Source organism: Sceloporus occidentalis, unplaced genomic scaffold, assembly GCF_023333645.1.
Source record: "Sceloporus occidentalis isolate IW3139 unplaced genomic scaffold, rSceOcc1.0.p SCAF_1, whole genome shotgun sequence".
Classification (NCBI taxonomy): Eukaryota; Metazoa; Chordata; class Lepidosauria; order Squamata; family Phrynosomatidae; genus Sceloporus; species Sceloporus occidentalis.
In genome coordinates, this window is record NW_028316981.1 from 220,502,497 (window position 1) to 221,037,414 (window position 534,918).

Here is a 534,918-nt window from a genome sequence, read left to right on the forward strand (position 1 = left end):
AAGAAAGATGGCAAAGAAATTGAAGCAAGGCATTTCAGACAGTGAAACTGAGGAATAAATACTCACCTAGAGGATGATTCCTTTGAGTGCCAAAAGCCTTTGAATATTAAGGATCCACCATTAATACCATTGAGCACTAGAACATTGAGGACCAAGAAGCCATGGTTCCATTCCAGTCCTCCCAGCTGACCAGCAACCAAACAGTCACTGAAGAAGAAGCTTCCAGCCATTGGCATCCTCATCTCTTTAAATCCATGAGCAGCTTCACCATGATCTGCCTTTTCTTCTCACCTCTTTTTCTACCAACATGGCCTTGTCAGTTACTGCCATCTTCTCCAGTTGCCCTTTTTCTTTCCTCTTGCCAATTCTGATTTTATTCTTTGCCCCCTTCATTCTGATTAGCTTATTGTTCTTATTTCTGGCTCTTCTCTTCCGTCCTTCCTTCCTTCCTTCCTTCCTTCCTTCCTTCCTTCCCTTTTCAGTCTTCTTCTTGTTCTTTCCTTCTTCTTTTTTCACCTTCTCTCCATTCTAAAATGGCACGATGAGGCCTCTTTGCATTTCAATCTCTTTCCACCTGATACAATCATACTATGTCCCAGGCTTCATCTACACTGCAGAATTAATGCACTTTAAGTGTTATGGTGCAGTGCTATAGGATTCTGGGGCTTCTAGTTTGTTGTGGCACCAGACTACAAATACTAGGTGCCACAGCAAACTGCAAATCTCAGAATTCCATAGCAGTGAGCCATGGCAGTTAAAGAGATCTCAAACTGTGTTAATTCTGCCATGCAGATGCAGCCCCTGAGAGGTGTCTGGAGCAGCAGCTTTTTTGAAGGGCAGGGACAAAACACTGCACGATGGTTGAGTTCTCCAACTTGTAGAATAACAAATATACATATATATTTCCATCAAGCTTACTCTTCAACTAATAAAACCCCATTAGGGAGGACCTCAGAAGCAGTACTAGAGTTGGAATCCTCTTTGGTTTTTCTCTTTGGACTTCTTCTCTTCCCAAAGGAATCACTGTTTTCCACAAGCCCTGTTTTACTTTCATCTTCCTTTCTATGATTTGGCCTACTCTTGGATGTGTCAATGCTCTTGATCCTGCCAGGGCTGACCCAAGAGATGTTGCTGCCTGAAGCGAAACACCAAATGCCACCCTCCACTCCTGGAAGTGAAGGTAGCCAAGCTAGTGAAGGCATTTGGGCACTCAAGGCAAAAAATCCCACAAAAAACAACCACCCTCTCTTCTTTCCTAGAATGAAACCTGGAAAAATGATCCAGTATAAAGACATGAATTATTCAACCATTGGCTGCCCCATTCATGGTCCTTCTTGCTCAGCTGTTAACTGTTTGTTGAGCTCCCTGCTGAAACCTTTAACTGCCACAGAACAAGAGGCGCATCATAATGGAAGTCATGGTGCATCATCCATGCCTTGTGTAGGCCACACTGGGATTGGCTATGAGCATCCTTCAAGTGTCCCTTGGGATGGTGGGCATGTGTTGGCATATCTTGGAAAGAGATAGACAAGTCTTCAGTCCAGTACATAACCTTAAAACAGAGCCAGGCCATCTGTGTTAGCCATGTAGCAAAGTACTGCATAACAACATCCAAAATCCACAAAACAGTGTACAGTGGGGCCCTTTTTATCCAATAGGGTTTGGTTCCAGGACCCCCTGTGGATACCCAAATCTATGGATGCTCAAGTCCCATTCGATACAATAGCCGAGCAAAATGGAGTCCCTTATATAAAATGGCAAAATCAAGATTTGCTTTTGGGAATTTATACTTTTCTGGAATATTTTCAAGCTGTGGATTCTTGAATTCCTGGATAAGGAAGACCCTGTGCTTTGTGAATTTTGCTTGGTCCAAACAAGGTATCTCTGTTTTGTGGATTTTGGATATTCTTGTAAAATACAACCTTAGTTTTCAAAGCTCTCACAGGAGTAAGATCCTCATTTGTTGTCCCCTGAATTACCAGTCCTTTGTGTTCCTACTCTAGAGTAAATCAAATATTATCTGCCAGGGCTGTTCCCAGCTATATTATTATTACATTAACTTATATTCCACCTTTCTCCTAATGTAGAAATTCATGTTGTACAGAAGAGTACAGGAATATGCATTTCATAGGTAAGATTCAGTTTCGGGGGCTGGCAATTCCAGATGTTGCAGCTGGACTACAATGCCCATAGTTCCTCATCACTAAATAGATAAAGGCCTCATTCCCACTACCTTTTAAATATGACTGTGAATCGGTTTGAACTGGTTCAAACAACCCTGGTTCCAACATAATCCAAGCCGCTGAAGCGATTCTGAGAGGGGGGGATGCTCTAGACCCATTTAACCCGTTGATTTTTTCCGCTTCTTTTTCGATAAATCAAGTCTGCGCAAGTGTGAACCACAAGTGGATCAGAATCAATTCAAATTTCCCCTTCGGTCGGTTGGAACCGAATCTTTTTCAATCGATTCATGTGAATGGGAACCACAAGTGGGTTATTTTGGAGGGAAAAAATGCGATCGGGGTAAATAAGGTGGGAACAACACTCCGCTGTTTAATCGATCCATTGATTAGGATCGCACACCGATTTATCTGTAAGTGGGAATGGGGCCAAATAGGTACCACTTTGATGGGAAGGTAGCCACATTTGGTGGAGTTATGCTAGGCACATGACCATGGAGCTGTCTTCGGACAGTCCTTTCGTCTTGACCAGAACTTGCACACAGTCCTTTCGTCTTGACCAGAACTGAGTCTTGCAAAACCAGAGAATTCTCACCCTCCTCTCTTACCTGGAAATGATCCATGAAAACTGGAAAATTTGGGCTAGGCCCTGAGATCCAGCAACCCTATCTAGAATTTCCAAGCAAACATGGCCACCTTGGGAGTTGCGAGCCAAAATAGCAATGTTTCTAAGATATGGATGCTGTTCAAGTGATGACACCAGAGGGAACAAATAGGTGTAGTAGCTATTAGCTTTATTTATTTATTTTTGCAGTTATTGTTTCAGCTTATACTCTTTAAAAAAATTAAAATAAAAGGAAAAAATTGAAAGCAGTTTGCAGCAATTTTAAAATTGCACAAAACACTCAGGAATGTCAGAAAGTTTAAAATGCATCCTACATAAAAATTGCAGCCAGCCCAATCCTCCAAGAGCCCTCCCTCCAGTCCATCTGCCTTGGTCCAGGCCTCAGAGGGAGAGGAAAAATGCTGGACCTGATTCCCCCCTCACCATTCCCTTCTCCTTTTGTGTCGTGTCTTTTAGATTGTAAGCCTGAGGGCAGGGAACCGTCTATTATCCCCTCTGTTGTAAGCTACCCTGGATTCTCAGTGATTGGGTGGCATATAAATAAATTCTATTATTATTATTATTATTATCATCTAACCAATCCAATTCTTTTGATGGTGAGTGAGGCTTCCCTCATGGGAGAGATCTCAAAGAATGGCTCCAGAATGAAAAAGCCATAGTAATGACCACATTAAACCATTCCCGATCTCTTTGACAGCCATCTCGGAGGAAGCTTTATGAATCAAGATGAAGCCAGAGGATCGAACCCTGGTCTCCAGAGTCATAGTCCAGGACTGAAAGCACTACACCATGTTGGCTCTCAACCTAACTAGCAAAATTAAAACTATCTCTTTAAATTACAATACTACATTGCACATAACCTAAGTGTATTCACATGTACATAGTTTCAAGAAAGAAGGAAAGATTACGGCCTGTTACAGACTGCCAAAATAAAGCTGCTTGGGGTCTCTTTGGAGGTATGCTGTTTAAATGATGCATGCATCCTAAGAATCCGGAAGCTGCACCAAAGCTGCACTCCAGTGCTTAGGAATGGAGGGTGGCTTTGGCGCGACCTCCGGACTCTTAGGACCCATGCATCATTTAAATAGCATACCTCCAAAGAGACCCCAAGCAGCTTTATTTTGGCAGTCTGTAACAGGCTGCACTGCAGAAATGATGCAGTTTGACACTGCTCCAGCTGCCATGGCTCCATCCTATGGAAGCCTGGGGTTTGTAGTTTGCTGTGGCACATTAAAAAACAAACAAAACAAAACTAAGGTCCGAAACACACGGTAGAAATAATCCAGCTTGACAATGCTTTAACTGTCCTGGTTCAATGCTAGGGAAATCTGGGAACTGTGGTTTTATGAAACAATTTGGTTCAAACCCGCCCCAATTCTTCGGGGAGAGGCTGGCTATAAATATTATTATTATTAGCCTTCTCTGCCTGGTGCCACAAGAAGCAGGGATCCTGCAATTCTCAGGAACCCCTAGTCCTGAGCCGGGGCAGACCAAACTGTAGGACAACTGCAGAACAAAACTCAGCCCAAAATGTAGGCCATTTAAGGTCCTCCCTTTTTCTTAAATGTCCTACATTTTGGGCTGAGTTTTGTCCTGCAGTTGTCCTACAGTTTGGTCTCGAATTTGTTCCACATTTTGTCCCTGGTAATAGTGGACAATTATGGCAACCCTGCCGTAGACTGCAGCCATGGCAGTTCCAAGTGGCTGTCCAACTGGGGATGATTTCTTCAGCTGAAAAGTCAGAGAGCACCTGGTGCCACCCCAGACAAGCACCCCACCCAAACTCCCAGCCCCAGGACTCCAAAAGATGGGGCTATGATGGTAGTGAAAGTGGGATCAAAAGTGCACCAAATCTGCAGTGTGGCAGCAGCCCAAGCAAAGGCAAGGCAGGAGGAGGAGGAGGAGGAGGAAGCCAGGCCCCTCCTTGCTCCACTCTACTGGCTGCCTGGCATGGATGGGAGGGACTGCTTGCCTGGCTGGCTGGCTGCTGGTGCTGCTGCAAGAGAGAGGCTTCCTCCTGGCAGCCCTTCCCTTCCCTTGCAAAGAAGGCACTCCTGCTGCTGCAAGCCAGGGACCAGGCACCCAGGTAGGTAGGTCCCCATGACCTCCTCTGCCAGGTTGGCCAGGCATGTCCTCCTTTCCCAGGACCTGTCCTCCATTTCAGCCCTTTGCTCCAGGAGGGATCCCAAAAGGTCCTCCATTTGGAGCAGGACTGAGGAGCATGGCTTGATAGTTCTAGGAATCTTTGGGGGGCTTTTTGAGTTGGGCTTTACTTGGGGGGTCCTCCATTTTGTGGTCCCTTGTCCTCCTTTCCCAGGGCATGTTTTCCATTTCTGCCTTCTGTCCAGGAGGAAAAGGTCTTCCCTTTTGAGCATGACATGAAATGATATTTCCATGAGTGTTTTCAGCTTCTATTTGGGAAGATCCTCAATTCCCTACATTTTGAGGTGCCTTGTCCTCCTTGGCAGTTAGGGCATCTAGTCAGTCTGAGTCAGGGTCCTTTTCCAGGGCATGTCCTCCATTTCCACCTTCTGTCCAGGAGGAATTCCAAAGTGTACTCTATCTGGAGCATGATTGACATTGTTTTAGCTTTTGTTGGTCATGTGTCCTACATTTATTTTACTTTGTTTTGGAATGGCCTACATTTTGAGGTGCTTTGTCCTCCTTTGTGCTTATGACATCTGGTCACCCTGACTAGGGAGCAGAGGGACTAGATATCCTCCTAACCACCAAGGAGGGGCAAGGCACTACAAAATGTAGGACCTTCCAGAATAACAGGAGGATATGACCAAGCAGAAGCTCAAAATACTCCTAAGAGTTTATCACACTTTTCACAAATAAAGTGAAAATGGCGAGTAATTGCACAAATGATTATCACACACAATTGCACATATAAAGTGATATCGGAAATGCACCGTCGCTGAAATCCCGAGCGTTAATGCGTCTTTGTGACTACTTTAATGGCGGGTTTTGTGCGACATCGTGTGAAATTGTTTTGCGTAATTACATGATTTTTCTGCCACATTCATGGGATAAACTCCCAATCTCCTTCATGTGATAAACTCTATGAAATAGGAATGCCTGCTTCTTAGTCCTGTTCCAGATGGAGTACCTTTTGGAGTTGAAAAGGGCGGACATGTCCTGGAAAAGGAGGGCCTCTGATCACTCTGCCTGGGAGGGACCCCCTTTTCCTCTTTTGGGAAGAGATTGGTTTGGAGAGGAGAAAGGCCAGCTCTACTCCACTTTGCACAGAGAGCCCTTGAATCCAGATTCAGTAGCCAGAAGGAAAGGCCACCCCATTGCCCACCTCTCTTGGCCACAGAAGGCAACCCTTTTGCCAACAAAAGGGTGCCTTTGTGGCTTAACACCTCCTTCCAACTTGGAGATCAGGAGCCAGATGTGATGCTTTGAGGATAGGGAGGAAGAGCATTCATGCACCAGTTCAGGGTTGACCAAAACAGTGTTGGCCAAAAAAATTGACTTTCAGCTATGCTTGTAGCGTTCAAAGTCAGAGCTGTGTTAGTCTGGAAAAAAGTATTTTCTTAAAGGTGGGACTAGAGCCCTTTGCATATTGCTGTGCTTGCAATTCACTGCCCTTGTTTGAACATACAAAGGTGCTCTTTTGCACCTCTTCTTTCCTGGCAAAAGGAGAAGGCTGGATAGTTGGGGCTTTGGTTTTTTTCCAATGGTGTGTGAGAATTAATATACCAAATAGCTGAAGATGCTTCCCTTAACTCTTATTCCAATTCTGAATGCTGGGTGTGTGGTAGCCTCTGCTGAACAAATGTGAAGAAGAGAAGAATCTTGTGGGAGGCTTTGGATGAATTTTGGGTCCAGTTCTGGGAAGGAATGGGGGAGGTGAGCACATCTTGGCCATACTCTGTTCCGCAGTGTGAGGTACGCACTACTAACCAGAAAACATATTCCGAAGTACTTGTGTTGGCCATATGGCAAAGGTTAATAGCATCCAAAATCTAGAAAACAGTGGCCTGTTACAGACAGCCAAAATAAAGCTGCTTTGAGTCACAGTGGAGGTATGGTGTTTCACAGATGCATGCATCCTAAGAGTCCACAAGCCACACCAAAGCCACGCTCCAGTCCTTAGGGCTGGAGCGTGTCATTGGTGCGACTTCTGGACTCTTAGGATGCATGCATCATTGAAACACCATACCTCCACTGTGACTCGAAGCAGCTTTATTTGGACTGTCTGTAACAGGCCAGTGATACCTTTAATTGGCCAACCAAAATGTACAAAATACATGATACAAGCTTGAAAAGCTTGCATCATGTATTTTGTGCATTTTGACTCAAAAACCCACCCAACAGTGATACCTTTATGGGACCAAGCAAAATCCACAATATGCCTGTTGCAAGCTTTCAAAGCTCCACTGGCTTCTTCATCAGGCAAAAGGTGTTAAAAACCATACAGAAGCAGAAAAAAACTGAAGATGTTAGTCCTAGGCCTGCATGTTCTGTTTTTGTTCTTACTTCAGATGGTATGGAATATTACTTGCAGGCTTGTACCTCCTCCTTCTGGCCCTGTGGATACTGGGAGATTCTTAAGGTCCAGGAAATTTAACATCTGTTCGCAACACACAAAACATATACTTCCTTTGCAATCCAGTATGTCTCCATCCTTTGTGAGGCCACAGGCTTTTGTTAGGCAGAGGACCCTGAATTTCTCAAGAAGCCTCTATGCTTTTGCATCGCCATCAGGAAAACTTTAGGATGTGTCGAGGTAAAACATACATTTTGTGCCTTTTGGTTGGCTCATTGTTTTCTGGACTTTGGATATTATTGTATTTTACTACCCACCAGAGAGAATCTTTGGCCCTATACAGACAGGCCAAAATAAAGCTGCTTCGGGTCACTTTGGAGGTATGCTGTTTACATGATGCATGCGTCCCAAGAGTCCGGAAGCTGCACCAAAGCTGTGCACCAGTCCTTAGGACTGGATCATGGCTTTGGTGCGGCTTTTGGGCTCTTAATATGCATGAATTATTTAAACAGAATACTTCCAAAGTGACTCGAAGCAGCTTTATTTTGGCCTGTCTGTATAGGGCCTTTATCTCCATGGTACTGAAAAACCTGCCCCACTGATATTTGCAGCTCATTCTGCTGCAGAAAGCACAAGAATGGCGTGGGCCCAAAATTTTGCAACCAGTTGGCAACTCTGCCCATTGCTTCAGGAGCTGAAGGTCTGATGCAGAATTTGCTACCAGGCAGAAGCTGGATGTGTATCCCAGTTGGTGATTGCAAAGGGGTGGGCAGGGCACCTGCAAAAAGGAAGGCCGCTTCCTGGCTTTCAGGAACTGAAACGTGGCGTTCCTCATGGCAGGATAGCTTGGGTGGAGTAACGCAAATATCCTACCTACTCTGTGTGTGCCAAGATTTGTGCTCCTTTTCATCTCAGTTTAATTTCTAACAACTGACACTTCCGGTAGGCTTTAAAAAAAAAAAGATCTACCCTGGAGGCTCAGGATTGCTGCAAAAAGATATATGCTGTAACAGCAAATTAGATGAGATCTTGTAGCACCTTTGAAACTACTGAAAAAATAAGTAGGCAGCATGAGCTTTCGTAGACTTGGGTCTGCTTCCTCAGATGCGTTTGGCGGAGTGGAAGCCAGGGACAGACCTGTATAAGTCATTTGTGTGTGAGAATGTCAATTCAAATTCAAAAACCTATGGGTATGGAAATAAGGTGGCAAGATCTCTTTACGTACTGATGTTCCTGACTAGCATGGCTGTATCTTTGAATTATAGCAAGTTAGATGAGTTTCTCAGCAGTAATATGACATACAACAAAATCAGCACTCAGCTAAGGCTATTTTTCTTTTTTACCAGGGTGGTAAAAAGTTTTTAAAAGCTGTATCTCGGGAAAAAATCTAGAATTAAAATGAAAGTAATGCAAGATGTTAAAGAGAGAGGAGGTTTGGCTGTCCCTAATCTTAAATTATATTATGAAGCAAACTGTTTAGTGTGGTTAAAAGAATGGATGACATTAGCGGATAGAAAATCAATAGAATTAGAATCAGAGGGTCTCAAATCTGGATTACACACAGTCCTACTCTATGAAAAAGAAAATTTGGATAGAGCAATAAATGAGCATTGCATCAGAAATCCCCTGTTAAATACTTGGAAGAAATATAAGGGAAGAATCATGACTGGCCTCTCAAAATGGGCCTCCCTGTTAGAAGCTCTATACAAAACAGAGATGTACAGGGAAGGGGATTGGTCCATATATAAAGATTTATTAACGATAAGAGTAAAAAAAATTTGAGCTTAAAACACATGACGAATTGAAATCAATAGATATAAATTTAAACTGCTTTGAGTATTGGCAAATTCAAGGAAGAACTAAAGATGATTTAAAAGAGTGGGGAATATTAGATAGGAAATCCGAATTAGGGGACATATTACGTGTGAAAGAAAATAAAAGAGGGTTTATGGGAAAGGTATATAATCTATTATTAACCTGGCATACTGAACAGGAAATCATTAAAGAAACAATGCTTAGTTGGGCAAAAGACATTGGCCACCCTGTTAATTTAGATTTATGGGAGAAAGCTTGGAAACATAATATTAGATACACTGCAGCTCAAAATTTAAAGGAAAATTGGTATAAATGTATTTTAGATGGCATGTGATGCCGGTAAAATTAGCAAAAATATACAATAAAGCAAATAATCTCTGTTGGAAGTGCGGCACCACGGCAGGCTCTTATTTCCACCGCTGGTGGACCTGCAAGAAAGCGAAAAAGTTTTGGAATGAGATAACAGATGAGATAAACATAATTTTAGGAATTAATCTGAAGAGAACCCCGGAAAGTATTTTGCTGGGGATGTTTGAGGATAAGATGAGTCAAAAGTATGGTAAAATTCTGACATTATATGGTTTCTGTTGCTAGGATCTTATACACACAAAAATGGAGAAATAAAGAAATCCCCAGATTGGATCAGCTATCTATAAGATATGGTGCAGATGGATAAATTTTCTGGTATGATGAAAAATGTTTCCTGGGAGACTGTGTCTGAAGAATGGGCAAAAGTGCTAGACTATATTAAGAAGAAATGGAAAGATACATTAATAGTATATTAAGACAGGATGGATTATTAGCTCCCCGTGCTATATTTTTCTCCCTTTTTATGTAAAATACTTTTTATTATTAATGAGCTTGAGATGTGCTCTTTCACTTTATATCTTTGATACTTGGATGCTTTTCGGGAACAGCACTTGATTTATAGAATAGAAAGTTAGGATAGAGGATAATTCGTCTTTCAGTCAGGAAACCAGAAGAGTATACGATTGGGAATGTGTAAAGTTATTCTAATACTCTCTTATATCTTATTATTCGTTATTTATGAATAACCTCATAAGGTTACTCATAAATAACAAATAATAAGATATAAGAAAGTATTAGACTTCATAAAGAAAAGGCGGTGGAAGTATGGTTTGAGAGAGGTATAGTGTTGATGTAAACATATGGAATGTCAATTAGTTTTAGTAATTGTGTGAAGGATGAAAGATGTAAGGTAGGATAGAAGAGGTAGTATTAGATATATTGTGTAAAATGTATTTTTTTAAATTATGTTATGGCCTTTGTTTTTGTGTTTTTTTAATTTTTGTTATATATATACATGATATAATAAAGATTATTTAATTAAAAAAAAAGCTGTATTTGGCATGCACCATGTCAGAAAGCAAGTGGGAGTTAAATACACCTTTGTTGTCATGTGCTGTCAAGTTAGGTTTGATTTATGGCAACCCTATGAAAAGACCTCCAGGAGCCCTGGTCATCAGCTGCCTTGGTCCTGCAGGCTTAGGTCTGTGGCATCTTGGATTGAATTTCCACTAGTAATGTACAGTATCATCTAAAATCCACAAAACAATGATACCTTTATTAGGACAACTGAAATGCATATTATACACAGTGCAAGCTTTTGAAGCTCCACCAGCTTCTTCTTTCTCATAGGAGAAAGAAAGACTATAGTCCTGCATTTGGTCAAGATGTTGTGATTGTGATCCTCAGTTCAGATGGTGTGGTATTCATGAAGGTGGACCCCTCCTCCTTCTGACCATGTGGATACTGGGAGAGTTCGTCCCACACCTATATTGAAGTCTTCCTCATTTCTTTCTGCCTTCCACTTTTCCCAGCTTTTCCCTGCCTTCCATTCTTTCCCAGCAAGTCATGTTATCTCATAAGGTGTCCAGATATGATAGTATTAGTTTAGTCTCTTTGGCTTCTTAAGAGAGTTCAGGCTTGATTTGCTCTTGGACCCGTTTATTGGCCTTTTTGGCAGTCCAGGATATCCGTATAACTCTTCTGCAGCACCTCATTTCAAAGGAGCTAGTTTTCTTCCTGGCAGGCAACTTCACTGACTGGCTTTCAAAGCCATGAATAGAAATCAGAAATACAATGGCATGGATGATCCTGACTTTGGTATTCGGTGATATATCTTTGCACTTGAGGGCCTTACCGAATTAATTCCTTCATTGTTTGAAAATTCATTTATAAAAACAAATTCCTACATGTAGCAAACCAGCCTGTCAGTAACAAGACCCAACCAAACCCTCTCCCTCTTTTGCATGGGAGAGTATTCTGTCATACAGATTTCCAAATGATAGCCCAGATGGAGATATACCACTCGAATGGGAAATATGCCTAAAAATGCCCAGGACCATCTACTGCAGCACATTCTGCCTGCTTGCCTTGCTCCCTTCCTTAAATTCAGAGAAACTGGGGATCATACTTGCTTGAATGCTCCCAGGCTGGCTCACAAATGTGCAACAAATAAATAACTTTCTATGTGGCATTAGATGGCAAGGCTGTTGCATGTCCCGTTGTAAAGCAGTGCCATTTCTTTTGTAATCTCTTCTATATTCCAGGTTTGGGCAACTTTGGTTCCTCCAAAAGTATGATTGCAACTGCCATCAGCCTTCATCAGCAGGGAGGACGGTTGGGAGTTGCAGTTCAACATAGGTTGCCTCAACTTTGGCTAAAATGCAACAATACAGAGACACTTTCTTCTCAGCATAGTCTTGCAAGAGAAGTTGATATCTCTGTACCACTGGTTCCCTGCTGAGCTGGTATTCACATACCTCTCATGACTAATCATGTTTAATTATCTCCTGCAGATGTGAGCAGTGCCTTAGGAGAACAAGCTTTAAATCAGTGGTTCCCAACCTGTGGGTCGGTACCCCTTTGGGGGTCGAAGGACCCTTTCATGGGGGTCACCTAAGACCATTGGAAAACACCTATTTAATTACAGTTATGAAGTAGCAACAAAAATAATTTCATGGTTGGGGGTCATCACAACATAAGGAAGTGTATAAATGGGTCACGGCATTAGGAAGGTTGGGAACCACTGCTTTAAATGATCAATATTCATGGTTGTGAGCAGAGGATCCTAGTTGTACTTGTTACACTTATCAGGATAGGTCTTGTAATTTGTTGAGCAGGAGAGCTATAGAGTTCCTTTTCCATCCTCAGAAGCTGGCAAGAGGGCTTGGGGGTTTCCTTGAAGGGATAATCTTAAGGTCCTTCACAATTCCATGGATGACAAGAGTTGGGTTTCTTTTCCTGCTGCAATTCCTGAGATTCTAGAAGTAACTTGGAAACACAGCAACTAGACTACAGGTCTTTGCCATCATATCCAGGTCCAGAAGGAAAAGATGGATCTTGTACTTTTATCATGTTTTCCTGACATTTATAAATGCCTTTCACAGTAGAATAACTATGGAGATGATCTCCACTAGGCTTTAGAGGAGCACTGAAGAAGGTTCTTTACCTGCTACTATGTCCAGCATTAGCCATCCTTTCCAACTTCAAACTTGATGATGATCTTACATAGATGTTCATGATCTTACATAGAGTCTCCAAAATAAAGTTAGAGAGAACAGTCTACACTTTTGGGTAACAGGTACAATTTTGGTTGAATGCCAGGAACATGCAAAATTTTTGGACCTATGTATTTTGTGCCCTTTGGCTCTATAAAGAGAGGGCATAGTTTGGCTATAGACTTAGCTTTGTTATTATTTGTGTATGTGTATATCTATACATTAATTTCTTCTCATGTTGATCTTTTGCTTCTTCACAGTTGAAATGTATGACAGAAATTCATAAATTAAATTAACTGCTGTTGTTTTTAATGATGTGCCATTTTTCAAAACACAGTGTTCCCAGAGTAGCTGGGAATACTGATTAAAATGCATATTTAATATATAATTAAATGGCATTCTTCATGGTATTAATTTACTGTCATTGGTTGTCTCTAATCTAAAAATGAGAGTGCTGTGTATCCCATCATAGTGTATTTTATAGAAGGAAACTGCTACACTTTCAGGCTGCTGTTTGCATTTCTGCTAGTAGAGAATTTTGCAGGGAGGGTTCCTCCCAAAAGGTAGGATGTGCTGCTTTTTCTCAAAAACACCAGACTGAGACCCTGGTAAAAGTTTGCTAGCTGCTAGAGAATTTGGCATTTCTGTTTAGACCCCTTCCCTTAAAACACAAGATAACTTTACTTCCAATATTTATGACTGTTGTCTCTTGTTTTGGATTTCTTTGCCATTGAGAGTGCCAGAAAAAAAACAAACCCTTCTGAATGTAAACTACAGGAAAAGAGATTCGACCTCAACATTAGGAGGAACTTCCTGACAGTAAGGGCTGTTCGACAGTGGAACAAACTCCCTTGGAGTGTAGTGGAGTCTCCTTCCTTAGAGGTCTTCAAACAGAGGCTGGATGGCCATCTGTCGGGGATGCTTTGATTGTGATTTCCTGCATGGCAGGGGTTGGACTGGATGGCCCTTGCGGTGTCTTCCAACTCTACAATTCTATGATTCAAGATGTATCTTCCCACCAGATTCTATTTCTTAAAGTTCACAGTCAATCTGCTTCTGTGAATCTTGTTTCACAGAAAAACAAATTGAAGAGCTAAAAGGTATATGTGTGTTCATGAGAGAGAGAGTGAGTTATTACAAAGCAAACCAATAGGACTTCTCCTAAGTTTACCCTTGATCCCAGAAGAATTCACTTAGTCACTAAAATATATATAAATATTTTGAAGAAATTAACAAACAGAACTAAAAATATGAAATGAGCAAAAAAATTTGGCTTCCGCTTTCTCTCGTTGCTATAGATGAAATTGAGTTGCATCAAAGCTGCCATTTTTGAACACTCTGTCTTCAGCATTCTTCAATAGATGAGGGTAATATCCTTTAGGCTAGTGTTTCCCAAACTTTGATCCTCTAGGTGTTTTTAACTACAACTCCCAGAAGCCCAAGCCAGTTTGGTCAACAATAAGGAATTCTGGGAGTTGAAGTCAAAAACAGCTGGAGGACTGAAGTTTGGAAAACACTGCTTCTAGGCTGAGGCCTTGTGGTGTCGGGATCTTAAGTCTATGAATCCAGAAATTTGCAGTTTTGTTTGAAATGCCTGAAGCAGATGGCAAATCAGTACTAAAGAGAGACAAATAAGAGAAGCTGTGATGTTCTGAGATGCAGTACCTGGCCATTGGTTGCTCCACCTTCCTGGTCAAAATTGCAGGTGTGTGGTTCCTGAAGCATGTAAGCAGGTGTGTGATTGGTTTGCCCACATTGCTAGGTGTGTGGTTGGTTTGCCCACATCCTGGACATCTTGCTAGAGCCATCAGCAAGGCATCAGCTGTAGCTTTCCACCAGCCACCAAGTCAGCAACTGCTGGTAAAAGCTACCCTGGGCCAGAGGAGACAGGCAAGAAAAAGGGGCTTGATGCTCAATTTTCCAAATGCGGGTCAAAACCCTGCTGTCTGCACAACCTGCTCCCAAGGCAGGTTAAACACCACGGACAGTCCGCACAACGCTGCGTCAGGCCATGCTGCCTCATTACTTTTTTTGTCACCTCCTCACCATGCTTGTGCACTGTCGCACAAACACACCACCTGCGATCTACAGTTACTGCCCACTTCACGCCCAGATGCCATTCCATTGGCCCACTGCCCTTTTGATCAACCACACAGTTGCACATGCGATGCACCGCCAGGACAGTGCATCAGTGCATTAGTGTGCCAAGTGATCCATTGACAGTTTTTTGTGGGTTTTTCGGGCTATGTGGCCATGTTCTAGAAGAGTTTCTTCCTGACGTTTCGCCAGCATCTGTGGCTGGCATGTTATGAAGATGCCAGCCACAGATGCTGGCGAAACGTCAGGAAGAAACTCTTCTAGAACATGGCCACATAGCCCAAAAAACTCTAAAAAAACTATGAACGCCAGCCATGAAATCCTTTGACGATACATTGACAAATCCCAATCATGGAGGCCTCCTATACATGCCCGCTTCACCCCTTGCCCCCCTTTTAGACTGTCTGGTTTGTGTATGTTCTAATTACATCCATTGCATTATTTGTGATCATGTTTTTCCCTTGCTGCAGTCCCGTACTAGTGCCAGGCTGTTTGTATGCTGGTGTGATGAAGCGTATTTTCCACCTTGAGTCGGAGTATCCCAGCTTCTTTTTGCTCCAGTTTTTAGCTCTGGAGCATGGCTTTGTTTCGCTTTCCACCCAGTTTCACCTTGTTTGTCATCTAAACATCCCATCTTCAAAGTGGTTAGAAGTTCCTTCATTTGGCCAGTGCGGACTACCACCCGGAAAAGATTAGCCCACGCCCTTTGATTCAAAGCATTGCATCATCTGTAAATACATTAAGCAGCCTGTCACTCTTAGGAGCACAGAGACTGGCAGGACCTACTTTATTGAACAACACATCATCTGGCAGTCTTATTTATGTGATCCAGTGCAGACATACAGGGAAGGGCCTTTAGAATCGTCATTCAGGGAGCTCCTCTGGTGCCTCTGGCCAAACTACAATTCCTAAGATTCCATAGAATGCAGCCATGGCAGTTAAAGGAGAAATGATAGTGGTGTAAGTGGGTAGTGTGAAAGACCTCTTTGTTTCCCTGTTTTATCACTTCCAGTATCAACTCACTCAACTGTCCTCCCCACTCTGTTTTCTCCCCTTCCCACTTCTCTGCTGCCATCTCCATGCTTTTTCCCTCACCAAACAGTGGCAGTGGGGCTTGTTCCATCTTTCTGGCTGAAGCATTAGCTTCCATCTGCTTTGCTATCTTTAAAAGAACATGTTTGGGGTCCAGATGGGGTTGAAAGCCAATTAAAGGAATAACGATAGCAACTGGTTGGGGGACAGCGATCCACTCTGAAGCCCTTCAGGATATCTGGTTATTAATGTATTGAAATATATATGCCACTGTGGGTTGAGTGTTGAACTATGCCTCTGGAGAGCAGAGTTTGATTCCCAGCTCAGCCATAAAACCACTGGGTGACCTTGGGCAAATAATATGGTTTCATCCTCAGAGGATGGCAAACCTCCTCTGAACAAATCTTGGCAAGAAAGCCCCATGACAGGTTCACTATAAGTTCACTATAAGTCAGAAACAACTTGAAGACACGCAACAACAGCAATAGATTTAAATCATAGATTATTACCAGGTCATTTTGCGGGTGGGAAAAGGGAGAATCCATGCATGCAACGCACATGTTCATGTACACTACACTGTCTACCTTGGGTTAGCATTAACTAATGCCAAGGAATCTCCAGAGCTTTTCTAGACTTGATCTCTTGCTTCCTACTACTTGGTTTCGTTTTATTTAGATATGGTTGTTTTTCTTGGGAACTAGGAGGGATGGGGAGGGCTTGGTGCAACATGAGTCTTATTTCAAGTCAGGCCATCTCAAAGGAGGCTGGATTTGACACAGAATCTCTTTAATTTAGATTTTGTTGAGCCTTTTATAGTGTGGATTCACACATCAGATTTTCTCCATCTCTAGTCAGAAGAGTGTGGTTTTCCAGATTGTTCTGGGTAAGAACTGGATCCTGTTAGCCCTTTTCCCAATCTTGTGCCTGCTAAGTGTCTCAGGGGGAAATGGCCAAGTTGTCCTTTGTGGCAGTACTCTGGCAATCTGATTTAATTGTTATTTGGCTGCTGTGCTTGTGGGTTTAGCATTTTCATTGGTTATGTTCAAGATTAGAGAAAGGAAAGCCAGTGAAGCTTTTTTCCAGACGGCCTTTTCTCTTGTGTAATAAGTGTGTCCTTCAAAGGAGTATGAGATTATATAGTTTTTTGTGGGTTTTTCGGGCTATGTGGGCATGTTCTAGAAGAGTTTCTTCCAGGAGAAGGGAATGACAAACCTTCTCTGAACAAATCTTGCCAAGAAAACCCCATGATAGGGTTGCCTTGGGATCACCCTAATGACTTAAAGACACACAACAAGTGTGACCAGTGGTGATTTGTGGTTTGGTTCTCAGGATGCAGCACACAAGAGGACCAGCCACTCATTCTGGGATTGACATTTCTGAGGAAGCCCTGCTCAATCTCCTCCTCTCTCTGCTTCCCTCCTTCATTTCATTGCTGCTGTATGTCAGGAGTTGGACTGTGGTGTCCAGAGGGCTGCAAACAGTCATATTTCTTCAGAACTTTTTCCCCTTAGATGCTCATAGCAGGAGCAGGGCATTTCCAGCTTAAACATGTTGAGGAACAGCCAAGAGTCCTCTGAGTCTGTTGTTTAATCAACATTGGACAATGCCTTTAAAATGATGAAGGAATGCAACTCCCATCAGCTCTGTGCAACATTCCATCAGCATTTGAGGGCCTATGCAGTCCATAAACCTGGTTTACATGGAGAAGACCCTCAGTTCCATGCCAGCATCTTTGGTGTCAAAGCTTAAAAAGTGCAGCCAAGAGCCCATGGCAACTGCAACCAATAGTTACCTGGCTGGGACAGTTGTCTGCAGAATCTTTTTATCTTGATTTTACCTAATCTTGGAGGCGTTCACATATTGGAAATCATACAGATATTTGCATCATTGCATAATTTAATCTGATGGAGTTCTTTAGGATTTCCAGCCTTCAGGGAACTGTCTGTGAGCTTCTAGGAGACACTTTGCATGGTGAGAAATGGCACCAGAAGAACTTGAAACTTGCTTTTCTTGTTTATTCATGTATTGATACAACAGAAGATGGGAGATGAACAATGAAATCCTGCATCAAATTCTGCTTTGTCTTGTGCTGCATGGAATGGGTTCTTGTTGAAATCTCTGGGTTTTTCTTTACGATCAACCCCAACTAGGTATACTTCTGATCACAAGGACACTTTGGTTTGGTGGCTTTAGAACTGGACATTCTTTGTCCTGAAACTTGGGCGTTGTTTCTGGTTTGTTTTTATCATGTACTTTAGTATTTTTGTAATATCTGTTATTATAAATTTTATCAAGCTTGTTTGCAACCTATACCTCTGGATGTTTAAAGATGATCAGTAGTTCTTTCATAGCAAAAACCAGCAAGAGTCAAGTGGTGCTGTAGCACGTTGTTATTGTGTGCCCTCAAGTCATTTCCAACTTATGGCAACCCTAAGGCAACTGTATCAGTGGGTTTTCTTGGCAAGATTTGTTCAGAGGATGTTTGCCTTTGCCTTCCTCTGAGACTGAGAGCATATGACTTGCTCAGGGTCGCTCGTCGGGTTTCTGTGGCCAAGCAGGGAATTGAATCCTGATCTCCAGAGTTGTAGTGTGAGGGAGTGAACAGGCCTGCCCAGGGCTAGCCTGAAGATAGAGAGCCCTCCCTCCATGATCAGTGTCCTCCTTCGACCTGTGAGGGGAGTGAACAGGCAGGTCCAACTCCATCAGGGCTAGCCTGAAGAGTGTCATTCTTCGGCCTGTGAGGGAGTAAACAGGCAGGCCCAGCTCCACCAGGGCTAGCCTGAAGAAGAAGAGCCTTCCCTCCAGTCCATCTGCCTTGGTCCAGGCCTCAGAGGGAGAGAATAACCACTGGACCTCATCTCCTTTCCCACCACCATTCCCTTCTCCTTTTGTGTCGTGTCTTTTAGATTGTAAGCCTGAGGGCAGGGGACCATCTAATTAAAAATAATTGTAAGCCGCTCTGATAGCCTTTAGGGCTGAAGGGCGGAGTATAAATGCCATAAATAAATAAATAGTTCAAACCTTTTCTTGACAAGATTTGCTCAGTTGGGGGTTGCCATTGCCTTCCTCTGAGGCTGAGACAGTGATGATACTATATGCCAGTAAATTGCTTATAGTGCAGAATCTCCCCCCCCCCTTTATAATAACCGAAGCCTATTTGGAGACATAAGGAGTATCTTAGGCATCGCAACAGGTGTATATGGCTATATTAACACATATTAGAACATGGAAGATAAATAGGGCATATATTTGCACCAGTGCAAATCATGCATATGCCAATTTTTAAAAAAGGATAAACTGACTTTTCTTGAAAACGTACAGGTTGCATACCGTAGAGATCTGCAGCCCCTCTGGCTCTCTCCCTGGGATGTGTGGGAAGCAATGAAGCAGCAAGATTATAACAAAGCTGAGCTGTGCCTTGTTGCTGCCAAGAAAAGACAGTTCTGGATTTGGCTGCAGTGTGGCCAATTGAATCAATTCCCATTCCACCCTGCAGCATTTTTGCAGGTGGTGGCTTTGAAGTGAATGTACATGAGATCATTGAGTGTGGGGTGGTAATGTTTTAATGCAATTAAACCATCCATGTGTTTCGCATGCACAAGTCTTTCTGGGATGCACCATATTAAGAGAAAACTACAGCCACCCCTCTGTTTTTGTGGGGGTTCTATTTCAGACCCCCCCCCCCCGAGAAACCCAAAACTGCCAATATTCAAGCCCTATTGGCTTGAATAGCAGTGCGTGCCTGTGGGCACCTGAAGATACATGCCACAGGCGCACACCCCATTTTGTCCCCCTCCATTTGCTGCTCATGCATAAGCAAGGGACGCGGATCCTAAGTCTGTGAAAACAGAGGGCAACTCTATATTCCACATGTCTTACATTCCAAACTTCTGTCAAGGAGAAACTTCAAAATGTCCTCCATTTTGACCATGACTAAGAAGCATGAATTTACATTTATATGGGTGTTATGAGCTTTTATTTGATCATGTCCGCTATTTTTCTTGCATGTCCTTTGTTTTGTGGTGCCTTGTCCCTCTTTGTGGTTAGGACATCTAGTCAATCTACACCAGGGGTACATTCAGAGCAGAGTAAAAGGGACATGCTTGTCCCCACTTGTATGTTCGGAGAGTTTGGGATAATACAGTTTATTGGATGAGCCTGAGCATATTCTAGTGATTGCAGAAGCAGAGGAAAGCAGAGCTTGAATGAGTGAAGTGGTTCAGATAGTTCAGGTTTGCTGGTTAAGAAATTATTTGTGGAAAAGTTAAGAGCGCTTGTGGGGCAGTGGTTAAATACCTGTACTGCAGCCACTTACTCACAAACTACAAGGTTGTGAGTTTGATACCAGCCAGGGGCTTGGGGTCCACTCAGCTTGGCATCCTTCCATAGGTTGCTAAAATGAGTACCCAGCTTGTTGGGGGGCAATTAGCTTACATATTGTAAACTGCTTAGGAAGTGCTTAAGTGCACTGATAAGCGGTAAAGAAATGTACTTGCTATTGCTAAAGTTTGTTTCAACTAGTTTGGTCTACATTCATAACCTCTCTCACCAGCTGTACATACAGAAAGCCTGCTGGAGATCTGTCCTTTTCTTCTCAAATGCGTGCCACCAAACATTAATGTGAATATGGCTTCCAGACTATTTTGTGATGACACAGATCAATCCTCTCCTTTATTAAAGTGGGTCCTTAGTATCCACTGGGATTTGGTTCCAGGAACCCTCTGTGGATAGCAAAAACCATGGATATTCAAGTCCCATTAAATACAGTGGCATAGTATCATAGAATCATAGAGTTGGAAGAGACTACAAGGGCCATCCAGTCCAACCCCCTGCCATTACTGTCAGAAAGTTCCTCCTAATGTTGAGGTGGAATCTCTTTTCCTGGAGCTTGCTCCGGGTCCTGTTCTCTGGAGCAGCAGAAAACAAGCTTGCTCCCTCCTCAATATGACATCTCTTCAAGTATTTAAACAGGGCTATCATATCACCCCATAACTTTCTCTTCTCCAGGCTAAACATCCCCAGCTCCCTTAGTCGTTCCTCATAGGGCATGACTTCAAGACCCTTCACCATTTTGGTCGCCCTCCTTTGGGCACGCTCCAGTTTCTCAACATCCTTTTTAAATTGTGGTGCCCAGAACTGGACACAATATTCCAGATGGGGCCTGACCAGAGCAGAATATAGTGGCACTATTACTTCTCTTGATCTAGACACTATACTTCAATTGATGCAGCCTAAAATCGCATTGGCCTTGTTAGCTGCTGCATCACACTGTTGACTCATGTTCAACTTATGGTCTACTTAGACTCCTAGATCCCTTTCACACATAGTCTCGTTCAGCCAGGTGTCACCCATCCTATATCTGTGCATTTCATTTTTCCGCCCTAAGTGCAGTACCTTACATTTCTCTGTGTTGAAATTCATTTTGTTAGCTTCGGCCCAGCTTTCTAATCTATTAAGGTCATTCTGAATTTTGATCCTGTCCTCGGGGGTATTAGCTACTCCTCCTAATTTGATGTCATCTGCAAATTTGATAAGTATACCCCCAATTCTGTCATCCAGGTCATTGATAAAGATGTTGAATAACACTGGCCCCAGGACAGAGCCCTGTGGGACCCCAGTGGTCACTTCTCTCCAGGATGAAAAGGAGCACCTTTTGGGTTCAGCCAATCAACCAATTACTAATCCATGTAACAGTTACACTGTCTAGCCCACGTTTCACTAGCTTGTTTGCAAGAATGTCATGGGGAACCCTGTCAAAAGCCTTACTGAAATCAAGATATACTATATCCACAGCATTCCCTTCATCTAAGAAGCTGGTAATTTGATCAAAAAAAGAGATTAGATTTGTCTGGCATGACTTGTTTCTCTGAAACCCATGTTGACTTTTTGTGATTACTGCATTGCCTTCTATATGTTCACAGACTCTCTGTTTAATGATCTGCTCCAGAATCTTTCCTGGTATTGATGTCAGACTAACTGGACGATAATTGTTGGGATCTTCTTCCCCCCCTTCCTTTTAAAGATGGGGACAACATTTGCCCTCCTCCAGTCTGCTGGGACTTCTCCTGTTCTCCAGGTGTTCTCAAAGATTATTGCTGATGGCTCCGATATTAGATTTGCCAGTTCTTCCTCACCCAGGGTCACACAGTGTGTGTGTGTGTGTGTGTGTGTGTGTGTGTGTGTGTGTGTGTGTGTGTATCCCCCCACTCTCTTCCAAGTTAGCATTCTCTGAAGATGCCAGCCACAGATGCTGGCAAAATGTCAGGAATAAACTCTTCTAGAACATGGCCACATAATCTTTAAGCTTGGTTTCTCTGGGATGCTCAGGATTCCTGCTGGATCTTCCAGCTGGAGATCTGATTGGAATGGACTACCTGTCCTGTTTAATGGTGGCAAGTGCCCAGGTGAGGACATCTGTAGTCCAATGGGTCCAGGGTCATACATAGAAAGTCAGCAAAAGCAGGGACGTGGTGAAGGCAGTCCATGGCCTAACTGTGAAATGCAGTATAGAGCATGGTATTCTGGAAATTACAGAAGGAATAAACTAAGGTAAATGCTGATATTCAGAGTTTCACAGAGTGAGAAATGCCAGGTAATGGAGTATTGGAACTGTTATTAGCAACATAGGAATGGCCTTTGTTGTGCCAACTGATGGCTTGTTGGAAATCACCATAGCTGGCCAAATTAGCAGCACATTTCCTGTTTCTATGAAATTGACATTTCAATCTTTGTGATTTACCAGAAACGTGTATGTCAGTCTGGGCTCCATTTCTGCCACTCCCAGGGTAGGACTAACAGTCTTCTCTGGCTCCAACTGGAGCATATTATCTTGGCTCTCCACTTCCTCATCTGAGGAAGCCTCCTCCAGGTAACACATAGTCCCACTATTAAGGAAGTATGTATCCATCCATAGTTTCTCTACCAGTGCTGATCTATTTAGAAAGTGGGAAGATGCATGGTAGAGAAACCAGACTTGTGATCCAACTAGATCTCTGGAGTCTTGGGAAGACATCTGTGATGGATCCCCTTTCCAGGCTGGCTGTATAGTTCCAAGCCAAGGCTTCTGTCACTCACCTTGTCCCTCTTAATCCCTTCCTGGGTTGGGCACTTGGGTACAGTATTAACTGGGATTTAGTTCCAGGACCCCCTATGGATACCAAAATCTGTGGGTGTTCCTTTCCCAATATATGGTGACGCTTATATGAAATGGCAAAATCAAGGTTTGCTTTTTGGTATTCATATATTTTTTGAATATTTTAAAACCATGGATAATTGAATCCATGGATAAAGAATCTGTGGATATAGAGGGCTGACTGTAAATGGAAGTTTATTAAGACACACTTAGAAAACACTTTAAACCCTAAATTACGCAATCATTCGCAGCTTCCCAAAACCGTAGTCAGTCTTTTTCTCTGGATGATTGTCCTGCCTCTATTACAATCCTTTCCCTATCTCTAAGGCCCGATACAGACGGGCCCTTTGTGGCGTGGTGGCAGCAATACTAGGGTTAGGGACCACGCGGCAACTACACGGTCCCTAACCCTAGTATGGAGTGGCGGTGTAACAATGGCGGTGTCCTGTGTACACAGGCGGAGCCATTGTGATGTAAGCACCGTGCAGCGTTTGCACAGCTCCACACGGCGCTTACGTCACGAGTGCGTTTTTCCGGGTTCTTTTTACTCCGGAGGGAAGCTGTGTGGTTTGGCGGCTACGGCTTCCCTCCAGAGGGAATCAGGCTGCCAACAGGCCACCCCTTTGAGGTGGTCTGCACCACATCTGTCATCATTTCCCCACCTGCCTTCTGTCAGAGACAAACCTCATTCAGTATCCCCCTCTCTTGGTTCCTTCTACAGCATCTACTGAGCTGTGATCTTCTGGCTCCAACTGGGCTTGCCCTGTTTTTCCCTTCACAAGGTCTTTGCTGGCTGTTTTTAACTGTAGATGCCAAAGATATGCTCTTGCATAAAAAACATGTGCAAGGATTCTTGCGCTATGTCTGGAGGTAATTTAGTAGGAAACCAGTATGTGCCTTGTTTGTTGTTGTTGTGTGCCTTGAAGTCACTGTGGCAACTCTAAGGTGAACCTAGCATGGGATTTTTTGGCAAAATCTGTCCACAGGAGGTTTGCCATTGCCTTTCCCCTGAGGCTGAGAACTTGTGATTTGCCCCAGGTCACCCAGTGGGTTTCAGGGCCAAGCTGGGAATCGAACCCTGGTCTCCAGAGTCATAGTCCAATGCTCAAACCCCTACACCATACTGGTTTTTTTTGAATATCATTGTCAGCCAATGAAAATGTGAGCTGATTAACTGTCTTTCACTTTGACTGGTTATTTTCACCGCACTTAGAACATTTATTTAACATAAAACAGTTCCAAATGAAATCTTGTTGTGAGTGGGAGGATCAAGTGTAGTGACAGAGAGAAAGAGATGACTTGATGGAGAATTCTGCAATGGAATTTCCCCATGATCCATGGTATCAAATGCATTGGGTCACCATAAGCCCACAGGCGATTTGTAGGGACATACACACACATACTAGGATTGATTTTGTTCGGCAATGCAGAAATCAGTAGGACTGGTTTGTCACTGGGCTTGAGTAACTGGAAAGGTGGGTTCTCCGAAAGGGCTCTTTGCCACAGAGAGCCAAACCAGCCAGGCTGGTTGGGTTACAGTCTTTGCTATGGGTAGTCTGTCAAGAAGGGAAGGGCCAAGTGAAGTCTCTGTGTGTGTGCCTGTCTGACTCATGCATGTACTGTATGTGCATCATTAAAATTCAATGAAAGTTGGCCAACCCAAAATATGTTTTGTAAATTAAATCAGCCTTATAAATAATCCACTCAGTTACGAGCCTACTTTTTTTTTTACTAGCTTGTTATATGTTGGCAAAGAAAAGATGGGGAAATCCTGTCTTCTTCCAACACCCTCCGGCAATTACTGTAATCTGCCAGCCTCCTTGGCTTCAGTAATGGGGATAGAGAGGGACAGGGCCACAACACCCTGTCCCTCCTTTGCCAAACTGTTTACTCATGGAGTAAGAAACCACATGGAGTTTCTACTCACCTGTGTCGACTGTGTGAGTGTTTTATTGTCTTTTGCTAAATGGGCCAGGTGGCATACACTACAGCAGCATCATAAGACCATACAAGTACAAGTAGAAAAGAACCTTAACAGAAAGTACTTGCAAAAATACAGGATTTTCCACCTTTTTTTCTCTTGATGATCAGAATAGAATAGTCTCCTGTCTTTACACAGAGTGTCTAGAGTGGTTTCCACTGACTCCTAGCAATCTGTGCAAAATTACAACAGACTCATTTCCCCTGTATTGGCCACTGCTTCACTGGTGCTTCCTAGAATACTCACCATGCATTTGTTTTGCAACTAGTTTCCCAAGTCTAACATCAATCAATGTAAACTGAAGAGAAGGGAACAAAGAAGAGCTTGTACCTTCTCCCTATAATCTTCCCAAATTGGCCTTGTGCATTCTGTAAGAACCACTATGTAAAGCTCAAACCAAACCAGTAGAGTTGATAAACTCCATACATGTAATTGAAATTAAAATTCAGAGATTGTTACTCTGGCAGTTATGTAAAACTGTCCTCTGGTTTGTTTATATAAAATACATTGGCAGCTAGTGATTTCCTTAACAGTTAATACTTCAAGGTTTTGCCAAATATATCTCTGTGGTAAAGGCCTGTTTATGGGCTTTCCTGGTGAAAACCAAGTTGAAGTCAGGACTATGGAGCTGAATGATGGCTTGCTTTTCAGTAGGTTTTCATTTTGTTTTATAGGACAAAACGAATGAGCTGCCACCTGGGACATAGTTGATAGAGATGGAGAGGAACCTGCCTCTCACACTACAAACTGGGATCACCAAGAGTAGGGCTAGTTCTCACTCCATAGATATCCTTCCACATACATCTGTTTACTTTCTCTTCCGTAACTGAATGGTTTCCTTGGGCAGATTTTGTAGTCAATGACCATGTTGCCCTATTGTCTGTGGCCCTAGTAGTTGAGCTGCCTGATGACGGACAATCTGTCCACTGCTCTGTTTAGTTCTTGCACATTCATGCCCGTGACCTCTCTAATTGAGTCCATCAATCTTCCTCTCTTCTGCCCTCTATTTTTCCTATCATTATTGTCTTTTCTAATGACTCCTGCCTTCTCATGATGTGGCCAAACTGTGACAGCCTCGATTTGGTCATCTTGGCTTCTAGGGAAAGTTCAAGCTTGATCTGTTCAAGGACCCATTTTTGGCTGCCCACAGTATCCTCAGCACTCTTCTCCAGGACCAGATCTCAAATACCCTTGTCCCTCCATATTCGCAAGGGTTGGGGGCACAAGACCCCCGTGAATATGGAAAAACCACAAATAACAAAAACACCATGTTTTTACCTGAGAGGATAGCTCTCTAGGAATCTCTAGTTCCTGCAGTGCAACTCTGTTTAACCTGGAGAAGAGAAGGTTAAGAGGTGATATGATAGCCCTGTTTAAATATTTGAAGGGATGTCATATTGAGGAGGGAGCAAGCTTGTTTTCTGCTGCTCAAGAGACTAGAATGTGGAACAGTGGATGCAAACTACAGGAAAAGAGATTCCACCTCAACATTAGGAGGAACTTCCTGACTGTCAGGGCTGTTCGACATTGGAACAAACTCCCTTGGAGTGTAGTGGAGTCTACTTCCTTAGAGGTCTTCAAACAGCGGCTGGATGGCCATCTGTCGGGGATGCTTTGATTGTGATTTCCTGCATGGCAGGGGGTTGGACTGGATGGCCCTTGCGGTGTCTTCCAACTCTACGATTCTATGATTCTATAGTCAACGTCCAACAGACACTGACCATAGAAGTGCACTGGAGGAGCTACAAATGCCTAGTAGAGTATTCTATCTAGGAATCTCTAGTTCTTTCAGTGAAACTTTTACTTAAAGTTGACCACAGAGTTGCACTGGAGGACCTAGATATTCCTAGAGAGAACATATTAATCAAATCTGTGAATAATCAAATCTGCAAATATCAAACCTGCAAATATGGATGAGTTGATTTTCTTATTATCTGCTTTCTTCACTTTATGGCTCTCACTTCCATACATGGTGATGGGGATTACAATGGATTGGACAAGTCAGTTGTATATCTTTGCTCTTTAGGATCTTGTCTAGTTCTTTCATAGCTGCCTTTCTCATTCCACTTCTTCTTATTTCTTGACTGTAGTTTCCATTCTGATCAGTGATTGATCCAAGGTGCAGGAACTCTTTTACTGTTTCATTTTCCTCATTGTCTAGGTCAGCGGTTCCCAACCTGTGGGTTGCGACCCCTTTGGGGGTCGAATGACCCTTTCACAGAGGTCGCCTAAGACCATCGGAAAACACATATTTGCATGTAGCAACGAAAATCATTTTATGGTTGGGTGTCATCACAACATGAAGACCTGTATTAAAGGGTCGCGGCATTAGGAAGGTTGAGAACCATTGGTCTAGGCTGAATTTATGTAGATCCTCCATGGTCATTATTTTTATTTTCTTTATGTTCAGAAGTAAGCCTGCCTTTGCCCTTTCTTCCTTGACCTTCCTTAGTTGTTGTTTCAAGCCTGTGATGTTTTCTGCTAGTAGTATAGTGTGATCTTAGATTGCTGATATTCCTTCCTCCTGTCTTCACTCCTCCTTCTTCTGTGTCCAAGCCTGTTCTTCATATGATATTTTCTTCATACAAGTTGAACAAGTAGGGTGATAGAAATGCAGCCTTGCCTGACCCCTTTGCTAATTGGGATCCATTCTATTTTCTCCATATTATATTCAAATGGTAGCCTTTTGTGCTAAGTGCAGATTTCTCATCAGGATGATCAGATGTAGTCTTCCATAGCCTTTCATGATCTGTGTAGTCAAATGCTTTGCTATAGTCTATAAAGCATATACTGTACTAATGTTCCATTAGCCATCATATGTTTGCAGCGTGGTCCCTAGTGCCTCTTCCTTTCTGAACCCTGTTTGCAGTTCAGGAATTTTTCTTTCCCTGTATGGTTGGAGTCTATGTTGTAAAATATTGAGCTTAATTTTGCTTGCATGGGAAATTAATGCTATGGTTCTGTAGTTGCTACAGTCTTTTCTGTCTTCTTTTTTGTGGGTGCGGATGTATATTGATCCTTTCCAGGCTGTTGACTATCATTTTGTTTTCTATATTTGTTCATATATATTGGTTAACAAGCAATTCAATTGGAATGTCATCTGTTCCTGGTGATCTATTTTTACCAATTTCTCTTGTTGCAGCCAATTTCTCTTGTTGTGTATCTTTTATTTTTTTTATCTCCTTTATATAAGTCTTCTGTGTAGCTAAAGTCAGCAACTGAATTCCATGAAGCAAAGTTTCCTGCCTAAGAAAAATGTAATCACTGGTGTTGTAGCAATTAATTTCCCTTTTGTAAATATTTCTTCAGTGGTTCCTCAACTGGGTTGTCTTCATCCTGTGCCCTAAGAGTCATGCTGGGGTGGGACCTCTCCTAGGTGGATTTTCAAAATCAAACAGAATTATTTGCTAACTAGGATGTGTCCAGAAAGGTCATGTAGATCCCTTGGCACCCATTCCCTTTCACAAAAGAAGAGACAGAAGTGACTGTTTTTGACAGTTTTCTCACCTTCAAGAACACACCTGGGGAGGGAACATGGATGTGGTTGGGAATGGAAGCTTTGCCAGAAAGACCAGGTAGCTGTGAGGCCTCCTGCCTTTTTTTCCTCCAGACACCCTGAACTGTTTTTGTACGGAAGAGGAAGAAAGGCTGCTTTTGACACCACCGGCTGTTGCAATGGGCTTGCTCATCTTCATAAGCATGTACACACACGCTTCAGAGGAAATGTGTGCTTGTTTGTATATGTCTAAGGATATAAGAATAGGAAGATGTAGTCATGTATCTCCAAGATGAAGGACTGATTGCAACAAAACAATATCTTTACTAGACCCAAAATTTGCAACGCACTGTACAAGCTTTTCTTACACAGCTCAGCTGGATGTTTAAGAGGAAAAGGGTTAAAGAGGGGAAAAAAAGGTGTCCTGAATAAAGATATGGTGCTCAATTATTGATTGCAGATTTGTTTCAGTCTTATTGTGGTACAGGATGAGCATCCCTAATCCGAAATGCTTGTATAAGCAGTGTCTTTGGTTTCAGATTTTGGAATATTTGCATATACATAATGAGATATCTTGGAGATGGGACCCAACTCTAAACATTGCATTCATTTCTGTTTCATAGACACTTTATACACATAGCCTGAAGGTCCTTTTGTACAAAATATTTTAATAATTTTGTGCATGAAATAAAGTTTGTGTACATTGAATCACACACTGTTTGTCACTATCTCAGCCATCCATGTGGTCCAGGTTTGATTTTGGAGTGTTTTAGATTTTGGGATTCTGGATAAGAGACTTAATCTGTAATAGAAGAGGAAATTGTTACATTACATATTAACAGCACAGTCTTGAGCATGTTTCTGCAGTGGGACCTATCTCCAGGTTTACTGGAATGACTCCTGAATGAGAAGTAGAATGATTCACGTTAGATACAGGTGTACTGGGATGAAACAATAATGGAGAAGATCCCTTTGTAAATAAAAAGAACTATGAATTGAGTCTTTGATACTCTCACTACTGCTTGGAAAACAGGAAATAAAAATAGAGAAAGGCAGAGATAATTTTTTTAAAAGCTCATGCATTCAGTTTGTAAAAGCTGAATTAAGTGGTGCAGCCTAGTGGTTGGGGAGCTAGAATTAATGCTTTCTGTGGGAAAATCCCTCTTGATGAATAGTTAATCTAGTTTCTGACAGCTGTCTGCCCTCTTATAAAATTATATTTGCTTCTCTATAAAGTAGATCAAATATGAATATGTTAAAGTGTGAACTATTTGAAACAACAGAAATATGTTTTAATTTTGTTATGTTAGCATACAAAAGTTTTTCTAGTTTTCTTTCTAGGAAAACCAGATGTTTTTGACTAGAATGAGTATCTCCATGCTCTGACACAGAAGTAGAAGTTATGTGGCTCTCCAGATGTTTTTGGACTGTAACTCTCATCAACCCTTGGCAACATAGCCAACAGCAAAGAATGCTACAAAGGTTTGAGGCTTGGAGATCCTCCACCATGCATAGCAGTCTATCTTTAATATATTGGGGGATGTTGGCTTGGCTTGTGAGATGGGGGTAACCTTAGGACCAGAAGTACCACTTTATACCAGTACTAGCTGTTAAGACTACAGGCATGGGTGAACTAAAAGGACTTTTATTTGGAAGAAGTATGAAAGAACATTCATACAAGAGTAACTCATTCTAATGTCCAGCATACAGAGCTAACTGAAATGGAAAGCTGAAAAGGAATAGCAGAGTTTGAAGGTTGGATCAAGGGGTTATAGCTACCTATCCTGAAGAAGGACCCACAGAAAACAGGAACAACTCTAAACCATGAGGTTTGAGAGCACCACTCTCAGAACAATAACAGAAATAGATGGAGTGCAGAGCACAAAAAGAGCAGAATAGTGGCTCAGACCAAAGCCTGAAGATAACAGGCCACTGGACGAAGTAAGCATGTGTGTTCCATGGTTGCCTTAACTGATGACCTTCGTCTAAGCATTGACAGAGGGCCCTGCTGGTGCTATTAGACCTCTTAGCGGCATTTGACACAATAGACCACAACATTCTCTTGGAACGCCTGAGAGAGTTAGGAATTGGAGGCACGGCTTTGCAGTGGTTCTGTTCCTTCCTCTCAGGTAGATTCCAGAGGGTGATGCTCGGGGACACTTGCTCTTCAAAAACAGAGCTTAATTGTGGTGTCCCTCAGGGCGCCATCCTGTCCCCGATGTTATTCAACATCTATATGAAACCTCAACAAGGAATGATAACACAATCTGATACACAGCAGTCTGGATTGTAGGCACAAGGGATAATTGGAGGCACTGGGTGTGGACACACTCCCTTGCAGGAACTAATGGCCAATAGCCGGACTAGGTTGCTCCATTAGGTGCTATTTTATTGCCAGCAGTCTCCTTTTCTACTGTTCCCAGGCAGGTTACAGTTGATGTTATTCCACATCAACCACTTTGAATGCTTGAAGCCTCACTGGTTTCATTTTTTAATAAGCAGCTTAACCACAAAACATACAGAAGAACACAGTTATGAAAAATATAGAAGTGAAGAGACATTAATCACAAAAAATCCCACAGAAAACAACACCTTGGCCTGGGCATCCCTATCGAAAATATACAGAAAGTGTTGGCAGAAATCCAAGAATATGGTAAATACGCAGGCCTAAAAATTAATAAAGCAAAATCCCACATCTTAACAATGAATATACCAAAAAAAGATATAGAGTCTGTCAAAAAGGAATCGGGCTGCCAAATATCTAACAAAACGAAATATCTCAGAATTGTATTATCTAGAAAGAATTCTGAATTATTTGATAACAATTATACTGCAATTTGGAAAAAAATAAAAGAAGAATTACACAAATGGGGAAACTTAAACTTATCCTTAAAGGGCAGAATTGCCGCAATTTAAATGTCAATTTTACCAAAATTTATGTTTTTATTTCAAAATTTACCAATAATACAAAACGAAAGAATATTTAAATTATGGGAAACTGAAATCTCAAAATTTGTGTGGGCAGAGAAAAACCCAAGAATAAAGTGGAAGATAATGAAAGATGCAAAAGAGAGAGGCGGTTTCGGAATCCCTGATTTAAAAATGTATTATTACGCAAGTGCACTTACCTGGTTATCTGCTTGGATCAGTCTCAACGACACACAACTGCTAAATCTTGAAGGTTTCAACAATATATACGGATGGCATGGATATCTTTGGTATAGAAGAGCAGAAGTTAATCGTCAATTTAAAGATCACTATGGCGGGTTACACACTGCCATTTAGTACGTATTCTATACGTACTAGGATTAGGAAGGGGCGGTGCTTCCGCACCCCCCTAACCCTAATACGTATAGAATATGTACAAGATGGCGGCGCCCTGCTCATACGGGCGCCGCCATCTTTACGTATCGGACGCTGTGCGTCCGGACGTCGCGCGGCGTCTATGACGTCGCGAGTCCACCCCAGGCGCCTCACAACATCATTAGGGCGCCGCAGAAAGAAGCTCCATTTTGGAGCTTCTTTTTTGCTCCGCAAGGGAGCCGCGCGGTGTGGCTGCGACGGCTCCCTTACGGAGCAAACGGCAGCGGTCTATAACCCGCCAATATTAGGAATTCATTACTATCAGTTTGGAATAAAATTAAATCAAAATATTATAGAGAAATACCATGTTGGACTTCCCCGCAAGAAGCCTGGAAAATCAAAATTACATCAGATACAAAAACCCCACTACCATATTTGGACCTTATTGTATCGGAAAATAAAATACCAACTCTAAAAACAAATAAAATGTTAGAAGATATTGGATATAAATGCTCCTGGTTCCCATATAGACAAATCAAAGATTCAAAATAGATTTAACATTAGAAGGTATCACAAACAAACAAAAATGAATTAGATGAAATCTTACTTAAATCAGGAAAATCTACCATACCTAAATTATATTATCTATTACTGAAAAGAGAAATGGAAAACGAATCAGTTAAAGAGTGTACCATTAAATGGGCCAAAAATTTCGGACACACTATATTGTTAGAAACATGGGAGAGAGCTTAGGGCCAAGATTGAAAATTGACCTTATCAATGGACATGAAAGAAAATTTGCTCAAAATGTTTCACCGATGGTACCTCTCTCCTAATAAAATAGCTAAAATGAAAAAGGAATTAGAAGAGAATTGTTGGAAATTTCACAAAAATCAAGGAACCTTTTATCACATCTGGTGGACCTGTCCTAAAGCAAACTCTTTTTGGAAAAAGATTCTTAATCTGATCCAGAAAATACTCCACATTAATATGAAATTTAATCCAGAAAGTTTCCTACTAAACATGATTGAGGGAAAAGAAGAGAGGAAACACATTAGGATAATATTACATTTAATAACAGCTGCCAGGATGGTGTATGCAAAAAAATGGAAAGAAAAGGATATGCCACTGACAGATGAATGGTTAAGAAAAAGTTTAGACATGATAGAACTTGATAGATTAACAAACTACATGAATGGAAAATGGTTCAAAGTTGTGGACAAAGATTGGGAGATGTTCAAAACCTTCTGCGCAGAATATTGGAAATAGAATTACAAGCATATACACATAGACAAAGTAATTACGCAGAGTCGTTAAGATACTCAACTCAGACGCTCAAATACGCCTTGGTATTGAAGTTGTAATATTCTCACAAATTTGGAAATACCGGTCTCTCTTTTGTGTTTCTTTTATTTTACTATAATGTATGACAATAATAACATTAATCAATAACTCGTATGGTTGTTACAAATTTCAAGTCATACAAACTATATATCTGTTATTTAGAATCCAGAAATGTTAAAGATAAATTGATTATATTAAATTCTTGTATACTCTTAAGGTACCAAGCATTCAGGATAGGATGACGAAGATAAAATAGACCTAAAGGTGTTATTTGATGCACATCTAAGTACACAGACACGAAAAATGGTTGTATATAATTATATATACATTTGATCACTTACAGATTTGTTCTTTAAAATTGGTATACCATTCTTAGAACAGAGCGAAAAAGAATACAGATAAAAATAGCTCAATTTCGGGCCAAACGAAGAAAGAATATAATAGAGAGGTTAGATAGGAAGGGTCTAGGTGAGTTAGGGTGGTTTGAATTTAAAATGGGGAAAAACTTGGTTATAACGGAATGTAACTATAAGAAGAACACAAGGAAAGCACGAAAAACTATGTAGCCAATCTGTTGGAAATATTGTGTTTGTATATAATGTAATTATCAAATAAAATAAATATTAAAAATGAATGTCCTACATTTTGGACAAATTTTGTCCTACATTTTTCTAAGTTTTGTCCCAGTTTGGTGGCAGCAAATTATGGCAACCCTAGATAGGTCACTTTTTAAATTGCAGCATTCAATAATAGGGCACCAAGCGTCACAAAATGAATTGTCTTATTATTTCTCAAACCTTTAATAATGTGCCATAAGGCCTAAACCCCGCCATCATTTGTTTAACCTGCTATATATCATGATTCTCAAAGTCCTTCCAATGCCTAAGTATTATCAGTCTGCCTGCTAAGCAAAATTGACCTATGAATTTCTTTATATGAAAGCCCTTTATTGTCTTTCGGGAAAATGTGTAGGAGAGCTAGGTTTGGGTGAGATGCTAATTTTTACCTCGCTGTCTTGGAAATTTCATTGAATACTCAGTTCCAAAATGGGCAAGTAATGAGATGTAACCACCACATATGTAAATATGGCCTTTCTGCAGTGATACTGTACATCTCCAACAGAGGGGATATATATATATATTTGTCATTTGACTGAGTTTTGATGGACAATAGTACCCATATGGGTATCAATTTATAGATATATTATTTAGGTTGAGAATAAACAAAATTGGCCCTGTGATCAAAGTTTATTCCGTTTGATGTGACGCCTCAGTTTTGTGGTGTGTGAGTTCTGCTGGCTTAAACATTGGAGAGGAGAGGCTCAAGCCAAGGCAACAACAGTGGGTCCATTACTTTCTAAAGTCGTTCTGTATGCATAATGAAAATTTCCTCACACTGCCTCAAATTTTCTTGGGTGTCTAATGTAAAGTGACTACAGTGTCACACGTGGAATGAACACTGTTATCAAACTCTGAGCCCATGGAAATGCTTAACTCCAGTACTTCTTCCTCTGGGTTGGGATCCATCTGCAAGCTCTGCAACATGTGAGGATTCTGGTCTACACAGTGTACTAATAAAAAAAAACCTGGTTCCCTCTAATCTTACAGATGGCTTCAGCAAACGATACCCGGCAGACACCCAAGGATGCTGCTGACCAGAACTTTGACTACATGTTTAAGCTGCTGATCATCGGCAACAGCAGCGTAGGCAAGACATCATTCCTGTTCCGATACGCAGATGACTCCTTCACGTCAGCTTTTGTTAGCACTGTGGGCATTGACTTCAAGGTCAAGACTGTCTACAGGAATGAAAAAAGAGTCAAGCTGCAGATTTGGGTAAGAAGGGCTTGGAGTTGAGGCCAGAACCTGGTGGGGCTACAACAACATCTGGAGGATTCGATATTCTTAAGGTGTGCATTGTCAGCTATAAAGTGAATGAGTAGTTGATATAAACAGTGGCTGTAGAGCCACAAAGACAGGAATCACCCACAGACAGGGAAGGGGAGAAAGTGATTTGATTTGCATTTTAATATGAACTGCCCTAATTTGCACTTCTTGAACTAATAAATGAACTAGAATGCAGATGGGTTGCCTTGCAGAAGAGTTAATGGTGAGAGTCTACTGTGTCAGGTGTTGTGACTCTTGCAAGGATTTGTACATGTGAAATCCCTGAACAAAGCTGTATAATTCTTAACCAGAAATGGGCAGTATGTGGCCCTCCACATGACATTGGACTCCCTATTTCCAGCTATCCTAGCCAGAACAGCCAGTGATGAGGGACAATGGGAGTTGCAGTCCAACAACATCTGGAAGACTCCACATTCTTAGGGTGTGCCTTGTCAGCTATGAATAGGTGGGTAATATGAACAGTGGCTGCAGAGCCACAAAGTTGGTCTTGCCTCCATTTTTTTAAACTTGACTGTTCTTATTGGGCTAGGATGCAATGTGCGTCTTACTTTGCTGCCTTGCATATTATTGTGCTTTGATTTACTGTGTCAGGAAAGGATCTTCAAAATCACCTTAGACTGATATCTGCTCTATTTCAATTTAGTTTTTCCTGGGCTCAAACCAAGAGCTCTGGACATTTATTTATTTATTTATTTGTATCCCGCTCTTTTTCCAGGACTGGGACTCAGAGCGGCTTCACAGTATTTTAAAAGAAAAAATAGTACAATAAAATAAAAGGTACATTGAAAAGAATTTTTAAACTGGTCCAATATCGAACATCCCAGCCTGTCCTTATAGTAATTCCCTAAATGCCTGTGTGAACAGGTAGGTCTTCACCTGCTGGCGGAAGGCAATCAAGGAGGGAGCTGTTGTGATCTCCCTGGGAGATCAGGGAGTTCCAGAGTCTAGGGGCAGCCACTGAGAAGGCCCTCTCTCGTATCCCCACCAACCATGTTTGTGATGATGTTGGGACAGAGAGAATCATTTTCTCTGATTCTAATACTGGGTTATCACATAAAACCTAATTTTTACTTTTAGCTGCTAGAGTCGATGATTAACAGCACAGCACTGGAAATCAGGAAATAATGAACATCACTTCATGGTATTCAAAGTAAGGGACACAGCTCTATGAGAAAAATTAACACAAAGTGTGAAGGAATTGAACGAAGGCACAGACACAGATCAGTTTACAGAAACCTGGTTCACTTTTATTTGTTATGCAGAGTAACCAGTAGATCCAAAATAGAGAAGTCCTGATAACCCTTAGTTGTATATGGAATAATACATTTGATTCAAGTAGACATTAACTTTGTAGGCATGATTATATACAGTATATTGTGTGAATGGTTTGCAGTGCTATTAGTTAAGTTGCAAACTTTGTTTATTTCATAAATTATATTTCATATTCTTTTTTTAAAAAAACTTTAAAACAACTGAATATTTTATATCTATCATTTTGATAGAAAATGAAATTTCCATCAGTACTACTTTCCTCTTTATTTGGATTTTGAGACTGTGCTGAAAGTTCAAAGCAAATTACAGAATTTTGCAGTCAAGCACACAAAGCATTTAACTGTTAATAAACAGAATGATCCTGTCCATTTCCAGCCTCAGAAAGCTGCCTTTTGGAAGCTCCTTGGGTAATATCACCAGACTGAAACTAGAAACAGCTACTGTACCTTTAATGGTTGTGTAGAAGAGGGAAATTTCAGCAAGTGTTGCTTCTCATGCCACCAAGGTAACAAATAACACCTGTTGCAATTTCCTCTTCTACACAGCCATTAAGAGTAGTATTGCTGTCCTCAGTTTTCACTCTGCCAACCCTTTCCTTGGGTTTTGGACTTTTGGTGAAGAGAATTCCAGACCTGAAATGGGGTCTCTCTTGCCTTTCTGTATGTTCACAGAGCTGTATATGATTCTCTTCTCCTCTGATCATAGAGAGTTTGATGGGTAGGAATTAACCACAGTATTATGTGCACACGATCATACTTTTCCTTTAGGAATCTGGACCTGACTCTCTAGCTACTGAACCATGTCATGAGTCCTGTCTCAGTGGACTTGTACGTTTTTCTCAGGACTCAGTGAGGTCCTACTGGAAACCTGCTGTTCAGATGTGTTTTCTTAAGAGCAAAGGCTTCCTGGGTGCATTGTTTCAGAACAGTGGCTGACATGGGAAAACAAGCCATCTGGCAGCTATGTGATAATCTTGTGCAAACAGATGCAATGCTCTTTTGCACACAGCAGCTGCTGACGCTGGCACAGGAGGTCCTCAGAGGTGCCAAATGAAGGGGCCTGCACTTTTCCCTAATGGGTGTTAATGGTCTCCAACTGCTGGCGTTTAGCTGCGCAAAGATTGGCCACTAACACAGGACTGAAAAGAGAAGCCATTGTAAAAGGAAAGGGAATAACAGAGGTTGTGCATCTCCTGATGCTGCAGGATGATGTGCGTCACTATTGCTGTCCTGGAACACAGTGCCGATGTTGCCTCTGCAACACAACAAGTCATGGCACCTGGTTGCCCCACAGGTCATTTAAGTGCACAATATCTAGCATACTCCAAATGTCAGATCTCTTGTAAGGGCACATTTTTGGTCACAGGTGGGTTACCCACAACACACACACCCTTCATGTCGTCCTTGGCCCAGGGAACCCCATCCATTACCTAGCTGATCCACCATGAGCTGAGGAGTGAAGAAAAATGATAGCTGTTTCTCCACTGCTTAAATGATCAAGAAAAATGTGATCAGGGTCTGCCATCCTGGTAAATCAAGATCACTGTTTCCAATCAGGATCATGGAGGAATGGGAATGTGGCAGAAGCTGTGGGATTGTTTGCTGGACTAAATGTGTACCCAGCTTGCTATCTACTGAGGTTTGGTTCCAGGACCCCCCATGGATAGCAAAATCCATGGATATTCACATCCCATTAAATGTAATGGCACGGTGAAATGGTGCCCCTTATATAAATGGCAAAAGCAAGGTTTGCTTTTTGTAATTCATATCTTTTTGGAATATTTTCAAACCATGGATGCTTGAATCGGTGGATAAATAATACATGGATATAGAGTGCCAACTGTATCTGTTTTCCTACCTGCCCTGCTTGCCTTTTGCAAAATGATAGGTGAAGAGTGCCTGTGTGTGTGTCTCTCTGTGTATGAATGTGTATGAGAGAGGTGGGAAAGGATGTGGGTGGGTAGATTGGTTGGTTGTTGTCCTGCCTGTATTGGCCCCATCACATTTCTGTCCTGCCTATTATTATACAGTTTCCAAAAGAGTTTCTTGTACTCCATCCATCTGAAAAAAGCTACCCATCCTTCCCTGCAGAAGTATCACTTGCAATATTTAAAATGGCTTATACAATTACTGTTCGTTAGAAACTTCATTTATGTCCTACTAGCATTCTTGGACTATGTCCCTGGAAACAACGGTTTGATTCCCAGCTCGACCATAAAACCCACTGGGTGACCTTGGGCTAGTCACACTCTCTCAGCCTCAGGGGAAGGCAGTGGCCAGCCTCCTATGAACAAATCTTGCCAAGAAAACCCCATGATAGGTTTGCCTTAGGGTCGCCATAAGTCAGAAATGACTTGAAGGCATACAACAACAAGGCACTCTCTATGTTGCCTCATCAACAAAAGAAAGCATCCTTAGTGTTGAGGGGAAAAACTGGATCTCTGTGGAGGAGGTTTCTCAGTCATGTGTCTGAAAGGGTGACTTTTGAGGGGGGTCTCTGTGAATTTAGGGAGGTTTCTGGTTTTGGGATTTGATAAAATTCAACCATTCAATGTCTTTGGGAGTTGAAGTTGAAGTAGCAGTTGAGTTGCATCCATCCATTTCTTCCACACTGGGCCAAAACAGCCCTGAATGGATTGCTTCACATCGCCCCTTTGAGTACAGGATTTGGGCCATGGCAACTACACGCTGTGGCCCAGATCCAACTATTTACTGGCTCAAAAAGAAGCAGCAAAATGCCACTTCTTTTTAAGATGACAAAAGGGCGCCCTTTCCACCTTGCACCATATAAACGCCAGAGAACCACAACGCTGCCCGCCATCTGGTTGAGCGGGTGTCATGACATCAGTTTAGGGGCAGTATCCACAAAAACTCCACAAAACCATAAAGTTGAATGGTGGACTTTATGTACTCCTTGTTGTATGGAGTGTGGTGTAATAAGCAGTCAGCTGTAGGCCAGAATCTATGAGATGGGGCCCTTTCACACGATGCAGTGATTCCACTATGATTCCACTTTATGTGCCATGGCTGCATCCTCTAGAATCCTGGGGCTTGTAGCTTGGCAAGGCACTAGAACTCTTTCTGGCTGAGAGTCCGAAATATCCTTCTCTAAATTGCAAATCCTAGGATGCCGTAGGAAGTTGGTGTGGTGATTAAATTGGAATCATAGGCCCGTTACAAACAGGCATAAAGTACGGACTGGGTCCGTATTAGGGTTAGAAAGGGGCAGCCCTTCCGGATGCCCCTAACCCTAATACGGACCCAGTCCATACAAAACGGCAGTGCCCGTTCCACACGGGGCCCGCCATCTTTACGTAGCGGATGCGCTGCGTCCACACGTAGCACGGTGCATATGACGCTGCGAGTGCGCCATTGGCACCTCGCGGTGTCATATCCGCGCCGCGGAAAGAAGCACCATTTTGGGCTTCTTTTTGCTCTGTGAGGGAGCTGCGCAGTTTGGCTGCTGTGGCTCCCTTGCGGAGCAACCGGCAGCGGCGCGAGACTGCCCGTTTTGGGTGGTCTGTAACGCACCACAGATAGGTGGTATAACTGTGTAGTGTAAATGGGGCCATAGTAAACTTTTTAAGTTAGGATGCCATAGTAGGATGTTTCCGTGGCAATTAAAGTAGAATCATAGTGCTTTAACTTTGCAGGGTAAAGGGGGCTGTAGTAAACTTTTAAAGTTAGGACTATAGGATGTTGTTGTGGAAGTTAAAAGTGGAATTGTAGTGATATAAATGTGCAGCATAAAAAGAGCTGTAGGCCCAGGACAGAATGCAGTACAGAACGTAGGCCCCAATCTGGCGCTTTTCCAGGCCACGGAGAAGCGGCAAAATGACGCTTCTCCATGGCCTGGAAAGAGGTGTCCATGGGGCTTCATGCCTCCGGACACCCCGATAAGCGCAGCAAAGAGGAGAAAGGGGCCGACCAGCCCTTCTCCTTTGTATCTCTGGCACGGCCATGTAGAAGTTGCGTCAGTGATGTACGCGCACAAATGGACCTCTTGTTTCAGAGCTCTTTCCCACAATGCTGAAAGGGCGCCCCAAGCGCCCTGCAGTGTCGCGGTGATGTTACACACATGCCGGTCCGTGTGGAGGCAGCATGTGCGTGACATCATGGTCCTGCGCTTTGTATGGACGGCGTGCTTCCAAAATGACGCCGTCCATACAAACTAGGGCTGGGGAGCGTGCGGTTGCTGCGTGCTCCCCAGTCCTAGTTTTGGCCCAGTGACGGCACTTCTGCACCATCTGTATCAGGCCATAGTAAACTTTTAAAGTTCAGATTGGCTGTCCTGGCTTCCACCCCCTCCTCTCAGGGCTGCATCCTCGCTGTAGAAATAATCCAGTTTGAGATTGCTTTAACTGCCATGGCTCAATGCTTCAGAATTCTGGAAGTCGCAGTTTGTTGTGGTACCACTGCTCTCTGGCAGAGAAGGCTAAATGTCTTGCAAAATTACAGTGTCCAGAATTCCATAGCATTGAACCAGGGCAGTTAAAGAGGTATCAACCTGGTTTGTTTTTTCAGTGTGGGTGCAGTCTCAGTCTTCTCTTCCCTTCTGAAAGCAGAGTCCTGACTTGTGAGGCCACTCACCTCTAGGTCACTTCTCTCTGTTCCTTATTCAATGCTCCATCAAGCTTTCCACCTCTTTAAATGTTAATTAGAGCTAAATGTCAGCCATTACGCAGCTCAGGCACCCTACCCGGAGCCTGCTATCTGCATGAAAGGTGACCTATGCTAGGGCCCTGCAGGTAAGTGCCAGTTTCTACAGCAACAGCAGGATGGTGGACCTCGGGGGAGATTGTGTCTAGGGGAACCAGGTAGAGCAGTGGAGGATGACAGCCTTCCTGGATCTGGGCTCTGCAGGTGGCCTTATCACTTAATCTGCATCTCTCTTGGTCAACACCGTATGTTCCTTTGCTTCACTATTATGACTACTTTTTACATGAGTCGTGTTTTCCACTCTGAAATTACTGGAAATGATGTGCTGTTAGCTCTGTCCATGGATTTAGCCATCCACAGTTTGAAAATAGTCAATAAATAAACAAATAAATAAAAATCCCAAAAAGCAAATCTTGATTTTCCATTTTATATAAGGCATGCCACTTTACTTTGTTGTTGTGTGCCTTCAAGTCATTTCCAACTTATAGCAACCTGAGGGTGAGCTTATCACAGGATTTTTTTTTTTGCAAGTTTCTTCAGAGGGGGTTTGTCATTGCCATCTTCTGAGGATGAGAGAGTATGACTTGCCCAAGGTCACCCAACGGATTTCATTCCCAAGCTGGGAATCAAAGTTTGGTCTCCAGAGTTATAGTGCAATGCTTACACCACTATGTTAAGCTGGCTCTCTCCATTTTACTCTGTCATTGTATTGAATGGGACTTGTGCATCCACGGATTTTGGTATCTATGGAACCAAACCCCAGTGGATACCAAGGGCCCACTGTATAAATGAAGATGGATGCCTTGGAATATGGGTCTCCCAGCATGTTCCTGAGCTCCTGGGAAGGCATAGAAAAGCTCAAATATGAATCTGGCTGAACATATATGTTCAAGGAGGTGTTCCCACTTGGCAGATAAAACGGATTATATTGGCACGAGAAGGCAGTAGGGTTCAGTGGGTAGAGACTATGCATCCAAAGCTTAGGCTTGGCAAATCGGATCAAGGAGGAGAAGGCAGCAGGATTCAGTGGGGAGAGACTCTTTGGGGAAGAGAGAAGAGAAAGCTTGATTCCCCCCCTCAGATCCCTGGGTGTCCAGGCTCTCCTGTGTCTTCCCATAGTTCCTCTGGAAGGAGACTCCATTCCCCCAAATCCCTTTGCCTCCCCCATTGCTCCCTGGGCTGTCTGGGGGGCGATCAAGCAGGCATGTACTGCAAAGCCCATCTGCTGCTCAGGCGCTCAGGCAGAGGCGAAAAAAGAAAAAATAATAGTTTAAAATGGTGTTCAATGGCTCTCCTCACACATCGGTCTATGAATGAGGAGCAGAGGGGAGGTTGCAATCCACCGAGGTAAAGGCGAATTGAAGAAAATGGCGCTGGCGATACAGAAAGAGAACAAAGAGGGTGACACACCCAAGCCAACCCCTTGAGCGCTGCTCCTCCCATCTCCAGGTTCCCGAATCAGACACCCTTGTCGTTCCCATTTGGATACCGCAAATCAGGTCCCGGGAGCAAAAATAATTCGCTTTAAAACCTACTGTTTTTTTAAACCGGTTTATAGGCATATAATTCGAATTATTTGAGATAATCCGATTCAGATTCGAATCTCTATGGGAACGATTCCGGAGCAATGCAGATCTAATTCGCGCTTGAGTGGAAACGATACCCCCTAAATTCGCATCATGATCCACTTTATAGGCGAATGGGAACACCCCCCAAGTCATAGAGCAGTCTGGCAACTGTGTAACTGGTCTGTAAGGATGAGGAAATAGGTCAGTTTCACTTTTGCCCATATTCAGATTTTTAAAAACTTCATATTTTCACTTTTTCTCATTTGATTTTTTTAAATTATTTTTTACTTATGTTCTTTCTGTCCCAAAAATGAAGTCTGCAAATTTTGGTGATTTCTGAAAGATCTTTTTCAGAAAAGCATATTGGTTCTGGATGAATCTTCCTCATCCATTGGGAAAAAAACAACCTTCAAGTACTTTCCATTTTAGATACTTATTTGCAGTTTTTGCTAAACTGTAATTTTTAAAAAAATGAACTAAAACAAACTCTCATCCATCCTTATTGGTCAGGTTATAGAATGAAAAGAGAAGCAGGACTCAACCTGGGCTAGCATGGATTTCACAGAGAAGTGGGTAGAAAATTTGGAGCCAGTATTTAAAATTATCTGATATAGTGAGAGAAGAAAGATGTCGGACTAGAAACTAAATGAATCTTTAGGCCCTATACAGACAGGCCAAAATAATGCTGCTTCGGGCCACTTTGGAGCTATGCTATTTAAATGATGCATGCGTCCTAAGAGTCCGGAAGCTGCATCAAAAGCTGTGCTCCAGTCCTTAGGACTGGATTGTGGCTTTGGCGTGGCTTCCGTACTCTTAGGGCGCATGCATCATTTAAATAGCATAGCTCCAAAGTGGCCCGAAGCAGCTTTATTTTGGCCTGTCTGTATGGGGCCTTACTTTGTCTCAGCAGAACTGTTATGCTTCTTTACATCAGGGAAAACAAAATGGTGATATGGTTCCTCCACAATGGCTTTGGTTGAAAAGGAAATGTTCCTATTGCTCAGTGTCTCTCTTTCCTTTTCAGGACACAGCTGGCCAAGAACGATATCGGACTATAACAACAGCCTATTACAGGGGAGCCATGGGTTTCTTGCTCATGTATGACATTTCCAACCAGGAGTCTTTCAGTGCTGTACAAGACTGGTAAGGGATACCACACAGAATCCTGGAAAGGGCTTGATATTATGGCTTCAATTTATCAGGGAATTGATTTCCAAATGGTGTTCCTGTAGAGCAGAATTTGGGATGTGCCTGGATGGAGTGTGTGAAATGCCTTATCTTTAAGATTGCCCACATCCTCTCTATTCTTTCACAAAAGTAACTTGTCTCAAGTTCTACTCTAGTCTCCTCCATTTCATGAGATTCAGGTCTTATGAAATGCCGTTCTTTTTATCTATATCAGGGGTCGGCAACCTCCGGCTCGTGGGCCGGATGCGGCCCGCGGGCGCCTTTCTGTCGGCCCCCGGTCCCTCCTGCCGCCGAAATCGCTGCCGATTTCGGCTGCTCTGGCCGCCATTTTGCCCTTCAAAATGGTGGCGAAGTCTCGCGCGACCATAAAGGTTGTGTGAGACTTCGCCGCCATTTTGAAGGGCAAAATGGCGCCGCCCATTAGGAGGCCCGATGCGGCCTCTGGAGCCCTGAATCGGGGATCCAGCAGCAGCACCGGGCCTCTGGGAGGCCCGATGCGGCCTCTGGAGCCCTGAATCGGGGCTCCAGCAGCAGCACCGGCCCTCTGGGAGGCCCGATGCGGCCTCCGGAGCCCTGAAACGGGGCTCCAGCAGCAGCACCGGCCCTCTGGGAGGCCCGATGCGGCCTCCGGAGCCCTGAAACGGGGCTCCAGCAGCAGCACCGGGCCTCTGGAGCCCTGAATCGGGGCTCCAGCAGCCGCACCGGGCCTTCAAATGGGTGCCGCCCACCTCCCTCCTGGCTCCGCCCACCTCCCTCCTGGCTCCGTCCTCCCTCCTATAAACGGAGGGGCAGGAGGGGAAGGAGGAGGAGGCAGAGAGAGAGGGAGGGAGGGAGGGAGGGGAGGAGGAGAGAGAGAGAGAGAGAGAGAGAAAGGGTGGGAGGGAGAGGAAAGAGAGGGAGGGAGGGGAGGAGAGAGAGAGGGAGGGAGGGAGGGGAGAAGATAGAGAGAGAGGGGGAGGGAGGGTGGGAGTGAGAGGGAGGGAGGAAGGAAGGGAGAGAAAGAAAGTGGTTTGAGACAGTGGCATGCATTTTTTGCTGTTTTGTGGCCTTGCCTAGTCGCTTCCATTCTTGCAAATATTGCTATTATTATTGTTGTTGTTATCCTTTGGTATTCTCTTTGCAAAATCCCCCCACATGGACTTGCTTGCTCTTTTCTGGGTTGAGACAGTGGCATGCATTTTTTGCTGTTTTGTGGCCTTGCCTAGTCGCTTCCATTCTTGCAAATATTGCTATTATTGTTGTTGTTGTTATCCTTTGGTATTCTCTTTGCAAAATCCCCCCACATGGACTTGCTTGCTCTTTTCTGGGTTGAGACAGTGGCATGCATTTTTTGCTGTTTTGTGGCCTTGCCTAGTCGCTTCCATTCTTGCAAATATTGCTATTATTATTTTTGTTGTTATTCTTTGGTATTCTCTTTGCAAAATCCCCCCACATGGACTTGCTTGCTCTTTTCTGGGTTGAGACAGTGTGCATGCATTTTTCCTGTGTTATGGCATTGCCGGCCCTAGTAGCTTCTTGCAAATATTATTATTATTATGTGGCTCCGCTCCCGGAGGGTGGAAACTCCGCCCCTGACATGTGGCTCCGCCCCGGATAGTGGAAGCTCCGTCCTGGCATGCAGCTCCGCCCCAGAGGGTGGAAGCTCCACCCTCCGTGTGCAGCTCCGCCCCCGGAGGGTGGAAGCTCCACCCCCCAGCTTCGGCCCCCCAGTTTTCCGAGGGACAGCAACCCAGCCCCCGGCTCAAAAAGGTTGCCTACCCCTGATCTATATGGAAGTGTTCACAGCTAAAGATCCTTTCTCAGTGTGTCAGGGGAACCGAAGCACAGAGGTAGAGCATATCCATTGCATGCAGAAGGTCCCAGGTTCAGGCTTGATATTTCTACTGAAAGGGCCTTGGCTGACAATGCTGGGGAAGATCTTTACCTGAGATCATGGAGAACCAGTGCCATCCATCCATCCAGACTAGATTAGACTGGGCTAGTGTTCTGAAACCAGTCTCCCTGCAGTTGTTTCAATGATGTTCCAGAAGGCCACTGCTCCTCACACACATGCCAAGGTCCCTGAAACATCTAGCAACCTGATGTGACATGTGTACACATAGCAAGCTAAGATTATTCTGTTGTAATATTACAACTCTGAGGTTCCTCCTGCTGTTCTTGTTTGGTGTAGTAGATTTCGTTCAGGATGGCCTCTTCAGGAGAATTATCCATAGATTGCTTTTTAGAGCCTGCTTGGGGAATTCTATATGGTGATTTTGTCCAGACTTGCGTGAAGTGACCTGAGCCTAACCCCTACATTCATTTCAACTAGTTCTCTGAACAGAGCATAGGAAGGTTGGACTGCAGGTTCAAATGTGCACATTTCCCTCACACAGTCACTGCTTCTCACCCTTCCTGCTTAGCACTAAAGCCTGAGATCAGCAGAGCAGGAGATTCTTGTGCAGACATAACTAGGGACTTTATCGCACAGGGAAAATTGGGGTTTAAATGGACATTATCCCATGAAAATTGTGTGATCACAGTGAAGATTTTCACACAATGTCATGATTAAAGAGGACTTATCCCATGAATGATCTGTTGCTGGTTATTTACCTGCACTGCGATAACGCGATTTTCACAGGATAATGCTAGTTTAAATCGCCGCTCCCCCCCCCCATTTCCCCCATGTACTAAAGTCCTAGGATGAACCACAAGCATGTTCAACTTTTCTGATGTTGATTGCTTTGTTGGAAGTTTTTTTAAAGCACAGTTTTTCTTTAATGCTGATCTTGTAAAAAGCTTGGGATTAGTCCATCCTGGGTGGCTAAGAAAATTACTGTGTTACACCCAAGCACTCAAAAGTGGCATCTGTACCTCTGAATAAGGCAGGCCTGGGTCTGGATGTTGAGAAACTGGAGTTTGTCCAAAGGAGGACAACTAAAATGGTGAAAGGTCTGGAAACAATGCCCTATGAGGAATGACTTAGGGAGCTGGGGATGTTTAGCCCGGAGAAGAGAAGGTTAAGAGGTGATATGATAGCCCTGTTTAAATATTGAAGGGATGTCATATTGAGGAGCGAGGAAGTTTCTTTTCTGCTGCTCCAGAGGCTAGAACATGGAACAGTGGATGCAAGCTACAGGAAAAGAGATTCTACCTCAACATGCAGAGGAACTTCCTAACAGTAAGAGCTGTTCGACAGTGGAGTGGAGTCTCCTTCCATAGAGGTTTTTAAACAGAGAGTGGATAGCCATCTGTTGGGGATAAAAAGGTTTTTGGCTGCCTGCTGTCAGAAAGAGAGGATAGGGGGCCAACTGAACCTCTCCTGGGAGAGAGTGCCAATGTCTGGGGACAGCCACTTGGAAGGATATTGGCACCATGCTGGTGGCTGATCCTGATCTAGACCTCATCTCCGGAATTTCAAAGGATCCCTACCCTGAACAGGAGGTGTAGGGGCCACAAATCAAACCAGTGGCTCTTTGTGTTTTTGTTTGTCTGTTTAGTTTTTGAAGATCTGGAAATTAGATTAATTTCTGAACTGTGAGTGTTTCTTTTGCCCTCTGAAACATATTTGAGATCGCTGTGCGTGCCATGATGCAAAATGCGAGAAAGTCCAAAATCCACAAAAGAGCAATACCATTATTGGCCAACCAAAATGCACAAAATACATCATGCAAGCTTTTTGAAGTGTCACTGGTTTCTCCATCAGACAAAGGTGTTAAAAAATCCTACAGGAGAAGACTGATGTTAGAGGCACAGGCTCAGGCGTTATTTTTGCTGCCAGGTAAAATGGTCTTACAGTAAACGTACCCTTTAAGAGATTTTGGATTTCAGCTCCCAGAAGTCTCAACCATATTGGCCAATAGTCTGGGATTCTGGGAGTTCAAGTTCAAAGTCCCTTTAAAGAGCACAGTTTGGGGCAGGCCCGTAGCTAGGCCTTTAGGGGCCCTGGGTCAGAAAGTACTTTTGAGGCCCTAAGGTCCCGATCCTACCATGGGCGCCATTGTAGGACATTCAAGAAAAATGGAGGACACAACCAACTAAAAGCCAAAAACAGTAATAAAAAACTATATGAATTCATGTTTCTCAGTCATGCTCAAAATGGAGGACAATTTGACATTCTTCTTGGATAGAAGGTTGGGATGTAGCTTTGTGTGGTTTGTGTGTTGGACTAGTACTCTGGAGATCAGGATTTGATTCCCTGCCTATTGAGTGACTTCAAACAAGTCATACTCTCTCAGCATCCTCAGTGGAAGGCCATGGCAAACCTCCTCTGAACAAATCTTGCCAAGCAAACCCCAGGATAGGTTTGCTTTAGTTTAGGGTCTCCATAAGGTGGAAAACAACAACAAATAATAACTGAATACTGTACCTTTAAGTGTGGTGGGGGGTCCAGCATGGTGTAGTGGCCCGAGTATCAGACTAGGGTTCAAATCCCAGCTCGGCCATGCAAACCCACTGGGTGACATTGGGCAAGTCACACTCTCTCAGCCTCTAAGGGGAAGGTAAAGGCAACCTGCCCCCCCCCCCCAAGAAACTTGCCAAAGAAACTCTTTAGGGTTGCCATAAGTTGGAAAGGAGTTGAAGGCACACAAACAACAACAGCAACAACAACAGAAGAGGAGGAGGAAAGGGGAGGAGAAATTAGGAGGAGGAGGAGGAAGAAGAACAGGAGAAGGAGGACGAGGGGAATAAGAGGAGTTGGAGAAATAAGAAGAGGAGGAGAAAGAAGAAAAAGAGGAGAAAGAAGAAGGAGAATAGGAGAAAGAACATAAAAAAGAAGAGGAGGAAGAGGGGAGGAGGAAGAAGAAGAGGGGAGGAAGGAGGAGGAGGACGAAAAGGAGGAAGAAGGGAGGAAGAAGAAGAGGAGCGGGAAGAAGAGAAATAAGAAGGGCCCATCCAGCCAGCAACATGCGCACCAGAGAGTGCATGCGCACCGGAGAGAGAAGCTGCAACCACACTGGCGAAATCACTTGGTTTGGCACTTCTTTCACTCTTTTCTGGCTCTAGACTATGGAATTCTGGGAGTTGGAGTATGTTGTGGGGCCCAGAGTGGAAGAGGAGGAGGAGGAAGGAGGAGCAAGAGGGGAGGAAGAAGAGGAGGAGGAGGAGAAGGAAGAAGGAGGAGAGGGGATCCAATTCAGATCCTAAGGTCTTCCAGTGTGTGCAGAGAAAAAGAGACTTAGACTGCATCTACAATGGAGAAATCACCAGGTCTGGCACTGCTTTTAAGCATCCTGGCTCAAGGCTATGGCATTCTGGGAGTTGGAGTTTGTTGTGGTCCCAACTCCCAGAATTCCATAGCCTAGAGCCAGGAAAGAGTGAAAGTGGTGCCAAACCAGGTGATTTCTCCAGTGTAGATACAGCCTAAGTCTCTCTGTCTTCCGCTCTTTGGAGCCTGGGACTTCTTAACGGGATGCACATGGACTTCCCTCGCCCCGTGCCCGTTCTCTCCTCCTCTAATGGAGCCTCTAATGAAGGGCATAGCTGGTGGGAGAAGGCAGAGGGAGGGTGTTTTGGAGAGAGAAAGGGAGTACATGCCCTGGATAAGAAGGGCATCGAGGAGTATTAGCCCTCACTGGAACCAGGCAGGTTTATCGACCCAGCCCTCCCCCCCTCCTTCCCCCCCCCCCTCTCTCGTGTGTGTGTGTGTGTACACTTGTGGAAATGACACTTTGGAGCATGCTTAGAGAAGGTATTTCTAAGCAGGCAATGAGGATTTGTTTGTCTCCTTTTGATAGCCAAATCCTCATTGGACCCACTTTAATGTGCTTTTAACCCCTTGTTGTGCTCTGTGTGTGATAACCAAGAGCAAATGGGCTTGCTTTTTTGGGATGCCACCACTTTAACCATTTTTGGGATGGAAGCACATAGGACCTACATGTGCTAAGGTCCTCAGTCCCATTTGTCCATTTGACTCTGGCTTTGCAACCCATGAAACAATACAGTGTTGTGGCAAAGGAGGTCTGATTCTAGAACTGCATGAATGCAGGACCAGCACATTATTCTCTTTTCTTTTTCCATATTTCTTTTAGGGCAACTCAGATCAAGACTTATTCCTGGGACAATGCTCAAGTGATCCTTGTTGGGAACAAGTGTGACTTAGAGGATGACCGAGTGATACCCACCGAAGATGGGAAGAGGCTGGCTGATGAGCTAGGTTTGTCCTGTCTCCCTATGTTGACACACAGTTCCAGTTGAGCTCCCTTCCTCAACAGCACACCCACACCAAAGCTATAAGGCTCCTTGCTTCTTGCTTTGACCCTCTTCTCCCCCCCCCCCCTTAATTCTCTCTCTCTCCAGGTTTTGAATTCTTTGAGGCCAGTGCCAAGGACAACATCAATGTCAAGCAGGTCTTTGAGCGCTTAGTGGATATCATCTGTGAGAAGATGAATGAGAGCCTAGATCCCAACCCAGGCATGACCAACAACAACCACAAGAACACGGCACTGAATGAAGCCCCAGCTTCACAATCCAGCAGTTGTTCTTGCTAGACAGGACTTTGCTCACCCCATTGGACTCTGCAGCTCTCTCCTCCTTGTCCCACTCAAATAGGTAGGAAGGCACAGCGGTTGCCCATCTTTTCATCCAATGGCTGGTTGGCCGATTTGCCCTGTGTGCCTCTGCCTGGTCTCTGACAGCATGTGCCAGTTGCCTGGTGTCCCTTTTTGTCCCCTTGTAGCATGATTGGTCTTTTCTAGCTTATGAGCATGATTTTTGACATACTTGCATTCACACTCCATGCTCCAACATAACTTGCAACCCAAGTGATTTAGAGCCAGCTCTGGGTCAGCAGTGGTCTTTGTCTCAACTTTCTTGCAGGGCCCTCATGGAACTATGGCCATTTGCAGTGCCGAATGTCTAGCTTTTTTTTACTTGACAGTTCAGCGACTGCAAAGCTGGCATTCTCTTTCTGCCAACTGCAACCTTTTATGAGTTTCTCCACTGTTAAAACAATAATAAATCCCAGTGATAGTTTCATGATAAGTATCCTCGTTCTCTAACGCTGGGTGGGAGTGAAATACAGCTGGACTGTTGGTAGGCTGACAGAGAGGCCTGTTCTCTTTGTTATTGTTAGCTGCCATCTTTAGAAAGGTATATAGCGGGATGGATGCTGCTCTCATAGAAAATGCAGTTTTCACCCCTTGGGTATACAGCTCAGACTAATGAGAGAACTGGGCACTGCTTCTTCCTTGGGTCCTCTCCATTGGATAATGTGAGAGGTTACTCCTTTATACATTTACCCCATCTGATTCTCTGTTTCAGGCTTTACCACTGTGGTTTGGGATCTCATCCAGTAGTGTAGTGAAACCAAGGCTTGCTCCAGAACATTTTGTGTAGCAGGGACAATGACACCATCTCAATCTTATCTTCAGACTTTCTGGTTCCCTCTTTAGCTGTAGTCTTCAAAGCAGCTGGATGATGGATTTTTCTAGCAATTATATACTGCTATGAGCTATCCCCATCATAATGTAAAGTGTATTTGGATGGCTTGGTCTTAAGTAGGCAATGAAGATCCATTAAATTTTACAAATGATTTGCTTCTTATGGAGATGAAAACTGTTAGAATTGGTTTGTTGATAGAGATCAACCTCACTGCCTGCCTTCTTTAGACTCTTTGGAAAGTCATGGGCTATGTGAACTTCCTTGATGAGAAGCCTGGCTTTCAAAATTCACTACTACATCACTAATTCCAGCCTATGGGAATGGCAGTTGTGTTGAAGTGATGCATGTAAACTTGGCTGACAATTTCTGAATGGCATGATTTTAGGCTTTGGGCTTGGCCACCTTAGGACAGTAAAAGTTTAGGTAATAAGACATGGAATCTTGAAACACATAGCCCCTTTTGAAACCTCTTGTCTAAACTTCTTAATATTAGTATTTGATGTACTTGATTGCCTATTCACAAAATGATCTGCCATTGAGGATTAATATCAGAAACGTATCTGCTGTGATCCTTCATTGGATAATATAATTTATTTCATGTATTGATTTTATGTCTGACTTCCATCTTGAGTTTATATGAATACATTTGGGACAGCTTGGATAATTTCTGATGATTTGTCCTGCTGGATTGTAAGAAGTTTTAGATGTCATTTTGTGGAGCAGAAAGATTCTAAAATAAAGTACATTTTCAAATAATGATGCACTCCCTGGAAAGAATACAAGAATCTGAGGTGTCTAAAGGGTTTATTAAGCAGCTTAGGTTGTTGCCAGGGTGTGGTGTCTGCTGTTGTAAGAATCCAAACAGAGTCCAATCTTCAGGTAAAAGTGATAACTTGATTCATCTATGAGCTATTGAGCACAGCCAGTCCCAGGAGAGTGAGATGAGAAATTGAGAGCAATCAATTCCTCTCCAACCATCTTAATAGTGTAAGTACATTTTGTCTTTGATTTGTTGGAATAATCATTCTTTCCACCATAAAAAGAACTCCATTCTGCCACCACACATGATCTTTAACTGGCCAGAAAGATTTTGCTATCGGACTTACATCTTTCATATATTGTGGCCATCCTTCGTCTAGACATGTTTGAACCATCTTAAGCTGGGGATCACATTTTGTTGCCTCTTGTATTATACACACGTTGTCTGGATGCATTGCTAAAGTGTTCACCTCATGTATTACTTTCTCATCTCCCATGGACTTCTCTTCACTCAAAGGAGGATCTACAGTAGCTCTTGACAAGGTATCAGCCAGATACATAAGTTTACCTGGGGTATATACAATATTAAGTTGATACCTTTGAAGCTGCAAAAGCATTCGTTGCAAACAGAGCAGGGGCACTGCCTATTGGTTTTTTACAAATTGACTCTAAAGACTTGTGATCAGATTGAACTAAAACAGTGTTACCGAATGCATATTGATGAAACTTTCGTACCACATATACAACCGCAAGCAATTCTTTCTCTATTTGTGCATTATTTTTTTGCTGAGTTAAGTGACCTCGAGGCATAGGACACCGATTTGTTGTCCTGAAGCAGACATGCTCCTAAGCCATCTTTTGTTGCATCTGTCTGAATTACAACTGGCTTTGTCACTTTTGTTTGATAGCACCAAAGGCTTTTTGATGTTCTGGCATCCACGGAAAAATTACATTCTTTTTAAATAGGTTTCTCAATGGGGCGGTCAGCTCTGCCTCTTGTGGAATATACTTTGCCAAATATTGTAATGATCATCCTAAAAATCTAAGCACTCCCTGTCTATCATTGGGCAGTTTCATTTCTTGGACAGCCTTTACTTTCCCAGAATCTGGTCTGACTCCTTCAGCAGTCACTATGTGACCCATATATTTTATGAATCTTTTCTTTATTAAATTTAATGTTGTTGGCACGTGCTGTTTTCATAACCTTATGTAAAATTTCGTCATGCTGTTCCACTGTTTCTGCTGCTATAATATATCTACACCTCTTATATGTCCAAATGTTTCTTGGTTCTTTTGTTGAAAAACCCCACTTGCGGATTTAAGCCCAAATGGTAAGCGATTAAAACAATACCTTCCCCATGGCGTATTAAATGTACATAATCTGGATGATGCTTTATCCAGTTTTACCTGCCAATAACCATCTTTTTCATATATAATTGTAAACAGTTTTTTCCAGCTAGCTGACTAAGGATTTCTTCAACTGTTGGGATGGTATAATGTTGCCTTCTAACTGCCTTGTTTAAATCTCATGGATCAAGACATATGCGCAGAGTGCCATTCTTTTTTTCCGTGATAACAAGGCTACTCACCCAATCTGAAGTCCTAGAACTTTTGTTATAACTCCTGTATTCTCCATCTGACCAAGTGTATCCTTTAATTTATCATATATTGCAAAAGGCACTCCCCTACATCCTTGGACAACAGGACCAACTGTCAGATCAATGTGTATGTGATGACATCCTTGAAACTCACCTAAACCTCGGAAAATCTTGGGATATAAAATGAATAATTTCTCTTGTGTTAACAACCCAGCTGTGTGTATGAGATCTATCCGACAAACTAACTCTAAATTCTCACAAGCTGATCTACCTAGTAATGGAATTGTAGAGCAGTCTGTTACATAAAACAATAATTTATGCACCCCTTTTGCTGTATTATATTCAAACTCAGCTATTCCCGTTGGTTGTATTTTTGTCCCAGCATATGCTACAAGAATTGCATTGCTCTTGATCAATGGCTTTGTACCAGGTATCTTAGAAAATATTTTGAATGGTAACACATTTGCTTCAGCCCTATTATCTGATAATAATAATAAATTTTATTTATACCTCCTGCTTCTCCCTTCGGATTATCTATTAAAATTAACTATGGCCTGTTACAGACTGCCAAAATAAAGCTGCTTCGGGTCTCTTTGGAGGTATGTTGTTTAAATGATGCATGCATCCTAAGAATCCAGAAGCTGCACCAAAGTTGCACTCCAGTGCTTAGGAATGGAGTGTGGTTTTGGCGCGACCTCCGGACTCTTAGGACCCAGGCATCATTTAAACAGCATACCTTCAAAGAGACCTGAAGCAGCTTTATTTTGGCAGTCTGTAACAGGCCTATATAATCTTTTATAGAAATATCAGCTTAATAGTATATATATACTGCATCTGATATCACTAAGGGCTGTGTCTTAAAGGTACCTTACATCACACAGTTTTTTTTAGAGCCACCAAAATTATTATTTTTCTCTACCCAACTAGAACCAGAATTAAGAGGAAAAATTCACCCAGTACCCAATACCATGCTGTATTGTAAAGGAATGCCAATTCATCTGTAATTTTCACTCACAAGGAAATTTGATTTGGCAAAGGTCCTCTGCAGTTTTTATTAGTTGCTTTCCAGCTTTCACTTTCCTAAATTTCTTCCCATGCTATGTAACAGCAGCATTACTTTTGAATAACCTTTTAATTCTACCTTCGCTTTTAGCTCCAGCATCACAGTGGTGTTATGCTTTGTTTACTTGCTTAGTCATTGGTTTGTTTTTATTTTATTTCTTTCATGTATGAGGCAACATGTTGTATTGGCTTGAGTGCTGGACTACAACTCTGGAGGACAGGTTTGAATCTCCACTTGGCCTCAGCCTCAGAGGAAGGCAAAGGCAAATCCCCTCTGAACAAATCTTGCCAAGAAAGCCGCATGATAGGGTCACCATTAATTAGAAATGACCTAAAGGCATAAAACAACAACAACAATGTTCATAGTGCTCCTCTCTGGCTGCGCCTGCTCAACACAGAAACAACATCAACATCAAAATAGCACTACATTGCAATGTAAAATAAACCGCAAACCAGTGATTAAAGCTCCCCATCCCTTAGGAAGAGAAACTGATGTTAAGAGGCTTAAGAAACTCTCCTCAGCCATGCTGCCATATTCAGTAGAAGTCAGATTGCATGGAAGAAGCTTTTGGTTGAAGAGAGAAGTCCACAAAAGCCTCATGACATTTTGGCAGTCCTCATAGGACAGACTGGTAATGCCATTCCACTTTACTGCAACCCCTTGCACCCAACTGGATATGAAAAAATATGAGAGGAAAACTGGAGTGCAATGTTTTGTTAACATCATCTGGATTATCCATTAAAAATGCACGACTAAAAGATGGCCATGCCAGAGTAGGCTTCTGCTACTATGAAAGCAATTTTGTTGAGGGCAAATCTTTTGAAGAGATCCAGTGTCTGCAAAAAATGAAATAAGACAGGATAAATGAAAGATAAGGTAAACTGCAACTGGCAGAATGGGCTAAAATAGACCAAAATAGAAGATACTGGATTTATCAATAATGAATGTCTGTATGGCAAAATGGCACCTTTGATTGCCAGTGTTCATGTAAGAAGGGAGGACAATTTTAGGTGCTGCTTTTGCAGTCCTCTAGATAGCTTAAATTAGTCCAACAGGAACTGGGGGAGATTTTCTGCCACCCATCTTTCATCTGGTTCTCTTCAGTCCATTTCTGAAGCATCATTAGGGCTGCTGTAAGACCCCCAGTGTTATTGAAAACCCAAGAGAAGTGTGCAGAGGCCACAGGCTCAGAGCTGGACTGTCCTCTTCCATATCACCTTCTTGTTTATTCCATAGTGAGAGCATGCAAAGCTCACTTGGCATGCATTTTTCGTCATTTTCTCATTGTACGCTCCTTTCTGAGCAAAGTAGGCAGATGCTGGAGCAAAAGACAGGAGGCATATGATACATAGGTTGCTGTGCAACTTCAACGCAGCAGCATTCTGGTCAAATGGTACATCTAAATGTTAAAGGTTTCTTATACTTGAAGGCATGGGCAATAGTCCACATAATGGTATGCTGAAATAAATCGGTTAATCTAGATTGTGCCTTTATATTGTCTTTTTGAAAATTAAAGATTTCTGTTAATAAGAACACAAGTCTTCATTTTCTAATTTTTGCTTTCCAAGGATCAAAAAGACCTAACAATACAAATTGTTTACAAGTAAGGGAGTTTGGCAAAGAACCTTCCTGCAATTGGTTTATTTGAATTTATTCAACATACTCAAATTCCACATGACCAAAAATCCTGTTTTTCAACTAAGCTCAAGAAAACAAGATCATATTACCTACTGATTGCAGGATGTGCCTGTTCAACATCTCTTAAACTCTTCAGTGTTTTTGGCAGGACTCTTACCTAAGGACGAGGATCTACAGTATCCACATGACTCTCATTTTAATGGCAGGGTAAATGCCCCAGTTTGTACCCACAGTTGTCCTTTGGTTCTTCAGTGGAGCAGTAATTTGACTAATGTAGGCAATCTTATACTCTCACTACTTGATGCAGAGGGAAGAATTCATATAAAAACACCACAAAACATATATCACTAAAGGTGAGGAGCAGAGAAGAATACTGAGTACTTGGTCCTCAACTGTACAAAAATATTTGCCAGGTGGGTAACTTTCTGAATGAGGGCCAAATGGCTCTGAAACCTAAACAGCTTTTTGAATTGAGACTGTTTCCTGTACCCCCTCAAGTAACTTTGTGCCAAACTTGGATTTATATGCAAAGGGATCTTGTAGCACCTTTAAGACTGACTATGCAAATGAAGTTGTAGCAGAAGCTTTCCTAGATTTGGTCTACTTGTATCGGCGAAGCAGATCAAGTATTTGAAAGCTTATGATACAACTTTGGACCTTATCACACATGGGGGGGGGGTTTGCAGCTCAGATCTGCAGTCGCTCCTGTTCTAGCAATGCAAAGTGTGGTGTTTTTCCACACCAGATCCAGAGTCACTCCTCTCTAGCCTTGCGGTTAAAACGTCATGTTTTTCCATACCTGGTTGCCTTTCTGTTGTCCTTCCGAAGTGAGGGGCAAGTGAAGTCAGTTTGATTCCAAGCAAGTCACATGATGCGGACTCAAGCAAAGGGGAGTGAGTGCACATTGTATTACCACACTAGAGCATACTGTGAGGGGTCAACGATTCGAATCAGCACCCTTGCAAATGCTCAGTGGGGCTCTGGATGCAGCCCTCCTTACCTGCCCCTCCTTAGCTGTCATCCTTCATCGGGGTCTAGGAGAAGGCAGGGGATGATGGGATAGCTTGCTGGGGGTCCCTGGGACCAGGATCGGGATGCAGGAGCAGTCAGGGGATGATGGGATAGCTCGCTGGGGGTCCCTGGGGCCAGATCAGGATGCAGGAGCAGTCGGGATGATGGGATAGGTTGCTGGGGGTCCCTGGGGCCAGGATCAGGATGCAGGAGCAGTCAGGGAATGTTGGGATAGGTTGCTGGGGGTCCCTGGGGCCAGGATTGGGATGCAGAAGCAGTCAGGGGATGATGGGATAGCTCGCTGGGGGTCCCTGGGGCCAGATCAGGATGCAGGAGCAGTCGGGATGATGGGATAGGTTGCTGGGGGTCCCTGGGGCCAGGATCAGGATGCAGGAGCAGTCAGGGAATGTTGGGATAGGTTGCTGGGGGTCCCTGGGGCCAGGATTGGGATGCAGAAGCAGTCAGGGGATGATGGGATAGGTCGCTGGGGGTCCCTGGGGCCAGATCAGGATGCAGGAGCAGTCGGGATGATGGGATAGGTTGCTGGGGGTCCCTGGGGCCAGGATCAGGATGCAGGAGCAGTCAGGGAATGTTGGGATAGGTTGCTGGGGGTCCCTGGGGCCAGGATCGGGATGCAGGAGCAGTCAGGGGGTGATAGGATAGGTTGCTGGGGGTCCCTGGGGCCAGGATCAGGATGCAGGAGCAGTCAGGGAATGTTGGGATAGGTTGCTGGGGGTCCCTGGGGCCAGGATTGGGATGCAGAAGCAGTGAGGGGATGATGGGATAGGTCGCTGGGGGTCCCTGGGGCCAGATCAGGATGCAGGAGCAGTCGGGATGATGGGATAGGTTGCTGGGGGTCCCTGGGGCTAGGATCAGGATGCAGGAGCAGTCAGGGAATGTTGGGATAGGTTGCTGGGGGTCCCTGGGGCCAGGATAGGGATGCAGGAGCAGTCAGGGGATGATGGGATAGGTTGCTGGGGGTCCCTGGGGCCAGGATCAGGATGCAGGAGAAGGCAGGGGATGATGGGATTGGTGGAAGGAGGGGAGCAGATGGGGGTCTAGGAGAAGGCAAGGATGATGGGATTGGTGGGAGGCTGAAGGAGGGGAGCAGATCGGGGTCTAGGGGGATGCAGGGGACGCAGGGGATGATGGGATCAGCTGGTTGACAGAGAGAAGGAGATGGCATGAAGGAGGAGGAGCGGAATGATGGAGCAGGACGCAGGGGCCAAGGGGGGTGACATTGGAGTGCTTTTCCACACCAGACCAATTCAAAGTGCAATCGAAGTGAGCCTGGAAGCAAATTCTATGAAGTCACTTTTTTTTCAGTTTTACCAAAATGAGGAGTCACTTCGGAATCACTGCAGAAGCACCTCGCAAGCAGCTCCCATAGAAATCAATGATGTCTGATAACACAGTCACTTTACGACGTGAAAACTGCATCGTTGGAAGTACAATCACTTCAGAAACCACCAAAAAGCTCCGTGGGATATACCTCCCTGACACATACTGCCAAATTCATAAATTGCTTCTGTATTACAAAACTGATGGAGAAGAATAATCTGCTATGTATTTGGAGACTCTGACATGGTGACAACTTGGTTTATTTTATTCTTTGATGTATATTCTGCCACCCAAGGTAGCTTACAATGTGAGTTTAAACAGAATATAGTGAGAATCATTTGGAGATAATATTTTTTTAAAAAAACACACGTATAAGCTATCATTAAACAACTACATTTTGGCCCACTGATGTTTCCAAGCACTTTCCAAAGGCAGCCACTTCTCCAAAGATATGAAATCTCTGGCAGGCTGATAAGAGGCCATATAGTCTTTTATGTAACCCAAGCCAAATAAGAATTTATAGGTAATGACCAGCACCTTGAATTATACAGTGTGCCTGCGTCATACACGGATGCACCATATGCGGATTTCAGCATACGCTGAAAGCCACCAAGGAGCCCGCAAGAGCGCACAGGGTGCAAGGGGTGGCACATGCCATTAAGAGTAATGGGGTGTGCACCTGTGGTGCACGTGCGCCGCCGCACACCACACCATGCACGAGTCCCATTGTTTTCAATGGGGCTCGAGCATACACTATTTTTAAAGTGTTTTAAGTGTTTTATTCATGTGTTGTTTAAGCTGTTATGTTTCTAAATTAGAATTACAACTTCTGTCAACTTGCTGTTGATACTGTTAGATCAAACTATAGACAGACTGTGTTGTGCTCAGTTTATATTTTGAGAAAATGAGTTTAGAAAAATGTGATAAAAAGTTAAAGGTAAAGATGTTAAGGAAAATTTTAAAGTGTCTAAGGGGGGAGACTTACATATTGTGATTCCTAAAGTTGGCCTAAGAGTTTAGGAAGACTGTCTTAAATTAAGTAATGCTTGTAAACGCTAAAACGATTGAAGTTTTAAGATAATGCTTTAGATCAGTGATGGTGAACCTTTTCGAGGCTGAGTGCCCAAACTGCAACCCAAAACCCACTTATTTATTGCAAAGTGCCATGTCCCTCTGGCTTTCTAGTAACAAACTCTGGCAAACTCTGTGCTGGGGCAATGGCACATGTGCCCACAGAGAGGGCTCTGAGTGCCACCTCTGGCACGCGTGCCATAGGTTCGCCATCACTGCTTTAGATGGTCAAGATGATATTAGTGAGATTAGATTAAAGCTGAGAATGTTGTTTTCAACTGATAATCAATTTAAAATTAAAGGAAGAAACCACAAGTTAAGATAGATCGCCTGTCCCTGCCCCAACTTTACCAAAAACGGGTTGTCATGGGCCAAAGATTAAATGAAACACACACACACACACACACACACACACATAAACAATCTCCACTGAGATTTTGTTTTTATTTGTCCTAGGTTGTTTTATAAATAGACTTATATTGGTCTATAGACAAATGGGAGGATCACCGTGTGTAAAATTAAGTACTCTTTCAGGTCAGATAAATGGGATGTATTTGATAATGCAAACAGTGATCGCGGGAAATCCTAGAGAATATAAAATACATAGGGCTTATATAAATGGACACACTTTGAGTTTAATAATACCAGGATGGCTGCATAGAGATCCTCTGTCGCCCAGACCTCCTAGAAGGGCTAGGGCTATGCAAGAATCCTAAAATTGTATTTATAAAATACCAAAGACCAAGATGTGCTTGTGGGTACCTTAGGAAAAATAGGATTCAAAATAGCCCAAGGTGATGATAAAACCTCCATTCATATAAAATTATATTATTAGAATTTATAGTTAATGGCACAGTATTAGCTTTGAGTATTTTAGAAGGGAAAAATAATAAATTGTTGACTGAAATATAGCAAAATCGCTCAGCTTTAGACTACCTCCTAGCGAAAGACGGAGGGGTCTGTGAAAAATTCAGTATCACCAATTGTTGTGTTTTGATGGATGATATGGGCAAAGTCATGAATAAAATTGGCTCATGTTCCAGTATAAACGTGGATGAGATGATTAAATACTTACATAAGCTAAAATTTTGACAGAGAAAAAGACAGTTGTTGGAGACTGCCCTTCTGACTATAAATCCATATTTAACCGCAATTAATTGGTTTTAAAACCTTTTAGTCATTTTGCTGCTAAATTCTTCTACCTCATGTTAATTTCTAGATCTTTTAGACCCTTATGGCTCATGATTTTTATGTATGTTAACAGAGTGTGTTTTAGACTAAATAAGTATTAGAGTCGTCTAGCCCTAGACAGACTTGAAAGGAAATTTCTGATCTTGATTGGTCACAATAGTTGGGAAACTGATAGAAACAAAAGCAGATTAACGGGCGGCTATGCAAATGGTAGCACTGCTGAGCTACCAAAAAGATGCCCCAAGATCTAGAAGAGTCTAGCTCAGAATAAGTGCCATAATCCCAAGGGATCTGATCCTGAAAAAGGTCATCAAAAGTCCAGCTATTTGCTGACCAGGCAAAGGTAAACAGCTCGACTCAAGAACCCAACACGCTGAAGAAGAATCCAGGCTAGGCTATAATCTGTAGACACTCCGGACGCTGTCCAGATTTAGCCAGACCTGCAGCTGATGAAAAAGAAGACTAGAACTAGGCCCTACTGCAGCTAATGAGGAAGTCGCTGCTCTATGTACAGCCAGATTCTGAAGAAAGGGATCGGAACTGTTGAATGGGATTTAGCATGGCACTCGAGAGTGATGATTCCCATCATCCCCAAAGTGTGATGGAAACCATCAAAGGGGGGAAATGATGGAGGACAAATAGGGCATTTAGGTAGGACATCTAGGACATTTATATTACCTAAGCCTGTTACAGACTGCCAAAATAAAGCTGCTTGGGGTCTCTTTGGAGGTATGCTATTTAAATGATGCATGGGTCCTAAGAGTCCAGAGGTTGTTCCAAAGCCACACTCCATTCTTAAGCACTGGAGTGCAGCTTTGGTGCAGCTTCCGGATTCTTAGGATGCATGCATCCTTTAAACAGCATACCTCCAAAGAGACCCGAAGCAGCTTCATTTTGGCAGTCTGTAACAGGCCTAGATAAGTTAGCTGAATAAATGTATCAGAAGCCATGATTTTGGGTTGGTATAAAATGATTAACCAGTTTCTATAGGAGGTCAGAAAACGGTCAGACCTCAGCTTTTGCTGAATTAGACAAAGGACAGACATTAGGTTTTGCAGACCCTGCTATAATTAAGTTTCACATACATACAGAAACCCCTGAGGCGAGTTCTGCTTTTCTACTGTTTGGGACATTTCCTGATGACAGGCACGTATGTCGGGGATGGACATTACATTCTGAGGAGGGGACTAATGGGAGGTTAATGGGAGGAGAGAATGCTCTTCTTTGTGTAAAGAAGATATAAAAACCTTGTTTTCATGTAACTCTTTGCACAGGTCTCTACAAATGTTGGGAGCTGTGTCTTGCATATGCAATAATAAATCCTTGTATCCTAAGACTAATTGCAAGTGTTTCCTCGCTTTTAATTTGTCCTGTTTCACTCGGATAGACTTTTGGTTGAGGAATTGGTGAAAATCACTTCAGGATGAACTTCTGTAGTATGCAGGTAACTGTTCTCAGAATAAAGATCTTGGTAGGCTGCAGCATGGTGTAGTAGTTTGAGCGTTGGACTATGACTGGAGACTAGGGTCTGGATCCCAGTTTGTCCATGAAAACCCACTGGGTGAACTTGAGCAAGTCCCACTCTTTCAGTCTGAGTATTGATTTTAATTGCTTAAATTTGTTATGGTAAAATGTTTTAATGATTTTATCCGTGAGCTGCTTTGGGTCCATTTCTGGGAGAAAAAACAGCATAGAAATGAATTGAAATCAATAAATAATGCTGGATTATTCCCAGATGTGGGAATTTAAGCTCCTGGCTGGGGGGAAGATGGGCCTCATTGTTAATCATCATGTAAGTTACCCTGGTTCAGTGAAAAGTGAGGACTAGATTGGCAGACCTCAAAATATTATCTGTAGTAAAATGATTTTCTATATGCTGACAGCAGCGAGACTGATTTACGCTAGATACTGGAAAATAAATAAAGAAATTAAAATTGATGGATGGATAAATTATTATTAGTATTAACCTTTATTTATAAAGCGCTGTAAATTTACACAGCGCTGTACATACAATCTTTTTATAAATTGTTAGAAATTGATATAATTTCAAAAAGATTAATAGAAAACACAAAAGAAGGTCCAAAACTAGAAGAAAAGGAAAACACTGATGCAAAAAACTGGGGAAAAACTTTATGATTTTATAAGGGAAAAATGGCCAAACTTACAAAATAAAATTTAAAAAAATACTTAAGAAAGTAGGAAATAATTGGGAAAAATAAATGAATTAGTAGCAGTTCTGAACATGTGTAGATAATATGGAAAATAGGATGAGGAAAGGGGAAAATAGTGAAGAAAACAAATTATAAAGAAATGTTATGTAAGGAACTGGAAAATGAAATGGTAAAAGGTTTGACTGAAGGAAGTCGTGTGTTTGTTGAATCTTAGAAGATGTGAAGAATGAAAGTGATAAATGGTATTTTATCTGTCTATGTGTGATGTGATGTATGTCATTGATTTTGTTTTATATGATTATTTTATATGTTTGTATTAAAATAATAATAATAATAATAATAATAATAATAATAATAATAATAATAATAAGCTCCCAAAATATTATCTGTGGAGGCTTGGTGGATAGCTAGTTAGCCTATCTGAGGTTGGAAAGGATGCTCCCCACCCTCCGTTCCAGATCTGATTGAGTAGAAGCAATTTTACCTTGCCATTGGGATCTGCATTGCCAATCGCCAGTACTTTACAAATTAACTTTGGCTGCATCCACACTGCAGAAATAGTCCAGTTTGACACCACTTTAACTGTAATGGCTTGGTGCTATGGAATTCTGGGGACTGTAGTCTGTTGTGGCTCTGGTCCTATATCAGTGATGGTGAACCTTTTAGAGGCCGAGTGCCCAAAGTGCAACTCAAAACCCACTTATTTATTGCAAAGTGCCATGTTGCTCTGGCTTTCTACCAACAAACTCTGGCAAACTCTGTGCTGGGGTGACGATACATGTGCCCACAGAGAGGGCTCTGAGTGCCACCTCTGGCACTCGTGCCATAGGTTCGCCATCACTGTCCTATATTTTGGAGTGCTTACAGCTCCATTGAGTTCTTTTGAAGGGTATGTATAATTTTGCTATGAATAATGCACGTATTTTTATGTAATAATTCAGTGAGTGTTGGGGTGTTTATAATATTTGTGTATCGGTGTTTGTTTCTAACCCCTGAAGGAGGCCTTTCTCATTGTGGTCGAAATGTGCTGGGTGTTTTTAATACTGAATAAACAGTTGACCATCCTAGAGCTCCTTTTTGTTTTCTGCTTTTCTACATGCTTTTCAGTTCTCTTTTCGTTAAAGACAGGTGACCAGATACCATAATGCAAAGGAGGACAAGGCATTATAAAATGTAGGACATTCAAAAAATGTTGGACATTACAAAATAAATGCAAAAAACACTGAAGCAGTTTTAAATTCATGCTTCTTAGTCATGCTCAAAATGGAGGACATTTTGAACTTCTTCCTGGGCAGAAGGCTGAAGTGTAGGACATGCCCTGGAAAAGGAGGATGTCTGGTCACCTGCTTAAAGATATACTAGAAAAATTCAAAACACAGGGAAACAAAATGTTCATTGGCAATTTTACTGCTCTGGAAATGGAACTGCTGTGTTCTGTGATAAACAATGCGGGACTGAACCCAGCAGGAGTTACTTACCATAAACCCTTGGGGCAGTATTGCATAAAACTGCACTCTTAAAACATGAAGTTTTAACTCACTAAACGTATATGCAACCTTATTAAAAGTTTTAAAAGGGGGCAGGTTTCCTGAAAATGCAGGAGGTAGTTAAAATAGGAACTCAGTCAACATGAAAAAGAGCTATATACTTGCACAACGGAGTTGATGGAAGTTGAGTTGACCCCATGAAGGATGAAAAAGAATCTGTGCCACTTTCTAATTTTCTGTCTAGTTTCTATGCAGCCTCAAATACTCAACACACCAGAATGTACCCGACCAATGGCAACACTTGCATTGCCATAAATTCCATTGAGAATAGTGGGATTTGCTTCCATATAAACATGCATAGATTGTTCCTCTGGCATTCATGTATTTAAATGGCCTTGCACTCCAATTAGTATCTGTTTCTTCCACCCTCATGTCTGATTTTAGAGGTCTGGGAAGAGAGAACAAAACATGGAAGAGTGACCACTCTATTGCTGTATCCGCATACACAAAACAAATATTTTAGAAGAATATCACAAAAGTAAAACAAGGGACACTGATTTGCCAGAAGAGGGGCCAGAAAATAGGAGAGTGGTTTGAGATGGCACAAGTGAATAATGGAGGCACAGTGTTGTGTTTTCCACCATATTTCCCTTTGAAAAATTAAGCACATTTTCATACTTGAAAACTATTTTATTGAGATATTGGTGGTCTGGTAACTTTCAATTCAATTAAGAAAGACTCATAATTAGAAGAGTGATGTTTTAAAATAATTCCTTTCGCCCAGACCCAGTAAAGTCCTCCCAAATGAGGAAATCACCCTGCAGCTCATGGCATCATGAATCAAAATTGTCTATACCAGTTAATCGACTAAAGCTTTAGCTGACTATTAGTTAAACTAATTAAAGCCTGTAGCTTTGGTAGTTACGTATTGATGACAATAATATTCACTAATACATAGGAATTTAATCAAGTGAAAATGGGTACAAAAACTTCACTGGAATTTGATCAAGTGAAAGTGGGTACAAAAACTGCCTTGGATTTTCCATCATCCATGTCAGGGATGGTCAATTTTGGATAGCCACTGTTTCACCCTTTCACTATGGACTCTGATGGTAAAAAAATCACAATTTGAAAGCCAAGCAACCAAGGAGTAGTTGGAAGTCTAGCTGGTGGATAGCTAGTTAGCTTGGTGGATAGCTAGTTAGCCTGTCTGAGGTTGGAAAGGATGCTCCCCACCCTCCGTTCCAGATCTGATTGAATAGAAGCAATTTTACCTTGCCATTGGGATCTGCTGGTTTCAGATCGAAAAACAGCTTTTACTGTTTTCAAAGAAAAAAATGTTTGTGCTCTCATTTTTTCCTGTTTACTTTTCGGTGATCTGTGACCCTCCCTGAAAAACAAAACAAAGCAAAACAAAAACAACTGAGGCTTCATGCAACCCCGCTTTGTCCATGACTTAATGCAGAGGAAGCCCAAAACAATAGTGATATGTGTTTGAGGTGTCTTTTAAGGCAAACACATGTCTGTACATGTGCTGATAACCTCTGGGGAAAACAAAACATACTAAGGGCAGAGTAACGTCTCGACAAGTATGAATGAGGATCAAAATCTTAGATAACTCTGTTGATAGGGTATTCCTTGATTTCCCCTGTGAGTAAGGATGCTTGTCAGATCTCTTTCATGGCAAGTGCAGAGGCTGACACAACCAGAGCCAAAGCTGTGTCAGTGGTGAATGCTTTACTTCAACTGGCAGTACCAATCTTGCAATACAGATTCATGGAGACAGCCATGGCAGCCAACTATGGGACAGGAAAACAGAAAAGATGGCATTTAAAACAGGACAGGCTGGAATAAACGGAAATGATTGTGTCATGCAGTGTTTTACTATCTCCTTAAGATGTCATAATTTCCTGCCATCTACTTCCACAGACTTGTAAATAGGTTGCCTTGCAGAATAGCCAATGGAGACTCTGATCAAAGTCTTCTCTGGCACTTGGGGTTATTGATTGATTGATTGATTGAAATTTTATTTCTATACCGCCATTCCCACGATCACGGCGGTTTACAGGCAATACAAATGCAATACAATACAGATTAAAAGAAAACAACTTCACAATGAAAAACACCCCAAATAAAACCAGCGTAACTATACATCATTAAAATCCACATAGAATCAATTAAATCAATTATCCTTTCATGAGTCTCCTCACTTGGAACTCTTGGAAGAAATCTGCTACAGAATTCTAAATCGGGGAGGGATGGCCCTCCAGATGGTGTTGGATGGCAACTCCCATCAACCCTAGTTGGGATACCTAGTGATGGGTAGCTGCAGTGAGTCCAACATCTAGAGAGCTGCACATCCCTGTTGTTAGGCTAAAAAGATGGTCTAATACGGGCCTAGTTGCCTTATTTCCAAAAACATCTAGGAAATACCAACAAAATGTATGGGTTGCTTGGAAGGTGGGGGGCATCTCTACATACACACATACCCAATCTTAGAACTGAGTTCCGGCAGGCAAAGCTTACTAGAGGCCCGGTAACAGTGAACTTGGCTTCGCTCAGTGATTTCAGAGAAGCAGGATGCTCTGGAATCTCAGGCTCAAACAACTTAATGCTCAAAAGTCCAAAGAGGGCTGAAAACTCAGGGTATATATAGGGCTAAACATATCCCCAGGCTATAGGACTTGCTAAACAAAGGCACTGATTGCTTGGGTTTTGTTAAGCCAGAAGCTACACAATAGTTGCACAGTACATAAGGTCTGACACCTTTCAGGAGAGGAGCTACCTTGATAGCCGAGCCGTTACGTTAATCACTGGCTTGTTTAGAAGGAAGCCACATCTATTGTCTTCCTGGTGTTGGTCGCTGCGGATCTGGTTTTGCAACTCCCCAAACTTCCTCTGGAAGATTTTAATTCTATCTTTTTCTGAGATCATGCCTTGGCAGGGCAGCTGTCTACGTGGTCTCCTCGCCTTTAGGTTAATGGCGGATCGCTGTGGGGTTGATCAGGGGTCATAGCTTCAGACTGCATGGCACCCAAAATTTTATATAAATCCATACTCGGTAACACCAGGACCAATCCTTGAGCAGTGAGATGACCCCATCTTTGCAAAATGGGAAGCCCGTCTATCAGCAAACTGTTCATTGGTTCAACTGTCAATCGCTTTCTCATGCTCCACATAGACTGTCCACCATCTTTGAATTTAATTGTATCTGTTTGTTAACTGATTCATTTTTGTAAAGTGTAAAGTGTGAAGCTGCTTTATGGTCCAATGGCCCAAGTTAGCCCCAACAAGAAAAGACTGAATCAACTTGAATTAACAGAGGTGAATCCCAGTAGTAGGTCTACTCCATTTGGGCTTAGCAATTCAGATCAACCACAGCAAAGACAATACTGACAATCCACTGGGAAATTTAATGGAACAAGACTTGGTTTCTGAAGCTCTGGGAACTTTAGAAAACAAGATTCACTTTGTTGAGAAAAAGTAAATTTGTGCTGAAGCCAAATGGACTTTGCATTTACTTAACTGACAATGAGGATGGATCGTACAAAAAAAGGTGTGACAATATTCTGAAAGAGGTAAAGGATAAATCTCAGCCAGTGGGATAAGTGCAAGCCTTTTTAGGGCAGCCTTCCCCAGCATAACACCTCCAGACATAGTTGGCTACATCATCTCCAGACAATGGGGATGGCAGTGCTTCCACTGGCAATGCTGGCTTCAGATTGTGGGTGTGGTAGTCTCAGTACTTCTCAGGCTCTCTAAAGTGAAGGACAGGCAACTTTTTCTTCTTCTTCTTCTAATGTCCCAGGAACCAGCAACCTAGATTTTCACATAAGGAAAAGTGACGTGAGCATAGTGGGATGTTCCCATCACTGTCACACAATAATATGAAGATTTTCAGATGATGCGATAACTGCATCATTATACCGCAAATAAAGAGGAATGCTAGGACCGTTTTTCACAACACTAGAATTCCTCTTTATTCATGGGATAATGATGCAATTATGTGATTTCATCTGAAAATTCTTGTGCAATTGTGCAATAGTGATGGGAGAATCCCAATACGATCCCATCACATTTCCCTGTGTGAAAATCTCCAACATCTGCCGGACAAGAGCTGACAACTAACATCTTTGGAGGTCTTTAAGAAGGCAATAAAACGGATCTCTTCCGGCGGACCTTCCCAAACTGATTCCCTAATCTCACTCTCCACTTGCTTAAATTGTTCTCTATGGACTGATTCGTTCTTGACTGATCTTATTGCCCATTGTTTGGGAATTGCTTTTAATGTTAATTTTAGGGGGGGTGGAGTGGGAATCTGGAGTCTAGTGTACTTTTATCTACCGTTTCTGTGCTTTTCATTTTATTGTTTTCTCTTTTTTATATGCTGTTACCCACCTTGATCCAACACAGGGAGAGGGGGTTATAAATAAATACTATTATTATTATTATTATCTTTCTTCCCATTGTCTACAACTGTTTCTTTCTTAGAAACTCTCCACAGACCCTCATCCAATTACTTGTCAACCAACAGTGGTCTGGAGACCACCGCTTTGGGCAACACTGGTCTAACACACCTAGAGATCTTTGGGTTGTTGTTATATCTTCTAGGCTCTAGGGCACTAGCCTTGGTGATCATGCAAAGGCCAGCTTAGGACGATATCACACAGGAGGAATGTCTCCATTGAATGCAAAGTAGCCTGGGAATAGGATTTGTGAATTCCCTAGTTCACCGAATTTACTTAAGTGTGGATTGATGCATGATTGCGTTCGGAGTGTGTTCACAATGCCAGGGAATGCGTCTGATAACACAATATCGTGAATACTCATGACTGCATTTGAGATGACACTGGATTATACTTCCTATTTCAGTCGTGTGATAACAACCTTAAATACAAATAGACTCCTTGTGAGGAACAGCAAGTGTATAATGTTTTCAACAGTGCATGCATGAGTAATCTTACCTCTAGAACCCCAATTCCTAAAGCTACACCTCCTACAATCTTCCCATTTTTACTCAGGAAAACCTGGAATGCATGCAAGCAACCCTAGAAAGGACAAAAGAAATACCGAGAAGATGCTTTAAGAATAGCTCTTTTGCTACTGTAGTTCCATATTAACCACAGCTATTCTGTGGAGCAGCAGAAAACAAGCTCTTAACCTTCTCCAGGTTAAACATACCCAACTCCCTAAGACAGATTTTATCCTATCCCCTGGTATTTCCTGGGAACTCCCAGCTTTACCATTCCAACTTCCCAAATCAGTTTAAATAAACCAAATTTTCCAAAATGAAATTTATCTTTACTTGGCTGTCTTCTTGTATTATCTAGAACTAGCTAAGACGGCCCCTGCTAGTAAACACAGCTTTTGTTTTCGGGACACAGATTTGACAGAGATCAAATGAGGGAAGAAGGAGTGCCGGCACTAATATGAAAGGATTCCAGTGTTTACCTAGTGCAGTATTGCCCTAGCAGTTTGACTGTAACTCCTGAATAAAGATAACTTTAGCACTTTGACAGTAACTCCTGGATAAAGATAAAGCACAGCAGAAATTGGTAAATATCAATCACTGAACTGTTGCATGAATCTAGATGTGACATATGATCAGAGGGAGAGGAAGAAGGAAGAACATAAGAGAAGTGGAAGTGAGGGAAACCTAGCATGTTTTAAGAAAGAGTTTGGATTAAAATCTGGCAATATGCAGGTGAAATAAAAACAAGAAGAACTGAAACTTTCAATACTTCTTCCAGAGACTCCCCGCTCCTAGCTTCTCTGGATGAGCCAATGCTTGTTGGATCTATAAGATTCCAGCTGGCCATTTTCTTTCTACAAAAAGATCTATCAGCGTGTATTTCTTTTTCCTCTTTATTTAGGTAACCCACACCAAAAGTCTTTACAGTTACCAGGGTTTTTAGAACCCTTTAAAACCAGGTTACCTGTTTTTTGTGATCTATTTCAGATTCTTTGCAAGGTTTGTCATCTAGGCAGCAAACAGAAGGATATTCCATGTGAGTTTGATAGAAGTAGGAACTGCTGAAATCAGTATAATTGTTGAATCCACAGCACTTCAGCTAGGGGAGAAAAAGTTGAACCGTTTTATGGAAACAGAGATTTATGTTAGTGAGCAGTGATGCCAATAAGCCTCGGAGATATTCTGCAGCATGTTTTACCAAAATCCCTGGAATTCCCAAATATTACCTGGAATATTCAGTCAAAATACCCCGGAAACTCCCCGTAATGTTAATATGACGGAGCTTTTGCAAATAAACGTAATCCTAATTGAATAAAAAATAACTGTAACTTATTTCAACTCTCAACATTACCATTGAACCAACCAAAGAATCTTTCAGTCCTTCTAATACTTTTAAGATATTTCTTTTGGCATGAAGGGGGTCCAGGAAGCATTGTGCCAAATAGAAACGTGTTAGGCTGCAACCACACTGCAGAAATAATCCAGTTTGACACCACTTTAACTGCCCTGGTTCAGTGCTATGGAATCCTGGGAATTCTAGTTGTGTGAGACATCTAACTTTCTCTGTCAGCAAACTCTGGTGCGACAACAAACTACAGTTTCCAGGATTTCACAGCACTGGGCCATGGCAGTTAAAGCACTGTCAAACTGGTTCATTTTGGCGTTGCAGATACTGCTAAAGTGGCACCAAACTGGATGATTTCTACAATGCAGATTAAGCTACATCCACAGTGCAGAAATAATCCAGTGTGACATGACTTTATCAGCTATGGATCCATGCTATGGAATCCTGGGATTTCTAGTTTCTTAGGTACCAGAGCTCCCTGACAGAGAAGGCTAAATGCCTCACAAAACAATTCCCAGGACACCTTAATATGTGGCAGCGAAACTAACAAAATAATATTTGGCCCCTTCAAACATTTAAAGCTATTTCTTTTGGCACAAAACTTTGCGGATAGATGACAGCAGCCACCACCAAGATATGGAGAAGGAAGGAAAGAAAGGAAAGCCAATCATAAGCATTATGGGGAATAGATATAACTCCTTCCCAAGTAACCCAGTAAGCCTATTGCCAAATGTAGGACAGAAAACAGTGAGGAGACAAGTTCCATGTGCTTTGAGAAAGTCAACTGTTTATTCAGTATTTTTAAAATACCCAACAGATTTTGGACTCAGTGAGAAAAGGTCTTTTTCAGGGGCTAGAAACTAACACAAATACACATTTGTTATCAATATTAAAAATACAGGACAACACTAAATTAATTATAACCCATAAAAACATAGAGATACATATTTTTCAAATTAAAAATATACATACCCTTCAAAAGAAATTGTTGCAGTTGAAAATACTCTCCAAAACACAGGGCCATATAATATAAAGAGAATAGAATCTATAGCACATGCGTGCATGCGCACATTCACGTGTACACACACATACACAATTAGCTCTGATAGATCTTGCAAAGGCATAACCAATAATAGGTCTTAGATGAGACACAGGGACATTTCATGCAATCTCTCCAGATACCTCAGCCCATTCATGCCATAGTGCTTCAATGTGTTTTGTGTTGGGCATTTTTAAAAATACTGAATAAACAGTTGACCATGTCAGAGCATGTGAAGCTTGTCTCCTCATTGTTTTCTGCTTTTCAACTTGCTTTTCAGTACTCTTATCACTACTTCCAAACACAGGACATCAAAGAATGTAGGTCTTTAGATAGCAGGGGGGCCTTATATAGCTTCTGAAGTTGTGAATCAGACATTTTCTGATTCCTGCAAATCACCATGAAATCTACCCATAGATTCCAAACCAACCTTCAGCAACCCACCCCACAATTACATATTTCTTGTCCTAATGAAATCAGGAAGCCAGATACATAAGTAACTGTCCAGATGACTGACCATGGAAATTAGAAGGAGACCAGTGAAGCACCAGCACCTCCACATATACATCCTGCTAAGGTAAGGACAGGGGCCCATGAGTTTTGCGACTCTTTTAAAACACCTGCTGGGAAAGCATGAGTTTCAATGTAGTGAAACAGTGGATTTTACTAATCCAATCACCTCTTTCATTGTTGTATTCCAGATGGCTGTGAGGTCCTCTTGCCTTTCATAGTCCTCTTTCAAAGACTTCATGGCCCATTTCTTCAAGTGCTCAACAAATATATCTGCCTGCATTCAGGAAACAGATAAGTGAGTAACTCTTAACAAGACTTCCCTTCCCACCCACCTTTCATATCAAGGGTGTGAATCATGCTGTTTCACATATGTTGGATTGGAAGTCTCATCAGCTCTAGCTAGCATGGTGAGAAATGTTGGGACCTGTAGTCCAGTAACATCTGGAGGGCTGCATGATTCCCCCATTTGTTTCATGTAATAGGTTAAAGCTGCTGCCTGCTTATCATTTGTGAGACTGCCCTGGCCTTCTCTGCTGCAGGTTGAACCATGGTGGCATCGCAGGATGTTCACCAAACATACTAAATGCTGTAGATTAGTGGTTCCTAAACTTTGGTCCTTCAGGTGTTTTAGACTTCAACTCCTAGAAGCCCCAGCCAGCTTGGCCAATAGTAAGGAATTCTGGGAGTTGAAGTCCAAAACATCTGAAGGATCAAAGTTTGGAAATCACTGCTGAAGATAAAGGAATAATGGAATATGTAAGGAAACAACTTTGGAGTGGAAGTCAACATGGGATGGAGGAAACTGTTACACAGGGCCTAAGGCAGAAAGAACTGAGTGCTGTAGTAGAGACAAAGATGCTGTGAAAACTAGAATGATGAAAAGAAAGTTGAATGAAAGAGGGTTGAGATGCAATGGGGCTGAAAGACTTTATAGAGAGCATAAACCACAAGGAGAGATGGGCTGGAAAGGCATAAATGTGAGTAATCAAGACACCTCCCCACACAAAAAAGTGGGTCTAGAACAAAACAAGATAAGGATAAACAGTGGTGGTTTAACACTAGAAGGAAGGGAGACAAGGGAGATGAGCATCTTATCATATATAGCATTATTTGAATTTGGATCAGGGAGATTATATGTTTTTAATGCCCAACCTATGGCCCTCCATTTCCAAGTCTTCCTCAAAAAGCTTGAGAAAGTTACTCTTTGGACTGCAACTTCTCAAATCCCCCAGCCAAAAAAACTAGGAGTTCATGCTGGCTGAAGAATTCTGAGAATTGCAAACCCTTAAAATAACCTTTCAAAGCTCTGCTCTCTCCTTCCATAGCTTTTGCTACCATGTAGTGATGAGGGACTCTTTCTTACTAAGGTGACTGCATCTCTGCAGTCTTTCAGGTGGAACACAAGAATCAAGAACTGTGCCAATTAAGTGGTGTTGCTTCCTACATCTAAACAACTCAACTTGTGTTTTTTGTCAGGATCCTCCTTGCTGCAAAACCTGGATTGCAGAAGCCACAGACAGTTCCCAGAGACTAGGACTGACTTACCACAGAAGAAAAAGCCAACACCACAACAGCGCCTGCCACTTCCACTATGAAAAGGATCAGTGTAAGCACAAAGAACTGGAAAGAGAAATGGAGAGATAAGCCTGTGTGTCCACAACCAACAATAGTCACAGTTCAGAAATGGCAGCTGTCGTTTGGGAATGGGAACAGTTATGGGGAGATGAATCTCTAGGGTCACACACATATAACACACATATAGCACAATTCTGCTTTAGCTGTCATGGCAACATCCTGCATGGATTCCTGGGATTTGGAGTTTGGTCTTCTTCCTGAACTACCAATCCCAGGATACCATAGGATGTTGCTGTGGCAGTTATAGTAGAATCATAGTACTATAACTGTGTAGCATGAAAGAGACCCATACCTAAGTAACTAAGTAATAGTTTACAGTCAACCCTCTGTTTCAATGGGCTATCCATCCACAGATTGGAGCATCCACAGATTGCTTTATCCCATCATCGTTGATGGTGGGGCATACATTTGGCTGTGCCAGCATGGACACATTGGAGTCCATTGAGAATAATGGGACTTGAGATCCCACTATTTTAGTATCCACGAGGGGGTTCAGAACCAAGCCCCCACCAACATGGAGTGCCAACTATACTACAGAGTATCAAGGATAGCTGTATATTACTATACATACTCAACTATAAGTTGACCACATGTATAAATGGAGGGCAGGTTTGGGGGCCAAAATTATGGATTTTGATATGACCTGTGGATAAGTCAATGGTAAAATGTAGGGGCATGTAATGAAGGATGTAAAGGACGAGGCAAAGGAAAATAATGCCAAAGAACTTACAAAATATCAGTAGGCATTCGTGCTGATACTAAAGGATGGATGGATGACAGAGTAGAAAGGGGTCAGTCCTCCCAGGGCAGAATAAACTCTTGTCATTCACCAGGGAATGGTGTGTGTGTGTATGTATGACTTAAAGTATAGTACTTACACTGACCTGTGGATAAGTCGACTTAGTTTTTTGGGGTCGATTTTTTAACCTAATTTTCTAGACTTATATATGAGCATATACAATATATTGGAACTGATTTTTTCTCATACACAAAATGATCAAATATGCAAATATCATAGTAACCATAAGGTTTCAAAGCCGGGGGCAGGTTATAGACTGCCCATTTGGGGCGGTCTGGACCCGCCCCTTTCCCCGGAGTATCGGGGCTTCAGTGGCTACACTGGCAGCCGCTGAGGCCCCGATCCGCCGCTTTTCGGGCTGCGGGGAAGCAGCAAAACGCCGCTTCCCCGCAGCCAGAAAAGGGGTGTCCCTGGGGCTTCAAGCCCCAAGGACACCCCGCGGCGGCGGGGAGAAGAGAAAGGGGCCTCTTGGCCCCTTTCTCTTTTAGTCCGCTGGGCGCAGCCGTCTGAAGGCTGCGCCCAGCGGACTAAACCAGGAAGGAGCTCCGAAACAGAGCTCCTTCCTGCTCCGTGTTCAGGGCGCACTAAGCGCCCTGGCGCGGAGCAAGGACGTCACGTCCGCGCCGCCCCATCTAGAGGCGGCGCGGCCGTCACGTCCTGACGGCGGCGGTCGTATGGAAGGGCCGCCGCCGTTTAGTGCGTGACGGGCACGCACTAGTGTTAGGGCGGTGCGGAAGCACTGCCCTTTTGTAACCCTAGTGCGTGCTCGTCACGCACTAAACTGCTGGTTTGTAACCGGCCTACGTCTGGGAGCTTGTTCTCATCATGGTGCCATTCTCCCCACCTTCTAAGCCAAATTCAACTGTAACATTCAATAGCAACACATTTCCATTCTATTTGCAGACTGCATTTAATCACTTGGATTAATGCCCACACGGAATAGGATGGCTGATAGTAACACCTTTATTAAAAGTAAATATGCTCAAAGACTGAGCAGGGCCCCCCTCAAATGTCCTGGCAAATGTTGTGTTGGGAGGCTAATGTTCCTGGAAGAAAGACTGTAGGCTCTTTTGAAATTTAAAAGTTGCAGGCTTTATTCCTCTGAAGCTCCTTCCCTGACCAAGGCATCTAGCCAACTGTTCTAGCCTTCCCAAACACACAATAGTAAGCTTGGAGTGGATTATCCCATGCCAAGATATTCCTCACCAATCCAGGATCCAGGAATGGCTGTGCTGCAAACATTACAACAAACACTCTTCTCAGCAACGTCTCTGAGGCTGCGGCCACACTGCAGAATTAATGTAGTTTGACATTGGTTTAACTGTCATGGCTCCATCCTATGGAATCCTGGAATTTGTAGTTTGTTGTTGCACGAGAGCACTCTGACAGAGAAGGCTAAATATCTCACAAAAGTACAAATCCTAGAATTCCATAGTATTAAGCAATGACAGTTAAAGTGGTATCAAATGGCATTAGTTCTGCAGTACAGATACAGCCTAAGACCTTGGCCCCATTCCCACTCGCCCATTTGCCCTGGATGGAACTGGGCAGATCCGGGTCCCCCCATCTTGAATCTCCCTGGAAACAAGTGCTCACTACCCTTTACCTTGATCGGGGTAATTTATCCCTCTGAAGTTCACATTTGCGGTACTGGTTTAAAATGAAGGCTCCTTTGCTGTCAATCAAATTCACTTCCGCTTTCGTAAGAGGTGACGTATCCTACAGCCATTGGCCAACAGAATGGGTACTTTCCCCCCTCCTTTTAAAAAAAATACTGGCGGCAGTGTGCGCATATTCTGTCAACTTGTCAAATTTAAAAACCTCCAGGTGTGTGTGTGTTGTGTGTATTTGGGTCATTACAGATTATGGCAATCCTAAAACGACCCCATCTTGGGGTTTTCTTGACAAGATTGGTTCCAAGGAGATTTGCCAATGCCTTTACCCTGAGGCTGAGAGTGTGACTTCCCCAAAGTCAGGAGTTTCCGCAGCCTTCCCTCTGAATGCCAGCCTCTGGCTTCCCCTTAGCTTCCAGCCCAGCATTTCCTCCTCTTTGGAACCTCTTCCCTTCCCTTCGCTTCAAGCTCAGTGCCAAAGCTCTTGCATGCCCCTCGGCCCTGAACATCCCCCTGAACCTGGCCCAGATGCAGGTGAGATCTTCCTTTGTTTTGGACACTTACCACCAAAAGCAGGCACTTGCTTTCTTTGACAGATCCCCAGCATCCCATAAAGCCCACAATGAGGAGGAAGGTGCCAACTGCAATACAAAGGTAGCCCACGTTGATCAGCTGCATCAGGTGTGGAGTTGCTTCTCCCAGGACCTTCACAAAGGATGTGCTATCCACCTTCACCCAGATGCCAACACCCAGCAAAACCAGACCCCCCAACTGGATGGACAAGGGAGAAAAGTGGAGTCAGAATGCCATGCTCCTAGTATGAGAAAGTCCTGATTCAGCATTAAAATCTGGGGGGGTTGTGCAGGTTTGTATGCAATTATAGAGCTTCCTAGCTTCCCTGCTCCACAGCACAAGAATTGTTTCTTGTTTACTACCAGTCACATCACACTTTTGCAAAATAAATTATTGCTTTTGCGTGCCTTCAAGTGGTTTCCAACATATGGTGACCCTAAGAGCCTATCACAAAGTTTTCTTGGCAGAATTTGTTCAGAAGGGGTTTGCCTTCACCTTCCACTGAGGCCGAGAGTGTGTGAATTGTCTAAAGTTACCCACTTGGTTTCCATGCCTGAGTGGGCATTCAAAATGGTCTAAAGCTCAAATCACTATACTATATTGGATCTCAGGGAAAGAAACAACAACAATAATAATAATACAGTTTATTTATATTCTGCTGTTTTCATAGAATCATAGAATCGTAGAGTTGAAAGAGACCACAAGGGCCATCCAGTCCCACCCCCTGCCATACAGGAAATCACAATCAAAGCCTACCCGACAGATAGCCATCAAGCCTCTGCTTAAAGACCTCCAAAGAAGGAGACTCAACTACACTCCGAGGGAATGTGTTCCACTGGCAAACAGCCCTCACTGTCAGGAAGTTCCTCCTAATGTTGAGGTGGAATCTCTTTTCCTGCAGTTTGCATCCATTGCTCCAGGTCCTGTTCTCTGGAGCTACAGAAAACAAGCTTGTTCCCTCCTCAATATGACATCCCTTCAAATATTTAAACAGGGCTATCATATCGCCTCTTAACCTTCTCTTCTCCAGGCTAAACATCCCCAGCTCCCTAAGTCGTCCTTATAGGGCATGGTTTCCAGACCCTTCACCATTTTAGTCGCCCTCCTTTGGACATGTTCCAGTTTGTCAATGTCCTTTTTGAACTGTGGTGCCCAGAACTGGACATAATATTCCAGGTGGGGCCTGACCAGGGCAGAATATAGTGGCACTATTACTTCTCTTGATCTAGACACTATACTTTTATTGATGCAGCCTAAAATTGCATTGGCCTTTTTAGCTGCCGCATCACACTGTTGACTCATGTTCAACTTGTGGTCTACTTGGATTCCTAGATCCCTTTCACATATAGTCTCGTTCAGCCAGGTGTCCCCCATTGTATATCTGTGCATTTCATTTTTCCACCCTTAGTGCAGTACTTTACATTTCTCCGTGTTGAATTTCATTTTGTTAGTTTTGGCCCAGCTTTCTAGTCTTTTCAGGTCATTTTGAATTTTGATCCCGTCCTCTGGAGTATTAGCTATTCCTCCTAATTTGGTGTCATCTGCAGATTTGATGAGTATGCCACCAATTCTGTCATCCAAGTCATTGATAACGATGTTGAATAGCACTGGGCCCAGGACAGAACCCTGTGGGACCCCACTGGTCACTTCTCTCCAGGATGAAGAGGAGCCATTGTTGAGCACCCTTTTGGTTCTTTTGCAAGGAATCAAAGTGGTTTCCAACAATATACGAGGATAAAACATGATGCAGTTAAAATTACAATCAAACAAAGAAACAACCTTATATCCCAACCCTCCCCCCAATCATTAAAACATAAACAACAATTATACATTTATTGCAAGTATTTATAATCTTCCTAAATTGTCAGAGTGAAATCTGGAGACCTTTAATGGTTATGTAGAACAGGGAATTTAAGGAGATGTGCTTTGTTACCTTGGCTGCGTGACAAACAACACCTGCTGAAATCCCCTCTTCTACAAACCTTTAGAGATACAAAAACCTCAGAGTGCCAGTTTGCACTCTTGACAATCCTGTCCCTTTGTCCATTGGACCTTCAGGGTGATGTGTAGTTTTGAATAAAACAGCAACAATAAAACAAGACAAAAATTAACACATCAAAATAGATAAAATGTATACAGTCTCCTATAAAACTAAGTGTGTGTGTGTGTGTGTGTGTGTGAAAAAGTCACTCAAAGTTTTCTAGAAAGAGAGAAGAAGATGGAGGCCATGGCCCTGAGCTTGCAGGACCTGAGCAGGGCAGTTAAGGACAGGGGGAGCTTGGATCCATTAAAGCTGATAGCTTTGGCCTCAAATAGAGCACAAAGCTTTATTTGAGGCCAAAGCTGTCAGCTTTAATGGATCCAAGGGCCAATTTTTCCTGTGAATTTCTTCTTTTTGTTGTTAACTGCGCTTGAGTTGGCCTCAGCTGATGGCGAACCCATGAATGAGACACCTCCAAAGCCCACCTCTGTCCTTAAACTGGCCTGCTTAGGTCCTGCAAGCTCAGGGCCATGGCCTCCATCTTCTTCTCTCTTTCTACATTCCTCCACATTTCATAGCATTATTGTTTTTGCCAGTGAGTCATCTCTTCACATGGTGTGGCTGAAGTATAACTGCCTCGATTTAGTCATCTTGACTGTCCTCAAAAAAGCGGTTTCTAATATACAAATAATATCTAGAAGCAACCAGAAGTTCACCTCCAATTTTTTAAACCCCCACCCCCTCTATACTAAATTAAGATCCTATTTGTTCCTCTAGAAGGGAATAAATGCTCCAAGCCATTCTATTATTTGATGCCTTCCCAAAACTGAGAGGACAGGTTGGGTGGATCAAACAACCACCAAAATGCCTTAGGACTTACATTTGGTCTATGGGTATATTATTCCTATTATAGGAGATGATAATTTGTTATAACCTGAGTTTCCGGAAAAATTGTTGTTGTTTTTGTACAACAGCTCCCAGAATTCCATGTTGGCAAGGGAATCCTGGGGGTTGTATTAACTTGCCCAGGCTCTGCCCATAACTAGCTTATTATACTGACAACCGAACTACTATATGTTTGCCAATAAATATGATACCAGGCATGGTTGAGAGAGTTCAGTTATCAAGAGAGAGGTGCTTAATCTCTGCTCCCCCCTGGATACTCTTTCTGGGTTTGCTTCAATCTTGGAGCCCATCTGGATGTACAAGTAGATGTGCAAGGTACTACAACTGGACGTAAGCTGGATGTGCAAGCTACTACAACCCCCACTTGCACATCCAGCTGGGCTCCAAAAAGACTAGGGTGGTGGGACAGTGAGGCAAACTCACAGGGGGGGAAAAGCAGAGGATTAAGCATCCCTCTCTTGATGACTGATCTTTCCCCATCATGCATCCTCCCCAGCCTGACATTATATTTATTGGCAAACATATTGTAGTTCAGTTCTCAGTATAATAAATTAGTTATAGGCAGATCTTGGGCAAGCTACTACAACTCCCAGCTTTGCAAGGAAGAATTGGAGGGTGTGTGTGATATTGAACACTGCCTCCCATCTCAAATTCTCCTCCATGAATACTAACACATAACAAGAAAAATACAGTATAGGGCAGTGGTTCTCAACCTTCCTAATGGCGCGACCCTTTGTTATAGTTCCTCATGTTGTGTGGTGACCCCCAGCCATAAAATTATTTTCATTGCTATATGCAAATATGTGTTTTCTGATGGACTTAGGCGACCCCTATGAAAGGGTCGTTCGACCCCCAAAGGGGTCCTGACCCACAGGTTGGGAACCACTGGTATAGCGCTTTCCTTTGCAACCTTTTATTTTCCCTAAAACCATATAGCTTTAGGAGGGAAACATTCCACTTTGAGTGTTTTCACAGAAAAGCCTCAGAACCTCTTTGATTCTCTCACTCCTTATCCAGGGTGACCAGATGCCAGGGACATAGCCAAGGGGGGGGGGTGTTCTTGGGGTCCGGACCCCCCCTTCCATTAGAAAAATGAATGATGTGTGCTGCTGCGCCACCGTGCCCAAGCCCCATTATAATGGTGGCACTTAGTCTGGACCCCCCCCTTCCTAAAATCCTGGCTACGTCCCTGCAGATGCCCTATCCGCAAAGGAGGACAAGGTACCACAAAATGTCGAATGTTCAATAAAAATGTAGGATATTATGAAATTAAAAACTAAAAACATAATATAAATGAAAATTCTGGCTTCTTAGCCATGCTCAAAAAGGAGGATAGTTTGAAATTCCTTCTGGACATAAGGTTGAAATGGAGGACATCTCCTGGAAATGGAGGTCATCTGGTCACCCTGTCTTTATCTCACAGTGTTTGAATTTTTTCCAATGCTCATCCCACCCACTGCTTTGTCTCCCCATTATCATGAATACTTACAAATATCACACCATTGACCACAAACATCATCATCCTCAGGAAAGAGTAGCAACTCATCTTGCTGTACCTGGAGAAGGGATGGGGAGGTGGGAAAGGAAATTCCACGCTTAGCCACTGACCGCAAATGGTCATCTGGGTAAAAATTAAAATCACAGAGAGGCAGACAACTGCAAAGGTAAGGCAGGTTTGCTGGGAGACGTTCTTGGTTAGCAGCAAGTACTTCTGTTATACAGTGGCATGGCCCATCTTGACTTTAAAGCTATAGCCGTGTTAGTCTGTAGAATCATTATACCGAGAGATGCTGTAGCACCTTTGAGACTAACTGAAAGAAAGAAGTTGGCAGGATGAGCTTTCCTAGACTTCAGTCTACTTCCTCAGATGCATTTAGTGGAGTGGAAGCCAGGGATAGACATACATATGCCATTGATATGTGAGAATGTCAATTCAGATTCAAAATCCTTTGGGTATAGAAATGAAGTTGCAAGTCCAGTTTTATGGTAGTTAGTGAACAAAGGCATTGGGAACTGATCAATGTGTATGGAAATGAAGTGGCAAGTCCAGTTTGGATTTGGAAACTAGCATTGTGTCAAACTCGGCTTTTGGTTGCTTTTAGGTTTTAAGTCTTCATTTTTAATGTTCCTCTTACCACATTTTTTTTATTTGTCTCGCTTTCAGCATTAGTACTATCAAATGCACACACACAAACAAAATACACAGGTGTGTTGTAGTTGCACACACCATGTGTGTACATTACACTCACAGACCACTTTGCAGTTTTGCATCCTCCCTCTGAGAAATACCTGCAGACATATTTGATACATCAGAAAATCCCAGAATTCCCCAGCCTGATAGGGGCACCTTTAAATAAAGGAGATCTGCAAAATGAGGATGACTTTGTGTGACTGAACATCTAGCTTTGGTGTAATTTTAGCAATTGCTTCAGGGTTTAAAAAGATGTGGACCTCATTTCTATTAGAAACCAACAAGTGCCTCCATACTTCTTTCCCAGTTAATGTTTTCCTTAGGTGTGGAGTCCCTGAGAGAACAGAACAACTACTGTTCCTTTCTTTTTGCTCCAGACTTACAGAGGAGTTTATCAAACAAGGGAAATTGAAAGTATAATCCAATGGCAATCCAAACGCAATCATGGGGTTTAACGTTATTGCGTGATAGACTGCCACACGCAAATTCGAGCAATGGGAAGTCAGTCCAAACGCAATCATGGGATTTCACGTTATTGCGTGATAGACTGCCACATGCAATTTCAGGCAATGGCAAGCTATTTTCGGGCAATGGGGAGTCAGTTCGAATGCAATTCGAATTCATCTAAATTTGCTGAACTAGCGAATTCACGTGAATGTATTCTGGCCTCACTTTCTTTTCATTCGAAATTAAGAGAAATTCCTCCCGTGTGATAAACACCTTAAACAACAGCATGCAGCGAAGCAGCAGCTGTGCAACATCCTTCCCTAAGGACAGAGATGGGGAACAAGTGAAACCTTCCCTCCTTTGTCTTTTGACTACATTTCCTATGATCCCTGCCTGTGCTGCTTGGAGCTGATGGAAGATGGAGTCCACAAAGAACTAGAGAGTCATAGCTTCTCCGCCCCTGCTTAAGACATCAGACTTTTTAGAGGCAGGCATTTAGCTTAGCATCCACCACTATGCAATAAAGCAAACTAAATTTGGGAAATACAGAGCTCAGCATTTGCAACACTTTTCACTATGAATTTTTTGGATGTCTCTTTATGTTTGTTATCAGTAAATATTTGTATATTATTTGTATATGTTGTTGTTGTGTGTCTTCAAGTAATTTCCAATGTATGGTGACCCTGAGGTGACACTATCATGCAGTTTTCTTGGCAAGATTTGTTCAGAGAAGGTTTGCCATTGCCTTCCCCTGAGGCTGAGAGAGTGTGACTTGCCCAGGGTCCCCTAGTGGGTTTTATGGACAAGATGGTAATCGAACCTCAGTCTCGAGTCATAGTCCAACATTCCAACCACTGCTCCACTCTGGCTCTCACTTATTTGTATATCTATTTATTATATTTATGAGAATAAATTATATCTATTTATGTATAACCCAAATCAATATGTATTTGTGATCAACCCCATTCTTCGGGGATGCAGAACAAACTTGTCAAAAGTGCTGTTTCTTTATTTTACAATCAGACAGATGTAGGTGTGTGTGTGCATGCATGTACATGGAGTCTCCTTCCTTAGAGGTCTTTAAAGAGAGGCTGGATGGCCATCTGTCAGGGATGCTTTGGTTGTGATTTCCTGCATGGCAGGGGGTTGGACTGGATGGCCCTTGTGGTCTCTTCCAACTCTATGATTCTATGGAATGCCTATACTGCAGCCACTCACTCAAAACCATAAGGTTGCCTGTTCAATACCAGTGAAAGGGCTCAAGCTCGACTCAGGCTTGCATCCTTCTGAGGTCGCTAAAATGAGTACCCAGATTGCTGGGGGCAATTAGCTTACAGTTGTAAACTGCTTAGAAGCTGCTTTGTTCAGTATGAAGCCGTATATAAATGAAGCTGCTGCTAATATTTCCATTGACTCAAAATGTTCTGTATGTGTCTCTGTGGAGTCAATTTTTTTTCTCCTTCTATTTTAAAAGGCCCAAATGCTGCAAGTGTTCATGTATATGAATCTGGATTCAAGGAAATGTTTATCTCCTTTTGGGTTTGTTTGTTTTTAATGTCCCACTGGATTCAAAGAGTGCTGCCTACAGGGCAAGCTAAAGCCCAGATTCCTCCCGGATTTGCCTCCTAGATGGGGAGAAAACCAGTGGGGTCCAGTTAGATTCCCATCAACTCTTCTGTTGTTGTGGGGGGTCACCTAGGACAATGGTTGGGGGGGAGGAGGAGGAGGAGGAGAGGAGGAAGAGCTTGCTATTGACTAGCAGGTGATGACGATATAGCCGTCCTTTGGCTGCTCCACTGAGCCATTTTGCTGGCACTCTTTTGTTGATCAGCTTGGATTTTGTTTGCCTTGGCTGCCAGGGATGAGCAAATGCTGTTGCTTAGCAGCATCCACAGCAGCTGTTCTTTTCTCAGAACTGTCTGATCTTGCTTTCTCACAGGTGAGGGATCTCCTCCACCTGAGGCCACTGCTGTGTGTCTTTCTTGCATTCTTTACAGAATCTGTCAAAGACTCTACAGCTCCCAGAATCCCCCAGCCCACTGTGCCTGGCTCTCTGACTGGCACTGTGTAAGTGGGATTGCATGCTGCTGGAAGGGTCTCCTAAGATAGAGAGGCATTGCTAAATTCATAACTAATTGTGCCAAAACCTGTTAAGTACAGTGCCAAAACAAAACAAAACAACTCAACACAAATTCCGTATCTTCTTGATTGTTGCCCAGGTCAACAAGAGCCCAGGTCAACAAGATTGGGACAAATTCCAATTCTAACTGAAACAAAAGAGGATCTCTTTGCAGACTTGATGATTAATTATTTTATTCAATTTATGCTATCCATAATCGAGTATTTGCTTTTCTAAAAAGTTTGAAAAGTAAACAAAAAATGGGAAAATGTATTTACAATTTCTCTTTTTATGTCATTTTCCTAAAAAAAAAGGTCTTTTAGTTAATTTGAGATATTTCTAATTTACACTCAATTCTAATTTTGTTCAAATCAAAACTTCTGGTTTTTAGGTGTGCCTGAAAGTAACTAAAATGCTGCTCTCCCTTCTCACAGATGTTAAGAAGCCAATCTGGATTACTTTGTGGTCCGGGCACAAATGTGCAGAGACACTCTTGGTTTTATAATAGTTCCTTGCTCACAGGATAAAAAAATTGGTATTACAGAATAACCCCAGGATGCATCATTTATGAGTTATAATCAACTTGCTTCATTTGATGAATAGCCAACAGCAGAAAGGATCTGATAGAAAACCTACTACCAAGCAAAACCAAATCAAGGACAAGGATTTAAAAAAAGAAAAAGCAGCTGGCAAGCAAAAAACAAAAATATATATTGGTGCACCTGTGTGTGTTGTAGGCCTTCCAGTCGTTTCCAAGTTATGATGACCTCAATGAGAACCCATTGGGTGACCTTGGGCAAGACACAATCTCTCAGCCTCAGGGGAAGGCAGTGACAAGCCTCTGAAGAAATCTTTCCAAGAAAACCCCATAATATGTTTGCTTTAGGGTCTCCATAAGTCGGAAATCACTTGAAGGCACACCACCACCACCACCACAACATATAATAAATAACAAAAACAAATATTTGGCTATTTACATTCCATTGCCATCTTTTTTATTATTTGTTACAATCTTGGCTTAGCTCTCTCTTATTAACTATGTACTCATGGAAAACCATTCCAAAATTGGCACAGAAATTTGAAAAAGAAAAATTTGACCATTGAAGTAACCAAGGATGAAATGGAAAACATTAATTAACATGAAAGAGAAGGGTGGATATGGATTACCAGATCGAAATGATATTATCAGGCTAATGTGTTAAATAAATAACAGAGTGGATTACTTTGAAAAATGAAAACTTTACTTAGAGATTGGCTGACCCAGACAGACTACTTTTAAGACTAAAGCATCCCTGACAATTGCTTTTGACAAGATGAGCAGAAGGATGTGTGGCAAAAGAGCAATGATTCCTTGATTCCTGCAAGTTGTGTCAGGGTCTGAACAAGGGGAAACATCCTGAAGGCAACATTGCCTGACCTACATTTGTAACTTTTTGACCTGCAGAAGTCAGAAAACTAGGGCCTGTTACAGACTGCCAAAATAAAGCTGCTTCAGGTCTCTTTGGAGGTATGCTATTTAAATGATGCATGGGTTCTAAGAGTCCGGAGGTCACGCCAAAGCCACACTCCAGTCCTAAGCACCGGAGTGCAGCTTTGGTGCAGCTTCTGGATTCTTAGGATGCATGCATCATTTAAACAGCATACCTCCAAAGAGACCAGAAGCAGCTTTATTTTGGCAGTCTGTAACAGGCCAAAGTCTTTGAGAGCAGGAGCTGATCAAGTTGCCCTTGAAAGCCAGCTGAGGGGCTGTATTAGAAAAGAGACAGTCCTACCTAAGATTTCCTCTCCCCTGGCAGTCTTTTAAGCACTTGAAGCTATTCCAGGCAGAGGCAGGTAATGGTGTCAAGGTACATCAGCACAGACTCCGCGTTGGGACAGTTTTACAGTCTCCTCCTGGTGCAGGTTGGATGAGAGGAGGGAGTCTTGCCTTCATTCCCTACTTTCTGATGGTCCTTCATCCTTAGCTGGGAGAAGAGGATAAGCCCCAGTAGAGTATTTAAAGATCTAATGAAGGTGGTGAAATGCAAAATTGGGCACCATAAGTAGTGGCCCCCTTGGACTTTTGCATAGAAACAGATATTGTATTGTTCATACTATGAGCCATATTAAATGCTTAACATAGGAAACACTTTTTGAATTGTTTTCTTTGCACATTGTTGCAGGAACCAGGTAATTGTTGATTTGTCCCATGCCTTTCCACAGGGTATAATGTGGTTGTGTGCCTTCAAGTCATATCCGAATTATGGAGACCCTAATGCAAACCTATACAAACATTAACAGTGTCTAAGCAGTTTACAGCTGTAAGCTAAGACAGGGTTTTCTTGGCATGGTTTATTATTGCCGTCCTCCGAGACTGAGAGATGTGACTTGCTCAAGACCACCGATTGGGCAGGGATTTGAATCTTGGTCTCTTGGAGTCCTAGTCCAACATTCAAACCACTACACCATGCTGGCTCTCCTACAATGTTGTTTGTGCATGTGCCTTCAAGTCACCTGTTGGTTTATGGTGACCCTATTAATTTCACGGGGGTATCTTAGGCAAGGAATACTCAGGGTGGTTTTGCAAGTTCCTTCCTCTGAAATATAGACGACAGCACCTGGTATTCATTGGCAGTCTCCCATACATATGCTAACCAGAGATGACCATGCTTAGCTTCCAAGATTAGAGTGGGTCTGGTGATTTTGGGGTATTTAGGCCTCGTAATTTACTGTACTCAGCACAATTATATCCAGGTGAAATAGATACTCTAACATAAAGGGCTCTTGCTTACCTTTTGCAGGTTATCAGATGTGCAGTGTTTCTCAGTACCCAGAGCACTTTCTCTGCTCCTGGTTTCCAGATTGTGGGCAGCTAGTGACTTATAGCATCCATAAATGTGATACCTGGAGCTGTACTTTCCCTGCCCTACACCTGGTTGCTCTGAGATTCCGTTTCTCCCCTCCATCTACTCCACTCCCAGCCTGGAAAGAAGGAGGAGAATGCACAGAGGTCTCTGGAGAGCAGACAGCTCTTTAACCCTTTAATTCTAGAGCCGGAGGAGCAAATTTAACCTTAAGCTAGGTAACACATTGGTACTTTTGGTTAGCAGAGCTGAGAACTGGGATTTTGCCTGTGCTAAGTGGGGTTGTGTGTGTGTTGTGTGCCTTCAAATCATGTTTGAGTTATGGACATCCTAAGGCAAACCTATCATGGGGTTTTCTTGGCAAGATTGGTACAGAGGAAGTTTGCCATTCCCTTTCCCTTAGGCTGAGAGAATGTGACTTGCCCAATGGGTTTTATGGCTGAGGATCAAGCTCTGATCTCCAAAGTCATAGTTGAACACTCAGACCACTACACTACATTATTATCTCCCTGAATAATAAGGTTTATAATTGAGTGTATTCAATGGAGTCACTAAAGGTAAGTGGGAGGTGCAGACCATACTAAGTGATACGATCACCAAAAGAAATCTGCACATGTAAGGGGTAAAAAAGAGTGGGGATAAAGGCATGTGGCCATGTAAAAAAGGGATAGGAGGGGTGTTTTTTATAATAGTGAGGATGATGATGATGATGATATTTTAATTTATTATTAATTCCTTGCAAACAGTGTTTTCCTTACAAACAGGTTGGTGTTATCCGGTGCGGTAACTCATGGTGTCATCTACCCCCTCCTTGACCGCCTCCTCCCATCCCACATCATACAGAATCCAGTAGTCATGTTTTTGTACAAATGTTACTCATAAACTGTATTTCCTGTATATCACTGAATGTAATGGCAATAGTTGTGACGTAAACAACAGCAAAATTATAAATTACAACATCATATGCACAGCCTAAATGTATTTACAGGTACATATCACATATACTTGTGTATAGGTCTAAAAAAATTAGGCAAAAAGTTGATTAAAAAAAACCTGAATTGACTTATCAGGGGGTTGGGCTGTATGGCCCTTGTGGTTTCTTCCAACTCTATGATTCTATTATTCTATCCATGGGTCAGTATGGATATTGGGGGGGTGTTTGATGATCTCTAGCACTGTAACAAAGACCTGATGGCTTTTCCAGGAACTGATAGTGGGATTCTGGTCTGGCTGATGGATTTAATTAGGGAGTTACAAAAACAGAGATTGGATTGTGACAACCCCAGGATGACTGTACAGGATGTGATGTCTGGGAACATAGCAGAGGGATAGCTAGAGAAATTGATTTACTGCTTTGGGTGCAAGGCGAGCTTTTGTCCCAAAGTGCAAGAGGAAATGCAAAATGACCTCGGGGAAGGAAGGAGCAATTAGTACACCCTTTTCGCTTTGATTGTATTATGACCTGGATGTCCACATGCCTTGGGTCTTTCTCCTTTTCTCCTGGGAACCTGATCTAGTGTTCCTAATTGTGACCTCTCAAGAACATGCTGGCTCCAGATATGAAATATGAATATGAATATTCTTCAGCTCTCCGGTATAGCAGGGCTTCCAATTTGAGGCAGGTTGGAAAGGATGCTCAGGAGCGATTGTGTTGATGGCTTTAGTAAGATCGGTGTTCCACATATTCACCAAGGCTTCAACAGAATCACCGGCATTATCAACCATCAAACCCTCTAGAGCTTTCTGGAATCCTATCGGTTCCATTAGCTTTCGAGGGCGGACCATTCTGATGGGTCCTCCACCCCCGGTGGGACAGACAGTGGCTCTTAGTTCTGCCCTGACCAGGAAATGATCCGTCCATGACAATGTGGAGGTATTAACTACCTCCGCCCATGGATATTCCTGCTCCGTACTAAATACCGCATCGAGAGTATGACCCACACAATGTGTGGGCCCGATGACCAATTGGGAAAGGCCCATGGGTGTCATGGATTCCATGAACTCCTGAGCTGCACCTGTTAGACTGGTCTCGAGTGGGATGTTGAAGTCGCCCAGAACTAAAAGTCTGGGCGACTCCAACAGCAACTCCGAGACCAGCTGTGCCAGCTCAGATAGGGAGTCTGTTTAGGCTTCCCATATCCCACCTGGGGGCGGGACTTTCCCGATTTGGGGCGGGTCCGCACAGTCCCGCCCCGGTTTGGCCCCGCCCCCGGGACTCCCCCCCCCAGCGAGTCCTGCAGGCTTGGCTGGGGCTTGGAGGACGTCTGTCTTCCAAGCCCCAGCCATGCCCAGGGGGCTCCTCCGCGATCGCGGATTCCTGCAGGCTTGGCTGGGGCTTGGAGGACGGCTGAAGCCAAGCCCCAAACCTCTGCCTGGCTGCCTCCGTCTCTGGGGGGGGGGGGGGAAATCCCGGGGGTGGGGGCAAAATGGCGACGGAGGCAGCCAGGCAGGGGTTTGGGGCTTGGCTTCAGCGAGGCCCCATTCCCTTGCCTGGCTTCCTCCGTTGGCAACGGAGGCAGCCAGGCAGGGGAAAGAGCCTTTCCTCTTTCTCCTCCTCCTCTTCTTCTGCCTCCTTTTCTTCTTCTTCTTCTTTCTCCTCCTCTTCCTCCCCTTCTTCTTCATCTTTTTCCTCCTCTTCTACTTCCTCCTCTCCTCCTCCTCCTCCTCCTCTTCTTCCTCCCCTTCTTCCTCTTCCTTCTTCCTCCTTTTCCTCTTCTTCATCTTCTTCCTTCTCCTCTTCTTCTCCATCTCTTCTTCTCCTCCTCCTCTTCCTCCCCTTCTTCCTCCCCTTCTTCCTCTTCCTTCTTCCTCCCTTTCCTCCTCTTCTTCATCTTCTCCCTCCTCCTCTTCTTCTCCATCTCTTCTTCTCCTCTTCCTCCCCTTCTTCCTCCCCTTCTTCCTCTTCCTTCTTCCTCCTTTTCCTCCTCTTCTTCATCTTCTTTCTCCTCTTCTTCTCCATCTCTTCTTTTCCTCCTCCTCTTCCTCCCGTTCTTCCTCCTCCTCTGCCTTTTCCACTCTTCCTCCTCTTCAATGCCCAAATATGCTGTTTGGAATGGGGGGGGGGGGGGAGGTTAGCCAGAAAGGGAAGTACATTTCTGCTATCTGTCTAGGAACAATGCCAAAATGTCCTCCATTTTGATCATGCCTAAGAAACATGCATTTATATTAACATTTTTAAAAAAATCATCATTTTTTTGGCGTGTCCTCCATTTTTTATAAAAAATGTGTCCTACATTTGAAAATTTTGTCCTACTTTTGTCCTACATTTGTCCCAGTTTGGAGGTCCAGAATTATGGCAACCCTAAGTCTGTTAAGCAACGGGGTGGATGGTATACCAACAGAATCCCTATACTGTCCCTGTCTTCAGGCATAGGTATATACACTTGAAGCGGTCCATCTTCCGGACAGGTATCCTGGTCACGGTGAGATTGTCTCTATAAACCAGGGCCACTCTGCCCCCCCCCCCCGCCCACTTTCCCATATCTGCTCCTTAACAGCATACCCAGCTGGGAGAGCTTGATTCTAAGTGATGATGCTATCTTCTCCCAGCCAGGTTTCTGTGAAACAAGCCAGCATTTTTATCCATGAGGAGGTCATAGATAATACAGGTCTTATTCTTAACCGACCTGGCATTACAAAGGAGCAAGGTAAGGTTCTGTGGTGTGGATGATAAGCTCCCCATCCTATCTTGGGTAACAGAATGAACTGAAGGCGGGTTTGCTTTCAAACATCGATCCCGCTTTCTTTTGTAACAAAATTTAACTCTGCTATCGCCATATCTTTTATAGTATGACGTTTTAGTTTAACACCTGAGAAAGGAATAAAATACAAATAAGGTAAATTAGAAGGTCTTATATTCACTATAAAAGGGGAAAAACATATAATTGAGTTACAAGAAAAAATGCAAGAATTTTTGGAAAACAACAACGAAGAATGGGATATTTAATATTTAAATATTTAGGTTTAAACCTGACTAAAGACAACTCAGACCTCTTTAAAAATAATTATATACCTGTTTGGGAATCAATTAAATCTGACTTAGAAAGATGGGGCAAACAACACATATCGCTATTAGGGAAAATTGCTACGATTCAAATGAATGTCTTGCCAAGGATGTTGTTTTTGTTTCAAACTCTGCCAATTATAACAAATAAGAATATTTTTAGAACATGGGAAAAAGGTATTTCTAAGTTTTTGTGGCAAGGAAGGAGACCTAGAACAAAATTTAAGGTGATGCTGGACAGTAAAGATAGAGGTGGATTGGCATTACCTAATTTGGAGATGTATCATAACGCTTGCGCCCAAACTTGGATCAAAGACTGGATTTCTTTAAAGGACAATAAAATAATCTATTTGGAAAGGCTGGCATGCCTATATCTGTTCTAGCACTGATAAAAGAACTAAAGAATTTAAACAGCACTCCATCAGCAATGCCTGATTAATTACTTGGAACAAATATAAGAAACAACTCTATAGGCATTTTCCTAGATGGACATCCCCTCAGGAGGCATTTCATAAGAAAGAGAAAAATCCAAATAATAAATGGTTACGTTATGATGATATTCTAAAAAAAGATGGGAGAAAAGGAGGAGTTAAAGATGAAATAAGAATTAAAGGAGATGGATTCCCAGATAAATTGGTTTAAATACTGGCAAATTAAAGAAGATTGGAAAAGGGATATATTTAGAGATGGTATAGAAAGCAAAGAGACAGAATTTGATAAAATCATTACTGGAACTAAGATAAAACTAATTAAAAAATCTATGGCCTGTTACAGACTGCCAAAATAAAGCTGCTTCAAGTCTCTTTGGAGGTATGCTATTTAAATGATGCATGGGTCCTAAGAGTCCGGAGGTCGCACCAATTCTTGTTGAGCATGGAAATGATAGAAGAAACAATTAAAACAAATATGGTAAGATGGTCTCAGAACATTGGTAGAGTAAACCACATGACTAGTTGGGAAAATGTGGGGAAAATAAATCTTTGTTTTACCAAATGCAATAATTTAAAAGAGAATTATTTTTAAACTATTCTTCAGATGGTATATGTCCCCAACAAAGATTGCCAAAATTGCCAAACAGGGTATTTCATACTGTTGGAAGTGTAATCAGAAAGGAGGATCCTTATATCATCTCTGGTGGCAGTGTATTGAAGTTAAAAAATTCTGGAGGCTAATACATAGAAACATAATAATCACAATGGGGAAAATATTCCTTTGATTCCTGAACTGTTTTTGTTGAATATTACTGATGCAATACCTGACATTTTGGTCCAAGATGAACTGAGTGTTTTGCTATATTTGATAATTGCTGCCCGATCGACATTTGCCAACTACTGGAAATCTAATACTGTTCCAACAATAGAAGAATGGAGCTTGAAGGTGAACGAACTAGCCAATTTTGATATGATTTTAATGTCCAAAAAACACAGAACGATTCAACAATATGGTGAAAAATGGAAAGGGATATCTAAATTATGGGGTGATAAGTTTATTGGTTAAAACTGTAGAATAGGAGTTAAGGTTTTGTTTGTGATGTATGTAAATATGTGGATATTCCATATATATATATATATATATATATATATAATTCCTGAAGGAAACCTGTCCCCCAAAACTGCAGTTAGCAAGGGCAAAAAAATAGGTACCGTACCTTATATACTTGACTATAAATTGACCTCATGTATAAGTTGAGGTCAGGTTTTGTGGCCAAAATGATAGGTTTTGATAGGACCTGTGGATAAGTCGAGGGTGAAACTTATGGGCATGCAACAAAGGATGTAAAAGATGAAGCAGTGCAAAAGAATTTAGAGAATTCCAGCAGGCATAACTGTTTGTGCTTATACTAAAGGCTGGATGCATGAGATAATAGAGAGGGGTCAGTTCTTCCAAGAACAGATTATGCTCTTGCCTTTCACCAGGGGATGGTTCCGTTTTAAATAAGAATTAAAGTACGCTGCTTGCATTGATCCATGAACAAGTCGACTCAGGTTTTTGGGGGTCAATTTATTACTAAAATTTATAGACTTATACATGAGTATATACAGTAACTGTTGTCTTTCTCTCTCTCCCCCCCCCCCCCCCATCTGTGGCTCTTAAGAAAGTTCCAATGGAGAAATTAACATATAACATGAAATGTAACTCCAAAGACCTGTCCAGGAAAAATGATCTCCTCTTATAGATTATATTAATACAAATTTTACATCCGTTTCTCCTCCATCTAGCTGCGTTCTTTATGGTCAGATTTATTTTAAATGAATTGAATTGTGTCAAACTTTAATAAGGAAAAATTTTTAATGACATGAAACTCTTTTTTATACCATTGTCTTATGATTGCAAGATTTTGTTTTCTTCCAGTGAAGAAAGCGTGGCATAGTGGTTTGAGCAATAACCCATTGGGTGACTTTGGGCAAGTCACACTCCCAGCCTCAGGGGAAAGTAATGGCAAACCTCCCCTGAACTAATCTTGCCATGAAAACCCCACTTGAAGGCACACAACACACACATGCGCAGTTAACTTGTGCTGAATTGTTTACAACTTGTAAAGAATAAATTTACTTAAAACTTTCTTTTAAGTGTGTGTTTTTAATAATTGTAATTATTAATTATTTTAATACTGTTAAATACTGATATTATCTTTAAGATGCCTTTGAGGGAGGAAACCTGCTTGGTCCTGGTGTATTTTAGTAGATAACAGACTTCTCAGACGGTCCGCTATGATAGAAGCGTATATTTTGTCGTCCAAATTTAAATACTGTAGTTTATTTTTTTATTTCAATACAAACAAAATTTGTTGTAAAAGCGAAGAATGCATATTTCAGTCCATCTTTGCATAACCTTAGTCCAAAACACAATGCAGAAATAATCCAGTTTGAGACTGCTTTGACTGCCCTGGCTCAGTGCTAAGAAATCCTGGGAATTGCACTTTATTGTGGCACTAGAGGTCTCTGTTAGAACAGGCTAATGTCTCACAAAACTACAGTTCCCAGAATTCCCTAGCATTGAGCCAGGACAGTTAAAGAGGTCTCAAACTGGATTATTTCTGAAGTGTGTTTTGAACCCTTGATAACGTTTATGTAGTCTGATGATAAATCTGGAAATCAAGAACATTGACATTTTGTATGTTTTTAACTATATTGTAATCATTTTAATTTGTAAGCTGCCTTGACTCTTAGTCTTGGGGAAATGATGTGGAATAAAATTAACAGCTACAACAAAAACAACAATAATCTGAGAAATAAAGTAAACTTTATTTAATCTGAGAAATACAGCAAGGCAAGGTTAGTCCTCCTTCTGCAGTGTTTGTTCGATGAGAATGCACTAGGGCAGTGATGGTGAACCTTTTCGAGGCCGAGTGCCCAAACTGCAACCCAAAACCCACTTATTTATTGCAAAGTGCCATGTCCCTGCTGCCAATGTGGTGTTGCACTAGGAAGTTGGGAGGCAAGGGTTCAAATCTTGCCTCGGCCATGAAAACCCAGTGGGTGACCCTGGGCAAGGCACACTCTCTCAGTCTCAGAGAATAGCCATGGCAAAGACCCCCCGCCCCCCGAAGAAAGATGCCAAGGAAGCCCCCTGATAAGTTGGAAACGACTTCAAAGCACTTGGTCTAAAATTGGATGGAACCACAATAGAGGTGCAAAGAGGCCCCTGGCCATGTGCTGAATCCGAGGGAGGGGTGAACAACCTCTGCCTGACATCTGAAGTGCCTTCATCCATTTCAGCTTCCAGATCAGACCAGCCGTTTAAGAGCCCCAGCGGCTCTGGCCGGCCCGAATCCCTCTTTGGGAACTGAGCTGACAATGGGAAATGCCCTCACAGCAGCAATTCCATTTCAAGCCCACGCTGCTGCCACACTGCAGAATCAGTGTAGCCTGACACCGCTTTAACTGCCACGGCTCCATCCTATGGAAATCCTGGGATGCCCAGTTTGCTGTGGCACCAAAGCCATCTCACAAAAACTACACATCTCAGGCTTTCTGTAGCGCTGAGCCACGGTGCTTGAAGCAGCGTCAAACTGCATTCATTTCCACAGTGTAGCTACAGCCCACGTTTCCAGTGTAGGTTTAACTTTGGGTGCGTCTGCACTGTAGAAATAATGCAGCTTGACAGTGCCGTGGCTCCATCTGATAGAAATCTTGGGATGTGCAGTAGTTTGCTGTGGCACCAGAACTCTCTGAGGGAGAAGGCTAAAATATCATAGAAAACTGAAACTCCCAGGATTCCATAGGATGGAGGCTCAGCTGCTACGAAACTGATCTAATAATGGGATGTCGTGTGATGTAGACACAGCGTTAAGGAGTGCTCTGCTTTAAAGTCTGGAGGAAGGATGTTTTGCTAATTCCGCAAATCCTGATAAATGGCAAGGGACTCGCATCTTGTGCCCCTGATGGACACAGAGAAAGAGAGTTTCCCATGTTCTCTGCCTCAGATCAGCCCATCCTAGCCAATAGCCTGATCCAGGAGAAAAGCAGGCTAGAAATAACATAAACACATAAAAATAAAAATCAGGTGGTTTGTTTTGGAGAATCCATGGAGAAGGAAGGGGAACTGATTTTATCAATACAATAAAATAAATGTTACGGTCTTATCCTATAAGACCAGATATCCACATCGTGGTCATAGTGGCCTCATGAAATTAGACTTTAGGAAAGCTCCTCCTGCCTAATTATCTCTTTCAGTCTCAAAGGTGCTGTGAGACACTGACTTTACAGAGTAACAAGGGCATATATCTTTGAGTCAACCATGACAGCACAGCAGAACCCTGAGGTCATTTGAAATCACAATGGGAGTTCAGCTACATGGCTCAAAAGGTTCCAGAATGCATCCAGTTGGGCACTAGGGCTTTGAGAACCGAACATGGCTGGATATAGTCTACTTCTCCTGCTGTTTCTGCCGTTGTTGGTCTTCAGCCTGAGAGGTCAAGAAGCCCCCACTGTAGAAGAAGAATCATTCTGTCTACAGATCTGCCATGGGGCCCTCGAGTCTTTTTGTGGATGTGGACTTTGGTGTTCGTGAAGGTGAGTGCCTAAGCAATGGGGGAGCAGAAGACAGCAGAGGCCAGGCAACAGCAGGAGGTTGTGGCAGCAGTGGTAAGCTTCAAAAGCGACTCCTCCAGTCCTCAGGAAGACCAGCAGCCAAGCCAGAAGCAAGCCTTCTGTCTTCCTCCAACTCCACCAGGGGCACAGAAGGCAGCAGAGGCCAGGCAGAAGCAGGAGGGCATGGCAGGAGTGGTAAGCTTTAAAAGCCACTCCTCCAGCCCTCAATAAGACAAGCAGCCAAGCCAGAAGCAAGCCTTCCCTCTTCTCCAAACTCCACCAGGGGCACAAAAGGCAGCATTGGCCAGGCAGCAGAAGGAGGGCATGGCAGCAGTGGTAAGCTTGAAAAGCCACTCCTCCAGTCCTCAGGAAGACCAGCAGCCAAGCCAGAAGCAAGCCTTCCGTCTTCCCCCAACTCCACCATGGGCACAGACGGCAGCAGAGGCCAGGCAGAAGCAGGAGGGCATGGCAGGAGTGGTAAGCTTTAAAAGCCACTCCTCCAGCCCTCAGGAAGCCAAGCAGCCAAGCCAGAAGCAAGCCTTCCCTCTTCCCCGAACTCCACCAGGGACACAGAAGGCAGCAGAGGCCAGGCAGCAGCAGCAGAGCGTGGCAAGAGTGGCAAGCTTTAAAAGCCACTCCTCCAGCCCTAAGGAAGACCAGCAGCCAAGGAAGAAGCTAGCCTTCCGTCTTCCCACAACTCCACCAGGAGCACAGAAGGCAGCAGAGGCCAGGCAGCAACAGGAGGTTGTGGCAGGAGTTGGAAGCTTCAAAAGCCATTCCTCCAGACCTCAGGAAGACCAGCAGCCAAGCCAGAAGCAAGCCTTCCCTCTTCCACCAACTCCACAAGGGACAAAGAAGGCAGCAGAAGCCAGGCAGAAGCAGGAGGGGGTGGGAGGAGTTGTAAGCATCAAAGTCCAGTCCTCCAGCACTAAGAAAGACCATCAGCCAAGGCAGAAGCAAGCCTTCCGTCTTCCCCCAACTCCACAAGGGACAAAGAAGGCATCAGAAGCCAAGAAGAAGCAGCACATGGTGGGAGGAATTGTAAGCTTCAAAAGTCACTCCTCCAGCACTCAAGAAGACGAGCAGCCAAGCCAGAAGCAATCCTTCCCTCTTCCCCCAACTCCACCAGGGGCAAAGAAGGCAACAGAGGACAGGCAGAAGCAGGAGGGCACGGCAGGAGTGGGAAACTGCAAAAGCCATTCCTCCAGCCCTCAGGAAGACCAGCAGCCAAGCCAGAAGCAAGCCTTCCCTCTTCCCCCTATTCCACCAGGGGAAAAGAAGGCAAAAGAGGCCAGGCAGAAGCAGGAGGGCACGGCAGCAGTGGTAAGCTTCAAAAGCCATTCCTCCGGCCCTCAGGAAGCCAAGCAGCAAAGCCAGAAGCAAGCCTTCCGTCTTCCCCCATCTCCACCAGGGGCACTTAAGGCAGAAGAGGTCAGGCAGCAGCCGGAGGGCGAGGCAGGAGTGGCAAACTTCAAAAGCCATTCCTCCAGGCCTCAGGAAGACCAGCAGCCAAGCCAGAAGCAAGCCTTCCCTCTTCCCTCAACTCCACCAGGGGTACAGAAGGCAGCAGAGGCCAGGCAGCAGCAGGAGGGCATGGCAGGAGTGGCAAGGTTCAAAAGCCATTCCTCCAGCCCTCAGCAAGCCAAGCAGCCAAGCCAGAAGCAAGCCTTACCTCTTTGACCAACTCCACCAGGGGCACAGACGGCAGCAGAGGCCAGGCAGCAGCAGGAGGGCATGGAAGCAGTGGTAAGCTTCAAAAGCCAGTCCTCCAACACTCAGGGAGACCAGCAACCAAGCCAGAAGCAAGCCTTCCGTCTTCCCCCAATTCCTTCAGGAGCACAGAAGGCAGCAGAGGCCAGGCAGCAGCAGGAGAGCATGGCAGGAGTGGTAAGCTTCAAAAGCCACTCCTCCAGCCCTCAGGAAGACCAGCCGCCAAGCCAGAAGCAAGCCTTCCTTCTTTGACCAACTCCACCAGGGGCACAGAAGGCAGCAGAGGCCAGGCAGAAGGAGGAGGTTGTGGCAGGAGTGGGAAGCTTCAAAAGCCATTCCTCCAGACCTCATGAAGACCAGCATCCAAACCGGAAGCAAGCCTTCCCTCTTCCACCAACTCCACCAGGGACAAAGAAGGCAACAGAGGCCAGGCAGAAGCAGAAGGGGTGGGAGGAGTTGTAAGCTTCAAAAGCCACTGCTCCAGCCCTCAGGAAGACCAGCAGCCAAGCCAGAATCAAGCCTTCCCTCTTCTCCAACCTCCACCAGGGGCAAAGAAGGTAGCAGAGGCCAGGCAGCAGCCGGAGGGCATGGCAGCAGTGGTAAGCTTCAAAAGCCATTCCTTCAGCCCTCAGGAAGACCAGCAGTCGAGCCAGAATCAAGCCTTCCCTCTTTCCCCAACTCCACCAGGGGTCCAGAAGGCAGCAGAGGCCAGGCAGCAGCAGGAGAGCGTGGCAAGAGTGGCAAGCTTTACAAGCCACTCCTCTAGCCCTCAGGGAGACCAGCAGCCAAGCCAGAAGCAAGCCTTCCCTCTTCCCCCAACTCCACCAGGGGCACAGAAGGCAGCAGAGGCCAGGCAGCAGCAGCAGGCAGGAGTGGCAAGCTTCAAAAGCCACTCCTCCAGCCCTTAGGAAGTCCAGCAGCCAAGCCAGAATAAAGCCTTCCTTCTTTCGCCGACTCCACCAGGGGCACAGAAGGCAGCAGAGGCCAGACAGCAGCAGGAGGGTGTGGCAGGAAAAGGATGCCATTATGCCTTTCCAAGCTGTGCCACTCGGACGTTGGGTGTGGACATTTCTCCATTTGGGGCTGTACAACCCCACCGATTCCACCCAAGCTTAAAATGTGCCATCCAGGTTGAGCTGCCTTTGCCGGGTTCAAGTGACGGGACACAGATCTGCACCAAAGGGGAAGACTAGGGGAACACTAGCACCCAAAACCGGGTCTGGATTGAACTCTGGGGCTTCAACTCTCAGAGGCCAGCCGGGTGCTTTGAGCTCTGGCTGGATTCAAACCTCGGCTTAACCAAAGAAGGAAGTAGCGAAGAGGAGGAAGAGGTGGAAGGAAGGAAGGAAGAGAGAACTATATTTCCCAGCAGCCGCTGCCCACTATGCCCTTCCATCCTGCCACTGCTGGTCTGTTGGCTGGGCTCCCCTAAGCGACAACCAACTGACCAGCAGTGGCAGGATTGAAGGGCATGGTGGGCAGGGGCTGCTGGGAAATATAGTTCTCTCTTCTTTCCTTCCTTCCTTCCACCCCTTCCTCCTCTTTCCTCTCCCACTTTCCTCTCCCTCCTTCCTCTACCTCTTTCCTCTCCCTCCTTCCTCTGCCTCTTTCCTGTCCCTCTTTCCTTCCCTTCATCTCCTTCCTCCTCTTTCCTCTTTTTTTACTCCCTCCCTCTCTCCTTTCTATGCTCCTTCTTCACTCCCTTCCTTCCTTCCTTCCCTCCCTCTCTTCTTTCTTTCTTTCTTTCTTTCTTTCTTTGCTTCCTCCCTGCCTTTCCTCCTCTCTTCTTTCTTCCCTCCTTTCCCTTCTGTTTCTACCTCCTTCCCTCCTTCCCTCTTTTCTTTTTTCTACTTCCTCCCTTTCTGCTCCCTCTCTCTTTCCCTCCCTCCCTTCCTTTTGTCCTTTTTTCCTTCCCTCCCTCCCTCCTTCTTTCTTTCTTTCCTCCTTCCTTCCTTTCTACCTCTTTTCTTCTTCCTCCCTCCCTTCCTCCCACTCCTTACCTTCCCTCCTCTTACTTCACTCCCTCTTTCCCTTATTCCTCCCCCCTTCCCTCTTTCCTTTCTTTCTTTTGTTCCTTCCTTTCTTTTCCCCTTCCTTCTATCACTTCCTCCCTCCCTTCTCCGTTTCCTTTCTTTCTTTCATGCCTTCCTTCCTTCTTTCTTTATTTCCTTCTTCATTCCTTACTTTTCTTTCCCTCCTTCCATTTTTCTTTATTTCTTTCATTCCCTCTGTCCTTCCTTCCTTCCTTCTTTTTTTCCCTCCTTTCCTACATCCCTTTCCTTCCCTCCTTCCCAATTCCCCTCCTTCCTTCCCTCCTTCCCCCTTCCCCTCTTTCCTTCCTTTCTTCCCCTTCCCCTCCTTCCTTCCCTTCTTCCCCTTCCCCTCTCGATCCCTCCCTTCCCATGAGAGAGGAGGGCTCCCAATAATCCAGAAGGCAGCAGAGGCCAGGTAGCAGCAGGAGGGCATGGCAGGAGTGGTAAGCTTTAAAAGCCACTCCTGCAGCCCTCTGGATGACCAGCAGCCAAGCCAAAAACAAGGTTTCCATCTTCACCAGGGACACAGAAGGGAGCAGAGGCCAGGTAGCAGAAGGAGGGTGTGGCAGCAGTGGTAAGCTTCAAAAGGCACTCCTCCAGTCCCCAGGAAGACCAGCAGACAAGCCAGTAGCAAGCCTTCCTTCTTCCCCCAACTCCACCAGGGGCACAGAAGGCAGCAGAGGCCAGGCAGCAGCAGGAGGGCATGGCAGCAGTGGTAAGCTTCAAAAGCCACTCCTCCAGCCCTCAGGAAGACCAGCAGGCAAGCCAGGAGCAAGCCTTCCCTCTTCACCCAACTCCACCAGGGGCACAGAAGGCAGCAGAGGCAAGACAGCATTAGGAGGGCATGGCAGGAGTGGGAAGCTTCAAAAGCCATTCCTCCAGCCCTCAGGAAGACCAGCAGCCAAGCCAGAAGCAAGCCTTCCCTCTTTCCCCAACTCCACCAGGGGCACAGAAGGCAGCAGAGGCCAGGCAGCGGCAGGAGGGCGTGGCAGGAGAAGGATGCCATCATACCTTTCCAAGCTGTGCCACTCAGACGTTGGGTGTGGACATTTCCCCATTTGGGGCAGGACAATCCCACCGGTTCCACCCAGGCTTAAAATGTGCCATCCAGGTCGAGCTGCCTTTGCCGGGCTCAAGTGACGGGACGCAGCTCTGCACCAATGGGCAAGACGAGGGGAGCACTAACACCCCAACCCCGGTCTGGATTGAACTCTGGGGCTTCAACTCTCAGAGTCCAGCCAGGTGCTTTGAGCTCTGGCTGGATTCAAACCTCGGCTTAACCAAAGTAGGAAGTAACCAAGAGGAGGAAGGGGTGGAAGGAAGGAAGGAAGAGAGAACTATATCTCCCAGCAGCCCCTGCCCACTATGCCCTTCCATCCTGCCACTGCTGGTCAGTTGGCTGGCGCTTAGGGGAGCCCAGCCAACTGACCAGCAGTGGCAGGTTGGAAGGGCATGGTGGGCAGGGGCTGCCGAGGGATATAGTTCTCTCTTCTTTCCTTCCTTCCTTCCACCCCTTCCTCCTCTTTCCTCTCCCTCTTTCCTCTCCCTCCTTCCTTTTCCTCTTTCCTCTCCCTCTTTCCTTTTCCTCTTTCCTCTCCCTCTTTCCTTCCCTTCATCTCCTTCCTCCTCTTTCCTCTTCTTTCTTCTCTTTTCTCTCCTTCCTCTTCTTCCTCCTCTTGCTTTCCTTCCTCCTCTTTCCTCTTCTCCTTCGTCATCTTCTTCCTTTCTTTCTTTTTTAAAATTATATTCATTATTAAATTTTTATATAGATATAATATATAAAATTTAAACACACACATACAATTCATTTTCTTTCATAACAAACCACAGAGAAATCTAATTATATGTCCAAACCATATCAACTCTTCCTTCTTTTTACTTGAGATCTCCTGCCTTCTAGTATTAAATGAGGTCTCCAGACATTATTAACGGTGAAATATATTACTTACTATCTAAAATTAAACATACTCCATTTTCAAGAAGTATCTACAATCGCATAAATGATTGTAAAGTCCATCTATCTGTGGTTGCTTTAAAGTATACTATTTTACAATTATTTTTATCACTCCAGTCCAAAAGTAAAGTCTTTTCCTCATTCTGTTTTTAAAATTTTTATCAAAGGCTCCCATTGCTTTTCAGACGTATTCATTGAATTCTTCTTTAATAAATGTCTTAATTCATCAGTTTCTATAACATCATACAATTTTATCAACCAGTCCTTTACATTAGGTATTGTCTTCATTTTCCATTTCTGAGTATAAACCATTCTGCCAGCTGAAATCATATAAAATAGTAGTTTCCCATATTTTTTTTTCTAATTTATCATCTGAGATAATATTAAATAAATATATTTTGGGGTCCTTTTCTATCTTCTAATATAATTTGTATTGACTTATGTATTTCATTCCAGTATTTTTTTTTTTGTTTCAACACATTCCCAGCACATACCGTGTTTTTTTCTCACATTTCCAACAAATTTTAGTTGTGTTTTTCAACATTTTTGCCTTTTAAAGGGGCTATACCAACGTTAATGTATCTTACAATATTTTTCTTTGTAATTAACACTTAAAGTATACTTTAATCTCTTCGCTCCTGTTTTCTCCCACTGATCAAAATCTATATTTTGTCCCAAACTTTGCACCCATTTCACCATCTGGGTTTTGACTTGTTCATTCTCTAATTCAATTTTTAATAACATTTTATAAAAAATGTTGATTCTATGATTATCTTCTTAATGAACAATTTTTTTTCTTATTCCATATCCGCTTTGCCAATTGCTAAAGTCTTAACATCCATTATAAACCTTTCCCTAATCTGTCTATAAGTAAACCAGGTACAGCTAAGACCTTATAATATCAATTGCTTTGTGACTTTATTTGTATGTCTTTTGCCTTTTTGATCAATCAGATCTTCATACCTTACCCATTTTTCTTGGCTTAGCTGGACACAGTTACAAAACACTTCCTTTATGGATGCCCATTTCGGAAGGACTGAACAACATTTAGGTTTAATATTCAACCAATACTCTTAATCCCTTCTTAGAATTTAATTTAGTATAAAATAGATATCCATACCATCCAAAACGAAGTTCTAGTCCCTTCCTTCCTTCCTACCTCCCTCCCTCCTTCGTTTCCTCCTTTTTTACTCCCTCCCTCTCTCCTTTCTTTTCTCCTTCTTTCCTTCCTTCCTTCTTCCTTCCATGCTTTCCTTCCTTCTTTCTTTATTTCCTTCTTCCTTCCTTCCTTCCTTTTCATTCCCTCCTTCCGTTTTTCTGTCTTTCTTTCATTCCCTCTGTCCTTCCCTCCTTCCCCTTCCCCTCCTTCCTTCACTCCTTCCCCCATACCTCCTTCCTTCCCTTCTTCCCCTTCCCCTCCTTCCTTCCCTTCTTCCCCTTTTCCCCCTTTCCCCTTCCCCTCTCCCTCCCTCTCTTCCCATGAAAGAGGAGGGCTCCCAATAATACAGAACTAGACTCTGGGAGCCAGAGCCAGAGGATGATGATGGGTCTCTGCTGGAGCATGAGACTGGCATGGCCCTTCTGCTGCTCCCATCCTCTTCTCTATCCAGGAGGCAGCTCCAGTCTCAGGGGGAAATCTCCTTTTTCCCTTCCTTCCTTCCGTCCGTCCGTCCGCCCGCCCGCCCGCCCGCCCGCCCACCTGCCTGCCTGCCTGCCATCTGCAGCAGAGAATGGGAGGATGATGATGAACCAGCTCCCTGTTGATGAGCCCAGCAGCAGGCCAAAGAGGCAAAACCAGCAGCAGAGAGTCCAAAAAGGCTGGCAAAAGACAGTTCTAGTATGGTTATTTTATAATAAAAAATGGTTATGTTAAATAGTAATTTATGTGTTCATGCACTTTGCTTTGTTTTTTCTTCAGACCTTCTGACCTCCCAATTTCTCAGCTGCTTTTAATAATGTACCAGTTTCTCTTTCCCTTTTCCCCTTCATCCTCAGCTTCCTTCCATTGCAAACTCTCCAATTATCCCAGTTATTCCTTTCCCTTCCCACTATCTTGAATTATCTGTATTCCTGCATGGCCGAAGAGGGTTGGCTTATAATACCCTTAGTAGTAACTTTCAGCTCTAGGATCCTATGTATTCCTGCACGGCCTAAGAGGTTCAGCCTATATGCCCCTTAGTAGTAACTTCCAGCTCTCAGATCCTATGTATTCCTGCACGGCCGAAAAGGGCCGGCCTATAGGACCCTTAGGGGCCGTATGTTGTGCAGGCCTGATATAGACATCCGATTTGCCACAACTGCACTGATGGGTCTACTGAACTACTACTGCTGATGTGCCAAATTTTGAATTTTTATAAGCACAGTCATTCATCGCCAAAAACACAAATGGATGGATATTAACATCAGTGAAGACTTTTAAAGGACATGTTTATTTACTCGTTTTCGTCTTTGTTTACCATCCTTTCTGTTACAGAAACAGACTGGTCTGTTAAAATGGAGTTCCAGTTGTTGTTGTTGTTGTTATTGTTGTTGTTAGGGGTCCTTCCCTTACGTGGGGGATCTCTTCCGGACCCCTGAGTAAGAGAAAAAGTGTGTGTGCTGAAGCCCCATTGAAAATAATGGGGCGTGAGCTCACGGTGTGGTGCGGTGCACGTGCCATGAGCACACACGCCATCGCTTTCCCCCACGCGGCGCTGTATAGGCCTATCCCTGGTTTTCCACTCCACCAAATACATGCAAAGGAAAGCCTGGGAAAGCTCATGCTGCCAACTGCTTTCTTTCAGTCAGTCTCAAACGGTGCCACAAGATCTCCATCCATATGACTCACAGGGGTAGTAAATTCAAACAAAAAATCCACCAAACAGTCATGCAGAGTTTCATCCCAGGTCTGTTCAGGTCCGTTTGGATCAATTATTCACACTAATTGTGATGTGGAGCTTTAGAAAAAAAAACTCAAGAGGGAAAGCCAATATTGATTATCTGGATAAAGAGGGGGTTTTGGTAGCCCCAGCCCAACTTAATCTAGTGTGTTCAGGATGCGAGTGAACAATGGAGATTCAACTCAGATTCCTCCTGGATTATTTTCACAGTGTGAATAGCTCCCGAGTTTTTTTTTTAAAAGATCCGCATCATCGGTAGTGTGAATAATCTTTTTTTCTAACAGCCTTGTTAACCAGAGGTTGGATGGCCATCAGTCGGGAGTGCTTTGTTCATGTCTTCCTGCATGGCAGGGGGTTGGACTAGATGTAATAATGGCCCTTGAGGTCTCTTCCAGCTCTATGCTTTTATGAGATTTGTTCAGAATAGGTTTGCCATGGCCCTGCCCCGAGGCTGAGAGAGTGTGACTTGTCTAAGGTCACCCATTGAATCCAAGGCCAAGCGGGGAACTGAACCCTGGTCTCCAGTGTCATAGGCCAACACTCAAACCACTATGGCACTCAAAAAGCATGTAGAGAAAGCAGGGCTGACTTCCCACTCTGCAGGCGTGCTTGCCTTCAACTGACTGGGACTGGCATCGAAGTATTAGGATGGTGCGGCTCAGCTGCAAGCTTTGTTTTACTTCTCCTGGGAACAGGCACCTGGAGAGTTCAGAAATAGTGGTTTCTACACACCTGCCTACCAAAATAATTACTTTATTTATGTGTCACCTTGCATTATGTGTATTATTATTATTATTATTATTATTATTATTATTACTGTGGGTCCTTGTTACCTGCTGGGGTTTGGTTCCAGGATCCCCTATGGATAGCAAAATCTGTGGATCCTCAAGTCCCATTAAATACAATGGCATACTGAAATGGTGTCCCTTATATAAAATGGCAAAATGGACATTTGCTATTTGGAATTTATATTTTTTGGACTATTTTCAATCCATGGATACTTGAATCTGTGGATTAAAAAAATCTGTGGATATCGAGGGCTGACCGTATTAGTGTTTTTAGCTTGCATTTTGCATTTTGAAGGCCCTACATTTCACGGTGCCTGTCCTCCTTTCTGTTTAGAATATCTGGTCACTTGGGTACCATGGCCTTCCTAACAGATTTCTTCTCATGTATTAAGTACTTGTGATCAGATGTTAGGATTTTGATCTCATAAAACATCCAAGGCCGCTGTGATCCTCAGGGGAGGAACTACTCTGGATCCCACCACCTTCACACTTAATCAGAATGAGGGGCAGGGCCTTCTCTATGGCTGCTCCCAGTTTCTAAGAATATGGCTGCAATCTGGCATGGGACTTGGGTCTTTGTAATGGTACTTACATGTGTGGAGAACATAATTAAGTACTTTTGCAATATCCGTCTTCACCTCAGGGGCTACTGTGACATTACAACATCGAGACAACCGCTGTGCAATAGTTGACGGTGGAGTGACTCATGCACCATGGACCCAATGTGCAACAGGCACTGATGGGCATTGAGGTAATCCTGATGGTCTTCCAGACGCCGGCTAGGAGGTGCCAGAATGTAAAAGGAATGCCTAATGTGGATTCTCAGTCTTGCTGCTATTTAATTATTGTCTTTTTGTAATCCTAAAATCATAGAGTTGGGGGAAATCGCAAGGACCATCCAATCTAACCCCATTCTGCCATGCAGGAAACCACTATCCAAGCCCTACCTGAGACAGATGGCCATCCAGCCTCTGTCTCAAGACCTCCAAAGAAGGAGACTACACCACTCTCCAAGGCAGCAGCATATTCCACTGTCAAACAGCTCTTACTGTCAGGAACTGCCTCCTAATGTTGAGTTAGAACCTCTTTTCCTGTAACTTGCATCCATTGTTCTGTATCCTGTTCTCTGGAGCAGCAGAAAACAAGCTTACTCCCTCCTCAATATGACATCCCTTCAAATATTTAAACAGGGCTATCATATCACCTCTTAATCGTCTCTTCTCCAGGCTAAACATCCCCAGCTCCCTAAGTCTTTCCTCATAGGGCTTCATGGTTTCAAGACCCTTCACCATTTTAGTCGCTGCCCTTTGGACACCGTTCCAGCTTCTCAACATGCTTTTTGAATTGTGGGGCCCAGACCCGGACACAGGATTATTCCAGATGAAGCCTGACGAAAGAAGAATACTCTCGGCCCTCCTTATCCATGGATTTTTATCCACAGATTTAAACAGCAAACCTTGATTTTCCATTTTATATAAGAGACACAATTTTGCTATGCCATTTTATTCAGTGGGGCTTGAGCACCCATGGACTTTGTTATCCGCAGGGGATCCTGGAACCAAACCCCAGCGGATAATAAGGGCCCACTGTACTATCATTTGCCTCAATCTAGATACCACACTTCTGTTGATGCAAACAAGAATTGCTTTGGCTTTCTTAGCTGAGGCATCACACTGACGGTCTTCTAAGACTCCTAGATCCCTTTCACATGAAATTCCTAAGCAACCAGTCAGCTGCCAAGAATAAAACGCTGAGATTTTACAATTGAAATCAAAGGTGTTTTCACGTTTCTGAACTTTGACTGCCAGTAAGTCTTTGGGGGTGAGGGTTTGACTCAACCACACGATTGGACCTGAAGGACCGCCAACTACCTCTTGGCAAAGCTGCTTTGCAAAGTTTATGACAAATGGCCAAGAATTCTGGAAGTCCAAACCATCTGTCGCAAGTGGGGAAATCTCTGCCAAAATAAAGGAGATATCTGCGCAAAGCAGAAGGAGAAAGAGGATTCAGGCTGCCAATGTGGTGTTGCACTAGGAAGTTGGGAGGCAAGGGTTCAAATCTTGCCTCGGCCATGAAAACCCAGTGGGTGACCCTGGGCAAGGCACACTCTCTCAGTCTCAGAGAATAGCCATGGCAAAGACCCCCCGCCCCCCGAAGAAAGATGCCAAGGAAGCCCCCTGATAAGTTGGAAACGACTTCAAAGCACTTGGTCTAAAATTGGATGGAACCACAATAGAGGTGCAAAGAGGCCCCTGGCCATGTGCTGAATCCGAGGGAGGGGTGAACAACCTCTGCCTGACATCTGAAGTGCCTTCATCCATTTCAGCTTCCAGATCAGACCAGCCGTTTAAGAGCCCCAGCGGCTCTGGCCGGCCAGAATCCCTCTTTGGGAACTGAGCTGACAATGGGAAATGCCCTCACAGCAGCAATTCCATTTCAAGCCCACGCTGTTGCCACACTTCAGAATCAGTGTAGCCTGACACCGCTTTAACTGCCACGGCTCCATCCTATGGAAATCCTGGGATGCCCAGTTTGCTGTGGCACCAAAGCCATCTCACAAAAACTACACATCTCAGGCTTTCTGTAGCGCTGAGCCACGGTGCTTGAAGCAGCGTCAAACTGCATTCATTTCCACAGTGTAGCTACAGCCCACGTTTCCAGTGTAGGTTTAACTTTGGGTGCATCTGCACTGTAGAAATAATGCAGCTTGACAGTGCCGTGGCTCCATCTGATAGAAATCTTGGGATGTGCAGTAGTTTGCTGTGGCACCAGAACTCTCTGAGGGAGAAGGCTAAAATATCATAGAAAACTGAAACTCCCAGGATTCCATAGGATGGAGGCTCAGCTCCTACGAAACTGATCTAATAATGGGATGTCTTGTGATGTAGACACAGCGTTAAGGAGTGCTCTGCTTTAAAGTCTGGAGGAAGGATGTTTTGCTAATTCCGCAAATCCTGATAAATGGCAAGGGACTCGCATCTTGTGCCCCTGATGGACACAGAGAAAGAGAGTTTCCCATGTTCTCTGCCTCAGATCAGCCCATCCTAGCCAACAGCCTGATCCAGGAGAAAAGCAGGCTAGAAATAACATAAACACATAAAAATAAAAATCAGGTGGTTTGTTTTGGAGAATCCATGAAGAAGGAGGGGGAACTGATTTTATCAATACAATAAAATAAATGTTACGGTCTTATCCTATAAGACCAGATATCCACATCGTGGTCATAGTGGCCTCATGAAATTAGACTTTAGGAAAGCTCCTCCTGCCTAATTATCTCTTTCAGTCTCAAAGGTGCTGTGAGACACTGACTTTACAGAGTAACAAGGGCATATATCTTTGAGTCAACCATGACAGCACAGCAGAACCGTGAGGTCATTTGAACTCACAATGGGAGTTCAGCTACATGGCTCAAAAGGTTCCAGAATGCATCCAGTTGGGCACTAGGGCTTTGAGAACCGAACATGGCTGGATATAGTCTACTTCTCCTGCTGTTTCTGCCGTTGTTGGTCTTCAGCCTGAGAGGTCAAGAAGCCCCCACTGTAGAAGAAGAATCATTCTGTCTACAGATCTGCCATGGGGCCCTCGAGTCTTTTTGTGGATGTGGACTTTGGTGTTCGTGAATGTGAGTGGCTAAGCAATGGGGGAGCAGAAGACAGCAGAGGCAAGCCAGCAGCAGGAGGTTGTGGCAGGAGTGGGAAGTTTCAAAAGCCATTCCTCCAGACCTCAGGAAGACCAGCAGCCAAGCCAGAAGCAAGCCTTCCCTCTTCCCCAAACTTCAGCAGGGGCACAGAATGCAGCAGAAGCCAGGCAGGAGCAGGAGAGAGTGGCAAGAATGGTAAGCTTTAAAAAGCCACTCCTCCAGCCCTCAGGAAGACCAGCAGCCAAGCCAGAAGCAAGCCTTCCCTCTTCCCCCAACTTCACCAGGGGCACAGAAGACAGCAGAGGCCAGGCAACAGCAGGAGGTTGTGGCAGCAGTGGTAAGCTTCAAAAGCGACTCCTCCAGTCCTCAGGAAGACCAGCAGCCAAGCCAGAAGCAAGCCTTCCGTCTTCCTCCAACTCCACCAGGGGCACAGAAGGCAGCAGAGGCCAGGCAGAAGCAGGAGGGCATGGCAGGAGTGGTAAGCTTTAAAAGCCACTCCTCCAGCCCTCAATAAGACAAGCAGCCAAGCCAGAAGCAAGCCTTCCCTCTTCTCCAAACTCCACCAGGGGCACAAAAGGCAGCATTGGCCAGGCAGCAGAAGGAGGGCATGGCAGCAGTGGTAAGCTTCAAAAGCCACTCCTCCAGTCCTCAGGAAGAGCAGCAGCCAAGCCAGAAGCAAGCCTTCCGTCTTCCCCCAACTCCACCATGGGCACAGAAGGCAGCAGAGGCCAGGCAGAAGCAGGAGGGCATGGCAGGAGTGGTAAGCTTTAAAAGCCACTCCTCCAGCCCTCAGGAAGCCAAGCAGCCAAGCCAGAAGCAAGCCTTCCCTCTTCCCCGAACTCCACCAGGGACACAGAAGGCAGCAGAGGCCAGGCAGCAGCAGCAGAGCGTGGCAAGAGTGGCAAGCTTTAAAAGCCACTCCTCCAGCCCTAAGGAAGACCAGCAGCCAAGGAAGAAGCTAGCCTTCCGTCTTCCCACAACTCCACCAGGAGCACAGAAGGCAGCAGAGGCCAGGCAGCAACAGGAGGTTGTGGCAGGAGTTGGAAGCTTCAAAAGCCATTCCTCCAGACCTCAGGAAGACCAGCAGCCAAGCCAGAAGCAAGCCTTCCCTCTTCCACCAACTCCACAAGGGGCAAAGAAGGCAGCAGAAGCCAGGCAGAAGCAGGAGGGGGTGGGAGGAGTTGTAAGCATCAAAGTCCAGTCCTCCAGCACTAAGAAAGACCATCAGCCAAGGCAGAAGCAAGCCTTCCGTCTTCCCCCAACTCCACAAGGGACAAAGAAGGCATCAGAAGCCAAGCAGAAGCAGCACATGGTGGGAGGAATTGTAAGCTTCAAAAGTCACTCCTCCAGCACTCAGGAAGACGAGCAGCCAAGCCAGAAGCAATCCTTCCCTCTTCCCCCAACTCCACCAGGGGCAAAGAAGGCAACAGAGGACAGGCAGAAGCAGGAGGGCACGGCAGGAGTGGGAAACTGCAAAAGCCATTCCTCCAGCCCTCAGGAAGACCAGCAGCCAAGCCAGAAGCAAGCCTTCCCTCTTCCCCCAATTCCACCAGGGGAAAAGAAGGCAAAAGAGGCCAGGCAGAAGCAGGAGGGCACGGCAGCAGTGGTAAGCTTCAAAAGCCATTCCTCCGGCCCTCAGGAAGCCAAGCAGCAAAGCTAGAAGCAAGCCTTCCGTCTTCCCCCATCTCCAGCAGGGGCACTTAAGGCAGAAGAGGTCAGGCAGCAGCCGGAGGGCGAGGCAGGAGTGGCAAACTTCAAAAGCCATTCCTCCAGGCCTCAGGAAGACCAGCAGCCAAGCCAGAAGCAAGCCTTCCCTCTTCCCTCAACTCCACCAGGGGTACAGAAGGCAGCAGAGGCCAGGCAGCAGCAGGAGGGCATGGCAGGAGTGGTAAGGTTCAAAAGCCATTCCTCCAGCCCTCAGGAAGCCAAGCAGCCAAGCCAGAAGCAAGCCTTACCTCTTTGACCAACTCCACCAGGGGCACAGACGGCAGCAGAGGCCAGGCAGCAGCAGGAGGGCATGGCAGCAGTGGTAAGCTTCAAAAGCCAGTCCTCCAACACTCAGGGAGACCAGCAACCAAGCCAGAAGCAAGCCTTCCGTCTTCCCCCAATTCCTTCAGGAGCACAGAAGGCAGCAGAGGCCAGGCAGCAGCAGGAGAGCATGGCAGGAGTGGTAAGCTTCAAAAGCCACTCCTCCAGCCCTCAGGAAGACCAGCCGCCAAGCCAGAAGCAAGCCTTCCTTCTTTGACCAACTCCACCAGGGGCACAGAAGGCAGCAGAGGCCAGGCAGAAGGAGGAGGTTGTGGCAGGAGTGGGAAGCTTCAAAAGCCATTCCTCCAGACCTCATGAAGACCAGCATCCAAACCGGAAGCAAGCCTTCCCTCTTCCACCAACTCCACCAGGGACAAAGAAGGCAACAGAGGCCAGGCAGAAGCAGAAGGGGTGGGAGGAGTTGTAAGCTTCAAAAGCCACTGCTCCAGCCCTCAGGAAGACCAGCAGCCAAGCCAGAATCAAGCCTTCCCTCTTCTCCAACCTCCACCAGGGGCAAAGAAGGTAGCAGAGGCCAGGCAGCAGCCGGAGGGCATGGCAGCAGTGGTAAGCTTCAAAAGCCATTCCTTCAGCCCTCAGGAAGACCAGCAGTCGAGCCAGAATCAAGCCTTCCCTCTTTCCCCAACTCCACCAGGGGTCCAGAAGGCAGCAGAGGCCAGGCAGCAGCAGGAGAGCGTGGCAAGAGTGGCAAGCTTTACAAGCCACTCCTCTAGCCCTCAGGGAGACCAGCAGCCAAGCCAGAAGCAAGCCTTCCCTCTTCCCCCAACTCCACCAGGGGCACAGAAGGCAGCAGAGGCCAGGCAGCAGCAGCAGGCAGGAGTGGCAAGCTTCAAAAGCCACTCCTCCAGCCCTTAGGAAGACCAGCAGCCAAGCCAGAATAAAGCCTTCCTTCTTTCGCCGACTCCACCAGGGGCACAGAAGGCAGCAGAGGCCAGGCAGCAGCAGGAGGGTGTGGCAGGAAAAGGATGCCATTATGCCTTTCCAAGCTGTGCCACTCGGACGTTGGGTGTGGACATTTCTCCATTTGGGGCTGTACAACCCCACCGATTCCACCCAAGCTTAAAATGTGCCATCCAGGTTGAGCTGCCTTTGCCGGGTTCAAGTGACGGGACACAGATCTGCACCAATGGGGAAGACTAGGGGAACACTAGCACCCAAAACCGGGTCTGGATTGAACTCTGGGGCTTCAACTCTCAGAGGCCAGCCGGGTGCTTTGAGCTCTGGCTGGATTCAAACCTCGGCTTAACCAAAGAAGGAAGTAGCGAAGAGGAGGAAGAGGTGGAAGGAAGGAAGGAAGAGAGAACTATATTTCCCAGCAGCTGCTGCCCACTATGCCCTTCCATCCTGCCACTGCTGGTCTGTTGGCTGGGCTCCCCTAAGCGACAACCAACTGACCAGCAGTGGCAGGATTGAAGGGCATGGTGGGCAGGGGCTGCTGGGAAATATAGTTCTCTCTTCTTTCCTTCCTTCCTTCCACCCCTTCCTCCTCTTTCCTCTCCCACTTTCCTCTCCCTCCTTCCTCTACCTCTTTCCTCTCCCTCCTTCCTCTGCCTCTTTCCTGTCCCTCTTTCCTTCCCTTCATCTCCTTCCTCCTCTTTCCTCTTTTTTTACTCCCTCCCTCTCTCCTTTCTATGCTCCTTCTTCACTCCCTTCCTTCCTTCCTTCCCTCCCTCTCTTCTTTCTTTCTTTCTTTCTTTCTTTGCTTCCTCCCTGCCTTTCCTCCTCTCTTCTTTCTTCCCTCCTTTCCCTTCTGTTTCGACCTCCTTCCCTCCTTCCCTCTTTTCTTTTTTCTACTTCCTCCCTTTCTGCTCCCTCTCTCTTTCCCTCCCTCCCTTCCTTTTGTCCTTTTTTCCTTCCCTCCCTCCCTCCTTCTTTCTTTCTTTCCTCCTTCCTTCCTTTCTACCTCTTTTCTTCTTCCTCCCTCCCTTCCTCCCACTCCTTACCTTCCCTCCTCTTACTTCACTCCCTCTTTCCCTTATTCCTCCCCCCTTCCCTCTTTCCTTTCTTTCTTTTGTTCCTTCCTTTCTTTTCCCCTTCCTTCCTTCTATCACTTCCTCCCTCCCTTCTCCGTTTCCTTTCTTTCTTTCATGCCTTCCTTCCTTCTTTCTTTATTTCCTTCTTCATTCCTTACTTTTCTTTCCCTCCTTCCATTTTTCTTTATTTCTTTCATTCCCTCTGTCCTTCCTTCCTTCCTTCTTTTTTTCCCTCCTTTCCTACATCCCTTTCCTTCCCTCCTTCCCAATTCCCCTCCTTCCTTCCCTCCTTCCCCCTTCCCCTCTTTCCTTCCTTTCTTCCCCTTCCCCTCCTTCCTTCCCTTCTTCCCCTTCCCCTCTCGATCCTTCCCTTCCCATGAGAGAGGAGGGCTCCCAATAATCCAGAAGGCAGCAGAGGCCAGGTAGCAGCAGGAGGGCATGGCAGGAGTGGTAAGCTTTAAAAGCCACTCCTGCAGCCCTCTGGATGACCAGCAGCCAAGCCAAAAACAAGGTTTCCATCTTCACCAGGGACACAGAAGGGAGCAGAGGCCAGGTAGCAGAAGGAGGGTGTGGCAGCAGTGGTAAGCTTCAAAAGGCACTCCTCCAGTCCCCAGGAAGACCAGCAGACAAGCCAGTAGCAAGCCTTCCTTCTTCCCCCAACTCCACCAGGGGCACAGAAGGCAGCAGAGGCCAGGCAGCAGCAGGAGGGCATGGCAGCAGTGGTAAGCTTCAAAAGCCACTCCTCCAGCCCTCAGGAAGACCAGCAGGCAAGCCAGGAGCAAGCCTTCCCTCTTCACCCAACTCCACCAGGGGCACAGAAGGCAGCAGAGGCAAGACAGCATTAGGAGGGCATGGCAGGAGTGGGAAGCTTCAAAAGCTATTCCTCCAGCCCTCAGGAAGACCAGCAGCCAAGCCAGAAGCAAGCCTTCCCTCTTTCCCCAACTCCACCAGGGGCACAGAAGGCAGCAGAGGCCAGGCAGCGGCAGGAGGGCGTGGCAGTAGAAGGATGCCATCATACCTTTCCAAGCTGTGCCACTCAGACGTTGGGTGTGGACATTTCCCCATTTGGGGCAGGACAATCCCACCGGTTCCACCCAGGCTTAAAATGTGCCATCCAGGTCGAGCTGCCTTTGCCGGGCTCAAGTGACGGGACGCAGCTCTGCACCAATGGGGAAGACGAGGGGAGCACTAACACCCCAACCCCGGTCTGGATTGAACTCTGGGGCTTCAACTCTCAGAGTCCAGCCAGGTGCTTTGAGCTCTGGCTGGATTCAAACCTCGGCTTAACCAAAGTAGGAAGTAACCAAGAGGAGGAAGGGGTGGAAGGAAGGAAGGAAGAGAGAACTATATCTCCCAGCAGCCCCTGCCCACTATGCCCTTCCATCCTGCCACTGCTGGTCAGTTGGCTGGCGCTTAGGGGAGCCCAGCCAACTGACCAGCAGTGGCAGGTTGGAAGGGCATGGTGGGCAGGGGCTGCCGAGGGATATAGTTCTCTCTTCTTTCCTTCCTTCCTTCCACCCCTTCCTCCTCTTTCCTCTCCCTCTTTCCTCTCCCTCCTTCCTTTTCCTCTTTCCTCTCCCTCTTTCCTCTCCCTCTTTCCTTTTCCTCTTTCCTCTCCCTCTTTCCTTCCCTTCATCTCCTTCCTCCTCTTTCCTCTTCTTTCTTCTCTTTTCTCTCCTTCCTCTTCTTCCTCCTCTTGCTTTCCTTCCTCCTCTTTCCTCTTCTCCTTCGTCATCTTCTTCCTTTCTTTCTTTTTTAAAATTATATTCATTATTAAATTTTTATATAGATATAATATATAAAATTTAAACACACACATACAATTCATTTTCTTTCATAACAAACCACAGAGAAATCTAATTATATGTCTAAACCATATCAAACTCTTCTTTCTTTTTACTTGAGATCTCCTGCCTTCTAGTATTAAATGAGGTCTCCAGACATTATTAACGGTGAAATATATTACTTACTATCTAAAAGGAAACATACTCCATTTTCAAGAAGTATCTACAATCGCATAAATGATTGTAAAGTCCATCTATCTGTGGTTGCTTTAAAGTATACTATTTTACAATTATTTTTATCACTCCAGTCCAAAAGTAAAGTCTTTTCCTCATTCTGTTTTTAAAATTTTTATCAAAGGCTCCCATTGCTTTTCAGACGTATTCATTGAATTCTTCTTTAATAAATGTCTTAATTCATCAGTTTCTATAACATCATACAATTTTATCAACCAGTCCTTTACATTAGGTATTGTCTTCATTTTCCATTTCTGAGTATAAACCATTCTGCCAGCTGAAATCATATAAAATAGTAGTTTCCCATATTTTTTTTTCTAATTTATCATCTGAGATAATATTAAATAAATATATTTTGGGGTCCTTTTCTATCTTCTAATATAATTTGTATTGACTTATGTATTTCATTCCAGTATTTTTTTTTTGTTTCAACACATTCCCAGCACATACCGTGTTTTTTTCTCACATTTCCAACAAATTTTAGTTGTGTTTTTCAACATTTTTGCCTTTTAAAGGGGCTATACCAACGTTAATGTATCTTACAATATTTTTCTTTGTAATTAACACTTAAAGTATACTTTAATCTCTTCGCTCCTGTTTTCTCCCACTGATCAAAATCTATATTTTGTCCCAAACTTTGCACCCATTTCACCATCTGGGTTTTGACTTGTTCATTCTCTAATTCAATTTTTAATAACATTTTATAAAAAATGTTGATTCTATGATTATCTTCTTAATGAACAATTTTTTTTCTTATTCCATATCCGCTTTGCCAATTGCTAAAGTCTTAACATCCATTATAAACCTTTCCCTAATCTGTCTATAAGTAAACCAGGTACAGCTAAGACCTTATAATATCAATTGCTTTGTGACTTTATTTGTATGTCTTTTGCCTTTTTGATCAATCAGATCTTCATACCTTACCCATTTTTCTTGGCTTAGCTGGACACAGTTACAAAACACTTCCTTTATGGATGCCCATTTCGGAAGGACTGAACAACATTTAGGTTTAATATTCAACCAATACTCTTAACCCCTTCTTAGAATTTAATTTAGTATAAAATAGATATCCATACCATCCAAAACGAAGTTCTAGTCCCTTCCTTCCTTCCTACCTCCCTCCCTCCTTCGTTTCCTCCTTTTTTACTCCCTCCCTCCCTCTCTCCTTTCTTTTCTCCTTCTTTCCTTCCTTCCTTCTTCCTTCCATGCTTTCCTTCCTTCTTTCTTTATTTCCTTCTTCCTTCCTTCCTTCCTTTTCATTCCCTCCTTCCGTTTTTCTGTCTTTCTTTCATTCCCTCTGTCCTTCCCTCCTTCCCCCTTCCCCTCCTTCCTTCACTCCTTCCCCCATACCTCCTTCCTTCCCTTCTTCCCCTTCCCCTCCTTCCTTCCCTTCTTCCCCTTTTCCCCCTTTCCCCTTCCCCTCTCCCTCCCTCTCTTCCCATGAAAGAGGAGGACTCCCAATAATACAGAACTAGACTCTGGGAGCCAGAGCCAGAGGATGATGATGGGTCTCTGCTGGAGCATGAGACTGGCATGGCCCTTCTGCTGCTCCCATCCTCTTCTCTATCCAGGAGGCAGCTCCAGTCTCAGGGGGAAATCTCCTTTTTCCCTTCCTTCCTTCCTTCCGTCCGTCCGTCCGCCCGCCCGCCCGCCCGCCCGCCCACCTGCCTGCCTGCCTGCCATCTGCAGCAGAGAATGGGAGGATGATGATGAACCAGCTCCCTGTTGATGAGCCCAGCAGCAGGCCAAAGAGGCAAAACCAGCAGCAGAGAGTCCAAAAAGGCTGGCAAAAGACAGTTCTAGTATGGTTATTTTATAATAAAAAATGGTTATGTTAAATAGTAATTTATGTGTTCATGCACTTTGCTTTGTTTTTTCTTCAGACCTTCTGACCTCCTAATTTCTCAGCTGCTTTTAATAATGTACCAGTTTCTCTTTCCCTTTTCCCCTTCATCCTCAGCTTCCTTCCATTGCAAACTCTCCAATTATCCCAGTTAATCCTTTCCCTTCCCACTATCTTGAATTATCTGTATTCCTGCATGGCCGAAGAGGGTTGGCTTATAATACCCTTAGTAGTAACTTTCAGCTCTAGGATCCTATGTATTCCTGCACGGCCAAAGAGGTTCAACCTATATGCCCCGTAGTAGTAACTTTCAGCTCTAGGATCCTATGTATTCCTGCACGGCCTAAGAGGTTCAGCCTATATGCCCCTTAGTAGTAACTTCCAGCTCTCAGATCCTATGTATTCCTGCACGGCCGAAAAGGGCCGGCCTATAGGACCCTTAGGGGCCGTATGTTGTGCAGGCCTGATATAGACATCCGATTTGCCACAACTGCACTGATGGGTCTAATGAACTACTACTGCTGATGTGCCAAATTTTTAATTTTTATAAGCACAGTCATTCATCGCCAAAAACACAAATGGATGGATATTAACATCAGTGAAGACTTTTAAAGGACATGTTTATTTACTCGTTTTCGTCTTTGTTTACCACCCTTTCTGTTACAGAAACAGACTGGTCTGTTAAAATGGAGTTCCAGTTGTTGTTGTTGTTGTTATTGTTGTTGTTAGGGGTCCTTCCCTTACGTGGGGGATCTCTTCCGGACCCCTGAGTAAGAGAAAAAGTGTGTGTGCTGAAGCCCCATTGAAAATAATGGGGCGTGAGCTCACGGTGTGGTGCGGTGCACGTGCCATGAGCACACACGCCATCGCTTTCCCCCACGCGGCGCTGTATAGGCCTATCCCTGGTTTTCCACTCCACCAAATACATGCAAAGGAAAGCCTGGGAAAGCTCATGCTGCCAACTGCTTTCTTTCAGTCAGTCTCAAACGGTGCCACAAGTCCGTCCGCCCGCCCGCCCCGCCCGCCCACCTGCCTGCCTGCCTGCCATCTGCAGCAGAGAATGGGAGGATGATGATGAACCAGCTCCCTGGCTTTCTAGTAACAAACTCTGGCAAATTCTGTGCTGGGACGATGGCACATGTAACCGCACAGAGGGTTCTGAGTGCCACCTCTGGCACGCTTGCCATAGGTTCGCCATCACTGCACTAGGGGGTGGTGTGGCCTTGTTTTATATGTAGTTCCTAAAAGCATCTCAACCTCTTCCAGGCCAGACTTGCATTGAAAAGGACAGGTATGCATCATCCCAGGACATCGTCCTGCACTGTTGATGGAGCCTGAGTGACCAAAGGTCCTCCTTTTCCAGGACATGTCTTACATTCTAACCTTCTGTCCAGGATAAATTTTAAAATGTGCTCCATTTTGAGCATGACGAGGAAGCATGCATTTATATTTACATGTTTTTAGCTTTTATTTGGTAATGCCCTACATTTTGCAGTGCCTTCTCCTCCTTTGCAGTTAGGACACCTAGTCACCCTGAATGGAGTGAACTTGTCTTCTGCCGCTCCAAAGACTCAGACCCCAGCCAATGAGGTCAAATTACAAGAAAAGAGATTGCAGCTGGACATTGAGAAGAACCTCTTGACTATATAAGAGCTAGAACGTCAAACCTTTTCTTAAGTAGCCCTAGTCTGGTTTTTATTGTCCCCAAAAGGAAAATGTGGTGATGGTCGTTGTTGTTGTGGGCCTCAAAGTCACTTTTGGCTTAACAGTGAATCCATCACAGGGTTTTCTTGGCAAGCTTTTTTTTCTTTTTGAGGGGGGTGTTGCTATGGCCGCCTTCTGAGGCTGAGAGAGTGTGACTGGCCCAAGGCCTCCCAGTGGGTTCCTATACTCCAGCAGAAACAAAGGGGGGAAAGAGGTGCCCAAGGAAATAGATAAATGAATAAATGTCTTGTGAAGTAAATGCAAGCAGCTTCCCCCTTTTCTCTTGGGTTTCAGTGGTTTTCAACGTCAAATCCTCTTTTCCATTTGCTAAATCCTTTCAACATTTTAAAATAATAACCAACTGCTCCTGCATCTTGTTGTCCTTCTTTGGAGTCTCCTTCTTTAAAGGTCTTTAAAGAGAGGCTGGATGGCCATCTGTTGGGTATGCTTTGATTGTGAGTTCCTGCATGGCAGAATGGGGATGGACATTAGGAGGAACTTCCTGACAGTAAGGGCTGTCCGACAGTGGAACACACTCCCTCAATGGAGTGTAGTGGAGTCTCCTTCCTTGGAGGTCTTTAAGCAGAGGCTAGATGGCCATCTGTCGGGAATGCTTTGATTGGGAGTTCCTGCATGGCAGGGGGTTGGACTGGATGGCCCTTGCGGTCTCTTCCAACTCTGATTCTATGATTCTATGGGTGGCCCTTGGGGTCTCTTCCAACTCTATGACTCTACATTTTGGGCTGAGTTTTGTACTGCGGTTGCCCTACAGTTTGGTCTCGAATTTGTTCCACATTTTGTCCCTGGTAATAGTGGACAATTATGGCAACCCTATCAGTGGCGGGGCTCTTAGCCTCTCAGAATGGTGGCACTTAGTCTGGACCCCCCCTTCCCAAAATCCTGGCTACGTCCCTGGTGGTGGTCTCTCCCTTTTGTGTGTGTGTGTGTGTGTGTGTGCGTCTTTGAACAGATGTCATGCTCTTAGCAAATTGGAAGCCATTCTCCAGGGCCTCAGGAAGAAGAACAGGAAGCCTGGAAATCTTTTCATCCAATAATCCCAGGAAGTTAACTGCATGTGAACTGTGGGCTTTAGTGTGGGGCTTCCCCCTTGACTTTATCTAAACTTGTACACATATTAGTAAGCCAATTAGCTAATTAGCAGCACAAGCCTTGGCACTTCTGCGCAGAAATAATAAGCCACTCTGGCTGCATTCGCACTGCAGAAATGATCCAGATTGACACCACTTTGACTACCATGGCATAGACAACCCAGGGAACTGTAGGGACTGAGAGAGAAGCCTAAATGTCTCACAGAACTACAATTATTGTGTTTTAATGGTCCATTGTTGCTTTCTTGTTGTTCTTGAAATATTGTGAAGCTGCTCTTAGTCCCAGTTCTGGGAAAAGAGCGGGACACAAATAAGTATAATAATAATAATAATAATAATAATAATAATATGATAATATATGGGGACATTTTGTATATATGGTGTATTCTTTTAACATTGTAAGCTGCTTTGGATTGTTTTTACAAAATGCAGGGTATAAATTAAAATGTTATTAATTTATTTAATATATAATAATAATAATAATAAGATGATGATGATGATGATGATGATGATTGTTCCCCGCCTTGATCCAAGAGGAGTGGCAGGTATGAAATAAATGTCGCTGTTGTTGTTGTTGTTATTATTAGTAATACCCTAAAGCAATGGTTCCTAAACTTTGGTTCTCTGGGTGTTATGGACTCCAGCTCCCAGAATTCTTGACTGCTGGCCAAGCTGGCTAGGGATTCTGGGAGTTGGAGTCCAAAACAAATGGAGGGCCAAAGGTTGGGAACCACTGCCCTAAAGGCACCACCAGATTCCCATCTGAGCTTGGCAGCTAAGCAGGGCCAGCCCAGGTCAGTCCTCGGAGGGGAGGTCGCCAAGGCATCTGGGGGCTGAATATTTGGGGGGAAGGCACTGACAAAGGAAACAAAACACCTCTGAGGGTTCTTTGAGAAAGCAGTGGTTCTCAAACTTTGGTCCTCCAGGTGTTTTGGACTTCAACTCCCAGAAGCCTCAGCCCTCTTAGCTAATGGACTGGGATTCTGGGAGTTGAAGTCCAAAAAAACCCTGGAGGACCAGAGTTTGGGAACCACTGGGACAGGGGCAGCCAGCACACAAATCCGCTGAATAACCCAGTGCTATGGATCCCTGGGAACTGTAGTTTTCTTGAGACATTCAACCTTCCCTGGCTGTCAGAGAGAGCTTTGTTGCCACAACAAGCTCCAGGTGCCATAATTTCCCCAGCACTGAGGCGGCCCCGGGGGACGGCCCCTGAGACATGGGCGTCTTGTGTGCAGCCGCCCGCCAGGGGGCGCTTAAACCTCGGCTTCTGAGCCTGGTCTCGCCTCCTGATTAGGCGCCACTGAGCGAGCAAGCGAGGAGGGAGGGAGGGAGGGAGGCGCCCAGCCCCAGCCCTCGTCCCTCTCTCCCCTCCGCTGAAAGGAGGCCGAGCGAGGAGGGCGGCGGAGGAGGAGAATGGCGGCTCCCGAGCGGCGGGCCTTCGCCCACCGCATCAACCGGTGAGTGGCCGAGAGGGGCATGCTGCAGGGCATAAGGATGGGCAGGGGCGGGGGCATAGGTCAGGGATGTGGGCAGAGCCAGGGGCGCAGGTATACGAGGAGGGGCATGTAGAGGCATAGGTAGTAAGGGGCATGGGCACAGGCCGAGGCAAGGGTAATGGCAGAAGCATGCATGGGCATGAGTGGGCACGAGCATAAGCAAGGATAGGGGCAAGGGCATGATCATGAGGAAGGATAGGGGCAGGGGCAAGCAGGGGCATAGGTAAGGGATGGAGACAAAACCAGGGGCATAGATATGGGCATGAGCATGGGCAGGGGCATAAGCAGGGGTAGAGGCATGGGCATGCAGGGGCATGAGCATAAGCAAGGATAGGGGCAAGGGCATGAGCATGAGTAAGGATAGGGGCAAGGCATGATCATGAGGAAGGATAGGGGCAGGGGCAAGCAGGGGCATAGGTAAGGGATAGAGACAAAACCAGGGGCATAGATATGGGCATGAGCATGGGCAGGGGCATAAGCAGGGGTAGAGGCATGGGCATGCAGGGGCATGAGCATAAGCAAGGATAGGGGCAAGGGCATGAGCATGAGTAAAGATAGGGGCAAGGGCAAGCAGGGGCATAGGTAAGGGATAGAGACAAAACCAGGGGCATAGATATGGGCATGAGCATGGGCAGGGGCATAAGCAGGGGTAGAGGCATGGGCATGCAGGGGCATGAGTGGGCACGAGCATAAGCAAGGATAGGGGCAAGGGCATGAGCATGAGTAAAGATAGGGGCAAGGGCAAGCAGGGGCATAGGTAAGGGATAGAGACAAAACCAGGGGCATAGATATGGGCATGGGCATAAGCAGGGGTAGAGGCATGGGCATGCAGGGGCATGTAGGGGCATAGGTAAGGACATGGGCAGGGATAGGTGCATGGGCTGAGGCATGGGCATAAGCACGGGGTGGAGGCAGGGGCACCACAGGGGCATAGGTAAGGAATAGGGGCATGGGCTGAGCCATTGGCATGCATGGGCATGTGCACAAGCAGAGGCAGGTGTAATGGCAGAAGCATGCATGGGCACGGGAAAGGGCAGAGGTAGGGACAGACATGGGCAGGGGCATAGTTAAGGGATAGGGGCAGGGGCAGACAGGGGCATGGACATGCAGGTAAGGGATAGGGGCAGGGCCAGGGTCATGGGCATGTAGGGGGATAGGTGCATGGGCTGAGGCAGGGGGATGCAGGGTTGTGGGAATGGGCACAAGAAAAGGCAAGGGTAATGGCAGTTTCATGCAGGGGGATGGGCAGGGGCATGGGTGGGAACGGGTAGGGGCAGACAGGGGCAGGGCCATAGGTAAGGGATAGAGGCAGGGGCAGAGCCAGTGGCATAGGTATGGGCAGGGGTATGCATGGACACTAGTGTAAACAAGGATAGGGGTAGGGGCAGGGGAATGAGCACAAGTAGGATAGGGGCAGGGGCGTAGGTAAGGGATAGGGGCAAAGCCAGGGAGATAGGTATGGGCAGGGGCATACATGGACATGGGTATAAGCAGGGGTGCAGGCAGGGGCATATGTAACCACATGGGCAGGGCTAGGGGCATGGGCAGAAACAAGGACATGGGCAGGCACAGGCATGGGCACGAACATAGCCATGTTAGCGGCAGCCCTCTCAAGAAGGTAGCAAGGAATAGTGCCTCCTCCTCCTCCGCCTGCTGTTGCTGGGGAAAGAGTGACCACACTGGAGCCCCCTTCCTTCCTGCCTAAGCTACTGAGGCTGCATCTGCACTGCAGAACTAATCCAGTTTGACACTACTAGAACTGCCATGGCTCCAGGAAGTGTAGTTTGTTGTTGCAGTCCCCTCCCCCTGTCTCCCCCCCCCCTCCAAGGTTTCTGGGAGGGCTGCTTGTGTTTATATTTCCTCCTCCACCTCTCTGGGGAACACAAATATAGCCCCACCCAGAATCCACAAGGCTGGGATACCTTTATGGGGACAACCAAAATGGATAAAATATATATGTCGCAAGCTTTTTATTGGGAGGAAGAGGGAAAAATTAGTATTACTTTGTTCTCTGCGAAGCAGTTATTATTTTTGTTCTTAATACAGCCATGTTTTAAAAGGATATCAGAAATTAAAAGGAAGAATTGTTTTTTGTTGTGTCTTCGGTAGATGGGAAGCCAATGGAAAGCCTCGAAAGTTTGCAACATTATATATTTTATGCATTTTGGTTGGCCTCTTAAAGGTATCCCTGTTTTGTGGATTAAAGGGCAGAGGAATGACTTGCCCACAAGAATGTAATTATACTGTTTTGTTAAACTGTAAGCTAATCTGAGTCCTCCCCTTTCCTCTATTCTGCTCATTGCCACATGGCTGCGTGTGAGCGGATGCTCCTAGTCATAGTTGCATCCCTCTGCCTTTCCTCCTAAGCGCAGAACTGAGGTGAAACTGGAGTAAGGCACACAGAAGCCTTTATTTCATAGGAACGCTTTCCTTGTTGTGGGTTTAATCTGCAGAGGGATTGTCTCAGCCCTTGGGGCAAACAGTGGGCAAGGGCTAGCAGCCATTCCATGTTGGTTAATCTGCTGCAGAAGGATGTGCGGTCTTTTTGTTTGCATCTAAACATAGTATCACGGAGTTAGAATCCACTGGGTGACATTGGGCAAGTCGTACTCTCTCAGCCTCGGAGGATGGCAATGGCAAACCTCCTCTGAAGAATCTTGCCAAGAAAACTCTGCGGTAGGTTCACCTTAAGGTCCCTATAAGTCGAAAACAACTTGAAGGTACACACACCACACTCACAGTCTTTATTGGGATTCTTTAATTGATAGATTTCCATCAGTATATGTGGCAATAATAATGGAAGGTCACCAACCCGTGAGATGTGCAATCTAAAAATGTATTAAAGGGATGTTGGGCTGGGGTACACATGTGGCTCTTGGCTGCCCCAAAGCCTTCTCCAACTTAACTGATCAATGGACGATGTTGATCCAGCTTTGGACCAGCAGGTTGCTATACCCGCCTTGAATCCCGTTGTGGGAGAAGGGTGAGATATGAATCCTTGAAATTAATAAAAGTAAATAAATGAAATTGTTTCTGAGAGTGCATGAGGAAAATGCACTGCACTAAAGATGGAGAGGGGGATGGAGGGGAAGGGTTTTTGGCTCCCTCCCCAAATAGGAGGTCTCATTGGGTCAGGAAGGGAGGTTTAGATTTCCCTGTTCCTACAGGTTGAATGTGTCCCTGTTAGCAAAAGACTGTGTGTCTGTACGCATGCACATCTGAATGTGTGCATGGGCCCTGTTGTTGTGTGTCTTCAAATCGTTTCTGATTTATGGCGACCCTAAGGCAAACCAATCATGGGGTTTTCTTGGCAGGTTTCTTTGGAGGAGATTTGCCATCGCCATCCTCTGAGGCTTTCTAGTCTATTAAGGTCATTTTGAATTTTGACCCTGTCCTCTGGAGTATTAGCTACTCCTCCTAATTTGGTGTCATCTGCAAATTTGATAAGTATGCCCCCAATTCTGTCATCCAAGTCATTGATAAAGATGTTGAATAGCACTGGCCCCAGGACAGAGGCCTGTGGGACCCCACTGGTCACTTCTCTCCAGGATGAAAAGAAGCCATTGTTGAGCACCCTTTGGACTTATCCGGGCTTGAAAATGAACTGTTGTTCTCTCTTACTATCCTTGAGTCATCTAAACAGGGAGTAGAAATGTGTGTTTATTTGCATGTTACAGCTTGGAGTAATCTAGCATAGACCAGGGGGGAAAAGCTTTAAGAAAATTTCCTTTTGAACAAATGAAATGGTGTGTCTTATGTGGGCAGTTTGACCACATTTTTGAAGGGTAGCAAGTAAGATAGATGTGAATCTGCATGACTGATGGACATTTTAATTATGATATGAATACGAAGGACGTGCTTTGAGCAATGAAATAGTTCATCGATAGTATTTATTTATTTTTATTTATTTCATTTGTATGTGGCCTTTCTCCCAGAAAGCAGAATACACCCTTTTGTCTATTGTGAGGGTTACTGCCGCATCATAGTGAAGAACCTGAGACATAAAATATCAACTTTAAAGCTCTCAATTTCCATAAATGCAGAAATGGCCTAGTGGAAAGGAAATGTGAAAACACTTGCCCTTAAACTTGCAGTGCTTCCCAAACTTTGGTTCTCCAGAGGTTGTGGACTTCATTTCCCAGAATTCCTGACTGCTAGCCAAGCTGGCTAGGGCTTCTGGGAGCTGAAGTCCAAAATATATGGAGGACTAAAGTTTGGGAATTGTGTCCCTCCCCCCCCCCCGCCCCCCGGGGGTGTGTGTCTGTTTTTCACAGGGCGCCTTTCCTATCCTCTCTTTTGGTACAAGTGTGCCCTCATTTGTTCCCTAAGGGGACAGGATCCATGCACACCTCCAGGTGTGTGTGTCTGGAAACCATAAAGCCCTACTAGAAGAGACTTAGGGAGCTGGGTATGTTTAGCCTGGAAAAAAAGCACTTAAGAGGTGATATGATAGCCCTGTTTAAATATTGGAAGGGGTGTCATATTGAGGATGGAGCAAGCTTGTTTTCTGCTGCTCCAGAGAACAGGACCTGGAGCAGTGTATTCAAACTGCAGGAAAAAAGATTCCACCTCAACATTAGGAGGAACTTCCTGACAGTAACAGCTGTTCAACAGTGGGAGATGCTTCCTTGGGGTGTGTGTGTGTGTACAGGGGTGAGGGGTTGGAATCTCCTTCTTTGGAGGTTTTTAAAGAGAGGCTGGATGGCCATCTGTTGGGGGTGTTTTGATTGTGAGTTCCTGCATGGCAGGGGGGCTGGACTGGATGGCCCTTCTGGTCTCTTTCAACTCTAGGATTTTATGATTTTGCTAGTTCAGGAAACAAATAAATGTTCTTGTGAGCCTATTGCATCTCTGCATGTTATACAGTGGGCCCTTGGCATCTGTTACAATTTGGTTCCAGGATCCCCCATTGATACCAAAGCTGTGGATGTTCAAGTTGTCAAATAGCATAGTAAAACGGTGTCCATTCTAAAAAATTGCAAAATCAAGGTTTGTTTTTTGGAGTGTGTGCGTGTGTGTGTGTGTGTGTGTGTATGTATGTATGTGTGTATATGTATATATATATATATATATATATATATATATGAATAAGCCATGGATGCTTGAATCAGTGGATAAAAAAATCTGTGGATATGGAGGGCTGAATGTAAAGTTATGGCCATATGTCCTTTTCATCTTTTTTAAAAAAATATTTTTTATTAAATTTTCACAAATTAAAATACATTTATATTGCGTCAATTATATATTCGTAATTGTTAGCAGTTTCTACTTTTCCATTCCACCACTTTGTATGAGGCTTGTGATTCATCATTTATACAAAAATTGTCACTTTCTATACCTCATTATATATTTTCTATTTCACTATTCCTTATATGTATAGTTCTCTATTTCAATTTTCCTTTTACCTTCTTTGCTATGTTTCCTTAACCCTTCATTATCTTATTTTTCCTAACACTATTTCATACTGTTATCAAGTGAAATGATTTTCCCTTCTTCTCTTGTCTATTTAATTTAATTGTAAATAATAATGGAGTAAGTTCCTTCTTCTGCTTTCAAATAATCTATCCATGATTCCCAGTCCTTCTTGAATTTACTTATTGAACTTTTATTTATCCAACAAGTTAATTTGTCCACTTCCATGTATTCATACACCTTCAATGTCCACATATCTATGTCAGGGGTCTGATCGGTTTTCCACAATGAGGCTAGTAGTATCCTAGCTGCACAGATCATATAAAATATTAGCTTCCCGTGCTTCCTTTCTAAATCATTATCTTCTATCATATTCAATAGATACATCTTTGGATCTTTAATAATATTTATCTTAAGTCCTCCTTGAATTTTCCGATGTATTTCTGTCCAGTACTGATTTACTTTTTTACACTTCCACCAACAATGAATCATAGTTCCCGTTTCTTTTTTACACTTCCAACATTTATTTTGGCAGTTCTTTGACATTTTCGATATTATTTCCGGTGTTAAGTACCATCTAAACTGCATTTTGGCGAGATTTTCTTGAATGGCATAATTTTTTGTGTATTTAACTCTTCTTGTCCAATTCTTTTCCCACTGTGCAAGTTGAATATTTTGTCCTAAATCTTGTGCCCATCTTATCATACAATTCTTTATACTTTCCTGTTCCGGTTCTTGTTTTACCAATAATTGGTAAATTTTAGAGATTTCTCAAGGCCCTTCTTGCATAATAATCTTTTCAAATTCTGTTTCACCTTTCCCTATTCCATTCAATTTCATATCTTAAATAGATCTCTCTTTTATTCTTCTATATAAGAACCAATTGCAAGTATATCCCTCCTGAAATAATTCTTCTTCTGTTTTTATTCTTCTTTGATTATTCTCTAATTTGGTTAAGTCCTTGCTTTCCTTCTCAGATGATTGTTAAATTCTTTATTTATTTTATCTTTTTCATAAAACAAATATCCATGTTAACCGTATATCAGTCCTGTGCTTTCTAAATTTATAATCTTGTTCTTTTTTAATCTTATCCAATCTAATGTCCAGGTTAAAGTGGCGACATAATAATATACCGTATTTTCCGGCGTATAAGGCGACTTTTTAAGTCTGCCTTATGCGCCGGAATTAAACCTCAGGGATAGACGAATGGCATAGCCACCTCCCTGTCTCTGGGGTCCTTGCTGGGTCCTCTCCCAGCCAGCAGGCACTCACGCTGGCTCTGGAGGTCTGAGAGAGGATCCTCGGCGGCTGGGCTCTCGATGCCATTTCCCCCCCAAAAAGCAGCGGGGAAGTGGCTCCAGAGCCGGCTGGGTTGTGTAAAAGGGCCGGCCTCTTACTCCTCCGTGCCGCCGCCGGGTCTTTCAAATCATTCAACTCTTTATTGTAAAATTTTCCTTTATTCTCCAACACACCATATATTCCAACACATATCAGTATTCGATCTTGGCACTTCAGTTCTACAATCAGATAATTACCTAAATTATCATTCACTATTTCTTTTGGTTCAGCTTGCTGGAACAGTGCCTGGAGAAACAGCTGCTGAATCAAAGAATCACACTCCAGCAGTTCACTCCTTAGAGGGCTTTATTACTTTGTTTCAGATAAACACGGGCTAGTCACTACTATACAAAAACTCTTACTGTCACACCACACTATCTCCAAACTCTCAATCTCCCACAATTCACCAGAACAGCATTTTCCTTATATACAATATTAGCATGAGGCGACCACTAAGTCCAGCCTCTTCATACACAAGTTGCTGTGCATCACAGACACCAATCCCTCTTGAGACTGAAGACATAGCATGTTTACATTTAGTCCTGTTCAGTTGACCTCGAACATCCCATCTGGCTGCTGCTCTGGACTCCAGCTGTAGCCAATTTAGGCTTCTGCAGCCATTGCCACATCTGAACATTTTCACCTTCAATATACATTAACATCCTCTTCTCTATAGTCTCTTCTTCTTCCTTCCTTCTCTCTTCCCCCCCCCCCCCCCACAGACAATTGCCTTTATATTTACTTTCTTCCAGTCAGGTTTCCTTCCTTATATTTCCATCCTTATATTTCCTATCAGATCACTTCTTCACTTCTTTTCTCCGCTCTTATAAATCATAAATGCAATACTCGAGCCTTATAAAGATGGTCGTGAAAGCATTAATATCAAGCTTGATAAAAAACGCATTGAGTGTCCACAATCTAGCGATCTTTTTTTTCCAAGTTGGAGGCACCTCTATCCGATTACGGGGAAGCAGCGTGGCCGTGGAATGCCCTTCGGCTCCCCTAGTCTCGCCCCTCTTCTCCCCGACTTACATCTGGGGATCCAAACTGCGAGATCACAGATCCTGAGCCTCCGCCGGGCCCCCTCTGGTCTCAATATGTGGGTGAAACCTCTGGGGTGTCAGGGACACCAGACCACCTCAGAAACTGCGCTGTCCGATCGGCTCCCGAGCAGCTAGTTCGAAAGCTTCTCAGCGGGACGCCATTACCAACCGGAAGTCCATATGTCCTTTTCTTCTGAAGGCAGCAGCATTAAAAACAACAGGACAGAAGCCTCTGAGAGTAGTTAGTTCTCTCTCTTATGTGTTCTAAAAACAATTGTTTTCACCTATGGGAGTGAATTGTACCTTCATTTCTTTTTAAGAGGAAGCATTTAAACTGGCAAGAGATGGGAAGCCATAGCTGATCAGAACTGGTGCCTTGCATGCAGAATGTCAATCCATGTTATTTCCAAGTAGGGTTGGGAAAGATCCCGGCCCAAAATCCTGGAGCAATGAACCCTAGACTTGATAGACGAGTAGTCTGACTTGGTGTAAAACAGGTATATGTGTTTATGTAGACTGGGAAAGAATTTCTGTAGTTGAATGTTAGCTACCTTTGTTTGTATGAAGATTAAGGCAGGATATAAATATTTCAAATCAACACGTAGATCAGATAGAAATCTTTTTTTTAATATCTTTATTCAAAAAGAAAATTTCACATATATAATAAAACCTTCCATGCATATACCATCCATACAATTATCCATATAAGTATCACACAATTCATCTCAAATACTTCATATCAAATTATCCAATCAACCAATTACATATAAACTATATCTTTCTATTAGGAAAAAATATACACCAACAAATCCACAATTCATCTTCAAATTACCTCCCTTTCATACCCATCCTAGGTCATCTATGTCTTCTTCATCTTTATCAACTCTCACTTCCATCTCTACCCATTCAAATACCTTCTAGTATTCCCTACTCTTCTATCTTTCTTGCACATTTCTCATTTATCCTTCTACCTCCTCTTTCTATCTCTCTCTTCTTCTCCTTCATTCCTATATCCTCCAAACCTTCCTTCACTTACTCAGACCTTTGCTCACTTTCCTACACATCACTTCACCTTATTTTAGATCAGGTAGAAATCTTGATGGGGAGGAATCCTGGTACTGATGTAACCTTAAATTCACTTTAAGCAAACATATTTTCCTCTGTATTCACAATGATGAGCTTTGTGTCTGGATTTGGAACATACGGTCACTTTGTCTATTTATTTTAGAAAACATCCTGCTCCTTTGTTCCTTCCTTAAGAGACATGGGACATCTCATTCACCAGAAAATATCTTCAGCTTTCAAACAGACACTATTTAAAATGCTTCTACTGTTTTTCCTCCCAGGATGATGAACAATAAAGGACTAGAAATGTCCAGCTGTTAGCACAGTATTTCCTTATGGATGTGTAATGGCTGATTTCTTGGGGGAGGGCAAGTTTTACAACCTTGTGGCAGAAACTAGGATTAATTTCATCAGATACATGAAGGTCTGTTGTTCGTTGGCAGTTTTATAACTATCTGTATCTAGAAAAGGTTAAGCCCTTGACCACACTTTTGTGGCCTTTGAGTCCCCCAGATTCCCCATATATATATATATATATATATATATGTATATATTTGCATAAAAACCACACAGAAAGCCCCCCCATCATAGAATCGTAGAGTTGGAAGAGATCACAAGGGCCATCCAGTCCAACCCCCTGCCATGCAGGAACTCTCAATCAAAGCATCCCTGACAGATGGCCATCCAGCTTCTGCTTAAAGACCTCCAAAGAAGGAGACTCCACCACACTCTGAGGGAGTGTGTTCCACTGTCAAACAGCCCTTACTGTCAGGAAGGTTCTCCTAATGTTGAGGTGGAATCTCTTTTCCTGCAGCTTGCATCCATTGCTCCGGGTCCTGTTCTCTGGAGCAGCAGAAAACAAGCTTGCTCCCTCCTCAATATGACATCCCTTCAAGTATTTAAACAGGGCTATCATATCTCCTCTTAACCTTCTTTTCTCCAGGCTCCAGGCAAATGGATGAAAATACACTAGAATACTCCCATCCCTCCTCACAAACATCCCAGAACTCATTCTGACCCCAGATAAGTTCTTTTTAAATCTATAGTCAGCATGGCACAGTGGTTTGAGTGTTGAACTACAACTCTGGAGACTAGGGTTTGAATCCTGGCTTAGGCCATGTTAACCCACTGGGTGACCTTGGACATGTCACACTCTCTCAGCCTCAGAGGAACAATGGTACTCCCCTCTGAACAAACTTGCCAAGGAGACCCCGTGATTGGTTTGATTTAGGGTCTCCATAAGTCGGAATGGGATGCGGTGGTTTATTGGTTAAGATGCCAGTTCTGATGATTGGAAGAGCGGAAGTTTGGCAGTTTGAGGCCTGAGGGCTGCATAATGGAGTGAGCTCCTAGCAGTTCAAAAGCATGCAAATGCAAGTAGATAAATAGGTGCCACTTTGGTGGGAAAGTAGCAATGTTTGGTGCAGTCATGCTGACTACATGACCACTGGGCAATACTGGCTCTTTGGCTTAGTAATGGAGATGAGCACTGCCCCCTACGGTTGGTTACGACTAGACAGTCATATCAAGAGACCTTTACCTTTTAAAGTCAGAAATAACTTGAAGGCACACAACAACAACAAGCAATGCTCAATAAGCACAGCAACTTATCTGGAAGTTTCAGCCCCTTTGAACAGGAATGGGGAATGCAGAGCCTTCTGAATTTTTTTGGACTCCAATTTCCATTGGCACTAGAAAACAGTGAGGGATGGGAGTGGTGGCTTGATAATATCCAAGTTGTGGAATAAGTGGTGTCAGGTTTTTGTTTCTTTAGGAACCAGGAAAAAGGAACAGAAACAAATCTTTGGCTGTGGCTGAGATGGAATCTCTTGTGGTCATCTTCCTATGCAGGGTGGGTAATACGTGTAGTATTTGTAAAACTCATATCAGGATAGATGTGTGTTGTTTTGAGCAATGGATGCAGATACAGAAGCTATAGAAATGGATTGTTGAAATGCAGCTCATTTTTAGCTCTCTGTAGAGCAAATAAACAAAGAAGGAATGACACTACGTTTTGCTTATTGTAGGAATAGGTCTTTGGGTGGAGAGAAAAAAAGAGCGGTTTCTGTGCTCCAAATGAAAGATGCACCTGGAGGCTTGGCCAGAAGTACATTGTAAATTGGGTTTTAAAGCAGTGATGGGAAAACCTTTGGCCATACAATGTTTTGGATTACATCTTCCATAATCCCTTAGCATTGACATTGCTGGGTGAACTAAATGGGTGCTGAAATCATGTGGAGGACAAAGGTTTCCTATTTCTGCTTGATGAGGAAGCTTTATTTTGTCTCTCACAGGGCTTGGAAACATTTCTTTGTGGGACTATAATTCCCATTTGAGAACCAGCATAGTGTAGTGATTTGATTGTGATTCTGGAGATGAGGGCTCGAAACCCAGCTTGGCCGTGGAAACCCACTGGATGGCCTTGATCAAGTCACATTCTCTCAACCTCAGAGAATGGCTCTGACAGTGGCAAATCTCTGAAGAAACTTGCCAAGAAAACCCAATGATAATTTCACTGTAGGGTCCCCATTAGTCAGAAATGACTTGAAGGCACACAACAACAACAATTCCCATTTCCCAGTGACCATACTGGGTGGGTAGGGAGTAGTCCATAAAAAGCCACTTTCTCAAGCCTTCAGCAAAACAAAGCTAATCTCTTCTTTGGGAGTGTCCATTTACATGACTTCTTAGGAAGCTCTGATTCACGAACCTGAGAGTAAACATGGTTGTGGGAGCATATTCTTAGCAAGCAACTATCAGTGCTTGCATTACTCTCAGTCCTTCTCTTATCCCTCTGGTGTATGAATTGTTTTATGGGAAGAAAGAAAACAGCATCTTCCCTTTGCGCTTGCCAGGAAGGAACCTTGGCAGTTCTGCTATGAATTTCTTGTGTTTTTTTGGATTCTGTTTGTTTCCTGCTTTTGTTTTCCTTTGACCGAACGTTGGAAAGTTCAAGTTAATGCTTTTGGAGCAAAGCCTAATAGTTATTGCTATTGCTTGGATGACTCTCATCTTGACTTGATCCTTCTGCAGTTCATATAGCAGAAGTTCTTGATGGCTGGACTCTTTTGTATTCTGTTTTTAAATCAGAATGTTCCTGTCTTTTCCCTTCTTCCCTCAAATGCTTGTGGGTGACAAATAACTAAAAAAGCATGTGGTTGTCCATTTTTAAAGCAGACGGCACTTTGTGGAGCCCCAGGGCAGCTTGAGTGCTGGCAGAAGTTAAGGGTGAATAATTCAGGGCAGCTTCTGGCACTCTGTCTGTTTTTGTGGCTGCTCTTGGCATATACTTTCCTTATCAAGCCTGTGATGGGCATGTAAAACTAGAGGAAGGCAGATATAGAGGGACATTTGCTCATCCATTGCCATGGGAAAGTGGATTTTTCCTTCCCTAGGGACACTAAAGCTGCAGACTCTCAGAGCTTACTGCTCCATCTACGACAAGACAATTTTTTTGGTTTTAAGGATCAATTTCCATCACTTGGAACATGGGGGAAAATAACTGCTTTAAAACAAGCAGGACATGTTTGTTTTAAATACATTTTTGTGGTTTACCACTGAATTTGATGGCAAAGAACAAAACTCATTCAGAACGAACATTTCCGGTTTCTTTTAAAGGGGAATTCTCAGTCTGCCATCACATTTGGTGTTGTGGTTTTGAGCTGGTCTGGGAGGCTATTCCGGGCTATATGTTGCTTATTCTGGTTTCCAGAGATGGGAATATGGGCTTGCTAACGTAAGACAACCATTCAAGCACCTGAAGAACGAGGCTGCAGTCTGTGAAAGTGTATGCCATAATAATGACATTAGTTTTTACGTTTGGATTTATTTCAAAGATAATTTGAATAGATAAAAGATGATGAAAAGGCCACAACATTTTTTGTCATGAAAGGTATTGGACATCAATACAGTTTATTTTATATAACATTTTTTAAATTTATTGACATGATTTTAACAAATTATTTGTTGGTCACCTGCTAGGATAGTATCAACTTTGGGTTACTAACCATAAAATCACGATTCTAGCAATAGATACTAAAAAACTACTGGTAATTTGCAAAGAACAGTGTGCTACATAAAGTCAGTGAGTAGCATCTACTGTTTTTCAAATCCAAAAGTGAGAATTGTTGAGCCTTTCGTCCTCCAGATGTTTTGGATTACAGTCCCCACAGTCTTTTACAGTTGATCATGGCTCACAACCCGTTTTAAAACACTGTTTGGCCCACTATAGAAATAATGGTGATCCATCATTATGGCAATGAGTAAAGTACCTAAAAAACATGCCAGCAACTTTAATAAAGTCCACTTAATTGAATCAGATGGCTTCCAAACCTACTTAAAGGCCAGTATTGATAGGGTCAATCACTCATCTCATCCATTAGTTAACTCTTATAGTCAACTGATTCGGATAAACTTGCTGAGTTGAATGATAGAACTATCCTGTGCCTCCAGTATACTTAACAATCTTTCCCTATTTCTCTTCATGCTGGGATTCAAACATGCTGTTTATTTGTTTGTTTATTTGTGGTATTTATACCCTGCCCTTCAGCCGTAAAGGCTATCAGAGCGGCTTACAATTATTATTTTTAATTAGCCGGTTCCCTGCCCTCAGGCTTACAATCTAAAAGACACGACACAAAAGGAGAACAGATTTCTTTAATGTTAATCCTGGCAGGTACTACAATCTCCTGGAAGTTATTGGAAGCTGATTAGTCCATGGATCAGTTATGATTAATAAAACACTGGCAAAAGAGGAGAAGTGCTGCTGTTGTTGTTAACTACTCTCCAGTCGATCTTGACTCATGGTGATCCTGTGGATGAGACATCTCCAAGACTTCCTATCTTCCACTACTTACAATCTTACTATCTTCCACCATTTTCCTATCTTCCCTTACTTTCCTTTGTTCTTGTGGATTCATGACCTCCTTAATAGAGTCCAGCCATCTAGTGTGTGGTCTTCTTTTCTTTCACTTCCCCTCTATTTTCCATAGCATTATTGCCTTTTCTAATGTCATGTCTTCTCATGATGGGACCAAAGTATTACAGCCTCAATTTAATCATCTTGGCTTCCAGGGAGGCCTCAGGCCTGATTTCTTGGATCTATTTATTAACTGGTGTTATGTCTTTGGGCAAGGGTTAGATGACTTGCATCTGGTGTGATCCACTATTAAAACAAACATGTGAAGTAGGGTTCCTGTGGTCCACTGATGTGGAATAAATTTACCAAGCAAGAATGCTTGCTCAGGATCACCTAACAGTAAATTAATCACTGATATGACCCTGAATTTGCCATGCTTCCTTAAAATATATATGGAGTGACTTGCTTAAACATACCAAAGGTTTTCTAGTCCAGTGTTTTATTTTTGCATGGCCAGAATCCCAATAACTCATATTTTGTAGGCCAGAACTGGTGAACTTGTAGCCTCCAGATGATGTTACCCCTTACCCACACTCATCTTGGCCAGTAGTGAAAGAAGTTCAGATTCAAGGTTCAGTAACATGTGGAGGGACAGAGATTTCCCATCCCTGTTGTAGGTGATCTCCCTGACTTTCGACAGTGACCCAATTTGTCTTTGTGTCCTCAGGAATTGCCTTTCCTCCTACAGACTTTCTTTTATCTTATTTTTCCCCCCAGGGTAGGCAAAAAGGGGTTTTATGAAACCAAGGCCTGTTACAAATGGGCATAAAAGTACGGACTGGGTCCGTACTAGGATTAGAAAGGGGCGTCACTTCTTGACGACCCTAACCCTAGTATGGACCCAGTCCGTACAAAATGGCAGCGCCCGTTCCACACAGGGGCCGCCATTACGATGTCACCACCGTGCCGCCTCCAAATGAGGCTCCGAAACGGAGCTCCTTCTGGAGTTTGCGTCGCTGGACGCAGCCTTTACATGGCTGCACCAGCAACGCAGAGGAGAAAGGGGCCAAGCGGCCCCTTTCTCCTCCTCCCCGCCGCCATCGGGTGTCCTCGGGGCTTCAAGCCCCGAGGACACCCCTTTCCAGGCCACAGGGAAGTCTTGAACCAGAGCCCATTAGCCTAGTGGGGAAAGATTTCAGAAGGATCATAGAATCACAGAGTTGGAAGCGACCTCAACGGCCATCCAGTCCAACCCCCTGCCATGCAGGAAATCTCAATCAAAGTATCCCTGACAGATGGCCATCCAGCCTCTATTTAAAGACCTCCAAGGAAGGAGACTCCACTACACTCGGAGGAAGTGTGTTCCATGTCGAACAGCCCTTACTGTCAGGACGTTCCTCCTAATGTTGAGGTGGAATCTCTTTTCCTGAAGCTTGCATCCATTGCTCCGGGTCCTAGTCTCTGCAGCAGCAGAAAACAAGCTTGCTTGCTCCATCCTCAATGTGGCATCCCTTCAAATATTTAAACAGTGCTATCATATCACCTCTTAACCTTCTCTTCTCCAGGCTAAACATCCCCAGCTCCCTCAGTCGCTCCTCATAGGGCATGGATACAAAAGAGAAAAATACGTCTTCTCTAAGTCCCAGCTTAAAGGTCATTGTCCTAGGTTGATTGGAGCTTTTCCTTTTGTAGAATGAAGACATTTTGTTTAGACTTTTGCTTCTTGATTTTGTAGGCTCAGTGGACAAAATGCTTAAGAATTGGGTAGAACACAGATGAACTGCAATATATTGCATCCTGGAAATCGGAGATGGGCCTTCCTGCAGGCAAACAACCTGTGGAAAAGAATTGCTCAGTTTTGGAGATCTACCCTAATAATTTCTCCCCATCTTTTTGGTAATGTTAAACAGGCTCATTCAGTTAAGCTTAACAGTCATGCTGGGGGATGAGAGGCAAGAAAGGAGGTTGCCTTTGGACTTTTTAGGGCATTGTTAGTCATCCCATAAAGCCAGTGTGGCATAATGGTTTGAGTGTTGGGCTACGACTCTGGAGACCAGCTTTCAGTTCCCAGATCAGCCATGAAACCCACTAGTGTCCTTGAGCAAGTCACACACTCTCAGCCTCAGGGAGAGGCAATGGCAAACCTCCTCTGGACAAATCATGCCAAGAACACCCCATGGTAGGATTGCTACAAGTGGGAAACAACTTGAACATCAGCAATATCAACTAGTCATCCTGACCACCTTAAGACTGTTCCTGGGAGCAGGGCAACCCAAGGAGCAGTTGAATAATGTGCTTCTAGCTTCTGCCCCCTTTCAAGACTGTTTTCTGAACTCTTGGAATGTCAACAAAGGCCTCAGACTGGTTCAGATAGTACTTTAGTCTGTCGTCACCACCACCACCATCCCACCTTTTTCCTGTTTTGGAGCTCAAGGCAGCATACAAAAGTTAAAATAACACTAAAAATGAATAATGTGCATAAGTTAAAAGAAATTAAACCTTCATAAAATTTGAAGCTGGTTAAAACAAATTCAAACAACAAATAAAAGCCCAGCACATAATACAAGGCCTGTTTCCCCTGAAAAATCAGTTCTCAAAGGTCTGCTGGCATACGGATGTTTCTACCTGCTTGTGGAAAGATGACACCCTGAAAGCACGGGAGACTGTTGCTAAGTATGAATCTGAAAACATGACAGCCCTTATACACCTTTCTCTGTGGAATGGATTTAAACATAGGAGCATAGGATGCTCTTAATTCTGGATACAGTAATAGCTGCAAGGAGATAACATAAAAATGTAAATCCTTTTGAAACATACTGTATATGTGTGTTCTGGTATATTTGCAGATGTCTCAGTGAAGCTCTTTCCCCAAACAGTTGGATTTAATTGATAAAGATATATCTTATAATTATGTTGTTTCAGGCACAACTGACACATATTTATTTATTTAGACCTCCTTAAATGCCCCATCCATTTTGAGTCAGAGTGGGAAATATTATAATTAATATTATGAGACATTTAAAAATAGAATCATAGAGTTGGAAGAGACCACAAGGGCCATACAGTCCAACCCCATTCTGCCATGCAGGAAATCTCAATCAAAGCATCCCCGACAGATGGCCATCCAGCCTCTGCTTAAAGACCTCCAAGGAAGGAGACTCCACTACACTCTGAGGGAGTTTGTTCCACTGTTGAACAGCCCTTACTGTCAGGAGGTTCCTCCTAATGTTGAGGTGGAATCTCTTTTCCTGGAGCTTGCATCCATTGTTCCGAGTCCTAGTTTCTGGAGCAGTAGAAAACAAGCTTGTTCCCTCCACAATATGACATCCCTTCAAGTATTATTTTAAAGTATCATATCACCTCTTAACCTTCTCTTCTCCAGGCTGAACATACCCAGCTCTCTAAGTCGTTCCTCATAGTACCAGATGTATTTATTTTATGCTTTGCCAATAAAATATTTGACTGCATCGTTTTGGTGGGAGAATATTTACATATTCACACATTGTTTGGAGGCATGTACAGGTTGGCCGCCTAGCTGTTGTTGTTGTTGTTGTGTGCCTCCAAATCCTTTCTGATGTATGGTGACGCTAAGGCAAACCTATCATGGTTTTTTATTTTTTGGCAATATTTGTTCAGAGGAAGTTTAGCATTGCCTTCCCCTGAAGCTGAGAGCATATAATTTGTCTAAGGTCATCGAGTGGGTTTCATGGTTGAACTGGGAATTGAACTGTCGTCTCCAGAGTCATAGTCCAGTAGTCAATCCACTATGCCGTTCAGAGTAATATGCAACTTACAACCCAAAGGGAAACATCAACCTTGCCAAATTTACTTAATTTTTTCCCTAGAACTCCAAAATCCAACCTTTTCTGTTCAGCCGAACCTTAGCATCAAGTACAGTCTAGTTTGGGAAGTGCTGATGACAAGCCAGTGAGCACAATGCCCTTTTCTTTCAGAAGAGTTGATATATACTGATAAATGAGGCATCAGTCTGTTTGGCACAGTGCTCTGGACCAAAAAAAGTCTTGGTGGTGTCATTTTGGAAAATGCTTTGCTTCATTCAGCTTGGCAGGCGACAGCACATGCAAGGAATAATTTATGGCCTGTGGCTTTGTCACTGGTTATTATTCTTCAAACACAAATGAGAAAATTCGGGGGCAGGGGGGAATTTGCTACAGTCGGTTTGAACAAGAAGCATGCCAGTAAAATCAGCAAGAACAGGTTCAAGGTAGAATTACAGTACATGTCATTTACAAGTAGGATAGCTACATGGGCTCCTGTATCTTTAATAAATATGTAGAAGAGGGAGTTCAAGCAGGTGGGAGCGGGGTATGTTTAGCCTGGAGAAGAGAAGATTAAGACATGATATGATAGTTTTATTTAATTATTTGAAAGGATGTCATACTGAAGATGCAGCAAGCTTCTTTTCTGCTGCTCCAGAAATCAGGACACGGAGCAAGCCACAGGAAAAGATATTCTACCTAAGCATTAGGTCTCGTTCAGCCAGGTGTCCCCCATCCTATATCTGTGCATTTCATTTTTCTGCCCTAAGTGCAGTCCCTTACATTTCTCCGTGTTGAAATTCATTTTGTTAGCTTTGGCCCAGCTTTCTAATCTATTCAGGTCATTCTGAATTTTGATCCTGTCCTCGGGGGTATTAGGTACACCTCCTAATTTGGTGTCATCTGCAAATGTGATAAGTATACTCCCAATTCTATCATCCAAGTCATTGATAAAGATGTTGAATACCACTGGCCCCAGGACAGAACCCGGTGGGACCCACTGGTCACTTCTCTCCAGGATGAAAAAGAGCCATTGTTGAGCACCCTTTAGGTTCGGCCACTCAACCAATTATAAATCTAAGAGACTTCTGGGATTAGCGCGGAGGCGGGAGGAGCGTTTGCTTGGAGCTCCGAGGGAAACGCTCGCTTCGCGCAGCGATGCGAGGAAAACAGGGTTTCCTACATAATAACTTTTTAGATCCTCAAAGCAGCTATTATACCCCTGGGAATAGGGATTTCGGTGGGGAGCCCACAGAGGCTCCAGAGAGCTGTGGACGGAGCGAAGAAGGGGCCAGATGGAGGACGTGGTTCCACAGCAGAGGAGCCGAGGAGCCAGCCCAGGAAAATCCTGAGGCTCAACCCAGCAGCGCGGTAGCAGCCAAATTGCCACCCAACGCTAACGCCAATCCTTTGTAAAGCTACAAAGCTTAAAAACCACAAAGCAACAAGTAAGATAAGTGTGATTAATTCCTCTAACCATTGGGAGAAGAAAAAAGAGAGACTCTACTAAGAATTAACCTCACAGTACAACGGAGCTCAAGAGGCAGGAATGAACTTAGTCTCATTTTCCTTTCTTTAGGGATACTAAGTTTGAACTTTGCAAAGTTTGTCGCATGGAAGCCATTCCCCCTTGTCTAAATTTAAAAGAAACTTAAGGATGTATTTAGGGAAGTAAGATGGTTACTTATTGTAACTTATTGCTACTTACTACTCTCCAAATAATTTAAAACGCCAGCTTTTGGTCATTATTTGTAATTTGGCTCCCACTTCTATATTTCAATAGGGAATATCTGGAGATATTGTGAATTTGACTGGTGATATTATGAACTTTGATTTTTGAATTGTCAGTTAACTAAAAGATTTGCTTATTAGAGACTGCTTCACTTTGTAATTTCCAAATGGCTGCAGCTGCCAGAAGAGGTGCAGCTGCCTCTCAAACACAATATCAAAGCCAACTCTCTAGCTACTCTCAGAGGAAATATTCTATAGAATAGCCTTCTGTCTTGGAAGAAATTTAAAAAATTAAGGCAAGATATGGAACAAAATCTGGCAAGAGAGATAAAAAATTTGAGGGCTGATATAAAGAAAGACTTGAGGGCGGAGCTGAAGGATATTAGACAAACTTTGGAACCCGTTACAAATGAAATAAGTCAGGTAAACATAAGAGTATAGAAATGAGAGGAAAGAGCTAATCTTACGGAAGACACAGTCCAAAATATCAAATTGAATCAAGAGACAGAAAAAGAAAGATATATGGATATGAGAGCTTTGGAAGAACAAAAATCCAGACAAAACTGCTTAAAGTTTAGAGGAGTAAAGGAAACTAAAGGAGAGAATTTTTATGATTTACTTCTACCAATCCTCGCTGAATATATGAACATATCCATCCAAGAATTAAGTTGGAGTACAAATAAGATCTACAGAATTAACTCAAAAATTGCCAGAGATAAAGGTCTACCGAGGGACATAGTTATATATTTTTGAGACAAAGTGTAAGAGATCTACTATTACAAACAAGCTATCAGGAAAAACTTGTGATAGAAGACTATGAGGACAAGATTTTTAAGGATCTCCCTAAGAGGATTCTTCAGAAAAGAGAAGGCTACAAATTCCTAACAAACCAGCTAAACAGACATAACATAATATATAGATGGGATAAACTGGAAGGAATTTCAGTCTTCTATAAACAACGATGGATAAAATTCAATTGGGTCCTCAAAGCCAAAGAATTTTGGAAAAGATACGAAAGAGAAATTGAAACAAATAAAAAGACAAAAGATGATAAGTCCAATCCACAAGGAAGAAAAGAAGATGAGCAAGAGGAAGGTCAATAGGATAGGGCACCGAAAGATGACAAGGAGGAAAAAGATGAAAGGGAATCAATTACATTAGAAAACAAAGAAGAGGAGGAGGAAGAAGAAGAATCAGGAGAAACAGAATCAGAAGAAGGAGAGGAGCAAGAAACAAAAGAGAAAGAAGAAGCAGAACAAATACTAAGTGCTGAGACAAGTGTGAAAGAAGGTGGGAAAAGCAAAAGGGTACAGACATAAAGATGGTTTGGGCTGCTAGCAAAGCGGTTGTTAGAGGCTTCTTTATTAAAAAACCTCAAGAAGTATTAATTAGGAAAAGGGCCAGAATAACACAAATCACAGATGAAATAGCTAAGAAAGAACAGGAATTAAAACAAAATCCGAATAGTGAAAAGATGATAAGAGAAATAAGAATACTTCAGAAACAATACAATATGGAGAACGCGGAAGATTTGACCAACATGATGAGAAACATAAAACAAAAAGGACGATGGCTGGCCCAAAAGCTGTGTAAGAACAAACAGAAAAAAACAATAAACACGATCAATGACGGACTAAAAGTCTATATGGTTTCGAAAGGTTTGAAACAAGCAACATACGAATACTTTAAAGAAATCTTTCAGCCAAAAAAAATCTGGGAAAAGAGAATTAGAATCGTACTTGCAGAAATGCTTAACCCCCACCTGAAGGAAGAACAAATAGCAGATTTGAACAGATATCCATTACAGAATTAAATGATGCAATCCAAAGAGCAAAAAGCGGTAAAGCACTGGGGCCGGACGGCTTTACCGCTAGCTTTTATAAGACCTTCCAAAATGAAATTAACCTACCCCTTCTCAAAGTGATGAATTTGATCAACAGAGACTAGCTGCCACCAACTTGGGAGGAAGCAAACATTATACTGATTCCAAAGGAAGGTCGAGATCATCAATTTCTCAAGAACTATAGACCTATATCTTTGCTCAACACGGATTACTAATTGTTCGTGGATATCATGGCAAACAGACTGAAAAAAGTTTTGCAATCAATAATACAAAGAGATCAGTGCGGTTTCCTTTCTAATAGACATTTAAAAGAAAACTTACGATACATACTAGGTATAATCGAACATTTTGATTTGCATTGTGATAGGAAACTCGCACTGATCTTTCTGGATTTAGAAAAGGTATTTGACAGCCTTGACTGGGATTCTATTATCAGTACATTGACAGGGCTAAACACAGGTCAGAGATTCATAAATTGGATAAAATCTATTTATACTAAACAATCAGCAAGGGCAGGGGTAGGCAACCTGCGGCCCGCGGGCCGGATGCGGCCCGGCAAGGCCTTGGGACCGGCCCCAGCCCGGTCCTGCCGCCGATTGCCGCCGGAGCCTTTGGCCTGTTGCGTGAGGGCGTGGGGCCTTTGGCCTATCAGGAGGAGGCGGGCAAGGGGGGCAAGCGGCGGGCAAGGGGGGCAATTGTCTATAGAAGCCTCCGAAACATGCATTTATATTAACATTTTTTAAAAAATCAGCAAATTTTTTAGCGTGCCCTCCATTTTTTTATAAAAGTGTCCTCCATTTGAAATTTTTGCCCTACATTTGTCCCGGTTTATTTATTTATTTACAAAATTATTTAATTATTTATTTTTTGGCTTCGGCCCCCCAGTTGTCTGAGGGACAGCAACCCGGCCCCTGGCTCAAAAAGGTTGCCTATCCCTGAGCAAGGGTTACGATTAATGATCAAAGAACACAATCTATCTCACTGTACAGAGCCACCAGACAAGGCTGTCCATTGTCACCACTGTTGTTTATTTTGGTTTGGGAAACTTTTTAATTAATCTGAGAAATGAAAATGATACAAAGGGAGAATCTTTGAAAGTCAGAGCCTACGCTGATGATATCCTTATCACATTAGAAGATCCACTAATGAGTACTAAAAGTTGATGAAACATCTAAAAGAATTTGAACAATTCTCAGGACTAAAAATAAATGTGGAGAAATCCGCAGTTATTACAAAAAATATGAGCAATACTGAACAAAAAAATCTGACAAAAAATACAGGATTCAAAATTTGTAATAAAGTAACACATTTAGGGATTGTTCTAATGAATAAAAATTCAAACCTCTTTAAGAACAATTACCAAAAGAAATGGTTAGAAATTAAGAATGAAATAAATAATTGGAAAAATCTTAATTTGTCACTACTAGGGAGAATAGCAGCTGTGAAGATGATGGTGCTTCCAAAGTTACTTTTTTTGTTCCAAGGTATTCCAATTATAAAAAATGATTATTTTTTTCAAAGAGTGGCAAAAACAGTTAATGGGTTTTGTATGGGTAGGCAAAAAACCAAGAATCAAAATAAAAATACTTCATGATGTAAAAGAGAGAGGGGGCTTTGCTTTTTCAAAACTGAATCTATACTACGATGCAAGTGCTATTATGTGTCTCAAAGATTGGATAACTCTACAGGATAAAAAACTTTTAAAGTTGGAAAGTACGGATATCAGGTTCGGTTGGCATGGCTTTTTATTTTACGATAAATTGAAAGCAAACCGAAACTTTAACAATCACTATATTCGTGCTGCGATATTCCGAATATGGAACAAATACAATAAAAGAATATCACCTAAAACCCCTTTATGGCTATCGCCTCATGAGGCTTTATACAGTGTATACCCTAAAAGAGAAGCAACTTGGATAAGCGATAGAGACCTACTAGATAAAGACTAAAAAATAAAGACATACAAAACCTTAAAAGAGGAAAAATGGAACATAAATTGGTTCCTCTACAGACAATTAATTATATGAGATACCATCTAGATAACAAACAGAGAGGCTTTGCCAATGCTAACACTGAGTTTGAAGATATTATTTGTAATTTGGAACAAAAAAACGCTATCCAAAATCTATAAAAATCTCCTAGAATGGTATACCGAAGATGAAATAATAAAGGATGCCATGATTAAATGGGCGCAAAATTGTGGGAGGACGATTGAATTGGAACAGTGGGAGATAGCTTGGAAGAAGAGAATGAAATATTCCCTCTCGCAAGATGTTAAAGAAAATTATTATAAAATAATGTATAGGTGGCACCTTACACCAGACAAAATTGCTAAGATCTATAAAACGATTAAAAGAACGTGCTGGAAGTGTCAGAAAGAGACAGGAACCTATTATCATCTATGGTGGTTGTGAGATAGGGCTAGGATAGTTCGGAAACAAATTCATAGTGAAATACATGACATTTTAGGTTTGAAGTTAAAGTTGAAAGTGGAGGTGGTGCTATTAAATAAGTTGGAACAAGAAGATGAACTGAATCATGGTAAAATGGTTTTTTATATGCTAACAGCTGCTAGATTAGTGTTCGCGAGATATTGGAAGGTTGACAAAATAACAGACATGGATGAATGATTAATGAAATTGTATGAGATGATGGAAGTAGATTTATTATCAGCTAAGCTCAAAGGTGAAAATAAGCCCAAATGGAGGGAAAGTTCGGAAAAGGTCTTATTATATATGGAAAGGAGATGGGGGAAAGTGGCAAATTTTGCGACAATTGGAGATGAAATTATATGATGTATCAAAATTCAGAATTTGTATAAGAAGCGCAATTAATGGTTATAAACAAAGAGAGTTTACAGATTCTAAGAGATATTAAAGGATGTATAAGGAAATTAGAGATATAAGTTACAAGGAAGACTATCTGACACAATGGTGGGAGATTCCCTTAAGTCAATCATATTAAATATTATTAGATTAGATTACAAATATATATACAACAATATATTATTTTATTTTTTATAGTTAAACAATGATTTAGAGAATGTATTGGAGATATAAGAATTCAATATTACAACTGGTTCGATTTAAAAGTTATGTGTGAGAGGTAAGGAAACAATAATACTGATGTTGAATTCCAGGGTCACAAGAGAAGAATACGGGAATAGGACTATTGCGAAATCTCTAGGGGTTGGGGGAAAAGGAAGTAGTATATGTTAAGCTTATGAATGAGAATGTTTAAAGGATATGTAAATAGAGGGGATATGGGAAAGATATAAGGGGTCAAAATGATGTTATTTGTTGTTATTATATGAAATGTATGTGTAATGACTCAATAAAAATTAATAAAAAAAGAAAAAAAAGACTTTAAGATTAGGGATAAAAAAAAATACAATTACAAATCCATGTAACAGTTATGTTGTCTAGCCCACGTTTCACTAGCTTGTTTGCAAGAATGTCATGAGGAACCCTGTCAAAAGCCTTACTGAAATCAAGATATACTATATCCATAGCATTCCCTTCATTTACCAAGCTGGTAATTATATATATATATATATATATATATATATATATATATATAAAAGATTAGATTTGTCTGGCATCTGGCATGACTTCTTTCTCTGAAACCCATGTTGACTCTTTGTGATTATGGCATTGCTTTCTAGATGTTCCCAGGCTCTCTGTTTAATGATCTGCTCCAGAATCTTTCTTGGTATAGATGTCAGACTAACTGGACGATAATTGTTGGGATCCTCTTTCTTCCCCTTTTTGAAGATGGGGACAACTTTTGCGCTCCTCCAGTCTGCTGGGACTTCTCCTGTTCTCCATGAGTTCTCAAAGATTATTGCCGATGGCTCCGATATTACATTTGCCAGTTGTAGTTCGTCTAGTCCTGGAGTTCATTAGGTCTTGGATGTAGTTCATCATGACTTGCCCAAGGTCACGTAGTGGGTTTCTTGGCTGAGCTGGGAATCAAACCCTGGTCTCCAGAAAACATCTAGGAGTAGCCATGTTGTCCATATAGCAAATCTAATAACATTCAAACCATGATACCTTTATTGGACCAACCAAAATGCATAATTACATGTTGCAAGCTTTCGAAGTCACACTCGCTTCTTCATCAGGCAAACAGGAGAAAGAAATTGAAGATGTTAGTCATAGGCCTGCATTTTCTGTTTCTGGTAGGGATTATTCAGATGGTAGGGAAGGCTATTTGCAGGCTGGCACCTCCCCTTTTGGCCATGTGGTCATTGGTAGATTTTCAAAGTCAAGAAAATTTAATGTCCGTTTGCAATTTAAATTCAATTCATGTATTTCATGAAATCTTCTCTTGTTCCTTTTGACCTGTTTCTTCCTTGGGAGCCATCAGTAAGTATTCGATAATCTTAGAATTCTGTTTACTTCACATTCCTTGCTGTTGTTGTTGTGTGCCTTCCAGTCATTTCTGACTTACAGCAACCCCAAGGCGAACCTATCATAGAGGTTTCTTGGCAAAATTTGTACATTCCTTACCTTCACCTTTTTAAACTGCTTGAGTCATGCCTTGGCAAACATTGTTTTCCCTTGAGAAATCAAGCGGTGAGATGAACTTGGATTTCCCTCTTTGTGTTTGATTCAATAGCAATTTCTGCCCTCCTATTTTCAGAATTAACAGTTGGATGCCTGTTCCAAGTGTCAGGCTTCAACAAAACGCTGGAGGTGCATTGTGTTTACATGTGAGAGAGTGTAACGTAAGCTTTTTTCTGAACTGTTCTGCTTTTAGTTTTAGCCTGCCTTCTGTTGGATGCAGCCCATTCTTATTTGCTCACTGTATTGTTGAATAAAAAGAAGGAAGAAAAGGGTGAAAAGATGAAAGAAATGTGGCAGTACCTGTAAGACTAACTGGTTGATGTCTTCGTGTTTAGGCATTAAGTCTCTCCTTGGGCAGTGCTTGGGTTTTATTGCTATTTTCTATTTTTGCCAAGGCATTGTTGCTACTTTAGATGCATGAGGTGGTTGGGTTTACAATGGTTGTGCCCTGCCTTTCAGACTATTGCTGGCCTGTGATGTGATTCCACCATCAGTCCACATTGTTTTCTTTCTGGTCAAGAGCTTTGTGTGCATTGTTCGTCATGAATTCACCTTTAAAGCAATTTCCTTAACTCAAGGAAAGGGTAAGGCAGTTTCCTGGACCAATTCCCAAGAGCCTTAAGGCCTTGCGTGTTTCCTCTCTGGCTGCAAAGTTCTCTCTTAATTACAGTTTATTTACAACCTTCTGCTTCCTCTCCCTCCTCCTGCAAATGCCCTTTGATCTTGTTAGTGGATTTAGTGGTACATCTGCCCATTTTGTTAAGCAGTCCCATTGGAAGCAAATATGTGCTGGATGGAAAATGGAGAGGGGTGGAAAGAGGTACAGTTACGTATATGAAAGACATGGTATACAAGTATACCTCCATTAAAGAAGTGAATGTGTTCTTGAGAATTACTTCTTTAACAGAACATTTGGTACTAGAGGCAAATATAACCAGAAAAGAATAAGGATACGTTCCTGTTGAACATGTTTGAGCAAACCTTTTATCCGAAACTAACAATGTGCACATGAAGAATGAAACAACCAGATCTGCTATGTCTTGCATAGCTAAAGAAAATTATTTTGAACCTCAAAGAGACCACTTGGAAGCTTCTTCCAAAATGCTTTGAGGGCCAAAGTTCTAGATCTGTGCTTAACGTACAGTGGTGGTGGTGAAACTAGGGTTGCCATAACCCGGCTGCACCCGTGTATTTCCCGATTTGGGGGGCCCCGGGCCCCTCCCGGCATGGGTGCAGCCCAAAAACTGGGCCCCCCCCGGTTGCAGCCGAGTTGCTGCGGCCTGCAGGGCCTCGCTGCCCTCCTCCTCCGCCTCGGGGAGGCGGGGAGGAAGAGGAGGACAGCGAGGCCTGCCTGGGGCGGAGGAGGCGCCTCCCCGCGCGCCCGCACCACCCTCCTTCTCCGCCCCCTCGCCCCCAGGCTTCGCGCCCGCCCGCAGCATAGAGGAGGCAAAGGCGGACGGAGCCAGTGCCTCTTGCGCGCGGGTGCGCGGAGAGGAGGAGAAGAGGGGGTGGAGGAGGTGGGGAGGGTGGTGCGCCCGCGCGCAAGAGGTGCTGGCTCCGTCTGCTTTTGCCTCCCCGTGCGGCCGCGCCACTCACTTCCTCCTCCTCCGCCCCCTCTTCCCCAGGCCGCGCGGCCGCGTGGAGGAGGCGAAGCTGGAGGCGGTTCGCCTCCTGCACACAGCCGCGCGCCACCCTCCTCCTCCGCCCCGTCCGCCCCAGTCCCCAGGCGAATGGAGGAGGGGGAGAAGGAGGAGGAGGGGGAGGAAAAGGAGGAGGGGAAGGAGGTGGTGAGTGAGTAGCCAGAGAGGCCTCAAGGTGGATTTTTTTTTTTGGGGGGGGTGCTTTTAATGCTAACAAGTCTCCCTTACTTTGACAGTGATAGTGTAGTGGTGATGATGATGATGAAGATGATATGAGTGGGTCAGCTTGAGAGGCATGCATGCACTGTTTCAGAAGCCGAGAGAGTGTGACTTTCCAAAGTGCCTTTTCTATGTGGTTTTGGTTCTGAGCCCTGGTCAATGTAAATTGCTGTGATTTTTACAAACTCATGCGCAGTGAAGAAAAACCAAAGCCCCTTGACACACATTTCTGAGAAGTACACTTGGTGCAAGAACAGTGAAACCACCTTGACATGTTCAATATGGATAGCCATGTTAAACCATGCTAAGTGTTAAACCCAAGGGGTTTGGTTATGGAATAAGCCTCTGATGCAAGAGGACATGTTCAGTAAAGCCACGTGAAATGCCCAAATGTGCTGCCGTGTGTGTTTTGGAATGGAGGTCGGGGGTGTTTTGCCAGAAAGGGAAGTCCATTCCTGACATCTGTCTAGAAATAATGCCCAAATGTCCTCCATTTTGATCATGCCTAAGAAACAGGCATTTATATTAACATTAAAAAAAAAAAACAATTGTTTCGCGTGTCCTCCATTTTAAAAAAAATGTGTCCTACATTAGAAAAATTTGTTCTACATTTGTCCCAATTTACAGGTCCTGACTTATGGCAACCTTAGGTGAAACAAGCTTATTTTTCTTCTTTTCTCTGTGCTTTGCTATTCACTTATGCACAGTAAAGGATTCTAGAGACAAATGGTATTTATGTTGCTTGTTGGACACAGGCACACACAGCTACAACAGGGTAGCTTAGGTAATGGTTCCCAAACTTTGATCCTCCAGGTATTTTGACTTCAGCTCCCAGAAGCCCTTGGCCAACAATCAGGAATTCTGGAACCTGAAGTCCAATACATCTAATGGACCAAAGTTTGGAAACCACTGTTAGAGCCTAATCCCATTCTTTCCCAGGTCAAGCTTTCATTCCATTGTTTACAGCAGTTATGCTTCTGCAACTGGTCACTAGAAGTCTTTTTTTCCTCCAGCCTTTCATCACCATCTTTCCAATATCAATGATACAAAAAAGATCCAATGAGACAGAGGACAAGGAGGAAATGTAAGGCCTAGGGACCATAAAAAGACTTTGTAAAATGGAGCTTATTTCCCAGAAGCTTTTGTTAACAGAGATATGCCTGTACTGGCCTTTGAAGTGGGATTAGGCCCCTTGCCCACTCTGTGTACACACATATTTCTTATCACCATCTTTCCTATCACATATATTCCTTATCGCCAGAGAAATTAAACTCTAAACTCTCACAACACATTTTATGCTGTTGAAAAAAATCTGAGGAAATCTATCTCTTTAGCTTGGTTCCTTCATCAGAAGTCCCCATGTGGTGCCAATTTTTAAAATTTGTATAGTGGTCCCTTGATATCCACTGGGGTTTGGTTCTAGGATCCTTCATGGAAACCAAAATCCATGGATGCTCAAGTCCCACTGAATACATTGGCAGAATAAAATGGTGTCCCTTATATAACATTGCACAGTCAAAGTTTGCTTTTTGAAATACATATTTTTTTAAACAATATTTCAAGCCATGGATGGTTGCCATGGATAAGGATTCTGTGGAAACGGAGAACTGACTGCATACCTCACCCTGGTGCTGTAATCACAGAGGTGGTTTATGCAATACATTTATAACAAAACAAAACAAAACAAAATCGAGCTATAAGGATGTATTCATTAAAAACAAAACAAAAAACAAACACCACAATAGGCAGTACTTGTTATTAGGATTAACAAGATGATAACAAAAGACATTAAGAAGTCTTCTTAAGGATGGAGGGTGGAGGGGAACTGAAAAAGATTTGCTGAAGTGCTGGAGCTGAATATTTCTTCCATTTTTTTCTAGGCAATGTGGATAAGTAGAAAGGATTATGGACACATTTTACTATTTTTGTACAATGTATTTCAAAAGATATTTCTTCTGTATTAAATGCAGGATTGTGTTTTTATGGAACAGGCCATAGCACAAGTGGTTTGACATCCTTGCTGCTTGGGCAGTGGGTCATCACAAATTTTGCTGTGCAAGTGAAAATTGTCAACAGTGGTGATTGAGCTCCATGCAACACTGAACACAGTGGGCCTGTGTTAATACACTGGCCCTGTTTTCTGCTTTGGTGGCATTCAGACAGTAGAATTATAGAATCATAGAGTTGGAAGAGACCACAAGGGCCATCCAGTCCAACTCCCTGCCATGCAGGAAATCCAAATCAAAGCAACCCCGACAGATGGCCTTCCAGCCTCTGTTTAAAGACCTCCAAGGATGGAGACTCCACTGTACTCCGAGGAAGTGTGTTCCACTGTCAAACAGCCCTTACTGTCAGGAAGTTCCTCCTAATGTTTAGGTTAGATCAGGGGTAGGCAATCTTTTTGAGCGGGGGGGGGGGGGGCGGGTTGCTGTCCCTCAGACACCTGGGGGGCCCGAAGCCAAAAAATAAATAATTAAATATTTTTAAAAAAACATTAAATATATAAATAAACCTGGACAAAAAAAAATTGCTGATTTTTTTAAAAAATGTTAATATAAATGCATGTTTCTGAGGCTTCTATAGACAATTGCCCCCCAAAGGCCCCGGCGGCAATCGGCAGCAGGACCGGGCTGGGGCCGGTCCCAAGGCCTTGCCAGGGCGCATCCGGCCCATGGGCCGCAGGTTGCCTACCCCTGGGTTAGATTGTTACTTCTTTGAGCATTCCCCTTTAGCTGTCTTTTCTTTCTATTATTGTGGATTTTACTAATCACATGTTTAAGATGGAAATCATAATATAATTGAAGATTTGTCCCAATCTACCTTTTCCCCTTGTAATCTGTTCATCATGTTTCTATTTAGTCTTGGACTTTTATTATTATATACAGTTATTTAGATATACTTATTATTGAGAGCTAGCATGGTGTGGTTTGATTGTTGGACTAGGACTCAGGAAGACCAGGGTTCGAGTCTCGGTTCGGCCATGGAAATCTGCTGGGTGACTTTGGGCAAGCCACAGTCTCTCAGCCTCAGAGGATGGCAATGAAAAACCCAGTCTGAAGAAACTTGCCCAGAAACTCCTGTGATAGGTTTGCCTTAGGCTCTTCATAAGACGGAAATAGGGTTGCCATAACCCGGCGGCCCCCGTGACATTCACGGTTTCGGGGGGCCCCTCCCGGTCACGGTCCGGTTTGGGCCCCCACCCGTGCCTTGTTCCCGGTTTGGGGGATCCGCTCCGGCCATTGCCGCTGCCGCTAATGCGGCTGCTGCGGCGCCGACCCACCTCCTCCTCCTCCTCCGGCTCCGCCTTCCTCCTCTTCCTCGGCGGGCTGGCGGCAGAAGCGCCGCTGCCACCGCGCCCCCACTAGGAGGGCTTGCGCGCTGCCCAGGCCTCAGTAGGGGCCAGTGGCAGCGCGCGCGCCTTCCCCATTCCCTCCGCGCGCGCGCGCCTTCCCCATTCCCTCCGCGCGCGCGCCTTCCCCATTCCCTCCGCGCGCGCGCTTGCCCCACTTCCCTTCCTCCCGCGCCAGGCATCCTAAGCAGGAGGAGGGGGGAGAGGAGGAGGAGGAGGAGGAGGAAGGAGCTGGAGGAAGGGTGCCTGAAGGCCTGGGCAGAATTGGGCCACAGAAGGAGGAGGAGGAAGAAGAGGAAAGCTGAGTCAGTGGCCATTAGGTCTGCCTTGGTATTTTGGGGGTTTTAAATTATTTTTTAAAATATAAAATACTTATTTTATTTAATTTTATTAATTTTTATTATTGCTTGTTTTTATTTAATTTTATTAATTTTTATTATTGCTTTTTATTTTTTATTTTATTAATTTTTATTATTGCTTGTTTTTATTTTTTATTTTATTAATTTTTATTATTGCTTGTTTTTATTTAATTTTATTAATTTTTATTATTGCTTGTTTTTATTTTTTATTTTATTAATTTTTATTATTGCTTGTTTTATTTTATTTTATTAATTTTTATTATTGCTTATTTTTATTTTATTTTATTAATTTTTATTATTGCTTGTTTTATTTTATTACATTAATTTTTATTATTGCTTGTTTTATTTTATTACATTAATTTTTATTATCAAATATATACACCCCTGCCTTGTTTTTTATTTATTTTTTCATTATTTTTTATTATTAAATATATGCAAGTGCATTTTTTGTGTATTTATGGTGCTTTGAATGCTAACAAGTCTGCCTTTCTTGGCCAATTATAGTGATGATGATGATGATATCAACAAGCCTCTGAGGCACGTCCAATGTAACTTGCTGTGATTTTTACAAACTCATGCGCCCTGAGGAAAAACCACAGTCCCTTGCCCAAGTACACACTTCTGAGATGTACAGTTGAACCCGAGGGCAAGTCCATTTCTGCCATCTGTCTAAGAATAATGCCTAAATGTCCTCCATTTTGATCATGCCTAAAAACATGCATTTATATTAACATTTTTTAAAAAAAACCTCAATTTTTTGTGCGTCCTCCATTGTTATAAAATGTGTCCTACATTTGAAAATGTTGCCCTACATTTGTCCTACATTTGTCCCGGTTTGGAGGTCCTCACTTATGGCAACCCTAGACGGAAATGACCTGAATGCACACAACAACAAATACATCATCATCAACATCATCATCATCATCATCATCATCATCATCATCATCATCATCATTGTTATTATTATTTGCTATTACAAACCTGTTTTGGAAGATATAGGAACTTGGGAGCATTTGAAACATAATGTGACATTTCTGTAGGGGATTGTTTAGAAGGACCTGTTTAGCTAGTGTTTGCTAAATGTTTTGCCTCATAGTTTGAATGTCATATCATATAATAATTATAAGGTTCGCCTTAGGGTTGCCGTAGATCAGAAATAGGGTTGCCATTTCACGGTGGTGGGCGGGACTTTCCCGCCCCCTGGGGGGCGTGCCCGGTCCCGTCCCGCCCCGCCCCCATTCCCGGGTGGCTGCCCAACTCTGAGCTCCCAGGGCTGCTGCCTGCCTTCTATAGAGTGCTGCCTGTGCAGCTTGTCTGGAGCAGCAGCAGGAGGACTGAAACCAGCAGGGGCGGGGTCTGCTGCACTGCCCTGCCTCTATTGGCCAGCCCTCTGCTTCCTTATTTGGGCATGATGCTCCAAATTCCAAGCGGAGAGGGCTTTGCAGGCAAGTTGCTTTTTGTTCTTCCCCTCTTTCTCTTTCTCTTTCTCTTTCTCTTTCTCTTTCTCTTTCCCCTCCTTCTCTTCTTCTTGTTATTCCGTTTTTTTTCTTCTCCTCCTCTTCTCCTCCTCTTCCTCCTCTCCTTTTTCTTCCTTTCTTCCCCCTCCTCATCTTCTTTTTCTCTTTCTTCCTCTCTCTAAGCCCCCCTCCTCTTCTTCTCAGGGGTCCAGGGCTTCTCAAGGCTTTGCCCCCATTAGAAAAGAAAAAAGGCTTTGGATCTGTCCCATAAATCCCTCCTAAGTTGAGACAGACCTGGGAAAAAGAGGGGGTGAGGGGTTTGGGGGGGTTGGAGGGGGCAAGGAAAAGGAGGAAGGGGGAATTGCTAAGAAGGCTTGGGAGTGGGAAATGTAGTTTTCAAAGGCACAAAGGACTGCCTGTGATCTTGCAAATGCTATGCCTGCTTGGGAGTGGGAAATGTAGTTTGCAGTGGCACAAGGGACTGCCTGTGATCTTGCAAATGCTATGCCTGCTTGGGAGTGGGAAATGTAGTTTGCAGTGGCACAAGGGACTGCCTGTGATCTTGCAAATGCTATGCCTGCTTGGGAGTGGGAAATGTAGTTTGCAATGGCACAAGGGACTGCCTGTGATCTTGCAAATGCTATGCCTGCTTGGGAGTGGGAAATGTTCTTGTAGAATTGGGGGGGGGTACATTTCAGCCTTCTGTCTAGGAATAATGCCAAAATGTCCTCCATTTTGAGCATGCCTAAGAAACATGCATTTATATTAACATTTTAAAAAAAATTATCAATTTTTTCATGTGTCCTCCATTTTTAAAAAAAAACATGTCCTACATTTGAAAATGTGGTCCTACATTTGTCCTACATTTGTCCCGGTTTGGAGGTCCTGCCTTATGGCAACCCTAATCAGAAATGATCACACACAACAAAGACTTCATTACAGGTCCTCGAGGAAAAATCTTACATTTTCCCAATGCTATACAAGATCTGGTTACACTGAAAATACACTGCCAGCATTTCTTATTCTGCACTTTTCTGAAATACTTTTCTCTTACCTCTCTTCTGATCTCATAATTGCACTCATGAAGGTCGCAATTACTTCATTTGGCACTATTTCAGATGATAACCCCCACCAAAAACTATGAAGTGAATATGACTTCGGATAGCAGCTCAGCTCCCAGATTGTTACAGAGAATTGCATACTGTGTGCATTCAATGACTGCTTGAGCGGGAAAAAAAGATATTTTTTGGAATAGTATGGGGGCTATGGGGGTGGTGGGATGGGTTCACAGAGAAAATCTCAGGTCAGAGAACCTCTCAGAGTAATTTAAGCAGCTGAATGAAGATCTATAATCTGAAGATAATTACATGTTGGCAGAAAAATTGCTTTGCCACAGGTGCAGCTTTTTGAGTACTGTACCATATATACCAGTACTCTACTATAAGTTGACCTCATGTATAAGCCAAGGGTAGATTTTGGTGCCAAAATTATGGATTTTGATATGACCTCTGGATAGGTTGAGAATAAAACATAGGGGCCTGTAACAAAGGATGTAGCAAAGGAAAACGACACCAAAGAACATAAAAAATTCCAGCAGGCATCACACTAAAGCCTGGAAGGATGAGAGCATATAGAGGAGTCAATGCTTCCAGGACAGATTACACTCTTGCCTTTCACCAAGAGATGGTTCCTTTTAAAATAAATCTTAAGGTATAGTACTTAAATTGAACCATGGATACATCAACTCTGTTTGGGTCAATGTTTTGATTAAAATTTCTAGACATGAGTATATACAGTAAGACATATTTCTCTTGGACTCTGAGAGTTGTCTGTCTCGGTTTTCTACAATCCTCTTGCTGAAAACACAAAGTACAACGCCCACAGTCTTCTACAACAGTTCTTTAATTGTAGGCCTGCTATGAAAGTCTGAGAAAAGCAGTCTCCTTGTCCTTTCCTGTTCAACTTGTAGTGTCTGCTTCTGCCTGGTACAAGCAGGATGCCTCCCAGTTGTCTAATTCTTTAATTCTTCCTTTTAGGGGTGGAGTTGGAGCACAGTACTTTAGCTTTTGTTCATGTTGAATCTCACTGGTTTTTTCACTGAAGCCAGACTGAGCCTGATTCAGGAAATCTGAACTTTTGCACATTGGTTGGTTGCTTGTGCGGTAACAAGAATTAATTACAAATTTGCAATCCATTCTGGACCACACACACACGAACACGCACACACAGGGCCCTCCACATTTGTTGGGGCTAGGGGTGCAGAATGCCTGTGAAAGTCTGAAAACCAGAAATAAAAAAACACCATGCTTTTTGTTTGCCTGAAAGAACACCTTTCTAAGAATCTCTCCATTCTCCAACTCAAGTTTGTGGTCAACATCTGCCAAAAGTTGACCACAGAACTGAGCTGGAGGACCTAGAAATACCTAGAGAAGAATTCTCTCTAGGAATCTCTAGGTCCTCCAGCAGAACTTCTGCTGGTCATCGACCATAAAGTTGTGCTAGAAGATTTAGAGATTAATCAAGTCCATGAAATAATCAAATCCGTAAATGTCAAAGCTGCAAATGTGGAGGTCCAGCTGTGTGTGTGTGTGTGTGTGTGTGTGTGTGTGTGTATAGGGACATGTCCTCGAAAAGTAGGACATGTTACCCTGAGTATATATCCAATCCTCAAGACAAACATGGAAAAGTTACTTTTTTGGATTCTTATCTCCCCACCAACATGGCCAGTGGCTATGTAGACTGGGGGAATCTGAGAGGCGATTCAAAAAGAATGGTGCAAAACTGAATAAGAACAGCTTAATTTTTGCACCATTCATTTTAAATCACCTTGGAGATTTAGAAATGAGTTGGTAGTCCAATCTTGGGAATCATCTTCCTTTTAATATTTATGCAGGTGCCAGCATGATGTATAGTGATACAACATTGGACTATATATCTGGAGAGCAGAGTTTGAATCCCTCTGGGTGACCTTACGCAAGTCACACTTTCCCAGCCTCAGAGGATGGCAATGGCAAACCCCTTCTGAAGAAACCTGCCAAGAAAAGTATGATAGGTTTGCCTTTGGGTCGCCATAAGACAGAAGTGACTTGAAAGCACACAACAACAACAACAACAACAACAAATACCTTCTATAGCCAAAATGGAGGAGCACATGCTTATGTCTTTTCTCCTCAGAAGAAGTCCTAGCTGATTATATACGTTGTGAAAATATGGCTTAGAAAAGTTCCTGTTCTGAACTCATACCTCTCAGACTTTCCCAGTCAACATAGCCACTGGCCATACTGGTGGAGAAATTCTGCAAAATAAGAATCCAAAAAAGTAAGTTTCCCATGCTCGGCTTGAGGTGACCAGGCGGCATCCTTTTCCAGGACATGCCCTACATTTCAATCTTCTGTCCAAGATGACGAAAAAGCATGATTTTCTATTTCTCTGAGTGCTTTTAGCTTTTATTAGCTTCCATTTTTCTTGAATGTCCTACATTTTACGGTGCCTTGTCCCCCTTTGCGGTTAGGATATCTGGTCATCCTGCATTTACTTTCCCACTCAGTTCTGTTGCCAGACTGTTGTCAGAGCAGCAACTGAAACTATGGTAACTCTTTTGTCTTTTGACCCAATAGTACACTTGTCCCTCCACATTCGCTGGGATTAGGGGTACAGGACCACCGTGAATGTAGAAAAACCACAAATAATAAAAACACAATGTTTTTACCTGAGAGAACACTTCTTTAGTAATCTATAGGTCCTCCAGTGCAACTCTGTAGTCAACATCTGCCGGAAATTGATCATGGAATTGCATTGGAGGATCTACAAATGCCTAGTAGAGTTTCTCTCTAGGAAACTCTAAGTCCTTCAGTATGACCTTTGGTTAGACCTGACCATAGAGTTGCACTGGAGGACCTAGATATTCTTAGAACATATTAGTAAAATCAATGAGTAATCATATCTGCAAAAGTCAAAGCCACAAATGTTGAGGAACGAGCGTAGATCAGACTGCATTTCCTGAGCTTTTAGCTTTATTTTCTGCTCGCTTTTCCTTTTCTCTCCAGCTTCCTTGTTGCTTGTAGCAGTTGTCATGATCATATGGGAAATGCCACTGTCTCCGGTGGCCACAGCTGGTGTCTTTTGAGTTTTGACAACAACAAAAGAGTTGTTAATTGTTTACATCATCTGCAGTTTGACCAAAAATTATTTTATTTTTGAAAACAGTTTTCAAAATAAGTGGAAGGAAAATCATGTTTTTAAATTATTATTATTATTACACCTGGTTCACAAAGTCCCTGCAACCCATCTGCAGACTCCCTTGGTTTCTATGGAGCACAGGTTAAGTACCCCGAGATGCTGTAACTCAAGTGTAGGAATCACATGGTCCTTCAGTTGTTGGTCTGCAGTTTCCAGAAGCTATAACAGGAATGCTGGGAGTTGTAATCTAACATCATCTGTAGGGCTGCATGCTCCCCACCCATGCTGAAAGCAGATTCCTAGGAGTGAACCTGTGGATTTGGGGATTGGGGAGCACAATGAGATTTTCTTTATGAAGTATGGTAGGTATCCTCTTAGTGAAGATGATATTGCTGCTTAAGTATGCTCCTGGTGTTCAATGATGTTGATGTGAATGTTTGCTTAGAGATAACATTTTGTTGGTGGGTAGGTACTTAGCTTCCATTGTTGCTATACATTTTCCAGATCTTTCAGAGGATACCTCTCTAGTTTAAAACCCAGAAACGTGGACATACTGTATTATTTTCTTTCTCTTTCATAGGACAGTGGCAGCTGAAGTGAGGAAGCAAGTGTCCCGAGAATATAGCAGCTCTCCACAACTTTCCAAGAAACGTGGTGGCATTCCACAGTCGGTGAGTTCGTGTTTGCTTAATAAGATGGAGAGGAAAACATGGAAACCCAAAAAGATTAATAGGCAACATCAAAGAAATAGCAGGTGTGTGTAGGGGTAAAGTCAGAAAAGCTAAAGCACAGAATGAACTCAGGCTTGCTAGAGAGGTTAAAAAGCATAAAAAGGGCTTTTTTGGATATGTCCGCAGCAAAAGGAAGAAGAAGGAAATGGTAGGGCCACTGCATGGAGAAGATGGCAAAATGCTAACAGGGGACAGAGAAAAGGCAGAATTAATGAACACCTTCTTTGCCTCAGTGTTCTCAGAAAAGGCAAAGGGTGCTCAACCTGAGGATAATGGAGCAGAGGACAGATTAGGGCAGTGGTTCCCACCTTCCTAATGCCGTGACCCTTTAATACAGTTCCTCATATTGTGGTGACCCCCAACCATAAAATTATTTTTGTTTCTACTTCATAACTGTAATTTTGCTACTGTTATGAATTGTATTGTAAATCGTACTTAGCTTCAGAGCATAGCAGTGCAAACCCCCTCTGCAGAACTCAGCCCAGAAAACCCCATGATAGTTTTACCTTGGGCAGGAAGTCACATTGTTTCAGCTTCAGAGCATAGCAATGCAAACCCACTCTGCAGAACCCAGCATAGAAAACCCCATGATAGGCTGACCTTGGGCAAGAAGTCACACTGTCTCAGTTTCAGAGCATAGCAATGCAAACCCACACTGCAGAACCCAGCATAGAAAACCCCATGATAGGCTGGCCTTGGGCAAGAAGTCACACTGTCTCAGTTTCAGAGCATAGCAATGCAAACCCACTCTGTAGAACCCAGCATAGAAAACCCCATGATGGGCTGGCCTTGGGCAAGAAGTCACACTGTCTCAGTTTCAGAGCATAGCAATGCAACCCCTCTCTGCAGAATCCAGGCTAGAAAGCTCCAGTGGCTCAAAGTGAAACTGAAATTAATTGGCTGTGCAGTCCCTCTTTCTTTTTGCAAACTCTGGCCTGTTACAAATGGGCCTTAAAGTACGCAATGAGCACATACTAGGGTTAGAAAGGGGCGTCCTTTCCGGACGCCCCTAACCCTAGTACGCGCTCTGCACATAGAAAATGGCAGCGGCTGTTCCACACGGCCACCGCCATTACTACGTCATGACTGCACTGCCTCCAAACGAGGCGGCGTGGTTGTGACGTATTGGGGCCGTGCCAGAGTGCCTAGGGCACCCTTTCCGTGACCCCGGAAGGAGCTCCGTTTCGGAGCTCCTTCCTGGCTTTGCTACGCTGGGCGCAGCCTTTAGATGGAAGCCCCAAGGACACCCCTTTCCAGGCTGCAGGGAAGGGGCCTTTGGCCGCTTCCCCGCAGTCTGGAAAGCAGCGGATCGGGGCCTCAGCGGCTGCCGCTCTGGCCACTGAGCCCCCGATCCGGCGGGGAAAGGGGCGGGTGCAGGCCGCTGCTTTTCGACGGTCTGTAACCCGCCTCTATGTTCTGAGACAGGAAGAAAGCCATCCACCTCCGCTGCAGTCAGTCCCCCTGAGCTGCTCCAAGTCCATTCTTGAGGGCAGTTGCCAAGCAACCAGCCCTGTAGCCTTCAGCAAAGGCTAGGAGCCTTTTGTTTGGGGCTCTGAGGGTGGTCTTAGGCGACCCCTGTGAAACAGGGTCATGACCCCCAAATGGGTCGCGACCCCCAGTTTGGGAAACAATGGATTAGGGGAATTTCAGTACAGAATAAGTAAAGAGATAGTAGAGGAATACCTTGTTAATCTAAATGAATATAAGTCTCCAGGACCAGATGAGCTACATCCAAGGGTATTAAAAGAACTGGCAAATGTAATATCGGAGACATTGGCAATAATCTTTGAAAACTCCTGGAGAACAGGAGAAATCCCAGCAGACTGGAGGAGGGCAAACGTTGTCCCCATCTTCAGAAAGGGGAAAAAAGAGGATCCCAACAATTATCGTCCAGTTAGTCTGACATCAATACCAGGAAAGATTCTGGAGCAGATCATTAAACAGAGAGTCTGTGAACATTTAGAAGGCAATTCCATAATCACAAAAAGTCAACATGGATTTCAGAGAAAGAAGTCACGCCAGACAAATCTAATCTCTTCCTTTGATAAAATTACTAGCTTGGTAGATGAAGGGAATGCTGTGGATATAGTATATCTTGATTTCATTAAGGCCTTTGACAAGGTTCCCCATGACATTCTTGCAAACAAGCTTGTAAAATGTGGGCTAGACAAAGTAACTGTTACATGGATTTGTAATTGGTTGACTGGTCGAACCCAAAGGGTGCTCAACAATGGCTCCTTTTCATCCTGGAGAGAAGTGACCAGTGGGGTCCCACAGGGCTCTGTCCAGGGTCCAGTGCTATTCAACATCTTTTTCAATGACCTGGATAACAGAATTGGGAGCATACTTATCAAATTTGCAGATGACACCAAACTAGGGGTAGTAGCTAATACCCCAGAGGACAGGATCAAAATTCAAAATGACTTTAATAGACTAGAAAGCTGGGCCAAAGCTAACAAAATGAACTTCAACACAGAGAAATGTAAGGTACTGCACTTAGGGCAGAAAAATGAAGTGCACAGATATAGGATGGGGGACATCTGGCTGAATGAGACTACATGTGAAAGGGATCTGGGAGTCCAAGTAGACCACAAGTTGAACATGAGTCAACAGTGTGATGCGGCAGCTAAAAAGGCCAATGCAATTTGAGGCTACATCAATAAAAGTATAGTGTCTAGACCAAGAGAAGTAATAGTGCCACTATATTCTGCTTTGGTCAGGCCCCACCTGGAATATTGTGTCCAGTTCTGGGCACCACAATTTGAAAAGTACATTGACAAACTGGAGCGTGTCCAAAGGAGGGCGACTAAAATGGTGAAGGGTCTGGAAACCATGCCCTATGAGAAACGCCTTAGGGAGCTGGGGATGTTTAGCCTGGAGAAAGGAAGATAGAGAGGTGATATGATAGCCGTGTTTAAATATTTGAAGGGATGTCACATTGAGGAGGGAACAAGCTTGTTTTCTGCTGCTCCAGAAAACAGGCCCAGGAACAATGGATCCAAGCTGCAGGAAAAGAGATTCCACCTCAGCATTAGGAGGAATTTCCTGACAGTAAGGGCTCTTTGACAGTGGAACAAACTCCCTCGGAGTGTAGTGGAGTCTCCTTCTTTGGAGGTCTTTAAGCAGAAGCTGGATGGCCATCTGTCGGGGATGCTTTGATTGGGATTTCCTGCATGGCAGGGGGTTGGACTGGATGTCCCTTGTGGTCTTTTCCAACTCCACGTTTCTATGATTCTATGAAAAGTTATAATCTGAGAACTATCAATTTGCAGAGCATTGGGAAATTTTCAGTAACTCAATATGTAGCAGGCAAAACAATTTTACTTATACGTCTGGAAGAACTCTCTTAAGAGTCCTGCTGGCGCAGTACTCACAAACCACAAGGTTGTTAGTTCAGTTCCAGCTAGGGGTTCAGGGTCAACTCAGCCTGGCATCCTTCTGTAGGCCGCTAAAAAGAGTACTCAGCTTATTGGGGGCAATTAGCTTACACATTATAAACTGCTTAGGGAGTGTTTAAGTGCATGATAAGCGATATAAAAATGTACTTGCTACTGCTGTTATTTAAAGCAGTTTCTAAAAATCTGCACAGCTAAAGTTTGGAGAAGTGAGCTAGAGAATGCATAACTTATATATTTTTTCAGTTTTCAGCTTGTATTCTTTGTAATGTAAATCTACATAGATGTATTATAAACCAGTTGTTTATTTGGGTGTCAGCTGGGCCTACCCATACACAATAGAGAAACTGCTACACATGATGCTGAATTTGTTCCAAGATAGATATAAAACATGTACTTTTTTGGCATCTTGAGACATGCTCTCACTATTTTGCTGGTTGTTCCTAGATGACTTCCATTATTAAAATGCTATGTAGTTGTTTATATAAGATAATGTTTAGATATCTTTTCACATTTACTGATCAACAACTAAGGGTTGGGGACATTTTTATCACACATTAAATAGAAGCAATGGAAATTTACAAAGACTCTGTAGAAGTTGGTGAGTTTTCTGATTTCACTTGGAATACCAGCTCCATCTATTATTCGATAAGAAGGAATTTCTTCACTGAAGTTGATTAACTAGAATACAGCATCTGTTCATGGGCCAGCAAATAAGTCTGACTGCCCTTTCATTATTAATTTGCTTGTTCATATAGGGGACCTTTTTGAGGACATATTTGAAGCATTTTATAACAATATATAAGGTCAGCATAATAAAGCAAAATAGCATAGATTTAAGATAATAGTAAACTGAGATATTAGAAGTGACATCAACAAAACACGACAAAGGGAACCAGTCGACCATAATCAAGTCTCCAAAAGCTTTTTTAGTTTTACATCTTAGGACACACACTGTTCACAGACATCAATACTGATCTAGTCTTATTATATGGCAGTGATGGAGATTCCAAGATTCCATGTCTGTGCTCTTAGGATTCAAAGCTGAAGCCTGTTTCACTGTCACTGTCACTAAAATCAGCCATTTTTAGGAAGAGGGAAAATGTGACAACCAATAAAATTTCCCATTACTGCTTTCTTGAGGAAATGCCATAAGATGATTGCATAGGAATTGCTTGTGCTCTCCCTTCAGCCTACATCCATTCCCATTCCTGGAATTGATGGAATGGCTAACAGAACTAGTTCTACAGTGTGTTTACCCGGTCTGTTAGTGTGGGGCTGGTGGTAGTCCTTGCCCTCCTGCCCACTTTCCTATGGGTCTGAATTGTGTCTTGGCCTACTACTTAGCTGACCCCCTAAACAACTGCACAGAGGTAAGATGTAAGGACATCATAATACCACTGTATAATGGACAAAAGTAATTTACTCCTGAATCAGCTGAAGTCCTCTGTTCTTTATGGAGCTACAGAATGATCAGAACAGCTGGAGAGGCTCTGCTGTAATTTCTGGGCTTAGCTATTACTAGCATCTGTTGTCTTCTACTAAAAGCAGCTGGGTTTCCCAATTGCAGGGTTTCCCAGAGCGGCTGTCAGGGGTCTGTGAATGCACTGCTGCAGAACATGATAGATTTTCACATCTCCCTGGTGTGAAAGAGTTTGGAATGGGAAATTCTTGAATAAGGCTAGGATAAAAAGACACAGGCCTGTTACAGACTGCCAAAATAAAGCTGCTTGGGGTCTCTTTAGAGGTATGCTGTTTAAATGATGCATGCATCCGAAGAATCCGGAAGCTGCACCAAAGCTACACTCCAGTGCTTAGGAATGGAGTGTGGCTTTGGCGCAACCTCCGGACTCTTAGGACCCATGCATCATTTAAATAGCATACCTCCAAAGAGACCCGAAGCAGCTTTATTTTGGCAGTCTGTAACAGGCCACAGATACCTTTGGAAGGGTGTGTGTTTATCTTTACCAGCACCACACCCCATTATTGTGAGTTACTCCTGCTCTCCATTTTGTGCCATTCATCCATCCATCCTTTGGCCTTAGAATCTGTGCAGGGATTCCTTTCTGACATTTCTTTGTGCCGAGGAAGTGTCACAATTGGAAGCCCATCCTCTTGGGAAGCACAGGCACCTGCTCCCTTCTTGTTCAGCAACAACAGGACAGTTGGCATCTGATGGTGCTGCTGCCTGGTGCTCAAGTGTGTGTAAGCTGCCCAGTGAGAAAAAGACATGTTTGCCCTCCTCTTTTCTGCCATTTGTCATAAGAACAAATGCTCCCTTTTGGGATGTTTCCAAGTGGTCTGTGTCATGCTGTGTCATGGATTCTCAAAAGAGGGAAGAGTCCTCCCATCAGCAGCTGTTTCCTCCTGGTCTTTGCTTAACAATAGACATTTAGCAGCCTAACAGCTTTCTGGATCCTCATCCCATTGTGATGATGAAGTCATGACAGAAGCTATGTAATTGTGTGATACTGTGGACCAAATTTGAGAGCTGGCTTTGGGAATTAGAGTGGTGCATGATGTTTGGGGTGACAATGGGTTGGGAATGGAAATAAGTGACTCCTCTAGAATAGCGTCTCCATCCCATGGTTCTCATTTAGGAGGGTCAGAATTTGGCCTGTATAACCTCCTAGCCAAGCTCCCCCACCTCCTTCCCTTGTAGGCTACCAGGGGCAAGGAATTCCCCCTCCCAGTGTTACGTCCATGTTGTTGTTGCTGCTGCTGCTGCTCTGTGCCTTCCAGTCATGCTGTACTTATATGCCTTAAGGCAGGGGTCGGCAACCTCCGGCCCGCGGGCCGGATCCGGCCCCCGGAGGCCTTCATTACGGCCCCCGGGGGCGGTTGCTGCCGCCGCCGCAGCACAAAAAAATAACGGCGCCCATAGCAGCAAAAAGCTGCGCTGGGCGCCGCCATTTATCGCCCAAAATGGCGCCGAACTCTCGCGCAACCTTCTTTGAGGTTGCGCGAGAGTTCGGCGCCATTTTGGGCGAAAAAATGGCACCACCCAGAGGCGAAGTCTCACGCGACCTCCAGGAGGCCTGATGCGGCTGAGGGAGCCCTCGAATAGGGCTCCGACGGCCGCATCAGGCCTCCTGGAGGCCCGATGCTATCGCTGGCGCCCTCCAACAGGGCTCCGGCGGCGGCAGCGGGCCCCTGGAAGGTCCAATGCCGCCGTCGCAGCCCTGTTCGAGGGCTCCGGCGGCGGCAGCGGGCCTCCTGGAGGCCCGATGCCATCGGTGGCGCCCTCCAACAGGGCTCCAGCGGCGGCAGCGGGCCTCCAGGAGGCCCGGTGCCGTCACTGGGGTCCTCCAAGAGGCTTTTTTGCCGGCCTCTGACGAGGCCTGCAAAGATGGGGAGGCCTGGCCCCCGGAGGGTGAAACTCCACCCCCGGCATGTGGCCCCGCCCCGGAGGGTGGAAGCTCCACCCCGGCATGCGGCCCCGCCCCCGGAGGGTGGAAGCTCCACCCCCGGCTTTGGCCCCCCAGTCGCCTGAGGGACAGCAACCCGGTCCCCGGCCCAAAAAGGTTGCCTACCCCTGCCTTAAGGTCACCAGAATGGTTTAAAAGACAAACCCCAGCAGTTATCACCATGGAAGGAGCTCCCTTTCTTTCTTTCTTTCTTTCTTTCTTTCTTTTTTGTATTTATTAAATTTTATTTCGTAAAAAAGTACAGTATACAATATACATCTAACAGCAGTACATTAACATCAAGTTTTTCTAAGGGAATGGGGTAAAGATCCAAAAGGAAAATTGCAGATATTTGGAGATGGGTAAAGGAGAATGCGGGAGGATGATTTCTGAGAAGGAATTTTTAAAAAGACATTTAAACATTTAGAAAATATTTGGTCTAAAGTTTTACACCATTGATATTATACTGTATACAAACAATCACAGATGATGGCATAACTTTCAGTAGACCCTGCCAAAATTCTTCTTAATTCTTTAACATTGTAGAGGTTTATCGGAACAGGTTGACCAGCGATCTTCCTTTTCCAGGACATGTCCTACATTTCAGCCTCTGTCCAAGAGGAATTCCAAAATGTCCTCCATCTTGAGCATCACTAAGGAGCATGATTTTACATTTATATCAACATTTTTAGCTTTTATTTGGTAATGTTCTAGATTTTTCTTGAACGTCCTACATTTCAAGGTGCCTTGTCCTCCTTTGTGGTTAGGACATCTGGTTGCCCTGTATTAGAAGCTACTTATTAATTTATTAATGACAACAGGAATTCCAGTACTATCTTATGACAAGCAAATTAGTCCCTCTTTCTCTTTCTGGTTGGTTTGTTAGAGTATGGGACCTAATGGTTATGCTAAAGGTAACTTAGGCGCTGGATAGACGGGCCCTACAGGGCGCCGTCGTGATGTGCAAGGGGCGGTGCTTCCAAACGCGACTCGCCCCTTGCACGTGATGAGGGCGTCAAAATGGCGGCGCCCTGTACATAAGGGTGCTGCCATTTTGACGTGACGGATGCGTAGCGTCTGCACATCCCGGCACCTTTGTGACTCCGCAAGTGCGCCATTGACGCCTTGCGGCATCATAACAGCACCGCAGAAAGAACCCGCTTTTTACGGGTTCTTTTTGCTGTGCGAGGGAGCCACGCGGTATGTCCGCTGTGGCTCCCTCGCGCAGCAAACCAGGGCGGCAGCAGACTGCCCTTTTTGGGAGGTCTGTATCCCACCTTAGAATGTAAAGTCCAGGAAAAGTCAAATGTTTTTAATGAGGCTTCTTGAAATGCAGAGTATCTTAGTTGTTTTTCAAAGTAACCAAGTGGGAGATAATATTTGCCCGTAGTCAATATTTACATTTATTTGAGTGGACCACTGATTGCTTTCTGTGGTTAATTCTGCTTACTCAGTATCCTCAGTATGCAAAAGGATCTTGTAGCACCTTTGAGACTAACTGTGTGAAAGAATTTTGTAGCACAAACCTTCATACACTTGGTCTATTTCATCTGATGTTGCATCTGAAGAAGTAGACAAAGCGTATGAAAGCTTATGCAACAGCTTTTTTTGCATAGTTAATCTCAAAGATCCCTTTGCATCCTGATAGTTCAAACTAACATGGCTATGGTTCTGAATTCTATGAAATTCCTTACTCCAATGTGAGATTCTGTTTCCAAAGGTACTGTAATTCTTTGGGGGCAGTGTGGGGCTGAAAGCATTCACTGCAAAGTCTTTAGGAAATTAGGTTCATACCCCAGCTCCTCCTCAGCTTACCATCAATTTGACTTTGACTTATAGCAAACATGTGAACAAGGGACCTCCAAGACATCTTGTCTCAACAGCCCTGTTCAGGTCTTAAGCAAGTTATCATCAGCCTCCACCCCCAAAAAAGTAAACTGTGAATTAACAGCTAGCTGTTTGTCTTTACCATAGCTCTGTGATGAGATGAAGTGCTGTGATGCAAATTGAAAAGTGTTGTGTAATCCCACTGAATGACAGATGGCTTCAGCCCTATAAACAAATAAGTGAGCTCCACTACATTCTCATTTCTGATCTGCAGGCCCTTTCCCTCTCTTTCCATTTTGATTCCCTCTCAGGTGCCTCTGACAGAAGTGGTGGAACCTGTAGACTTTGAGGAGTACCTTACCAGCCACCTGCCAGATGCTGAGCCTGGCCCACTTCGTGACCTGGTTGAATTTCCTGCTGATGACTTGGAGGTGCTCCATGAACCCCGGGACTGTCGGACACTGGAACCTGGCATCCCTGAAGATGGGTAAGTGGCATTACAGTATTAGTAACTGTTGGTTACTTGACTTCTTCTGGTATCTGGGAGACTTGGTAATCTCTTCTTCCTGGAACCTTTCAACCCAATGCCCACTCATCCTTCATATTATGCAAGGCATACAAGGGTTGCCAAAGGAAAGGATGTGGCAGTATACTTAGATTTTCTGTTAGAACTTTTGTTGTTGACCAGTGGAAATATGTGGCAGGCAAAAGTTATTTTCTATTGGGTAGGATCTTCAAATTAACATCTTCAGTATTTGTTGTTTCATGCTATCAAATGAGTTCTAACATACAGTGTCCCTATCTTAGACTTTTTGTGTGCGCGCGCAAGATTTGTTCAGGGAAGGCTTGTCATTGCTAACTTCTAAGGCTGAGAGTGTAACTTGCTCAAGGTCAAGTAGGTTGAGTAGGAATTCAAGTCGTGGTCTTCTGGAGGCCTGATCCAACATTCAAACAACTGCATCATGCTGGTCCATTCCTTAATTAGGATCTTCAAATTAACCACTATTGCAGGATAGAATTTTGAAAGCCTACTTTAAATAGCATTTACTTTCTATAGAAGATATTTTGGAGGGAATACCAATCAAGAGTTGTAGCTCACATGTGGAAATCTACTGGGATCTTGCAAGCTGAAAGTCTCAGTAGGCTCTTTGTTCTGTAAAATATGTAGATTATAATGTCTTCAGGGTTTTAACATTTATCCTTCTTTGAGAATTTTGTAGGAAGGCTGTATAGTGGTGCTTTTTGTGGTGTGTTTGGAAACTAAACTTCAGGGACATGTTAAAATTGTCACAAAAACTGATGGTCATGAACCTCTGCATAGCCTATTTTGACACTGCTCACCACTATGTGCACCAAAGAGGTGAACAAGGAGAATCTGATGTGAAGCAACACACACAGTAGAGAATGAGTGAGGGAAGGAGGTAACAAGGGACCAAATGGCCTGCTAAGCAATTTCAAAATTACTTTTTTGGAGGAAGTCCAATATATTTTTAGATAGACTTTTCAGTTAGTTTCAGCTAAGAGTATATGCGTGGAGAATACTGCATTAAAAAGGAGGGTCAGACTCTCATTAATACTCTGTGTGTGTCCAGAATACCTGGCTATTAAAATCAAACAAGACAATCAGCAGCAGCTTCACTTATTTCTGTGCATGGAGCTGTGTGTGTCTGGAAGAGATGAAGAAATTCCGGTGATGGTGGGGGGACTCCTTGCTGAGGGGTACTGAAGCATTGGTTTGTGGGCCTGACAAGATGTTTCGGGAGATGGGCTGTCTCTCTGGGGCAAAGATCTGTGATGTGACAGGGAGGCTGTCAAGACTTGTTAAGCCTACTGACTGTTAACCTCTTTCTTTTGGTCCATGTGGGAACCAATGATACTGCAAGGCACAGCCTTCAGAATATCATAAGGGATTATGAGGCTCTGAGTAGGAAGCTGAAAGAGATGGATGCACAGGTTGTCATTTCATCTCTTCTCCCAGTTGAAGGGAGAGGAAAATAGCAGAGGTGAATAACTGGCTCTGTAGATGGTGCCGCCAAGAACGACTTGGATTTTTGGATCATGGTCTGAGGTTCCATGGGGAGGGACTTCTGGCAAGGGATGGGTTGCATCTTACACCAGTTGGCAGAAACATTTTTGCCAGTAGTCTTAAAAATTTGTTCAGGAGGGCTTTAAACTGAGTTATGTGGGGGAGGGAGACAGTATTCTGGAAGGCAAAAGGGCTGGAGAAAATAGTCAAACTGTCATAGAGGGAACAAGACAAACAGTGCACAGACCCAAGAATGGGAGGGCAAAAAAACTTGCACAGGCAGCAAGTAGAAAGGGAATCCATGGTCTAAGATGTCTCTACACTAATGCACAAAGCATGGAAAATAAGCAAGATGAACTTGAAGTCCTAGTACAACAATGCAAATATGATATAATAGGCATCACTGAAACGTGGTGGGATGAGTCTCAAAAATGGAATGTAGTAATAGAGGGGTATAACCTTTTTAAGAGAAATAGTCCAAACAGAAAAGGATGAATAGCATTATATGTCAGGGATATTTACACCAGTGAATCATCGAATCATAGATTTGGAAGAGACCGCAAAGGCCATCCAGTCCAACCCCCTTCCATGCAGGAAATCTAAATCAAAGCTCATTGTGTAAAATAGGCCTTTTATCATCAAATGTCTGTCAGAATAGAAAAGGCTTTTTTTTTTGTCTGTAAAAAGAGTACTGTATGTATTAATGGAAAAGTCTAAACGTTATAGTCAAAAGAAATGACAAAAAAACCTCTTATTTAAAAACGGAATCATCTTGTGGTGAAAGGCAAGAGTATAGCCTGTCCTGGAAGCACTGAAACCGCCTCTATTCTCTCATCCATCCAGCCTTTAGGATGAGCACATGCTTGCTGGAATTTTGGAAGTTCTTTGGCATTGTTTTCCTTTGCTTCATCCTCTAGATTCTTTGTTACATGCCTCTTAAGGTTTTTTTAAATCTATTGTTCATATAAAAATCAACTTACCCATGGGTCATATTAAAATCTATAATTTTTGCCCCAAAACGTGCCCTCGTCCTATACGTGAGGTTGACCTATTGTTGAGTTTGTACGATAACTGGGCTCTTGTGACCTGAATAGTATAAGAGTGTTCAGGGGAAGTTCAGGTTTCCTAAGCATGTGGAGGCAGAACATGTTGAGAAATATCTTCCAAAATTAGCCTGGCAAATAAGCCTTTAGAAGTGTATTATTTTTAACCAGGCCACACACTGTGTATACAAAACTTCAATTTCTTTCTTTTCCAGGAAACAAGATGCCAGAGTACGAGATGCTGTACAGGTCTACACAGAAGACTGGCTCATTGTCCAGAGAAAGTAAGTTTGGTCATTCTGTTCTTGCATCCTGCTTAGGAAGGCATTGCACTCTGACGCTGCGGGATAGGCAATGGGGAATTTAATATGGAGAATGTCATCAGTTAGATGTGAGCTAACTTGTTGTTGTTATTGTGTGGCTTCAAGTCATTTCTAGTTGATGGTCTCCCTAAGTGAACCTATCATGGGGCTTTCTAGACAAGATTATTTCAGAGGGGGTTTGTCTATGCCTTTCTCTGAGGTTGGGAGAGTATGAGGTTGGGAGAGTATGAATAAACTTGTAAAATGTGGCTAGACAAGGTAACTGTTACATGGATTTGTAATTGATTGTCCAGCCAAACCCAAAGGGTGCTCAACAATGGCTTCTTTTCATCCTGGAGAGACGTGACCAGTGGGATCCCACAGGGTCCTGTCCAGGGCCCAGGGCTATTCAACATCTTTATCAATGACTTGGATGACAAAATTGGGTGCATACTTATCAAATTTGTAGATGATTAGGAGGAGTAGCTAATACCCCAGAGGACAAGATGAAAATTCAAAATGACCTGAATAGACTAGAAGGCTGGGCCAAAGCTAACAAAATGAAATTCAAAACGGAGAAATGTAAGGTACTGCACTTAGGCAGAAAAATGAAATGCACAGATATAGGATGGGGGACACCTGGCTTAAGGAGACTACATGTGAAAGGGATCTAGGAGTCCAAGTAGACCACAGGTTGTACGTGAGTCAACAGTGCAATGTGGCAGCTAAAAAGGCCAATGCAATTTTAGGCTGCATCAATAAAACTATAGTGTCTAGATCAAGGGAAGTAATAGTACCACTCTATTCTGCTTTGGTCAGGCTCCACCTGGAATAGTGTGTCCAGTTCTGGGCACCAAAATTCAAAAAGGACATTGAGAAACTGGAGTGCGTCCAAAGAAGGGCGACTAAAATGGTGAAGGGTCTGGAAACCATGCCCTATGAGGAACGCCTTAGGGAACTGGGTATGTTTAGTGTGGAGAAGAGAAGGTTAAGAGGTGATATGATAGCCCTGTTTAAATATTTGAAGGGATGTCATATTGAGGAGGTAGCAAACTTGTTTTCTGCTGCTCCAGAGAACAGGACCCGGAACAATGGATGCAAGCTATGGCTGGCCCTTGTGGTGTCTTCCAACTCTATGATTCTATGAATTGCTCAGAGTCACCCAGTGCATTTCCATGGTTGAGCGAGGATTTGAACGTTGGTCCCCCCCAGGGTCCCATTCCAACACTCACACTATTAGCTAACTATGTCCCATTTAAGTCGGGGCTGCCCTTGGGACTAGATTCCACATGACCCCATTCCTGGGAGTGAACAAGCCAGCCAAGGAGATAGGCCTCTCCTCTGTAGACCCATCCCCTGATGTCATTTGGCCTACTCTGCCTATCTGTCCAGATAGACTTGGAGAGCCCCTTGTACTGGCACTGTGGCCCCGTTCGCACTGGAGAAATAACCTGGTGTGGGAACTGGGTTATTTCTCTGGAATGCCGCGATCGAATCTCTCCGTGGCATTTATTGCCGGGATTGAGTCTATCCATGGCATTGATTTGCCACGATTGTGGCTTTTTACTCCAAGATTTCGTTCACATTTGGTAATGAAATAAAATGCCACGATCCTGGCAGAAGCGGGGGAGGAGGAAGGGGAGGAAGAGTGGAGGTGGCTGAGGAAGAGGAAGAGGAGGAAGGAGAAGGACGGAGGGGGCAAATGGAGGCAAGATCAGGGTGACAGAGCAGGGAGGAAGAGGAGGAATAAGAAGGACGGAGGGGGCAAATGGAGGCAAGATCAGGGTGACCAAGGAGGGAGAAAGAGGAAGAGGAGGAAGGAGAAGGACGGAGGGGGCAAATGGAGGCAATGTCAGGGGTGGCGAATGGAGGTGGCTGGAGGGAGGCAAGAACGGGGGTGGCTGAGGGAGAGGAGGAGCAAGGAAGGAATCAGATGGGAATGACTTTCAAGTTTGACAAAAAAACCCCGTTCTTTTGAAAAGAACCGCAAGAAAATCCATGGCATAAAACCCTGCGTTAAGGGGGATTTACACCATGACCCCCCCAATCAGCTTAGAAAATCCCGGCGCAAGTGTGACCGACCCTCCAATTCAGGTCATGAAACCCCGGCGCAATGGTGAAGGGTCTGGAAACCATGTCCTGTGAGGAATGACTTAGGGAGCTGGGGATGTTTAGCCTGGAGAAGAGAAGGTTAAGAGGTGATATGATAGCCCTGTTTAAATATTTGAAGGGATGTCATATTGAGGAGGGAGCAAGTTTGTTTTCTGCTGCTCCAGAGACTAGAATGTGGAACAATGGATGCAAGCTACAGGAAAAGAGATTTCCACCTCAACATTAGGAGGAACTTCCTGACAGTAAGGGCTGTTCGACAGTGGAACAAACTCCCTCGGAGTGTAGTGTAGTCTCCTCCCTTGGAGGTCTTTAAGCAGAGGCTGGATGGCCATCTGTCAGGGATGCTTTGATTGAGAGTTCCTGCATGGCAGGGGGCTGGACTGGATGGCCTTGTGATCTCTTCCAACTCTATGGTTCTATGACCCCCCAATATGGGTTATGAAACCCCGGCACAAGTATGAACGACCCTCATTTAAATCGGATTGGAGCCAGGTTAAAATGCAGTGTGAATGGGCCCTTAGATGGTGTTTAGGTTTGCCCATCACACATTTGCCCTGATTGGGATAATGAGCTTTAGAGGAAGGAGCTTGGCCAACACTTTGAGGAACTGTGTCTTCAAACACTGGCCAAGTCTTGCTCTTATTTTGCCTTGTTTGAGACAGCAACCAGCAGGTGAAGAAACTCAGTTGGCAGCCCCATCAGCCACTTCTGCAGGTACTAACTGAGTCACCAGCCACTTTTCCTCCTCCTGCACCTTGCCTGATTGGTGAAGGTGAGAAAGGAATGAAGCACAGTCAGGTGCAACAGAATGTCAAGATGGCTTTATTCCTCATTCTCATTCTCCTTCAGTTTCCCATTTGAAGGGAAGAGAAATCTGAGAGCCTCACAGTGGAGGAGTCAGAAAAGCTGAGAAAGGAGGCACAAAATCCTACAATCTTCTTCTTACAGAATTTCCATTAAAGCACATGGAAATAATTTGTTTGCTATTAGTTGAGGATTGCACTAAATTACAGTTGTCATCTCTGGTGGAGGCGATATCCAGGAGTGCTTGGCACCAACTTTGATTGATACGCCAGCTGTGTCCCTACCTGGCCCAGGAGGACCTTGAAACAGTGGTACATGCGCTAGTAACTTCTCGTTTAGATTTCTGTAATGCACTCTACATGGGGCTACCTTTGTACCAAACCCAGAAGCTTCAATTGATTCAAAATGCTGCAGCCAGATTGATCACTAAAACATCTAGAACATATCACACCGATATTAAAATATTTACACTGGCTACCGATCAGCTTCCGGGCCTAATACAAAGTGTTGGTTATTACCTTTAAAGCCCTACATGGCTCAGGCCCAAGTTACTTGAAAGTATGCCTCTCCCTACACAATCCGCCCTGCATACTCAGAACATCTGGAAAGATATTACTAGAGTACCCAAAAATTAGACTGAAATCGACCTATGACAGGACATTTACTGCTGCTGCCCCCAGACTTTGGAACAACCTCCCGGAGGAGATCTGTCGTATCAACACCCTAGATGCTATTAAGAAAGCACTTAAGATGGATCTCTTCTGGTGGGCTTATCCATTTGATCCACCATAATGGAACCTCAGTAATACCCTATCTTCCACTGATTTTATATAGGTGTGGACTGTGTTAATTTTATGAATTTGTCTTGTTCATTAATTGATGTAATTTTAGATCATTTGTGCTTGTTGTAATGCTGATTTTATGTGTTGTACTCCCACCTTGATCCATGGGGAGAGGCGGGAAATATAAATAAAGATTTTATTTATTATTTATGTTGTCTTTTATTTTGTAGCATTTGTTTGATAGCATACACAGACCAGTATTTTCAGTACGTGGGAAATTACTGTTTTAAGAGTGGCAGAGGAGAGTTCTTTTCCTCTGATGTACCATCTTGAATGCTCTGGGTAAAAGCCTTGCTTGTTGTGAGTCTTTCAAGTGGAGTTCATTCTGTCAGACAAAATTGCCCTTGGCTTCTGCACAGCAGACATTTCAGGGTTCCACCCGACAGCCTGTGACTGATGACTTGCGTTACTAAGTAGGTGAGTCCACTTGATCTCAGTATGTTTTGAACAAGAGTGGGGAAAAGCTATATTCACGGTGTGGATGGCATCAGAAACATTTTATAGGGCTCCTGCCCCACCTAAGTATCCATTTCAAGATCTCTGCTTTCTAGTACATGGTGTAAAAGGTGACTCCTCTCAGAGGAGCCTGGAGCGTATCAGTAATAGTCACCTGTGCAGAAAGCAAACAAGTGACTGGATCAGTTATTAATAGGCCACGGTATGGTTAAAATGGGCTAGTCGGGAAGGACACAAAACTTGTTTTGGCCACCATGTATGTTGCCACAGTGGAACAGAGACTAGGAGGAATTTTTCCATTTGGCCTGTAGGTTTGGTCATATAAGCTGATGCCTTTATAACCTAAATCATTGCATCCTATAATTACAGAGTTCCTGGAAGGCTTTCCATAGGTCATTGGGTCCAACTCCCTGCTCAATGCAGGATCTCCAGTTAGAATATCCCCAGCAGGTAACTGTCCAGGCTCTTTTGGAAGACATGCAGAGAAAGAAACAGCAGTCCTCCTTCTAAAAAGTGAATGCATTCAGCTATGCATTCTTGGCCCTTAGACTGGCTGTGCCAAAACTTCCTCCCAGCATCCACAGAGAAGTCAGCAAAATGGTTTTGGGATAGTTTCCAATTTTAGTTATTTGTAGAGACCCTTGGTCTGGCAAAACCATAAACATGTGGCCCTTTCCCAAATAGTGTATTTCTTTTCTTTGACCCCAAGGGTAGCTGTACCACAAACCTGAGCAAGGCAGATCTCTCAAGCATCAGATGTTAAATGTCATGAAAGGCAGCAAATTGTAATTTAATTTTTTGTTCTTTTCCTGAGAGGAGTGGGGAGAGGCGTATATGGTTATTTTTTTCCTCACATCAAACAACTTGACTGGGAAATAGCCACCTTTGCGGGGTTTGTAGGAGGGCACAGACCATTTTGTTGCTCCACCTCAGGCCACCATGTGCATTGAGTGGAGCCTATTTTGGCACTGCCAAGTGCAGTTGAAGCTAGGAAGTGGGTAGTATTTGAAACTGATTACTGACAATTTCACCTTCTCACATTTTATTTGTGTGGTTTACCTTCTACCACTCACTCAGATGTTATTTTCCACACCAAGATGATGCACACCATGGTGCACATAAGGTGAGTTCAATAGCAGTGGTACCACTTACTTGCACCAGGGTGTGCTCTACCTCAACTTAAAACAAACAAACTTGCTGATAGCAAATCACACTGTCTCAGCCTCAGGGGAAGGCCATGGCAAACCCCTGAACATCTCCTGCCAATAAAACCTCAGGATAGTTTCACCTTAGGGTTGCCATGAGTCGGAAACAACTTGAAGGCACACAACAACAAAGCACTGCTGTACAACACGTTTAAAGAGCTGAGTGTTTGTTAAATTCCTTCAGAATTCACACTGCCTTAGAGTTTCTGTTGGCACTAATATCACCCACTGTTGTTGTTTTCCTGTCCTGATTTAGGTACCAAAGGTTCAGCACCATATACAATGCCATCACTATTGAGAGGCAAAGGGACAGACAGAAGGGGTTGCCAAGGCAGGTCTTTGAACTTGATGAAGTAGCAGAAGAGCGGAGCAGTCAAGGGGATTCAGTAAGTCAGGTTTGTACATCTGTCCTGTTGGAGTAGCAGGGTTCTTTTTGCCTCCAAATAGAAGGAAATTCTCTAGAAGGAAAAACAGGGTATGAATGAAGAAAATATCCAGATTGTGACCAAAAATACAAGCAGATTGCAACTAGTCTTTTATATTAATTCAGATGTTCTCTTAATTTGTCTATCCTTTAGTATCTTGGAATGTGGGTGATAACTGTGCATTCTAATAAGAAAAAGTTCTGCCCTCAGTTATGGAATTTCTTTACGTGGTTCTCAATGTTAAAACTTATTTTAAGTGACCTTTTAATTGTTTTTCCTTTTGGATCAACATCTGAGATTATAAAGTGACAAAATGCAAAGAAAGGTATGGGAGAAAAGGAAAATCTGTCCACCTGGATCGGTACCTGGAGCTCCAGTGAAGGAGGAGCAAGACTAGCCAGTGAAGAAGTGCTGTCTCTCAGAGGCCTTCTGCTTTTATGCCATTTGTTTTGCCTCACTGTTTATCAAAAATGACCAGCTATGGACCTGTGCTGGGTATTGGACTGTAACTCCCGTCAGCCCTAATCATCATTGCCAGTGTTGAGGAATTAGGAGCTGAAGTCAAACAATATTTAGAGAGTCATAGTTGCCCATCCTTAGTGTACTGTATATATAGTCTCGACTAGCAGTGGAAGAGAAACCTAAACCAGCTGCTAAACTATCTACAAGCTGGAAACAATACTTGTTTAGTTAATATCTAGCTCACCACTTGGTTATGCATTTGCTAGATTCTCCATGAGGCTCGCTGTTGCCAAAAGAGCTTGAAAAACTTGCTTTTCTGGATTCCTACTCTCTGGATCTCTCTGTGGCCATGCTAGGTGGGAGACTCTGGAAGATGTAGTTGAAAAATGTATCTTCTCCAATCTGACTGCCTGTAGGAGAAAACTACCCCTCCAGTGGGACTGGAGGAAGGCCATGAAGACTGGATAGTTTTCAGAAAAGAAAGAAGCAGTTGTATTGAGTGGGCATAAATATGGTGCCAGTCCCTGACACATTGAAAAATTAAAAACTGCCAGTCCTCCATATTATGTAGCTTGAGAAGTATTGTTATAGACATTTGTAAACTACTCATTTGCCCTAATAGCAGGTTCCCCCTGTTGTTCTTAGGATGACCTGAAACGCTGCTCTGCCTCCTTGGATGATACACCCCGAGGCAGCTGGGCTTCCAGCATCTTTGATTTAAAGAACTCTGCAGCTGACTTCTTGTTACGCTCGCTTTTGGTGCGCACTGCCATTGAAGAGACTGACCGTACCAATGAAGAGCTGCGCAAGAAGAACCGGCACAGTGAGATCTTGGCCCTTTACCCTGCTCCTGATGAGGTAAGAAGCTTCATTTCTCCTCCCCTGCCTTCTATGGAATCCTGCATAATCCAGGAAATGCCATTATGGCTTATAAGAATGGGGAAATTTGTAGTTGCTTCTTCTTCGTGGTCTCTGTGCTTCACACAATAGGGTCTGCGCCTGCACAGAGACTTCCTTCGGAAGCTGAAAAGCTGAGCAGATTGGCAGTAGCTCAGCCCACTCCCATACACTGAGCATGCCCAGTACCGCCAATCTAGCTCATCCTTCAGTTCTCTTTTGTCAGCCGCAAGAGAAACATCTCCTTCAGATTGCTCCTCAGCTTAGTAGAGTTCTCCTTCGGGAGACTATATTTCCTTTTATTTTTCCTTTTATTTTATTTTTCTGTGGAGAGTGAGCTTTCTTTTCTTCAACACGGATGGGCTCCTCGTTCGTAGGCCTCTTATGGCCTCCACTTCTCTTTGCAAAAAATGCTCCTCTTGGTCAGCGCGCCTTTAATGTTGGACACTCTAAGTGCCTTTTTTTGTCTTGGGTGAGACTCATGTTACTGACAAATGCATACATTGCAAGGCCTTCACCCCGGTGACTCTCCGTAACAAGGCTCAGAAGCTCAAATCTTTTTTGTAGGAGCATTCTTGCTCCAAAATCTGCTTTTCAACTGGATCCCTTGCCCAAAATTCCAATCTCCAAACTTCCATGGATTCTGAAGATTTCGTAGAAAGCTTCGACATCGCCCTCTGGGCTTCTTGTTGCCTCGACGTCGACTTGCTTTGGCATCAATGTCCCAACTGCCATCTGCTGGTCGGTCAAACCAGAAGGTTCAATCAGCGAAAACTCAGGTTGTGCCCTCTATCTCCCAGGAAGAATCCACTCAGAAAGCTAAAAAGAGGTCGGCGACGCACAACGGTGACAGCTAAAAAGAAGCATAAGTCTAATGCGACGAGTGCCCCCTCAGCTGCTTCGACCTCGTCATCACAGATTGTTCCAACATTGATGTTGGTAACCACATAGAATCATAGAATAATAGAGTTGGAAGAGACCGCAAGAGTCATTCAGTCCAACCCCCTGCCATGCAGGAAATCCATATCAAAGCATCCCTGACAGATGGCCATCCAGCCTCTGCTTAAAGACCTCCAAGGAGGGAGATTCCACTACACTCCAAGGGAGTGTGTTCCACTGTCAGACAGCCCTTACTGTCAGGAAGTTCTTCCTAATGTTGAGGTGGAATCTCTTTTGCTGTAGCTTGCATCCCTTGTTCTGTGTCCTAGTCTCTGAAGCAGCAGAAAACAAGCTTGCTCTCTCCTCAATATCCCTTCAAATATTTAAACAGGGCTATCATATCACCTCTTAACCTTCTCTTCTCCAGGCTAAACATCCCCAGCTCCCTCAGTCGCTCCTCGTAGGGCATGGCTTCCAGACCCTTCACCATTTTAGTTGCTCTCCTTTGGACATGCTCCAGTTTCTCCACATCCTTTTTAAATTGTGGTGCCCAGAACTGGACACAATATTCCAGGTGGGGCCTGACCAGCGCAGAATAAAGTGACACTTCTCTTGATCTAGACACTATACCTTTATTGATACAGCCTAAAATTGCATTGGCCTTTTTAGCTGCTGCGTTACACTGTTGACTCATGTTCAACTTGTGGTCTACCTGGACTCCCAGATCCCTTTCACATGTAGTTTCATTCAGCCAGGTGTCCCCCATCCTATATCAGTGCATTTCATTTTTCCGCCCTAAGTGCAGTACCTTACATTTCTCCATGTTGAATTTCATTTTGTTAGCTTTGGCCCAGTTTTCTAGTCTATTCAGGCCATCTTGAATTTTGATCCTGTCCTCTGGGGTATTAGCTACTCCCCCTAGTTTGGTGTCATCTGCAAATTTGTTAAGTATGCCCCCAATTTTGTCCTTGGAGGATTAGACCCTGACCTCTCCTGAACTAAGGGTCTTGGTGGCTAGTAGAAAGAATTCCACTAAGCAGTCTTATTCCTACAAGTGGAAGCGTTTTTGTGCCTTTGCTGAAGCTCGGATCGAACCTTCCTCTCATGTGAGTCTTTCTACTGCCCTAGAGTTCCTGCTTCACCTGCGGAACCAAGGACTGGCCTTTTCTTCTCTCAAAGTATATCTCTCGGCCATCGTTGCCAACCAACCACCTGGTTCCGCATCAGCTCATCTCTTTACCTCTCCGACCTTGAAGAGATTCTTCAAAGGCCTCCATCACTTATATCCCCTATTGCCTCTTCTGGCTCCGGCATGGTCTCTTTCTTTTGTGCTCACACAGCTCACGAGACCTCCCTTTGAGCCCATGGGCTTGGCCTCTCTTAAACTGCTGACACTCAAGGTGTCTTTTCTTGTTGCCATGACCTCAGCCAGACGTGCTTCTGAGCTGACTACACTCTGATGAGTTCTTCTTGGTCTTTCACAAGGACAAGACAGTCCTCCGGCCAGACATTTCATTTCTCCCTAAGGTGGTTTCCTTTTCCACCTTTCTCAAGAGATTGTGCTGCCTAACTTCTATCCAGACCCTTGTACACCTCTGGAAAAGACCATGCACACTCTCAATGTTCTCTGTGGTTGGCATTTTATGTTCAACGTTCTGCTGAGTTCAGGTTGACCACCAAGTTGTTTGTTTGTTATGGTGGATCCAGAAAGGGCAACCCTCTTTCCTCTCAAAGGTTCTCCAAGTGGATTGCCCAGACTATAGCTCTGGCCTATGAATTGGCCAAACATCCTCTACGTGTTGGTGTGCGCCCACATTCAACCAGGGCTATTGCTTCATTGGCTGCCTTTCTCAGAGGCGTCCCTTTACCATATGTCTGCAAGGCAGCTACGTGGTCCCAGCCTTCCACGTTCGTCCCGCATTACCGGATTGATTCCAGGTCTCATCGGGATGCCAGCTTTGGTCGTGCTATTCTGTCTTCAACCTACCACAGGTAAGCTTTCTAGTCACCCTATTGTGTGAGGCACAGAGACCACGAAGAAGAAGAGCAGGTTGCTTACCTGTAACTGTGTTTCTTCGAGTGGTCATCTGTGCCCTCACACAATCCTGCCCTACCTCCCCTCAGTCAGGTCCCTGCTATGTCTCTGCAGCGGACTTGAACTGAAGGAGGAGCTAGATTGGCAGTGGCCGGGGCTACCGCCAATCTGCTCAGCTTTTCAGCTCCCGAATGGAGTCTCTGCGCAGGCGCAGACCCTATTGTATGAGGGCATTCCAGTTAGGACCTGTTTTGTTTCAATGAGCTCTGACTCTGTTTTTAATGAAGAGTGTATAATTGTGCAGGTGTCATCTTTTCTTCTTTCTCCTCAGGATGAAGCAGTGGAACGCTGCAGTATCCCAGAAGTTCCCAAGGAGCACTTTGGTCAGAGGATCCTCGTGAAGTGTTTGTCTCTGAAGTAAGTTGCCACTGGTTTGAGAACATGGAGTTAGCAGGCCTGAGTAGGAAGCACTTTGACTGCTGGTTTTTCCATTCTGGATGCTGTTAAAAGAAGCAGAGCCTAATTTCAAATCCAGGGAACAGTTTCTCATGTGCACAGTTTCTGCTGGAAGGTGTGTGTGTGCATGTAATAAATAATAATAATAATAATAATAATAATAATAATAATAATAACTTTTAATTTATATCCCGCTTTTTGTTACCACAATCAAAGCGGCGTACAACCTTTTTTAAAAATACAATATATACAATTCCCCCCCCTTAAAAAAGGATTAAACAATTCTATGCATTAAAATTACAAATGATAAAATCTAAAAACAGTATGATAATAAAATAATGGTGGGTCGAGTCTTCACTTATACATGTCTGTGGGGGAGCGTTACATGGCCGGTTTCTATTCTGGGAAGGCCTGCTGGAAGAGATCCATCTTGACAGCTTTCTTGAAGCTCTCTAGGTTGGTAATTTGATGGATCTCATCTGGCAGGCCATTCCATAAAGTGGGAGCGATCGCAGAAAAAAGTCCTCTGGGAGGTTGCCATCAATCTGGTCTTTGGGGACTGTAACAAATTCCTCCTGGAGGATCTGAGGGTATGGGGCAGATTGTACGGAAGGAGGCAATTCCTTAAGTAGGTTGGTGCACTGGAATAAGGTTGTGTCTATGCAACGTAATTCTGTGATGCATTGCAAACAGACTGCAGGATCCCTTGGGGAGGAGATACTTGTAAATTGCTTTGGTGGTAAAAACCCATTTTCATGGAGAGTGCAGCGGCTTCATGTAAATGTTAAACAGCATGAGAGACAGGATGACGCCCTGAGGGATGCCAGGTTTTAGCTCTTTTTTAGATGAGCAGCTGTCTCCCAGCATCAGCATCTGGCATCTACCCGAGACGTAGGAGTGGAACTACTGTAGAACAGTGCCTCCATTCCCCAACTCTCTCAGGTGTTCCAGAAGGATAACGTGGTCATTGGTATCGAAGGCCACTGAGAGGTCCAAGAGCACCAACAGGGTCACACTCCCCCTGTCGATGCCCAGACGAAGATCATCGACTAAGGCGACCATGGCAGTTTCAACTCCATATCCCACTCTAAATACAGTTTGAAATGGATCTAGTAAATCAGTTTCTTCCAAGACTGCTTGTAGCTGATTGGCAACTGCTCTCTTGATCACCTTGCTCAAAAATGGTAACAACGAAACTGGCCTATAGTTGTTTCTGTCCAGGGGGTCGAGGGAAGGTTTTTTAAAAAAGTGGTTTAACCACTGCCTCCTTTAAATAAGAAGACAGGCAGCTTTTCCTGAGAGATGCATCAATTATGTTTTTCAACAGCATCTTAATCGTATTTCCCCCTGGACGGTCAGCCAAGATGGGCAAGGGTCGAGAGGTCAAGTCGTAGAAGCCTGCTTATTATTTTTTTTAGTGGAGATTCTTGGGAATTCAAATTGCCATCTTAGATTCCATATGAAATTCTGCAGATCTGATTAGTCAGAAAAGGGGAACAGCCCTGAGTAGCACATGTAGACATGGAAGCTGCCGTTTTGTGTACAGTGGGCCCTTGGTATCTGCTAGGGTTTGGGTCCTGGACCCACCATGGATATCAAAATCTGTGGATGCTCCAGTCCCATTAAGTACCATAGCACAGTGAAATGTTGTCCCTTACATAAAACAGCTAAGTCAAGGTTTGCTGTTTGGAATTTATATTTTTAAAAATATTTTTAAGCTGTGGATGCTTGAACCCATGGATAAGAAATCTTTGGATATGGAGGACTGACTAATGACAATCAGAGTTGTAATCCTTGTTATTTTCACTCATTTACTATAGACCTCACCTCACCTACCTAATTGAGGGGCCAAGAGGTTCCTCTTTCATTTAAAGCATTAGAGACATCCTTAGTAATGAACAGAGTTCTGATTAGTGTGAAATTACACTCAGATTCTTCTTGGAATTTCATATTATTGGCCAGTATTTAGGCTGAGGAAACTTACCCAGCCAGTTCATTTAGGTAGCGATACTTGAATGAATTGGCTGACTGGCTTGCTTTAGTTATTGTATGTTTATTTGGTAGGATACTTGCATTCTGCTTGTGGAAAGTTGTGGTTTGGATTGTATAAATTGATTTAGAAGCTGCCAGCAGCAGTGTTCTTGATTCATTTTGAAGCACAGCTTTTGAGTTCTCTGGAGCAGAACTAGGCCGTTGGCTGTGCTTTTGTCATTGGCTCTGGTTCTGTCAGTGAACAATCTTCTTAATAATTTGCTTCTCTCTCTCTCCCTCCCTCCCCTTCCCCCATCTTCCTATGTCTCCATCACTTTCTTTCCAATTTATCACCTTCCATGGAGTAGATTTGAGATAGAGATTGAGCCAATCTTCGGGTCACTGGCACTCTATGATGTGAAAGAGAAGAAGAAGGTATCTTTTGTTTATTTTAACCTGCTGTACCTAGACAACTGGAGGCATTAGTGAGCAAACTTTGCCTTTCAGTCAGAACCAATCTCGATTTTAAGGTGAAGTACAGAAGAAGTGTGAGGACTTTGGCAGGGGGTAGCAATTTGACGATGGTCAAGATCCTTTTGCTAGATCAGCTAGGTTTTCATAGGGAACACTGACTGCAATAGATGTGGATCATGTCTGAGAGATACCTGTCATGGCAGCCCAAGCACAAGACCAGTTTATTTGGGCACATCTCTTTTCCTGGAGCAAGTTTTCTACTTCTTGTACATCAGAAGAAGCAAGACTTTTCTTTTTCTGCCTCCAGTCAGTACAATAGTTCTCTTAGGTTCCTGGCTTAAAGAGCTGCCTTTTAGGTACAGGTTTCAAAGAAAGGAGAATGGTTTACTTGAGATCAACCATGAGGAACAGATAGATCAAATGGCTACATAGGTCCCTCTTTCCTGACTACAAGTTCTGCTTTGTCTGGTCTTTTTAAGTTGAGGGTACAAGGTGCCTTTAGCCCACTGGGTACATTCCCTGATGCCTTTATTTTCTGCATTATCTCCCCCCCCAACCACTACTAAAGTGGGATCACAGCTCAAAATCTTGGTTTAACTCAGGAGACTAGCTAGTATGTAGTCTTAGGCAGATGTGGCAAAAAACAAGACACATCCTTTGTGGAAGAGCAGAAAGAGCAGGCCCAAGCCTTTGGGGAAGCACAGGAGCTATGGCATAACTAGCCATATCTCAAGATCACAGGAAGTAGGCCTTGCCTGCTAGGTATGAGGTGTAGAATTTACCTCTTATGAGTTGGTTGACTGTTGTCACTTGTGTTGTTAGTGCTGTGGCAGGTGAGTCAGGACATTGTGTAGTAACTCTCTCTGACTGCTATTCGTTCCCCATTTTTTTAGATCTCTGAAAATTTTTATTTTGATCTCAATTCGGAGCACATGAAGGGCCTCCTGAGAGCACACAGTGCCCACCCTGCCATCTCCACACTGGCACGTTCTGCAATCTTCTCTCTCACACATCCTTCTCCAGATGTATTCTTGGTGATCAAGGTGAGACATTCAGTCTTCAGTTGCACTTCCAAAGTTTATTGCAACAAATTCTGTGGATGGAATGTAGGCAGAATTGTCCTGTTCTCTCACTTGGAAGAGAGAAGGCATCCTCTCAAGAATCTCAGCTGTTCTTCTTAATAAATGTATGTTTCTAGTTCTTATGGCTATGGAAAAAAATTTGAGGAGTATGTATACATTGTTTAGTAGATTCTCTGAAATTAGAGTAGGGTACAGTAACGTTTCCAATAGTGAGAAATGTTTTCATGTTCCCTCATCTGTTTGCACCTTCCTGTGGCTAGCAGGAACATAATAAATTCTTTAAAATGAATATAGCATATGAAAAAAAATGTTTAAATTACTTGTATACATGTCAAAATCTGGCCTTTGTTCTTAAACCAGAGGGTTTGATTTTTTATTTTTATTGCTGTGGAAGCCAGCTCTGAGCCTAGGCTTCTTCACCTGAAGTTGCATGGCTACTTAAAACATGGATAGTAACTCAACACACAGCTCAAAATCTTGGTTTAATTCTCAGAAATTTACTGAGATCTGTTAAATTTCACCAGTAATCTGTTTTTCCTCTTCTTAAACAGTTGGAAAAGGTGCTGCAGCAAGGGGACATTAGTGAGTGCTGTGAACCATACATGGTCATGAAGGAAACAGATACACTGAAGGTAAATGAAATGTAAGACAAGGAAGATGGTGAAATACAATTGACATGGCTCTGCATTCCAGTTATACCTGAATCATTCCTTCAGTTGTCTGGGGTGTATAGCTCCTTTGCCCACTCCTAACTGAAATAAAGATGGTTTGATTCACAGGATTACTTTGTTGTAGATGTGGTAAGGGCTCAACAACTAAAATTCTACCAGAGGACAGAACATTATTCCCTGCCCCCCATGTTTATGCATTACTTGTTTGCTGCTAATTTTGAGGAGTGCACTATTACTTATTTTCACTAATCCTGAATAATAACACAGTGCTGTGATAATTTGTAATTTTGGACGTCCTTTAAAAAGTCAGATCCAGGTTCCCCAGAAGGGTTCTCTGCACCCTCACCTCTGAATCACAGCAGCAGTAGAAAGAGCTGTTCTTGTTTTCTTTCTTTCAGGCTGAAATACCAACATATGCACACGTGTACACACTGGCTTCTCAGTGCACTTTGAGCCTCTCACTAGCACTACTAACCTTGTCTGAAGTCTGTTCATGGCTTGCATTTTGGCTTTTTCTTGGATTTGGTGGCAGAATCGTTGTACCTTGGCATTGCCCCCATTGAGTTCTGTGTGGGAATTAATTTTTACAGCCAGCCCAGGGAAATTGCCTAGCACCAATAAGATAAGGGAGCAGGGTGGTATGAGCCCAGCACTTGACCTTGCAGTATTTTTTCTTCACCATTGAGTAAGATCACTCACATGCAATGACTAATGAGACCAAAATCATTATTGTTCCATTGCAAAGTTTATCCTTCATTATGTTAGATTTGTAGCATTGCTTTGCCCTCATTGTAACTACAGTATATTGCTTTGTACCTGAAAGGAAGAAAGGCTGGTTTATAGTTGAGTATTATGTGAACAGAAATAATGACCACTTTAAAATAGATGAGGAAGATGTTGAAATAGTTCAAGATTTTCCATACTTTGGTTCAGTCAGTGATCTCAATGGAGATTGCAATCAAGGAATTAAAAGAAGACTACAGCTTGGAAGGACTGCTATGAAGGAACTAGATTAGATTCTGAAGTGTAAAAATATATCATTGAGTATTAAAATTATGATTGTCCATGCTGTCATATTTCCCATTTCTATGTATGGTTGGGAAAGCTGAACAATGAAGAAAGCTGATAGGAAGAGAATCAACCCATTTGAAATCTTGGTGCTGGAGAAGAGTTCTGTAGAAACTGTGGACTGTTAAAAGACCAATAAACAGGTCCGAGACAGAGCAGTTCAAGCCTGAATTCTTCCTAGAAACGAAGATAACTGAACTGAGACTGTCATATTTTGGACATATCATGAAAAACATGTCTCACCAGAAAACACATTAATGCTTGGTAAGGTGGTAGGCAGCAGGAAAAGAGAAAGACTGCATTCCAAATGGATAGATTCAATCAAGGAAGCAATGGCCCAGAGTCTGCAAGACCTGAGCAGGGTTGTTGAGGCTAGGGTGACTTGGAGGTCTCTCATTCATAAGTCAAAGTCATTCAGAAGTCAAAGTCAGCATAGCATTTTAAAGTTCTAGTTCCATCACAATGATTATGGTATTTCCCCCCTTGTGTTTCCAGAATAAGGAGAAGCTGGAGAAGCTGCGAATAGCAGGAGAGCAGTTCTGCAACCGCTTGGGGCGGTACCGCATGCCCTTTGCTTGGACCGCCATCCACCTCATGAATATCATAAACAGCACGGGTCTGCTTGAGAGGGATGCTTCCGAGTCTGAGAGTGGTAAGTTAAGACAGTACAACCCAGCTCAGTGCAAAAGTATTGCCTGCTCTCTTTCCTGTGAAGAGTGCTGCTTCTTATTCTACTTATCCTGATTCTCAAGAAATGTTCAAAACAAAGTACAGTCGCCCTCCAAGTCCGGGGACTTCAAATCCGTGGACTTGAAAATCTGTGAAAGGGCCATTAATCTCAATGGGATGCTCACCCGTGGTGCATGCCTGCATGTGTACACCCCATTCAAGCCTATGGGGCTTGAATATGCACAAGTTTTGGAACTCGCGAGGATGTGGTCTGGAATGGATCCCCCATGAGTTCCAAGGGGCAACTATATTTCTGGATGGAAGTGTATCTGCATGGCTTGTGGAGGGGAAAGTGAGCAGAGGTCAAGAACAGAGAAAGATGTTGCAGAGGAAGTTGTATATCCTAAATCGGAAACAGGATGATATGTGACTGGCTCACTATTAACAGTGGCACTGTGATCCACTTCAGGTGTCATCACTTAAATAGTCTAGAGGTGATCCACAACTTACTAGCACTGCAATCAGCATAAAAAACCCAACAGTCCACAAATATGGAGACAAGATTTATATATTTTGTTTGTTTATGGTAGTAAACTGGAGGCTGAGATAAAGGAAGTCACAAGTTGTATATTTTACTCTTCTTTCTTTAAATTTAGGCATGCTGCTTTCTCAATCTTTTAGTAAATCAGTGGAGGTGAAAGTTTTCTTGGCCCTGTCTGCACAGGCCCCTGGAGTATCCTGGCCTATGCAGACAGTCATAAAGGAATAGTTTCTAGGGTTTTTGCATGGTATATCCCAACTACAATTTGGTATCTACATGCTCCCATGCCTGTGTTACAGCATGTTAACAAATGTCTTTAAAAAGTTCAGTGGAACTGCTGTAGGAGCCTTTGAGTGTTTGCACTCAGGGGTTGATTTTACATGACCTTGATTAGTCAGTTAGCCCTTAAGAGTTTTGTGTAAAATAATCGATATACTAATTAATTGTATTAAATGCATTTGCCTTCCTTGAAAGTTGAAAGGATGCAACCCACATTTGGCAGGCTATATATTTATTAATGCTGAAATATGGGTCTATTGCAAATTGTAAGAGTTTTGCCAAATTAAACAATGAAGTACTGGACAACAGCTGCTGCCAATTTTCTTGAGGGACAGCTGTATTCTGTATTAAAAAACAATAGATCATATGTGTGTGTTATTAGGAATAGTTTAATTGTTGAGAATTTCCTCTCCACATCGCAAGGGAGGTCACTTTCTTTGTCATGCAGTTGATGTGAGACCAAACAGCAGTGGTAGCAGTTGACCTAATCTTGTATATAAGTTTATAGAAGAATCCACTCTTTTCGCTGCACTCTCTTCCTTCCTTCCTGATTATAATTCCTGATTGTGTATATGCCTGTATCTTTTTGCACACATATTTCTCTTATCAAGTACATCCTCTTCTTTTGTAGACCGCAAAGGCACTTGGAATGAACGTAAGAGGAAGGCATATGAACGCATGAGTGTTGGGGAAGAGATGTGTAGCTTCAGCAACTTCCGCCCAGCTACCCTCACAGTCACCAACTTCTTCAAGCAGGTTGGTGGGGACCCAGGATAGGGCTAGCAGAACGAGTTGACCCAGGTTGAACTTTATCATTATTTTCTTTTGAGGAGTCTTTAAGAGAGCAACTCTGATGCTAGAAAGTTAAAAGCAAATCCATGTTTTTGGGAGCATTTTCTGTTTCTCCATGTGAAGCTGTGAGCCTTATCTCTCCCTCATCTCTCTCCTAACCCTTCCTGGCCATCCTGGCATACTTCTGAAATGAGGTATGTAGTTTTATGTATGGATTGGTGTTTCTGATCATGTCAACCTGTTTTGAGGATTAAGACTTGAAGATATTACAGAAGAGGGTGAGGATGTGAGAAGTGATGCCATAGTCACTGAAAAAGTTAACTGTAGTTCAACCATTTTTAATTTTTCTCTCCTTGGTTCCATCCCAACTTTCAGGAAGGTGATCGCCTCAGTGATGAAGACCTGTACAAGTTCCTGGCAGATATGAGACGGCCATCATCTGTCCTTAGGAGGCTCCGGCCTGTCACAGGTGAGGAGTCTGAACCTGATGTGTGGCATTTTGCTGTAAAGTGGGAAATTCCATTGGAATAGCTAAGGTAGCCTGTTGCAGTCACAAACAACAAAGAGTTTTGTGGCATCTTAGAAAGATAAAACATTTATTTGGGTATCAGCCTTTGTGGGCCAGAGCCTGCATTGTCAGAATCATAAAATGGTCACAAAATGGGATAATCACATCTGTCCTAAGAAGAGAGAAAAGAGGAAAAGTAGGTAGGTTTGTGTTTTGGCTTTGTATGCTTTAATAAAGCAAATCCAAAAGGTCAGTTAATTCAAGAGCTAGTGCTTATTTTTATTCAACATATTCATAAATTGACGTTCATAAATTGACTACTCACTTTAGGAAATCTACAACATTCAAATGGAAACGGCAACAAAATGGAATGAAACAAACACAGTTGTAGCAATTTTATAAAATAAAAGCAACATCAGTGAAACAATAAAATGAGAAATGACATTATAACCAGTAAAAGATCAATGGAGCAATATAGTCTTTCCTGGCAGCCTCGGAGAAAAGGGACGGGGTCAGGGCTCCCTCCTCCTCCCCTTCTCCCTGAGGATGCCTGTGCCAATGCCGGCACCCAAGGGGAGGGGGGAGGTAGGGGAGAATTCCCAACCTGGCGATCCCCGAGAAAGGGTTGAGCGACCCCCAAGTTGGGAACCCCTGGTCTTGGGGAAAGCTTTCTGTTATTGGGGGTGTTGCTACAGCAAAAGCCCTTTCTCGTGTAAACCTGCGTAATCTCTCTAAGTGAAAAGATATGTAACAGAACTTCCAGTTATGGGCAGGCTCATGTGGGAATAGGTGGCTCTTCAGATATCTGTTTAAGGCATTATAGATATGAAACAACTTGAATTATGCTGGGAAGCAAATTCTCAGCCAGAGCAGCAGATGCGTAACTGTTGTTATGTCGTCTGTAAAATGCACGGCAGGCAGCAATCTCTCTGCTGAGTTTTACACTAGCAGTTGTTTCTGAACATTTTTTTCAGGGGTGGTCCTACATAGAATGGCTTATTTTAATCTAAGTGAGAAGTATTTAAGGCATTTATCACTGTAGCCAGGACCTGTTTTACCAGCAAGTGATGCAGCTGATACACCAGACAGCGCTGAGCAAACTTTACTCTTGACCACTGCCAGCACCTGGCCTTCTAGGAATAGTGTTGATTCAGGAATATCCCTTGACTATGCATTTGATACTTTAGGAGTGCTACCCCATTCAGAATAGGTTGTGCCACCAGCTGGTACAGTGTGATTTCTGTCTTACTTGGATTCATCCTCAGTTTTCTGCTCAGATACAGTTCATTGCTACTCTCAAGCAACAGTTCAGGACTTCTTACAGTCTCCATGTCACACATTGAAAAGGAGAGTTAGAGCTGCATATCAGCAGCATAATGCAGACACACAGCCCCCATCCCTAGGAGATCTTCCTTAGTGGCTTCTTGTAGATAATAAGCAGTTATAGCTGTTTTTTAATCCAGCCAGACAAATAAAGCCTCCAGTCAGCTTCATTAAAATCTACTCACAAATAGAGGTTTTCTTGTTCTTCTTCGTGGTCTCTGCGAATCACACAAATGGGTTTATTCTGCGCCTGCGCAGCAATCCTCGGAAACTTCTGGAATCTCCAGGCAGAAAGCAATGTATCTTTCTGCAACTTTTTGGCGGTAGCCCCGCCCACCCATATATAAGGCCCCTGGTGGCCCGCTCCTCTTCAGTTCCTTCATTCCGCCGCAACTAAGCAGCTCGAGGAACTTCACTAGCATTTCGCTTGCTCTTACATTGGAATCTCTTTGTCCATTCGTTTGGACTCTCCTTCGGCTTGACCACTTCTCTAACCTATGGACTTCTCTTGCCATAGCCTCCTTTAGGAGGAGCACAAAGTGCGGGGTTAAAATCCCCATGGCCAACGGCAATGTCCACCGGACCTTGAAGCAGGGCCGGACATTGAAGGCTGCGCTGTACGAAAAAGCTTTAGGCCAGCCTGGCGGTTCTGGAGCCTCCGGAGAGACAGGTGATACCACCTCTATGTCCTCAAAAGGAAAAAGGGACAACTGCTCCGACCGCAACAAGCAGCGGGCTTGCTCATCCTCGCCGCCGCCAAAACCCGGCGTAAAGGGTCTCCGAGCACGGTCTCAGTGCCTCTGCTATAGTCAAGGCCAGTACCTGCTCCGCCTCCTGACATCGGGTCAATCAAGACCACGACGCCGACGCCAAAACCCGGCATAAAGGGCTTCTGAGCACGGTCTCAGTGCCTCCGCCATAGTCGAGGCCAGTACCTGCTCCGTCTCCTGACACTGGATCAATCAAGACCCCGACGCCAACGCCAGAACCCGGCGTAAAGGGCCTCAGAGCACGGTCTCAATGCCTCTGCCATAGTCAAGGCCAGTACCTACTCCGTCTCCTGACACTGGGTCGATCAAGACCCCGACGCCGACGCCAGAACCCGGCGTAACGGGCTTCTGAGCACGATGTCAGTGCCTCCACCATACTCAAGGCCAGGACCTGCTCCGTCTCCTGACATGGGGTTGATCAAGACCTGGCCTAAAAGGCCTCCGAGCATGGTCTCAGTGCCTCCGCCATAGTCGAGGCCAGTACCTGCTCCGTCTCATGACATTGGGTCAATCAAGACCCCTACGCCGACGCCAAAATCCGGCGTAAAGGACCTCCGACCATGGTCTCAGTGCCTCCGCCAGGATCGAGGCCAGTACCTGCTCCGTCTTCTGACATTACGTCAATTAAGACCCTGACGCCGCCTGTGCCGGCATCTTCCCGGACAGTGCTCTTGGAGCCCAGGGTCCTCCTTGTGAGCCACCTTTCTGTACTGGCAGACAGCCTGCAGATAGTCAGCATGGATTTTGAATCGGAGGGAGAACCCTCAGACTCCGATGCGCCTCTATCCCCACAGAGGTCAAGATCAAAGCCACGCTCTCCCTCTCGGGACAAATGGCACATACGTTCTCCTTCACGGAAGGGCAGGGGCGCCCTTGGTACAGAGGCTGATGAGGCTTTGGCCTATGAACGACCGACACGGTTGAGCCAGATCAGGACCCACTCGAGTCGTTCCCAGACCTTGTCTATGACCAGCCCACGGGACAGTACCTACTCCCAGTGGCACCTTCCCATCTGTGTCATAGCATTCGTGGCCCCACACGGACACGCCTCCCCGCTCAGGCCGTGGACGTCACCTAGGGGCCCGACGACTTTGACAGAGATGATTCTCCTAAGATCACCTCTCTCGGACAAAGGATCATAGTTCGTTCCTGGGGGCCCTACACTGCCGTCGCCCACCGACGATGTCAGGGCCTTTGCTGACAGGGTCATATGGATGGCTGGCGCCCTCAAGTTACAGGTGGCCCACCCTGATGATGACGCCCTCGACCCAGTAGAAAAGACTATCTACGGATCGACAACTTCTATCTGGTCACTCTGTCCACTTCGTCCTGGCTCTCCAACCACCCTCAGCTGAATTCTGATATAGGGGAAGGAGCCCAGGCTACTTTCGCTCCTAGGACGTCTCTTCGCCAGAAGGCAGTGCCATCAAGAAGCTGGATAGACTAAAAAAAAAAAAAAAGGAAACTTTTCTTTTATTTTTTGCCTCAGCTGTTCTTGACTTTAAGATAGCCAACTATGCAGCCTGTATGGGGCCTATATACAGTTTCTGGTCGAGGGGATGGACCCTACCATCGCTGATCTCCCAGACGATAGGAGACGCATGATGGTCACTCTGCAAAATGAGATTCATCTGATAGCAGGCCAACAGATCATTTCTGTCAAGCACACCATGGACTGTGCATCCAAGTGCTATATGGCCCATAGCCCTTCGCCGTTACGCGTGGCTCCGGGCCTCTGCACTCAGCCCCCAGGCAAAGGCGGCGATTGAAGATATGCCCTTTGACAACTTGGGCCTCTTCAGTTAAGACACATCAAAATTATTCTGGCCAACACCCCTGGTACCCCGGCTCCCAGCAGGAAGAGGTTCTAATGTGCTCCTGCACACCTCTTCGCCTCTTCTCGACGGAGTGCACACTCTTTTAGTTAAGGGCGCTACTAAACCTGTTCCCCCTTGGAGGGTTCAACGGTATTTTTTCTCCAGGTACTTCACTGTACCGAAGAGAAACTCGGGCCTCCGGCCCATAATGAACCTTCAGCCCATGAATGCCTTTATTCTGTGCAAGAAGTTCAGGATGGTGAATCTTGCCTCGATTTTACCACTCCTACAGGAAGATTCCTGGTTTGTGACACTGGATTTAAAGGACGCTTGTTTTTACATTTCAGTATTGAAGGACCACTGGAGGTTCTTCCCCTTGCTGTTGCCATAGAGGCTTACCAGTACAAGGCCCCTCCCTTCGGCCTCTCTAGAACTCCACAGGTCTTCACCAAGGGCATGGCGCCCGTGGTGGCCTACCTGCTCAAAAAAGGGGACCACAGTCTTCCTGTACCTGGACGACTGACTCTTCAGGGCGTCCTCCAAAGAGACTCTCCTCGAGGACCTCCATTTGCCCCCTCGCTCCTTCTTGCCCTGGGCCTGCAGGTCAACTTTGACAAGTCTAACCTGCTCCCTACCAAGCTCATCGACTTCACAATCAAGACGTTCCTTCCAAGGTGCTCACCATCCACGGACCGTACAGAGATCCTAGTGGCTCCAACATGACACTGTCTGCATAGGGATGCCATTCCTGCCTCCACAACTGGTCCTCTCCTTGACCACGGACGCCTCCCTGCAAGGTTGGGGCGCCCACACTCGGACCTTGCTATAAGGGACAAGTGGTCGTCCGCAGAGGCCGCTCTCCACATCAACATCTTGGAGATCCTGGCCGTGCAAAAGTCACTCAGAGCTTTTCGGATGGTTCTTTCCGATAAAGTCGTGCTTCTGCTCACAGACAACACCACTGCCGTACACTACCTCAACAAACAAGGTGGTACGACATCAGAGACGCTACTAGCTGTCACCATCCTCATTTGGGAAGGTGCATACAGCACGGGACGCTGTTGCAGTGCATTCACCTGCCGGTGACCAAAACAACCTCGCGGACTAACTGAGCACGTCGTCCTCCGCTTGCCACGTATGGAGGCTACACCCGGATGTGGTGAACCAACTTTTTGCCCAGTGGGTAACCCCTCAGCTGGACCTGTTTGCTTCCCTGTCAAACACTCACACACCGAGGTTCTGCTCTCCCACCGGAGAGCCAAGATCAGAAGGAAACGCCTTCCAGCTCAAGTGGACTCAAGGCCTACCGTATGCCCCTCCTCCGTTTCCTCTGATCACAAGAGTGTTCTCGAAGATGTTGGCCGACCGGACGGACTCAATTTTAATAACTCCGTGGTGGCCCACACAACCTTGGTTCACTCGCCCCTTTACTACGACGGGCCCAAGAGTATCTCCTCTTGGAATACCGGCCCAACCTACTCTCGCTTCACGACGAGCAAGTCCACCATCCCGAGATGCAAGCTCTCCCATTGGTGGCATGGAGGATTCAGTACTGAGGGCTCTTCCACCCAGTGTACAACAAATAACTAGGGCAGCGTAGAGACCGTCTACCCAGACAGCCCATGCTTACAATGGAACGAATTCCTTGCCTTCCTACAGACCAAGGACGTTCCACCAACCCGTGTCTCCATCCCAGTGGTTCTGGACTTCTGATGACACTGACTGGACCAGGTTTCTCTTTCAGTTTTATAAAGTGTTACCTGTCTGCCATCTCCTCTCACTATTTGTTTAAGAACAAAGCCCCTTTGCTTAGAGACCCTCACATAGAAAGGTTCTTTAAGGATTCAATAACCTGCATCCACCGGCTGCGGTTCCTCCTCCGCAGTGGAGACTAGACGCCGTCCTGGCACATCTGGTGTCTAAACCCTTTCAACCCTTAGCTACTACAGATCTGAGACTCCCTACTTTGAAGGCAGCTTTCCTAGTAGCCATTACATCAGCCTGCCGGGCTGGTGAACTGTGTCCCTTCAGGGTGGATCAACCCTTTCTCCATTTCACAAGGGCAGGGTTGTTCTCCATACAGACATCCCCCTCTTACCTAGAGTGTTGTCTGCCTTTCACATCAATCAGGACATTATTTTGCCGACTCTGGCTCCTAATCTGACCACAGACTCTGAACGTCAGTTTCATGTCCTGGATGTCCAGAGGGCGCTGGTGTCCTACCTGGACAGAACATCTGTTTACAGGCGCTCGGGGAAACTCTTGTTTGCTACTCCGAAGCCAAAAAAGGGCTGCCGGTTTCACCGCAGAGGTTCTTCAAATGGGTCGGCGACACCATCTGCCTCTGCTACGAACTGGCTGGGAAGCCCTTGCCAGGTCGGGTTAGAGCCCATGCAACTAGGGCAGTAGCCGCATCCTCAGCCTTCTTGATGGGTGATTCCCCTTGAGGATGTGTACAAGGTTGCTGTCTGGTCCCAGCCTTTGACATTCTTCAGACGTTAAGGCTGGACGCCAGGGCCAGACAAGACGCAGGCTTTGGGAGGGCAGTGTTACTTTCTGCCATTCACTGAACCCACGGCACTGTTAATAGATACAAGGTGCTGGGTTACACTGTTACTGATTGTTGATTTCTTTGATTATGTTTGACACTCCCTCCTCCACTGAGTACAGCTCGCTAGTCTAAACCCATTTGTGTGATTCGCAGAGACCACGAAGAAGAAGAACAGGTTGCTCACCTGTAACTGTGTTTCTTCGAGTGGTCATCTGCGAATTCACACAAACCCGCCCATCCATCCCCTCAGTGTCTGTTCATTTGACAACGCTTGTTGCCGCGCTGTTTGCGGCTCATTCGGAACTGAAGAGGAGCGGGCCACCAGGGGCCTTATATATGGGTGGGCGGGGCTACCGCCAAAAAGTTGCAGAAAGATACATTGCTTTCTGCCTGGAGATTCCAGCAGTTTCCGAGGATTGCTGCACAGGCGCAGAATAAACCCATTTGTGTGAATTCGCAGATGACCACTCGAAGAAACGCAGTTACAGGTGAGCAACCTGTTCTTATCCTTTGCACCTGGGGCTAGGGATTTGGACACAGATGTACCATGTTCATAAAGTTTTGGTCAACCTCATGGAGGTGATAGGAACACATTCAGAAGGTGGTCTTCTTCCTGCAGCCTGGAATCTGTCACATTTATCTAACCTAGACTGCAATGTCATGCTCTGGCAAGGCAATCTGAGTTAATTCAGAATAATTCTTTTTATTATTAATTTGTTGCCCCCGTCTGTCCCTGCTGTTGTCACTCTGCATATGTGTGCATAAAAGACAGTCTTGTCTTTCTTGTTTGGTGTTGTTTTTGCCCTGTGTGTAGCTCCCGTGCTCACTATGTGGTTCAGGTATTCTCTGAAGGTGCTCCATTTTGAGCTTCAAAATGACTTCAGCTGGGATAAAGATGTGGAAAGAGCTTACGGGCCCTGCAACTCTTCACCCCCACACCCATTTTTACTCTTGGCTTTTGTGTCTGTCTGTTCTTTACCTTCTTACCCATGTGTTTCTGCAACGCAGCCCAGCTGAAGGTCGACATTTCACCAGTACCAGAGAACGCCCATTACTGTTTGTCCCCTGAACTGCTGCATATCCAGCCTTATCCTGATCTCCGTGTCCGACCCACTAAGGAGATCCTTGAGTTCCCGATCAGGGAAGTCTACATGCCTCACACAACATATAGGTGGGTGCATTTATATCACAGGGCAGATAAAGGCTATTGGGGAGTGGGATCCAGGCCAAAGTGTCTCCATTTTGTATGCTTTATGGTGCTTAACTTTGTTGTTTTTGTTCTGCTTCTTGCAGTCTTGTGCTACTAAATTTCTCTGTGCGTTTTGAAGTGGGAAAAAATAAAAGTATGCAACTGTAGACTGTAGTTGCAGGGGATGAAGAATTATATATACTGCAGTGTAATCTTATCTTGGCTAAAACCTTTACTTCATTTTCCTTCTTGCTGTTTCTCCCATTCCCCCCCCCCCATTGCCACCTCCCTTTAGAAGCAGTGTGGTGGCTTTTTAATTGTGTATAGTTAGGAGGAAAGGATGGTAGGAGTGATGGGAGCATAACACTAAAAAATGGAAATAGTTTCTTGATCTTTCTTGCAGTACTCAGTTCTACTTTTAAGTGACACCATGCCAAGTATTTAGGTCTCTGCCATTGTGTGTCAGGTTGTAGGTTGTTCTATAGTTTTAAATGCTCAGATTTATCAGAGTACAGTGCCAAGACTTTGACCTTAAATGTTCAGCAGCTGTTATTAAGTACTAAGCCTGTCCCTTTCCAGCACACAGGAAGTAAAACTTTAGTCCTTAAGTATCTACTGTTTAGATGACTTCCTCCTGATGTTTGATTTCAGAAGCAGGATTAATGTTGCTTTCATTCCTGAGAAGTTTTGGTGATCAGGGCAGTGTTACAGAACAAAATCGCCAACAACACTAAGTAACAGATGCTCAAAGAGGAGAAATGATAAGCACCATATATCGAGAATCATCTCAGTTGCAGCAGGCAACAACTGGGCGAATCTCATATAATTTGCAGAAGGTTGCTTCCTTTGCATGTGTTCAGGAATGTTCTAAGGTGTAAAAGATCCCCTTTGATGACTTGCAGTCAGTCACGTGAGGAAGTGACATGGTGCCTCTTCCATCTGTATACTTAGTTAAATCCAGCAGAGGATGGAAAGCAGTTGTGCGGAAGCTGGGCATTCCTCTTAGCTCACTTTTGATCCCTGTGGCTACTCTGACACACAGCCATATTTCAGGGCACATGCAGATAGCTGTCATGAGGCTCCTGCAGCATTTCAAGATGACAACACATGGTTTTCAGTGCCGAAGATCACAGCCATCTCTGTCTCTTTGACATGAATTTTGCCACAGTGCCTTTTTCTAGGTTCCCTGTGTTCAGTTTGCCACCTGTATGGCTTTTCATCTGTGGAAGGGGAAAAAGAAAAAGCATTATTGGATAGGCATTCCACATGTTAAATCTACCTTTCTTCAAGTGTTGTGTTTGCAGAACATGGAGAAATAGACTGTGAGGGTTCATTCATGGGAATGAATACCTAGTAGCAAGGTGTGATGCTTTCAGATACCAGTGATCTGGAAGTGTTCTTTTTCCTTCTTCATGGCTGTAACACATGTTGTCACTCTGGTGATGCAGCTGGTGGGTAGGACAACTTCTCTACATTACACTGTTGTCACATCTAGCAAGTAGTAACTTTGAAGAAGAATACCATCACCCTGGCCACATCTGATGTAGTGTTAACTCTACTTAAGGAATACCTCCACCTATCTTGTTTTGCCTTTTCTTGGATCCAAGGCAGCTCTTCAGTCTTGAGTCATTTGCTGCTGCTGAGTATTTTATTTATACAGGCCCCATACAGACAGGCCAAAATAAAACGGCTTCAGGTCACTTTGGAGGTGTTCTGTTTCAATGATGCACGCATACTAAGAGTCCGGAAGCCGCGCCAAAGGCAAGATCCAGTCCTAAGGGGATCATTGAAACAGCATACCTCCAAAGTGACCCAAAGCAGCTTTATTTTTGCTTGTCTGTATGGGGCCTTAGTTATTTCATTTTTTGTGCTGCCTTTCTCCCCGAAAGAGACCTGAGGTGGCTCACAAATATAAAAACATTTTTTAAAACTTTACAATAAGATTTACAGTAAGAATTAAAATCATATAGTTAAAACAGTATAAAATTAACATAAAAACATATAAAAGTTAAAACATAACTGAAACACACACACCATATTAAAAACATCCTGTCATAATTGTATATTAAAAAGTCTGCCGAAATAAAATTGCTCTTGCTTGCCAGCAAAAGGCAAGCAGGGAGGAGGCCAGCCTAACCTCCTCCGCAAGGGAGTTCCAAAGGGTGGGAGCAGCCAGTGAGAAGGCTCTCTGGTTCTCTCTCTCTCTCTCTCTCTCTCTCTCTCTCTCATGTTCTCACCAAGCAAGCCTGAGATCTGACATTCCAGTTGGCACACAAGTTTTAGCTGTGCAAATGCACCGCTGGCCACTGCTGAGACCTGGGCATCCAGGCTCAGGGGTTGAGTCCAGGAGCAAAATATCCAAGCTGCAAGCTTTAAATTTCAGGGGGAGCATAACTCCGTCCAGCACAAGCAGAGTCCCTATTCCCTGATCTTAGCAGAGTAGCTCCAAGGAGGGACCAATAATGAGTTTTCTCTGTTGCAAGTGTAGGCCTGGGTAGTAGGCCAGAGGTGAGGAGAGGACATCATTCAGCAGAGAAGGCTAACTATTCTGTTTCTCTCACTTGACAGACGTTTCTGATGCTTCAGACCCCTTGACTCTTACTTACAAGCCCCAGGAACTTCTTCCCTCTGACCTCTTTCATCACATCCTCTCTCTAAATTGAATTCTCTCAGACCTTCTTGAGAACAGGCTGTGTCATACATATTTGTTTTTTCTTGTTACCTAGCAAAGCTTGTCAGTGCTTTTAATGCAATTAAACTCTCAACCCTGCCTTCCAGCCCAGGAGATAAGTACTGGAGGGATGCTGCAAAAGCAGCAGCATCTGTGATGGGTAGTGTGGGTAGAATATTACCTTTCTCCCTCACCATTGCTAGCATAGGAAAGTAGTGCTACCACTGAGCCATGGCAAGGTGATTGTTGGAGAAGACACTGTTCCATACCTTCAAGATGTGGCCCTTCTATTGTTTTTGGCAATGGATAATAAGAGCCTAATAATAATGGCACACTGAGTTCTGGCAGCTCTAATCCTTGGCCCTCAAGGCCCCTGCTGTTCATGCTGTTAAAGCAGATGGCACCTTAAAAGAGATTTGGATAATCTGAAAATAAGTTTATGAGCTTAAAACGGTTTGGGGATCTGACTTGGAGGGCTTTTCTTCTTCCTCTCTATAGTAAAGAGAATGCTGCTGCAGCTGGTACTGAGGAGATTCCAAGTAACTGAATGATGCTTTTAAGAGAACTGGAAGGATTCTGCTGTGGTTAGCACAGTTTGTAGGCTGCTGTGTCTGATGGTGTTACGTGCCTTGTCAGTACCAGCTGGATGTCTTTTCCTATAGAGCAGGTCCCTTAAGGAGGCTCACAAGAAAAAGGGAAAACTTAAACATAGATGTTCTACTCCTCACGTACATGCCTCTCAAAAAAGCTGTGACATTTTAGTGTGGAACTTGGCTGTCCTACTAGTATAGATGTCAGGTGACTCTGGGGATATTCAGATGGTGAAAATAATCTGGGTTGAATCTTTGTTGTTCAGATGCATTTCGAATGCATCCAATTAAGTTTGGGGGTGGGAGCTGCCAAAAAACCCACTTAACCTGGGATAATGGATATTGGGGTTTTTTCTGCATTGTTTTAAAAAAAGTTTGCATTGTTGGCAGTGTAAATAATCAATGTGAATAGACCCAGGATAAACCGGGATAAAACTGCCTTGAACGTGTTTGAAATACATTTGCATCATCCACTCCATCTTTATTCGAGTGCTGGCACGTGTAAGCACTTGAAGTCTCAAATATGCACATAATAATAATAATAATAATAATAATAATAATAATAATAATAGGATTTATTTATATGCCGCCCAATCACTGGGAATCCAGGCAGCTTACAATAGAGGGGATAATAGACGGTTCCCTGCCCTCAGACTTACAATCTAAAAAGACACGACACAAAAGGAGAAGGGAATGGTGGCGGGGAGGGGATCAGGTCCAGCAGTCTTCTCTCCCTCTGAGGCCTGAACCAAGGCAGATGGACTGGAGGGAGGGCTCTTTTTCTTAATCGAGCCCAGGCCGATGGCGTTGGGCCTGTCCTTTCACTCCTTCCCAGGACAGAAGATGACAGTTGGAAGGAGGGAGGGGAGGGCTCTTCCTCTTCAGGCCCGATGATATACATATATGCGATTCCATGGTATGAATAACCAACTTACAATGTTTGAGTGATATTTCCCAGCAGACAGGGTCCTAACCTCCTGTATTCTGGGTTATCTCCCAAATTGCTCCTGTAGGCAGAGACAATAGAACAAAGACCGGCCCCCTATATAGGGAGGAGCTAGGCCCCTTGAGCCTCAGTCTTGTTCCTGCCTACGCTCCTGCAGGACATGTCTCTTCAAGCCAGCAAAGGTTTTCCTTTCGCTGAAAGCGGTTTGAGAGTTTTCTTGGCCTTCCCTTCTTCTCCTCTCTTCTGCCTTTCCCCCCTTCCTTGGTGGTGGCTATGGCAGAGGACCCCAAGAGCATGGGTGAAGGGTCATCCTTAGCTCAGGCTTCCCTAGCTCAGGGTCTGCCAGCTCAACAGAGTGAGCTGGCTTCAGAGGAAGAACCATTGGGATGTGTTTGCTGTTGCTCTGCAACTTCTTCGCTACAGCCACTCCAGTCCTTTTCTTCTCTGTTTTCTCTTGCTGCCTTGGAAGCATGAAGAAAGCCTTAATATGGCAAGGGCTCCCAGGATTGGAGAAAGGTCTTGGCTTTGCCAATGACTCTCCCTCTCCTCCAAACCCGCCCCCTTTTATAGTGGGAGCACAGGAGATTTCTGAAAACAGCATTGCAGCACATGGGAGCCGTGGGAACAGATGGTGAGGGTTATCCCCTCCATGTCTCTGTTTCTCCACATCACCTCTGCCCAGCCCATTTAGGGCCAGGGATCAGTGAGGAAACTGGCCAGAAGCTTCCCTTCTCAGCATCTCTGCCAAGCCCGTTTAGGGCCAGGGTTCAGAGGACAGGCCAGCCAAAAGCCATGGCAAAGAGTTTCTCTGCATCACCTCTGCCCAGCCTGAAACAGGGCCAAGGTCAGAGAGGCAAGCCAGCCAGAAGACACAGGAGAAGGGTGAGTACCAGGGGCCCTCTCTCTCCAGCTAGCAAGGAACCTTTGCCAGATCTAATGCCCTCATTCAGGGCAGGCATTGCCAGGAGGCCTCTGCCATTGCCACTGCAGGCACCATGCCTAGCATAAGGCTTGGGACTCTGCTAAGAGGTCAGATGGGGGGATAAGCTCTTGGTCTCCCCCCTTCCTTTCCATCTCTGGCCCCAATGGCACCCAGGACCCCAACAGATGTGGGAGATCCTATTGCAGACTGGGAAACACATTGTGGTGTTGCCAGTGCTCCTGCACATTCCTTTTCAATTCTTATAATGAGATGGTGTGTAAGGAGGCAGAGGACTTTTCCTTTATGTTGTACAGCCACACAGCTGTAAAGCAAGCTAGACTTGGCCCAGCAGGAGCTGAAGCTTCCAACTCTAAAATAGTCTTTTTTTGGCTGCTACAGAGCATCCCACAAAAAAGCACAAAATGGCTTCATGTCCTCACCAGAGAGAGCATGGCCTCTGCCACCCACTTCTAAACAGAGGCTGGAGGGCCATCTATCGGGTATGCTTTGATTGAGAGTTCCTGCATGGCAAAATGGGGTTGGACTGGATGGCCCTTGGGGTCTCTTCCAACCCAAAGATTCTATGAGAGAGCACGTGGATACAAGTCCTCCTGTTTCCCTCCTCAAAAATAACAACAACAAAAAAGGGGAAAACCACTTGTGGATGACATGGGTAGAGAGTTCTCTTCACCCCCAATTGTGTTTGGCTGCCCCAAACTGTGGCACTCTTGAAAGAGCAGCTGGAGCACTTGGCCTCTTCTTTCTATCAGAGATTATCCTTTCTGTATGTCAGGATACAGGCATACCTCAGGTAATTGTGGAGCCATGTCCCACAGCAGCCCCTCTGCCCTTCCCAGCTAACCTATGCAAGTGGTAAGGGAGTTGAAGACCAAGCCAGCTTCTATCATGCAGCCAGGTTACTATAAAGCCTGCCTGAGATTGAAAGGGCTAAGCTCCTAAACCCCAGCTTGAAGATGGGGCTGTTTCAAACATAAATAAAACAGAATGCCCTGTGAATATCAGGGCTACACTGCAGGCCATATGCAGCTATCTACCCATGATTAGCAATGGTCTTCAGTCACTGCTAACTTAAGAGCAGTTTCCTCAGTGCCTGGAAGAAGCTACTGCCCAGGCAGTCTCCCTTCATGGGGCAAATAAAGGAGGGGAGAGCCCCCACAGCAACAGGGCTGGGGGCTCATATTTACAAGAGATACTGGTTAACTTTTTCTGGTGTTCATTTTATTACTGTTAGCCCATGAGGTTTGAGTTGTGCTGTTTCTGCTCACCCCCCTCTCCTTTTTACCAGGGCAGAAAAGATGCCTGGAAACTAAGGCCTGTTACAGACTGCCAAAATAAAGCTGCTTCGGGTTTCTTTGGAGGTATGCTATTTAAATGATGCATGGGTCCTAAGAGTCCGGAGGTCACGCCAAAGCCACACTCCATTCCTAAGCACTGGAGTGCAGCTTTGGTGCAGCTTCCGGATTCTTAGGATGCATGCATCATTTAAACAGCATACCTCCAAAGAGACCCGAAGCAGCTTTATTTTGGCAGTCTGTAACAGGCCTAAGTCATCTAGGGAGAGGGCTAGCCATAAAAGCCACATGCTGACTTTTCTTCCCTCCTCATGGACCTCCATCCCTGCCTCCATTAGGGCCAGAACCTTATTTACCTTAGCTGGAACAGCCTAAGCTGAGCACATGGTTCTGCCTCCCTTTTGCAAACTGATATCAGCCATAGCACTTCTCATTAAGAGCATAAGCTTTAACAATACAGATTCATTTAAATGCTAATAAACAGTGTGACTCAAGCAAGGAGAAGGCCTCTGGTCACTCAGCAGATCTCTAATGCTTACATGCATTGAGGATCTTTGGTAAAAACATCTTATGAGGTGATAGATATATTGGATTAAGGTGACCAACCAAACTCCACTTTAGTGGCAAAATGGTTAAGTCCCTGTTATAAAACACAGGGAACCTCAGTCAGCTAGCCTCAGGAGAGGTGGCTCCCCTTGCCTTCCCTTCTTTCATGGAGAGATGTCTGTTAAAGGGAAGAAACTAAAAAATACAGTTTCTTCCATGAGATGGTTCTCACTAATACAGGGGGGTTAAGAAAAATTCTTATCAAAAACAAACAGTTAAACAGCCTCCTCTCCATCCCAGGAGAAACCCCCCTTCCCCCATGAGTGTTTTAAAAACGAATGTTGGTACTTACCCGCGATATGTTCATTTCCAGCAGACGAGGGTCCTAACATCCTGCCCGCCCGGGTGCTGCCTGCGGCCTCTGACCCTGCCTGGTGGTGGACCTGCCTTGTTCTTCTTATTGCTGAATTGGTCTTGTTTGTTCTTTGACTAGTTTTTCTAAGGTGTTCTAGTTAACCCTTAGCTGATTTTACTAAAGTTCAGTTCCTTGATTTTACCTTACTAGTCGCTTGGCTTGTTATTGACTGAGACCCAGGGTGGGGGCTAGCTCCTCCCTATATAGGGGCTGGTCTTTGTTCTATTGTCCCTGCCTACAGGAGCAAATTGGGAGGAGCTAACCCAGAATACAGGATGTTAGGACCCTCGTCTGCTGGAAATGAACGTATCACGGGTAAGTACCAACGTTCGTTTTTTGCATCATCGTGCTAAAAAACACACACCAATGTCTGAATGACCCCTTTGTGCATCAGCAGTGCAGTGCAGCGTTTTTCAGGAGATGTTGAACAAACCCCATTCACATGTCAGTTAAGGAATGTCTGGATTGGTCCTTCCTTGTGTCTGCTGTCAGTTTGAGTGCCCACGCATGCGCCCGCGCACACACAAGGGTTTGGAGGAAAATGAGCTCAATGGAGGGGACTTCTGCCATCCATGCACATTATAGAAAAACACAGTCCACGTATTGAGGCATAAGAGAATTAGAAATTTTAGAGAGCAGATCTGTGAGACCTAAAGATGGCAAAGCAAGTGACTTAGGGCAACTACTTGAAGAACATTGACCTTTGAACAAGAGGTGGAGGGTTACCTTTAGAGCAGCAACCTTTAGTTCCTGGCCTTGGAAACCTTGTTCTTCCATGCACAACAGTTTCTCTTCAATTGCCTTCAGTCGTAGCATCAGGTTTTGATGACCTACGTGCACTCCCTGCAGCACTTCCTTATTCCTCTGACCCTCCTTCCTCAGCATCATGTCCTCAGCCTTTTGGGGGAAAGCAGAGATGGTGACTAGGAAGGCGAAGGGAAGAATAGTGGTCATACAATCTGGGATTGTTGCCTTTGGATGTGGGCTTACTCTCTGATGGAGTAAGGCTGTAAAATTAGTTTCAGATGTAGAGGTAGGGTAAGGATGCAAGCCCCTGTGCCCTTCAACTAGAGCTTGGAAAGTTACTTTTTAAAAAGAGTTGCTTTTAAAGGGCGGGGAACTAAAGAGTGGAATATTTTCTAAAGTTTCTTGTGTTGTTTTTTCTATTTAGGAGAAAAATAACCCCAAACAGTAAGAAAATGGCTTTCAAATTTGAGGGGAATGAATCCCCCAGTAATGAGTAAATGTTAGCTGCTGCACTGGTAGAATTATATTACTTTTTAAAAAAGCAATGTTGCCTTCTTCTTGAGTTCCAACTTATGTTGTTATTAGCAACATGTAACTCCAAACTCTGCCTGCTATCTGTCCTCATACTATGGTATAGTCTTCATGACACGGCTGCTTTGCTTCTGCTAATGCTGTCCTTCTCCCACTCCCCCTTTGTCATTTAAACCCAGGTACCTGCAGGCCTTCCAGAATCCTTCTGATCTCTTGCTGCTTCTGCTGGGCACTATGAGCTTTGTGATGTAGAGTCCTCAAGCTCTGTTCATAGATGTCAGTACTATGCCTGATCCTGCCAAGCTTCTGGGCTGTGGAGTTGTAGAGCTCATGCAATGCTGTGCTGAACTGTATCACCCCATAGACCAGAACATTGACCTCTTCCTGCAGAGCCACCTGCTGGGCGCCAGCTAGGGCTGGGATAGCCATGACTGCATGGGGAAGCAGGATGTTCAGGGATAAGAAAGTCAGCATTGCTGCAGCTGGACCAACACAGAAACAGAGCAACTGGAGTCTACCCCTTATATAGGCTGGATGGGAGGGATTAAATAGGAAGGCAATAGATGATATTGGGTCTGAGATCTCTACTGAGCTTTCCCCATCCTGCCCTCTGCCTGCTGCTTCCCCCAAGTCTTACTGAATCAGCAGTATTTTAAATCTAGGCTCATGTCCCACACTTACTAGTTCATTGTCAGGGCACAGACCTCATAGGCCTGGGGCAGCCAAGTTTCACAAGGTTGGCAGATGAAGGTGGTAGCTGATCACGACGGGCATTCAGCTGCCTGGAGCTTGAATTTAGGTAATTTGGGCTTTGGCCTATTAAAAGACTCCAGAAACTGCAAGGCCATGTGTGTGGTGGGGTGTCTATCCAAATGCTGACCATGTTTGTCTAGGCGATGTTATGTAATATGCTGTCTCTTGGAGCAGGTGACGTGGAGGTGCTGCGTGATCCCAGCACCAGCACTCCAAAGGTCTCTTGCTGCTTTTGCCTTACTGATTATTGTGGGTTATCCATTCCAACATGGGGAAAATTCCTCCTTTTCTCTGCAAGATGGTAAATGGTACTTAAGACTGTATGAACTGAAGGCTTGTGTATACTGGCCAGAATATTCCAGGCTGCTTCCAGAGTATTCTGGCCCTGGAACTGCCCCGGATTCTCCCATTACCTCTTCCACTCGGTAGTGGCACTGGGTGGCTGATTACATATGCATCTCGCTGTGTTGCTCACTGCTGTTGACGCTGGTGGAAGTCATTCTCTGAGATCAGAAACGAGGTGTCCAGCATCAATCTAATGGCTGGGTGCCTTGTTGTGACCTCAGGGAGAGTGACATGTGGCAGCAACAACGATGCTGGAAAACACAGCAGGGATATATGTGTAAACAGCCACTCAACATTGCTATGGAATGTTCTGGGTTTTCTTGCAAAAACTGGCGTAAAAGGCAATGATTTAAGGGAGGGATAAACTGGTTTAAGGGAGAGATAGGGCAGATTTGGTGAAGAACTGGCCCTGCATCATGAAGACAGGTTGCCATGGGGATAGGGGAAAACCATTTTATTTGACCTGTTCAGACATGCCCTAAGAACATACTCCTTATGGAGCCATAACGCTGGAAACCTCAGGATTTCAGGAAGTATAATAATTAAACTATAAGGGGAAAAGCAAACTTAGCCCAAGGAAGACTGAATTACCTAAGTCATCCCACAATGCTAACTGACTGTTGGGAGGTGGGAGAGAGAGAAAAAAACTTAAGGAGGGATTGCTAATGGAGTGTCATCTCCTTCAAAGGGGCATGGCTTGCTGCCAGGGACCCTGAATTTTGGGGTACCTCATACTATGGGTTTTTTGTGGTGGTGGGGAATAGTGTTCCACAGCTGCTTTTCTTTGCTCTACGAATCCTGAATTAGTCCCTAGTAAACACTTTCTAATTCTTCCAAAGCTGATGGCAAGTTTAATAACTCATTTTCGACAGTAATAAATTGATCTCTTTCTACTGCAGATAAAAGAAAAGACGAAGCCAACACAAATGGTCAGTCCCTTCATGCATGCATGCATACTTCCTCCCTCCACATACACATCTGTAAAGTTTTTCTTTCTCTTACAGGAACCTGCTGTATGTTTATCCCCAAAGCCTGAACTTTAGCAGCCGTCAGGGTTCAGTGCGAAACATTGCAGTGAAGCTCCAGTTCATGGCTGGAGAGGACCCTAGCCAAGCCATGCCAGTGAGTGAGGCAAACTCTCTGCTGCTTTTCTCCTTAGATCTTTTGTGGCTTCATTGGCCTTGTGAAGCAAGTGGGAACTACTGGAAATAAAGGGTGCATCTGGGACTGTGATGCATATAGCTTGGGTGGGGGGACATTTTTATTTTTTTTTGAAAATATGGTCTCCTAGCCAGTCTATCCCTGTTTTTCAAGGTATGTTGTTTCTCTAGTGATACATGCTGTGGGAGACAAATTACTATCAGAGCCATACTTTCTGCTCTTCTGAAGCTTTCTCTTAGGTCAAGCTCCTAGTCCTCACCCTCATGACAGGGTGAATCTTAGGTCCATTTGTGGCAGATTTAAGGTTCAGTTGGTGTTGCTCATGATGAATTGAGCCCATTAACTGTGCTGACCTTCTCCATGCTTCTTGGTGACATTTATGAGCACCATTTCTTACAGTTTTAGGGGAGGATTAATCATGAAAGGAGAGGCAGAGTATACCATGAGTGTTTGGCTCTAGAATTAATTTACCAGCCAAGCTGTTGTTGAGTGTATTGTGCCGGTGTCTGGCCTCTAATTACAGTCTTCTCAGGCCCTCCTTGCCACCCTACTACACTGCTTGGAAGGCTGATATTATGTTCAGAATAAGTAATGAAAATTCAGCAACCACAGGTAAAGTAAGCAGAGGTGCATAAACAGCATGGATTGAATGTATTGTAGAATTAACGTGTGTCTACAAAACATATGCCTTCTTATACTCCTTGTTACTGTGAATGTAAGGGTGTGGTAGCTTGCCTGGTCCCTGCTCTCAGCACTCTGGTTCAGCTTCTTTTTTTGGTCACTGCAGTTCTAGGGAGGGATGTACTCTCTCAAGGCGGTTTTTGTTGGCTGCAGCCCCTCCAGATTCCCTGGACCTTATTTTTCTGGAGAAAATAAAAGGTGAATTGCCTATCCTGCATGTTGACATTTTGCCTCTTAAATAAATTGCACTGGTTACACATTTTTTAAAAAGCAGTTTTTCAGAACCAGAAGTTGACTTCCAGCTGATCCTTCATTTGTTTGTTTGGTATTATTGTAGCTCATGTCACACACATACACCCCTCCAGACTCCAAGGGCAGAGAAGTAAGCTACAGACCACTACCATTGCTCACCCCTTGTTTACAATATACTTGTTAGGTTGGCAGTTGTTCAGTTTCTCCAAAACTCAGGCTGAGAAACAGTACCTTATCTTTGGCTTTGCAAGAAGCCCTATCTTCGAGTACAGTTCTCCATCCCCACTGGATTATAGAAGCTCTTGCAATCATTTTGCATATGATTTGTTTGTGTTCCTTAGAGGAAAAAAGAAAAGGAAGTTTGTTTGCTTTGATTATGTTTGAGGGAGAGGAAGGGATAGGAATTGTTATAATGATAATTGAAAATATTTGAAAACAGAGTAGATATTAATTTATCATTTATGTAGCACATTGCATATATGTGTTACCTTGAGATGTGTACAATGTGAAATAAAAGACACACTTTTAGACATATTGCTGAACTACAACTCCCATCATCTTACACCATTAGCTGGGTGGGCTCAGGCTGGTGGGAAGTGGAGTGTGGTGGAGTCTCCTTCTTTGGAGGTTTTTAAACAGAGGCTGGATGGCCATTTATTGAATGCTTTGATTGTGAGTTTCTGCATGGCAGGGGGTTGGGCTGAATGGTCCTTGAAGTCTCTTCTAACTCTATGATTCTATGAAGGGTCCCATGGTCTTAGCACTGGAATAGTTGTTCCATTTGGTACTTTCTGAATTGATGACTAACTGAAAAGCAAGGTCATCATAAATAGAGGAGGAGTAGGAAGGTCAGTGACCAAGTTAAAACTCTTTTCCTCCTGCTCCAAGAGCCCAGTGTCGATGAGGAAAACGTTGAGATCAACCAGTTTTTTTCTTTTGGGGGGGGGGTTAGGCAAGCATTAATTAAAAGGTGCTTCTTGCAATGAGGCACCTTTGAGCTACCCTCCCTATAACTGGCTGCACATCATTCTCCTTGCCAATACTATTTCTGTCTTTCCTTACAACCCAGGTTATCTTTGGGAAATCGAGTTGCAGTGAATTTGCAAAAGAGGCCTACACAGCTGTTGTGTACCATAACAAGTGAGTGTAAAGCTACTAGAGCAGTGGGGCCAGATACTTATTACAAGGGAGGAGGGGGAAGCTGATTGGCTGGTCAGGATAATAGATGCTCTTGATTAGACACCAGGCCTCCCTATGGTCAGAAATCTCCCATGCGGTCCCCTTACTGTGACAGACCTGGCCCCTAGGGAAAAGAGAAATGCATTTTTCATCACATGAAAGAAATATGTTGGTAGCATGAGCTTTTGAAGACTTCAGCCTGCTTCCTCAGATGCATGTTCTGCGAAATCTGAGGAAGTAGACTGAAGTCTACAAAAGCTCATACTACCTTCTTCCTTTGAATTAGTCTCAAAGATGCTAAAGATCCCTTTGCATACTGATTTTTCAGACCAAAATGGCTATACTTTTCATCCCCCCCCCCACTGTTTGTCATGTCTGAGTCAGGTGTGCTTGCCTAGCCAGTCGTAGTTCTCAGCAGGCTAACGTAATGTCCTTCACCCCATCTCCAGGTCCCCTGAGTTCTACGAAGAGTTCAAGCTAAAGATCCCAGCCAACCTGACAGACAACCACCACTTACTCTTCACCTTTTACCATATCAGCTGTCAGCAGAAGCAGAACACACCTCTAGAGACCCCTGTGGGCTACACAGTGAGCATGATGCAGAACTGGCTAAGATACGCAGCTTAGAAGTTGAGAGGATGCTTTTCTTGCAGAACAGACCCTGTTCAAACCTCTGTGTCTCCCATGAGGGACGGTTTCAGTTAACAGAACTGGGAGGCCCCTTGTCTTAAGACCTTGAAAAGCAGTTGCTGCTTCACTGAGACTGTACTGGACAAGTGCATGGATTCACCTGTGGGCTGACACTGTTTAAAGTCATATGTTCAGTTTGCTCATTGGTTCACCTTACTTTGAATTCCCCTCCAGCTCCTGTCAGAATTTCCCCTGATCATTAGTTATGTTTGCCTGCTTTGCCAGGACCACCTCCCTCAAGTATTGAAGACAGAAATGCAGATTAATAGCAACAAATTGCTCTCTTCTATGATAAATATTTGCTCTCTCTTTCTCAGTAAAATTGACACAAGGAACAGGAAGGGAGGGTGAATTGCTGCGAAGGGGTGACAGGCCTCACTCTAGTCTTCTTTACTTTCTCTCTCTAGTGGATCCCCCTCATGCAACATGGCCGGCTAAGGACAGGCCAGTTTTGCCTGCCTGTATCAGTGGACAAGCCTCCACCCAGCTACTCAGTACTCACCCCTGATGTAAGTTGGGACTCATGTTTGCTTTTAGGCTAGTGAATACTGAATCTCATGAAGAGCCTCTTCTTGCTTGGTCTGTATTTTGAAACAATCTTCCTTTCTTCCTCCCACCTTAAACTCTGTGTTCCATTGAATTTGATGCTCTTTGTATAAAGAATATATGCAGTGAAGATGCCTTGGAATCCAGATTCTGCTATGTGGGAGGTATCTGAATTTCTCCTTACTGGAAGGATAACCAGTGATGCCTAGCTATGACCAAAGCTAGCATCTGGTTTTCCTGCAATGAACTTTTCATATACACTTTTATAACTGTAGCTTTAATCCACTGTGCTACAGGTACAGCTACCTGGAATGAAGTGGGTAGATAATCACAAGGGTGTCTTCAACGTGGAAGTGCTGGCAGTCTCTTCTGTCCACAGTCAGGTAAGAGGAGAGGGAGAAGGAGCCAAGGCTTGGGCTCAGTTGAGTGATCTTGGGACCTTTGATTCTTTATCAGCCATGATCTCTGCAGGCCTTGAACTTATGCATGAAGAAGACCTTTAGCTTCCCTTTAAGCATCATACAAGTACAAAGTCCCATATAATATTTTTCAAATTCCACAATTGGTTCTTTTCTTTCATAGCCAATAAAATCAAGTAACACAGCCTTGAAAAAAATAAGGTTTTCTTGGGTACTCTAATATACCCCAAAAGTGTGTGATGGGAGGCCATGCTACTGAAGTATATGGCGCACGCGTAGGATGCTGAAATGTACTCACTTTGGCATTTTTCCCCCTAATTTGTTCTGTCAAGACTTAAGTCCCACAAGGAAATCAGATTGAGGAGATCCTGTACTTCCCTTAATGTTTGGAACATCAGCTGATCGTTGAAATAGATCAGTGACACTGAGCACTTAAGAAGGGCTTAGAACCCTGAGTTACAGCTTAGCCTCCTTGAATCCCATTTTGGGAGAAAGGTGGGATATAAATCCAATAAATACATATTCCAAAATAAGTAAATTTCTTATCCTTTGCCCTGGCAGGACCCATTCCTGGATAAGTTCTTCACTTTGATCCATGTGCTTGAAGAATACACCTTCCCCTTTCGGCTGAAAGACGTGATCCTGACAGAAAACAACATGGAATCAGAGTTGAAATCTAGTGTGGGCAATCTACGAGTGGCTAGCCTAGAGTCCCTTGTTGCCTTTAGCCACCAGATCCTCAACAAGCTGATCCAGCTAATTGTATATCCACCAGTTATTTCAGGACAGATTGGTGAGTCTCACGGCCAGTTACTTTTGACTCTGCCTCCACATGTATTCTTGGGTCCTTTTGCTTGGCCTCCTGACTGTTTCTCAAACTGAACCTGAAATTGCATAATTCACACAAACAATATAATAGAAAGGGACAGGCCCTGGCAGATCACACTGTGGGGAGAGTGAAAGAATAAGCAAACGAGTGAGAGGGAATCCTGGGTTCTGCCTATAACCTTGGCTGTAAAGTGGAAGGGTATGCATGTAAAGTGAATCAACTATCAGGTAGAGAAAAGCCAGGAAGAACTCTTTTGTTCCATATGTAATTTGGATTGAGATCCACATGCTGGTCCCTTTTCTCTGTATGTTTGTGCATACATGTGCTGATATGACAGGAATTCCAACAATCAGGTATGCTTTGATCAAAACAGTGTGTCAGTCTTTCTTGCTCCTTTTCTTGCATTGCCCGCTGCTTGCGTGACTTTGTCTGGGTTGACAACCAGAAAGCTGGAGGGAGGGAATCTCAACAATAAAAGGAAGAAAAATACCAAATATAGGTAGAAGAAAGCGCCACTAAAATAAATGCTAAATAAGTTAGAAACAAATGGGTTCTTCATAACATCAGTCGCCCGGACCTGATGGTTTGGGTGCAATGTACAGTATTATAAATGTCTATGTGAGATAGTAGCTCCAAGATTAAAAACAGCCTTGAACAGTATAAAGGTTGGGACAATACCAAACCTTTGGAAAACAGCTAATATTGCCCTGATACCAAAGGATGGAAAAGACCCATTAGAAATGAACAGTTATCGCCCTATCTCAGTGATGGTGAACCTTTTACAGACCGAGTGCCCAAACTGCAACCCAGACCCCACTTATTTATTGCAAAGTGCCATGTCCCTCTGGCTTTCTAGTAAGAAACTGGCAAACTCTGTGCTAGGGAGACAGCATGTGTGCCCACAGAGAGGGCTCTGAGTGCCACCTCTGGCACGCGTGCCATAGGTTTACCATCACTGCCCTATCTCATTGATGAATGTAGATTATAAAATCTTTGCTAGTATATTGGCAAGAAGAATAAAGAAAATATCGGAAACATGGATACACCAGGACCAAAGAGGATTCTTGCCAAACAGACATATGGAAGAGAATACCAGGAATATAATCAATGTGATAAAATATTGCCAAAGAAAGCCCAATAAACAAGCTGCACTAATTTTCTTGGATGCAGGATGGGTGTTTGATAATATAAGATGGGAATTTATGATGGAAATTTTGTTGAGATTAGTTGGTAAAGGGAATTTTTATAAGTGGGTTGCTACTATGTATAAAAAACAATATGCACAGATAAAAGTTAATGGGGAGAGGACAAAACAACATATGGTAGGAAAAGGCACATGTCAGGGATGTCCCCATCACCTCTGCTATTTATATTAACATTATAAATTCTTTGTAATAATATTACAAATGTATTAAGGTCAAAGGCTATGAAACAAAAGTGAGAGCATAGGCATATGATATGGTCATTTATCTGTTAGAACCAATGGGCAGTATACAAAAGTTATTAGCTTTACTAAAGGAATATGGTTATTATTCAGGATTTAGAATCAATAAGGAGAAATCAAAATGTATGTTTTACCCAAGATTCTGTTCCTTTTCCAAGTCATCCCAATAATAACTAATGACATTCCATGTAAAAATTGGCAACAAGATATTACCAACTTCATTTGGGCAGGTAGGAAGCCCAGAATTAAGGAGAAAAAATTACAGGATGAGATCAACAAAGGAGGACTTGGTCTACCCAACTTAAAGTTTTATTATCATGCGTGTGCATTGGAATGGGTAAAGGAATGGTTGAGATTGGAAGATAGAAAATTACTGTGTCTGGAAGGGATAGCTAATATATACGGCTGACATGCGTACCTGTATTATGATAAGGTCAGAGTGAATAGAGATTTCAAAAATCATTATATAAGAAATGCACTATGGAGAGTATGGGAAAAATATAGACAAAGAATAAATAGAAAGTTGCCATTAACATTGTCAACTAACGAAGCCCTACATAGAAATGACCACATGCTGGAGAACAAGTGAGTAACATATAAGGAGTTATTAATATCAGAGGGCTATAATTTAGGATTAAAAACCATAGAAGAATTGAAGAAGGATGGCATAAAGTGCAATTGGTTCCTTCATTGGCAACTTAATGAAAGATTTAACTTAGGTAAAAATTTTGGTGGGATAACAAGTTACAGAATTTTGTTGGGTTGGGAAATGGAAGAGAAACAAGTGGATTCTTGAACAGATCAGACCAGGGATTCCTGAGAAGCAAAGATTATCAAATTGAGACTATCGTAATTTGGCCACATAATGAGAAGGCCCGGATCACTAGAAAGAACAATAAGGCTAGGAAAGGTAGAGGGTAGAAGACAGAGAGGAAGACCATAAACCAGATGGATAGACTCAATCAGGGGGGTTATGGGCAAGAGCTTGCAGGATATGGGCAAGGCAGTGGATGATGGGGATTCTTTGAGATGTCTCATCTCCCCCCCCCCCCCCCCCCCATATTTTGTCCTTTTCTTTCTGTGCTGAAGCAGGTTCAGACCTCTGCTCTTTCTCTCCTTGGCTCTTTTCAGTGAATTTGGGCCGTGCTGCCTTTGAGGCCATTGCTGTGATGGTGAACCAGATCCACAAGAGCCTGGAGAACAGCCAAGATCAACATGGCCGCAACCATCTGTTGACCTCTTACATCTTCTATGTTTTCCGTTTGCCGGTGGCAGAGCCAAGCTTGCCAGGTGGTGTTTTGTTCAGGAGAAGGAATAGGGCTGAGTGCCGTCACGTTAAACTGTGTGCCTTTCCCCCTTGGTCTATAAACTACATAGTTTTCAATCGTGTACAAATAATCCATTATAAATGGAAAGCCAGCACAGTGTAGTGGTTTGAGCATTGGGCTATGATTCTAGAGACCAGGGTTTGAATCCTGCTTGGCCATGGAAACCCACTGTATGCCCATGGGCAAGTCACACTCCCTCAGCCTCAGAAGAAGGCAAAGGCAACACATCTCTGAACAAATTTTGCCAAGAAATCACCATGATAGGGGTTGCTTTAGGATTGCCATAAGTTGGGAATGATTTGATGCAGTGGTGAAATGGGCACAAGAATTTGGTCATGTTATTTTATTTGAGAATTGGGAGAAGGCTTGGGAACAATCAAGTAAATTTACAACTGCACAAGATCTTAAAAGAAAATTATTTAAAAGTTGTTAATCGATGGTATTACACACCTTTAAGAATAGCCAAAATTTATAATTTACAGAATAAAAACTGTTGGAAGTGCCAAACAGAAATTGGGTAATGCCATCACGTTTGGTGGTCTTGCCCTGAAATAAAAAAAATTGTGCTAAAGTACACAAGGCAATGGAACAAATTTTGGGCATAAAATTCTCAAGCGTCCCCGAGTTCTATCTCCTTAATATATTAATTTGTTACGGAAAGATATAGAAAAGAGACACTGGAGAATGGTGCTATATCTAATAACCGCTGCTAGAATTGTTTTGGCCAAATACTAGAAATCAGAAAAAATACCAAAAATAGCAGAATGGATCGGAAAGATATTAGAATTATAAGAAATGGATAAAATAACGGTCTGGAAAAATAAAAGAAACAATAGAATATTGGAGAAAAGAATGGGAACCTCTCTTAGAATATCTGAAAAATATATGGGGGAAAGAATTATGCTGAACTGTAAGATCTGTGTATTATTATTTGATGAGGATAAATTATATAATGAGAAAATGCAAAATCTGGAAGGCAAAAGATGTATAGACAAAGATAAAAGACATGAATATGTATGGAATATAGGAAATAAATAAAAATTATTTGGAAAAAGAAAGAAAGTACACAACGATAAGATAACCGCAGAACTGAAAGCGTTTGCTCCCTATGCTATAGCTCTATCTGTATCACTGAAAACTAATTCATTTGATAGGTAAAATATAGACACTTTATAATATCATTCTTGAAGAAAGATATTCACTTCACCATTCATTAGGGACTAGCTGCTTAAAAACAAAATAGATTGTGATGAGAGGTTGTCGCTCACCACATTCTGCAGTGGGATGAATTAGATGTATTGTCACATTGTTAAAAACTGAGTTCGGAAATTGAGTGCTTTCTTCAGGTTTGGACTAAATAGAAGGCAATGAAAATTCCTAGGAATTTTTGATAGAAAGAGAAGGAGGAGGTGTTTTTTTTTATTAGCAATTAGTAAGAAATAATTTTAAAGTGATTAGCAAATGCCACCTGAAATTTTGACTTTTCTGAGAAAACAAGATGGTCTGATGCCCAAGAACAAGGCAGATGGACAGGAGCTGGCTCTGTTCTCCTTTATGTTCTGTCAGAGTTTCTTCTTAAAAGAGAGCTATAATCACACCCTTCAGTAACAGTGCCTCTTCTGCAGCACTTGTCAGAGGCCACCAATCCAAGGCTCTTCTCTTTCTCTCATGGGGTGCGGTGGTTCTGTCCCATGGGGAAGGCAATGAAAACTGAGACCAGAGAAATAGATGAACCTGGAAAAAAGACACATGCATTGCAATTCAGCTCAAAGATAACCCAGCTGTAGTGTGTAAAGATGAAGCAAAAGTATATTGGGCTGACGTCTTTACGCTTCCTGATCTCACAACTCCTCTACTAGCTGGTCTAAGCCAGCAGAAGAGTCAGGATGGAAGGGTGGGTTATGGAAAAGGGCAGAGAGAGAGGAGCTGAATTGTGCCAGATCCATACCTTCAGTATACAGCGACAATGCTGGCACAAAGTGAGGCTGGGTCCAGGGTAGTCCTAAGTAATTTCCAACACCACTAGGATGGAAATGTTTTGGATTCAGTGCAGCTTCAACTGACCATAGCCTTGGCTTAGCTGGCCTCTGGCTATCTTGGCTAGTTAGGATTGAACAGTAATTCTATGATGCCCACAGAAAGACATTTCCAGACAAAAATATGATTATCCAACTTAATCAAGCAAATAATATGGTATAGCATGCTTTTGGATCATAGAGGGAAACTATTGAGGACTGGAAAGAGTTAAAACTAGCATAACAACAGGAAACAATCATGGGGAATATTGCTATAATATGTACCAGCCAGATCACATCTTGTATCTGAGCAGAATGAGTCTTCACTTTAAATGTTCCATTTCAATAGAGTGGAAGTTATTCAACAATAGGATTTGGAGACCAAAGTAGAAATGCGATGACAGTGTGCTTTGTTCTCACGGCCGTAGGGACTGACAGGGTGTTAATGACTCTACAATGTATACAGTATTTTCCGTGTATCCCACTATATTCTCATCTCTCTATATCCCTTGACTGAACGTTCTTTCTGTGTTTTACAGAGCCTGGAATGCCACCCCAGAGTGGCCCCATGCAGTATGCCACTTTGTCCCGCACAACTGGCCGCCCTGTCAGTCTTAATCTCTCTCGTTCCAAAAGCATCAGCAATAGCAACCCTGACTTGACCACCACTTCAAATTCCCCAGATGAGGAAGTTCAGAAGATCATAAGCAGCAAGGTAAGCCTGTCTGAAGAATATGGGGCTGAGATCTCTTGAGCATCTTCTTGATAATGCTCCATTTCTCTAGTCACCAAACCACCTGCTACAATCCCTACAGCCAATGGAAGCAACATAAAGGATTATGGCCAAAACATATTCTCCATTGCCCGTACTGTATGTACATCAATATCCTCAAAAAGGAGCTGTGTAGAAAATGAAGAAATCCTGGGACAGGCACCTCATGTGTGAATGAACTGATAAAGTATAGGCAATGCAGGGAACAAGCTTTTTATCAGATTCTCACTTTTTTTTGAAATACATGATATTATCTTATAATGTGTACACATTTACTAAACAGAAATCCACACATATTTTTCTCAGGCGAAGAACTGCAAAAGCAAAATGGGAAACTTCTGTTCCATATCAAATTTGGTGCTACCAGGCTGGCCCATCTGATAGGTGGGACCTTGGGATGAGGTCCTACTACTTACGAAAGTCCTTCCTCCAGGCCATGCACCCTCCAAAGGGAGGAGACAGAGGAGCAACTGAGCTTTGGCCTTTAAGCCACAGCTAAGTCATTTTACACTTGCCTTCTGTTACTCTTTCCAAGTAGGAAATGGAAAAGAGAAGTTAATTACAGTACACACTCAGCAGGCACTTTGAGGGGCCAGAATTCAAAGTCAGCTGCCTATTTGAAATTCTGGCTCAATTCTTTCCACTAATCCCATATTTTCCTTAAAGGCAAAGGAGCAGTGAAGCTGTGTGCCTCCCGGTTAGAGAAGACTCAGCCAGCATTTTGCCCAGAGATGTACTAACATCAGACATAGGGCCCTGCCACGTCATGCCATCTGACTTGCAGGAAATGGTTTCTAAAGGGGGTCATATCTGGCTCCCTACTCTTTTCCTAAGGGCATATTTTGATATAGTATTTGGTAGTATATATAGTATAGTATTTCCAGGAAATAATCTTCCTATTGTTTTTTTATGTCATAGAATCATAGAATCATAGAGTTGAAAGAGACCGCAAGGGCCATCCAGTCCAATCCCCTGCCATGCAGGAAATCCAAATCAAAGCATCCCCGACAGATGGCCATCCAGCCTCTGTTTAAAGACCTCCGAGGAGGGAGACTCCACTACATTCCGAGGGAGTGTGTTCCACTGTCGGACAGCCCATACTGTCAGGAAGTTCTTCCTAATGTTGAGGTGGAATCCCTTTTCCTGGAGCTTGCATCCATTGTTCCGGATCCTAGTCTCTGGAGCAGCAGAAAACAAGTTAGCTCCCTCCTCAATATGGCATTGTCAATAACTGCTGAGCCCAATAACAATTGGCAGAAAAACTGCTGGGCTTATAAACCAATTCTGGAATATAGCAGAGTAGTTGACAAATTTGCAGAAACGTGTTTCACAGTCCTCAGTGAAGATGACAGGCACTGGATGTCTTCCAGAAGTGAAGGAATTGCATGAATCTCGGGAACTCTCCAGCAATCGCTGCTGCTCCGGCTCCAGCTGAATAAACAACCAGAGAAGCCAGGCTCCCGAAAGTGCTATCTTTATTTACAGAGTGCTAACCACAAATCACCAATGCTACTATACAGATCAAATGAATACCAACTCCTACTCAAACCCACAATCAATTACTGGAAGCCCTTGAGTTTATATACACTCCAGACCATGCGGTCTCCCAGACTCAGTCACTTCCTGTCCCACACTGTAAAGTGTCCTCCTTTCCATGCAGACACATGTTTCATCATCCAGGCTTTGCTACACATAGGCAAACAGAGTGACCTTGTGCCTATGAGCATCAGCTGTGGCTAATCAGCCTTGTCCTTCTGGCGCTGGATGCTCATGGTCACACACACATCTAAGCATTTCTCAGTTTGCTGGCTTTAACCCCTAACAGTCCCCTCCAAATGCACAGAGGTGTGTGTGTGTGTGCATATGAAATGTCCTGTAGCTCAACAGCTACCCTTCTGCACAACCTGCACCTTCCTTTTTTCTGTGAATTCCCTGAGTGTTCCCTATCACTGTCCCAGAAGAGACCTGTGCCTGCTTTAGCACAAAGAACTTGCCCTTCTGAGACAACATGGGTACTAAAAATTCTCCCTGCTTCTGAGCCTCAGCTTGCTCTTCTCTTGCAGTTTCTTTCCCTGGTGTCTCTGTGCATGTTAGTGTCTCTGTCTGAGTCTCTACTGTACATGCTCTTGCTCCCTGCATCACAAATCTCTTCGGTGATCTCCTTACTCTCTGTGTTCTCCTAGGCACAAACACCTTGGTCCTGCCCCTCTCATCCTCACTTTCTGAGCCTGTCTGGTTTTGAGAATCTACCTTTGGCACCACCTCAAACTTACAAGTTGGAACTGGTGTGAATGTCTGTGTGGTATGTTCTCCTGATGTACTTGGTTTGGTCTCAGGTGGAGATTCCTGACTCTTTGCCCCTCCGTTTCCAGCACTGGCTTTCTGCTTGCCCAACCTTAGGAACACCTCCTAGTTGGCATGGAGTTTGTCCCAACCTGAATGCCTCTCAAAGTTGGCACTCCTGGACAGTAGGATCTCCCCATGACCCAAATGGAATTTGTATTTGTTCCCAGAGTACCCCAGAAACATTACTCTTTGCCATTTTTGATCACCCTTTCTCCTGAAACTTGCAGGGATTAAGACATTTGCATACTGGCCCCACACTCTCAAATACTTCAAATTTGGTGGCCTGCCATACAGCATTTCATATGGGGTAGATTTCACCACAGAATTCCACATTCTATTGGCTAAGTGATTGGCAGTTAACACTGCTTCCCCCCATAGACCATCTGGTGCCTCTGCATCTAGGAGCATGCAGTCTTTCATCTGCTTTAGTACTCCTATTCTCCTCTCTGCCAAACCATCCTCTTGAGGAACTGCAGGGTTTGTAGTGTTGTGACGAATGCCCTTGCTTCTTAGCCAAGCTTTCAGGTCATTAGAGAGGAATTCTCCTCCTCTATCCATCACCAACCATGTTGACCCACTCCTTGAAGGATTTAGCAGCTTCACTCTTTTCCTTCAGGGTAATCACGTAGGAATACCTGGTGTGTCTATCAACAACCACCATAAAGTATTTACCATTGCCCAGACCTGCCGACATAGGGCTTGCCAAGTCTGTATGCACTATTTCAAACAGCTTCTGGGTAGTGCATTTGCTCTGTCTGGCAACTGGGTAAGCTTCACTTTCCCACACACTTTCTCACACACAATGCAATCAAGATGGTTTATACAATCCACATTTTGAGATCAGGACACACATCCCCAAGTTTCTTCAGGTTCGAGAAACTAGCATGACCCAACACACGGTGATAGTAATGCACACAGTTAGAATGCAGTGGAGTGTTGCTAACTGTGGCACACCCAGGCCCATTTACCATGTAGTAAATTTTGTTTCTCTTTTGTGCTTTTGCACACACCTGGTTACCCATGGAAATTATACAGTCATCCCCCTAAAACCTTAACTCATAGCCATCAGTTGTCAATTGTGATACACTTACAAGTTAGTGTTGCAACTTAGGCACACACAAAACTTGTGAAAAGTCTTTTGAAAAACTGGGGATGAAAGCAGTTCCCATGTCCTTAGTCTCTCCACCTCGTCTGCCATGGTCACTGTAGGCACATCAGCACAGGTTTTATTCTTCAAGCAATGTGGAGAGTTTATCATATGTGAGGATGCCCCAGAATCCAACAGCCAAACAGCATTCTGGGTGTTGCAGTCCTTGTCCCTTGCCACAGCTACAACACCCCTCCTGTTTCCAGGAGTTTTGGGCTGTTGTTTCCTAGCTTGTGCAAGTTTCACGCAGTCCTTCCTAAAATGTCCAGGCTTGCTGCAGTGGAAGCACCGTCTACTCCAGGAACCAGCTGCTTTCTCCACCTGCTGTCCTTCCTGCGAAGCCTCTGGTGGATGATGGGTTTCTTGCTTTACTCTGAGCCCAGCCTCAAACCGACGTCTCTGGCTCTCCTCCAGCACTTGAGCTGCTACATGTTCCAAGGTTATCTGCTGCTACGATAGTCCCTGGCAACTGTAGAGGATATTCTCAAATTCTTTGGAGAGACTGCCAAGTAGAATGTAAACTTTCTGCTCTTCAACTATATAACACCATGCTTCTGAACTTGGCAAAACAAATCCTGCATTGTTTTCAGATGTTCCTCTGGTGACTCGCCTTCTTGCATCTTGCAGCCATACAGCCAACCACACCATATCATGCGTGATAACTCTGTATTAGACTGGTGGATATCTCTCAAAGTATCCCACACAGCTCTTAATCTTCTCTTCTACAGGCTGAACATACCCAGCTCCCTAAGTTGTTCCTCATAGGGCATGGTTTCCAGACCCTTCACCATTCCTCCCTCATTTTTTCCAAATATTAAAAAGGGCTAAGAATTTCATAAAATTATAACAGTAATATTTCCAAATGGTTTTCACTTAAAGTCAAATAGTAGCATTTTAAGAAAAAAAAATCAGCAGCATTACTAAAACTAATAAATCTGTTCTAGCATCTTACCTCAGCCCAGGCTACATGCTGTGTGAAAGAGAGATAGAGGCTCATGCCTTAATGAAGGGATAGGCAATTACCTCCCATCAGCCATAGTCAGTATAGACAGATGTGAAGGATTCGGGAAATTCCAAAAGAATCTGGAGTGCCACAGTTGCCCACCCATGACCTAATGGAAAAAGGGAATGAGGTGTGCCAATTATCTATTTCATGTAACTAAGCCATAGGGCAACCAGAGAAAAAGCCTAATTTGGTCTGTAAGGCCCGTTACAGACGGGCGTAAAGTACGTCCTGGGGACGTACTACGGTTAGGGTAAGTTTGTGCCTTACGCACGCACCTAACCTTAATACGTCCCCAGGACGTACAAAAATGGCGGCACCCGTTCCACACGGGGGCCACCATTACGACGTCACGAATGTGCCGCCTCCAAACGGGGCGGCACGGACGTGACGTCTTTGCGCTGCACGAGGGCGCATAGAGCGCCCTTTCCGCGGCGCTAGAAGGAGCTCCGAAACGGAGCTCCTTCTGTGATTTGCATCACTGGCGCAGCCTTTAGACGGCTGCGCCAGCGACGCAAGGGAGAAAGGGGCCAAGCAGCCCCTTTCTCCTCCTCCCCGCTGCCACCAGGTGTCCTTGGGGCTTGAAGCCCCAAGGACACCCCTTTCCCCACGGCCTGGAAAGCGGCGGATTAGGGCCCCAGAGGCTGCCGTTCTGGCAGCTGAGGCCCCGATCTGGTGGGGAAAGGAGCGCCTACAGGCCGCCCCAAAGGGGCAGTCTGTAATGCGCCTAATTATCATTTGGGGGCATTTAGTTACCAATATGACTTTAGTTACCTATATGACTTCAGGAATATCCTGTATAGGATTTATTCAGAATCTTTCTCATAGAATGACACCCAGAAAACTAGTTCTCACAGAATATTTCCACATGAGTATAGTTTGCATTTGAGAAAGTCATCCTGTAAGCATAATAATGTTAAGAGATCTGCCAAGAGGATGCTACTCATATGGCTGAGCATTATTGAAAGAAGCTCAGTTTTGTGGCATTATGTCGGCTATAGAAGAATTGTTTTGTTTGTTCCAGATACAGCTCATCAGTCTTGGTGTGACAGGGAGGCCAGCAGCCTAGTTTAACATGGTGTTAACATGGTGTCTTCTGATCTTCATTTGTGACTGAACAGAATGTGGAAGACTAGAATGCACCACATGTTGTTAATGAGTAATATGAAAAGAAATGCTTTTAATTGTACTTTGAAACCCGTCTGGCAATGAAAGATCTCTAGGCAGTATACACAGCAGTTAAAGTGCAAACCATTTACAATAATTAGAGACAACACATAATAAAATAGAAATACTACACCAAATATAGAAATACCACCCCCACCCCCACCCAAAGTAAAATAAGCAAGGTGGATCCTGGAAGCAAAGACCTTGTGGTGGCAAATTGAATCCCAGCGAAAGGGCTCAAGCTTGACTCAAGCGTGCATCCTTCCAAGGTCACTAAAATGTGTACCCAGCTTGTTGGGGACAATTAGCTTACAGTTGTAAACCGCTTAGACACTATTAGTTCAGTATGAAGCAGTATATAAATGAAGCTGTTTTATAGTTAATGCTCATGTATTGTCTGCCTGGACCTTAAACAAACCTATGCCAGCCTCTTCCTAATCATCCTTTTTTTTTGGCCAGCTGTGGATCTGATGTTTTGCACAGTGATGAGTTCAATAAGATCAAGCAGCACTCTCTTCTCCATGAGCATTAGGAATGACAGGCAAATGACAAAGCATAGCATGGTGACTTTCTAACTTCCATGACTTTGTTTTGTTTTTCTGAAGCAACTTCTTCAAGGCCTGGATTTTGTTTCAGTAGTTTGAGGAAGAAAAAAAATCTGGTCACCTTTAGCAGCAGTGTTGTCCTAGGGAGTTGCTATCAAATAATGAGCTTGCCTGGGAATAAAACCTGTCTGGCAAAGACAGAACAGCTTAGCAAATATGGAGTGCTTCTCAGAGGTACTTCTGTGATGCTTTTCAGGAGGCAGATATTCATCCTAACAGTGCATCTGTCCAGAAGTATGAGGTAAGGCCCACCCTAGTGTGTATTCTATACCCAGTTTTCTACTGCCATTCCTGTGTCAATCTCTTCCTTTGTTTCCCTGAACCTGCCCTAAAGCCGGTGCTGCATTCTGGGATCTGAAAATGATTTGAGCACTCCTCACCAGAACATTTTGTGGTTGTGGGAAACCTGGCCCAAAAAGCCCAAGATGCTTTGTGTGCTTTCTTGGGTTTACAACAAAAGACCCATCTTTGCATCAAATTGCCTTGCAGCCACGCTTGGGTGATTCTCCTCCTTCAAAGCAGCAATGGTGGTGGCTTTTTCTGGAGAAATTTGGTCCTTTTGCTCTGTTCATTTTGTCGACGGTATGGTTTTTTTCTCCTTTCATACTCTTCTTTTGCATACTGCCTAGGGGATCGACCGCTCTCAATCCTGGGTCAACTCAGCTTATGCCCCGGGAGGCCCAAAGTCTGTGCTTCGCAGGAATCATCCGAACTCCAGCACGGACCTAAAGCAGGTGCCTTTCCTCTCCTAACCTTGAGCTTGGAGCTTCTCTTCCCTCATTGACTTTGCTTGCCAGAGGGCAGGTGCAACAGCAGCCAGATTAAGGTTAAAGAATAATGTTTCCTTAAAAGCTGGACTTGGCTAGCTGTTGAGCACAGCAGCTGGGTGTCAAGGACATTTTCATGGCATGGTAGCTTTTCTGCATGACTGACTTTTAAATCTTTGCCACATTCTCTTTTGCTACTTGGAAAGAATTACTTATATTTTAATTTTTAGAGTAACAGATCTGTCTTCCAGAAGAATCCCCCAGTAGCAGGAAGTAGCATAATGTAGTCTTCTATCAAAGGACAGAGATATTTTAATTTTGGAATTGTTCAGGTCTGTCATTATCAGGGAAAGGGGTTGGGTTGCAAAAGTCTGTTCGAGGTCTTATTTACTTTTCTTATGCAACTTATAGTCTCTTGGCAGTGAACAACAACATTTTTTAAAAATGGAAAGGTTACAGTGACCTGTTACAGACTGCCAAAATAAAGCTGCTTCGGGTCTCTTTGGAGGTATGCTGTTTAAATGATGCATGCACCCTAAGAATCCGGAAGCTGCACCAAAGCTGCACTCCAGTGCTTAGGAATGGAGTGTGGCTTTGGTGCGACCACCGGACTCTTAGGACCCATGCATCATTTAAATAGCATACTTCCAAAGAGACCCGAAGCAGCTTTATTTTGGCAGTCTGTAACAGGCCAGTATGTGTTTCCTGAATGCTATATTATGGTAGATCACTTGGGGCTAGTGGAATACCCCCAATTCCCTCAGGGCATGGCTTGGAGATTGGGCGGCATCAGTCTCATAGCCGAAGCCAGGGGTGCCCAACTTGAAAGGAGGTAGGGGCCAAAATTAAGATCAGCTAAGGTTGTTCGAGGCACCAGCAGTTTTAGGTGTAACATAGGACATTTAGGAGAAATGTAGAACATTAAAAAGGGGGATAGGGGCATGACCTAATAAAAGCTGGAAGCAAGGAGGATGGGGGACATGTCTGGGAAAAGGTCACCCTACCAGGGGACCAGGCATCCTCCTTCTTCCTCTCTTCCTCATTTCCCTCCCTCCCTCCCTTCTTTCTTTCTTTCTTTCTTTCTTTCTTTCTTTCTTTCTTTCTTTCTTTCTCTGTTTCCTCCCTCCCTCCTTCCTTCCTTTCTTTCCTTCCTTCATTTTCTTGCTTCTTTCTTTCCTCCCTTTCTTATTTCTCCCTCCCTCCCTCCCACCCTTCTTTCTTCTTTCTTTTCTTCCTCCTACCCTCTCTCCCTTCTTTCTTTCCTTCTCCACTTCTTTGCTTTCTTGATTCTTTCTTTCTTTCTTTCTTTCTTTCTTTCTTTCTTTCCAGAGGATGACCATGAGGATGGGGGAAAGAGACAAGGACGCCCACCCCACTGCATTGTCCTCCTCCTCCTCTTCCTAGTTGTTCGTTTTTGAGTGGCCATGGGGTTTCGCCAGGTGGGCAGTCTTTCCACTCAAAGGCAAAACCCCTAGGCCACTTAAAAGTGAACGACTCATCAGAGGAGGAGGGGGAAGACAACATGGTGGTTGGACATCCACCTCTATTTGTCCTGTCCTTCCCCCTCAATCACCAGAAGAAGGGCCCAAGGCTCTCTTGTGATCTCTAGATCTCTTGCTGTCTGCTCTCTCAATCTCTCTCTTCCCCCCCAGGCTGTTTCTGCTGCTTGCCTGCAAAAAGCTCCTCCTTCTGGGCTTGCCTGGCCCATGGGGTGAGAGGAGCTGTAAGCCTGCCCCCAGCAAAAGCTCCCCTGGAAAGCAGAGGCAAACTCTGGGGGAAGAGCCCATTGCTCCCATCTTTCAAAGCCCCATGCGATCGGGTGAGGACTCTGGGAGCCAGGACATCCCCCTCCTGACAATGGGGTCCCAGGCCTCCAGAAATCCTTTGGCGGGTTGCACCTGGCCCTGGGCTGCATCTTATGCAGCCCTGGCCTAAGCCCAGATGCCCTTCTAAGTAATGTTGGGGAGCATTTGGCCCTTCAAATATTTTGGTCTACAACTCCTCACCCAGCATGACCAATGAAAAGGAATGGTGGGACATATACTTCCAAACATCTGGATGACCAAAGGTTTGTCACCCTTGCTCTGCATGAAACTCTAATGAAATATTCTTACACATTGTGTACACTTATTTACTACTTTTCAGCTTAAATAGTCATTAGATTGGCATGCAAAGAAGATGATAAATACACTGTGTTTTTACTTATATGTTAATTAGCAAGAGTTGATGTTAACTACTTCTCAGCAGCCTCTAAACAGATCGCTGTTTAAAATATTGGGGGGGGGGGTCCTGCCCTTCTGCTTTGTTATAAGAAAGTTGGGTGCCAGGAGCCACTGGCACTCTCTTCACCTTTAGGTTTGTGTTTCATAATAGATCATCGCTGGTAAGATTTCTCCTGTCCTTCCCCCAGAATGTCTAGCTGGGCTGCCTGAAGGCAGAAATCGTGGGGGGAGGATAACAGATCAACCAGAGCAAGTAGAAAAGGCCCTGGATTAGTTTATAGGCCTTGTTCTTTTCCAAGCAACAATCAAATTAATAAAGCAGTGTTTCTGCTTCTGGGGTGCCAAGAAATGAAAAAGAGGCTGAGAAGTAGTCAAACACAGGGCCCATGTTATGTGGAGAATCTTGAGTTCATACCATCATGCCTGGTTAGCCTTGGGCTAGTGACAATTTCTTGGTCTAACCAATATCACAAGGTGATTGTGGGAATCCAAAGGGAATATTGTGAAGGAAGGCTGGGATAAAAACTGGTAGATATTTTTGAAAAAGCAGGGAAGAAAACACATCCCAGAAGCATACAGTCGGCCTTCTGTATCCACTTATTTTTTTTATCCATGGATTCAAGCATCCACAAATTGAAGGTATTCCAAAAAAACCCCACAACACTACAAATCCAAAAAACAAACCTTGATTTGGCCATTTTATATAAGGGACACAATTTTACTTTGCCATTGTATTTAATGGGACTTGAGCATCTATGGATTTTGGTATCCACAGGGGTCCTAGAACCAAACTCCAGCAAATACCAAGGGCCCACTGTACAATGGAAATCTCGCAAAGGCCGAATTTTGACAGGGCAGCCATGTATGTGGTTCACATCTGACCTATTTGTTCTGATGTACAGATACAAATGTGTGCAGGAAATTGGCACTCCCCGATCCCATAGTCTGTCAGCAAGATTCACTCCTCTCATACTGACCGTTTCTTCCAGTATCACAGGAAGGACAAAAGTACTTGGGCCAAGAGAAGTGCAAAAGGAAATTCAGATGCTCACACCCATGTTGAATCTACACCTTTTCTTGTAAGAATTGGCCCCATGGTAAAATGAATGTAACAACACAGTGGTGAATGCGGAATTATGACGTGTTGGAAAAGGCACCTGCTTCTCAAAGGTAGCATGGGAAGAACCTCCTGCTGTTAGGGGCTATTGCTACTGACTGGAGTTAGAATTTCTAGGACTATTCTAGGCCATTGTATTTGATGGGACTTGAGCATCCATGGATTTTGGTATCCATGGGGTTCCTGGAACCAAAGTCCAGCAGATACCAAGGGCCAACTGTATATCTTTTGCTCTCTGAATTCAGCCTTCCTGAGTTTTCAGATTCTTTCTGCCTTCAGACAGGAGTCTCATTCTGCACAGGTTCTTTGTGTGGAAGTGGGAAGAGGAAAGGTTCTTCACTTGTGCAGGAAAGTGTAGGGCCTGCCCTTTGCAGCTGGCTTTGTTGGCGAGGGTGAAGTTTTTTGTTTACAGTTCCTGGATTACTTGTAGCTCAGTAGGGTACATAGATTGGGTTTCCCAAGCATTAGTCAGAGAGGGGCCTGCCTGATTACTCTTCCCAGTGGGAAAGGCAGATACATTTCATAGATTTTCATAGAATCATAGAGTTTCAAGGAACCACAGAGGTCATCCAGTCCAGAAGCCATTGCTAATGCCATCCTAAGAGGTGACTATCTCACCTCCAATGAAAGAGAACCCACCACTTTCCCATGGTATCTGTTCCTCTCTGCTTGAAACAGTGGTGGAGCAAATCAAGATAACCTCAAACCATCGAATATGAAATAGGTTGGTTGCAATAAACAATAATAATAATATTATAATAATAAAATTTATTTATATTTTCCCACCGCTCCCGGGTAACTGTATAATACAGTTAAAATGCAAATCATGCAAACAAGTTCATAAAATGCAAAAATAGCAATTAACATAGCAATAAAAAACGGTTTCACAAGCAACGATGGGGCAGAATGCTCTCATCCTGTACAGGGAAGTGGATCTTTGTTTCACATGAGATCAGGTGGGTATGCTTGCCAGAAGAGCTCCGTCTTAACTGCCCTCCTGAAGATTTCCAGAGAGGTGGTAAGACGGATCTCTTCTGGCAGACCATTCCACAATCTTGGGGCAGCTATTGGAAAACGCTCCTTGGGAAGTTGAAGTAAATTTAGTTGTTGTTAGCTCTAGCAAGTTCTTCTTCTTTGTTCTAAGAGTGCGGGGCGGATTATATAGGGAGATGCGCTCCCATAAGTAACTTGGGCCCAGGCCATATAGGGCTTTAAAGGTGATAACTAACACCTTGTATTGCACCCGGAAGCAAATTGGGAGCCAGTGAAGATCTTTCAAAATTGGTGTTATATGGTCAAACCTCAACGGTCCAGTGACCAATCTGGCTGCCATGTTTTGCACTAGTTGAAGCTTTCGAACTTGATACAAGGGTAGCCCATGTAGAGCGCATGCCAGAAATCAAGATAAGAGATTCCCAGAGCATGTACCACAGCTTCAAGGTCCTTTCGGTTGAGGTAGGGACGCAGTTGCCGTATCAACCAAAGTTGGTACCAAGCACTTCTGGCCATCGCATCCACTTGAGATGACAACTGTAGAGACAGATAGAGAAGTACTCCCAAACTGCGAACTTCGTCCTTCAGGGGAAATGTGACCCCCATCCAGGACAGGTCGGCAAATTTCCTTCCCCAGACCTGAGGCTCCTATGGCAAGTACCTCCGTTTTCTCTGGATTCAAGTTTGTTTTCCCTCATCCAGCCCATTACCAACTCAAGGCAGGAGTTCAGAGGAGAGCTACCATCCTTAGTCACTGTAGCAGTCAGAGACATAGGGAAACATATTTGGGTGTCATCAGCATACTGATAACACAGCGCCCCATGTCTCCAGATGATCTCTCCCAGCGGTTTCATATAAATGTTAAACAGCATAGGGGATAGAATGGTGCCTTGAGGGACACCAGATGTCAGCTCTCTCCTGGAAGAGCAACTTCCCCAGCCTTACCATCTGGAATCTACCCAGGAGGTAGAAATGGACTGTTAAGACTGATAGGATCATAGGGTTTGGACATAATGTTACTGCCATTACAGTTGGCCCTCCATTTTCACAGTGGATCCGTTCCACCACCACCACCACCCCGCAAAAATGGAGGCTCATGCATATTCAAGCCTTAGCACAGCTCAGGTGCACATGCCATTGGAAATAGTGGAGGTCACCCCTCCATGGATATTTGAGGGCACAGATCCCAGATCTGCAAGTTAGGAGGGGCGGCTGTAGTTGGAAGTAGAATGCACAGAACACTATAGCATCCTTTGAGAATTATTTCTGAACTGGACCTATGTGTAATAGCATGCTGACAGGGAAGCAAATATGGTCTGGTTTTATTTACCCCCCCCCCCCCCGAATCATAGATATCTGAACAATTGATTTGGGGCTGTTCCAGATGAATAAAAATAACTTTCGTTTGCTACTTTACAGTGCCTTTGCCTGCTTAACCTCTCCAGATAGATAAGCTCTGCTTTCACCATCAGGCTCCCTTAGGTTTTTTTTGCCTCCTGTGAACATTTAGAAGGCAATTCCATAATCACAAAAAGTCAATATGGGTTTCAGAGAAACAAGTCATGCCAGACAAATCTAATCTCTTTCTTTGATCAAATTACCACCTTGTTAGATGAAGGGAATGCTGTGGATATAGTATATATCTTGATTTCAGTAAGGCCTTTGACAAGGTTTCCCATGACATTCTTGCAAACAAGTTTGTATAATGTGGGCTAGACAAGGTAACTGTTACATGAATTTGTAATTGGTTGACTGGCCAAACCCAAAGGGTGCTCAAGAATGGCTCCTTTTCATCCTGGAGAGAAGTGACCAGTGGGTCCCACAGGGCTCTGTCCTGGGCCCAGTGCTATTCAACATCTTTATCAATGACTTGGATGACAGAATTGGGGTCATACTCATCAAATTTACAGATGACACCAAATTAGGAGGAATAGCAAATACTCCAGAGACAGGATTAAAATTCAAAATGACCTGAATAGACTAGAAAGCTGGGCCAAAGCAAACAAAATGAAATTCAACACAGAGAAATATAAGGTACCGCACTTAGGGCGGAAAAATAAAATGCAAAGATATAGGATAGGGGACACCTGGCTGAATGAGACTGCATGTGAAAGGGATCTAGGAGTCCAAGTAGACCACAAGTTGAACATGAGTCAACAGTGTGATGCGGCAGCTAAAAAGGCCAATGCAATTTTAGGCTACATCAATAAAAGTATAGTGTCTAGATCAAGAGAAGTAATAGTGCCACTATATTCTGCTTTGGTCAGGCCCCACCGGACCAAATATTGTGTCTGGTTCTGGGCACCACAATTCAAAAAGCACATTGAGAAACTGGAGCATGTCCAAAGGAGGGCGACTAAAATGGTGAAGGGTCTGGAAACCATGTCCTATGAGGAACGACTTAGGGAGCTGGGGATGTCTAGCCCGGAGAAAAGAAGGTTAAGAGGTGATATGATAGCCCTGCTTAAATATTTGAAGGGATGTCATATCAAGGAGGGAGCAAGCTTGTTTTCTGCTGCTCCAGAGAACAGGACCCAGAACAGTGGATGCAAGCTACAGGAAAAGAGATTCCACCTCAACATTAGGAGGAGCTTCCTGACAGTAAGGGCTGTTCGACAGTGGAACACACTCCCTCAGAGTGTGGTAGAATCTCCTCTGGAGGTCTTTAAACAGAGGCTGGATGGCCATCTGTCGGGGATGCTTTGATTCAGATTTCCTGCATGGCAGGTGGTTGGACTGGATGGCCCTTGTGGTCTCTTCCAACTCTACAATTCTATGATTCTATGATTGCTCTTTTGCAGTGTGGACAACAGTCAGGAAGGGCTCCTGGATTAGAGGATGATGCAGTTCGGAGGTGCGAAGAATCTTTCAGGAAAGTTTGAGTTTGGAGAGTTGGGTGTGGAGTCTGCAAGAATCAAGTAAATCAGTACCTCACACTGAAGGTGAAGGAAGATATTAAATCTTGTGTCCAGCTGGAGCCCAGCAGTGTTGGGTAAAACATTCTTGAGATGTCTTGATCTCTGTTGAGCAGCAGCTATGGAGGTTGGTAATGTGACAGATCCCCTCTAGTTTCCTTGATTTCTAGCAAAGTACCTTTCGTTTGCAGATTCTGAGTTCTCTCCTCTCAGGTAAGGAAGCCAGGCTGGTTTTCTTCAGCTATCACCTTACCTCTCCTTCCATTCTGAGAAATACCCTCTTCACCACCATCATTTCCTCTTTTCTCTCTTGCTGCTCCTCATCTCACAGGCTGCAGAGCGAGCACCTAATCGTATCTCCTCCTATCTTGAGGGCTCCACTTTTGCTCCAGCCACACCGATGAGACCAACGACCAGAAAGGTAGAGAAGGACTGGGAAGCATCCCAGAAATGTTGCCTTAGAAGGCAGACTTCAGCTGTGATATGATGCCTGTTTGGGCAGCTTAGTTACATATAACCAGCATTACTTACTTCACAGCAAACACGCACATGGTATTGGCCTAGTTGCCATTTAGGCCAGCATCTCTGGTGGAGAAAGAAGTGATGCTGGCTTTGGGATTCTCTAATAGTGTTGTGTGCTACAAATGTAGGGCACAAAATACTGGTGGATCTTCAGCATGGCACAGCCCTGGCTAGGCCCTCTGGGTGGGACTCAGACTTCCATAGCTGGGTACTGCCATGAAGCATTCCAGGTGGTGCTTGTTGCAGTGACCAAACCACTTTATGATATTTTAAAAAAAGGGTTAGTTTTGTTTGTTAAAGTCATCCCACTTGCTGTCATTCTTTGCTTTTCATTTCCACCACTTCAGTGTTAATTGTTGTCAGTGATGTTTCTTATTTCTACCTGGCTAAGTTGTTTTTGATTCTTCCATTAATAATGCTTGGTTCACTAAAATCTTTCTCCCAGTCCTTACGACCCCAAACCAATATTGGCGAATTCATAGTATCTGTAAGGAATAGGTGGATGGACTCAGCTATCTACTGCTGTTTGCTTTTGACAATGCAAGCAGGGAACTGCTCCTAGATGGGATGATGGGGTGATGATGGTGAGAAAGCAGATTGGATTTCTTGGATACTTTAGCAGGGATGCTGTGTCCCAAATGATTCATTATCCATTGGTAACTTATTTAGTGCTACCTAGATATGAAAAACTCCTAATTACTAGCCAACAAAAGGCAGAAGTGGGGAATGCAGGTTTGGACTGTCCATTTCTGCATGCCTAGTTGCTCTGGAGTCTAGACTGGACTATGGTAGCCAGATAATAGTGTTTTGGAAAACTAAAAAAAGGAAATGTGTGTGCAGACAACTTTGTTCAGGGTGTGTGTGTGTTTGCATGTGTGCATGTTTGGGTGTTCCAAACTTCTGCATGCAGAAAAAGCTTGGAGTAAATCATACCGTCATCTCAACAGCTGCATTTATTACAGGCTTTCTCTCCAAAATCTGGCTGTGCAGATGATTATGCTGAAGCGAGAATGAGCATAAGGAAATGTGCAGTTGTACCAGCAGCCATTATCCATGAAAACTGAGGACGAATGACTCCATGAAAATACATACATACATACATACATACATACATACATACAGTCCAATTAAGTTTTTTTTGTGGGTTTTTTGGGCTATGTGGCCATGTTCTAGAAGAGTTTATTCCTGACGTATCGCCTGCATTTCAGAGAAATTTCTCTGAAGATACCAGCCACAGATGCAGGCGAAACACCAGTAATAAACTCTTCTAGAACATGGCCACATAGCCCGAAAAGCCCACAAAAAAACTATGGATGCTGGCCATGAAAGCCTTTGACTTCTAATTAAGGTTCTTTGTTCTTGCTAACTGAGCTTGTATTCTAAAACCTCACCCATTCCTAGCCATTGTTTAGCTATCCTGGGTCTAGCTACTAGACTCCATGAGCATCTTGGGTGGAAAAAGCAAGGATGGTGGTGCTTTTTTTCAACAAAGCACATAGGATGCTATAAACTGATTAAGAGTTTTAAAGAATCAGGAGGATAGATGTGTGCCTTTTTTTGTCATTTCCTCTCCCTCTTAGTGGCTTGAAAGTACTGGTCACTGCAAAAGCATTAGGCTGTGACTTCAGAATTGGCTCTGCTAAGGTGGCTCTGAGTTTTTAGAGGGAGTGTGTTGGACCCCTTCTCCCTTTGTAACTCTCTCTTTCTCTCTCTTGCTGTCTGGGGTCACAGCTGCTTCATGAAGAACTGGCTCTGCAATGGGTAGTGAGCACCAGCTCTGTGCGGGAGGCTGCATTGCACCAAGCCTGGTTCTTTTTCCAGTTGATGGTATGTTCTTTTAACTGCTAATTTAACTAAACTGAATGTCTTGAGGTAAAGGCTATCCCTGATCTGGTTACTTGCTTATGTGTTGTCCCTTTCAAACTGTTACTTTGGTGTACAATCTTCAGTTTTCTGTTTTGTGCAGTGTCATCACAAATAGAAATTTGGGTGGCTGGGGATGTTCCTCAAGCTGTGTGAAGAGGGTGTGTTGCTGTTGTTTTTGCTGTCATTCTTGTTGGTCTTTTTAAAAGAAATGCCCTACCAAAGTTCTAGGACACCAGAACTATAGGTACTACCTGAAAACAGCTTCACCAAGGGACAAGTTTATCATCTTGTATTGTGGAATAGATAGTAGCTTGGCCACAATAACTTCAGGGGCAGAACTGATCCTCAGCTCCACGATGTGCAGAGAAATAATGTGAGTTATACACTCAATTCATGTTAATGTCCGCCTCAAACGGAGGATTTTGCCAGTCCTGGCTAACCTGTCCGTGTTCAATCAGCAGGTCCAGATTAGAGGCCTCCAAGACATGAGTGTTTTAGGCTGTTCTTTCTGATCCAAGCTAACTCTCCTTTGGCTCTGCTTCATTCTTCCTACAGGTGAAGAGCATGGCACACCACCTGTTCCTGTGTGACAAGCTAGAGGCACCTCGCAAGCTACGTTTCCCTGGCCGTTTTGTTGATGACATCTCAGCCCTGGTGTGCACTGTTAGTGCTGAAATTGCTAGCCGTTGCCAGAAGGTTTGTAAAGGAGTCCTGTGGTGCAGTGGTTAAACACTGCTACTGCAGCCACAACATTGTGAGTTGGATCCTTGCAGGGTTCCAAGGTTGACTCAACCTTCCATCCTTTTGTAGGTCGATAAAACGAGTACCCAGTTTGTTGGGGAGAATTGGCTTACAGATTGTAAACCAATTACAGAGTACTGAGTTCACTGATAAGCAGTATAGAAATTTACTTACTATTGCTTGCTACAAGGTTTGAGCAAGGCTGCTTTTCTATCTGCATGAGCTAGTGAATATGTTGAGCTAGGTCCATAGTACTCATCCAGCCATAAGCTACACACTAACTATTATGGTGGGTTATAAGGGTGCTACTTTGAGTGCTTCTGTCTGAATGAATAATGTGGGGATGTGTCTTCAGGGACAACAAGCTATGGATTCCTCTGTTTTCCCCACAAACCATGTGTATAAATAACCATAGGAAATTTTACATGCTCATATATAATGTGCAGGATCTCTCAAGTGACAAAAAGTATATGGAGCATCCTGCACTGTTTCCCCTTTGGCTCAAATTGCTGTGACCCAAGTTTTGTGTAAAATGTAAATTATAAAATGGTGAAAATAGTATCTTTGTGAGTTGCTAATTTTGAGCACTTTGCAGTGTAAAAATAATGAAGTGCAGTAGCACTTAATGATAGGTTGCTACATGCCCCAAATCCTACCTACTTATTTGTATTAACATGCTTGCAAACACTGTACCACTAAGAAGATTTGAGGCAAGAAACAACTTGTTTTTAAAAGCTTTGAAAAATAAATTATCATAGAAATCCAAGTTGTGTTAGATGAATTTCTTCCCTTCTTAAATTTGTCACCATATTTGCCAAATATGACCCCTCTTGGCACAGTGTGTTGAGACCTTTTCCTGTTCAAGCCCTATTGGCATGATATGTGAACTATACTAGAGCTTTCTCCCATTTATATCCTGCCTGCCATGCTCACAGTTTCCCACTTGCTCACATTGACCAAATCCCTACTTCCACTACATTGTTCTCTGACCCTACCAAAGACTCATGGAGGACCTTTAAATGGCCACCTCAAACACATGGTTGATCTTCTTCCTTAGGATGTGGAGATGGTTGAACGTCTCAACAGCAGCCTGGCCTTCTTCCTCAATGACCTGCTGTCACTCATGGATCGTGGCTTTGTCTTCAACCTTCTGCGCACCTATTACAAGCAGGTAACAAGAAAACTGCTGGTGCCCTTATTTTATGTGGTCAGTATACCTGTGGACAGAGGCCGCACTGACTGGTACATAGGATTGGGGTTTTCTTTCTGTAGGCAGCTGTGGGAAATAGTGTGTACTGCAGAACCCATAACTGAAGACTGAAAAACATGGATGATTTTTGTTAGAAGCTTAGTAAATAATCCTCTGGTTGTAGCTCCGTTTATTACTTTGTGAAACAGGAGATAGGTGGATGAACATTTCCTTCACGAAGGTTTCAAATCCTCTCTCCAGATCTCCTAATTCTCCTCTTGCTGACCATATGCACAGTTTGTTCTTTAATTTGAACCTCTCTTCAGTGCTAGTTCCAGAAAAGGAGGAAACAAGACACATACATAGATCTATGCAAGCATGAAAGTTCTTTATAAGTTTTGCAACATGAGCAAATGCTTTTAAAGAGGGTATTCATGTTAATTAGATAATATTCATACTTGTCTGCAATAGCTGAGTTTGTGTTTTAATTGCTTTGGTGTAACAATTGAATTTGTTTATGTTATCTGAGGAATTTAAAAATTCCTGTGGCTACTTATTTCAGCCTGGACTGCCTTTCAGTATTATGATGGGGGTAATGTCATTTCCTAGGGCCTAAATACTCTAAAGCAGTAGTTCTCAACATTTGGTCCTCTAGATTTTTGAGACTTCAACTCCCAGAATTCCTGAACAATGAGCATACTGACTGGAACTTCTGGGAATTGAAGTCCAAGACATCTGAAGGCCTAAAGGTTGAGAACCACTGCTCTAAAGGCACTGGATCCTGTCTGATCATGGAAGCTAAGCTGAGTCAGTTCTGGTTAGTATCTGGATAGGAGACCACCAGCTGATAACAGGTGCTGTAGGCTATATTTTAGAGGAAAAGGTAAAGGTAAAACTAGTCCCTTGACATGAATGTCTAGTCATAACTGACTGTAGGGGGCAGTGCTCATCTCCAGTTGTCCATGCATGTCTGGTGGTCATGCAGCCAACATGAATGCACCGAATGGTGTTACCTTCCCATTTAAGTGGTACCTATTTATCTACTAGCATTTGCATGCTTTTGAACTGCTAGGTTGGCAGAAGCTGGGACTAGTGATGGGAGCTCACCCCATCATGCGTCACTCAGGCCTCCAACTGCCAACCTTTTGATCTTCTGATCATCTTAAAACAACCTCTGAGTATCCCTTCTTAATAAAACCCTATGAAATTCATGGGGTCACATTAAGTTAACAGGAAACTTGAAGGCACATACACACACGCAATCTATTTCTTACATCTGAATCTACTTGTTTGTGTGTCTTTCTATAAAGAAGACAATTCCATTTCTCAGTGTAAGGTTTAATTAAGCCCCACCTCTTCTTCAAAGGGGAAATCTGGACCACTGTTTTTTGCCCCTTGGACACTGCAACTTAAGCCCCATAGTTCCCTAAAGCTGGTTGAGGACAACTTACACTTTGGATAAGATCAGGTTAGAACAGACCATGCAACAGTAAATTTTTGCATGATAGTTCCGACCCCCCCCCCCCACCCTCACCCCCCAAAAAGAAATATATGGAATTCATCCAAAAAGTATATTTTCCAAGCTCTGGGTTAGAGTAGTTTTATCTCTATTTTGTTGCATTGTTTTGTGGTGAGCTAGAAAGATCCTGCCCTCTACATAAGATCCTGCCCTCTAAGCAAGAAGATATACACACATATACATATTGCAACAGGCGAGGAGGCTGCATTGGGATGTTTCTGAGCCCCTAATTTGGTTGTAATTATTACTATCATGTAGTGTTGAGAAAAGAGTGATTTGAGGTAAGACTGGTGGGTAGTAGTAATAATAATAATAATAATAATAATAATAATAATAATAATAGTAATAATAATAGTAATAATAATAATAGTAATAATAATAATAATTTATTTATATCCCTTCTGATTGAGGATTGAGGCGGGTAACAACAAAGAAAATACAATATACAACAATAAAAACAACAAGTCCCACAAAACCCCGACCCAACCCTCCCTCCAAACTATAAAATTAAACAGTAAAAAAAAATGTTTAAAAAGTACATAGCAATACATCAAAGTTAAAAACAAATCACAAGTAAGAAAAATAATAAAAGGGGGATTCAATTGGTTCCGGACATTATCAATCGGGGAAGGGAAGATGTGATGATCTACATTGCTGTACCATGTCACAAATAACCAGAGGCTTCCTCCTTCCTGTCCAGATCAATAATCGGCTGCTATCAACCCAGAACCCCAACACCCTCATTGGTCTGAGGATGGATTTGATCCGTATTGTCTGTAGCCATGAGCACTATGTCACCCTGAATCTACCTTGTAGTGGCCTCTCTCCACCTGCTTCCCCATCACCATCTGTCTCTTCAGCAACCTCTCAGGTAAGCACACCAGCACATGTGAAGGGAACATGGAAAGATAATCCTTCCAGTGGCTCAGGTCATGGGCCAAATACAATTTCTTTTAATTTTTAAAAATTATTAAAAAATATTTACATTCAAAAGGGATTTCAGTTACATGCAATAATGTTCCAGTATAACAAAAGTAGGAAAATAAAAAGGTGAAAGGAGGAAAAATAACTACATTAGTTGTAAGTTTCTATAAAAGCTGACCAAATGTCCAAATACAAGTCTATTTGTAAATTTCATCTGTACATCATTCTTTGAAGTGTTGCAATTGTTATGAACTGAACTATGTGCTAAGACAGCATTAGCAGTATTACCGCTCAAAGAATTTGCTGATTTAGAAAGTTCTTTCTTGAATAGATGTTGTGGTGACCAGTATACCTCAACGAGCAATTTCTGCTGCACAAGTTATAGTTAGAGCTCTGTAGCCATACTAGTTATAGATAATGGCCATTGATTAGTCACAATTGGATATTCCAATTCTCTGTTCCATTCTTGTTGTAAACCTCATATGTTATATTTATTTGTAGATAACATATATATACAGAGGGAGAGAATTGATTTAGATACTCTGTTTCAATTAATGTCTCTAATAATGACATCAGCTTAATTGTGAAAAGGGTCCATCAAACAACTGGTGTAGAACCCTGAGATTGGGCATGGGATTGAGCCAACGACTTAAATTTTATACCCAATCAGAAAAGATTCCACACCTCAGCCAATTTGAATTTCTTTAATTCTCTATCCCTAAAGACACTGAATATAGCTGGATACGTGATATAATACTTCAGATTTAATTGCCTTGCAATCATTCTTGCTGTGATAAGTGAAACATGGAAAGATAACACTTCCAGTGGTTTAGGTCATGGACCCAGTACTCCTCTCTGACACAGATGCATTTGGAAGCTGTCCTTGTCTTTGTTAGTCTGTGTCTGTTGGCCTTAGATTGACCTCCTCCATAAATCTAGCTGATCTGCTTTAAAGGTTTCTAAGCAAGTGGCCAACCCATGGGCATTTCAGAGGATGTGGTAGTGGTGAGAAAGGTGGCTTAAGAAGGCTTTGCTGAAAGTTTTTCCAAATAACATTTGAAAGAGAGGAGAGTTGTTTTTGTGTGTTTGTTCTGTGCCTTCAAGTAGTTTCCAGTTTATGGCGAGCCTAAAGCGATCATGGGGTTTTTGTTCAGAGATGATTTTTGCCTTTGCCTTTGCCTTCCTCTGAGTCTGAGAGCATGTGACTTGCCCAAGGTCACCCAGTGGGTTACATGATTGAGCTGGGAATCGAACCCTGGTCTCCAGAGTTGTAGTCAAATTACTATACCATACTGGCTTTCCTAGTTGTTTTCTACTGATGGTGACTGGATAGCTCTTCAAAACATACATCAGTAGAAGCTGGGAAGAGCAAAAGAGGTAAATTGCCCTGGAGTGTGGGTAGAAAGGAAATCAAATGTGCTCTGAAATGTAGGTAGAAAAGACTGCTGTGTAAAAGTTAAACAGTGACTGGCAGAGAGGGACAGCAGGGAAATTGTACTGACTTTTAGCTGGGAAGCCGGCGTTTTCCTCCCTGACAGACAGTTTTGAAGGAAGACCAGTTTCTTAAGCACTAATCAGCGATACGAGCAACGGTTTCTTGTAGAGCATTACAAGGGAAAGGGATGGATATTGTGGAACTGGATGAGAACATCTTTGGGCTGGATGCAGGAGGCTTTCTGTCTTTGCACTTACTTATAGCATCTAGTGTGGGAAGGACCATTGAATTAACAGAAGAATGGGATGCTGCACTTTGCTCTATGTCAGTGGTTCCCAACCTGTGGGTCGGGACCCCTTTGGGGGTCGAACCATGGGGGTCGCCTAAGACCATTGGAAAACACCTATTTAATTACAGTTATGAAGTAGCAATGAAAATAATTTCATGGGTTTGGGTCACCACAACATGAGGAACTGTATTAAAGGGTTGCGGCATTAGGAAGGTTGGGAACCACTGCTCTATGTTGCTAAGAGCAGGAAGAGCTCATGACATTCTGGCAGTAGAAAGACACAGTTCTGTTTGGTTTCTCATAGGCTTTCCCCCCTTTCAGGGTTCAGCCTTCTCTAGCCACACACAAGATCAACGAATAGTCAACATGTTTGAGCTGTCAGTCACCTTTCGGCAACAACACTTCCTAGCAGGCTTGGTGTTAATGGAGCTGGCACTTATTCTGGATCCAGATGCAGAGGGGTAAGTATGGTCCTCAAATTAGTCTCCAGCAAGCATTGGTTGACTGTTTCAGTTGTTTAGTACCTGAACCTCACAGAGCATATTACAAGAATAAAAATCTAGAGCACACTGTATACCAGGAAATAAAACAAATCAAAGAAAGCAGGTAAAATTCAGCTAAAATACTGATTAAAACAACAGAGCAGATAATAATAATAATAATAATAATAATAATAATAATAATAATGATTTTTATTCTGCTCTTCTGCGGATCGCAATCAGGGCGGCTTACAGCAATTAAAATATACAATCCGTCCCTCCCTATCTCACCCCCTTCAAAATACAATTAAACAATTTACAATATAAAACATATCTTAAATTAATACACAACCAATGTCTATATCTAACACCAAAAAGAAAATAAAGACACTTTATTTGCAGGAGAGCCTGACTGGAAAAGGGATTTCACTTAAGATTTTACCGGTTAAATGACACCCAGAAATGAATGGTGCCAAGAAATGGCCAGGAGCCAGTACAGCTGTTTCAAAGCTGGTAACAAAATGTTTCATATGTTCTGCCTCAGTTAGTCCAAAATACCACAGTATGTTTCTCCCTTTAGTTTGCCAGCAGTCGTGACTGTCAGCTCCATGTGCAACACCCAGCAACAAGTGTATAAACAGGATGTTATTAATTCTTGGAGAAGTGTCAGTATCTAATGCATCAACAACTAGATGACTATGGGTATACTGCAGAAGTCATAGTTGGCGTGCCACCTATAACTGATGGGGAAGTGTTTTGTTCCACAGAGATTATTTGGGCCTGTCAGAACTCCCCAGGTTGCAGGTGTGATCTTTCAAAGGGAGTGAAATCCCATCCCATAAAGGCTGAACACTTTCTCCCAGTGGAGATGTACCACCCATCTTTCTTGGGCTGGACCTCATTTTGGCTTCTGTCTAGCCCTATCATTGGATTTTAATTCTAGAGCCCAGCCTTAGCCCACATGAAAAGGAGGGCTTCTGTAAGCATGTGTACATTTGCTGTTTATTAATCACAATCCGCCCGCCCATCCCACACATCTGGGATTGGGGAAAAAGACTCACTGGGCAGCCTCCTTACCCTCAGTGGGTAATGGCCTTGGGTTTCCTTAATTACCTGGAGCAATTGAGGTTGAATGAGGTAGCACAGTTCGGTGTCTAGGTCTCCCAAGCTATGGCAAAACCGCTTTTTTATTGTTAAAATTAAACAATTACATTACATTTCTCATTCTACATCGTATAATACAGAACCAATACAGACCCATACCTAAAGAAACATTTCTGCCTATCTATACATATCTACATATACAGTAACACATTCCTTCTTCACAAATCTTCTCTCAATCAGATCATCTCTATCTCTTCATACTTTATTCTTCTTTTCCTTCATTCACACTAACAAACATAAAACCGACTTCCTTCCTATCAATATTCTGTTTATTTTTGAATATAGTGACTTTCTTACATTTGTAGATAAATTCATGGATCCAATCTCTAGTCATATTAATGTAAATTAAGAGTTGCCATGGCTTTCTGACAGCATTGCTCATATCCTTCCTCAGGGCCTTCTTCCTGCACAAGAAGGCCATCAGCACTCTCCACAACCTGCTATGCAGCCATGACTCTGACAGCCGCTACATGGACTGTGCTGTGCGGGCCCACGTGGCTCAGCTCTACCTGCCTCTGATCGGCATCATCATGGACGCCTTGCCCCAGCTCTATGACTTCACAGGTGAGATCAGGGAGCGGTTCTTCTCAGCAGGAGGAGAAGGAAGTGATGGAGGAAGAGGAGGAGGAAGAAGATAATAGAGGTGTCAGTCCATATGCATATTCCTGGCTGGTGCCAAAGTTGATAGCCGTTCTTCGGCATTCCTTGCAGATAGCAAGCTGGCATCCCTCGGTGCCTTTCCATCTGTTTAGAGAGGAGCCAGTTGACTATTCAGACCGCCTGTGTCAAACTTGTTGACTGAAAGTGCTACTTTTCCAGTTGAAGAAGGAGAATCCAGTTGTTCATCTTCACTGGCTAAGGCTTGGTTTATACAGTCATTTTGGTATAGTTACTGTACAACAAAGCCATCAGATGGTAACAGGAGAGGAGTCTGGGGTGAGGTTTTTTGCATTTATTTTTATTTATATATTTTTAATTTATTTACGGTATTTCTACCCCACTCTTTAGCCCTAAAGGCTCTCAGAGCGGCTTAAAGATAGTTATTCAGATGGTTTTCTGCCTTCAGGCTTACAATCTAAAAAAAACATAACACAAAAGGAGAAGGGAATAGTGACAGTGAAGGGGATCAAGTCCAAGGGTTCTTCTCTCTCTCTGAGGCCTGGATCATGGCAGATGGTTGTTTCAGCCAGGTGCATTTAACAATCACTTCTTTACTGAAGAAAACGAAATGTGCTCTCCTTAACAGAGAACCATAGCCAGCGAGGACGACTTGCTTCTGTGATGGTTGATGATGGAGATGGGGATGGCAGTACCATTAATCAATCAGTGGCCATGGCGATTGCTGGCTCTCCCCTACCTCATGCTCACCGGTCCACTGTCTTCCAGATGCCATCTGTGGTGAGTGTCCATTGATCCTCAGGTTAGAGTTGGTGGAAGAAAAGGGCAAGGGGAGCAGAGGACAGAAATCAGGCTCACTGAGATGGAGAATCCTGGCTCATTAGGAATAAGATTTTAAAAGTTCAGGCTATATCAGCATCAGAGAGCCACCCCTGTAGGCAAGAAACTTGATCCACTGGAAATTTGTGGGAAGTCCCAGTGAAATGAACCCGGGGCATCCTAGAGTCTTCAGGTATCCACTAGGCTTTAGCAGAAAGGCTGTACGTGTATGTTCAGATTTATAACACACTTGGTCTCAAAGCCTATAGGAAAGTAATCATAAATGACAACCCAAAGCAGCCAGTTAAACAGCAGTAAGCCATTTGGCATAGAGAAGAGCATCCCATGCAGTCATCTCACAGTCCAAATAAAGATACTCAAACTGAATCTTTTGTGGATAACCAAGAAGGGAGAGCTCCAGTGGAAAACTGTGAGCAGCCCTAAAAAATCAGAGTTTAGGAGATGAAAGGGACACAGAAGGTCACTGAATATAATGCTCTACCACTGAAAGAATTCACCTCTCCTAGTATGCGTATCCGAAAGTATACCACAGCATGGATGTAATTTGTCTCTTTAGTAAAGTGATCCCCCATTTTTGAAAGCATTACTAAGGAAAAACCATAACACCAACAACACAGAGCAGTAGCAATCATTTTTTCTGGATGTTATCAACTGAGATTTGCAGTGTAATGTGCCTACCTTCCCTCTTGGGATTATAACTGGGATTATTATAATCAGGATGGACCACTGCAGTCCTGTGGGACTTACTTTATGGGGACAGTGACTGTGTCCTCAGAATTGTATGAATATGCCCTGAGCTTTGGTTTTGTTTGTTTCTTTGCAGCCTCCTCGTCAGTATAGCATGCTGTCTGCTGAGGCAAGTCGCAACCTGCTGGTGTGTTTTCTTTGGGTACTGAAGAATGCAGATGAAGCTGTGCTCCACCGCTGGCTTGCTGACCTCTCTGCTCTGCATGTGAACCGGCTCCTTGATCTTCTCTACCTCTGTGTGTCCTGCTTCGAATACAAGGTTAGACCAGTCTTTGCACGCTTGCTTCCTTCTTGCTCCTCCTCTGGAAAGAGAACTCAAGAATCCTGCCTTTAGCTGTTAGATGCCTTTCCCAGTGACTGGTGTGCATGTCCAGAGTTCAGCTCTAATCATTCTTCTCACCAGCTCCCAACTTCTGTGAGGAAAGTTCTTGTTTATTTCTGTGCTCAAGAAAAACTGGCAATCATGGGGATCAAAACTAAAGGGATGCATCCAGATTTTTAAAAATCATAACCATAACTTCACCCAAAGAAATGCTTGAATTAATAGAGAAATCTTTTATTTAAAATGCTGCATATGTGTGGACTGAAAGAGCTGAAACTCAGTAGAAAGATAATACAAAAGTTATCCTCTTAAGACTATGTCTTTGCTTGAGAGGTGCACATCTCAAACATTGTGAGTCCACAGTCTTGGACAAAGCAAAGCAGACAGAGATGGGAGAGAGGTGTAGCTGTCTTCTAGCAGTCGGCAGAACTTTCTATGGCAAAATTTAGAAAACAGCAGACATACAATAATTTGAGTGTCTGAGGATTGTAACAACTGTGAGGAAGATTAGATGGGATGTACTGTGCCTAGGGTTGGTGTCTCCCCCCCCCCCCCCCCCACACACACACCTTTGATCTCTTGCCATCCCAGCCCTGGGAGCTCTGGTGGCGCAGTGGTTAAATGTCTGTACAGCAGCCACTCACTCACAAACCACAAGGTTGTGAGTTCAATCCCAGCCAGGGGCTCAGGGTTGACTTGGCCTGGCATCCTTCCAAGATTGCTAAAATGAGTACTCACCTTGTTGGGGGCAATTAATTTACAGCTGTATACCACTTAGAGACTGCTTAGTGCAGTATAAAGCTGTATAAATGAAGCATATAAATCAAGCTATTGCTATCGATAGGGAAAGTGTTGGTGCTCTTGGACCTCTCAGCGGCCTTCGATACCTTTGACCATGGTATCCTTCTGGAACACCTGAGAGAGTTTGGAATTGGGGGCACTGCTTTGCAGTGGTTCCATTCCTACCTCTCAAGCAGGTTCCAGATGGTGATGCTGGGAGACAGTTGAAAAGGGAGCTAACATCTGGTGTCCCTCAGGGCACCATTCTGTTTCCTTTGCTGTTTAACATTTTCATGAAACCGCTGGGCGAGATCATCCGGAGACATGGGGCGGGGTGTTATCAGTACACTGATGACACCCAAATTTGTTTCTCCGTGTCTCGGACTGCTGCAGTGACTAAGAATCATATCTCTCCTCTGAACGACTGTCTGAGGGTGGTAATGGACTGGATGAGGGAAAATAGACTTAAGCTGAATCCTAATAAGAGGGAGGTACTCACTATAGGTAACCCTAATCTGGGTATGGAGATATATCTACCAGTCCTGGTTGGGGTCACACTTCTTCTAAAGTACTGTGTTCGCAGTTTGGGGATGCTCCTGGATTCATCGCTCCAGTTGCCAGACCAGATAGATGCGACAGCCAGGAGTACCTGTTATCAGCTTCAGTTGATACTCCAGCTGTGGCCTTATCTGGAACTGGGGGACCCAGAAATGGTAGTACATTAGCTGGTAACCTCTCATCTTGATTTCTGCAATGCACTCTACATGGGCTACCCTTGTGCCATGTTCGGAAGCTTCAGTTGGTTCAAAATATGGCAGCCAGATTGGTTGCGGGAAAATCTAGATTCGACCGAATAACACTTATTCCAAAATCCTTACACTGGCTGCGTATTAGCTTCTAGGCACAGTACAAGGCATTGGTCTTTACCTTTAAAGCCCTACATGGCTTGGGTCCAGCCTGCTTGTGGGAACGCCTCCTCCCATATAATCCTTCTCACACACTCAGGTCCTCTGGGAAGAATTTATTGCAGCCAAAGAAGTCCAGGTTGGCTGCAACTTCCCAGAGGACCTTTTCTTTTTTCCCCAAACAGTCTTTATTAATTTTAAAAAAGCAAATATATAAAAACATTTTCCTTCAAGAATTACTAATTACAAATCCATCATTTGATTAATACACAAAAAGAGTAAATAAATGTTTCAGCATTATCTTCTTTTCCCTTCCTTCTCCCTTTTCAACTGCCGCTCCAAAAATTTTGAATGACCTGCCGGAGGAGATCCGTCTTATTATATCTCTTGACGCCTTTAAAAAGGCGATCGAGACGGATCTCTTCCGGCAGGCCTTCCCAGACTGAACTCCCTTCAAAGTAGAACTGTCTCACCTGCCCAAATTTAATTTGCTTCCATGTTATTTTACCTGCTTTCACTATTGTAGGGTTTTAATATTGTTTGTTTATAGAGGAGGGACTGGGGGATTGTTCATTTTATGATTGTATTTTACTCTGTTGTTACCCGCCTCGATCTGCAAGGAGAGGCGCAATAAAAATAAATATTTAATAATAATAATAATAATAATTTATTTATAGCCCACCCAATCACAAGGAATCCAGGCAAGTTACAGCAATAAAAATATAAAGAATATATTAAAATAAGATACAAAAAATAAATAAAATGCAATAAAATAAAAGAGAGTGGCCTGATAGAATTGGGCCTGTCTTTTTCACTCCTTCCCAGGTCTGATGATGACAGTTGGGCTCCACTTCTTGAAAATTAAAATTTCTAAATTACCATTGCTATCCCATACAGAAGCCTTAGGAATGTTGTTTTTGTACTCATGTTACTCATAAATCATAATTTCTGTATATCACTGGATGTCAAGGGAATAGTTGTGGCTAAAACAACTAACACAATTAAAATTATATCTTTAAATTACAATACTGTATGCACAACCTCATGCACAATCTCATGCATTAAATGTACATAGTTTCATGTGGTTAAAGTGAAAAAATGGTAAGAGTTTATATTTTTAAAGAAAAATTTTAATATTTTAATATTAAATTTTTAATATTTTTAAATATTTTTAATTAAATTTGAAATTTTAATTTTTTCTAAAAAAAATCCTGAGACCTCTCCTTTTTCCTCCCACTGAACCTCTCCTCACTCACATCATTTTGAAGTGACATAGGAGAGTGCCACAGTCCATTTCTGCCCAAAGGCAGATGTTTGAGGAGCAGTGGTGTCACATGCCCTTAAAATGTCACCTGGTATTATCTTTTTTTAAAAAAAAAAAATCCAAAAATTTTTATTACACCATGTATAATACTTATTATACAATCATGTTTCATATTATAATTTTCTCCCTGCACCCTCCACCCAAATAAGAAAACAGCATAGAGAAATTTACAATCCAATCAAATTAACAATCGGTTTCGGAGATACGGAAAATATTATTCATTATATTATTAACTTTTTCATACCCCATTTTACCTTTCACATTCGTAATTACAATTTTCCATTTGTCTTCCCATGGTTCTTTATTGCTTTCCCCAATATATTTTAATCTACTTTCCCTAATGAAGTCGAATAGTATATATTCTTTTATATATTTAAATAAGTAAGCTGTGTTCCAATTTAATTTGTTTCTCCATTCATAAGCAATCACTGCATGAGCAGCTTTTAGAAATTGTTTTGTTACGTATTTTTGATTATTATTCAATCCTAATTCGCCCAAATTGAGAGTCAAGCAATTTTCTTTACTTAATTGTATTTCTATCCCTATAATTGTATTTATCTGTTGCTTAACCTCTGTCCAAAATTTTTGTACAAATGGACATTCCCACCACATATGTATATATACCTTTAATGCCACATCCATGCCAACATTTGGATTGAAATTTGTCATTTGTAAATGCTAATTGGTGTGGTGTCCTATACCATTTTCCTATCATTTTCATTGGTTGTTCTTTTACATTTGTGTTTTTAATTTTAACAATTTCTTGTAGCCAAATTTTAATTCCACTTTTCAGTTCTGTAAGGACTGTGATTGTAGTTTGCATGCTTTGGAAAGCATCAAACAGTTTGTCTAATTTACGATCGAGGACTTCTAGCGTAACCCCCGTGGGAGGACTCACCGTAGCTGTCTCCATGATGTTCTTAATCACGCTGCCGCTGGCTTTTTCTCTCCCACTAGATTCCTTCTTGTTCAGAGTTCTTGCTTGTCTATGATCATAATTCTAATGTCCAAATTAAGTGACTTGCACTTTTTTGTCCACTTCAAGCTTTAAATGGAGCAATAATAAATCTATTTTATATCTCTTAGAAGGGAGATGATACGAAGGCGTCTATCCTCTTTCCTTGCGCATGCACACCCCCACCTGGTATTATCTGAACCCTCACACACCCCTAGTGATGCCCCTGACAAGATGTTATTGAAAGTTTGCATTAAAAGGTGTGCTTTCACATCTTTTGCTAAAAACAAAAACAAAACCCAAGATGTATTGTGAAGTCTGATAATACAAATGGTTTCAACAAAGAACTTTTTGGGGCTATCAGAAAAAAATAGTTGAGAAAGGCAACCTTGCACTTTTGAATCTTGATATAATTGCTTTTTGTAAATTAAATGTGACAATTTTAAAATCCTTGATTTTTCAAATAATTATTGATGATAGAGTGACGACAGGTCTACCATCCACCAGAAAGCATTGTACTAGTGATCCTGAGAGGCCATTGCATTCCACTGCTCAACTTCTTTGGAACTGCACACGTCTTTCAATGAATGTGCTCACTGGGCTGTTGCCAAGCAAATGTTGCTCCTTTACTCAAATTTCCCCTTCTTGCTCATTGAGAACTGCTGGGCACCATGTCATCCCACAGGGCAAGAAAGCCTTTGAGCGCATCAACAGCCTGACATTCAAGAAGTCACTGGACATGAAAGCACGGTTGGAGGAAGCCATCCTGGGTACAATTGGAGCACGCCAGGAGATGGTTCGACGCAGCCGAGGTGAGAACTGCTGAAGGGAGAATCCTCAGCATAATGAGCTTGCTTCTATAGTCTTCCCGCTCATCCCAAACAAAAAGGTTTCAGGTCTTGAAGCAAGTATGCAAGCAAGCATAAAGTGACAGGATTGCCAAATATTCAGATATTGTCTATGGGAACAGATATTGTCCATTCCTTCTTCCTTCCCTCAAACACTATCTCCACTATCTTGCCCAACATTTTTCAAAGGTTCTGGGATGGTTTGGGGTTTGGGTTTTTTTTGTGGGGTTTTTTTTTGTAAGCTTTAGGGGATTTTTTTTAAAAATTCAATTTTCTTTTAAGTAGCACATTGTTTCTAGTATAAATCTTACTTTAAGTATCTGGGATCTTTGGAATAATTTCTTACCATTTCTAGAGTTTTTCCCCTCGAAATCAGTTTAATATTTTTGCAAATTGTTGCCCAGTTCATATTTCATACTGATTATAAACCAAGTGTCCTATATAAGCTGTGCAGCCTGTACAAGGAGAAAGGCAGGATATTAGTTAAATAAAAATAATTAAATACCTAAATGATAGAGGTATTATTGTTCCATAATCCTTGCTGCTTTTAAAGTAAGACTAAACTCTTCTTCATGAAATGTTTGATTTAGATTTAAAATATATTGGCTGCCATATTGGGAGAAACACAGGATATAAATTTTAAGTAAATAAATAATTAATTGAAAGGCAGCGGGTAGTTCAGTGACTTGTGTTTGGGACACTCGAGGTGGCTGATTGTAATAAAATTCATACAGAAACAAATCCAGTTAAGACATAAACATGGATTAAACATATGATAGAAAGACATAGTTAACGAAGAAAATGGAGCTTTTTCTTCCTTCCTTCTTTCTTTTCTCCCTTTTATGCTCACTACCACTGGACTGAGAAATCCTTTGGCTCTGTTTGGTGTCCCTTATTTGTAACTCAGACATTAACTGGCTCTCTCTGGAGGCTGTTCCAAGCCTGAGGTGTCCTGACAGCCCCTTTTCTTCACAGAGCGCAGCCCATTTGGAAATCAAGAAAACGTTCGTTGGAGGAAGAATATCACCCACTGGAGGCAGAATTCGGATAAGGTGGACAAGTGCGTGTGTGGACAGTACTAAGGGAACAAGAGGGAGGGCAGTGTGCACACTCAGTTTTTAAGGAACTGACCCAGTGGTTCACAGGTTGTTGCTTTTAACTCGGCTATGCAAAAAAATCTCACTCATGCATTCTGGGTTTGTTGTTCACACAAGGGAACCGCATCTCCACGGGTTTTGTTGCTCACATGTGCCAGCACTTGAATAAAGATGGATTTGAGGTTGTGGATGTATCTGAAACATGGTCAATCCATGCATAGTTTTATTCTGGTTTATCCCAGGTCTATTCACACAGCCGAGAAAGCGAATCTTTGAGAAAAAATCGGGGGGGAAACGAGATGAATTATCCCAGATTAAGTGGTTTTTTTGTCAGCCCCCCCTGCAAATAAAACCTTAATCAGAGTGATTCAGAATTCATATGAACATCAAAGATTCAACCTGGATTATTTTCACCATCTGAATGGTGACGCCCAGACACCCAATTCCCCCCTAGAATCATAGAATAATAGAGTTGGAAGATACCGCAAGGGCCATCCAGTCCAACCCCCTGCCATGCAGGAAATCCATATCAAAGCATCCCTGACAGATGGCCATCTAGCCTCTCTTTAAAAAACTCTAAGGAAGGAGACTCCACTACACTCCAAGGGAGTTTGTTCCACTGTCGAACAGCCCTTACTGTCAGGAAGTTCCTCCTAATGTTGAGATGGAATCTCTTTTGCTGTAGCTTGAATCCATTGTTCCAGGTCCTAGTCTTTGAAGCAGCAGAAAACAAGCTTGCTTCCTCCAATATGACATCCCTTCAAATATTTAAACAGGGCTATCATATCATCTCTTAACCTTCTCTTCTCCACGCTGAACATTCCCAGCTCCCTAAGTCGTTCCTCATAGGGCATGGCTTCCAGACCCTTCACCATTTTAGTCGCCCTCCTTTGGACATGCTCTAGTTTCTCCACATCCTTTTTAAATTGTGGTGCCCAGAACTGGACACAATATTCCAGGTGGGGCCTGACCAGCGCAGAATATAGTGGCACTATTACTTTTCTTGATCTAGACACTGTACTTCTATTGATGCAGCCTAAAATTGCATTGGCCTTGTTAGCTGCCGCATCGCACTGTTGACTCATGTTCAACTTATGGTCTACTTGGACTCCTAGATCCCTTTCACACGTAGTTTCATTCAGCCAGGTGTCCCCCATCCTATATCTGTGCATTTCATTTTTCTGCCCTAAGTGCAGTACCTTACATTTCACCGTGTTGAATTTCATTTTGTTAGCTTTGACCCAGTTTCTAGTCTATTCAGGTCATTTTGAATTTTGATCCTGTCTTCTGGAGTATTAGCTACTCCTCCTAATTTGGTGTCATCTGCAAATTTGATAACTATGCTCCCAGTTCTGTCATCCAAGTCATTGATAAAGATGTTGAATAGCACTGGCCCCAGGACAAAGCCCTGTGGGACCCCACTGGTCACTTCTCTCCAGGATGAAAAGGAGCCATTCTTGAGCACCCTTTGGGTTTGGTCAGTCAACCAATTGCAAATTCATGTAACAGTTGCCTTGTCTAGCCCACATTTTACAAGCTTGTTTTCAAGAATGTCATGGGGAACTTTGTCAAAGGCCTTACTGAAATCAAGATATACTATATCCACAGCATTCCCTTCAGCTAACAAGTTAGTAATTTTATCAAAAAAAGAGATTAGATTTGTCTGGCATGACTTGTTTCTCTGAAACCCGTGTTGACCTTTTGTGATTATGGAGTTGCTTCAAAGGCTCTATGTTGAATGATCTGCTCTAGAATCTTTCCTGGTATTGATGTCGGACTAACTGGACGATAATTGTTGGGATCCTCTTTTTTCTCCTTTTTGAAGATGGGGACAACGTTTGACTTCCTCCAGTCTGCTGGGACTACTCCTGTTCTCCAGGAGTTCTCAAAGATTATTGCCAATGGCTCCGATATTACATTTGCCAGTTCTTTTATTACCCTTGGATGTAGTTAATCTGGTCCTGGAGACTTAAATTCATTTAGGTTTTCAAGGTATTTCTGTACTATCTCTTTGCTTATTCTGTGCTGAAATTCCCCTATTCTGTCCTCTGCTCCATTATCCTCAGGTTGAGCACCCTTTTCCTTTTCTGAGAAGACTGAGGCAAAGAACGTGTTGAGCAATTCTGCCTTTTCTCTGTCCCCCGTTAGCATTTTTCCATCTTCTCCACGCAGTGGCCCTACCATTTCCTTCTTCTTCCTTTTGCTGCGGACATACCCCAAAAAGCCCTTTTTATTATTCTTAACATCTCTAGCAAGCCTGAGTTCATTCTGCACTTTAGCTTTTCTGACTTTACCGCTACATGTGCTTGCTATTTGTTTGAATTCCTCTTTGGTGATTTCCCCATTTTTCCATTTCTTATACATGTTCCATTTAAAACTTAGGTCAGTTGAAAGTTCCTTAGTCATCCATCCTGGTTTCTTGAGACACCTCCCATTTTTCTTCCTCATTGGAACTGTTTTAAATTGTGCCTTCAGTATCTCCCTTTTGAGAAAGACCCATCCATCTTGAACTCCCTTATCTTTTAGTATTCCTGACCACGGGATCAACCAAAGTATTTCTCAGAGGCGGGTTTTAGACCGCCGCTTTGAGGCGGTCTGCCGCTGCCGCCGTTTGCTCCGTAAGGGAGCCGTCGCAGCCAAACCGCGCGGCTCCGTTACGGAGCAAAAAAGAAGCTCCAAAATGCCAGGGGCGCATTCGCAACATCATTATCGCCGCGACACGTTTGGACGCACAGCGTCCGATACGTAAAGATGGCGGCGCCCGTATGAACAGGGCGCCGCCATATTGTACGTATTCTATACGTATTAGGGTTAGGGGGGTGCGCCTAAGTAACCCGCCTAAGTTTACTAAAATCTGCTCTTCTAAAATCTAGAAGGCGTCTCTGACTATGCCTGGCTTCTCCTTTCCATTGTATAACAAACTCCAGGAGAACATGGTCACGTCCACCTAAGGATCCCACCACTTGCATTCCATTAACTAGGTCATCCCTGTTGGTTAGGATCAGATCCAAAATAGCTGATCCCCTTGTTGCCTCTTCCACCTTTTGGACAATGAAATTGTCTCCAAGGCAAGTGAAGAATTTGCTAGACCTTGAGGATTTTGCTGAGTTTGACTTCCAGCAAATATCAGGATAGTTGAAGTCACCCTCATTACTACATCTCTCCTTTCTGAGTGTGTAATCTGTTCTAGAAAGGCATCATCCAATTCCTCCATCTGACTTGGGGGTCTGTAGTAGACTCTCACAATAACATCCTTGTTGTTTCCCTCCCCTTTAATTTTTATCCAGATTACATAGGCAGATATGATAGGGGAGAGGGAATTGCTTGTTTCCCCCACCTTAAACAAAAGGATCTTGACTGGGTGTTTTTTATGTGGGGGAAGCAACTAACACAAATGAATTAAAGTTAATTAAAAAGAAATGCTTCTCTGAGCAATGCAGGTCTTGGGAGGTAGGGAAAAGGGTCTGTTCAGTGCCTGGAAGAGTTGCACTAGGTGTGTCAATAATGCCCTGTAAATGCTGGGCTCCAAGGTGAAACCTAGGAGGAAACATGTCTGTATTCCGACATAACAAAGGAAGCATGAGTGTCTTCAAATTGGTGGAAAGCATCCTGTCCTTAGATCCACCTCTTTCTCCTTTAGTATTTTTGTTCACAGAGAGCTTGCATCACCAACCCAGCATAGTACAGTGCCTGGGACAATGGCTCTAAAGGAGTCTTTGGTCCTTCTCCCTCTTTCCTCATTCCCAAAGAGTTGCTGTGCACTCTTTGTCTTTCTCAGTGTGAGCTAACCCATACTAATGGCCACAGGCTAGGGCATTACCCAGCACCAGGAATTTTACTTGGGCTTAAGTGTGCAGTAGCTAAACATGTGAACCCAGCCTTAAGTTGGGAACAGAACAGTGATTTGCTGCAATCTCATGGCACCATGACATCCAAAATTTCCACCAGATCTGAAGTCTTTTGTTGTTTTTGTTATACAGGAAACAAATGTACCTCATACAACTTCTGAGGAAAGCCATGCCTTTCAGCTCAGCCCTCAACTCCAACTCCCTTGGCCTAGCATTCTCCCATTTCCAAACGCACCTGTTCTTTCCTGTTAAGGAAAATACAGCAGTGGATTGATTTTTCTGGGTAGCATTTGTCCTGAGAGATGGCTCTAGCAAGAACTAGGAGTCAAGAACCAACCAGAGGTTTCTGTGGAAACCACAGACTTTTCCTGCATGGTTTTCGAATAAAATCCTCGTTAGCATTCGGGAAAAGTAGTTCTAATCTTTGACTGTGGTGGTTCTGTGGGATGGCTCAGGGAGAAGAAACCCACTAACTTTGCCAGCCAGACTTGACACCATTTTTGCCCCTCTCTCAGATCCAAGGTTGAAATGGAGCACGATGCTCTCGTGGAAGGGAATATGGCCACAGAAACCAACATGGTGGTGCTGGACACACTGGAAATTATTGTGCAGGTAGGTTTTTACAGGAACTGCAGCCTTTCATTTACCCACCAGGACAAGGCTCTGGGATATATTAGGCATCATCTTTAACTTTTGTGACTTATCACTGTAAGTGTTCTGCAGTTCTCAGAGCAGGGACAGACTCCTTAAAAAGAGAACTACACTCCTTTCTAGTGTAATCCTGTATTTCCCAGAACCAACTGGCAGCTTTCTGCTCAGAAAACAGTGTGTGTGGAAGGATCGCAAAAAGGAGGAAAATCTCCTGAGGCAATGGCAAAAATTTTACTTATAGGCTAATGAGATTTGTTGTTTTCATTCAGCATTCTTGGTCTCTTTCCTGTTTTACATGGTATTTCTTAGAATCCCAGTTAAGCAGATCTAAGATAGAATGATAAATTGTGTGTGTGTGTAGTAGAGCAGATGATGCATAGCTGGGTAAAATGCAGAAAGCCAAGGCAGTGGGGGGGACAGAATGAATGAGACCATTTGTAGTAAGGGAGAGCTGCCTTTATTTCTTTTGCTTCTTAAAGAAGAGACTGGGAGCTACTAGATAGGGAAGAGATTCTTCCAGACTCTCCCTCCCATTGCTCGCTTTAACTTGTCCTTCTGTATTCCCCATGCCACCACACAGAATCTGGCACAGTGAGGAGTGTAATGTTCATGTTATCACAGGGTCCTAGAATATGAACCTTAAAGGAATTGACGGGGCACTGCACCAGTGCTGGAGGGATCCCAGAACTTTGAAATGGGCTGAGTTGGGCTCCAGCATTTTCCAGGGTAGGTCTGTATTAAAGCATTCTAACACTTGTTAATAAAAACAGTTGGATGCCAGCCTCTTTCCTCTGAAGTATTCTGATTAGGTGAACTGGATGAGAAAAGTTGTCCCAGTTAGTTTTTATTTAAGAAGCATGAAATTCCCTTTGATAAAGGGTTTGTTTTAAATGTTTTGATAACTGTATCTACTTTTTGCAGCTGTCCTTTTTTGTTCTGGGCTTTTCTACAGCTGTGTTTGAGCAAAGACCATAGGGAGGAATATTTGAGTTAGAGAGATGAAGGGGGAGGCAAGGCCATGAGAAGTTTAATCCTGCAGAATTTGACTTTATTTGGGTCTTGATTTTCATTCTCTTGGCACTGATTTTAACTACTTCTGTATGGTAGGGCTTCCATCCTGACAGTCCTGTATGTTGTTGTCATGTGCCTTCACGTCATTTCCAACTTATGGTGACCCTAAGGTGAACCTATCATTGGATTTTCTTGGCAAGGTTTGTTCAGAGGTTTGCTGAGGCTGGGAGCATGGACTTGCCCAAGGTCACCCAGTGGGCTTTGTTACCAAACCAGAATTTTCTGTATCATGGCAGGGTTGCATCAGTACCTTGGCTGCTCAGGTCAGGTGCCTTGCAGGTGTTACCAGTGAAGCTGGCAGTCTGATCAGGGAAAAGCTGTTCTCCTGGTTCAGGCATATTGTAACTTGGGCTTCAGTATGGTTGTTTTCACTCTCTTGTAGAAATTCCTAATGTGAATCTGGTTTATCTTTTCTCTCTCATACCTTTCCTTTGCTTATTTCCTTCAGACAGTGATCTTATCAGAAGCTAAGGAGAGTGTCCTGGGTGGGGTGCTGAGGGTGCTTCTGCACAGCATGGGCTGTACACCTAGTACTGTCTTCCTGCAACACTGCTTTGCCACCCAGAGGGCACTTGTAAGCAAGGTGAGTATGCTTTGGCAGAAATGTTGGCAGGAACAAATGTCCTGATTGAAGTAACTACCTTATAAAGCTTGCAGGTGGGTGGTGAAATCTCTTCTCTCTCTCTCTCTCTCTCTCTCTCTCTCTCTCTCTCTCCCTCTCCCTCCCTCCTTCCCTCTCTCTTTCTCTCTCTCTTGGTTCCCCTTGCTTTGGCTACAGCTAGATACTAGATACCTTAGCCATGGGCACAGCCTCTGTGCTGCATTGTCTGTCTGTTTTGAGCTGCTTTCTGTCAGCCCTCTCTTTCTCAAATTTTTAATGTTAATACATGCTGCTAGAAAAGTCTTTCAGTCTAGAATGTTTTAACTTCCCCTACTGCACACTACTGCCCAAACTAGAGTTGACTCAGTTATGGTTCTCCAAGTGTGGAATGGCCAACACATAAAGGCGTCCACTTTGTATAATTCCCAGGCCAGAATAGTGTGAAAATCTAACTTATAAAGGCTTTTAATATTAAATTTGAGCATTTTAATATCTTACTTTTATTCCCATTGTCAGGTAGCTGTGTTTTGATGCTTATGCTATATATTGTCTTGTCCTCACTCATTGGAAGTGCAATTTTTATCCTTGTTAAATAAAATAACCTCCAGAATTGTGCTTACAGTTTCCTGAAATGCTTTTTGAGGAAGACACAGAGCTGTGTGCTGATCTATGTCTCCGTCTCCTGCGCCATTGCAGTAGCAGAGTGGCCACCATCCGCACCCATGCAAGCACTTCACTGTACCTTCTCATGAGACAGAACTTTGAAATTGGCAACGTAAGTGCCAGTGAGAGTAAGTGGGAGGCCCCAAGGCTGTCTTCAGTCATTTCTACTAAGAGATTGCTTTCTGAGGCAGGGCTAGTACTCTCCAGCTCTAGGAGTTTACTCAACCCAATTTCCCTGCTTGTGACTTTCCCTCCCCATTTTATTGAATTTTAGATTGCAGATCTCTTGGAACCAGGGCCAGTATATTCATTTATATTACAATATGTAATGTAATGATAACAATAATTATTTTCCTGATAGTGAACATTGGTCCAAAACACACTGCAGAAATAATCCAGTTTGACAGGAGCTGCTTCATGCAATAACTGGAATACAAACTCAAAAGAAGGTCAAATACCTGGGAATTATCATAACAAACAAAAATAGAGAATTATCTCTGAATAATTACAAAAAGATGTGGAAAGAGGTCAAAGAGAAGCTTAAAAAGTGGGAGGAAATGCAGCTGTCATTGTCCGGGGAAATCGCACTGATAAAGATGAGCATATTACCTAAAGTAATAATTCTTATTGCAGAATTTACCTATCATAATAAATGAAAAGGTCTTTATAGAATGGAAAAGGGATATAACTAAGTTTATTTGGTCGGGAAAGAAAAGTCGAATCAAGTGGAAACCACTGACTGATGCTAGGGAAAGAGGGGGATGGTCATTGCCGGACTTTCAAACATATTTCCACGCTTGTTGTTCGAACTGGGTAAAGGACTGGGTGCAGTTAAAAGATGATTATTTGTTAAACTTAGAGGGATTCAATAAGATATTTGGGTGTCACACCTGTCTCTGGTATGCAAAATTAGATCAAAACAAACAGTTTAAGGAACATGTTGTTAGAAATGCATTATTGAGGGTCTGGGAAAAGTACAAAGGGAAAATATACACAAAGTATCCGATGTGGACCTCCCCGCACAAAGCCTTTTTAAAAAGGGATAAAATTGATTTAAATTGTTGGTTAAGATACAAAGATATTTTGAAGAGAGAGAATGGAAAACTGATTAGGAAAAGCCAAGAGGAAATTAAGGAGGAGGGGATAAAAATTAATTGGTTTACATACTACCAGGTTAAAGAACGATATGGAAGGGATAGTAAAGACAGGGGCATTTCAGAAAGTAATAACGAATTAGATGAAGTAATGTCAAGTGGAAAAACGGGTTCAAGAAATAATCCAGTTTGAGACCACTTTAACTGCCTGTCAGAACCAGTGTAAAAGGTTCTGCCAGAAAGGGTAAAATATATAAAGATTAATGTAGTAATATAGATATAGTTTTAAAAGGTAGTATGGAGGTTGGGTTATAGAGTGGAAGTTTTTAGATTGTGGTTTAGAATGGCTTTTAGGTTAAAGAGGGGGTTGGGATTGCAGCTGTGGAGATAACTGTCTGGAGAACTCTCTAATTCAAGGTTAAGGCTGTCTGTGTGAGAGATTTGATTCCCCTAGCAATGGCTGTTTGTGTTACTTTTACTTGGGCATCGGGGCTGGATTAGGGAGCGGCTGTCTGGGTTAAGAAAGGAAGAACTTTTCTTTGTACTTCAGTTTTGGCAAAAAAAAAAGTGTCTCTGGTTGTTCTGCCTTATTTCATCAATAAAGCTTCTTTTATTTTAAATAAGTTTTATTTTTTGAACATAAGTCTGACCCCAGACCTCACACTGCCTTGGCTCAGTGCTAAGGAATCTTAGGAATTGTAGTTTATTGTGGCACGAAACAGTCTGACAGAGAAGGCTAAATGTCTCAAAACTACAGTTCCCAGAATTCCCTAGCACTGAGCCAAGGCAGTTTAAGTGGTCTCAAACTGGATTATTTCTGCAGTGGGTTTTGACCATTGCCAGTTACCTCTGGGTTTTGAGGAATTCTTATTGATAGATTATTCTTTTGGTTTTGTTATTTCATTATCATGTTTGTATTGTTGTTATTACAAACCACTTGGAGGTTTTTTAAATGAAGAGTAGTATAAAAATACTCTCCGATGAAATAAGAACTATAAATGAATTTCTATGTGAAAAGGATGCTGTTCAGTCATGTGAAGTCGAAGGCTTCCGTGGCCGGCATCCATAGTTTTTTGTGGGTTTTTCGGGCTATGTGGCCATGTTCTAGCAGAGTTTCTTCCTACATAGGGACCACCAATTGCAGTGTGCAAACAAGAATCAAGGAACACGAGAGATATTGCAGACTGGGTCAGCCAGAAAAATCAGCAGTAGCAGAACATGCCACAAACCATCCTGGGCATAAAATACTGTTTGAAAACACTGAAATTCTGGACCATGCCAACCACTGCCATGTCAGGATGCACAGGGAAGCCATGGAAATCCACAAACACCTGGACAATTTCAACAGGAAAGAGGAATCTCTTAAAGTAAACAAGGTTTGGCTACCAGTCTTGAAAGATAGCAATATAAAGACTCAACAAATGCAAATGAGAAATCTCCCAGGGTCAGGGGTTTCCCAGCAGACAATGAGCACTAATCAAGCAGACATTAATCCTCTTGTGCAGACCCTCATACCCTGAGGACTGCTATTAGCAACAAACAATATACATGCAAATCACTCCTGCCTTTCCAGGTCACAATATATATATATATAGCCAAGTCCTTTCCAGGCGAACATTCTCTAAAAATGCCAGCCACAGATGCTGGCGAAACGTCAGGAAGAAACTCTGCTAGAACATGGCAACATAGCCCGAAAACCCCACAAAAAACTATGTTCAATCATGGTTTTTGAAAAATATTATTTTACTTCTAGTGCCTTCCTGGGTCATCAGTTTACTTCTTTAACCTGATACTGTGGGAATGACAATAGATATAGTCTGTTGCTTTAGGAGACTTGGATGGAATGTGTTCACATCCTTTCCTGGGCACTGCCTTAGTGTGCTTTTGCTTCAGATTGTCAAAAAGGGCTTCTCCTTTAAGACAGTGGGCCTTATCACACGTGAAACAGAAGCTCCAATTCGAAGCGATGAGGGAGCAGAGTCATTTCAGATCCAAGGCAGGAGCAGGCAGGGGATGATGGGACAGGTGGCAGGGAGTCACTGGGGGCGAGATTGGGGTGAAGGAGCAGGCAGGGGATGATGGGACAGGTGGCAGGGTGCCAGAGGGGGCAAGATTGGTGTGAAGATGGAGGCAGGAGATGATGGCAGGATTTCAGAGGGGGCGAGATTGGGGTGAAGGAGCAGGCAGGTGATGATAGGCCAGGTGGCAGAGTGCCAGAGGGGGCAGGGGATGATGGGACAGGTCACAGGGGGTCACTGGGGGCAAGATCTGGGTGAAGGAGCAGGCAGAGGATGATGGGACAGGTTGCAGGGGGTCACTGGAGGCGAGATCAGCATGCTCTTCCACACCAGACCAATTCGATATGAAATCGAAGTGAACTTGGAAACAATTTTTGTGAATTCGCTTGTTACCGAATTCACAAAAATGAGGAGTCACTCCGAATTGAAGGTGGATCCGCCTCAGAACGACCCCCCCCCCATAGAAAGCAATCATGTCTGATAATACATCATGTTATAACGTGAATATGCATGGCTGGACCCGCAGTGACTCTGGATCTGAGCTGCAAAACCCCTCGTGTGATAAGGCCCAGTGTTTTTGTTTTCTCTATTGGGAGTCCTAGTGCGAACCTTGGTACAAACAGAAAATGTCATTTCGTCCATAAATTAAATAAAATAGTAACAACTGTGAAAGGGAAATGGCCATTTATCATTTTTCTGCTGCATTTTTACTGTACAGAACTTTGCCCGAGTGAAGATGCAGGTCACCATGTCACTCTCCTCACTTGTGGGAACATCACAGAACTTCAATGAGGAGCACTTGCGACGTTCATTGAAGACCATCCTGACCTACGCTGAGGAAGATCCAGAGCTGCGAGAGACTACATTTGCTGAACAGGTGCCAATTCTAGCCAACCCATAGATCAGACCAAAGACTTTTGTCTGCACTTACTAGCAGTCAAGCCATGGCTTGGTTTTTCTCCAGATCTGTTGCCTCCTTTATCAAGAGCTCCAAGCTAGAGAGGAATATGACAGCTACTGTTCTTGTCTTGAGTGATGTTTTTCATTTGCTTGCAATGTGTTGCTTCTTAGCAACACATACAAAATAATAAACAAAGACATATCTTTAAATAATATGATTTGTATACCGCTTTTCCTACAATCAGGAAACCAGGTGGGTGAATAGCCTGAAAGAAAACAGCAGTGCTGATGTGGTTGTTGTAAAAATACAGAAAGCAAAAACTACTCAGGCACTCATAGAGCTTGGATGTATGTTCCTAGTGGATGTCCTAGGCATGTTGGCTTCACACTACAGCCTATTAGATATTTACAGATATGTGTGTTGGAATATGTCTTTTGTACAAAGGGAATTTGAAGCTGCCCTTCAGGTTGATGTGTATAGAAACAATTTCCTGTCTGATTGTTCTACAATGCAATGAATATGGTTTATTAACATTGTTAGTAGTAATATTAATAATAATAATAATTAATAATTTGTTTTATTTATATACCGCTATTCCAAAGATCATAGCGGTGAACAGCAAGTAAGCTAATTTAGCAAGTAAGCTAATTAGCCCCCAACAGTCTGGGTACTCATTTTAGCGACCTCGGAAGGATGCAAGCCTGAGTCGAGCTTGGGCCCTTTTGCTGGTCTTGAACTCGCAACCTTGTGGTCTTGAGTGAATGGCTGCAGTACAGGCATTTAACCACTGCGCCACCAGGGCTCCTTTTGATACCCCACTCCCCCCCCCAAAATTAGGACACAAAGCAGCTTACACATTAAAAAAACAGTACAATTAAAAACTTACAAAAGTGGGCCTTACAATATAATTAAATTAGTATACAGTTGGTCCTCTGTTTGCATGAGGGAATCCATTCCGGACCCACCCACCCTGCGAAAACAGAGGCTCACACGTGTTCAGGCCTCATAGGCTTGAATAGAGCACACTCCTGTGCACACATGCCAGGTGTGCCCGCCATTAGAATGAATCACTCCATGCATATTTGATGTCGCGGATCTGAGATCCGCAAGTTAAAATTACTCATTCCAAGAATAAAATGCAGTTTAAATGATAAAAGTGGTTAAAACGGTACATTTTGAAACAAAAATACTAAAACATTCAATCAATAAACATAAAACTATATACAGAACCTTAAGCCTTCAAATTCAGCACCACAGAGCATTAAGAGCTGAACATCAATCATCTGTAAAGGCCGGCAGCACAAAAATGTTTTAACTTGTGGCTGGAAGGAGAGCAAGAAAGGGGCCATCCTGGCCTCTCTGGAGAGGGAGTTCCAAAGTCTGGGAGCAGCCACCAAGAAGGCCCTCTCCCTTGTTCCCACCAAACAAGCCTGAGAAGGACAGAGAGAAGGGCCTCTCCATGAGATTAACATGAGCCAGGTCATTTGGAATTAAGGTAAGACTTAGCTTCCCAAACATTGTATGCGTGTGCTCATGCATTCATGCATACCTTCAAGTCACCTGTGAACCTATGTGGACACTATGCATGTCATGAGGTTTTCATAGGCAAGGAATAGTCAGAGATGGTTTTGCTAGTTCCTTCCTCTGAAATATAGCCTATTGCACCCGGTATTCAGTGGTATTCATTCTAGTATTAACTAGAGCTGTCTCTGCTTAGCTTTCAAGATCTGACAAGATCGGATGCTTTTAGGATATATATTATGCAAATGCATTGTCTTGTTTATTATAATGGTTTAACAAAGACACTTAATACATCACTACATAGAGTAAGCTGTATTGATTTGCTCTGGATTTTTAAAAAAGCTTAATAAGAAATTATTCTGTGAGCATATCTTAATTATTAATTCTTTAATCAAACCGCCTCGCTCCTCAAATGGGAGAGGCAGGATACAAATAAATATTTTATTATTATTATCAAGGAAAGTACCAATCAAAATCAAGGAAACAGATTGCATTTCTTCTCTAGCTTCTGCTATTAATGATGCATCATTTAATCTTTATGGATCACTAGGCATCTTTTCAGTTTTGCAAGAATATGTATGAGTGGGACACTCAGATTTATTTTAAAATACTACAGTGCTGTCTTGCCATCAAATTACGTATGTGAATTTTAAAGAATCCTTTGATCAGTATTTTCACATAAAAACCTTCAACAAAAACTGAAATCACAGTTGCTAGTGAAATTTACCATCTTCTGACAAATCAATTGGTTTACTTCCTAGTCATCCCAAGCTCCAATAATATGTTCTTGGTGTTTGAATCTGTGAAAGGGGGTGGAGGATGACATTTGAGTGGTTAAAGTGAACCCAGACCTGCCCATATAGAAGAACAGAAGAAGTATTCACTTTAATTCTGTTAAATATTCATGCAGGGAGTACTCACTTTTCTGAACATCACAGCTCAAATTCATGTCATGTACCTATGTACACACACAAATATTCCATGCACAGCCAAGAAGTCAAACAAATGGGTCCTAGAGCAGATCAAACCAGGAATCTCTCCGGAAGCCAAGATGACAAGACTGAGGCTGTTGTACTTTGGCCACAACTTGAAGAGGCATGACTCCCTGGAAAAAACAAAAATGCTATGAAAGGTGGAGGGAAGCAAAAAGAGAGGAAGGCCACATGCTATATGGATGGCTTCTATTAAGGAGGTTTTGGGTATGAATTTGCAGGATCAGAGCAGAGCAACGGAGCATAGGGAGTCTTGGAGATGTCTCATCTACACGGTTGCCATGGGTCAAGATTGACTCGAGGGTATAATAACAAAAACCTATGCATGGTTCTTTGTGGTTGTCAACAGAATTTGCTTTCTCCTCTCTCTGCAGGTTCAGGACCTTGTCTTTAACTTGCACATGATTTTGACAGACACAGTCAAGATGAAGGAGCATCAGGAGGATCCAGAGATGCTGATAGACCTGATGTACAGGTGAGTTAGTAGCCAGTTACGCAGCTAGAAAAGCAGAAGGAAAGCATGTGGGGGCATAACTTGAAGTCTCAGGCGGGTTACAGACCACCCGTTTGGGGTGGGCTGCACCTGCCCCTTTCCCCGGGGTATCGGGGCCTCAGTGGTGAGAACGGCAGCCGCTGAGGCCCCAATCCGCCACTTTTCAGGCTGCAGGGAAGCGGCAAAAGGCTGCTTCCCCGCAGCCTGGAAAGGGGTGTCTTTGGGGCTTGAAGCCCCAAGGACACCCCACGGTGGTGGGGAGGAGGAGCCCCTTTCTCCTTTGGTCCACTGAGCGCAGCCGTCTGAAGGCTGCACCCAGTGGACCAAACCAGGAAGGAGCTCCGAAACGGAGCTCCTTCCTGCTCCACGGAAAGGGCGCATTATGCGCCCTGGTGCGGAGCGAGGATGCCCCGTATAGAGGCGGCGCGGTCGTGACGTCCTCATGGCGGCGGCCATGTGGAACGGCCGCCACCATTTTGTGCATGCGGAGCACACACTAGGGTTAGGGGAGTGCGGAAGCACCGCCCCTTTCTAACCCTAGTGCGCGTTCCGCACGCACAAAACGGCCCGTTTGTAACGGGCCTCAGTTTCTTCCTGGACAATTAACCACAGGGAGGTTCAGTCAAGATTTAAAAAGCCAAGTTTGGCTGCATTTGAACTTGAGATAGCAGAGGATTCAAATCTCATACTAGCCATAGACACACCACCAATCTTGCTTCCTCAGCAAGGGATGTTGACATTTTTGAGACAGGGCAAAATAATCTTGTTCTACCATTTTCACTTGTGTCAGCTTCATCAATTGAAAACAAATCTTGTCCATACATAGCCTGACCTGTAATGGGAATAGGAAAGTTAGGGGCTTTGCTGTGAAGGATAATCTGTATCACAACTCAGGCTGGATAGCTTTTTTTTTCTTCTTTTTTTTGGGGTGGTGGTGGTGGGGGGAGAATAAAATGAAGATACCATGAATATTAATGGTGAAAGTTATTGAAATGGAATGATACTATGGCATTGGGGGATGGTTTTCTGATTTTCATCTATTGGGTGATACCCATAATGAGTGGGCTGCATATTTGATCAGTGCAAGTGAAAGCACTTCCAAGTTACTTTTAAAAGGAGTAGATATCTTTGTTTAAGGCAAAAATATAGCTGGGGAACTTCAGTTACTGTAATGGAAAGCACCTTGCTTGTGAAAAGTGCTGTAATAGAAATAAAGCTTCTCCTGTTTTAAGTCATCCTAAACAGAGTCAGTGGGAAAACCATTACAGTCCACCCTTCTCTTACGCGTGGTATCTGTTCCGCCCCCCCGCCCCCCCGCGTAAGAGAAAATACACGGATGCTCAAGCCCCATTCAAATGGGGCTTGTGCCTGTGGCAGCGTGTGGGACACATGCCACAGGAGCGTGCCCCATTCATGTGAATGGGACATGATGCCCCGCGTGCCCCGCGCACTCATGCATGACTTTGAACGTATGCTCAAAGCCGCGTATAACGCGGGCGCACTGTATATAGAAACAAGGCTCCTGTCTTTTACTGTTGCATATTTCTTAGGATAGCCAAGGGGTACCAGACATCTCCAGACCTGAGATTGACCTGGCTGCAGAACATGGCAGCAAAGCACTCTGAGCGTGGAAACCATGCAGAGGCAGCACAGTGTCTGGTGCACTCTGCTGCACTGGTGGCTGAATATCTGAGCATGCTGGAAGACTGTCGCTACCTACCTGTGGGCTGTGTCACTTTCCAGGTAAGAAGAGGGTGAGACAGGAGTAGGACACCCGTGGGGCAAGTGCTCGTCTTCTGTGTCAAGCCATTCCTTTAGTTCATTCCTAGCCCAGTGCTTGGTGTGCCTACTCCAGTTTTGCTATCCCTGGGGAGGAGCTGAATGAGCAGAAGGTCTAGCTTACAGTTTACCTCCTTCCTGTAAACAAGGTGCACTCCAGCTGAACTGAAGACAGAGCATAGAAAGTTGTACTCCACTGAGGCCTGAGACTGGGAGTCAGAGGCCTTTTATTTTATTTTAAAGCCTTACATGGCTTGGGTCCAGCTTACTTGCGGGAGCGCCTCTTTCCATACAATCCATCCTGCACTCTCAGGTCCTCTGCGAAGAACCTACAACTGCCAAAGAAGACCAGGCTGTTTCCAAGAGGATCTTTTCATCAGCTGCTCCAAAACTGGAACGATCTGCCGGAGGAGAAGGCAGACAAGACGGATCTCTCCCGGCAGGCCTTCCCTGACTGACCAACCTCCCAAAATAAAAGATAACTCCGTCTGCCCATAGCAGTTTTTACTATCTGCCCATCTTTTAACTGTTTTAATTAATTTTAACTTGAATTTGTAATTGGATTGTTTTTTCTTGAATTTCTAATTAAGTGTTATTTTTTATGTTGGTGATGGGTTGGGGACTGTAAATATTTTATGATTTACTTTATTCGTATTTTTACTATTTCTATTGTAATGCGCCTCGATCCATAGGGAGAGGCACGCTAAAAATAAATAATAATAACAACAATGACAACAACAACAGTAATAATAATTAGGAACTGAATTGGAAGTCGGTTCTATTTTTTAAAAAGGTCTCCCTAAACCTAAAATATCTGGAGGGGCACAGCAACGTTTCCCCCACTATGTCGAGCACTCCCTATCCAAAAGGGAGAGGGACAGGGATTTTGGGAGTCCAGAGAAACTGTCTTGAAAGTTACAATCAATGTGCAGGCCACCCTTTCCTCACTCGCTCCCTTGATAGTCTAAATTCATGCTTTGTCCAGCTCAAGGGCTGTTCTTCCTCTTACAGTAACTTCTCTTCTTTTTCCAAGAACATCTCCTCCAATGTGCTGGAAGAGTCTGCTGTCTCAGATGACGTCCTCTCCCCTGATGAAGAGGGCATCTGCTCTGGAAAGTATTTCACTGAGCAGGGGCTTGTAGGGTTACTTGAGCAAGCAGCTTCCTCATTTACTATGGTGAGCTGGGCTTAACATATGGCACCCTTGAGGGCTTGGAGGATGGGATAGGATAGCACATGAAAGCAGTCTCTGTATCTGAGAGTGGAAACCTCTGCCTCCTCTGGAAGAAGCAGAATCCACAGTCTGGAAATCTCTTGGTTTCAAGTACCATAGGAGGATAGCTTATTAAGCACAGACTGAGCTCTTCTCCTTCCTTTTAGCATTTGGGGAGGAGGCCGGTGGAGGGAAAGGAGCCAATATTCTTTCCCTACCCACCCTGCAGGTTGTGCCCTCTTCCCCCATCCAAATACCTCAGTTTTCCTCTCCTGCCCTTCCCAAAATAGCAACAGGAAGTGAAGTAAAGTCAAATCACTTACAAGGAATAGCAAAGGAAAAATAGATATTGAGAGTAGTATGCGGTTCTGCAATGCTTGTTGGGGCTGGATATTTTCATGTTTTTCACACAATTTGGGGAAGTGTCTATGAGATCTGGGGACAAAAATTGTCCAAAGATCATGCTATTTTTTAAAATAAATAAATAAATAGGAATGAGGTTGAGGGCTTCAGGGACCACATACTGCCCACAGGTCTTTGCCCAACTTTGTTTTAGTACTAGGAAGAGAAACCTGCTATCTTTTAGAAACTTGGATGCTCTGGACTGTTTTTTAAATGGTCAAATAGAGGACCCTTCCCAAATTTTTGCCTTCCAGTTTCATAACTGGTCTTCTGCCCCACCCTGACACTGTTGCTATTTTCTGTTAGTTCTGACCATTTTTGCCACATGTTATGGCTTAAACCTATGTACTGTGATTGTTTCCAGACTTTCTGTTTGTAGTGTAGCAAATGTGCCATTGCACATCTGGGTGCCTTTTCTCAAGAAAGAGATGTATTTTGGCTTCAGTGGTATTGTTTTTACCATTTCTCAGCAGCATGTTCATGCTTTTTTTTGTAGCATCCTGGTCCCATTTTATTTCAGTGAAAATTAAGCAAATGGAACTAGGTGCAGGATGGCTGGGTTCTTTTTACTGAGCCCTTTCTTATAAACAAAACAAAAAGTCTACAGATATCTCAGGGCACAAAATTACAGTTATTAGTTAATTGTGCATAATTAGTGTAAAGTAATATTAATGTCCCACCATGGCATTTCCTTTCCATGGTGGTGGGATTGCACACCTCTGTAAGGCAAGAGGCTATGCTCATGGGACCAGTGCTGCTGGAGGGGTCTCCCATGTCAGACAAGCTTTTGCAGAGAAGGCAGACTAAATGTACCAAACAGCTACTGAGCTGACACTGGCAGAGGATCTCTCAGAAGTAACAGCAATAGCAATTTGTTGTTGTTGTTGTGTGCCTTCATGTTGTTTCCGATTTATAACGATCCTAAGGTGAGCCTATCATAGGGGTTTCTTAAAAAGTTTCTTCAGGAGGCGGGTTGTCATTGCGCTCCTCTGAAGCTGAGAGAGAGTGGTTTGCCCAAGGCCTAACTTTTATAAGTACTGCTCAGAGGTTGGTTCTGGTAAACCACTTCTGAATGGCTTTTACCACAAAAACCCGATGATGAGGCAGTTGAAAATAAAAAATATCACAAGATGACATGACTCATTAGAAAAGATGATAATGTGGGAGTAAAGTGGGAGGCAGCAGGAGGACCACATTATAAATGGATAGACTCAGTCAGGGAAGGCACAGCCCTGAGTTTGCTAGAGTCATCATAAGTCAAAGCTGGCCTAGCAATTAAGAACAAATATATCAATGTGCATAATTCATTCTCCATAGCTGGATTGAGAGGCTGGTTGGAATTCCAATATCAACTAATTATATAAATAATATAATTAATACTTCTTCTTATAGTACTAAAAAAATAATTCTTAAAGGATTCTCCACCAACCTTGTTAAAGCTTTATTCCTTAGAAAAGAATAATGACCGGCTTTTGGCAAACCTGCACACTAAACTTTCTGCCTGGTCTCAGGTCTACTTACAGTACTATTTGTTTCCCTTCATTGCCAGATTTCTGGCATACGCCTGTGGAGGCCTGCTGGAAATACACAGGCAGTGCCCTTCTGCAATAGATTGTTTCCCAATTATTAGGCATATCTGGCCTCCCATGTGTGCCTCCCTCTGCTCTGGTGACTGTTGGAAATTGGTCTGCCAGGTGCTGTATCACAGTCACATCACTGCTGAGGATACAGAAGTGGAACCCAGTGGTTTCAGTTCCCTACAAGAGTCAAATGATACCTGGAGCCACTGGGGACCTTTGAAGCTGCTCACTTCCACTCTGGTCAATTCATCGTGTGGGTGCAGACTGGGGTATTCATAAGCCAGGGAAAGGAAACTTTTTGCCCTCTAAATGTTAGCGGATTGCACTTCCCATCTTCTCTCAACATTAACTCTTCAGCCTTGCGCTGGTGGGAATGATAGTCCAATAACATCTGAAGAGTCACATATTGTTTAGCCCTATCATAGCTTGGAAACAAAATAATTTTTGATCTATACCACTCAGAATTGCCCAGCCAACATGGCTGCTGCTGTGTTAGTTGTGTCTTTCTTGGAGTTACAGCCCCAAAGGCTATTTTCCCAGCTTCTGTCTCCCTGCTTGATACTCTTTGAAATGGCTAGCTGCTTCCAGACACCAGCCTGAACACCTCTGTGTGCCTCCATTGTCCCTCATTTTTGCCATCTGGATTTGTTGCCACTTGCTTTTCAAAGGCCCAGGTCTGCCCTAATTGCTCAAGTGATCCTGCCTATTTTCAGTGGCCTGATCCATTTTCTGACTCTCTTCAGGGTGGACTTTACGAGGCTGTCAATGAGGTCTACAAGATCCTCATTCCCATCCATGAAGCTAGTCGTGACTTCAAGAAGCTAGCAATGCTGCACGGCAAACTGCAAGATGCCTTCAGCAAGATCACCAACCAAGTGAGTAAAAACAGCCTCTTGTGGCAGTGCTTATTTGGGGGGAAGGGGGGCAGGGAGCCCGCATGAACTCTTCTTTTCCTGGGTGCTTGCCCAGCTATGTCCATACTCTCATTTTACTACCCCTTCCAGAAGAAGTAAATATAAAGTGGATATGCAGGTCAGAATCTGTTGCAACTAGAGCCAAGAAGCTGGATGATTCCACTAGCTATAGCGTCAGCTCGAAAACCTTCTGCTGAGGAAACTTTCTGAATTGGGTATCTGCTTCTGGCATGGTGTTTCCTTTTCCAAACCCCCCGCAAACTCTGACACACTGTAATTTGAGTGGGGGTGGCATTTTCAGATGTGTAGGTAGTTCTGATGTATGGCAGAGAGTTGGACTAACAGCTCATGAAAGAATCCCTGCCCCTATGACAGTACAATGAGAAGCATCATTACCCCCTTTGTTGAGCTGAAGACCATTACCTCTGCCTCTCTCAGACCCCTTTTCAATCTCAGAGGGAAGAATGGGCATCACAGTAAGAAGTGCATGAGAGCCCAGAATTCTCAGGTTTATGGGGCAGTCCCAGGTCTTTAAAATCCTACTTCTTTCAATCATAGCTTCCAGAATGCCTTATGGCCTGTGGACATTCTGAGAGTTGCAGTCCTCAAAAGTACCATTTCCCAGCTCTTGGGTAGAGGTAAGGCCTAGTGGGTTAGCCTCATGTTCAAAGCCAAGACACATGAGTCTCATATTAAAAAGTGCGAACAAAATTAATGCCACTAATTTCGTTCAGGTTTACTTTATTCCTCAATAAATAAAGACCGGCTCTTTCAGTTCTGGAAAAATAATAATAATAATAATAATAATAATAATAATAAGGTATTTTAGGATCTGAAGTTGGTTGTCACTGTGCTAGTCTGTATAGCTAGTTCTTGCATATGATCTCAAGTGATACCTATAAAAGGCCTTCACAAAGAGAACTAAGCTCCACTTGCCTACTTTTTAAATGCTCCAAGTACTAGCAGGAGCAGGCAGGGAGGGGGTTGCATTGCAGAGTTCCTCTACCTTTCCCCTTTACTGGTGTGGAAAAAACATTGTTACGTTCATATCAAACCAATGTTCACCTTGTGGCTATAGCATTCTGAGTTTCAAATAAATTAACTACCTTCTTCCTGTTTTCTTTGTCCTCCTGCTTGTCCCCTTTGTCCTGTCAATCAGGCCTCTGGCTGGGAGGTAGGCTACCATAAATCTTGCTTTTTCTTTATCTGTGTTTGTGTGATTGTGCATGCTGTCTTACTTCGTAGTCATTTCTGCCCTTCTTCTGTTTGCTTATCACAAATCATTTCCTGTAGTTTCAAAGAACAAAGAATGGCGTCCCAGATCTTTCTTGTGCATGGTCACTGACTGGAAAATCTGTTTGCATGCCTTCAAATGGTATTGATCTCCACAGTTAAAATAAACACACACAGTGCTGTCAAAGTTTCTGAATTGGGGATTGGACTGGATGGCCCTTTGGTCTCTTCCAACTCTATGATTTTGTGAAAGTGTCTTTCATGACAGTAGTTCCACATCTGTACTGCTGTTTTCCTTCTCCAGCTACATGCCTGCAAATGTTTGCAAAAATATATCTTTAATTTATCTCCTTACACAAGACCTGGGCATGCATAAGGTAGTCATTTAGGTACAAAGAAGATAACAGTCATGGTATATGAAGTATATATTATATGAAGAAGGAGCACCACTGTGTGGCAGGAAGACACCAGAGGGCCCTGGAGAATGTCCCTGTGCGCTCTGGAGAGACCCTCCTAGCTCTTAGGTATTTCTTCATTTAGTACATTGGGTGTAGGCTGATGCTGGGCAATTTGTTCAGTATATGAGATGATGATGATGATGATGATGATTATTATTATTATTATTCATACAATCAGTGAAATCAATAAAAATGAAACCTGCCAAAGGCGTACATTCTACAGGATAATAACAAAATACATATAAAACAATAGATAATAATACAAGATAGAATTAGATAAAACAAGCAGGCAACAAGTTAAAAAGATCAAATATCAAGTCAAATATGAGATAACATATTTGAGATCACATTGCCGGAACAGAAATGTATATATATTTGCACACCGTTTTCATTATGCTGATTGGCTTTGGCGAGGAATTCCTCTTGAAGTGTGCCTTGCATGGCAGCTTTCTGTATTGCAGATTTTCTACCGCCAGCACCACCACCACATCCTGTGCAGGTTTGGCCCTTTTCAAAAAGCTCATGCTGATAAGCCCATTGACCTCATAATTTCCTGGCAGTGTTCCACTGGGGAGGAAAACACCACCACACCAGTCTGCAGTTGGTGTGGTGCATTTTGCTCTGTCTGTTAACTGTTAGTAGGAACAACAATCTTTCTCCAGGACTGGGGGGTTGAGCAGTCCTACTCAGGGCCACACACAGCTGAGATCTAGTTCATCAATCAGAGTTGTGTGCCTTAAAGGGTGGTCAGTTAAAACATGCAGTTACAGCCAGGAGCAGCTAATACAACCTTTTTATACAGACCATACCATTAAGTTAAATTGCTTGCAAATGCTGTTAAATGTGCTGGGAAATCAATGGCTGTGCATCTTCTATTCTCTGCCTCTCCAACACCTGTTTATACAAGGATCTTGAACTCTGATGTTAATGAGTGGGTCTTTTCCAGTCTTATAAGATCACTTTAAACATTTTAATTTTCATTCTTTGATCATATTGTATTATAAACTGCTAAAATACTTACACTGAATGCTGGTTCACTTAAAAAGATTTCATCTTTACAATGTCAGTTGTGTATTAGAGTGGCTTATTCCTAGAGAGGAATGTACTAGTCCTGAGTTCGGTGTATGCATATATTTCTTGCAAATATTCAGATCCCACACCCCCACCCCACACTTTTATGATAAGATGTGTGTAAGAGATGGTCTGGTACACCAGCTAGAGGTTTCTGGAGATTTGTCTGCACAGATCCTTAGGAACTACTGTCACCACCATAAGAGATGATCTTAGTAATATATGGCCTTTTTAGAACAAAACATTAAGTCAGTTCTCCATCTTCTGTTCCATTCTTTTGTGGCATTTGCTGTATTCCAGTATATGCCATACCCTTTCTAATGCCTCTTTCTTGTTTTGCTTCCTACTCATTTTACTGATCCTGCCAACTCCTCTTGGTCCTGCCTTGACTTGGTAAGTTAAAGCACCATGGAAATTTAGCAGGGAGGAGCAGTGAACTATATCAGTCTCACCAGAAATGATTTGGGGAGGAATAACTAGGGGAGACACTAAAACTGCAGAACTTGATCAGGCCAACCATTGTAGGTTTCAGGGGGACAGATAATAGAGTTTGCCCAGTCTGGGAAAAGTTACTTTTTTGAAAGTATTTGATTTCTATTACTCATTATTGTACTTTGAAACGACTTCATTATTACTTGTCACAGTGCTTTAAAAACAACTCTGCATTACACTTTTCATTATGCATTAATTTGGGGTTGAGTGATAGATTAAAAGTGATAAGAGAAGGGCATAAAACATGAAAAATTGCTGTCAAAATGATTTTTAAAATGTTTGTTAAAAGCAATTGGAATATATTGATGTTACACCAATAAAATAACCACTTTTGATATGTGCCTTTGTTACACCTTCATTCCCTCCTTTCTTTCCCAAAGGGTAGCTTGTTATATAGATAATTATATTAGTTGTAACCTGTTGTTTCAGATCACTGTATTTGTCCTTTATCCCCATGTGAACACCCTAAATAATTTTAGTAGTCACTGTGATAGTTCATTGTGGACCTAATTAAAATAGGAACAAAAATGTCATTTTCTGGCTCTCAAGTACCAGGTTTTTTATTTGTTATTTCTGGATATGCAAAATTCCAGGAAGAGAAGCTCTGGGAGTACAGTTGGCCCTTCTTATACACAGGTTTTTTCAACGTATAACAAGGGTCCACTGTAGTTTGGGTGGATGTTGTGCTTACTGTCAGTTTACAAACTGCCACACCTTTTCTCATAGTGCCTTTCATTCTATCCCTTTAGGTCATGTAGAGAATGTTTGGAACATACTTCCGGGTTGGCTTTTATGGCTCGAAGTTTGGAGACCTGGACGAGCAAGAGTTTGTTTACAAGGAACCCTCAATCACCAAATTGGCTGAAATATCTCACCGACTTGAGGTAAGAGTGAAAGTGTCCTTGTTAGTTTTTTGTGGGTTTTTCAGGCTATGTGGCCATGTTCCAGAAGAGTTTCTTCTTGACGTTTCGCCAGCATCTGTGGCTGGCATCTTCAGAGAATGCTTTGCCTGGAAAAAGTTGGGGGTATATATACTGTGTGAGCCTGGGAATGCAGGAGTGATTTGCATGTGTATTGTTCTGTGCTGATGGCCGGCCTCAGGCTGGGAGACTAATGCAAAAGAGGATTAATGTCTGGTAATTGGTGATCATTATCTGTCCTTGTAAGATGCATGAGTCAAGTAGTAAGGTGAGCACGAGTGGAGGGAATGTAATGCCTGGCAGGAGGGAACGAGGGTGTAGACCAGGGCAGGGCAACATAGAGCTCAGGTGGATTCAGTTGCTGAGGTTAATAAGTATGTTCACATGTACTGTTTTGCTTGTACATCTGGCACACTGCCTGCCTTAGCTTACTGGCAGATATGTGCTCAGTGTAGTGTAGGCTTATATGTTGTTCAGACTAGTTGAATTCCATGTAGGTTACCTGCTATTTAGTATTTAGATAACCTCCACAGTGGGCTTCCTGCTTTATAGTGAGGGAATGAATGAATGAATGAATGAATGAATGAATACTGGCTTCTCTCAGGGGAGCTTTCCATTTAAAGCTGTGTGATTGTGTGCCTTCAAGACATTTCCACCTTAAGGAGGATCATAATGCAAACCTGTCACAGGGTTTTCTTTGAAACTTTTTTCAGAGGGGCTTTGCCTTTGCCTTCCTCTGAGGCTGAGAGTGACTTGCCCAGGGTCACCCAGTGGATTTCCATGGCCGAGCTGAAATCCGAACCCTGGTTTCCAGAATTGTAGTCCAATGCTGAAACCACTACACTATGCTGGCTCTCACCATCTAAGCAGGGGTGGGCAAAGTATAGCTCCTGAGTCAAATGTGGCCTCTCAGAGCCCCTTGACCCCTTCTAGATTCCTCTCATTGCTCTTCTCCTGACGCTTCCTTTAAAAAAGGTCACTTTTTAAATAGGTTGCAAATCCCCCCTTTGCATTTTTCAATACCCTCTGTTTTTCAAATCAGAAATGAACTTCTGTCCATTTCAGATTTTGTTTTTATTTGCATTTTTGGTAGTTTGTGTGGCCCCTGGAGTGTCCTTAGGTCAGAAAACGTGCCCCTGGATCTACCACAGTTACCCACCTTGATCTAAAGTGACACTGCTGGGAACCGTAGAGGGAGCCAAGAAGGATGTAGGAGAAGGCATTCTGTTCAGTTAACATTATCCTCACTTCATTTAAAAGTTCCATTCTGTGTAAAAGGGTTTGTCCTTAGTTGACAGTTCTGCCAATATTTGGCTTCTATGTTTCTAAGCATTCAGTTTGTCACATCTCATCTTGTTGAAAATAGTGTAGTAGTGGTTAATATGACTGAAGCAGTACTGTATACAGGAAGCTGTAACTTAGAACAAGCAGTTCCCTTTCGTTCTTCTTTTATAAAATCCAGCAATTACAGACCACCCCCTGATGAATCTACATTCCCGATTGTCATCGCGAGTGGTTTGCAGTCTGCATTCAGTCTGCCGGCTGGAACTCCTTTCCTTCAGTCTCTCCACTTCAGAAATGCATGTTTCTTTCTCTCTCTTTAGCCTTGACACCATTGGTCCTCGGCCCACCTGTCGTCCAAGCGCAGCTAAAATGACCGTAAAGGAAAAGGCTGTGGCTCTGGAGCCAGAACATTGCTGATAGAGTCTCCCAAGACTGTCATCGGCTATAGTCCATGTAGTTCCCAGTCTTGGGTCCTAAGGCTTTTCTTATCATTTACTCTGAGGGCTGAACCAAAATAATCTCGGTGTTGTGAAACATGCACTTGCCCATTCAGCAAGTGGAAATGTGGATGGGTCTCTTTTTTAATGAAATAAGTTTAGGAGGAGAAGCTTCCACCCCTGTCCTGCAAATCTCAGGTCCTAATTTCTCCCACACTACTGTTTTCTCCCACACTACTTGCTTCTGGTGTCGGTGCTGGGCCAGGGAAAATGACTGAAAGTATGTGAGCAAAAAAGGAGGGGGGCCTTGCTTCCATCACATATGCTTATTTTTAAATGTAAGTGGACCTACCCTGCCCCGTTCTCAGCAAAGTTGGTAAATGCATGTTTAATAAACACAGACAGTGTCTGATTTTGCCCTGAGAAGCACAGAATAATTCTTATTCCATGACAGCTGCAAGGGATTTTCCTTGGTCTGAACAGCTGCAGGCATCCAGAACTTTCTCTGTCCCTTTTGCTTTGCCCTAAACCACTTCTTTGTTTCCCTTCCCTCTGCAGGAGTTTTATGCGGAGCGCTTTGGGCATGAAATGGTAGAAATCATCAAAGGCTCAAACCCTGTTGACAAGGCAAAACTGGATCCCAACAAGGTAGTTTTTCTCTTGCATCCAAGTGTGTTGCATTAGTCAGCTGATCACTGTAAAGGCACTGAAGCACTGATCTGTGACCCTTGTTGGGCTGGAATAACTACCAAAAATGCCCCAAGTGGTTTGGAACTGAATTGCATAACAGGCTATGGAGCTACAGGCAGAGAGATTCTTTCAGGCTGACCACTGGACATTCTGAGTGAGACCTGAACAAAGCTTGGTAAAGTTACATTTTGGTTTACAACTCCTATAATCCCCCATTCAGATTGAGTACTGTAACTTGTAGTAACAGAGATTTAGGGAGTTTTAGGGGCTATGCAGACCACCCCTAAGGGGCGGCCTTGTCACCCCTTTTACAGCCAGATCAGGGCCGCAGTGACTGCACGCCGTGTCCCCAATCTGGCCTTTGTAGGGCACAAAAAAGAGCCACAAAAAGTGGCTCCATTTTGGGGCCTGCAAAGGGCGCAATAGCCGTGGCACCATGGCTTTACGGTGCTTCTTCGGTGCTGTGTCATGTGGTGCAGCGCGCAGCGTCATGCCGGCCTGGGGGTAGACCTGGGGTGTGCGTCATGTGGACACTACCCTCCAACTCTGCCCGTAGGCCGGGTTTTCTTGCCGGTCTGCACAGTCTTTTCGTCCACAAAAGGAGTCTTTTCTAAGCAGTGGACCTGAGTTAATATATTCTTTCTCCGCTGCCCTGCATACAGAGTAGAAATGATTGAATGCACTGTTGATAAACATATAGCACTATCTCTAGGCATCTGAAATTCTAGGGTAATAATGGGATTAGCAAGAGTCAAGAAAGGGCTCCAGTCTCCTTGCTTTTCTCGTGCCTGTCCAGGTGTGAGTTTGGTGGAAGGTGATTCTCTCCCACAGCCCCATGGGCCTAGCATATTATATTGATAGTTCAAAAGATAATCTGAGCTCATGGGAAGCACTTGCTGACTTTTCCCTGCCACTGTCCTGTCTTTCCTGCCACAGGCATACATCCAGTTGACTTACGTGGAACCATTTTTTGACACATATGAGTTGAAGGATCGTGTCACGTATTTTGACAAGAACTACAACCTGCGCACCTTCATGTTTTGTACACCGTTCACATTGGATGGACGAGCACATGGTGATCTCCATGAGCAGTTCAAGCGCAAAACTTTGCTCACCACTTCACATGCTTTCCCCTACATCAAAACCCGCATCAATGTCATCCACAAGGAGGAGGTACTTTGGGGCAGGTGGGGAGGAGTATTTGGAGGCATGTGAGCGAGGAGCATACAGAGCTTGTGTGCTGCAGTTTTTGGGGATGAAAAAAGTATAGACTGCAGTACATAATACAAAATTCAGCTTTTTGGGATTCTTTCTTGACCACATCTGCCTTCAACTTGCTGAGAATCATTGTAGCCTCTGTGGAAGTAGATATAAGCTCAAAAGTAAGTGAGCCCACAGTCCCATTGAACTCTCAAAGCTGGAGAAGTGGGCATGTAATATTTTGATTGCTGGAAAAGTGAGCAGGAGTTGGATTCAGTGTTCTCTAAAGCTTCTAGGCTGCTCCTGATGTGACAGACAAAACCAGAACAAATTACTGTATGCAAAATAACAAACATTGCAGAACAAATGATAAGAAAGTGGTCATACAGATATGCACAGTTTGTGTAATATGTGCAGATCACAGAATTCTATTTTGCTTGATTTGGATTGTTTTGTGTTATTTTTTAAATAAAATACATCCCTGGGTGCACAGGATTTACTGTTTGTGTTTCCAATGTTTGGTCTCTGTCCCCAGATTATTCTCATCCCAATTGAGGTTGCCATTGAGGACATGCAGAAGAAGACCCAGGAGCTGGCTTTTGCCACCCACCAGGATCCACCTGATGCCAAAATGTTGCAGATGGTGCTTCAGGGATGTGTTGGCACCATAGTCAACCAGGTGACTATTGAATAGGAAAAAATTATTTATTGTGGGCAGGGCCTATGGGGTGAGATCAGGGAGTGGAATGAGAACAGAGTCTAATCCTAGAAAAGACAAGAGCAGCCATTTTAGGTTAAAACTGATGCTGAGAGCAGGGGGAGGAAACATGGGATTGAAGAACCTTTGCACCATCATAATGTCTAAGAGTGGATGATCAGATTGTGCAACAGGTTGTATGTAGGGTGGGTATTAGTGAGGTTTTAAGAGCTCTGCCTCTTCTCTCAAGCTCCAAATGGAGTCAGGACCTCCCCGCCCCATCTTGACCCCATGGCCTGTTATGTTTCAGGGCCCACTGGAAGTGGCACAGGTGTTCCTGGCTGAGATCCCTGATGACCCCAAGCTGTATCGGCACCACAATAAGTTGCGGCTCTGCTTCAAAGATTTCACCAAGAGGTATTTGTGCATGTGCAAGTGCCTGAAGCCACACCTTGCCTTCATGTTACCAAGAATCTCATTTGTGCCCCACCTGGTAACAGGGTAGTCTAGATGGCTTGAAAGAGTCAGTGTTAAAATTAATGGTCACAAAATAATACAAATAGTGTACAGATTCTAGCCTAAAACTTTTAGAATACCAGTTTCAGCAGGAGAGATACAACAGCATAGAAGTGTACATGGTGTCATGACAAATATCCAACAGAGCCAAAGCTCAGTTCAGGATTCTCAAATGGGGGAGAGGAGATTTCACCTGGTGATGAAAAGACCACAAAAAAGACACCAGACACACTTTCCATCATTGGAATATCCCTTTCTCCACTAGCATCTATATCTCATTTTGTGTAACGTATGGATCATATGGGTCTCAGCTGGTGAGGATGGATGGAAAGAAACTTCTGAAGATAATGTCAGGGTCCAAGCAGAACTGGGAGAAATTCCTGTTTTGGACTATGCTTCCAGAACCCACCAGCCAAAACTTCCAGTGACCATGTTGGCTAGTGGTTTCTGGAAATTGTAACCCTCCAGAAAGAAACTTTTCCATGTTCTGGGTCTTTATTAGGTATATAATCTAAAATGATTCTTTAGTTACATCTTCTCTATGAGCCTTCAGGTAATTCAGTCCCAAGCATGTTCCTAGTCTGTTGGGAACACTGCTCTTACTACTGAAGAACAAAAAACCAGATGCATCTTTAACCTCTTGATTACTTTGACCTCCATCTGTTTCTCCCTTGCCATTCCTGTGTGACTGTTAATACAATTCCTTTGAAGAAACAAAACTCTTAATTTTCTCAGTTAGTCATAACTTTAGGCAGTATTTTCTCAAACCTTTAAAACTCTGGGCCTGGCCTAGCCATGTTCTCTATCCTATACATTCCTGGCAGCCAAATCTTGTGCTTAAATGTGGTTTCTTAATGTTTTGGGGAGGGGAGGTTAGATCCTTGGTGTTTAAGAGGCCCTCAAAGCAACTGCTGTTTCCATGTGCCACTGAAATAATCTCCCTGTGGGGCAAGACATTACTGTTAAGATTTCCAGTGATTATGTTTCAGGAATCATAACTGTATGACTAAATACTTGTAGAAACTGTGGTCTGACCCGCCTGCTAAATGAACCCATCAGAGGCTAATGTGAATTCCAGTTCAGAGAGCTCCTGTAGCATCATGGTTAGGAGACTGACTTGTAAATTAGTAAATTAGCTCCCCTAGAAAATAAGAGCTCAGGTTGTTCTTCTCTATTAGATTCATACTCTTGTTTTTACCTGAAGGATCCTGACACTGCTAACAGAAACATTAAAATAATCTAGGGGAAATGTGTTTAGTTTAAAATACAGTGAAAAATATTTTTGGCAGCAACATAAAATATAGTAACCTAACAAAGTAACAATGGTTGGACAGCTAGCACCTGACAACTTCAGCTCAGAAAAGTTCTTCTACTTGCCTGAACAGTTTTGGAACTGATTATAAAGCTGGCAACCACTATAAGAGAAAGTGAAGGATAACTTCTGAAAAGATGGTACTATCAACAGATATTTTAGATGGTTAAACCTTACTATCCTGGTGGTCACCAGCTGCCAGGGTGATCTGTTCCTAATTGATTAACGACAATCCTGTGTATTTCTACTCAGATGTTAATCTTATTCGGTTCAACAAGACTTCCTCCCAAGCAAGAAATATAGGATTGCAGCCTGAGTGATTTGCTGTGTCTGAATTGCCCTGGCCACACATTTCTCTGCAGAGTGGTGACTTGGTTGTAATGATAGGCTGTGTTGTCCCATTGTCATTTCTTTAAACAAAGATCTGATGGCAATTCCACTAAAGATGAGAGCATCTAGATTGCCCCAAATAGTAAGTAACTTGTCGTGCCTGTGGTCTGTGTTCAAAGAGAGAAGAGAGAAAATTTCTTAAGTTCAGCCCTGGCCAGGGGTTGTAGCCCAAAAATATAACTTTTCCAATCCCTGGCCCTGAGCTAGTGCTACCATGAATTCTCTTGCCACCACTGCCTTTTTAGGTGTGAAGATGCCCTCCGCAAGAGTAAAACCCTGATTGGGCCAGATCAACGTGAGTTCCTCCGAGAGCTAGAAAGGAACTACCAACGCCTGAAAGAAGCCCTGCACCCACTTCTCAACCGCAAAATCCCTCAACTCTACAACCCCATTGCTCCTCTTTCTGTACACAGGTGAGCCTCCATGGCATGGGCAATATAGAGGTGGTCACAAGGTGCTTTCAGGATAGTGGGCAGTTTTGCCAAAGGCAGCTGCCAAAACTTCATCAACCACCCCTGTTCTTCTGGTCACCATAATTTCATTGAATATGAAAATAATCTTGGTTGAATATGAAAATAATCTTAGTACAATATGTTGTTCTTGTTGGAAGGTTTCTAGAGCTATAGATTGTCACATAGCTCTTTTGTGTCACAAAACATAACACATGTTCCTTACCTTTTGTTTTCACGGATTCCAACCTCAAATGCACCTTTACAGTAATTATTCAGTATAGAATTTTAACTCCTAATAGGAGTTACCTCCTAAAAGGTAAATAGTTTCTTTGTTAATTCCACTATGTTTATATCTTACCTTTGGCTAGAAAAGGGAAACTTGTTGAGTGGCATCCAGTGATAACCAGTCTAACTGCTGAAGGCAAACAGAACCATCTGTTAGGGAAAATCCCTCCAGGTTCCCTTCTGTGCACACATCCACCTATCCCACCACTGTCCTCTTCTGCTTAATAGAGTTAATCCTTGCTGCACAATATTTTGGAAACATTAAATCCCTTTTATGAGGGCAGTAGGCCTAGAGGCTGGGCTTGTGGTTTTAGTGGCTTGGTTTTCTGGTCTAGCGATTTAAACTGTTAGTTTGCAGATTGGCTGATCTGCCTGTGACACCCAGCACAGAATAAATTCCTTTTAAAGGCCTGCTAGGGCTGAAACACAGTTCAGGAATACCTTCATAAATAAAGTAATCCTGCTGTTCTACTTATTTTTCTTTCAGAAACTCCTTCAACAGATTGAGTCTGAGGAAGATTGAAGCCTAGGAAAGGAGATGCACCATTGAAATGGACCATCTGAACCACAGAGACCCAGTGCTGGAAAGGGCCACCTTTTCATTGCTCTAGATTGCTCTAGATTGCTCTAGATTTCAGCCATTCTGTGGACTTGTTGCTCTGCATTGGGAAGTAACACTGGGATTTGGAATTTCTTTCTGTGCCATTCCAGACTTGTTTCAGCTTGTGAGGCCTACTAGTCTTGTCACTCCAACAGGAAAGAGACTATGTGAGGAAGAGGGTGCTGGGAATGATCTGAACTCCCACGTACTGCCCTACTGATGGCTGTGCTCCATCTCAGGAAGCTTCTGACTGTGCAACCTTCCAGATTGGGTGCTCTGCAGATCTTCTTGACTGAAGTCAAATTTGCTTTATGCATACGAGCATTGGACTTCCAGAGACTGTAGCTGAGGACTTAACCACTGTGGGTTCTGTGTCTTTGTCTCTTGGAGAGCTGGGTTTAGCTGAGAGGCTCAGGCTCTCTTCCCATCTTTCTCTTGTTACGTGTTGCACTGTCCTTTTGACCGCCAACAATTTGGAGCAGCCAGCTATTCATGGGTCAACAAGAATGACTGGCCTAAGTTTTGGAATTCATTTCTAACTCAGGGAAGAAGGTAGTAATATCTTGGAGTAATTTAAAAACTTAGGACATCCAGGTCCTGTGCCTGGTCTTAAGAGGTGACCAGACCAGGAGTTGATCTGCCCACTCAAGAATGTAGTCTGAAGCCTGGGATTTGGCTCTGCTGTTCACTTCCTTCACGGACACCCTAAATGCCATTTTATATAGCTGGTCACCAGGGGATGGCTGTCTACCTATCAGCTACCTTCTGGAATCCTCAACTTGTTTTACCTTTCCAACACAAGCCAAAGATCCTTTTCTATTTAACATGCCTCTTATTAAAACCTTTCTAGAGCAGGGATAAAATTTATGTAATCACAGCAGTGCCTTCTAGGGCATAGTTTGCAGGGGGAGGGCCTGTTTACTTCTCTTTGCCCAAATGCCATCTGGGGCTGTTTGTATGTCTTGTTTCTTAAGAAGATAAGCCTCCATGAGTGCCCCTTTCTTCCTTCTAGTGCCTCTGCCCCATCTCCACAATCAAAAAGCTGAAGGAAGTTTCCCTCTCCAGGGTAGAACTGAATCTAGGCTTTGCTGTGCTGAGTAGCATTCTTCTTCTGCAGGACTCCCCTCACAGGGGCAAAATGGAGTATTTGGATGAGAAATGGTGCATTGATGAATAATTTGGGTTTTGTTTTGTTTTTTAACTAGAGAAAGTCCAGATTTACTTGAAACTGATGAAGAGTGTTTCATCAAAATTGCCCAGGATTGATCCATCTTTTATGTTTATATGGGCTCCCTGATTTGGCTTAGTGTTTATAAGTACTGTACACAGTTTAAAATCACTTCCATGTCAAACCAGAAGGGAACAGCCACAGAGGATGCAAGAACTGCATCCCTAACATTTTCAGTCATCCCAAACCCCTGCAATCCTCACCCATCACATCTAATTTTTAAAGCTTGCTGTTTCAACCCTTTTTATGGGTGAAGGAACAGCATTTAATTGGAGGTGCAATTCTGTTTTTAAAGCTGCCCATTCAGTAAACCAAACTGTACTAAAGCAGGCAAATGTGTGCAGACAGACCTGAATCTATTCTACATTCATCCTTTAAAAAAGTTTTCAGAGACTTTTATAGGCACAAGGCCATTGGGACATATGAGGCCCCCCATTTGTTTCTCTTCGCACATTCTTTTCCTCTTGCTTTACCAAACAAGGACCTGAACATGAAGGTTTCTGCTCCTTCTTAACAGTGGAGAGCAAATGATCAGTACTAGGACTCAGTTACCTTCCTATTACCAAAGCTACAACTATTTGGATCCAAAATGTACTCCTACCCTCTTCTCTGGATAAGGGTTCTATTGTTTCCTATCTTGCTCCAATATCTCCTAGTGTGAATCTTTGTGCCGTGGCCACATCTATGGTGCATAATTCAGCCTTGATTTTTGTCTGTCTTGCTCCTCAATGAAGGAAGTTGTAAACATTTTTATTTATAATGCAGTTTTAAAAAAACATGTGAATAAACTGATTCTGTTCTTTTTTAAAAATGACTGCTAATGAATTCTCATTTCATTGCTTGTGGTGAACCTTGAAATCCACACAAGGTATAATCATACCATAAACACTGAGATGGAAAACAAACTTAAATTCTAAGGTAAATCCTAAGAACTTGCATTTCCACTTTTGAATGAGTCACATTTTTAGTTTTTGTTGCTGAGAGTGGAAGCTCACAAATGGGGACAGCTTTGGCTGAAAGAGTAGAAGTCAAAAAGCATGGTTGAGTAGTGGCTGTCCCCAGTCCTTGTTTGCTGTCTGCCTAGGCTTAGGTATTTCTCTCTTTATAACCCCTCCCTCAGATTTTTGTCTTGCTTTAATCAAAACATAATGGCTCTACAAACACATCCAGACTTTTAACAAATGCAAAGACCTAACTTCAGCTATGCCTTATTTTTGTTACAGTCCTGCTGCTTGCTCTGCATCAGTATTTCAGAATCACCAGTGTTTCCCTTTCCTATTAGAATGTTGAGCGCTCCACTTGGCTTTCTCCCCTAAACACTGGGGAGAAAGACATTTTGATGGATGGGTCCTTTGGTGCAAAAATGGAGCAAATTGAGGAATTCTAGAGAAGAGGGGATAGTGGGAGTGATTGTAGCAAGATGTAAAGCAGGAAAAAGGCAAGGAGAGCTTTCCCACTACCATCTTAGCACGCACTTCTGTGTTAGGCAAGAACAAAAATAGAGACAGATAAAATGAAGAGCTTGTGGCTCAGCATGGAAAAACTAACCTCCCAGCATCTGTGAGAACTGGGCAAGAAATCTTTTAGATACAGAAGCAAGACATGTGTCCAGGGAGACATTCAGTAGAGCCCAGCTATCAGGAGAGGATAAGTTGCTGCCAAACACTTTGCAGAAGAGAGGAGGGAGGGAGAAGACTATTGCTGAGCCTTCGGAGTGTGGTGACCAGGGCAGCTAGTGCTGCTAAGTTCATCTAGTCAAAGAACGCGGTGATTGTGATTTCCTGCATGGCAGAGGGTTGGCCCTTGTGGTCTCTTCCAAATCTATGATTCTATGAACATAGTGATGAGAACTCAGGGCAAAGAGATTAAACTTGCACAAAATCTCACTGTTGGCCAGCGTTGGGAATGTCTGGGGTAGAGCTGAGAAAAGTTGTTTTGTGAGCAAGTTTTTTTTATAGCTAACACTCTCATACAGTTATAATTGCACATGGTATCAAGACCTCCCATAGCTGTTTAAAAGAAGAGCCAATTGAACCTCCACTCCTGGCAGGTCATGGGTTGATAATAGAATCACAGAATCGTGGAGTTTGAAGAGACCTCAAGGGCCATCCAATCCAACCCTCTTCTTTCATGCAGGAACGCACAGTCAAAGCACCCCTGACAGATGGCCATCTAGCCTCTGTTTAAAAACCTCTAAAGAACGGAGACACAACCACTTTTCGAGAGAGCGTATTCCACTTGCCAACAGCTCTTACTGTCAGGAAGTTTTTCCTAATGTTTAGGTGGAATCTCTTTTCCTGGATTTTGCATCCATTGCTCCATGTCCCATTCTCTAGATCAGCAGAAAACAAGCTTGCTCCATCTTCAGTATGACATCCCTTCCGATTTTTAAACATGGGCTTGGCAGAGTTTGACTTCCAACTAATATCAGGATGTCAGAATAGTTGAAATGCCCCGTTACTGCTACCACTCTCCTTTCTGAATGTTTGGTCATCTGTTCCATGAAGGCATCATTCAAGTCCTCAGTCTTACCTCCAAAATGACAGAGTTGTTTCTGTCTTCCTTAGTTTTTACCGAGATGCACTCATCCTGGTTTCCAGGATTTAAGTCATGGATCTCTTCACAGGTGTAGACATTCTTGGCATGTAATGTTCCTCGTCCTCCTCTCCTGTTTGCTCTGTTTCTCTGAAATAGGTTGCAGTATACCCCTCTATTACTACATTCCAATTGTGATTAAAGATGAATTCTTCATTGAAGGCCTTTTTGAACCTTCAGACTAAATGATGTACTGGAACGCATGGGCTGGGGAGTGAGGAAGAAGAGTTGCTAAGAATGCCTCTGTTTTTTAAGTGTTGATAGAAGCAAGTAAGGAAATTGCAAACACCTATGGGGCTCCTCTGGTTCCAGGAATGTGGACAGGAAATTCTAGGAGGCTGTGTGTGTTATTTTACACGTCCCATTGGAAACTGGAGGGAGGGGAGTACATACAACTCTTGGTGTGATTCTGAAGAGAAGGCGGCTGGGGTGACATAGGAGTCAGTCTTCATTGCTGGCCCAGAACCGTTAACAGGAACCCCGTGACTTTGAGATGCTTACACCAAGGCGGAAAATAGCATCTTGTGCTTGTCTGATTAGCAGAAACAAAACAACGGGGGAGCATGGGCTCTGCTGGGGTGGCTCAGAATAGAACATTTGTTCCAGTTCACACACAACTTGTCTCAGATTTATGTCCAAATGATTATTTGAAAAAATCCACTGCAAAAACACTAAATGTTTTATCCTGCTGGGTGGAGGGGAAACGTTGTCTAAAATATGGACCCAAAATCAAGAACTCCTGCCTCCTTAGAAATTTGTATCCACAGTGAGATGTTAAATACTAAAAGCAGTCATTTGCCCTGAAGGGAAGGGATTATCAGTATGAGAACATTCAAAGACAAAGCTGTGTTAGTCTGCAAAATCAGTATGCAAAGGGATCTTGAGACTAAATGAAAGAAAGAGGTTGGTAGTGTGAACTTTCCTAGACTTGAGCCTACTTCCTTAGATGGATGTTTTAAATGGGAGATGTCTCAAGAAACCAGGATGGATGACTAAGGAATTTTCAACTGAGCTAAGTTTTAAATGGAACATATATAAGAAATGGAAAACATGGTCCAAAACAGACTGCAGAAACAATTAAGTTTAAGACCTCTTTAACTGCCCTGGTTCAGTGTTTGGTGATTCTGGGAACTGTAGTTTTGTGAGACATTCAACCTTCTCTGTCAGAGAGCTCTGGTGCCACAATAAACTACAATTCCCAGGATTCCCTAGCACTGAGCCAGGGCAGTTAAAGTGGTCTCAAACTGGATTATTTCTGCAGTCTGTTTTGGACCTATATCTCAGGCAAAGGTAGATTAAAAAGTATGGGGCTGAAAGGAGATGCACAGTGTGTATACATTTTTAAAAAACGTTAACATTTTTCCTTCAAGTACTATTACATCTATTTTAAATGATGGTTTTAAGATTCAGAGGGAAAATATGTTCTAATGCCATTAAAGCCAAAAATCAGCTTTAAAAATAAATACACTGATAAACAATGCTGATCAGAAGGGTTAACAGTGTGCATGTCAGTGCTGTACCTCTTTACAGAGGAACATGTAGTGCTTGGGTAATTGTGTACAGAAGCAGAGAAAGAGAAAAGGCAGGCAGGAATGCAGCAAAAACCGAGAGCTTATAGAGAGGCTGTGACAGAACCCAAAGGAGTGGATGAGAAGTTTGCTTTGGATGTGAACTGGAATTTGGAGAGACTTGACTCAGGAGAGGAGTATAGTCTGGAGGAAGAGTGGAGGAGAGGTGAACAGCTAAGCAGAGCAAAGATCAAGAAAGGAAGTTGCCTACCCCATACAAAGCCTTCGACATGGGTTGTGTGCAGAAGACCCATCCATGGATTCTCAAACTTTGGCCCTCCAAGTGTTTTGGGTTTCAGCTCCCAGATGCCCCAGCCAACTTGGTGAACAGTCAAGAATTCTGGGAGCTGAATTCCAAAACGTATGGTGGACCAAAGTTTGGGTATCATTGAAAGCCTCATCCATTCCCTGGTTTTCAGCAAGATTCTGAAGAGATCCATCTCATTACTACCTTAGAGGGCTTTAAGAAGGCACTCAAAACGGATCTCTTCCGGTGGGCTTATCCAATGAATTCCATATAAAAAGGTTATGACGACTGCTCTTCCTTGACTGATTGTTGGCTAAAGGACAAATTGTAATTTTTAGAGAACTAATAGGAATTCTTGGTAAATTCAGTGTTAGTATTTTATTGTTGTATTGCTTGTAAATTGTACTAAGTGTCTTTTAAGGTTGTAATCCCGCTTTGATCTGTGGGAGAAGTAGGCGGTATAAATAAACTATATTATTATTATTATTATTATTATTATTATTTTGGGCAGTTGTGGCAAACCAATGGCACACGTGCCTTCTCTGGCATGCAGAGCTCTCTCTGTGGGCACACTTGCCTGTTCCTCCTCTTTCCTCACCCTCCCATCCCTTCAACTGTCTCTGGGGATGCTTTGATTTAGATTTCCTGCATGGCAGGGGGTTGGACTGGATAGCCCTTGCGGTCTCTTCCAACTCTACGATTCTATGATTCTATAATCACAACAAATAAACCATTCAAAATCTGGTCCAAAGATCTACAAGAATTTATCTGGCAAGGCAGGAAGCCAAGGATAAAAATGTGAGCACCTCAGGACTGTAAAGATAAAGGAGGAATGGGTTTATCAAATCTGCAAACTTATTATAATGCCAGTGCATTTATTTGGATTAAGGATTGGATAAATCTAAAAGAAAAAAGACTTCTTGCTCTAGAAAGTGATGGTTTGGAAAGAAGGTGGCACTCTTACCTTTGTTAGGATGAGGCCACAAACTGTAAATTTTTTAATAAACATGTAATAAGGAAAGCTCTATTCAAAATATGGAACAAAAATAAGAAACACACACACACATATACACACCATAATAATAAAATTCCAAGGTGGACCTCTGTTCTAGAGGCTATCTATAAAACAGGGAAATCTTGCAAAGGGAGATGGATCACCTACAATGATATTCTAGCTAAAAGAAAAAAAGAAAAAGACCAGTGTATGGATGGACATTCATTTGAATTTAATAGGATATAGTCTTTTGTCAAATGGTTCAATGGCCTTCAATGAGACCAGGCTGCCCATTCTAGCAGATGTGATTGCTTAGAAGACATTGGCTCTGAGTGGACACTTCTCTGGCTGCAATCATTGTTTTCTGGCAACTCCTCCTATGGTCACTACTTAAAAGTTCTGTAGTGACAGTGGAAATCTCTCCAGGAAATTAAAGATTCTAGTCTGGGAAAGTGTTATTGGGGTATTCTTTGTCAGTGCAAGAGACTGAACCAATTTTTTCTGTCTTCTTTTCATTAAAGAGTGTAAAGTGTGTAAGGTAAAATGTTGCTATTCTTCTGATCCTCTTTTGTAACTCCACTGTAAATAGTACTGGAATCGCAAGCAAACATGGTGTAGTGGTTTGAATGTTGGACTATGACACCAGGATTCAGTTTTCTGCTGAGCCATGAAACCAATTGGGAGACCCTGGGCAAGTCACATTCTCTCAGACTCAGGGGAAGGCAAGGACAAACCTCATCTGAAAAAACCTTGCCAAGAAAACCCCATGATAGGGTTGTCTTAGGGTTGCCATAAGTCAGAAATGACTCGAAGGCACACAAGATACACAATAGATTTGCATTTGTACATGCTTGCTCCTACATTGCACATCATCCTAGGAGAAGGCAGAGGTTGCCCTACAATCTCCTTGGGTAGCACATGAATCTTAGTTCTAACACAAAGAACCACCTAAAGTTAGGTGGGCCCTAACTTCCATCATCATGTACTATAACTATGGTTGGTGGGGCTGATGGGAGTTGGATTCTGACAACTTGGGGTAGGCCAAAGTTCCCCAGCCCTGACCCAGTTGCTATGATTAGTAGGGAGAACCATGCTGTTTCTTCTTTTGTAGTGATAAAAGTTGTACCATATTTGGGGAAATTACCAAATATCACAGAAGTAATAGACGTGCACATCTTTACAGGATCGATCTGGCCATTACAAGGCCTAGAGAACCCTCTGCCACCTGGGCTAACTCCAACCTTGACTAGTGGCAAAAGCAGCTATTGGGAGGCCAGACCAAACAAGATGCTTCTTCAATTGAACTTAGTACATAGGAAATAAAATAAATAATTTAAGAACGAAGTATGTCTTGAGGGAGAGGACTTGAACTTAGCACAATTCTAGGGTTGCCATAATTCCCTACCTCAAAACCAGGACATTGCGCAGCAAAATGTAGGACATTTAAAAAAATGGAGGACACACCAAATTAAAGGTAAAACACATAAATTTAAAAAAAAACCATTGCTCTCCCCTCTTAAGCCCTGGGCCTCCCTGCTACTCATCTGCCATCCTCAAAGGAAGGTGGATGTGGCAGTAGAAGGCCTAGCACCCACCCCACACCCAAGCCCCTTTACCTTATCTTCTGGGGCCTCTGCCAAGGCCCCAAGCAAGCACGATGCTGCTTCCAATGCCTTCTGCTGGTTGAGGCTTCGGTGGAGCTGCTGAGCGCAGCACCACTACCAAGGCCCCCCCAGCACTGCCGGAGGCCTCCCTGGCGCTGGCCTCACTGAGGCCAGAGGAGCCCGCGGCCAGAGCCCCCACTGCGGAGCCGCCTCAGAGGCCTTGCCGAGGCCAGAGGAGCGGCCCCCAACAGGCCACAGCAACAGCTGCACTGGTGGCGGCGGCAGCGGTGGCTGCAAGTGCGGCCGTAAGAGTGGCCAAAGGCGCTGCCACAGCGGCACCCTAACAAAGCCCAGGGGTGGGGGCAAACCCGGGACAAAGGCCCAACCGGGACGGGACCATGCAGACTGGTCCAAACCTGGGAAAGTCCCGTCCCCCGGCGGGATATGGCAACCCTACACAATTCTCTACTGTGTATTAGGCCTTTCTACATACCTGTTTTTCTGATCTAAAGGTGAGTGCACACCTACAAGTTTTATTCAGGGGAGCTGATTAACGTGGAACAAATAGTGCGGTGTAGTGGTTTGAGTGCTGGACTATGATTCTGAAGATCAGGGTTCAATGCCCAGTTCAGCCATGGAACCCATTGGGTGAGGTTGGGCAAGTCACAGCCGCAGGGGAAGGCAATGGCAAACCTCCTTTGAACAAATCTTGCCAAGAAAACCCCAGGATAGCTTCACCTTAGGGTTACCATAAATAAAACATGACTTGAAGGCACACGACAATATAAATAGCTGAGAAAACACACACAGCCTCATTTGCAACATGGCTCCCCGAGTGACAAAATATGTAGTCTAGCTGCTGCTACTACTGCATCATAATATTCATTTCCCTGCCACCCTTTCCTCCTCATGCCTGTACCCCATCTGTCTGCTCCTGAAAGATCTGGGAAATGGCAGATCCTGAATAAACATCTGATGTAATACACTTGGCTGTGAAGAAACTGTATTGATAGATGAACATCTCTTCTCTTTCTTCCCCATTTTATGCTGCTTTGCACAGAAACATTACCCGAATGCATGGCATCAGTTTGAATGAACTGACTCCACTGAAAAAATTCCAGGGGTAGCCATGCTGGCCATAAAGCAAATTCAGTAACATCCAAAATCCACCAAACAGTGGGCTAAGAATGCACAAAATACATTTTGGATGTTTTTGAAGTCTTCTTCATTGGTTAAAAACCAAATTTGGGGGGGGGGGATGAAGATGTTAGTCCTAGGCTTGCATTTTGTTGTTTTGTTCTCAGTCTAGATGGTATGGAGGGGTATCTCTTGAAGGCTGGCACATATTGGATTGCAAAGGAAGTCTCTTTTTGTGTTGCAAATGGATGTTAAATTTCTTGGGCTTTGAGAATCTCCCAGTATCAACATGGCCAGATGGAGGAAAGGCCAGCCTACAACATATACCACTCTATAACATCTGAACTAAAAGCAAAAACAGCAAAATGCAAGCCTAGGACAAACATCTTCCATTTTTTCTCCTGTATGGTTTTTAACATCTTTGCCTGATGAAGAAGCCAGTGGAGCTTCCAAAGTGTGCAACATGTATATTGTGCATTTTGGTTGGTCCAATAAAGGTATCATTGTTCAGTGGATTTTGGATGTTACTGGATCCACTGAAAAATGTTGCTGAGAGTAAAATGAACATTATTTTTGTTATTGTTAAAACTGTGGCGGCTCTGTACCCGAGGAAGCCATCATCTGATGTTTCAGTGCTGAAGTAAAGAAACTGCATCTCCGGATGTGTGTGAACAGCCAGGGGGGCTGTTTTGCCAATGCCAGCTATGCACTAAATTTAGCATTTGGGGGAAGGGGCAAACAGGCATCTCTCTTGAAAGCAGCCTCAATTGATCTATCTTGAATTTAGCAGCAACAACCTATTTCTCAGCCCATCCTTAAGCTTCCTATTACAGCTCTGGTTGGTTGATCTCCATCTTTTCTGCCCATGTGAGAAGCTACTTCAAAGGCTTCGAAATTAATTGGGGGTATACTTATCAAATTTGCAGATGACACCAAATTAGGAGGAATAGCTAATACCCCTGAGGACAGGATTAAACTTCAGAATTACCTTAATAGATTAGAAAGCTGGACCAAAGCTAACAAAGTGAATTTCAACACAGAGAAATGCAAGGTACTGAACATAGGGTGGAAAAATGAAATGTACAGATATATGATGGGTGACACCTGGCTGAATGAGACTTTGTGTGAAAGGGATCTGGGAGTCCAAGTAGACCACAAGTTGAACATGAGTCAAACAATGCGATGCAGCAGCTAAAAAAGGCCAATGCAATTTTAGTCTGCATCAATAGAAGTATAGTGTCTAGATCAAGGGAAGTAATAGTGCCACTCTATTCTGCTCTGGTCAGGCCCCACCTGCAATATTGTGTCCTGTTCTGGGCACCACAATTTAAAAAGGATGTTGAGAAACTGGAGTGTGTCCAAAGGAGGGCGACAAAAATGGTGGAGGGTCTGGAAACCATGTCCTATGAGGAATGACTTAGGGAGCTGGGGATGTTTAGCCTGGAAAAGAAAAGGTTAAGAGGTGATATGATAGCCCTTTTTAAATACTTGAAGGGATGTCATATTGAGGAGGGAACAATCTTGTTTTCTGCTGCTCCAGAGAACAGGTCCCGGAACAATGGATGCAAGCTACAGGAAAAAAGATGCCACCTCAACATTAGGAAGAACATCCTGACAGTAAGGCCTGTAGTGGAGTCTCCTTCCTTAGAGGTCTTTAAACAGAGGTTGGATGGCCATCTGTCGGGGATGCTTTGATTTAGATTTCCTGCATGGCAGGGGGTTGGACTGGATGGCCCTTGTGGTCTCTTCCAACTCTATGATTCTATGATTCAAACCACCTCTGAGTATTGCTTGCGTAAGAATGACATTCATGGGATCACCACAAGTCAACAGATGTGTTGAAGGCACATAGACACACACAAGTCCCACTGCTTTAATAAGATCTCCTCTCAAGAAAGTGCCTCAGCTGTAATACAAGACAGCCATCATATACAGTGAAGCATAAGCCTCTCAGCAGGGACGTAGCCAGGATTTTGGGAAGGGGGGGGGTCCAGACTAAGTGCCACCATTATAATGGTGTTTGGGTGCGGCGGCGCAGCTGCACGCACCATTCATTTAATCTAACGGAAGGGGGGGGTCCAGACCCCAAGACCCCCCCTTGGCTACGTCCCTGCTCTCAGAACTGACAGAATGTACCCCTGGTACAACCATACAGTAGCAAAGAGATGTCAGTGAGGTGGCTAAGCTGTCACTGAGTCTGTGTGTTTTCACTTCTGCTCCTGGGCTTAAGACCTAATGGATCTGGTGTTTGCCATAGCAGTGTTCCACCCATTTCCACCAGCCTGAGTTATTACCACTGGTGGTTTGTCTCTAGGGCTAATGGGTAGCAGAAGCTAAAGGATACACTGCTTTGGTGGGAAGAACAGAAAGTGGCATTACCTCCTGTGGTGTCACTTGGTGTAGTGAGCTCCATCAGCTGCCTACTACCCCTCCAGGCCATCTGCTGACGGTAGGAATCTGGGGCATCCAGGACCCCTTAAGAGCCTGGTGTGGCTGCCATGCTAGATTGTGGAACAGAAAGCCATTTGAGATCTGTGTGGCTACTCAGTGGAGCAGCCGTGCTATATCTCAAATGAAAGGCACAACTTGCTTCAGCAGTGCCCACTGCCAGCGTGGACAGTATTGCTCCAGTCAGCCTTTTCAGGTCTTGCATGACTGCTGGGACATGACGCCCTTTCTCATGCACCCAGCAGATACACCAGTTTATACCTCCCTTTGGGGTGTCACCTGGTGTGGTCTGAATCCATTGCACCCCCTTAGTGATGCCACTGAGACCATAGGCCCTGTTCTGAGGCTAAGGCAGCTTGTTTCCCTCAGGTGAGGCAGAGGACACTGTCTCTTCACCAGTGCTGAAATAAAATTACAGGCCAGTCAGTTTCTGTACATGGAGTAGGGGAAGGTGGAGCCACTTTGCCTCTGGGAGGAAAATGCTTTGGACCAGCTTCAGTAATAGGATTGCTTTTTAACTATTGACTATTTTTTTAAAAAAATAGTCTAGTTCTTTCAGAACCACACTTCAAATCAGTATCTTCCACTCTTACTATCAGGATTTTCTTCATATTGTTTAGGTAGAATTGCTTTTCCTGTCGTTTGAACCTTTGGGTCCTATTCTCTGGAGCAGCGGAAAATAAGCTTGCTTCATCCTCAGTGTGACACCTCCTCAAATATTTAAACAGGGCTATCATATCACCCTTCTCTTCTCCAGGTTAAACACATCCTTTATGGCTTCTAGTCCCTTCTCCATTTTGGTCTCCCTCCTTTGGACACACTCCAGTTTCTCAACCTCCTTTTTGAATGGTGGAGCCCAGAACTGGACACAGTATTTCAGGTGAGGCCTGACTAGGGTTGCCATAAGTCAGGACCTCCAAACCGGGACAAATGTAGGACAAATGTAGGACAACATTTTCAAATGTAGGGCACATTTTTAAAAATGGAAGACACATGAAAAAAATTGATGATTTTTAAAAAATGTTAATATAAATGCATGTTTCTTAGGCATGATCAAAATGGAGGGCATTTGGCATTATTCCTAGACAGATGGCAGAAATGTACTTCCCTTTCTGGCCAAACACCAGAAGAAGAGGAGGAAGAAGCAGAGGAGGAGGTAGAGGAGAAGAAGAAGAGGAGGAAGAAGAGGAGGAGGAAGAGGAGAAAAGGAGGAGGAAGAAGAAGAGGAAGTAGAGAGGAAAAAGAAGGGGAGGAAGAGGGGAAGAAGAGGAGGAGGAGAAGAAGAAGAGGTGGAGAAGAAGAGGAGGAGGAGGAAGAAGATGAAAAAGAAGGGGAGGAAGAGGAGGAAGAGGAGAAGGAGGAGGAGAAGAGGAGGCAGAAGAAGAGGAGGAGGAGAAAGAAGAGGAAAGGCTCTTTTCTCCTGCCTGTCCGCCTCTGTCGCCGGCGGAGGAGGCCAGGCAGGGGAACGGGGCCTTGCTGAGGCGAGGCTCCTTGCCCTGCCTGGCCTCCGTCGCCGGGGGAGGGGGGAGGGGGACCCGGGACAAAGGGCATGTCAGGAAAAAGCCACATGGGATATATAGTCACAAGAAATATAATATGTATATGGTTGTATTTGAAAGTAACATGACACAGCAAAAGCAATTGAAATGTCACATAGGTGTTGCATATAATGTAATTAGAAGGTCCTAAAAGCCAAGGACATATGTGGCAAGGACAAAGTGAAAAGGTGCAAATTGATATCACCTGAAAGTCATTGAGTGGACAGTAATGTATGATGCAATGTGAGGTAAAGATTGAGCCAAGTATGATATGTCAATCATAATGTATGTACATGCCCAGGAGGTGGCAACTGTATAATGAATAGAGAGACAAATGTCTATATAAGCAACAATGTATGGCAATACTTTTTTTGTGGGTATTGAGTATAGTAGTGTGGGTTTTGTGAGTAGTGAATTGTTTTGTGCATAGTGTATATATTAGAATAAAAGTAGATCTTTAAAGAAGACTACTGTGTTGACTGGTGTCTTGAGAGCAGAACAAGAACCAGCAGATTCCAGAGAAGATTAGAAGACATCTTCAGCCAATTCTCAGAGCTACTGGTCAAGCTGATTGTTCTTCCGCTAACCAGGGGGTGAGAGTGAAAGCCAGGAGAAGAGCTGCAACTCCCATCATCCCTAACAGGGCAAACCTGGGCAGGACTGTGCAGACCTGCCCCAAACTGGGAAAGTCTCGCCCCCAGGCGGGATATGGCAACCCTAGGCCTGACCAAAGCAGAATATAGTGGTGCAGTGGTTAAATGTAGACACATCCTAGACGAGGGCTCCAAGGTTGACTCAATCTTCTATCCTTTTGCAGAAATGAGTACCCAGCTTGTTGGGGCAGTTGGCTAAAGACATTGTAAACAGCTTCGGGAGTGCTGAGCTCACTAGAAGCGGTATAGAAGTGTACTTGCTATTGTGATTGCTGTAAGTCCTGCTCCAATGGGAGGATACTGAATTCCTCCTGGACAGAAGGCTGAAATGGGGGACAAGTCCTGGATAAAGGAGGATGACTGGTCACCCTGACCCAGGGTGCCCAGATGGGTTCACCGTCAAGGAGGACAAGGAATTGCCAAAATGTAGGGCCTCCCAAAAAAGGGAGGACATTCCCAAGTAAAAGCTCAAAACACTCCTAAAAATATAAATTCATGGTTTAAAATAGAGGACACTTTGGACTTCCTCCTGGACATAAGGTTGAAACGGAGGAGGTGTCCTGGAAAAGGAGAACCACTGGCCACCCCGGACATATTTCTAAATTTGCATCAATGAAGGTAAGTTGGCACAATCAATTTGCATCAATGAAGGTAAGTTGGCACCAAATGTGGGACCTTTCAGAAAAAAGAGAGGACAGTTCCAAATGAAAGCGCCAAACATGCTTCTTAGTGATGCTCCAAATTTTGGAATTCCTCCTGGACCAGAAGGTGGAGATGGAGGACGTGTCTTGGAGAAAAGGAGGACCTCTGGGCAACCTGGACCTAACTGCAAAGGAGGGTATGCCCAAATCAAAGCTCCAAACCCTCCTAGCAATGCCAATCCATGCTTCTGATTGTTGTTCCAAAGGGAGGACCTTTGGGAAGTCCTCCTGGACCAGAAGGGAGCATGGAGGACATGTCCCGGGAAAGGATGACACCTGGGCAGCCTGGATGTGCTTCTCAATGCTGCTCCAAAGGGAGAACCTAATGGAGGAGAGGCCCCAAGCAAAGCTCAAAAAGACTCCTAGCAATGCCAACACATGCTTCTGTGATGCTCCAAAGGGAGGACCTTGGGGAATTCCGCCCCCCCTCAGGCAGAAGGCTGAAAATGGAGGACAGGTCCGGGGAAAGGAGGACGTCTGTGCTCCCTTAGGGCGGCCAGATCTCTAACCACCAAGGAGGACAAGGCACCACTAAATGGAGGACTTTCCAGAAAAAGGGAGGACATGCCCCAAGCAAAGCTCAGAAAGACTCCAAGTAAGGCCAATGCGTGCTCCTTAGTGCTGCTCCAAAGGGAGGACGTTGGGGAAGTCCTCCGGGAGCAGAGGGGGCCATGGAGGACGAGTCCTGGGAAAGGAGGACCCCTGGGCAGCCTGGATGTGCCTCTCAGTGCTGCTCCAAAGGGAGGAGCTCATGGAGGCTGTTCCCCAATCAAAGCTCCAAAGGGCTCCTAGCAAAGTCAATGCCTGCTTCTTAGTGATGCTCCAAAAGGAGAACGTTTAAGAACTCCCCCTGGTCCTGAAGGCTGGGGATGGAGGACGGATCCTGGAGAAAAGGAGGACCTCGGGGCAGCCTGCTGGACCTAACTGCAAAGGAGGAAGGACATGCTGCAATGAAAGTTGCCAAAGCCTCCTCCTAGCAATGCCAATGCCTGCTCCTTAGTGATGCTCCAAAGGGAGGGCCTTGGGGAAGTCCTCCTGGAGCAGAAGGGGGCCCTGGAGGTCGTGTCCTGGGAGGTCCTCAGCCCAAAGGAGGGGAAGGCACTGCCAAATGGAGGCTCTCCAAGGGAAAAGGGAGGCCAGGAGCCAAGCAAAAGCTCCAGACAGCCCTAGCAATGCCAATGCATGCTCCTTAGTGATGCTCCAAAGGGAGGATCTTGGAGAAGTCTGCAAATGTAGGACGCGTCCTGGAAAAGGGGGACGGACCCCCCCTGGCCCAGCATCGCCCTCCTGCCTTCCTCCCCCTGGCAGGGTGGAGCCAGGCCGCCTCTTCCCCTCCCTTCCTCCCTCCCATCCTCTCAGCTAAGCGAAGAGGCTGCTGCTGCTGCTGCTTCTGGGTCCGGAGCCCGGAGCAGGGCTTTCCAGGCTGGCTGGCTGGCCCCAGGGAGCAGCAGGTAAGGCACCTTCCTGGGCATCTCCCTTGGCCAGGAGAGAGAGGCTCCTCTTCCTCCTCCTCCTCCTCCTCCTCTTGTCCTTCTGGCCATTGGCACCCTCCTTTTCCTTCTCCCAAGGCTTGCTCAAAACTTCTGCTCCTCAGCCTCCCTTTTCTTCTCCTCTCTTGCTCAGGGTTTGGTAAGTGTGGCGGACGGAGTAGAGAACTCCTGGCCAGCCAGCGGTGGAAAGAGACCCCCCTGTCGCCTTTGGGTAAGTCCTGGCCCATGCAAAAGGGTCCTACTAGTTGGCTTTCTCAAAGCTCCAAGGATGCTCCAAAGGAGGTCTTTCAACAGAGGCTGGATGGCCATCTGTCACTGGGGATGCTTTGATGGAGCGTTCCTGCATGGCAGAAGGGGGCTGGACTGGATGGCCCTTGAAGGGATCTCTTCCAACTCTAGGGGGCTATGAGTCTAGGATTCTAGGACCCTTTTCCCCCATCCTTTTTGCCAGGCTGAGCCTTTCTCTACTACTACTACCTCCTTCTCTGTGTTGGGAAAAAAAAACCCATATAACTTCAAAGAAGAACAAACAACATCTCTGTGTTTCCAACCCTGGTCCTGTGCTCTGCCTTGCAGTTCTGTGTTTCCAACCCTGGTCCTGTGCTCTGCCTTGCAGTTCTGTGTTTCCAACCCTGGTCCTGTGCTCTGCCTTGCAGTTCTGTGTTTCCAACCCTGGTCCTGTGCTCTGCCTTGCAGTTCTGTGCTTCTAAACCTGGTCCTGTGCTCTGCCTTGCAGTTCTGTGTTTCCAAACCTGGTCCTGTGCTCTGCCTTGCAGTTCTGTGTTTCCAACCCTGGTCCTGTGCTCTGCCTTGCAGTTCTGTGTTTCCAACCCTGGTCCTGTGCTCTGCCTTGCAGTTCTGTGTTTCCAACCCTGGTCCTGTGCTCTGCCTTGCAGTTCTGTGTTTCCAACCCTGGTCCTGTGCTCTGCCTTGCAGTTCTGTGTTTCCAACCCTGGTCCTGTGCTCTGCCTTGCAGTTCTGTGTTTCTAAACCTGGTCCTGTGCTCTGCCTTGCAGTTCTGTGTTTCCATCCCTGGTCCTGTGCTCTGCCTTGCAGTTCTGTGTTTCCAACCCTGGTCCTGTGCTCTGCCTTGCAGTTCTGTGTTTCCAACCCTGGTCCTGTGCTCTGCCTTGCAGTTCTGTGTTTCTAGACCTGGTCCTGTGCTCTGCCTTGCAGTTCTGTGTTTCTAAACCTGGTCCTGTGCTCTGCCTTGCAGTTCTGCATTCCTGTTTTTAGGTTTGGAGGAAAGGAGAGAGAAAGAGGAGGAGGAGGAGGAGGCCCAGTGTGGTCATCTACAGCTGTTTGCCATTAGAGAGGCTGCTGGGAGATGAAGAAACTTTGAGCTGGAAGAGTTGTTTTCCACTTTGTGCGCCTCCTTCTCCTTCCACATCCCACCCCCATCCTCTCCGCCCAAAGTCAGGCTGGCTTTGGCCTGCGCCTTGCTTTGGGACCTCCAAGGGGTGGGTCTGGGATTTCCAGTTCCCTTCCACAAGAAGCAGTGGGCGAGGAATCAAAGCAACATCTTGGAAGCTATAGGCTCACCGAAGGAACAGCGGGATCGAAAACAAGGGGGCTGTGAAAGGGTGGTGGGTTGAGGAATGAAGAGGCCTGCCAAATCTCTCCCCACACTTTCCAAGAGCGGAGGGGGGGGGAGGCTTTTGGGTCCCCAGAAAATAGCCAGCTGGGAAAAGGGGGTGTATGGGGAGAGAGGGGCCCCCTAATTGGGAACATCTGGGTAGCCAAAATGGAAAAAGGCAAAGAATTGGCCACTGTTCCATATGTTCCCCTTTCCAGTGATGTATTAAGAGCGTATCCGATTTAATCGGAGAAGCCACAGGTTGACCAGGTACACTTCTCAGGGCATGTCCTCTATTCCAACCTTCTCTCCAATTCCAAAACATCTTCCATTTGGAGCATGAGCATTTATATTTTCTTTAGTGTTTTGAGCTTTTGTTTGGGAATGTCCTACATTTTTCTTGAATTTCCTACACATGGTGGTGCCTTGTCCTCCGTGGCAGTTAGGACATCTGGTCACATGTCCTCTATTTCAACCTTCTGACCAGGAAGAATTCCAAAACGTCCTCCATTTGGAGCAGGCTTAAGAAGCATGCATTTATATTTACATGAGTGTTTTGAGCTTTTATTTGGGAATGGCCTACATTTTTCTTGAATTTCCTATGCTTGGCAGTGCCTTGTCCTCCTTGGCAGTTAGGACATCTGGTTACCCTGCACATGTCTTCCATTTCAACCTTCTGTCCAGGAGGAATTTCAAAACATCCTCCATTTGGAGCACAACTATCATGGATTTATATTTACACGAGTGTTTTTAGGCTTTAATTTTGGAATGTTAGGACACTTGGTCACCCTGCATGGCCATGAATCTGCAAGAGCTGAGCAGGGTGGTTGAAGATAAGGAGGTATATCACACGGAGCTTTTTGGTGGTTTTCTGGCTCAGTACCGGCTCACTTCCAAAGTGATTGTACTTCCAACGATGCGGTTTCATGTTGTAAAGTGACTGTGTTATCAGACACTATTGATTTCTATGGGAGCTGCTTGCGAGGTGCTTCTGCAGTGATTCCGAAGTGACCCCTCATTTTGGTAAAACTGAAAAAAAAAAGTGACTTCACAGAATTTGCTTCCAGGCTCACTTCGATTGCACTTTGAATTGGTCTGGTGTGGAAAAGCACTCCGATGCCACCTCCCTTGGCCCCTGCGTCCTGCTCTATCATTCCCCTCCTCCTCCTTCATGCCATCTTTTCCTCTCTGCCAACCAGCCAATCCCATCATCCCCTGTGTCCCCTGCATCCTAGACCCCAATCTGCTCCCCTCCTTCACCCTGACACCTAACCCATCATCCTCTGACTGCTTCTGCATCCCCATCTTGCCCCCTCTGCCACCTAACTCATCATCCTCTGACTGCTCCTGCATCCCCATCTCGCCCTCTGCCACCTAAACCATCATCCCCTGACTGCTCCTGCATCCCTATCTCGCCCCCCTCTGCCACCTAACCCATCATCCCCTGACTGCTCCTGCATCCCCATTTCACCCCTCTGCCACCTAACTCATCATCCTCTGCTGCTCCTGCATCCCTATCTCGCCCCCTCTGCCACCTAACCCATCATCCTCTAACTGCTCTTGCATCCCCATCTTGCCCCCCTCTGCCACCTAACCCATCATCCCCTGACTGCTCCTGCATCCCCATCTCACCCCCTCTGCCACCTAACCCATCCTCCTCCTCCTCCTCACATTCACGCAAACACACACACACACACACACATTCACATTCACGCAAACACACACACACATTCATGCAAATCCTAATCCTGGCTCCAGCAACCCCCAGTGAGCTATCCCATCATCCCCTGCCTTCTCCTGCATCCCAATCCTGGCTCCAGCCACCCCCAGTGATGTATCCCATTATCCCCTGCCTTCTCCTGCATCCCAATCCTGGCTCCAGCCACCCCCAGTGACCTATCCCATCATCCCCTGCCTTCTCCTGCATCCCAATCCTGGCTCCAGGGACCCCCAGTGACAGGGAAGGAGGGCATTGTCCAGAGCCCCACTGAGCATGCCCAAGGATGCAGATTCGAATCGTTGAACCCTCCGGTGTGGTAATACAATGTGCACTCACTCCCCTTTGCTTGAATCCGCATCACATGACTTGCTTGGAATCAAACTGACTTTGCTTCCCCCTCACTTTGGAAGGACAACAGAAAGGCAACCAGGTGTGGTAAAACATCACGTTTTAACCTCAATCCGCATTGCTAGACAGGAGTGACTCCGGATCTGGTGTGGAAAAACATCACGCTTTGCATTGCTAGTACAGGAGTGACTGCGGATTTGAGCTGCAACCCCCCCCCCCCCAAATGTGTGATAAGGTCCAAGGACTTGGAGGTCTCTTATTCATAGGGTCACCATGGGTCGCCTCAAGTCAACTTGAGGGCAGTTGATAACAACAAGGATCAAGAGATTGGTATCCAGGTTTTTCAAAGTCTCCTTTAGCACTCCAGAGTTTTGGCAACACCCTGAGCAGCAGGGACATTTAACCCAGTATTCTTGCTGTCTACATAGTTACTGGTGTTTCCTTCAGTTTAACTGCATGAGCTTGTGCAAGAGAAGCATTCTTTGTCTCTGTTTAACTTGTTGCATTGTAATCATTCTGAGTGTTCTCTACTTCAAGATTTGTATGAGACTAGCAAAAATACTGGCAGTGGGCCCTTGGTATCCACTAGGGTTTGGTTCCAGGATCCGTCATGGATACCAAAATCTATGAATGCTGAAGTCACAGTATAGACAGTGGGGTAGTAGATTTGTGTCCCTTATTAAAAATGGCAAAATAAAACTTTACTTTTGGGGATTTATATCTTTTTGAATATTTTCAAGCCATAGATGCTTGAATCCGTAGATAAAGAATATGTGGATACAGACGGCCAACTGTATAAGTGAAAAAGGAAATGGGTTGCATTTGGTGACATCACTGGGATACAGCCAGACTTTCTTTCTGCCTTTGTGACTTGAGTGAGAAACAAATTTTGTTGCTGTTTTACCATCTCCCAGATCAAAACACTATCAAAAGGTTGCTTTGTAGAGACTGGCTAGATTCTGCCTGTGCAACCATGCCCTTCTATGACTTCTATTTCTTGGTCATACTTGAACATGAAGGAATGTTAAGAGCATTCGGATGGAATTCCAGGAGCTGGCTTCAAGACGAGGATGTATTTCCTTCTACAGAATCACACATCATCTGCTTGTATTTGGAGAACTAGTACAATGTAGTTGGAGAACTATTACAAAGCTATGATTCTCTCATACTGCACACTTGTTAGACTATGTTGTTGTTGTGTGCCTTCCAACTTATGGGGACCCTATCATAGGGTTTTCTTGGCAAGATTGGTTCAGAAGAGGTTTGCCATTGCCTTCCTCTGAGGCTGAGAGAGTGTGACTTGCCCAAGGTCACCCAGTGGGTTTATATGGCTGAGCCAGGATTCGAACCCTGGCCTCCAGTTCCAATTCTCAAACTGCTATATCACGTTGGACATCTGTAACACTATGATTCCATTTCAATTGCCATGGCTCCAGCCTATGGAAACCTGGGAATTGCATTTTATAGAGGGAGAGCTCCTTTGTTGCTTCTGACTAGGGTTGCCATAGCTGTTTACCTCTAAACTGGGACAAATGTAAAAAAATGTAGGACAAAATTTGCCCCCCCAATGTAGGACATTTTTTGTAAATGGAGGACATGAACATCTAAAAAACAACAAAAAAATTCAAAAAGCATTAATATACACGCATGCTTCTTAGGCACGCTCAAAATGAAGGACATTTTGACATTCTTCCTGGATAGAAGTTTGGGATGTAGCTTTGTCTGGAGGACTAGGACTCTGGAGACCAGGGTTCATTTCTCTGCCTATGGGTGACCTCAAGCTCAAGCAAGTCACACTCTCTCAGCCTCCTCAGCAGAAAGCCCTGGCAAACCTCCTCTGAACAAAACTTGCCAAGCAAACCCCAGGATAGGTTTGCTTTACGGTCTCCATATGGTGGAAAACAACTTAAAAGTAAATAATAACATGTCAGGGATGATGGGAGTTGTAGCTCTTCACCTCTGGCTCGAACTCACCACCTTGTTACGCACCAGCGCTGACCAGTTTTGGCCAGTGGTTAAAGCTTTGCTTCAAAAGCAGCAGAGTTACAGAGAATAGGCTGAAGACCCTGATAAACTCTCCAAGCCTTCTCACTCTTGCTTCCACAGAAGTCTTCCCACTTCTTCAGGTTCCTGCTGGCTCTTGTATCTTCACTCAAGACACCAGACAACTCAGTAGTCTTATATAAAAGATCTACTTTATTCTACTATATACAGCTCCAAAACTATCCAACACAACTCCAATATTCCTCCACTACTGCCAACTACTACCCACTACTACTACCCACAAAATACATTGGGATTCATAGCCATTATTATAGCCCTTGGAAAACACCACCCACTCTTGTCAGTTTCCACCCAGTGGGCGTGTACCAACTGTGTGACTTTGAGCAGCAAGTCACACTGTCTCAGCCTCTCAGGGGAAGGTAAAGGTCCCCCCCCCCCCAAGAAACTGGCCAAGGAAATTCTGCAGGGTCATCATAAGTCAGAAAGGAGCTGAAGGCAAACAACAACAACAGCAGCAGAGGAGGAAGAAGGGGGGAGAAGAAAAAGGAAGGAGAAGGAGAAAGAATAAGAATAAGAAAAAGAAGATAAAAATAAGAGGAGGAGAAAGAAGAGAGGAAGAAGAAGAAGAGGAGGAGGAGGAAGAGGGGAAGAAGAAGAGGAAGAGAGGAAGAAGAAGAGGAAGAAGAGGAGGAGGAGGAGGAAGAGGGGAAGAAGAGGAAGAGAGGAAGAAGATGAGGAGGAAGAGAGGAAGAAGATGAGGAGGAAGAGGGGAAGAAGAAGAGGAGGAGGAAAAAGAGGAGGAAGAAGAGGGGAAGAAGAAGGGGAGGAAGAAGGGAAGAGGCCCCAACCCCCTGAAAACGGAGAGGCCTACAGGCCTCTCTTCTTCCTAATCCCCCCTTCAGTGGCAGCCGCGTGGCGCCTAGCCACTTGGCTAGGCCCCACGCGGCTCCTCCACCTCCGGAGAAGGCCTTGCCTGTGCGGTAGCGGCCTCTCTCTTCAGGGCCCAGCTCGGCGGCAAGGCCTTCTCAGAGGCAGAGCCGCACAGGGCCTAGCCAGTGGGCTGTACTCCTCTGGAGCCCAGCCCTGAGGCCCACCCCGAGGTTCCCTTCCCAGCAAGGTCTAGCATTGCAGCTAGGCCTTGCATTAATGCCGCTGCCACGCTAAAACCATGGCAGCCAAGGGGGAAGGAGGTGGTCACCGGGAGCTCCCGGGACTGCTGCCAACCTGGGATGGGACATTCCAAATGGTTGGAAAACCAGGAATGTCCCACCAGGAACTGGGATGTGGCAACTCTACTTCTGACCAAACTACAAACTCCAAGATTTGGATGCAACCATAAGTGGATTCATAGTGCTATAACTATGTAGCATGAAAGGAGTAGGACACAGAGCTTTTGTTTGGTCACAGTCACAGGCCACCTTCTGGGTAGATTTTGAAGACTTTCCTGCAGAAAGAGTTGCAGGAAATGAGGAGAGATTATAAACAGATGTCTCTAAATCTGCTTGATATAAGTAGACTTTCAGAAACCAAAGGCTCCTCTGTTTCAAGAAGAAAGTACAAGGCAACCCAAAAATCTTTAGTATCCTTTCTCTTTAGGCATGCTCTGTTTCCTCCATGGATCTTCTGTAATAAGCTCAAAATCCAGCCAGAACCAGTTTCTTGGTCTGAGGTCTTAGCAGTGTTTATGTGAAAGAGTAAAAATGGACAACATACCCTCCAACATTTTCACAGATGAAAACTAGGAGCCATGTGCCCAAGCAACATGGGAGTGATTAAGATGACAACAGTTATTCATGAAGAAACTAGGAAGAAGCTATAGCCATTTGCTTTGGCATGAACCATTTGGGAAGGAGAAGATCCCATCTCCTTCTCTCCCTTCTCTCCTGCTGGGTTAACTGAATACAAACTCCTTTTGAAAGCAATTTACAAGAGAAGAAAGAGAAAGGGAGGGAGAAAAACTGAGACATTTTAAAAGCAGCTGAAAAAATGGGATGGCAGAGGATTCATGGGACTGTCCCTGCCAAATCAGAGCAGTTGAAGAGTATGAGGCAGGGAAGGGCATCTTCTGTTTATACCCCCTCCACTACTAGGATTGTGGAAAGTGCTTCTGATTTTAAAAAAGGGACTTAACAAGTAGATTGGAGTCTCCAGAAATTGGAGAAAGTTCTTACTCTTGAGGAGAATGGGGAAACAGTTTCGTGGTGCATGCTGATGTTTCCAAAAAGTGTTTGGGGATGGACAGGGATGGGAAGGACATCTTTATAGTGGGCAGAATTAGTGCTGTAATTAGAGGAGACCATAAAGCAGACAAGTAGTTGCATAGCTGTTAAAAGTAGTGTCAAACTGACCCAACAGTATAGTTTAGATACACTTCTAATTTCTGAGCATGGCTGGTTGCTTGCCTGCCTATCTTCAGGGCAGTTTTGTGGGATGAGTTTAACTACCCTGGGAAATGCCAGGAAAGCCAGCATGGTTTGAGTGTTGGATTATGAATGTGAAGACCAGGGTTCAATTGCCCACAAAGCTACGGAAACCCAGTGGGTGATCTTGAGTGAGTCACACACTCTCAACCTCAGAGAACCTTGTGATAGGGTTGCTTTTGGTGCACCATAAGTTGGAAATGACTTGCAGGCATGCAACAACAAAATGCCAACCTTGAAATTAGATACAGACAGGTTAGGTGGACTATAAAACGATATTTTATGTTTGATGAGACAGCAGCATAAGTGAATGATCCTATCATTTCCATGGCTATATTTGCACTTCAGAATTAATACAATTTGATACAGCTTTAACTGCCATGGCTCAAAATTAGTGAACCCTGGGATTTGTAGTTTGTTGTGGCACCAAAGCTCTCAGACTGAGAGGGCTAAATATCTCACAAAAATTTAAGTCCCAGAATTCTATTGGATTGAGCAAGTAAAATGGTGTCAAACTGCATTATTTCTGCAGTGCAGATGCAGGCCATGACTATGATTCAAGGCAATTAGTCTGTTTGATTTTAGTACTACAGTACTTGGACACAAACTGCAAAAATACTTTTGTCCCCAAGTGTGTGTGTGTGTTGTGTAGGATTTCTAGTGTCTCGAGGTTATCGGGCAGCAACTGTAGAGCAACATTTTGGAGGACAGATCTGGACAGGTCTCTCCCCCTGGATAAGTTTGGGCAAATCTGAATCCCCCATCTAAACTGTTTGATTCCAGTACAACTCAACTGGGCAGATTTCAGGCTTTTGGGATCTACTTTCCTTTTTTTACTAGAACCCTGAGATCTAACAACCAGAAACAGGTGGAAAATACATATACTTAGAATTAAAGAGTTCAGAGCCCAGGAATTTAACTCCCAGAAGGAGGATTCAGAGTCTATACAAAAAACACTCCTGGGAACACCATGCACCACCTGAAAAACCATTCATATTTTCCAAAGTATAATTTAAGGTGGTCAGAGGAAATTGCTGCTAATGTAAAAGTTTTCAAGATCAGAAATCCACACCAATGTAGCAGAAACTATTGAGAAATCAGGTTGTGGATCTTGATGTACCCCAACCACGGAGTGCGGGAAAGTCACTTTTTAAAGACTACACCAGCCTCACCAGATAGCCATGATTATGTTGGCTGGAGGTTTTGGGAGTCATACTAAAAAAAGGAACTTTTCCAAGGTCTGCCTCTTTATGGCACCAAATGATCCCAAGAGGAAAGCTTATGGAGACTCTTCTTGCATTTTGAAACTAGGGAGGAGGCACAAAGACAAACGCTTGAAGTCTTCCAGAGGAAAGGCTGGCCATGTCTGGAAGATCCTTTAGTGTCCTGAATTTACCTGGTCCTTGTGACCCTAGAGGCATCCCATTTGATGCCACCCAGCAGTCGGAGAGGAAAGAGCCGATTAGAGGGTGATTAGCAATCAGCTAATTAACAGCCTTCTGTTAGTGCCTTGAAGGTTAAGGTCTAATTGGATCCAGATTATCAAGGGTGGCAGGTGGTGATGGCTGTGCCCATTCAGCCCTCTCTTTTCAAAGTGCGGAAGGGAGAGAAGGTGAGAAGGAAGCTTTGGGGGCTCATTCCCATTTACATTTAAACTGGTTTGCAATTCACCTTCATTCCGTGTTGGTAAATCAACTCTGAAAGGTCTGTCATTCCCACTATGAAAGCCCCTCTGCCATTAGTCCCTCCCCTCCCAAATGATACGATTCAGATCCATCGCTCCCACTTGTTGAACATGCTTTGGAATTGATTCTTTTCAAAAGAACTGCCAAAAAACTAGTGTCAGGAAAGAGCGGGTTTTTTTGCATTTGCCTCGATTCATCGCAATTGAAACCGATCTCAGTAGGATTGGAACCAGTTTCAAATGGGAACGACTGTCATATAACCTGATCAGCAATTCACTTTAAATCATAGTGGGGACGCGGCCTTGGATTTCTAAGAGACTCCATACTATCATAGAAGATGGTTTTTCACATGACGGAAGCCGCCTCTGCACTGGAGAAATAATCTGGTTTAACACCACTTTAACTGCCATGGGTCAAGGCTATGGACTTCTGGAAGGAGTAGTTTGTTGTGGAACCAGAGTTTGCTGGTGGTGGTGTCATTATTATTGTCATTTATTGTAAAATCATAACAGATTTCCCATGACTGTACAGTAGTCCATCAATAAAAAAAGCCTGGTGAAACTTACGAAGCATCGAGTGAGAGGCTTGTTAGAATCTTCTATCTCTCTCCAAAATCATTTGTGAGCTTGGCCATGAAAACCACTGGGCAAGTCAAATGCTATCAGCCTTAGGGGAACCTCCTCTGAATAAATCTTGCTAAGAAAATCCCTTAGGATCACCATAAATTGGAAACAACTTGTAGGCACATAACAACAACAAATTCAACAGTATCCAGATATTCAGAGCCACAAAGTGCATAGTCAAATGAGGTGGTTCTTCTTTTTTGTATAGCTGTAAGATCTCCTTGTCGCCCCCTTGCCAGACACAAATATAATAGATAATTGTCCTGTCTGGTTTTATCTGTTGAGGAACAAAAAACATAGCAGGCATCTGAAACTGGTGAAACAGGTGTTAATGCCAAAAACATGTATCGTGCAGGACTAGTTCTCTGTGAATTCTGCAACAAAACAGGATTCTCAGTGATAAAATATCCCGACTGCCTTGGTGAGGGTTAAAGCAAAAGATTGTACTCAGGCTTGAAATTAAAATGAAGAGCAGCATAGCATTCATTTTTACGAGAGAAGCCACAGCCCAGATACACTTTAAAAATTGTTTTGCACTGAGGCATGGAAAATACCAAGTGCCAAAGAAGTGCAAATTCAACACCAAGAAAATGCAGATTATGTTTTCAGATTAAATCATGCAAGTCAACATAAAATATGCAGATAGTGTCATTTTGCCTGTCTAATTTTTAATCTGAATTTGATCTGAATGATTTATTGTTCAAGAAGTGATTTTTTTAAATGCTGTAAGGAAGATCTAGGGAAAGAATGGTTAGCAAGCTGCATTTTAAGGTCAGAGTTGCCTAAAGCGAAGTGAAAATTCTTCCCCACCTGGCCATTAACTGGACCCCTATCCTCAATGTCCATTCCACAAGGCTGCATCTGCACTGTAGAAATAATTGTACAGTGGGCCCTTGGTATCTTCTGGGATTTGGTCCTAGGATCTCCCATAGGTAGCAATATCAGTGCATGCTCAAGTCACATAAATTACAGTGGATAGTAAAGTGGTGCCTCTTAAATAAATGGCAAAATCAAGGGCCCGTTACATACGGGCAAAAAGTATGCGCTCCGCACGTACTAGGGTTAGAAAGGGGCATCACTTCTTGACGCCCCTAACTCTAATACGCGTGGAGCGTGTAGAAAATGGCAGCGCCCTATGCACACGGGCGCCACCATGACTACGTCACGACCACGCCACCTCCAAACGAGGCGGCGTGGAAGTGACGTAGTCGCGCCAAAAGAGAGCACCTGGGGAGCTCGTTTGGCGGCGCAGGAAGGAGCTCCGTTTCGGTGCTCCGTCTCGGAGCGCCTTCCAGGATTTGTGTCGCTGGTGCAGCCTCTACACAGCTGTGCCAGTGACGCAAATGAGAAAGGGGTCGAGTGGGCCCTTTCTCTTGGTCCCCGCCGTCGCCGGGTATCCTTTGACACCCATTTCCAGGCCGCGGGGAGCGCCTTTTGCCGCTTCCCCATGGCCTGGAAAGCGGCAGATCGGGGCCTCAGAGGCTGCCGCTGTGGCAGGTGAGGCCCCGATCCAGTGGGGAAAGGGCCGGATACAGGCAGTCCCAAACGAGCAATCTGTAACCCACCAGGGTTTGCTTATATATATATATATATATATATATATATATATATATATATATATTCAAACTGCGGATGCTTGTATCCATGTATAAAGAATCTGGGGACATTGAGGACCTACTGTAATTTGTTGTGGCACTAGAGCTCTCTGACATAGAAGGCTAAATGTCTCATAAAACTACAATTCCCAGAATTCCATAGCATTGATCCATGGCAGTTAAAGTGGTGTCAAACTGGATTATTTATGCAGTGTGGATGCAGCCCAAGCCTTCCTCAAGGGTAGTGCTGTTCCTGAGAACCACTTTACAGCAAAAAGTATCCCTTTCCCTCTCCTAGTGTCAGGGTCAGTTGTAATGTCTGAGAGAATGCTTAAAGGATTTGGGGAAGATACGTACAGCAAATGAGAAAGGGCTACAGAGGTTTGGCAGGTTTATGCACATGGCCATGGGGATTCTGGGAGCTGTAGTCAAAAAGGTAACTTGGCCAACCATTGCTCCTAACTCACTGCAGGCCCTGCCCCATCCTTCCCCCTTCCAGTGTTGTTATCTTCATCCTTAGGAAAAATCCTTAGAATCATAGCGTTGGAAGAGACCACAAGGGCCATCCAGTCCAACCCCCCTGCCATGCAGGAACTCTCAATCAAAGCATCCCTGAAAGATGGCCATCCAGCCTCTGTTTAAAGACCTCTAAGGAAGGCGATTCCACTACACTCCGAGGGAGTGTGTTCCACTGTCAAATTTGTTTTCAGGGCTCTGTTGTGACATGGTCCAGATCCACAAGGTGGGCACTAGTGGCATCTCTTGAACTTCCCATCCAAAGGTCCCCAAGCAATGAAGATTGTGCCTGCAAGGCATAAGGTGGCAGCACCAGCATTGTTGGTTGAAGGGCTGCATTGAATAAATGGGCTTTCAAAGTTTGGTGTGTGTGTTTTGTGTGTCATCATGTTGTTTCTGACTTATGGCAAGCCTTAGATGAAACTATCATGGGGTTTTCTTGGCAAGTTTCTTCAGAGAGGGTTTGCTATTGCCTTCCCGAGGCCGAGAGGGTACAATTTGCCTGAGATCACCTAGTGGGTTTGCATGGCCGATCCTGGATTCAAATCCTGGTCTCCAAAGTCATAGTGGGCATCTCTTGAATTCCTCATCCCAAAAGCTCCACAAGGAATTAAGAGTGTGCCCGCAGGGCATAAGGTGGCAGCTCCAGCGTTGTTGACTGAAGGGCTGCATTGTATAAATGGACTTTCGAAGTTCGGCAAAATCACACAATTGGCTCTTTCATGGCAGCTGGAGATGCTTATTAAAAAATCCTGTCCTTTCCCTCCTCTTTGCTTCGCTGCTGCCCCACTTCAGGAAGGGCTGGAGGGGGTTTTCCAGCTGCCATCTACCTCTGCCAAGCTGAAATGGCCTTTTTCTTTTGCACTTCCATTCCAGTAGCCCCAGAGCTAGAAGCTTGCTCCTTTCCATCAGCACTCCAACAAACAACTCCAACCATGCCTGCCTGCCTGCCTGCTTTCTTTCTTCATGTCCAACCCCCCACTCATGTTTGTGGCATTCTTTGCAGAGGATAAAGACTTTCCCTTGTCTCTTGTGTGGCACAACTGTGTGGAAACCAGGCATGCAAAATGCCCACCCACCTGTCACAGTGAGGTTGCATATTAGAGTGAGTCTTTAGGAAAGGCATCCTCTTCTCCATTGGCATGCACTGAGGATTTCTGGCAGAACTTAGGAAAGTTACTGAAAGCTGCAGTACACAACCTGATGGGCATTCTGGGAGTTGTAGTCTTTCAAAAGTACAGTGGGCCCTTGGTTTCTGCTGTGGTTACGCCCCAGGACCCCCTCCCCATGGGTATCAAAATCCATGAATGCTCAAGTTCCATTATATACGATGATGTACTAAAATGGCACTTGTGGTTTTTGTATATGCCTTCAAGTTGTTTCTGCCTTAGGCAACCTTAAGGTGAACCTACCCATTGGTTTTTCTTGCCAAGTTTCTTCAGAGGGAGGTTGTCATTAGCATCTTCTGAGGCTGAGAGAGTGTGACTTGCCCAGGGTCACCCCATGGGTTTTATAGCCAAGCCAGGATTAGTACTCTGGTCCCCGCAGTCATAGTCTAACACTCAAGCAACATGCTGGCACCCCTTATATAAAACAGCCCCTTATATAAAATGAGAGCCAGCATGACATAGTGGTTTTAGTGTTGGCTCAGTACTCTGGAGACTAAGGTTGGAATCCCAGCTTCATCATGGAAACCCACTGGTGACCTTGGGCAAGTCACACTCTCTCAGCCTCAGAGGATGGAAATGGCCAAACCCCTTCTGTTGAAACTAGTGAAGAAACCCCCATGATAGGGTCGCCTCAGGGTTGCCATAAATTGGAAATGACTTGGAGGGATACAGCAGCAACAACAATAATATAAAATGGCAAAACCAAGGTTTCCTTTTGGAATTCATATATTTTAAAAATATTTTTCAAGCTGTGGATAAAAAAATCTGTGGATATGGAGGGTTGACTGTAAATCTTCCAAGCCTTTGATGTGTCTCCAGTTGGTTATTTCTTGGCATTTTTCAGCCTCATACTAGCAATGCTAGAGGAGAAAAGCAAGACATTGCCTCCCCCGCTGTACCCGTGAATGAAAAGCGGCCAGAAAACTCCTGTTTATTTGTGGGATACTGATGGGATTATCATGACATCACACGACATCATCTGATGATCTCTGTGCAATTGCACGAAATTGACGGGAGCATCCTGCTACGCTCCCGTCACTTTTGCTCATCTGAAAATCTCCGCAGAGTCTAAGGGCAAGCAAGTGGTCACCCAGTTACATTGACAGCCCTCAGGAAAGTGCTTGCAGCAAGCACAACACAAATTGTTCTTGTTGTTGTGTGCCTTCCACTTGTTTCTGACTTATGGCAACCCTAAGGCAAACCTATCGTGGGGTTTTCTTGGCAAGATTTGTTCAGAGGAGGTTTGTCATTGCCATCCTCTGAGGCTGAGAGAGTGTGACATGCCCAAGGTTATACTGGGTCTACCTGCATCAGTTATTCATGCAGGCAACAATGTGAATCTTCTAAGAAAACTCAGAAAACTCCCAAGACCGATTATCTCCGGTTAAGTGGTATTTTTTGGCAGCCCCCACCCCAAAGAAACTTAAATCAGGTGCATTCAAAATGCACGTGAACAAAGATTCAGCTCAGGAGTCAATCAGACGTCAATTCTTTTAGTGCAACGATGGGAATCATCTCACACATTCCAGGTTTGTTGTTCACACTATGGAACAGCATTGATGCACATCTCTGCACGTTCAGTTGCTCACATATGCAAGTATTCAAATAAAGATGGAGTTAACGATGCAAATGCATTTGGAACATGTTCAAGGCATGCAAAGTTTTATCCTGGGTCTATTCAGGTCTATTTGCTAGATTGGTTATTCACACTACCGACGATGCAGATCTTTTTTAAAAACTCTGGGGAAAACCCAATATTGATTATCCTTGGTTAAGTGGGTTCTTTGGCAACCCCCCCCCCCAAAAAAAAACACCCTTAATTAGGTGTATTTGGGATGTGTGTGAACAGCAGAGATTCAACCCAGATTCCTCCTGGATTATTTTCACAGTGTGAATAACCCCCCATCTTTTACCGGAATTATTTTCATCATCTGAATAACCCCATCCAGTCATGAAGGTTCAGTATGCAATAGGATGGGTGTGAGAGAGGGGTCCTTTAGCCATGATCTGAGCAGAAGAAGCTGATCCAAAAAGGCAAATTTCCAGGGGAACCCCACCCAGCTAATGGATTTCCAGGTCTTTTAGGCAAGAACTAATTGGATCCATGTGCAAGTGGCAGTCAGATGAAGCTTTCTTAAAGGAGACTCACTTGGGGAGGAAACTAGAAAATAAGAACTCTGTAGATCAAGGTTAATGGGTGGATTGTGCTGAAATTTCCCCTACAAGAGACCCCGTTAGCGCCTTTTCTTTTGCTGCGTCCTGCCTTCTAGTCACATTTCAAACTCAATATAGTGGAAAATGCAAGATTAAACTGGAAAAAGAAATGTATCTGAAGAGCAGCTGATGTGTCTCATGATAACTGAGCTGTGTTGATAAGGTTACTATAAACAAGTTTTCTTGGGGGGGGGGATGAAAAGCATTGGTGCACCATTTAATTCTTTAAAACACAAATAACTAAAATTAGAGGAGCTAGCATGGCGTAGTGGTTGGTATGTTGGACTATGACTTTGGAGACCAGGGTTTGATTTCTGGTTTGGCCATGATGAAACTCACTGGATGACTTTGGGCAAGTCAATCAATCAATGAATCACTGGCCTGTTACAGACAGCCAAAATAAAGCTGCTTCGAGTCACAGTGGAGGTATGGTGTTTCAATGATGCATGCGTCCTAAGAGTCCAGAACCCACACCAAAGCCACACTCCTGTCCTTAGGGCTGGAGCGTGGCTTTCGTGCAACTTCTGGACTCTTAGGACGCATGCATCATTGAAACACCATACCTCCACTGTGACTCGAAGCAGCTTTATTTTGGCTGTCTGTAACAGGCCACTGTTTATTGCTTAGCCCTTAGCCATATGAAAATAAAACAAAAGCAGATAAAACACGCTATAAAATTCTATAGAAGTTCTATAGAAATTAGAAAAAGCTACATATAATAAATCTAAAATATGAATAAAATACCACGTGAATGCCATACAATTTAAGTACAAAACCCATAAATGAAACAAAATTATAAAACTTGATTAAAAATATCTATATCAAAGATTCAAAATACAAAAATGGGTAAAATAGAGAGGGGGTACAGCTTTAAAATGATAGTACATAAAACAAGATTGAACATTACTAGGCTTCCCATATCCCGCCTGGGGGCGGGACTTTCCCGATTTGGGGCGGGTCCGCACGTTCCCGCCCCGGTTTGGCCCCGCCCCCGGGACTCCCCCCTCAGCGAGTCGTGCAGGCTTGGCTGGGGCTTGGAGGACGGCTGTCTTCCAAGCCCCAGCCATGCCCAGGGGGCTCCTCCGCGATCGCGGAGTCCTCCAGGCTTGGCTGGGGCTTGGAGGACGGCTGAAACCAAGCCCCAAACCTCTGCCTGGCTGCCTCCTTCTCTGGGGGGGGGGGGAAATCCCGGGGGTGGGGGCAAAACGGCGACGGAGGCAGCCAGGCAGGGGTTTGGGGCTTGGCTTCAGCGAGGCCCCATTCCCTTGCCTGGCTTCCTCCGTTGGCGACGGAGGCAGCCAGGCAGGGGAAAGAGCCTTTCCTCTTTCTCCTCCTCCTCTTCTTCTGCCTCCTTTTCTTCCTCCCCTTCTTCCTCCTCCTCTTCTTCTTTCTCCTCCTCTTCCTCCCCTTCTTCTTCATCCTCTTCTTCTTCTCCTCTTCCTCCTCCTCTGCCTTTTCCACTCTTCCTCCTCTTCAGTGCCCAAATATGCTGTTTGGAATGGGGGGGAGGTTAGCCAGAAAGGGAAGTACATTTCTGCCATCTGTCTAGGAACAATGCCAAAATGTCCTCCATTTTGATCATGCCTAAGAAACATGCATTTATATTAACATTTTTTAAAAAAATCATCAAATTTTTTGCGTGTCCTCCATTTTTAAAAAAATGTGTCCTACATTTGAAAATTTTGTCCTACTTTTGTCCTACATTTGTCCCAGTTTGGAGGTCCAGAATTATGGCAACCCTAAACATTACACATCAAAATTCCTCATCACCTCTATAGTTTACCCCAGTATATCTAGCTTTCAACTGTATTGCTTTGCATAGGAACCAAGCTGTGGTAATAGATATTTTTGAATCTTGACCACTCACGAAGAATGAAGTTCTGACATGGGTATCCCAGAACATTGATCGTTTGATATAGGGACCAAGATACTGGTCTCTTTCCTGTTGGTACAAATTACACTTAAATAGAATATGAGCTAAATCTTCAATCTCTCGGTCTCCACAAATACAAGTTCGCTCATCGTAAGGAATACCATTAAATCTACCATATCTTACCATTGTGTCAAGCTGATCAAATCTAGCTCGAGTCAATGCCTCCCTCAGGTATTTTGGCATTTGTATTTTTATATAGTTAGGCCTTTGAAAAGTGCATTTAAATTGGCTCAGCCATTTTAAATTGCCTACTTTACTAAGGGTGGCTATATCTTTTTGGGCCTCGATGTCCTGGATTCTCTGTCTCGTACCCATTTTTCTTGCTCATTGACTGTGCAGGCTACAGGGAGACCGCAGCTCATAATAAAGTTTGCTATTTGCATAAACCATGAGGACTCAAGATGGGATTGAGACTGTTCTAAGAGACATAATTTTGGTAGTCTATCTGGCCCCATTTCATTGATTTTACACCAATAGTTAAACACTTTGATTTTGGTTTACGAATGAATTTAATATATTTCTAGTTCTGCTCTAACAGCAGCCGCGGATGTCCTCTTGCCTATACCCAATATACATCTCAGATGTTGAGACTGAGCTAGTTCAACTACTAAAATGGGATTTTGACCCCAAACTTCTGCAGCCTATAAAAGCATAGGTGTAACTTTAGCTTAATAAACGTTTATTGGGGTTAGAGAGCCAGGGTATTTGTGAGCTTTTAGTTTAAGTATGAGATTCAAATGGGCCTTTGCTCTAAGTGAACTCCTTTGATGATGGCATGACCAGGATCCATTTTCTGAAAACGTTACGCCTAGATAAGAGATGCTCCTTACTTGATCTATTGGCTCACCCTCTAATTGCCATCCATGTCTCTGCGTTCGTTTCCCAAATACCATTATGTTTGACTTAGATTGGTTAAAAGTCAGAAAATTATTCTGACAATAACCACTAAGTCTTTTTAACAATCTCCGCATGCCTACTTGAGAATATGATAACAAAATCATGTCATCAGCATAAAGCAAAGGCCAACCCCCAGCATGTGACGAGGGCGCACTTTACGCTGGTATGTATAGCGCCTATGTTAGGAGTATATTTTCTGAGCTATTTAGCACTAACAAGAAAGTGAGTGACACTAGGGCAACTGAGATGGTGATAGAGGTATTGAAAGGACGGGACTTTATAGTCCTCCAGGTGCTCTCCTGGCGTTGGTTCCGCTGCTGGGGTTGAGCAGGCCTTTGTTGCCTTTGCCTCTGGGCGGATGATGGAGGGAGGGTTTTATGCTCCAAACTCACTCTGCCTTTCAGGTGGGTGTGGGAGGTGCTGGTGTTGCTTCAGCCACTGCTGGAGTGAGCTATCAAACTTCTTCCCTCAACCACTTTGGGCAAGTCACACATTCTCAGCCTCAGAGAAAGGCAATGGCAAATCTTCTCTGAACAAATCTTGCCAAGAAAACCCCATGATGGGTTCACTTTAGGGTTGCCATAAGTCAGAAATGACTTGAAGGCACACAGCAACAACAACTAAAAATAGGCACATGAGTTTTCAGAATATTGAAAATGATTTAAATGAAGGATCTCTTCTTATGAGATTTATTTATAAACTTGCTCTCTGGTCTCAAAGGCTGGGTACAGAACCAAAGAACTTAAAAAACAGCTGAAGAACGATCATGTGAGGCCTGAAACAAAGACAGGGTGATGGGGGGGAACCCGCTTCTGAATCTATTCCAGGAGATGCTTAGCATTATGATACACTCAGATTTTGTTTGCATTTGAGAAGACCCAGGATAAACAGAGGAGAAACTATACGCTGTGTTTTGCAGCAAACTTTGTCCTCATGATATCTGTTCTGCTTCCCACAAAATAGACCTGTCTGTCTGTACTGGAGGCAGGGCGGGAAAGGTGGGCTGTATCTACACTGCAGAATTAATGCAGTTTGACAGCTTTTAACTGCCATGGCTCCATCCTATGGAATCCTGCAATTTGTATTTTGTTGTGGTACCAGTGCTCTCCGACAGAGAAAGCCAAATAATAATAATAATAATAATAATAATAATAATAATATGTATTTATTTACTTATACCCCGCTCTTCAGCCAAAAGGCTATCAGAGCGGCTCCCTAAATACCTCCCTAAAGTATTAATCCCATGATTTCGTAGCATTGAGTGGTGGCAGTTAAAGCAATGTCAGACAGCATTAATTCTGCAGTGTTGATGCAGCTGTAGTCATCCCTAGTCAGAAACAGCTAAAGAATGATCATCCATAATCAGAGTGTTAATGGCGAATCCCGTATCACTTGCCCAGTGCTAAAGGGAAGGCTGATAGAAGAGAGCCTTTCTGGATTATTTGAATACTTATGATGTGGCTGGAGTTATTTTTTGTTTCTTGTTAGCTGCCTTCAAGTCGACTAAAATTCATGGTGTCCCTGGGAATGAGATGTCTCCAAGACCCCCTATCTTCAACCCCCTGTCATGGCTAGCCAGGCTGAGGACTCGGAGGAAGAGGCTGAGCCAGGCCCTAGCTCTGCTCTGCCACCTCCTGCAGAGCCTGTGACTCAGCAGCCCAGCCTCTCCCCAGCAGAGATTCCAGACCTGGGAGACATAGGCCCGGTACATACCACCAATAAGTGGCCTACTAGGGCCGAGTCGAGGGTTAGGGACCGTGCGGCAACCACACGGTCCCTAACCCTAGAACATAATAGTGGCATAACAATGGTGGCGTCCTGTGTACACAGGCACCACCATTGTTACATAAGCACCGTGTGGCGTCCACAGGTTGCCACACAGCGCTTACGTAATGAGCGCGCCAGTGGTGCACTGGTTACGCCACCCCTGCGGCTTTAAAAGAACCTGCTTTTTGTGGGTTCTTTTTCTGCCGGAGGGAAGCCGCATAGTTTGGTGGCTGTGGCTTCTCTCCAGAGGAAAATCAGGCGTGGCAGGCAGCTGTTTTTCGGTGGTCTGTACTGCACCATAGAAGAGCAGGACGACGAGGTACCTACCTTCAGCCAGTGAAGGACAGAAAGGGGTGCTTCTGTTAATCCAGGAGGTTATATGAGAAATGCTCAGCACTCACTAAGCACCTGTGATTAGGAACTGGGCCAATATAAAGAGGTGCAACATGCCAAGCTTCTTTGTCAGAGCCTATCATTTGAAGGGATGTCATACTGAGGAGGGAGCAAGCTTGTTTTCTGCTGCTCCAGGGAACAGGTCCCGGAACAATGGATGCAAGCTCCAGGAAAAGAGATTCCAGCTCAACATTAGGAAGAACTTCCTGACAGTAAGGGCTGTTCGACAGTGGAACACACTCCTTCGGAGTGTAGTGGAGTCTCCTTCCTTAGAGGCTTTTAAACAGAGGCTGGATGGCCATCTGTTGGGGATGCTTTGATTGAGATTTAGTGCATGGCAGGGGGCTGGACTGGATGGCCCTTGTGGTCTCTTCCAACTCTATGATTCTATGATTCTATCAGCATTTCCTGGTGAAAGCATCTTTCTCTGACTCCCTTGGACTTTGTTGCCTGCAACCTTGCCTCCCGGACTACGGATTGACCTGGAACCCTTGACCCAGGAATTGACTCGCTGATCTGCCCTCTGGAATCCTGGACCCTTGGCTTGCCCCCCGACTCTGCTCTATTGGACATTGGACTGGTACTGTAATATTGGAGTTGGTTTCTTGTTGCTGCAAAGCCCTTGTATTTGTTTGTCTATAAAGCTGGCCTCAACTGTTATCAGCAGTACATTGGCTGCTGTCCCAGAAACCTCCCTGCTCATGTCCTGCAGGTTCAGACCCATGGGATCCCTGATTGTTTCCATCCATCTGGCATGGGAACTTCCCCAATTTCTACTATCTTCTACCTCCCTAGCATCACTGTCTTTTTCAGTGAGTTATGCTTTCTCATGATATGGCCAAAGTACAATAGTCTCAGTTTAGTCATCTTGGCTCCCAGGGAGAGGTCAGCCTTGATCTGTTAAAGGACCCAACTATTTGTCTTTTTGGCTGTCCACAGTATCATCAGCAATCTTCTCCAGCACCACTTCTCAAGTGAAATAATTTTATTTTTTTCTGCTTTCTTCACTGTCCAGCTCTCACATCTGTACATGGTGATGGAGCATACAATATATTGAACAATTCTAACTTTAGTGCTCAGTTGCATAGCTTTACTCTATGATCTTGTCTAGCTTTTTCATGGCTGCCCTCCCCATTCCTAGTCTTCTTTTGATTTCTTCCTCAGCATTAGGAGGAACTTCCTGGCAACAAGGGCTGTTTGACAGTGGAACACATTCCCTCAGAGTGTAGTGGAGTCTCCTTCCTTGGAGGTCGTTAAATAGAGGCTGGATGGCCATCTGTCGGGGATGCTTTGATTGAGATTTCCTGCATGGCAGGGGGTTGGACTGCATGGTCCTTGTGGTCTCTTCCAACTCTTATGATTCTATGATTCTTGACTGCAGTCTCATTTCTGATCAGTGTTTGATCCAAGGTATGGGAAATTTAACTGTTTCAATTTCCTTGTTATCTAGGCTTATGTAAATCTTCCATGGTCTTTATTAATGTTGGCAACCAGAAGGCACAGGAAGTAATAAAGTCTTAGTCAAACAGTATGGAACTTCTGCCATATGAAGTAGATGGATGTGTATCCCACTACCATCAAAGGTGCAAAAGTCCTTATTCCCTAGGAAATAATTAGAGACATTGGGGTTTATTTATTTAGGTCTTGGAAGGTTAGGGATGAAGATGGGTGTCACAGCTTTTCCACTGGGAGAAGTGTAGGGCTTCTCAAGTGGCCTTCTTAAGACTTGCTCTCCTCCAGGCTCAGATTTTGGGAGAAGGGAGAAGCACAGAAAAAGGAAACTGGTGAGTGTTCATGCTTCTGTATATAATTGTTACAATTGTCAGTGTACCTTTCCCCCCTAAATGCTCATGGAAGTTACTGTACTGAGAAGAGAATTTCATGCATACACAATGTCCAGAGAACATTATCACTTACACGGAAGAGATGATAATATGCAGTAATGGACATATTTTTTAAAAATTAATTTATATTTTTATTAAAACAAACAAACAAACACAAATATCAAAATCTTACAAATATACAGATAATTCTATAAACATATCAAAATTTACCACCAAATTGTACCAAATACTCACCACCTTTATACATTCTTTTCATATTCCTTAAATAATTATTTTATTTTTCCCTTGCTTTTTCCTCCCCTCCTTAAATACACCTTAAATACAATGGTGTAGTACAATGGTGTCTAGTAAAATCAAGTTTTGCTTTTAGAAATTTATATCTTTTTTGGGGAATATTTTCAAGCTGCGTTTGGTTGAATCCATGGATAAAGAATCTGTGGATATGGAGGGCCAACTATATTGTCACAAGACATCATGGAACGCATATAACAGACTAGATACCCCTGGAGAGGTTAAATGTTCTAGGCTGGCTGGCTAGTTTACATCCTCCCACTTTTATCCCTCCTCCATACAGTGATTCCATTGCTGTTCAAAAGCATGTTCAGGAAACTGTGGAAAATATCCAATTAAATAGCCAGCTTCAGAACAGTGAATCTATTATGCACACCAGAGATATTTTTTGTTTATTGATATTTTGCTTGAAAGGTTTTCTTATCTTGTTATGTAAATGGGAAGGGAGGACAAATGTGGCTTGAGTGGCCATTTTGTGAACTAAACTATAGCATTTACACATAAATTGTCCCATGAAGAGGCCAATTCTGCTTTGTCTTGGGAAGAGTTTAATTCCTGTGCTTGAGAACCAGAATACTGAAGCAATCAGGCAAACTGTATTAAGGTTGTGTCCTTCTTGGAACTCTGGTCTATTTGAGGTAGAGTTCACAGATTTATTGTTGCACTCCAGGTTGACCCTTACCTGAAGCAATGAGTTATTGTGATTTGCTTTGGCTTTACCAAGCTATTAGGAAAGAAGCAGAAACTGGGGATCATCCAGAAACATGTCAAGATGTTCAAAAGATTGTTGTTTTATTAAATTGCCCAAAGTGGAGGAAAAGTTAAAACGTTAAACCATGTCTCCAGTTTCTTCTGAACCCAGGCATTAAAGGCTAAATCCAGGGGTAGGCAACCTTTTTGAGCCGGGGGCTGGGTTGCTGTCCCTCAGACAACTGGGGGGCCGAACTCAAAATGGCACCTGGAGCGGCGCGGAAGCTGCGGCGGGGGGCGGCAATCGGTGGCAGGACTGGGCTGGGGCCAGATCTGGCCTGCGGGCCGTAGGTTGCCGACCCCTGGCTAAATCAGATATTTACCTTTTCTCCTTTTCACCTGTACACATACATATAGTCTTACACTTGCCTATATATATTAACACCTCATTTGTACCCTTTTTCTATACAGATACGGGTGTGGAGAAGTTAAGAATACGAAATTGCCCAGCCATCTGGTTTTGGATACTTGAATTCATTTAAAGTAGCTGTGTGTTCGTATGTCACAATTTACATAGGTCCAGAGGCAGCCCTCTCATTGCATCATTCATTCTGTTTTCACGTGTTTGAATACTGGTTCCCTTTGGCATTTTTGACATTTTCTCATGCTGTTTGTTTCCTGGTACTTACTCCTGCCTTGAAAATAACTTTTATTATTTTTAAGTCTCCTTGCAACTTTGAGCTCAGTCCTGATTTTCACCCTACAAATATTGGCTTCTTGTCTGTATTCTTCCGTGGGATTTTCTTCTTCTTCTTCCAATTCTTATACAGACTCTTTCAAAATGACAGTTCATCAGAAAGCTCCTTATGCAGCAACTCCAGTTTCTTTAGATGACCCCCCCCCCACTTATTTCCCATTGGAACTGTTTGTTATTGTGTCTTAAGCATTTTAACATTATGAAGCACCCATCCACCATGAACTCTCTTCTGTCTTTCCATTTCTGTACAAGATTTCACCCATATTTCCCTACGTTTATTGAAACTGGCTTGCTTAAAATACAGAGATCATGTCTGACTAAATCAGGTTTTTATGCTTTCTGTATCCCAAGAGAGCAGCATGAGGTAGTTGTTTGAATGTTGGACTCTGGAGACTAGGGTTTGAATCCTTGGCTGGCTGGTGACTTTGGGCAAATCACACTCTCTCACCCTCAGAGGAAGGTGATGGCAAACTGCCTCTGGCCAAATCTTGCAAAAAACAAAAACGAAAACCTACCCTATTATAGATTCACCTTAGGGTCGCTGTAAGTCAGAAATTATTTGAAGGTACACAATAAGAACAATCCTAAGAGAATTTATTTACTACCACCCAAAGTTTTTACTACTTCTGCATCACTGCCCACTGTGAAAATCAGGCCCAAAGATAGCTGGTCTTCTTATTGCTTCTTACACTTTCTAGAAAATGACATTGTGGATTTTTTGAATCTTATATTCTATGCAGAGTTTGATTTCTAACAGGTGCATGGTAGTTGTAGTCTCCCGTGTCTTTTCTTTCTGAATGGTAAGTAAACTGAACTTGGAAGGCATCATCCAAGCGTTCAGACTGGCTTGCAGTCTCTTGTAGAACCTCACACTGATGTTACGGTTTTCCTCTCATATAATTTTCACTTAGATGTTCTTGGAAGGCATCAAGAGCATTGTGTTCCATGCTCTGGCTTATGGATATTCCCACAGATATACACATCCTTTGTGTATAATGTTTCCCCAAACCCCTTTCTGTTTACTTTGTTGTTGCTGTCGTGTGCCTTCAAGTTGTTTCTGACTTACGGTGACTCCATAATAAGGTTTTCGTGACAAGTTTCTTCACAGTGTGTTTTGCCCAAGGTAATCCAGTGTGTTTATATGGCTAAGCCAGGATTCGAACTCTGGCCTCAAATTCCAGTTCTCAAACTACTATACCACCCTGGCTCTCAAAGGGAATAAAGTTTGCTTTACTTCATTTGAATACCATCTTCAGTTACTATATTCTTCTCAAGTAGAGATTGGCTGGAACTGCTGGCATAATGAAAGTACATATCTGATTTCAAGGAGCACTCTCCAACATACTTAAAAACAATGGCCTGTTACAGACAGCCAAAATAAAGCTGCTTCGAGTCACAGTGGAGGTATGGTGTTTCAATGATGCATATGTCCTAAGAGTCCAGAAGTCACACTAAAGCCACACTCCAGACTGGAGCGTGGCTTTGGTGTGACTTCTGGACTCTTAGGACGAATGCATCATTGAAACACCATACCTCCACTGTGACTCGAAGCAGCTTTATTTTGGCTGTCTGTAACAGGCCAATATTTCTTTTAATCAGATGAATATGCATCTGACTGAATAAATGCACCTGTGGTAGTTTTTTTTACTCATCTCTCTCCCAGAGTGTTCACTTGAGATTTAGCACAGAATAGAACCAAACAGTCCTTCTCTGCTATCATCAAATTAAATTAATTTCATGGTGTTCTGTGTTGGAAATTTGAAGCCTGCCTTCCATTTGCCATCTTGCTTTCAAAAACATGTGACTGGCTGTGTCTTCTGTGATGACTGTTTGTGGTGGTCATGGTTATACAAGTCCATTATGTAACAGGCATTTGGTTACTTGGCAGTACCTCCTTGTAGGATGGAGGCATGGAAGCCAAGCAACTGGTCTGTGGATGGTTAAAGTGAATATTGAGCCAGGATTCAAACAGGAGGGAAGAAACAAAGGGGGGCATGTATTTGTTCTGGTTTAATATTTGTGGCACAAAATATGCAAGTTGATAAGCTTTGCCAAGTTTTTTTTTACCTTAAGAAGTTCTTAACAGAATTGCACCAAAGGACTGACAAGCCTAGTGTCTTGTTTCTAAGCAAGCATTGAGAGAGGAGAGGATCTTTATTATTTTTGAATTGAGTTCAGAAACAGCTTTGCATCTTGTGATATATCTCACAATTGCAGTGAATGATTCTTGTGAAGGCCCTCCTGTCTCCAGAAGGAAATAGTTGTGGCTTTTAAGTACTGGGAAATGACAAAATCCTAACTACCACCTAGTGCTCAACTTTGAGAGAGAGAGACCATACAGACTCTCTCAACAACAAGTTGGAGGTCTGAAAAGCTCAACTGCCATTTCTTATTTAAGTAAAAGCAGGAAAATAGTTTCAACCAACAGTGGAAATATATTATGGACCTGGGCCCTGGCTTGGAATCTGCCATTGCATCTTATATTCCAGTTGTTGTTGTGGCTTCAAGTCATTTTTGAATCCTAAGGAGACCCTATCATGAGTTTTTCTTGGCAAGATTTGTTCAGAAGGGGTTTGCCTTTGCCTTCTTTTGAAGCTGAGAGAGTGTGATATGCCCAAGATCACCCAGTGGGCTTCCATGGCTAAGTACGGATTTGAACCCTGGTCTCCCAGAATCATAGTACAATGCTCAAACCACTATACCATGCTGGCTCTTGAACTTGCATTCTACTTTGTGTCATGCTGAGGTTGTCTCAGAAGCAGGAAGGATTGGAGAGGGGGGTGTCTTGCATTCCGACTCCTTGCTTGTTTTGTTGCCTTCTTCCATTATGTTTGTATGAATAGACATTATAAAGATTACCTGTGATATATAGATGATTCAGGCAGAAAACACATTCCAGCGTATTAAAAAACAAAGAAACAAACAGAAATCAAGGTCTGTAACATCCTGGCCTTCTACGGTATCCGCAGCTCTAATTTGGGAGGTGGGCCATCTCACTCAGTCTGGTAACACAACCCAACTGGAGCCAATAGGTATGATGGAGCTGAGTGACTCCCATTACTAATCAGAGTAAGAAGAAGGGCCCTCCCTCCAGTCCATCTGCCAAGGCCCAGACCTCTGAGGGAGAGAAGATCTGCTGGACTTTTCCCCTTCCCCACTGCCATTCCTATCTCCATTTTGTCTTTTTAGATTGTAAGCCTGAGGACAAGGAAATGTCTAATTAACAAATTTGTAAGCTGCTCTGATAGCCTGTTGGCTGAAGAACGGGGTATAAACAAACAAACATTATTTGCTTCTTTGTGTTATTTAATCAGATCTCCTCTTCCATCCTTAACTCTTAAGGTGAGAAGAAACTTAATTTAAGAAATGCCATACATGCCCATTTAAAATAACCGTCTTTTTCTTGCTTGATCCCACACTCTTGTTGAAGAAAAAAGAAGGCCTTCAGAGTCTTTGGGGCAAGCCGATGTAGGATGTGGTGCCTTGTCTACTTACTCGTACATTAGGGTCTCTTTTATCAGCTGAGGCTTCCTATTGTCTTTCATGGATGATACTTAGGGTTGTGAGCATAAATCTCTGCATGCAGAATTATGTGCTGATTGTGAGGAATAAACCTTGGGTTGAATGGCAACACTGTACAACTGAATGCAGAACCAAAGAAGCACTAGTGTTAAAGGAGAGCCTTCTCAGTGGCTGTGCCAGACCTTGGAGCTCCCTCTCTAGGGAAGCTAGGAGCCTTATTGTATTAAAACAAACTTGGTAGGCAAACAGAGAGAAGCACATTTATCTTTCTGTCTCCGCATTACGTCAAAGCACTTTTGTTGTCTTCCAGTAGTAAAAGCGTGGGAGAGGGTTGTAAAAGTGTAATAAAAGTGTTCCTTTTTCCAAGTTGGAAAAATCTGTTTGGCAAAAGGAATGTTTTGACCACTCTCTCTCTCACTTTTACACCTGGAAGAGAACGAAAATGCTTTGATGTCATGAAGAGTCAGAAAGATAAATGCATTTCTCTCCATTTGCCTGCCAGATTTGTTTTTAATGTGATTGGGATAGCCCCTGCTTTGCTCTGCTTTCACCAGTAAATAAAAAGATTGTGCCATCCGGCTTTTAGAAACTGACTGAGCTGGGCTTTTAATTGTGCACTGTGCTGTTTTATTGGCTTGTATGCAGTCTTTTAATTAATTTTAATAGCTTTAAATTTATAAATTGTTCAGTTTTAAAAAGAACGTATATTTATACTTTAAAATGATGTTTTTGTATAGTTTTTAATCTATTTTGTTTTTAACAAGTTGTAAGTTGTGGCATACAAAACTGTGGTTTGAGTGTTGAACTACAAATCTGGAGACCAGGGTTTGATTTCCCTCTCAGACTTATAAACCCACTGAGTGACCCTGAGCAAGTCACACTCTCTCATCTTCAGGGGAAGGCAATGACAAACCTCCTCTGAACATTGGTTCACCTTAGGAGAGCCATAAAACAGAAATGACTTGAAGTCATATAACAAAAACAACAAAATGCCATCTTGATCCCATCACTGGGGGAAAGGTGGGATATAAATGATTAAAATAAATGAATAATTTCACTGGGACAGGCAGATGCACATAAACCGAGAACACCTATCCACATGCGCAGCTCCGCTTCTCTAGTTTGGAACTGAATGCTGAAGCTGTGACTGACAAGAAATGGCCTACCCCTTCTGTAAGGAAATTTATACTTGTGTAAGACCCCAACAGGATTCTGCCCAGTGGTGCCCCAGAAACGCAGAACATTTATTAACTCTGAGATTTGCCAAGCAGTCCTGTTGGAGCATTCTGTTTCAGCTTCTATTTTTGTGTGTGGGTACATTTGTCTGTGTGCTGTGCGATTAAGAAGGCAATGTATTATAATAATCTGATTATTCTGCCTTGGCAAGTGATGGCGAACCTATGGCACGCGTGCCAGAGGTGGCACTCAGAGCCCTCTCTGTGGGCACATGTGCCGTCGCCCCAGCAGAGTTTGCCAGAGTTTGTTACTAGAAAGCCCAGAGTGACATGGCACTTTGCAATAAATAAGTGGGTTATCAGTTGCAGTTTGGGCACTCGGCCTCGAAAAGGTTCACCATCACTGTTCTAGAAGGAGCTCTCATGCTTTTATGACTCCTTAAAAATCCCATCTCAATACTATAAAACCCAGCCTACAGCCCAAACAGAATATGATACAGTGCTAGGAACTTTCTGGTCAGTTTTGCTAGACATTGGCTGCATCTGCATTGCAGAAATAATCCACTTTAACTGTTATGGCTCAAAGCTGTGGAATTTTGAAAATTATAGTTTTGTGAGACATTTCGACTTCTCTGTCTGAGGGCCCTGGTGCCAATACAAACTACAGATCCCAGGATTCCATAGCACTGAGGCATGGCAGCTAACGTGGTATCAAACAGGATTATTTCTGCAGCGCAGATGCAGCCTTACTTACACTACACAGTGCCAGGTTGTAGTCTTTAGTGTTTTAACCTAATAAAGGGTTGTGAAGAGGCTAATATGATATTCAGGCAGGGAACAGGTTATGAAAGCAATTGAGATTTGCTTGGTCTTGGTGGGAGGCTGAGCGACAGATGCTCACTTCTGTGTGCAGAGCAGGATATGATGGGAAACAGAGGACTTCCCTTATAAACGGCACAGTCTGTGGCTGTGGAAGTGACAAGTGACAGAGTAGTTTAAGGTAGAGGAGCTGATAGGGAACAAGTGTAAAGGAATTTCTGGAGCATTAGCACTAGCAAATGTTTCTCATTAGGAAGAAGATATAGAAATATTAGATTACAACACTGAGAATCTTTGAACCATCATGGCCACTTGAGTTGCAGCACAGAAAAATAATGTTTCCAAGCTCTGTTTAGAGGTAAAGCAAGACATCTGGAAATACAGTCATCAGATGCTTGAGAAATAGATGCTCTGATCCAGTTCTGGTTATGTTTCTGATGTGGATGGTAAGAAGCCCAAGGTGGATGGGAAGGTCCATTCTTGACATACAGTTGGCCCTCCACATTTTCAGATTTGACTTTTGTGGATTTGATTATTTGCGGATGTGATTAATTATGTTCTCTCTAGGAATCACTTAGTGATCCTGCTAAAAGTTGACCATAGAACTGTGCTGGAGAACCTAGCAGTTCCTAGAGAAAACACTCCTCTAGGCATGTGTAGGTCATCCAACATGATTCTACTGTCAACTTTTGGCAGGTGTTGACCATAGAGGTGTCCTGGAAGACCTGGAGATTCCTAGAGATGGGTAAAAAGATTAGTGGGTTTTTTTTTTTTATTTGCAGTTTTTCCACATTCACAGGGGTCCTTCACCCTTAACCCTAGCAAATGTGGAGAGATCACTGTATTTGTTAAATTTACTAGAAACCAGATGAATACTGCAAAATATATCCTCCTGATTTATTTATTTATTTACGGTATTTGTACCCTTCAGCCTTAAATGGTCTCATTTTCTCTCATTTCAGTTCAGAGGTCTCAGTTAAATGCAGAGAGAAGATGAGAACAATTCAAATATTCAAAGTCATGCAAATCCAGATCTCCACAGTTTCTGTTGTCACTAGACAGCATGATCGTCTTAATTTTCAACATGGGGGCATAGAAGGAACTGAGACTTGTGTAAGATGTAATTAAAATCATAGTGTAGTGGTTTGAGTGTTGGACGATGACTCTGGAGACTAGGGTTCAATTCCCGGCTTGGCCATGAAACCCACTGTGCAAGTCACACTCTCTCAGCCTCAGGGAAAGGCAATGGCAAACCTGCTCTGAACAAATGTTGCCAATAAAACCCCATGATAGGGGTGCCTTAGGGGCTCCATAAGTTGAAAGCAACTTGAACAAAAACAATTCAAAACAGTAGCGAATAAAGGTGGATTTGAAGTTATGATGGAGGAATGCAGTTGTACACTTCTGTCATGGTGTTGCTTTACAGTGTAAAACTTACACAATCATTGCTGAATCTTAATAGTAGGTTTGTATGAATGGTTTTATGCATATACGTACTTTACCAGGTTGGCTACTGGAATTATATTAGCTTTGTGCACTTTATTCATTTCAGATTGTCCGGCTGGTAGGTACTTTTCACTTTGTCTGTTGGACATGTTGTCACATTAGTTCTGTGGGTCTTTTCACCCACACAAGCAGGGCTGGAGACCTCCATTAAATAGCTGTATCCAGTGACTGCACATAAGGGCTGACACAGTTTTTTTTTTTAGAGCAAAAGCAATCTGCTTGTTTGTGTAGATGACATTTTTCCAAGCAGAGTCAAAAATAAAAGTTTGCAAGCGAGCGGCAGTGAGCAGAACTTTAAAAACAACCTTGTATGGGATGATTCCTCCATCCAAATACCAAAGAAGCTGGGTGCGGTTTAGAATTAACCGCATGGCAACTTTGTGTGGTCCCATTTCTGAAGTAGCATGCTTTCTTCTTGAGCAAAGAGTGGATTTTAGCAAGCCCAAAGGCTCTACTTTCACGAGTCCCTTGTGGCCTTGAGCACCTGTGACCCCTTGCTTGGCATTCGTCTTTTCCAGGCCTGTGGGCAAGCCCTATTTCCAGGGAAGAGCTAGGAATGACTCATAGGAGTTTATCAAACGGGACGGGAGGCTCTCAATTTCAAAAGAGAAGATAGCGAGCTCAATTCGAAAATTCACGCAATTACCTGATTACTTATCACATCTTAAATTCACTGTAATGGCCTCCCTGAACGCAACCCAGATTCTGTGCAAAGTAAGCCATCACATCAGTGGGATCTTAATTGCGAATTGGCACCCTTGCACATGCTTAGTGAGACCACAGATGACTGGAGCATAGCATATTTAGGCGAGTGAGAGAGAGGAACCAAGGAACCCCACAATTTACAAAAGAGGTTGGGGGGGGAGGTGAGAAGAATGGTTGAAAGAACATGCTCTATTCACGTTAAAATGAGCGTATATTCACTCTTGTCACGTTAAAACGTGAATATAATGGTTATCCAATAGCTCCGGGTCTTTGCCTCTTAATTAGCAGGCAGCAGCCCCCCCTCAGCAATGCTGAAGGACAAGCGGAAGCAAAATTGAAGCAGAATTCCAATGTCGCTTCATGGGAACCGCCTCTTCCAGATTTGGGGGGGGGGGGACCAGGACTAAAGGAGACATGTACATCACACCAAAAAACAGCGTGCTGAGTGCAAAGTTGCCTAGGAACAGTGTTTGTGACTTCGCTAGTTCACCGAATTTACTTAACTGTGGGTTGACACGTGATTGCGTTCGGACTGCCAGCGATCGCGTGTGGTAACCTTTTACGCAATAACGTGAATACGCATGATTCCGTTCAGGATGACACTGGATTATACTTCCAGTTTCAGTTGTGTGATATCGTCCAGAGGCAGGAACTTGGAGGAATAGGACTTTTTGTCTCTGGGGTGTGGCTCCTCCAGATCCCTCATATGCCTGCTGTGAGGACTTGTTTGTCTTTGTGCTCTCCCTCCTTCCCTTGTGATTCTTCTTCTGTTTTTCTTCCAGAAGCTCTTCCACCCCTCCCACTCCTTCACCCCAGGCCAGAGTCCTCCCATCCCTCTCTAAGTCCAAGCTTTGGAGGCTATTTTTCATCTCCTCCTTCTCCTACAAGCAGACCTTTGTACTGCAAAGTTCTGGCTTCTTTCCATCCTCTGTTTCAGATGCTAAGAATAGCCCTGAGTTGCTGCATTTGAAGCGGCTGACCCTCCTAGGCTTTGGACGTGAAGGCTTGGCCAAGAAGGCCCTCCACTTAAGGACCTGAGGATGAAGCAGGAAGAGAGCTGGGTGGGCGAAGTCTGGAAACCTTTGGGTACCCATTCTGGAGCTAAGGAGTTGTAATCCAGCACATCTGGTAGCTTTCTCCCCCACCACCCACTCCCTTCTCCTTATGTCCCTAGGAGTTGAGGTCGACTGGGGTGGCTGGGGTGGCTGTTGTCTCCACCACAGTTGAAGAGACACATGGATCAGTGTGAGCTGTTGAGAGTCTGCGATACGAGAGTCTAGTGTGGGTGTGAAGATGAACAGAAATAGTGTTGGATGTGGATGGAACTATCAACCTGAGAACATCACATTCTTAGAGTGTTTCCTGGTGCAAGGGACTACTGTGTGGGTGAAGCTACAGAAACAGCTTTTTGTTGTAGTGTGCCTTCAAGATATATCTGACTTATAGCAACCCTAAGGTGAACCTATCATGGGGTTTTCTTGGCAAGACTTGGTCAGAGGAGATTTGCCATTGCTTTCCCTTGAGGCTGAGAGTATGTGACTTGTGAGTGTCATTGAAACACACTAAGAGAGTGTCATCCAGGGATTTTATGGCCAAGGTAAGAATCCAACCCTGGTCTCCAGAGCCATAGTCCAACAGTCAAACCACTATGCCATGCTGGATCTCACGGAATATGTTTTCAATATGTTTAACATTAGGCCTGCCTTTGCACTTTTTTCTTTGGCTTTCTTTAGTCATTGCTCCAAGTCTGTGATGCTTTCTGCTAGTAGTATGGTGTCTTCTTAGGACTTTATCACACGGAGGAAAATTGGAGGGTTAAAGTGGTGGCAATGCAGGATCATCCATGGTTTAGGGACAAATTTCAAAACTGAATTAAAGACTATATTGTTTAGAGAAGCATTCCCAGAGGTGAGCCCCTCTCTGACCCAGGAAGCCTCCTTTTAACCATCCATCAAGAAGCCAAGCCCTTCCTCCAGTCCATCTGCCTTGGTCCAGGCCTCGGAGGTGGAGAAGATCTGCTGGACCTGATCCTATTCCCCACCACCACTCCCTTCTCCTTTTGTGTCTTTTAGATTGTAAGCCTGAGGGCAGGGAACCGTCTGACTAAAAAATTTATGTACAGCGCTGTGTAAATTTACAGCGCTTTATAAATAAAGGTTAATAATAATAATAATAATAATAATAAATTCACAGCAGCTTATCTCATGACGCTGCATGCAATCAGAACAGAATCCAGAGAGAATGTGAGGTCAATCAGGAAATAAGCAAATTCGCAAAACTACCAGATTTACATTTCCATTTTGCTTGCGAATTCACTCATTTCATGTAATGGCTGCTGTGTGAAAAACCAAGCCTCCAGTTGCATTTGGTTTCCTGATTTCCCAAACTGCCTTGCTGTGCCAGAGCTTTCCTCCTCTTTGCTGCTTTCCTCCTCTTTGCAGGCTCTAATTAAGGGAAGAGCTCATGGGAGAAGGCAGAGAGGGTGTGTTTTGGAAGTCCTCCTGGACAGGAGGGAGAAATGGAGGACATGCCCTGGAAAAAGGAGGGCATGGAATCAGGCAGGCTTATGGACCCAGTTCCTTTCTCTCTCTCTCTCTCTTGTGTGTGTGCTCGGGGGGGGGGGTTGGAGTTTGCAAAGGGCAGCCTCATTCTGTCTTTCTCTGAAACATCTTTTGGGGCTTCTGTGGCAAAGAGGATCCCCCCCAGTATCCCCTCCCCTCCCCTCCCCTCCCTGGAGCATGTGGGGGACACATGTGGAAATGACACTTTGGAGCATGCACAGAGAAGATATTTATAAGCTTGCAGTGGGGATTTGTTTGTCTCCTTTTGATAGCCAAATTTGCATCGGGCCCACTTCAATGTGCTTTTAACCCCTTGTTGTGCTCTGTGTGTGATAACCAATAGCAAATGGGCTTGCTTTTCTGGGATGCCAGCACTTTAACTGTTTTTGGGATGGGAGCACATAGGACCTAGGTGTGATAAAGTCCTTAAAAGTGTTCATATGAGAGTTCTCTTCTGTTAAGCAAGGGTCCTGTGCTGTGTAGAGCAGCTTTCAACTCTGTGTTTTGCTTCCAAAGTTGAAATGGACACCACCTTGCTCAGGAAGTAATGCTCTAGTCCCGTGGTTCCCAAACTTTGGTCCTCTCAATTCTTTGGATTTCAGCTCCAAGAATTCCTGACTGCTGGCTAAGGACTTTATCACACGAGAGGCTTATCCTGAGTAAATTGCCATGAAATTGTCAGAAATTGTAAAAGAAGCATGATTGGGGTTCACATCCCTGCGCGCTTCTCCTGTCAGTAAATCATAATGGAATCGTCATTTGCCAATAATGGAAGATACAGTTATTACCAAATGGCAGCTCCAAGGATGCTTTACTCACAGAAGAAGCAAGCCCCCAATGCCTCCATGACAACTTACTGACAGGAAAAGTGTGGGGGGGTGTGAACTCCGATCATGCTTCTTTCACAATTCTTGATGATTTAATGGCGATTTACTCACGGTAAGCCTCCTGTGTGATAAAGTCCTAACCTTCTTGGGACCTCTGGGAGTTGAGGTCCAAAATACCTGGAGGACCAAAGTTTGGGGGCCACTATTTCTAGTCCCTACAGCAAATGTGGCACCTGGACTTATTGTAGTTGCTTGAGCATTGCCTCCTGTGTCAGTGACTTTGATTTCAGCTGCAAAAGTGGAAGATAAAGTCTATAGTGCTCTGAATGACACACAATCTTAGTTTAACCATTTAAAAAGGAAGCGCACAATGCTCAGTCTTGTTCATCTTCACAATGAAGATAGCAGCTGATGTGTAAGGAGAATTAGCTGTTTGTTTTTATAGCAGAAAAGGAATTCCTTTAGCATTCAAGCATTAAACCTTAAAAGCAATGCCACCAACCCCTCCTCCTTGTCCAGAAAAGTAACAAATTACAGGTAATAGTAGTACTTTTTGACAATTACATGCAAACTCTGATATTAGCTTGCTGCAAGAGAAATGGACGATAAAGTGCTTTTTGACAGTTCCTTTCTACTCAGCTCCACATGGCAGCTCAGATTCAAAGATGCTCTACTTGTCTTTCTAAACAAGCATGTGAAAAGAGTGCTATAGAGATATGCATCTCCAAACATTCAGTAATCCAAAACTAGTGGCACTGCCCATCCATGCTGTACCTTTTTATGGCAACATAGTCTACTGAGATATTCCAAATTTTGTTAGATGTTTTCTCCAAGATCACAGGCCCCTCCTGGAGTGGTTATTAGCAGAGGGAGTTAGTACATTTCGGGCATCTTGAAAGGTTATTTGCTGTGCAGTTTGTTGTTGAGTAGCTAGTATCCCAGAGGAGAAGATTAGAATTCAAAATGACTGTAGTAGATTAGAATGCTGGGCTAAAACTAACAAAATGAATTTCAACAGGAAGAAATGTAAGGTATTGCACTTAGGCAGAAAAAATAAAATGCATAGATATAAGATGGGGGACACCTAGCTTAACAAGACTACATGTGAAAGGGATCTATGGTCCTGTACAAACGGGCCCTTTAGCACGTCCTGGCGACATGCTAGGGTTGCCTCGAGGTGCCATTTCCAGACACCCCACAACCCTAGGACGTCACCTAGGACGCTGCAGTTTGCGGCGGCACTAAAAAGAAATGCTTTTCAGCGCTCCTTTTCTTTCCGTGTAGCCGTGCCAGGCAATTTGGTTGCTGCGGCATGGTTACGTGGAAAAGGAGGCGGCTGCTGGCCGCCTCTTTCTGGTGGTCTGTATCCTGCCTATGAGTCCTAGTAGACCACAATCTGAACATGAGCCAATAGTGTGATGCGACAGCTAAAAAGGCCAATGCGATTCTAGGCTGCATTAGGCTGCATCTAGGCTGTATAGCAGGGGTAGGCAACCTTTTTGAGCCGGGGGCCGGGTTGGTGTCCCTCAGGCGACTGGGGGGCCGAAGCCGGGGGTGGAGCTTCAACCCTCCGGGGCGGGGCCACGTGCGGGGGGTGGAGCTTCCACCCTCTGGGGCGGGGCCGTGTGCCGGGGGCGGAGCTTCCACCCTCCGGGGCGGGGCTGCGTACCGGGGGCGGAGCTTCCACCCTCCGGGGGCCAGGCCTCCCCACCTTTGCTGGCCCCTGACGGGGCCCCAGGCCCCGTCAGCGACCGGCAAAAAAGCTGGTGGGGGCCACCAGCGCTGGAGGCCCCCTGGAGGGCCCCAGCAACAGCACCAGGCCTCCCAGAGGCCCCCTGCCGTCCCTCAGAGCCCTCCTGGAGGGCCCCAGGGATGGCAAAGGGCCCCCCAGAGGCGACCTGCCGCCCTCGGAGCCCTACTGGAGGGCCCCAAGGACGGCAAAGGGTCCCCCAGAGGCCCCCTGCTGCCCTCGGAGCCCTCCTGGAGGGCCCCAGGGACAGCAAAGGGTCTCCCAGAGGCCCCCTGCCGCCCTCAGAGCCCTCCTGGAGGGCCCCAGGGACGGCAGCGGGCCCCCCAGAGGCCCCCTGCCGCCCTCGGAGCCCTCCTGGAGGGCCCCAGGGATGGCAGCAGGCCCCCTGCCGCCCTCGGAGCCCTCCTGGAGGGCCCCAGGGACTGCAAAGGGTCCCCCAGAGACCCCCTGCTGCCCTCGGAGCCCTCCTGGAGGGCCCCAGGGACGGCAGCAGGCCCCCTGCCGCCCTCGGAGCCCTCCTAGAGGGCCCCAAGGACGGCAAAGGGTCCCCCAGAGGCCACCTGCCGCCCTCGGAGCCCTCCTGGAGGGCCCCAGGGACAGAAAAGGGTCCCCCAGAGGCCCCCTGCTGCCCTCGGAGCCCTCCTGGAGGGCCCCAGGGACGGCAGCAGGCCCCCTGCCGCCCTCGGAGCCCTCCTGGAGGGCCCCAGGGACAGCAAAGGGCCCCGCAGAGGCCCCCTGCCGCCCTCAGAGCCCTCCTGGAGGGCCCCAGGGACGGCAGCGGGCCCCCCAGAGGCCCCCTGCCGCCCTCGGAGCCCTCCTGGAGGGCCCCAGGGACGGCAGCAGCCCCCCTGCCGCCCTCGGAGCCCTCCTGGAGGGCCCCAGGGACGGCAGCGGGCCCCCCAGAGGCCCCCTGCCGCCCTCGGAGCCCTCCTGGAGGGCCCCAAGGACGGCAAAGGGTCCCCCAGAGGCCCCCTGCCGCCCTCGGAGCCCTCCTGGAGGGCCCCAGGGACAGCAAAGGGTCTCCCAGAGGCCCCCTGCCGCCCTCAGAGCCCTCCTGGAGGGCCCCAGGGACGGCAGCGGGCCCCCCAGAGGCCCCCTGCCGCCCTCGGAGCCCTCCTGGAGGGCCCCAGGGATGGCAGCAGGCCCCCTGCCGCCCTCGGAGCCCTCCTGGAGGGCCCCAGGGACTGCAAAGGGTCCCCCAGAGACCCCCTGCTGCCCTCGGAGCCCTCCTGGAGGGCCCCAGGGACGGCAGCAGGCCCCCTGCCGCCCTCGGAGCCCTCCTAGAGGGCCCCAAGGACGGCAAAGGGTCCCCCAGAGGCCACCTGCCGCCCTCGGAGCCCTCCTGGAGGGCCCCAGGGACAGAAAAGGGTCCCCCAGAGGCCCCCTGCTGCCCTCGGAGCCCTCCTGGAGGGCCCCAGGGACGGCAGCAGGCCCCCTGCCGCCCTCGGAGCCCTCCTGGAGGGCCCCAGGGACAGCAAAGGGCCCCGCAGAGGCCCCCTGCCGCCCTCAGAGCCCTCCTGGAGGGCCCCAGGGACGGCAGCGGGCCCCCCAGAGGCCCCCTGCCGCCCTCGGAGCCCTCCTGGAGGGCCCCAGGGACGGCAGCAGCCCCCCTGCCGCCCTCGGAGCCCTCCTGGAGGGCCCCAGGGACGGCAGCGGGCCCCCCAGAGGCCCCCTGCCGCCCTCGGAGCCCTCCTGGAGGGCCCCAAGGACGGCAAAGGGTCCCCCAGAGGCCCCCTGCCGCCCTCGGAGCCCTCCTGGAGGGCCCCAGGGACAGCAAAGGGTCTCCCAGAGGCCCCCTGCCGCCCTCGGAGCCCTCCTGGAGGGCCCCAGGGACGGCAGCGGGCCCCCCAGAGGCCCCCTGCCACCCTCGGAGCCCTCCTGGAGGGCCCCAGGGATGGCAGCAAGCCCCCTGCCGCCCTCGGAGCCCTCCTGGAGGGCCCCAGGGACGGCAAAGGGTCCCCCAGAGGCCCCCTGCCGCCCTCGGAGCCCTCCTGGAGGGCCCCAAGGACGGCAAAGGGTCCCCCAGAGGCCCCCTGCTGCCCTCGGAGCCCTCCTGGAGGGCCCCAGGGACGGCAGCAGGCCCCCTGCCGCCCTCGGAGCCCTCCTGGAGGGCCCCAGGGACGGCAAAGGGCCCCCAGAGGCCCCCTGCCGCCCTCGGAGCCCTCCTGGAGGGCCCCAAGGACGGCAAAGGGCCCCCCAGAGGCCCCCTGCCGCCCTTGGAGCCCTCCTGGAGGGCCCCAGGGACGGCAGCGGGCCACCCAGAGGCCCTCTGCCGCCCTCGGAGCCCTCCTGGAGGGCCCCAGGGACGGCAGCGGGCCTCCCAGAGTCCCACTGCCGCCTTCGGAGCCCTGCTGGAGGGCCCCAGGGACGGCAGCGGGCCTCTGAAAGGCCCGCCGCCGCTGCCGCCGCGGCTGCCCATCGCGGCTTTTCGCCGCTCTGGGCGCCGCCATTTTGGGCGGCAAAATGGCGGCGAAGTCTCGCGCGACCTCCCCCAAGGTCGCGCGAGATTTCGCCGCCATTTTGGGTGAAAAAATGGCGGCGCCCATAGCCCCAGAGGCCGCTCTGGGCGCCGCCATTTTTTCAGCTAAAATGGCCCCGAAGTCTCGCGCGACCTCGAGGGAGGTCGCGCGAGACTTCGCCGCCATTTTGCCGCCCAAAATGGCGGCGCCCAGAGCGGCGAAACGCCGCGACGGGCGGCCGCCGCGGCGGCGGCAGCGGCAAGGGGAGGCAGGGGCCGGCCGCCAGGCCTCCGCGGGCCGCATCCGGCCCGCGGGCCGGAGGTTGCCGACCCCTGCTGTATAGTGTCTAGATTAAGGGAAGTAATAGTGTCACTCTATTCTGCTTTGGTCAGGTCTCACCTGGAATACTGCATCCAGTTCTGGGCACCACAATTCAAAAAGGTTGTTGATAAGCTGGAGCATTTCGAGAGGAGCATGACTAAAATGGTGATGGTTCTGGAAACTATCAAGGCCTATGAGGAGTGACTTGGGGAGCTGGGTATGCTTAGCCCGGAGGAGAGAAGGTTAAGGGGTGATATGATAGCCTTGTTTATATATTTAAAGGGAGGTCATGTTGAGGGTGGAGCAAGCTTGTTTTCTGCTGCTCCAGAGAATAGGACCCAGAGCAATGGATGCAAGCTACAGTAAAAGGGATTCCAGCTCAATGTTAGGAAGACAGTAAGAGTTGTTTGACAGTGGAACATTCTCAAAGAATGGTGGAGTCTCCTTCTTTGGAGATTTTTAAACAGAGGCTGGATGGCCATGTGTCACAGGAAGTGCTTTGAGAGTTCCTGCATGGCAGAATAGGGATGGACTGGGTGGCCCTTGCGATCTCTTCCAACTCTATGATTCCATGTAATTTCTTTTTTACTACCAGGGAGAGGAAGAGGTGCTTGTGGGATTTCCTGCCTTTCCTGCCAAAATAACTTGGCAGAGGTGAGCCTTGCGCATCTTGACTTAGCTGGGAGCGGGATGTCAACAGTTGCTGCTCCACCACAGGGAGCAAAATGTCTTATGCCAGCCCAGCCCATAGTTACGTACTATCATCACATTCTTTTGGCTTTTAAAATGTTGTCATTCTTTGAGTTCTTCAAAGATATCAGCCCTACCCTCTTTTAGGGTGGGGAAGTCATCTCTTTGCCTTGCAACTCCAGACACTAGGGTGCTTGTTTGTGTTTTTCTGTAGGGCCAACAATGCTGGCTGTAAGCTATCAATGGATGCGTTTTCCTTTTTATTGCAAAACAATTGCCAGTGGCAGGGGTGTAGCATGAACTGTAATAAATTAAATGTCAGTTAAATATGTAGGACTGGATTTAAACTGTACCAGAATGATAAATTACCATTAACTAATATAAATAAACTTGGTATCTACTATAAATCTTCTGTTTGTCTCATTAATCTTATTCTTTAAAAAAAAAAGCAGTGTTCCAGATTGATTAGTTAACTAGATATGCATCATTAAGGTAGTAGGTAGAAAATAACTATAAACACAGATGGAACATACCAACTCACAGTGCGTATAGTGGAAAAATATTTAGTCCAACTACAATTGACAGCTTAGTTTTTACCATGAACTGACAAATTGGTAGAAATAAATTGAGGGTACCCAAAGACCACTAGACCTCAATTCTGAATGAATGAAGAAAACCTGTTACTTTCTCAGTCTGAAACCTTTTCATGATACTTAGATCTTCACAAAATGGCTCTCAAGAAGGTCCTTCTGCACTCCTTTAATGTGAGCCTATAGCAGAATCAGCCAGCGTGGCATATTGTCTGATCGTTGAACTACGACTCTGGGGACCAGGATTCAAATCCCAGCTTCACCATGAAACCACTCGGTGATCTTGGGCAAGTCACACTCTCTCAGCCTTAGGGGAGGCAATGGCAAATTCCCTCTGAAGAAATTTGCCAAGACATTAGGAGCATTTACAGAGGAGGAAACCCAATGGTGGAAGGTCTGGAAAACACCAAGCCCTATGGGGAGTGAGTTTAGAAGCTGTGTATGTTTAGCCTGGAGAAAAGAAGGTTAAGAGGTGACATGATATCCCTGTTTAAATATTTGAAGGGGTGTCATATTGAGTATGAAGCAATCTTGTTTTCTGCTGCTCCAGAGAATAATAAACGGAGTAGTGATTCAAACGATAGGAAAAGAGATTCCATCTCAACATTAGGAGGAACGTCTTGACAGTAAGAACTGTTTGACAGTGGAAGAGGCTCCCTCAGAGAGCGGTGGAGTCTCCTTCTTTGGTGGTCTTAACAGAGGCTGGGTGGCCATGTGTCGGGGTGCTTTGATTCTGTGTTCCTGCAAGGGAAAATGAACTTGATCTATGATTCTGTGATTCTATACTGACTTCAAGTGTAAGATTGACATTAAAGTCAATTTTTTGTCTGATCAGCTTCCATACATGGAATGGGGTGGAAGAAAGGAACATTTTACTTGAGACACCAAAATGAAATGAGCCTTTAAAATTCTGTGCCACACAGAAATAACAACAGCTGTAGCAGAGAGAAAAGATAGAAAACAGGGATTGAAGGAGTAATTCTTACAGAAACACCATGACCAGCAAGATAAAAGGGGCCAAAAATGGGAACATCCTTTGTTTCGTAACTTTTTTTGGTTTTGCATTTCTCACAGTTACGTGCTGTGCCTGGAATGCTGTTGGGTCCTCCCAGCAAAAGCAGACTCACTGAATCATCTGTTGAATGATGAGGGAACATATAGGTAAAGGTTTCAATGACTCCAATATAGTCAGGTCTAACAAGATTCTGGCCCAGATTGAGGCATCCATGAGAAATACAGTGGGCCCTTGGTAACCTTTAGGGTTGGTTCCTGGAACCCCCATGTATACCAAAATCCAAGTCAAATACAATGGCATAGTAAAATGTTGCTCCCTTATATAAAATGACAAAATCAAGGTTTGTTTTTAAGAATTTATATATATTTAAAATATTGTCAAGCCTTGGATACTTGAATCTGTGGATAAAAAATCTGTGGAGATGGAGGGCTGACTGTACTGCTTTTTGGAGGATCTATCCCAGCCAGCAAGTAAGCTGGGAACAGATGTCCCAAGTAATGTCATGGCTACAGTAATCACAGGAAGGGTTGAGCTTGTTAGACCAAATAAAAGCTCTTAAAGATTGTTCATCTTCTTCATAATTTCTAATTGATGCAGTAATCTATTTCTTAGGACACACAAAAAACAATCTACAAAAGATAGTGCTCCATTTGAAAATGTTGCTTTATAGCATGACAACAATGCCAATGTCTTTTATCAGGTATATATGGCTAATTAATTACCTTGGTTCAAACATTGATCAGAAGGAGTACTGCAGTAAAGAAACCAGAAGAAGACTAGGAATGTGGAGGGCAGCTATGAAGTAGAAAAGATCCTTAAAAGAGTAAAGATAGACATCTTTTTCCCTTTTGTTAATAATAATTTGTTTTATTTATATGCCGCTATTCCAAAGATCATAGCGGTGAACAGCAAGTAAGCTAATTAGCAAGTAAGCTAATTTGCCCCCAACAGTCTGGGTACTCATTTTAGCGACCTCAGAAGGATGCAAGCCTGAGTCGAGCTTGGGCCCTTTTGCTGGTCTTGAACTCACAACCTTGTGGTTTTGAGTGAATGGCTGCAGTACAGGCATTTAACCACTGCGCCACCAGGGCTCCATGTTGTTGTTGTTGTTGTTGTTGTTGTTGTTGTTGTAATGACAGATGTGCATCCTGCAGCTCTTCCTTCTTCTCTTCCCTTGCCTTCTCTGCCTTCCCCCCTCCTCTTATTCCTCCTCTCCCCCTCCTGTCACTGCTTGCCCTCCTTTTTTCCTCCTCCTCTTCCTCTTCTCCGCTCTTCCTCATTCTCCTTCTCCCTCCTCCTCCTCCTCCTCTTCCTCTGCCAACGCCACCCCTCTGCAGGCTCTTTCCCCTGTTCCTCCTCCTGACCTCCTTTTCCTCCTGCTCTTCTTCCTTCTCTTCCTTTTCCTGTTCCTCTTCTTCCTCCTCTCCCTGCTTCCTCCACACCTGCAGCTGAGGAAGAGGAAGAACAGAGTAGAGGAGGAGGAGGAGGAGGAGGAGGAATGCACAGAAGGTGGGGTGGCCTGGGAGTGACCCCCGGGAGCCCCCAAGCAGGGATGTACCCAGGATTTTAGTAAGAGGGGGGGGTCCAGACTAAGTGCTACCATTATATTGGGGCTTGGGTGCAGCAGCGCAGCAGCATACACCATTCATTTTTCTAATGGAAGGGGGGGTCTGGACCCCAAGATCCCCCCCCCCTTGGCTACGTCCCTGCCCCAAGGCAGGCAGGCAGGCAGGCGAGCATCTGCAGTGAGGGAAGGAGCGTGTGTGTGTGTGAGGGAGGGAAGAAGGAGGGAGGGAAGGAAGGAAAAGGGGAGGGAAGGTGGGACAAGGGAGAGAAGAGGAAAGGAGGGAAAGAGAGAGAAAGAGAGAGGGAAGGAGAACACAGAAAGAGGGAGAGAGAAGGAAGGAGGGAGGGATAAGCAGCAAGAAAGGGAGTGAAGGAAGAGGGCAAAACAGAGGGAAAAGAGAGAAGGAAGGGAAGGAGGGGACCAGGGCAGAGAGCAAGAGGGAGAGGGTCTGGCTGCTTCTGCCGGGGGCCTCTGGTGTCATATCCAGCGGGGCTCCTGTGCTGTCAGCGTGCAGGAAGCAGGGATGCCCAGGACCCTCTCCTCCTTCTCTCCAGGAGGGAACCCACAAAAGCTCCTCCGTTTGGAGCACCACACAAAAGCAAGCAAACAACTCCCAGAATTCCATAGCAAAGAGCCAGACAAAGAGTTAAAGCGGGGAGGGAAGCTCACAACCTGAAGGCACACAATACATGCACACACACAGGAGGCAAAGGGTGACAAGCTGCCAAAAAAGGGGAATCAGGGTAACAGGCTGCAAAGAAGGGGAATTGGGGTGACAGGAGGCAAAAGATGACAGGAGGCAAAAAAGGGGAATCGGGGTGACAGGTAGCAAAAAAGGGGAATCGGAGTGACAGTGGTTTTTGCTTCAGGGAGGGTGGGAAGGAAGGAGGAGGAGGAGGAGGATTGCCATGGAAAATCGGAATTTGGAGCCAGGAGGAAGGAACCTCTTTCTCTTTCTCTTTTTTATTTTTGACAGTCTATGCGCATGATTTTTTTGGGTGACATAGAATGTGTGTGTGCTTGTGCTACTTTCATTTCCTCTTGCTCCTGGAACAGCACCTTATAAGAGCCTTTATTATTGTTGTTGTTGTTGTTGTTGTTGTTATTATTATTATTATATGCAGATGCTACAATGCCTGAGATTTCCCTTTCATTTCCTCTTGCTCCTGGAATTATTTGTTTAAAACGCGAATGCTACAGTGCCAACGTTACAAATGTTTCCCTTTCAATTTGGGAAATTGATACTTGATAATTGAATGCTTTTGCTACACACAAGACACACACCGGAGGTTTTTAAATTTGACAGCATCTGCGCATCTTGCCCGCCAGATTTTTTTTAAAAGGAGGGGGGAAGCCCCCATCCGCTTAGCCAATGGCTGCAAGAAACGTCACCTTTATGAAAGCAGAACTAATTTGATTGACAGAAGAGGACTCTTCCTTTAAAATCGGTATAAAGAACTGCAGTGGCTTCCGGGGTTAAATACCCCGATTGAGGTATTTATAGTGGGCACTTGCTTCCAGAGGCACTCGGGGAGGTGGGGGGTGGAAACCGAATCTTCCCAGTTCCTTCCAGTGCAATAGTGCCAGTGAGAATGGGGCCTATATAAGAGACCTCTGGTGCCACAACATACTACAGTTCCCAGGATTTCTTAGTATTCAGCCATGGAAGTTAAAGTGGGGTCAACCTGGATTATTTCTGCTATGCGGATGCAGCCTCTGTCTGTACCAACAACAGGAAGAAAAATAATTTTGCAGGATTCTCTGAATGTTGTTATCTCTGAGTAGAATAAATTAACTTCAAAAGTGTATGAGCAAGAGAGCGGTAGCAGTCAGAGTTTGAACCTTTTGCTAGAGACATACGCTAGCCTGAAAATGACCGATGGAAGGATGTGAATGACATATCCTAACCTGCAAGTGTTGACATCATATATGGTCATATGTGGGCAAGTCTCTTGTTCTTGTTTTCTTTATCTCACACTGACAGACTTTCTGCATGGAACAATAGTTTCTGAATTGCAAGCATAAATACAGTTGTGAATGGTGATCCCTCTCTGGGATTTAATATTTTAGGGTAAAATAAATAGATGTGTCCTCTGTCTTCCACAAATTGCAGAAGATACACAACCTTTTCCCATTTCCTTTTGCAGTCGTTAATACATTGGAATTGTTGGGGAGAAAAGAAGGAACGACAGGCGAGGAAGACAGTTATGAAATCTCTTTCCAGGCAGCAGAGAGACAGGGATGTGGCACTGACTAAAGTGAGAGAAACTTCTGTAGCTCAGACATTTGGTCTGTGTCAGGGGTTTCCTGTGGTGTTCTGGGCTGAAGATGGGTATACCTTTTAATTACTTAGAAGGATCGTTCTAGCTTGGATTAGAAGAAAACTACTGCTACCAGCTGTGTGGATAAGTGCCCATATCTTCTGGTGCCATTTCTGTTTCTAAGGACAAGATGTCAATGTTATCCTCTAGCTCTTAGGAAAGATTCCTGTGAGCTACAAGGTGGTGGCAGCCGTTTCCTTATCTGTTAGGCTGCAGTAATAAATGTTTCAAGAAGGTTGAGCTGGCTGGTTGGGTTTGTTGAAAGGTGACTGACTGCCTTTGTCTCCGTCGTTTGGCATTGCACTGAAACAAGTTCAGGTCCTGTCCCTGCTTCATAATGTAAGACTGATGAGTGTGGAGAGTATGGAAAGCCAGTGAGACGACTCTGGAGACCAGGGTTCGATTGCCAGCTCGGCCATGGGTAAGGCACATGCTGTCAGTTTCAGGAGAAGGCAATGGCAAACCTCATCTTGATGGGTCACCTTAAGTCAGAAATGACTTGAAGGCATATAACTCTCATACACACAGGTGTATTGGAATAACAGTAACATTAAAAAAAAGTATTTATGTGAAACTATATGTTGCTGTACATTGAAAAATCTGAAGCCCTTTAATCCACCACTGTTTATAATAAATTTATTGTGAAATCGAAGGCTGTCACAGCATCTCTGTCACAGCCACAGATACAGGGAAAAACATTTGGAATAAATTCTTCCAAAACATGACCACATAGCCCCCCCCAAAAACCATTAAAAACTAATAAATTTATTGTTTCTTGACTGGATTCTGGAGACCAGGGTTCGATTCCGAGGTCAACCATGGATACCCACTGGGTGACCCTGGGCAAGTTACACTCTCTCGGGGTCAGGAAAAGGCAAATCTTGCCAAGAAACCCTCATGAAATGTTCATCTTAGGGTTGCCATAAGTCAGAAATGACTTGAAGTCACAGAACAACAACAGTGGAACAAATGAGATGAGGCTTAGGCCTGATTCCCACTACCTTTTAAACCTGATCACAAATTGGTTTGAACTGGTTCAAATGACCCTGGTTCCCACTTGAATCGATTAGCTGAAGCGATTCGGGGGGGGGGGGGGGGGGCACGCGCTAGACCCATTTAACCCACATATTTTTGATGCTGATGTTTATCATGTCTTTTTGGATAAATCAATTCAACGCAAGTGTGAACCAGATGCAGATCGGAATCAATTTAAATTTGCCCTTTAGCCAGTTGGAGTGGGTCCATTTTGAACTGATTCATTCGTGAACCACAAGTGGGTTATTTTACAGATTGATTGGTTTTTTGATCAGTTCTATTTCTTTTTTTAAAAATGTCTCTTGCCCTCCTCCTCCTCCTCCTCCCGGGTCCCCTGGCCTTCCCTTGCTCCCAGGCATTCTGCTTGTCCAGTGCTGGCTGGGCCCCCATGCTGGCCGGGCCCCTCTCCCCCTTCTTTTCCTTCCTTCCTGTTTTCATTCCTGCTGCCGCCGCTTCCCTGCACCTCCACTCCTTCCCTGGGGCTAGCGAGGCTTGCAGCGCAGCAGCAGTGCCAAAAGCCCCGCCAGCCCCGGGGAAGCGGTAGAGGCACGGCAGCAGCGCCATAAGCCCTGCCAGCTCCAGGGAAGCAGCAGCGGCAAGACAGAAAGAGTGAAGGAAAGCAGGAAGGTAGGAAGAAAGGAAAAGAAGGAGGAGAGGGAGAAAGAAGGAAACAAGAAAGGAAGGGAGGAGAAGGGAGAGAAGGAAGAGAGAGAGAAAGGGAAAAAGAAAGAGAGAGAGAGGGTCTGGTTGGGACCTTCTGAAGTGGTAACTTTTTAATATATCAGGGATATTTACACCAGTGAAGAGATTCAGGACATCAAAACTGAAAGCCAGGTGGATAGCATCTGGATAAAAATTAAAGGGGAGGGAAACAACAGGGATGTTATGGTTGAGTCTACGATAGACTTCCAAGTCAGATGGAGAAATTGGATGATGCCTTTCTAGAATGACCACACACTCAGAAAGGAGAGATGTAGTAGTGATGGGTGACTTCAACTATCCTGATATTTGCTGGAAGTCAAACTCAGCAAAATCCTCAAGGTCTAGCAAATTCCTCACTTGCCTGGAAGACAATTTCATTGTCCAAAAGGTGGAAGAGGCAACAAGGGGGTCAGCTATTTTAGATCTTATCCTAACCAACAAGGATGACTTGGTTAATGGGGTGCAAGTGGTGGGATCCTTAGGTGGAAGTAATCATGTTCTCCTGGAGTTTGTTATACAGTGGATTGGAGAAGCCAGGCATAGTCAGACACGCATTCTAGACTTTAGGAGAGCTGATTTCAGTAAACTTAGGCGGGATACAGACCGCCAGAAAGAGGCGCCTTCCTGGCGCCTTTCTTTGCTCCACAGGAGCACCGTAGCAACCAAATTGCGTGGCGTTGCTGCAGAGCAAAAAAGGAGCGCCCGGAAGCTTCCGGGCGTTCCTTCTTTGCAGCGCCGCTGTGACGTCACAAAGCACCAGAGTCAGTGTAGTGACGTTGCAGCTGCACCACCCCATTTGGAGGCGGTGCAGCTGTGATGTCACAGTTACGTGCCATGTCTGATGGGCGCGCCACAGCTGTGGCGCCCTTGTCACATGCAAGGGTTGCCAGGCGTGTGGGCGTTCCGCCGACCAGGCAACCCTTGCACGTGATGAGGGCGCCTCAAAGGCCTGTCTGTTCTGGGCCTTAGAGAAATACTGGGGGTGATCGCATGGTCAGGAAGGAAAGTTAAGGATGGATAGGAGTTTCTCAAAAGGGAGATACTGAAGGCACAGTTTAAAATAGTTCCAGTGAGGAAGAAAAATGGGAGGTGTCTCAAGAAACACGGATGGATGACTTTCAACTGAGCTAACTTTTAAACAGAACATGTATAAGAAATGAAAAAAACTACATTTGTCCCGGTTTGGAGGTCCTATGGCAACCCTATCCATGAGTCAAATGTAAATATTATACTTTAACTCTTTTTTAAAAGGGAATGATACCCTGGTATAAGGCAAGAGTGCAATCTGTCCTAGAAGCACTGACCTCCCTCTACTCTCTCTTCCATCCAGCCTTTAGTATGAGTTAAAACAGTTATGCCTACCAAAATTTTGCAGGATCTTTGGCATTGTTTTCCTTTGCTTCATCATTTAGATCCTTTGTTACATGCCCCTAAGTTTTACCCTCGACTTATCCAAGGGTCATATCAAAATCCATAATTTTGCCTCCAAAACTTGACCTTGACTTATACATGAGGTCGGCTTATAGCCGAGTATATATGGTAAGTGAAATTCCTGGTTGAAATTCATTTTGTTAGCTTTCTAGTCTGCCAGGGTCATTTTGAATTTTGATCCTACCCTCTGGGATATTAGTGACTCTTCCTAATTTGGTGTCATCTTCAAATTTGATAAGCATGGCCTCTATTCCTTCATCTGAGTCACTGATAAAGATGTTGACTAGCACTGGGCACAGGACAGAACCTTGAGGCACCTACTAGTCACTTCTCTCTAGGATGAAGAGGAGCCATGGCTCAGCACCCTTTGCGTTCAGCCGGTCAACCAATTACTAATCCACCTAACAGTTGCATCATCTAGCCCACATTTTACTAGTTTGTTTGCAAGAATATTATGGTGGACCTTGTCAAAGGCCTTACTGAAATCAAGTTATGCAATATCCATGGTATTCCCTTCATCTATCAAACTAGTAATTTTATTTAAGTAAGTAAGTAAGTAAGTAAGGAAGGAAGGAAGGAAGGAAGGAAGGAAAGAAGAGAAAAGAGATCAGATTAATCTGGCATTACTTGTTTTTGAGAAACCCATGTTGGCTTTTAGTGATTTTGGCATTCCTTTCCAAATGCTTACAGACCGTCTGTTTGATGATCTGAGAATCTAGGAGATCTATAATCTTTCCTGGTATTGATGTCAGGCTGACTGAGCGGTATTTGTTTAGGTCCTCTTTTTTTTTTAAAGGTCAGTTGGGTGTTCAATAAATAACTTGTGTCCAGTCCAGTGTAAATCTGTATAAGTGAAATGATAATAACACCAAAAAGTTGGGAGGTATCTTTCAGGTTTGAAGAATACACATACGTGTGCATAGAAAGTGGCTCAGTGAACACAGAATGATTACTCACTGTTTTGGGAAGTGAAGGAACAGAAAACAGTTTTGTGGTTGTGATGATGATAGTGGCGGCGGCAAGATTCCTTCATCTTAACACAATGCCAGTCCTGCTGTTTGGCAGAGGGAGTCAGCCAACTGTGACAACAGATCTGCATGTCATGAAAGACCAGTAAATTATTGGTTAATGAATTTATTTACTTTTAAATGTAAAGGATGGTGAGTAGCACAGTGCCAAAATGTCCTCTGGTGCCACAATAACTTGAGCAACCTTAGGTATGATGCACCTGGTGGAGGGCATTTTCTATTCCACATCAGAGAACAAAGTGACTTGAGCTGTATTTTGTTGGCCAAAATCCTGTACAGGAGTATACTCTACATTGCAATATTACACTGTAGGTCTCATTGCTACTAAATTTAGTAGGTTTCAATTACTGACCCTTGGAAAGGTCAACTATTTTTATGACCTATCCTTCAGCCAGCCAGGTCTCGCTGTCCTACTAACTGCTGGAAGGGAAATCCGATTTCCACTTTCCCAAGTTCAAAGTTTTGCTGCTGAAGTTGGCATTCTGCCTGCAAACCCTGTGCTCCCTCCACCCCCTGCTTCCTGCTCCGAGAAAAGCCTGGCTGCTGAATTCCTTGCTCTTTGCTATCCCACTGAGTTGATGTTTCATCCTCTGTTCCTCCCCCATCACTGCCAAGATTTCTCTGTCAGCAGGAGGAAGTTCTCATGTAGCAGTCTGCATAATTGTTTATTTTTGGAGAAAATTGCTTCCATATAGGGGGAAAGGGCCAGAGCTGTTCAGCCTGTCTTGTGAAGAACCGATGTTCTCTCATTTGGCTGCTTGCACACACAGCATGCTCGCCCACCCTGTGCTAAAAGATTGAATCTTTCTCATTTTCTTACTTTTCTCCTTTTGGGCTCACTCTGCCTCTTAAGCTTGAAGCTGCCTACCTTAGACATGTAGGCAGTTCCAGAATAGACTACTGCATTGTGTTGTCTGTGGGGCTGTCTTTGAAGACTCAGAAATGGACACTACTGACTAGAATCTGGCGATGGGAACATACCTTACTTGTTTTAGAACAGCTTCACTGCTTTCCAGTGTATTTCTGAATGCAATTCAGAGTAACAGTACTTACTTTCAAAACCTAAATGGTTGGAAACCTGGATACCCAAAAGTTTACCTTCTCCAATATGTTCCCATTTTTGGAAACCTTTCCCAGAGCAGGTACTACTGGGGAAAAGGTTTGCCCTATCTGAAATACCAGAGAGACTCACTGAACACCATCCCTTATCTCTCTCTCTTTTTAAAAAAATTATTATTAAAACAAAAATTTACCATACAAGATATGAAAATATTTCATTACATATAAACGTCCCTTTAACAAATTTATGAATATTGTATCTATCCTGGTGCTTCCTAAGGCTAGTTCAATTCCTATCGTATCCTACATTTAATTTTTAACTTACTCTTACACTTGCAATCCTTACATTCAAACCTTTAATCCTTTATATTTGTGTTTTTTTTTCTATCTCCACCTTTATTATCTTACCAGTTACCTTTTTTCTATTACAAAATCTCTATAATTCATAATCAACAGTCTTTATACTTCAAAAACTCCCATTAATATTTGTTCCCTTTTCTCTAATTGTATATATTTTCCCCATAAGTCCCATTCTTTATGGAAATCCACTAACAATTTTCCCCTCAATAACATAGTTAATTTATCCATTTCGTATAGATCCATTACCTTCAATCTCCATTCTTCCACTCTTGGTAGTTCTTCTTTATCCCAATATTTTGCTAAAACCATTCTCGCTGCTACAGTTGTGTGAAATAGCAATTTCCCATCTTATTCTTCTGCTTTCTTATTCTCAGTTATATTCAGGAGGTACATTTTGGGGTCTGCATATTCTTTAAATTTAAAAAGTTTCCTCATATCTAAATGTATCTTCCTCCAGTAACTTTTTACTTTCCCAACATTCACCAACAGTGCATATATGTCCCAATCTCTTTATGGCATTTCTAACATACGTTTTTCTTATTTTTGTCTATTTTAGATAACTTATTAGATACCACCTATATTGTGACTTAAGAACATTTTCTCTTAAGTTCATACTTAGAGATTGCTTTATCCTCCTTTTCCAAATTCTTTCCCACTGTTCCAGTTGTATAGATTGATATAAGTCTTTTGCCCATTTTATCATAAATTCCTTTACAATTTCCTCCTCTAGTTCAAATTTCATTATTAATTTATAGAATTTGGATATTTGCTTTTTCTGATCTTTAATTATACTTTCTAATTCTGCTTCTACTAGTCCTATTCCCTTATTCTTCTGATCCGTTAAGAATCTTTCAATTGTCTGTGTGCAAACCAATTACAAACTAGTCCTTCTTCCCTCAATTCCTCTTGTGTTTTCATTATCCTTTTCCCCTGGTTTATTTTCATAATTTCTGCATATGTTACCCAATGATTTTCTTTGACTTCTTCTCTTAAAAACATTGCTTCATTCGTGGAAGCCCACAATGGGATTTTAGGGCACCATCTTAATATGTATTTATCCCAAACCTTTAATAAAGCTTTCCTAATCATATGATTTTTAAAATTGTTATCCAATTTTACCTTATCATAAAATAGATACCCATGAAATCCATATTTTAATTCATGTCTTTCTAAATTTATTGTTCTTTTCTTTTTTAATCTAATCCAATCTGACAGCCTATCTAAGGCACAAGCACAATAATACCATTTTAGATTTGTTATTACTAATCTTCCCCTTGCCATTGAATCTTGTAGAATTTTTATTTTTAGTCTTGGTTTTTTGTTACTCCATATAAACTTAGATATGTCTTTTCTCCATTTTTAAAAAGGCGACTCATTAATAATTATAGGGAGAGTTTGGAAAAGGAAAACCATTTTAGGTAATATTGACATTTTTATTGTGGCTATTTTCCCCATCCATGTAATGTTTAAATTTTGCCATCTTTTCAAATCTAATTTAATATTTTTCCAAACTTTCTCATAATTGTTCCCAAATAGGTCTGTATTCTTTGTGGAAATATTAATACCTAAATTTTACTCTTCTCTTGTTAAGTTCATGGTTAACATCGTTGTTTTTTATTTATTAATTTGATATCCCGCTACTTTAGAATAGTTTTTGAGTACTTGCAACACCTGTTCACAATTTTCAATTAGGCTAGCTAAAGTTAATACAAGGTCGTCAGCATAAGCTCTTACTTTATATTCTTCTTTTTTCAGTTTGTATCCCTCAATTAATTGGTCATCTCTAATATTATTTAGAAGAATTTCCTGTGCTAATATAAATAATAATGGAGACAGTGGACACCCCTGTCTTACCCCTTTAAATATTGAACATGGTCCAGTTTTTTCTCCATTCACTATTATGTTAGCCTCTTGTTTTTTATATAGTATTTCAATCCAGTTTTAGAATCTATTTCCTACTTGTATTTTTTCCAGTACCCCAGATATGAACTTCCAATTAACATTATCAAACGCTTTCTCCGCATCTATAAAAATCAACACTAATTTTTTATCTATTCTTTTTTCATGAATTTCTATCAAATTTATTATATTCCTAATATTGTCTTTTATCATTCTGTTTGGGAGAAAGCCAATTTGATCTGGGTGTATCCAATTTGTTAAAAAAATCTTCATTCTTTCTGCTAATATCATTGCAAATAATTTATAATCTGAATTTAACAGTGAAAATTTTCTGTAATTCTTCAATTCTTTTTCCTACTTCCAAATTTAATTGAACTGCGTTATGATCAGACCATACCTTTGGCAATATCTCCATTTTGGGCTAAGATGATATGAGATCAAAACAAGTCAATTCTGGACCATGATTTGTGTGGGTTTTGGGGAAAAAAGTAAAATCTTTACAATTTCCATATTTTATTCTCCATGCATCTCCTATTGCTAATCCCTCCATTAAATTAAATAACTCTTGTGGTAATTTCCCTTGGTCCTTTTTTTCTTTTTTTTCTGAAAATCTGTACAATTTTGGGTCAAGTACTCCATTCCAATCCCCTAACATAATTATTGATTCTGTTTCCAACTTCACTATTTTTTCTTTTAATTTTTAATAAAATTTACCTTTATTCTCTAATGGTCCATACAGCCCTACTATTGGAATTCTTTTACCTTTATGTGTTAATTCTAGGATAACATAATGTTCTTCAGAGTCATTATCTATTTCTTGTACCTCATATCTCCTGTTTATGTAGATTATCACTCCTTTTTTATTTAATAGCTGCCACAAATTCTTGTCCTAATTTAACACATCTCAAATGTCTTTTGTCCCTCTCTTTTATTTTCGTTTCTTGTAAACATATAATGTCCAATTTTAATTTCTGTAAGTAATGGAATTTCCCCCCCTTTTTTGCGGAGTGTTCATGCCTTGCACGTTCCAGGTTAAGAATTTTAAACAATCCATCATCCTCAAAATGTACCTCCTGAACAATTTTTGAACAAAACAAGCAAAAGTAACTTTTTAGAGTAGGATCTCCTTAAACTTTTACACTCCCCATCCTTGTTGTTTCCTTTCCCACGATTTCCCACACTTCCCAAAGACAGAATACTTCCCCAAAGATAATAACCCCAGTTCTATATGTATGTCAATATTCCAAAAAGACTTGGCACAATTCTATTTTTCAAGAACAATTCACCAATTTTCCCCCAACCCAGACACTAAAGTTCCCTTCTTCTTTTTTCTCCCTTCTCTTTCTTTATTTTATATGCTCTACTTTATACTTCCTTTCTGTCCACTTTGCCCTCTCTTTCTACTGCACTCTATTATTCGTACCTCCGTTTTCTTCCAACTGCTCCTTTCTATGATCTTTTTAGTCTCTCTGTCCACTGATGCTCTAGCCTTCCTTCTTGTTTGGCCCTTTTATTTACTTCCGCCTCTATTCTTGCTGTCCTTCCGTCTTCTTGCGTTATCTCCTCCTCCCGTCCTTGTCAACACCTCCTTCTGTCCTCTCACATCGTCTTCTCCTCCCATCCTCTCACCAACTCACCAGCTCTCCTTTTGTCCTCTCACGCTATCTCCTCCCCTGTCCTCCTCGACTCCTCCTTCCGTCCTCTCACGTTGTCTCCTCCTCACCAACTCACCAGCTCTCGCCAAGTCCTCCCTCTCCTCCTCCTCATCCACTCTGCACTCCGACAAGGACGTCCTCTGACTCTCCCCCACAAACACAGGTGCATTTCCAAGGACAGATTTCTGCTTATTAATCAAGGAGGTCTTTTCTTGTTATAAATTTTTATGTCCAAATCGGAATCTTGCAAATCTTGCAACCCCCCAAAAATAAATTCTCAATGTCCCAGTAAAGCAAAAGAGAGAAAGAAAAAGTTTTCTTTAACCCTGGCTTTGGATCCAGCACAATTTAAGTCCTCTCTTTCCTTTAATGAAATGGAGCAATCACAACTTAGTCCATAAAGTATTCTTTCAATGCCAGAAAAAAAGGAAAAATAATAGGATTAATAATAACTAAGTCACATGAACTTACCAAAAAGGTTTGGTTTCTGTTGCTTTCCAACCATCTTCTTCTTTTAATCCAACACAAATTGGACCAGCTTTAGCCCCCGATGTTAGGCATTACTGTGTAGTAGTTATTTTAGGAAAATCTGTAGCCTTCCTTCTTTAACTCTTCTTCTACTTAAATCCAAATTAAAATCACTGGTGGAGCCTTTATGTGAAAAAATCTTCACTGCTTTCAAGTGCGGGCTTGGATTGCTTTCTGGGTCCCCAAACCCCGCATTTCTCTTCTCTCCATACAGAGGGAAAATACTTCTGATTTCTCAGTCCAAGGAGTTGGTTTAGGACCGTCCGCTGAGCCCTCTCTATTCCTAAGAGGAATTTTCCGAGCCACAAGGGTCAGGATTCTCTCACTTAAGAGTCGTCTCCTCGGAGCCCCGTTGGAGTCCATCTCATTGAGGCACCATTACCATCCAGAAGTCCCCCTTATCTCTTTTTGATGATAGGCACATTACTTTGTTTTTTCTTGACTTTTAAAAATATTGGCTGCAGTGAGGTTCCTTCTGCTGGTATCACTTTTATCCCTTTGATGCTGTGGGTTTTTTTAAAAAGAAATTCCCCCTTTCTCCTGTATGGTTTTAACAGCTTTGCTTGATGAAGAAGCCAGTGGAGCTTTGAAGGTCTGCGACATGTATGTTGTGCATTTTGGTTGGTCCAACAGAGGTATCACTGTTTTGTGAATTTTGGATGCTATTGCAGTTAGTAATATGGCCAACACAACTACCTTTGGCTATGCTTCTTTTATTGTTTGCTTTGTACTTTTGTCAACTGCACTGAGGATTTCTTTGAAAACTACCATAAAAAGAAATGTTTTATGAAACATTTATGGAACAATCATGAAATAATTCTCCTCATCTGTCCAAATACCAAATCTCAGGACACTTGCCCCTAATACCTTGTGCTCCCTCTGCTCTGTCCCCACACCTTCTTCAGTGATGTTCTCCCAGTCCTGCCCAGTGCACTCATCTTTCCATCTTCCTTATTCTATCCTTATCCATTATAACTCTGGAACAACCAGACTGAGTGTTATTTTCATGCCAGCTTTGCAGCTTCTTATGGAAATCTTTGAGCAGATTCTTGGATAATTTCCCACAGGATATCAGAGGCGATGGGTTTTTGTTTATTTTAGAATTTGATTTAGTGGCAACAGGTTCAAGTCTCTATGTGCTGAAGTTGTTGAGAGTACAATGGTCAGTCTCTCCTGTTTTGGATGCACTGGTTTATCTTCACTGTCCACCTGGCTCTCTTTGGAGAGAGCATCATTTTGTTATGATCAGTGGCCAGATCCAAAGTCTCTCCCTCATCTGCTTTTTCCTGCATGGTTAGAAATTTTGCACAGTTTATACGATAATCTCAGTCCTCCAGTCTGGCAAGGTGATGATTCCATTCCCTTCTAAGTTTCTTTGTCCCTCAAAGAAAGCAAAGAAGCCCTTCTCCCAACTTTCCTCTTACTGCTATTTTTAAAACATTTGTTTTTCTTTAACATTTGAGGTTTGTTGATCATGGATTATACTTTTTAGCAGAGCAGGAAACCCCTGGGCTCAGGATGCCCACCCACCCTTCCTGTCTCCTATCAGCTGCTTTTGTCTGTCTCCACTAATGACTTCTGGGGTACAGTTTGAATCAGGCCGTGGCCTTTCGCTGGGATCTGGCTTGAAAGTGTCCACTGTTAGTTGCATTGTGAATTTTTGCAGAGTTGGTTCTCTGCATACAAAATCTGTATTTACTTTTCAGTCTTCAGAACAGGGTAACTTACTATATATACTCATGTAGATGTCTAGAAATGTTAGTCCAAAAATTGACCCAAAAAACCCTTGGTCAACCTATCCATGGGTCAATGTAAGTACTGTAAAATCAGCCCTTCTTATACATGGATTTTTATACATGGATTCAAGCATCCATGGTTTTAAAATGTTCAAAAAAAGTATAAATTTCAAATATCAAATCTTGATTTTTCATTTTTTATAAGGGACACCATTTTGCTACATCATTATATTTAATGGGACTGAGCATCCACGGATTTTGTTTTCCACAGGGGATCTTGGAACCAAACCCCAGCATATAACAAGGGTCCACTGCACTTTAACTCTTATCAAAAAAAGGAACCATCCCCTGGTGAATGGTGTGAGCTGAATCACTCCCCAGAGCACCTTAAAAAAGCACCATCCCTTTTACTCTCCCATTCACTCATCCATCTATTCTTTTGGGCGAGCACAAACAGTTCTGCCAGCTGGAACTCATACATTCTTTGGCATCGTTTTTGTTTGCTTCATTTAGATCAAGGGAAGTAAAGTGCCACTCTATTCTGCTTTGGTCAGACCACCACCTGGAATATTGTGTCCAGTTCTGGGCACCACAATTCCAAAAAGATGTTGAGAAACTGGAGCATGTCCAAAGGAGGGCGACTAAAATGGTGAAAGGTCTGGAAACCATGCCCTATGAGGAACGACTCAGGAAGCTGAGGGTGTTTGCGTGGAGAAGAGAAGGTTGAGAGGACATACGATAGCTCTGTTTAAATATTTGAAAGGATGTCATATTGAGGAGGGAGCAAGCTTGTTTTCTGCTGCTCCAGAGAACAGAACCCGGAACAATGGATGCAAGGAAAAGAGATCCCACCTCAACATTAGGAGGAACTTCCTGACAGTAAGGGCTGTTTGACAGTGGAAGACACTCCCTTAGAGTGTAGTGGAGTCTCCTTTCTTAGAGGTCTTTAAACAGAGGCTGGATGGCCATCTGTCAGGGATGCTTTGACTGTGACTTCCTGCATGGTTGGGTGTTGGACTGGATGGCCCTTGTAGTCTCTTCCAACTCTATGATTCTATGATTCTTTTACATTCTTTGCCCCTACATTTTACCTTCAACTTACCTACGGGTCATATCCAAATCTATAATTTTGGCTCCAAAACCAACCCTCGACATACATTAGGTCAACATAGGGGTCATGCAGATGGGGCAAAAGGAGCGGCCAGAGGCTGTTCCCACCCCAGTAGCTGTGGGACTGTGGCAACCAGACACCGCAGTTCTGAGTCCAGCCGCTGCTGTGGTCCCAGACCTCTGGCAAGGGGTTTGTGCTGCCTTAGGTGCTTGCGGGTGTGCGTTGTTTGAATGGCATGCCCCTCAAGTGGCTGGAAGGAGCTTTACTTTGTCTGTTTCGGGCCATAAGTATATATGGTAGATACATCTGAGTATTCAGAATATGCATTCTCTGTATAAGGGCCTCCCTCTGCAAGGAGTCTTCAGGTGTCTTTTTTGTAAACTGATATAGGTCAAAAGCACAGTGCAGAAATAATCCAGTTTGAGACCGCTTTAACTGCCCTGCCTCAATGCTAGAGAATTCTGGGAACTGTAGTTTTGTGAGAGATGTAGCCTTATCTGTAAGACAGCTCTAGAGTCTAGAGCCACAACTAACTACAATTTCCAGAATTCCCTAGCACATAGCACATAAATGATGATGATGATGATGATGATGATGATGATGACGACAATGATTTAATAATAAGCAGGGATGGGACTTGTGTGGTCTTTCAGATGTTGTAGGGTTAAAGCTTCCAACATTCCTTACTTTTGGCTATGCTGTCTAGGTTTTTGAACTGAAGCCCATGATTCCCATTTCTGTTCTACACACTTTATGTATTCCAAAATACTACAGAATCCAATTTTTTCCAAAAATGTTCATGAGTAGCTGATACAGTAATAAATAAATAAATAAATAAATAAATAAATAAATAAATGCTTTATTTTTAACCTGCCTCTCTGTCAGAGACAATCGAGGTGGCTTACAATTAAAACAATAGTGAAACCTTTGCTTTCTGATAGTTCAGTATACACAAACATTGTTTCATGCACAAAATTATTTTAAATATTACCTGTAAAAGTATTTTTAGGCTATGTGTATAAAATGTATATGAAATATAAATGAATGTCATTTTCAGACTTGGGTCTCATCCCCAAGATATATCATTATGTATACACAAATATTCCAAAATTAAAAAGTAAAATAAAACAATAACATTTCAGTTAAGGGAGACTGAATCTGGATGTTGAAGTCAGTTGTCAATTTGGGTTCTCTTAGGCACGTTACAGACCGCCCCTTTGGGGCAGCCTGTAGGCACTCCTTTCCCCGCCGGATCAGGGCCTCAGCTGCCAGAACGGCAGCCTCCGAGGCCCGATCCGCCGCTTTCCAGGCCGTGGGGAAGCGGCAAAAGGCCTTGGGGCTTCATGCCGACGGCAGTGGGGAGGAGGAGAAAGGGGCCACTTGGCCCCTTTCTCCCTTGCGTCGCTGGCGCAGCCGTCTAAAGGCTGAGCCAGCGACGCAAATCGCAGAAGGAGCTGTTTCGGAGCTCCTTCCCGCGCTGTGGAAAGGGTGCTCTATGCGCCCTTGCATGGTGCAAAGATGTCACATCCGCGCTGCCCCGTTTGGAGGCGGCGCATTCGTGACGTCATAATGGCGGCCCCCGTGTGGAACGGGTGCCACCATTTTGTATGTCCTGGGGACGTATTAGGGTTAGGTGTGTGCATAAGGCACGCACTTTCTCTAACCCTAGTACGTCCCCAGGACATACTTTACACCCGTCTGTAACGGGCCTAAGTCAAGGAATTTAAGAAGTGGTTTTGCCATTTCCATCCTCTGAAATGTGTCTTACAGTACCTGGAATTCCTTGACAATCTATTCATAGGGTTTCATTTAGTTCCTTTGGCTAGTGCTTAAAACCTGGAAATATCCTCTTTTGGTGTTTTCTCACAAAGACCTTTTGGGATCTTTTCACAAAATTCTGAAGGTCAAAGTGATTTTAATCTCAGTCTGGCACTAACCAAGTAATCTGGAAGATGCATCTAAGGCAGTAGGCTGAAGTCTACGAAAGTTCATACTGCCAACTTCTTTCTTTCAGTTACTCTCAAAGGTGTTACAAGATCCCTTTGCATACTGATTTTCCAGACTAACATGGCTATCCCTTTGAATTCTACAAGTAACCTGAATTCAGCAAAGAAATGAACAGAAGCTTTAGAAATGTGAAAGAATGAGGATTAGTAAGAACTAGAGCAGATTGGGAACCATCTTGGGAATTTTTATTATTATTATTAACCTTTATTTATAAAGCGCTGTAAATTTACACAGCGCTGTATGTACAATCTTTTTAATTAGACAGTTCCCTGCCCTAAGGCTTACAATCTAAAAAGACATGACACAAAAGGAGAAGGGAGTGGTGGCCGGGAAGGGGATGAGGTCCAGCAGTTCTTCTCTACCTCCGAGGTCTGGACCAAGAGAGAGGGACTGGAGGGAGGACTTGGCTTCTTAATGGATGGTTAATCTTCTACCAGGGAGGCCAGTTGGAGCTAGCCTGCCACTCTAGTAGGACAATACATATAAAATACATAGCAGTACATGAAATGGTTCAATAAGACAGGCAACAAAAGAACATCAAATTTTTACAAGCTATCTCAAAGAATGTGAGGCCTGAATGAGGCCTGAGACATTAAGAGGTGCAGAGCCCAGTGTGGTGTAGTGGTCTGAGCCTTGGACTATGACTCTGGAGACCAGGATTTGAAACCCAGCTTGGCCATGTAACTCTCTGTTGTAAAGCCAGCTCATCTTCATCCTATATCTCTAAGAGATCTTGGACAAGTCACACTCTCAGAGCTTCAGAGGATGGCACTGGTAAATCTCCTCTGAACAAATCTTGCAAAGAAAACCCCCACGATAGGTTTGCTTTAGGGTAGTCATAAATTGGAAATGATATGAAGGCAAGCAAAAACAAATGAAGGATGCATATGGCAGCCTTGGCTGGGTAGGGTAGGGAGCCTTTTCTCAAAATCTGAGGCCTTATTCCCACTGGGCATATAAACTGACGTATCTTGCTGCGAGTCCGCTGCGTCTCGAGTATTCGAATGTAGTCGAATCACTGTTATTGTTCCCATTACCAACAGTAGCATGCAGACTCGGTTTTTATTAGCTCGTGTTTCATTCCCATTTACATTTCTCCGGTGTATTTTGATGTGGATTTATTTTGCTCCCCATTCCCATTGTGTTTGTTTTTTACTTTGAGCTGTCGCTCAAGCACTTAGGCGATTAACCATCACTGTGACACCTATTTCTTAAGTGCATATTGACACGGACTATTTTTGTTCCCCGTTCCCATTTCGTCTTAAAACCTGTTTTTCTTGTTTTTGTTTTGGGTTGAGCAGTCAGTCAGTCAATTGCTTAGTCTAAATTATTTCCACGCACCAAGTCTGGCTCCAATCACAGCAAATCAAATGAATGCAAAGTCCCCTAGGTGCTTAGGCGCTTAGGCGCTTAGGCACTCAATCATCAAAGGAAAAGAAATAGTTAAAAATGGTGTTCAATGGGTCTTCTCACATTTGATGTCTGTGCAGCAGGGGACAATTATGCCGGGAGGGGGGGGGGATATGCTTACCGCATTTTGAGCTCAATGTAGCAAGTAGCTATGTTTCGAAACCTGACAGAGTGCCTAGGCGATTGAAACTTAATTTAAAAAAAAAATTCAGCTACACATGCGATCGCTTCCCGCACCACCGAGGAAAGGCTACATGAATGGGAAAATGGCAATGGGAATGCCAGGAAAGAGAACAAAGCAGGTGACACCCCCAGACCAGCCCCTTTAACATTGGCCCTCCCATCCCAAAATACCCGAATCGGACACCCTTGATGTTCCCATTAATTTACCCCGGATCGGACACGGTCCCTGGCAAAAGAACCACTTGAAAAGTGGTGTCAGCATAACCCGGGTTAGACCACAGCTGATTCGGGTTATCACTAGAGAATCGATCAAATGAGGATCGAATCCGAATTCTAATGGGAACGATGTCCCTGTAATGAGGATTGAATGCGCATTCAAATGGGAATGATATCCTGTAATCCAGTTCTTGATATCCTATAATCTGCTTTATAACTCAGTGAGAATGAGGCCTGAGACAGAAATATTTTGTCCCAGCAGGACAGCTGTCATTGGCCATCTCCAGGAGACCCTGGGGAATGTGACTCTTTGCTTGGATATAGTGACTGAGCCTGACTCATCATCTGGAAGTTTGGGAGGAGATTTACTTGTAACAGATGCTCGTTCCTATTGCATTTGCTTCTCTTTCTCAATCTCTGGGGGATGGAGGAGGGGAGAGAGATAGAGCTCAGCTGCTTCACTGAACCCACAAGGTGTGAACCTACTCAGCTTGGCTTGTCCTAGACTCTGTTTCTTGCATAGTTGGGAGCATTTTGGCCATTCCTGCATGCTTCATCACATGGAACAATTATTGATTCTCACAGGCTACAAATACACACACACACACACACACACGTAGATGTGGATGTTGCAGTAGTCCTTGCAACCTTCCAATAGTGGCACTCCTTCACCCTCTCCAGATCTAGGACAGTGACTAAGCATGCATGTGGGATTCACTTTATTAATTGTTTTTCCCTCACCATATATTCCTACAGTTCTAACCCCATAAGCCATCCAGGCTTCAACACTTAATGAATTCTGACCCATTAAGTGGAAGCAACTTTAACCTTTCCTTGGACACAAGCACTTAAGCTACCTAAATGTTTAATTCCCCCTTTCCCTGTATTTTACTTATTGGTAGTTCTGATTTTTATTTTATTTTTTGAGATAGTCCATCCTGTGGTGTATGCAATCTCTCTTCACAATATTTCATCTGGGATGTGGGTTTCCTAATTCTCCTCCTCACTGTGTCTGACTCATTGAAGAATGTAGGAAAGAACCACAGAACAAAGCACTTTGATGCAGTTAAGCTTTGTTTACCAAAATGTGAACTTCTGGAGCTTGTTCCCACCACTACTTGCTTTTTATTCCTTATGGCTCTTCTGTTCTCAATAACATTGTATGGTAGATATGTCCCTTCCCCCTTACAATGTGCATTTCCATCTAATGTTAACGAAAAGTTCGCATACCTCTTCAAACTTGACTGAATCTTCTTCCATGTGAAAAGTTCTCTGGAAGTAAAAGAGTAACAATTGGTTCTTGACCAGCCTCTTCTCACATCATGAGTTACTTTCCTTCTTGTAAGGATCGTTTTGTTATCTTTAGGTACATAATGGGCAAGGAGGAGCTTTTGTTATTTTTTGGGTACATAATGGACAAGAGGCAGCTAGTAAATGAACACAACATGGAACAGCCTCCACTAGCCCTCCCAGTGAACAGTCAGGATTTTATTAAAGTAAAACGGACAGAGTGTGGTTTGAGTGTTGGACACTGACTCTGGAGACCTGGGTTCAATTCCCAGCTTGGCCATGAAACCCATTGGGTGACCTTGGACAAATCACACACTCTTAGCCTCAGGAAAAGGCCATGAGAAACCTCCTCTGAACCTCCTGCCAAGAGGACCCTGTGATAGGTTCTCCTTTGGGTCTCCATAAATTAGAAATGACTTGAGGGCACACAACACACAAAGAGAGAGAAAATGACAGAAGGATCCAATACCTATAAGCCCCAGATCCTGTCTGATCTTGAACTTGGAGACACACACACACATGCAGTGGACAGGAACCTCTGGACTAAAGAAACATGGGAGCCCACACCACAATTTAGCTATCTGATAGAGCCCCGGGACTTCTGAAGCCATTGGCAGGGAATATTTCTGATGCTGACTGATAGTCAGTTGTGTTGTGAGTGGCATATATATATTTCCCAATCCTTGGCTTTGACCTAGACCCCATGGACATCTTCCATAGGGGGGTTTTCTGTATAGAGCTAATTATGTTCAGTTTCTAAAACAAAACATGGAGTGGAAATTCTGTTTAGATTATGTTTGTGGGCTAGGAGGAACACTGACCATATGAGGCACTCTTTTTTTCTACACCATTGGTCTTGTGTTGGATTAATGGTAAAAAGCACCGAGCAAATATACTTTGTTCGTTAGTGTATTAGCCATAAACTCAGGAAGATCCATTTGGCCCTTGGTTTGCCAAGTTGCTCAAGGCAGGTCTATTGTTTCGCCAAGCTATACACTTGAAATGTTGTGACTGATGGTGGAGAAAGGAGGCTGTTCAGTGGGGGCTGCTACTGTACACATATAACATCTCTGCTGAAAGATCTCGTTGCCATTTAAGTCACTGTGACATTTTTAAGGCATTACAGTGGGCCCTTGGTATCTGCTGGGGTTTGGTTCCAGGACACACACACACACCCGCCATGGATACCAAAATCCATGGATGCTCAAGTCCCATTAAATGTCATGATGTAGTAAAATGGTGTCCCTATATAAAATGCAAAAGCAAGGTTTTCTATTTGGAATTTATATATTTTTAAAAATATTTTCAAGCAATGGATGCTTGAATCCATGAATAAAGAATCTGTGGATATGGAGGGCTGCCTGTACTTTTAGTTTGTAAGGTCCTGTACAGCTCATGATGGTACAGATCACTCCAACTGTTCCCTTCTGAGATGATGGTGAGAGCTCTGCTTATTGTAACACTGTCTAGTCAGGTTTGTTTGGCTGTGTTGTGGAGGAGGGCCTTCTTTGTTGTTATATGGAAAACTCTCCCCACCTAAATTGGGGGGCTCCCAATCCTGAGTGTTTCCTTTGTCAATCGACAGCCTCTACCTTTTCAGAAAGGTATTTTCCTGATGCTTAACCATACCACTTACCCCTGGTAATCATCTTATTCTTTTAAACACTTTTCATTGTATCTGCCAGCATGCTGTAGTGGTTTGAGTGTTGGACAATGACTCTGGAGACCAGGGTTTGAATTTGAGCTCAGCCTTGAAAGCCCACTGGGTGACCTTGAACAAGTCACATGCTCTCAGCTTCAGGGGAAGGCAATGGCAAACCTCCTCTGAACAAATCTTGCCAAGAAAACCCTAATGATAGGTTTGCCTTAGGGTCAGTATATGAAATTAACTAAATGTTTTGGCTTCCGCTTTCTTTTGTTGCTAAAAAAAGTGAGCTGAATCCAGGGTGGCACTTTTGCACACTCTGTTTTCAGCATTCTTCAGTGGATGATGGTATTCTCTAGACTGAGACCTTGTAGTGTTGGGGTCTTTATGAACCCAAAAATCCTCCCCTTTGTCCTAAATTCCTAAAGGAAATGGCACCTTGATACCAAACAGGGACAAATTAGATGCTGTGATATTCTGAGGCACTAACTGTAGATGACATTGAGTGTGTTGACAGTGGCTATATATTTGGTATATATTTGGTATGTATCCAGGCAAAGAAGGAGACTTGTGACACTCTTAAGACCTTCCAAATTACATCAGTGTTTTCTTTCTTGAGTTGCAATCCACTTCCTCAGATGCATTACCAGAGTGAATGCTCCAGAGGCTTTTCCATTCATTCTAGCATTGCATCCATGGGGTGGGGTGTTATCAGTATACTGATGACACCCAAATTTGCTTCTCCGTGTCTCGGACTGCTTTAGTGACCAAGGAAGGCATCTCCCCTCTGAATGACTGCTTGAAGTCAGTAATGGATTGGATGAAGGAAAATAGACTTAAATTGAATCCAAATAAAATGGAGGTACTCGCTATAGGCAAGCCCAATCTGGGTATGGTGATAAGCTCTCCAATTCTGGATGGGGTCACACTTCTCCTAAAGGACTGTGTCCGTAGCTTGGGGGTACTCCTGGATTCGTCGCTTCAGCTGTCATCCCAGGTGGCTGCAACAGCCAGAAGTGCCCATTATCAGCTTTGGCTGATTCGCCAGCTACGACCGTTCCTGGAACGGGAAAACCTAGAAACAGTTGTACATTCACTGGTAACCTCTCATCTCGATTTCTGCAATGCGCTCTACGTGGGGCAACCCTCATGCCACGTTCGGAAGCTGCAATTGGTCCAAAATATGGCAGCCAGATTGGTGACAGGGAGTTCCAAATTTGATTCTATTACACCTATCTTAAAATCCCTACACTAGCTTACCTGAGGGAACACCTCCTCCCATACAATCCTTCCCGCACTCTCAGGGCCTCTGAGAAGAACCTCCTGCAGTTAGAGAGAACTAGACTGAAGACGACTTCCCAGAGGACGTTCTCTCTTGCTGCTCCAAAAATTTGGAATGACCTGCTGGATGAGATCCGCCATCTAACATCTTTGGAGGCCTTTAAGAAAGCAATAAAAATGGATCTCTTCTGGCCGGCCTTCTCAAACTGATCTCCTCAGAATTTTCACTCTCCATTTGTTTAGCTGTACCCACCGGACTTCGATCTCGATTTATTTTATTAACCATTTTATTGGGAATTGTTTCTAATGGTATTTTAGGGAGGGAGGGAGATTGGGGAAATAGGATCTAATATGTACTGTTATGCTTTTATCTATTGATAGTCATGTTTGATTTTATTGTTTTTGTTTGTTGTTACCCTCCTCGATCCAATACAGGGAGAGGCGGGATACTACTACTACTACTACTACTACTAATAATAATTAGTCTATGAAAGCTCATGCTGAAATAAACTGTTTAGCCTCAAAGATGCCACACAGCTCTTCCCTCTTTCTTTTCTGTTTGCATTGAAGCAATCCAACACAGCCCTTGATTTCCACTGGGATCTGGGTCCAGGATCCCCCTCCCCCTTTATGAATACTAAAATCAATGGGTGCTCAAGTCTCATTAAATACAATAGTATTGTAAAATGGTGTCCCTTATTATATAAAATGGCAAAATCAAGGTTTGCTTTTTGGAATTCATTATTTTCAAGCCCTGGATGGTTGACTCCATGGATAAAGAATCCATGGATACAAAGGACCAACTGTATCTTTTTGAAAATACTGTAGCTGTATTTTTCTTTTTAAATGCGGTGCATTCTGATATGTCAGGGATGGAGCTCATATGGATCTTCAGATTATTATTATTATTATTATTATTATTATTATTATTAACCTTTATTTATAAAGCGCTGTAAATTTACACAGCGCTGTACATACAATCTTTTTAATTAGACGGTTCCCTGCCCTCAGGCTTACAATCTAAAAAGACATGACATAAAAGGAGAAGGGAAAGGTGGTGGGGCTAGTAGGCTAATACATATAAAGTACATAGCAATACAGGAAATGGTTCGATAAAACAGGCATCAAAAGAACACCAAATAGCAAGCGACAATTATGCAATGCCTGGGAACGCTTCTCTGAACAGGATGGCCATCACACAATCCCCCTCTCACACTTCGGTCCTCTGGGAAGAAGAGTAGTTTGTCTGGGGTGACCCAGAGGACCTTCTTATCTGACGCTCCTAGGCTCTGGAACAACCTTCCAGATGAGATCCATTGTATTACCACCCTAGAAGCCTTTAAAAAGGCTATTAAGACTAAGACTAAAAAGGCTATTAATCTCTTCTGGCAGGCCTTTTGAGATTAGCCTTGCTAGACTAGCCTCCCCTTACTGATATCATCGGCCCCATCCCTTCCCCCATCCCCCAGATGAAGACACCTTTTCACCCAAATATACCCACAATTGTAGTGAATTTGCATTGGAATGTTTTACTCTTTCTTGTTGTTTAATCTCTTTTTAAAGTTTTGATTAATTTTTTTATGCTTGGGGGGCAGCTGGGATATGAGATTGTTATTTTTAACTGTAATTTTTAACTGTACGATGTTTTATTCTTATATTGTTGTAATCCGCTTTGATTCCTCTGCGAAAAAGCAGAATATAAATAAAGTATTATTATTATTATTATTATTATTATTATTATTGGTGGGATTTTGGTTCTGGACCACCACCACCACCACCACCACCACCACCACCCCCCGGCAGGTGCCAAAAACATGGATCTAAAGCTCCATAACATTCAGTGGGTGCCAGTGTGCACACATTTATGATAATGGAGCAGCGTGGATGCTCCAATTAGCAGATAGCTAGCTTTCCAATACAGAGGGCTGACTGTACAGGTGAGGGATCGTGGGAGTTGCAGACCAGCACATCTAGATGGCAACACATAAATGACTAGATATCCACTTCTGGTTATGATAGAGGTGGGTGGGTTTGACGAAAACAGCCCAAATTACTGAAGGACTCCCCCTCTCCCCATTTGCATGTGTGTATAGGCAATAAAAATAGACTTCACTGCATCCACCTCTGGTCTATAGTTATTTTTTCAAAATAGTACCGGGAACATTTGTGAAGGGGGTATCTTTCCATATCAAACATTTGCACTATTTACAAATAGTGCAACTATAAACTAAAATAGATCAATTGACTCAGGTGCTGAATGGTAAATTAACACTTTTGTAAGTCCTGTTCAGTGCTTCTGTTTTAGTTGGGACAAGCAGTTGGATTTCGGACATTTCTCACATAGACAGTCAAATTGAGGATTGTTAGTCATATGTGTTGTTGTTGTTAACTGCCTTTGAGTTGATCCTGACTCATGGCAACCTATTGGATGCATCACCTCCAAGACTCCCTATCCTCTAGTGCTCTACTTAGGTCCTGCAAATTTATACCCTTGCAACCTTCCTCTCTTTCTACTTCCCTCTACCTTTCCTAGCATTATTGTCTTTTCTAATGAGTCTTTCCTTCTAATGAGTCTTGTGACCAAAATATGACAGCCTCAGTTTAATAATCTTGGCTTCCAGAGAAAGATTAGGCTTGATCTGTTCTAGGATCCACTTGTTTATCTTTTTGGCTGCCCATGGTATCCTCAGCACTTTTCTCCAGCCCCACATCTCAAATGTATTAATTTTCTTGCTATCTTCTTTCTTAACTGTCCAGCTTTCACATCTGTTACATAGTGATGGGCAAATGCAATTGCTTGTACGATTCTAACTTTCATGCCTAGTTGTATATCTTTACTCTTCATACCCCATTCATACTGGTCTAAAAGACCTGGAAGGAACTGGGCTGATCCGGATGCCCCTCCCCCGAATCGCTCCGTGAGCAAGTGCCCACTACAAATTTGAAATCGAATGCATTTTGACAGAAATCGAATGCATTCTGGAGGTGGCTGCTGCCAATCAAGCTATCGTCATGGTGACGTTTGCAGGGCATCGGGGAAAGTGTCCTCCCTTTTTAAAGAGCCAGGCACAGGGGTTTCAGCGGCTGAAGCAGGGAGAGAGATGCCTCTCTCTCTCTCTCTCTCTCTCTCTCTCTCTTTTTTATAAACCTGTGGGCTTTGGGGTCAGATCTGCCCCTGTCCCAGGCAAAGGATGGGATTGCCATGCATTTTTTTTTGCTTTTAAAAGCAACATTTTAGCTTTCCTTTGCCTCACCAAACAAATTGTTTAAAAATGTAACATTGATTGTGAGGTCTTTTGCAACATTATTGTAGCTTCCTCCTCTGCTGAACTCTTTTCTCCTGCTTACACTTTGCCATTGCCTTCCACTGAGGCTGAGAGAGAGTGACCTCATGGGATCAATTGGGAATTTCCCTACATCCCAGGCATGTCACCCCCCCAAAAATGCGCATAGATTGTCAAAAGAGGGTGCTTCTCCTGCATCCATTTCCCTACATCCCAGGCATGTCACCCCCCCAAAAAATGCGCATAGATTGTCAAAAGAGGGTGCTTCTCCTGCATCCATTTCCCTACATCCCAGGCATGTCACCCCCCAAAAAATGCGCATAGATTGTCAAAAGAGGGTGCTTCTCCTGCATCCATTTCCCTACATCCCAGGCATGTCACCCCCCCAAAAAATGCGCATAGATTGTCAAAAGAGGCTGCTTGAAAAGGGGGGGAGTTGTTGCTTTGATTGGGGGTTGGACTGGATGTCCCTTGGGGATCCCTTCCAGCCTTGGGATCGTGAGGGAGAAGAGCAATGGGGAGGCTGCGGGAGCAGGAAGTAGACCCCCCCCTTTTCCCTCTGACACACACACACACACACACACACACACACACACAGAGAGAGAGAGAGAGAGAGAGAGAGAGAGAGAGAGAGAGAGGCATCTCTCTCCCTGCTTCAGCTGCTGGAGGCCTGCTGCTGCCTGGCCAGCGACCCTCCTCCTCCTCCTCCTCCCGCCATCCCCTGGCTGCCAGGCTGGCTCTCGGGGGAGCCCCTCTCTGGGTGCCAGGCTCCAGGCTGGAAGCGGCTGCCTCCGTGGGCATGCAATGTGCCCTCCTGGGGTTGGCCAAGTCCCCCAGCAAGAGAGGCGGCCTTGAATGGCCCCGGAGGGAGCAGGGGCCAGCAGGAGAGCAGGAGGAAGAGGAGGAGGAGGAGGAAGAGGAGGAGGAGGAGGAGGAGGAGGAGGAGAGCATCCCCTTCCTCCCGGCGCCAGGAGCCCTGCCTGCTCCTTGCCCAGCAGCAGCCCTTCTTCCCAGGGTTCTTTCCTCTTCCCCCTCCCCTCCGATGAGGGGAGGAAATGCCTTGCCCTTTGCCCACCCTCTGACCTAAATCCCTCCCTCAATTTGCCTCAATCGTGATCGAGGCCAAGTTCTCATTCCCAGGACCCGGGTTTTTAAAAAGAAACGGTATTTGCGCCGATTTCAAAAACACCGCGCTAGGGGCCATTTACCACGGAACGGGTGTGCAAGCCTCGGATTCGCTTGTGTGAGATTCGGGGTGAGTATGAACTTCACGTGATTGAATCGGTTTCAGAACCGATTCTTTTGGTAGTGTGAATGAGCCCTTCAAGAGCTTTTCTAGTTCTTTTATATATGCCCTCCCCATCTGTAGTCTTCTTCTGATTTCTTGACTGCAGTCCCTATTCTGATCGATAAACTTTTTTGTTTTCAAAGTGGTGTGTGTGTCTGTGTGCGCATGCGCACGCACGTGTGTGTGTGCATGCGTGCACACGTGTGTGTGTGTGTGTGTGTGTGTGTGTGTGTATATATATATATATATATATATATATGGAAACCAATGCAAATATAATCAGTGTCAGGACAGGAACAGAATTAAATATATCTGTAAATAAATCACACACACAAACACAAACCTAGGCTCAGGACTCCTATCCCTTTTGTAAGGACATATGTCTCTTGGGTATGAATTTGAAAAGACCTTTCTGAGATCAGTCTTTGTCCTGTTGCGAATATCATTAGCCTGGAAAACCATTCCCAGAAGCTTGCAAAAGGCTCTTGAGGCTGCCAAAAGCAACAGTGGACCTTGGTTTTGAGGTATTAATGTAATTGTAATGTGAGAGGCAGACTGATGTTGCCCAACTCTAGTAACCATGAAAGTGCTGGAGCTGAAGAGAATCATTCAAGTAATAATAATAATAATAATAATAATTTATTTCTATTCCGCCTTTTCCCCATGGAATTAAAGTGGATTACAACAAGAACATTAGATACAAAAAATAATCATACAGTAAACATAAGCCAGAATACAAACATAAACCTAATGTCTATAGCAAGTGTGTGTGTGTATAAATACAAAGAACAAAATCCACAATAGCAACATAATAAATTAAAATATACTCTAACATAGTTAATCTAACTAACAAATATCAACTTTCCCCTAGCAGCAAAAAATACAGTTCAATACAAATACTAGGACAGTAATAATACAATAATGCCAGGAGACCATAGTCCCTTATACTCCCAAAAACATTACAAGACAATAACAAATTCCTCAATTTAGATTAAATTAAAAAATTAATACAAAACCAGTAAAATGCTACACTTAGTCGAAGCTGGCCCTAGTTGGTACTGAGTGGAAGGCGAGCTCTGGATCCGTCTTCCTTCTTAAGCTGGTGGCTGGATGGTCCAGAGGAGAGCCCTGAGGCTTTTGAAGCCTGGCCTCAGAATCCCTCAAGGCTGTTCACAGTTGGCCATAGTTGATATCAGGCAAGGAGGTGAGCTCCAGAGGTTGCCCCCGGTCGGGGCTGGGGTAAGATGGTCAAAAGTTTGTGAGCGAGCTTTTAAAGGTGCCTCTCACAGGCACACCTCTTCTCAAACAGCAGCATTTTCCTTTCCACATTGACAAATGTGGAATCCAGCGGCAGAATTCAAACTAGAAGATGACATTCTGCCATTGTGGGAAAGGGTAATGGCCTACTCTGGAAGCCCTTTGAGGAGAGACTTAGGGAGTTGGTATGTTTAGCCTGGCTGGAAGAGAAGGTTGAGAGGTGATATGATAGCCCTGTTTAAGTATTTAAGGGGTTGTCACATTGAGGATGGAGCTAGCTTGTTTTCTGCTGCTCCAGACACTTGAACACGGAACAATGGATGAAAGCTATAAGAAAAGAGTTTCCACTTCAGCATTAGGAAGAACTTCCTGACAGTTGGAGGTGCTTGACAGTGGAACACACTCCCTGAAACAGTGGCGATGTCTCCTTCTTTGGAGGTCTTTAAACAGAGGCTGGATGGCCATCTGTCTGGGGTGCTTTGGTTGTTTCTTCTTGAATGGCAGAAGGAGATTCGACTAGATGACCCTTGGGGTCTCTTCCAACTCTATGATTTTATGATTCTATGAAAACATTGGCCCGGTACATATCGCCAATAAGCGACGTACCAGGGCTGATTCTAGAGTTAGGGACCACATGGCAATTGGTCCCTAACCCCAGAACGTAATAATAATAATAATAATAATAATAATAATAATAATTTATTTATACTCCACCTTTTCTAAAAGGAATCAAGACGGATTACAAAACAGAAAATGACAATAAAATGCAAATTACAATAAAATCACATTTTTAAATAATCCCTTACCCCCACCTCCTTCTAATCATAACCCTCACCATTACAGAATAATGAACCACAATAACAGTTTGAATAATTATACAAAAAAATTACAAATACATAACATAGCATGTAATAGCGGCGTAACAATGGTGGCGCCCTGTGTATACAGGCACCGCCATTGTTAAGTAAGCACCATGTGGCGCCCGCACATTGCCATGCGGTGCTGACATAATGACTGCGCCAGTGGCACACTTGTTACGCCGCCGCTGTGGCTTTAAAAGCACCCGCTTTTTGTGAGTTCTTTTTCCGCCAGAGGGGAGCCGTGCGGTTTGGTGGCTGTGGCTTCTCTCCGGAGGAAAAACAAGCACCGGCATGCTGCCGCTTTTTGGCAGTCTGTACTGCGCCACTATCTCTTTCTCACATAATATCAGAGCCCAATGGCTATCAAATGAGGCTGAATGGTGAGAGATTCCATTCAATGATGGAGGAGAAAATATATTATTTCTTCAAACGACACATAGTTTAGGAGATAAAATTTGGAATATTGGGTCCAGTTTTGGGCACCATAATTAGAAGAGTTATAAATGTTGATGTTTAATCTCTTTTTATGGGTCCATCACTGTTTTTATGATTGGGGGGAGGGTTGGGGTTTTGGGGTTTTTTTAATTGTAATTTTTAATTGTTTGATGTTTTAATTATACTGTTGGAATCTGCTTTGATTCCTTGTGAAAAAGCAGAATACAAATAAATATTATTATTAAATTATTAAGCTGGAATATGTCCAAAGGAGGACAACCGGAATGGTGACAGGTCCTGAAACCATGCCTTATGAGGAGAGACTTAGGGAGATGGGTAGCCTGGAGAAGAGAAGGATAAGGGGTGATGTGATGGGTCATGTTTAAATATTTGAAGGGATGTCAAATGGAGGATGGAGCAAGTTTGTCTTCTGCTCCTGAAAAGGACATGGAGCAATGGATTCAAACTATAGGAAAAGAGATTCCACTTCAACATTAGGAGGAACTTCTGACAGTAAGAGTTGTTTGACAGTAGAACACACTCCCTCGAGGTCTTTAAAAAGAGGCTGGATAGCCATCTGTTGGGAGTGCTTTGATTGTGAGTTCCTTCATGGAAGAATGGGGTCAGATTGTGTGGCCCTTGTGGTCTCTTCCAACTCTTTTGTGATTCTATGATTCTACTCAAAAGTGCCATGGTCTTGCATGAGCCATATTTTGTGGCGTACCGGTAGGTTTCAGGATTGCCTAGAGTTGGGGAGACTTCTCTTGTAACAGTTTGGACAATCTGATGCTTATATTCTCTGGCTTCATGCCCAGAATGTCTGACAACTACCTTGTATATTGTAGGAATCCCATACTCACCAATGATCATAAATCAAAATGCTTTCATTGGTGAGTTCATCTCTCTTCTTCTTGGAGTCTTAATATATAAACATTTAAAAATCGTTAAAGTTTTTATCAAGCTTGTATAGATTGTCATCCATTGCTTGCCAAAATGAAAAAATGTCCATATTTGGGAGTCCTAAAGTATATTTTATTGTTTGGAAATATTATAACATTTTAATTAAAAATGAAGTGGAAAAACTCATTTAAATATATAAATTCATTCAAATTATTTTTTTAAAATGATTTCAGAGCACACAAATACTTATTCTTGTTTGTAACAGGGGTACACTGATTTTTACAGGATTCCACTAAGATCAGATGAAGCCTCTTAGAAAGTAAAAAAGGTGCGTTACAGACGGGCCCATGAGGCGCCGTCATCGCACCGTCATTATGCGCGAGGGGCGGCACTTCCTGACGCACCTTGCCCCTCGTGCGTAATGACTACATCAAAATGACGGCGCTTTGGCACTTGCGGCGTCTCTTCCGGGCCGCAGGAAGGAACGTGATTTTCGCTTCTTTGCAGCATCCGGGAACTGCGCCGTTTGGCTGCTGCGGTTCCCGAACGCTGCAACCGGCGGCAACGCGAGACTGCCCATTCTGGGCTGTCTGTAACACGCCTAAAACAACTTATTTCAGTATATGACACAATTGATCAGAACTTAGAAAGCTACTTTTTTCAAAGTTTCACTGCCATTACTCATTTTTCCTGTGTTTCTTATTGTCATAATTTATTAAAATTTTCTCCTTATTTTTTCTCCTTATTTTATTGTTACTTTTCATTTTCTTGGTTTGATTGGGAAACCAAATAACACAGCAAGAAAATGGCTGAAAGTATATTCAAAATTCTCTCAGACCCTTAGAACCAGTGAATAAAGGTAAAAGTTAGTGTCACAAACTACAAGATTCTAGCTGCTTTACTTTGCATGTTGTTATACCTTGTTACTCCCCACCCCATAATGTCCTGGGTAACATTTTTGCTCATAAGGCTTCCAAGCTCTGTAACTGAGGGCTAGAGATTCTTACTATCCATCGAAATAGTTAAAAGTATTTGCATAGCTTGGATCAAACATTGATCAGAATGGTGACTGCAGTCAAGAAATAAGAAAAAGACTAGAGGAATGGAAAAGGCAGCCATGATTGAATTGGAGAAGATCTTAAAGAGCAAAGATATACAATTGAGCACTAAAGTCAGAATCATCCATTGTATTCCCCATCTTTTTGAATGGATGTGAGAACTAGACAGAGAAGAAAGTGGACAGGATGAAAGTGGACAGGAAGAACCTACTCATTTGAGATGTGATGTTGGAGAAGAGTGCTGAGGATGCCGTGGACGCCCCAAAAGACAAAAATGGGTCCTTAAACAGATCAAGCTTGAACTCACACTGGAGGCCAAGATGATTAAATTGAGGCTGTCGCACTTTGGCCACATCATGAGAAGGCATGGATCATTGGAAAAGACAATAATGTTAGGAAAGTGGAAACAGGGGAAGAACGCAAACCAGATAGCGAGACTCTTTGGGAGATCATGGGCATGAATCTGCAAAATTTAAGCAGAGCAGCTGAGAATAGCTGGTCCTGGAGATGTCTCATCCATAGGGTCACCATGAGTCAACACAAGGGCAGTTAACAACAAATTGACAGCAAGGGGTTGGCCTTCACCAAGGGTTACTTCTTCATATTCTTTAGTCGTCAGTATTGGGTCATAAAGCTGCAGCTTTAAGAGTCAAGCATTATACTTGTTGAACTGTCAGATAGGAAAAAGCAGTTCCAAGCACAAACTGCGTAAGTCAGAGCCCCACTCCCTGCTCTCAAAGTGATCCTTCTTTCTTCTATCATCATCCTAGAATCTTCTAGCCCATCAGCTAGCCAATTTGGCCACTGACCATAGCAATGGCAATAGCAAGTATATTTCTATACAGCTTATCAGTGCACTTAAGCACTCCCTAAGCAGTTTACAATGTGTAAGCTAATTGCCCCCAATAAGCTGGTACTCATTTTAGTGACCTTGGAAGGATGCCAGCCTGAGTCGAGCCTGAGCCCCTGGCTGGTATTGAATTCACAACCTTGTGGTTTACGAGTGAGTGGCTGCAGTACAGGCATTTAACCACTGCACCACCAGGGCTCCTTGGCTAGGGGATTCTTAGACCTATATTCCAAAACAGTGATATCATTCCTTTAGTTGACATTTCTTTGGTTGGCTAGCAAAATTAATTTCCTCTGAATCTGACACTCATTTAATATGTAGCTCTCCAAACCGAATGCCTTACAAAAGTTCTAACAAAACAAATCTACAGGGGGGGGGGGGGGGGAAGCTTAGCATTTCAACAAAGCAGAAAGTCTCTCAAGATACATGGGTTGATGTGCATTTGGACTTCGAGCTGGATTGCTCAGGAAACATTATAGCTGTGGTTCTAAAAGCTGAAAGGTTCTTCAGATGGTGAAAATAATCCAGGTAGAATTTGGGTTAAGTCTTTTTGTTCACATGCATTTTGGATGCATCTGATTAAGTTGGAGGGGGCTGCTGAAAACCCCACTTAATCCGGGACAATCAATGTTGGTTTTCCCCCCAAATTTTTCTAAAAGATTCGGATTTTCCAATGTGTGAATAACTGATGTAAATAGGCTCAGGATAAACTGGGATAAAACACTGCATGTCTTGAACATGTTTCTAAAAGAATCGCATCATTGACTTCATCTTCATTTGAGTGCAGATATGTGTGAGCAACTGAACTCGCAGAGATGTGCATAGTGTGAACAACAAACCTGGAATGCATGAGCGAGATTTTTGGCATAGTCACACTAAAAACAACAACATGTGAATGACTCCTGAGTCTCTCAGTGTTAGACTACACTCCCTGGATGCCTGAGTCACCATGGCCCTCGATCAGGAATTCTGGGTATTGTTCACCCTGGGAATCTAGGTTGAAAACTATTGCTTTGTAATAAGATTTTTTCATGCAGAGAACTATGCATTTTAATGCTCTTATCATTTTGAAATAGATGTTCAAAAATTACATTTTTAGGAATTATGGACGGAGTACTTTGTTGAACATTAACTGTACATGAATCTTTATTAAAACCATTCAGTTACTCAGCTGCAACAGCAACTAAAGATTTCATTTGCCATCTAAAAAGAATTAGCAGAATTAGTTGAATTGAAATCTTGGCCATGGAGCTATATAAGACTAGTATGTTGTAGCCTGAATTTAGTCCTTGTCTGTCACCCCAAGAGCCAGAGACTGCTAGGCTTTCCATAATATACTTCATTAAATGTCAGACTAACTTTAGTTGGAGACCAATAAAATAAAATACAATAACAAGAGAACAAGCAGACCTTTACAGCAAGGCAGATTTATAGTTCTCTGCTAGCTGCAGTATGTGCCAAATATGTACATATAGATTTACCAGTCAGGATGTTAGCTTTTAAAGGAATGGCTACCCATTTTCTCCCATATGCCTTGGCTTTCTTTGTACAGTTGAGTTTGCCAAAGGGGCCAAATACAAGTCTGTGTTGATTGTATAGGGAGATGAAGAACATGTATATGCATACATATACAAGACTCTCACTTTTTGGTTGCTTTTATTCAACTGAGCGCATGACCAACCACACAATTCAGTTTTCTTTTTCTTTTTTTTTGCTTTTGCTGCGGTGATGGTGGTGGAGGAAGTGTTTCTCCTTGTTCTCAAAAGTCCATTCCTTTTCTATGGGAGGCTGCATCAGAGTGCAGCTCCTGTTGTGTGCTCATTTGCACAGTCTGTTCTGATATTTCTGTCTGCCACAGTTTCCTGGCCCACCCAGATCAGTGTGAGGCATTCTTGTTTGTCCAGGTGGTAGTCAGGCTTTGCTCTTAGATTGCACTGGTTTCTGAAATTTATTTGTCACTCTGCATATTCAAGATTAAGATTCAGTTGTTTTTATTGTTATGCGGTTTCAAGTTAACTCCAATTTATGATGACTCTGGAGATAACTGCAGTAACGAAAGCTAGTGCAACAGTAGCACTATAGCACTCGATATTTTCACACAGTTGTGCAATCACACAATTATTGTGACATTACCATATAATATTGAGATTGCGTTTCTCACACATCCATGAATGTACATTAGTACATTGGGGTTGATTGTTTTGTACATGCTCTGTTTCGGAGCTATGGCGCATGTCTTGAAATCATGTTTCTGTCTCACACAGAATAAAAGGGAAAAAAATAAAATTTATTACTTCACCACATTGTTTTAATCCAGTGTAAACAAAATTGTGTCCCATAACTCAAAAGGAGACTGAAATCCACTGCAAAACTGATCCTGGCAAAGGGAACGGATTGCCTCCACCGCAATGCATTCTGGTTATCCCTGATTGCTTCTGCAGTAGTGTGAATGAAGTACTGCATGATTAACCTTTGCACTCTCGCAATCGCACTTCATTTGTGTTATTGAGAAGTCATTCACCGGACTTCCCTATGAATGGTTTGTTGCTGGAGCATAACGGGTTCTTCACAGGGTAAATCCTGGATGAGTGCTTCGTTGTCGGAAAATCTTCAGTGCAACTGTGTGATTTAGCCGGGTTATGCCTTTTTCTTCCCCCTTCCCCTCATCTAATGATCTCCATAGTTGTAGGGTTTTCTTGACAAAAATCATTCAGAGTGGTTTTGCCATTGCCTTCCCCTAAGGGAGTATGACTTGCCCAGGGCCACCTAGTAGTTTTTCTGAATGTGGATTTTAATCTTGGTCTCCCAGTGTCCGAATGCAACAATCCAACCACTACACCAGCCTGGCTCTGATTCAGTTCTTTATTTAATCACTTATGAATAAAGCTCACAGGGAAGACTTTATTTTGTTTTACCTCTTCTTGAGCACTGGAACAAATTGGAGCATGAAGCCTATGTATTTACAGAATCATAGAAACATAGAATAATAGAGTTGGAAGAGATCACAAGGGCCATCTAGTCCAATCCCCTGCCATGCAGGAAATCCAAATCAAATCATCCCCGACAGATGGCCAGCTAGCCTCTGTTTAAAGACCTCCAAGGAAGGAGACTCCACTACACTCTGAGGGAGTTTGTTTCACTGTCGGACAGCCCTTACTGTTAGGAAGTTCTTCCTAATGTTGAGGTGGAATCTATTTTCTTGTAGCTTGCATCCATTGCTCTGGGTCCTAGTCTCTGGAGCAAGTGAAAACAAGTCAGCTTCCTCCTCAGTATGGCATCCCTTCAAGTATTTAAACAGGGCTATCATATCACCTCTTAACCTTCTCTTCTCCAGGCTAAACAACCCCAGCTCCTTAACTCGTTCCTCATAGGACAAATTGAGAAACATAGCCATGTTAGTCTGGAAAATCAGTATGCAAAAGGATTGAGACTAACTGAAAGATCATGAGCATGAGCATGAGTTGGTAGCATGAGCTTTTGCAGACTTGAGTCTACTTCCTCAGATGCATTTGGTGGAGTGGAAAGCCCAGTGACAAACCTATATAGCAGTCTGTGTACGAGAATGTCCAAAGAAATGCAAAACTTTCTGTATATGGAGATGAGGCGACATGTTCAGTTTCAACAATGGTCACTGGGGCACAAGGCAAGCCTAAAACCAAGGCTAGAAGATAACCATATGAATAAGTATCGAGATGCAATGTGGGAGTCAAAAAGATGATAAAAGAAATGGCAAAATTTGAGTGTATCAATAAACTGCAGAACAAAGGCAATGATTTGCTGGCACATTAACCTACCCCCAGCCTCAGGGGGGCTCTCTTGGCCAGTTCATCACATCTTCTTTATGCACAGGCTCAAGTCTATTGAAGCTCATGCTACCATCTTTCAGTTAATCTGAAAGGTGCGGCACGATTCCTTTGCATAAAGCTTATGAAAATCAGCTTTGCTAGTTTAATTGTCTATGCTCCCTCCATGGGCTGGCATTCAGGGTGGGCACTACACAGGAATAAAAATGTTGTCAGACTACAATTCCCATAATTCCTCAGCATTGACTGTATTGGCTAGGACTGATGAAGGTACAGTCCCACAACATGTGGAGGACCACAGTTTGCTCGCATAGGCACTCTTCAACATGCTTCAAGCCTGAGCCATAGCCGGGAAATGTTATTTCAGGACTGAATTCTGAGGCCCTTTCACACTGCACAGCTATAATGCCATGTTTCCATTATATAGAATTCCATGGATTTGTAGTAAAGTAGCTCTCAAGCTGAGAATTCTAAGTACCACTGTCTAAACTTCATTGTTGTTAACTGCCCTCAAGTCTACCTAGATTCATGGGGATCCTGTGGATGAGAAATCTCCAAGGCCCCCTGTCTTCTACTGTCTGCATAAGTCTTGTAGATTCAACTCATGACCTCCCTAACTGAATCCAGCCCTCTGAGGTGCAGCCTTCCTCTCTTTCTACTACCCTCCACCTTTCCAAGCATTAATGTCTTTTTGAGTGAGTCAAATGCCTTCTCATGATGTGGCCAAAGTATGGTAGCCTCAATTTTGACATCTTGGCTTCCAGTGGGAGTTCTGGCTTGATCCGTTCTAGGACCATTTGTTTGTCTTTTTGGTCATCCATATCCTCAGCAACTCTTCTCCAGCACCACATCTTGGATAAGTTGATTTTTTTCTTACCAGTTTTTTCCCCCTGTTCAGCTCTCACATCCATAGATGGTGATGGGGAATACTATGGCTTGGACGATTCTGACTTTAGTGCTCAGTTTTATGTCTTTACTCATTAGGCTGTTCTCTAGTTCTTTTATGGTTGGCCTTCCCATCCCTTTTATTTTTATTTTTTCTTATTATTTCTTGGCTGCAGTCACCATTCTGAGTGAAGTTTGATACTAGCTATTGGAACCCTTTAATATTTCTATTTCTGCATTGTCTGGGTTGAATGTATTTCTTCCGTGGTCATTATTATGATTATTATTTTATGTTCAGCATTAAGCCTGCTTTTGCACTTTCATCTTTGACTTTCTTTAGTAATTGTTCCACGTCTATGATGTATTCAGCTAGTAATATGGTATTGTCCACATAACTAAGGTTGTTGATGTTCCTTCCTCCTGTCTTCACTCTTTCTTCTGAGTCGGGGAGGCGTTACAAACCGCCGCTTTGCAGCTGTCTCCCAGCGCTGCTGTTTGCTCCGCGAGGGAGCCGCCGCAGCCAAACCGCGCGGCTCCCTTACGGAGCAAAAAAGAAGCTCCAAAATGGAGCTTCTTCTGGCGGCGCGCTAATGACGCCGCGAGGCACCAATGGCGCACTCGTGACGTCATTAGCACTGCACGACGTGCAAACGCACAGTGTCCGTTACGTCAAGATGGCGGTGGCCGTGTGGAATGGCTGCCGCCATTTGTTACGGACAGAGTCCTTAACAGGAATAGGGGCGTCTGGAAGAGACGCCCCTTTTTTAAACTGGGATGTCTTGAGGGCGTCCCAAGTGGCGGTTTGTAACCCGCCTGAGTCTTCTGTTCTTATGATGTGTTCTGCTTACAAGTTGAACAAAAAGGTTGATAGAATGCATCTTTGCCTGACCTTTGCCAACTGGGAACCAATCTATCTAAACCAGCATTCCCCAAATGCCATAAGATGGAACAATGGTAGTTAAAGTGGGATAACAGTAACAATGGGCCTCTGAAGGGTAAACTTGTAATATGGAGTTTGTACAATGCTTAGCTTTTGTGGTGGCACAAGTTAGAAAAATGAGCACTTAATTCCTTTTGCAGTAGAGTGGCTTTGTGGCTACGGAAAGTTATATGCCCAACACCAAGTCGCTACATCTGGTTCCACATTTTCCTAGTCTCTAGTGTTATTTACTTGTTATTCAAAGGTATAGCCATGTTAGTAAGGAAACCCAAAATGCAAAGGGATCTTGTAGCACCTTTGAGACTAACTGAAAGAAAGAAGGACATGCATCTGAGGAAGTAAGCTGAAGTCTACGAAAACTCATGCTACCAACTTCTTTCTTTCAGTTAGTCTCAAAGTTGTTACAAGATCCCTTTGCATTCTTACTTGTTGTATGCCTTCAAGTCATTTCTGACTTACAAGGACCCTAAGGTGAACTTATCTTGAGGTTTTCTTGGCAAGGTTTTTTCAGAGGAGGTTTGCCATTGCTTTCTCCTGAGGCTGAGAGCATGTGACTTGCCCAAGGTCATCTTAACACATTTACTGAAATATGCTATGCGTCTTCCTTTTCAAAATCCACTTTTCCTCATTAGGTTGCCTCGTTTTCCATTTTCTGCCCCCTACTAACTGAGCAGGGTATATACACCTCCGTCCTGTCTATTCCTTCACGTGAAATGTCTATTCCTGCCTGCCTCTATTCAATCTTTGGAGCACGGTTTCCTTCATTTAAGCAGCTCAAAGTGAAGTCTCAAAGTGAAGCATGAGGTCAGATGCATGTTGAACTTGTGCAGTGTGCTGAAGAAGTATGAAATCTATAACCATGAGTCAGTATCACTCCCCTCCCTCCCTGCCTGCCTGCCTGCCTCACATTTTCCAGAGGCAGTGGCAATGGGATGTGTGCTAGTTGTGACCAAGCCACATGGAATTTTGCTAGGAGTTGCAGGTCTGCTTGGCCAGAGCTCTGGAAAAACCTCACGCCTCTCTTGGCTTGCATGGGAAGCAGCACCCTCTCCTCTGGCTGTACAAGTACTTTGCCAATATATTAATGGATTAAATATGCTGCCCAGCTAGGGTTGCCATAACTGTCCACTAAAACCCAGGACAAAATGCAGGACAAAATCTAGACCAAACTGTAGGACAACTGCAGGACAAAACTCAGCCCAGAATGTAGGACAGTTAAGAACCTTAAATGTCCTACATTTTGGGCTGAGTTTTGTCCTGCAGTTGTCCTACAGTTTGGTCTAGATTTTGTCCTACATTTTGTCCCGGGTTTTAGTGGACAATTATGGCAACCCAATGCCCAACCCAAATTCTTTCCATGCCATGCTGCTGCAATGAAGGAAGCAAGATTGGTTCTCTCTCCGGCTGCCATCTCTAACGCTGCAAAGGAGTTGTTGACAAAGCTGAGCGTTGTGACTGAACCTCCTCCTGTGTCTGGAAATGCAGCTGAAGTCTAGCAATCTATGAAGGATGGAAAAAATCCAACATTCCTGGATTCTTTTCTTGTCTTTTGGCAATGGCACAATTGCATTTCCCTCTTTCTGTTTTCAGGTTCTAAAAAGAGAGGCTTGGGAGCACAGCTTGGCTGAAAAACCTGTGAAAACACATCAGCATCATTTAAAAATACACCTGTTAGGTTTGCAGGGCAAGTTGGGATTTTTTGTTGTTGTAGAATGAAGGTAGATTTCATGAGCTGTCCTCAAAAGGCATTTGTAAGAGTAGTGTTCCTTAGTTGTTATGTTTTTGCTTTTCAAGAGGTCAGGGCTCCTTGGGAGAAGTAAGTATATCAGCACATCCTCTCCCTTTCTGTTTTTATTCCACACATACATATGGAAACACTTCAGAAGTCAAATGACATAAAGGAAAGGGTAGAAAGATTCAGAAGTATGCCTACCTCTGTGTCTCTGTGGACCTATCACACTTAGGTCCTATGTGCTTCCATTTCAAAAATGGTTAAAGTGGTAGCATCCCAGAAAAGCAATCCCATTTGCTATTGGTTATCACACAGAGCGCAACAAGGGGTTAAAAGCACATTAAACTGGGCCCAATGCAAATTTGGCTATCAAAAGGAGACAAACAAATCCTCATTGCTTGCTTATAAATACCTTCTCTGAGCAGGGTTGTCATATCCCAGATTTGGGTGGGACAATCCCGGATTTGGGAGGGGGGAGGTAAAAAAAGATCCCATCCTGCGTTGTTTTTGTTCTATCATCATCATCATCATCATTATTTATCATCATCATCGCCCCTCATGTTTACCTGAATCCTACTTTATTTAATGGTATTTTATCTAACTATCCAAGATGGTTAATTTTGCTGTTCACTTGATTCTCAGCCAGTATTACTGCTACTAGAAATTGGGGGGGGGGGGGGGGGGGGGAATAGGAAATTGCCATTTTTGCTCTCTGCCCTGGGCTTATCTTGAACCCTGCCTAGTTCTTAGTCTCAAACTGGATTATTTCTGCAATGTGTTTTGGACCAAAGAGGGCCAGTTAAACCTCCTGAGAGCAGGAATTCTTCATTCTGGGAGCAATCTTCTTCAAACATACCTGCCATGTTAGTGAGACCAAGAGAAAGCTTTCCCATAAAGATCTCAAACCTTGCTCATACACTCGTAAGATAATAAATTATTTTTAAAATGTGATACAGCATTCTTTATTGTTTTAATTTATTTATGTATGCATAACTCTCCTGTGCTCCATATTATGACTTGAGCAACAGACTCGAAGCTACAACTACATACTTCACCTTTTCCACCTTGTTTCGTTGATTGTTTTGCCTGATGCTCAAAAGCTCACTCAGTACTTGGCAACTTTTCAGCTGGTCCTAATAAGGGCATTTCTGTTCTGTGTCAAGTGGGAAATGAGGCCCCCCCTTTGCTTACTAGAATTACCTCTTTTTTAAATAATTCCCCTAGTGGAAAAAGAACCAGGTCATGTCTTATCTTGGACCCACTCCTTCCTCAATTCTGTGAAATGCCTTTGCTTGTGGCAATATGTGGCAGTAAAACTAAGCTAGTACCATGTACCAGTATGTTTTCTGCTCCTTGCTGCCAGTCTGAAACTCTTGGTGTGTTCTTGTTGCTGTTGTTGTGTGCCTTCAAGTCATTTCCAATTTATGGCAATCCTAACACTCATCATAGGTTTTCCTTGGCAAGAGTTGTTCCAAGGAAGTTTGCCATTGCCTTCCCATGAGGCTGAGAGCATATGATGTGCCCAAGGTTACCCAGTAGGTTTCCATGGCTGAGCTGGGATTCGAACTCTGATCTCTAGTTGTCATCCAACACTCAAACCACTACTCCAGGATGGCTTGTTATTATTTAATTCCTGTTTGGATGCTCCTGTCTTTCTCTTTCAGAAAGGCTTGCTCTGTAAACCAAGTCTAAAGGAGGCTCCAGGAAGGGTCTATTATGGTCCCTGCTGCATGCTCTCTTGGTTGTATGGAGCTGTGTAGCCAAGGGTCTTGTTAAGGAAATTTATTATTGTTGTTCAATAACACGAGAGGGGGACTTGCTATGACATTCCTGCGAGATCCCCCCCCCCCCCCCCCCGTTGTGTATACTGAGAAGACCAGGGAATTCCAGAAAGGAAGCAGATGCAGACTTCTCAAATTAATATCCAGTTTATTAATGGAGAAAAACCACACACAATTTACTAACACAAACACAAGGCTCAGGAAAATCAGGGATTAGCGTGGATCAAGAGTTCAGGCTTCACTAGGGCAATACTCACCAAAGTATAGATTCGCCTCTGGGAATTGGATGGGGAAGAGTGGCAATGGGGCAAGTCCATTCCGCAATGTGGGTTTGAACGGAAATGCTGGTGTCCAAGTCAAAGGTCCGACTGATGTGGAGTATGGAGACCTCTCAGATGGCACACAGACTTGCCAAAGTCTGGGGTTTTTATAGGGGCAAAAGGCCCTTCAGCCAAAGGTGTATAATTGCTTGTCTAACACCTGGATGACTAGGTCTGATTGTCTTATTAGGTCCTAATCTACTTGGGCAACAGACTCGGGGAGGGGGTAAGCAACTCTGGGAAGGCAAACACTGCACCTTCTGATTGCATGGGCAAAATGATAATCCCATTTGCAACTTCCTAGACTATCTGGAATGACAATATTTACTGAAGATGACTTCACCTTAGGTGTGGTGTGTACATGTCCTCTTGCTTATCTCTTAATGGCGGACAAGCAGCCAGAGTTCATCTAGGGATCATATGGGCTATCATTTACACCAAAATTTTATAGAGAGCAGAATAGGTAATACCCTCCCCTCAGAAATTATGAGGACTCACAGGTGTGTGATGATGAGTATTTTCCGAATTAATCTTCGCCATTGAAATTTTGGTGTGTGAATATCGGAGAGGAAGTCCTACTAAGGGGAGTATCACACTAGTGATGCCGGGGGGGGGGGGGGATATCTGGCTACCTGGAACCAATGCACACATATCATACATACAAAGAATGAAATAAAGCAATCAACAATAGGCAGTGGGAAAGGCAATCATGGAAAACATAAGCAACAATGAGAGCATTCAATATGCAACGAGAAAAGCAATAGGCAATCAATAATAAATCTGAGTCCAATAACTGAAAGAGAATAATGTAACATGAGTCCGAACAGTTGGTGGTTTGTATATGAAATGACAGAGTCTGCTTTAAAACCTCCAAAGAAGAAGACTCCACCAGCTCTGAAGCAGCAACTTCCACTGTCAAACAACTCTTACTCTCAAGGCAGTTTTTCCTAATGTTGAGGTGGAATTTCTTTTCCTGTAGCTTGAATTCATGGACTTTATCACACAAGGAAAATCAGGGTAAATTGGGGGTTTGAATGGTGATTTCCCCAGGAAAGTCATGCGATCGCGGTGAAGATTTCCACACGACAACACGATTAAAGAGGACTTATGCTGGGAATAATCAGGGAATAACCAGCAACAAATCATTCATGGGGAAATCACTTGAATGATTTGTTGCTGGTTACTCCCTGGTTAGTCCCAGGATAAGTCTTTAATCGCAATGTGAGTGAAAATCTTCACTGCAATTGTGCGACTTTCCTGGGGAAATTACTATTTAAACCCCTGATTTTCCCCGATTTTCCCCACATGTGATAAACTCCCATTGCTCCATGTCCAGTTCTTCGGAGCTGCAGAAAACAATCTTGCTCCATTTTTAGTATGATATCCTTGGCCAACACCTTGCTTTTCCATAGCTCAAGAGGCGTGGTTGTGATGTTATGTCTGGCAGCATACCAAATCAGTTTTTCACAGTATGCTTGCCTTCCTCCAGGAAGTCCCAGAGCATTTTTGCCAGCCCCCAAATCCAAAAATAAGGAAAGCAATTGGTAAGGGGGTTGGTTTGAAAGGATGCCGTCATTCCTCCAGGAGGGGATAAATGAAAGGGTGGTCTTGCAGCAAAGGCCGTTCACAACGTGGTGTACAGTATCCGTCCCCCACCCTCATCCCACTTCCCAGCAGAAGGCTGTGTGGGATCTGGCTTCTCTCTGTGTCGGAGTAGTGAATTTATGCCTCAGGCTGTTTTCCTTACAGTGTGAATGAAATGAATCAGCTGTTGCTTACAAAGAGAAGCTATGGAATCAGATCATTTACACAACCGCCCCACTCTAGATGGGGTCCTTTCTATTACTATTAAGATGTGTTGGTTTTCAGCTGTGTGTGACTACAGTTGAAGCAAGTTTTTACACATGACCGTCCACAGAGCTGGATAAAGATACAGGCGGCCCTCTGTATCCACAGATTTTTCAGTCCATGGATTCAAACATCCACAGCTTGAAAATATTCAAAAGCTATATAAATTCCAAAAAGTAAAGCTTGATTTTGCCATTTTATATAAAGGACACCCATTGTACTATGCCATTGTATTTAATGGGGCTTTAGTATCCATAGATTTTGGTATCCATGGGGTGCCCTAAAACCAAACCCCATCAGATACCAAGAGCCCGCTGTATTTTTTGGCTACAACTTACAGAATCCCTGCAGCCCTGGCCATGCAGGCTATTGGGATCTGGGAGTTATATAGTCAGCCCTCCATATCCATGGATTCTTTATTCACTGATTCAAGCATCCATGCCTTGAAAATACAGCGCGCCCACACCATACGCGGGCGCGCCATACACGGCCTTGAGCATACGCACTCAAGCCGTGTGAGCATACGCACTCAAGCCGTGAGGCGCGTGCAGGGTGGAAGGGGCAGCACGTCCCATTCAATTGAATGGGCACGCGCGCCTGTTGTGTCCCACGTGCTCCTGCGCCGCCGCGCCGCTGCGCACGAGCCCCATTGTTTCCAATGGGGCTCAAGCATAGGTGGAATTCGCCTTACGCGGCGGGATCTGGAACGGATCCCCCGCATAAGGCAAGGACGGACTGTACTCCATATATATATATACATACATACATACATACACATTCCAACAAGCAAACCTTGATTTTGCCATTTTATATAACGGACACCATTTCACTGTGCCATTATATTTAAAGAGAATTTAGCATCCATGGATTTTGGTATGCCTGGGGGTGATGGTCCTGGAACTAAACCCCAGCAGATACCGAGGACCGACTGCAATTAGAAAATTAATACACTGTTATGAACAATCACCTTAAAACCAGTTGTTTTAGTTTAGCAAAACATCTGGTGCATTCTGTGAATGTTGGCAGTGTGGCTAAAAGTCAGCAATGGTTTGTTTGCATAGAGCAGCTTCTCAGGACTGTCAAATTGGGTTTTCTAAGCCCATACTCCACTTTGAAAATACCCTGTTGGCGCTGCTGGCAGAGTGATCCCCAGTTTACATCTTTTTTTGTCATGGTACTTTGTCAACTGTAAAAATAAGATTTTAGTGATAGTTGGATAGACGTTTTGGCTGCAGGAGTGATGCCTGCCTCCAGTTCTGGCAATGTTGTGGAAGGAAAATAAATAATTCAGTTCTTGATTTTAGTCACCAAGCAGCTGTTGTTTGCCTTTCAGGAAAAAAACCAAGAAACTTCCAGGATAACCATTTCCTGGAGGATAGCCTTGTTTATTTTCTTGCTGGCACTGATGTAAATGTCTGTGCTTCAAAGGAAATACGCAAGAAAGCATTATATGAGGCAAAAATGGATGCATTCAGAAAAACAATGAGTTTATTTATTTATTGACATATTTATTTGGTGGCATTCCCTATTTGTTCAACATGTATGCAGACTCTATCATAAGAAGAGTAGGTTTAGACTCAGAAGAAGGAGGAGTGGAGATAGGAGGAAGGAACATCAACTGCCTAGGGGGTCATTCCCACTGCAGTTTGCTCCGAAGTGGGATTCGGGGCAAATGACCCTCATTCCCATTTGAAACTGCTTCCGATCCTCATTGGATCAATTCTAGGAGGAAAGAAGCAAGACAAACACAAAATGCCCGGGGTTTCCTGACACTAGTCTGAAAGTGTTTTTTTTTTAAAAGAATTGATTCTGGGGTTGCGCATGCAGAGAAAGAGGATAGACACCTTTGAATCCTCTCCCTTCTAAGAGATACAAATTAGATCAATTATTGCTCCATTTAAAGCATAAAGTTGATAAAAAGTGCAAGGCACTTAATTTGGACACTAGAAATTAAGATCCAGTGCAAGCAAGATCTCTTTGGCCCCATTCGCACTGGGCATACAAAGAGATATATATCGCTGCGAGTCTGGATCGGATCAAGCTTCCGAGTCGTATTCGAATCAGGTCCATTGTTCCCATTACAAAAGGGAGCAAATGGACTCGGTTTTTCTTTACTCATATTCTCGTTTCCATTGATATTTCTCTGTTGTATTTTGATGTGGGTTTTTTTGTTTGTTCCCCATTCCCATTGCCTTTCTGGAACCATTTTTTAAAAAGCTGTCAATCAAGCGCTTAGGCGATTAGACATCACAGTGACATCTAATCCCCCCTTCTTCTTCTTATCCCCCCTTCTTCTTCAAACCACCCCAATATGCAGCAGCCAGGCACCCCTTTTCTGTCTCAAAAAAAGAAACAAGGCTGGATGCAGGAGCCACGTTCAGGGTTTTGGGTTTCTCTCTCTCTCTCTCTCTTTCCTTTCTGCTCACAAAAAGTTTTTGCCAGCCTTCCTTTCTCCATATCCCTAATCCTCTTTCCTTTCTTTTTCCCTCCCTCTCCAAAAAACCCAGTTTAACTTTCATCGTTTTTTTTAAAAAAAGTTTTACACACCACTGGATAAAGGCTATGCGAACGGGGGGAAATGGTGCCGGCAGGGATGTAGCCAAGGGGGGGGGGTTCTTGAGGTCCGGACCCCCCCTTCCATTAGAAAAATGAATGGTGTGTGCTACTGCACTGCCGCGCCCAAGCCCCATTATAATGGTGGCCCTTAGTCTGGACCCTTCCTAAAATCCTGGCTACGTCCCTGGTGCTGGGAATGCCAGGAAAGAGAACAAAGCTGGTGACACCCCCGGGACAGCTCCTTGAACATTGTTCCTCCCCGGATTCGGACACACTTATCGTTTCCATTAATTCGCCGCAGATCCGACATGGCAGCTGCAAAAAAAAAAAAAAAAAAAAAAACCCTTCTGGAAAAGTGGTGTCAGGATAACCCAGGTTATCCACTGCTGATTCGTGCTTTAGCTGGGGAAATTGATCAAAGTTGGATCGAACGCAGATTGAAATGGGAACAATTTTCCTTAAACAAGGATCGAATGCAAATTCAAATGGGAACGATGTTCCTATAATCCAATTCTTGATTTGATTTATAGCCCAGTGGGAATGGGGCCTTTGAAAAGAAGAAAAGCAAGTGGGAGAGAAAAGCCGGCTGCAGTGTGATTAATGAACAACATGGAGACGACAACGGTGAGTCCTCCCACAAAAATCTTGCTAGAAGTCCTGGATCAAAAATTAGACAAGCTGTTTGATGCTTTCCAAAGCATTGAGAGTACAATTCAAGCTCTCACAGAGCAGATAAGTGGAATAAAAAAGACAGCTGAAGAAGCTAAGGAAAAATCTGAAAGCAATGAACAACAGATAGAGACGCTGAGAAGTGAACTCGTAATGCTTCGGGACAGACTCATAGATGCTGAGAATAGACAACGAAGGAGAAATTTAATAATAAGGACTTATTTATCTCAGATCTGCCTTTTTAGTCATCAAGGCGCTTGTAGAAAGCGTGGATGAGTCCTTCCTGAATCTTCGTTCGCAAAGAAAAAGCCAGAGAGAGAGACACTTAGAGAAATGGGAGTACCAAGTTTGGATTAATGCTGAACTTTAAAAAAAAATTACCATGGAAGATCTACAAGCATTGATTCGAGGACAACTATGAAAGAAATGAACAAGATCCTAAAATGTAAAGTCATAACTCTGAACACTAAAGTCAGGATAATCCAGGCCATCACCATGTACGGATGTGGAAACTGGACAGTGAAGAAAGCTGATAGGAAGAAAACAGATTAATTTGTGCTATAGAAATAAACTAGATGGGGTGTTCCATCACTCGAACTATAATATAATAATAATAATTTGCAATGTGGTTCTGGAGAAGAGTGCTGAGGACACTGTGAACACCCAAAAAGACAAACAAATGGGTCCGAGAACAGGTAAAGCCTGAATTCTCCCTGGCTTCCATTTTTACCTCAAACAGGTAAAGTCTCGACTCTCCCTGAAAGCCAGGATGACTAAATTGATGTTGTTGTGCTTTGGACACACCATGTGAAGGAAAAACATATTTAAAAAGTCAGTTGTGGAAGGCATCAAGCCAGATGGCTAGGTTCAGTCAGGGAGACCATGGGCCTGAGGTTGAGGACAGAGGGGCTTGTCTACCACCTAGAGGACAAATCTATTACCTGTTTGAGAGAGCTGGCATGGTGTAGTGGTTTGAGTGTTGGACTACAACTCTTGAGTTGTTTGATTCCCCGCTTGGCTGTGAAACCCACTGGGTGTCCTTGGCAAGTCACATTCTTTTAATCACAGGGGGAGGCAATGGTAAACCTCCTCTGAATGAATCTTGCCAAGAAAACCCTTGGTTTGTCTTAGGGTCACCCAAAGTTGGAAACAACTTGAAGGCACACAACAACAAACCATCTATTTAGAAAGCAGATTGCCACTATAGGAGTGGCAATCTGCTTCTAGGAGAGGTAATTCACCCTTTTCTTACCTACAAAAAGGATGGTTTGGAAAGTCTGGAGGTGTAAGGAAAGGAACTACGGAAATAGCTTTGGGACCACTCTCTGCCCATCTCTGACTTAGCTCTTGAACACGTTTCTGATGCTTCAAAGGCTTGGTTCCCAAACTTTGGTCCTCCCGGTGCTTTGGACTTCAACTCTCAGATGCCCCAGCCAGCTTGGCCAACAAGCTAGAATTCTGGGAGCTGAAGTCCAAAACATCTGGAGGACCAAAGTTTGGCAACTACTGGATGTATATCTAAAGGTAGGCTCCTGCATGTACGTACAGAGTGCTTTTTGATCTCCCTGCTCATTGGAGCATTCAGAGTTCCAGGCCCAGTGTCCATGAATTGCAAGGCAGTCCTCCAGAAGATCTGGCACTTCCTTTCCAGGAGATTCATCACTGGCCTGTTGCCTGGCGTTGGAGTCACTGTGCTTCCCATTCTAGGCTTCTGCTCTTACTGTTCGTTTTGCAGCACTCCTTCTCTTTGAGACAGGAATTTGGACTGGAAAAGTTCCTGCAGGCTTGTTATCTTCCAAGCTTTGGCTGGAGTTAGTGAAGGCTGGAATGGGCTGAATTAGCAGGACTGTCTAGTGTGTTGAGGTTTTGGCAGGGGATGGAGTTGGAGAGTAAGCAAGACTTTATCTGCTGACCCAGCGCTATGGGACCAGGGTGTGGGATTTTATGATGGGACAGAAGAAAGGGAGGGGGTAAGAAAGAAAGCAGTGGATAGGTCTCCCCTCCACTGCCTTGCCTTCACTGTGGCTGTGCTTTCCAACCATAGAATGATAGAAATGAGAGCATGCATAAGGAGACAAGGATTTCCATCGCGGTGCAATGATTTTCCCACAACTGTGTAAAGATGCAGCCAAAGATCTGGCTGGCCAGTGGGAAACAATAAGTACCATTGATCCCTCCTCTTGCTGTCAATTCCTTGGTCTCTTTGTCTGGTTGTGATCCAGATGGCTCTCTATTCTCATAACCTCAGGGGTATCTCACACCTCTGTGCCTTCCCTCCCTCCCGTCTTCAACATGTGTGTATCTACACAGCTTTGTCCTATATTTTCAAAGTGTATGACAGATTCTGTTTGAATATCCTAAACATGATATTTTGAAGATAGCTATTTTCTAAATGTTGACATGGAAGAGCTGATACTGGGAGGAGGGGCAGGGTGAGCAAAGTGTGACCTTGAGGCCACATATTTGTCCACCCAAAACTCTTTTTGGGACTCTCTCCACATGACTTAGATCAGAGTCCTCTCCCTTCCTCCAGGGATGGCAGTTAACCTCTCACATAAGCTGCAGTACCGTTACACCAAATACCAGTTTTTTATAGTACAAAATACCAGTTTTTTATAGACTCTTTAAAGTTGGAAGAGTTTCACAAGGGCCACGTAGCCCAACCCCCTGCTCAGCAGGAATAGACAACTAAAGCTATGGCCATGCAGCCTCTGCTTTAAAAAAAAAGAACCCAAAGAAGGGGAATCCACCACAATGCAAAGCAGTCTATTCAAAACTAGATAGTCTTCTGGTTGCATTCCTTTTGGAATTGCTTGGGGAAGGGGTTGGGAGTATTTTTGGCACTTCATGTGGGTCCCAAGAGATTGGTCGTCAGCCCACTAAAGCTGTCCATGCCTGCTATTGTCAGTGCTTGTTGTTGTTGTTAACTGTCCATAGGTTGACCACTACTCAAGGTGACCCTGTAGTTGAGGCATCTCCAAGACCTCCATCCTCAACTGCTCTGCTTAGGTCCTGTAAGTTCATACTTGTGACCTCCCTATCTGACATGTGGGCTTCCTCTCTTTCTGCTGCCTTCTACCTTCCCTGGCAACATTGTCTTTTCTAGTGAGTCTTGCCTTCTCATGATATGGCAAAGTATGACATCTTCACTTTCATCATCTTGCCTTCCAGGGAGAGTTCAGGCTTAATGTGTTCAAGAACCCATTCGTTTCTCTTTTTGGCTGTCCTCAGCACTCTTCTCCAGCACCACATCCAACGAATTTATTTTCTTCCTATCTACTTTCTTCACTCTTCACTTCTCACATCCATACATGTTGATGGGAAATAAAACAGCTTGCATGACTGCAATTCCAAAAGGGGCTTAAATGTAAAGCTTTACACTTTAGGATTTTGTCTAATTCTTTCAAGGCTGCCCTTCCCATGCCTTGGCATGGGACAGACCACCCCAAAAGGGCAGCCTGCCAGTGGCCTAATTTCCCCCAGAGGGAAGCCGCAGCCACCAAACTGCACAGCTTCCCTCCAGAAGAAAAAGAACCCAGAAAACCCGGGTTCTTTTTGCGCTGCAGAGTGGACGTCATGATGCAGGGCGCACTCATGATGTAAGTGACGTGCGGTGCCATGCAGCACCGCATGGCACTTACGTCACAACGGCAGCACCCATGTACATGGGACGCTACCATTGTTACACCGCTGCACCATGCTAGGGTTAGGGACCGTGTGGTTGCCGTGCAGTCGCTGACCCTAGTATCGCTGGGAGTACGGCATATTTGGGCAGTCTGTACCGTGCCCTAGAATTCAATGATATAGCTGTGTTAGTCCGCAGAATCAGTACATAGAGAGATCTTGTAACACCTTTGAGACTAACTGAAAGAAAGAAATTGGTAACGTGAACTTTTGTAGACTTCGGTCTACTTCCTCCAAATGAGGAAGTAGACAGAAATCTATGATAGCTCATGCTGCCAATTTCTTTCAGTTAGTCTCAAAGGTGCTACTTCCCATTCCTAGTCTTTTTCTGATTTCTTGACTGTAGTCTCCATTCTTATCAGTATTTGATCCAAGGTACAGGAACTCTTTAACTATTTAGGTGACCTCATTATCTATGCTGAACTAATGTAGGTCCCCTGTGGTCATTATTTTTGTTCTCTTTATGTTCAGCAGTAAGTCAGTGCTAGTCCATAAGGTAAAATAGGTTAGCATGACACAGCCACCAGAAAACTGGGCCTGCTAGAGCTGCCCATCTCAGAGGCAGGAGTCCCTGCAAGAGTAGTCTCACATGAGGCAGAGAGAGGCAGCTGTTGAGCAGTCAAATGCTGGAAGGGAACTTGGGCACCAGCAACATCCAGGCCATTCCCTTTGCTTCCCCCACTCCACCTGCTGTACCCCTCTGTTAGAAAACAGAGCTGTATGCATATAGTCATGGGCCTGTTCTTAGCCTCTGAAGTCAGTAGAGTCACTAGAGGGATGCAGAGGGTGGGGACCACACCAGCATTTGGGCAGAAATGGGCTATGACTTTGCTTGTGTGCCTTTAAAATGCTATAAGAGACAGTGGGGTGATGCTCACTGGGAGGAGAAAGGAGAGGCCCCAGTTTGTTTGTTTTTAAAAATGCAGATCTAATTTTTTTAAAAAAAATAAAGAAATAAAGATTGTTAAAAATTTATTATTTTAAATTTTTCTTTAAAAAATCACATTTTACCAAATGTTCACCGTAACCACATGAAACTATGTATATGTAAATACATTTAGGTGGTGCATATGCTATTGTAATTTAAAGATTGCATTTTAATTTTGCCAGTTCTTTATGTCGCAACTGCTATCATGACATTGGGTGATATATGGGAATTACAATTTTGAGTAACATTAATACAAAAAACATTTCTAAGTATTCTGTATGGTATGGAATGGGAAGAGGTCAATGGGAACGGGTTGACACCATGAACTGCCACGCCAGGTGACACCAACCCTTGAATCTAGGCTGCTTCAGTCTTTGGAGCTAGCCCTTTTGGATACTGACCCATTCTCAGAGTTAAAATAAGATTGGACTGTCAGGCTGCCTCTTTTCTGAGTTTGAAATGAAGTGGCCGTTATCTTGTCCTTCACATCAGTCACTGACATGTTTGGGGCCAGTTTGCCCTAAGGCCACTCAATTTATGTTTCAGCGTCAAAGTTTGCAGCTGGAAATGTTTTTGTTGTGGAATTGAAACTCTCAAAATCCCCCTAACCAGCATGACTATCTTTGAATCCTTTGACTGGGATGTGCCTTCTTGCCTTCATTATATAATTAATTATATAATTATTAAATTAAATTCTATAGTTAACTAATATGAGAGCCTCATTTCATATCAGGGCTGTAATATGAGAGAAAGGGGCCCTCTTTTTCTCTATGAGTAGTGATAGGTGACTTCAACTATGCTTATATTTGCTGGAATTCAAAACTCAGCCAAAACCTCAAGGTCTAGCAAATTCCTTACTTGCCTCAAAGACAAAAGGTGGAAGAGGCAACAAGGGGATCAGCTATTTTAGACTGGATCCTAACCAAGAAGGATGACCTGGTTAATTGGGTGCAAGTGGTGGGATCCTTAGGTGGAAGTGATCATGTTCTGGAGTTTGTTATACAGTGGAAAGGAGAAGCCAGGCATAGTCAGACATGCATTCTAGACTTTAGGAGAGCTGATTTCAGTAAACTTAGAGAAATATTGGGGGTGATCCCATGGTCTGGAATACCTTGTTAATCTCAGTGAATATAAGTCTCCAGGACCAGATGAACTACATCCAAGAGTATTAAAAGAACTGCCAAATGTAATATCAGAGCCATTGGCAATAATCTTTGAGAACTCCTGGAGAACAGGAGACGTTTCGACTCTGATGTTGCATGGCCACTTATCTTCCCAGTGTTGATCTTTGAAATGTTGGAGGACAAGACACACTCTTTCAGTCTCAGAGGATGACAAGGGCAAACCCCTCTAAAGAAACTTGCCTAGAAAACCCCATGATAGGTTCGCCTTAGGGTGCCATAAGTCAGAAATGACTTGAAGGCACAACAACAACAACAACAACAACAACAACAACAACAACACATGCTTGCTAAAGAAGATTGTAGAATGGATTATACTATTTAGACTGTAGAAGTTGAGCATTTTCCAAGTTTAACAAAGGAAAATTTCATTTCCAGGTTTAACAAAGCAAAATTTCTTCATCACTAAACATTGGGATGCTAAACATTGGGATGAAAGATAGCATCACAGCTATTTCTTGATATATTGGTGTCCATTTGCAGAATTTTTCTCACAGGGAAGCTTGAAAAAGTGTCTCTCTCACACATACACACCCCTGGTAAACTATTTTTATTATTATTTTTATTTATGGTATTTATACCCCACCCTTCAGCCCTAAAGGCTATCAGAAGTAATGCAGCTTCTTCTGCTGCTACATACTGCTGCATGGGTAAACCAAGCCCAAGGAACATTACTCGAAGATGGACAAAATGGGCTTCACATTAGCTGGACATTTGTATCTTTTAAGAATGAGAGACTCAATAAATGAAGCAGGAGGCAAGAACAATCCTGAGAATTCTGTATTCATGCTTTATTCTAACTGACCCCAAAAGAACCAAAGTACTGTTTTTGTCTTTGAGCAAGGTTCACTTCCCAGTTTTGCCACAAAACTGGCATCGGACGAGCACATTCTTGACTGTTTTGTTATTCCCTATAAAACTGAAGGAATTAAGATAGGAATAATGCCTGTTGTTAAGACTGTAGAACACTTATACAATAATCACTGTGTCACTTTCACATTCAATGAAGCACATAATTCTGACACTAAAATGTGAGCCAGCATAGTGTAGTGGTATGAGTTTTGGACTATGACTGTGGAGACCAGGGTTCAAATCCCTGCTTGGCCACGGGAACCCACTGGGTGATCTTGGCCAAGTCACACTCTCTCAGCTCAGGCAATGGCAAACCCCCTCTGAACAAATCTTGCAAAAACAACAACATGCTAGGACAAACCTTAAGGTTGCCGTAAGTCAGAAACAACTTGAAGGCCAACAACAACAACATTTGTTACTAACCATTTTTGGATACAAAAGGTGATATTGGCAACTGGCCTGGCTTCTGTAATATCAAAATTTCCCAGTTTTCTATTCCTAACAATGTTTTATGTGTGGGAAGCAGTCTGACAGCAGCTTGATCCAGGCAGAAGTGGATATGAACAGTATGTGTACTTCCCTTGCAGGTTGTGTGAATGTTCTTTGTGCTCTGCGAAGACCTCTCTGTTTCTTCTGCCCGTGAATTTGGATCAGTATTAAAGAATGGCTCAGGTTCTACACATGGAGGCGGTTTTCCCAGGTGGGTGCATGTAAATTGCTTTTTGATGGATAACATCTAGGTCTGTCTATATTCTTCCTCTAACAGGACTTAGCTAGATGTCCAAATTTGGAAACTCACAAGCAGAGACATATTGTTATTGTTGTTTGTCTTTACAACTTGGTACTTAAGGATGTATTGATACACAATACTTATATTGGCTCTGCAGCAGTTTCTGTGTATACCTGTGCATAAAAAATTCATGAGAGCCAGGGTGACGCAGTGGTTTGAGGGTTGGATTACAACTCCAGAGACCGGGGTTTGATTCCAAGCTCAGACATGAAACCCGCTGGGTGACCTTGGGCAAGTCACATGCTCTCAGCTTCAGGGGAAGGCAATGGTAAACCTCCTCTGAACAAATCTTGCCAAGAAAACCCCATGGTAGTGTTGCCATAAGTCAGAAACGACTTGAAGGCACACAACAACAAGGCTTACAATTTACATCTTTCATTTTTTGGTAGTAACTTACACAGCTAGATGGCAGACGATGCCCCATATTTTGCTGAGCTCCTACATGAAGATAGTTCTGTGATAAAATCAAGGGTAACTACTGGGGTCATGGGTGCTTTCTTATACCTGTGTAGGTATTTAACTGTGGATAAATTGTTGAGGCATTTATTATGGATGTAGACAGGTTAATTGAGACAGCACATTTAAGTATTATACACATAGCTTTGCAAAAACTTAAAAAGTGGAATTAGCCAAGAAAGAAGAATTCTAGACACTCTTGAAACTCGTGCCACTGAGGGAACTGCTACAATGCCATAGAATAATAATAAACATTAACTGTTTCGAGTTAAAAAACTGTCCATGGAGCAAACTAAACTGGCCCATTGAATATATGTACACATATTCTGAGATCTTAGGTTGCTGTAGTCTGGAAACTTTACATATATTTATTGAACTAGGGCATGATGACACCAGTAGATAGATAATTTTATTTGTCTGTGGCACAACATCCATTAGAAGGCATTCAAACAAAACAATGTACTTGTACAACAATCTTGTACTGGTGACAAAATCACAATGGCATTAGACACTTGATAAAAAAAGGTTAAAATAAAACAAACAAAAGATTACTGGATAAATCTGAATAAAATATGATGGTACCAGTATGTAATGGAAATGGTCGGTCCCTTCACAAGAGTCTTGGACCAGATGAGAAAGCAGTGTTTTAAGCTGATTTCTTTTCCCTTGTGCTTTGCAGGGAAGCCCAATCCCACCTCTGCTACAGCCTTCCATGGGAAGGAGCAGGATTTGCCCTATTCAGTGGAGACCCCCTATGGCTACCGCCTAGACCTGGACTTTCTCAAGTATGTAGATGATATTGAGAAAGGTCACACAATTAAGCGGATCCCGGTCCATCGGCGACCACGCTACAGTTCATTGCCTCGGGGTTATGGCTACACAGGTTCGTGGTGGACTTCCACTGAGTCCCTCTGCTCCAACGTCAGCATGGACAGTCGCCATTCTTCCTATTCTTATTGTGGACGAAGCTTCTACCCACAGTACCCCAATACCACACCGGGAACTTTCAATGCCCGTGTGGAGAAGACCTTGCTGGATGCCAGGAAGAAGTTGGAAGACCAGGCGGATTCAGGAGATGGGGAAAGGTCCAGAGCAAGTGGCCTTGGGAGCCTCCATAGCAGTGTATCTGGGTCAACAAGCTCTTTGGTGGGAAGCCAGAGCCTTTCCCGCCAGACTTCTTACAATGGCTCACAGCCAGGCGCTTCAGGACAATTCACACCAATTGGTTCTGGGTTGTCAACGCCAGTCTCCGCAACCCCAGGACACCTCCAGCATGTCCGGGAGCAGATGGCTGTGGCCTTGAAGAAGTTGCGCCAGTTAGAAGAGCAGGTTAAGATGATTCCTGTGCTTCAAGTGAAGATCTCAGTGCTGCAGGAGGAGAAGCGGCAACTTAGTGTCCAGCTCAAAAGCCAGAAGTTCTTGGGGCATCCTGGGGGGTATGGTAAGGGCAAGTCCAGGGGGGAGCTCTACATAGACATCCCTGAGGAAGGGGCAGGTGGAAATGCAGAGGAGGGCAGAGCAAGGCCTGACACTGGGGTCAGGCTGGACAAGAAGGAAATGAGGTCAGAGGGTGTGAGTAGGTCAGCTGAAGAGAGAGAGTGGAATGGGGAAGTAGGGAGATGTGATGTTGGGGTGGCAGTCAGGGAGGAAGAGCTGGGGTTGCCTTCCTCTGAGGAGGAACGGCAGCGCCAAGCTGTCCAAGCCCTGTCTACCAAGATTGCTGTTCTAGAGACACAGTTGAAGAGGGCACTCCAAGAACTCCAGGCTGCCCATCAAAAACTGGAGCATCAGGGCAAGGATCAGGAAGACAAAGAAACATCCACAAGGGATGAGGGTCTCCTGACAGAATGGAGAGTAGAGGAAGAAGGTCCAGGACATTGGGGTCACGGGGCTTCCCAGGGCCCACCGGATGCCCCTATGCGGGTGGATACAGTCAAGGTTGTCCAAGTAGAGAGGGAGCCAGAGGTTGTAGCCAGCACAGCGACAGGAATGGACCACAGGCCACAGAGAGCACAAACCCTCGAGACCAAGGAGCCTTATGCCAGCCTCAGAGCTTTGGTAGGCAAAGATGCAGGGTCTGATGAAGCAAAGAAGCCGCACTGTGCCACCTATTGCAGCAGTGAAGTGATGGAGACCACATTCCCTGTCCATACGGGACCAGCAAGCCTTCCTTCTGTTTTCCATTGTGTGAAAAAGATCAGCATTGCTGGCACAGAGGAGGATGGGAATGGGAAGCAAGACTTAACAGGTAAAGGAGTGGGATGTCTGATCAGTTTTCTTTGAGGGGAGGAGAGCATGCACACCGAGACAAGAGAATATTTGGCATATTTTCCCACAAGCCTAGCCAATTCTCAGAGAGGTGTCTCATCTCTATTTTGTTTATCCTTTCCCTGCTAAATGCTCAAGATAAATAGTAATGCAACAAAACAATGTGAATTAAGTTCAAGTATTTCCAGTCATTGTAAAATTGTCATTTATGCAGTTATTTCATAAGATCCCAAAATCCTGGCCATGAAGGGAGGAGAAATACTCTCCCACTGTCCCCAACTGCTCCTTTTTTCCATTACATATAGCCTGCATATTATGTTTACCTATTATTGTGGGCATTTCTGAAGGAAAGATGCTCCAGGACAGATGGGAAGGAGGTGGCTAAGAGAAATTGTGCATTTTGCATGACATGAAACAAGTACACAAGATCATGTCCAGAGGAAGGTGACCTAAATGGTGAAGGATCTGGAAACCATGCCTTATGAGGAGAGACTTAGGGAGCTGGGTATGTTTAGCATGGAGGAAGAAGTTCAAGACGCAATATGACAGCCCTGTTTAAATATTTGAAGGGATATCATATTGAGCATGGGGCAAGCTTGTTTCCATCAGCTCCACTGAACAGGAACAAGAGCAATGGATTCAAACTACAGGAAAAAAGATTGGATCTAAACCTTAGTAAGAATTTTCTGAGGGTAAGAGCTGTTCGACAGTGGAAGATGCTGCCTTGGAGAATGATGGAGTGGAGATTTTTAAACAGGGGTTGGATGGCCATCTGTTGGGGGTACTTTGATTGTGAGTTCCTGCATACCAGAAGGTTTTTTTTTTTTTACTTGAGGGACATTGGGGTCTCTTCCAACTCCAGGATTATGTGATTCTAAGAGGGTTTGCTTTTCTTCACCTTCTTGCATAAGCATTTGGGGAACATGGACTCACACAGTCAGTCAGCATCCATAGATTTCTGTGGGGTTTTTGGACTATGTGGCTGCATTCTGGAAGAATTTATTCCTGATGTTTCACCTGCACCTGTGGCTAACATCTTCTCTGAAGGCACCTCTGAAAATTCCAGCCACAGTTGCAAAGCAAAACATCAGAAATAAATTTTTCCAGAATGTGGCCACATAGTACAAGTACAATTTTTTGGGGGGGATTTGCCAGTTTCTATACAGTAGACAGTTCATCCCTAACTTTGCTGAAATTGCCTTACCCATCACCGATCTGCTAAAAACCAAGGGAATAATGGTCGAGAAGGGGCCAGGAAGCATAGGAAAAGGGACTAAACCAAAACCCTCCATGCCTGGGCTTGGTCTGACCGCTGCCAAAAGGCTTTTGAACAACTAAAATGCCTGTTCAGTTCGGAACCAATCCTGTTACATCCAGACTCAGGCAAACCTTTTGTGGTACAGGTAGATGCTAGTGACTATGCCATAGGGGCAGTGCTGTTACAACGGGATGAATCAGGAGCTTTAAAGCCATGTGCTTATTTGTCCAGAAAATTAAAAAAAAAGTGAGATTTCATGGCCTGTTTGGGAGAAGGAATCTTTTGCAATCAAATGGGCTTTAGAGTCATGGAGACGGTTCCTGGAGGGAGCCATGCACCCATTCAAAGTGTGGACTGATCATCGTAACCTAGAAGCCCTCCAGACCCCCAGGAAACTTAACCCCAAACAGTGCAGGTGGGCCAAGGACTTTTACAAATATAAGTTCAAACTCATTTTTTTCCCAGGAAAACAAACTGTGTTGGCAGATGCTTTGTCTAGACTCCCCCAACATGCAGGAAAAGATCAGCCTCCAGTACAGACGCTGTTCACCCTGAAACAACTGGGTCTAGCGGTGGTGACTCGTAGCCTGGGCAAACGCACACGACCAGACTCCTCTGACACCCTAGATGCGATATTAATAGAAATCAAACAAGCTTCTGCCACGGATGAGTGGCTGTGTAAACACAAAGAACAACTTCAACAAAACGCTCAGGGGTTGTGGGTTAAAGACAACAAAATTTATGTACCTGCTAGTTTGAGAGCAAAGGTTTTAGGCCTGTGTCATGACTCCAAAACTGCTGGACATTGGGGATACTCAAAAACTTGGCATAAAATTTGCCAATGGTATTGGTGGGAAGGAATGCGGGGCGAGGTAGACGCTTATGTGAAAGGATGCTCAACTTGTTCCAGAGCTAAACCATTGACTGGAAAACCGAGAGGCTTACTACACCCCTTACCCACACCAACTGGGCCATGGAGACACATAGCCATGGAGTTTATAACCGACTTGCCGGAGAGTAAGGGGAGAAATGGCATCTGGGTAGTGGTAGACTTGTTTTCAAAGCAAGCACACTTAGTTGCTTGCAAGGGAGTGCCCAACGCCCCCAGTTGGCTGAATTGTTATAAATACCACGGTTTACCAGACAAAATAGTGAGCGATTGAGGGAGCATCTTTTCCTCTCAGTTTTGGAGGTGTCTTCAGAAAAAATTGGGAGTAGAGGTTGCCTTGGGCACATCCCATCATCCAGAGACAGATGGCAAGAGTGAAAAAACAAACTCTTAGTTGGCTAGGTACCTAAGGTGTTACACAAATTACCTTCAGGATGATTGGGTTGATTTATCGCCACATGCTGAGGTTGCTTTTAATAGTGCTATTCATCAGAGCACGGGCAGCTCTCCATTTGAGTTCCTATATATGGCTATGCACCTAAAACTTTGCCTTCGTTGTCACTTGAACCCTCTGATCCTATTTTGGTGTCGCAATGGATTGCTATAATCAAGGAGGGGTGTTCCTAAGATTGTGACAGCCTTAGAAGCAGCCAAAAAGGAATACAAACATTTTGCTGACAAAAAGAGATGTGAAGGGTGGGCTATTAAACCCGGAGACAAAGTGTACTGGTCTACAAAGCACTTAAAAACTTGCCATCTTTCTAAAAAATTGGGACCAAAATATATTGGGCCTTTTGAAGTCAAGAGATTGATGAATGATGTAACTGCTGAACTTGATTTACCTAAGTCTTATAGACATTTTCATCCTGTTTTCCACTTCAGCCTGCTAAAACTGGACCTGAACACCTTGTGCTGGAAAACTGATGACCATCCACCCCTGCCCATGATGATTGAGGGCAAACAACATTTTGAAGTGGCCAAAAATTTAGACTCTAGAGTTCATTGGGGTCAAATACAATGTTTGATTAGGTGGAAACACTTTTTACAAGACCATGATGAATGGGTCCATCACCGTCCTGTTAATGCCCCTCAGTTGGTAGCTAAATTCCATCAAAAATATCCAAATAAACCTGCCCCACCATATGATTAACTTTTACATTTCTACATGTTTAATGTTCACTGATTTGTTAATAGGGTGATTTTTTTGGGGGGGGCAGACTGTTAGAATCCTTGGATTCTATCAGAAGTAAATAGATATTGGAAAGGATGGGGATAATGGGTTAGGAGAAATAAGAGTTGTGGGCTCAAAATATTTAGTTTAGCTATAGACTGGATAGGCTTAGGGGGAAGGCAGATACTGGTACTTTGTTATTTGTTGTAAGAAGCCTGGAGTGCCAGTACAGCAGAATGTGGTGTTAGAAACTGTTAGTTAAGTATAAAAAGGGGGAAGGGGAGGAGAGGTCCCAGAGAATGAAGACATCTGGTCACCCTGAATGGAGGTAGATGGGCAGTTCTCTTTCTGATAATATAATGGGTAGCAGAGAGCCTCCACACTCCCAGGAGGGGATAGTGTTGTTCCCCGTAGTCCTGGAAATTTCCATACCCTTTTTAGAGCTTCTTAGCCCTGGAAATAAAAACAGGCTCCTTAGCTAAATTCTGATGACATCTTGGCACAAATTAGGTTATGGAAGGAGGAGAAGAAAAACATACATGTCCGTGCTCAAGCCGTGGGGCGTGCGCGGGGCGGAAGGGGCGGCATGTCCCATTCAATTGAATGGGCGCACGCGCCTGTTGCGCCCCGCACGCCGCCGCACTGCCGCTCCTCCATGTATGAGCCCCATTGTTTCCAATGGGGCTTGAGCATAGGCGGAATTCACCTTACACGGAGGGATACGGAACGGATCCCCACGTAAGGCGAGGGCCGACTGTACTTATAACATGGACATGTTAGTGGCGAGTTGCAAAACACTAACAGAAAGCATTTTTTTAAAAAAACAACAAGAATAACTAAGAGTTGCTAAAGAAAGGTAAACTGAGCAGTCCTTATTGGAACAGACTGCATGGGATCTTCTTTGCTTGCAACAGGTATAGCCAGTGCTTAGTCTCTAAGGAGAGAATACTGAAGGTTAAATTGTTTTTGAGATATACAGTATGTGGGAGGTGTGGGAAACGCTTAGGGCAAGACTATCTGTCCCCAAATAAGTCTGTCCAGGACTTCAGATCTTCTCCTGGTGGCACCACCCAAAATTTCCTGGAGATGTAAAGAAGGACCCTCTCAGCAGCTACTCCTAGGAACCTTATCACATGGGAAGAAAGTTCCCAAATCCCGTGGATAAACGGGGCTTAGATCCTGGAATAACCCACAAAAGAGGGATTGTTTTCAGACATGTCAGGCTAACTGAGCATTAATCCAACATTAACCCATGCAGAAAGTAGACAAAGGCCTGTTACAGACTGCCAAAATAAAGCTGCTTCGGGTCTCTTTGGAGGTATGCTGTTTAAATGATCCATGGGTCCAAAGAATCCAGAAGCTGCACCAAAGCTGCCCTCCAGTGCTTAGGAATGGAGTGTGGCTTTGGCGCAACCTCCAGACGCTTAGGACCCATGCATCATTTAAATAGCATACCTCCAAAGAGACCCAAAGCAGCTTTATTTTGGCAGTCTGTAACAGGCCAAAATCACACACTTTTACTTTTGGGATTGTCCCTGATTTAATCCCTGTTTATCCATGGAGTTTTGGTGCTTCACTCCTGTGTGGTAAGGGAATTGGCTGCTTCCCTCCCCATGTGGTAAGATCCCTAGGTTTTTGAACTCCCTTGGAAGCCTAGGAAAAGCATCCTTTTCACAATGTTTGTGAAATTAAAATTAATTGTAGTCATTTTAAATTTGCATATATATTGTATATACACATGTATAAGTCTAGAAATTTTAGTCAAAAAATTGACCCAAGAAATCTGAGTCAACTTATCCACTGGTCAATGTAAGTACTGTACTTTAACCCTGGTCAAACGGAAGAGTGTAATCTGGCCTGGAAGCATTGATCCCCCCCCCCCTTTCGACTCTCTCATCCATCCAGCACTTAGTGTGAGCACAAACAGTTATTCCTGCTGGAATTTTGTAAGTTCATTGGCATTATTTGCTTCATATATCCTTTGTTACATGCCCCTAAATTTTACCCTCGACTTATCCACAGCTCATATGAAAATCCACAAGTTTGGCCCCAAAACCTTCCCTTGACTTATACATGAAGTTGATTTATAGCAGAGCGTATATGGTAAATGATCTTGTGCAATTTATAGTCAAATCAGTGCTATAGGTCTATGCTCTGAATTTTTTAAGCACCTTGCAATCCCCTTGGCTATTGCTCAGAAATGAAAGATTCAGGGCTATCCTACAAAAGCTTAAATGTTAGCTCCTACCAGATGAATTCTCACTGCCAAAAAGTAACTAGTCTTCTAGGAAAAGATCCAGCATTTCCTGGTAGGGAATTCCACCAGTATCCTCTTCTCTCTTGGCTCATGAAATAATATGTAGCCTCATGTTTTGTCTCTGATCTGCCAGTCTACGCAAAGCTCTCACTTTATATTGAAAGACTTGCGTGCAACTATGATGGTCATTTTTTACCAGCTGCTTACAGCAGGACTGAAGGAAAAAGAAGCTCTTAAAATAGCCTGTCAAGTTCCCAGGGTGAGATCAAAGGTCCTGGAATGAAAAGATTATTGGAAACTAATTATCGGCCAAATTTATAACATACAAAACATTGGAGAAGAGAAGATTTCTCACAGGACAAGGACCAACCTGAGCTCCACATCTCAGGAAAGTCCAACAGAAATCAGTTTTTCTTTCCAATGTTGGGTTTCACTTGGATCAGTGAGGTGTGCTATTAGCTCTTCTGGAAACAAAGAAACTCCAATATGAAAGCTAAAGGGAATTTCTAGTCACCTTGGGATGAATAGCCTATAGCAGGGATGGAGCTGTTGGTTTGGTCATCCTGACATGCATTTTGTTAGTTTTGAATAAAAACTTTCCTAAAACATGTTTAACTGCTCTTTTTTGATTTTGTTTTTTTCTGGCTTAGGAACCTATCCTTATTCTTTTTGCTTCTCCTATCAAATTTTCTGTTAAAGAAGTAATGCCCAGGAGCACATCTACTTGGTTAACTGAGGTATAATCTACTTAGTTAACTAAGGCCCGTTACAGACGGGCCTATAGTACAGACTGGGTCTGTACTAGGGTTAGAAAGGGGTGTCACTTCCTGATGCCCCTAACCCTAGTATGGACCGAGTCCGTACAAAATGGCGGCGCCCGTTGCACACGGGGGCCACCATTTTGACGTCGCGGACGCGTAGTACGTGACTAGCGCCTCGCGACACCACTTCCAGGGTGCAGAAAGAAGTGCCATTTTGGCACTTCTTTTCGGCTGCATCTGGGAACCGCGCAGTTTGGCCGCTGCGGTTTGCGGACGCAGCAACCGGCGGCGGTGGCAGAGCGCCCTTCTTGGGCGCTCTGTAACGCACCTTAGCTATGATACCTGTAAAATAAGACACAAGGCAGGTGTATGACAGCCTAGTCAAGGGCAGTGATCCCATGGGCAGTGATCCAGTGATTTATAAAAACCAGAGAAGGTGACAGGTTTTATCACTGTGAGTGCCATTGGGGACTACTAGGATGGGAGAGATTGAGCCTCAGGAGAGGAATGGAGGAGGATTTTCTTAATCTTTTGGGAACTGTATTTCCTTCGGGCATAGAATTTCTCCCACTTCTGTCCCCAGCCATATGATGCTCATTCTAGTTGCTGGCAAGAATTTATAGAGGCCAGTATACACAGTTATGAAAGTCGGTGAATAACATCCCTAAAATGGCCAATCACTTTTCCATTTATTAATCATTATTTGCATGAGTATTTTCATTGCTGATCTCTTTCATCTCTCAAAAAATTCTTCATCTTCCTGGAAGATTCAGGGCAACCTAAAGTTTATCTAGTCACCCCACCCCACCCCACTGTGAACCAGTTCAATAAGAATTCACCTTAACTTACCTGGCATTTAATGGAATTGAAGATGGTGGGGTCAGCAGGGGGAAAGACCAAGCCAGGATGTCCAGCTTCACTCAGGATTCCCAAGGCATTGCCTTTCTCCTTCTCCACTGTGGGTCAAATCAGAGAGATACCAAGAGGCAAATGCTGATGCTGTTGTTGTCTTTTTCCTCTTTCAGAGTCTCAGAGGTCATTTGAGAAAGCTGAGCACTCAGCTACTGACTCTCTCCAGGCAGAGCAAGCAACAGAATCTAAATTAAATACCCAGACTGAAGGAGAGGATCAAGGTAAGAAATATGGGTTGGGAAGAGGCATTAATAATCCTGTAGGGAACCACCCTTGCCTGACTGCTGTCTTCTTCTTCAATATCCCCACAGCTTCATTCACGTCAGGGATCCGGTCAATCATGAAAAAGAAGGAGGAACCTACAGAGATTCTGGCCAGCAAAAAGAACCTCCAGTTTGTGAGCGTCAATGGCGGGTACAGTGAGGCCTCCACTCCTGAATTATGATATGGGAAAGAGCTTTCAGTCTGCTTTTGAATCCTCCTGAGGGGAAACATGGCCCAGTGGCTCCAGTTAGATAGCAGTACCAATGGTTTCCCATCCTCCTGTTGCCTGATTCAACATTTAATTAACCTGGAATATAGGAAAACAGCATCACACCAGTACTCTGTTGTTGTTAACTGCTATCATATCAATCTCAACTTATTGTGACCCTATGAATGAGAATCTTCAAATCATCCTCTCATCTGCAGGTCTTACAGACTCAAGGTCTTGGCTTGCTTGCTTGATCCATCTTCCATTTCTATCCATCTGGAATGTGGTCTTCCTCTTCTCCTACTGCCTTCTACCTTACCAAGCCATATTGTTTTTTCTAATGAGTCCTGTAATCTCACGATAAGTCCAAAGTACAACAGTCTCAGTTTAGTCATCTTAGCTTTTCAGACTTGATTTGATCAAGGACACATTTATTTGTCATTTTAGCAGTTCACAGTATCAGTAGAACTCTTCACCACTACCACATCTCAAATGAATAGATTTTCTTCCTATCAGCTTTCTTGGAATCATAGAGTTGGAAGAGACCACAAGAGCCATCCAGTCCAACCCCCTGCCATGCAGGAAACCTAAATCAAAGCATCCCCGACAGATGGCCATCCAGCCTCTGTTTGAAGACCTCTAAGGAAGGAGACTCCATTATACTCCGAGGGAGTTTGTTCCATTGTCGAACAGCCCTTACTGTCAGGAAGTTCCTTCTAATGTTGAGATGGAATCTCTTTTCCTGCAGCTTGCATCCATTGCTCTGGGTCCTAGTCTCTGGAGCAGCAGAAAACAAGCTTGCTCCCTCCTCAATATGACATCCCTTCAAATATTTAAACAGGGCTATCATACCACCTCTTTCCCTTCTCTTTTCCAGACTAAACATCCCCAGCTCCCTAAGCCGTTCTTCATAGGGCATGGTTTCAAGACCTTAACTGTCCATCTTTCACAACAGTATATAATTTAATTAATAATAATTTGTTTTATTTATATACCGCTATTCCAAAGATCATAGCGGTGAACATCAAGTAAGCTAATTAACAAGTAAGCTAATTTGCCCCCAACAGTCTGGGTACTCATTTTAGCGACCTCGGAAGGATGCAAGCCTGAGTCGAGCTTGGGCCCTTTTGCTGGTCTTGAACTCGCAACCTTGTGGTTTCGAGTGAATGGCTGCAGTACAGGCATTTAACCACTGCGCCACCAGGTATATAGAAATGGGAAATACAATAACATGGACCATCCTAACTTTAGTATTCAGTGATATATTTTTACACTTCAGGATCCTTCATAGCTGATCTTCCAAATCCTAGTTTTATTCTGACTCCATAACTGCAAGCTCCATTCTGATTAATGAATTAATCAGGATACGGAAAATCTTTAACTATATATTTCAATTTCTTCATTGTTTATATTAAAGTTTTGTACACCTTTCAAGAAATCTATCATTCCCCCCACAAACAACCCCCAGCCGCCTAATGGATTCTCCTTAGAGTCACCATAAGTCAGAAATAATTTGAAGGCACACAACAACAACAGCAACAACAAGTAATCGTTGGTCATCATAGTCGGCCCTTCTTATACACGGATTTTTTATACACGGATTCAAGCATACACGGTTTGAAAATGTTCAAAAAAACTATAAATTTCAAATATCAAACCTTGATTTTCAATTTTTTAATAAGGGACACCATTTTGCTATGTCATTATATTTAATGCGACTTGAGCATACACGGATTTTGTTATACACAGGGGATCTTGGAACCAAACCCCAGCGTATAACAAGGGTCCACTGTATTTTTGTTTTCTTAATGTTCACTTTAAGAAACAGCCTTTGCACTTTCTTCCTTGAATTTCTTCTGTAATTATTCCAAGTCTGCTTTTTCTGCTACTAGTATGGTGTTATCTGTATATCTTAAATTGTTGATGTTTCTTCCTTCAGTTTTCATGCTTTCCAGTTTTCACAATTTCTTCCTTTAATCTACAAACCACAGGCTGATTTTCTTCTGAAATTTTTTGGTGTACTCCATTATCCAACATATGTTTGCAATATATATGATCCCTGGTACCTTTTCCTTTCCTAAACCCAGCTTGAACATCTGGCATTTCTTGCTCTATATATGGTAAAAAATCTTTGTTATAGAATTTTGAGCATCGCTTTGCTTGCCTAGGAGATTAATGCAATGGTCTGCAATCCATGGTTTTCCCTTTCTAGGGTACTGGAATGTATATTTAGCATTTCAAATCTGTGTGTCATTCCTTTGTTTTCCCTATTTGTTGACTGGTTTCAGTTAGATTCTAGTGTAGTTAGATTCTAGAGTAGATTCTGTCTCTGTAGCTTGAAACAGCTCTATTACTATACCATCTATTCCTGGTGATTTCTTTCTCACAAGTGTTCTGAGTTCCACTCTACTTACTAAAATTGCCGATTCATCTTCAAATGATTCTTCCCTGATTGAATCTGTTATCCTTTCATCTCTATAGTGTATTGTTTCTATCAAGTTTTTTATTATTATTATTCTACTTGGTCATGTAATATGTTCAAATAAAGCATCCCCACTCTTGGTTTAAATTTTCCTTTGATTTCTTTGATCTTGCAAAAGAGGTCTCTTATTCTTCCTTTTTTGTTGTCACCTTCTATTTCGCTGCATTGATTATTATAGTACAGTGGGTCCTCGCCTTACGCGGGGATCCATTCCGGATCCCTCTGCGTAAGGCGAATTCTGCCTATGCTCAAGCCCCATTGTAAACAATGGAGCTCGTGCACAGCAGTGTGGCGGCGCAGTGGCGCGTGGGGCGCAACGGGCACACGTGCCCATTCAATTGAATGGGACAGTGCGCGCACGGGGCGGAAGGGGCGGCATGTCCCATTCAATTGACGCGGGCGCGCTGTAGTTCTTTTTTTGTCCCTGCACACAAGTCATTGAACAGTTACATTCAGGGTTCTCACTCTATTTCTATCACCTTTTACTTTTGCTTTTTGTCTGTGAAAAAGTATTATCTGTCATTCAGTGAGGCTTCTCATTCTTTCTGACTGCAGATAGTGTCTTTTTACATCCCCCCCGACAATGTCCCTGGCTTCAGTCCAGAGTTCTTCTGGCTCCCAGTCAGTTAGGCTTAATAGTACAAATCTATTTTTCACATTGTCTTTAAATTCTGTGGAGATATTCTTCAGGTTGTATTTCTGCATAATGGTTAGTTTAGAGTTCTTCTTCAGCTTTACTCTAATTTTTGATATTAGCAGTTCATGGGCTGTCCCACTATCTGCTCCTAGTATGGTTTTTGCATTGGGAATGCAGTGTCTCCATCTTCTGCTTCCAGTTATGTAGTTTTATTTCAATATGGGCCATCAGGTGATGTCTACATATACAGATGATGTCCTTGGTTTCTTGAAGAATGTGTTTGTAATGAACAAACTGTTGACCACATAAAATTTAGTCAATTGCTCCCATGCTTCATTTCTTGTTTCCAGATCATGTTTTCCTACAATCTTTGATTTTACTCTGTTTCCTAATTTTGCATTCCAATCACCTATGATTAACTACCTGTTTTGGTGAGATATCAATCTGCTCTTGGACTCCAGCAGAGAATATTTCAATTTCTTCTTCTGCCTCTGTAGTTGGAATATAAATTTAGATTATGCTTATACTGATATGTTTTCCCTGATGTCTTACTGATATGATTCAGTCAGACTTTGCATTATATGCTTTGATTGCTTCAGCTACAGCTCTCCTCACTATTAATGCCACTCCATTTCTTCTTAGATTTTCATTTCCTGAGTAAAACACTGCATTTTACTGAGTAAAACATCTGACTCAAAATGTCCCATTCCTGTCCACTTTTGCTCACTTGTTGCAAGTATTGCAATGTTTATATGTTCCGTTTCTTGTTTTAGTATGTCTAACATCTCCTGATTCACACTTCTCACATTCCATGTTCCTATAATATATTTTATGGAGTTTCAGATTTTCTTTCATCTCTGAGCATGTCAACAGCTGACTGCCCTTCTGAGTCCATTTGTGTCTTTAGTCACAGAACTACTCGTAGTTGTCCTCTGCTGTGCTCCAGTAGCTTTTTGAATGCCATCCGACCTGGGAGTTTTATCTTCTGGCACTACCTTTTTCATTTTGGATTGTCTCATCCAAGGGTTTGCATGATAAAAGACATTCAAAAGGAGTTTACTAGTGTTTCCTTCTGTGCAATACTAACAAGAGTTAGCTATGGTGCCACTGCCATTGTCTCTGAGAGATCCTCCACCCTTCACTACTGTTGCTGCCCAGTAGCTGTTTGGCACACTTAGTCTAGCTCTGATGTGGGAGACCCCACCAGCAGCACTCTTGCCTCACAGGAGCATGCAAGCCCATCACCACACACATACCACAATACCCATGACTACAGATTGTGTTTTCCTCACTGAGTGCCATGTATTTTTCAGGGTGTCCCAAATAATCACACCTGACATAAGGAAAATCTCCCACTTTAGTGACATAGAGCCAGGAGGAAGCCAGGACTCCATTACTCACCCTCTCCAATAAGTCTAAGACTGGTTTTTTAAACCTTTTGTGACCCTTCTCATGCCCTGTTGCCCCTGCTCAGGTACGAGTCCACCTCCTCTGAGGATTCCAGTACCGCTGAGAATGTCTCGGACAACGAGAGCACAGAGAGTGAATACCATGAGGCAAGTGAAGGGCTCCCTGCAGCGCAGGCAGCTGTAGCAGAGTCTGAAAAGCCTTCTGGAACAGCCACCACTCACCCTAGAGTCCCCAATGAGGGAGGTGAAATAGCAGCACCAACAGCAGGACCCAGCAAGGAACCAGCAAGCACCACTGGGTAACTATCAGTGCAGGCATCTTTGTGGCTATCAAGCCTCTGCACCCTGATTATTCCACATTGTCTTCCCTAGAGAAACTCACTGCATTTAGGGCGGAAAAAAGAAATGCACAGATATAAGATGGGGGACACCTGGCTGAATAAGACTACGTGTGAAAGGGATCTGGGAGTCCAAGTAGACCATAAGTTCAACATCAGTCAACAGTGCGATGCGGCAGCTAAAAAGGCCAATGCAAGTTTAGTGTCTAGATCAAGGGAAGGCTTTGATCAGGCCTCACCTGGAATTCAAAAAGGATGTGGAGAAACTGGAGCATGTCCAAAGGAGGACAACTAAGATGGTGAAGGGTCTGGAAACCATGCCCTATGAGGAACGACGTAGGGAGCTGGGTATGTTTAGCCTGGAGAAGCGAAGGTTAAAAGGCCCTATATAAATATTTGAAGGGATGTCATATTGAGGAGGGAGCAAGCTTGTTTTCTGCTGTTCCAGAGACTAGAATGCGGAAAAATGGATGTAAACAGCAGGAAAAGAGATTCCACCTCAACATTAGGAGGAACTTCCTGACAGTAAGGGCTGTCCACCACATACTCCCTCGAAGTGTGGTGGAGTCTCTTCCTTAGAGGTCTTTAAACAGAGGTTGGATGGCCATCTGTCGGGGATGCTTTGAATGGGAGTTCCTGCATGGCAGGGGGTTGGACTGGATGGCCCTTGTGGTATCTTCCAACTCTATGATTCTATTATTCTAGGAGGGACAAGCATACACCTCTCCCACCTTCTCCACTGCCCTGGCTCTCTTGGATGAGGGAGACAAGACACCAGAGGTGTTTATCTCACAGGGGCTAATTTTGGCAATAAAGAGAGATTAAAGTGCATTTAAAGCATTCCACAAATAAAGCAAAAATAGTGAGTCATTATGTGAATGAATATCACATGCAATTGCACAAATAAAGTGTTATCGGAAATGCATTGTCACTGAAATCCTGAAAGTAAAAAGATGTGTGTTAATGCTTCTTTGTGACCACTTTAATGGCAGGTTTTGTGCAATGTCATGTGAAATTATTTCACGTAATTATGTGATTTTTTTCTGGGATATTCACGGGATAAACTCCTGATCTCCTTTGTGTGATAAACTTCAGAGAAGGAGTGACAAGCATGCACTTCTCCCACCTTCTGCACTGCCCTGCCTCTCTTGGATGAGGGAGACAAGGCACCGGAGAAGGGGAGGAACAAGCAAGTGCCCTTCCCACCTTCTCCACTGCCCTGGCTGTCTTGGATGAGGGAGACAAGGCACCAGAGAAGGAAGGGCAAGCATACACCTATCCCACCTTCTGCACTGCTCTGGCTCTCTTGAACAAGGGAAACAAGGCACCGAAGAAGGGGAAGCAAGAATGCATGTGCCCCCATTGTTTTCTCCACTGCCCTGTCTCTCATGGATGAGGAGGAAGCCAAGGCAGCAGAGATGGTGGGGCAGCATGCTTGCCTTCCATCACCTCCTACTTGTCTGGCTGCCTGCCTATCTCCCAGCAGGCCTAGTTGGGTCTCTGGGCAGGTGATGGCCAGATGGCTGTTTGATGAAGTGATGCAGTGGGAGGAGAGATTGGGCAGGGTAGGTGTCCCTTCCTGTGGCTGGCTGGGTGGCAGCTGGCATGCAACTGGGGAGAGGGGGACAGGCGAGGAACACAATGGGGTGGGCAAGGCAGGCTGCCACCACCACCTTTCCCCAGCAGCCCCTTCTAGGCACCCACACTGGGTGACACCAACACTAGAGATGCCACTGGTTTGTTGGCTTGTTTAAGGAACAAGAGTTTGTTGTAAGCCACAGTTTCTAGTTCATAGGTATCAATAAGCCACATAGTAGGAAAAGTTAAGGTGAATTCTGGTTAAGTACACTTAACATCAAGGCTTTCCACAGATTCACAGAGGCTGCTACATATAATACTAAATCTGCATGTTTCATGCAAATGCTACTTTCACCAAGTATGTTCCATTCAAACGCTAATATATCCCCCTTTTCCCTCTTCTGTTTTATAACCAGTATGGTACTCAGCAAGGAGCTGCTTTCATCCTGTGAAGTTCTTCAGAAATACTTGGATAGTTCCAATGCACACATGGATGAAGAGATGGTATACATATATATAGTTTGGGAAAGTGGGGGGAAACTTAAAATGTGGGTGGTCATATAGACTTCCATTTGTGAGGCTCATTTCTTTGACTGTCACACTAGACAGTTCCAGTTTTATGGACAGGCATTTGTGAGATCATGTTTGTTGTGTGCCTTCAAGTCATTTCTGACCTAAGGAGACCCTAAGGTGAACCTATCATGGGATTTTCTTGGCAAGTTTCTTCAGAGGGGGGTTGTCATTGCAGTCCTCTGAGGCTGAGAGAGTGTGATTTGCCCAAGATCAGCCAGTAGGTTTTCATGGCCAATATGGGATTCAAACCATGGTCTCCAGAGTTCTGGTCCAGTAGTCAAACGACTACACCACACTGGGCTCATGTATATTCCAGTGGTCTTTTGACATGTAGCCAGATGAAGAGGAGATGTCTAATAGGAAATAACTATTGGAATATCTGTATTACTGTTGGAAAATTTGGAATATCTTCACAGGGACTTCCCTGCAATTCACAAAACCACACTTCCAAGAGTTTTCTTGGTGAAGTCATGCTGTTTGAACCAAAGGCAGATTAGATTGTCATTTAAACACACTAGAAAAATAAAATGAAAGCTAGATTTTTAAAGAAGACCATTGATTTTGTTAAGACATACTAGGACATACTAGTGTCATACCTGAAATGTGTTGTTATTGCTGTTTTCTTTACATTACTCTAGAAAGTGGCATATACCACAGTGCTGCCTTATTGGTTGAGGCTTTCCTGCCACAAAGAAGCAGATCCAGAGTTGGTCTCACAGCATCTCACTGCTTTTCAAGCCATCTCCCCACAACTGCTGGAGCTTGTCATCAATATGGCTGATGCCAATGGTAACACGGCCCTGCATTACACTGTTTCACATTCCAACTTCCCTGTTGTCACAAAACTTCTTGAAACAGGTAGGTGAGCACAGAGAAATGGAAAAATTTGGGACTCAAGGAAGTCCCCTTTCATGAGATGATGACTCATCTGGCCACTTTTGCTGTAGCACATGGATTTGGGTTGCTCAGGATCTCTAGACTTCATGTGGTCCACAGCTCCAAAGTGCTGAGTATTTTGGAGGCTAAACCCACATGATCATAATATTTTGGAGGATGAATTTCCTAACAATGAAATTCCTTTGTGTCTGTGGCCACTATGCCATGTCAGCTGGGATTTATATCAAGAGAAATTTGGGGAAAGGGCTTGAGCTCAGGCTCAGGGACCAAATTTAATAATCCGAATGTCCTTGTCAGACCCACTTGGCTTCCCCAGATGTCTACACCACACTTTCCTGTGACACAAGTATTTGGTGGTTTCTAATTTCAGTACTTTTTTAAATATGAGACGTCTCTACTAAGACTTAGTTAATGTGAGCATTAAACTAAAACATGTGGCTGTTTGAGTCATATTCTTTTGACTTCAGTCCTGATCACTACTAGACTACAACTCCTAAAAACATCTCTGAAATTCATTTCAGCTCTTGGGTGAAAGCACTCGTTGGTATGAATGATCTGGGTCTGTTGAGGACTGGGTAAGGTGCAATGGGCAAGAAACCAAGATCAGAGTTGGGAATAATAGAGCCCATGGGTCTACAATTTCTGGAAATTTTGAAGGGATGGAAAGGATCAGATATTTTAAGAAAAACTGAAAATGCAATATTATCTTCCTTTACAGACTGAAAGTTACATTATTGCTTAAGGAACATAAAATGCTTTATCTATAACTTGGTTTGCTATAAAATTATGTTTGATGTTACAGTTGGTGAGTGGCAGGCAAAAAAATCAACATTAGTATAACAAAGAAAATTATTTTCTTTGTAAAGTACATGGATGGTGCTATATTAATAATAATAATAATAATAATAATAATAATAATAATAATATTTTGTCTCCACTAGTCTTCCATCATGTCAAGCAGACATAATACATTCATTCTCAATAAACAACAGCTAAGAAAAAGAAATCAAGACCAGGAATTGCAACAATCACGTCATAGAATAGAGTTGGAAGAGACCTCAAAGGCCATCCAGTCTAAATTCACAATCAAAGCACCCCAACAGATGGCCACCCAGCCTCTGTTGATAGACCTCCAAAGAAGGAGACTCACCACTCTCCGAAGGAGTGTTTCCACTCTCAAACAGCTCTTAATGTCAGGAGGTTCTTCCTAATGTTGAGCTGGATTCTCTTTTCCTACAGTTTGAATCCATTGCTCTGTGTCCTGTTCTGTGGAGCTGCAGAAATCAAGCTTTCTCCATCCTCAATATAACACCCCTTCAAATACTTAAACAGGCCTATCATATCACCTCTTAACCTTCTTTTCTCCAGGCCAAATGTACACATTTCCCTAAGTCGCTCCTCATAGGGCTTGATGGTTTCCAGACCCTTCACCATTTTGGTTGCCCTCCTCTGGATACGCTCCAGCTTATGGTGTTTTGACACTACTGTACTTTGACACTACTTAAAGAAATGTTTTCCTCTTACATAGCTTTTAGAAGCAACAAATATGTGAACATATGAGCCCCTTGTTAATGTTTAAACCCTTATTTCTTCAGGTGGACTCCTGTCCAATTCTGGATTGGTTTTATTTTTCCAGATTCTTTTGTCACAGGGAGGAAGTTGATGTTGCCCCAAGTAGGTCCTAGGAGTACCACATTATTGTCCAGAATCCCAGGATTCACCTGACTTGATTTAAGCTAATCATAAACAAGGAGTTATTATCAATACCAGGTTATCTGGGGAAATGATGGGTTCTCTCTGGATATTTTTGAAAACAGGTTCAGATAGTTGCCTGTTTTGCCTGGGGTTTGGATTTGGGGCTGCAAGACAATGTCCAAAGGAATGAGGTATCTCATAACTTCTTTCCTCTTCTAGGCTTGTGCCATGTGGACCAACAGAACAAAGCTGGTTATACAGCCATTATGCTGACAGCACTGGCTGCCTCCCGGTCAGAAAGTGATATGGAGACCATTGTGCAGCTGTTAAAAATGGGCAACGTTAATGCCAAAGCCAGCCAGGTACCCGAATTCCCATCAGAGAGTGGGATGTACAAATCAGATAAGGTAGCCATGGGAAGGATTATGTTTTTGCCCAGGTTGGGTGTTCAAACCTCCAACTGTTCTACTTTGTTGAAGCAGTGGATGATTTTAAAGCTTACTCTTCCTTTTCTCTCACTTTCTCTCCTCCACATGCATAGTGCATAAAAAGGAAGAAGGGAGGGAGAGGGAAAGAAAGAAATGTAGCAGCTTTAAGATTATCTCCTTTTTATTTTTGCATGCATTTTTGTGGATAAAAATGCACTTCTTCTTTTCAGGTTCTCATTTCCTGCCATTTCTTTTTGTAAGCAAACTCAGCACATTAAATTCTGCCTCCATATCCACCAATTTCACCATTCATGGCTTGAAATATTTTTCAGATAATAATAATCCAAAAAATAAAACATGATCTTGCCATTTTATATAAGGAACCCCATTGTACTAAACTACTGTATATAATGGTTCACAGTGGGCCCTGAAGCCAAACCTCAGTGGATACCAAGGGTCCACTGTAGTAAGAATTTTAAGAAAAGAATTGTATTCAAATCGGGAGTTTGTCTGTGTTTGTTGTTGTTCTTAACTGGTTATGGTGACCCTGTGGATGAGACATCTCCAGGACTCCCTGTCCTCCACTGTTCTGCTTAAGCCCTGTAAATTCATATCTGTGACTTCCATAATAGAGCCCAGCCATCTACCTACCATATTTCCTCTTGTCTCTCCATCTTTCCTAACATTATTGTTTTTTCCAGTAAGTTGTGCCTTTTCTTGAAGTGGCCAAAGTACAACAGCTTCAATTTGATTATCTTGGGTGCTTTACAGACCACCCAAAAAGGGCGGTCTGCCGGCGCCGCTGGTTGCTGCGTCCGGGAACCGCAGCGGACAAACCGCGCAATTCCCGGACTCAACAAAAAAGAAGCTGCAAAATTCAGCTTCTTCTTGTGGCACAAAAATGGCGCCTCAAGTCACCAATGCCGCAATCGCGGCGTCGTTTCTGCCACGCGATGTGAGGACACTAGGCGTCCGCAACATCAAAATGGTGGTGCCCGTGTAGAACAGGCACCGCCATTTTGTACGCTCCAAGCGCATACTAGGGTTAGGGCGTCTGGAAAGGATGCCTCTTTCTAACCCTGGTACATACACGGCGCGTACTTTCCACCCGTGCGGAACAGGCCTTGGTTTCCAGGGAGATTTCTGGCTTGATCTATTCTAGGACCCATTTGTTTGTCTTTTTGGCTGTCCACTATGTCCTTGTTTATTTCAAATTTTTGTGCTTAATCCTTTAGAGTGGTTTCTACAATAGCAATAGCAAGTACATTTCTATACCGCGTATCAGTAAACTAGGGCCCCATTCATATTGTCCTTTTTGCGCTGGATGGAACCGGGAAGATTCGGTCCCCCTCCTCCGGAAGCAAGTGCTCACTACTTCATCAGGGTATTTTATCCCTGAATGCCCTCTCAGAGAAATCGATGTAAAATGAAGGTGCCTTTGCTGTCAATCAAATTTAGTTCCGCATTCATCATAGCCGACATTTCCTACTCCCATTGGGCAATCGGAAGTGTGCTTCCCCCCTCCTGTTTTTAAAAAAACCAGGTGCCAGAATGCGCATATTTTGTCAAATTTAAAAACCTCCTCTGTATGTGTGTGTGTGTGTGTGTGTGTGTGTGTGTGTTGTGGGTATTTGGGTCACTGCAGGTTATGGATCTTCCCTTGGCCCCGTTTTTAACCCCCAAATGCAATCTAATGCCATCTCTGCATCCTGCATTCTCCCTCCTTGCCACCCCAGAATGCCTAATAATAATAATAATAATAATAATAATAATAATAATAATAATAATATAATATAATATAATTAATTCCTCACCTTGGAATACCATCTCTGCATCCCTTGCTTTCCCTCAGCCAGCCCAGTTTCTTAGAGTGCAAAAGCATTCTGTATCAATTTGCCAAATTGAGAGATAAACTTTTGTAGCATTCGCATTGTAGCATTCGCAGAGAAAAAAAAGCCTCCTGCAAAGTGCCTTTGGAGCAAGCAAATGAAAGGGAAAGTAGTGCGAGCGAACACATTCTATCTATATATATATCTACCTGTTGAACTATGCGCATAGATTGTCAAATATATAAAAAAATAAAAATAAAAAGAGAGCTACCTGGTGCAAGAGGGAGGCTTGTTCCATTCTGTGCCCTCCCCCTGACCTACCCTGAACTTGACCCTTTCTCAGGCAGCCCAACTGCCCTTCCTCTGGCTCCTTGGCTCCATCAGTCACCCCAATTGCCTGGCATCCCTTCTTTCCCCTGGCTTCTTCCTCCTCCTCTTCCTCCTCCTCCTTCGCCCCAATGAAGAGGAGGGAATACTCTGCCCTCTGCCCTTCCTCTGACCTAAATCCCTCCCATGAACTGGCCCCGATCATGATCGGGGGCAAGTTCATATTCCCCAAACCCGGGTTTTTCCAAAAGATACAGCTTTTACCCTGATTCCAAATGCTAAGGGGCATTTGCCACGAAACGGTTGTGGAAGCCTCCAATTCGCTTGTGGGAGATTCGGGGTGAATATGAACTTCACGTGCAAGAATCGGTTTCTGATCTGGGGTAAAAGGTAGTCTGAATGGCCCCTAGCACTCCCCCTCCCGTTTTTTATCCAACTCTTCTAGTTTGCTTCCAATAAAACTTTTTCTATTTTATTATCATTGTTCTTTTTGTCCCCTAGACGTTTTTGTTCTGCAACTTTCAGTTTGGGTTTAGGGTTACACCTCTGTATCTTCATAAGCTAATTGCCCCCAACAAGCTGGGTTTACCGACCTATGAAAGGATGCAAGGCTGAGTGGGCCTTGGAGCTCTGCCTGGGATTGAACTCAGAACCTTGATAATTGCAGTACAGTCATTTAACCACTGCACCACCAGGGCTCCCTTTCTTCTCCCTGCCCAAGGAGTTAACACCATTGCTTAACACTGTTGCCTTTTCCATTTCCACTCCTGCAGGCTGGACAGACTGCACTGATGTTGGCTGTCAGCCATGGGCGTCTTGATATGGTGCGTGCCTTGCTAGCAAGCAAAGCAGATGTCAACTTGCAAGATGATGATGGTTCCACGGCACTGATGTGCGCCTGTGAACATGGCCACACTGAGATTGTCCGCCTTCTGCTGGCCACCCCTGGCTGTGATGTTGCCCTGTCTGACAATGTAAGTCTTTCCTGTACCACTAGCTGTGTTTGGCTAGTGGAAGGAGCCCTTTTTATTCCATCTCAGCACCCACAGTGTTACCCAAAAAGCTGGGATCCTAAGAGGGCACCCATAAATAATAAGGGAACTTTAATAGCTCAATTAATAACAGCGAGAGGAACTCTGGATAAAGATTCAAAGAATTAGGATTTCACCTTTGTCTAACTGTTCTGAAAAACTAGAACTCTCAGAGTGCAAAGTACAACTTAATTTTATTGACTAACAGCAAAGGGGAAAATAACCATTCATGCAATAGCATTCACACACAGACACACACACACACACACACACACACACACACACACACACACTCAAAAGAACTAATGAAATTAAAAGTAGCAGCTTGTACCAAGGTTGAAGTAGGAGCAGAATTCTAATCAGGGGATGATGGAAGTAACAGTGGCTCAACCAGGCTGCCTGCTTGTGTATGGGGGTGGCCAGCCTGTGTTGAGGGGTCAGTATGAAATCTGGCATCATCTCTGCCTCATTTCAAATTGAGCCAATGTGTGAGTGCCATTCCACCTAGTTGATGATTTTGATTTCAGAGTTCAAAAGGAATATTTTTGGTTGATGGTAGTGACATTGATTTAATCAAGCAGTAATAAAATTAGAACAATTCCAGGATGCTTGGAATAGGATGGGCTATAGCAGTGGATCCCAAACTATGCATTTGAAGAGATTTTGGACTTCAGCTCCCATTAGCCTTAGCCATGTTGTCTTAGTCTAATCTGAAGCTGAACTCCAAAATTCCTTAAAAAGCACAGTTTGGGGACCACTGGGCTATAGGAAAATGCAAAGGATGCTAGCAGAAAGATTTATGCTTTAGGTTAACAAACCTTTGTCAGTTAACTTGAAGAGAAAATGCACACAGCAGGGAAGTAGATTGGAAATCAGCACTACATATACCCATTAAATGACATGAGTGTGACCACTCATGAGAAGTTCAAAGTTAACAGGTCATCATAGCCTGTCCAGGTTCATGCTTTTTGGCCTCTATGTAACTGTGATTATAATATAACACAATATTTGTACCCCACAATAATACAGGGTATGCAGGGTGTAGTAAGAGCAACATGATTGCCTGCCTTCTGCACTGTTTGGTAAAAACAAAGCAAGCTATTTTAGATGTTTTTGCTTTACATACACACATTCAATGCAGCGTTTTTTAATATCCTATCAAGTGAAATAAACAAGTAATATATGCCAGGTTTCAGCACTGAAGTATCTGAGTTAATAGTACTTGTCCCTCACTATTTAGTAATGGAGAACCAACCTCAGTTGGCAGGTGTATGAGATTCAATGGCTTTAAACAAATAAGGAAAGAAACAGAGAACAGAAATCTATAAACTGACTTTTTGAATTGGTTCCCTGTCAAATTCAGCTGGTCCTTAGTGTGTGTGTGTAGTGGTGCTGGTGAGGCCTCGTTGTTATTTTGCTGTAGTCTTTCTGGGAGAAAGGTGGCATATAAAGGAAAAATGATGATGATGATGATGATGATGATGATGATGATGATGATGATGATGATCCATTCAGGGGCTGCAAATCTGTATGTCCCAGTATAGTGTAGCTACAGATACCTCTCTGAGGTCCAAAATACACTGGAGAAACAATCCAGTTTCAGACCACTTTAACAGCCCTGGCTCAATGCTAGAGATTTCTGGGAACTGTAGTTTTCTGAGACATTTAGCCTTTTTTTAGATTGTAAGCCTGAGGGCAAGGAAATGTCTAATTAACAAACTGTAAGCCGCTCTGATAGCCTTGGCTGAAGAGCAGTGTATAAATAATAATAATAATAATAATAATAATAATAATAATAATAATAATCTTTCAGAGAGCTCTGGTGACACAATAAACTACAATTCCTAGGATTCCCAAGCACTGAACCAGGGCAGTTAGAGCCATCTCAAATTGGATTATTTCTGCAGGACCTGAATTTTTGCTGTTCCTTTGCCATGGCTTGTGGGAGCAATGGGGGGAATTGGAAAAGTGTCTGTCTATGTCCTTTAGAGGTCACAGTGAACATCTTTTTGCATCTGGTTGCAAGGATGTAACCTTCTCCAATCTCTCCCAACTCTCACCAGGCATAGAATGGCTGGAAGGGTTTTGCAGTGAGTCTGTGGTAGGTCGGCGGGGGGGGGGGGGGAGGCTTTGCGTCGTGTGGAGAAAGAGGATACCAACCTCCGCATTGACCAAGAAGGGAAAAACCTATGCATAAGATTATTTTATGACATAATATCTTGTTTGACCCCCAGCATTCAGAGCTACATGGGAGCTCCACTTAGTTTATCTTGGCTAAGAAATGATAATAGTCCTCTTCGATCTAATTATGGGTACCCTTTCCTGGAATTCTAGGGGATGATAGCCGGTGTGAGAGGGTGAAGTCAGTCTTGTCTTTTCCCTGCCTTTCTCATTTGTTGGAAATGATGGTCCATCCAGCAAGAACTACCATCACTGGGGTGGCTTTTAATTGCCTTCTCTTTCAGGATGGCAGCACAGCGCTCTCCATTGCACTAGAGGCAGACCAGAAGGACATTGCCATCATGCTGTACGCTCATCTGAACTTTGCCAAATCTACATCTCCGGTGAGTTCACAGAATCATAAGAACTGGGCTATCCTTTTGACCATTGAACCAGTGTGGTGTAGTGGTCTGCGTATTGGCCTATGACTCCAGAGACCAGGAGCTCCCATGTAGCTTGGCAATGAAAACTACTGGGTGACCATGGGCACATAACACTCTTTCAGCCTCAGAAGATGGCTGTGGCAAACCTCTGAACATATCTTGCCAAGATTACCCCATGATAGGCTTGCCTTAAGGTCACATAAGTCGGAAACACCTTGAATGCCCACAACAACAACAGCCCATTAATCTAGTATACCCAGTGCCAAACCACTTGCATCTGATGTAGTCCATGAAATCTTATGGCAATAGTGCTTGGTAGCTTTTTAGGTGCCTCAAGACTCTTTTCTACTTTTGAAGCATTTTTTGAATTGAATTGATTTATGTTCAGTTCTCCTCTTGGCCATGGAAACTCATTGGGTGACCTTAGGCAAGTCACACACTCTCAGCCTCAGAGACAAGCAACCCTTTCTAAACAAATCTTGTCTGGAAAATCCTATGATAGGGTTGCCATAAGTTGCAAATGACTAGAAGGCACACAGTAACAACAAATTATCATTATCTACCAAACTTTTTTCTACTAGTAATTATTTTTATCTGTACTGTCCTTCAAAAGCTACAATATTATATGAAAGATGCTTATCTATGGCTTGGTTTCACCCCATGCTATTATTATTACATGGGTGAGCATCTGGATAAAAATTAAAGGGGAGGGAAACAACAGGGACGTTATTGTGGGAGTCTATTACAGAACCCAAGTCAGACGGAGGAATTGGATGATGCCTTTCTAGAACAGATGACCACACACTCAGAAAGGAGAGATGTAGTAGTAATGGGTAACTTCAACTATCCTGATATTTGCTGGAAGTCAAACTCAGCCAAATCCTCAAGGTCTAGCAAATTCCTCACTTGCCTTAGAGACAATTTCATTGTCCAAAAGGTAGAAGAGGCAACAAGGGGATCAGCTATTTTGGATCTGATCCTAACTAACTCATCCCCACACAACTCAGTTTAAAGCCGTCCTGATCAAATTCTTGAGACTGCTGGCAAAAACGTTTCTGCCAACCCATCGCTTGCCAGAAGTCCCCCTCATGGAACCGTAGCCAATGATCAAAGAATTCAAATTGTTCTCAGTGGCACCATTTACGGACCCAGTTGTTTACATCTGCTATTTTCCTCTCACTTTCTGGACCACATCCTTCAACTGGCAGAAGAGACGAGATGACAACTTGTGGATCCATTTCTTTCAGCTTCCTACTCAGAGCCTCATAATCCCTTCTGATGTTCGGAAGGCTATGTCTTGCAGTATCATTGGTTCCCACATCGACCAAAAGGAAGGGTTATTGGTCAGTAGGCTTGATCAGTCTTGTCAGCCTCTCTGTCACATCATGGATCTTTACCCCAGGGAGACAACTCACCTCCCGATATATCTTGTCAGGCTTACAAATCACTGCTTCTGTACTCCTCAGCAAGGATCCTCCCACCACCAAAACACACCTCCTCCGAGGCTTAGCAGCAACTGTTCCCTCTGGTGTTCTCCTGTTTCCCTGCTCTGTCTCTGAACATTGTCCATGCTGCTCTTCCTTGTCCTCTTTGATAAGAGAAAGAGCTTCAAGTTGATTCTGTAGCTGCAAGTTCCCAGAAAGATCCCTTGTTTCCCTACTTCTCTCTGTGACATTCCTCCAGCTGTCTGCCTCCTGTGTATGTGAAGTGACCTCCTCCTCCCCAGCAACTTCCTCTGTGTGGTCCATGTCCAGGACCATTTGTTCTGTTCTGTCCAGGGAATCCTCTTGCTCCCTAATATGCTGAAGTGTAGCTACTCTGAGCTCCATATGCTGGACTTTCTCCTCTAAGAGTGTTACCAACTTGCACTTGGTGCATGTGAAGTTCTCCACATCTGTAGGCAAGAAGACAAACATCCCACAAGTGTTGTAGGTGACTGCAGCAGTTCCCTCAGTGTCCATACTGAGAAGTGTTAGGTAATCACTGAAACAGGACTGTGGGCTCCCTCCTCACAAAAAACCCTCCAGTAAACACCAGTGTTAGGGCCCCTGATGACCTGGCCTTTTCACCACTCTCTACCAGTAAACTCAATCTACTGGGAATATAACTTTATAGAAATGTCCTGGCTGCTACCTTGTTCTGAAGGTTTCTGACTCACTTCCTCTAAGCAAGAAACCCCTAAAAGTTCTTTTTTAAAAAGGGGAAATTTTTAAAGGAGAACCTCTAAAAACCAAAGTTCGCTCTTCCCCTGCTACATCTGCTGTAGTTTTGCTTGGATGAAAATATTCACGTACAACTCTGGGAGGAGTTATATAGAGCTAGTCTGCTTGCTCCACCCCCTAGTGACTCACAGATGTGACTCACAGATGCTCCACCCCCTCAGCAACAAGCACACTCTCCCAAGAGTTTTTAAAAAAATGCAAACACTCACCACTCAAAATAGCTGCCCAGAAACCGCTCTCCTTCTCCTCTCTGTGGCATGAACTGGTCTGGAAAGGCTCTGGGAGTAGTTTTATATATGCTAGCTCCATTCCCTTGTGACTCACAGATGCTCCATCCCCTCAGCGACAAGCACACTCTCCCAAGAGTTTTTTTAAAAAATTCAAACACTCACCACTCAAAATAGCTGCCCAGAAACCGCTCTCCTTCTCCTCTCTGTGGCATGAACTGGTCTGGAAAGGCTCTGGGAGTAGTTTTATATATAGCTAGTCTGTTAGCTCCACTCCCTTGTGACTCACAGATGCTCCATCCCCTCAGCAACAAGCACACTCTTCCAAGAGTTTTTTAAAAAATTCAAACACTCACCACTCAAAATAGCTGCCCAGAAACTGCTCTCCTTCTCCTCTCTGTGGCATGAACTGGTCTGGAAAGGCTCTGGGAGTAGTTATATATATAGCTAGTCTGCTAGGTCCACCCCCCTGTGACTCACAGAAGCTCCACCCCATCAGCAACAGTTTGTCTCAGGTCTATTTGCATCAGTTATTCACACAGCCAAGAATGCGAAACTTTTAGGAAAACTCAGAAAAAACTCCGAGACCAATTATCCCAGGTTAAGTGGGGGGGGGTGGGGGTTGGGGGTTGGTAACCCCCCCCCCCCCCCCCGAACTTACTTGGGTGCATTCAAAAGGCATGTGAACAACAATCATTTAACCCACATTCTAACAGGATTATTTTCACCATCTAAATAACCTCTAAGTGTCTAAAAACTACTTTTGGAGCAAGTAGAGGTTTTGGAGATTGCAGCAAAGAGAGGTAATCCCAGTTCCTGGAGAAGCATTGTTTTTCTGTGAGGAACTGGGGATACAAAGTCCCAAAATTCTTCACAGAAATAATCAGAGTGCTTGATCTAAAACCTTGCCGTAGATCCTTGGGCTGAATTGCTTCTGGCTATGTGCCTCTGCTTTGCATTCTGCAGACTTGGTGTAAGGTGTTACCCTAATCTATCTACAGCTGCTATAGAGCTGAAAGCGAGCAGAGTCCACGTCTGAGAACCTCACACACACATTCACACACACAAAAAGAGAGAATACAGTATTTTATTTCCCCCCAACTATTTATTTTCTCAGTATCATCAGTTATAATTAAAATACAAAAGGATGAAAACATCAACATATTGACATAAAAGTAACACAGAACATCCCTTTACTCCATAAAGAAAAGAAAAACCAAACATAATATACTTGCATACATATCTGCATTTACGCAATATAACATACTATACAAATAACAGTAAAACATAACCTAACATGTAACATGTGACTTCCTTCCCAGCAGAACTATGTTGTTATTATTATCTGATTATCTGATTTATTTTAATTTGAAATATTCAATTATTCATCCTATTATTAAATCTCATTTTGCCTACACATATTTTCAAACATAAATGTCTTACATTCAAGTATGGAAGTTGTCACTTAAAACACTTGGATTAATCTAAATATACATTCCATCTATACTGATATAATTATATTTTAAATCCTTTGTTATCATCTTAATTTAGTTAATTTTCCTCTTATTCTCTAAGGTTTAACACAAATAATTTTCCCCACATTTTTTCAAAATATTTTATCATTATATTCCATTCTTTCACAAGTATTTCTTCCTATTTGTTTTTCATTTGGAATGCCAGCTTATCAGTGTACAGTATTTCAATTCAAGGTGGCTCCTGTGAGGCCAACCATAAAATCATAGAATCATAGAATTGGAAGAGTTGGAAGAGACCTCAAGGTCCATCCATTCCAACCCTATTCTGCCATGCAAGAACACACAACCAGACACTCCCAGCATATGAACATCCAGCCTCTGTTTAAAAACCTTGAAAGGAAGATACTCCACAGAATGAACTGTAAAAATATATAGCACACTAAAAAAGAGTCAGGGAAAATTGTGAAAGTGTGGAAGTAAGGACTAATCATGAAATGCCTCTTTCAGGGGACCCCAAAGCAACCGAAGCCTGACAGCGCAGCTGTGACCTCCAGTGACACTCAGTAACACAAAGGATGGTGGCGGCATTTCTCATTAGCCCTAGAGAATTTCTCACTTTGAAGAAGTACTGCAGCTTTGTCAAGGGCTGAGGAATAAAAGGAGCTCATGGTGCATATTGCAAGTTGATCCTTTCCCCAAGAAATGCTGCCCATATGCATCCTTGTTCACCACTCCATCAGCAGGAATCTCTCCCATCTGATGCACTAACTGGACTGGAGGTCTTCTAGCAGAACATTTCTTCTATCTAGTGAGCCAAAGAGAAGATTGGCAAAGGGTCTCTGGATGCAGCTTCCTGCCAATTTAGCACAGCCTTGCAGCTTCATAGAGGTACAGTGGGTCCTTGGTATCTGCTGTGGCTTTGGTTCCAGGACTCCACATGATATCAGAATCCCTGGAGGCTAAGTTCCCATTAAATACAGTAGCATAGCATAATGATGTTCTTTATATAAAATAGCAAAATCAAGGTTTGCTTTTTGAACTTTATATATTTTTGAATATTTTAAAGCTGTGGATAGTTAAATCCGTGCATCAAGAATCCGTGGATATGGAGGCCCAACTGTATACTTATTCTCCCATTCATCCCAGGCTATTAAAGGAGGATAGGAAGTGCAACCTAGTAATGCAACAAGTAACCACTGAGAGGGACAGATGCTGTTTTATTTACAGTGGGCCTTTGATATCAGCTGGAATTTGCTTCCAGGATCCCCCATGGATGCCAAAATCTATGAATGCTCAAGTCCCATTAAATATATGGCATCCCTTATATAAAATGGCAAAACCAAGGTTTGCATTTTGCAATTTATATATTTTTAAAAAATATTTTCAAGCCGTGGATGGTTGAATCCATGGGTAAAGAACCCATAGATATGGAGGGCTGACTACTAGAGTTGAGTCAAATTAGTTTAGTTTCATGGAGAGTCCAGTACCATCTATTGTGGAGTAGAAGAGTAGGCTACTAGGATACACTTCTTACAACCCTGGACATCTTGGTAATTTTGGGCCACATCTCTGGCCTTCTCTGGCCTATCTCCTCCTTCCATTGAGGCTTAATATATTTTTAAGAGGCTAATGAAGGAGTGTCTCTCTAAAGCAACTCATTGGGGAAAGTCCCTGCTTAAACATGAATTTACTTGACATAATTTTGGGAAAGCAACTTGGATACCCTGCCTTGGGTGCGATAATATTTCCTCATTTGAGGAGGGGTTAAGAAAGATTTCTAATTTTCCTTTTAGGGGGAAAAAGTGATTTTGCTATATGAGTATTCTTGCAATACAACTAAAGTGAATATCTGAGGCTAAAATCAAAGTCGGATTTTACATACTAGGGGAAATGTAAATTTTGGGTATATATATTCTGTACTCATCCAAAACCCTGGCCCTAATTTATAGCTAAGATTGGTCTAGGCCCACAGCTTGGAAAACTTACTTCTTTGGACTACAGCTCCCACAGTACCTCAGACTAAGGTATGGCCAGTGGCTATGTAGTAGTAGTCCATAAAAGTAATCTCTTTATTTTCCCTTTTGTTATTACTTTTTATTCTGCACAAAGCAAGGGTGTGAAGAGTGAAGTCTTCAGTCATTTTTTGTGGAGTTTGCACAAGAGACATTGTTCTAGTGAATTGGATCTTTTACCTGTAATGGAAGTCAGATCTGATAAGTACAATCCCATGTCAAGATCTCACGACATACACCTGAATTTGTACATGTCCAACTAGGTAAATCCACCTGCTTTCTCTTAATCATCCACTGAATTCGTTTATGAATTCTCTATAAAGAAAGTGACATGTCATGGGTTTGCAAGGTGAAAAGTCCTTTTCACTTAATTCTTTGCGGTTTTCAATGCCAAAACTTTCTTCTCTCTCCTAACAAAAAAAATGACACATCAGGGGAGGAAAAAAAGTAATGACATTGAAGCATGAAGTAGTAGTAGCTGTTCTTTTAAATTGCCAAGCATTTGAAATAATAGAAGGGTACATCTTATTTTTATATAAATATATATATGTGTGTATTTTAATATACACCAAGAAAAGGGCTATATGTAAATTATTTTAGTGCACATTGGTTTAAGGATCTTCAAGGACTTGGTGTCCAAAATGAACAGGAGGAGCTGCCATCTTAGCTGCAAATTTCCTGGCTATTATCTTTGCACACTTTATTCTCTGCTTTGTGTAAAAGCCTATAGAAACTAGTTGGGCTTAAAACAAATGTTTATTTGGAGCTGTGGCTCTGTTCTGAACACACAGGTGGTAAAAATATTTCTTCTTAAGAACTGTTTTCTGTTGCTGCCTACAAAGCTGATATTTTAAATGGGCAACAAGGTTTTTCAAAGTTGCATCGCTTTAGGGGGGAGTATCTGAGTCTTGCATTTGGAATATTGCCTCATAAACATGTAATCTCTTTTACAATTTCCGTATGATATTTCTATGCATTTAAATGAAATTAATTCAATTTATAAAAGTATAACCAAAAAATAAAATAAAATTATTCACTATGACTGTTTCTAGTGTTAATATTTAAGAGCTTTTCCATTATACCAGACTATTGTGATCCCTTCCAACTCTGTGGCTCTATGATTCTGTGACTTGTGAGCTCGATGGACCTCAGAAATGAAAAGGGGAAAGTTTATTTTTATTGCAGTATGAGAGCCAGTGTGGTTTGGGGTTTTGAGCATTGGACTACAACTCTGGAGACCAAGGTTCGATTCCCAGCTCAGCCTGAGCAAGTAACACTCTCTCAGCTTCCAGAGAAGGCAATGCCAAACTTCCTCTGAGGAAGTATTGCCAAGAAAACCCTACAATAGCCTTAGGGTCACCATATGTTGCAAACGACTTGAAGACACACAACAATAACAACATGCATCAAACATCTCTCTTTGAACCTGTTTGCTGCATTTCAACCTCCTTTCAGGTTTTTGTTTGTGTTTTGTTGTTGTTTTATTCTGTCACACTAACAGTGATCCCTCTCCTCCTGTCCTTAGGAAGGGAGAACAAGAAGTTATGGAGATTCTGGAATAAATTGGACTGCGGATTCCATCTCACCATAAAGCACCTGGCTTTCTATGTTACAGCCAAATTGACAAGCCTTGCCTCAGCTGTATATTTGGCATGCAAGAGTATCTTGAACCACATAGCAAAAGTATGTAGAGAGATCTTGTAGCACCTGAAAAAAAGAAGTTGGCAGCATGAGCTTTCATAGACTTCAGCCTACTTCCTCAGATGTATTTGGTGGAGTGGAAAGCCAGGAACAGACCTATATAAGTCATTTGTGTGAGAGAATGTCAAATGCATCTGAGGAAGTAGACTGAAGTCTACAGAAGTTCATGCTGCCAACTTCTTTCTTTCAGTGAGTCTCAAAGGTGCTACAAGATCTCTTTACATGCTGATTCTACAGACTGACATGGCTATATCTTTGAATTCTATCACTTAGCAAAAATCACATGTGTTTTGATTCAACTGAATGTTATCCAAGTTCATTATACTGAACAAGCTGACAAGGCCCTGGCCCATGAAGCATGATATCCACAGTACTGCAAGCATGGTATCCACAGTTAATGGGGTGCAAGTGGTGGGATCCTTAGGTGGGAGTGATCATGTTCTCCTGGAGTTTGTTATGCAATGGAAAGGAGAAGCCAGGCATAGTCAGACACGCCTTCTAGACTTTAGGAGAGCTGATTTTAGTAAACTTAGAGAAATACTGGGGGTATTCCCATGGTCAGGAATACTAAAAGAGAAGGGAGTTCAAGATGGATGGGAGTTTCTCAAAAGGGAGATACTGAAGGCACAATTTCAAACAGTTCCAATGAGGAAGAAAATGGGAGCCAAGTTTTAAATGGAACATGTTTAAGAAATGGAAAAACAGGGAAATCACCAAAGAGGAATTCAAACAAATAGTGAGCACATGTAGGGGTAAAATCAGAAAGCTAAAGCACAGAATGAACTCAGGCTTGCTAGAGAGGTTAAGAACAACAAAAAGGGCTTTTTTGGGTATGTCTGCAGCAAAAGGAGGAAGAAGGAAATGGTAGGGCCACTGCGGGGAGAAGATGGCAAAATGCTAACATGGGACAGAGAAAAGGCAGAATTACTCAACACCTTCTTTGCCTCAGTCTTCTCAGAAAAGGAAAAGGGTGCTCAGCCTGAGGAAAATGGAGCAGAGGACAGAACAGGGGAAATTTAGCACAGAATAAGTAAAGAGATAGTACAGGAATACCTGTTTAATCTAAATGAATATAAATCTTCAGGACCAGATGAACTACATCCAAGAGTATTAAAAGAACTGGCAAATGTAATATTGGAGGCATTGGCAATAATCTTTGAGAACTCCTGTAGAACAGGAGAAGTCCCAGTAGACTGGAGGAGGGCAAACATTGTCCCCATCTTCAAAAGGGGGAAAAAAAAAGAGGATCCCAACAATTATTGTCCAGTTAGTCTGACATCAATACCAGGAAATATTCTAGAGCAGATCATTAAAGAGAGAGTCTGTGAACACCTAGAAAACAATGCCATAATCACAAAAGGTCAACACGGGTTTCAGAAAAAGAAGTCATGCCAGACAAATCTAATCTCTTTTTTTGATAAAATTTCAGCTTGGTAGATAATAATAATAATAATAATAATAATAATAATAATAATAATAATAATATTTATTTGTATCCCACCTCTCCCTGTATTGGATTGAGGCAGGTAACAACAAACATAAGAACAATAAAAATAGAACACAACAAACCACAAGGAAAAACATAGCAAAGCATATAAAATCCAATTCCCTATCTCCCTCCCACCTTAAAATAGCATTAAAAACAATAGTTCCCAACTGGAGAGTGAACATTCCGAGGAGGTCAATTTGGGAATGCCTGCCGGAAGAGATCCGTTTTTATTGCCTTTTTAAAGGCCTCCAAAGATGTTACATAGCAGATCTCCTCCAGCAGGTCATTCCAGGCTTTTGGAGATGAAGGGAATGCTGTGGATATAGTATATCTTGATTTCAGTAAAGCTTGTGACAGGGTTCCCCATGAATTCTTGCAAACAAGCTTGTAAAATGTGGGCTAGACAAGGTAACTGTTACATGGATTTGTAATTGGTTGTCTGATCGAACACAAGGAGTGCTCAACAATAGCTTCTTTTCATCCTGGAGAGAAGTGGCCAGTGGGGTCCCACAGGGTTCTGTCCTTGGCCCAGTGCTATCCAACATCTTTATCAATGACTTGGATGACAGAATTCAGGGTATACTTATCAAATTTGAAGATGACACCAAATTAGGAGGAGTAGCTAATACCCCTGAGGACAGGATCAAAATTCAAAATGACCTGAATAGACTAGAAAGCTGGGCAAAGCTAACAAAATGAATTTCAGCATGGAGAAATGCAAGGTACTGCACTTAGGGTGAAAAAATGAAATGCACAGATATAGGATGGGGGTCACCTAACTGAACAACACTACATGTGAAAGGGATCTGGGAGTCCAAGTAGAACACAAGTTGAACATGAGTCAACAGTGCTAACAAGGCCAATGTGATTTTAGGCTGCATCAATAGAAGTATAGTGCCTAGATCAAGTAATAGTGCCACTCTATTCTGCTCTGGTCAGGCCCCACCTGGAATATTGTGTCCAGTTCTGGGCACCACAATTTAAAAAGGATGTTGAGAAACTGGAGTGTGTCCAAAGGAGGGCAACTAAAATGGTGATGGGTCTGGAAACCATGTCCTATGAGGAACGTCTTAGGGAGCTGGGTATGTTTAGCCTGGAGAAAAGAAGGTTAAGAGGTGATATGATAGCCCTGTTTAAATACTTGAAGGGATGTCATATTGAGGAGGGAGCTAACTTGTTTTCTGCTGTTCCAGAGACTAGGACCCAGAGCAATGGATGCAAGCTACAGGCAAAGAGATTCCACCTCAACATTAGGAGGAACTTCCTGACAGTAAAGGCTGTTTGACAATGGAACACATTCCCTCAGAGTGTAGTGGAGTCTCCTTCCTTGGAGGTCTTTAAACAGAGGTTGGATGGCCATCTGTCAGGGATACTTTGATTGAGATTTCCTACATGGCAGGGGTTGGACTGGATGGCCCTTGTGGTATCTTCCAATTCTATGATTCACTGGTTTCATACTGCAGAGTTTGAGAATAACATATTCTTTCCTTTCCAAAGAGAACTTGGGGCCTGCTCTCTAAATTCCCCAGTTGGCTCATGTGCCAAGGGTTATTCCAATTTGTACTGTGGATGCCCATGTGTGAATGGTGTGGATGAGGCATCTCAAAGACCCCTGTCCTCCATTGCTGTGCTTAGGTCATGTAATTTCAGACTCTTCTTATGATGATGATGTAGCCAAAGTACAACAGCCTCCATTTGATCATCTTGGCTTCCAAGGAGATTTGAGAGACCTCTGTTCTGTTCAAGGACTCATTTGTTTGCCTTTTGGGCTGTCCGTGGTCTCCTCAGCACTCCAGCACCACAGCTCAAATGCATTGATTTTCTTCTTATCTGCTTTCTTCACTGTCCAGGTCTCACATCCATACATGGTGATGGGGAATGTAATAGCTTGGACCAGTGATGGCAAACCTTTTAGAGACCAAGTGCCCAAACTCGGTGGCGTTCTACATTGGGTGTCACCCAGTAGCGAGGGGGGTGGGAGGACATCCGCCTTCTGGGGTAGAAGTTCTGAATTCCGGGGGCAGGCTTTCCGGGGGAGCCAAGGCACACTCTCTCAGGTTCAGGCTAGCAAGAGCAACCCCCCGCCCTGATGAAACTTGCCAAGAAAACTCCATGATAGTTTTTCCTTAGGGTCGCCATAAGTTGGAAGCAACTTGAAGGCACCACACATATAAGTCACGCTCTCTCAGCCTCAGAGGATGGCAATGGAAATCCCCCTCTGACGAAGCTTGCCCCATGATAGTTTCACCTTAGGGCTGCTAGGAATGACTTGAAGGTGTGTGCACGCACGCACGCACACACGCAAGGCATACTCTCTCAGCTTCAGCTAGCAATAGCAACCCCCCCCCCCCCCGAAGAAACTTGCCAAGAAAATGCCATGTTAATTTCACCTTAGGGTCGCCATAAGTCACAAATGACTTAAAGGCACCACACACACAAGTCACATTCTCTCAGACTCAAGGGATGGCAAGGTCAACCCCGCCTCTGCTCCTTCCTCTGTCCTCCTGACTTCGGGAAGCCAGTTAAAGGCATGGGAGAACAGGGGAAGCGGTGTGCTTTGGCTCTTCTTCCTCCACTCTCCCATCCCTTTAACCGTCTCCCCAGAGACCTGGCAGCAGAGAGAGCTTCACGTGCCAGAGACGGCACATGTGTCATAGGCTTGGACTACTCTAACTTTAGTGTTGAGTTGTATGTTTTCACTATTTATGCTCTTGTCTAGTTCTTTCATGGCTGCCCTTCTCATTCCTAGTCTTCTTCTGGTTTCTTGGCTGTAGTCTGCATTCTGATGTAGTTCCTCCATGGTCATTGTTTTTGTTTTCTCTATATTCAGCAAAAGCCTGCCTTTGCACTTTCTTCTTTTGCCTTCCTTAGCAACTGTTCCATGTCTCTGTCATTTTCCGCTAGCAGTACAGCAGCACGCTGTATTAACTGGTCAGAAATCACTCCTTGAAGCGTCCAATATCTGCCACATGGTGGCACTGTCAGATTGGATTTATTTGTGGTCTAAGAAATCCATGGACTGGGGTTTCCTTAAGCACCAATCTCTGTCAAGGAGATGTTGTTAGCAGGGGATGAGGGTGGGGATGGCCGTAAAATTTGCACTGAGTTGCATTCAAAAGTTTGCCTAAATACTCTAAAAGAACAAGTTAAGGTTTTTTTCTTTACCCCAATATACCATGCACTATGGTATTTTCCATTTCCCAATTGCAGGGAGACACATATGCAACTCTTTCAAGCATTGTTTTTGCTCTTACAGAATTTAATGGAAAAAGGAAGGAAGGAAGGAAGGAAGGAAGGAAGGAAGGAAGGAATCATAGAATGATAGAGTTGGAAGAAATCCCAAAGGCCATCCAGTCCAACCCTCTGCCATTCAGGAAATCACAATCAAAGCATCCTCACAGATGGCCACCCAGTCTCTGCTTAAAGACCTCCAAAGAAGGAGACTCCACCACAGTCTGAGGGAGTGTGTTCCTCTGTCAAACAGCTCTTACTGTCAGGAAGTCCCTCCTGAGGTTGAGGTGGAATCTCTTTTCCTGTAGTTTGCATCCATTGTTCTGGATCCTGTTCTCTGGAGCAGCAGAAAACAAGCTTGCTGCCTCCTCAATATGACACCTGTTCAAATACCCAAACAGGGTTATCATGTCACCTCTTAACCTTCTCTTCTCCAGGCTAAACACAGCCATCTCCCTAAGTCTCTCCTCATAGGGCTAGATGGTTTCCAGGCCCTTCACCATTTTAGTCGCCCTCCTAAGACATGATCCTGCTTCTCAGCATCTTTTCTGAAAATTGTAGTGCCCAGAACTGGACATGGTTTTATTGCAGGTGAAGCCTGACCAAAGCAGAATAGAGTGGGACTATTATTTCCCTAGATGTAGACACTGTACTTCTATTGATGCAGCCAAGAATCACATTGGCTTTTTTAGAGGCCGCATCACACTGTTGACTCATGTTCAGCTTGTGGTCTACTAGGACTCCTAGACCCCTTTCACATGTGGTCTTCTTAAGCCAGGTGTCCCCCATCCTATATCTATGCATTGTCATTTTTTCTGCCTAATTGCAGTACCTTACATTTCTCTCTGTTGAAGTTCATTTTGGAAGGAAGGAAGGAAGGAAGGATTGAATGAACATTTTACCCCAGTGCAAAGTTACTATAGGATCTCACAGTCGCCTGATCAGGTTAATATCTTTGCTTCTACTGCTGCACTTGCTTGCCTCTTCCTCTCCGTGACAGCCCTTGATGTACCGTATTTAAAAAGTGAAATCATGTCACCCTTCAGTAGGCTGACCATACGTATTGTTTTAAATGACACTGTGCCGTTTTTAAAAATATTTTCAGACTATCCCGCCATTTTAATATAAATGTCAGTTCTGTCCCGTTTTCAAGAAAAATGCTGTTAAGTTGCAGAAAGGGTTTGAAGATCCCTGTTTGAAGCTGTGGTTGTCAAACAAACAAACAAAACACAAAATTGTGTCATGGAGTGTGAGAAATTTTATGATAAGGTATTGAAAGACCAAAATTTGCTGCGTAAGATTACCCCATCGGAGAAATATTCATGGTACAATCATGGTGAAATACCTTCCCCTTCTAAGTCTATCTAATTTTTTATATGAGTTCTGTCACTGAAGAATAATTGTTAGCTGAATAGGTTCACATAATAAAACTTTTGTTATCATCTTACTTTTTCATGAATACAGAATATCACATAACCCCATCCCAGTTTTGCCATCCCAGTGTCCCATTTTGGTTTCTAGTAAATATGGTCAGCCTACTTCTCAGTCTTCTCATCACCAAGATGAGCATGCCCAGGTCTCTCAACCTCTCCTCATATGTTTATTACTTAATATATCTTGTCATTCTCATTGTCCTTCTCTGAACCTGCTCCAACTTGCCTATATTCTTACACTGTGGCACCCAGAACTGAAGATGGGACTCCAGATGACACCTGACCAGCGCAGAATATAATGGGACTATTACTTTCCTCAACTTGGAATATTATGCTGAGTTAAAAGGTGTTTAAGTGTTTATCTAGTGGTTTAAGTGTTGGATAAGGACTCTGGAGAGCAGAGTTCAATTCCCAGCTTGGCCATAAAACCCATTGGGTGTCTTCAGGCAAGTAAATAATAATAATAATAATAATAATAATAATAATAATAAATATTTATTTATTTATATCCCACCTATTCCGCTTTGAGGATCGAGGCAGGTAACAGCAAAGTTAATACAATATACAACAATAAAAACAACCAGCCCCACAAGTCCCCAACCCAACCCTCTCTCCCAATTATAAAATTAAACAGTAAAAGATGGTTAAAAAGTACATAACAATACATCAAAATTAAAAAACAAACCACAAATAAGAAAAATAATAAAAGGAGGAGGATTCAATTAGTTCTGGACATTATCAATCGGGGAAGGTCTGCTGGAAGAGAAAGTCATTCCAAGTTTTTGGAGCGGTGACAGAGAAGGACCTCTGGGAGGTCACCGCCAGTCTGGTCTTTCTAGATTGTAAGAGGTTTTTCCTGGAGGATCAGAGTGTACGGAAAGGATTGTATTGGAGGAGGCGTTCCTTCAAGTAGACTGGACCCAGGCCATGTAGGGCTTTATAGGTAATAACCAACACCTTGTACTGAGCCCGGAAGCTAATAGGCAGTCAATGTAGTGATTTTAAAATAGGTGTAATATGGTCGAACTTGGATTTTCCGGCAACCAGTTTGGGTGCCATGTTTTGTATCAATTGGAGCTTCCGGACATGGCACAAAGGTTGCCCCATTTAGAGCGCACTGCAGAAATCAAGGTGAGAGGTTACTAGAGTATGTACGACCGTTTCTAGGTCCCGCTGCTCCAGGTAGGGGTGCAACTGGCGTATCAGCCAAAGCTGATAGCAGGCACTCCTGGCTGTCACATCAATCTGAGAAGACAGTTGAAGTGACGAATCCAGGAGCACCCCCAAGCTGCAGACGCAGTCTTTCAGGGAAAGTGTGACCCCATCTAGAACTGGCAAACTTATCTCCATACTTGGATTGGGGTTACCTATCACGAGTACCTCCGTTTTATTTAGATTCAGCTTAAGTCTATTTTCCCTCATCCAATCCATTACCGACTTCAGGCGGTCATGCAGGGGGGAGATGTCCTCCTTGGTCACCGAAACAGTCTGAGACATAGAGAAATAAATTTGGGTGCCATCAGCGTACTGATAACACCCTGCCCCATGTCTCAGATGATCTCACCCAGTGGCTTCATGTAAATGTTAAACAGCATGGGGACAGAATGGCACCCTGAGGGATGCCAGATGTCAGCTCTCTTGTAGAGGAGCAGCTGTCCCCCAGCATCACCATCTGGAATCTGCCTGAGAGGTAGGAACGTAGCCACTGCAAGGCAGAGCCAGCGATTCCCAACTCTCTCAGGCATTTCAGAAGGATACCATGGTCTATGGTATCGAAGGCCGCTGAGATGTCCAAGAGCACCAACAGGGCCACACTTCCCCTGTCAATGCACAGTCGGAGATCATCGACCAAGGTGACCAGGGCAGTCTCCACTACGTATCCCGACTTGAAGCCAGTTTGAAATGGATCAAGATAATTGGTGTCATCCAAGACTGCTTGGAGCTGGTTTGCAACTGCCCTCTCGATCACCTTACCCAAAAAGGGAAAAAGAGATACTGGCCGATAATTGTTTTTGTACAGAGGATCAAGGGAAGGTTTCTTTAGAATGGGGTTCACTACTGCTAATTTCAGACTCTGTGGAAAACAACATTCCCTGAGGGAGGCATTGACTATGGATTGTAACAACTTCAGAGTTGCCTCACCTCCCTGAATGGCCAGCCAAGATGGACAGGGATCGAGAGGGCAGGTGGTCTTTTTTGCCTTACCAAGCAGCTTGTCTGCGTCATCAGTAGTCATATACTGAAACTGATCCAAGATAACCTCATTAACGGAGTCACTAGACACCTCTCTCGTTGACTCTGTACTAATGCCAGCGTCTCAGTCGGCCCTTATCTGAGAGATTTTATCCCCAAAGTGGTCATTAAAGGCATCACAGCAGGCTCTCGTAGATTGAAAAAGAGGATTCAAGGTGGAAGGAGTTTGAGTCAACTTCTTAACCACCTTGAATAGCTCTGCTGGACAAGACTTTGCAGACGCAATAGATGCAGAGTAGAAAGACTTCTTCGCTGCAGCTATTGCCACTCGATAGGCTTTGAGAAAAGTCCTGTGATGTGTCTTGTCAGATAGACGTCGAGTCTTCTGCCAGCGACGCTCTAGTCGTTGTCCAGCCCGCTTCATCCTTCTGAGATCTCTCTCAGCCTCAGGGGAAGGCCATGGCAAATCTCCTCTGAACAAATCTTGCCAAGAAAAACCCATGATAGGATTGTTTTAGGGTTAACATAAGTCAGGAATGACTTGAAGGCACACAACAACAGTGCCAAGTCAGGGACGATATCTGCTACTCATTTGTTTCCCAGCTTCATTTTAATTCAGTCTAAAGGTAATAGTTTGTTCCTGCTCAGACCTAAAGTAAAATAAAAGAGCTGGAGGCAGTGGAGCATATAATAATAATAATAATAATAATAATAATAATAATAATAATAATATCTTTATTTATATTTCCTGCCTCTCCACATGGATCGAGGCAGGAGTACAACACATAAAATCAGAATTACAACAAGCACAAATTATCCAAAATTTCATCAATTAATGAACAAGACAAATTCATAAAATTAATACAGTCCATACCTATATAAAATTAGTGGAAGATAGGGTATTACTGAGGTTCCATTATGGTGGATCAAATGGATAAGCCCGCCAGAAGAGATCCATCTTAAGTGCTTTCTTAAAAGCATCAAGGGTGTTGATGCGACGGATCTCCTCTGGGAAGTTGTTCCAAAGTCTGGGAGCAGCAGCAGTAAATGTCCTGTCATAGGTCAATTTCAGTCTGATTTTTGGGTACTCTAGTAATATCTTTCAGATGTTCTGAGTGTATGGGGTGGATTGTGTAGGGACAGGCGTTCTTTCAAGTAACTTGGGCCTGAGTATTTGCTTGGGATTTGGAAGAACCATTGGGCACACACAGTTAGTCAGCAAGCTCACTGCTCTCAGCTGAATCTACAGCTGCATCCACACTGCAGAAATAATCTAGTTTGATACCACTTTAAGTACCATGGCTCAGTACTATGGAATTCTGGGAAGTCTACATTCCAGATATCTCCAGATATGAGATATAAAAGCATGAGGACCCCAGAATACAGCACAGGGTATGCAAAGATGTTTAATGGGTAGAATCTGCTGTTGTCAGGATTAGAATCAATCAATCAATCAATCAATCAATCAATCAATGGTTATTCATTCCTGCCAGAATTAGTTAAAAATGGAAATAAAGTTATAAATGGGCTTATGGTGGTTAAGGTTGTTTTATAAAGAGATATTATTGCTAAGGGTGTTATTGTTATTCTTAGGTTATTGTTATTGATATTATTGTTGTTGTTAAATCTGAGGTAGTGGTTTAGTTTACTTTCCTAGTATGAGCTGAGAGGGTTAACTCTGGGGCAGAGGAAAGGAATGTGGAGCTTGGTTCCAAGAGAGAAGGAGGGGTAAAGGTGGAAAGGAATGGTTGCCCTGACAGTCAAGACAAGCCCTACAGTTTAAACTTAGAAAGGCTAGAGACAGCCATAATACGAATGGGTTAGCTATAAAATAGCCAATTGGGGGAATATGTAATATTGGCCTGTTACAGACTGCCAAAATAAAGCTGCTTCGGGTCTCTTTGGAGGTATGCTATTTAAATGATGCATGGGTCCTAAGAGTCCAGAGGTTGCGCCAAAGCCACACTCAGTTCCTAAGCACTGGAGTGCAGCTTTGGTGCAGCTTCCGGATTCTTAGGGTGCATGCATCATTTAAACAGCATACCTCCAAAGAGGCCCGAAGCAGCTTTATTTTGGCAGTCTGTAACAGGCCTCAGTAACTAATTTTTTTTTAATAACCTTACAAAGTTATATTAATAAAACGATAAGGATAATTTCTGTCAACAGGATGTTAATAGCAGGTGGGGAGATAGCTTTGTGTTTTGGTTAGGTTGGGGAGAACTTTGTTGAGTTCCCAAAACAGTGGACAACTGGGAGATTCTGGATTATTCGCTATTACATCACTAATTATTATTCGGGCGGGAATCTTGGATCCTATCATCAGAGTTAATTGTTGTTTTAGGAGGAGTTATTAATTTTACTATAAAAGGGTGTGATTTATGTATTTAGTCAGACTTGACAAAAAATTCATGATTGTTTCCTGTTTCTTTTAATAAAGTTTTTTTTTAGTTTAGACACGCTAAAATAAATAATAAATAAAACTTTTATTTGTATCCCGCTTTTCTGTGACGAGACAATCAAAGCGGCTCACAACACATTAAAATCCACATTTACAACACTGTGTCCCAAATTCCCCCCCCCTTAAAACAGGATTAAACATGTTACAATTAAAATATCTATTTAAACAGAATTAAATATATATCTATAACAAGGACAGAGCAGTGGGCTGATACATGATGTGAGGGGCAGTCATTCCGTGGCGGGGCACTTTATTCAGGAAAGGCCTGCCGGAAGAGATCCGTCTTGACAGCTTTTTAAAAGCTGTCTAAGCTGGCAATTTGTCGGATCTCATCCGGCAGACCGTTCCATAATTTGGGAGCAATTGCAGAGAAGGCCCTCTGGGAGGGAGCAGTTAGTCTGGTTTTTAAAGGCTGCAATAGATTCCTCCCAGAGGACCTGAGGGTGCGGGGCAGATTATATGGGAGCAGGCGATCCCTCAAATAGGTTGGGCCCTGAATCTAGGCTTTATTTTAAAAGAACTTGGTGGGAGACTGTTTCTGACAGCTGTCCCCTCAAGGGCCAGAACACCCTGAGCCAGCTCAGTCTGAGACGAAAGGGTTCCTAAGGTCCAAAACATGCTGCTGAAATAATCCAGTTTGAGACCATTTTAACTGCCCTGGCTCAGTGTTACATAATCCTGGGAATTGTAGTTTGTCTTATCACCTGAGCTCTCTGACAGAGAAGGGCTCAATGTCTCAGAAAACTCCCATGTCGAGAATTTCAAAGAATTGAGCCAGGGCAGTCAAAGTGTCTCAAACTGGATTATTTCTGCAGCATGTTTTGGGACCTAAGCCAAAGTGCTGCAGAGACCAACTTGCCACCAACAAGCAGACTTTCTGCCAAGTCTGATAACACTTTTGCTGGGAAGTCCCCAGGCAGAGCCCCAGTCCCTTTTAGCCAAGCTGAGGGCCATGTACTGCCACACAGTCAAAAGAGTGCTATGGACAAAATGCACAAAAGAGAAAAGGCTTAGTCACAAAAGCAGCCATTTCTCTTATTAAAAAGCCAGCACAAACTGCTTAGTGCCTCTTTGGGCTATCTGCTTAAGCAGACTCCTGCTTTCCAGTTATAAGCCTTGGTCGGGCTACAGACCGCCGCTTTGCAGCGGTCTGCCGCCGCCGCCGCTTGCTCCGTGCGGGAGCCGTAGCAATCACACCGCGTGGAGCAAAAAAGGAGCTCCAAAATGGAGCTCCTTCTTGCAGTGCCTCTGTGATGTCGCGAGGCGCCGCTGGCGCATTCGCGACGTCATAGGCGCCACAACACGTCTGGACGCTATGCGTCCGATACGTAAAGATGTCGGCGCCCGTATGAACAGGGCGCCGCCATCTTGTCCGTATTCTATACGTACTAGGGTTAGGGGGGTGCGGAAGCACCGCCCCTTCCTAACCCTAGTACGTATAGAATACGTACTAAATTGCGGTGTGTAACCCGCCTTGGCAAGAGCCGAATCAATATTAATTGTCTCTGGCCTTGACCAATGGCAAGGATGGGGCATTGCTGGCAGCTGAGCTTGGGATGCTTTGCCATGGAGTTCTCTCACTTCGAGAGAGCGCTCAATGCAGAAACATGAGACTCAAGAATAAGGCTGTATGTGCTGTCGGTGCTATTACCTGGATAGGATGCAGGCATAGCCTACAAAGAACTTTGTCTTTTTAAATAAAATCAGTGTAATTTTATTTGTTGTTGTTGTTGTTGTGTGCCTTCAAATCATTTCTGACTTATGGCGACCCTAAAGCAACACTGTCACAGTGTTCTTTGGCAAGTTTCTTCAGAGAGCGTTTGCCATTTCCATCCTCTGGGGCTGAGAGTGTGTGACTTGTCCAAGGTTACACAGTAAGTTTCCATAGCCAAGCTGGGATTCGAACCCTGGTCTCCCAGTGTCCTAGTCCAATGCTCAAGCCACTACACCACTATGGCCTCTGTAATTGGATACTGTTTAGAAAATCCTCCCCAAATGCAGAGGAAGTGCAGCACGGCAGAGGAAAGAATAACATTGCTAGCATGGGAAAAACATGGGGAAAGTTTTTTTAAAACCATAATTCCCAGGATCCCCCAGCCATCCTTCCACGGTGGACAAAGGAAAGAAAATTAAGAGCATAACCAAGTGTGGTGCACTAGTTAAAAGTGTTGGAGAAGGACTCTGGAGACTGGTGTTTACAGTTCGGCCATGAAACTCACTGGGTAACCTTAGGTAAGTCACACACTTTCAACGGCAAACCTCCTCTGAACAAATCTTGCCAAGAAAATCCTATAATGGCTTCACCTTAGGGTCACCCTAAATCCAAAACTACTTGAAGGCACACAACAACATGGTAGAGAGACCTGCTTCTAGCATGCAGAATTGGAGAGCCAGGCCAGGTACTTCATTTTTGTAAGTTAATATCTTTGGGCACCTGCTATGCTTTATCCTGTAGATTCCCTCCTCATGCAGGATCATAAGGATCAGCTTTTTCATCTGGATATACAACCCAGTCAAGCTGCCTTTAAATTTTCCTCAGCTTAGCAGCTTTTTGTGCATCTACAAGACTTTAGTTTCTTGAAATCCTTTGTGGTGATCTGGGGGTGATCCCTATGCACTCATTCTCACATTAGTTAGATTGGATTTTCTAGCTGCGACTTCACATCTGCTTATTTGCACATGAGTAAATCTTCAAACTGATAGGGAAGTTGAGTGGAAAAACAACAAGCAGAACAAAATGGAGCTAAAATATCAAAGTTATTGGTACACAGAACTATATTGGATTTATCTGCATTTGCTATAATGTTGCTAGAGCTAACATCCTTAATTCAAGGTAGTAAAGAGAGCACAACTGGAATACTGAGAGCAATTTCATTTCTGAAAAAGGACTGGTTTTGTAAAGTTGTTAAAACCAGAAATGTATTTTGTGACATAAAATATATGAATTATAGTTACATACCAACATAGCTATGTTTACAAGTAGCCTTAATGTTTAGGAAACCACATTACAAATGGTTTATAAAAAATACTCTGTGCAAAATACCAGCATAAATTCCCAATATGGCACCATTTATAGTAACAATAATGGCAGTATTAAAATAGTCATTCTCCTTGTGTAAAAAACATCATTGTGTCAAAATATTGGATGTACAGTGGTACCCCGGGATACGAATTCACCGCGTTACGAAATTTCCGGGGTACGAAAAAGTTAGATTTAAAAAAACTGTTCCGGGTTACGAAAGATTTTTCGGGTTACGAAAATCATTTCGGCGCGTTTCGGCGCGAAATTCAAAGCGCGGCTAGCGGCTAGCGGCTTTCCAGCGGCTTTCCAGCGCCTTTTCGGGTTGCGAAATGTATCGGGTTACGAACGGCGCCGCGGAACGAATTAAATTCGTAACCCGAGGTAGCACTGTAGTTATATCCACACTCAAAGCCATTTCCTTTTTCAGCAATAGATCTGCATTATTAAAGATAAGGGGTAAAAAGCAAGACAGGATGACTTTTTATTCTGATAATAACAGGAACAAGTAAGAATATATAAATGCAGAGCGTGAATGGAGCCACATTAATGAAAATTAATCATGCTAATAAGGCTTTGCAATGAAAAGTGAACCATTAACTTTGTTTGAATGAAACATGCTTTATGTGAGAATGCTACAATAACTTTCAGACTGGTGCAGTTTGAGAGAGCATGCAATGATGAATGTTGTTGTCCTCTATTTTTAAATTTCTTTGCTAGCTTGAGGAACAAGAACCATGGTGTCCCTTGGGAGTCCCTGCTAACCACGTGACTTTATGCAGCACAACTGCCAAGCCATTAAGCCACTTTCAATCCACACTTCAAGTTCAGACAGGTGTTAGCACAGTGGGTTCTGGGAGAGAGCTACAGAAAGTGCTGGCATCTGCAAAGATAGATACTTTGCATGTCACATTATGAGAGGCCTACTGCAGGCTTCCATACAGCTGAGCCATGTTGCTGCCAGCCATTGATTTAGTGCCTGAATACACCAATTTTTACTAATTCAAAGCAGCAAGGTCATTTTAATTCACTTCATCTGGTCTTTCCATTATAGCAGCAAAGTGTTCCAAGGAAACCTTGAAGAATGTTAAGTACAGTGGTACCCCGGGATACGAATTCACCGCGTTACGAAATTTCCGGGGTACGAAAAAGTTAGATTTAAAAAAACTGTTCCGGGTTACGAAGGATTTTTCGGGTTACGAAAATCTTTTCGGCGCGAAATTCAAAGCGCGGCTAGCGGCTAGCGGCTTTCCAGCGGCTTTTCGGGTTGCGAAATGTATCGGGTTACGAACGGCGCCGCGGAACGAATTAAATTCGTAACCCGAGGTACCACTGTATTGTTGTTACCTCTTGGCCTATCTCAAGCAAATTGGGAGCACAGATTTCCTAATACAGCAGCTGTTCCAGGCAAGCCCTTTTGCTTGTGAAGCCATTGACATCATTACAAATTTGATTAAATAAGGATTTCTCTCTAATGCACTAAGATGTGAAAATAGATTCATTCTTCCTGCGCTAGCAGTACTCAGGAGCTTTACAGTCTAAGCTCATTTGCTTTGCCATTTTTGTTAGAACATTTCCTTAGGCATATTTATGGATTAGTTTGATGTTCACAAGCAAGAAAATTTGTTAAAAGTCCTGTGAGCTGGGCAGAGTGAAATAGAGCACTACACAGGTTGCTTCTTCAAACTTCCCAGCCAAAGCATATGTCTTGCTATGTAAAGGTCACGTCTCTTCCAATAACAAGCAGAAAGAAAGTGTGGTGCAAGGGATATAGATTGAGGGGACATAAAGGAAAAATCAGTCCATCTGTCCTAAATGGACATAATCACCTGTATTCCATAGAAGTTTCATAAGATGGCTTTGTTAAACAGAGGAATTAGTTCATGTAATGCACATTTCATTCACACACCTACAGCATCTTTCTCATATACAATGATTCTAATCTGACTAAAGTTAGTTGTATGAAAATCTCACTGGGTTTGATCCTGAGTTCACCTGCATAAACAGAAAAGCTCCTGTCATCCACACAGAAGGAGTTTTGACCCAGGAGAGTCTTTGGTTGCAGGAATCATTCAGAGAACCAATTTTCATCAATTTCCCTTCCCACCTGCAGTTCTCTTTGCAGCTTTCATGCTGTTCCATACCCCTCACATTCTTGAGAAGATATTCATGGGTGCAAGGGGTTAGACACAAGGAATTCAGTGCACCTGCCTTTTCCTTTTCCCACTGAGCAGGATTCCACTGAGATGATATTATTACTGAGGTCACTTCCAAGCCTTTGAAATCAATTAAACTCTTTTTAGTGTTAATGAAAGTGACCTGAGCTGCTCTGGAGCCAGAAAGTTTCTTGCTAAGCAGTTCTGATCATTTTCAGCCATATATACACCATGAGATATCTTGGAATCGGGAACCATGGTATTTAAGCCTGGAGCAATATCCCTAAGAAAGGTCACAGTTTCCCCACTGCAATCACAGGAAGTGCTGCCATCTGTTCAACAAAAATAGATTATATGGATTCAAAATATGGCCACTAACTGAATTAAATGATAAGTGGATAATGGGATGTATGTTGAACTAGATGTTTTCTTAACATCTGAAACATATAAGTTGTGGGTCAGATCCTGGGTGCAATGATGGGTTGAATGAGGACCAATGAATTCAGCTTGAATCCTGGCAAGATTCATGATCTGAGAAGGTGTGGTTTGCATGTCCACAGTATAGGTCAACTGCCTGTTCTTAATGGGGCTGTGCTCCCATTGAAAGAGTGGGTACTTAACCTGGGTATCTCACGGGTTCATTTTGTCATGAGGAACTAAGTTGCCTCAGTGGCTAGGGACATCTTTTACTAGCATCACTGATAATCAGCTATGGACCATTCTAGAATGACTTTGATGACAGTAATCTAGGAATTCGTAACTTTGCTGTGCCCCTTTCTGTGAGAGTTTGGCTTCTGAAGATGAAACAGACCTACCGCAGCTGTGCCCTCCTCCAGCTCAATCTGACAGTCACTTGAGTGCTCCACAGGAGGAGGAGGAGAGGTAGCTCCATGTCCTCAGGAAAAGCATCTTGCACAAACCCACTCCCTCCCTCTCAGGCAAAGTGAGAGGCTGTGTGCACACAGTGGGGAAATGCCCTTTTGAAATATGGTCTGCAAATTGGATAGGATTGAATCAGTGTGTTTTATAAGTCAAAGGCCTTTCCCTTTTTGATTTCTGGAACCAAACTGGGTTTCTCTCTCTCTCAGTTGACTCTAATGTGAGATCTGACTCTGATTTATGACCCTGGACTGTTTCTGTTTTTGCTACATGTGGACTTTGGCCCTGTGCAGACTGGCACTTTGGGCCAGCCTGGGGGCAGACTCGGGGCATAGCATCTATACAACACACACCCCAGCTCTGCCCCCAGGATACCATGATGCTGCACGCTGCATCACAGAATGTGCTGCATCATGGCGCTGTATGCACATGACGCAGAACCAAAGGAGTGCTGTATAGTTGCAGTTGTCGCAGCCCTGATCTGGCTGAAAAAGGGGCGACTGAAGGCCACCCCCAGGGCTGTTTGCACAGCCCCTTTCTTTGGAATTACAGCTTTTGACCATGGACTGTTTGTTATCAGATACTGCTTGTTCCTTAGGCTTCAGAATTTCTGGTACTCTGGTCCAATGTGACAGCAGGACAAACCTTGAGATTGGGCATTCTATATAAATTTCCTCTCAAGGATGGTCCAGATGGTGCAGAATAAAACTCTTCCTGATGAAAGCATTGTATGACTCCAACATGCTACCAAATCAGCACTTTGCTATGGATATACAGTGGACCCTTGTTATACACTGGGGTTTGGTTCCAAGATCCCCTGTGTATAACAAAATCCGTGCATGTTCAAGTCCCATTAAATATAATGACATAGGAAAATGGTGTCCCTTATAAAAAAATAGAAAATCAAGGTTTGATATTTGAAATTTATACTTTTTTTGAACATTTACAAACTGTGTATGCTTGAATCCGTGTATAAAAAAATCTGTATTTAAGAAGAGCCAACTGTATAAAGCCCTAAGCCTTGGGACCAAATTATTTCAAGGATTGTTTGTCTACCTATACCCTCACAAGGTCAATACATTCCTCAAAAGGTCAATACATTCCTCAAAACAAATTGTGATGCCATGTGGTCCAAAGGTCAGTCTTAAGGCTACCAAAGAACAGATCATTTAAGGCTGCATTCCCTGTCCTATGGAACCCTTTTCTGATTAGTATTAGACAAGGACAGATAATTTTAACTTTGAGGCTTAAGTTGCATCTTTTTAGTGAAGCTTTCTTTGAAGTGTTATCCAGGCATTCTCTGAAGTATTATCCAGCTTTGTGATTTTCAGAATGGTGTTTTTTTGTTGTTGTTTGATTTATTTATTGAGGAGGTTTATGCAGCACCTTGCTGCAGTATTTTTATGTTCAGAGATAAATAAAAACTGTATAATAAATAAATAATAAATAAAAGTTAATATAACTCCAGTCTTATAGTGCAGAATGCTGTCTATCAAGCTAAAGTTCAGTAAACCTCCTTTCCCACTCTCACAATTGGTGGATGTGATGAGTCTTAGTTCTGAGCACCAGGTCAGGCTACAACTGATATTTCCCACTGCCTCTGCACCTAATGGAGCATTGAAGATGCTTTTAGAGCATTATCACCTCTGTGCCAGTGAGCTTTAAAGCCAATAAGGCTATCAGGTCACCAGCTTGCCTTCATTCTCCACTTGAGCAGGTAGCTGGAAGGGTTGGTGACCCTAGGTAAGTCTCCCTTTATCTTTATGGTGCTATGGGATTTTCAACATTATGCCTTCCATATCTTTTTTCTGCTTTCATATTCTGAATAAGTGCAATCGGTAACTATAACCAAGCCAGACCATTGAACAATACAAAATTGAGAAAAGCAAAAGGAATTGTTGCACCAGCTAATGCTGAAATGGAATCAAAGCAACCTCATCTCTGCCTCCTGTTGCAACCTGTTCTATAGATAGCTGAGCGAGTAGCTCATAGGCCTGTTCCGCACGGGCAAAAAGTACATACTAGGTACGTACTAGGGTTACAGAAGAGCGTCCCTTCTGGATGCCCTAACCCTAGTATGTACCTAGTATGTACAAAATGGTGGCGCCCTATACACATGGGCGCCGCCATTTTGACGTCACGGACACTTAGCATCTGCACGTCGCGACTCACTCATGACACAGCAAGTGCACTATTGGCACCTTGTGGCGTCATAAGCGCGCCGCCAAAAGAAGCCTCTTTTTGGGGCTTCTTTTTCGGCTGTCGGGAAGCCTCGCCATTTGGAGGCTGAGGCTTCCTGGTGGCGGAAATGGAGGTGCCGGCAGACCGCCCTTTTTGGGTGGTCTGTAAAGCGCCATAGGCTGATGTTGACTCAGATCTTGGGAAAGTTTTTTTTCCCCTTCAGTACAGCTTCCAGAATCTTCTAGCCACTAGACCTGAAGTTTGGGGTATTCTAGAAGTTGCAGTCCAAAAAGTAAAATTTCTAATTTTACTCTGGACCTATTATACCAACAGAAGGAAAATCTAGTTTATAAGGGACAGATAGTTTATCACCCAGTGGGTTTCCATGGTGGAGTGGGGATTCAAACCCTGGTTTCTGGGGCTTGTAGTCCAATGTTCAAACCACTACACCAAGCTGTCTCTCATAATATTTCTTTATTTGACTAAAAAGTCAAGGACTCCTTGCACAAACATGTAAAGAAATGCCATAAAGCAGCTCAAAAAGTATTATTCCAAATTCACTAACTCGACGGCACTGTTAAATTATCAGAACCAAGCAATCTAAACCAGCATTCTTTTGTGGCAAACCATAGATAACTATACCCTTTACCCACAGATGTATAGGATCTTGATCTTAACTGATTACCATGAATATAGGCCCTTGACGCAGAACAAGAAGGAAAAAGAAGATATGGCCATATTTTTCAGCACAAAAAGATGCAGCCATGAATTTTACTGGTAGGTCTCAGCTAGCACAGACCCAATGAATCAATGCAAGAATTATGAGTCAAAAGATAGATAAATCCCATTGACTCAAGGGATGTACTCTAATTGGGGCTGCTAATAGAACTGAAGGTGCAGCTTCATCTCTTGGGTTCATTTTTATATGCATTTCATGTTAAATAATCTGAGTGTCTAGTTAAACAACTCCAGTATAAAGAAAGAAATGACTGCATTTTACATGAAACAAGGCTTTAAATGCTGACCCATTTATAGCTATTCTGATCTAAATCTATCTAAATCTAGATTGCCAAATCATTCAATTTATTGGGGGGGGGGGGAGGTCATAACATAATGCAAAATAAATACCCACATAAAAGAAGTAACCATCCCTTCAGTCTGAAACATTTAACATATTTGAAATGTCTTTAAAAATAAAGGAATTTTGTGCAGGTGCTGAAAGGGCATGCTTTCCTAAGAGACGTTTAGGTAGATTACCTTAAAATTTGGATTAATATAAAAAGAAGTACACTGAGGCTCAGAGCCACAAATGAAATAGAAGCCAGTATAGGTAAGGATAGGTATAATAGATCATAATGGCCGGTCCCCATTAATATTGTTTCAGCCATATTTTGTGCTAGTTGGAGTTTCCTAAGTTTATCCATCTTCCAAGACAGCCCCACCTGAAACTCATAGGGAATGAAGGCAACAAAAATGGCAAATAAGTCTGAAGTTGCTTCCCTCACACAATTTGGAGAATGTTTTTTTTCTTTTTTAAAAAAAAAAGACTATACAGCACTTTGAGTTTAGGAATCCTTTGTGGTCAATACATTCTGTCCTTGACATTCAGTTGTTTCAGTCAGAAAAAGTGGGTCAGGGTTTCTAAGGTTATCTGAAATTCAAGTCCAATTGAACTGAAAGGGGCTCTCTTCAGTTGTGCCTCTTAACTTTTTCCTTTTTCGGTATGCAATTTTTCCATTTTAAGATCAGTTTGTGCAGCCACACAAGCTTGTAGAAATAATATGTTATTCTCACTTCATTATATTTCAGCATCTTTTTACGTCCAGTTGCAGAAGTGATACAAGCTCATTCTAACATGAGAAGGTTTAAGTTTTTAAGGTTATCATACAGACAAATGGGCTTACCAACAAGTAGAAATGTATGGGATAACACTGACAAGCAATCATTTAATCCACTGGCTTCTGCCATTTGTACCCTTTCTTTGTAAGAGTCAGACATTCACATTTCCCCAGCTCCACATTGTAGAAGATGTGAAACATGAAGATATGATAAATCACAGATGCACTGGGAATCCTTATATTAAATTGCTTAAAATATATCTATCAAAGGTCAAAGATGGTGAAGATATGGGGAATTGAAGGAGCAAAGTTCTGGGCATTATCTGCCGAGCTAGAACTGCAAAATACCATAGGATTCTATTAAAACCATGCGTTAAAAAACTATTCTTATATTTGAAACCCAGACAGGACTCTCTCAAGTATACAATGCAGACAATCTGGCAGACAAATGACATTGCAATTATCAGCAAAGATGACTGGTGAATACATTCTTCTTGTCATTTAATTTTACTCCTTTTTTACTTATTCCTTATGCTTGCATCATTACAAGCATTTTGTACATTTTTGAAGATATATTTCTATATAAGAAACATTGTATGTTATTTTGGGCAGCACACTGATATTTCTTGAAGCTTTGCAACTCTCATTTTCTGTTTGTTTGACTGGCACTTTTGAACTTATCATTGCCTTATCATTGCAGCATGATATTTTTGTTCTTACTTTCTGCTATACCTCTCTTTTTTACTCTACAGCATCCCTGCCATCCAGGCTCCTGACTTGAAAAAAAGCCTTTTGGAAGGAACTATATCAAGATTCCTGTATTTTAACTAAAGAACAGAAACTGAGGGTGCTACAATCTGGTGGAGAAATGGTTGTACAGTGGATGATAGGATATTCACACACATTCCCTGGTCACTTCAAAAGTAAAATCAATGTAAAATAAACAATTCTCCAAATTATTTCTGAATGTTTCTCCTCCCCTGTACATTAATTGAAAGCATTTTTTTCCAGGATGAAATGGAATGTTAACAAAAATGACCAAAAATATGGAATACATTTTTAGTATACTATTACCGTATAGACTTGATTATAAGTAAGGAAATTTATGCCCCAACATTGACCCTAAAATCCTGGGTCGACTTATATATGGGTCAATACACTAGTACTGTCAGAAACAAGCAAGCCTGATGCCCATGTTTCTCTCTGTGTGAAAGAGGTTCCTAGTCTGATCTGCAAGCCTCCTATTCCCAGGGGGAAAAACCTTCCTCATTTAACTCCATTTGCTTCTCTCCCCAGTCCAATCTGTAAGCCTCCTCTTTCCATGGAAGAAAATCTCCACTTGCTTCCCTTCTCAATCTGATGTTAAAACCTCTCCTCCAGCACCTGGGAATCAGTGTTAAGTGGTCAGGAGAAGTCCAGAGGAGAAGGAGGGATAGAAGTGGCGTTTCCCCCTTTCCATCCTTCATTATAGCCCCCAAAGTTTTACCTTTGACGTATCAAAATCCATGATTTTAACAGTGAAACTTTCCCTCAACCTATACATGAAGTCGACTTGTTCATGAGTATATACAGTAGGTGAAATCTCATCACTTTGCAAATAAGCCCTAACAATGCTAACACATGGGATAAAATGAATTATTGGTAGTTTAGCTCTTACAGTGAACTAGAACACACTATGGAACACCCACAGATGTTTTCTGTTGAATCTGGACTGATCAAAACTTTTCCATGAAAAGAGTTAAAGTTCACAGAAGGAGAAAAAAAATATCACGAGAGATATCCACATTTTGTCTCGCTGTGTGGTGACAATATTCCATGACTAGAGGCTGTTTCCTACCAAGACATTGGATTGGGCAGTTTGTAAATTACCTCAAAGACTGCTTAGATAGTAACTTAGAAGTTAGAAAGGCATTTATTTGAATGTTTCCAAAGTTGTAGTTACTTTTCTACTCATGTGACAACAGTGGCATTTATTCAGTTATAACAGTTTTCCTTGTTGTCTCCTCCACCCTCTGGACAATGACATTATCAATAGGAAAAGTGAGGAATTTGTTGGGCCTTACCTTCTTGGCAGAGTTTAACTTCCAACAAACATCAGATCGGTTGAAGTTTCCTATGATTTCTCCTGCTTTCTCTCTCTCCAACATATATATATAAGTAATTTGTTTCTGTGAAAGGGACCTTTCCCCTAAATGCAATTAGTAAGCAAGGATAATTACCACTGTTGACATGTGCTAAAGAATTATTGATGTAAAATTCTATAATTTGACCACCATTTAAAAAGAGAGACGTATAAGATAACAACAGACTTTAGGGCGAGAAGAGAGTTTTTGTCCTGTTTTCCTGAACTGTCAATGAATGTAAATTATCTACAATGCTGAGAAGATTCACAGATGCCTCAGGGGAAAAAAAATACAGTGGTACCCCGGGTTACGAAAGTAATTCGTTCCGCCGCCGCTTTCGTAACCCGGAAACTTTCGCTAGCCGAAAAAGCCCATAGGCTTTAATAGCGAAAGCCGCGATTTCGTGCGAAATCGCGCCGAAAAGCACCAAAATTTCTTTCGCAACCCGGAATAACCTTCGCAACCCGGAAACAATTAATTAAGTGAATTTCTTTCGTAACCCGGAAATTTCGTAAGGCGACGCATTCGTATCCCGGGGTACCACTGTAGCAGAAAAAGGAGTTTATTCCCCTAAGGAAAAGATGAGACTATGTATACTTTCATATTTTCTTTCAGTTATAAATAAAAGCAAGTCAAATGATAAATAGATGTATTTAAAAACAAGATTGTTTTTCAGATTACAACCAAGTGTAGGAAGTCAGGATATGATAGTTAACATGCTAACTAAAAGGATAGGAACATAGTAGGTCATAAACAGAAATGAGCAAGATGTCACATGTTTGGAATATATCTTTTGTCCGCTATAGACATTTATAAAGCAGGCTTCTAGTGGTGGAGGAAAGATTTGGAGTATAAACATTGACTTACGTGAATGACAGAGTTAACCACACCATCTAGTCAGGAACAGCAATCCAGACCACAAAAGAGCAATGCTACAATTCAATTTGTTCTTCAATTGCAATTGCAACATGTACTTCTTAACATATTTATTTTGCCCAAAAAGCTATCACCCATAACTTTAGCCCACAACAGGGTCATGTTACCAAATAAAATGGCTTTTGTAACCTAGGCTGTGTACAAACAGGCAGGAAAGGGTGGTGAGATGTCACCCTTTTTTGCCATGGCAAATGCATGCCACGGCATCAATCTGGCCTCTGCAGAGCACAAAAAGGATCCAGTTTTTCCGGCTCCTTTTTGTGCCTGCGAAGCAGTGCCATAGCTGCTGCCGGGCAGCTTGATTACACTCCTTTGGCGCAGCTTCATTTGGGTGCTGCACCAAACAGATGTCATTATGGTATGTACCATCTGAATGAGTGTGCACCAAGATGGTGCCTGGGTAGTGCAGGGAGGGCTGTGAGCATGGGGACACTTAGCCCTCACCCCGCCCGCAGGATGGCACTTTTTGCCCATCTGTACCAGGCCCTAGTGTCATCTTTAATAACAGAAATGATCAGTTCTGCAACTTTTGGATGGAAATGAGACCTGGATCTTTTCCAGTTGATGTGATGCAAGATTCTATGGATGGAATAGACAGACTGATCATGGATGCTACAGACTAAGGAAGATACTAATTGCAGTACTTGTTGAATTTTTGAATTTGGACTTGAATCACTACTACAGGAGATGATTGAGTTGTATTATCCTTACTTAACTTCCCTTCCAGATTCAACTCTTGACTTCTACTAAAGAATATAGTAGAAGCAGGACGATAAGGAGGAGGCAACTTTTGCTTTTCCACTCCATGCATGTCCACAACTGGGGGGGGGGGGGTTTGAGGGGGGGATTAAAAACCCACTGGTACTAATCTTCTAGTAGCTCTAACAGCTGTAGTAGAGTTCATAGATGCAAGACATGGAGAGGAAGAAGATTCCTTTGCATTCACAATGGAAGTAAGGTCCAAAACACTGCAGAAAAAATCCATTTTGATTGTCTTGGCTCAGTGTTGGGGAATTCAGGGAACTGTAGTTTTGTGAGATATTTAGCCTTCTTTGTCAGCGAGTGCTGGTGCCACAACAAACTACATATCCCAGAACTCCACAGCATGGAACCATAGCATTTAAAACAGTGTCAAATTGTATTAATTCTGCAGCCTGGCAACATCTGAGGGCTCAAGAGGCATGGCACCAGCCTGACTTGCTTTGTGGGGGAGATCCAGTGACAGAGTCCTACACAGAGAGAGCCTGGTCATATGTGCTCAGCATCAGATCTGTTGTATATGTGACACAGGCTCTTCTGCAGTTCTCAAATTTTGGACAAACTCATATAGTAAGAGAGATCCTGGCTCCAAGGCAAGACTTGGTATTTGCATAGTGTTTCACACAACACTTGGCTTCTCTCTTGCCAAGCAAGAGCTGTTGTGAGCCAAATAAAGCCCTAGAGAAATCCTTATGATAAACTGTTTATAAGGTCATTCATTTTAGGATATATTTAATGGTTGTGACCCACACAGAGTCAAGAATTCAAAGATACAACAGTGTTTGTCTGGAAAATCCGTATGCAAAAGGATCTTGCAGCACCTTTGAGATTAACAGAAAGAATGAAGTTGGTAGCAGGAGCTTTTGTAGTCTTTAGCCCATCTGAGGGAGTAGACTAAAGTTTAGGAAAGCTTATGCTATCAACTTCTTTATTTTAGTTAGTCTCAAATGTGCTACAAGATTATTTTGCATACAGCCAAGAGCTTATGGTTGGAGAGGTGTATTTTACAGACATGTTTTTGTAGAGGCTGTCTGATGACCCCAAGACAGCTGTACTACTTTTTAAAAGAGTGACTTCCCCCTCCCTTCAATTAAGTCTTAATCAGGAAATTAACTCTTGTCCATTAAGGTCTCCCAAGGTAGAAAGAAACCTAAGCCTTTTAGCACAGGTTTTCTCATCCAATACGCTGTTTTCTACAGTTGCAGCTTTCTCTTCTGACACCTAAATGGAAGACCTTTCACAGCCAAAGAAACACCGCCTCATTCTTTGAAAACAGTTTTGTTCTTTTTAAATCATGCTTCAATTATCATTATGACTTTCAGTTCCATGGCCTATAATGTCAGTCACTGCAATTTATATAATGGTTTCTTATCACAATTCAGAGGGAAGTGCTAATATTCTCATTAGGCACATTGCAATATTATTTTATCTACCATAATCACTCAAGGAGATTCTCTTTAAATGAACTCCTAAACTGCTATGTCTTGTCCACTATACAGTGCTACCTCGGGTTACGAAATTAATTCGTTCCGCGGCGCCGTTCGTAACCCGATAAATTTCGCAACCCGAAAAGGCGCTGGAAAGCCGCTGGAAAGCCGCTAGCCGCGCTTCCGATTTAAATTTCGCGCCGAAACGCGCCGAAATGAATTTCGTAACCCGAAAAATCTTTCGTTACCAGAACAGTTTTTTTAAATCTAACTTTTTCGTACCCCGGAAATTTCGTAACGCGGTCAATTCGTATCCCGGGGTACCACTGTATTCTATTTTTCATATCTCAGAATGTGAGCGCTTAAGTAATACTGTGCTGCAAATGCACAATGCTTTATCATGACATTGTGTATTATGAATAAAAGTGTTTAAAAGGTAAGCAGGAAAGAGCAGACATTCAGGAAAGGTGCTCTGGAAATGTACTTTCACCACAGTGAAACTGAAAGTTAGTACAATGATAGCTAAGATCTCTGTGGAAGTGCAGATTTGTCATTGTCTTACCTATTTTATTTTAGAACTCCCTTCATCCACCAACCAACCCAGGTAATCTTTATTTCTTGTAACACATGTGCCTGGTCTTCTATTTTTCAATCCCATGAGGTAAACAGTGTTTATCTTTCTTAACATTTAGGTGCTTTCCCTCTCCTTTAATTCACACCCTCTTTTGCCTTACCCACCCACAATTGGCCATTGTTTCCTCTCTTTTATCTTTGTCTCCCCTGTCTTGTTTTCTCTCCTCACCCCTCCATTCAAGGGAGCCTTGGTGGCACAGTGGTTAAATGCCTATACTGCAAGCCACAAGGTTGTGAGTTCGATCCCAGGGACTTCAAGGTCCACTCAGCCTTGCATCCTTCTGTAGGTCACTAAAATGGGTACCCATCTTGTTGGGGGCAATTGGCTTACACATTGTAAACCACTTCAGGAGTGCTTAGTTCACTGCTAAGCAGTATAGAAATGTACTTGTTATTGCTATTGCTTTTGCTTTTCTTTCTCTATAGTCTTTCCCTGCAACCTTATACTTCTTCAGCTTTTCCTCTGCTCATTGACTGAAGCTTTATCTCTACTGATCAAGAGTTAGGGACTGAAGATGTGGCTGCAGGCTGCTCCCAAATTTAAATTAATTAACATTAATTAAATTGAAATTAATTAAATGAAAACAAGCAGCCCTAAAATGCTCACCCTTAGGTGTCCCTTCAGTGTGCACACCAGATTTCAGGTTTCTTGGTGTCACAGTTTTGGAGCTGTGGCTAAGAGGAACAGATGCATTGGGCCCTATAAACACTATACAATTATAGCACTATATTCCACTTTAACTGCCATGGCACTATCCCATGGGCGTGTTACAGATGCGCCTAAAAGTACGTGCTGAGCACGTACTAGGGTTAGAAAGGGGCGTCCCTTCCGGCTGCGCCCAACGACGCAGAAGAGAAAGGGGCCAAGCGGCCCCTTTCTCCTCCTCCACACCACTGCCGGGTGTCCTTGGGGCTTCAAGCCCCAAGGACACCCCTTTCCAGGCCGCGGGTAAACGGCCTTTTGCATCTTCCCTGCGGCCTGGAAAGCGGCAGATTGGGGCCTTGGAGGCTACCGTTCTGGCAGCTGAGGCCCTGATACAGCGGGGAAAGGGGCGGGTGCAGGCCGCCCCAAACGGGCGGTCTGTAACCCACCTTGGAATGGCAGTGGCAGTTTAGGGACATTTATAATTTTCTACCAGTGGCTCACCAAACTACAAACTACAAAATTCCTAAGGGCAGAATCATGGCATTTGCAGCAGAATTACAGTGTTATATTTATGTTATATTTGTGCCCATATATATTCAATTATTTCTCATATTATAATATTTTATCTCAGTCTACAATATGAAGACTTTCAGAATAGATAGCAATTGACAAATTTAAATAATATAAGTAATACATTTGAAGAGGTACGGATTTAAAGAGGATGCTGTATTTTAGCCACACTATGCTAAAACATCATTCATTAGAAAAGGGAATAATGCCAGGAAAGGTAGAAGGTAGTAGAAAGAGAGGAAGACCACGTGCCAAATGGCTGGACTCAATTAGGGAGGTGATGGGCCTGAACCTGCAGGACCTGAGCAGAGGGGTTGAGAACAGAGTTGAAGATGTCTTGTCCACAGGGTTGCCATGAGTCGAGGTCAACTTGAAGGCAGTTAACAAGAAACAGATTCAATATGGTTATTGACTGGCCTACGAGAGAGGTGATTCTCATCTTCTTGAACTCTCAACACTTGTGGCAGATGGAGAGGAATAAAATTGTATTGTACAATAAGGCACAAGCAAAACAGTGGATTTGGAATCCAGTTTCTTTTTTAAAAAGAAAAGAAAAGAAAATCACAGCAATAAAACCAGATCACTGGGAAAAAAATAGATTAAAAGTTTCAGGCAAATCAGAAAATAAAATAAATTGAATTGAATGAAAGGGGGGAAAGATAACAGATAACACCTCTTAGGGAGGGGGTTGCAAAGCCTGGGAGCAGGCACTAAGAAAGCCCTATCCTGAGTTCCCACCAGAGGCATGTTCCTAAAATTTTAATATTTATTCTGCAGTATAAGCTGCTTTGGTTTACCTATTAAGAGAAAGAAAGAAAGAAAGAAAGGGAGGGAGGGAGGGAGGGGTTCATTACCTTCTTATTCAAGTCACAACTCAGCACAGTGACTACCCTGCGAGCACTCCACTCAGCTTGTAAAATGTGGGCTAGAGAAGGTAACTGTTACATAAATTTGTAATTGGTTGACTGGCCAAACCCAAAGGGTGCTCAACAATGGCTCCTTTTCATCCTGGAGAGAAGTGACCAGTGGGGTCCCACAGGGCTCTGTCCTGGACGCAGTGTTATTCAACCTCTTTATCAATGACTTGGATGACAGTATTGGGAGCATAGTTATCAAATTTGCAGATGACACCAAATTAGGAGGAGTAACTAATACCCCAGAGGACAGGATCTGAATAGACTAAAAAGCTGGGCCAAAGCTAACAAAATGAAATTCAACACAGAGAAATGTAAGGTATTGCACTTAGGGTGGAAAAATGAAATGCACAGATATAGGATGGGGGACACCTGGGTGAACAAGACTACATGTGAAAGGGATCTAGGAGTCCAATAGACCACAAGTTGAACATGATGCAACAGTGTGATGCGGCAGCTAAAATGGCCATCAATAGGAGTATAGTGTCTAGATCAAGGGAAATAATAGTGCTGTTCTATTCTGCTTTGGTCAGGCCCCACCTGGAATATTGTGTCCAGTTCTGGGCACCACAATTCAAAAAGGATGTTGAGAAACTGGAGCGTGCCCAAAGGAGGGTGACTAAAATAGTGAAGGGTCTGGAAACCATGCCCTATGAGGAACAACTTAGCGAGCTGGATATGTTTAGCCTGGAGAAGAAAAAGTTAAGAGGTGATATGATAGCCTTGTTTAAATATTTGAAAGCATGTCATATTGAGGAAGGAGCAATTTTTTCCTGCTGCTCCAGAAACTAGAACGCAGAACAATGGATGCAAGCTACAGGAAAAGAGATTCCACATCAACATTAGGAGGAACTTCCTGAAAGTAAGGGCTGTTCGGCAGTGGAACAAAACTCCCTCGGAGTGTAGTGGAGTCTCCTTCCTTATAGGTTTTTAAAGAGAGGCTGGATGGCCATCTGTCAGGGATGCTTTGATTGAGAGTTCCTGCATGGCAGGGTGTTGGACTGGATGGCCCTTGTGGTCTCTTCCAACTCTATGATTCTATGATCTTCTCAATAGGAAATTTAAAACAAAACAAAACAAAACACTTCATATTAAAATGATAAGGTCTGTTCTTTTGGCAACCCAGCTTATTTTGATACCCTTGTTTATAATAACAGTTAGCACCCAGTTGACATTAAAACAATTCTGTTGATTTCACACCAAAGTATATGGGAGTCCTCCAGCATACCTTGAAGGTAGGGGTTTTGGCAAACTGCTTGAATTCATAAATGGATTCCAAAAGTCAGTCCTCTCACACTTTGCAATTCAACAGTAAAAGGAGAGAGAGAAAACAAAGAATCAAGACAACTCAACTTTGGTTGGCTAATCATGCATCAAAAGTGTTAGGAGGCTTGTATACCCTGGAGGTGCAATGAGAATGTTATTATCCCCTGACAAGTACAGTATCTGGGATTGGTTTTGTATTGCTCTGAAAAGATTTTATTTGGAAGTGAATAAAATATGAGTTTGTACACAATACACAAAAGTGCTATTGGCCATGTTAGCTGGAGCATATATAGAAGTTCAACCGGCTGGATATTAGGTGGAATGTTTGCCACAAAAGCTAAACAAACAAACAAGAGAAAAGGTGCCAAAACTGGTGTTGGTTCATATGAACAGTGTCTATCACTCTATCAGAAATTGCCCACCCCTCTCTGCTGTTGGCATAAAAAGGAAGGACCTGAAAATTCAAACAATTTTACAATTATTTTCAAGTTATTGAAACAAAACAATATTTTGGGTCTTCCACACCCAACGTAGTATACATCATTATGCACCCCTCTTCTCATCTTTTGTATTACTCTAAAAACATTTGTTATTTAATTTCCCTTTTACTTGCAGTACCAAGCAGAGAAATGACCATCAGCTGTAAGCACATTGCATTTGCCAGAAATTAATCCATAGTAAATGCATCAGGAATGGGTTCAGTTTCTAAGAAAGCACATGCTGATGTGTATGTTACAGCTCTTCTTACATTTCTTATCAGCCTCCCATAGCCATCTCAAACTAATAAGTAGAGAGGACATTGATCTAAGTGGTACCATGACTTGCTATTGATGGGAAAATGGATATTATGAAACACGTCTTACTTCTGTGATCATGCTTCACATTTTATAGAACTAATGTTTATTACCTGAAACTCTTTCAGGCTAAAAGATTATTTAAAAAATAAAATGGCAATGCATAATCCATTTGCATTGGTCAGACAAATAAAACTCGACATTAAATAAAAAAATCTAGGGTTAGAGGTATTATTTGGATCTCAATCTCTAACTATGCAATCTAATATGTGTCTAAAGAACAAAATCCAAAGTACACATTGTGGTGATAACAATTCAATATTTATTATGCTAGCTTTCACATGCCACTGTCTTCTTCATCAAGCAAAGATGCATTTTTTAAAAAAATGTGCAGGTGAATAAAATTGATGGTGTTTGAGATGGACGAATATCCACTGGGTATCTATTTGTTTCTATTGCAATTGGCTATGTGCTCCTTTCCTTTATATTTTTTTTCTCAAATAATGTTCTTTTGTGTTCTGCATTTACGCTGCTTAGGCGAGTGTCAGAGAGTAAGAAAACATTTCAGGCATGTGAGCTCAGGGTGTAAGACCACAACATTCCCCTATCATTTCTATACCAAAAGTAATGGTCTCCTTCATCCATATATATATATAGGTCTCTGCATTTTTTTAAAAAAAATAAATCTTTTTCACTCCCCTATTAATTTGTCCTTTCTGTTTCTCTATTTCCCCTCTTCTATGTGATATACTAAGAACTTGGAAAAGTTCCATTTCTGGAGTACATCTCCCAAAATCCCCATCCAGTAGGGGATTTTGGTTCAACTCCTGCTCCCCAGGGTCATAGACTAATACTAGTTATGCTTTCTCAGCCTCAGTGAATGGCAATTACAAACCCTCTCTGAAGAAACATGCTAAGAAAACCCCATGAGAGGTTTGCCTGAGGGTCTCCATAAGTCAGAAATGACTTGAAGGCACACAAAAACAAGAAATCTAAAAAAGCAATGCTTCCACCCTCTGAATAGATTCACAACAATTTACAGCTGTTTTCCAAATGGATCAGATGATCAGCACAAAGCCAAACCAGGGGGACAAATATTGAAAATATTTAAAAAGTGACTCTCTTTTTGGTGATTTTTGGAGGTAAGTGTTCTAGAAAGCATGCCAAAGTATTCATGGCAGAAGGATCCCCTTGGTTCCTTTGACAGAAACTGTTTTGTCATGCTACACTGTGGTAGGGAACTTGACATAGTATAGTACACTCGTCCCCCGGGATACGAACGCGCCGCGTTACGAATTTTTCGGGTTACGAAAAAAAAATTATTAATTAATTATTTCCGGGTTACGAAGGTTTCCCCGGCTTCCGAAAAAAGTTTTGGTGCTTTTCGGCGCTATTTCGCACCAAAACGCGGCTTTTCCCCATTAGCGCCTATGGGGATTCGGCTAACGAAAGACTTCCGGGTTACGAAAATGGCGCCGGAACGAATTAATTTCGTAACCCGGGGGACGAGTGTACAGTAAAACAGTTCACATTGGAACTCTTTTGATTGTGTATCTGAATGCACAGATGTGTGCCTAGTCAAACAGGCATCCCATGTACACAATATAATATTCATTTAAATGTCTCCCAAAATGTGGAGAAGGGAAGATGAAACTCATCTCTGTGGTGTGTGCACTGGAAAATGTATCACTTTTGATTTCTCCTCCATTTGATTTTTTTAGTCAAGATTCATTTGTTGTTGTTTGCCTTCAAGTTGTTTTTATGGCAATCCTCAGGCAAACCTATCACAGGGTTTTTTGAGGATGAAGGTGTGACTGGCTGTCCTATCCTCATGCTGCACTAGCAGGCAAGGTGCCAGGAGACCAGAAGACAAAGGAGCAAAAGGAATCTGATGTCAGTCACTCCAAAGGTCAGAAGTTGTAAATCATATGCACAATTTACAGAAAGCAAGGTCAAGGAGCAGTCCAGGATTATAAATTGTAGAGTCATGCCTTGTAAATGCAGGCTTTAGGAAGAAATGCAATTGTTTCCAAAAACCAGGAGGGGGAAAGCCCATGCCTTATAAAGCATGCTGACTAAGCGCCACCCTTCTTGCAGGCCGTATTTTAGGAGGGCATATCCCTGCTGTGTCCACAAAGCCCCTCATTTCACCTGTTTGAAAGGGCTGAGTCTGCACAAGAAGCCTATGCCTTCTCCTTTCTTGGGTGTTATCTCTTCCACCTCCTTCTGTGGATCACTCAAGTGGCTGTCAGGCATTGCTGGACGAGGGCCTGGCTGTGGTAAGCCAGCTTCATCTGCAAAGTCTGAACTTCAGGGGGCAGGGCTGCTCAGAAGCCTCAGAAGGCAAAACCTCAAAGAGGAGCATAACATTTGACTAAGGTCACCCAGTAGGTTTCAACTGCAGAGCAGAGATTCAAGTCCTGGTCTCTTTGTCCAAGTTCAGTTTCTGAACTACACCCTGCTGGCTCTAAGGCGTGTACATACTGCATATTTTCTAAAATGTAAATTTTGTTGGCTTCTTGAGAAATGGACTGAAGCAAAATTCTCCCTTGTTTACACCAGATAAAGTAAATAAATGCAAATGTTTACAACATAGAAGGGGACACACTGCACTTTCCTGCTGTACAAATGATAACAACAAAAAGCCTCTGTGAAAGAAGAGATAAGCCTCAAGCAGATGGGTGCTTGGAGCGGCCTTTGTCAGCTCCAGCTTCAAGCATGTCCTGAGTGGTGCAGGACTATGGCAACCAGACATCATGGCCTGGTGGCCATCACCATGGTCCAAAACAGATCACAAGCAAGGAGCTTTTTTTGGGGGGAGGGGGGTTGCTCCATTTTCAGCTGGGTTTGGGCTGCCTTAGGCAGCCATGGTGTGATCAGCCCAATCCGAGGGCATGCATCATCTTAACGCCATGACCCCAGGTTGGATCAAAGGTGAAACATTTGGCCTGTCTGTTTCGGGCCCTGTGAAGTTCTTCAGCACCATAAACATGGTTGAACCCACAAAAGTACAAATGCAAACTTTTAAGAACTCTGGGGTTCTTACCCGATGTTCTAAGAGTGCAGGGGCGGATTATATAGGGATATGCAGTCCTGTAAGTAACTCGGGCCCAAGCCATGTAGGGCTTTATAGGTAATAACCAACACCTTGTACTGTGCCCGGAAGCAAATAGGGAGCCAGTGAAGATCTTTTAAGATAGGTGTAATATGGTCGAACCTTGATGAGCCGGTGACCAATCTGGCTGCCATATTTTGCACTAACTGAAGCTTCCGAGCTTGGTACAAGTGTAGCCCCATGTAAAGCGCATTAAAGAAATCTAGAGAGGTTACTAGAGCGTGTACCACCATTTCAAGGTCCCTTTGGTCTAGGTAGGGTCTCAGTTGGCATATCAACCGAAGTTGATAGCAAGCACTTCTGGACATCGCATCTACCTGAGATGTCAATTGCAGGGACAAGTCCAGAGGTACTCCTACACTGCAAACTTTGTCCTTCAGGGGAAGTGTGACCCCGTCCAAGACAGGTTGGCAAATTTCCTTCCTTAGGTCCGAGGAACCTATCACAAGTACTTCCACTTTCTCTGGATTTAGTCTGAGTTTGTTTTCCTTCATCCAGCCCATTACCGACTCTAGGCAGGCATTCAGAGGAGAGATGCCATCCTTAGTCCCTGTATCAGTCGAAGACATAGAGAAACATATTTGGGTGTCATCAGCGTACTGATAATACCGTGCCTCATATCACCGGATGATCTCTCCCAGCAGTTTCATGTAAATGTTGATCAGCATGGAGGACAGAATAGCTCCTTGAGGGACACAAGATGTCAATTCCCTCTTAGCGGAGCAAATGTCCCCCAGCTTCACCATCTGGAATCTGCCTGAGAGGTAGGATCGGAACCACTGGAGTGCAGTGCCCCCGATACCCAGCTCCCTCAGGCGCTCCAGAAGGATACCATGGTCAATGGTATCAAAAGCTGCTGAGGTGTCCAAGAGCACCAACAAGGCCACACTTCCCCTGTCAATGCCCAGACGTAGATCATCGACTAAGGCGACCATGGCAGTCTCAACTCCGTATCCTGCCCTGAAGCCAGATTGGAATGGGTCCAGATAATCAGTTTCATCCAAGACAGCTTGGAGTTGGAAGGCGACCGCTCTCTCGATTACCTTACCCAAGAATGGCAGCAGGGAGACTGGTCTATAATTGTTTCTCACCAGGGGGTCCAGGGAGGATTTTTCCAGCAGTGATTTAACCACTGCTAATTTCAATTTAGATAGAAATTTGCCCTCCCGGAAGGATGCATTGATTATTAATTGTAACAATGTAGTTGCAGCATCTCCTCCCTGGGTGGTCAACCAAGAAGGGCATGGATTGAGAATGCATGTCGTCTTCTTCACGCGTCCAAGGAGCTTGTCCACTTTATCGGTATTTACAAACTCAAAGTGATCCAGCTTAATAGAGTTCACGGACGCTCTGGATACCTCTCCTATTGTTTCTATTTTAATGCCAGCATCAAGATCAGCTCATATTCAAGAGATTTTATCTGCGAAGAAGTTATTAAAGTCATCACAGCAGGCTTTTGTTGGTTCTAATATAGGGTTCAGGGCGGGCGGTAGCTGGGTCATCTCCCTCACCACCCTGAACAGCTCTGCCGGACGTGACCCTGCAGACGCAATGCGTGCAGCATAGAAAGAATTCTTTGCTGCACTTATTGCCATTCCAAAGGATTTCAAAAGACTCTGATGGAGTGTCTTGTTGGATAGGCGCTGATGTCTCTCCCAGCAGCACTCTAGTCATTGCGCAGCCTGCTTCCTTTCCCAAAGATCTTCCGTGTACCAGGCTTTTCTGTTAGGAGCGGGCTGGAAAGGACACTTGGGAGCATTGCTGTCTATAGCCCTGGTAAGATTGTTGTCCCAGGTATCCATCAAGGCATCAACAGAATCACCATCAGATCCAACCATAAATCCCTCCAAGGCTTCTTGGAACCTTTTCTGGATTCCATCTGCCTTCAAGAGCAGACCATTCTAATAGGTCTTCCACCCCCAGGGGGGAGTTGAGTGGTTGCCTTCAGTTGCACCTTGACTAGGAAATGGTCCGTCCGTGACAGAGCAGAGGTCCCCAGGACCTCTGCCCATGGACTTCCCTGATCCGTACTAAAGACCACATTGAGCGTATTACCTGCACAATGTGTTGGACCCGAGACTAACTGGGGGAGGCCCATGGCCGTCATGGAAGCCATGAACTCCGGAGCTGCACCTGTTAGTTCTTGTGAGCTGGCCTCGAAGGGGATGTTGAGGTCCCCCAGCACAAGAAGCCTGGAAGACTCCAACACCAGCTCCGAGACCAGCTGTGTCAGCTCGGCCAGGGAGTCTGTTAGGCTACAGGGTGGACGGTAGACCAACAGAATCCCCAGACTGTCCCTAGCCTTCAGGGTCAGGTAAATACATTCAATGTGGTCTGTTTTCTGGACAGGTTCCCTAGTCAAGGTAGGAGAGCTTTTATGGAGTAAGGCAACCCCTCCCCCTCACCCACAATCTCTGACCTGCTCCTTAACAGTATACCTGGCTTGGAGGGCCTGGGCCCAGACTGCGTTGCTCTCGTCTCCCAGCCAGGTTTCTGTGATGCAAGCCATCACACGGGGTTGTTTTCCTCTAGGAGATCTTGAATGATGTGGGCTTTATTCTTAATTGACCTGACATTGTATAGGAGCAGAGAAAGAGATTGTGGTACGGTTGGGCTGACCCTCGGTTCTCTAGGGTTAGCAGGGTGGCAGGATATGGATTTATCTGGGGATGGATGGTAATTATGTGAAACATTCTGGTTGTTTGGAAGGTTGAATTTAAATGTAATGATAAATAAAATAATATTGACCAGGGATGAATTCCATTCTGTTGGATTTAGGTCTTCAGACAAGCTAGAAGGGAAATGTTAGCTCAGGAAAATTTGATATAAATCTGACAAACATAAGATAAAATTGTCCCAGAAGAATATTTCCTGGGGAATAGCACAGTTGATACTGAGACATGATTTTATGTTTAAAGCTGGCCATGTCCATGACAACACAAATGAGGATATGGGTGAGTTATGTAAAATGATTTCTCCAAAAAGCTGTTGGAACCAGTTAGAAACCTAGGCATAGAAACCTCCTGGATGCTCTGGACCACAGATGATAGGTGATAGGATTCTGTACAGCTACGTAGCAAGACATCTCTCAGACTTATTTTCAGAAGGATCACCTTCATGCTTCTTCATGCTTCAAACGTAACTTCCTGAGATCTCTGCGTTGCTATAAATTTCATTTAGCATGCTAAGGATTGTTAAGGTTAGTGCTGGCATAGACCCAGCAGTTGGGCCCCATATCAGGATGTGTCCTCAGGACTGGAAGCAAATCTTGCTGGGAATGGGGCATTTCAATTCTATTGCTTATTTTTCAGCTTCCTGGATTGTCACTCCACCCTATCCTCTCAGGCAGATGGGTTTTGGCAATCCCTTTTAAAACTATTCAGTGTTTTTAAAATGCCAGTGGCTATTTGTTGATGTTGGTGATATGAATGCTTTGCTTCCTTTGTTCTCTTCAGGAATTGGTTGTCACCATTCCTGAAAGATTTGCTTATCTTTCCAAGCAAATCTTTCCTCTCCTTTTATCATTTTCCCTTTCCCTCTCTGTTCTCCAAATTCTTTTCTCTGGTCTCATATTTTTCCCTCCCTCCTTCACCTCTTTCTTTCTACTCATCCTTACCCCCTCCCAAAGTGCTCAAGTGAGCATTCTTCCATTCCCTAATCACCTTCTTCTTTTCTCTTGCTCCCTATTTTCCCTGACTGGCTTAAACAGGCTCTGTTCTCACTTTGCTTTTGCTATTATCCACAGTGATAGCTTCACCTGGCATGCTGAGCATGCCACTAGGTATAACCTGGCATCAATGTTTACAGCCTGCCTGCTCCACTTCTTGCCTTGACTGGGAAAAGGGAAGATGTTTGGCAAGCCCTTGTGGACTTCTATAGAAGCATTAAGGATTTGGAACTGGCACGCCTTCATCATGGTTCCCCCAGGAAGAAGAATATTGACTCCTTTGAATAGCTGTATTCCAATGAATAATGAATATGTTGTATGCAGCCGGTATTTTATATCCAAATGTGTCCCCACACTCACAGAAGGCCCTTTGATCTTGATGAGGCATCTGTGATCAGTAAGTGGTATATGCATTTTTGTATGTAAAATTTCAATTCCTTCTTCCTTCTGTCACCCTGCACAGCATATACTACATTGATTCAAAGTGTCCTCCAGCACTGAAAATCAACACTGGGACATAGGTGCCTATGGGGAAATTAGTAAAATATTACCTCTTTCTCTGTCTATTTCTGGAAGTCTTTGCTGAATCAAAGTTCTTGGTGAACAGATGGTCACAATGAATACAAATGATGAGCCTGCCTTTAAGATAACTTGCATTTTTTTTTGTTTATTACAGGCCTTTAAAATGTTATAGTATGTTTTTTCCTCAAACAGTGAGCAACAAACACAGCTTTTATTACTTACTTTAAAAGGAAAAATTTCACGTCTGTCTGAAACTCTTCCAAATTCACCTTTAATTTCTCTTTAAATGAAAGCTAGTGGCACATCTCATCACACTCTTCTACTGCACTGAACGGTGGGAATTAGGCCCTCACATCCTCACAAACTCTTTATATTCTCTATCTGTCTTTATCTTTATCTATAATCTTCCATGAGCTTTTAACCTTTCTGCCAGAAAAAGCCCAAGAGATGGTCAGAGAGGAACTTTGTTTAAATATCTCATCTAATAATGCCTCCAGGCATCTGGCATGTGATCTTCAATCTGCAGGCATTCAGCAGTTTGCCCTTTTCCCACTACACTGCACGCTCAGCCAAAACTGGGTACAAGTCAAAGTATTGGATGCAGGAATTTGCCCTCATGACCTACTGTCCCAAAACTTAAAATAGTTTGATCTGAGTGAAGGAGACAATGAGCTCAAGAGAAGAGTGAAGACAGATTTGAGCTTTGATGAAATCTCTGGGGAATTCATCTTGCCATGTCAATCAAATTATCTGCAAATAGGAATGAATGGTCACAGGGGATTATAGTTTAGCCATGGAAATTGCTTCTGAAGCCAGGACGATAAATATGGCTGGAAATAAAAGAACGGGAGTCCTCTGGGAGTCAATGAATTGAATGCACACATGGAGAGGAATGAAATTTTGCCAGCATAAGCTTCGATCCTAATTTAAGGTCCACTGAAGATAACTGTTGTAATTCATACCACTTGCATATATTAATTTATTAGTGATGCCTTGCAGTTCTTTACAAATAGTAATGAGGAAGATTTTTATTGTGCAAAAAGCATCGGATTGTTTTCATTTGTTAGACAAGGAAATGGGGAGAGAGGAACCAATAATGTAATTCCAACTAGAATATCCAGCACATTTAGCCCATGATCCTTAGAAAGATTTGCCATTTGAAGATGCAGAATAAAAAAAATCTTCAACCACTGCAGGCAAAAGAGTATATGGGAAAAGAAGCTCTAGAATAAGAGCCCTATCACCAAGTCACATTTTGCTATATAAAGAATGTACACATAAACATCATTTTTAAAAAAAGCAAAATTGAATAAGCAAGAGGCCTTCTCTATTAGGAATGTTTTACAATAATGTATGCACCAAAGGCTATAGTCCTATATGTACAAAGTTGTCTGGGAGTTGGCCCCATTGACAATAGAAGGATTTATCTCTGCCCTTAATGCCAGACTGATTCTCAACAGAATACTAAGATGTATATTTTAAGAAATGTTGGTGTCAAGGAATGAAAATAGTCCCTTTGACAGTTTTCAGAAAGGACAGACCAAACTCTTGTTATGGGTGCAGGGAGATGTATCGATTACTTCTGAACTTAAACTTACACTAAAAATAAAATGGATTTTTAAATAGTTTAACTGTGAGTTGTAAATTTTAACTGTGAATTGTAAATTTTACACTTTGGTATATTTATGAAAGGTATGCATTCTTAACATTTACTTAAACATTTGTTGCCTGCATAATTTGCATTAGGGGATGTAAGTCTTTAGATAGTTCATTTTCACACGCGAAAAGGAAAGATTTCTATTTTTTCCCCCACTGGGAGAATCTTCAAAAGGTTGTTATTGTTGCTTTCCACATTTTGAAGATTATCGCACCGGGGTTAAAACGTTCCCCTTTGCGTTCTAACGGGGGTGAGCATGGAGCGTGACGGGAACCTGATGGGCCCAAGAACGCTAATTTACTGCACAGTGGAACGCCACCGCCGCTGCCACCGAGCATTCCCATTGGGTTCCCATCGGATTCCAGGGGATGCCATTTCTGGGGACGGTTTCAAAGCGTGAACCTGATGAGAATGCTTGGCAGCGCTGGCGTTGGCGTTCCGCTGTGCAGTAAACTAGCATTCTGGGCCCCATCGGGTTCGCGTCACGTTTTTACCCCGGTGCGATAATCTTCACTGTGTTGATCTTGTTGTTGCTGCTGCTGTTGCATTTCAGTATTTCTTTGTATAATTTTTTCTTTGCATGTGTCAAATGAAAAATTTTGCACAAAATGAAATTTTTAATGAAAATATAACAGTTTCTGTGAAATATAATGCAACTTGTACAAACACATGTATTACTATTATTATTGTTGTTGTTGTCACTGATAATACTGGAGGGGAAATGCTAGTCTTTTCATGCTTCTTATGGAGGAAAACCTTAGTGTAGGCTGACTTTTTTTCTTCCAGGAGGGGAGATCTAGACAAGTCGAGACACCACATCTCATCAAGGAGGAGCGGACAAGTAAATACTTTTTCCATTCCATTTTCAGATTACACATGGAGCTGTTATCTTCTTTTCTCCAAGAATACAGTCTTATATATTTTTATTCAGAGGAAAATTCCAGAATGTTCAATGCAGCATCATTTCAGCATGTAGAGAACCGCAGACTATTACATATCTTACTCTTTGCCAACTGATGAACTCAGAACAGTTTATACCGAGTGCATAAATAACAACTATGGCTGAATCCACACTGTAGAAATAATCCAGTTTGATACCTTTTTAACTGCCATAACTCAATAATGGAATTCTGGGAACTGTCATTTATTGTGGCAGCAGAGCTCTCTGACAGAGAAGGCTAAACATCTCACAAAACTACAGTTCCCATAATTCCATACCATTGAGCCATGGCAGTTAAAGTGGTATCAAACTGGATTATTTCTACAGTGCAGATGTTGCCTATATGTTCTTTATGTGATATTTTATTACTATTAGGGAGCATTGATCAGGATCAGTCAAAAGCTGCACAGGTCTCTGTGGAAAATAAAATATCTAAAACCACTTTTTTATTGGTGAGAGTTGATGTTCCCTAAGGAAGGAGACAACAGCTCTGCATACATAGCATGTCAGCAAGCCCTTAGATCAGTGGTTCTTAAACTTTGGTCCTGCTTTGGACTTCATCTCCCAGAATTCCTGACTTTTGGCCATGCTGGCTGGGGCTTCTGGCAGTTGAAGTCCAACACCTGGAGGACCAAAGTTTGGGAATCACTGCCCTAGATGATACAGAACAGTAAAGACAAATGTTGCAGGACACTGTAACATGTGGAGGCACAAAATGAGATTGTTGCTGTTAAATCTTCCTTCCATTTTACTTTTTGGTGCAGGACGGGTGTGCAGTCAAACATAGGTATCGATTGGTACTTTAGTTATTCCAGCAAGGATTTAGCATGCTGACTGATGTAAAATAAGGTGCAATTGCTTGATATTGATTGGGAAGCACATCAATTGGTAATGCCAAATCCTTGACACTATCCCAAGTTATAGCCATCCTTAATCATTCTGTGAAATATTTCACTTCCCTCTCGAATTACAGCACTTTAAAAGTTTTAAAGTTTGAGATATACATACTGTGCCAGCTATGCTGCTTCTTCACACTCACATTTATCATTTTCATCCTTTTACACATGTGAAATTGGAGTCTCAGAAAATGTTATCATTGTCAGATAATGATGAATATTTTAAGAGGCCCAAAAGCCTATTTAAGTATCAGTTTCTTCTGTTAATTCATTGGCCTGTTACAGACAGCCAAAGTAAAGCTGCTTCGAGTCACAGTGGAGGAATGGTGTTTCAATGATGCATGCATCCTAAGAGTCCAGAAGTCGCACCAAAGCCACGCTCCAGCCCTAAGGACTGGATCATGGCTTTGGTGTGGCTTCTGGACTCTTAGGACGCATGCATCATTGAAACACCATTCCTCCACTGTGACTTGAAGCAGCTTTATTTTGGCTGTCTGTAACAGGCCATAATGTTCTTAAATTCAAGCGTACCTTTCTGTATGATGTTCTACCTGAGAGCTAATTCACTTGAATTTGCATGATAGAACAAATGAATACACACTAAGAGACACATATTGGGGAGTCATGATTAGGCAGAGTCCTCTGGTTTATATTTAATGTTTATAGATGTTTGTGTTTCTTTAAAACTTGAAGGTGATATTTGGAAAACAATGATGGCATGTTGGAATAAGGGCTGCTTTTCCAGATCCTGTCAGGTCCTGGAAGCTAAGCAGGGTCAGTTCTGTTTTGTACTTGGATGGGAAACCACTAATGAATTCCAGGTGCTGTATACTATATATCAGAGGAAGGAACTGGCAAAACCAATTCTGAGAATTTCTTGACTAAAAAATATTATAAAATTCCTGGGATTGCCATAAATCAGCAGGTAATTTGAAAGCACACACACACAAATACATACAACAGCTTTTAGATAATTATTTTGTCAGAGAAAATAGGTACCATGGGAGGCAGATGGTGCCATAAGTAGTCCTTAACTGAGGAAGTCCCTGCTCTAACAAGAAACTGGGGAGAAGCGGGTCCATCTCTGATCCAGAGCTAAGCAGAGTAATGGCATTTGTCTAAGTGCAACAGTGGTGAGATACAGAGGTTTCAGAATGTTGGACAGATCAATGGAAGTTTATTTCTTCTTCCATAAGAACTGCAACTTCAGCTAAGCCTTGCAATGCTTCATGGCTCTAATTATATCTGGCAGGCTGCACAGAGATAAATAAATAAAAATTGATGGGTAAGAACTGGGGAGCTGAAGGTTCTGGTAAGGAAGAACCTGGTTATTCTGCGGTGCTGGCTCAGGAGTAATGTTTGGAGTGAATCCAGTTTGGGGTCATAGGTTCCATATACTCTTGGCTGTCAACTTTCATGTTCACTGTTAGTGCTTCATTCTAGTGCCTCACTCACTGTTGCTGCCTTATCCACATATGTTTGAGTTCTTTAATTTCAAGGTCTAGGCCATGATATCCTGAACTAATGAACCAGTGAAAATTTTTGCAATCTAGTCTCCAAATAACAGTAAGATCTATTGTTTAATAAACAGAGCAGAGTAGCTCAAGCAATGTTTGTAAATGGACAAACTGAAGGCTTGGGCTTCCACAAAGCCATAATAATAATAATAATAATAATAATAATAATAATAATAATAATAATAATAGACTTTTCATACTGTAAGTTCTTTTTTAGGGGGCATTGGTCAGGTTCAGTCAAAAGCTGCACAGACACACACACACACACACACACACACACACACAGAGTTGGCCCTTGGACGTTGCGGGGGATGTGTTCCAGATGCCTCATGAGTTCCAAAACCCTATAAGCTTGAATGGGGTACATATATGTGGGGCATATGCCATGGGTGTGTGCTCCATTGACGTTAATGACGTTCTCTCCTCTGCAGATTTTCAGGTTTGCAGATTTCAAGTCCATGGACTTGGAGGGCTGACTGTATATAAAATCTTGCTTCAGTGCTGTTGCTATGGGACAAACTAGATAAGACTAAATACATTATCTGTGTATAAAGATAACTTCCCTCCAACATGGCAGCATCAGAGAAAGGGGGGGATGGTTGTAGTGATGCTTGTTATATGTATTTATCACACATCTTTCCCCCCAGTTTGAGTTAAACCTCACTTCATCATCAGTACTGGTTGAGTGGCACAGTGGGTATTTGTTTATATTTAGTTTGATCCGGAAATGACTGTATGTTTTTTATGGATGCTAGAACGATGATGAAGTTAATCTCTAGCTTCTTCCTTATAGATTTGGTGAGCTATTTCACACTCTTGTGGCAGTTTCCAACATGCATGTTCATTGTGCTGCCTGACTGCCACATCATGGGAAGCTGCATGTTGTATGGTCATCCAACATGAAATCTTATAGATACCATTTCCTGTAGTCTATACAGGAAAAACAATACACCTCCAATATTATGAATCTGGGCCAAATCATTTAAGCACCCCTAGAAAGCATAATAATTTGTGATGTAGGAATGCAACACTAGTTTGCATACCCTAGACTAGTTTAATTTGCCCTTCTGTCTCATGATCAAACAGTGTGCAAACCATAACCTATTTCAAAGAGGGAAATTATTTCAAAGTTAGCATGTTCAAGTTTTCACCTTAAATCCAATATAACAATAAACCGGAAATCTTGGTGATTCCCCCATAAAAGTCTCAAATTCTCTGTCAGGTTCTTCAAAGGATAATAATGCATGAGAAACAAATAAGGTACAAAGTAATAACAAGATAAATACTTGTTCACACATTTTGAACATTATACAAAACATTCATATGTACTAAAATTATATTATTTAGACATACTAAATATTTAATTTCACTGGTTTGCAGGAGTAGTGTTGTTATTTGTCTTTCTGCAAACATAGAGGGAAAACAACAAGGGAAATTCCATCCATATAGCTTTCTGTTAAATGAATCCAAATCTGTTAAGACTTCTCTCCATAGCAGGAATGTGGCAAAGAGTCTTAAACATTTGAGCCAAAAATGTGTTCATTATGTGTCTGAGAATATTTAAACAGCAAAGGTGAATCACACAAGCATGCACATCACTTGATTTTTCATAACATTATTATAGAAAACAATAGACACTCTCCCAGTTACTCAGTGTTCAAGGCTTAGGTCTGTATTATGTTACCCAAGCCTTCATGCATTCATCACGCATTCTGAGTGAAGTGTCTACGCACAGTTGGATGAATGTACACTTTCTTCAGAAATTATCAGGAATATATGAAGGCATGGAAAATGAGGACAAAATGAATCACATTTTATGCATTCACATCACCAAAAATCATTTTAAGAGGTTTATATCACCTTCAACTAAATGAATTAATTAACATATTTGAAAATGCATTGAAATAATGTGGGGTGACCCTGCATTCCTATATCATAGATTATTGTGTTGTTTAATGTGTTTTCAGGGGTGCTTAAATGATCTGGACCAGATTCTTAAATTGGGTTGTGTAAGGATCTAGAGATTCCTAGAGTGAACACTCCACTAGGCATTTGTAGCTCCTCCAGCTTAATTCTGTGGTCAAGGTCTAGCAGATGTTGACCAGAGAGTTGCACTGGAGGACCTAGAGATTCTTAGATAGGTGTTCTCTCAGGTAAAAACAAGTGTTTTTGTTATTTGCAGTTTTTCTGCATTCACGGGGGTCCTGTGCCTCTAACCTCAGCAAATGTGGAGTGATGAGTATATTTACACACACACCCCGCTACTTATAATTTTGGGGTGAGGAGATCACTGTCATGGATCTCCATTATCATATGTAATTTAGACCTCAGTGGTGAAGAAAATTCTTTCTGTACAAATATTCTCTTCATTATTTGTTTGAAAATGAGATCTGAGTTGGCTCAAGGATGCTGTTGGGAGACAACACTGAGACTGTATCATCATGGGTTCCTGGAGTGTTTAGAGCCAATCTGTGAGATCTTAGCTGCTCGTCTGCTGTGAGTTTCCATGAAAGAAGCAAAGAGTTGTAGTCAATGGGCACAACTAGGGGACTGGTCTCTGGCACACTGGGGGGAAATACCCCATCTTTCCAGTTCCCTGCATCAGACACAATTATTGCTTTAGAGCAGTCTCCTCAAACCTGTTGTGTGATGGAGCTGGGCATTGGTAAGAGATGTCAACCTTTAAAAGTGAGGACATTTTGAAGCAAATTTGATCCGCCTTTAAGAACTCTTCACAGTGTTCCTGCTTTTATTTCTTCACAGAATGTCTGTACCTTTTACAAGAGAAAAAAGAAGGGGGAAAAGGTGGCTTTCTCCCTATCACACAAATTTTAGAGGGGGAGTGGGAATAGGTTGCCCTCTAGATACATTTGGACTACAAGTCAGAGCAGCCATACTCAGCATAAGCAATTGTGAGACATGTTGGGAGTTGCAGTCTATCGACATTGTTTCTTCTTAAAGGCCATCAGGTCAACTTTGTTTTATGACAACCCTATGAACGAGAGACTGCCAAATCCCATGATCATCTACTGCCCTGCTCTAGTGTTGCTGTCATGGCTTCACCTATCCATCTGGAATGTGGTTTTCCTCTTTTTCTGCTGCCTTCTATCTTGCCATCTAATTCCCTTCTCTCTTTTGGATGCACAGGAAGCCAGTTTTGTGATTGCCCTTTTATACTTTCAGTCTCAAGAATCTGTTACTGGAAATAAGTGTTCACCAAAATGATCAACATCCTTCTCGATGGGCAATTGGTTAATCCTTCCTGCCAAAGACTACAGGACACTGTGGCATTTTAAAAATAGTCTGCTAGCCACAGAATTTTATTTGTTTTTCACCTTTTAATGCCATCTTTTCACCAAGGAGTTCAAAGCGGTGCTTTGCCCTCCACCTTCAACCAGCCAAGGGCTGTTAAGTTGCCAGACAGTGAAGCCCACGGCCACCTAGCTAGTTTCACAGCTGAATGGGGATCTAAACAGGGACAGAGTTTTCCATTCTCCTTTCTCTCATGCAGAGACTCCCAAAATGGCATTTTTAAAATGGTACTTAGAACTTCTGTGACTAAGATTTTCAATTTATAACAATTTTTCTCCTGGATGATTTTCAACAACTTTGTCTAATGAAGAATTCAGGGGAGCGTTGAAAGCCAGTTACATGTACAATGTGCATTTGGGTTGCCCAAATAAAGTTATCATTAGCTCCATACAGACAGACCAAAATAAAGCTGCTTCTAGTCACTTTGGAGTAAATGATGCATGCGTCCTAAGAGTCCAGAAGCTGCACCAAAGCTGCACTCCAGTCCTTTGGACTGGAGCGTGTCTTTGGCACGGCTTCTGGCCTCCTAGGACGCATGCATCTTTAAACATCATACCTCCAAGGTGACCCGAAGCAGCTTTACTTTGGCCTGTTTGCATGGGGCCATTGTTTTGAACGTTATTGTATTAGAACAGAATCTTTACTATAGTCATAGTTCAGCACAGTATTTTGGTCTAGGGCCTACATGGCAACCCGAATATTTTTCATGAACCATTTGTAAGTCGCCTTGGATGCCTTCACTGAATTGAGACACTAACTTCCAGCTGAATTCAGTTATTAAGTAAGGGTTCGTATAATAATGAAATGCCGGTCCCTTTTAGGTTAGTAAGGCCCCACCTCTGTCAGCTAAATACTAATTTGGAATTGCCTTCTTTTTATGATTTAACAGGTAATTTTGCCTTGTTTTACTTTGTTATGATTTTAAATGTTCAGATGTTTGTAATCATATTGTAATCAGCTATCATATACTGGCCTATTACCACAATAAAACATTTACTTACTTATTAGGAGACACATAAATAAAATAATTATTTCAAGGTGTGGGTAGTTTCAGGGTTGCACTAGGATGCTGATGGCCAGAATTCAAATCCAGCTTGGCCATGGAAACCCACTGGGTTCCTCTCAGCCTCAGAGGATGGCTGTGCCAAACCCAGTCTGAACAAATCTTGCCAAGAAAACCCCATGATACCTTTGACTTAGGGTTGCCATAAGTCAGAAACACTTTGAAGGCACACAACAACAATAACAAACAAGGTGACACATAAATAAAATAATTATTTCGGTAGGCATGTGTGTAGAAACCACTCTTTCTGAACTCTCCAGGTGCCTGTTCCCAGGAGAAGTAAAACAAAGCTTGCAGCTGAGCCGCACCATCCTAATACTTCGATGCCAGTCCCAGCCAGTTGAAGGCAAGCACGCCTGCAGAGTGGGAAGTCAGCCCTGCTTTCTCTACATGCTTTTTGAGTGCCAGAGTGGTTTGAGTGTTGGCCTATGACTCTGGAGACCAGGGTTCAGTTCCCCGCTTGTCCTTGGATTCCATGGGTGACCTTAGACAAGTCACACTCTCTCAGCCTCGGGGCAGGGCCATGGCAAACCTATTCTGAACAAATCTCATAGAAGCATAGAGCTGGAAGAGACCTCAAGGGCCATTATTACATCTAGTCCAACCCCCTGCCATGCAGGAAGACATGAATAAAGCACTCCCGACTGATGGCCATCCAACCTCTGGTTAACAAGGCTGTTAGAAAAAAAGATTATTCACACTACCGATGATGCGGATCTTTTTAAAAAAAAACTCGGGAGCTATTCACACTGTGAAAATAATCCAGGAGGAATCTGAGTTGAATCTCCATTGTTCACTCGCATCCTGAACACACTAGATGAAGTTGGGCTACCATAACCCCCTCTTTATCCAGATAATCAATATTGGGTTTCCTTCTGAGTTTTTTTTTTCTAAAGCTCCACATCATCATTAGTGTGAATAACTGATGCAAACGGACCTGAACAGACCTGGGATGAAACTCTGCATCACTGTTTGGTGGATTGTTTGAATTTACTAGCCCTGTGAGTCATATGGATGGAGATCTTGTGGCACCGTTTGAGACTGACTGAAAGAAAGCAGTTGGCAGCATGAGCTTTCCCAGGCATTCCTTTGCATGTATTTGGTGGAGTGGAAAACCAGGGATAGGCCTATACAGCGCCGCGTGGGGGAAAGCGATGGCGTGTGTGCTCATGGCACGTGCACCGCACCACACCATGAGCTCACGCCCCATTATTTTCAATGGGGCTTCAGCACACACACTTTTTCTCTTACTCAGGGGTCCGGAAGAGATCCCCCACGTAAGGGAAGGACCCCTAACAACAACAATAACAACAACAACAACAACTGGAACTCCATTTTAACAGACCAGTCTGTTTCTGTAACAGAAAGGGTGGTAAACAAAGACGAAAACGAGTAAATAAACAGGTCCTTTAAAAGTCTTCACTGATGTTAATATCCATCCATTTGTGTTTTTGGCGATGAATGACTGTGCTTATAAAAATTAAAAATTTGGCACATCAGCAGTAGTAGTTCAGTAGACCCATCAGTACAGTTGTGGCAAATCGGATGTCTATATCAGGCCTGCACAACATACGGCCCCTAAGGGTCCTATAGGCCGGCCCTTTTCGGCCGTGCAGGAATACATAGGATCTGAGAGCTGGAAGTTACTACTAAGGGGCATATAGGCTGAACCTCTTAGGCCGTGCAGGAATACATAGGATCTGAGAGCTGGAAGTTACTACTAAGGGGCATATAGGCTGAACCTCTTAGGCCGTGCAGGAATACATAGGATCCTAGAGCTGAAAGTTACTACTAAGGGTATTATAAGCCAACCCTCTTCGGCCATGCAGGAATACAGATAATTCAAGATAGTGGGAAGGGAAAGGATTAACTGGGATAATTGGAGAGTTTGCAATGGAAGGAAGCTGAGGATGAAGGGGAAAAGGGAAAGAGAAACTGGTACATTATTAAAAGCAGCTGAGAAATTGGGAGGTCAGAAGGTCTGAAGAAAAAACAAAGCAAAGTGCATGAACACATAAATTACTATTTAACATAACCATTTTTTATTATAAAATAACCATACTAGAACTGTCTTTTGCCAGCCTTTTTGGACTCTCTGCTGCTGGTTTTGCCTCTTTGGCCTGCTGCTGGGCTCATCAACAGGGAGCTGGTTCATCATCATCCTCCCATTCTCTGCTGCAGATGGCAGGCAGGCAGGCAGGTGGGCGGGCGGGTGGGCGGGCGGACGGACGGACGGATGGAAGGAAGGAAGGAAGGGAAAAAGGAGATTTCCCCCTGAGACTGGAGCTGCCTCCTGGATAGAGAAGAGGATGGGAGCAGCAGAAGGGCCATGCCAGTCTCATGCTCCAGCAGAGACCCATCATCATCCTCTGGCTCTGGCTCCCAGAGTCTAGTTCTGTATTATTGGGAGCCCTCCTCTTTCATGGGAAGAGAGGGAGGGAGAGGGGAAGGGGAAAGGGGGAAAAGGGGAAGAAGGGAAGGAAGGAGGGGAAGGGGAAGAAGGGAAGGAAGGAGGTATGGGGGAAGGAGTGAAGGAAGGAGGGGAAGGGGGAAGGAGGGAAGGACAGAGGGAATGAAAGAAAGACAGAAAAACGGAAGGAGGGAATGAAAAGGAAGGAAGGAAGGAAGAAGGAAATAAAGAAAGAAGGAAGGAAAGCATGGAAGGAAGAAGGAAGGAAAGAAAGAAGGAGAAAAGAAAGGAGAGAGGGAGGGAGTAAAAAAGGAGGAAACGAAGGAGGGAGGGAGGTAGGAAGGAAGGAAGGGACTAGAACTTCGTTTTGGATGGTATGGATATCTATTTTATACTAAATTAAATTCTAAGAAGGGATTAAGAGTATTGGTTGAATATTAAACCTAAATGTTGTTCAGTCCTTCCGAAATGGGCATCCATAAAGGAAGTGTTTTGTAACTGTGTCCAGCTAAGCCAAGAAAAATGGGTAAGGTATGAAGATCTGATTGATCAAAAAGGCAAAAGACATACAAATAAAGTCACAAAGCAATTGATATTATAAGGTCTTAGCTGTACCTGGTTTACTTATAGACAGATTAGGGAAAGGTTTATAATGGATGTTAAGACTTTAGCAATTGGCAAAGCGGATATGGAATAAGAAAAAAAATTGTTCATTAAGAAGATAATCATAGAATCAACATTTTTTATAAAATGTTATTAAAAATTGAATTAGAGAATGAACAAGTCAAAACCCAGATGGTGAAATGGGTGCAAAATTTGGGACAAAATATAGATTTTGATCAGTGGGAGAAAACAGGAGCGAAGAGATTAAAGTATACTTTAAGTGTTAATTACAAAGAAAAATATTGTAAGATACATTAACGTTGGTATAGCCCCTTTAAAAGGCAAAAATGTTGAAAAACACAAAGAAAATTTGTTGGAAATGTGAGAAAAAAACACGGTATGTGCTGGGAATGTGTTGAAACAAAAAAAATACTGGAATGAAATACATAAGTCAATACAAATTATATTAGAAGATAGAAAAGGACCCCAAAATATATTTATTTAATATTATCTCAGATGATAAATTAGAAAAAAAATATGGGAAACTACTATTTTATATGATTTCAGCTGGCAGAATGGTTTATACTCAGAAATGGAAAATGAAGACAATACCTAATGTAAAGGACTGGTTGATAAAATTGTATGATGTTATAGAAACTGATGAATTAAGACATTTATTAAAGAAGAATTCAATGAATACGTCTGAAAAGCAATGGGAGCCTTTGATAAAAATTTTAAAAACAGAATGAGGAAAAGACTTTACTTTTGGACTGGAGTGATAAAAATATTTGTAAAATAGTATACTTTAAAGCAACCACAGATAGATGGACTTTACAATCATTTATGCGATTGTAGATACTTCTTGAAAATGGAGTATGTTTACTTTTAGATTTTAAGTAATATATTTCACTGTTAATAATGTCTGGAGACCTCATTTAATACTAGAAGGCAGGAGATCTCAAGTAAAAAGAAGGAAGAGTTGATATGGTTTAGACATATAATTAGATTTCTCTATGGTTTGTTATGAAAGAAAATGAATTGTATGTGTGTGTTTAAATTTTATATATTATATCTATTTAAAAATTTAATAATGAATATAATTTTAAAAAAGAAAGAAAGGAAGAAGATGACGAAGAAGAAGAGGAAAGAGGAGGAAGGAAAGCAAGAAGAGGAAGGAAGAGGAAGGAGAGAAAAGAGAAGAAAGAAGAGGAAAGAGGAGGAAGGAGATGAAGGGAAGGAATGAGGGAGAGGAAAGAGGGAGAGGAAAGAGGAAAAGGAAAGAGGGAGAGGAAAGAGGAAAAGGAAGGAGGGAGAGGAAAGAGGGAGAGGAAAGAGGAGGAAGGGGTGGAAGGAAGGAAGGAAAGAAGAGAGAACTATATCCCTCGGCAGCCCCTGCCCACCATGCCCTTCCAACCTGCCACTGCTGGTCAGTTGGCTGGGCTCCCCTAAGCGCCAGCCAACTGACCAGCAGTGGCAGGATAGAAGGGCATAGTGGGCAGGGGCTGCTGGGAGATATAGTTCTCTCTTCCTTCCTTCCTTCCACCCCTTCCTCCTCTTGGTTACTTCCTACTTTGGTTAAGCCGAGGTTTGAATCCAGCCAGAGCTCAAAGCACCTGGCTGGACTCTGAGAGTTGAAGCCCCAGAGTTCAATCCAGACCGGGGTTGGGGTGTTAGTGCTCCCCTCGTCTTCCCCGTTGGTGCAGAGCTGCGTCCCGTCACTTGAACCCGGCAAAGGCAGCTCGACCTGAATGGCACATTTTAAGCCTGGGTGGAACCGGTGGGATTGTCCTGCCCCAAATGGGGAAATGTCCACACCCAACGTCTGAGTGGCACAGCTTGGAAAGGTATGATGGCATGCTTCTCCTGCCATGCCCTCCTGCCGCTGCCTGGCCTCTGCTGCCTTCTGTGCCCCTGGTGGAGTTGGGGAAAGAGGGAAGGCTTGCTTCTGGCTTGGCTGCTGGTCTTCCTGAGGGCTGGAGGAATAGCTTTTGAAGCTTTCCACTCCTGCCATGCCCTCCTGCTGCTGCCTGGCCTCTGCTGCCTTCTATGCCCCTGGCGGAGTTGGGTGAAGAGGGAAGGCTTGCTTCTGGCTTGGCTGCTTCTCTTCCTGAGGGCTGGAGGAATAGCTTTTGAAGCTTCCCATTCCTGCCATGCCCTCCTGCTTCTGCCTGGCCTCTGCTGCCTTCTGTGCCCCTGGTGGAGTTGGGGGAAGAAGGAAGGCTTGCTCCTGGCTTGCCTGCTGGTCTTCCTGAGGGCTGGAGGAGTGGCTTTTGAAGCTTACCACTGCTGCCATGCCCTCCTGCTGCTGCCTGGCCTCTGCTGCCTTCTGTGCCCCTGGTGGAGTTGGGGGAAGAAGGAAGGCTTGCTACTGGCTTGTCTGCTGGTCTTCCTGGGGACTGGAGGAGTGCCTTTTGAAGCTTACCACTGCTGCCACACCCTCCTTCTGCTACCTGGCCTCTGCTCCCTTCTGTGTCCCTGGTGAAGATGGAAACCTTGTTTTTGGCTTGGCTGCTGGTCATCCAGAGGGCTGCAGGAGTGGCTTTTAAAGCTTACCACTCCTGCCATGCCCTCCTGCTGCTACCTGGCCTCTGCTGCCTTCTGGATTATTGGGAGCGCTCCTCTCTCATGGGAAGGGAGGGATCGAGAGGGGAAGGGGAAGAAGGGAAGGAAGCAGGGGAAGGGGAAGAAAGGAAGGAAAGAGGGGAAGGGGGAAGGAGGGAAGGAAGGAGGGGAATTGGGAAGGAGGGAAGGAAAGGGATGTAGGAAAGGAGGGAAAAAAAGAAGGAAGGAAGGAAGGAAGGACAGAGGGAATGAAAGAAATAAAGAAAAATGGAAGGAGGGAAAGAAAAGTAAGGAATGAAGAAGGAAATAAAGAAAGAAGGAAGGAAGGCATGAAAGAAAGAAAGGAAATGGAGAAGGGAGGGAGGAAGTGATAGAAGGAAGGAAGGGGAAAAGAAAGGAAGGAAAAAAAGAAAGAAAGAAAAGAGGGAAGGGGGGAGGAATAAGGGAAAGAGGGAGTGAAGTAAGAGGAGGGAAGGTAAGGAGTGGGAGGAAGGGAGGGAGGAAGAAGAAAAGAGGTAGAAAGGAAGGAAGGAGGAAAGAAAGAAAGAAAGAGGGAGGGAAGGAAAAAAGGACAAAAGGAAGGGAGGGAGGGAAAGAGAGAGGGAGCAGAAAGGGAGGAAGTAGAAAAAAGAAAAGAGGGAAGGAGGGAAGGAGGTAGAAACAGAAGGGAAAGGAGGGAAGAAAGAAGAGAGGAGGAAAGGGAGGGAGGAAGCAAAGAAAGAAAGAAAGAAAGAAAGAAAGAAAGAAAGAAAGAAAGAAGAGAGGGAGGGAAGGAAGGAAGGAAGGAAGGGAGTAAAGAAGGAGAATAGAAAGGAGAGAGGGAGGGAGTAAAAAAAGAGGAAAGAGGAGGAAGGAGTTGAAGGGAAGGAAAGAGGGACAGGAAAGAGGTAGAGGAAGGAGGGAGAGGAAAGAGGTAGAGGAAGGAGGGAGAGGAAAGTAGGAGAGGAAAGAGGAGGAAGGGGTGGAAGGAAGGAAGGAAAGAAGAGAGAACTATATTTCCCAGCAGCCCCTGCCCACCATGCCCTTCAATCCTGCCACTGCTAGTCAGTTGGTTGTCGCTTAGGGGAGCCCAGCCAACAGACCAGCAGTGGCAGGATGGAAGGGCATAGTGGGCAGCGGCTGCTGGGAAATATAGTTCTCTCTTCCTTCCTTCCTTCCACCTCTTCCTCCTCTTCGCTACTTCCTTCTTTGGTTAAGCCGAGGTTTGAATCCAGCCAGAGCTCAAAGCACCTGGCTGGCCTCTGAGAGTTGAAGCCCCAGAGTTCAATCCAGACTCGGTTTTGGGTGCTAGTGTTCCCCTAGTCTTCCCCATTGGTGCAGATCTGTGTCCCGTCACTTGAACCCGGCAAAGGCAGCTCAACCTGGATGGCACATTTTAAGCTTGGGTGGAACCGGTGGGGTTGTACAGCCCCAAATGGAGAAATGTCCACACCCAACGTCCGAGTGGCACAGCTTGGAAAGGCATAATGGCATCCTTTTCCTGCCACACCCTCCTGCTGCTGCCTGGCCTCTGCTGCCTTCTGTGCCCCTGGTGGAGTCGGCGAAAGAAGGAAGGCTTTATTCTGGCTTGGCTGCTGGTCTTCCTAAGGGCTGGAGGAGTGGCTTTTGAAGCTTGCCACTCCTGCCTGCTGCTGCTGCCTGGCCTCTGCTGCCTTCTGTGCCCCTGGTGGAGTTGGGGGAAGAGGGAAGGCTTGCTTCTGGCTTGGCTGCTGGTCTCCCTGAGGGCTAGAGGAGTGGCTTGTAAAGCTTGCCACTCTTGCCACGCTCTCCTGCTGCTGCCTGGCCTCTGCTGCCTTCTGGACCCCTGGTGGAGTTGGGGAAAGAGGGAAGGCTTGATTCTGGCTCGACTGCTGGTCTTCCTGAGGGCTGAAGGAATGGCTTTTGAAGCTTACCACTGCTGCCATGCCCTCCAGCTGCTGCCTGGCCTCTGTTGCCTTCTTTGTCCCTGGTGGAGTTGGTGGAAGAGGGAAGGCTTGCTTCCGCTTTGGATGCTGGTCTTCATGAGGTCTGGAGGAATGGCTTTTGAAGCTTCCCACTCCTGCCACAACCTCTTTCTCCTGCCTGGCCTCTGCTGCCTTCTGTGCCCCTGGTGGAGTTGGTCAAAGAAGGAAGGCTTGCTTCTGGCTTGGCGGCTGGTCTTCCTGAGGGCTGGAGGAGTGGCTTTTGAAGCTTACCACTCCTGCCATGCTCTCCTGCTGCTTCCTGGCCTCTGCTGCCTTCTGTGCTCCTGAAGGAATTGGGGGAAGACGGAAGGCTTGCTTCTGGCTTGGTTGCTGGTCTCCCTGAGTGTTGGAGGAGTGGCTTTTGAAGCTTACCACTGCTGCCATGCCCTCCTGCTGCTGCCTGGCCTCTGCTGCCGTCTGTGCCCCTGGTGGAGTTGGTCAAAGAGGTAAGGCTTGCTTCTGGCTTGGCTGCTCGGCTTCCTGAGGGCTGGAGGAATGGCTTTTGAACCTTGCCACTCCTGCCATGCCCTCCTGCTTCTGCCTGGCCTCTGCTGCCTTCTGTACCCCTGGTGGAGTTGAGGGAAGAGGGAAGGCTTGCTTCTGGCTTGGCTGCTTGGCTTCCTGAGGGCTGGAGGAATGACTTTTGAAGCTTACCACTGCTGCCGTGCCCTCCTGCTGCTGCCTGGCCTCTGCTGCCTTCTGTGCCCCTGGTGGAGTTGGGCAAAGAGGGAAGGCTTGCTTCTGGCTTGGCTGTTTGGCTTCCAGAGGACTGGAGGAATGACTTTTGAAGCTTACCACTACTGCCGTGCCCTCCTGCTGCTGCCTGGCCTCTGCTGCCTTCTGTGCTCATGGTGGAGTTGGGCAAAGACGGAAGGCTTGCTTCTGGCTTGGCTGCTTGGCTTCCTGAGGGCTGGAGGAATGGCATGTGAAGCTTACCACTGCTGCCATGCCCTCCTGCTCCTGCCTGGCCTCTGCTGCCTTCTTTGTCCCTTGTGTAGTTGGTGGAAGAGGGAAGGCTTGCTTCTGGCTTGGCTGCTGGTCTTTCTTAGTGCTGGAGGACTGGACTTTGATGCTTACAACTCCTCCCACCCCCTCCTGCTTCTCCCTGGCTTCTGCTGCCTTCTTTGTCCCTTGTGGAGTTGGTGGAAGAGGGAAGGCTTGCTTCTGGCTTGGCTGCTGGTCTTCTTGAGGTCTGGAGGAATGGCTTTTGAAGCTTCCAACTCCTGCCACAACCTCCTGCTGCTGCCTGGCCTCTGCTGCCTTCTGTGCTCCTGGTGGAGTTGTGGGAAGACGGAAGGCTAGCTTCTTCCTTGGCTGCTGGTCTTCCTGAGGGCTGGAGGAGTGGCTTTTAAAGCTTGCCACTCTTGCCACGCTCTGCTGCTGCTGCCTGGCCTCTGCTGCCTTCTGTGTCCCTGGTGGAGTTCGGGGAAGAGGGAAGGCTTGCTTCTGGCTTGGCTGCTTGGCTTCCTGAGGGCTGGAGGAGTGGCTTTTAAAGCTTACCACTCCTGCCATGCCCTCCTGCTTCTGCCTGGCCTCTGCTGCCTTCTGTGCCCCTGGTGGAGTTGGGGAAAGACGGAAGCCTTGCTTCTGGCTTGGCTGCTGGTCTTCCTGAGGACTGGAGGAGTAGCTTTTGAAGCTTACCACTCCTGCCATGCCCTCCTTCTGCTGCCTGGCCAATGCTGCCTTTTGTGCCCCTGGTGGAGTTTGGAGAAGAGGGAAGGCTTGCTTCTGGCTTGGCTGCTTGTCTTATTGAGGGCTGGAGGAGTGGCTTTTAAAGCTTACCACTCCTGCCATGCCCTCCTGCTTCTGCCTGGCCTCTGCTGCCTTCTGTGCCCCTGGTGGAGTTGGAGGAAGACGGAAGGCTTGCTTCTGGCTTGGCTGCTGGTCTTCCTGAGGACTGGAGGAGTCGCTTTTGAAGCTTACCACTCCTGCCACAACCTCCTGCTGCTGCCTGCCCTTTGCTGCCTTCTTTGCCCCTGGTGGTGTTGGGGGAACAGGGAAGGCTTGCTTCTGGCTTGGCTGCTGGTCTTCCTGAGGGCTGGAGGAGTGGCTTTTTAAAGCTTACCACTCCTGCCATGCCCTCCTGCTTCTGCCTGGCCTCTGCTGCCTTCTGTGCCCCTGGTGAAGTTGGGGGAAGAGGGAAGGCTTGCTTCTGGCTTGGCTGCTGGTGTTCCTGAGGGTTGGAGGAGTGGCTTTTTAAAGCTTACCATTCTTGCCACTCTCTCCTGCTCCTGCCTGGCTTCTGCTGCATTCTGTGCCCCTGCTGAAGTTTGGGGAAGAGGGAAGGCTTGCTTCTGGCTTGGCTGCTGGTCTTCCTGAGGTCTGGAGGAGTGGCTTTTGAAGCTTCCCACTCCTGCCACAACCTCCTGCTGCTGGCTGGCCTCTGCTGTCTTCTGCTCCCCCATTGCTTAGCCACTCACATTCACGAACACCAAAGTCCACATCCACAAAAAGACTCGAGGGCCCCATGGCAGATCTGTAGACAGAATGATTCTTCTTCTACAGTGGGGGCTTCTTGACCTCTCAGGCTGAAGACCAACAACGGCAGAAACAGCAGGAGAAGTAGACTATATCCAGCCATGTTCGGTTCTCAAAGCCCTAGTGCCCAACTGGATGCATTCTGGAACCTTTTGAGCCATGTAACTGAACTCCCATTGTGAGTTCAAATGACATCAGGGTTCTGCTGTGCTGTCATGGTTGACTCAAAGATATATGCCCTTGTTACTCTGTAAAATCAGTGTCTCACAGCACCTTTGAGACTGAAAGAGATAATTAGGCAGGAGGAGCTTTCCTAAAGTCGAATTTCATGAGGCCACTATGACCACGATGTGGATATCTGGTCTTATAGGATAAGACCGTAACATTTATTTTATTGTATTGATAAAATCAGTTCCACCTCCTTCTCCATGGATTCTCCAAAACAAACCACCTGATTTTTATTTTTATGTGTTTATGTTATTTCTAGCCTGCTTTTCTCCTGGATCAGGCTATTGGCTAGGATGGGCTGATCTGAGGCAGAGAACATGGGAAACTCTCTTTCTCTGTGTCCATCAGGGGCACAAGATGCGAGTCCCTTGCCATTTATCAGGATTTGCGGAATTAGCAAAACATCCTTCCTCCAGACTTTAAAGCAGAGCACTCCTTAACGCTGTGTCTACATCACACGACATCCCATTATTAGATCAGTTTCGTAGCAGCTGAGCCTCCATCCTATGGAATCCTGGGAGTTTCAGTTTTCTATGATATTTTAGCCTTCTCCCTCAGAGAGTTCTGGTGCCACAGCAAACTACTGCACATCCCAAGATTTCTATCAGATGGAGCCACGGCACTGTCAAGCTGCATTATTTCTACAGTGCAGACGCACCCAAAGTTAAACCTACACTGGAAACGTGGGCTGTAGCTACACTGTGGAAATGAATGCAGTTTGACGCTGCTTCAAGCACCGTGGCTCAGCGCTACAGAAAGCCTGAGATGTGTAGTTTTTGTGAGATGGCTTTGGTGCCACAGCAAACTGGGCATCCCAGGATTTCCATAGGATGGAGCCGTGGCAGTTAAAGCGGTGTCAGGCTACACTGATTCTGCAGTGTGGCAGCAGCGTGGGCTTGAAATGGAATTGCTGCTGTGAGGGCATTTCCCATTGTCAGCTCAGTTCCCAAAGAGGGATTCCGGCCGGCCAGAGCCGCTGGGGCTCTTAAACGGCTGGTCTGATCTGGAAGCTGAAATGGATGAAGGCACTTCAGATGTCAGGCAGAGGTTGTTCACCCCTCCCTCGGATTCAGCACATGGCCAGGGGCCTCTTTGCACCTCTATTGTGGTTCCATCCAATTTTAGACCAAGTGCTTTGAAGTCGTTTCCAACTTATCAGGGGGCTTCCTTGGCATCTTTCTTCGGGGGGCAGGGGGTCTTTGCCATGGCTATTCTCTGAGACTGAGAGAGTGTGCCTTGCCCAGGGTCACCCACTGAGTTTTCATGGCCGAGGCAAGATTGGAACCCTTGCCTCCCAACTTCCTAGTGCAACACCACATTGGCAGCCTGAATCCTCTTTCTCCTTCTGCTTTGCGCAGATATCTCCTTTATTTTGGGAGTGATTTCCCCACTTGCGACAGATGGTTTGGACTTCCAGAATTCTTGACCATTTGTCATAAACTTTGCAAAGCAGCATTGCCAAGAGGTAGTTGGCGGTCCTTCAGGTCCAATCGTGTGGTTGAGTCAAACCCTCACCCCCAAAGGCTTACTGGCAGTCAAAGTTCAGAAACGTGAAAACACCTTTGATTTCAATAGTAAAATCTCAGCGTTTTATTCTTGGCAGCTGACTGGTTGCTTTGGAATTTCATGTGAAAGGGATCTAGGAGTCTTAGAAGACCGTCAGTGTGATGCCTCAGCTAAGAAAGCCAAAGCAATTCTTGTTTGCATCAACAGAAGTGTGGTATCTAGATTGAGGCAAATGATAGTACAGTGGGCCCTTATTATCCGCTGGGGTTTGGTTCCAGGATCCCCTGCGGATAACAAAGTCCATGGGTGCTCAAGCCCCACTGAATAAAATGGCATAGCAAAATTGTGTCTCTTATATAAAATGGAAAATCAAGGTTTGCTGTTTAAATCTGTGGATAAAAATCCATGGATAAGGAGGGCCGAGAGTATTCTTCTTTCGTCAGGCTTCATCTGGAATAATCCTGTGTCCAGGTCTGGGCCCCACAATTCAAAAAGCATGTTGAGAAGCTGGAACGGTGTCCAAAGGGCAGCGACTAAAATGGTGAAGGGTCTTGAAACCATGAAGCCCTATGAGGAAAGACTTAGGGAGCTGGGGATGTTTAGCCTGGAGAAGAGACGATTAAGAGGTGATATGATAGCCCTGTTTAAATATTTGAAGGGATGTCATATTGAGGAGGGAGTAAGCTTGTTTTCTGCTGCTCCAGAGAACAGGATACAGAACAATGGATGCAAGTTACAGGAAAAGAGGTTCTAACTCAACATTAGGAGGCAGTTCCTGACAGTAAGAGCTGTTTGACAGTGGAATATGCTGCTGCCTTGGAGAGTGGTGTAGTCTCCTTCTTTGGAGGTCTTGAGACAGAGGCTGGATGGCCATCTGTCTCAGGTAGGGCTTGGATAGTGGTTTCCTGCATGGCAGAATGGGGTTAGATTGGATGGTCCTTGCGATTTCCCCCAACTCTATGATTTTAGGATTACAAAAAGACAATAATTAAATAGCAGCAAGACTGAGAATCCACATTAGGCATTCCTTTTACATTCTGGCACCTCCTAGCCAGCGTCTGGAAGACCATCAGGATTACCTCAATGCCCATCAGTGCCTGTTGCACATTGGGTCCATGGTGCATGAGTCACTCCACCGTCAACTATTGCACAGCGGTTGTCTCGATGTTGTAATGTCACAGTAGCCCCTGAGGTGAAGACGGATATTGCAAAAGTACTTAATTATGTTCTCCACACATGTAAGTACCATTACAAAGACCCAAGTCCCATGCCAGATTGCAGCCATATTCTTAGAAACTGGGAGCAGCCATAGAGAAGGCCCTGCCCCTCATTCTGATTAAGTGTGAAGGTGGTGGGATCCAGAGTAGTTCCTCCCCTGAGGATCACAGCGGCCTTGGATGTTTTATGAGATCAAAATCCTAACATCTGATCACAAGTACTTAATACATGAGAAGAAATCTGTTAGGAAGGCCATGGTACCCAAGTGACCAGATATTCTAAACAGAAAGGAGGACAGGCACCGTGAAATGTAGGGCCTTCAAAATGCAAAATGCAAGCTAAAAACACTAATACGGTCAGCCCTCGATATCCACAGATTTTTTTAATCCACAGATTCAAGTATCCATGGATTGAAAATAGTCCAAAAAATATAAATTCCAAATAGCAAATGTCCATTTTGCCATTTTATATAAGGGACACCATTTCAGTATGCCATTGTATTTAATGGGACTTGAGGATCCACAGATTTTGCTATCCATAGGGGATCCTGGAACCAAACCCCAGCAGGTAACAAGGACCCACAGTAATAATAATAATAATAATAATAATAATTACACATAATGCAAGGTGACACATAAATAAAGTAATTATTTTGGTAGGCAGGTGTGTAGAAACCACTATTTCTGAACTCTCCAGGTGCCTGTTCCCAGGAGAAGTAAAACAAAGCTTGCAGCTGAGCCGCACCATCCTAATACTTCGATGCCAGTCCCAGTCAGTTGAAGGCAAGCACGCCTGCAGAGTGGGAAGTCAGCCCTGCTTTCTCTACATGCTTTTTGAGTGCCATAGTGGTTTGAGTGTTGGCCTATGACTCTGGAGACCAGGGTTCAGTTCCCCGCTTGGCCTTGGATTCAATGGGTGACCTTAGACAAGTCACACTCTCTCAGCCTCGGGGCAGGGCCATGGCAAACCTATTCTGAACAAATCTCATAGAAGCATAGAGCTGGAAGAGACCTCAAGGGCCATTATTACATCTAGTCCAACCCCCTGCCATGCAGGAAGACATGAACAAAGCACTCCCGACTGATGGCCATCCAACCTCTGGTTAACAAGGCTGTTAGAAAAAAAGATTATTCACACTACCGATGATGCGGATCTTTTAAAAAAAAACTCGGGAGCTATTCACACTGTGAAAATAATCCAGGAGGAATCTGAGTTGAATCTCCATTGTTCACTCGCATCCTGAACACACTAGATTAAGTTGGGCTGGGGCTACCAAAACCCCCTCTTTATCCAGATAATCAATATTGGCTTTCCCTCTTGAGGTTTTTTTTTTCTAAAGCTCCACATCACAATTAGTGTGAATAATTGATCCAAACGGACCTGAACAGACCTGGGATGAAACTCTGCATGACTGTTTGGTGGATTTTTTGTTTGAATTTACTAGCCCTGTGAGTCATATGGATGGAGATCTTGTGGCACCGTTTGAGACTGACTGAAAGAAAGCAGTTGGCAGCATGAGCTTTCCCAGGCTTTCCTTTGCATGTATTTGGTGGAGTGGAAAACCAGGGATAGGCCTATACAGCGCCGCGTGGGGGAAAGCGATGGCGTGTGTGCTCATGGCACGTGCACCGCACCACACCGTGAGCTCACGCCCCATTATTTTCAATGGGGCTTCAGCACACACACTTTTTCTCTTACTCAGGGGTCCGGAAGAGATCCCCCACATAAGGGAAGGACCCCTAACAACAACAACAACAACAACTGGAACTCCATTTTAACAGACCAGTCTGTTTCTGTAACAGAAAGGGTGGTAAACAAAGACGAAAACGAGTAAATAAACATGTCCTTTAAAAGTCTTCACTGATGTTGATATCCATCCATTTGTGTTTTTGGCGATGAATGACTGTGCTTATAAAAATTAAAAATTTGGCACATCAGCAGTAGTAGTTCATTAGACCCATCAGTGCAGTTGTGGCAAATCGGATGTCTATATCAGGCCTGCACAACATACGGCCCCTAAGGGTCCTATAGGCCGGCCCTTTTCGGCCGTGCAGGAATACATAGGATCTGAGAGCTGGAAGTTACTACTAAGGGGCATATAGGCTGAACCTCTTAGGCCGTGCAGGAATACATAGGATCCTAGAGCTGAAAGTTACTACTAAGGGTATTATAAGCCAACCCTCTTCGGCCATGCAGGAATACAGATAATTCAAGATACAGTGGTACCTCGTTATACGAAATACCCAGGTTACGAAATTTTCAGGATACGAAAAAAAATAATTTAAAAAAAATTTTCCGGGTTAAGAAAGTTTTTTCGGGTTACGAAAAAACTTTTGGTGCTTTTCGGCGCGATTTCACACGGAATCGCGGCTTTTCCCCATTAGCGCCTATGGGGATTCGGCTTGCGAAAGCCTTTCGGGTTACGAAATTGACAGCGGAACGAATTAATTTCGTAACCCGAGGCACCACTGTAGTGGGAAGGGAAAGGATTAACTGGGATAATTGGAGAGTTTGCAATGGAAGGAAGCTGAGGATGAAGGGGAAAAGGGAAAGAGAAACTGGTACATTATTAAAAGCAGCTGAGAAATTGGGAGGTCAGAAGGTCTGAAGAAAAAACAAAGCAAAGTGCATGAACACATAAATTACTATTTAACATAACCATTTTTTATTATAAAATAACCATACTAGAACTGTCTTTTGCCAGCCTTTTTGGACTCTCTGCTGCTGGTTTTGCCTCTTTGGCCTGCTGCTGGGCTCATCAACAGGGAGCTGGTTCATCATCATCCTCCCATTCTCTGCTGCAGATGGCAGGCAGGCAGGCAGGTGGGCGGGCGGGCGGGCGGGCGGGCGGACGGACGGACGGAAGGAAGGAAGGAAGGAAGGGAAAAAGGAGATTTCCCCCTGAGGCTGGAGCTGCCTCCTGGATAGAGAAGAGGATGGGAGCAGCAGAAGGGCCATGCCAGTCTCATGCTCCAGCAGAGACCCATCATCATCCTCTGGCTCTGGCTCCCAGAGTCTAGTTCTGTATTATTGGGAGCCCTCCTCTTTCATGGGAAGAGAGGGAGGGAGAGGGGAAGGGGAAAGGGGGAAAAGGGGAAGAAGGGAAGGAAGGAGGGGAAGGGGAAGAAGGGAAGGAAGGAGGTATGGGGGAAGGAGTGAAGGAAGGAGGGGAAGGGGGAAGGAGGGAAGGACAGAGGGAATGAAAGAAAGACAGAAAAACGGAAGGAGGGAATGAAAAGGAAGGAAGGAAGGAAGGAAGAAGGAAATAAAGAAAGAAGGAAGGAAAGCATGGAAGGAAGAAGGAAGGAAAGAAAGAAGGAGAAAAGAAAGGAGAGAGGGAGGGAGTAAAAAAGGAGGAAACGAAGGAGGGAGGGAGGTAGGAAGGAAGGAAGGGACTAGAACTTCGTTTTGGATGGTATGGATATCTATTTTATACTAAATTAAATTCTAAGAAGGGATTAAGAGTATTGGTTGAATATTAAACCTAAATGTTGTTCAGTCCTTCCGAAATGGGCATCCATAAAGGAAGTGTTTTGTAACTGTGTCCAGCTAAGCCAAGAAAAATGGGTAAGGTATGAAGATCTGATTGATCAAAAAGGCAAAAGACATACAAATAAAGTCACAAAGCAATTGATATTATAAGGTCTTAACTGTACCTGGTTTACTTATAGACAGATTAGGGAAAGGTTTATAATGGATGTTAAGACTTTAGCAATTGGCAAAGCGGATATGGAATAAGAAAAAAATTGTTCATTAAGAAGATAATCATAGAATCAACATTTTTTATAAAATGTTATTAAAAATTGAATTAGAGAATGAACAAGTCAAAACCCAGATGGTGAAATGGGTGCAAAATTTGGGACAAAATATAGATTTTGATCAGTGGGAGAAAACAGGAGCGAAGAGATTAAAGTATACTTTAAGTGTTAATTACAAAGAAAAATATTGTAAGATACATTAACGTTGGTATAGCCCCTTTAAAAGGCAAAAATGTTGAAAAACACAACTAAAATTTGTTGGAAATGTGAGAAAAAAACACGGTATGTGCTGGGAATGTGTTGAAACAAAAAATATATATATATACTGGAATGAAATACATAAGTCAATACAAATTATATTAGAAGATAGAAAAGGACCCCAAAATATATTTATTTAATATTATCTCAGATGATAAATTAGAAAAAAAATATGGGAAACTACTATTTTATATGATTTCAGCTGGCAGAATGGTTTATACTCAGAAATGGAAAATGAAGACAATACCTAATGTAAAGGACTGGTTGATAAAATTGTATGATGTTATAGAAACTGATGAATTAAGACATTTATTAAAGAAGAATTCAATGAATACGTCTGAAAAGCAATGGGAGCCTTTGATAAAAATTTTAAAAACAGAATGAGGAAAAGACTTTACTTTTGGACTGGAGTGATAAAAATAATTGTAAAATAGTATACTTTAAAGCAACCACAGATAGATGGACTTTACAATCATTTATGCGATTGTAGATACTTCTTGAAAATGGAGTATGTTTAATTTTAGATAGTAAGTAATATATTTCACCGTTAATAATGTCTGGAGACCTCATTTAATACTAGAAGGCAGGAGATCTCAAGTAAAAAGAAGGAAGAGTTGATATGGTTTAGACATATAATTAGATTTCTCTGTGGTTTGTTATGAAAGAAAATGAATTGTATGTGTGTGTTTAAATTTTATATATTATATCTATATAAAAATTTAATAATGAATATAATTTTAAAAAAGAAAGAAAGGAAGAAGATGACGAAGGAGAAGAGGAAAGAGGAGGAAGGAAAGCAAGAGGAGGAAGAAGAGGAAGGAGAGAAAAGAGAAGAAAGAAGAGGAAAGAGGAGGAAGGAGATGAAGGGAAGGAAAGAGGGAGAGGAAAGAGGAAAAGGAAAGAGGGAGAGGAAAGAGGGAGAGGAAAGAGGAAAAGGAAGGAGGGAGAGGAAAGAGGGAGAGGAAAGAGGAGGAAGGGGTGGAAGGAAGGAAGGAAAGAAGAGAGAACTATATCCCTCGGCAGCCCCTGCCCACCATGCCCTTCCAACCTGCCACTGCTGGTCAGTTGGCTGGGCTCCCCTAAGCGCCAGCCAACTGACCAGCAGTGGCAGGATGGAAGGGCATAGTGGGCAGGGGCTGCTGGGAGATATAGTTCTCTCTTCCTTCCTTCCTTCCACCCCTTCCTCCTCTTGGTTACTTCCTACTTTGGTTAAGCCGAGGTTTGAATCCAGCCAGAGCTCAAAGCACCTGGCTGGACTCTGAGAGTTGAAGCCCCAGAGTTCAATCCAGACCGGGGTTGGGGTGTTAGTGCTCCCCTCGTCTTCCCCATTGGTGCAGAGCTGCGTCCCGTCACTTGAGCCCGGCAAAGGCAGCTCGACCTGGATGGCACATTTTAAGCCTGGGTGGAACCGGTGGGATTGTCCTGCCCCAAATGGGGAAATGTCCACACCCAACGTCTGAGTGGCACAGCTTGGAAAGGTATGATGGCATCCTTCTACTGCCACGCCCTCCTGCCGCTGCCTGGCCTCTTCTGCCTTCTGTGCCCCTGGTGGAGTTGGGGAAAGAGGGAAGGCTTGCTTCTGGCTTGGCTGCTGGTCTTCCTGAGGGCTGGAGGAATAGCTTTTGAAGCTTCCCACTCCTGCCATGCCCTCCTAATGCTGTCTCGCCTCTGCTGCCTTCTGTGCCCCTGGTGGAGTTGGGTGAAGAGGGAAGGCTTGCTCCTGGCTTGCCTGCTGGTCTTCCTGAGGGCTGGAGGAGTGGCTTTTGAAGCTTACCACTGCTGCCATGCCCTCCTGCTGCTGCCTGGCCTCTGCTGCCTTCTGTGCCCCTGGTGGAGTTGGGGGAAGAAGGAAGGCTTGCTACTGGCTTGTCTGCCGGTCTTCCTGGGGACTGGAGGAGTGCCTTTTGAAGCTTACCACTGCTGCCACACCCTCCTTCTGCTACCTGGCCTCTGCTCCCTTCTGTGTCCCTGGTGAAGATGGAAACCTTGTTTTTGGCTTGGCTGCTGGTCATCCAGAGGGCTGCAGGAGTGGCTTTTAAAGCTTACCACTCCTGCCATGCCCTCCTGCTGCTACCTGGCCTCTGCCTTCTGGATTATTGGGAGCCCTCCTCTCTCATGGGAAGGGAGGGATCGATAGGGGAAGGGGAAGAAGGGAAGGAAGGAGGGGAAGGGAAAGAAAGGAAGGAAAGAGGGGAAGGGGGAAGGAGGGAAGGAAGGAGGGGAATTGGGAAGGAGGGAAGGAAAGGGATGTAGGAAAGGAGGGAAAAAAGAAGGAAGGAAGGAAGGAAGGACAGAGGGAATGAAAGAAATAAAGAAAAATGGAAGGAGGGAAAGAAAAGTAAGGAATGAAGAAGGAAATAAAGAAAGAAGGAAGGAAGGCATGAAAGAAAGAAAGGAAACGGAGAAGGGAGGGAGGAAGTGATAGAAGGAAGGAAGGGGAAAAGAAAGGAAGGAACAAAAGAAAGAAAGGAAAGAGGGAAGGGGGGAGGAATAAGGGAAAGAGGGAGTGAAGTAAGAGGAGGGAAGGTAAGGAGTGGGAGGGAGGGAGGGAGGAAGAAGAAAAGAGGTAGAAAGGAAGGAAGGAGGAAAGAAAGAAAGAAGGAGGGAGGGAGGGAAGGAAAAAAGGACAAAAGGAAGGTAGGGAGGGAAAGAGAGAGGGAGCAGAAAGGGAGGAAGTAGAAAAAAGAAAAGAGGGAAGGAGGGAAGGAGGTAGAAACAGAAGGGAAAGGAGGGAAGAAAGAAGAGAGGAGGAAAGGGAGGGAGGAAGCAAAGAAAGAAAGAAAGAAGAGAGAGAGGGAAGGAAGGAAGGAAGGAAGGAAGGAAGGAAGGGAGTAAAGAAGGAGCATAGAAAGGAGAGAGGGAGGGAGTAAAAAAAGAGGAAAGAGGAGGAAGGAGATGAAGGGAAGGAAAGAGGGACAGGAAAGAGGCAGAGGAAGGAGGGAGAGGAAAAAGGTAGAGGAAGGAGGGAGAGGAAAGTGGGAGAGGAAAGAGGAGGAAGGGGTGGAAGGAAGGAAGGAAAGAAGAGAGAACTATATTTCCCAGCAGCCCCTGCCCACCATGCCCTTCAATCCTGCCACTGCTGGTCAGTTGGTTGTCGCTTAGGGGAGCCCAGCCAACAGACCAGCAGTGGCAGGATGGAAGGGCATAGTGGGCAGCGGCTGCTGGGAAATATAGTTCTCTCTTCCTTCCTTCCTTCCACCTCTTCCTCCTCTTCGCTACTTCCTTCTTTGGTTAAGCCGAGGTTTGAATCCAGCCAGAGCTCAAAGCACCCGGCTGGCCTCTGAGAGTTGAAGCCCCAGAGTTCAATCCAGACCCGGTTTTGGGTGCTAGTGTTCCCCTAGTCTTCCCCATTGGTGCAGATCTGTGTCCCGTCACTTGAACCCGGCAAAGGCAGCTCAACCTGGATGGCACATTTTAAGCTTGGGTGGAACCGGTGGGGTTGTACAGCCCCAAATGGAGAAATGTCCACACCCAACGTCCGAGTGGCACAGCTTGGAAAGGCATAATGGCATCCTTTTCCTGCCACACCCTCCTGCTGCTGCCTGGCCTCTGCTGCCTTCTGTGCCCCTGGTGGAGTCGGCGAAAGAAGGAAGGCTTTATTCTGGCTTGGCTGCTGGACTTCCTAAGGGCTGGAGGAGTGGCTTTTGAAGCTTGCCACTCCTGCCTGCTGCTGCTGCCTGGCTTATGCTGCCTTCTGTGCCCCTGGTGGAGTTGGGGGAAGAGGGAAGGCTTGCTTCTGGCTTGGCTGCTGGTCTCCCTGAGGGCTAGAGGAGTGCCTTGTAAGGCTTGCCACTCTTGCCACGCTCTCCTGCTGCTGCCTGGCCTCTGCTGCCTTCTGGACCCCTGGTGGAGTTGGGGAAAGAGGGAAGGCTTGATTCTGGCTCGACTGCTGGTCTTGCTGAGGGCTGAAGGAATGGCTTTTGAAGCTTACCACTGCTGCCATGCCCTCCGGCTGCTGCCTGGCCTCTGCTACCTTCTTTGCCCCTGGTGGAGGTTGGAGAAGAGGGAAGGCTTGATTCTGGCTTGGCTGCTGGTCTTCCTGAGGGCTAGAGCAGTGGTTTTGAAGCTTACAACTCCTCCCACCCCTTCTGCTTCTGCCTGGCCTCTGTTGCCTTCTTTGTCCCTGGTGGAGTTGGTGGAAGAGGGAAGGCTTGCTTCCGGTTTGGATGCTGGTCTTCATGAGGTCTGGAGGAATGGCTTTTGAAGCTTCCCACTCCTGCCACAACCTCCTCCTTCTGCCTGGCCTCTGCTGCCTTCTGTGCCCCTGGTGGAGTTGGTCAAAGAAGGAAGGCTTGCTTCTGGCTTGGCGGCTGGTCTTCCTGAGGGCTGGAGGAGTGGCTTTTGAAGCTTACCACTCCTGCCATGCTCTCCTGCGGCTGCCTGGCCTCTGCTGCCTTCTGTGCTCCTGAAGGAATTGGGGGAAGACGGAAGGCTTGCTTCTGGCTTGGTTGCTGGTCTCCCTGAGTGTTGGAGGACTGGCTTTTGAAGCTTACCACTGCTGCCATGCCCTCCTTCTGCTGCCTGGCCAATGCTGACTTTTGTGCCCCTGGTGGAGTTGGGGGAAGAGGGAAGGCTTGCTTCTGGCTTGGTTGCTTGTCTTATTGAAGGCTGGAGGAGTGGCTTTTAAAGCTTACCACTCCTGCCATGCCCTCCTGCTTCTGCCTGGCCTCTGCTGCCTTCAGTGCCCCTGGTGGAGTTGGAGGAAGACGGAAGGCTTGCTTCTGGCTTGGCTGCTGGTCTTCCTGAGGACTGGAGGAGTCGCTTTTGAAGCTTACCACTGCTGCCACAACCTCCTGCTGTTGCCTGGCCTCTGCTGTCTTCTGTGCCCCTGGTGAAGTTGGGGGAAGAGGGAAGGCTTGCTTCTGGCTTGGCTGCTTGGCTTCCTGAGGGCTGGAGGAATGGCTTTTGAACCTTGCCACTCCTGCCATGCCCTCCTGCTGCTGCCTGGCCTCTGCTGCCTTCTGTACCCCTGGTGGAGTTGAGGGAAGAGGGAAGGCTTGCTTCTGGCTTGGCTGCTGGTTTTCCTGAGGCCTGGAGGAATGGCTTTTGAAGTTTGCCACTCCTGCCTCGCCCTCCGGCTGCTGCCTGACCTCTTCTGCCTTAAGTGCCCCTGGTGGAGATGGGGGAAGACGGAAGCCTTGGTTCTGGCTTTGCTGCTTGGCTTCCTGAGGGCTGGAGGAATGGCTTTTGAAGCTTACCACTGCTGCCGTGCCCTCCTGCTTCTGCCTGGCCTCTTTTGCCTTCTTTTCCCCTGGTGGAATTGGGGGAAGAGGGAAGGCTTGCTTCTGGCTTGGCTGCTGGTCTTCCTGAGGGCTGGAGGAATGGCTTTTGCAGTTTCCCACTCCTGCCGTGCCCTCCTGCTTCTGCCTGTCCTCTGTTGCCTTCTTTGCCCCTGGTGGAGTTGGGGGAAGAGGGAAGGCTTGCTTCTGGCTTGGCTGCTCGTCTTCCTGAGTGCTGGAGGAGTGACTTTTGAAGCTTACAATTCCTCCCACCACGTGCTGCTTCTGCTTGGCTTCTGATGCCTTCTTTGTCCCTTGTGGAGTTGGGGGAAGACGGAAGGCTTGCTTCTCCCTTGGCTGATGGTCTTTCTTAGTGCTGGAGGACTGGACTTTGATGCTTACAACTCCTCCCACCCCCTCCTGCTTCTGCCTGGCTTCTGCTGCCTTCTTTGTCCCTTGTGGAGTTGGTGGAAGAGAGAAGGCTTGCTTCTGGCTTGGCTGCTGGTCTTCCTGAGGTCTGGAGGAATGGCTTTTGAAGCTTCCAACTCCTGCCACAACCTCCTGCTGCTGCCTGGCCTCTGCTGCCTTCTGTGCTCCTGGTGGAGTTGTGGGAAGACGGAAGGCTAGCTTCTTCCTTGGCTGCTGGTCTTCCTTAGGGCTGGAGGAGTGGCTTTTAAAGCTTGCCACTCTTGCCACGCTCTGCTGCTGCTGCCTGGCCTCTGCTGCCTTCTGTGCCCCTGGTGGAGTTCGGGGAAGAGGGAAGGCTTGCTTCTGGCTTGGCTGCTTGGCTTCCTGAGGGCTGGAGGAGTGGCTTTTAAAGCTTACCACTCCTGCCATGCCCTCCTGCTTCTGCCTGGCCTCTGCTGCCTTCTGTGCCCATGGTGGAGTTGGGGGAAGACGGAAGGCTTGCTTCTGGCTTGGCTGCTGGTCTTCCTGAGGACTGGAGGAGTAGCTTTTGAAGCTTACCACTGCTGCCATGCCCTCCTTCTGCTGCCTGGCCAATGCTGCCTTTTGTGCCCCTGGTGGAGTTTGGAGAAGAGGGAAGGCTTGCTTCTGGCTTGGCTGCTTGTCTTATTGAGGGCTGGAGGAGTGGCTTTTAAAGCTTACCACTCCTGCCATGCCCTCCTGCTTCTGCCTGGCCTCTGCTGCCTTCTGTGCCCCTGGTGGAGTTGGAGGAAGACGGAAGGCTTGCTTCTGGCTTGGCTGCTGGTCTTCCTGAGGACTGGAGGAGTCGCTTTTGAAGCTTACCACTGCTGCCACAACCTCCTGCTGTTGCCTGGCCTCTGCTGTCTTCTGTGCCCCTGGTGAAGTTGGGGTAAGAGGGAAGGCTTGCTTCTGGCTTGGCTGCTGGTCTTCCTGAGGGCTGGAGGAGTGGCTTTTTAAAGCTTACCACTCCTGCCATGCCCTCCTGCTTCTGCCTGGCCTCTGCTGCCTTCTGTGCCCCTGGTGAAGTTGGGGGAAGAGGGAAGGCTTGCTTCTGGCTTGGCTGCTGGTGTTCCTGAGGGCTGGAGGAGTGGCTTTTTAAAGCTTACCATTCTTGCCACTCTCTCCTGCTCCTGCCTGGCTTCTGCTGCATTCTGTGCCCCTGCTGAAGTTTGGGGAAGAGGGAAGGCTTGCTTCTGGCTTGGCTGCTGGTCTTCCTGAGGTCTGGAGGAATGGCTTTTGAAGCTTCCCACTCCTGCCACAACCTCCTGCTGCTGGCTGGCCTCTGCTGTCTTCTGCTCCCCCATTGCTTAGCCACCCACATTCACGAACACCAAAGTCCACATCCACAAAAAGACTCGAGGGCCCCATGGCAGATCTGTAGACAGAATGATTCTTCTTCTACAGTGGGGGCTTCTTGACCTCTCAGGCTGAAGACCAACAACGGCAGAAACAGCAGGAGAAGTAGACTATATCCAGCCATGTTCGGTTCTCAAAGCCCTAGTGCCCAACTGGATGCATTCTGGAACCTTTTGAGCCATGTAGCTGAACTCCCATTGTGAGTTCAAATGACCTCAGGGTTCTGCTGTGCTGTCATGGTTGACTCAAAGATATATGCCCTTGTTACTCTGTAAAATCAGTGTCTCACAACACCTTTGAGACTGAAAGAGATAATTAGGCAGGAGGAGCTTTCCTAAAGTCTAATTTCATGACGCCACTATGACCACGATATGGATATCTGGTCTTATAGGATAAGACCGTAACATTTATTTTATTGTATTGATAAAATCAGTTCCCCCTCCTTCTCCATGGATTCTCCAAAACAAACCACCTGATTTTTATTTTTATGTGTTTATGTTATTTCTAGCCTGCTTTTCTCCTGGATCAGGCTATTGGCTAGGATGGGCTGATCTGAGGCAGAGAACATGGGAAACTCTCTTTCTCTGTGTCCATCAGGGGCACAAGATGCGAGTCCCTTGCCATTTATCAGGATTTGCGGAATTAGCAAAACATCCTTCCTCCAGACTTTAAAGCAGAGCACTCCTTAACGCTGTGTCTACATCACACGACATCCCATTATTAGATCAGTTTCGTAGCAGCTGAGCCTCCATCCTATGGAATCCTGGGAGTTTCAGTTTTCTATGATATTTTAGCCTTCTCCCTCAGAGAGTTCTGGTGCCACAGCAAACTACTGCACATCCCAAGATTTCTATCAGATGGAGCCACGGCACTGTCAAGCTGCATTATTTCTACAGTGCAGACGCACCCAAAGTTAAACCTACACTGGAAACGTGGGCTGTAGCTACACTGTGGAAATGAATGCAGTTTGACGCTGCTTCAAGCACCGTGGCTCAGCGCTACAGAAAGCCTGAGATGTGTAGTTTTTGTGAGATGGCTTTGGTGCCACAGCAAACTGGGCATCCCAGGATTTCCATAGGATGGAGCCGTGGCAGTTAAAGCGGTGTCAGGCTACACTGATTCTGCAGTGTGGCAGCAGCGTGGGCTTGAAATGGAATTGCTGCTGTGAGGGCATTTCCCATTGTCAGCTCAGTTCCCAAAGAGGGATTCCGGCCGGCCAGAGCCGCTGGGGCTCTTAAACGGCTGGTCTGATCTGGAAGCTGAAATGGATGAAGGCACTTCAGATGTCAGGCAGAGGTTGTTCACCCCTCCCTCGGATTCAGCACATGGCCAGGGGCCTCTTTGCACCTCTATTGTGGTTCCATCCAATTTTAGACCAAGTGCTTTGAAGTCGTTTCCAACTTATCAGGGGGCTTCCTTGGCATCTTTCTTCGGGGGGCAGGGGGTCTTTGCCATGGCTATTCTCTGAGACTGAGAGAGTGTGCCTTGCCCAGGGTCACCCACTGAGTTTTCATGGCCGAGGCAAGATTGGAACCCTTGCCTCCCAACTTCCTAGTGCAACACCACATTGGCAGCCTGAATCCTCTTTCTCCTTCTGCTTTGCGCAGATATCTCCTTTATTTTGGGAGTGATTTCCCCACTTGCGACAGATGGTTTGGACTTCCAGAATTCTTGACCATTTGTCATAAACTTTGCAAAGCAGCATTGCCAAGAGGTAGTTGGCGGTCCTTCAGGTCCAATCGTGTGGTTGAGTCAAACCCTCACCCCCAAAGGCTTACTGGCAGTCAAAGTTCAGAAACGTGAAAACACCTTTGATTTCAATAGTAAAATCTCAGCGTTTTATTCTTGGCAGCTGACTGGTTGCTTTGGAATTTCATGTGAAAGGGATCTAGGAGTCTTAGAAGACCGTCAGTGTGATGCCTCAGCTAAGAAAGCCAAAGCAATTCTTGTTTGCATCAACAGAAGTGTGGTATCTAGATTGAGGCAAATGATAGTACAGTGGGCCCTTATTATCCGCTGGGGTTTGGTTCCAGGATCCCCTGCGGATAACAAAGTCCATGGGTGCTCAAGCCCCACTGAATAAAATGGCATAGCAAAATTGTGTCTCTTATATAAAATGGAAAATCAAGGTTTGCTGTTTAAATCTGTGGATAAAAATCCATGGATAAGGAGGGCCGAGAGTATTCTTCTTTCGTCAGGCTTCATCTGGAATAATCCTGTGTCCAGGTCTGGGCCCCACAATTCAAAAAGCATGTTGAGAAGCTGGAACGGTGTCCAAAGGGCAGCGACTAAAATGGTGAAGGGTCTTGAAACCATGAAGCCCTATGAGGAAAGACTTAGGGAGCTGGGGATGTTTAGCCTGGAGAAGAGACGATTAAGAGGTGATATGATAGCCCTGTTTAAATATTTGAAGGGATGTCATATTGAGGAGGGAGTAAGCTTGTTTTCTGCTGCTCCAGAGAACAGGATACAGAACAATGGATGCAAGTTACAGGAAAAGAGGTTCTAACTCAACATTAGGAGGCAGTTCCTGACAGTAAGAGCTGTTTGACAGTGGAATATGCTGCTGCCTTGGAGAGTGGTGTAGTCTCCTTCTTTGGAGGTCTTGAGACAGAGGCTGGATGGCCATCTGTCTCAGGTAGGGCTTGGATAGTGGTTTCCTGCATGGCAGAATGGGGTTAGATTGGATGGTCCTTGCGATTTCCCCCAACTCTATGATTTTAGGATTACAAAAAGACAATAATTAAATAGCAGCAAGACTGAGAATCCACATTAGGCATTCCTTTTACATTCTGGCACCTCCTAGCCAGCGTCTGGAAGACCATCAGGATTACCTCAATGCCCATCAGTGCCTGTTGCACATTGGGTCCATGGTGCATGAGTCACTCCACCGTCAACTATTGCACAGCGGTTGTCTCGATGTTGTAATGTCACAGTAGCCCCTGAGGTGAAGACGGATATTGCAAAAGTACTTAATTATGTTCTCCACACATGTAAGTACCATTACAAAGACCCAAGTCCCATGCCAGATTGCAGCCATATTCTTAGAAACTGGGAGCAGCCATAGAGAAGGCCCTGCCCCTCATTCTGATTAAGTGTGAAGGTGGTGGGATCCAGAGTAGTTCCTCCCCTGAGGATCACAGCGGCCTTGGATGTTTTATGAGATCAAAATCCTAACATCTGATCACAAGTACTTAATACATGAGAAGAAATCTGTTAGGAAGGCCATGGTACCCAAGTGACCAGATATTCTAAACAGAAAGGAGGACAGGCACCGTGAAATGTAGGGCCTTCAAAATGCAAAATGCAAGCTAAAAACACTAATACGGTCAGCCCTCGATATCCACAGATTTTTTTAATCCACAGATTCAAGTATCCATGGATTGAAAATAGTCCAAAAAATATAAATTCCAAATAGCAAATGTCCATTTTGCCATTTTATATAAGGGACACCATTTCAGTATGCCATTGTATTTAATGGGACTTGAGGATCCACAGATTTTGCTATCCATAGGGGATCCTGGAACCAAACCCCAGCAGGTAACAAGGACCCACAGTAATAATAATAATAATAATAATAATTACACATAATGCAAGGTGACACATAAATAAAGTAATTATTTTGGTAGGCAGGTGTGTAGAAACCACTATTTCTGAACTCTCCAGGTGCCTGTTCCCAGGAGAAGTAAAACAAAGCTTGCAGCTGAGCCGCACCATCCTAATACTTCGATGCCAGTCCCAGTCAGTTGAAGGCAAGCACGCCTGCAGAGTGGGAAGTCAGCCCTGCTTTCTCTACATGCTTTTTGAGTGCCATAGTGGTTTGAGTGTTGGCCTATGACTCTGGAGACCAGGGTTCAGTTCCCCGCTTGGCCTTGGATTCAATGGGTGACCTTAGACAAGTCACACTCTCTCAGCCTCGGGGCAGGGCCATGGCAAACCTATTCTGAACAAATCTCATAGAAGCATAGAGCTGGAAGAGACCTCAAGGGCCATTATTACATCTAGTCCAACCCCCTGCCATGCAGGAAGACATGAACAAAGCACTCCCGACTGATGGCCATCCAACCTCTGGTTAACAAGGCTGTTAGAAAAAAAGATTATTCACACTACCGATGATGCGGATCTTTTAAAAAAAAACTCGGGAGCTATTCACACTGTGAAAATAATCCAGGAGGAATCTGAGTTGAATCTCCATTGTTCACTCGCATCCTGAACACACTAGATTAAGTTGGGCTGGGGCTACCAAAACCCCCTCTTTATCCAGATAATCAATATTGGCTTTCCCTCTTGAGGTTTTTTTTTTCTAAAGCTCCACATCACAATTAGTGTGAATAATTGATCCAAACGGACCTGAACAGACCTGGGATGAAACTCTGCATGACTGTTTGGTGGATTTTTTGTTTGAATTTACTAGCCCTGTGAGTCATATGGATGGAGATCTTGTGGCACCGTTTGAGACTGACTGAAAGAAAGCAGTTGGCAGCATGAGCTTTCCCAGGCTTTCCTTTGCATGTATTTGGTGGAGTGGAAAACCAGGGATAGGCCTATACAGCGCCGCGTGGGGGAAAGCGATGGCGTGTGTGCTCATGGCACGTGCACCGCACCACACCGTGAGCTCACGCCCCATTATTTTCAATGGGGCTTCAGCACACACACTTTTTCTCTTACTCAGGGGTCCGGAAGAGATCCCCCACATAAGGGAAGGACCCCTAACAACAACAACAACAACAACTGGAACTCCATTTTAACAGACCAGTCTGTTTCTGTAACAGAAAGGGTGGTAAACAAAGACGAAAACGAGTAAATAAACATGTCCTTTAAAAGTCTTCACTGATGTTGATATCCATCCATTTGTGTTTTTGGCGATGAATGACTGTGCTTATAAAAATTAAAAATTTGGCACATCAGCAGTAGTAGTTCATTAGACCCATCAGTGCAGTTGTGGCAAATCGGATGTCTATATCAGGCCTGCACAACATACGGCCCCTAAGGGTCCTATAGGCCGGCCCTTTTCGGCCGTGCAGGAATACATAGGATCTGAGAGCTGGAAGTTACTACTAAGGGGCATATAGGCTGAACCTCTTAGGCCGTGCAGGAATACATAGGATCCTAGAGCTGAAAGTTACTACTAAGGGTATTATAAGCCAACCCTCTTCGGCCATGCAGGAATACAGATAATTCAAGATACAGTGGTACCTCGTTATACGAAATACCCAGGTTACGAAATTTTCAGGATACGAAAAAAAATAATTTAAAAAAAATTTTCCGGGTTAAGAAAGTTTTTTCGGGTTACGAAAAAACTTTTGGTGCTTTTCGGCGCGATTTCACACGGAATCGCGGCTTTTCCCCATTAGCGCCTATGGGGATTCGGCTTGCGAAAGCCTTTCGGGTTACGAAATTGACAGCGGAACGAATTAATTTCGTAACCCGAGGCACCACTGTAGTGGGAAGGGAAAGGATTAACTGGGATAATTGGAGAGTTTGCAATGGAAGGAAGCTGAGGATGAAGGGGAAAAGGGAAAGAGAAACTGGTACATTATTAAAAGCAGCTGAGAAATTGGGAGGTCAGAAGGTCTGAAGAAAAAACAAAGCAAAGTGCATGAACACATAAATTACTATTTAACATAACCATTTTTTATTATAAAATAACCATACTAGAACTGTCTTTTGCCAGCCTTTTTGGACTCTCTGCTGCTGGTTTTGCCTCTTTGGCCTGCTGCTGGGCTCATCAACAGGGAGCTGGTTCATCATCATCCTCCCATTCTCTGCTGCAGATGGCAGGCAGGCAGGCAGGTGGGCGGGCGGGCGGGCGGGCGGGCGGACGGACGGACGGAAGGAAGGAAGGAAGGAAGGGAAAAAGGAGATTTCCCCCTGAGGCTGGAGCTGCCTCCTGGATAGAGAAGAGGATGGGAGCAGCAGAAGGGCCATGCCAGTCTCATGCTCCAGCAGAGACCCATCATCATCCTCTGGCTCTGGCTCCCAGAGTCTAGTTCTGTATTATTGGGAGCCCTCCTCTTTCATGGGAAGAGAGGGAGGGAGAGGGGAAGGGGAAAGGGGGAAAAGGGGAAGAAGGGAAGGAAGGAGGGGAAGGGGAAGAAGGGAAGGAAGGAGGTATGGGGGAAGGAGTGAAGGAAGGAGGGGAAGGGGGAAGGAGGGAAGGACAGAGGGAATGAAAGAAAGACAGAAAAACGGAAGGAGGGAATGAAAAGGAAGGAAGGAAGGAAGGAAGAAGGAAATAAAGAAAGAAGGAAGGAAAGCATGGAAGGAAGAAGGAAGGAAAGAAAGAAGGAGAAAAGAAAGGAGAGAGGGAGGGAGTAAAAAAGGAGGAAACGAAGGAGGGAGGGAGGTAGGAAGGAAGGAAGGGACTAGAACTTCGTTTTGGATGGTATGGATATCTATTTTATACTAAATTAAATTCTAAGAAGGGATTAAGAGTATTGGTTGAATATTAAACCTAAATGTTGTTCAGTCCTTCCGAAATGGGCATCCATAAAGGAAGTGTTTTGTAACTGTGTCCAGCTAAGCCAAGAAAAATGGGTAAGGTATGAAGATCTGATTGATCAAAAAGGCAAAAGACATACAAATAAAGTCACAAAGCAATTGATATTATAAGGTCTTAACTGTACCTGGTTTACTTATAGACAGATTAGGGAAAGGTTTATAATGGATGTTAAGACTTTAGCAATTGGCAAAGCGGATATGGAATAAGAAAAAAAATTGTTCATTAAGAAGATAATCATAGAATCAACATTTTTTATAAAATGTTATTAAAAATTGAATTAGAGAATGAACAAGTCAAAACCCAGATGGTGAAATGGGTGCAAAATTTGGGACAAAATATAGATTTTGATCAGTGGGAGAAAACAGGAGCGAAGAGATTAAAGTATACTTTAAGTGTTAATTACAAAGAAAAATATTGTAAGATACATTAACGTTGGTATAGCCCCTTTAAAAGGCAAAAATGTTGAAAAACACAACTAAAATTTGTTGGAAATGTGAGAAAAAAACACGGTATGTGCTGGGAATGTGTTGAAACAAAAAAAATATATATATACTGGAATGAAATACATAAGTCAATACAAATTATATTAGAAGATAGAAAAGGACCCCAAAATATATTTATTTAATATTATCTCAGATGATAAATTAGAAAAAAAATATGGGAAACTACTATTTTATATGATTTCAGCTGGCAGAATGGTTTATACTCAGAAATGGAAAATGAAGACAATACCTAATGTAAAGGACTGGTTGATAAAATTGTATGATGTTATAGAAACTGATGAATTAAGACATTTATTAAAGAAGAATTCAATGAATACGTCTGAAAAGCAATGGGAGCCTTTGATAAAAATTTTAAAAACAGAATGAGGAAAAGACTTTACTTTTGGACTGGAGTGATAAAAATAATTGTAAAATAGTATACTTTAAAGCAACCACAGATAGATGGACTTTACAATCATTTATGCGATTGTAGATACTTCTTGAAAATGGAGTATGTTTAATTTTAGATAGTAAGTAATATATTTCACCGTTAATAATGTCTGGAGACCTCATTTAATACTAGAAGGCAGGAGATCTCAAGTAAAAAGAAGGAAGAGTTGATATGGTTTAGACATATAATTAGATTTCTCTGTGGTTTGTTATGAAAGAAAATGAATTGTATGTGTGTGTTTAAATTTTATATATTATATCTATATAAAAATTTAATAATGAATATAATTTTAAAAAAGAAAGAAAGGAAGAAGATGACGAAGGAGAAGAGGAAAGAGGAGGAAGGAAAGCAAGAGGAGGAAGAAGAGGAAGGAGAGAAAAGAGAAGAAAGAAGAGGAAAGAGGAGGAAGGAGATGAAGGGAAGGAAAGAGGGAGAGGAAAGAGGGAGAGGAAAGAGGGAGAGGAAAGAGGAAAAGGAAGGAGGGAGAGGAAAGAGGGAGAGGAAAGAGGAGGAAGGGGTGGAAGGAAGGAAGGAAAGAAGAGAGAACTATATCCCTCGGCAGCCCCTGCCCACCATGCCCTTCCAACCTGCCACTGCTGGTCAGTTGGCTGGGCTCCCCTAAGCGCCAGCCAACTGACCAGCAGTGGCAGGATGGAAGGGCATAGTGGGCAGGGGCTGCTGGGAGATATAGTTCTCTCTTCCTTCCTTCCTTCCACCCCTTCCTCCTCTTGGTTACTTCCTACTTTGGTTAAGCCGAGGTTTGAATCCAGCCAGAGCTCAAAGCACCTGGCTGGACTCTGAGAGTTGAAGCCCCAGAGTTCAATCCAGACCGGGGTTGGGGTGTTAGTGCTCCCCTCGTCTTCCCCATTGGTGCAGAGCTGCGTCCCGTCACTTGAGCCCGGCAAAGGCAGCTCGACCTGGATGGCACATTTTAAGCCTGGGTGGAACCGGTGGGATTGTCCTGCCCCAAATGGGGAAATGTCCACACCCAACGTCTGAGTGGCACAGCTTGGAAAGGTATGATGGCATCCTTCTACTGCCACGCCCTCCTGCCGCTGCCTGGCCTCTTCTGCCTTCTGTGCCCCTGGTGGAGTTGGGGAAAGAGGGAAGGCTTGCTTCTGGCTTGGCTGCTGGTCTTCCTGAGGGCTGGAGGAATAGCTTTTGAAGCTTCCCACTCCTGCCATGCCCTCCTAATGCTGTCTCGCCTCTGCTGCCTTCTGTGCCCCTGGTGGAGTTGGGTGAAGAGGGAAGGCTTGCTCCTGGCTTGCCTGCTGGTCTTCCTGAGGGCTGGAGGAGTGGCTTTTGAAGCTTACCACTGCTGCCATGCCCTCCTGCTGCTGCCTGGCCTCTGCTGCCTTCTGTGCCCCTGGTGGAGTTGGGGGAAGAAGGAAGGCTTGCTACTGGCTTGTCTGCCGGTCTTCCTGGGGACTGGAGGAGTGCCTTTTGAAGCTTACCACTGCTGCCACACCCTCCTTCTGCTACCTGGCCTCTGCTCCCTTCTGTGTCCCTGGTGAAGATGGAAACCTTGTTTTTGGCTTGGCTGCTGGTCATCCAGAGGGCTGCAGGAGTGGCTTTTAAAGCTTACCACTCCTGCCATGCCCTCCTGCTGCTACCTGGCCTCTGCCTTCTGGATTATTGGGAGCCCTCCTCTCTCATGGGAAGGGAGGGATCGATAGGGGAAGGGGAAGAAGGGAAGGAAGGAGGGGAAGGGAAAGAAAGGAAGGAAAGAGGGGAAGGGGGAAGGAGGGAAGGAAGGAGGGGAATTGGGAAGGAGGGAAGGAAAGGGATGTAGGAAAGGAGGGAAAAAAGAAGGAAGGAAGGAAGGAAGGAAGGAAGGACAGAGGGAATGAAAGAAATAAAGAAAAATGGAAGGAGGGAAAGAAAAGTAAGGAATGAAGAAGGAAATAAAGAAAGAAGGAAGGAAGGCATGAAAGAAAGAAAGGAAACGGAGAAGGGAGGGAGGAAGTGATAGAAGGAAGGAAGGGGAAAAGAAAGGAAGGAACAAAAGAAAGAAAGGAAAGAGGGAAGGGGGGAGGAATAAGGGAAAGAGGGAGTGAAGTAAGAGGAGGGAAGGTAAGGAGTGGGAGGGAGGGAGGGAGGAAGAAGAAAAGAGGTAGAAAGGAAGGAAGGAGGAAAGAAAGAAAGAAGGAGGGAGGGAGGGAAGGAAAAAAGGACAAAAGGAAGGTAGGGAGGGAAAGAGAGAGGGAGCAGAAAGGGAGGAAGTAGAAAAAAGAAAAGAGGGAAGGAGGGAAGGAGGTAGAAACAGAAGGGAAAGGAGGGAAGAAAGAAGAGAGGAGGAAAGGGAGGGAGGAAGCAAAGAAAGAAAGAAAGAAGAGAGAGAGGGAAGGAAGGAAGGAAGGAAGGAAGGAAGGAAGGGAGTAAAGAAGGAGCATAGAAAGGAGAGAGGGAGGGAGTAAAAAAAGAGGAAAGAGGAGGAAGGAGATGAAGGGAAGGAAAGAGGGACAGGAAAGAGGCAGAGGAAGGAGGGAGAGGAAAAAGGTAGAGGAAGGAGGGAGAGGAAAGTGGGAGAGGAAAGAGGAGGAAGGGGTGGAAGGAAGGAAGGAAAGAAGAGAGAACTATATTTCCCAGCAGCCCCTGCCCACCATGCCCTTCAATCCTGCCACTGCTGGTCAGTTGGTTGTCGCTTAGGGGAGCCCAGCCAACAGACCAGCAGTGGCAGGATGGAAGGGCATAGTGGGCAGCGGCTGCTGGGAAATATAGTTCTCTCTTCCTTCCTTCCTTCCACCTCTTCCTCCTCTTCGCTACTTCCTTCTTTGGTTAAGCCGAGGTTTGAATCCAGCCAGAGCTCAAAGCACCCGGCTGGCCTCTGAGAGTTGAAGCCCCAGAGTTCAATCCAGACCCGGTTTTGGGTGCTAGTGTTCCCCTAGTCTTCCCCATTGGTGCAGATCTGTGTCCCGTCACTTGAACCCGGCAAAGGCAGCTCAACCTGGATGGCACATTTTAAGCTTGGGTGGAACCGGTGGGGTTGTACAGCCCCAAATGGAGAAATGTCCACACCCAACGTCCGAGTGGCACAGCTTGGAAAGGCATAATGGCATCCTTTTCCTGCCACACCCTCCTGCTGCTGCCTGGCCTCTGCTGCCTTCTGTGCCCCTGGTGGAGTCGGCGAAAGAAGGAAGGCTTTATTCTGGCTTGGCTGCTGGACTTCCTAAGGGCTGGAGGAGTGGCTTTTGAAGCTTGCCACTCCTGCCTGCTGCTGCTGCCTGGCTTATGCTGCCTTCTGTGCCCCTGGTGGAGTTGGGGGAAGAGGGAAGGCTTGCTTCTGGCTTGGCTGCTGGTCTCCCTGAGGGCTAGAGGAGTGCCTTGTAAGGCTTGCCACTCTTGCCACGCTCTCCTGCTGCTGCCTGGCCTCTGCTGCCTTCTGGACCCCTGGTGGAGTTGGGGAAAGAGGGAAGGCTTGATTCTGGCTCGACTGCTGGTCTTGCTGAGGGCTGAAGGAATGGCTTTTGAAGCTTACCACTGCTGCCATGCCCTCCGGCTGCTGCCTGGCCTCTGCTACCTTCTTTGCCCCTGGTGGAGGTTGGAGAAGAGGGAAGGCTTGATTCTGGCTTGGCTGCTGGTCTTCCTGAGGGCTAGAGCAGTGGTTTTGAAGCTTACAACTCCTCCCACCCCTTCTGCTTCTGCCTGGCCTCTGTTGCCTTCTTTGTCCCTGGTGGAGTTGGTGGAAGAGGGAAGGCTTGCTTCCGGTTTGGATGCTGGTCTTCATGAGGTCTGGAGGAATGGCTTTTGAAGCTTCCCACTCCTGCCACAACCTCCTCCTTCTGCCTGGCCTCTGCTGCCTTCTGTGCCCCTGGTGGAGTTGGTCAAAGAAGGAAGGCTTGCTTCTGGCTTGGCGGCTGGTCTTCCTGAGGGCTGGAGGAGTGGCTTTTGAAGCTTACCACTCCTGCCATGCTCTCCTGCGGCTGCCTGGCCTCTGCTGCCTTCTGTGCTCCTGAAGGAATTGGGGGAAGACGGAAGGCTTGCTTCTGGCTTGGTTGCTGGTCTCCCTGAGTGTTGGAGGACTGGCTTTTGAAGCTTACCACTGCTGCCATGCCCTCCTTCTGCTGCCTGGCCAATGCTGACTTTTGTGCCCCTGGTGGAGTTGGGGGAAGAGGGAAGGCTTGCTTCTGGCTTGGTTGCTTGTCTTATTGAAGGCTGGAGGAGTGGCTTTTAAAGCTTACCACTCCTGCCATGCCCTCCTGCTTCTGCCTGGCCTCTGCTGCCTTCAGTGCCCCTGGTGGAGTTGGAGGAAGACGGAAGGCTTGCTTCTGGCTTGGCTGCTGGTCTTCCTGAGGACTGGAGGAGTCGCTTTTGAAGCTTACCACTGCTGCCACAACCTCCTGCTGTTGCCTGGCCTCTGCTGTCTTCTGTGCCCCTGGTGAAGTTGGGGGAAGAGGGAAGGCTTGCTTCTGGCTTGGCTGCTTGGCTTCCTGAGGGCTGGAGGAATGGCTTTTGAACCTTGCCACTCCTGCCATGCCCTCCTGCTGCTGCCTGGCCTCTGCTGCCTTCTGTACCCCTGGTGGAGTTGAGGGAAGAGGGAAGGCTTGCTTCTGGCTTGGCTGCTGGTTTTCCTGAGGCCTGGAGGAATGGCTTTTGAAGTTTGCCACTCCTGCCTCGCCCTCCGGCTGCTGCCTGACCTCTTCTGCCTTAAGTGCCCCTGGTGGAGATGGGGGAAGACGGAAGCCTTGGTTCTGGCTTTGCTGCTTGGCTTCCTGAGGGCTGGAGGAATGGCTTTTGAAGCTTACCACTGCTGCCGTGCCCTCCTGCTTCTGCCTGGCCTCTTTTGCCTTCTTTTCCCCTGGTGGAATTGGGGGAAGAGGGAAGGCTTGCTTCTGGCTTGGCTGCTGGTCTTCCTGAGGGCTGGAGGAATGGCTTTTGCAGTTTCCCACTCCTGCCGTGCCCTCCTGCTTCTGCCTGTCCTCTGTTGCCTTCTTTGCCCCTGGTGGAGTTGGGGGAAGAGGGAAGGCTTGCTTCTGGCTTGGCTGCTCGTCTTCCTGAGTGCTGGAGGAGTGACTTTTGAAGCTTACAATTCCTCCCACCACGTGCTGCTTCTGCTTGGCTTCTGATGCCTTCTTTGTCCCTTGTGGAGTTGGGGGAAGACGGAAGGCTTGCTTCTCCCTTGGCTGATGGTCTTTCTTAGTGCTGGAGGACTGGACTTTGATGCTTACAACTCCTCCCACCCCCTCCTGCTTCTGCCTGGCTTCTGCTGCCTTCTTTGTCCCTTGTGGAGTTGGTGGAAGAGAGAAGGCTTGCTTCTGGCTTGGCTGCTGGTCTTCCTGAGGTCTGGAGGAATGGCTTTTGAAGCTTCCAACTCCTGCCACAACCTCCTGCTGCTGCCTGGCCTCTGCTGCCTTCTGTGCTCCTGGTGGAGTTGTGGGAAGACGGAAGGCTAGCTTCTTCCTTGGCTGCTGGTCTTCCTTAGGGCTGGAGGAGTGGCTTTTAAAGCTTGCCACTCTTGCCACGCTCTGCTGCTGCTGCCTGGCCTCTGCTGCCTTCTGTGCCCCTGGTGGAGTTCGGGGAAGAGGGAAGGCTTGCTTCTGGCTTGGCTGCTTGGCTTCCTGAGGGCTGGAGGAGTGGCTTTTAAAGCTTACCACTCCTGCCATGCCCTCCTGCTTCTGCCTGGCCTCTGCTGCCTTCTGTGCCCATGGTGGAGTTGGGGGAAGACGGAAGGCTTGCTTCTGGCTTGGCTGCTGGTCTTCCTGAGGACTGGAGGAGTAGCTTTTGAAGCTTACCACTGCTGCCATGCCCTCCTTCTGCTGCCTGGCCAATGCTGCCTTTTGTGCCCCTGGTGGAGTTTGGAGAAGAGGGAAGGCTTGCTTCTGGCTTGGCTGCTTGTCTTATTGAGGGCTGGAGGAGTGGCTTTTAAAGCTTACCACTCCTGCCATGCCCTCCTGCTTCTGCCTGGCCTCTGCTGCCTTCTGTGCCCCTGGTGGAGTTGGAGGAAGACGGAAGGCTTGCTTCTGGCTTGGCTGCTGGTCTTCCTGAGGACTGGAGGAGTCGCTTTTGAAGCTTACCACTGCTGCCACAACCTCCTGCTGTTGCCTGGCCTCTGCTGTCTTCTGTGCCCCTGGTGAAGTTGGGGTAAGAGGGAAGGCTTGCTTCTGGCTTGGCTGCTGGTCTTCCTGAGGGCTGGAGGAGTGGCTTTTTAAAGCTTACCACTCCTGCCATGCCCTCCTGCTTCTGCCTGGCCTCTGCTGCCTTCTGTGCCCCTGGTGAAGTTGGGGGAAGAGGGAAGGCTTGCTTCTGGCTTGGCTGCTGGTGTTCCTGAGGGCTGGAGGAGTGGCTTTTTAAAGCTTACCATTCTTGCCACTCTCTCCTGCTCCTGCCTGGCTTCTGCTGCATTCTGTGCCCCTGCTGAAGTTTGGGGAAGAGGGAAGGCTTGCTTCTGGCTTGGCTGCTGGTCTTCCTGAGGTCTGGAGGAATGGCTTTTGAAGCTTCCCACTCCTGCCACAACCTCCTGCTGCTGGCTGGCCTCTGCTGTCTTCTGCTCCCCCATTGCTTAGCCACCCACATTCACGAACACCAAAGTCCACATCCACAAAAAGACTCGAGGGCCCCATGGCAGATCTGTAGACAGAATGATTCTTCTTCTACAGTGGGGGCTTCTTGACCTCTCAGGCTGAAGACCAACAACGGCAGAAACAGCAGGAGAAGTAGACTATATCCAGCCATGTTCGGTTCTCAAAGCCCTAGTGCCCAACTGGATGCATTCTGGAACCTTTTGAGCCATGTAGCTGAACTCCCATTGTGAGTTCAAATGACCTCAGGGTTCTGCTGTGCTGTCATGGTTGACTCAAAGATATATGCCCTTGTTACTCTGTAAAATCAGTGTCTCACAACACCTTTGAGACTGAAAGAGATAATTAGGCAGGAGGAGCTTTCCTAAAGTCTAATTTCATGACGCCACTATGACCACGATATGGATATCTGGTCTTATAGGATAAGACCGTAACATTTATTTTATTGTATTGATAAAATCAGTTCCCCCTCCTTCTCCATGGATTCTCCAAAACAAACCACCTGATTTTTATTTTTATGTGTTTATGTTATTTCTAGCCTGCTTTTCTCCTGGATCAGGCTATTGGCTAGGATGGGCTGATCTGAGGCAGAGAACATGGGAAACTCTCTTTCTCTGTGTCCATCAGGGGCACAAGATGCGAGTCCCTTGCCATTTATCAGGATTTGCGGAATTAGCAAAACATCCTTCCTCCAGACTTTAAAGCAGAGCACTCCTTAACGCTGTGTCTACATCACACGACATCCCATTATTAGATCAGTTTCGTAGCAGCTGAGCCTCCATCCTATGGAATCCTGGGAGTTTCAGTTTTCTATGATATTTTAGCCTTCTCCCTCAGAGAGTTCTGGTGCCACAGCAAACTACTGCACATCCCAAGATTTCTATCAGATGGAGCCACGGCACTGTCAAGCTGCATTATTTCTACAGTGCAGACGCACCCAAAGTTAAACCTACACTGGAAACGTGGGCTGTAGCTACACTGTGGAAATGAATGCAGTTTGACGCTGCTTCAAGCACCGTGGCTCAGCGCTACAGAAAGCCTGAGATGTGTAGTTTTTGTGAGATGGCTTTGGTGCCACAGCAAACTGGGCATCCCAGGATTTCCATAGGATGGAGCCGTGGCAGTTAAAGCGGTGTCAGGCTACACTGATTCTGCAGTGTGGCAGCAGCGTGGGCTTGAAATGGAATTGCTGCTGTGAGGGCATTTCCCATTGTCAGCTCAGTTCCCAAAGAGGGATTCCGGCCGGCCAGAGCCGCTGGGGCTCTTAAACGGCTGGTCTGATCTGGAAGCTGAAATGGATGAAGGCACTTCAGATGTCAGGCAGAGGTTGTTCACCCCTCCCTCGGATTCAGCACATGGCCAGGGGCCTCTTTGCACCTCTATTGTGGTTCCATCCAATTTTAGACCAAGTGCTTTGAAGTAGTTTCCAACTTATCAGGGGGCTTCCTTGGCATCTTTCTTCGGGGGGCGGGGGGTCTTTGCCATGGCTATTCTCTGAGACTGAGAGAGTGTGCCTTGCCCAGGGTCACCCACTGGGTTTTCATGGCCGAGGCAAGATTTGAACCCTTGCCTCCCAACTTCCTAGTGCAACACCACATTGGCAGCCTGAATCCTCTTTCTCCTTCTGCTTTGCGCAGATATCTCCTTTATTTTGGGAGAGATTTCCCCACTTGCGACAGATGGTTTGGACTTCCAGAATTCTTGGCCATTTGTCATAAACTTTGCAAAGCAGCTTTGCCAAGAGGTAGTTGGCGGTCCTTCAGGTCCAATCGTGTGGTTGAGTCAAACCCTCACCCCCAAAGACTTACTGGCAGTCAAAGTTCAGAAACGTGAAAACACCTTTGATTTCAATAGTAAAATCTCAGCATTTTATTCTTGGCAGCTGACTGGTTGCTTAGGAATTTCATGTGAAAGGGATCTAGGAGTCTTAGAAGACCGTCAGTGTGATGCCTCAGCTAAGAAAGCCAAAGCAATTCTTGTTTGCATCAACAGAAGTGTGGTATCTAGATTGAGGCAAATGATAGTACAGTGGGCCCTTATTATCCGCTGGGGTTTGGTTCCAGGATCCCCTGCGGATAACAAAGTCCATGGGTGCTCAAGCCCCACTGAATAAAATGGCATAGCAAAATTGTGTCTCTTATATAAAATGGAAAATCAAGGTTTGCTGTTTAAATCTGTGGATAAAAATCCATGGATAAGGAGGGCCGAGAGTATTCTTCTTTCGTCAGGCTTCATCTGGAATAATCCTGTGTCCAGGTCTGGGCCCCACAATTCAAAAAGCATGTTGAGAAGCTGGAACGGTGTCCAAAGGGCAGCGACTAAAATGGTGAAGGGTCTTGAAACCATGAAGCCCTATGAGGAAAGACTTAGGGAGCTGGGGATGTTTAGCCTGGAGAAGAGACGATTAAGAGGTGATATGATAGCCCTGTTTAAATATTTGAAGGGATGTCATATTGAGGAGGGAGTAAGCTTGTTTTCTGCTGCTCCAGAGAACAGGATACAGAACAATGGATGCAAGTTACAGGAAAAGAGGTTCTAACTCAACATTAGGAGGCAGTTCCTGACAGTAAGAGCTGTTTGACAGTGGAATATGCTGCTGCCTTGGAGAGTGGTGTAGTCTCCTTCTTTGGAGGTCTTGAGACAGAGGCTGGATGGCCATCTGTCTCAGGTAGGGCTTGGATAGTGGTTTCCTGCATGGCAGAATGGGGTTAGATTGGATGGTCCTTGCGATTTCCCCCAACTCTATGATTTTAGGATTACAAAAAGACAATAATTAAATAGCAGCAAGACTGAGAATCCACATTAGGCATTCCTTTTACATTCTGGCACCTCCTAGCCGGCGTCTGGAAGACCATCAGGATTACCTCAATGCCCATCAGTGCCTGTTGCACATTGGGTCCATGGTGCATGAGTCACTCCACCGTCAACTATTGCACAGCGGTTGTCTCGATGTTGTAATGTCACAGTAGCCCCTGAGGTGAAGACGGATATTGCAAAAGTACTTAATTATGTTCTCCACACATGTAAGTACCATTACAAAGACCCAAGTCCCATGCCAGATTGCAGCCATATTCTTAGAAACTGGGAGCAGCCATAGAGAAGGCCCTGCCCCTCATTCTGATTAAGTGTGAAGGTGGTGGGATCCAGAGTAGTTCCTCCCCTGAGGATCACAGCGGCCTTGGATGTTTTATGAGATCAAAATCCTAACATCTGATCACAAGTACTTAATACATGAGAAGAAATCTGTTAGGAAGGCCATGGTACCCAAGTGACCAGATATTCTAAACAGAAAGGAGGACAGGCACTGTGAAATGTAGGGCCTTCAAAATGCAAAATGCAAGCTAAAAACACTAATACGGTCAGCCCTCGATATCCACAGATTTTTTTAATCCACAGATTCAAGTATCCATGGATTGAAAATAGTCCAAAAAATATAAATTCCAAATAGCAAATGTCCATTTTGCCATTTTATATAAGGGACACCATTTCAGTATGTCATTGTATTTAATGGGACTTGAGGATCCACAGATTTTGCTATCCATAGGGGATCCTGGAACCAAACCCCAGCAGGTAACAAGGACCCACAGTAATAATAATAATAATAATAATAATACACATAATGCAAGGTGACACATAAATAAAGTAATTATTTTGGTAGGCAGGTGTGTAGAAACCACTATTTCTGAACTCTCCAGGTGCCTGTTCCCAGGAGAAGTAAAACAAAGCTTGCAGCTGAGCCGCACCATCCTAATACTTCGATGCCAGTCCCAGTCAGTTGAAGGCAAGCACGCCTGCAGAGTGGGAAGTCAGCCCTGCTTTCTCTACATGCTTTTTGAGTGCCATAGTGGTTTGAGTGTTGGCCTATGACACTGGAGACCAGGGTTCAGTTCCCCGCTTGGCCTTGGATTCAATGGGTGACCTTAGACAAGTCACACTCTCTCAGCCTCGGGGCAGGGCCATGGCAAACCTATTCTGAACAAATCTCATAGAAGCATAGAGCTGGAAGAGACCTCAAGGGCCATTATTACATCTAGTCCGACCCCCTGCCATGCAGGAAGACATGAACAAAGCACTCCCGACTGATGGCCATCCAACCTCTGGTTAACAAGGCTGTTAGAAAAAAAGATTATTCACACTACCGATGATGCGGATCTTTTAAAAAAAAAAACTCGGGAGCTATTCACACTGTGAAAATAATCCAGGAGGAATCTGAGTTGAATCTCCATTGTTCACTCGCATCCTGAACACACTAGATTAAGTTGGGCTGGGGCTACCAAAACCCCCTCTTTATCCAGATAATCAATATTGGCTTTCCCTCTTGAGTTTTTTTTTCTAAAGCTCCACATCACAATTAGTGTGAATAATTGATCCAAACGGACCTGAACAGACCTGGGATGAAACTCTGCATGACTGTTTGGTGGATTTTTTGTTTGAATTTACTACCCCTGTGAGTCATATGGATGGAGATCTTGTGGCACCGTTTGAGACTGACTGGAAGAAAGCAGTTGGCAGCATGAGCTTTCCCAGGCTTTCCTTTGCATGTATTTGGTGGAGTGGAAAACCAGGGATAGGCCTATACAGCGCCGCGTGGGGGAAAGCGATGGCGTGTGTGCTCATGGCACGTGCACCGCACCACACCGTGAGCTCACGCCCCATTATTTTCAATGGGGCTTCAGCACACACACTTTTTCTCTTACTCAGGGGTCCGGAAGAGATCCCCCACGTAAGGGAAGGACCCCTAACAACAACAATAACAACAACAACAACAACTGGAACTCCATTTTAACAGACCAGTCTGTTTCTGTAACAGAAAGGGTGGTAAACAAAGACGAAAACGAGTAAATAAACATGTCCTTTAAAAGTCTTCACTGATGTTAATATCCATCCATTTGTGTTTTTGGCGATGAATGACTGTGCTTATAAAAATTAAAAATTTGGCACATCAGCAGTAGTAGTTCATTAGACCCATCAGTGCAGTTGTGGCAAATCGGATGTCTATATCAGGCCTGCACAACATACGGCCCCTAAGGGTCCTATAGGCCGGCCCTTTTCGGCCGTGCAGGAATACATAGGATCTGAGAGCTGGAAGTTACTACTAAGGGGCATATAGGCTGAACCTCTTAGGCCGTGCAGGAATACATAGGATCCTAGAGCTGGAAGTTACTACTAAGGGGCATATAGGCTGAACCTCTTTGGCCGTGCAGGAATACATAGGATCCTAGAGCTGAAAGTTACTACTAAGGGTATTATAAGCCAACCCTCTTCGGCCATGCAGGAATACAGATAATTCAAGATAGTGGGAAGGGAAAGGATTAACTGGGATAATTGGAGAGTTTGCAATGGAAGGAAGCTGAGGATGAAGGGGAAAAGGGAAAGAGAAACTGGTACATTATTAAAAGCAGCTGAGAAATTGGGAGGTCAGAAGGTCTGAAGAAAAAACAAAGCAAAGTGCATGAACACATAAATTACTATTTAACATAACCATTTTTTATTATAAAATAACCATACTACAACTGTCTTTCGCCAGCCTTTTTGGACTCTCTGCTGCTGGTTTTGCCTCTTTGGCCTGCTGCTGGGCTCATCAACAGGGAGCTGGTTCATCATCATCCTCCCATTCTCTGCTGCAGATGGCAGGCAGGCAGGCAGGCGGGCGGGCGGGTGGGCGGGCGGACGGATGGACGGACGGACGGACGGAAGGAAGGAAGGGAAAAAGGAGATTTCCCCCTGAGACTGGAGCTGCCTCCTGGATAGAGAAGAGGATGGGAGCAGCAGAAGGGCCATGCCAGTCTCATGCTCCAGCAGAGACCCATCATCATCCTCTGGCTCTGGCTCCCAGAGTCTAGTTCTGTATTATTGGGAGCCCTCCTCTTTCATGGGAAGAGAGGGAGGGAGAGGGGAAGGGGAAAGGGGGAAAAGGGGAAGAAGGGAAGGAAGGAGGGAAAGGGGAAGAAGGGAAGGAAGGAGGTATGGGGGAGGGAGTGAAGGAAGGAGGGGAAGGGGGAAGGAGGGAAGGACAGAGGGAATGAAAGAAAGACAGAAAAACGGAAGGAGGGAATGAAAAGGAAGGAAGGAAGGAAGGAAGGAAGGAAGGAAGGAAGAAGGAAATAAAGAAAGAAGGAAGGAAAGCATGGAAGGAAGAAGGAAGGAAGGAAAGAAGGAGAAAAGAAAGGAGAGAGGGAGGGAGTAAAAAAGGAGGAAACGAAGGAGGGAGGGAGGTAGGAAGGAAGGAAGGAAGGAAGGGACTAGAACTTCGTTTTGGATGGTATGGATATCTATTTTATACTAAATTAAATTCTAAGAAGGGATTAAGAGTATTGGTTGAATATTAAACCTAAATGTTGTTCAGTCCTTCCGAAATGGGCATCCATAAAGGAAGTGTTTTGTAACTGTGTCCAGCTAAGCCAAGAAAAATGGGTAAGGTATGAAGATCTGATTGATCAAAAAGGCAAAAGACATACAAATAAAGTCACAAAGCAATTGATATTATAAGGTCTTAGCTGTACCTGGTTTACTTATAGACAGATTAGGGAAAGGTTTATAATGTATGTTAAGACTTTAGCAATTGGCAAAGCGGATATGGAATAAGAAAAAAAATTGTTCATTAAGAAGATAATCATAGAATCAACATTTTTTATAAAATGTTATTAAAAATTGAATTAGAGAATGAACAAGTCAAAACCCAGATGGTGAAATGGGTGCAAAATTTGGGACAAAATATAGATTTTGATCAGTGGGAGAAAACAGGAGCGAAGAGATTAAAGTATACTTTAAGTGTTAATTACAAAGAAAAATATTGTAAGATACATTAACGTTGGTATAGCCCCTTTAAAAGGCAAAAATGTTGAAAAACACAACTAAAATTTGTTGGAAATGTGAGAAAAAAACACGGTATGTGCTGGGAATGTGTTGAAACAAAAAAAAAAATACTGGAATGAAATACATAAGTCAATACAAATTATATTAGAAGATAGAAAAGGACCCCAAAATATATTTATTTAATATTATCTCAGATGATAAATTAGAAAAAAAAATATGGGAAACTACTATTTTATATGATTTCAGCTGGCAGAATGGTTTATACTCAGAAATGGAAAATGAAGACAATACCTAATGTAAAGGACTGGTTGATAAAATTGTATGATGTTATAGAAACTGATGAATTAAGACATTTATTAAAGAAGAATTCAATGAATACGTCTGAAAAGCAATGGGAGCCTTTGATAAAAATTTTAAAAACAGAATGAGGAAAAGACTTTACTTTTGGACTGGAGTGATAAAAATAATTGTAAAATAGTATACTTTAAAGCAACCACAGATAGATGGACTTTACAATCATTTATGCGATTGTAGATACTTCTTGAAAATGGAGTATGTTTAATTTTAGATAGTAAGTAATATATTTCACCGTTAATAATGTCTGGAGACCTCATTTAATACTAGAAGGCAGGAGATCTCAAGTAAAAAGAAGGAAGAGTTGATATGGTTTAGACATATAATTAGATTTCTCTGTGGTTTGTTATGAAAGAAAATGAATTGTATGTGTGTGTTTAAATTTTATATATTATATCTATATAAAAATTTAATAATGAATATAATTTTAAAAAAGAAAGAAAGGAAGAAGATGACGAAGGAGAAGAGGAAAGAGGAGGAAGGAAAGCAAGAGGAGGAAGAAGAGGAAGGAGAGAAAAGAGAAGAAAGAAGAGGAAAGAGGAGGAAGGAGATGAAGGGAAGGAAAGAGGGAGAGGAAAGAGGAAAAGGAAAGAGGGAGAGGAAAGAGGGAGAGGAAAGAGGAAAAGGAAGGAGGGAGAGGAAAGAGGGAGAGGAAAGAGGAGGAAGGGGTGGAAGGAAGGAAGGAAAGAAGAGAGAACTATATCCCTCGGCAGCCCCTGCCCACCATGCCCTTCCAACCTGCCACTGCTGGTCAGTTGGCTGGGCTCCCCTAAGCGCCAGCCAACTGACCAGCAGTGGCAGGATGGAAGGGCATAGTGGGCAGGGGCTGCTGGGAGATATAGTTCTCTCTTCCTTCCTTCCTTCCACCCCTTCCTCCTCTTGGTTACTTCCTACTTTGGTTAAGCCGAGGTTTGAATCCAGCCAGAGCTCAAAGCACCTGGCTGGACTCTGAGAGTTGAAGCCCCAGAGTTCAATCCAGACCGGGGTTGGGGTGTTAGTGCTCCCCTCGTCTTCCCCATTGGTGCAGAGCTGCGTCCCGTCACTTGAGCCCGGCAAAGGCAGCTCGACCTGGATGGCACATTTTAAGCCTGGGTGGAACCGGTGGGATTGTCCTGCCCCAAATGGGGAAATGTCCACACCCAACGTCTGAGTGGCACAGCTTGGAAAGGTATGATGGCATCCTTCTACTGCCACGCCCTCCTGCCGCTGCCTGGCCTCTGCTGCCTTCTGTGCCCCTGGTGGAGTTGGGTGAAGAGGGAAGGCTTGCTCCTGGCTTGCCTGCTGGTCTTCCTGAGGGCTGGAGGAGTGGCTTTTGAAGCTTACCACTGCTGCCATGCCCTCCTGCTGCTGCCTGGCCTCTGCTGCCTTCTGTGCCCCTGGTGGAGTTGGGGGAAGAAGGAAGGCTTGCTACTGGCTTGTCTGCTGGTCTTCCTGGGGACTGGAGGAGTGCCTTTTGAAGCTTACCACTCCTGCCACACCCTCCTTCTGCTACCTGGCCTCTGCTCCCTTCTGTGTCCCTGGTGAAGATGGAAACCTTGTTTTTGGCTTGGCTGCTGGTCATCCAGAGGGCTGCAGGAGTGGCTTTTAAAGCTTACCACTCCTGCCATGCCCTCCTGCTGCTACCTGGCCTCTGCTGCCTTCTGGATTATTGGGAGCCCTCCTCTCTCATGGGAAGGGAGGGATCGAGAGGGGAAGGGGAAGAAGGGAAGGAAGGAGGGGAAGGGGAAGAAAGGAAGGAAAGAGGGGAAGGGGGAAGGAGGGAAGGAAGGAGGGGAATTGGGAAGGAGGGAAGGAAAGGGATGTAGGAAAGGAGGGAAAAAAAGAAGGAAGGAAGGAAGGAAGGACAGAGGGAATGAAAGAAATAAAGAAAAATGGAAGGAGGGAAAGAAAAGTAAGGAATGAAGAAGGAAATAAAGAAGGAAGGAAGGAAGGCATGAAAGAAAGAAAGGAAATGGAGAAGGGAGGGAGGAAGTGATAGAAGGAAGGAAGGGGAAAAGAAAGGAAGGAACAAAAGAAAGAAAGGAAAGAGGGAAGGGGGGAGGAATAAGGGAAAGAGGGAGTGAAGTAAGAGGAGGGAAGGTAAGGAGTGGGAGGAAGGGAGGGAGGAAGAAGAAAAGAGGTAGAAAGGAAGGAAGGAGGAAAGAAAGAAAGAAAGAGGGAGGGAAGGAAGGAAAAAAGGACAAAAGGAAGGGAGGGAGGGAAAGAGAGAGGGAGCAGAAAGGGAGGAAGTAGAAAAAAGAAAAGAGGGAAGGAGGGAAGGAGGTAGAAACAGAAGGGAAAGGAGGGAAGAAAGAAGAGAGGAGGAAAGGGAGGGAGGAAGCAAAGAAAGAAAGAAAGAAAGAAAGAAGAGAGGGAGGGAAGGAAGGAAGGAAGGAAGGAAGGGAGTAAAGAAGGAGAATAGAAAGGAGAGAGGGAGGGAGTAAAAAAAGAGGAAAGAGGAGGAAGGAGATGAAGGGAAGGAAAGAGGGACAGGAAAGAGGTAGAGGAAGGAGGGAGAGGAAAGAGGTAGAGGAAGGAGGGAGAGGAAAGTGGGAGAGGAAAGAGGAGGAAGGGGTGGAAGGAAGGAAGGAAAGAAGAGAGAACTATATTTCCCAGCAGCCCCTGCCCACCATGCCCTTCAATCCTGCCACTGCTGGTCAGTTGGTTGTCGCTTAGGGGAGCCCAGCCAACAGACCAGCAGTGGCAGGATGGAAGGGCATAGTGGGCAGCGGCTGCTGGGAAATATAGTTCTCTCTTCCTTCCTTCCTTCCACCTCTTCCTCCTCTTCGCTACTTCCTTCTTTGGTTAAGCCGAGGTTTCAATCCAGCCAGAGCTCAAAGCACCCGGCTGGCCTCTGAGAGTTGAAGCCCCAGAGTTCAATCCAGACCCGGTTTTGGGTGCTAGTGTTCCCCTAGTCTTCCCCATTGGTGCAGATCTGTGTCCCGTCACTTGAACCCGGCAAAGGCAGCTCAACCTGGATGGCACATTTTAAGCTTGGGTGGAACCGGTGGGGTTGTACAGCCCCAAATGGAGAAATGTCCACACCCAACGTCCGAGTGGCACAGCTTGGAAAGGCATAATGGCATCCTTTTCCTGCCACACCCTCCTGCTGCTGCCTGGCCTCTGCTGCCTTCTGTGCCCCTGGTGGAGTTGGGCAAAGAGGTAAGGCTTGCTTCTGGCTTGGCTGCTCGGCTTCCTGAGGGCTGGAGGAATGGCTTTTGAACCTTGCCACTCCTGCCATGCCCTCCTGCTGCTGCCTGGCCTCTGCTGCCTTCTGTACTCCTGGTGGAGTTGAGGGAAGAGGGAAGGCTTGCTTCTGGCTTGGCTGCTGGTCTTCCTGAGGCCTGGAGGAATGGCTTTTGAAGTTTGCCACTCCTGCCTCGCCCTCCGGCTGCTGCCTGACCTCTTCTGCCTTATGTGCCCCTGGTGGAGATGGGGGAAGACGGAAGGCTTGCTTCTGGCTTTGCTGCTTGGCTTCCTGAGGGCCGGAGGAATGGCTTTTGAAGCTTACCACTGCTGCCGTGCCCTCCTGCTTCTGCCTGGCCTCTTTTGCCTTCTTTTCCCCTGGTGGAATTGGGGGAAGAGGGAAGGCTTGCTTCTGGCTTGGCTGCTGGTCTTCCTGAGGGCTGGAGGAATGGCTTTTGCAGTTTCCCACTCCTGCCGTGCCCTCCTGCTTCTGCCTGTCCTCTGTTGCCTTCTTTGTCCCTTGTGGAGTTGGGGGAAGACGGAAGGCTTGCTTCTGCCTTGGCTGCTCGTCTTCCTGAGTGCTGGAGGAGTGACTTTTGAAGCTTACAATTCCTCCCACCATGTGCTGCTTCTGCTTGGCTTCTGATGCCTTCTTTGTCCCTTGTGGAGTTGGGGGAAGACGGAAGGCTTGCTTCTGCCTTGGCTGCTGGTCGTCCTGAGGGCTGGAGGAATGGCTTTTGCAGTTTCCCACTCCTGCCGTGCCCTCCTGCTTCTGCCTGGCCTCTGTTGCCTTCTTTTCCCCTGGTGGAATTGGGGGAAGAGGGAAGGCTTGCTTCTGGCTTGGCTGCTGGTCTTCCTGAGGGCTGGAGGAATGGCTTTTGCAGTTTCCCACTCCTGCCGTGCCCTCCTGCTTCTGCCTGTCCTCTGTTGCCTTCTTTGCCCCTGGTGGAGTTGGGGGAAGAGGGAAGGCTTGCTTCTGGCTTGGCTGCTCGTCTTCCTGAGTGCTGGAGGAGTGACTTTTGAAGCTTACAACTCCTCCCACCCCGTGCTGCTTCTGCTTGGCTTCTGCTGCCTTCTTTGTCCCTTGTGGAGTTGGGGGAAGACGGAAGGCTTGCTTCTGCCTTGGCTGCTGGTCGTCCTGAGGGCTGGAGCAGTGGCTTTAAAAGCTTGCCACTCCTGCCTCGCTCTCCTGCTGCTGCCTGGCCTGTGCTGCCTTCTGTGTCCCAGGTGGAGTTGGGGGCAGAGGGAGGGCTTCCTTCTGACTTGGCTGCTGGTCTTCCTGAGGGTTGGAGGAATGGCTTTTGAAGCTTCCCACTCCTGCCACAACCTCCTTCTTCTGCCTGGCCTCTGCTGCCTTCTGTGCCCCTGGTGGAGTTGGTCAAAGAAGGAAGGCTTGCTTCTGGCTTGGCGGCTGGTCTTCCTGAGGGCTGGAGGAGTGGCTTTTGAAGCTTGCCAAGCCTCCCTCGCCCTCCTGCTCCTGCCTGGCCTCTGCTGCCATCTGTGCCCCTGGTGGAGTTGCGGGAAGAGGGAAGGCTTGCTTCTGGCTTGGCTGCTTGGCTTCCTGAGGGCTGGAGGAATGACTTTTGAAGCTTACCACTGCTGCCGTGCCCTCCTGCTGCTGCCTGGCCTCTGTTGCCTTCTTTGCCCCTGGTGGAGTTGGGGGAAGAGGGAAGGCTTGCTTCTGGCTTGGCTGCTCGTCTTCCTGAGTGCTGGAGGAGTGACTTTTGAAGCTTACAACTCCTCCCACCCCGTGCTGCTTCTGCTTGGCTTCTGCTGCCTTCTTTGTCCCTTGTGGAGTTGGGGGAAGACGGAAGGCTTGCTTCTGCCTTGGCTGCTGGTCGTCCTGAGGGCTGGAGCAGTGGCTTTAAAAGCTTGCCACTCCTGCCTCGCTCTCCTGCTGCTGCCTGGCCTCTGCTGCCTTCTGTGTCCCAGGTGGAGTTGGGGGCAGAGGGAGGGCTTCCTTCTGACTTGGCTGCTGGTCTTCCTGAGGGTTGGAGGAATGGCTTTTGAAGCTTCCCACTCCTGCCACAACCTCCTTCTTCTGCCTGGCCTCTGCTGCCTTCTGTGCCCCTGGTGGAGTTGGGGGAAGAGGGAAGGCTTGCTTCTGGCTTGGCTGCTCGTCTTCCTGAGTGCTGGAGGAGTGACTTTTGAAGCTTACAACTCCTCCCACCCCGTGCTGCTTCTGCTTGGCTTCTGCTGCCTTCTTTGTCCCTTGTGGAGTTGGGGGAAGACGGAAGGCTTGCTTCTGCCTTGGCTGCTGGTCGTCCTGAGGGCTGGAGCAGTGGCTTTAAAAGCTTGCCACTCCTGCCTCGCTCTCCTGCTGCTGCCTGGCCTGTGCTGCCTTCTGTGTCCCAGGTGGAGTTGGGGGCAGAGGGAGGGCTTCCTTCTGACTTGGCTGCTGGTCTTCCTGAGGGTTGGAGGAATGGCTTTTGAAGCTTCCCACTCCTGCCACAACCTCCTTCTTCTGCCTGGCCTCTGCTGCCTTCTGTGCCCCTGGTGGAGTTGGTCAAAGAAGGAAGGCTTGCTTCTGGCTTGGCGGCTGGTCTTCCTGAGGGCTGGAGGAGTGGCTTTTGAAGCTTGCCAAGCCTCCCTCGCCCTCCTGCTCCTGCCTGGCCTCTGCTGCCATCTGTGCCCCTGGTGGAGTTGCGGGAAGAGGGAAGGCTTGCTTCTGGCTTGGCTGCTTGGCTTCCTGAGGGCTGGAGGAATGACTTTTGAAGCTTACCACTGCTGCCGTGCCCTCCTGCTGCTGCCTGGCCTCTGCTGCCTTCTGTGCCCCTGGTGGAGTTGGGCAAAGTGGGAAGGCTTGCTTCTGGCTTGGCTGTTTGGCTTCCAGAGGACTGGAGGAATGACTTTTGAAGCTTACCACTACTGCCGTGCCCTCCTGCTGCTGCCTGGCCTCTGCTGCCTTCTGTGCTCATGGTGGAGTTGGGCAAAGACGGAAGGCTTGCTTCTGGCTTGGCTGCTTGGCTTCCTGAGGGCTGGAGGAATGGCATTTGAAGCTTACCACTGCTGCCATGCCCTCCTGCTCCTGCCTGGCCTCTGCTGCCTTCTTTGTCCCTTGTGGAGTTGGTGGAAGAGGGAAGGCTTGCTTCTGGCTTGGCTGCTGGTCTTTCTTAGTGCTGGAGGACTGGACTTTGATGCTTACAACTCCTCCCACCCCCTCCTGCTTCTGCCTGGCTTCTGCTGCCTTCTTTGTCCCTTGTGGAGTTGGTGGAAGAGGGAAGGCTTGCTTCTGGCTTGGCTGCTGGTCTTCCTGAGGTCTGGAGGAATGGCTTTTGAAGCTTCCAACTCCTGCCACAACCTCCTGTTGCTGCCTGGCCTCTGCTGCCTTCTGTGCTCCTGGTGGAGTTGTGGGAAGACGGAAGGCTAGCTTCTTCCTTGGCTGCTGGTCTTCCTTAGGGCTGGAGGAGTGGCTTTTAAAGCTTGCCACTCTTGCCACGCTCTGCTGCTGCTGCCTGGCCTCTGCTGCCTTCTGTGTCCCTGGTGGAGTTCGGGGAAGAGGGAAGGCTTGCTTCTGGCTTGGCTGCTTGGCTTCCTGAGGGCTGGAGGAGTGGCTTTTAAAGCTTACCACTCCTGCCATGCCCTCCTGCTTCTGCCTGGCCTCTGCTGCCTTCTGTGCCCATGGTGGAGTTGGGGGAAGACGGAAGGCTTGCTTCTGGCTTGGCTGCTGGTCTTCCTGAGGACTGGAGGAGTGGCTTTTGAAGCTTACCACTGCTGCCATGCCCTCCTTCTGCTGCCTGGCCAATGCTGCCTTTTGTGCCCCTGGTGGAGTTTGGAGAAGAGGGAAGGCTTGCTTCTGGCTTGGCTGCTTGTCTTATTGAGGGCTGGAGGAGTGGCTTTTAAAGCTTACCACTCCTGCCATGCCCTCCTGCTTCTGCCTGGCCTCTGCTGCCTTCTGTGCCCCTGGTGGAGTTGGAGGAAGACGGAAGGCTTGCTTCTGGCTTGGCTGCTGGTCTTCCTGAGGACTGGAGGAGTCGCTTTTGAAGCTTACCACTGCTGCCACAACCTCCTGCTGCTGCCTGCCCTTTGCTGCCTTCTTTGCCCCTGGTGGTGTTGGGGGAAGAGGGAAGGCTTGCTTCTGGCTTGGCTGCTTGTCTTATTGAGGGCTGGAGGAGTGGCTTTTGAAGCTTACCACTCCTGCCATGCCCTCCTGCTGTTGCCTGGCCTCTGCTGCCTTCTGTGCCCCTGGTGAAGTTGGGGGAAGAGGGAAGGCTTGCTTCTGGCTTGGCTGCTGGTCTTCCTGAGGGCTGGAGGAGTGGCTTTTTAAAGCTTACCATTCTTGCCACTCTCTCCTGCTCCTGCCTGGCTTCTGCTGCATTCTGTGCCCCTGCTGAAGTTTGGGGAAGAGGGAAGGCTTGCTTCTGGCTTGGCTGCTGGTCTTCCTGAGGTCTGGAGGAATGGCTTTTGAAGCTTCCCACTCCTGCCACAACCTCCTGCTGCTGGCTGGCCTCTGCTGTCTTCTGCTCCCCCATTGCTTAGCCACCCACATTCACGAACACCAAAGTCCACATCCACAGAAAGACTCGAGGGCCCCATGGCAGATCTGTAGACAGAATGATTCTTCTTCTACAGTGGGGGCTTCTTGACCTCTCAGGCTGAAGACCAACAACGGCAGAAACAGCAGGAGAAGTAGACTATATCCAGCCATGTTCGGTTCTCAAAGCCCTAGTGCCCAACTGGATGCATTCTGGAACCTTTTGAGCCATGTAGCTGAACTCCCATTGTGAGTTCAAATGACCTCACGGTTCTGCTGTGCTGTCATGGTTGACTCAAAGATATATGCCCTTGTTACTCTGTAAAGTCAGTGTCTCACAGCACCTTTGAGACTCAAAGAGATAATTAGGCAGGAGGAGCTTTCCTAAAGTCTAATTTCATGAGGCCACTATGACCACGATGTGGATATCTGGTCTTATAGGATAAGACCGTAACATTTATTTTATTGTATTGATAAAATCAGTTCCCCCTCCTTCTTCATGGATTCTCCAAAACAAACCACCTGATTTTTATTTTTATGTGTTTATGTTATTTCTAGCCTGCTTTTCTCCTGGATCAGGCTGTTGGCTAGGATGGGCTGATCTGAGGCAGAGAACATGGGAAACTCTCTTTCTCTGTGTCCATCAGGGGCACAAGATGCGAGTCCCTTGCCATTTATCAGGATTTGCGGAATTAGCAAAACATCCTTCCTCCAAACTTTAAAGCAGAGCACTCCTTAACGCTGTGTCTACATCACACGACATCCCATTATTAGATCAGTTTCGTAGCAGCTGAGCCTCCATCCTATGGAATCCTGGGAGTTTCAGTTTTCTATGATATTTTAGCCTTCTCCCTCAGAGAGTTCTGGTGCCACAGCAAACTACTGCACATCCCAAGATTTCTATCAGATGGAGCCACGGCACTGTCAAGCTGCATTATTTCTACAGTGCAGACGCACCCAAAGTTAAACCTACACTGGAAACGTGGGCTGTAGCTACACTGTGGAAATGAATGCAGTTTGACGCTGCTTCAAGCACCGTGGCTCAGCGCTACAGAAAGCCTGAGATGTGTAGTTTTTGTGAGATGGCTTTGGTGCCACAGCAAACTGGGCATCCCAGGATTTCCATAGGATGGAGCCGTGGCAGTTAAAGCGGTGTCAGGCTACACTGATTCTGCAGTGTGGCAGCAGCGTGGGCTTGAAATGGAATTGCTGCTGTGAGGGCATTTCCCATTGTCAGCTCAGTTCCCAAAGAGGGATTCCGGCCGGCCAGAGCCGCTGGGGCTCTTAAACGGCTGGTCTGATCTGGAAGCTGAAATGGATGAAGGCACTTCAGATGTCAGGCAGAGGTTGTTCACCCCTCCCTCGGATTCAGCACATGGCCAGGGGCCTCTTTGCACCTCTATTGTGGTTCCATCCAATTTTAGACCAAGTGCTTTGAAGTCGTTTCCAACTTATCAGGGGGCTTCCTTGGCATCTTTCTTCGGGGGGCGGGGGGTCTTTGCCATGGCTATTCTCTGAGACTGAGAGAGTGTGCCTTGCCCAGGGTCACCCACTGGGTTTTCATGGCCGAGGCAAGATTTGAACCCTTGCCTCCCAACTTCCTAGTGCAACACCACATTGGCAGCCTGAATCCTCTTTCTCCTTCTGCTTTGCGCAGATATCTCCTTTATTTTGGGAGAGATTTCCCCACTTGCGACAGATGGTTTGGACTTCCAGAATTCTTGGCCATTTGTCATAAACTTTGCAAAGCAGCTTTGCCAAGAGGTAGTTGGCGGTCCTTCAGGTCCAATCGTGTGGTTGAGTCAAACCCTCACCCCCAAAGACTTACTGGCAGTCAAAGTTCAGAAACGTGAAAACACCTTTGATTTCAATAGTAAAATCTCAGCGTTTTATTCTTGGCAGCTGACTGGTTGCTTAGGAATTTCATGTGAAAGGGATCTAGGAGTCTTAGAAGACCGTCAGTGTGACGCCTCAGCTAAGAAAGCCAAAGCAATTCTTGTTTGCATCAACAGAAGTGTGGTATCTAGATTGAGGCAAATGATAGTACTGTACAGTGGGCCCTTATTATCCGCTGGGGTTTGGTTCCAGGATCCCCTGCGGATAACAAAGTCCATGGGTGCTCAAGCCCCACTGAATAAAATGGCATAGCAAAATTGTGTCTCTTATATAAAATGGAAAATCAAGGTTTGCTGTTTAAATCTGTGGATAAAAATCCATGGATAAGGAGGGCCGAGAGTATTCTTCTTTCGTCAGGCTTCATCTGGAATAATCCTGTGTCCAGGTCTGGGCCCCACAATTCAAAAAGCATGTTGAGAAGCTGGAACGGTGTCCAAAGGGCAGCGACTAAAATGGTGAAGGGTCTTGAAACCATGAAGCCCTATGAGGAAAGACTTAGGGAGCTGGGGATGTTTAGCCTGGAGAAGAGACGATTAAGAGGTGATATGATAGCCCTGTTTAAATATTTGAAGGGATGTCATATTGAGGAGGGAGTAAGCTTGTTTTCTGCTGCTCCAGAGAACAGGATACAGAACAATGGATGCAAGTTACAGGAAAAGAGGTTCTAACTCAACATTAGGAGGCAGTTCCTGACAGTAAGAGCTGTTTGACAGT

The 534,918-nt window shown here is 44.1% G+C and overlaps 5 protein-coding genes across 9 annotated transcripts; 3 read left to right on the forward strand and 2 right to left on the reverse strand.

Moving 5' to 3' along the window:
- The first annotated feature begins 4,817 nt into the window (after nucleotides 1-4,817).
- Nucleotides 4,818-53,886, forward strand: RAB3D (RAB3D, member RAS oncogene family). Of its 2 annotated transcripts, none has more exons than XM_089489064.1 (5): nucleotides 4,818-4,891; nucleotides 34,635-34,862; nucleotides 43,457-43,575; nucleotides 49,632-49,756; nucleotides 49,900-53,886. In XM_089489064.1, the coding sequence occupies exons 2-5, from the start codon at nucleotides 34,635-34,637 to the stop codon at nucleotides 50,088-50,090; spliced, it is 663 nt and encodes a 220-aa protein (XP_089345190.1). In that variant the 5' UTR covers nucleotides 4,818-4,891; the 3' UTR covers nucleotides 50,091-53,886. The 2 variants fall into 2 exon arrangements, with proteins under 2 accessions (XP_089345190.1, XP_089345191.1); XM_089489065.1 differs by lacking the exon at nucleotides 4,818-4,891 and adding an exon at nucleotides 7,477-7,543.
- A 12,168-nt stretch (nucleotides 53,887-66,054) lies between these two features.
- On the reverse strand, nucleotides 66,055-81,234 carry LOC149323498 (tetraspanin-1-like). The gene is made up of 7 exons (XM_089511374.1): nucleotides 81,178-81,234; nucleotides 76,793-76,999; nucleotides 73,727-73,801; nucleotides 72,348-72,455; nucleotides 70,249-70,383; nucleotides 69,277-69,360; nucleotides 66,055-66,111 (listed from the first exon to the last, which is right to left on the reverse strand). The coding sequence occupies exons 1-7, from the start codon at nucleotides 81,232-81,234 to the stop codon at nucleotides 66,055-66,057; spliced, it is 723 nt and encodes a 240-aa protein (XP_089367500.1).
- A 40,148-nt stretch (nucleotides 81,235-121,382) lies between these two features.
- Nucleotides 121,383-289,180, forward strand: LOC149323499 (dedicator of cytokinesis protein 7-like). Of its 4 annotated transcripts, none has more exons than XR_016276060.1 (49): nucleotides 121,383-121,481; nucleotides 158,941-159,031; nucleotides 168,032-168,207; nucleotides 171,005-171,073; nucleotides 176,767-176,905; nucleotides 178,043-178,255; nucleotides 181,540-181,625; nucleotides 184,004-184,070; nucleotides 185,003-185,152; nucleotides 185,743-185,823; nucleotides 187,426-187,582; nucleotides 189,051-189,175; nucleotides 189,587-189,680; nucleotides 197,189-197,351; nucleotides 208,153-208,270; nucleotides 210,312-210,382; nucleotides 210,871-211,009; nucleotides 211,519-211,620; nucleotides 211,954-212,040; nucleotides 212,638-212,869; nucleotides 215,481-215,639; nucleotides 218,232-218,407; nucleotides 225,362-225,466; nucleotides 233,078-233,167; nucleotides 235,000-235,095; nucleotides 235,690-235,830; nucleotides 236,933-237,046; nucleotides 239,284-239,454; nucleotides 241,553-241,692; nucleotides 243,269-243,438; nucleotides 244,121-244,272; nucleotides 245,156-245,338; nucleotides 250,051-250,177; nucleotides 251,189-251,273; nucleotides 255,674-255,770; nucleotides 257,329-257,463; nucleotides 258,104-258,256; nucleotides 261,975-262,133; nucleotides 265,045-265,145; nucleotides 266,714-266,906; nucleotides 267,976-268,119; nucleotides 270,881-271,012; nucleotides 275,064-275,189; nucleotides 277,505-277,594; nucleotides 278,573-278,809; nucleotides 279,372-279,515; nucleotides 279,844-279,950; nucleotides 281,614-281,833; nucleotides 281,997-282,075. XR_016276060.1 is itself a non-coding variant. In XM_089489066.1 (49 exons), the coding sequence occupies exons 1-49, from the start codon at nucleotides 121,438-121,440 to the stop codon at nucleotides 283,016-283,018; spliced, it is 6,342 nt and encodes a 2,113-aa protein (XP_089345192.1). In that variant the 5' UTR covers nucleotides 121,383-121,437; the 3' UTR covers nucleotides 283,019-289,180. The 4 variants fall into 4 exon arrangements, 3 of the variants coding, with proteins under 3 accessions (XP_089345192.1, XP_089345194.1, XP_089345193.1); XM_089489066.1 differs by lacking the exon at nucleotides 281,614-281,833 and adding an exon at nucleotides 282,976-289,180 and having other exon boundaries at nucleotides 281,997-282,164; XM_089489068.1 differs by lacking the exon at nucleotides 281,614-281,833 and adding an exon at nucleotides 282,976-289,180 and having other exon boundaries at nucleotides 176,767-176,896; nucleotides 281,997-282,164.
- Nucleotides 198,462-206,524, reverse strand: ANGPTL8 (angiopoietin like 8). The gene is made up of 3 exons (XM_089499167.1): nucleotides 206,234-206,524; nucleotides 205,474-205,669; nucleotides 198,462-198,589 (listed from the first exon to the last, which is right to left on the reverse strand). Exons 1-3 carry the CDS (start codon nucleotides 206,522-206,524, stop codon nucleotides 198,462-198,464), a joined length of 615 nt encoding a protein of 204 aa, XP_089355293.1.
- A 9,996-nt stretch (nucleotides 289,181-299,176) lies between the features above and the next one.
- KANK2 (KN motif and ankyrin repeat domains 2) lies at nucleotides 299,177-431,271 on the forward strand. Its single transcript, XM_089489069.1, is given in 14 exon segments — nucleotides 299,177-299,253; nucleotides 299,426-299,503; nucleotides 397,837-397,949; nucleotides 399,175-400,743; nucleotides 408,125-408,232; nucleotides 408,323-408,425; nucleotides 413,077-413,310; nucleotides 415,344-415,431; nucleotides 416,139-416,358; nucleotides 418,312-418,454; nucleotides 421,450-421,650; nucleotides 424,173-424,271; nucleotides 428,742-428,792; nucleotides 428,794-431,271. Coding segments are annotated over 12 exon segments (2,892 nt in total). The 5' UTR covers nucleotides 299,177-299,253; nucleotides 299,426-299,503; nucleotides 397,837-397,912; the 3' UTR covers nucleotides 428,833-431,271.
- Nucleotides 431,272-534,918: the final 103,647 nt, after the last annotated feature.

Excerpts from the sequence above, each read along its gene's own strand:
- LOC149323498 (XM_089511374.1), bottom strand. The coding sequence starts at position 81,234 with ATGAGTTGCTACTCTTTCCTGAGGATGATGATGTTTGTGGTCAATGGT. Across the intron at positions 77,000-81,177 it reads TGGTCAATGGTGTGATATTT|TTGGGGGGTCTGGTTTTGCT; the intron begins GTAAGTATTCAT and ends TTGTCCATCCAG. Across the intron at positions 66,112-69,276 it reads TAGGAATTGGGGTTCTAGAG|TTGGCTGCCATGGCTGTCTC; the intron begins GTAAGATTACTC and ends CCTGTCCCATAG.
- RAB3D (XM_089489064.1), top strand. The coding sequence starts at position 34,635 with ATGGCTTCAGCAAACGATACCCGGCAGACACCCAAGGATGCTGCTGAC. Across the intron at positions 34,863-43,456 it reads GAGTCAAGCTGCAGATTTGG|GACACAGCTGGCCAAGAACG; the intron begins GTAAGAAGGGCT and ends TTTCCTTTTCAG. Across the intron at positions 49,757-49,899 it reads GAGGCTGGCTGATGAGCTAG|GTTTTGAATTCTTTGAGGCC; the intron begins GTTTGTCCTGTC and ends CTCTCTCTCCAG.
- LOC149323499 (XM_089489066.1), top strand. The coding sequence starts at position 121,438 with ATGGCGGCTCCCGAGCGGCGGGCCTTCGCCCACCGCATCAACCG. Across the intron at positions 185,824-187,425 it reads AGGAAACAGATACACTGAAG|AATAAGGAGAAGCTGGAGAA; the intron begins GTAAATGAAATG and ends TTGTGTTTCCAG. Across the intron at positions 189,176-189,586 it reads TCACCAACTTCTTCAAGCAG|GAAGGTGATCGCCTCAGTGA; the intron begins GTTGGTGGGGAC and ends CCCAACTTTCAG.
- ANGPTL8 (XM_089499167.1), bottom strand. The coding sequence starts at position 206,524 with ATGCTGACTTTCTTATCCCTGAACATCCTGCTTCCCCATGCAGTCATG. Across the intron at positions 205,670-206,233 it reads GGATTCTGGAAGGCCTGCAG|GCTGAGGACATGATGCTGAG; the intron begins GTACCTGGGTTT and ends TTCCCCCAAAAG. Across the intron at positions 198,590-205,473 it reads CCTCCACCTCTTGTTCAAAG|ATGAAAAGCCATACAGGTGG; the intron begins GTCAATGTTCTT and ends CCCCTTCCACAG.